This window comes from Ictidomys tridecemlineatus, chromosome 13 (genome assembly GCF_052094955.1).
Source record: "Ictidomys tridecemlineatus isolate mIctTri1 chromosome 13, mIctTri1.hap1, whole genome shotgun sequence".
NCBI classification, from domain to species: domain Eukaryota; kingdom Metazoa; phylum Chordata; class Mammalia; order Rodentia; family Sciuridae; genus Ictidomys; species Ictidomys tridecemlineatus.
This window is the reverse complement of record NC_135489.1, coordinates 94,054,187-94,619,197: the sequence shown is the minus strand read 5'-3', so window position 1 is coordinate 94,619,197 and position 565,011 is coordinate 94,054,187. Positions and strand designations below refer to the sequence as shown.

The 565,011-nt window shown below is 40.4% G+C and overlaps 11 protein-coding genes, 1 long non-coding RNA gene, 2 other non-coding genes and 2 pseudogenes across 29 annotated transcripts; 12 read left to right on the top strand and 4 right to left on the bottom strand.

The window, feature by feature from the left end:
* The first annotated feature begins 31,725 nt into the window (after window positions 1-31,725).
* Bicd2 (BICD cargo adaptor 2) lies at window positions 31,726-79,681 on the top strand. Of its 2 annotated transcripts, XM_005320873.4 has the most exons (8): window positions 31,727-32,078; window positions 63,267-63,479; window positions 68,548-68,700; window positions 70,509-70,967; window positions 71,677-72,717; window positions 73,275-73,426; window positions 75,392-75,602; window positions 77,579-79,681. In XM_005320873.4, exons 1-8 carry the CDS (start codon window positions 31,839-31,841, stop codon window positions 77,582-77,584), a joined length of 2,475 nt encoding a protein of 824 aa, XP_005320930.1. In that variant the 5' UTR covers window positions 31,727-31,838; the 3' UTR covers window positions 77,585-79,681. The 2 variants fall into 2 exon arrangements, with proteins under 2 accessions (XP_005320929.1, XP_005320930.1); XM_005320872.5 differs by having other exon boundaries at window positions 31,726-32,078; window positions 75,392-79,681.
* Window positions 79,682-107,122: 27,441 nt separating this feature from the next.
* Window positions 107,123-113,127, bottom strand: LOC144370015 (uncharacterized). Its single transcript, XR_013429924.1, has 2 exons — window positions 112,863-113,127; window positions 107,123-111,164 (listed from the first exon to the last, which is right to left on the bottom strand). It is a non-coding gene; the product is annotated as an uncharacterized LOC144370015 (long non-coding RNA).
* A 117-nt stretch (window positions 113,128-113,244) lies between these two features.
* Window positions 113,245-166,756, top strand: Ippk (inositol-pentakisphosphate 2-kinase). Of its 2 annotated transcripts, XM_005320871.5 has the most exons (13): window positions 113,245-113,507; window positions 124,897-124,944; window positions 126,361-126,456; window positions 129,650-129,716; window positions 131,047-131,168; window positions 132,292-132,381; window positions 141,088-141,146; window positions 143,254-143,326; window positions 146,352-146,625; window positions 148,773-148,923; window positions 149,657-149,759; window positions 161,043-161,122; window positions 165,287-166,756. In XM_005320871.5, the coding sequence occupies exons 1-13, from the start codon at window positions 113,427-113,429 to the stop codon at window positions 165,510-165,512; spliced, it is 1,470 nt and encodes a 489-aa protein (XP_005320928.1). In that variant the 5' UTR covers window positions 113,245-113,426; the 3' UTR covers window positions 165,513-166,756. The 2 variants fall into 2 exon arrangements, with proteins under 2 accessions (XP_005320928.1, XP_040127155.1); XM_040271221.2 differs by lacking the exon at window positions 124,897-124,944.
* Window positions 164,298-394,803, bottom strand: Cenpp (centromere protein P). Of its 2 annotated transcripts, XM_005321131.5 has the most exons (8): window positions 394,252-394,771; window positions 389,159-389,340; window positions 387,431-387,519; window positions 381,189-381,277; window positions 348,933-349,029; window positions 169,598-169,677; window positions 168,582-168,673; window positions 164,298-168,257 (listed from the first exon to the last, which is right to left on the bottom strand). In XM_005321131.5, exons 1-8 carry the CDS (start codon window positions 394,605-394,607, stop codon window positions 168,133-168,135), a joined length of 1,110 nt encoding a protein of 369 aa, XP_005321188.5. In that variant the 5' UTR covers window positions 394,608-394,771; the 3' UTR covers window positions 164,298-168,132. The 2 variants fall into 2 exon arrangements, with proteins under 2 accessions (XP_005321188.5, XP_040127178.2); XM_040271244.2 differs by lacking the exons at window positions 164,298-168,257; window positions 168,582-168,673; window positions 169,598-169,677 and adding an exon at window positions 290,678-291,289 and having other exon boundaries at window positions 394,252-394,803.
* Window positions 216,972-251,635, top strand: Ecm2 (extracellular matrix protein 2). 4 transcript variants are annotated; one of them, XM_040271209.2, is made up of 13 exons: window positions 216,972-217,134; window positions 217,728-217,777; window positions 224,087-224,158; window positions 225,276-225,367; window positions 227,619-227,930; window positions 234,036-234,224; window positions 236,356-236,898; window positions 239,104-239,219; window positions 240,894-241,029; window positions 245,045-245,202; window positions 247,858-247,997; window positions 249,237-249,563; window positions 251,370-251,635. In XM_040271209.2, exons 5-13 carry the CDS (start codon window positions 227,642-227,644, stop codon window positions 251,536-251,538), a joined length of 2,067 nt encoding a protein of 688 aa, XP_040127143.2. In that variant the 5' UTR covers window positions 216,972-217,134; window positions 217,728-217,777; window positions 224,087-224,158; window positions 225,276-225,367; window positions 227,619-227,641; the 3' UTR covers window positions 251,539-251,635. The 4 variants fall into 4 exon arrangements, with proteins under 4 accessions (XP_040127143.2, XP_013212171.2, XP_013212172.2 ...); XM_013356717.4 differs by lacking the exons at window positions 224,087-224,158; window positions 225,276-225,367; XM_005320864.5 differs by lacking the exons at window positions 224,087-224,158; window positions 225,276-225,367 and having other exon boundaries at window positions 216,976-217,134; window positions 236,422-236,898.
* Aspn (asporin) lies at window positions 265,366-289,811 on the top strand. Its single transcript, XM_005320865.5, has 8 exons — window positions 265,366-265,623; window positions 272,543-272,821; window positions 275,761-275,873; window positions 279,639-279,852; window positions 280,934-281,044; window positions 285,009-285,102; window positions 285,834-285,972; window positions 288,571-289,811. The coding sequence occupies exons 2-8, from the start codon at window positions 272,572-272,574 to the stop codon at window positions 288,766-288,768; spliced, it is 1,119 nt and encodes a 372-aa protein (XP_005320922.1). The 5' UTR covers window positions 265,366-265,623; window positions 272,543-272,571; the 3' UTR covers window positions 288,769-289,811.
* Window positions 269,589-269,692, top strand: LOC120886752 (U6 spliceosomal RNA). The gene has a single exon (XR_005729858.2). It is a non-coding gene; the product is annotated as a U6 spliceosomal RNA (small nuclear RNA).
* Window positions 308,496-317,523, top strand: Omd (osteomodulin). Its single transcript, XM_005320867.5, has 3 exons — window positions 308,496-308,757; window positions 314,859-315,817; window positions 316,319-317,523. Exons 2-3 carry the CDS (start codon window positions 314,878-314,880, stop codon window positions 316,651-316,653), a joined length of 1,275 nt encoding a protein of 424 aa, XP_005320924.2. The 5' UTR covers window positions 308,496-308,757; window positions 314,859-314,877; the 3' UTR covers window positions 316,654-317,523.
* On the top strand, window positions 327,391-341,826 carry Ogn (osteoglycin). Of its 3 annotated transcripts, none has more exons than XM_078030595.1 (7): window positions 327,391-327,547; window positions 328,518-328,766; window positions 330,721-330,808; window positions 335,902-336,060; window positions 338,622-338,824; window positions 340,459-340,554; window positions 340,894-340,948. In XM_078030595.1, the coding sequence occupies exons 2-7, from the start codon at window positions 328,593-328,595 to the stop codon at window positions 340,921-340,923; spliced, it is 750 nt and encodes a 249-aa protein (XP_077886721.1). In that variant the 5' UTR covers window positions 327,391-327,547; window positions 328,518-328,592; the 3' UTR covers window positions 340,924-340,948. The 3 variants fall into 3 exon arrangements, with proteins under 3 accessions (XP_077886721.1, XP_077886722.1, XP_021579137.1); XM_021723462.3 differs by lacking the exon at window positions 340,894-340,948 and adding an exon at window positions 341,328-341,826 and having other exon boundaries at window positions 327,398-327,547; XM_078030596.1 differs by lacking the exons at window positions 335,902-336,060; window positions 340,894-340,948 and adding an exon at window positions 341,328-341,826 and having other exon boundaries at window positions 327,392-327,547.
* LOC101973888 (large ribosomal subunit protein eL43 pseudogene) lies at window positions 351,848-352,126 on the top strand (annotated as a pseudogene).
* On the top strand, window positions 394,777-421,312 carry Nol8 (nucleolar protein 8). 4 transcript variants are annotated; one of them, XR_013429923.1, is made up of 18 exons: window positions 394,777-395,032; window positions 396,039-396,204; window positions 396,704-396,766; window positions 398,105-398,183; window positions 400,774-400,909; window positions 401,631-401,701; window positions 402,709-404,515; window positions 405,832-405,945; window positions 406,436-406,558; window positions 406,823-406,913; window positions 408,916-409,054; window positions 409,708-409,785; window positions 412,220-412,491; window positions 413,588-413,717; window positions 414,491-414,561; window positions 416,018-418,287; window positions 420,041-420,120; window positions 420,795-420,842. XR_013429923.1 is itself a non-coding variant. In XM_078030597.1 (17 exons), the coding sequence occupies exons 2-17, from the start codon at window positions 396,066-396,068 to the stop codon at window positions 420,843-420,845; spliced, it is 3,444 nt and encodes a 1,147-aa protein (XP_077886723.1). In that variant the 5' UTR covers window positions 394,777-395,032; window positions 396,039-396,065; the 3' UTR covers window positions 420,846-421,312. The 4 variants fall into 4 exon arrangements, 3 of the variants coding, with proteins under 3 accessions (XP_077886723.1, XP_077886724.1, XP_077886725.1); XM_078030597.1 differs by lacking the exon at window positions 416,018-418,287 and having other exon boundaries at window positions 420,795-421,312; XM_078030598.1 differs by lacking the exon at window positions 416,018-418,287 and having other exon boundaries at window positions 395,463-396,204; window positions 420,795-421,312.
* Window positions 421,313-423,602: 2,290 nt separating this feature from the next.
* Window positions 423,603-483,304, top strand: Iars1 (isoleucyl-tRNA synthetase 1). 3 transcript variants are annotated; one of them, XM_078030594.1, is made up of 35 exons: window positions 423,640-423,755; window positions 427,858-427,978; window positions 429,216-429,341; window positions 430,044-430,200; window positions 430,452-430,571; window positions 433,379-433,461; window positions 436,120-436,237; window positions 438,420-438,567; window positions 441,003-441,090; window positions 441,332-441,392; window positions 442,432-442,527; window positions 445,456-445,578; window positions 446,420-446,511; window positions 447,624-447,722; window positions 449,480-449,606; window positions 450,852-450,925; window positions 452,183-452,377; window positions 453,991-454,077; window positions 455,411-455,494; window positions 456,412-456,556; window positions 457,702-457,822; window positions 459,664-459,755; window positions 460,850-460,927; window positions 461,820-461,941; window positions 462,341-462,443; window positions 462,786-462,869; window positions 463,102-463,276; window positions 465,476-465,588; window positions 467,479-467,574; window positions 468,487-468,663; window positions 469,099-469,204; window positions 475,907-476,032; window positions 476,675-476,818; window positions 477,698-477,850; window positions 482,099-483,304. In XM_078030594.1, exons 3-35 carry the CDS (start codon window positions 429,223-429,225, stop codon window positions 482,179-482,181), a joined length of 3,789 nt encoding a protein of 1,262 aa, XP_077886720.1. In that variant the 5' UTR covers window positions 423,640-423,755; window positions 427,858-427,978; window positions 429,216-429,222; the 3' UTR covers window positions 482,182-483,304. The 3 variants fall into 3 exon arrangements, 2 of the variants coding, with proteins under 2 accessions (XP_005320918.2, XP_077886720.1); XM_005320861.4 differs by lacking the exon at window positions 427,858-427,978 and having other exon boundaries at window positions 423,603-423,755; XR_005727347.2 differs by lacking the exons at window positions 427,858-427,978; window positions 476,675-476,818; window positions 477,698-477,850; window positions 482,099-483,304 and adding an exon at window positions 469,361-469,507 and having other exon boundaries at window positions 423,603-423,755.
* On the top strand, window positions 426,350-426,482 carry LOC120886748 (small nucleolar RNA SNORA84). Its single transcript, XR_005729845.1, has one exon. It is a non-coding gene; the product is annotated as a small nucleolar RNA SNORA84 (small nucleolar RNA).
* A 21,467-nt stretch (window positions 483,305-504,771) lies between the features above and the next one.
* On the top strand, window positions 504,772-538,173 carry Znf484 (zinc finger protein 484). 3 transcript variants are annotated; one of them, XM_040271149.2, is made up of 6 exons: window positions 504,794-504,893; window positions 510,867-510,900; window positions 511,781-511,825; window positions 518,005-518,131; window positions 518,419-518,511; window positions 522,020-538,173. In XM_040271149.2, exons 2-6 carry the CDS (start codon window positions 510,886-510,888, stop codon window positions 524,335-524,337), a joined length of 2,598 nt encoding a protein of 865 aa, XP_040127083.2. In that variant the 5' UTR covers window positions 504,794-504,893; window positions 510,867-510,885; the 3' UTR covers window positions 524,338-538,173. The 3 variants fall into 3 exon arrangements, with proteins under 3 accessions (XP_005320915.2, XP_040127083.2, XP_040127088.2); XM_040271154.2 differs by lacking the exon at window positions 510,867-510,900 and adding an exon at window positions 505,146-505,178 and having other exon boundaries at window positions 504,804-504,893; XM_005320858.5 differs by lacking the exon at window positions 510,867-510,900 and having other exon boundaries at window positions 504,772-504,893.
* Window positions 538,174-538,352: 179 nt separating this feature from the next.
* On the bottom strand, window positions 538,353-542,296 carry LOC144370010 (forkhead box protein N3 pseudogene; annotated as a pseudogene).
* A 149-nt stretch (window positions 542,297-542,445) lies between these two features.
* LOC101969851 (uncharacterized) lies at window positions 542,446-558,337 on the bottom strand. Its single transcript, XM_013356678.4, has 4 exons — window positions 558,088-558,337; window positions 552,762-552,891; window positions 552,301-552,486; window positions 542,446-544,910 (listed from the first exon to the last, which is right to left on the bottom strand). Exons 1-4 carry the CDS (start codon window positions 558,103-558,105, stop codon window positions 543,805-543,807), a joined length of 1,440 nt encoding a protein of 479 aa, XP_013212132.3. The 5' UTR covers window positions 558,106-558,337; the 3' UTR covers window positions 542,446-543,804.
* Window positions 558,338-565,011: the final 6,674 nt, after the last annotated feature.

The following is a 565,011-nucleotide window of genomic DNA, read 5'->3' as shown; positions in this document are numbered from 1 at the left end:
AAAGATGGAACATTTTCTGCAAGCCCAGGATATCATACACCGCCCACAGCATGGGGACCTCCGCCCCTCTGGATCCCATGTTCTTTACACACCCAGAACATGGGTCTGTCGAGTTGGGGTCCCTGCCGCAGGTCCACATTTCTGACTTGTTCTTGAGTTTTGTGTTGGGGAAGGACAGGCAGTGGGGCCAGGTGGCCTGCACTTTGATATTATAGTGCCAACCCCACCCAGGCTGTTGTCCCAGTCACTAAAGGGCTCACACAGTAGGCAACTCCACACACAGTGTTAGGAGGGGAGGCCACGCCTAGGGGAGGGGCTTGGCACCCTGAAAATGCTTTCTTCTCATCCCTTTCCCTAGAGAGAGCTCTGGCTAGCTTTAGATGTCCCCATCTGGCCTTTGCTGTACCCGGGAAATCCCTGCAAATAAAAGCATTGGCTTGTGGTCCAGGATAAATGCCTTTGTCTCCTCAAAAGCCTTCTGCTCCTGAAGAGCTGGGGTGCCAAGTATTATGTGGCTGCCAAAAAAAACAGGAGGGTTATGTAGCAACAGAGGAAGAAGGCAGAATGGTAGAAGCCGTGGCTACCCCTCGGTGAAAACCATTTCTGTAAATGCAGGCGAGTGGGAAGGGGGCGGAGCAGATGGGGGACTGTTTGCAAATGTCCCTCTTTTCCTCTTCTTGTGATGAAAAAGAGTATAAGACACAAGCACCAAGGAAGAAGGGAATTTCCTCTGTTTTCAGAGCATTTGTTATATTCTAGGCACTTTCCCTACATGGCTTCCTTAAAATTGTTCAAATACAGGTCTTTTTACCCAAAATTAACACTGAGCCGCCTCTGACAAAGTCTGCTGCACAACTCCAAAAATTTTCAGAGGGAGCGACGTGAGGGTTTCCCACATTTCCAGGATCCACCCCAAGTGAAGCCCCACCCCACCGGGGGTGCTGGCCACGTGTCACTGGGAACTCAGCCCTGAAGGCCTGATCCTGTGGTGGGCTTTGGTCTTCAAAAGCCTCAGCAAAGAAAAAGTGTCTTTCCTTGAGGTTTGAATGGTGACGGTCTTCTTGTGGCATGCAGAAAAATGTCAGACAGGATGATAATGCACCAAATAAAAAATGTGGAAGAAAACCCAAACCTATACAAAATCTGGAGAATGAAAAAAAAAAAGTCAACTCTGAGCTTTATATACTGGGTTTAAAGATCCCAGAAGCTGCCCGTGCCTGTGGGACACTTCACCTTTGCTATTAAGGAACAAAAGGCTGAAAATGCCTTGTCCCTAGAGAGCCAAACACATGACTATCCTTTCTTTCTTTCTTTCTTTCTTTTTTTTTCAGCCGTTACCACATGCTTTTGACATTTTCTAGGGGAATCATAAGTAGGGACTTCCAGTTACCCCAGCAAACTCAGCCCCATGCTCTCTCCCCTGTTACCCACTTTTGTGTCCAACTTGGAAGAGAAAGAGCAGGTGGTGGCCCCAGCCTATTCTAAACTCCCACGTTAGTCAGCTGAGCTAGGAACACACTTGAGCATCCGGGCACAGTTAGGAGGCACATGTGGGTCAGACCTGCCAGGCCGGTGGTCCAGAAGTGGCAGTCTCCCTCCTAGAAGCCAAATCCACCTGCCTGGACACAGACAGACCAGGCAATTCCCTGGAGATGAAAATCTGCCTCAGACAGCATTTGTCTTCTGTATGAGCTGGTCACAAAGAAGGACCAATGTATTGTTATGTAGTTAAAACAAAATCAAATACAAATTGCCTACTAAATATTTCCATTCTGAATAGATAATGAATGAACAGCTTTAAACTCTTTGTATGTGCCAGGCCACCAGATAAGGAGGTCATAGACTCCCAGGAAGGTGTCTCATCAATTCTAGTCCATGGGTAAAGACACGAGGCTCAGAGGAGGGGAGTGGCTCAGCTGAGGCCACACAGCAGGCAGAGGGCAGTGCCTGATGGCAGTCTCTGCGCCCCAATCACGAGACTCCTCATCCCTGCTTGGGCTCATTCCCATCAGCAGTATGTAGGATACTTCTAGGACAGCGGTTCCAGGTGAGGTGAGTGGTGAGGGTCCCCCCACACCACAGCTCCAGATTCCCCTTCCTGATTCCTGGTCCCAATGACCTCAGCTCCAGCTCTGGAAGGTTCTGGAGCCAGCCCACCTGAGTGCCACGAAGGCTCCCATCCTGATGGCCAGGATGAGCTGGACCATGGCACTCTCATGCATTTAACCAAATACTTTCATTCACTTGTCCACACACATGTCTGTGTCAAACACGTTCTAACTCCAAGGTTTATCCTATTGGATTTAAAGATATCCCAGTGGATTCCTTTATTAAACCTGTGAAGACACATGCTTGCACACGTGTGTATGTGTATACTCACACATATGAATGCACTCGTGCCTTACATGTACTCCTCAATCTCATGGTTCTACCACTACAAACCTGAAATTTTCTTTCATTTATTTTTTCTGGTCTTAGGGATTGAACTCAAAGTTTTCTACCACTGGAGCTACATCCCCAGCCCTTAAATTTTTTTAAAAAAATTTATTTTGAGACAGGGCCTTAATAAATTGCTCAGGTTGGACTCCAACTTGCTATCCTCCTGCATCAGCATCCAGAGTTTTTGGGGTTACAGACATGTGCCACCATGCCCAACAGAAACCCAGAATTTACCAAGAGAACATACCCAGAAAAATAAGCAGAAAAAAAATGTTTTAGATACTAAAGACACATTATAATGGTTAATTTAAATTGTCAACTTGATTGGATGAGGAGATGCCAATGATTAAGAGGCTTCTGGGTGTGTCATGAGGGTGTGTCTAGGAATGATTGACATGTGGGATAGCCAACTGAAGTGGAGACCCTCCCTAAGGGTAGGAAGCGCCATCCAATAGGATGATGGCTTGGATGGAATAAAAGTTGGAAGGACAAGGAAGTAGCAGATACAAGCTGGGTTCTTCTTGAATGGGTCCTTGATTGCTACTGTGATCATCTGAGGATATCGAATTCTGGCTTCTTCATTCTTCCAAAGCTGATTTCTGCCAATGATTCTCCAGAAGCCTTTGGTCTCAGACTAGGGTAGCACCATTGATCCCTCTTGTTCTGGGACTTCAGCCTCTTGGACTGCGCGGCTAAGGGTTCCTCCAGCTCTCCAGCCTGCAGACGGCCACTGTGGACTATCCAGCTTCTGGTCGCATAAGCCAACCTAGTAAATCCCCTTTTTATAATCATACTTCCCGTGGATGCTGTTCCTCTAGAGAACCCTGACTAGTACACACATGAACAAAATGGATAAAGAAAGCCCCTGTCTCCCAAACTGCAGGACGTCGTGACAGTTCCCATGAATGGTTTCCCTGCTTGGTTTGTGAAGGCCAATGCTTGGCTCCCTGGCTGACCACGGGACTCCAGCCTGGCTGATCCCTGGCTGGTCCCATCAGCACCTGGGAATGCCTGGGCAAGAAAACCCTTCCCCAGGAATGTCCCCCATCCCCCAGTCTCCCAGCTCCTCCTAGAATGGCAATAGCTTTCATCTTGAGGTGTGGCGGCCCCTGGAACATGGAGCTGTGACCTGAGGGTGCTGGCAGGGTGGTGTGGAGGTGGCTGTGGAGGCCGGGGTCAGGGATGCCAGGATGCTAAACCCTGCTGATGCTGCGTCCATGGCAGGGGAAAGACACTTCACTGACACCTGCATTGCTACCTCTGTGAGGACCTCACCCTTGGCTTGGCAGGAGTTTATGAAATGACATCTGTGCAGCACCTATGCCTCCGTGGCCTCCTTCCCAGCTCTGTGCACGCTTCAGTGCTCTCGTGACACACCTCTGATCCACAGCCCACAGCTGGCCATGCAAACCTGGTGACCTGGACACAGGGAAACAGGCCATGTTTCCAACGCAGCTTCTCTGCCACCGTCAGTGTTTCCAGGGCACAACAGAAATGGCGTGAGAGTGACGGCACACATCCGTGTTCTGGGACTAGGACGTTCAAGACCTGGACTAGCTCTTCCTCAGAAAACTCAGCTTCACGCATTTCCTCTGCTTAGGGGAGAGCATCGGGGACCCAGACTCCAAGAAATGTGGCAGCCAGAGGGGCTTTGGGCACAGCCTCAGCTGACAGGTAGCAAACAACAGAAATCTCAGTCCTAGGAGGAAATGAATTCTGCCGACACCCTTAACAAGCAAGAAACAGATCCTCCCTAGAGCTTCTAGGAGGAATGCAGCCCCGCCTACATCTTTTTTTTTTTAATATTTATTTTTTAGTTCTCGGCGGACACAACATCTTTGTTGGTATGTGGTGCTCAGGATCGAACCCGGGCCGCACGCATGCCAGGCGAGCGCGCTACCGCTTGAGCCACATCCCCAGCCCCCAGCCCCGCCTACATCTTGATCTTAGCCTGGCAAGACCCAAATTGGACTAAAGAACTCTAAGAAGATGTTTGTCTTTTTTGAAGTCACAAATTCGTGGTAATTTGTGGATAGCAGTAATAGAAGACTAATTTGAATTTTTTTTAATATTTATTTTTTTTTAGGTGTAGATGGAAACAACACAATGCCTTTATTTTTATGTGGTGCTGAGGATTGAACCCGGGTCCCGCCCGTGCTAGGTGAGCGCTCTAATGCTGAGCCACAATCCCAGCCCTAATTTGAGATTTTTCTTGCATCTAGAAAAAATTGATTTGAAAGTCCATCTAAAATAGTAAAAGTCCAGGTACTAACTCAATTTTGGAAACAAGACCAATGTGGATGTTGTGGGTTAAATTGGATCCCCCCCAAAAGATGTTCAGGGACTGAGGATATGATATAGCCCCTTGGCAGAGAGCTTGCCTAGCATGCATGAGGCCCTAAGTTCAATCCCCACTACCACCAAAAAATAAGATGTTTCCAAGACCTAGGTCCCATTCCCACGGGTGGACAAGAACTTTTTTGGTCTTGGTAGGTGTAATTAAATGAAGGCTCTTAAGATGAGATCATCCTGGATTTGAATGAACCCTTAATCCAATGACTGGTTTCCTTTTAAGAAAAAGAAGAAATACATCGAGGGTGAAGACGGAGGCAGAGATTGGAGTGGGGAAGCCACAAACTAGGGAACCAGAAGCTGAAGAAAAATCCAGAACAGAGCCTTCCCTGGCACCTTCACAGGGAGTGTTGCTGGCCAATGGCTTGACTGGATATCTGAGGTCGTGAGAGAATAAATTCCTGTTGTTTTAAGCTATTTAAGCTATTAAGTTTGTGGTAATTGATTATGGAAGTCCCACAAAATAAATACAGCTAGATGCAGGGGTGCGCACCTGCAATCCCAGTGGCTCAGGAAGCTGAGGCAGAAGGATCACAAGTTCAAAGCCAGCCTCAGCCACTTAGCGAGGTCTTCACAACTCAGTGAGACTCTATCTCTAAATGAAATATTTAAAAGGGCTGGGGATGTGGCTCAGTCATTAAGTGCCCCTGGGTTCAATATCTGGTACCAAAAAGAGAGAGACAGAGGGAGGGAGGGAGGGAGGGAGGAAGAAATACAACAGGGGAACATGCCCCATAAGATTGCAAGATGTTATGGATGATGATGTACTGGCATAGATGAGTGATAAATAAACCCAGAACTCCCTGGATCGCTCCCTTGTGGAACAAAGCTGGTCATGGGACAGATCTAATGTTGTAAACCTGTAGAGATAAGCTCATGAGATCATCTTGTGCGTGGCTGGGTTGGGTTTTATGTTCTGCTTAGGAGCCCTGTAGCCTTGTTCATGAAAAGACTGATGTGTAATTTGCTTTTCCCACATAATCCTTGTCAGGTATTAAACTTACATGAGCATCATACAATGAGTTGGGAGCATCTTTTCCTTTTCCATATCCTGGAGAGCCTATGAACTATTGAAATCATGTGTTCCTTCCCAGTCTGGAAGCACTTTCTTGTTAAACCATGCAAGGACTTTAGTTTTTTTATTTTGTTTTTTGTTTTTTAACTTGTTTTCAGAGTTGAAAGATTTTTTTAAAAAAATATTTTATGATTTTATTTCTTTAGTGGTTAAAGGAATATTTCTTCCTGAGTCAGTTTAGTAAGTTATATTTTTTTCTGGGCATTTGCCTATTTCATGTAGGTTTGCAAATTTGTGGGCATAAAGATAGTTTTAATCATTTTTTTTTCCTCTTTGCAAAGCTGGAGATTGAACCCAGGTCTTCACAAACACTGAGGAGTGCCCTACCACTGAGCCACACCCTCAGCTCTGCTGTCTTTAATTTTTAGAAAACAGTTTGTTGTAATTGTCTCTCTTGTAAATAGGAAAATAGAAGCAGCGCTTGCTTACAAGGCCACTGGCACAAGAACCTTTGTTGACAATTGTGAAACATTGGATGTTCGTGACTTGGAGAAGGAATTAATACACTGGAGTACAAAATAATACAGAAAAAAATGAATGAACTAAATCTACACATTTCAAAAATGAATGGACTTGTACATATAATGTTGAATGAATGAAGAAAGTTCCAGAACTTTAGGATGGTTTGGATAAGTGTCCCCCAAAGGCCTTTGTGCTAATGGTTCGGTTGCCAGCCTGTGGTGCGAGTGGCGGGTGGCGGAACCTTTAGGAAGTGGGCCCAGTGGGAGGAAGTGAGGTCATGGGGGCATGTTAAAGAGGATAACAGGGCCATACACCTTTCTTTCTCTCTTTGTTTTCCAGCCTCTGCCATGCGGGGAGCAGTCTCCCATGCTCCTCCCATGACGTTCTCCTCACCACAGGCCAAAAGGCAATGGGGCCAACTGACCTCGGACTGAGGCCTACAAAACTGAGAGCCAAAATAAACCTCTCCTCTTCTTAAGTTGATTACCTCAAGTATTTTGTTATGGAAAGTTGACTCACATAACTTTCCATACAGTTTGAAAGCAATTGTATGAACTTAAAAATCAGCTTACAGGTACATCTGCTGAAAAATTAAGAAAGCAAGAGCTGTGGAGAGGGCCAGTGCACGTTCATGGTTTTCCCTGGGGAAGGAGGGAGGAGCTTGGGGCCCAAGAGTGGATTAGAGGAAACTGCAGCTTTCTGGTGACACAGTTCTTAAAACAAAGCCTGAAGTAAAAATGACTCAGTGTTGACAGAGGGAAAGAGAATGAAACTTAGCAGTAAATAATCATTTACAGGAACAAACGATTCCCACATAAACCTAAAATTTTCCATTATGGAGCAGTTCTCTGTTTCTACAGACCTTCCCCCCTACCCCTGAAGACTTTTAACCATAATAGGAACTGATCAGATGGGTTTTGTTTCATTTTTTTTTTTTTTTAAGTTTCTCTTTAGCAAAGAAAACAAACAAAAAAACAGCCCTTCTTTGGCACTTGGACAGGACAGAGTCAGGGCAGCACTCAGCTTTCACACTGGCGCCTTGGACTGCAGGCCTGAATGTCTGGAGTTGGGTGGCACCATCCTCCTAGAGCCTCGCCCCCTTCCAAGTCAATCCTGGGGGACCCTGCTCCCAGCATCCTTGCAATTGGTGTCTCAGTCAGGCTCCAGCAAAGCATCCTTCTGCAAGATGGGCCCTGTCCCTGTGAAGCGGCAGCCCTGGGCCAGGACAGCTGTGCCTTCTTCCTCGAGTTGTGGGCAGGGATGGCCTCAGACCTGGCTAGAATAAGACCAAGTTCATTGGAGTTTAACAACCAATCTCCAGAGGCGAGTCTCTGCCAGGCACGGAGGGGTGGCTGCAAGATTTGCAGGGGCTGGTACAAAGGGCAGATGTGGGCCAAGCCCATGTTTACAAGGCAAAAGAGAAGCACATCAACTTTTTCCTTTATTCCAAGGTTTCTCTCAACTTTTCATGGTGTCCTATATTTGCTATTTAGCCTCATTCAAAATTTTTAAAAATTAAAAACTTTAATCATTAACCTGACTTTTGCCGTTCTTCTTTACATAGAGCAATGCCAGTTTTAAATGCAGGCATAAGCGTGTTGAACTTGTCGGCAGGATCACCCAAGTTGTGTTACAAGGCATACACAAGCTGGAGTCAAGAAGGGTAGAAGGTCCCAGCTCTGAGACGTGGGGACACTCTCGAAGAAGATCCAGACCTTCACAAGGAGCCACCACCTTGTGACTCGGGATCTGTGGCTCTTGGGCTCCCCCTGCCAGCCCAGGGGGCTCGGATTAGCTGATCCAGCCTCCCCACTGCCCACAGCCATCACCCCCACCTATAGCACACAGGTGACCCCTGGGATTCAGAGCTAAAAGCTGCCTGCCCCTCCCCCAGATGCCCAGAGTGTGCACATTTGACTCTGGCCTCCAGCACCCCCACCAGCCTCCCTTGACCCCCCACACAACAAATCCCATCCTCTGCCTAATGCAGTAACTACAGTAATGTGGTTACTGCATTAGGCAGAGCATAGGATTTGTTGCCAGGTTGAGAGGGAAGGCTGGGCAGGGCCTGGGGCACCAGGGAAAGGGGGAGGGAGCCACCAAGAAATTGTCCCAGGGAGGCAGGATGGCAGCAGTGGCAGGGCCACTAAGCACCCCCAGCTTATGATAATGGTCCTATCCGACTTCACTTACAAGACACAGATTCAAAGATACAAGTGTTAGGAATCACAGGATGGTGACAGCAGAGCGCTATGCCAAGTGCAGGGCCCTCTTGAGTCTGAGGTCCTGTGACTACGCGGTCACAGACCTGTGAAGACTCTCTGACTACACAATGGGAGAGCCAGCCCACACTTGCACAGCACTTAGGTCCCACCTGCCCTGGACTCCAGGCTTGAAGACAGAAACTTGGGCACTTTCCCCAGAGCCAGCCTGGCTTCCACGCTCAGGGCAGGGAGGCTCAGAATACCCAGGGTCACACAGGAAGTTTGTGACTTCTAGGACCTTGTGGCATTAAACACACCATGAGCTCCCAGGATGGGCTCTTGAGGAAACCGATGTTAGATGTCAGAAAACCACACACACTAGGCCCGTGTAAAGAACAGCGTAGCTGCGTGGCAAGGTCCACCCTGGGGATAAGTGTGAGGTTTAATGGTCTAATCCTCCCTCTCCCATCAGTTCCTCAGCATTAGAAAATTGTGGCATTGCTAATATGTTAATTCGTTTTCCATAATGGTTCCTTCTGCCAAATATAAATAAGTACCACGCCAACATTTACATAGGCTTGGGAGCCCTGGCTTATATACCTTGTCAGAACCTTTAATATATTAATGGCCCTAAGAGGACAAAGCTCTGGGTAGCTGTTTTCCCACTTCTGTGACCCTTTTGCTTAGGAGCATCTCACAGACTGAGTGCTATATCAAACAAGATTTTAAAGGCTGGGAGAATGATACTTGCCCATGAATTCTGTAACCAGAAGAAAATTATGCTTCAAGAGTGAGTATAAATAAAGTCATTTTCTCAGAGAGGAAACTTAAGAGAATTTATAGCCAGTGCACCTGCTGTAAAGGGAGATCGTCAGACGGATATGATACATGAAAGAACTTTGGAACATCAGGACTAAAGGAAGAGGGAAAAAATGGTCAATATCTTCTGGGTGAATATAATAGACTATTCTATTGAGTTCATTAAAACATATTTAATGATTGAAACAATTTTTCTGATGGGATTCTGAATGTATGTAGATGTAAGATATAAGACAACTATAACATAAAGAGTAATTAATGCCGGGTACAGTGGCACATGCCTGTAATCCCAGCAGCTCAGGAGGCTGAGTCCGGAGGATCATAAGTTCAAAGCCAGCCTCAGCAAAAGTGAGGCACTAAGCAACTCAGTGAGACCCTGTCTCTAAATAAAATACAAAATAGGGCTGGGGATGTGGCTCTATGGCCAAGTGTCCCTGAGTTCAATCCCTAATACAAAAAAAAAAAAAAAAAAGTAATTAGTAAAGAGCTGAATAGTCTGTTAAAGTTTTTACATTCCACTTGAAGTGATAGACTAAATAAACTGAAAAATTAGGAATACATATTATTATCTGTATAACAACTGCTAAAAAATGCTATCAGAATAGATAAAATCACAATAGATAAATAAATTACAATGCAATGTTAAAAAATGTTTATGATTACTCAAAATAAAGCCAGAAAAAAATAGAGGATATAAAGAAATACAATAAAAATAAAACAAATATTATAATGGTAGATCTAAATACAAACATATCAGTAATTTCGTTAAATGTGAATTGTATAGATACACCAATTAAACAACAGAGATTGTCAGAATGAATTTTTTTTATTTTATTGGTTCTTTTTAGTTGTACATGAGAGTAGACTCCATTTTGATATAATTACACAAGCATGGAATATATTTTATTCTAGTAGGATTCCGGTCTTGTGGATGTACACAATGGTGAGATTCGTTGTGATGTATTCACGTGTGTACACAGGAACGTTAGGTTCAATTCATTCTACTGTCCTTCCATTCCCATTTCCCCTCCCTCCTCTTCATTCCCCCTTGTCTAATCTAATGAACTTCTATTCTCTGCCCCATTATTATGGCTTACAATGATCAATCTTATCCTGGGTAGCAAAAGAAACCTCAAAAAATGTATAAGATCTGGGGCTGGGGCTGTAGCTCAGTGGTAGACCCCTTGCTTAGCACATGTGAGATACTGGGTTTGATCCTCAGCATCGTATAAAAAAACAAATGAATAAATAAAATAAAGGTATAAAACAAAAAAAAAGTTAAGATCTGAAATTACAGAGTGTTTTCAGACCATAGTGGAACAAAAACCGAAATTAATGACAGAAAGATAACAGGACAATCCCCCAACATTTGAAAATTAAACAACACACTTCTAAATAACCAGTAAGTCAAAGAATAAACCTCAAGGGAAATTAGAAAATACTTTTAACTTAAAAAAAAAGTCTCAAAACCTTGTGGGTGTAGGTAAAGCTGTGTTTATAGCAACTTACCAAGAGCCTGTCTCAAAATAAAAAAATCAAAAGTACTGGGAATGTAGCTCAGTGATAGTGCACCTCTGGGTTCAATCTCCAGTACCAAGAAAAAAAAAAAAAGTCTGGCTGGGCACAATTCACGAGCCACTTGTCAAGCAGAAACGAACTTTATTTTTAGAACACACACACTGCACCACACAGCTCTTCAGGAATTCCCTCAGATCCCAACTGCCACCTGGGGCTTCCCACTAGCCTCTCAACCCCCCCACTCCTCCTGCTCTTGAGGCCGATTGGCTGGGTCACATGGGCGGAGCCAAAAGAGTCCCCCAATGAGCAGCTCCATGGTCTGAAAGGGCGGGGAAACAGCCCAATGAGCATCACCGCAGAGGAGCCAATCAGCTGGCAGCTGGAAGTTTGCTGGGGCCCCTTCGGCTGTGGCTCTCAACACTAAATAATAGAATAGTTCTAAAATAAGCAGAGAGAAGAAAATAATAATAAAAAGCAGAACTCAGTGAAGTTGAAATTAAAAAAACTTGATAGCAAAATCAATAAAGACCAACAGCCGCTTCTTTGAACAGATAAGTTAAATTGGGAAACAAGACTAACTAGGAGGGGGATACAGATCTCCAGAATCAGGAATAAAAGAGAGACTATCCCCACAGACTCCACAGACATTAAGAGGAGAGTCAGATTAATATCTTAATTCTTCTTTCAAAAAATATTTTATTGTCACACAATCATTATACAGAATAGTGAGTTTCATTGTGGCATATTTGCGCATAACATAATTTGATCAGTTTCCCTCTGTCACTACCTCCCTTTCCTCCTGCCCACACCAGTCTCCTTCCTCTGTCCTTTCTCTCTCCCTTCCATTTTCATGAGATTCTTTATTTTTTTCTTCTTTTTTCTCTCTAGCCTCCATATATGAGAGAAAACATATGACCTTGGACATTCTGAGTCTGGCTTATTTCACTTAACATGATACTTTTTAGGTTCTATCCATTTTCCTGAAAATACATAATTAAATTTTTTTTTGGGGGGGGGCGGTCCTGGGACTTAACCAGGGGCACTTTACCCCTGAACTACATCCCCAGTTCTTTCTGTGTTTTATTTTGAGACAAGGTCTCATTAAGTTGCTGGAAGTCTCATTAAGTTGCCAAGGCTGGCCTCAACCTTGCAATCCTCCTGCCCCAACTTCTTGAGCTGCTGGGATTACAGGCGTGCACCACCACATTAGGCTCGTCCTTCTTTATGACTGAATAAAACTCCATGGGGTACATAGATCACATTTTTTTTTATCTATTCATCTATTGACAAACACCTGGGCTGGTTTTATAACTTGGCCATTGTGAATTGCAATTCTATAAACAAAGTTATGCATTTATTACTACAGTATGCTGGCTTTAATTTTGGGGGATAAATACCCAGGTATAGCTGGGTCATTATGTGTTTCCATTTCTAGTCTTTTGAAGAACCTCTATACTGATTTCCACAGTGGCTGTAGTAATTTACAATCCCACCAACAGGATATAAGAGTTCCTTTTCCCCACATCTTCACCAGCATTTGTTATTTGTATTCTTTTATATAGTTTTTTAAAAATTGTTGATGGGCTTTTATTTTGTTTATTAATTTACTTATATGTGGTGCTGAGAATCGAATCCACTGCCTCACACATGCTAGGCAAGTGCTCTACCACCGAGCCACAACCCCAGCCCTATTATTTATATTCTTGATGACTACCATTCTAACTGGGAGAGAAATGAAGGGGTAGTTGTGTGATGAAAGTGTAGTTGTTATTTGGATTTCACTGATAGTTGGAGATGTTGAACATTTTTTCATTTAATTGTTGGCCATTTATACTTCTTCTTTTGAGAAGTGTCTGTTTAGTTCTTTTGCCTGTTTATTGAATGGGTTATTTGGGGCTTTTTTTTTTTTTTTGGAGTTTTTTGAGTTCTTTATATATTTTAGATATTAACCGTATGTTGGAAGACTAACTGGTAAAGAATTTCCCAATTCCTGTAGATTCTCTTTTCACGTTGCTAACTGCTTCTTTTGCTGTGCAGAAGCTTTTCAGTTTGGTGCCATCCCATTTCTTGATTCTTGGTGTTATTTCCTGAGGCATTAGGAGTCCCAGTGAGAAAATCACTGCCTACTCCAATAGGTTGGAAGTGTTTCCCTTATGTTCTCTTCTGGCAGTTGCAAAGTTTCTGGTCTTATTCCTAGGTTTTTTTAAAAATCCATTTTGAGTTGACTTTGTGCAGGGTGAGAGATAAGGATCTATTTTGAGGCTTCTGCATATGGATATCAGTTTTCCCAGCACCATTTGTTCAAGAGGCTCCCTCTTCTCTAACATAAGTTGCTGGCACCTTTGCCAAGAATCAGATGATGTAGTTGTGTGGGTTTATCTCTGTGTCTTCTGTTCCATGGCTCTATGTGTCTGTTTTTATGCCAGTACCAAGATATTTGTGTTAATATGGCTCTTTAGGATAATTTGGAGTTGGATATTCTGATGCCTCCAACATTAGTCTTTTTGCTCAGAACTGCTTTGGTTATTCTGGATCTTTCATTCTTACATATGAATTTTAGGACTGCCTTTTTTTCTAAATCTAAGAAGAATATTTTGATGGGGAGTGCATTGACTCTGTAGGTCATTACTGGTAGTGTAGCCATTTTAGCAATATCCGTTCTGCCTTTCCATGAACGGGAGAAGTCTTTCCATCTTTTGGTGTCTTCTTTTTTTTTTTTTTTTTTTTTAAGAGAGAGAGAGACAGAGAGACAGAGAGAGAATGAATTTTAATATTTATTTTTTTAGTTCTCGGCGGACACAACATCTTTGTTGGTATGTGGTGCTGAGGATCGAACCCGGGCCGCACGCATGCCAGGCGAGCGCGCTACCGCTTGAGCCACATCCCCAGCCCCCTTGTTGTCTTCTTTAATTTCTTTTTTTCAGTGTTCCATGATTTTTGGTTTCACAGGTTCAGTCGTTGTCGGCTGACTCCATTACTCTGGGCCTGAGGTGGGGCAGAACATCAAGACAGAAGGGAGTGTCAGAAGACAGCTGCTCAGTCCCTGACCACCAGGAAGCAGAGAGCAGATACATTGTCTTGAAGAGAGAAGGAATCTAGCCTGCAAGGGCCCTCCTTGACACCCCTCATGTTGAGTGTGAGCACAGGCTCAGGAAGGTGTGTAAATCAGTCCTTCCAAGTTTTATGCCCCACCCCCCATTTGAGGTAATAAATATTCCCACTGTTCATTTCAATCCTCCCCAAACCACTCCGAGAACAATGTGCAGCATGATCGATCTATTCGATGTGACATCTCCTTGTTCCATGGATTCCTGGGTCTGAAGAAATGTAACTTGGCGGTACAAAATAATTTGGTACTTGCACCATGTTTTGAATGTTTGCATCTACCATCGGGTAGGAAAAAAACCCAGTCTAGAGTAAGTGTCTACTCCAGCCAGAACCCTTTTATAGCCTCCTGGGGATACTATTAGGATGAGTAAGATAGAATAGTTAATGATCCCAATTAAGGCTTATTTTTTAAAAAAAATTTTTAATGGAAAGGCCACTTACTTCAAGAGGTTAACCAGTAGAAACAGTCCAAACACTTCAGCCAACTCCTTTGTCTGGGATGATGGGAATAGGAAGGCAGAACAGACCTGGGTAAATGATACAGACTCAAGAGCTAGCCAACAGCATTAACATCCTCCTGATACTTGTTTAGCGTGGATTTTGACCAACACCCCTACCCAGAAGCTATATAAGCCCCTAGACTCATACATTTAAATGGTAACCCGCTATTGGGCTCCCTCCCGGCTACCAGGAGCTCTTCTTCTATTCTTGCTTATAATAAATCCTGCTCCTTTCATTCTTGCCTTCCGTTGTCCATGGATTTCATTCTTTGAATTCATGAGATAAGAACCCAGAAGAGAATTGGCGGTGAGCTTCTGGGGTCGGCTGTGACAGATACCGAAGGGCATGGTCCACCATTAAGAGCTGCAACATGTCACTCGACAGTTCTGGAGAAGAATCTGGCTTTGCTGGCTGCCACCCTTGGAGCTGACATGCAGGCATCCCCTGTCGTGATTAACTGCTAACCCTAAAATGGTTTTCTGGGCTACAGAGAACAGCAACTTACGCAGACCCCACCCACCAGCAAAAGTGGAGAATCTAGTTTCATCTCAAACTCCGATTTCAAGGAGGGTTTCTGTGTCCTCTACTCATCACCGGTGTGTGGGGTCCTCCTCCCCTGGGGAATCTGCTTCACAGCTGCCTGAGGTTTCTCTCTCTACTGTAATCAGACAGGACAGTTCTTGGTGTTTTATGCTTCAGGGGGTGCAAAAGGCATACGTTGGTGAGCATTCTGTCACTGCATGCTACAGCTTCTCATGTATCCAATCATTCGTTGGACCCAGGTGGGCACCTCCAGTGCTTATGCTAGGATATCCACCTTCCAGATCCAATCACTTAGCAATCCTGGAAGGGAGTCTTTCGATGGGTCCTACGTTGATGTCCTCTTTAAGTTCCCATAGTGATTTCCATGGCTCCATGTCCTGTGGCATCCCTTTAGTAACCCAGTTTGCCATTGACCATCTGCCTAGCCACATGGCCAGGCCATTGGTTTCTTTCCATGAGTCAGTAAAACCCCAAAAACAGAGGCTCTTCTTATCACTCAGTTCTTCTATTACAGCATGGAACACAGCATGCAGCTCGTCCCACTGGACCGACTGTTCTTAACTTCCTCACTCAGAGTTTCCCTATAGGTTGGCCATCGAGCAGTGGATGCTGAGTCAGATGTGGCCCATTTGCCTTGAAAGTGCTGTCCAGAACCAGCCGCTCTTTGTCAGCTCTCAGGGCTGTTTGTAGGGCACTGTCCTTGTGGCCAGAGATACGGGACGTCCTCCGGTGGTTCCCCAGTCAGACCTCGGGGAAAAGAGGCCCATGGATGCAGTGAGAACCTCCTAGCATCCCAAGTAGGATGTCACTGTTTGGACCATCTCCACTTTGCTATTGTGGGACTCTTAAATACTGCCTTCATTACTGGGTGTGTCTCTACCATAACTCAAGACATGAGTACTTCGAATTTTAAGATAATTGTACCCTTCACTCTTTTTTAGGGGTGGTACTAGAGATTGAACTCTGGGGCCCTCAACCAATGAGCCACACCCCCAGGCCTAGTTTGTATTTCATTTAGAGACAAAGTCTCACCGAGTTGCTTAGTGCCTCAGTTTTGCTAAGGCTGGCTCTGAACTCGCGATCCTCCTGCCTCAGTCTCCCGAGCTGCTGGGATTACAGGAGTGCACCACCGTGCCCAGCTGTACCATTCACTGTTAGTGGCCATTTTAATCAATGCCCAATTGCAAGCTGGTAATTTTAGTCTCACGCAGCATCTATCCTACTGCCACCTCTGGTAATTTCCTGGTATGAAATCCCAGTGCTCACCACTGGGTGGCACTCTTGGGCTCTTGCCATAGACTTCCCCTCTGTGTCGGTGATCCCTGAACCGGTCAGCCAGCCTGTTTTGTGGGTCACACAGTGGTGTGAACAGAGAATTTGTTGGCCCTTGAGTTCCAAGTTCTAGCCTATCATTAATAAAGTGATAATCCAGGGGCTGGGTTGTGGCTCAGTGGTAGAGCACTTGCCTAGCATGAGTGAAGCACTGGGTTCAAGCCTCAACACCACATAAAAAATAAATAAAATAAAGGTATTGTGTCCACCTACAACTGAAAATTTTTTTTTAAAGACAAGATTTTTTTTAAAATTTTTTTTTTAGTTGCAGTTGGACATAATACCTTTATTTTTTATTTATAATGTGGTGCTGAGGATCGAACCCAGGGCCTTGCACATGAGAGGCGAGTGTTCTACTTCTGAGCCACAACCCCAGCCCCTACAACTGAAAATTTTTTAAAAAACCTTTTTTTAAAAAATTGATACTCTGTTTGCCCACTATATATTTTATATTGCTTCAAATTAACAATTGTATGGACTCATGCAATTCTATGAATTCCAATTTAGTTATCCAATTCATTGGCTGAAGGGCAAACTTACAGGCTTTCTGTTTCATAGTACGAGGTAGAGAAATGTTCCCCAGTTGGACTTAGAAGCCATCCCATTAACACATTCAGATAAAGGAGATAGATGGAGCCACTTCTCAGAAGTTCTTTCAAATTCCAATTTTCCTCTGGATTTTCACCATGATCCCATCAGCCCAGCCACCGTCACTTCCCCATATCCTCTCAGTTTAATTTAGTGCCACCAAAGACCTCACCAACCGGAGTCACAGTGCATCAGGGTTCCATGTCCCGGTGTCCCAGAAAAATTTCTCCAACCCCTTTACCCTCACATATGTTGGTGATTGAAGTGGGCCTTTGAGAGGTGATTAGGCTAAGATGAGGAAATGAGGGAGGTACCTTCATGACAGCATTAGTGCCTTGTAAACCCACATCAGAGAGCTTGCTTCTCCTTTCCCTCTTCCCCTCTCCCCATCTCCTTTTCCCTCTCGTGATATAAACATCAGAGTGGACCTGAGAGTGGCGGGTGGTTAGAATGTGTCCCTCTGTCCAAACACTGATGCGGTCCACAGAGGGCAGAAGACCACCTCGCTCTGAGCATCATCTGACCAACCTTTGCATAATAAACTAAGAATTCATCAAGACAAAACCTAGGAAGCAGGACTTAACCGCAAAAATAAGAACAAAACAGTCACACATTGTTAGGGAGACAGTTCACAAAGACACAGACAAAGCAAAAACAAATAATGCACAAGAGGGGAACTGTGCATAACTGGAGTCAGTACAATGCATTATCTCAATGTCAAGTTCTCAACAAAATATTATAAGACAAGAAAAGAGCCATACTCTGGGGAAAAAAAAAAAAGGACTCAATAGGAATTGTGTCTGATTGCCCCGAGGTATTGGTTTTAGTAGACAAAGCCATCAAAGCAGCTATTATAAATAAATGAGAAGGGCTAAGGGAACCCATATTTAAGTAGCTAAAAGAATACATTATGATAGCAACAATTCAACAAATAGAGAACCTCAGTAATGACAGAAGTTAGACAAAAGAACCAAATGGAAATTCCAATTCTGGAATTGAAAAGTACAATAACTGAAGTGAACCCTTTTTTTAAAGCTATCAAAAACAGAAGTAAGGTGGAAGAATAATCAAATAGCAAACTTAAAGATAGATGATATAAATTGTTCAATCTAAAGACAAAGAGATGGATGGCAGTTTTTTGAAGCAAAAAAACATCCCAGCCTTCTGCCATTTGTACCTGCATTGTGGTACTTCAAGAATAAACACTTTTCAGTTTGATGTAAGCTTTTGGCAAATTTCCAGAGCACTAAAAGAGTTGAGTGTTTTGTTTTGTTTTACTGTTTTGAAGAATTTCTCCGGATTTATAGGTGCTTTGGGGGAAAAGGATTTGTGGAATCTGTCAAAACTCCAAGTAGCATTTTTATTGAAAAAAAAATTCTCTTTTATTGTTGAAGTGGTAGCATTGTGAATTTTTTCACTCACAATCCACTTCTGAGGCACTGATTCTCTCCCTCCCTGAGTTGCAAGCACTGGAAGGCTCAAAGCTACGTTTCCCAGACCACTCTGCCCTTTCGGCTCTGCAGGGATTGACTTGGGTTCTATACCTGACCCTAGCCGTGAGGAGCGCGCCAGGTGAGGATCTTTCCTCTGGTCTCAGCACTGAAAGGTCAGTTCAACCTCCAGCAGAACCCACAGGCTGTGGAAGACCCCCAACGCTGGCAAAGCCTTCAAAACCTGGGAGCCCAGAAAGGACACCTTTCCACACAGCAGCAGCTTGGGTGAGAGCTTGGAAGAATGGGGTGTGCACACGGCTGAGCTGTGTTCAACGCGGCCTCAGGGAATCTGAGTGGAGGTGTCAGGTTCACTGGGCATCCAGAAGGATGGGGAGGGTGTCCGATATAAAGAAGAGCTTTTGGTCACCATGGAAGTGGTGATACATTGAAGAGCTGACAGCCCGCTCCACCTAGCAGGGCTTGTGGATTCAGATCCACGGATATCCCTCTAACCCTCCGCCTCAGTTGCCTCCTCTGTAAAGTAGGGATAGTAGCTAACACCTGGCTATAGATGGGATCTTTCAGATTCCCCAAAGGCCCATTTGTTAAAGTCTTGGTCTACAGGTGGCATTTTGGGAGATAGTAGAAACTTTAAATGGTGGATTTAAAGGGGCTGTGGCTGTGGCTCAGTGGTAGAGCACTTGCCTGGCATGAGTGAAGCACTGGGTTCTAATCTCAGAACCATGTATAAATATATGAGTAAAATCAAGGCCCATCAATGTCTGAAAAAAAATTTTTAAAAAAGGTGGAGCCTAGTGGGAGGCCTTTGGGTCATTGGGGGCATGCCCTTTAAGGAAAGAGTGGAACCCCAGTCCCTTCTTCTCCCCATTTTTCACTGCCTGTCTATGAGGTTAGTGGTTTTGCTTTGTAGCACTGCCTTCGTGACGGGCTGCCTTGACAAGGGCCCCAAAGCAACAGGGCCAACCATTCATGAACCCAAACCTCCAAAATTGTGAGCCAAACAAACTTTATATATATGTATGTGTATATATATATATATATACATTTATAAACATCCCCCCCCACATCACATATATGTATATATATATGACAGCAGAATGCCTTTTGATTCATTGTACACCAAAAAATTTTATTTTTTTTTGAATATTTTTTTTTCATTGTAGATGGACACAATACCTTTATTTATTTATTTTTAATCAGTGCTGAGAATTAAACCCAGTGCCTCATGCATGCCAGGCAAGTGCTCCACCACTGAGCCACAACCCTAGCCCCTGAACTTTTTATCTTTATAAGCTTATCATCTCAAGTATTTGTTACGGTAACAGAAAGCTGACTAGTACATGCATGAGGCTGTGGCAAGGGTTAACAAAGATAAATGCTTGGGGCTTGAAAATAACCTGGAACAAAGTAGGTGTTCAACACATTGTAACTACTTACAGAGAAAGTAATAATAGCAATGAAACATTTGGTCTGTATGGCATGAACTATGCATTTACCTCACCTGCTGTAAGAGCCTCCTTTGTTAAATCTGTAGAAACTTTGGAGCCTGTTGTTTAACTTGGCCTCCATGGAATGTCCAATTGTGTACACTCATGATTACATTTTATTAAAAGCACAGTAAATGCCCCAAACTCATCACTTTCTAATTATTGTGCTATATTTTGTTGTCATTTGTGCTCTTGAGGTTTTTTACCTCTATGTGTCTGAATGTGGAGTCACCCTGCAATTACTGCTATGACTCTCTTCCCAATGCTGTTCAGCTAGTTTAGCTGAAATTAACAGCTTGAAATTATCCATGGGTGGAGTTCAAAAGTCACAAAATTATACAGATTAGGCCTTTAATTTTTTTAGTAGTTATAGATGGACAACATGCTCTTATTTTATTATTTTTTTGATATTTATTTTTTAGTTATAGTTGGACATAATACCTTTATTTATTTATTTTTATGTGGTGCTGAGGATTGAACTCAGGGCCTCACACGTGCTAGGCAAGCACTCTGCCACTGAGCCATAATCCCAGACCAGGCCTTTATTTTTTAATAGCAAAGCAGATTGTTAAATATCTACCATCACACTATCTGGAATCTATTATCCTTATTGTTATGGATTGATTTGTGAAACCCCCCCCAAAAAAAAATTCATATATAGAAGCCCCCACCCCTCCGGGGACTATATGTGGAGATAGGGTCTGTGAGGAGGAGTTAAGGTTCAAGGAGGTTCATCAAGTAAGAAGGGACTGATCTAGGACTGGTGTCCTTGTAAGAAGAGAAGGAGGCACCAGAGAGGTGGCTCCATCATGTGGGACACAGCCAGAAGGCAGACCAGGGAGGGGGGCGTCAGCAAGCACTGGACCACGCTGGCAGTTTGGTTCTCTGTGAGAACCGGACTGTGAGAACATAAATGTGTGCTGTTCGAAGCCCTCAGTCTATAATATTTTCATCACAGCAGCCTGAGCAAACCAATACACTTGGTTACTAGAGTGCGATCTAAGTTCATGGGAGGACTGTCCTTCCCCACTCTTCTCCGCTTCCTCTGTTACCCCTCTGCCTCCTCCTCATTCCTCAATCCATACGAAATCCCTTCATTCCCAGTCCTTCTCAGGTAGGTCCCTAAGCTGCATGAGGCTACGATGCCCTCTGCAGGGTCCTGAGGTCACAGTTTGTGGCTGACACTTCTGTTTGGAGATTCTGAGTGTTGGACCCTAATCAGATATATTATTTAAAAGATTTTTCTCCCATTTTGTTTAGAATTGTCCTTTGAAGAACAGATTGCAAATTTGATGAAGTCCTACTTGTCCATTCTCTCTCTCTCTCTCTCTCTCTCTCTCTCTCTCTCTCTCTCTCTCTCTCCTTGTAGTTCTATTATAATAGTTAAGAAACCTAGGACCTTGCTTAATCCTACGACACAAAAATTTATACATGTGTTCTTTCTAAGCGTATCATACAGTTAATTAGGTCTTTAATCCATGCTGAGTTATTTCTGCATCTGTATGAGGTGGAGCTCCTACTTTGTGTGTGTGTGTGTGTGTGTGTGTGTGTGTGTGTGTGTGTGTGTGTGTGTGTTGTTAGGGATTGAACCCAGGGCCTTCATGCATGCAAGGTAAGCACTCTACCAATGGAACGATATCCCCAGCCCTCCTATTTCATTCTTCTGTATGTGGTTATCTGTTGTGCCTAGAGCATATGTTGCAAATCAGCTTACCACAAGGTATGGGTCAATATCTGGGCTCTTAATACTACTCCATTGATGGATTTCTGCAAACAAACAAACAAACCCCAAAAGTCACCTGGATTTTGATAGGGCTCATATTGAATCTGTAGATCAATTTAAGGAGTATGTCAGAGCTTTCCAGGAGAAAACGGGCCCTGGAACAAGGAGAAATGCTTGCAGCCAATCTGTCAGATGATAGTCCCACTTGGATGCCTCCTCCACAGCTGTACTGGCTCAAGCAACGGGACCACCAGCCACCTGAGGTGGCACAGGGGTCTGAGGAAGATACCCAAGGGAGAGAAGTATCCACTCACCAGTCAAGAACAAGATAAGGGGCTGGGGATGTGGCTCAAGCAGTAGTGCGCTCGCCTGGCATGGGTGCGGCCCGGGTTCGATCCTCAGCACCACATACAAACAAAGAAGTTGTGTCTGCCGAATACTAAAAAACATAAATATTAAAATTCTCTCTCTCTATCTATCTAAAAAAAAAAAAAAAAGATAAGGAAAGGAACCCAAGAGAGCTCCCACCCAGCAGCTCTATCATTGAATGGCTGTGGTTACATCAATCAATTCAATAACTTTTAGTAATTGAAGGGTCTCTTTCCAGGAACAAGAGAATTGCTCAGGGCTCAAGGGTAGTATGCACATTTCTTGATGCATTAGTGTGTTTGCAGGAGACAAAGAACAGCCTAAAGATTCATTAGTGGGGTTAAAGTGTGGCACATCTACATCATGGAGTACTGTGGATCCATAAAAAATACACAGTGATAGGGAACAGTGCATATCATACACAGCACATACTATTTAAAAATGGAAAGTCCCCTTGCAAGGGACTTACTCTTCTCTGTATATTTTTTCATGCATAAATATGTATAATTTTAATACATTTTTTGAATCTCTGATAGAAATGAGCACTATTGGGTTAGCACTGTGATCATCAGGTTAAAAGTCATGGCATATTTTCTCAGTTTATTAAATGCAATAAAATAGATATAGCCTGGCCAGGCTTGGTGGTGGACACCTGTAACCTCAGCAACTTGGGAGGCTGTGGCAGGAGGATCACAATTTCAAAGCTGTCCTCAGCAATTTAGCAAGGCCCTAAGCAACTTAGTGAAACCCTGTCCCAAAATAAAAAATAAAAAGGGCTGGGGATTTCACTCATTAGTAAAGCACCCCTGGATTCAATCCCCAGTACAAAAAAAGAAGAAGGAAAAAAAAATATATATATATATATAATATTTTTTTGAAAAACTAAAACTAAATCACATTGACTCTAATTAGCACCTGGCTAATTAAGTAATCTACTAAGATACAAATTTTTCCCTTTATTATGATTAAGTTTTAAAACTCTGGGATCATTAAAAATTCACTTGTTGCTTTAGGAAATAAAACAGAGAGATCTCATGTACTCTTCATTCAGCGTCCCCCATGTTTTCTCCAAAGAAGATACACAAATGTCCAGGAAGCACATGAAAAGATGTTCAATTCACTAGTCATTAGAAGAAAACCACAACGAGACTGCTCCTCACACTCATTAGGAAGGCTCTTATTTTAAAAATGGAAAATAACAAGTGTTGTTGGGAATGTGGAGAAATTGGCAGCCCTGTACGTTACTGGTGGAAATGTTAAGTGGTGCAGCTGCTATGAAAAACACACGGGGGCTGGGGATGTGGCTCAAGCGGTAGAGCGCTCGCCTGCATGCGTGCAGCCCGGGTTCGATCCTCAGCACCACATACCAACAAAGATGTTGTGTCTGCCGAGAACTAAAAAAAATAAATATTAAAAAAAAATTCTCTCTCTATCTCTCTCTCCCTCCTCTCTCACTCTCTCTTAAAAAAAAAAAAAAAACACAGGGGTTCCTCAAAAGCTAAAGACAAAGTTCTAATATAGCCCAGCAGTGACATGTCTAAGTATACACCCCACAGAACTGAAAGTTGAGACGCAAATAGAAACAAGTATAGTCATGTACACAATATTGTCTTCAAAATACCCAAAGGGGTGGGAACCATCGGTGTCCACCAACAGGGGAACAAATAAAGAAAATGTGCTATATTCATACAATGAAATATAATCCGGGGAGCATGGTGGTGCATGTCTGTAATCCTAGCTACTCAGGAGGGTGAGGTAGGAGGATCCAAATGTCAAGGCCACGCTGGATAATTGAGTGGGACCCTGTTGCAAATAACATTTAAAAAGGGCTGGGGATGCAGCTCAGTGCTAAAACACTTGCCTAGTATGTACAAGGCCCTGGTACCACAGAGGGGGCGGGGGAAGAATCCATCTATAAAATGGAATGAAGTTCTGATACGACTGCAACAGGCTTGAAACCTGAAAGCATTTCACCAAAAGGGAACAATTGCTGCTCCCACATCTGAGTTCTGGGCAGGGCCTGGAGGCTTGGCCAACACTGCAGCCTAGGTCAGTCTCTCTTCTCCATTGGGTGACTTCCTCTTGCCTTCCTCAGGACTTGATCCCTATGAACATCTCCCCCCGCCCCCCCCCGCCAAATATTTTTTCTTTTAAAAATCTTTATATATAACAGCAGAATGCTTTAAATTTTGTTTACATGTATAGAGCACAATTTTTCCTATCTCTGGTTGTATACATAGTATATTCACATCAATCTGTGTCTTCATACCTGTACTTTGGATAATAATGATCATCACATTCCACCATCATTAACTACCCCATGCCCCCTCCCTTCCCCTCCCACCCCTCTGCCCTATCTAGAGTTTGTCTATTCCTCCCATGCTCCCCCTCGCTATCCCACTATGAATCAGCCTCCTTATATCAAAGAAAACATTTGGCATTTGGTTTTTTGGGATTGGCTAACTTCACTTAGCATTATCTTCTCTAACTCCATCCATTTACCTGCAAATGCCATGATTTTATTCTCTTTTATTGCTGAATAATATTCCATTGTGTATATATGCCACATATTTTTATCCATTCATCTATTGAAGGGCATCTAGGTTAGTTCCACAGTTTAGCAATTGTTAATTGTGCTGTTATAAACATTGATGTAGCTGTGTCCCTGTAGTATGCTATTTTTAAGTCCTTTGGGTATAGACCGAGGCGAGGGACAGCTGTGTCAAATGGTGGTTCCATTCCCAGTTTTCCAAGGAATCTCCATACTGCTTTCCATCTTGGCTGCACCAATTTGCAGTCCCACCAGCAGTATATGAGTGTACCTCCCCCCACCCCACCCCCGCCCCCTCATCCTTGCCAACACTTATTGTTATTTGTATGCATAATAGCTGTCATTCTGACTGAAGTGAGATGAAATCTTAGACTGGTTTTGATTTGCATTTCTCTAATTGCTAGTGATGATGAACATTTTTTCATGTATTTGTTGATTGATTGTACATTATCCTCTGAGAAGTGTCTCTTCAGGTTCTTGGCCCATTTATTGATTAGTAAACCAATGGTACAGAATAGAGGACACAGAGACTAACCCACAAAACTACAATTATCTCATGTCAGACAAAGAACATGCATTGGAGAAAGACAGCCTCTTCAACAAATGGTGCTGGGAAAACTGGAAATCCATATGCAACAAAATGAAATTAAACCCCTATCTCTCACCATGCACAAAACTCAACTCAAAATGGATCAAGGACTTAGAAGTACAACCAGAGACCCTGAGTCTAATAGAAGAAAAAGTAGGCCTTAGTCTCCATCATGTGGGATTAGGCCCCAACATCCTTACTAAGACTCCTGTGGCCCAAGAATTAAAATCAAGAGTCAATAAATGGGATAAACTCAAACTAAAAAGTTTTTTTCTCAGCAAAAGAAACAATCTGTGAGGTGAATAGAGAGCCTACATCTTAGGAGCAAATCTTTACCCCTCACACATCAGATAGAGTACTAATCACTAGGGTAAAAGAACTCAAAAAGCTGAACACACACACACACACACACACACACACAAAAAAAAAAAAAAAAAAAAAACCAAAAACCCAAATAATCCAATCAATAAATGGGCCAAGGGTCTATGAAACATCCTTTATCTGAAACTATGTCAGCAACCAACTAACTCCCCCTTCCCAAAAGCTCTACTGGTCACAAATCCCAATTGTGATTCTGGACCACCCCAGATTGGAAATTGATGATGATGCAAATATTTTGGTATGACAGAATTTTACAATCTACCTCCAACAGATCTCCCTTCTCACTTCATGATGCTTGTGTGTGTGTGTGTGTGTATGTGTGTGTGTATACACACTTGCATTATGCCCAGTTGCCCTGAATTCACCCCACTGTCAGACCACATTATCCATAATTCTACATTTTTGTGTCTCTGGGGACTTCTCTCTGACACACATCTATACTGCCCCTCGAAGTTCCCAGTGTCCCGTGTACGTCATCTGTATCATGGTAGCAGTTAGATATTGAAACCCGTTCATTCCCTCTGAAACGTGAATCTTCGAGAGCAGGACTGTGTCTCGTTCCCAGCAGAAAGGGCTAGGGGAGGGGGTGGGAGCTGGAGTGTGGAGCCACATAGACTGGGGTGCAGATCCTAGGTTTCTCCAGTTATAAGTTATGTAACCTGGAACAAGTAATTTACCTCATCCTGTCTCGGTTTCCTAATCTATAAAATAAGAACAATGGTACCTTCTTTGTACCTTGTTTGTGCGGCTTGAGAGGTAGTGAATGTTCACTGACTGCTCAGCACAGGGCTTAGAGCAGGATAAAGGCTCAACAAGTATGTCGGGGTCTTTGGCACTGCCATCATTACTGCATCTGAACCCCAAGGGCTTGACACAGAGGAGGAGTTTTTGAATGAGTGATATTTGGGCCAAAGACCTGCCAATGTCATATGGATACTCAGGGATTCCATGTCATACTGAGCCAAAGTACACCTGGGCAGGAAAACACCTGGTGGGGAAAGGCCTTGCTCCTGGGCCAGCCAGGAGGGGCTCACATCTGCAAACTCTCTCACCACTCTTTGGAACAGCAACTGGGAAAAGCCTGTTGACATGGCCCCATGTGGATCAGGTCCCAGCTTCTGTGTGCCTGACTTTGCCATCTTCCATCTTTGCCTGGGATATTGGAGCCTTTGCTCACAAAAGCAGAGTGGGTCTGGGTCATCCAAGGGGATGACCTTTTTGCCCCCAGACCTCTGGCTCAGGGGTCCAGCCTTAGATGGGGCCACTGCCCATATTCCTGATACCACCCCCAGATGCCCAGAACTCATTCCCTGTTTCTTCACCTCTACGGAGGCTGCCTCCCTCCTCCTGTGCATTCCCCACCTTCCCACCAGACGGGGAATGTGGCTGGGGAGCAGTGCATGTGAGGCCAGCTTGATCTTCAGAGGCCGAACCCCTTGGGACTCTGGTGGGAACACTCAATGTGGTCCAGGAGATGCTAGGCCTCAAAGGGGTATTGGACAACCTAAGACAGGCACTGTGCCTAAGCCACATGCTTGTTGTTTAATTAAACAGAAGCAGGGGAGATATTGAGAGCCACAGTTAAGGCAGAATGACATCTGGCATTTTGCCAGAGGGAATGGTTGAAAGGTGACCCTGCTCCGGGAATAGGGTGGCTCCGGGGATTAGGGCGGATCCTGCTGCCTTGGGTGCCCGCTACTTTGGAGTTCCCGTTGAGTTCTCACTGGGTTCCGAGAGAATTGGCTCCCGGAGCCGGGTGGAGGGAGTGGATTCCCGGGAAGTGTGTGTACAGTGCCGGTGAAAGTTCGGGAATAAAGAGTTGCTGTTTGGGGCTGGGGATGTGGCTCAAGCAGTAGCGCGCTCGCCTGCCATGCTGCGACCCGGGTTCGATCCTTAGCACCACATACCAACAAAGATGTTGTGTCCGCCGAGAACTAAAAAATAAATATTAAAAATTCTCTCTCTCTCTCTCTCTCTCCTCTCTCACTCTCTCTTTAAAATAAATAAATAAATAAATAAAGAGTTGCTGTTTGAACCTACAAGGCTTTCTGGCGGCTCGGTTATTTTGTGCCCAGCCAGATTGTGGCAAGCCTCTACCTCAGAGCAAAGCCTGTCCAAGGAAGGGGGCATGATCCTTTTCCTTGGAAAAACGCATAGAGTACTCCTAGGTGCCACAGTCTGGCTGGGCACAAAACACAATCAACTCTTTATTCCCGAACTCTCACCAGCACTCAACACACACGTTCTGGGGAAAATCCACTCCTCCACCGGACTCTGCATCCCAAAATACTCTCTGAATCCCGTGAGAACTCAACGGGAACTCAAGGAGGGGGGGGCGCCTGAGGCATCAGGATACATCCTATTCCCAGCAGGGTCCACCTTAAACCTGAAACCACCCTAAACCAAGGAGCAGGCGCCTGAGGCAGCAGGATACTCCCTATTCCCAGCAGGATACACCCTAAACCTGGACCCACCCTAATCCAGCAGGATCCTCCCTAAACCCGGATCCACCCTGGTCCTTGAGCAGCGTCACCTTTCTCAAACATTCATGCAATGTCACTGCAAATGACCTGGATCCAAGGCAAGCCCATTTCCACAATGGAGAGTCCTCCCTCTAAGCAACATTGGGTAGGCTGACAAAGAAATTGCCATGCATCATTCCTACTTGGCTATGGCTCTCAGCACCTAGGCACATACCCACCCTGCTGAATTGTATGTCTGCAAATAACAGGAGAGATCTGCAGCGCCAGGTGTCCCTGACTCAGTCAGGCTAGGTGAGGACCCATGGCAACCCCCTAGCAACCACCAATCAGCATGAGACAGGGAAAATACCTGGGATGCCAGATGACCTCCTAGTAGTTTATAGTGGTTGATAACTTGTTGGGAAACCATGTAGTTTAGCATGTACACCCCTCATGGCTTAAACCAATTAGTTCAAAGGAACCCCCTCTTGTACTAACCAATCACCCTTACCCAACTTGTTCCTGCCAGTGAATGTACTAATCAATGTTAAGAGTTGTTTTTTGACTTTCCCGTGGTGTGAAATGATTTGCTGTGTGATGTTGTGACACATAGAGTATCCCCCCAAACCTATAAACTGAACAAAGGGACAGGACTCACTCCCTGGGATTGCTGCATGGGAAATGGCTATGAGTCCAGGCTCGAGCTTGCAATAAAGACTTTTGTGTGATTGCCTCAGATTCTGTTCCTGGAGGTCTATTGGGGTCCCATGAATCTGGCATTACCACATTCTAGGGAGAGGTCCACGGTGCAACAGCACATAGTATCCAACAGAGGAAAGCAAACAAATCTGGGAGGTGAGGTACAAAGGGAGGGCCATTCTGGGGTGTGCAGAGCCTGGGAGGATTTGGCTCTGACTCTGAAAGGATTTGAGTAGAGAAGGTATGACCTCAGGACCCCTTTGCTGCCACATGAGAACAGACTTCGGTGGTGGTGGTGGGGGGAGGTTGGGAGGGGAGTGCAGAGGTGACATAGTGATCCAGGCAGAGGCAATGGAGTTGGGGCCAAGGAGGGCAGCTGGGGCTAGCAGGAGGCTCTCATGTGAAGTTTGTCCTGAAGCAGGGCAGGCAGTGTTTGCTGGCAGAGTGAAGGGAGGTCAAGGGTGATAGATACCAGGGATTCGGATGTGAGCCTAAGTTTTCTCGTTTGTAAAACAGATGGCCTAATTTGTGACATTGTGAGGACTCAATGAGTTGATGCATGTCAGGGACCTGGCCATGTTGGGAACCGAGAAGGAGCTCAACAAGGGGGTGGCCCGCGGTCTGTGGGGCAGGGGGAGCCACTTGCTTCTTGTTTTTGTGGGTCCCTTATTTCTGCAGCCTTGACCTGATCAATTCCCGCACATCCTCTTTTCTCCCTCAGGCAACCCCTCCTCAGAGAAGCATTTCCTGATTCCTCCACCCTTATTTGTCACCATTGTGGATCCTAGGCTCCTCCCTCATATCCCTAAACTTGATGTTCAGTGCTGTCCCTCCTGCAGAAAGAAAGCCCACAATGTTAGTGACAGATGCTCTGTCTATAACCGAATGTATGTGAGATCTTCTACCTTGTCTCCAAGTTTAAAATTCTCTGATCAGTGTCTGCCCCAGATTTCCATGGCCTTTCCCCTCTCTCCTCAGACCTGTCCCATAGACAAGTGTGGGTGGGGAGGTCGCCAGTGTAGGCCAGTCTAGGTCTGGCAGGCATTGCCGAGGCTGTGCACTTGTTCAAAAAAGGCTCTTTCCTCCTTTGCCCTAGAGTCTCTCCCACTTAATACAAGAGCTTGCCTAGGTCTAAGATGTAGGAACTTCAGTGTGAATCCAGGACAGTCCAAGCAACTGGGCACATCAATCATGTCCCACTTCTACTACAGCTGAACTCCTTAATATCATTTAATATGACAATCCTAAGTATGACACACTCTCCTGGAAACATTAAACCACTAAAAAGAATCAAGCCTACATGGGGAAATGCCTGGTTCCAGGTCTGGAACTCAGAGAGTACAATCTTGGAATGACTCAAGCCAGAAAGTGAGAAAATGCTTTAAAAAAATTATGACATTTTTAAAGGGTATGGAACCAACCTGGAGGAATTCTCCCACTGGCCAAATCTGCTGACATTTGAGTATCAGAGTAAGGCTAGTAATGTGTTGTAACCCACTGAGTAAAAAGAATTCATGGATCCGTATTGCTAATGAATGAATGAGAAGGAATAGTTTTCTTTCACTACAAAGGCAACTCATAATGAAGGATGGGTGGAATCAGAAAAACCACTAGTGTGTAATGATTTATTCATGTAAGAAATATCAATTCATGCTAAACTAAATGTTTGAGGAGTGACAGGATATTTGCAAGGTCTATCTTCTCCTGTGACACTAATCACAAAGGAAAAAGCCAGAGGCAATCAGGGATGCTGATCCATATCACGCGCCTTCCAAGGTGCACTGAGAACTAGCAACACCTCAGTGATGGTTCAAAATGCATGACCTAATTTACCCATGAGGATATGTCAAGAGTGCATGTCACTGCTCTGCAATTCTTGCAAGGGTGGGATTGAAGAAGACCAAGGAAACCCGAGAACTGAATGCATGTGGATCCTTCATTAGAAAAACAAAAGCTCTACAGGATGGTTCTGGGACCCTAGTGAAACTGAAGCATGGATTGTGCACCTGTGTGCTGTGATTTTTATTGTTATAATTTCTTTCTAATTTGATTTTGAGGTTTCCTAAGAGTGACCATAAACCAAGGTAGACATGGCCACTTTCTAGTAGAGGGATGGAGGTGAGCGTAGTTAGCTTCAGGTGTTATATGTCAGGTGCGACAAAATGAGGAAGTGAAACGGATATCTGTTATGGGGTGTGTGTGGTGGGGCAGTTGTGGATTGGCTGGTTCAAAGAAAACGGGATGGGAGAATGAACCTATTTACGTGACTCTGGGGTGGACCGCTAGGTTTGGGTTTTGTGGGGGTGCGCGACTATGGAGTACGTGGGAAAGTTTTGGGGACAGTGAGAAGAATTATAGCCATACCACACACAAGGAGGGTTAGTTTCATCTAGGCACAGATGAAGCGTATGATGTAGCAAATAGTTTAAGCCATGCCTGAAAATGGGTGCCAGGCAGAAACTCTATTAAACACATCTATGGCACTGTGCTCTCAAAATGTCTTCATCCCCATGAAACACGCTTTGAAGGATTGGAGGTCACGAGAGGAAGCAGTGATTAGGTCAGGTTCCCTTGGACTCCCAGCGCCCTTAGGTGTCACCAGCAGCCTTCCACACTTGCACCCAAAGACGCCTGGACGAGCCGCCACACGGTCTCCAGGCTTTGATCACAAGCTGTACACTGACGCTCCTGGCGTCGAGAGCTGCCTTGCTCTTTATACCGCCGGGAACTGGAGCCTAGGGGTACTCCGCGCAGTCCACCAGAATCCACGAGTGTCTTAAGGAGCCGGTGCTAGTCCGCGACCTCGGCGGCGCGGGCCAATCACCGCCGGGGGCTGGGCAGGCGCGGGGCACGACGGGCCCTGTAGTAGGCGTGCGGACCGAACTGCAACCCCCACAATGCCCCGTGAGGTGTCGGCTTCGCGACGGCGCCGGAGGGTCCGCCCCCGCAGGGCGCGGACCAATCAGAGCCGAGGACCGGGTGGACGCGGGGCACGACGGGTCATGTAGTCGGCGCTGCGCCGGACTTCAGTCCCCAGTGTGCTCTGCGGCCGGCGGGGAGGAGCAGTGCGGCGGCGCGGACGGCCGTCGGGGCTGGGCGGCGGCGGCGGCGGCGGCGGCGGCAGCTGAGGAGGGCCCGGTTGCGGGAGCCGCGGGGAGGACCGGCCTCGGCGCGCCGCCACCATGTCGGCGCCGTCGGAGGAGGAGGAGTATGCGCGGCTGGTGATGGAGGCGCAGCCCGAGTGGCTGCGCGCCGAGGTGAAGCGGTTGTCCCATGAACTGGCAGAGACCACGCGCGAGAAGATCCAGGCGGCCGAGTACGGGTTGGCGGTGCTGGAGGAGAAGCACCAGCTCAAGCTGCAGTTTGAGGAGCTCGAGGTGGACTATGAGGCCATCCGCAGCGAGATGGAGCAGCTCAAAGAGGTGAGCCACCGTCTGACTCTACGGCCACCCGTGTCCCGCGACCCTGGTGGGCTGGGGCCTGTGGGGATAAGGTCATCCTGCCCAGCGGGGGTTGCCAGGGGTGTGGACGCGGGGGCACGGGGCCGAGAGCTGTGGTCCCGGGCGGGGTGTGGGAGTGGGCTTGGCTTCGGCCGGCTGCGGCTGCAGGGCGCCTTGCAGACTTCCTCGCCTGCCGGACTGCTTCTCTGCTGGCCTTGGCGGCGCCTTCGTAAGGGCTGATGCTTGCGGTTCTCCTCGCTGCCCTGGGTGTGTCTGTGTGTAGAGTGAGGGTGGGCTGGCAGAGACAGTCCAGGGCTAAGGCCACGGACGCAGGTGACCCGCTGGGCGAGACAGAGCCTGGGACTGGGTGGCCGCTGCTCTGTCACCTTCAAGCAAATCACTTCCCCTCTCTTAGCATGGTTGCTTTCGGCCCATTTCATCTCTTATTGTGAGTGTCCAGAGGCCAGGAAGGAGCCCGAGGGAGTCGGGGCTCTGGTTGTACATGGCCATTGCTGCAGGCTGGAGTCCCCCAGTGTCCTGTTCTGTGGCCCAGCGCTCTGTCCTCATCGCCGTGATTGAGCTTTCACTGCCTGGGATGCATGGCTCCCTCGCCCACTTCCTGTCCTTACCTCCCCCTCAATGTGGTGTCTGTGTTCCTCCTGGACGGAAATGTAGGTGGCCTGTGTCATTCCCACTGTGGAGAAAGGAGGTTAGACCCCCAGGCTGACTGAGAGCTTGCAGGAGGGGGCGGAAGGAGGGGCCTGGGCAGTTCTCCTGGGATGGTTTAATTACCAGTGCCTCTCCCATCCTCCCTGACTCCTCAGCCCTGTAGTGGAGGTTGAGGAGAGAGACTGAACTTTCTGGATGGATACAGTCCACATTGGACCCGGGAACTACACCTTGCTAGTGATGATTGTGGGTAGGGGCACTCCCTGATGACCTTCCTCCTCTGCAAACTGGGGTGCAGCATTGCTGGTTCAGAAGGGGTTATTTTGAGGGTTGTTTGTTTAGAAAGACTTGGTGTGGGAGTCAGGCAACCAGTTTGTTTGATGTGTCCCCTTCCCCATCTGAACCCATCCTGATCTTGGCTCTTGATCACAGGGCTCACCTCCTGGCACTTCTGCTTCTAGCCAACATTGGGCAGATGGACTCTATGAAGGCTTTTTTTTTTTTTTTTTTTGGCCTTCTGGGGGAGATAAATAGGATACCTGTCTATGATAGTGGAGAGGAGGAAATGAATTAATCTTTAAATCAAAGCAGAAATACAGCAAGTTCTGGGTTAGTACCAGAAAACTCCTGCCCCTGTGGGCAGGTGGGATATGGGTCCTTGGACGAGATCTTGAGGACTTGACACTGTTGTTTGTCAGGAAGTACTGTCACCTTCTCCAAGCCAGGCCCCACTGGCATTGGATCCACAAGGGGTGGGATGTAGTCCCTCATGTAAAGGTCCCTCATCTTGAGTTAGGAGGATATGACAGAGGAAGGCCAGGGACTGTGAGAATGTGGCTTGAATGCTTTCATCCTATTTCTGGGGGATTCTGCTCCTCTGACATCTACTGAGGATGTCCTTGCATTCATTTCTTGAGCAGAGGACTCTTGGGGGCTGTGAGGCTGTGGCAGACGAAGATCTTTTGTGGACCCATTGCCTACCCAGCCCCTGCCAGGTCTGCAGCACTATCAGAGCACTCTTCCCTCTGCGCACACAGTGTGTGTGAACCCCTGCTAGGCAGCCCCCGCAGTCCCCTTGTGTGATAACAGCTTTCCTTCAGTGGTATCCACTGTGAGAAGAAACTGTTGCTGACTTGACTCGTCCCCATTTCCCGGCCTTCAATTTGTTAGCTCTTCGCTATTATGGACATAATCATTTTTGGCACAGTGAAGAATCATGGCATAATGTTGTGGCATGTAGCTAGAGGGCAAGTCCCTAGCAGAATGGGGAAAAGGGCGTAAACCATTTCTGAGGTGCTCTTTAGGTGTCTTGCTCTTTAGGAAGCTTAATTTAATGTCATCTCTTGTCTCCTCTACAGACTGGCCACATGGCCCTGGACAAATTGCTCCTTTCACTTTTGTAAGCTAGAATAGGGTTTCTGCTTAAAAGTCCTGCCAGAGTCTAGAGAGTGTGCATCAATTTCAGCAGATGTTGCCAAAATTTTGTTTATAGTTTGCCTCCCATGAATATTGTGCCTTTTCCACACATCCATGCCAGCACAGGTTCTTGCTAACATGTTTGATTTTGGTCAGTATGGAAACATCAGGTTTTGTTTTAAAAGTCAGGATTTCAGGAGGTAATATTTGTGAAGGATTTTCTCCCATAGACAGGTGAACCATCTTAGTTATTTCTTAAAATAAAGTGAGTGTAATTACTAATAGATTGTTCTACAAATAGAATTACTTATGCTTCTCTGGTATTTCTAGATAAAACAATCTTTGAGGGAAGGAAGCTGGCTGACTGGTCCCAAGTGAGTGGATTTATGACCAAAGTGGAGGAGAGACCTATGGTGGGTGAATGGAGTCAGGGCTGGCCTGCTGCCTTTCTCCCTGGGGGATGTCTGTGACCTCATGTTGGCTGGGGCTGGAGGTAGGGAGGCCACCCATGGCTCATTTTGCTGATGATTTTTTGAGTTTGACTCAATAAAGTCCACATCTTCTCAGATTATACTATGCCCTCTTGCCTTCCCCAGCATGGTGTGGAGGAAAATTAGATGGACTTTGGTCAGCCTCATGGTGTTGGTGGTGTTGGTGGTCCTGAGTGGCCATGGAATATCTTGTACTGTATCCTCAGCTGCAGCTTCCAGGGGAGAGATGTGTTGGGCTGACGGGCATGGCAGGTACTATAGGTGAATGGGCTGAGTTCAGGTGCTCTGTGGTTCTCATCAGAGAGGAGACTGTGTTGGGAGAGGAATAAGAACAGTCTTGGCTCCACCTGAGGTTGGGCTCCATGTGTAGATCTGGATGCCCTCACTGTCTTGCACCACCTGAAATAGTGCTGAGCACTGGAGTGTCACCACCCTTGTCTCTGAGGTGTGCTGGGTGGAATTGCGTGTCAGACTGGGCATGGCACCTGGCATGCAGCAAGTGCTTTGTCAGCCTCTCCCCCACCTCACTCATGCCTCCATTTCATTTTAGTACCTGCAGCTCCTCCCTATTCCTGTCAGTTGTGAGTGGTTTCTTTTGCTGCCTCCTGAAGGCCACCCTGTGTGTCATGCCCTGCCAGTTCATGGGACCACCCTGTTTCTCCCTGTGCTCCTGCTCACCCTTCCTCCTGGAAGTCCCGCCCACCCTTCAACCTTGGACATTTCTTTCTGGGAGCTCCTCTGGCTGCCGCCTTCTGGACTTGCATGAGCCTCTGTTCCCAGTGTTTGGGCTACTGGAGGTGGAAGGGTGACAGGGGAATTAGCAGAGGTTCCACCCAACATCCATCCTTTGGTGTCCTTAACAGAGAGTTACTGGAAGTGAGCCCAACCTCCTGAAGCAGGAAAAGTTTTGTTTTGGTTAAGGCAGGTGGGGGATTCTCCAGCTCCTCTGATACCTACTGAGACTGTCCTTGCATTCATTTCTTGAGCAGAGGACTCTTGGGGACTGAGAGGCTGTGGGAGACCTGAGGATCTTTTGTGATGACAGTGATCAGCTGTCTGCATGAAGAAGCCTGTCTTGAGGTGGAAGCTGGTATCCTGTGAATCCTTGAGGCACTGAAAGTGACCCTGTTCCCAGGATCTAACAGTTGGGAAGAAGTAGCTACAGACCTCCAAAGATGATGGCCAAGTGTTTCCATTCTTGTCACTTACTGCCTGGGCTTCCTTTCCAGCCACTGAATCTGGGGCAGAGGTCTTGAAGGAATCTTGAAGGAATCTTAAAGTAACCTTCACATTTAAAAATGTCTGAGACTTCCAAATCAGGCCCTGGTACTGTTTTCTGTAGGGCTGGGGACTAGGCACCTGCGTCCAGTAGAGAATCTCCCCCAGGCATGTGGATGGCGGCTGTAGGCCAGCCCTGCCAGCATGTGGAGGCGTGGCCTTGGCCACCTTCCACTGGAAGTGCGGCTGGCACAGCTGTGTTGGAGCAGGCTGTCTTTAGGGATGCCAAGCATGCTTTGAGGCTTAACAGGTGGGGCCAGAGGGAGGGCCAGACCCAGTGCTGGGAGCCTGGGAGCCCTTGGGGAGCCAGGCATTGTCTGGGCAGGAGAGGAAGCTAATTGAATGTGGTTGTGTCCAGCCCTATGGTTTTCTTACTCTGAGGCCAAGGGTAGAGTTTGGATCCTGCCTGGCGATCAAAAAGTTTGCTGCCCTGGATGAGCCACTGTGCTTGTCTGGGCCACAGTAGGTTAATAATGCCACAGCCTGGCACTCTGAATGAACACTTGGGCTGTCACTGTTTTTCCCTTGGGTCTGAGCACCAACTTCCACAAGAGCCATGGTTTGCATGGGATTCCTGTTGAGCCTCCCTTATCCCTGGGCCAGCTCAGACCCTCCTTTGAGGGTGGAGGTGAATTTTGTCTTTGTCAGTTTGGGGCAGCACCCATCATTCACACCTGCACCTTTACATTACAATGGACTGGAGGATGTGCTTTGCCCATGAGGGTATAGAAGGGTTTGGTTTCTTCTTAGATAATCCAAGAGGTGCCACCTTTTGCGGGACAGGCAAAGTGTTGGCTTAAACCCTGTGTTGTCTGTTCAGTGTTCAGTGTGGCTCCTTGAGCCAACCCCCAGAGCGGGAAGGGGCAAGGTGAATGGCCCAGCTCCTCCTCAGGATCCAGTCCCAGGTCTCATGCCCAGCAGCTGTAGGAGGTGGATGGAGAGACGAGGGCCTCCCTGCTCGGGTGGATGGAGAGACCAGGGCCTCCCTGCTCGGGTGGATGTGAACATCTAGGAAGACTGGGGACCAGCTTCATTTTTAGAAGCTACTGTGTTTAAAAAATTGTACGTCTTAGGAACTTCAGAATGTAGAGCAGAGCAGTGTGGCACCCTGTAGGACCTGTGCAGATATGCGTGTTAAGTGGGGAACACCGGACATTTCTCCTGGCCAGCTCTTCTTCCTGTGAGTGTGTGAGATATACATTTCACCATAACAGGAAACGCTGGATGCTTCTGTGACAGTTTTTTTTTTTAAAAGAGAATTTTAAAGGCAGATTTTTGAATGGTTCCCCTCTGAAAGGACTGTCCTAGTTTTTACATATGTAAGTATATATATATGTTTTAGTTAGAGATGGACACAATACCTTCATTTTATTTGTTTATTTTTTTTAATGTGGTGCTGGTAATTGAACCTAATGCCTCACATGTGCTAGGCAACTGCTCTACCACCGAGCCCAACCATAGCCCCAACTGTACTAGTTTTTAAAAGCCACCTTCTCTGTTTGAAGTTTTAAACATAGCAAAAATAGAAGGAGCTGGTGAGCCTCCCATATTCCTGTCCGCATCTGTGGTTTGTGGCGGTGATTAGTGTTGCTTCTGTACTTCAATTAATCTTGCCTGGCTATTTCTGTAAGTACCTCATTTGCTTTATTGAGAAAAATAAGGACTGTTTTTTCAAACTGTAACTACAGTTGGTTTTTCAACCTGAAACCTACTGTCCAGGCAGCATTTGGTTTTCCCCAGTTTGGTTGCTTTGTCCCTGTCAGGGGCCAAGCAGGTTTTGCATGTTGCATTTGGGTAAAGATAGAGTATATGCAGCCTGTTCTCTGACCCCTTTTCTGTAGTGTCTGGATTTGCTACTAGGTCTGCCAGTCCTGTGCTGTGGAAAGCCCTAGCATGCAGAAGTTCCCACCTTATCTCCCTTGTCCAGGCAATCAACTCTTGTATTTTTTTTTTTTTTAAATTAGCTAGGGTGCTGCCTTTAGTTGATACTGGGCTTGGCTCATGTACTGATGTGCTGTGGTCATCTGTTGCAGCTCATTCCTCACACTAGCCTTTATCTCATAACTGTGCCCACCTGGGGTGTTGCTGTCATCTAGTGAGTGTGTCCTTACATGCCGAAATGCCCAGGGATACCTAAACCAGGAGAGAGGAGCAGTTGCCCCATCCTATAGGTGAAGACACCAAAGTCAGAGTGAGGACTGACAGCCTTCACTCTCACTGGCACAACTCCAGTTCAGCTGCTCTTGGCTTGGCTTGTGACCCCAAGCTGGTCCCTTCCTGCTCTGGACCTCAGTTTTCTTGTTTTTGGCTAGTGAATCCCTGATGCCCTTGTAGTTGGATCAGCTTCTCTCTCTGGTGATACTGGCAGTCATGGCAGCTAGGATGTAGCTGCCCTGTGGGTGCATTGCTGCTTCCTACCTGGTGTGCCCAGCCTAGGCCGTGCCCTTCTCATACCCTGTGCTTTACTGGCGCTCTTCTCACAGGGCTGCTCAGGAGGTGCAGAGCTGGTTGTGGCCACTGTGTGACTTGGGATCATAGTACCTCAAGGTGAGATTTTCATGCTCACTGTTTATTTCTTTAGTGAAGCTCGGTCAGTTCTAAGTTAATGCTGGTTTTGGAAATGCCAATTTGGATGGAACATAGTTCTAGCAGAGTGCTTGCCTAGCATGCTTGAGGCCCTAAGTTTGATCCCCAGAAATGCAACAACCAAAAAAAAAAAAAGAGAGAGAGAGAGAAAATTTGAATTTGATCCAAAGTGATTGATATGTGAAGAAATGATTTGAACAAAATGAGAATTTTGCATTTACCTATGTGTGATTCCATTTTTAAAAAACACTAGTTGTGGCTCAGAGGAAGAGTGTTCGCCTAGCATGCATGAGGCGCTGGGTTCGATCCTCAGCACCACATAAAAATAAAATGAAGATATTGTGTCCACCTACAACTAGAAAATAAAAATGTTAAAAAAAAATTAGTGAGCACAGAGCCAGCGGATCTGAGCTACATGGGAATACACAGGACATACATTCCGCATCTGGTAATACAGTTCCCATCCCATTTTGAAAACCTGCTTTCCTCCACCTCACAGCAGCTACAGAGCTGCCCACCTGTGACATCATAATCCAGTAGCAAACCTCAGCACCTCATTAAAATAGCATCAAGTGTATTGTAATGTGTGTGTGTGTGTGTGTGTGTGTGTGTGTGTGTGGTGTGTGTGGTGTGTGTGTTTACCCACTTAACATGTTCAGACTCTGCTGCCTTTTTGTCATTATTTTAGAAATAAACAACTTTAGGACAATTTTCGATTTGTAGAAAAATTGTAGATAGTACAGAGTTCTTATATCTCCCACACCCGTTATTGTTATGTTATTAACATGGTACATTAGTGTGATGTTTGTTACAATTCATGAACCAGTATCAAGTCATTTTCACTAAAATCCATATTTTCTCTAGAATGCCTTAGTTTTTACTTAACAGCCTTTTTTCTGACCCATAGTCCCATCCAGGATATCACATTTCATTTAGTCATTATGTCTCCCTAGTGTCCTCTTGTCTGTGACAGGTTCTCACTTTCCTCATTTTTGATGACTTTGACAATTTTAAGGAAGATTGGTCGGGTATTTTGTAGAATGTCCCTCAATTGGTCTTTGATGTTTTTCTCATAATTATATTGAGATTATGGATTTGAGGGAAGGAGATCAGAAGTAAAGGGCCTGTCTCATCACATATCAAGGGTACATATGTCACAAGATGTGTCATGATTGTTGTTGATGTTGATCACCTGGCTGAGACAGTTTGTCAGATTTCTGCATTCTAAAGTTATATTTTCCCTCCTTTCCTTTCTGAACTCTTTGGATGGAAGTCACTGTGCAAATTATTTGAAATTTTTTTACATGGAAGATTTAACCCTCTTTCCTTCCTTTCCTTTATTTATCTTATGCATATATGGACTCATGGAAGTTTATTTTATAATACACTGGGTTATAGTCCAGGATTACTTAATTTTGTTACTTAAATTGTTCCAGCTTTGGCTATCAAGAGTTCTTTTAGGTGGCTCTTATGTCCCTATGACATACTCCATTATTGTAACTTATTTTTCCCTTTTCTTTCTAAAGGCATTTTTAACTTTCTGACATTACAGGATGCTCGAGGCTCATGTTATATATTTCTTTTTTGCAATCCTAGGATCAGCCATTCCACCCAAGAAGCCCTAGTTCTTTTAATTGGGAGAGGTGTTAGACACTAAGATCTCATTGCTAGGTGTGCTCATTGCTACAGGGGCGTGTTCTAGACTCTTTCAGCTACAGAGCAAGGGGATTTACATATGTCTCCTAACCCATATGTATACACATATCTAAAACTATTTATGTAGCTGTGTGTATGTATATTTAACTAACCATGAATTCATACTGCTGCAGATCATCCTCACCACCTGTCTTTGCTTAATCTGTAACCTCCCACTCCAGCAGTGACACACCTGGCTCCCACCATCCACCATGCAGCACTTCATTGTTTGATTCCAGTTCACATGTGGTGTCTGAATTGTTAGCCTGAACCCCGGTGGACTGTGTTGTCAGCTATAGTACAGTGCTTCTGTATTATTCCTTTGGTCTTCAGTTTTAGGCTCCACTTTTTACTTAAGTCCCCCATCCCTCTAGGTGAGGTTGTTTCATACATCTATAATATAGTTGAATTGTTTTTACCACATTCTTTATTCCATGATGGGATTCCTGATCTCTTAAATGACTTTTAAAAATTCACATACATCAAAAATTCACTCTTTGTTTTTTGAAGTTATCTGTTTTTGACAAATGCATAATATATCATTTATCTACCCATTCTAGTATTATACAGAATTGTTTCATTGCCTTAAAAAAAAATCTCCTGTGTTTTACCCTCCTTGTGTGAACTCTGTGAACCATTAATCTTTTTACTATCTCTCTAGTTTTTTTTTTTCCAGAATATCACATAATTGGAATCTGCCTTCTTTCACTTAGTAATTATGCATTTTAAGATTTATCCATGTCTTTTAATGGACTGTTAGCTCACTCTCTCCTTTTTAGATTATAATAATATTTCATTGTATGGCTATACCACAGTTTATACAGTCACCGGTTGAAGGACATCTTGGTTGCTTCCAGTTTTCTGCAATTTATGAATAAAGCAGGGGCTGGGGTTGTGGCTCAGCGGTAGAGCGCTCACTTCGCACATTCGAGACCCTGGGTTTGATCCTGTCTTCTTTGCTATCCATTCCCAACTTTTGCTCATTTTAAACTAGGCTTGCTTTTTTTCTTATTGTTGAGTTTTAAGTGTTCTTTATGTAATTTGGGTATAAGTTGTATTTTTGCAAATAATTTTTCCTAGCTTGTTTTTTCATTCTCTTAGTGTCTTTGACAGATTTTTATTTCAATACTATTTTTTATTTTTGCTTTCATGGATTATGCTTTTTGGTGTTGTGAATTTTATCACCGAACCCAAGGTCACATCTTCTTCTTTTTTTTTCCCCTCTAGTTTTCTATTTTTTATCTTGTTCATGTGGGTCTTTGGTCTACCTCAAAAAAATTAAAGAAAATAATTTTTTTTTAAAATGATGAGTATGAGGGCTATGTCTGAACTGATTATTTTGCTTGTGGGTGTCCAGGGGTCAAGTACCATTAGTCGAAAGGACTTTCCTTCACTAAATTGCTTTTGTTCCTTTATCAAAGATGAATGAACAATATTTGCATGGTTCTATATCAGGGCTCCCTGTTCTATTCTTTTCCACTGAGCTAGTGATTTTGCCAGTACCCCACTGTTTGAGAGTGTATGAGTGTCTTCATTAGGTTTCTATCTTTATGTGTCCCTGATGAAGTTATACCCTAACCCATCTTTGCCTGAAGTCCTGTGGCTTTCATTGTGTGATTTTTGTACAGCACAGTGATTAGGAACCAGGCCTGGGTCTCCCTATGCCTTCCTAATGGGTATTTGCCAGAGGCTCAGGTGGAATTGTCCTTGTCAATTGATGGTAGTTCTTTTTTGTTTTTAATCTGTAGAGAAAGTAGTAGTATTTGTACTTTGGGTTAAAAAAAAAAATTCACCCAATAGAGTTGGTTAGCTTTTTCTTAAAACGTGAATGTGGTATTTTTCTTCTTCCATTATGTTCCTATGCTCTTGTTTCTAGGGCTGTCCACAGGACAAGTTTCCATGTCATTTTCCTTCTGCTTGGGCTTAGCTCAGAGTAGGTTTCACTCCTGTAAACTAGCCTGTTGACTGAGTCATGTGTATTTTGATCAAGGTACCAGTTAGGGTAGGGTTCTATAGTCAGCTACCAGGCAGCCTGAGTTTGAGTTCTGCTTGGGTATTCACATAGGCAGAAGTTGGTGCAATGTCCCTGACGAAGGATGACTGATTGTCCTGCCTTTGAGTCAGATGCTTCCACTGTCATTTTAGTGTTAGCCCTACCCTTGCTGGGCTCCTGTTGCCACCACTGCCCTCTGGGAGTTCTTTTCTGTCTGGCAGTCCCCTGGATCTGGCTCCACATCCCAGGACCCCACCCCCACCGAGCCTAGGACCTGTTCCACTCTGAGATGACTTTTTTCACCTCTTTTCTATACTTGCTTCACTGACTTTGGGACAGTTCTGTGTGAACCCACATGTGGGTCTGTGGACAGTCGGGTAGAGCTCTACATTCCAGACCATGTTGGGTCTCCTGTGGCATGGTATCTGTCCCAGGCCTGAGCCCTCCTGCTCATGCACATTGCTGCTGTCAGTCACAGTTCCTCTCCCCACTCACTGGCTGCGCCTCAGTTTCCACCATGGGGTACCTTTCTCTCATCCGCACTGGCTAGAGTCTGAAACTCCATCCTGTTCTCAGGACTCATAAGGGAATGAGACTGAGAGGACTGTCTATCCCCCAGCCCATGCTCCTTAGCCCATGCTGTATCTCTGAGAAGTCACCTTTGTTCAGTGACCTAAGCATGCCTGTACCCTTCAGTAACTCTACACACAACCTAACACAATAGACTCTTCTTGCCAGCGGGGAGGGGGTTGTAGTGTAAACTGCTCCTGTGAATTGGGGCACAGTCATTGCCTGAGGTTTGCATGGTGGCTGCTACGACTGGAACCAGGATTGCTGCGTGTGTGCTTAGACTATGTTTTAATCTGTTTTCCGCTGTTGCAACAGAATACTTGAGATCAAATCATGTTAAAAGGGTTAGGGATTTATTTTAGTTTATGGTTCTGAAGGTTGGCAAGTCATCTATATCTGCTGGGTTTCTGGTGAGGTTCTCATGGAGCTTCAAGTCATGGTGGAAAGTGGAAGGGCAAGCAGGTGCATACAGAAGAGAGAAGGGGGCTGAACTCCCACGAGAAAGGCATACATCCATTCATGAGGGCCCAGACATTTCCCATGAGTCCCTAACACTGCTGCTTTAAGATGTCAAACCTCAACATGAGTTTGGTGGGAACACATTATTCAAGCTGTGGCAGGCTATGACATGGCCTAGGGTGGTCTCTGAAAGAGTGTGTCCAGGATGACCACGCAGGGTAGTGTGTCATCACGGGAAGAAACCAAAAGTGTTTCGCCTTGTGACCTGTCAAGGCACGGGGGACAGGCCTCAAGGTATGAGGGGGATAGGGTTGGGGCTAGGAGACCAGGCACTTGGGCTTACCCTGCCTCTTAGGACAGACACACCAAGTCCTGCATCCCTCAGTCTGAACCTGGGTCTTGTCCTGTTGTGTGAGCCCCTTGTGGCAGGGACCCACCACAAGACGACTGAGATTGGATGTGCACCCAGGGTGCCTGTCACGCTGCAACCCTGGGACGGGGTGCTTGATTGCAGTGGGCCAGCAGACCTTCCCACCTTCCAGGACTTCTGGCTATTGAGCGTTTGTGTCATCACCACCTATGACTGCCTCTCTTTGGGCTCCTCTCGTGTCTCAGGTCCCATGGTGGGAACAATTCTAGATTGTGAGGAGATGGCCTAAGCTTGAGGTTCTCTTGCCACTTGCTGACCTGAAGGCTTGCAGATGTCCCTCCCTAAAATGGGCTAATGAAGTTAAGAAATGTGATGAGGGCTAGAGATGAATTGAGGAGAAAACCTGGCTGCTACCGCACTCTGTTGTGGTTTCCACCCCAACCTGGGGTGGGCTGCTTTGCCCACTGAGCCACCCTCCCCTGGTCTGGAGTAGATGTAAGCTGGACTGTGCCCAGCATGGCCTTGGGCTGCCTCTTCTGCCTGTTTCATACACTGTTGAATGGAGGTTTGTGTTGGGGCAGCCAGCTGCTGTTGAGGATGAGGACTGGTCCCCAGGCCCCAGGACTGGGCTCTGTGTCCTCGGGTGGGGGAGCTTTGGTCCGTGGGGACCTCTGCCAGCCCCAGGGCTCAGCTGGCTAGAAGCCTGTCTGCTGACACCAGGGCAATTAGGGTGTAATCTTCTCTAAATGGCACCCAATTCTGGCTAAATCCCTCCTGTCCAGGGATGAATCCCCTGTTTTCTAAAAGCAGCTTAGCATTTGGATGTTGCCCAGGGCAGCTGGGGTTCTCAGTTGGTGACAGGATGGTCACTGAGGATTGACAGGGGCCTCACGGAGGAGGGGCTGTGACCCAGCAGTGACAACCAATACAACCTCAGGCTGTTCCCTGTTAGGGTGCCTCACAGGCCCTCTGTCCTAATGACTTCTACAGCCACAGTGTAAAGGCTCCTACAGAAAGAGAGCCCTGCAGTGAGAAGGGCAGGCTGCTCCCTCAGCCTCTTGCTGTGGGACACGAGGGACAGAAGGATCATTGGAGAAGCCTGGGCCAGTATGGGTCTATGGCATGTGGTCTTATAGATAAATAAGGCCTGCTGGGCAGAGGAATGTGGGCAGATATTAGTGGGCCTGGCCCCTGAGTCCCAAGAGGCCACCATCCTCTATTGCAGGGATATCATAGTTTTCCCAGGCTCCTGCTTCTTGAGGCCTGGGCCTCCTCCCTGCCCCCCTTCAGGCAAGGCTATCTCAATTCCTCAGGGCCCAGCTCCTCCTCCTGGCCTTTCCTCAGCACCCGCTCCCCAGAACCCCTCTGCCTTTCTCTGGACACCTTCTCTGGAACCACCCTGTTTCAAAGAAGAAAGATGGTTTTTTGGAATGACAGGCCCTATGGTGCCACTGAGGCAAATCATCTGATCTCACTGAGTCTTAATTTTCTTACCTGTGAAATGGGGTTGGTGACCGGTTCAACTTTGCAGGACTGGTATGAGGCCCAGATGAGAACTCTGTCCTCTCCTGGGAGCCCTGGAGTCTATGCCCTCTGCTGTGTGCTTTGAACAAAAGGAGGAGGGAATTGCTCCAGATGACCTTTCCTGAAGCCCCTCACCCAGGTGGGGTAGATGGGAAGAGCTGGCTGAGGAGACCCCAGTGATTTCCTGGGGTACTTTTGGGTGAGTCATCAGGTCCATTGCCTAGATCTGCCTGCACAGGATCATCTGGAACTTTGAACACTTCAAAGCCCTGGCCACACCTGGGCCTATTAAATTGATCTCAGGAGTGTTTATGCTTCTAGAATAATTCTGTGGGAAGATGAGTGTGGGAACTCCAGCCCCTGCAGTTTACTCCTGGAGATCTAAATGCTCCTTCCTCTGCCCATGATATGATTTGGCCCATGGACAGGTCCTGTCTGTCTACTTTGGATACTTTAGTGCCCCTCTTTGGAGTAAGCCTGAGCCCAGGAGGTACTGTGTGGGAACAGGGAAGACCCAGGAAAGGTTTGAGTCTGGGAGCTACTCCTGCTGTGTCATTACTGGGTATATGTTCTCTTACTGACTGGAGGGGAAAGAGGAGATTTCCACAGGAACTTGAAAAGCCAGCTTATCCAGCACCCCAGTGTTCCCTGAACCCCCAATCTTACCCTATATTCTAGCATCTGTCATCTCTTGGACTTGCCATCCCCAACTGCCTATTTCCCAGCTGTGTCCCCATGTCTGTCCTCCGTTCATTCCACAAATACTTCCTCCGAGTGCCCACCACCTGCTGGGCATGGGCTTGTCCTTTCCATTCCTACACCTGCCAAGGAGAAGTTTCTCAGACTCAATGTCGTACAGTGTCCCCTCATGCAAGAAGCACTGCTCTGCCCCGTGCTGTGTCTGGATGGCAAGCCCTGCCTCTGTCTTCTGACCAAGCCTCCTTTGGCAACTGTGAACTGGCTTGTTTGGGTGCTGGTCAAGGGTAGTGTTGGTCTGGAGGGGCTTCTCTTGTTCTGGGGGAGCTCCTGAATTATACCTCTCTGCCAGAAGCCTTCTTTCCGACCTTGGGCCTGACCCTGGGCCCTGAACTTTGCTCAAGAGCTGTGCTCCCACAGGCCTCCCATGAGAGAGGAGCAGGATGAAACCTCTTCCTGGAGCCTGCAGGGGCTTTGAAAGGGTGCACCAGCGTGCAGATCTGTTTCCCACTGTAGCTGGGTCTGGTACAAAGTGCTTCTCCACAGCCAGGCATGATGGCACACAGCTGTAATCTCAGCTATACTGGAAGCCAAGGAACGAGAATTGAAAGTTGAAGGCCAGCCTTGAGACTCTGACTCAAATTAAAATTTAAAAAGGCCTGGGTATGCAGCTTAGTGGCAGAGTGCTTGCCTCACATGCATGAGGCCTGGAGTTCAATCCCCAGTAATACAGGGGAAATAAGTGCTTCTCCACAGGGCTGCCTGACTTCCCAAACTGGGCCAAGATGCTGCAGCTACTGCTGTTTGCAGGGAGGGTGGTGCCAAGTCCATTTTAGACCCTGGCGATATCCTGGCTCTGAAATGTGGCCTGATTGGGATCCAGCACGGAAGTTGCAGGACTCTTCCCCAGCCCTCTAGAAGGTTCTTTATTCATGTGGAAGATTAGCAGATCCTTTCTTAGAGGTTTCCAGGGTTTTGCTGCTAGTGGGGTGTTTCACTGAGGCGGAGCTGAGCCCTGTTTTAAGATCAGGTGGCATTTTTGAAGTGGCCTCTGACCCCCAGGAGCAGACGTTTCTGATGATTCTGCTTGGCACAGTCCTTATTTTTTAAATTGAGGTATAATTCACTCCAAATACAATGTTCAGTGTGTATACTCAGGTGGCTGCTTCCTAAGTAAAACCCTCTGCCTGCCCGCTGCAGTGATCAGTGGACCACTTGGGGTGCAGCTCCTGTCACCTGCCACAGCTGTGCATGTCAGGAGCTAGTTTTCTCACTGCTGAGTAACAGCTTCTGTGAACTGTGCACCAGGCTTGGTGTGGACATGTGGCACGTGCTCCCACCTTTCTTGGTGGAAGCCACTGTCAACCCTTCTTCTTTCTTATTCACATGCCAGCAGGTCTCCAACAGGGAGGTGGCCCTCTTGTAATGCTTTCCTCAGTTACCCTGCATCTGGGCAACAGGTGCTGTGTTTCAGGAGTGAATTGATTTCCATGGGAAGTGGGTTGGGACTTCAGACCACAGGACCTGCTTCAGCCAGATCCAAATTAGTAGGCCTCCCCCTGAAGTCCAGACTTCCCAGGATCCAGGCCAAGCCACAGGTGTTCCCCCCCTTGAGAATAGAAGTTTCAAGTTCCTCAGGTGATTCTGGGGAACAGGCAGGGTTAGGCAGTGCCAATTCTTCTAGCTCCTGAGCCTTCAGACCACCTTAGGGAAATGTTTATGGAGTTAAGTTTCTCACCTGTAAAAAAGAGTTAAGCATTAACTCTTATGAGAGGCTAATGAGCTTCCATTGGGGCAAACTGTGAAAACCAGTTATTATTGCCCTCCTTTCCTGGGGCCAGGCTCTTGCTTGCTTTCCTGTTTATAGCTTTTGTCCTGGTCTTCCTCCTACCCCAGGCTCCATCAGAGCTGGAGCAGGCAGAGCTGATGGCAGAGGTGCCCAAGGCGGTGGGGATTAGGGCAGAATAGGGGAGGGGGTATCTGAACAAAGCAGACTCAAGGAAGACGCCCCAGGATCTGGAAGCCCCCTTCTGATGGGTTCAGTAGCCCCCACCCACCACTGCACTGTCTCGGCCCCTGTGTGTCTGGTGCTGCCAGGAGCGTCTGCACACATCTTGGGCCTTCTTGTCTTGGGTCATTACTGGGTTAAGCAATAGGGAGGGGTTTTAGTTCTTTTCACACCCATCCCCCAACCCAGTCCCTCCCTCATGGCCCCAGGGCCCTCCCAGCCTAATGCAGAGTAGGCCCTTTGACTGTTTCACTGGTGCTTTGTGGCTCCTCAGTGCATCTGTTTGGAGCATATGGCCCTTTGTAAATCTGCAGTCCATTTCTTGTCACTATTTCTTGACCTGGCCCTGTGTTCTTATATCAGGTTTTTATGAAGTGCATTTAGGGAAATTGGATCTTTCATCCTGTCTATGATACTGTTTCATCAATAATGCGTAATTGAACTCCCTGGAGTATATTCAGACCAGGGGTACATTTAGTTTAGAGTTTCATTAACCTTTTAAACTATAGTTACATATAGTTGAATGCACAAACTTTAAGTGCATGAGTGTGTTGGCAGATACCTGCTTCTTTCCTGGGGTCCATTTGCCATTCTGTTCCTTTCTTTTTTCTCTCCAGGAGTGGGAATGACTATGGCTTCTTGCTCACTTTAGAGTTGTACATCCGGGTAACATTTCAGATAGTGTGTCCTTATAGTTGAATTGCTTTGGGATTTTGTTTTAAATGGATTGATTCTATTTCTTTCTTTTTTTTTAATATTTATTTTTTAGTTATTGGCGGACACAACATTGTTGTTTGTATGTGGTGCTGAGGATTGAACCCGGGCCGCACGCATGCCAGAGGAGCGCGCTACCACTTGAGCCACATCCCCAGCCCCGGATTGATTCTATTTCAATACTCTGTATCAGAGATGATTTTGTTTCTCTGTTTTTTAATTTAAATATAATTATTTTCAAGCCCTATTCATAATAATTTTGATAACCATCTCTCTCTCTCTCTCTCTTTTTTTTTTTGGTGGTGCTGGGGATTGAACCCAGGGCCTGTGCATGAGAGGCAAGCACTCTACCAACTGAGCTATATCATCCCCAGCCCCTTGATAATCATCATTTTACACTAGTTTCTTAAAGTAAAATGAGCTGTTGTTACCAGCAACCCAGCCAGGATAACCTGCCTGGATCCCAGCAGACTGGTTTCAGGGTCCGCCCACGTAAGAAATATGCAAATGATGGAAAAAGGAAAAATTAATTTTATGCAGTTTGATCGCACTGGAGAGAAGCAGCTAGATTGCTTTTCTCCAGTCTCAACGCAGTATGATTTATGGAAACAAAAGCCAGGCGATATACACATATAGATTTCACTAATCAGAGAATAGGTCAGTTTTAGACTCCTTGGCACCAGTGTAGGCCAGGGGGGTAGTTTTTATTCTCCAAGTTAAACTCAGGAGCGGTTTCACTTTTCATTATAGTGTAAGGTGAATACAGAATCGACCTAGATCATAATGGCACAGCTTCATGGTTTATCACAGTGAGTACACCTACACTGCCACAAGCAGATCAAAAAATCGTGCTGTCAGCCACCCAGGGCTACTCTAGGTCTTTTGGGGCTGTGACACCACAGATCCATCTTGTCCACTTTCAACTTACTATACCTGGAGCACACGTGTTCACTCAGCGTTACTTTGTGAGAGAGAGATTGGTGGTACCCGTGTGTGTAGGTTGTTGGAACCCCTTGCTGTATGGGGTTTGTGTAGATGTCCACATCCTCCTCAGCCACTCAGGGGGACAGCATTTGGGTGGTTTCTAGCTTGGTGTTTGAACACTCCTGCGGACGGAGAGTGCTTCTGTCTGTTGGGCATGGATGGGCCATCTTCCAGAGAGCGGGGCAATGTGAAGGAGCCCCAGTCCTCACTGTCCTTACTGCTGGCCTTTGTTGTCATTGGTTAAATACTAACCATCCCAATCCGTGTATAGCAGTAGCTCATTGCGGTGCTATTTGTCTTCCTCATGGATCATTTCCAGTACTTCTGGCATGAACGTGTCAGGACCTTCATCCAGTGCTCTTGTTGGACATCTGTCTTTTGTTGTTGTTGTTGTTTGTTTGTTTTTGTTTTTTTCTGGCAGTACTAGGGATTAAACCCAGGGGCACTCTGCCTCTGAGTTAGACTCACCAGCCCTTTTTGTTTTATTTTGAGATAGGGTCTCATTAAGTTGCCGAGGCTGAACTCAAACTTAGGATCCTCCTGTTTCAGCCTCTGGAGTTGCTGGCATTGCACATATGCATCACCGTGCCTGGCTGTCATGTTCTTATTGATGTGGGACCCCTTGATATAGCCAGGGTATGGCTCCCTTTGCCCTCAGGTAGCAATTCTGACCCCTTTGTGCAGTGGAAGGAGCCAGCAGGAAGGGGGCAAGGACAGCTCTATTCCAGCTGAGCCTCTGCCCTTTCATGGCCTCAGCTGAGAGCCTTAGTTTCTTCCTCAGTAAAATGGAAGCATGAATTCTCAGAAATTTGAGATAGGCATTAGGCAGAATAATATACTTTATGAGACATACAGAGTGGTAGCTTTTATTGTTTCTAATAGTTTCATTATAAAATGAGAAGATACCTCAAACCCACTAGGATGGCTCTAATCAAAAGACAGATGACAGCAAGTACTGGTGAGGATGTGGAGAAGTTGGAACCCTCTACACTACTGTGGGAATGTAAAATGGGGTAGTCACTGTGGAAACAACTTGGTTCCTTAAAAAAAATAAAAGTTGAAGAGACAGCATGTTCTTCTCCTAGGCATATATACCCGAGAGAATTGAAAATATACATCTGTGCAAAAATCTAGAGATGCAAATTCATAGCACCACGATTGATTATAGCCTAAAAATAGAAACAGCCCAGACATTCATCAAATGATTAAATGGATTAATAGGATGTGGTCTGCCCATGCCATGAACTAGTATCCAGTCGAAAAAAAGGAATGACATGCTGACACACCCTGCAGAAGCATTATGGCAAGTGGAAGAAAGGAGTCACCGAAGGCCACAGGTTGTGTGATCACATTTCTGTGAACTGTCTAGAATAGACAGATTTATCAAGACAAAAGATAGCTTAGTGGCCTCACGGTCTAGGGGGAAGGGAGCTAGGGAGTGATTGAAATGGAGAGAGCTGTTTTTTTTTTGGGGGGGGTAGTGACAAGGGAGCATTAATATAATGGTCACGCAACTCTGAATGTATGGTAAACCAATGAATTGGTGTCTAATTCAGGGTGGTACTATGGTATATGGATTATGTCTTTTTAAAAATGTTTAAATGGAGTTAAGGGGGAGAGGCCTTTGCTCACTAATCCTCTAGGTAGATTTCACCGTTAGTCTGAAGTAATCTCCAAAAGATTTGAAACAGCTTCCTTCCAGCTCTGCAGCTTTGGTGTCCACAGGGAATAAACTCCATTGAGGAATAATCTTACCTCGATATTAAGTGTAGCCTTCCTCATTAGTGTATTTATAATTTCCTTGGGAGTAAATCATGTTTCTAGTCAAATTAATGGCTAGGGGTTCTTTTTTTTTTTTTTTTTTTTTTTGAGGTAAAGTTATAAATGTAATTGCTCTTTTTCGTTATGTAGTCCTTACCTAACAATCAAATTTGAGGGAATTTGTTTTTAAATGTTTGTCTGTGGCAGAAAAGTTGGTAGTTTGCCTTCTGATGTATGATTTACTTATGCTTGTTGGTCTGTTCTGTTCCATAGCAGATGCTAAATCCAGGTTTTTTAAAAAACTGAATTCACTTACTGTTTTTTGGTTCCTGGGCAAGATCTTCTGATCATGTGAGTAACTGATAAGATGAATATTGGTTCTCTGTATGAGATTTGCAGTGGTTTGCTTCCATGTTCAGCATTGGTTTGGTCTTCGATCCTACCTTCTGGAAGGAAAGACGGGTAGAAACCTGGAGAACATTCATTGTTTGAGTGGATGTGGTAGAGACAGGGACACTGGGCCTGGGTTTGAGTCCTACCCTGCGGCCTGGCACCTGGGCTTCCTCTTGGACATGGCACTTCATGCCTTGGCTCTGCTGTCCCGGGAGACAGGCCTGCTGCTGCTTGCTCTGGCCAGGGATGGGAGGTGGAACAGAGAGATGCGGTGGCTCAGTCCTCACATACCTGTGGCACCGCACAGTCGTAAGTGTTCGGTTACCTGGTTTAGGGATGTGTACTTTTTACAGATTTACTGATTTGGATGCACTAAGTGGCCAAAACGTGCCAACAGTTGTTTTGCTGTAGTCTTTTGTTTCTGGGTTTGGTTGTGTCCCTGTCCCTTGGTGAGACTTGGCCTTGCTACCTTGTTCAGTTTCTGAAGTCCCTGAATAGATGCACTGTTTCTTTTTATCATTAATATTTATTTTTAGTGCAGAGCCACTCCTCCAGCACAGGACTTCTTGGCAGTGATCCCTGAGTTTTGATATGATACGTTTCTATTTTTTGTTTACTTGGTTTCCTGTTGTTTTGTTCTGTGTGCCTTCTCTGATAGAGACATTATTTAAGAGGTCATTTTTGTTTTCATGTTTGGGAGCAGACTAACATAGTTTCCTCTAATGTTTACTTTTTTAAAACAGTTGTAGATTTACTTTTGTTCTTGCGTGGTGCACATACATGAAAGTGAAGTTTCTTTTTTAGATTACTCTGATGTTCTGTGTCCCTTTTTGATATCATTTTCTTCCAAAAAAGAACTTTTCTTGGAAAGAAGGTTGTGTCCTTAGTCCTGGTGTTGTCTTCTATGTTTGTACCAGTCAGTTGCCTGCCACTGTCACTGTGGGGGTCCCAGATTTCTTGCGCTTTCCTAATCGACACTTTTGTACAGTATACTAGGCTCTTTGGGTCATGAAAGGTTTAATCAGCCTTTGATTGTGAATTAAATCTCTTAATGCTGTAAATTATTTATCTCATAGAAATAATGTTAATGCGCTGTTTCTTTTTATATTTTTATCAGCTTAATAGTCCTGAGTCCCATCTTGAATGTAATAAGATTTGATGCCATTTGGCTTGCTGTGGAATCAGAAATAGGTGAGGATCGCATCTTCACCCTGCTTCCCCTGCCCTGACCAGGAGTCTAGCAGTGGGTCCACCAGCAGGTGGTGCGTGGGCCCTACCCAAGCAGATGGTGCTAGGGTGGGTGGGTGGTGCCATTCAGGGATTCCTGGGATTCCCAGGCCCAGCCATTCAGGAAGGTGGGCCCACCCTGGGTGCAGGCATGGTGGCCTTTCAGGAACAAGTGTTGGACCTGCCATCTGTGGGTGAGTGGTATTGGATCAACCCTGACAAAGGAGTGGAGGGATCCCAGCGTCATTGTGTAAACTGTTTCCTGAACAAGCCTTTCCTCATCAGAATGCTGAGGCCAGTTCCCTGCCTTGGCAAATGTTGTGACTGCTACATCAGATGACCAAACTGGTTTAGGAAGAAAAAATTCCTGGGACAGCCCTGCCTGGAAGCCTGTTTCTGACCCTGTTGGCATAGGTCTTCCTAGGAAACCAGGTCCCTTGTGGACAGTGTGTCTGTGGGGGTGGGGTTGTGTTGAGTGTCTGACGCACACCTGTTTCCAGGCTCTGCACAGGTTTGTCTGGAGACTGAAGGGCCAGCCTGTACGGCTGGGACAGGCACACTCTCTTTGTGCAGTATCCACAGTGCTCTCCATAGTGGACAGAGGGTGGGTGGTTTTCTTTTTTAAACGAAGAAACTGTTTCAGTTGGCATTGTCAGACAGCCAGGCAGCCCCTTGGGCTGCAGAGCAGGGTGTCTCCTCTGCAGGTGGACAGCAAGGATGTTTAGGACCTCTGGCATGTGGCCTTGAGGGGACTAGCAGGGACAGGCCAACCATGTGGCAAGTGGAGAGGGGCAGGCACTGACTTGGGAACTGCTCTTCAAGTCCTGTTAGTCTTCACAAGTGGACTGTAACAGAGTGTGGAGCCAGTGCCCATGCTTCCTTGGGACGGAGCTGGCCTTCCTTATGCCCAACAGCCTTATAGCCTGCTTTATAGAGGGGCACAGCAAGGGTGAGTGGCAGAGCCAGTGAGTGGCAGAGCCAGGACAGGAGCCCAAATGATGTGACTGCAGGCAACTGGGACATGCTCAGGAAAGGATATTTCCTGCACAGCAGCTTGTCGGGCTGGGGTCCGCCTGGTGTGGCCAAGGAGGAGGGGAGGGGATTCCTGTTTGGAGGTTGAGAGGCCCTGATGTGAACCCAGCTCTCCTTGCTCCACCTTGCTCTACCTCTGTGCTTTGCCTACACTGTTTCCTCCATCTGGGGCACCTCCCTATCCCCCAGACTCTGATCAGCCGCCTTCATTTCCTCTGCACCAGGCTCAGGGTAAGTACGGGATACCGCCCTTCCAGCATATGCTTACAGATTTTATGTAACGGACCCTAGAAAGTAGCATGCAAACGAATTGTTCCAGGTTGGTAGAGGTGCACGCAGGAGACAATTGGAGCATTGCAGATGCCAAAATCATGAGAGGGTGAGAACTGCTGCCACCTGTTTTATGGAAACACAGCTATTAGATGGTCAATGATGTTCCCTAAATAAAACTGAAGGAGGCATCTTGGAGTTAGAGTCTTGAAACCAGTAAGTTCTGCTTTTAAACTGCAGGAAGCACTTACCAGCCCTTGACCATTTCTGTTGTCCTGCTTCTGTTTCTGGCTCTCAGCCTCTGTTCAGGACAGTGGGAACCAGAGCATCTGGTGTAGGCTGGGGCCTGGCCATCAGGCAGCTCATTCTGGAGCCATCCAGGCTCTCATTTGCTGCCCCTGACCTGGGGTCATTTGGGGAGGGGGGTTCTCAGCATGTTGACACCCTGGGGTCCAGTGATGAGAACCTTGGCCACATCCTGAGTCAGACATGTGCTGACTGTTGGGGAGTTGACTCCTTCTGGGGCAAATGGAAGGCAGAGGAGAGCAGGGAGTGTGTGATTCCCTGAACTTGTATTTCAAGCCTCCTGTTGTTGGGGGCCAGGTGGGGCTGCTGGGGCTGCTGGTGTGGAGGCCACACGGGCTCTCGAAGTGAGTTGTTAACTGACTAAATCCTCACAACGATCACTGGTTGGAGGTATTATTATCTAGGTTACAGATGGGAAGTTGAGGCACACTGTAACTGGTGCCCATCGTGGCCACTCATCTCTACGCTGCAGCTCATTTCAGTGATGGACCAGCTGAGGTGGCAGGGATGCTGACCGTGCCGCCTGCCCAGGACTGGGTGTGGGGATGCTGGGTTCACCTCATGCATGTGACCCTAAGGCCCTGTTCTGTCAGGCCGCTACTGTGGCACTGCGTCATTCTGTACTGTGGCTAGACAAGATATCCTTGGCGAGGCTCTGAGCTCTGTTGTGCCTCAGTTTCTCTGTGTGCAAGGTGGGCACATGAGCTTGGTGCCCGTGGACCACAGCCTAGCTCACAGGCTGTGCTTGGTGTGCAGCAGCCGCTGTCATCACGCCATGGTTTCCACAGGTCACAGATACTGCTGTCATTGAGAGATGAGGTCATGTGTCCTGTACTTGTGTGATTCAGACAGCCCTTAGGGTGAGCAAGGAGGGGATAGCCCCGGCCTGGGTGGCCCCAACTGGACCCGCTGGGAGCTCTTGCAGTGGGACTCAGAGCTTGAGTGAGACTCCAGGCCTTTTGTGCTGGGGACCCACAGGCTGGCCTCACAGGTGAAGCAGGAAGGCCATAGAAACACAGCGTTTGCAGAGGTCAGGTGCTGTTGTTCTCTTGTTGCTCCCCACTGTCCTGACTCTCCCCTTTGGCCTCCCTGGGGTCTGGTGTAGCTTTCCTTCCTGCCCAAGCCCTTTCCTCCACCTTCAAGCCCTAGAGGCTCCCTACTGTCTTCCAGTGCCTTCAGAAGGACTCCTGGTGCTTTTCCCATGTGGTTGCTTATGATGTTCCCTCATCCACCTCTTCCACCATGTTGATCTTCAAGTCCTGCCCCCAGATCCCCTGTGATTTATTTTCCTGCCTTGGAGCTTGCCTTCATCTCCTGCCCCTGCACCTCCTCTACTCCCAGACCATCAGGCCCAGTGCGTGTCCTGTGGCCGTGTCCCAAGGGAGGATCCAGCCTCCCTAGCCATGGCTGGCCTGGCTCCCTGTAGGCACAGATGATTGCATCACGTCCATCTGGGTGTGGCTGACTAAAGACCAGGATCCCAGGGGGTGGGGAGGGGGCCTGCAAGTTGGCCAGGAGCAAACGTGGGCAGGCTCCTTCCTGAAGGCGCCTGGCTGGCTGTGACCTCATGCCTGGACTCTTGCAGCCCTGTTGGATCTTGCTGAACCTGGGCAGCTTCAGCACAGTGGGCAGGGTGTGTACCAGCAGCTCTGCTCAAGAGCTGCACCCTCCAAAGAGCCCCTGGGAGCCATCACCAAGGTGCTGCCTCCTCACAGCCCAGGTGAGTGCGCCCCTGTGGTCCAGGAGGGCAAGAGCCTTGAGCTTCCACCTGGCCCCTTAGGATTGAACCCAGGACTTCACGCCTCCACCACTGAGCTTTGTTCCCAGCCCTTTTTCTTTTTGAAACAAGGTCTTGCTAAATTGCCCTTGAACTTGTGGTCCTCCCGCCTTAGCTTCCCAGGTCTCTGTGATTACAGGTGTGTGCCACTGCATCTGGCTCTTTTCTTTGGGTTTCATTTGTTTGTTTTCTGGCATTTAGTTTTTTAACTTTTTATTGAGGAAAAGTATACAGAGCATAAATCAGAAGGGGATTTTATTTGTTATTTTGTGTGAATATAAAACATTTAATTTAAAAACATTCACACTATTATACATAAAATAGCTATTAAGATGTACATAGTGTAATCTATGGCAGACAGGTATCTTTTTTTTAAACTCTTAGTTATACTATGGCTAAGACTTGTGTCTTTACTCTTGGAAAAGCCCACATTCTGTCACAGGGATGTAAGGTCAAACTTAACAGCCCCACTTGTTAAACACTTGTATCAAGTCTTAACCAGGTTTATTGCAAAAGGACTCTGTATAATTATTTATCAGTTCTAGTACCTTAATAGCTACCCGACAACTCATTAAAACATAGAAACACGCATCCTGAGAAGCAAGAACATCAACCATCCTTTCTGCATATTAGCAACTTGTCACTCCTGAGGTCTGTGAGCAGTCACTTTTAGCTTTCATCCTGAGTGGAAGATGGAATGACTGAAGTGCAAGCACAATATATTATTAGCAGTTTCTTACCAAAAAGGTGGAGGGGCGGCAAAGTATAAATCAAAGTATGTTATAGAGTGTACTGTACAACTCCATAAAAACTGCTTTCCCATAAACTCTCTCCCCGTATCCAGCGAACCAGTTGGATGTCTTTGGGCATGATAGTGGTGAGTGTGGGTGGCACACAGATTGGTGTCTTTAGATAAACCCACCAGGTCCGCTTCACTAGCCTCCTGAAGCATACCTGCGGCCGCATTCTGAAACCTCAAGTCGGCTCTGAAATCCTGGGTGAAGCTGTCATCTGTCTCTGGAAAGGCAACTTTTGGATGAGAAGCTCTGGCAATTTCTGCCAACTGCAAAATTCTTGAAGTGTCAGGGTCCTGGGCCTGTAGTGGTGAGATTTTGTCACTTAAATGGTCAAGGGAATGCTTTTCCTGGTAGCTTTCATGTCCAGCTGTTGGGGGCGGGGCAGATTTCCCACCAGTGGCCTTAGGGAAGCCTGATTGGTTCAGGCTGTTTTCTACCCAACACCAAAACCTTGGACTGTGCTAAACTATTGCCCAGTGAAGAACTGAGCCGCCAAGCAAGAGAACAGGGCTGCCCCTGTGAGTGACTGAACTGTTCAGTGCTCCCAGAAATGTGTTTTCACCCAATAAGCTCCAGATCAAGAATTAAGACCTTAAGGGGCTGGGGATGTGGCTCAAGCGGTAGCACGCTGGCATGCGGGTGGCCCGGGTTCGATCCTCAGCACCACATACAAACAAAGATGTTGTGTTCACTGAAAACTAAAAAAAAAAGGAAATAAAATTAATATTAAACACACACACACACACACACACACACTCTCTCTCTCTCTCTCAAAAAAAAAAAAAAAAAGAATTAAGACCTTAAATCTCTCAAGTGTCCTCTAGGCACTGACCCTCCCTGTCCCAAAGGGTCACTTCTAACAACCTAAGTAAGCTTTACCTATTGAAACTTTATATAGAAACTTTATACAGATCTGTATGTAAAGTACATGCAGCTTATACTGTAGTTTTCTGGTATCTTTCACTTTATATCATAGGAAATACATCTCTGTTGTCTATAGCAGTATCCATTTTTCATTTCTGCATAGTATTCTATTGCATGAATACACCACAATTCATTGATCCTTTTTCTGTTTACTTGGAAACTTGCTGGTATAGGCTTTTTTTTAAAAAAAATATTACTCTAATTGTAGATGGACACAATATCTTAATTTTATTTATTTATTTTTATGTGGTGCTGAGAGTTTGAACCCAGTGCTTCACGGGTGTGAGGTAAGCACTCTACCACTGAGCCACAACCTCAGCCCCTGGTACGGCCTTTTGTAAATAATGTTCCTATAAATGTGTTTTTTCAGGGTTCCTCTCTAGTACATGCCTAGGAGTGGTAATGCTGGATCAGAGAACAGGTGTGTGTTTAGCTTTAGTAGATACTGATTTCCTAAGTGGCCCTACAAGTTGTAGTCCCCCACTAGATTAGGAGAGGTCCTGGAGTTTAGGCAAAGTTGTGTCCTAGTATTCCACTGATGCTGCCGTATTTTTTTTTGAGCAACTGAGGGAAGAAGTGAATGCACAGCACCAGCTGCAGAGGACAGTTCTGACTGGGCCGGCTGACCTTTCCTCACAGAACTCATCAGATGCCAGCCTGCGCCTGTGGTTCCTGGGCTAGTTTTTTAAAGATGGAAACTGAAGTCATTGGACTTGTCTTTTTTTTCTTTTTAATTTTTTATACCTTTATTTTATTTATTGATTTTTTTTATGTGGTGTTGAGGATCAAACCCAGGGACTCGCGTGTGCAAGGTGAGTGCTCTACCTGAGCCACGACCCCAGCCTGTCTTTTTTTCTGTAGTAGGCATTTAGTCTTATAAATATCCTAAGTACTTGCTTATTGACATGCCTAAATTCTTATTTACATTTCATTTGTATTTAGTTAAAAATACTTTCATTTGGGCCAGTGCTGTGGCACATGGCTTGGGAGGTTGAGGCAGGAGGATCGCAAGTTAAAAGGCAGCCTCAGCAAAACTGAGGCGCTAAGCAACTCAGTGAGACCATGCCTCTAAATAAAATGCAAAATAGGGCTGGGGATGTGGCTGCATGGTCCAGTGCTCTTGAGTTCAATTCCCAGTGCCCTGCCCCAGTACTATCATTTGACACATGGGTTACTTAGAAGTGTGATATTTAGTTGCTAAATATTTGGGGATTTTATAGAAATCTTTTATTAATGTAGATTTTCACATGTCCCAGCATCATTTGTTAAAAAACTATTTTTCTATCATTGAATTATCTTTGTACTCTTGTCAAAAATCAACTGAGCATATGTTTAGGGTTTATTTTGGATGCTGTCTGTTCCATCGGTCTCTGTCTACTGCGATTCCATTACTACCCTGTTTTAAACACTACAGCTTCATTTTATGTTTTAATATTAGAAATTATGAGCCCTCCCTCTTTGTTACTTTTTCAGCATTCTTTTAGCTATTCCAGGACCTTTCTGATTCCATGTGAATTTTAAATTTAGCTTTTCCACTTCTTAAAAAAATGGCTTTGGAGTTTTGATAGGCATTGCATTGAATCTCAATTTAATTTTCTTTTAAAGAGACTTAAGTAATGAGAACAAGTCTTTTACTTTGACCAACATAGTTAGCCATTTCTGGTGTGTTTCATTCTTCCTTGTAGGTTTAGATTTCTGTCTGAGAGATTTTACTTCCATGCCTTGTAAAGCAGGTCTGTTGTTGGTAAATTCTTTTGGCTTTTGTGTGTCTGAAATCTTCATCTCACCTTGTTTGTGAGCAACGTCTTCTGGGGGTGATGGTCTGGTTAGCAGTTGCTGTGCTTTTTAGGATGTTGCTCCGTTGTCTCTGGCTTGTCATAGAAATCTGCCATCATCCTTTCTTTTTTCCTTTGTAAGGCATGTATTCTCTGTCTGATTTTAGTATTTTTGTTGTCACTGGCTTTGGACAATTTTATGTCAAACCTCAGTATAATTGTCTTCATGTTGTGCTTCGGGTTGACAAGCTGCTGATGTTTATGGGTTTATAATTTTCATCAAATTTTGGAAAATTTATAAGCTATTTTTTTGGGGGGAGTCATTTTTGTCTTCAAATATTTTCTCTCTTGTCCCCTTTTCTTCTCCGGTGTTTCTCCAGTTACCCATGCCGTAGGCCCCTTGAAGTTGTCCCACCCTTGACTGGTACTCAGTTTTGTTTGGTTTAATTTTGGATAGTTTCCTAGGGTAGTTTTGGGTAGGGTTCAGAGTTAATCTTCTTCTGCACAGTGGGTCCGCTGTTAATACCTATTTTTCTCCTCAGAAGGTCTGTTTGATTCTGTTGAATCTTCTGTCCCTGCTTAGCATGATGTACCTTCCCCAGCTCTTGACTTGGGGGACTCGGTTCTGGTACCCTACTTCTCGGCCCAGCTACTCCTTCCATGGCCACATTAGCACTCAGTGCTATTCATTGATGTTTCTTCCTTAGCTTGGTTTACTGTGGATCTCACCTGGTTCTTCAGCTTTGTTCTATGATGTAGTGGCTAGGAAACGTTGATTCTTTCAGGGTTTGTCTTTATTTATTATTTAATTTAATTATTGTTATTATTATTATTGACATTACTAGGACTTGAACCCCAGGGTCTCTGTACCACTGAGCTATAGCCCTTGCCCTTTTTATTTTCTATTTCAAGACAAGGTCTTGATAAGTTGCCAGGCTGGCCTTGAACTTGGCAATCCTCCTGCCTCAGCCTCCTGAGTTGCTGGGACTACAGATACGTGAGCCGGCCCAGGGTTTGTCTTTATCTTTTGCTGTGCCATACCAGAGCAGTGTTTAATCCTGACTGATTTTTGCCAGTCCTTGGAGGGCTCCCTCTGGCCAGTTCTGGTGGGAACTGGCTCTTGTTTTCAGATTTTGTGAGTGGTGGGGATTGTTCCCTCTGGCCCCTGTGTGTCCTTTCGCCTGGCTTCCTCAGCCTGTGCTGACCATCCCACCATCCTTGTTGAAGACTCGTCTGTGCACAGGTCTGCCTCCTCTGCCCTGCCTCCTGTCTTCCAGCTCCCCCTCCCCCTCCACAGGCCACCACTCCTCCCCCCCACCCCAGGTGACTTTTCTGTACCATGACCCGGAAGTTTCTCCTATGGGGTGAGGACCATTGTGTAGCTTCTATCATCTTGTCACTCATTCCCTGGTGCCAATGACCTGATAAAACTACTACTTATTATTCATTCATATTATTTCCATCACTGTTCAGTTTTTAAAAAATTTTTTTCACATAGGAAGTAGATGTGTTCCCTGTGGCCATCTTCTCTGAACTAGAGGCTCTGTTACTTTGTGTATGCAAAGCCATCTGGGGTACCCGAAGGCTCCAGGCTGGGAGCTTGGATGGAAGAGGAGATTCAAGGTCCAGGTGGGCAGGCCTGGACTTGACTTGGTGTGTCACAGCGTGTATCTATCGCACTCCAAGAAAGCCTCTGAGATGTCTGCAGCTCCAGTTTCAAGTTTGTGGGTGTGTCCCGAGCTGCACAGGTGCTGGCATCCAGTCCATGCAAGTCAGACCCTGCTGGCCTGGCACTGCCCTGTGCTGGCTTGTGGCCTACAGACACCCCTTATCTAATGAGGGACTTGGGGCGGGAACTGTCACTCAGGCTAGAAGCCCTGGGTTGGGGCCAGTTCCATGTCTAGCTTCCCTTCCCGTGTCCTGCACTGGGCAGCCAGCTTGGGTCAGGTGCTGTGCAAATGTAGCATTTTGTTACTTGGGCCCTTCCTGGGACCGGCATGAGAGTGTGGAATAGGAATCACAAAGATGAGCTATTTTGCGTTGGAGCACAGGGCATTGCTGGGCTGAGGGCAGGTGATCATGCCCCTGTCCACTTGAGAAAGGATGGATGACATGAACATCCATAGATCTGCTGTAGGAGTGTCACAGTGTGAGCCCCAGGCCTCCCCATGCAGTCCCAGAGCCATCCCTGGTTGTCCTACTGGGCTGTAGTGTCTCTTGGTCTGATCCAGTACTCCCCGTAACATGGGACAAACACACGTGGCTGCTTCCAAGTGTGCTTGCAGGCAGGGTCCTCTGTCCTTGTGATGACCTGAGGTGGGCCTGTCTTCCCTCTCCTCTTGGCTCCACTCTCGGCCCCATGGAACCTGATGCTCAGACCAGACCTTTTCGCTGGTCCCTGTCGGGAGGGAAGTGGGTTGCCCTCTGTTTCGATTAATGGATGTTAGAAGTCACCTGCTTGGTAGCATCCTTGTGAAACACAGCTTTGTACATTCTCCCAGTTGCTTTCTTGGGCTGAATTCCTAGACTTAACCATAAGTATTAAAGGAAGAAATTGTTCTTTTTTAAGACTAAAAAAAAAAAAATCATCCATCTTCTTGCTCTTTAGTAGCCCTTCTCTTGATTTTGTTCTGTGCTGTGGGCCTGGTGTCTTGTAAACAGAGGAGGGAGCAGGGAGGACACCTGCTGAGTGCCTGGCCCCTCACAGGGGCAGAGAACAGGAGACTAGGCTGGCCAGGGTCCTTAGGACGGGTATGGGCATGGCACAGCTGCTGACCTCAGAGTGTGGACAGACTTGGGAGTCCCGGGTTAGGCCAGCCCGTTGTTGGTTGCTCTTACTTAGGGGTTTCTCTCTGAGCCCCAGGGCTTCTCTGTCTGGGACGCAATGGTGTCTTCACCTCTGGGTCTGCACACACTGTGCTGGGCTCTGGCTGTTTTTTACCCCATTGCCATCCTTGGTTTCTGGGGCTCTGACTGCTCAGGTTTCTTTCAGAACAAATGGAGGGGGATGGGGCAGCATTAAGTGGCTGGGTGGAAAGATTTCTTACCTCTTGTGGGGGGCAGGGGCAGTGCACTTCCCTGAGCCTTGGTTTCCCTATTTGGAGTGGGGAGGAGGTCATGGTTATGTGGATAGCCTTGGGGTTGTTCCCCATTGGATCAGCCAGGCTTATGGAGTCTGACTCCTGATGGATGAGGCCTGGCACTTGGTCCCACTTAGAGGGAGATCCTGCCACACTTGTCTACATGATGTCCTGAACCCAGAACCTTGTTACTGTCCACACTGCTCCTAAGACCCTGTTGGTGTTCATTATGGTGAAGCGGGCTCGCACACACGCCACACAGCACCTCCCACACTGAGGCCCTCACCCCTAGCCTGCTCTCCTGCAGTGAGATCATCTCCTTGGTTCTGTGATCCTGGGACAGCAGTGTCATGAGTGTCTTATCTCCTGATACAGGCGTTTGGACAGGCGCACACAAACCACAAGAAGGTGGCTGCAGATGGTGAGAGCCGCGAAGAGAGCCTGATCCAGGAGTCGGCCTCCAAGGAGCAGTACTATGTGCGGAAGGTGCTGGAGCTGCAGACGGAGCTGAAGCAGCTGCGCAACGTCCTCACCAACACGCAGTCAGAGAATGAGCGCCTCACCTCAGTGGCCCAGGAGCTGAAGGAGGTTTGCTGGTTGGGGGGTACTGTCTGTCACCTGTGATAGTGGCACTGCATGGCAGGTGTGCCTTGGTGCTGTGCTGGCTTTTGTGACTTCTTCCAGGTTCCCCCCTTTCCTCAGGTCTTGTTCCCCACAGCTCAGAGGTGAAGGTATGAGCACTTCAGCATCTGGGTTGTGCCCAACTTGCTGGTGAGGCAGGTGCCCTGAGGAGGCCCAGACCAGAGAAGTGATCAGCCCTTTGTGGGGCCCAGGTCTGGTGCCCACAGTGTGCTCCCCTCACTGGGCACTCCCTTACCTGGGGAAGGTTTTATTTCTTCAGGGCGAGACCATTCCTGGAAGGTAGGCCTGCACCAGAGGAGGACGGTGTCAAAGGAGAGAGCTGCAGGCCTTCTTCAGGACCCTGGAGGAGCCCTGGTCCTATTTGTGGTCTGTGGCCATAGGGATAAAGATGGGCCTGAGAGCCTGGGAGACGCCTGGCAGTGCTGAGTCCCTATGACCAAGGCGAGGGTGTGGACAGTCCTGGGCGTCCCGAGTTAGGCCAGGCACTCTGTCACCAGGAACAGCAGCAGACACAGAAATTCCCACATGAGCTGCAGTCCTGATTGTGGCCTGAGCTTTTAGCCTCTAGGTTCCCATGGAGACGTGTGGATACTAGCTGTGCTCTTCACTGGGCCTCGAGACCTGGATAGGCCTTGTCTTCAGGGTCAGCCTCAGTTTCCCACCTGTGTACCCATGTAGTTTCTAAAGCCCCTTAGGGGACACCCATCTTCTTTGACCCCATATCTTTCAAGGGCTTTTGGGCCTATTTTAGCTGTGAGAGCCCCACCCTGGGCCTGCTGTAGCTGTAAGACCAAGAGGTCAGCAGATCATGGGGTACCAGGGTGTGCAGCAGCCAGGGCCCCATAGGCAGCTTGCAGCCCAGCATCCAGGAATTTGGGGACACTGGCCCTGGGGCCAGTGAGCTCTGGGGGCCTGGGGAGGAGCTGGACCTGGGGCACAGCCCTCAGATTGTAGCCACAGTGGTGACATCATTTCCCTGGTAAGTGCTGCTCTGTTGAGGGTGGGAGACGAGGCCATCCTGAGGGGGAGACTAGCCACATCTGCCCCTGCTGCCATCCCTTTTATTCTGGCTCCTCTTGTCCTGCAAAGCCAGTGCAGGGTTGGGCAGGGGCTCTCTACAGTCCAGCACATCACACCGCCTTCCTTGGCAGCAGAGAGGGCTGGGTGACCCCTGCTGGGCCGGAAATGAGTTCAGTGAGTCAAAGATGGGAGGGGCGGGAGAGTCCTGCTGTTCCTGTTCCTGGCTCAGGAGGAAATCCTGAGTCTCCCTGTGTACCCCTGCCCTCATTTCTTTGGGTCCCCACCTCTGTCCTTGGTCCTTGTGCCTGTGGCACTCTGTCCTCTTGGGCTTGGCCTCCCATGTACCTGGCTGGGAAGCCCCCCCCCCATGTCTGGACTCCCCCCATTCCTAGCCACTCCTCCTGTCTCCCTGCTGCTTTTGTGTCCTGGTCTGAGCCACTGCTAAGCTCCTTTGTGGCCATGGCATGGCTGTCCTCTCTCACTGCCTGAGGCTTGTGCCTTCATGGGTTGGAGAGGACACACTTGTGTCTTCCACCCACTCTTCTTGCTGGCCCTCAGTTTGCCCTTTTTGACCCACTACCTTGCCCCTGACAGCTTCTCTGATCCCCCCACCCCTGGCCCAGTGACTACGGGTTAGGTGTCTGTCCTCCTCCACACCCAGCCCCCCTTGAGAACATGTGAAACTTCATGATACCAAACATGCTTAAACCTGTGTCTGATCTTCAGACCTGGTCATCCTGGTGACCCTACCAGTGTCCTGTCACACATGAGGAAACAGGCGTGTGAAGTGGCTCTGGGGTTCTGTCTCCTGATGTCTGTGCTGTGTAGGGGACCTGAGGTGGACATCTTGTCAGCTTTCTGGGGGGTTCGGGGCCCCTGGTAGGTGGATGAGCATCTTAGGAATATTCTGGACAAGATTGAGAGGGACATGGCCTCATTTCCCAGATGGCAGAGGCCAGAGAACTTCATGCGGGCAGGGAGAGCAGGGCCCCGTGCATACACTAAGGCCTAGTGAGCTGCCGGGGCTGCCTTGTGCCATCAGGGCAGACATAGTGTCCTGGGTGGGTGGGGTTGGGGACTCTGGGGGTTCAGTAAGGAGGATAGCCAACACCTCTGCATACTGGCTCTTGCTGGGTGGTCCCAAGGAAAGGGAAGCTGGGATGGAACCCAGCTGGTTGGATCTAAGTCCGTGCCCCTGCCCTACCCAACCAGTGTAGTTCTTCACAGAGCAGAGTCTGTCCTCTGTAGCATCTCTGTTGTGCTGATATCACACCAACTCACCTGTCACAAGGTGGTTACCTGGGGAAAGCTAACCCTCCAGTGGCCAGTCAGAGCCTGCTTGAGCTCTCTGCAGTTGGGTGTGTGCTGGGTGGTGGTGCCAGGCGGCAGGCCAGCTGAATCTTGCTGCCCACGCAGGCGTGTCAGGGATGGAAGGAAGCATGGTTGCCCTGGAATGAAAATGCAGGTGTTTGGGTGCCTTCGCTGCCATGTGGTATTGCCAGGCCAGCGCGTGACTTGTGTATGCCTCTCTGTTCTTGTGTCTTACCACAGGGCCACCTACCCATAGGCCTGCATGGGCCCAAACACTCTTGACCAGCAGAAGGCTCTGTCATGGCTGACACCCTGGATTCCCTGCCTAGTGACGGTGCAGATGCAGAGCTTCTAGAGTGTTCTACCATGGCCAGGCTGGTGGACGGTGCTGAGGACTTGCACAGATGGCACAGATAGGGCCACAGCAGTGGAGTGCTCCCCGTGTCTGGGGTCCCTAGTGTTACCAGGCTTCTAGCCTGGCCATCTGCTGCTGTCTTTAGTTGGGCACCTCGCCATCTTTCTGCCCCTCCCCTGAAAACACCTCCAGCCCTTCTCTCTCACCACCTGGAGGATCTCCTAGGTCTACCAGTTTTGATGCACAGACCTGGGGAGTTGGTGGGACTCAGGACCTTTCCCTCAGCCCCCATTCCACCTGAGCAGCCATCCACCCGTCTGAGCACTGCTGCATGCCATGAGCATTAGCAGAGAAAGGGCAGGGGTTGGGGAGCACTTCTGGCAGAGGGGCCTGAGCCCCCATGGAACATGAAGAGCCTGGTGCTTTGGTTGCATGGCACCTCCAAGCTGTCGAGAGGGGCCTGTGGTCCTTCCTGTGGCTGTGCTGGGGCTGTTTTCTCTCCCTCCATCCCAGCACATGCCTCACCCGCCCTCTCCTCCTGCCCGAGGTTTTGTGAGACTTGGCCTTCTCTTCCTCTCTGCGTGTTGTCCCTTTCTCTTGGTGTTGGCTCTGGTGCCTCCTTGGGTTACCTCAGGAGAGGGCTGTGTGTCACTTTGTCATAAATTTTAAATATGATCTTTGTTCTGAGTGGTAAGCATTTATTTCTCAGTGGATCTTATATCCTGACTCCCCCTTCCGTGGCCTTCCTTGTTTCTTTCTTTCTCTTCCTCTTGTGTGGTCTTGTTTCATTTTACTGACCCAGCGCTGCTGTTTTGTGTGTGCCTGCGTGGCATCTTGGAGTCTCATCAGTAAGGTGTGAGCCCTTCAGATGAACGCATGATAAAGTGACTAGAAGCAAATCCCACATAAACTGTGAGTGTGAAGCATCAGTGAGGACAGAGCTTTGGGTCCAGGGTGGGAACAGGGCTTCTGGTTAAGGGCTCTGGAGCAGGGGCATTGTTAGCCTGGGGATGCTACCCGGGCACTAGGAGCAGGGGACAGGAAGGGAGTAGAGTGCAGGGAGGGGATAGAGGCTTGTCTGGGTGTTGAATTTGCACCCAGGGAACATTGGCAGTGTCTGGAGTCACCTTCAGATACTACAGTGTAGGAGGGGCTGCATCTGGTGGACAGAGCTCAGGGAATTGTTGAGTGGACCCTGCAGCGTCCAGAGCAGCCCCCATCGCCAACACCTGGCCCCGAGCATCTCCAGGGCTGAGGTGGAGGCATGTGGTTCCAGGCGCGTGATGTGGGCATTAGCAGGTTGAGAATTCCTGCAGTCTGGGTTGCCTCATGTTTACCCTAGCCCTGCCCAGGCCTCTCCCTTTCTGACTCCTCACAGGTGACTTGGAGCCCAGAACAGGCTTTGTTGAGATTATGCACACCCTGTGCAACTTATCTGCTTACAGTGTGTGATCAGGAATTTTAGCAAATATTTACAGATGTGTGCCTTTCGGTAGTCGTTTAATTATTTATTTTTGTGTGTAGTGCTGGGATTGAGCCTAGGGCCTTGTACATGCTAGGGAAGCCCTGCACCCCCAGCCCTTAAAGTCAACTTCAGAAGATTTTATTGCTTCAAAAAGAAACCCCATTCACAATCAGTCCCATCCCCCTGGCACCCACTAATCCACTTTCTGTCTATGGATTTGCCTGTTCTGGACATTTCATATAATGGATTCATACAACGTGTGGCCTCTTGTGACTGGCTTCTTTCACTCAGTAGAATGTCTTCAGGGTTCATTCGTGTTGTAGCAAGCGTCAAGACGTCATTCCTTATTTTGGCTGAATACCATTCCATTATATGGATAGACCACATTTTGTTTACTCATTCACCTGTTGATGGATGTTTGGATTGCTTCCACCTTTTGACTGGGAACATTTGTGTACAGGATTCTGTGTGGATGTGTGTTCGTTTCTCTAGGTTAACTGTTTGAGCAGACGTGTGCCATAGCATCACCATTTACTAGCCCAACAACGGGGTGACCCCATCTTACAGATGGAGCGCTGAGGCTGAGAGCAGACTGAGTCACTTGCCAGGGGTCCCTCAGCTTTAAAGGGCTGAGAGAATCTGACTCAGGACCATGTGCTCTTCCCTACACACCATACTGCCTTGGGCTGCTTCTCCCTGTCAGGTGGCCACACTGGTGCCCAAGGGACTGGATCCTAAGTCCTGGTGCTATGGTATGCCATGTGTGTCTGCCTACACTGAGCTCCTCTTATGCCACTTACAGGCAAAAATGGTGGGGCTGGCCACAGAGGTCACTCATGCCCACATTTTTACTGCTCTGGCAGATCAACCAGAATGTGGAGATCCAGCGCAGCCGCCTGCGGGATGACATCAAGGAATACAAGTTCCGGGAGGCCCGCCTGCTGCAGGACTACTCCGAGCTGGAGGAAGAGAACATCAGCCTACAGAAGCAAGTGTCTGTGCTCAGACAGAACCAGGCGAGTCTGAGGGTGTGGGTGGGCACACAGATCAGCTCTGGGTCTCACCCCTCTTGCCCACCCCTGTCCTCTGTCTCCTGTCTCTCTCCACGCACCTGAGGCCCAGAACCAGCACACTACAGTGGGGGCAGGGGATGCAGCCAAGAGGGCCTCGACTCTCCAGGGCCACAAAACAAAGCCTGTGGCTGCAGTGCCTGCTGACCGTCGGCCAGGCTAAAGTGTAGAGAAGAGACCAAGAGAAGATAGAGTAGTGGCACCAGAACCCTCTAGGCTCTGTCCCCTCGCGGGTGCTGGCATGATGCCTGAAATATTGCCATGCCTCCACTTGCAGCAGGGATGAAGAGGGCCCTCTCTGTGATGACACAGGTGCCCGGGCTCTGGGGACCACTCAAGGCCTGAATGTGCCTCCCCCTCTCCGAGAGCCACAGCCCTGCAGAGAACTTTTTCCTCAAGAAATTCTAAACTTTGTTCAAGACTGCTTTCCTCCGAACCCCTCTCCCATCCAGCTCCTCTCAGCAGAAGGTGTTACCATCAGTAGCCCAATATTTATATCCTGGGTGAGCAGCTTGTGTGTTTATGCCACAGTCTGTGTTTACAAAGGCAAGTGGGGAGCAGATTATGCTCCCTAGGAACTGCAAGGACAGCTCATAGCCCCTGTGCTGCAGTGACAGCTCATGCCTGCATGTGGTAATAGCAGTTGTCCACGAGTAGGTATCGTTTGGTCCTTGGTCATTACTGTCTGTTGAAGCAGCCCATAGCATCTGAGGAGGAAGTTGCGAGTGGGAGAGACCCTGTCTTTGATGAAGTCACCCCTTTCCCCAGCATTCCTCGCCTACCAGTTTTGGACACTGAGGTTCAGGTCTCCACCTCTTGAGAGCACACCCTAGGATACGATGCCACCTGTCCTGTCCAGAACCCATGGATTCATTCAGTTCTTCATTTTATTGGTTTTTTTTTTTTTTGGTTTGGTTTTGAAAAAATATTATGGACTAAGGCATGTATTTTAAAATTGCCCAAAAATGGGGGAAAAAATTGTCCAAATGTCCTGACTCCTCACATTAAGCATCAGTTTATGTCCTCTCTTTTCCTGTTCACTGCAAATACATTTTCAAATCAATGAGACTGATTGTGCTTTCCACCCACCCTCTAATTCCCTGAGGCCTGCAGTTCTGAGGGTTTGGTGCTGAGACATTCTCCTTCAGGGGAATTTCAGTTCCTTCATTTTGAAATAATAGCCATAGCACACATAGGAGTATATATTTTATGTGCCTTAAGATTCTTGGTTGGCTATTAATGTTAACTAAGTAATTTTGTAGATTTTTTTTTAATTGTAGATGGACACAATATTTTTATTTTACTTATATGTGGTGCTGAGGTTCAAACCCAGTGCCTCACACATGCTAGGTGAGCGCTCTACCACTGAGCCACAACCTTAGCCCCAATTTTGTAGAATTTTAATCAACACACTTGGTGATATTTTTAAGAAACCTTGTAGAAATTTGGCAGTATAGATGCGTGTTCCCAGGGCCATAGCAGCGCAGGCTGCCCGTGTCTGGCGTTGGTGTTGCCCACCCTCATGGTTCCTGCTAGTGGGCTGGGTGTTTCTGTGCATGTGCGTCCCATGCCCTGGAATGCTCTTGGCATCTACATCCCTTGATGGAGTAAATGGCATTGGCCTCTGCTTCCTCTGCAGGATAGTGCTTCACCATGAGGGTCACCTCACATTTTGTGGTACATTCTACTGATCTGTCAGACCTAAGCAGGGCCTCCGAGTCACCTTGACGAGGAGTATTAATGCTCTTTCTCAGGTGGAGTTTGAGGGCCTCAAGCATGAGATCAAGCGCCTGGAGGAGGAGACTGAGTACCTGAACAGCCAGCTAGAAGACGCCATCCGGCTCAAGGAGATTTCAGAACGGCAGCTGGAGGAGGCTCTAGAGACACTGAAGACGGAGCGGGAGCAGAAGAATAGTCTGCGCAAGGAGCTGTCGCACTACATGAGCATCAATGACTCCTTCTACACCAGCCACCTGCAGGTCTCCCTGGACGGCCTCAAGTTCAGTGATGACACTGCTGCCGAGCCCAACAATGACGCCGAGGCCCTAGTCAATGGCTTTGAGCACGGTGGCCTGGCCAAGCCATCGCTGGACAATAAGACGTCCACACCCAGGAAGGATGGGCTGGCACCCCCCTCCCCCAGCCTCGTCTCTGACCTGCTCAGCGAGCTCCACATCTCTGAGATCCAGAAGCTGAAGCAGCAGCTGGTGCAGGTGAGCAGGCAGCCCCCCCCCGCGCCCCCCAGGGCTGGCAGATCTGCACGCACCACGGCAGCTGGGCTCCCCTGGCACCTTACTAATGTTAATTTACTCCCACTGATTTTAAATGGTGTCATTAGTATGACTGAAACTCCAGTAGAATGGAGTCCCAAAGAAGGAGGCTCCTGATTATTAGGTGAGGTTTGACACCTATTGCTCATATTGTTCCTCAGTACCCACATAGTGTCCCTGTGAAGTGCATAATGCTGGCTGGTATTACATGTCCCCTCACTCCAAAAGACCACAAGCCACAGTGACAACAGGGCCATGTGTGGGCTCATCTCCTGGGAGATTGCTCTTGATGCAGCAAATAATCAGGTGCCTTCCACAGAGTGGGGCACGACAGTTGGCAGAGCCCCTGTCATTCAGAGCAGAGAGCTAGGGCAGCGAAGAGTCCCCATCAACCTGCTCTGCCAACATGTTGCTCTGCATTCTGAGCTTACTCTCCTTCAGTAGGGGTGGAGGGAGCCCTTAGGGATGACCACCATTGCTGGGGATGGGAGCATTCTGAGGATCTACTGCAAATTCTGTCCACTTTGCACCCTGCATGTTGCTGAAGGCCTGGTCAGGGAACCCCCAGGCCCATCCTGGCACAGACCAGGATGTATTGCTGGCCCACCCTGGAAGTCCTCTCACAGGCTTTCCTGCTGTTGTGCCTTTGCAGATGGAGCGGGAGAAGGTGGGCCTACTGGCCACACTGCAGGATACACAGAAGCAGCTGGAGCAAGCTCGGGGAGCCCTATCCGAGCAGCATGAGAAGGTGAGCCGCCTCACAGAGAACGTGAGCGCCCTGCGGCGCCTGCAGGCCAGCAAGGAGCGGCAGACAGCCCTGGACAATGAGAAGGACCGCGATAGCCACGAGGATGGTGACTACTATGAAGTAGACATCAATGGGCCCGAGATCCTGGCCTGCAAGTACCACGTGGCCGTGGCCGAGGCTGGTGAGCTCCGTGAGCAGCTCAAGGCACTGCGTAGCACACACGAAGCTGCTGAGGCCCAACACGCAGAAGAGAAAGGTCGCTATGAGGCTGAAGGCCAGGCACTCACCGAGAAGGTCTCCCTGCTGGAGAAGGCCAGCCGCCAGGATCGGGAGCTACTGGCCCGGCTGGAGAAGGAGCTGAAGAAGGTGAGCGATGTGGCTGGCGAGACGCAGGGCAGCCTGAGCGTGGCCCAGGATGAGCTGGTCACCTTCAGTGAGGAGCTGGCCAATCTCTACCACCACGTGTGCATGTGCAACAACGAGACCCCCAACCGTGTCATGCTGGACTACTACCGTGAGGGCCAGGGAGGGGCCGGCCGCACCAGCCCTGGCCGCACCAGCCCCGAGGGCCGCGGGCGTCGCTCACCCATCCTCCTGCCCAAGGGGCTGCTGGCCACAGAGGTGGGCCGAGCAGATAGTGCACCTGGGGACAGCAGCCCCTCACCCAGCTCTTCACTGCCGTCACCCCTGAGTGATCCCCGCCGGGAGCCCATGAACATCTACAACCTGATTGCTATCATCCGCGACCAGATCAAGCACCTACAGGCTGCCGTGGACCGCACAACAGAGCTGTCCCGGCAGCGCATTGCCTCTCAGGAGCTGGGCCCTGCTGTGGACAAGGACAAGGAGGCGCTCATGGAGGAGATCCTCAAGCTGAAGTCGCTGCTCAGCACCAAGAGGGAACAGATCACCACGCTGCGCACTGTGCTCAAGGCTAACAAGCAGGTGAGATGGGACTGGCCTGGTGGACGCTTCTTACCCTGGTCTCCAACCTCCTCCTGCTGCAGGGCCTCTCTGGCTTCCTATAAGATAGGACTGACTCTGTGTCAGTGTAGGCTCCTGCCTTCTGCCTGCCAATGGCTCCCAGCTAGAGGGTGGAATGGGCGGGCACTCTTGAGGGTCCCTTCAACCAGAGCAGCTTGGCTAGAAAAACTTCCGCCGAGCGCCTTCCACCAACTCTGAGGTGGAAGTAAAATGTGAGATCCCAGCCTGATTGCCCTGGAGAGAGCCATGTGGACTTTGTGGGATCCCCAAGGCAGATTGCGGGGTGCATAGTCTTCCTATACTGGTGAGGATGGTGAGTGGAACTCAATGAGGAAAACTGAAATGAGGCATGGCTGCTGGAGCCTGTCCCCAGGGGTCCATGGAGGGAGGTGTCTCCCAGGTAATGTTCTTTGTGGGTGCAGCACACCTGAGACCCAGGGTGCCCCTGTGAACCTAAAGCATCTCCAGGACAGCCTCACACCCTTCACCTACTCGCCCTGCACCTGTCTGTCCCTTAGACGGCTGAAGTGGCCCTTGCCAACCTGAAGAGCAAGTATGAGAATGAGAAGGCCATGGTGACTGAGACCATGATGAAGCTACGTAACGAGCTCAAGGCCCTCAAGGAAGACGCAGCCACTTTCTCCTCGCTGCGTGCCATGTTCGCCACCAGGTAACTGCAGCACCCACAACCCTTCCTTTTTTTCAGCCTCTCCCTGCCTGAGGCCCACAGCCCTGCTGGCCTGGCAGGGCTCGTGTCCAGCATCTTCAGGGGCCAGTGCAACTCAGGGTTTGGGGAGGACTGCCCCAGTCCATCCCTGGCATATGGCTCAAGTTGGTGAGAAGGAGGAGTGAGATACAAGGACCTGCAGCATCAAGGTCCCCAGCTGTCTGTGCCTCAGCTTCCCGAGCGTCTCGTGGGCAGGTGCCCAGGTGGGAACATGCCTGGTGGGCACCATTGAGGGTGTGCAGTCCTTCCCATTCTTGTCGCTGCCTGGCCTGGCCCCAGCAGCCCAGTTCTGTAGGCTCTTTCTAATTTTGCTGTTAGTGAAAACCTGGCAGATTCAATTAGTTTTGCTGTGAGTATAAGGAAGCTCAGGAGCAAAGGGACCAAGTGGAATGAGCTTTGTGGATAAACGGGATCCAAGAGTTACAAGTGCTAACTCGGGTCCAGTGGATGATAAGTCCTGAATTAGGTTATAAGGCTCATAACAAAGAGTTCAAGTTTGTAGATCCCCACCCTGCCTATTTTGAGGGTTCTGGGATAGTCTGAAGGCCACTCTGTGTTTACACCCCTCCCAGGCTGGGGGAGATCAGATCCCAAGATTGGAAAACGGGTCGCTTGCCTTTTACCATTCAAAGGCAGACAGCACCACCTGCTGGTAGGTGTTGGGATGGCATTGTGGGGGATATCTCCACCCTCCAACCCCTCAGAACCTGGTCAACCCAGCCATTTCCTATGGTGGATGAGAAAGTGGAGATGCTGAGGGTTGACAGGATGGGAGCTGGGCCAGAAACTGCTTCTTGTATCCCAGGCCAGTCACTCCCAGTTTCTCAGACTTCCATGGGGAGGCCCTGCCAGGGTAGACAGGGATGAGGAGAGTTCCAGGGTTTCTCTAGAAGTTTCTTTGTCTTCCTGGGATGTAGGAAAGTTCTTGGGGAAGGGTCAAATGACTCCTTGGCATATGGCATGTGGACCCTAGTCTTTTAAACTTGTTTTATTTAAAGACCTGACTTCAAGGGCTGGGGCTGTAGCTCAGTTGGTAATGTGCTTGCCTTGCATGCACAAGGCCCTGGGTTCCATCCTCAGTACCACCATAAATATAAATAGAGACCTGACTTCAGATGGACTCAGAGTTCTAAACCTGTGAGTAAGTCAGTGCAGGTATGTTACTGAGAGGGTGCTGCAGAGGGTGATTCACAGTAGGTGGGCACCCAGAGGGCAGGGATGTGGGACGGGCATGGAGAGGCTATGCTCAGTGCATGGCATGTCCCCCACCATCCTGTAGCCCTGAGGCTTAGCCTGCCTGATGTCTCAGCACTTCCCCCGGGCCCTCATGGGAGAGGGATGCCAGGAACAGAATAGAGTAGGTGTTTCTCTTTCCTCCCCAGCCTGCACCTGGGTGGGGCCAACGTGTCACAGTAGGTGGAGGCCCAGGTACCGGGATGGTGTTGTGTACAGAATCCACATGTTCCTTTCCCTGGCCCTGGGTGTTGTTCAGCACGGACTTGCCAAGTACCAGCAGTGTGCTTACTGTGGGAACAAGCCCAGTCCTGCCTTGGCTATATTCTCAGACCCTGAGAGCTAGTGATGTCTTGGGTACCTGAACCACCTTGTGGCCTTAAAGTCAGAAGAGCCAAATTGCTCAGGGTCATAACCTTTTTATAGGAATGTCTTTTAAACAAATGGCAAAATAGCCCTTCCCCCTGCCCCAAAAAGGCAAGACAAAATTTAAACCAACTTTACAGGGATGTGCTGCCTGGGACCGAGCACCCCTCTGACCCTAGTCGGGACTCCTGCCCTTGCTAGGAGAAATCAGAACTTGTCTCGTCCCTCAGCTCCTGCCCCAACTCAGCGGCCCCGTGAGGGACAGCCCTCCCCTGCCTGGCCCTTTAGCTGTGCTCTTGGTCCCCATAGATGTGACGAGTATATCACACAGTTGGATGAGATGCAGCGGCAACTGGCCGCCGCGGAGGATGAGAAGAAGACACTTAACTCCCTGCTGCGCATGGCCATCCAGCAGAAGCTAGCGCTGACCCAACGGCTGGAGCTGCTCGAGTTGGACCATGAGCAGACCCGACGGGGCCGTTCCAAGGCCACCCCCAAGGCCAAGCCAGTCACCCCGAGCGTAAGTCACACCTGTGCCTGTGCCAGTGACAGGGCTGAGGGCACTGGGCTCTCCAACCAGGTGTTCTGCAGTGAGAAGCACAGCATTTACTGTGATTAGGGCTGTGGGGGCGCCGCACGCTGCAGCTAACGTCTGCTTCACCTCAACTAACCCAGCAGCAGCGGGACAGCGGTGCTAGGCCGGTCTTAACGTGACTAATGCACAGAGGGCAGGATTCTAGCCGAGCAGCAGCGTGGGGCACATCTGTCACCAGGATGCTCCTGTGAGCTTTCTGTCGCTTCTTCCTCCTCAGCCCCCTCAGGAGCTCCTGGTGTCAGCTGTTGTCTTGGTGGGATCCCAGAGGTGGGGGTGGAGCTGTGCTCCATTACTGAAGACAATGCAAGAAGTGTCTTCCGGGGCCCCAGGCACTATCGGGAAAACGCAATGGAAAGAGTCCCGGTCCCGGTCCCGCTCCCTTGGGACCCACAGAGGGGCAGAACCTGAATTGAAACTTGCATGTTCCTCGCATGTGTCTAATGTCAGCACCTGAAAGCAGTTGTAGAAGGTTCTGGCATCCAGCCTCGGGATGGCTCTGCGGTTGGCATAGTTTTAAGGAAAGAGTTATGTTGTAGTCTTTTGCAGGATCTCACTGCAAATCACATTCAGGACAAAAGTACAGAATTTCATCCCCAGACCAAGAGAAGAGTGACCCTGAGCTCCTGCATTCTGCAGACAGGACTCACGTCTCAGACACAGCTGACTGTGGGTAGCACAGGAGAGCAGAGCTCAGCAGCCCTGGTTTCTGAGATTTACATGCTGGTCTGGTGGCCCTGTGAGGTCCCAGTTGGCAGGGCCCAAGGCCTAGGGTTTCCTTTTTTTTTAAAGAGAGTGAGAGAGGGGAGAGAGAGAGAGAGAGAGAGAATTTTTTTTTTTTAATATTTATTTTTTAGTTCTCGGCGGACACAACATATTTGTTGGTATGTGGTGCTGAGGATCGAACCCGGGCCGCACGCATGCCAGGCGAGCGCGCTACCGCTTGAGCCACATCCCCAGCCCAAGGGTTTCCTTTTTTAATAAGAAAAGTGTTCCAAGTGCCTGGCCAGTTCTTGGTCCTCCGTGTGACGCCTGTCCTGTTGTATTTGGATAACCCGGGCTGCCCATTTTCAGGCCTTCCTCCCAGGGAGTTTCCGACCTGAAGAAGCAGGGCTTTGAGAACTGCAGCCTGAAGTCTGAGCTGCCAGCGGGCTCGGCTGAACTGCAGGATACAGGTGTAGCAGAGCCCAGCCTTGTTTTGGGAGAGCTTTGCATGGTCCCGGGGCTGGTTCCCTGGCTGGCAGGTAGGAGGTGTGTGGTTCTCTATTTAGTGCAATTTGGGGGTGGTGACAGAGGAAAGCTAGCCAAGGGCTTTCTTATATGGGGAGGCTCTGTCCGCGCCAGAGCTGTGGCATCAGGCATCTGAGTTCACACGTTCTGAAGCAGAACTCTTCTCAGTATTTTTCTCCTGATCCCTTTGGGGGCAGCTGGACCTGAGGCTACTGTCTGTTCCCGATTACTGCTTCCCTAAGGGAAGGGGACTAGCGTTGCCTGGTGCGAGGCCATGTTGTCCTCACACAGCCGTCTGCCCACCACCCGCTCTTCTCTTTGGTGCCGAAGGTGGCTCGGTCTCCTCTGGATTCTGGACACCACACAGTGCAGAACAGCTGGGGTGCAGAACAAGCCATGTGTCCCCTGCATGACCATCCTGGGGATGGCTGCCCGCATGCCCACCCACCTTCTTCCTTGCTGTCTCCTCGCCAGGCCAGCACGCAGCTTCTCTTGTACTTGTAATGGGCTTTGCGGGCACTCAGAGCCACCGGTCCCCCTAACACACACGGAGGTCTCCCTCGCCAACTAACGGGCTCGCACATGCCCAGCACGATCAGAGTTTTAGTTGTCGAGTGAACAGGAAGCAACAGGTGACCAATTTCTAACTCTTTCTTGTTTTCTCCCATTTTCAGCTGTAGAGTAGCTGCTGGGGAGGACGTGGCTACCCGGCCCTGTCACACCGCAGCCCCTTCCCCTCCCCTCCCATGGCCATGCAGAGGAAGGAAGGGCAACCTAAAAGTCCACTTAGAAACGTTTTGGCTATGCCACTGCAATTCTTTTCAAAATAGCATTCCCCGAGGTTTTAATGGGAGTGAAAAAAAAAAAAAAGCTTTAATATTGAGAATGCTGCGAGCTACTGCCTGAAAAGTCCTCTGCTCGGCCGAAGAACCTGCTTCCACAGCCCCCGCAGGCTTCTCGGAGCTCACGGGAACGCCCACCGCGGGCCTCCTTAGTATACACGTTCCTTTTTTATCCGATCAACCTGTGCACTTTTGATATTTTGATATTATACTTGCTTCCTTGAATCCTCGAGTAGACAGTCTCAGATGCCGTGGTCTGTGGTCTGGTCCTGTAGCTGTCCGTCTTAGCTCCTGGCGTGTTGATCTGGTGTCAGCACGAGACAGAGCTGTGTGCTCCATAGTGTGTAGCTCTAGACTGGAAAGGAGGCTTCAACCCAGCAAGGAGCTCAGCTCGTGTATCCACGCTGTGGTTCAGCCTTTTAGGTTTTACGGCGTTTATGGCTCATGTTTGAAATTACAGATTTTAAATGCCATGTTCATTAAGAAATCCAGGGTATTTCGATTCTGGGGTTTTTCATATTGTATTATTATTATTCTTAGGAATAGTTCAATGTAACAAGAAGAAAACTTGACCTTTGCTCTGGTTAAAACAGTAATAGGCACTTGAAAAAAAAGATAAATTATTGAATGAGTAGTATTACCTACAAATTCCAGAATTGTCTGGGTTTTAGGACATTGTGAAGCATGACTGATTAACAGAATTTTATACAACTGTACCAGTGAAATTCCAAATTGGAATTGTTTTGTTACTCTGGTTGTTGTGCCAAATTGTGGTACACTTAGAAAATTCTACAGTTGTCGATTTTTTGGGTGTTCTATTTCAACGCCTTTTTGTTAGTAATCATTGCCAGTAGTGCCTTCATCAGTTAAGGGAGGTGTCCCAGCGAAGTTGATTCTCTACAATGTGCAGTGCTAATTGGGAATGCTGAAGGCCAGTGTGGACCAACAGGTGGGAGCGGCACTCACCTCACACCTGTACCTGGGCATCTTCATTGAGGGAGAGAAAACAGTGATTGTACAAAATTCTGTTAGTCAGTGATTCTTTACTTGCAAATTCAGGGGCTTAGAAAACAAAACCACAAAATCTTGAGTGTGTTTTGGGAACCAAATGGACTTTAATGGGACAAGCTAAGCAAGCTGTACGAACACCACGTTTGTAAAGAGCTGAGGGCGTTGAGAGAGCGAGCCGGCGTAGTCGGCACGTGAGTGGGGGACGAGGGTTAGCCATAGTATTCTTTGCAAATGTGAAAACAAGACATTATATCTTCTCTTGCTTGGTGTAACTAATCACTGTTAATTTCAGGAAACAGAACTCATTAAAGCTCCTTAGCAAACCAGGTCTGCTTCCTGTTCTGTTTGCTGAGTGAGGTTCACGGGTGTGGTCAGATTGGTACTATTGGAGGAAAAGAAGCTGTCCTCCATCCTCCAAAAAAAGGGACAAATTGTAATAATATAAATTGCAAGAATCAAAGAATTCTGTTTCCTGGAATGAGCATTTCTTATTCCTAGTTGTTGGGACTCCTATTTTTACCTTCTGTTACAGTGTTGATTCATAAGAAATATTGTTACATTTGAGATAACTTCATCTGTATGGGGTATTTATTTGCAATGATGTCTAAGTACTGTATTTTTTCTGTGCATTACCTTAGTGTCAGAATGTTGGTCTTTATTTTAAAGTCATATGCATGTCTTCCTGCCAAGGAACCTTTACACAGACCCAAACAAACAAATAATAATAAGCAAATGCCTTCAATTTCTGAGAAAATGAGGCAGAGCATGGAAAAGGAATAGGAAGGAGAAATTAATTGAAACTCTCTGGACACAGACATGTGACATGAATGTCTACAAAGCCAGCATGCATAGGAACAGCGGGCCTGGGTAAAGAGTCACGTTGGTAGGACCAGTAAATAAAGAATAATAAAAAGATGAAGCACATCGCTTGCCGTCTGTGGTTGCTTTGACCCCTGTTCTGAGTGACTGGTTCCAGCAGCACACAGTAAGGTCAGCACCTCAAAGCCCGCCAGCCTATCGGGTAACCCTGGTTCTGGGAACTGGAGAAAACATGGGGGTCCATCCTCTCAGGGGTGTGGGGAGGAGACAGTCAGGCATATCCCCCAGGGTCCAGTCGGCACTGAAAATATCCAGCCAAGGCCACCAGGATGTACTGTATTTGCACAGATGATGACTTCGAGTAGCCTGGCGTGTGGAAGCCTGGCCGGCTCTCTGGACCAGGAGTGAATAGATTCAGGCAACGAGGGTTACCTGTTTAACAACACAGAGCCTGTTTAACTGGGGGAATGTTCAAAGGTAAACTGGGAGCACTGGAATGATTGCCATGGGTGTGGGAAAAGGGAACAGTGTCCTAGCTACAGGGTACGCTGTGGTTTCCTCTTGAGAACCTCACTCTGCAGAGGATCATCCCAGGCCTCGTCTCCCTCTAGGACCCCTCTTTAGTAGCAGTGCCATGACCTGTTTTCAGTGAACTATTCTTTGGTGGAACAGAAGAGACTGTTGTTCCAGTGGGCCCAGGAAAAGTTTGAACAGACCCCTCAGCTGGTCTGGAGGAAGACCTTAAAGAGGAGGGAGGCCTGAGGCACCAGCGCCCAGTGGGCAGTCCCCTTTCCAGGGGGTTGGCCTGCACCCTCAGCCCTCACCTGTGTGTGCCACCTGCTGCGGTCTGGCTACTTTCGCTCCTTGGGGCATTTGATTCACACAAGCATCTGAACACTGAGCCTGCTTCCCCCATTCTGGGTCTCCCATTGTAGGGAAGGAGTGACAGCTTCAGTGGTGGCATCCTAGGGCTGAGGAGGGGAAGGGTCCATTCCAGAGGCTGCCTGCTTAGCCGTGATTCCTTTCTGTGAGGTACCTGATGTGTCATCAAGCCCTTGATACCTGGCATGCAGCAGGTGTTGGGTGGACACTTGTTGGTAATAGGGTTCAGGCTGATACCATTATCATCACCAGGGCCTTTGACACCAGGCCATGGAGCTGGGCGTTTGTCTTTTGAAGAATCTAATTTTAAATCATGTGTTTTTCAAAGTGTAATTGGCATCCAGGGGAGTACACACATCCTAACAAGGAGCTCGTGTTTGTGTGCAGTGAGTACAGCAGTGTGGCCAGCAGTTCTGAAGCTCCCTGAGCCCCCCAGGAGTGCTTTTTGTGGAATGTTTTATCTTCAGCACACAAATTAACAGGGCGTCTGCCTGCCAGGCCTCACGAGGCCTTAGGCTGCCTCCTGCTCACAGAGCCTCCCAGGACAGATATCCCACAGTCGGGGTTTGCCTCTGCATAGGCTCACCTTTCAGTCATGTCCACACAATGGAGCCAGAAGGGGCTTCGTGTTAATTGTTGAAGTTCCTAGTATACAAGTTCACCTCATTTTCCCAAAAGTCTTCTTAAACACAATTCCTGGGGTGAAGGGGTCCCCCCACATGGAGCACCTCTTCCTAGAAAGCAAGAAGAGGCAGCACCTCACCATAGAAACCCCCCCCCCACTTCCATGCAGGAAGCCTGGGAAGTGGGAGGAAAGAACAATAGGAATTTTCCTTTTGTTAGTCTCACCCTCAAGAAAGGAACCAAGAGGGGCTGGGGATGTGGCTCAAGTGGTAGTGCGCTCGCCTAGCATGCGTGTGGCCCGGGTTCGATCCTCAGTACCGCATACAAAGATCGTGTCCACCAAGAATTAAAAAAATAAATATTAAAAAAAAAAATCTTAAAAAAAAAAGAAAGGAACCAAGAATTAAGGTTTCTGTGAAGGGCTGCACACATACACACATACACGAATCTGCAAACAATAGTGTTTACTAGTGGATTGGTTTTTGTTTTTGTTGTTGGTTTTTTGTTTTTTCTTTTTTGATACTGGGGAATCGAACCCAGGGGTGCTTAACCACTGAGCCACATCCCCCATCCCCAGCCCTTTTTATATTTTATTTTGAGACAGGCTCTCGATAAGTTGCTGAGGCTGTCTTTGAACTCATGTCCCCCCTGCTTGGGCCTCCCAAGCTGCTTTTTTATAGGCATTCACCACCATACCCAACAGCCTGCAGTCAGCATCCAGACTAGAAGCCCTAGAAGTCCTTGTGCTCTCTGCATCTATTCCTCCCCCCAGGGAGTTCCCTGATTTTGTCAGTGCAGGTCATTTTTGCCTCTTTCTGAACTGGAGCTTTTATAGAGTTACCTATCAAACTGCATATCGGGATCCAGCTAGATTTGGAGGTGCCCTCTTTAGACACAAGTAAGTATGGGTTGAGCCTAGTGGCTCATGTCTGTAATCCCAACAGCTCAGAGGCTGAGGCAGGAGGATCACAAGTTAAAAGCCAACCTCAGAAACTTAGCAAAGCCCTAAGCAACTTAGACGCTGTCTCAAAACAAAAAATGGGCTCTGGGTGTGGCTTAGTGGTTAAGTGCCCTTGGATTCAATCCCTGGTACCTCACAAAAGTAAAAGTATGGAAAATGATATTTCATGAAAACAGTAACCAAAAGGGTACAAGAATGTCTATTCTAATATCAGACCAAATAGAATTGAAGACAGAAATTTGTTATGAAAAACTAACAACAATCTATGGTAAGTTCACTAACTATAAAAGTTATAACAACTGTATGTATATATATATATATATAACAACGTACATGCACCAAACATACCCTGAAATACTTGAACTAAATACTGCCAGAATTGAAGGGAGAAATAAATGGTTAAAAATTTTATACTCTACTCTCAATATTAAATAAAACCACAGGACAGATCAGAAAAGAAGAATGTCTAAACAGGACTATAAACCAGCTAAACCCAAGGGATTTCTAAAGAACACTTCACCCAACAGCACTACCCACATCAATGTACATGTGACATTTTCCAGGACAGAACACGTTAAATACGACAAGAGACTTGATTAACTTAGGAAGATTAAATTGTATGGATTATATTCTCCAATGGTAATGAAATAAAATTGGAAATAAGAATAAATTTGGAAAATTCAAAAGCATGTGGAAATAAAACAATACATTTCCCTGGGCATGTACTCTATATTATTTATTTGCAGTGCTGGGGATGGAACCCAGGGCCTTATGTACACCAGGCAAGCCCTCTACCATTGATCCAAACCGCAGCCTACCATACTTCCTAGGAAGAGAGAGCTGGAATTAATAACCTAGCATCCTAGCTTAAGAAACTGGAAAAGTAGGAACAAACTAGGCAGGAAACAAGCAGTAGGAAGAAAACAGTATAAAGGTTACAGTGGACTTAAATAGCACAAAGAATGGGGGAAACTTCCACAAACACCAAACTTTTTTTAGAAAAAGGTGAACAAAAATGGCAAGCTATTAGGTTACCAAGACCACACCCACTCTCTCTCTCTTGCGGGGCAGGGGCAGCGGTAGCGGCGGGGGTTGGGGGTGGGGAATAGAAAAAGGAGGACTAAAATTACTAAGATCAGAAAAAGGGGATGTTAAAACTGATTTTACAGAAAAACTAGGGATGTGAAGATTATAATGCTAATTAAACATCAAAGGTCACTTAATCCCAATACAGCAAAGGGAAAGAACCTAGTTAGTAAAGGTTAGATTGAGGATAATGAAATTGAAAATCAAGAGAAAAATCAACAAACCAAGAATTGATTCCTTGAAAAGGTACATTCGCAGACCTTTAGCTAATTTGTCCAAGGAATAAACAGTAGACCTGTGACAAACAAGAGATTCAATCAGTAATCAGAAGTCTTCCCACAGGAATTTCAGTTTCTGCTGTGGTTACGTAAGGAGATCAGAAGTTAGCATTCTTTCCCAACAACAAGGAAAAAGGTGAACATTCTAAGATCCATCAGAGGAGTGAGTCATAGAGCAAACCACTACACCAGAATCTGAAGACCAGGGGGATGCATGAAGTCTCAGATGGAAATGAAGATCATGTTATTTGAAACTGGGAAGAAAGAGCCAGATACATTGATGCATGCATGTAATCCCAGCAACACAGGAGGCTGAGGCAGGAGGATTACAAATTTGAGGCCAGACTCAGCAAGTTAGGAAGACTGTCTCAAGATTGGGTAGCTCAGTGGTAAAGCACCCCAGGATTCAAGTCCCAGTACCAAAGGAGGGAAGGAGAAGGAAACTAGAGGAAAGGTCATTCTTGTTCAAAAAAGGCAAATACTGGCTGAATTTTGTTCATGCCCTAGTATTTTATGGAAGGTAGAACTTGAAAGCAATTAAATTGGGTATTTAGCAGAAGCTATTTGTAAGCAAAATTTTGGAGGGGCGGGCTGGTTTCTTTTGACTGCCTATAGTTAAAATGCCATACAACAGAAAAGAGATCATTAAACATTGATCAAAAGGAAAGTGGAACTTAGAAATTGGGAAAATTCTCAGCCTGTCCATATTAGAAAAAAAGAAAGAAAGCCAATTTGGTAGATAACAAACTGTGGCCAAGTAATCCTTGGTTGAAATAATATGTATCATCTAACTCAGTGGAAGCCAAGTACTATTCATCAACAGAGAGAGATTAGTCACCATCTATAAACTGTTCTCCAAGGCAGTGGAAGAATGACCCAAGAATCATTTTAGAGATTAGAGCTGCCCCTCCCACCAGCAGCCCAGTGCAAAGCTATGGGGTGTAGTGGCCTTCCGGAATTCACAGGATGCAGCAGGCAGAGGATCACTGCAGATACAGCGTCACCCCAGAGAGGCTTCACTAGGCCCAAGGCTGGTGGAGCCATAGTGGAGGGGCTTCTTCCGTGGCCCTAGCCCAGTAAGGCCACCAGGGATTGATTCCAGGGAAACCCAGTGTTCGTGACTCAGGCACAGAACCACTGTAGGCACACACCTGTCTCAGAAGCAAGGTTGCCACCCCATGTGTCCTGAAGGTGGTACTGTCACCCTAGTGGGTCTAGAGGGCAGAGCTCTGAGCCGGAGAAGATTTTCCTGAACTAAGATTTAGTGTTATTTTTCTGTTGGGTTTTAGACTTCCTTGGAGCCTGTCATTTCTTTCTTCCTATTTCTCCATTTTTGGAATAGTAATATCTATCCTATACCCATCTCACTGTTGTACTTTGCGAGTGAGAATTTGGTTCAGACAGAGCAGTTGGCTTCAGAATGAATCCAACACTCATTCTCACTTACACCTGATTTACTGGAGACTCTGACTCTAAATTTTTTAGTTGATGTTAGAATGTCTTAAGAATTTTGAGAGGGGCTGGGGATATGGCTCAAGCGGTAACGCGCTCGCCTGGCATACATGGGGCTCTGGGTTCGATCCTCAGCACCACATAAAAATAAAATAAGGATGTCGTGTCCACCGAAAACTGAAAAATAAACATTAAAAAAACTCTCCTCTCTTCTCTTCTCTTCTCTTCTCTTCTCTTCTCTTCTCTTCTCTTCTCTTCTCTCTTTCTCTCTCTCTCTCTCTCAAAAAAAAAAAAAAAGGAATTTTGAGGTTACTAGGATGTATTTTAGGTGTGAGTAATGAGGATGGAATCCAGGGGTACTCTACCACTGAGCTGTATCCCCAACCCTTTTTATTTTTTATTTTGAGACAGCGTCTCACTAGGTTGTAGAGGCTGGCCTTGAGCTTGTGAACCTCCTTTCCCAGCCTCCCAAGTTACTGAGATTATAAGTGTGTGTCACTGTATCTAGCTGATTTAATGTCTTTTTGCATATGAGATGTGCATGAGTTTTAGGATACTCAGGGTAGAATGCGAGGGTCTGGGTGTTTGTTGAATTCTGATCTCCAAGGTGGTGATATGAAGAAGTAGAGCCTTTGGAGATGATTAGGTCTTGAGGGTGGGGTCCTCGTGATTGGAAAAGCACCCTTCTAAGAGATTCCAGAAAGCTAGCTCTTGCATTCCACCATGTGAAGTTACAGTAAAAATACAGCTGCTCATGACCCAAGTAGTGAGATTTCACAAGACACCAAGTCTGCCCACACCTTGATTTTGTATTTCCCAGTCTCCATAACTGTGACAAGTAAATTTATATTTTTTTAAAAAATTATTTATTATTCTAATTTGTTATATATGACAGAATGCATTATAATTCATATTACACATGTAGAGCACAATTTTTCATATCTCTAGTTAAATTTCTATTTTTTATAAGCCACCCAGCTTAATGTATTTTGTTACGCAGTCCAAATGGACTAAGACACATATAAAGTGCTCAGTTAAACAACAACAAAATAGTGGGAACAGGGTTGGGGATGTGGCTCAAGTGGTAGGGCACTCATCTGGCATGCGTGAGGCACTGGGTTCAATCCTTAGCACCATATAAAAATAAGTTATTGTGTCTACCTAAGAAAACTAAAAAAAATAAATATTAAAATATTTTTTAAAAAATAGGGGGAGCAAAAGTAGGAATAAATAACAAGGGCAGCAAATAGAAAACAGTAACAAATATTAACCCAGCTATCAATGGATTAAATGTCAGTGGTCTAAATACTCTAAAATTATAAGATTATCAGAGTGGGTTAGAAAACAAGACCCAACTGTAAGTTGTCTGTTAGAATCTTTAAGGGGCTGGGGTTGTGGCTCAGTGGTAGAGTGCTTGCCTAGTATGCATGAGGCACTGGGTTTTATCCTCAGCACCACATAAATATAAAATAAAGAGTTTATGTCCACCAAAAACTAAAAAATAAATATTTTTTAAAAGAAATCTTTAAATGTAGCATATGCTTAAAAAGAAATCTCAAGAGAAATTTTTAAATACTTTGAACTAAATGATGAAAATGCAGATTATCAAATTTTGTGCTTAGAGGGAAATTTATAGTATTGGATGCATGTCATTGGAAATAGGAAATTAACCAGCTAGTTCTTTGAAAAGATTAAAAAGAAAAAAAGAAAAGGCAAATGTCTAATAACTACTTAAGACAAAAAGAAAATACAAAGTACCAGTATTAGAAATGAAGGAGGGAGACATTACTGCAGATTATGTGGACATTAAAAGGACAATATAATATTATGATCAACTGGGCTGGGGATGTGGCTCAAGTGGTAATGTGCCTGCCTGCCATGCGTGAGGCGCTGGGTTCGGTCCTCAGCACCACATAAAAATAAAATAAAGATGTTGTGTCCACCAAAAACTAAAAACAAATATTTAAAAAAATTCTCTCTCTCTCTCTCTAAAAAAAATGAACAACTTATGCCCACAAATTTGATAACTTAAAATGAACTCATTTCTTGAAATAATCTGCCAAGATTCACACAAGAAGAAATTGGCAATCTACATAAGCCTACATCTATTAAGGAAATTCAATCAAGAGTTAATAACCTTCAAAGCATTAAGAACTATGCCCAGATGGGTTCACTGGTAAATTATATCAAAACATTTTAAGGAAGATATTACCCCAGTGCACTACAGACTCATCCAGAAGATAGAAGCAGAAGGAAAGGTAAGCATCATCCCAATACCAAAACCAGACAAAGATTTGAAAAGAGAAGAAAACATACCAGTATTTCTTGTGAATAGAGATGCAAAAATTATCAGCAGAACACTTGCAAACTGAGTCCAAAAATCATCAACAAAAAAAAAATTAATACACCATGACCAAGGAACTTTTATCCCAGGTGTTCAAGTTTGGTTTGGAAGTGGAAAGTCACTTAATTCAGTTGATCACATAAACAAGCTAAAGAAGAAAATATGAATAGATTCAATAAATACAAACAAAGCATTTAACAAAACCCAACCCCCATTCTTGATTTACAAACAACAAAAATCATACCATCTTGGTAAAATAGGAATAGAGGGGAACTTTTCCAGTTTTATAAAGAACATCTACAAAAACCATCATAATTATTTGTGAGAGACAAACTTTGCCTGCTAAGATAAAAACAGGACAGGGGTATCCCCTGTTAACACTTTTCACTTTTCAACATTGTACCAAAAGTTGTAACAAGGCAATAAGAAAAAAAATAAAGGAAGTGAAAGGGAGAGATGGAAGGGTGGTATATAGGTTGAGAAGGAAGAAATAAAACTGTCTTTGGAGATGACATTATGTAGAAAGTCTGAATATCAGTAAAAATATAGAATAAGTGATTATAGCAAGATTACAGGGTACAAGGTTAAGATACAAAAATGAGTTGCTTTTTTATATACCAGTTAATGAATCAGTGGAACTTGGTGTTAAAAACACAATGCCGTTTACATTAGTATTCCCCCCCACAAATGAATACTTTTTTTTAGGTATAAATCTAACAATATATGTACAAAATCTATGAGGAAAACTAGAAAACTAATGAAAGAAATCAAGAACTAAATAAATGCAGAGAAATTCCATGTGGATAAGAAGACTTAACCCTGTCACAATGTTTTTTTCCAACTCGGTTTATAGATTGAATGCAATCCCATTCAAAATCATAGCAAGACATTTTGTGAACATCGACAAACTGATTTTAAAGTTCATGTGGAGAATACATCCAACTCCATATTGAGGGGGAACAGAAGACTGACAGAACCTGACGTCAAAGGTCAACAGTAAAGCTACAGTCATCATGACAGTGTGGTGAGGCAAAAGAATAGACAGAGTAGAGAACTCAGAAATAGATCCACATTAGTCAGCCGATCTTGACACAGAAGAAGACAGCCTTCCGAACAAATGGTGCTGGAACAGCCGGATACCCGTATGCCGAAATATATTTTTTAAAAGAATGTAAACAAAGACTTTTTAAAAATACTCAAAATCGATCACAGACCTACATGTAAAATGCAAAACTATACAACTATGCAATTCCTAGAGAGTAATATAGAAGAAAATCTCCATGACCCTGGGAATGGCAATGACTTTTTAAGTAAAACACAAAAGGAAAAATCCATGAAAGAATTGATAAGCTGAAATTCTTTTAAATTAAAAGAATCTTCTCTGTGAAAATACTGTTAAGAAAATGAGAAGACAGCTACAGATTGGAGAAAGTGTTTGCATAAGCTGTGTCTGATGCAGGTCTGTTAACTAAAATATACAAAAAACTCATAAAAATCAACAATGTGAAACTAATGACCCAATTACAAAGGAGCAAAGGACCTGAAAAGACACTTCACTAAAGAAAATATACAGATAGCAAATAGCCGTATGTTCAACTTTAGACCATTAGAGAACTGTAAATAAAACAGTGAGATACTGCTGCACACTTAAGAGAAAGCAAACGTTGAAATCCTAACATCACCAAATGATGTCAAGGATTTGCAGGGGACCCTCAGCCATGGCTGGTAGCAATGCAAAATGCCTAAGTAAATTTGTTTTTTAATAAATTATCCAGTCTGCGGTATTAGTTACAGCAAGAGAAAATGGAATACTTTGGTAGATGAATGGATAATGCATTGTGGTGCATTAAGACAATGGAATGTTATTCATTGATGAAAAATAAGTGAGCTTAAGTGCATGTTACCATTTAAGGGAAGCCAGTCTGGAGCCAGACATGGAGCCATTCATTTAGTGGGGGTGCAGATTGCAGGAGCCAGCACTCCTGTAATCCCAGCAATTTGGGAGACTGAGGGGGATTGCAAGTTTGAGACCAGCCTCAGCAACTTAGTGAGACCCTGCCTCAATATAAAAAGAAGGGCTGCGGATGTAGCTCAGTGGGTAAGCATTCGTGGGTTCAGTCCCTAGTACCAAATAAATAAATAGGCCCATCTGAAAAGGTGACACAGTGTTTGATTCCACCTTTATGGACTTGTGGAAAAGGCAAAAACTGTGGAAACAGTAAAAAGATCAGTGGTTACCAGGGCTTAGCAGTGAGAGAGGGAGGAATAAGCAGAGCACAGAAGATTTTAGGGCAGTGAAACCATTCTATCCAATTCTGTTACTGTGAAAACTTGGAATTATACATTTGTCCAAACTCATAGAATGTACAGCACCAGGAGTGAACCCTACCTGTAAACTATGTACCTTGGTAATATTTTATCGCTGTAGGTGAATAAGTTATGACAAATGTGTCATTGATGCAGATGTTGAAAGTTGTGTGTGGGTGGAGGTGGGGAGTCTGTGGGAAACTCTGTACTTTCCTCTCTGCCATAAACTTAAAACTTCTCTAAAAAAATCTTCTAGCAGGGACTAGGGTTGTGGCTCAGCTATAGAGCACTTGTCTGACTTGTGTGAAACACTGGGTTCGATTCTCAGTACTACATATGAATAAATAAAATAAAGGTCTATCAAACAACTAAAAATTTTTTAAAAAATCTTTTAGCAAAGAAAAGTTGAGGACCACAGATGACTAACCTCATGAGTTCTACTAAGCCTTAAAAGAAGAATTAACACTTCTTTTCAAACTCTTCTAAGAAATAAGAGGACATTTCATATCTAAGGCCAGTATTATACTCACACCAAAGACAAAGATATACAAGAAAATTATAGCCCCTTCCTTCATAATCATACTAAGTAATATTTATGACTACATTAAAGTGAAGATGAATATAACTCAGGCTTGATTTCATTTTTATGTGTTCAGTGTTACATTCATCTTTCTCGTGATTTTCAAATAAATTAAACATTTTCAGGATCCCCTAAGCGCAGTACATGTCCACCTACCAGCACTGCCTGGAGGCCTCCCTTTGCGTATTTCTGGGTTTCTTGATGATGCTCAGGGTTGTCCAGGGTGCCTGTATTAGATTTCTGTTACTGTAACAAATACCCAGGATAGGAAATTTATGAAGAGAAAAGGGTTATTTTGGCTCCCTTAAGGTTTCCACCACCTTCCAAGAGCACCATAGGTTGAGGATCAAGCCTTTAATACATTCCAAATCCAAACTATAGCAATGCAGATACCAGCCCTTCCCATATACTGCAGGTTTCCAGATGGAACATATGCAGTTCCTAAGGAAGCTTAGAGGACCTTAAAATTCTGTTAGGAAAAAATAAGTTTGTATGTACCACAACCCCCATTTCCTCATAGGTTGAAGCCCTAACCTCCAGAACTTGAGAATGTAACTGTATTTGTATATAGGTCCTTTACAGAGGTAATTGAGTAGAAATCAAGTCATATGGGTGGGCCCTAATCTAGTTTGACTGATGTCCTACAAGAAGAGATTAGGGGACACACACACACACACACACACACACACACAAATCAACACAGGAGAGGATGGCCTTAGGAAAAACCAACCCTGCCAATCTAATATGGTAGATGAACAGAGGTGCCAGCAGTCCTATTGGCCTGAAGTTTTGTTCTGGTTGGAGTGAGGAATGGCTCGGGATTTAGTGTGGAATTTTGGAAGTGGAGACACCAATAGGGAACTTGGTAAGCTTATCGCATGTCACAGGTTGATCCAAAGCATTTACACACATACATGGCAAAGGCCAGATGGGTTCCAGCCATCTCACACTCCAGCCAGCAACACACATGTGTATGCAGAGGACATGAAAGAAGTCCCAACAGGATGTGAAGGCTGAGATAGACCTGGAAGTGACCTGAGGTCAGATGGTGTGCCCTGGCCCAGGCCTCCATCCATCAGTAGACAGTGGAAGCCTCATTGGCTCAGAGCATAATCTGACCAAGCTTTAGCTAAATCTACACTGGGAAGCCAGGTGTCTGTTTATTGGGCAAAATAAATAAATAAAAAAAAAGAAAAAAAAATTCATACTGGGTAATTTATAAAGAACAAAAATTTATTTCCCAAAGTTCTGGCTGGAAAGTCCAAGATAAAGACATCAGGTCCAGTGTCTGGTGAGGTCTCAGCTTCCAATATGGTGCCTTGTTGCTGTGCCCTGCAGAGGGAGAGAACACTCGGTCCTCACATGGAGGAAGGGAGAGAAGGGAAGGGCAAAAAGGGGACCTGGCTAGTTGACCTCCTGCCCTTCTATAAAGTCACTAATCCCATCCCTGAGGGCATAGCTCTCATGGCCTAATCACCTCTTACAGGCCCTGCTTCTTAATACCATGGCATTGGGGATTAAATTCCAATATGAATCAGTCTCCCTATTGTTATCTGAGGAGGGACAAACAACAAGTACTTCTGAAGGTCACAAAGACTGACCTAGTCATGGAATTATAGATTATCATTCCTTGACACTTGATCACCACATCAATTAGGCTCATGTATACTAAGGAGATCAGAACAGGAAGAACTGCAAGACTAAGACCCTATTTAAGAAGTCTCTAGGAGGCTGGGGTGTGGCTCAGCAGTAAATTCTAGCATGTCTGAGGTAAAATCTTTAGGGAAATCCACAGGCATCACGGGAGGCAAAAGCAATACCATGAGGGGGAACTTTGTCTCTGCACCTACATCTATGCCAAACGGTAATCACAGCCTAACTCTAGATAGATAAAACATAAAACCTCCTTTTCTAATGGCCTATTTACCTGTTCATTTTACCCTATATATCATATCTAACTTTCAACAAAAAAATTACAGTCTGAAGAGGCAAAACAAACATCGGACGGAGCCAGACTTAGATACGGAAGAGATAGATGACATGCAAAAAATAAATGGGTGACGTAAGCAGATAGGTGGGAACTCTAAGGAAGAACCCAGGGGAAATGATAGAAATCAAAACATTCTAACAAGCCAGGTACAGTGGCACACACCTGTAGTCCCAGTGACTTAGAAGGCTAAGGCAGGAGGATCACAAGTTCAAAGCCAGCCTCAATAACTTAGTGAGGCCCTGAGCAACTCAGCAAGACCCTATCTGAAAATAAAAGAAAGACTGGGGATGTGGCTCAGTGGGTAAGTGCCCCTGGTACAAAAAACAAACAAAAACTACTCTTAACATAAATCAGTAATGAAGGACTTGTTAGTGGACTGGGCACAGCTAAGCAGAGTCAAGTGAGTTTGAAGGTAAGTTTCAGAAACTTCTGGAACTGAAAAAGAGGAATGAACAAAACAGAACAGAATACTCAAGAACTTTGGGACAACTGCTAGAGATGTAGCATACATGTAATGGGAAGTCAGAAGAACTAGTGATTGGCAAAAATTGATGACAAAAATTGGTCTTAGAGGACACCAAGGAGGATAAATACAAAACAAACAACAAAAATCTACACCTACGCATATAATTTTCAAACTGCAGAAAACCAAAGACAAAGAGAAAACTTTGAAACAAGCCAGAGAGGGAAAACACCTTATCTACAGAGGAGCACAGATGAGAATTACATCAGACTTCTCTATAGGAACCATACAAGCAAGAAATAGAGCAAAATATTTAAAGGTTTTCAAAGGAAGAAAAACTATCCATCTAGAATTTTACCTCCATTGAAATTATCCTTCACAAGAGAAAGACTTTCTCATATAAAAAGAAATTTAGGATTGTCTCCATAGGCATGACTTGCAGGATATATTGAAAGCTCTTCAGAGAGAAGAGAAATAATATAGGTCTGCCAGGCGTGGTGGCGCACACCTGTAATCTCAGTGGCTTAGGAGGCCGAGGCAGGAGGATTGCAGGTTTGAAGCCTGCTTCAGCAACCTATGGAGACCCTGTCTCAAGATAAAAAATAAATGGTCTAGAGATATGGCTCTGTGGTTGAAGTGTCCTTGGTACCAAATATAAATAAATAAAATACAAGTCTGAAACGTGGTTCTACACAAAGGGAAGCATTTATAATAAATAAGGAATAAATGAAAATAAAGTGAAAATCGTTTCTTACTCTTAGTGAATCTAAGATTGCTCAAAATAATAATAGCAATAATATTTTTGATTATTATAGGTCATAGATAGTGAATGATAGCAACATTAAGAGTAACAGGAGTGAGAAACGATTGTGTTATGTACAATACTTGCCCTGCCTGGAAAGTGATATTGTTAGTTAAAAATAGACTCGGATTAGCTGTAAATGTATATTGAAAATTCCAAGGCAAATACTAATTTTAAAAAAAGTACAATTGGTATACTAATAGAGAAAAGGAATTGGACTCATAAAATGTTCAAAAGAAGAGAGCACGCAAAGAAAGAATGAGGACAATAAACAGTTAAAATAAGTAGGTCTTCATCTAACTATAGCAGTAATTACTTTAAATGAGAATGGTTTAAATATACCAATTAAAAGACTGTCAGAGTGAATTAAAAATAAACAATCCCCAACCATATGTTGTCAAGTAACCCACCTTAAAAGTAGGGATACAAATAGATTAAAAGTAACAGGATAAGCTCCCCACCACCAATAGGAAGCTAGTACTTAAAACACAAAACAAAATATGCAATGGCAAGGGATGAGGATGTGGAGAAATTGGAATCTTTGGATATTTGTAGTGGAAGTGTTAAATGGTGCACTGCACTGGAAAACAATTTGGCAATTCCTCAGAAAGTAAAAATAGTTACCATATGTTTCAGGATTTTCATTTGTGCGTGTATACTTCAAGGAGTTGAAAGCAAGGACTCAAGCATATAGTTCTAGACCAGTGTCCACTAACAGACAAATAAATAAATCAACAAAAATGTGGTATATACATACAATCAAATACTATTCAGCCTTTAAAAGTCATGAGATTCTGATCCATGATACAGCATGGGTGAACCTTGAAGACAAAAAAGGTCAACTATTGTATGATTCTATTCATATGTGAAACTACTGGAGGGAAATCCTTAGAAAAAGGAAGTAGAATAGAGATTACCAGTGGCAGTGGAGGGAGGAAAGGATTAGTGTTCAATGGGTGCAGAGTTTCTGTTTAGGATGACTCAAAGTTCTATAAATTGATGGTAGTGTTAACTTGCACAACATTGTGAAAGTACTGAAGAGCACTGAATTATATACTTAAAAATTGTTAGAATGGTAAAGTTTGTGTTATATATATTTTACCACATATAGAAGTGAGGGAGATGCAGAAAGATATACCTTGCTAACAAAAGAAAATAAGAGTGGCTGTATTAATTTCAGACACACTACAGAACAAAGAAAAATTTCAGGAATAAATAGGATTCAGTTGTCTAAGAAGACATACCAACTTGTATGCATCTAGCACAGAGTACCAAATATGTAAGGTAAAAACTAACAGAAATATAAGGAAAATTAGATGAATCATCTGTTATGGTTGGAGACTTTAACACCCCTCTAACTGTAGTGGACATAGCCAGGAAGTGCACTGTATTGGTCATGGTTCTCCAGGGAAACAGAACCAATAACAGCGTGTGTGGTGGTGGTGGTGGGGGGAAGGTGTTTAAGGAATTGGCTCATGATTATGGAGGCCGACAATTCCAAAATCTGCACAGTGGGTCAACAGGCCTCAGACCCATGAGTTATTCAGGTCCTAAGTCTGTGCTGCTGCATTCCCTCTTGCTCTGAGGAAGTCAGAATTTTTGTTCTACTCATGCTTTCAACTGATTGGAAGAGGCCCAGACACTCTGTGGAGGGCAGTGTATTTATTAAAAGTCCACCAATTTAAATACTAATGTCATTCAACATACTCTTACACCCAGTGTTACAGTTTGTCCCCCAAAGGCTCATGTGGTGAAAGCGTGGTCCCCAATTGGTGATACTGTTAGAAGGTGTGGAAACTTAAGGAAATAGACCTATTTGGAGGGAGTAGTCCATGAAGGAACATCCTTGCATCTTGTCCCTGGCTCTGTTCCCCAGTCCCTGTAATGAATGTCATGGGGTCAGCAGCTTTTCTCTACCATGTCCTCCCTCCATTATAGACTGCCTCACCATAGGCCCAGAAATGGTGGACCCAAGTGACCGTGGACTGAAACTGTGAGCCAAAATAAATCTTTCCTTAGGTATTCTGTCCCCATGACAGAAAACTGACTGGCAGACCCAGAATAATGTTTGACCATATATCTGGACACTATGACTCAACTTTAACATAAAATTAATCATCACAGATTAGCTTCACTAATTTATCAATCTACTGGATTGAATTAGTGTCTGTAGAATACTTCATCTAACAAAATAGAGTATGCATTCCTCTCAGGCTCACATAGAACATTCATCAAGACAGACCACATTCTGGGGTTACCTTCACAAATTTAAAAGACCAGAAATATGTAATGCGCTCTCTCACCACAATGGAACGACATATCAGAAGTAAAAACCTACCAGAATTATTTGCAATTAGATTTAGACAAAGATTTTTTTTTAAGATGTGATACCAAAAAGATAAACTGTAAAGGAAAACTGTTAAATTGGCTTCATTAAAATGAAACATGTTGTGATTCCAAAGAAAACATTGAGAGGATGAAGATGAACCACTTACTGGGAAAAATATTTGCTCATTGTATATCTAATAAATGACTTATCTTCAAAATGTACAAGGAAATCCTATAACTCAATAATGAGGAAACAAAGGTTGAAATAAATGCTCAGAACTTTTCCAAGGGTGTTGGCTACTGTCACTTGTTTGGCAGAGATTCAAAGGCAGGCAGAAGAGTGGAAAGGGCCTAGCCATGGGGCGCAGGGACTCCAGTGAGCCCTGATGTGAAGCTGTTGCCTAGGAAACTGGAGGCAGCTGAACCACATGTGATGGATTAGGTAGGCACATCTGGCTTTCTGTGGTGGGTCCTCCACTGGAAGTTGGGACAAAAATTAGGGAAGCTGTCATTGATCAAGTCCTGGCCATCTCAGGCTAATTATTACAAAAGTTAATGGGTAGCTTCCTGGATTATCATAGAGGTTGTCACTGCTGATTTGACCTATAGCTGACTGCTCTCCTGGGCTGATTACTATAGATAAGGGGATAGTTTCCTGGGCAGGTCACTACAGATAGTGGGTCAGAGTTCCATTTTTGTATATTCAGTCTCACAAGCAACTCAATTTAAAATTGGGTTAAATATTTGAATAGATATTTCAGCAAAGAAAACATAAATGGCTAATACATCATGCTGGTAAAGCTGCTAGCAACCGGAATCCTTATAAATTGCTGGTCAGAATGTAAAATTGTACAGCACCAATGATACAAACTTATCAGAATAGTTTGGCAGTTTCTGAAACAGACAAGCATTATAAGACCCAGGAAATTTATTCTTAGAATTCTTCTCAAGAGAAATCAACATGACATTCAATCAGAGGCTTGTACATGAATGTATATGACATTATTATTCATGATAGCCAATGAATGGAGAAATTCAATTGCCTGTCAACTGATGGATGTGTAAACACAATGTGGTATGAACACTAGTTGGTTGAAACAAACAAACAAACAAATAGAAAAAGCTGTAGCATGTATGAACATCAAAAGTATGCAGTGGAAAAAATATAAGCATTGAAACTATCCACCTGAGGCTTGAGGATCTCCTTGGCTCCTAGCAACCAATCCTGACATTCTGACTCCTGCCCTCAGTTTAGTGGCCACCACCTTGGTCTCCAGAGCAATGGCTCTGAGAAGCAAGGCAGCACTAGTTGACAAACTTTCTCTGAAACTGCAGCCTCATGCTCTTCAAAATCAAGGTTATTATCCTTTTTTCTGATCCAGGAGGTACTTTAGAAGGAGACTGGGGGATCAGGCTTCCTCTTTTCCCAGTTGTAACTGCAGTACTGGTCCCTATCACCCAGATATCACTCCTTTCACCTTAAGGTTGAGAGACTTATGCCCATTAGGGTGCTTTTGGTTATGAGTAACTGAACTCTGGCTTCAGTCAAGAAAATCTGTGTATGCATTTGAATCTTCACAAGGCAGTCTACCTCCAAGAGCAGCTTGTTCAGGGTTATGTCCTGCTGAGGTCTGGATAAGTGTTCCCCAAAGGCCCAGGTGTTAAAGGCTTGGTCCCCGTGGTGACCCTGTTGGGAAATTATAGAGTCTTAGAGCTGGGGTCCTGTGGGAGGTCCTTAGGTCATTGGATGAGTGTCCTCAAAGGGATTGTGTGACCCTAGCCCTTTCTTCCTTCTCTTTGCTTCCTGACTGATGAGGTGAACAGTTTTTCTTTGCCATTTGCTCTTGCCACATGTGCTGCCTCTCCACAGGCCCAAAGCAAAGGAGAGCAACTGGTCATGGCCTGGAACCCCCAAAACTGTGAGCCAAAATAAACCTTTTAAAAATCATCTCCGGTATTTTGTTATGGTAATAGGATGCTAACACATGACCCTATGGCTGCTCAGTTTTCTGCCCTCCTCTCCACATAGCTTCATGCTGAGGATGGAAAAGTTACAAACTGGCTTCCGGAGCTACTCTGGCACATTATCACATGGCACATTATCCGAGAAGACAACTCCTTTCTCTCCATCCACAGGACATAATTCTGGCTTCACTTGGGTTGCTTGTCTAACAGGATCAGGGAATGCCATGTGGAGAGTGGCCCATGGCTGAGGCTAATGTGAGTCCCCTCAAGGAGCTGGGATGGGATCATTTCTTTCCAAATGCCATGACTGCTACCTGGTAGTTTCAAAGGGAAGTGATGTGGGGGGGTGGAAGCACTATGTCCCCTCCATCAACCCTGCAAGCCTCCAGTTTACCTGGGAATGCAGGCCACAGGCTGAAAGGGCCTCACCAACCCTCTGGTTTTAGACAGGTGAGTTTCATCCTAAGAGTGTTCTTTCTTTAGGTGCTTTCTGCAGCCCATGTGGACAGAGCTCACATCAACAGTTTTCTCCAAGAGCCCTAATCCTGCAAGTATCAGGTACATGAACTGTATCCCAGTGGACAACAGGCAACAGTTCAGCAAGGAGACTGAGATTCTAATTCTTTCTAACTCCTCTGAGCCTCAGTATCTTCGGAAAATGGAGACGCCATGTATGTCTGCAGTGTAAGAAGACAGACCCTTCAAGCCAGGATGCCTAGCTTAGGACCTCTACCGTCACTTACCTGTGAGAAAGTGAGCAGATGACTCAATGTATCGTCCTCAGTTTCTTCACCAACAAATGGGACAGCTATGGTGCCAACCTCATAAGGTTGTTTAACAACTAAATAAATAGTGTAGGTAACCAGCTTCAAAAAGCACCTGCCTGGGGTTGGAGTTGTAGCTCAGCAGTAGAGCACTTGCCTAGCTTGTGTGAGGCACTGGGTTCAATTCTTAGCACCTGATACAAATAAATAAAAAAAAAGATCCAGAAACAACTAAAAAAATAAATAAAGCACCTGCCTGGGTATGCCCCATGCAAGTCACCTGTTACTACTGCTGTAGTTCTCAAAGTGGGGTGCTCAGCAGCACCATCTGGGAAAATGTTACAAATGTACATTCTCACTCACCGGATCTGGTCCCAGGTAACCACACATCTGTTTTCTGTTGGGGAATGGGATTTTGCTTGTGTTCCTTTTGTTCTGCATAATGATTCAGAGTTTAGCCTGTGCTCTTTAGTGCTCTGAGATTCATAAGAGTGTAGTGTATACTCTAAAAATGCTGTTATCAGAGGCTGCTCTCTACACACTGTCTTGCACCTGGAGGTCTTTCTTGCCACCTTGGATCTCTCCACCTTTCTTTCAAATGTATCCCCCATCCTGCACCACAGATGACCTGTCCCCAGCTGACGGCTTGGAGGTAGTTTCCAGTTTGCCTATAGAAACCTCTACAGGGCACGCCTCTGATGTGTACCTTGGCATGTGTGTCTGTCGGTGCAGTGGGCTTAACCTTGGTGCCACAACTCTGGTGTAAGAAAGTCCTTATCCTACTGTGTTGTGATTGGATGCTCATCTGTTCCCTGTCTCCATACCCTGGGGTAGAAGAATTCAATCCCTTCCTTGCAAGGGTGGCCCAGCCCAGGGTACTAACCTCAGAGGTTTCTAGTGGTCACTGCTAAACCCTGCTGCTGCCTATTGGGGTTTGTGCCATTTTACTCTTGGTCGGGGGCCTGGCTAGTGCTGGTTCTTCCTCCTTGGGGAACTGTGTGGCCATGTCAAAATGTACACTAAGTCTTATCTCCCATTTTACAGTTCTTCCACCACTTCTCGTTGAACTTGGAGAAAACCCCCACTTCCCCTTCTGTTCTGCCTTCCCCTGTGTCTACCTCTAGGGATCTCAGGCTTGTGCCTTCCTTGGGGCCTTGCACTTGCTCCTCCCTCTCCCTAAAGGTCTTTTCTCTTGGACTCTTCTCATCAGCCGTAAGTCCATCCCTTGTCCCCCATCATAGCTCCTAGTCATCCCCTCTCTAAGATAATATGCATCACCTCCCTGCCCTGGGCCTGAAACAAGTGAATTGGACTTTCCTTCCTGGGAATGTGTGTACAGTGGTGGCTCCCTCTGGGGACGTCTGTTCAGAGACATTTTTGGTTGTCACAACTGTGGTGGGGGTACTAATAGGCAAATATCAAGGATGCTGCTCACATTTTATACTTTTTAGGGTTCTCCAGAGAAAGAGAACCAATAGACTGTGTGATTTATTATCACACAGTCCGGGCGTGACAAGTTCCAGAATCTGCAGGGTGAGTCAGCAGCCTAGAAGCTGGGGGAATCTGGCCATGTATCCCAGTCCAAAGACTGGCAGGTGGAGACTCAGTAAGAGCCAAGAAAAAGGCATGTCCCAGTTTGAAGGCTGGAGGCAGGGGTTATTCCCCTACTCAGGAGAAGGTCAGCCTTTCTGTTGCATTTGGGCCTTCAAATTGGTGGCTGTAGCACCTCTAAATTAGGGAGGGCCATTGGTTTTACTCAGTGCTGTGGACTGAAGGTGGTGCCCCGCCCCAAATTCTTATGTTGAAATCCTAATCCCCAGGGTTATGGTGGTATTAAGAGTTGGGAGTTTGGGAAGGTGATTAAGTCACGGGGCAGGAACCTCATGAATGGGATCAGTGCTCTTATGAAAGCATCAAAGGAGCTTGTTCACCCGGGTCTGCTAATTGAGGACACATGGAAGGTGCTGTCTATGAGGAACAGGTCCTTACCAGTCTGCCAGCCCCTTAATCTTGAACTTTCAGCCTCTAGGACTATGAGAAGTAAATTTCTGTTGTTTATAAGCCACCTGCAACACAAATGAATAAGACAACTATTCTGCTGGTTTAAACACCAATTTCATCCAGAAACACCTTCACAGGCACATACAGAATAATGCTTGATCAGATGTCTGGGTACCCCCTAACTATCACACCAGAACCCAGAACACAACCCACAACAACCTTCCACAATTCTCCAGCCCAAATGTCAGAAGAATTGAGACAGAAACCCTAGTAGGGTTTATCTTGATCCAAAGACATATCTAGAATAAATTCCTAGGAGATGGTTTTTGCATACTTTTAAATTTTGTTGCTGGGGATTAAACCCAGGGTCTTGCATATACAAGGTGAATACCATCACTGAACTACATCCCCAGCCTCTGTGTAATTATATTTTAATAGATGTTGCCAAATTGTCCCCCAGAAACACTGCACCTGGTGAGATGACATTTCATAGTGCAGAAAAGAAGGTACTGTTTTTTCATGGCCCCACTAGCTCGTGTATTATGAGGTATTTATGCTTGAACAATTTTTCTCATCAGAAAGCTGTGGAACCAACTCTTTGGTCAGTGAGTCAGGGACTCTGTAGCCTTCTAGGATTGACTGTTTTCTAATTATTTTTATAATACAATTTTCTGGCTGCTGGGTGGTGAAGCAGGTTGACGTTCTTGAGAACTGTGAGTCATTTATGCATGTAAGGGCTTATCATAAGGGACTTGGCTGGCGCCAGGGGAGGACATCCTTTCCCTGGAGCAGGGGCTCATAAGAGAAAGAGGGAGCCAGGTTTCAGGCATCCTCGTGGGAGTATACTGGGCAGGGAGGTCCCCTGGGAGCAGCCCTAAGCCAAGCACTGCATTCCTGTCTTCTGTGCAGCCCCACCCCCAGCTTCTATCCCAGGGGACTATTGTTTCTCCCTTTTGGTCCTGCAAACAGGGGCATCTTCCTGGAGCCAAGTGGACTGAATCTGGTAAATTCTAGTTCCCAGGCAGCATTGTCAGGCTGTTGGCCCCAGTTCTTGCCTGGCAATATTGTGGGGTATTTCCATGACATTGGTGTAGGCTGGCGCCTGCCTGTTTATTCCTCTACCTTTGGGTACCTCCCAGCTGCTTTCTGGCAGGCTGGCCCCATTGCCTGGAAACCACACCAGGGTAGCTTCAGGGTTCTGGCATTTGCCTTGCACATATGAGTGGTGACACATTCCTACAGTTTCTCTTAGGAACCAAGATAGCCATGAATCCCACTAGCCAAGCCTGCCCTGCACCATCGCCTAGCTCTTAGTCATTGTTACCCAAAGCACTTGTATAACCCAGTGACTCAAGGAAGTTTGCATCTGTCTGGGACCCACCATCACTGTTCCCATCCATCCTCCCAAAAGCTCTTGAAGGTGCCTCCCTTGCCACTCCTGCAGGCAGCTGGCTTGCCTTTGTCTGCCTCTCCCACAGGTTTCTGGCCAGGTTTCATGGTGCTACCTGCTGTCTTCTCCAGTACCCTAGAGCTTTGCTCTGTACCACCTCTTCCTGTACCATCAAGCCATGTTCAAGGACTGGGACCCTCTATTTTATTAAGCCTTGGCTTGTGACTATTCTCTGCCTTGACAGTGGGTCCCAGTCTGATCTCATTAGTGGTACCTTGTAGCCAGTTCCAAGCCAAGGATTATTGTGGTGTTTCCTGATCCTTCTCAGGAACTATGTGGGGAATGAAAAGGAAAGGGTACCCTGCCTGGCACACATCAGGTTGGTTCCGCTGTATTGGATACACCAATTCTAAAAGACGCTTATGTCTCTTTTAGAATTGGTGTATCCAAGCCAAGGAAATAACGCCATGATGTCTCAAGAGTTCCCCTTCTATCCCAACGTGCAGTGCTATAGTGGTAGTTTCTTCCCAGTAATGGTCTCTTTCAAAGTCCAGTCAGTCCCTAACAGACACCTCCTACTCTCCCTGACCTGTTAGGACTCTCACCCCATGAATTCTCCCTCCTTAGCATTTGCTGTTTATTGAAACTGAGTTCAAGGACTTCTTTGAAAGTTCCATTGACAACTCTCCAGCCAGGGTTTGGAGGATTGTATAGACTCACTGTTCCATACTCTGGCATCAGCAAAGCATCAGGGCATAAACATGTGCCCCTAAGGCAAGATAATTTATTTTACTATTATTATTATTTTGTACCAAGGATTGAACCCAGGGGACACTTAACCACTGAGCCATGTCACCAGCTCATTTTATTTTTTGGGACAAGATCTCTCTAAGTCACTTAGAGTCTCACAAAGTTACTGAGGCTGGCTTTGAACTCTGCATCCTCCTGCCTCAGCCTTCTGAGTTGCTGGAATTACAGGCATGTGCCACTGCTCCCAGCACCTCATTCGTTTTTGATAATATGAGAAGTAAAACGTTACAAATGCCACTGAGTTCCCTATGTATCTCCCAGTCTCACTCCTTGTACAAAATCAGGGTCCTGAATTCAGGGTTTATCAATGAGCCATGTATTGTTATTCTTTGGCTATGTGCCAGAGACATGATGTCAAGTTGCAGGAGTCTGCTCCATATATGAATGAAATCACACTACACATACCCTTCTGAAAAATTTTTTTCTCAGCTTTATATTTCTGATTCATTCCATTGATAAATAAGGACCAAGTGCATTTATTTTAACTGTTGTGTGATCTTTTGGCGAATCCACTGTAATGCAATTCATTGATTTCTCCTGTTGATGGACATTTAAGTCATTTATTAAGAGAGTACTGCGGTTCTTGTTTCCTTCTATACATGTGGAAAGACACTTGTTAGGGCACATACCAGGAAGGAGATGTCCTAGCACCTGGCAGCCTTAGGTTACTACATTGTCCAATCAAGTCTTCATGTCTTAAACAGCCCTACCTGAAGAGATCCTTTAACCCGTTTCCTCTTAAGCCTGGGCCATAGTCAAAAGACACTGTAATTTTTGCCAGTCGGACAGGCATGGGATAGTACTTCTCTGATACATAAGCATCTCTTTTAGAATTGGTGGATTTATTTTGCATTTTGCCTGGTTACTAGTGCAGACCAGATCATTTCACATTTTTGTTGGGCATTTTGGCTTCCCCCTTTGTGAATTTCTTGCTTCAACTTTGTGACCATTTTTCTCTTTAGCTCAGTGTCTACTTGATTTCTAGAAGTTCTTTATATATTTTTCTAATTAAAAATTATTTTATTCAAGCTGGGTGCAGTGTTGCAATGCCTGTCATTCCAGTGACTTGGGAGGCTGGGGTAGAGGAATCAACTGAGTGAGACCCTGTCTCAAAATAAAAAAGTGGGGCTGGGGTGTAGCTCAGGGATAAAATGCTTGCCTAGCATGCCCAAGGCCCTGGGTTTAATCCCAACACCACCAAAATAAATAAATGAAGATAAATATGATAAGGATGAGACCTGATTAAAAAAATAAAAAGGGCTGGGGATGCAGCTCAGTGGTAGAGCACCTCAGATTCAACCCCTAGTACCCAAAATTTTTTTATTCATTTTGTTTATTTATAGATGTTATTTTTAGAGCAGTTTAAGGTTCACAGAAAATACAAGTGGAAAGTACATAAAGTTCTTACCCCACCCCCTGCCTGGGAACAAATTCCCCTACCATCAACACACCCCACCAAAGGGTACATTTGTTACAACTATGAACCTACATGAACACATCATTACCACTCACTGCAGTAAGTTCATTCTTGGTGGTGTACATTCTATAGGTTTGGAAGAATGTATAATGGCATGTATCCAGCATTATAGTATCGTATAGAAAAGCGTTCCTTCCTCCCATCAATCCCTGGCAACTGCTGATCCTTTTTACTGTCTCCATAATTTTGCCTTTTTCATGTCATAGGGTTGGAATTATACATTATGTAACCTTTTCAATCTGGCTTCTTTCCCTTGGCAATAAGCATTTAAGATTCCTCCATGTCTTTTTTTTTAAACATCACTTAAAATTTTTTGTTCTAATTAGTTATACATGACAGGAGAATGTATCTTGACACATTGTATATAAATGGAGCATAACTTCTCATTCTTCTGGCTGTACATGATACTGAGTCACACCAGAAGTGTAATCATACATGTACATGGGGTAATTTTGTCTGTCTCATTCTACCATCCTTCCCATTCCCACTGCTCCCCGCCTCATTTCCCTCTGCATAATCCAAAGTTCCTTCATTCTTCCCTTAACCCCCCACCCCCCCACACCTACTATGGATCAGCATCCACTTATCAGAGAAAACATTTGATCTTTGTTTTGGGGGGGGATTGGCTTATTTTACTTAGCATGATATTCTCTAGTTCCATCCATTTACCTACATAATTTCATTCTTCTTTAAGGCTGAGTAATAGTCCATTGTGTACGTGTACCACATTTTCTTTATCCATTTTTTTATACCATATGAATGGCTTTCATGGCTTGGTAGCTCTGTTCTTTAAACAGCACTGAATAATATTGCATTCTATGGCCATACCTCTTTGCTTATCCACTTAGCTACTGAAGAAGACCACCAGGTTGCTTCCAAGTTATGTCAGTTATGAGTAAAGCTGCAGTCAATAGATGTGAGAGGACATAGGTTTTCATCTCAATTGGGTAAACACCAAGCACAAAGGCTTGATCATATATTAAGACCATATTTTTGGGCTGGAGTTGTAGCTCAGTGGTAGAACGCATGCCTCACATGCATGAGGCACTGGGTTCGATCCTTAGCACCACATATAAATAAATAAATAAAAGATATTGTACCCATCTACAACTAAATATAAATTTTATATATATATATATATATATATATATATATATGACTATATTTACTTTTCTAAGAAGTACAAAACTTGTAAACTGGTGGGACCATTTTGCATTCCTATCTCAGCCATGATTGGGAAATCCTGTTGTTCCACCTCTTCTACAGCAATAGGTGTTGGTGTCTGCCAGTTATGTATTTTCTTTGGTGATATGTCTTGTTAGATCTTTTGCCATTTTTTAATTGGGTCTTATTGTTGAATTATAAGAATTCTTAATAGATTCCGGAATGCAATCCTTTATCAGAATGTCTTTGATAAATATTTTCCCCTACTCTGACTGGCCTTCTCATTCTCTTGACAGTGTCTCTTGCATAGCAGATTTTAATTTTAATCAAGTTTATCTTTTTGATTATTGCTATCATAGGTGTGCCTTTGGCATTTTATTTGAAAGTTATTGCCAATCTCAAGATTACCAATGGTTCTCTTGTTACTTTCTATGAGTGTTTATAGTTTTGGTTTTACATTTTGGTCTGTGATCCATTTTTGGTTTATTTTTGTGAAAATGTAAGCTCTGTATCAAATTTTAAAAATATTTTTACATAGATTGGTTTCAGTTGTTCCAACTGAAAAGGTGGGTATTCCCTTTGCTTATATCTCTGGAAGAGAATGTAAGAATTGGAATAATCTCTTTCTCAGATGTTTGGTACAATTCAACCTATCTGAGCCTGCCACTTTCTGTTTTAGAAGGTTATTAGTTACTAGTTCACTTTCTTTGATAATTATATATTTCTTTCCATGTGAATTTTGGCAGGTTGTGTTTTTTTTTTGAGGGATTATTCCATTTATTCTAGATTATCAAGTTTGTGTGCACAAGATTGTTCATAATATTTCCTTATTAACCTTTTAATGTCCCTTCTTTCATTTTTAATATATGTCCTCTCTCACTATTATCACAATATTTTTAATATTGTGTCTTCTCTTTTTTTCTTATTAAGCCTCATTAGAGGCTTATTGATTTTATTAATCTTTTCAATGAATCAGCTTTTGATTTCATTGACATTTCTCTTGATCTCCTAAGAATTTCCAATGTCATTGATTTCTATTGGAATTTTTATTATATTTACTTTCTCCTGTTTACTTTGGATTTAATTTGCTCTTCAAATTCTTAAGTTTCCTAAGTGGAAATTTATCGATATTTAGAACTTTCTTTCTGACAAAACAGAATAGAATATACAATCCTTCTCAAGGAATACATTGCCTTGGGCAATGAGTAAATGCTGGGTTGAGTTTACTGGAGGATGCTAACTTTATATTGAATCTTACTTTTTCTAGAGAATTAAGATTTTTATTCTCTGTGGGTAATCTGTAACATGTAAAGTTCTTTGCAACGGATCATCAATACATTTTTCCCCCCAATACTGGGGATTGAACTCAGGGGTGCTTTAGTACTGAGCTACATCCTGAGCCCTTGGGTCTTGCTAAGTTGCTCAGGCTGGCTTTGAACTTTGATCCTCCTGCCTATCCTCCTGATTTAACAGGTGTGTGCCACTGTGCCTGGCCAAAGATACTTTTACATTTCTTCATTTAAAACAATTGAAGCCATCAGGAGTTGGTGGGGAGCAGGTGTCAGTGGCCCAGATACTTAACCAATAGCCATCAGGCACCTATCTCAACCCCTACTGCTTTGTTACAGCTGCTGCTGTCATCAGTCAGGGCTCCATGCATATCTCTAGAAGCGGAGGAGACCTCTACTCAGATGTCCCAGGTGTCTGACCCTGTCATAAAAGAGAATTTAAAGGCACATAGTACAGTTCAATGGTAGAGTGATTGCCTAGTAAGTACAAGGCCTTAGTTTGATCTCCAACACTTAAAAAAGAATTCTGTTGGCTTTTGACAGTTTACTAATAATGTGTTTCAGTGTGGATCTCTTTGATTTTATCCTATTTGGAGTTCTTTGAGCTTTTGAATGTTTATATTCATATCTTTAATCAAGTTTATGAATATTTTGGGGAACATAAGCTTTTCTGGAATAAGTGCATGACTGCCTACCATGAGGTTGTGGGGTCAAGGATGAGAAGTTACTGTTAAACCAATGCCTAAAATTGACCAACATTAACTGCAATTGACCATCTACGCCTGCCTGTGGAGTTTCCAAACCTTCAGTATCCTCTAGAGTTCTAGCAGGTTCTGCCAGTACAATTGTTGTCTAGGTGGGAAGATGGATTCCTGTTACTTCCTAATCTACCATTTTCCCAGAATCCCATCTCCTTCTCTCTCTCTCTCTCTCTCTCTCACACACACACACACACAAAAAAAAATGCAAAAACAAAAGTTCTGCATGCTAATGGGATACTCCTTTACTTTTGAAGGATAATTTTGCTGCATACAGGTTTTTCTGTTTTTTTTTTTCATTTTTTATTTCTTTGGTGTGTACATAATTTTTGTAGATAGCTGAGGCCACCTGGGATCACCGGGAGGTGCCATTGTGCATGGCCATTCAACTGACAGCTACCACTGCTGCCCCAGCACACAGCCAAGTGGCCACACTAGCTCTGCATGATGAGCAAGTAGGGAAGGAATTGGCCAGCTATGCAGCTCCCTTGATTGTGTGGTTGTCCTTGCAGCAACCTTTGATTTAGCCACTGCTGCTCCACTGTTAACACTAATAAGAGCTGGAGCTGATAACACTAAAGGGAACTGTACTTTGCCTTTTCACGATTTCTATCCAAGTTGAGCAAAACAAACAAACGAAAAAAACCCTCAGCTGATTGGTAACATCATTAGCAACTACTAAGGGAGTATCCTGAACAAGAGGACCAACAACAGTGGTGATTGGCATGTCTTGCGGATAAGTGGCTGCCAGAATCTTTGCTTCTGTCAACTATGAATGGAGGGTTCTATCTGGCTCTCCCTGTGTAGCTTTCCCCACCCAAAAAACACCACACCCCTTGTTTGTGTCCTCTATTCTTTCATCACCTTTTCTTCCTCTCATTTCTATTGCTCACCATTTCAGTTTCAGTGTTAAATTTGTATTGCACAGCAGACATCCACAGAGACTCCTGACTAAATTTGGAGGGTGGAAGTTGTAATGAAAACCAGATTGAGAAATGAGCAGATAGTAAAGATAGTTAACACTTTTAGGCTATTTGTTCTAGAAATTTTGAGGTAAGAAAATAAGTAAAGACAGGTAACAGCTGAGAAGATTTTCAGAATAGATAGTTGAGTCTTTTTAGAGGAAGACAGCAAGGGTAGTTGAAAGGGAGTGAATACCCCAAAGGATGGGATAATTGGTTTTAATGTAAAGCAAAGAGAGTCAGACTAGATCTGAAAAGGGACTCTGAGCATTATGGAAGGCACCAGTTAAAGGAAGGCACCAGTGACCAGTGTCAGGGAGAGATGCTGACAAGCCCAGCAGACTCCAACCACACCGGTGGCATCTATCTAGAGTTCAGTGGGTCGGTTGTCCACAGAGAATGTAGGAGCAGAGAGGACTGGAGCCAGTGTTGAAGGAGAGCTCCTAAAAAGAGATAAGAGCTAATGATGGGGAAGGAAGAGAGGATAAGATGGGTGGGAATACTCAGGGAGAGAGTGGTGAGACCCAGTAGCAAGTCAGGTTGGACATGCAAGGACAGGAGTAGGAGAATCAGATGCAGATGTTTCCTGGGACTGTTTGCAGACAAGTGTAAAAGAAAGGATGTGAAAGGACATCTGAAAGGTTGTAGGGAGCCATGGATAGTTTCAAAAAGTATCCATAGCCTGAGGCCAAAGAGTTGTGAGCATGGGCTGCTAGGTAGAATGTGTAGATTTGGTATAGTCTGTCTTATGCAAATATCACTGAATGTTATGGACAGCGAATATGGAGGACAAGAATGGATTGCACACAAGAGCACTAATGAATCAGCCACATGATTCACAGATGGCAGCTCAAAGAATGGCAGATGGGGGAATATATAACTGTTCTTCATGACGCAGTAGAGCAGGAAAACAAGGAAAATGATTAGCTGGGCACAGGAGAAAAGGTGGTCTACTGGGTAAGAAAAATGAAAAAGAGCAGAGCATAGAACTAAGCAGCTAAAAGAGGGGGGATGTTGGGAAGATCAAGGTGGGCACTGCTCCAAAGAAAGTACATCAGGGACCAAGAAGGGGGAGAGGGCTGGGGATGTGGCTCAAGCGATAGCGTGCTCGCCTGGCATGGGTGCGCCCCGGGTTCAATCCTCAGCACCACATACAAACAAAGATGTTGTGTCTGCGAAAACTAAAAAATGTAAATAAAATATAAAAAAAAAAAAAGAAGGGGGAGAGCATGTGGAGTACCACTAAACTTGCTTCTCATGTTTTTAACCTTTTGGTATAAAGTTGTGTCTTCCAGGTTCATGGTCAAACTGATATTTATGCATGGTTTCCCTTTAGCGGGAAGAATCAGGTCCTATAGGTCATGAGAACAGTCAGTGGGAGATTTTTAATGCCTCCAGGGACCCATAGGGTCAGTGCCTGTTGTCAGCTGTAAATAGTTAACCGAAGATAGAGACCTTCATCCTGACTCCTTAAGATTAAGGAGAGGGGCTGGGTTGTGGCTCAGTGGTAGAGCGCTTGCCTAGGCACTGTGTTCAATTCTCAACACCACATATAAATAAATTAATTAAATAAAGGTACATCAACAACTAAAAAAAACGTTAAATTAAAAAAAAAAAGATTAAGGAGAGCTGGAGTAGTGGTGCAGGCCTGTCACCCCAAGAGCCTGAGGTAGGAGCATTGCAAGTTAAAGGCCAGCCTTGGCAACTTAGTGGGAGCCCTTCTCAAAATAAAAGGGCTGGGGATATAGCTCAGTGGTGAAGCCTCCAGTAAGGAGTGGGGGGAAGAAAGGGAGAGATTAAAGAGGATAAAAATCTCGTAAGGGGGGCTGGGGATGTGGCTCAAGCGGTAGCGTGCTCGCCTGGTGTGCGTGCGGCCCGGGTTTGATCCCCAGCACCACATACAAAACAAAGATGTTGTGTCCGCCGAGAACTAAAAAATAAATATTAAAATTCTCTCTCTCCCTCTTTCACTCTCTCTTTAAAAAAAAAAAAAATCTCGTAAGGGGGAAATGAGATTAGAATACAAAGGGCCTGACCCAACCCAAAAGGTGTTTTTCTCCTTTGTTTTCAAAGGTTGTTCTTGCAGTTGGCCAAAGCAACCTGGGACCAATAAGAGCAGGCACCACTTGACTGACAGTCCCCACTGTTGCCCCTGGGGATAGCTACATGGCCTCACCAGTTCTGTGGACAAGGTTTAGGTAGGGTAGGAACGGGATCAGGGCACCACTTATGCCACCTTTGCAGCCCCTGTGCCCATTGTGGCTTTCACTGTTTCTACAGCAACCTACTGCTCAGCAGCTGCTGCGCTGGAGGTCATTTCTCTTGCTGCTGTCACTCCAGAAGCCTTGGTCCAGCCTCTGTGGCTGTCATCATGGCTGTGGCAACTGCCACTTCAGCTGCAGCCAGTTTAGAGGCATACATGGCACATGGCTGCCATCTTCCCTTTGAACTTGCTGGGAATTTCTCTTCCCCAAACACGAGAGCTGAGTACAGATGGACTTCATACACGTGTAGATCACCATGGTTAGCATTATGGTGCAGATAGTCTGTGGTCACCAGTTGACTGTGCCTGCAGGAGCCACCCTTTTGTCTATATAAGCTGTATTCCTGTCCTCAGGGTGCCAGTCTGATGGCTATAATTCTGAGATCAGAGTGCCAGCATGGTCGGGTTCTGATGAGGGCTGCCTTCTTGCTGGGTACTAATCGCCTCACAGGGGTTCCACCTTCATGACTCTGCAAAAAGTTCACCTCTAAATACCATCACATTGTTGTTTGCCCTTCTGCATAAGAATTTCTGGGGGACCTAAAATTCAGTTCATACACTTCTTATGTAGGAATCCTATCTAATAATACACATTCAGTCTTTGCTTCCAATATCCACCTGAGGAGGTGATCCAGTATACTCTTGTTCCTGGTTTGGGAGTAAAAAGAATTCAGCTTACACTGTCTTAAGCAAAAGATGGAATTCATTGGCTCAGAAGCTTTAAAGCAATCTGGTCAACAAAGTACTTGCTATTTCTCAGCTGTTTCCTGTTGATTCACCTATGCTGCCTGGGACACTACTGGCAGCATAAGCTAATGAGGCTGTTCTGTCAGCCAGCTGAAAGTGCTTCTCCCCCTCAGGTCAGTGTAAGTCACAGGAGTGAGCTTCACAGGATCCTGTGTATCACCTCCCTGTACCTCCTGAACCAACCCCTTTATGTAATTTCCAGGGAATGTAATTCCTGGTTGCCTGCGTCAAAGTCACAAGCCCAGCCTTGAGACTAGGAATTAAGCCCAGGTAAGTCAGACTACCTAAACTGAATAGAGGAGCGGTGCAAAGGAGGGGATGTGGGGCAAAGGCATCAAAACAAAACAACAAAACAAACAAAAACACCCAAACCAAAAAACTGATGTCCCCCATTCCTATGGCTGATACTTTGTGATAAACACTCCTCTTTGGGCGGGGGCGGGGAGATAAAGATTTAGAATGTTTCCAGCACCACAAAGGTTTCCTCAAGCAAATATTTTAAGACTTAATGTGGTATTGATATGTAGTATGATTCTGACTCCAGCACTTCTTTCAAGTTTAGGGTCTCCTGGCCTTGTAGGTGTGGGAAGTCAGGCCTTGGTGAACTTTATTAGTCTTTTCACTGTTCTGTGCTTGTTCCCTCCACCCCTTTGGGGTCTGTTTACCTCCAGGAGTGGCTATTACTACCATTTCTGAAACTTTCCTGCAGAGGATTCTAAACAGCCTCCCACCTGGCCTCCCCTTTATCCCAAGCTAGAGGAAAAAGAGATGCTTGAAGCTGTTAGATCATTTTCCTGATCTTCTAGCGTCATTTCGCTGTTATTCCCAAAGCCTGGCAGGTACCCAGAGAGGCTCTCAGTAAGCCATTCTCAAGACTAGGTCTGACGGCCCTACCTTTATGAATCACATATCTGCATTAGGCTCGGTTTTCTTCATATACGTCAACCAAAGCAATCTTTAACATTGCAGCAAACCTAATGCAGATCTGAGAATCCCGTTACTATCCACTAAGCTTTAAAAAGAGTTGCAAAAAATGTAAAACACCATCACTCTTCTTTATTTTCGGGATATTAAGTTTATCTACTAATTACATGTAATGTGTTCGTTTTTAAATTTAAAAATACGGCTAAACATTTGAGGGGAGTACTGGGGAATTAACCCAGGGGCGCTTTACCACGTATTACATTTTCCCCCTTTTGAGACAGGGTCTCATTAAGTTGCGTAGACTGTCCTCGAACTTGGGATCCTCCTGCCCCACCTTCCCAAGTCAACGGAACTAGAGGCGTGCGCGACCACGCCGGTCAAACTTCTTGTTTTAATTTAAAATACAGTAATACCGAGAGCTATAACCCATATCAGCAAAAGCCTCTGGCCCCTCAGTCACTGCTAGGAGCATCAAGTGATCCTGAGACTGAGGACACGTGAGCCTCACAGCGGCTCTCCGCCCTAGGGAATAAGCCTAGGGCCGCTTTCCTCCGCCTCACCTCTGTCCCTGGAGGCCCGCGGGCAAAAAGCGCCACCAGGGAAGGGGGTGGGGTGTCTCTCGCTTTGCTGGGCCATGTTTTCCCCCGTGGAAAGCGAGGACGACAACGTTTTTACCTCACGGGACCAACGGATGCTCTGCGTCTGGTAATCCCGTGAGGGTGCAATGGGTCATATTCCATTCTACAGAAGCGAAAAATGAGGCTCAGAGACGCCAAGCACCTTGCTGGGGTCCCACCGTCCAGCGGTCTCGAGCCCCAAGACGCCAAACGCTGAGACAAGACACTGCCGAAGGGTCCCGGGCGCCGTGCAGCCGCCGGTCATTCTAGCCAGCCTCACATCCGGCGCTCGGGCCGGAAACCTCCCTTCCGGTTCCCAAGACCGCGCTTCGGAAGTGAGTCACTCTGCCAATACCTAAGATGGCCGTTGGCTCATTCACTGCTGCGGTCAAAGAGGTGAAGTGGGCGGGATCCCGGAAGTTGCCCGGCTTGGTCATGGCAGTCACCGGGGGCGTGGCTTCCGGCGGCCCGCGCCTACGAGTAGCCGCGGAGGAGTCGACCGCAGTCGGCGGCTGACAGGCGCTCCTCCCCAGACTGCGGCCACTGGAGCCGGGCGAGGTGGGTGGCCCCCAGCTCGCGTCCTCACGTCCCGGACTGCGAGGCTCCAGGGCCGCGCCGGGGCATGGAAGAAGGGAAGATGGACGAGAATGAATGGAGGTACCACGGCGAAGGGAACAAGAGCCTGGTGGTGGCCCACGCGCAGGTGAGCGGCAGTCTGGCGGCGCGGTTCAGGGCCTTACCCGAGGGCCCGGGTTTTCGGGGCATCCCCATATCCGCTAGCATCTCCCCAGTTTGGGTCCTTCATCCCTCTAGCAACTCTTCAGTTCATTCCCGCATACCCACCAGCACTCTCCCTAGTTCGGTCTCCAGTCATCCCCCAGACCCCATGTCTGTCTCTCATCCCTCTGGATCCCGTCCCCGCTTGGTCCCCGGTCCTGCCTCCAGTGCCACTACCGCCGTTGGGCCTTTCAGTTTTCCCCTCTTCTCGGTCCCCCATATCCCAAGTATCTCCTAGTCCCCGGCGTGGGTTCTGAGCCCTCCCCCACCACGCCGGGTCGCTGCCGAGAGGCCTCACGCAGTGCAGCCTCTGCCCGTGTGCTGGCCTCTGGGTGTAGGCCAAGTCGGGACCAGGCCTGGGCAGCACAGGGGGGAAGTGCCTAGGATGCTGTCGCTCCAGGCACGGAGGGAATTCAGCCTTATGAAACGAAGGTTCTGCTGTTCTCCCTGCTGCTGTTAATAACGGGGTACTGCCTACAGATTCGCCTCCGGAGTCTTTTAGAATTTAAAGTTTCCTGACTCAGTGAGTTTCAGAAACTGCAGTGAAGACTTTCAAGGAGGTGGATACAGGAAGAGAAGCCTATGGATTTGTGGCCCAGAATTCTTTGACATCTCTTTTGGTACAACCCGGCAGGAACGTGGTGGGTAGGAGGGAGAAAGATGCCAGGTAGGGAAGATTTAGAGCGGGACTTAGAAGCACAGGGAGCTGGGACCATTCCCAGTTTTGCCACCGTATGGGGAGGCTCAGTGCCTGCATTTGTAAAGTGGAACTAGGAATAGAATTTGCTTTGGCATTTCGGGAAAGATCAATTGAGAGGGAGCCAGACAAGTTATGCCTTGCCAGTGATACCTATCAGCCCCTTGGTCAGGTGAAGTAAGCAGAACTCAGAGCAGTTAAGGTCCTGCCCCATTACAGCAGCTGTTCAGGAATGGTGCAGGTTCTGGAGTAGGCACCTGGCCCATGATTCTATCCTTGTATTTTGTTACCCATTAGCATAATTGGGGAATTAAAGAACTGAGACCACAGGTTCTATTTATGACCTTTAGGTGAGTTAATAATGGACAAGGCTAACCTAAAGCTTCCCCTTCTAATGGAAGCTGATTTATTAAGTTTCAAAAGTAGTGGTAGATGAAGGAGCAAGTTCTAGACTTGGAGCAAAAGCACACCCAGGGTAGAAGAACAGAGGCTTCTGTGCAGTTACCTCTGACCCTTGGATCTCTCTCCATTGTCCCCAACAGGCACATGTCCACCCTCCCTTCCCTAAGGAGGCATTTTCAAGGTAGCCCAGCTCCTGCCTTTTTGCACAACTCCATTCGTCATGGTTGTGTTTTTTTTTTTGTTTGTTTTTTTTTTACTTGTACCTTTTTAACTTACCTTCAGCCATTAGGCTGTCCTGGACCCATGCTTTCATGCTTTATTTAATTATCATCATCATCATTATTTATCATTACATTTTTGCAGTGCTGGGGATGGAACCCAGGGCTTTCAGCATGCTAGGCAAATGCTTAATCACTGAGCTACACCCTAGCCTTAATTTTATTTTATTTTATTTATTTCCTAGCCCTTAATTTTAAATCTAAATTTTCTCTCTATGCGCCTTCTTCTTTGGTGAAGAGAGTTTCAGCTCTTCACTTGAAATTGAAGCTTATCAACACAAACCATCTCATAAGAAAATGTTTCCCACGAAGTTAAGGTGGATGATGTTTGCATCTAATGTAGGTAAACTGAATTTGTGCTGTGTTGAGAAGCCTGGAGAAGCCTTTGTGCTTGGCCTGGTTCTCGAGCCTGGCTGCCAGCTCATCCCTGCTGGCATGCTCAGGCTTTGGGCTGAGAAGAGAGTGAACCCTGGAAGGCAGCTTTTCAGGGCCTGTTGTGCCCAAGGAGTGTGTACATGAGTGGTTAGAAAGAAGGTGGGTGAGTAAGAACTGGAGGACTCCCATTCCTGTGAGCACTTAGGCACAAGCACTGCTCTTATTTCTATCTGGGCATAGGTGCATCTGCTTCTCTGCTCAGCTCTCCAGATCAGTATCATCCAATCCAAGAGAGATGGAGGCCTTCACCAAGTCTTTCCAGATGGAGGTTCACTGTCTCTGAGAGGGCACTGACCTTATAAAATCCCATCAATCCTCCCTCTGCAGCACGAGAGCATGATGCACAGTGCAGGTGCAGACAGTCATCTGAGGCCTGACCTGCAAGAGCTGAGGGTCTAGGTGGGGACATCTGCACTGTCATTGGCCAGCAATAGAAGGAATATAGTGATGCGTCTTCTGCCATATGCAAGTGTAAAATGAGAGGAAGACTTTTGTGGTATGCAGGACTTGGGGCCTGGGATTGAGGAACTCAGTGTGGACTGCTGGAGGTGGTGGGGCATGTTCAGGGTGGGCAGGAAAGTGAATGCAGGCCAGCCCATAGAGAGGAGTTGTAACAGCATTCCTGACAGGTGGTAGTCATCTTCCCCATAGCCCCTTCCTTCAGGGGCAGCCCAGTGGCCCAGATGGTTCCAGTGTTGTCTGACAGGACATGTTCTTTATTGTTTGGGACAGTTGTGTAGATATCCCTTTCCCAGATACAGCACCTGATTTCCTCTGCTCATCTGGTATGGACCATCTGACGTGCATGCCTCCTGTTAGTCACCTGGACACTGTCCCCCATTGGTGTCTGGAGCCCTAGGCATGGACCCTGAGGGGGCTTCTTGAGCAGGGCATGTTGCATCTGGACATATACTTACCTTGTTGCTGCCTGAGTGCATGGCACTTGAGCTAGCAGCCATATCATAGGTCATCAAAACCTGTGACTATCCTCCATGCTACTGGGCTGGACTTTTGTCCCCAGGTCTCTGCACTTGCTCCTTCCCTTTGACCTTATTGGTTTTGAATTACGGCTTGTCCTGTGAAGGTCATTTTATGTCTGGTTTATCCTTCCATCTGTAAGGTATCCAGGGCACTTGGTCTCTGGGTCATTCAGGCCTTGGTATGCAGGGGCAGACAGTGTGCACTTGTCATGACACTAAGCTGTCATGTTTTCCTTCTTGTTGACAAAGGTAACCTGAAGGATTTTGCTCTCCATTGACCTGCCAACAAAGAACATTTGTCAAACTTGTGTAGAGAACTGTTTATTTCCAGTCATTCCGGTTTTGTAGCCTTTCTCAGATTCTGAGGAGAGCTTCACATCATTTCTGCAAATTGGTTAGTGCTGTGGTGTTTGTCTGGGCTTTGCAGGTGTGAAGGTCAAGCAGTCAGGGGTGAAGGGTCATCTCATTGTTTCTCTTCTCATCTTCTGTTTTAGGATATCTGGTTTTCAGATTTTTTACTTTCAATATAGCAGTATTTTATATATATAATGTAAACAATTTAAATGGCTATTTTACAGAGACTGCATGAGGTAAATTATGCTGTATTCCATATAATTTGGGTAAATGTTTACAATGTTAAAAGGAAAAAGGTTACAAAAGATGTATAGTGTGGTGTGGCTTTAAGTATATATGTGGGAGGAAATACATCAAAATGTTACAGGTAGTTACCACTTTGTGACCATATCAAGATTTATTTTTGCCTCCTTTCCTTTTTTTTTTTTTAAGTGGGGTTTCACTATGTTGCCCATGATGGGCTAGAATGCCTTGACACAAGCAGTCCTACCTAAGTCTCTCTTGAGTGGCTGGAGCTATAGGTATGCATAACACTACACCCAGCTCCTTATTAATTTTTAAAAATATATTCTACATTTTCTACAATGAATACACATAGTAATCAAGAAAAGGTGCTGGGAGTGTAGCTCAGTGGTAGAATGTACATTTAGCTTGCTTGGGGTCCTGGGTTTGAATCCCTACCATTTAAAAAAAAAAAAATCAGGAAAAAGGATTTCTAAATGGTTTATAGTCTTTGATCTAATTTCTATTCAAGTTTTTTTTTTTTTTTTTTGAATACCAGGTATTGAGCCAAGAGATGCTTAACTACTGAGCCACATCCCCGGCTCTTTTTATTTATTTATTTATTTTTGAGACAGGGCCTTGCTAAGTTGCCTGGGACCTCTCTAACTTGATGAGGCTAGCTTTGAACTCATGATCCTCCTGCTTCAGGTTCCCAAGCTGCTGGGATTATAGGTGTGCGCCACAGTGCCCAGCTTTGTTCATGTATTCTTGTATTCTTGAAAAGGAGATAATTAGAAATGAAAATAAAGATTTTTGTACTAAAAGATATTCATTACAGAATTATTTTTCGTAGCTTAGGTGGAAAGCAGTTGTTCAGTGCTATAGGAATGTTGTTAATCACACTTTTTCTGGAGATGCTGGAAGCCCATAAGTGTTGATATTCTTTGTTTTTTCGCAACCATATGGCATATCCCTAAGCTCTGGGCTCTTGTTGAAATAGTCAACGTTTTCTTGCCACTAGCGTCTTAAAAAAAAAAAAAAAAAAAACCTCTGCATTTAAGGTTTTTATTGGCGTTCTTATAGGCTGCTGTTGCTGATATGACTTCTTTCTGTCTGTCTTTCTTTCTTCGTCTTTCTGCCTCCCTCCCTCCCTCCCTCCCTCCCTTCCTTCCTTCCTTCCTTCCTTCCTTCCTTCCTTCCTTCTCTTTCTTTCTGTCTTGTACTGGGGATTGAAGTCAGGGGCACTAGACTGAGTCATATCCCCAGCCCTATTTTGTATTTTATTTAGAGACAGGGTCTCACTGAGTTGTGTAGGGCTTTGCTTTTGCTGACGCTGGTTTTGAACTCTGGATCTTCCTGCCTCAGCCTCCCTAGCCACTGCGATTTCAGGTGTGTGCCACCATGTCCAGTAATATGGCTTCTTTCTTGGTGAGATTTGTTCTTTTCTTGTCCCACTCTATCTTATTGCTGAGCTCTGCATGTGACCCCACTTTATTTATACCTTAATTTATATTTTTCATTGCATGGTTAGGATTTTTTTTTTTTTAAATTCTCTTTGGTGGTTTTTAGCGCTGTGCCTCACTAGTATGTGAAGGTGTTCATCTGTTTGGTTTTACGTCTTCCCAGGTGACATGGCCACTTTTTCCTCCTCTTTGGTCAGAACTCAGTTGGAGATAGAGCTCCCCAGTGACTTTCTTCTGAGAGCTGCAACACAGGAAGGTGAGGGAGGCCTTGCTGCATCTGGAGAGCAAGGCTGCACTTGACTGGGCTTGCTTCATGGCTATTGTGCAGCTCAGGCAGGCAGTCCCAGGGTCCCCATACTTGCTGTGCTTCTTCGGTTATGTGCTGCCATGAGTTGTGCCTTCTCTTCACACGTGTTCAGATTTGCCATCCTTTAGGTATCACCAGGCTGTCCCAGTTTGTCCCTTCAGTTCTTCCCGTTTTCTCAGTTATATCATCAGTGTGGCACATTCTTTTTTTTTTTTTGTGGGTTAGTACCTCCCCCATGGTTTACACCTGGGGATGTAAGGATGACCGAGAGGTCAAGCTGGAGCTGAAAGAGCTTGGGAAGGAGGTATCTTGCCCAGGTTGGACAAGGTTCCTGGGTCAGCTTCCTGGCTTTCCTGCATGCCTGCAGAACAGTGGGCTCCCTCCCAATATTACAGCTTCGCAGGCACCTTCCTTTACCACAGCTTCATTCTCTGTTGGTTTGCTTTGTGGTTTTTCTCTGAGGTTGAGTTCACCCTGAGGCTGAATTGTACCAGTGGGAGCACTTAGTGGAGCCCAGCCCTGGCAGCCCTGCTTCTTGGACTGCTGAGTCCTGGGGGCCCTGGGGATGTGTTTCTGGTTGTATTGCAGAAGTCAGTGACTTGGCATCTTCTGCTCCTGGTGATTGGCAGACCTGGGTGGTGTTGTCTGATGGAACAGAGCAGAGCAGGATGAAGAAGGGCTGTAGGGGGCCCGCCCCACTAGATGCATTTTTGGGTCCACCATGGTTCCTGCCTAGGAGTCATCTGCACTGATTGGGAAAAGCTGGCAGAGTGCTGTTTCTGGCCACATTCCGAGGGGTGACACCTATGCTATTGTGTTTTTCTGTCTCCCTTTGAAAGTAGCCTAATCTCAGCTTCCCAGGGTCTTTCAGGTCACCTTCCTAGGTTATCTCATCACTATGATGGAATAACCAACTTGTGAAAGGACAGGGGACTTTGGTATGATTGACTTAGAGGGTGACTCCCATCCCACACCTTAAGAGTGCCTTGTAGGTGATGAGACAGCCTTTTCCTGTTCATCTTTATGGAAGGTCTCTCCATAACAGGGGACCATAAACCTTGTTATGGTTTAGATCTTAAATGTTCCCCAAAGACCTATGTGTTGAAGGCCTGGACCCCAGCCTGTGGTGGTATTACAAGGTGGTAGAACCTTTAGAACCTTACACTACTCTAGTCTAGTAGAAGGAAGCTAGATTGTTGGGGACAATATTTCCTATGCAGGGAATATTGGGCCCTCCATCTCTTTCTGTAGTTTTCTGTTTTCTGACTGCTATGAAGTGAACAGCTTTATTCTACCATGTGCTGCCTCCACAATGTGCTACCTTTTCAGACCTGAATGCCCTTGAACTGAATTACCACAGACCAAAACCTCTGAACCTATGAGTCAAAATAAATCTTTTCTTCTTTTTAAGTTGATTTCCTGAGGAACTTTGTCATAGTGAAGAAGGCTGACTGGCAAATATTCTCTGTCTTCACACTGGCAGGTGTTCATTTTAATGTATTGGTTCACTGTAGGCTTTTTAAAAATAATTTATTGTGGTAAGAAAACAACATGATATCTACTTTCCTATTTAATGTTTAAGAGTAGAATATAATGTCATTAATAGGTATGCTTTATATAGCAGATCTCTAGAATTTATCTTGCTTGACTAAAACTTTATGTCCATTTATTAGTAATGCCACGTTTTTCCCTCACTTCTCTATTCTCTAATAACCACCAGTGATTCTACTCTACAGATCCATGAATTTGTCTATATTAGAGATCTTCATAGCTGAGTAATCATGCAGTGTTTGTCCTTCTGTTTGTCTTAGCACAGTATCCTCAAGTTTCATCCATGTTGTATCACACTGCAGAAGTTCTCTATTTTTTTTAGGGTGAATAATATTTTATGATGTGCATATTTGTTGTATGCATTTTCTTTTATCCATCCATCCTCCATGGATATTTAGCTTGTTTACACGTCTTCATCACTATGACTAGTGTTATAATGAACATGAGAGTACAAATATCTCTTCCAGATCCTGATTTCCATTCTTTGGGATAAACAACAGAGTCTGGTTTCAGAGATTCAGTCCATGGTTGGCTGAATTCACTGCTTTTGGCTCGAGGTGAAGCTGATCATCATGGCAGTAAGACATGTTGTAGGAAATTTGTTTTCACCTTATGGTAACCATGAAGAGGAGGGAGAGTGAGCTCTCTGTGGCCTTTCATTTTTATTTATTACTAATCATTATTTCTTCCCTCTTCGGAAAATATATAGTATTAGAAGGAAGAAAGTAAAAATCACTCCACATTTCCCACCTAGATACTAGCTTTTATTATACTTTGGTGCACTTCCTTCCAGTCTTTACCCAGTTTTATACCTTTTTTGGGTAGTTAGAAATCTGTTAATTTTCAGTTCTGGATTCCTCCAGGTGAGGGTGCCTCTTGGTATCATTCTGTTAATGAGAACTGATATTGGGTTGATTTTTTTTTTTTTTTTTTTTTCACCTAATTTCTGCCATCAGCCTGCATGAGTGTCACCAGGCTTTGTCACCACCTGCCTAATGGCCTCTACCTGGCATAGCCAGGGGATCTCCCACCTCCAGCTGGTCCCCTCTGCTCAGGCCTCTTGTGAGGGTCAGTTGGCACTGGCTGTGCGGGATAGGCTAGCTGAGTGTGTTTGAGTGTTGGTATTGATCAAGATTGGCATTTTAAGCTGATTCTGCAGTTTCCTTGGGGATGTTGGTCAGGTTTCTGGTGACATTTTTGGATGATAAGTGGGTAGGTGGAGAGAGCTTAGTTACCTTGAAATGGACACATCACTACATTCAGACTTTGTTGGTGTCGGTTCTGGCTCTTTGAGAGGAAGGGAATGACCTCTAACAGGGAGGCGGAGCCATGGTGCATGGATGGGGTGGCCGAGGACACACTGGGGTGGCTCCAGAAGGGGTGCTGGCAGGCCTCTTTGCTGCACAGGGCTGGCAAGGCCTGTGCCACATCCTCTGCCAGGGGCTAGCTCTCCAGCCAGTGCACACGCCCCACCCCCAAACTGGCAACTCAGCAGCCACAGGGATCCTGACAGTTGGAAGGACATGTAGGGTTCCTTTGGGGTTCGGGCCACCATCCAAGGCCTGTTTCATCCTGCATGACCTTGATCTTGGGGATCCAGCCTTGATCTCTGGGCTTCCCTCCAGGCTGAAGCTGGGCCACTTTATGTGTATGTATTAATGCAAAGGAAGTTTATAATTTCCATTTGTAAATAAACAGAAAAGACTAGCTTTTCCTGCCTTTACCAGGAACATATTGATCAGAAACTTTGGAAATCTGAATCTGTATTAATAGGCAAGTGTTGCCAGGTATGATGAGGCATGGGTGTAATCACAGTAACTATGAAGTTGAGGCAGGAGGATGACAAATTTGAGGCCAGCCTTATCAACTTAGTGAGGCCCTGTCTCAAAAAATGAAAAGGGTTGGGGATGTGACTCAGTGGTAAAGCACCCTTGAGTTTAATACCCAGTACAAAAAAGATAAAGATAAAAGATGGCCAGATGCCTCCAGGTGAGGGGCTCCTGTGTTCCTCACAGTTGGAATTTCATGGGGCTTTGAACTCCTTTCTCTGAGGCTGTAGTGGAGAGTTCTGTGAAGAAAAAGCTCACATGACTTGCCTTGCATTGCTTTTCTTAAGACTGCTTGGCTATAAAAATCTGGTTTTTAGCCCTTTAGGCCCCTGGAAAGTTGAGAGAGACTGTTTTCCTCTAGATAATGCAGAACTCTGTGGGTGGCATGGATGGCCCTGTTGGAAGCACAGAGGAGAGCTTGCATTGTGGATGGGCCAGGGCAGTGTGGGTTAATCTGTTGATCAGGGCATGAGTATGTTTTCTTACTACATTTTCCAGCATGATCAGGCTTACCCTGGGAAACTTAACTCACTTTACTCATTAACATATGTTTGTAGTGTGAAATACTTACTGTGAGTGGCAGCATTCTTATTTGGTGTCTAATTGTGGAAGGAATTGATCAGACAGGCCCTTGAACAGAACAGCCTATTGTGTCTAGATGAGGAGTGAATAACAGTTAAGGAGAGTGAGTTTCTGAAAAGTTGTCAAGAGTTTAGATTTCTGTGTATAAACTTCTGATACACTTTCTATGAAAGTGTGTTAGCCAGTTGATTTCCAGGACTGATTGTTGATGCCTGCCTTGACAGTTTAAGTATGTATGCCATAGACTTCAGCCCTCCTATTGTAGTTGGTGTTGAAGGAGGGCACATTTATTCAGTGGATTCACAAGAAGCCTGGTATATGGCACCAACTGGGAATGAGAGCTCACTAAGGGGTGCTGGGGAAGCTGGGTGTGGTGGCACATGCCTGTAATTTCAGCTATGTAGGAGACTGAGGCAGGAGGATCGCAAGTTTGAGGGCAGCAACTTAGCAAGAGACCCTGTCTCAAAAAAAAAAAAAAAAAAAGGCGTGGGGGGACTGGGGATGTAGCTCAGAGGGAGCATCCCTGGATTCAATCCCCAGTCTGCCCGAAAAAGAAGAAAAGAGGGAGGATTGGTGGTGCTGTAGAAGCCAGCACCTATGCCTGTAGTCTACACATTGTCTTAGCTGCTCAGGAGGCTGAGGTTGGATTTGAATTCAGGAGTTCAAGGCCAGCCTTGACAACATAGTAAGATCCTGTCGCTTAAAAAAATATATAAATAAATTTAAAAAGTTTCATATATGTTGTGTGTGTGTGTGTGTGTGTGTGTGTGTGTGTGTGTGTGTGTGTAGGTAGGTAGATAGATAGATAGATAGATAGAGATAGATAGATAGATAGATATAGGTGTAGATATAGGTATAAAAGGAAGAGGAGGAACTCGTGGACCAAGAGGTCCCAACTAGGACAGATGGGTTTTAGGAGGAACAGTGTTTCTGAGTGGGCATTCCCCAGGACTGAGGGCTGATTTCCTTTCTGTTGGGCCTTATTGCTCCTTAGGCATCTTCTAGAAAGCTGTGCTCTCTAAGCCTTCTCCAATGTGCCCTGCCTACTCTTGCCCCTGCCAGGTTCATGGGTGCTACCCAGGACTCCTGCCAGTCACCACCTCCCACTCCTCTGTGCAGGTGAAGCCTGCCCCAGGCACACTCTTTCCCATGTAGAATATGTGTTCTTATTCTGTGTACTATGAACATTAAAACATTTTGGAATATTCCAGTAAACATAAAAAAAAAATTGTGGTCATGATCTGATACTGTTAAACTTGTGTTGAACGTCTTTTCAGACCTTTTCATACCAACAGATCATATGTATTTGTTACTTCAAAGTTTTTATTTTGAAAACCTAACATTGGAGTGTAACATACCTGTAAGAAAAGTGCTGAGGTTATGAATTTCATTTAATTGTGATAAAGTAACAAAATCTCATTACCATTCCCTTCTGGAACCTTCCTTGGGGGCATTTCCACCTACCTGAGGAGTGGACACCAGGGGTTGATCTTGCCTGTTTTTTAAAATTCATATAGGTAGGATTATTTGTAGATAGGTGTATATGTATATATATAGAGAGAATTTTTTTTTAAAGAGAGAGTGAGAGAGAGAGAGAGAGAGAGAGAGAGAGAGAGAGAGAGAAATTTTTAATATTTTATTTTTTAGTTCTCGGCGGACACAACATCTTTGTTGGTATGTGGTGCTGAGGATCGAACCCGGGCTGCACGCATGCCAGGCGAGCACGCTACCGCTTGAGCCACATCCCCAGCCCCTATAGAGAGAATTTTTATGAAAGTGGGCTGATGCTTTGTATGTAGCAGTATATGATGACTGCATGTCTGTCTTTAAATACTGACACATTATTTTCTTGTAAATGACTGCATGGTATTCCATGGTTTGTGGTGTGTCCCCACTATTGGTGAGCAATTAGATTGTTTACACTTGGAATTATAAACTGTTTGTTATACAAAGTAGCTAAAAATCACTTGAACTCCGTTAGTTATTTCCATAAGGTAAATAAGTAGGAATGGACAGGCTTGGTCAAAGGCAGTTTTTCCTGGCTTCCCTGCTACCCACATGCCCTGGAAGTGGCTTCACTCTAGTGTTCCTTCTCTGGGTCCTTCCTGGCAGCCTCAGTCCTGGAACCTCCTTGCTTTCTGGCCCCTTCTCAGCTACTGACTCCTGTGCCTGGGTGTCAGGCGAGTACTAATCAGACTGTTTTATTTTCCAACAGCGTTGTGTAGTGCTGCGTTTCCTGAAGTTTCCTCCAAATAGGAAGAAGGTAAGATTGGTGGGTGGGCCACCCTGGCATTCCGACTGTTATTTAAGAAGAATTGGGGGCCAGGTGCAGTGGTGCATGCCTGTAATCCCAGCACTTCGGAGGCTGAGGCAGGAGGATAAGTGCCCCTGGGTTCAATCCCTGATACAAAAAAAAAAAAAAAAAAAGGACTTGGATTTTTCCTTGCTGCAGAAACATTAATGCTATTTGCAGAAATTTTAAACACAGCAGAAGCATCCAATGGAATGTGGAAAGGGGTGGGTGCTCATTCCTGATATGAGAACTGCCAGGCCCCAGCACTTTGACCCATGTTTCACCATGTGTCACCATGACAGGGTCTGTGTATTGCTGAGCAGGACCTGCCCTGGCCTGGCCTCTGTGTCCTGCTTGAGGGCCCTGTTTGGGGTGAGGAACCTAGGACCAGGTCTCAGCTTTGCATTGCCCAGTCCCTTGGTACCCTTGCCCCAGTTTACCCATCTGTGGTTAATTGTATCTGTGAGCACAGTACTGACACTTGGTGGCCAGTCTGTGTTGAAGTGGCTCTGGGCAAGGTCTGGTGGATAATTAAGCTTCTTTTGACCAAGTCTTCCCAATACAGTGTCATAGACCCCCAGAAAACTTCTGCTGCCCCGTGCTCAGCTGTCTAACTCCCGGTATATGTGAGTCTCAGGTGTTCACAGGTGCTTACTACACAGTGGAGGCTCCTGTGTCCATGGCCCTTTCTCTGCTTCCAGCACATCCTCTGAGGGAGAGGCTGAGACACTCATCTGGCTTGTTCTACCCATGAGGCCTCCTGGGTGGGTCTGATCCTTCTGTGAGGGTGGGTACCCCACAGTGTGGCAGGTGAAGTGCTTTTGAGGTGGTGCTAGCCATGTCGAACGTGTAGGATTGATGTGTCACCATCTCACTAGGGCAGTGGGTTGAGTGTCTGTGGGCAGAGGTCGTAGAAAGCCTGGGCCCATTGGTGGGTGGACGTGGCAGCACACACAGGTGCCTCACAGGGTTGGTTTCACAGGGGAGGAAGGAACTGGAGTGTCATTGGCAGGTGGGGCTGCAGTGAGAGTGGAGTGGAATGAGCAGCCGAGGCGCCCAGAGGGGCCCCAGCGTCCCGGGCTCCTTGCCTCAGCTGCTGAAGAGAAATGACCCAAAGGATTCTGTTTCAGTAGATGTGTCCCAGAGGTGGCTCCATCCTCTGTTCTGTCTATCCCCTGTCCATTGACTGCACTGCCCAAAGCCACCTGAGGCAGCACATTCTAGTTGGCGTTTTCTTCACATGTTTTGCAGCACAACAGGTGGCTAAAGACTGTGGCCTGGATGCAGCCATTGTGACAGGGTCTTGGGGATTTTGGTGTCCCCCCAACTTTGGTGGGTTCTGCCCAGAGGTCCATCTTGAGGCCATCTTAAACTTGTCTCTTACAGACCTCAGAAGAGATATTTCAGCACCTACAGAACATAGTGGACTTTGGCAAAAATGTCATGAAAGAATTTTTGGGGGAGAACTATGTTCACTGTGGGGTAAGTGACTTTTGTTCATGTCTATCCATGGGTGGGTTCTGTGTGAACAATAATAGCATCTTGATTTTCCTTTGGAACTTGGTGCTTTTGAAAACCCCATATATTCAGAGTCTCCAGGCGCTTTTCCTTCCTGTGCTGTGAGGCAGCTCAGCAGATGCTGAGGACCATGAGGACCAGAGAGAAGCCTGCTACCTCCCCTGGCCCTCCTGCTTGGTGAGGGCTTTTGAATGAGTGTCGGCCTGTCCTTAAGCTCAAAGGGACAACTTCCAGTAGGTTAAGAAGCAAAGGGAGCCCCTTCCCTGTCCCTGGCTGGGGCTGCCTGTCCTCGTGGAGAGCACATGGGTGTGAGGTTGGAGGCAAGTCCTGCTCTCCACACCCACCAAGAGCTCCAGTTGCCCAGTATAATTTTAAAACCTGGGTCTAGAGGAACAGCTGTGAGAACCCTTAGCACTGCTGTGTGTGCGGGAGCCGCCTGCTGCTTACTTAAGGTCAGTGGGGACAGGACACACCCTGACCCACCTGTCTGACCTGTACTGTCCTCTGAGCAGAGCCTCAGGCCTGGGCCCATGAAAGCGTCCTCAGTTCTGCCTTAGCTGTTGCCAGGAGGCTTGCCTTCTGTGGCCTGTTTCCCACACTGTGGTCTTGTTGGACATCTGGAGGTCATGGGTGCTGCTTTAGGAAGAGTCGTGAGGTTCTTCCACACTGTGCCCCTTGGATGGTGTCTGTGCCGACCATTCTCCTTGAGGAGAGAATGTTTGCAGAAGTGCTGGAAGTGCTGCTGCCCATACTCTGGCTCCTGTGCTGAGTGGGAGTGTTTCTGGTCCTGTGAGTTTCAGATCTCTTTCTGGGAGGGTGGAGGACATGGCAGCGATGGTGTTTACTGGCTGGGATAATTGGATGTGGGAGTGCAAGGGATGGTGACCTGTGGGGTGGTGGTAGGGACTCCTTTGAGGTAGGGGGCAGGGTCAGAGTTGTCTGCAGCAGTGGCTCTGGGTTTGGTTCTGTTTGTCTTTGATGTGCAAGGTCATAGTAGAGTAATTCGCAGTGATGGCAGCTCAGCCCACAAGGTCACCTACTATGTATCGCCTCCACATTAAGACACTTGCCAGAGTCAGCTTGCTTTTCCTCAGGTGAGCAGGTGCTGGCAGGATGCTTGCAGTGTGGGCCTGATCAGCTTCTCCAGGCAGACGTGTTCCCCAGGTGACAGCATCATTAGGGCTGCAGGGCCACACCTGCCCTAGTAGCAAGGGTGGATGTGTCAGCAAGTTAGGTGAGTGAAGCCCTTGAGAGGACATTTGCATCTTGTTTGCCCTGAGACGAGACATAACAGCCCCTGTGCCAAGGCTGTGGGAGACAGTGACCGCCACACCCTGACCCCAGGCCTGCTGAGGGAGCATGATGTGAATCTAGGCATCTTCAGGGACCTGGAGAGCTTAAGGAACTCCCCTCAGTCCTCCAGCCACTGCTCTTAAGTACTGTAGAGGTCTGCAATTTTACAAGTTCTGCCTCTGTTCTTTTTTTTGTCTTTTGTAGTTGTAGATGGACAGAATGCTTTTGAATATTTTTATGTGGTACTAAGGATTGAACCCTGTGCCTAATATGTTCTAGGCAAGTGCTGTGCCACTGAGCTACAGCCTCAGCCTCTCCACCTCTCTTCTGACCAGATCTACATGAGGTTGGATGCTACTGGGGTGGCCTTGACTCCCTGTTTGATCCTCGGCATGCCGATGTGTTGGCCAGATTGGGATATGTCCTTCTGAGCAGTATCCCTTCAAGGATGGTACCACATCTGGAGGTCCTCACTCCGTGTCAGTGGCATGTCTCCAAGAGGGGCATTCTGTGGATGTTAACTTTGGCTCTTTGCAGGCTAGTGCCACACACAGGGACTGCTTGTCACTGGGCTCATGTGGTTGGTTGGATGGCAATGCTATGTAACTTCAAAGGGGCTGCCTACTATAGACATTTCATCTTGACTTAAAACATAGACATCCACATCATAAAATCAATAATTTAATGTTGTATTGAAGGAACCCAGGTCAGCTCTTCACTGGGTGGCTGTGGATTCATTTGGGCGGGAGGCAGAGGGTGGCCTAGAAGGTCTCTGTGTGTCTGGCCAGAGACCTGGGTGCTTGCTGTGTCTCCCCTGGTGTGCTTGGTAGTGTGGGACTAAGGTGCTTCCAGGATGGAGGATCATCATGCAGTTCTTATCATCATTGTTACACAGCTTAGAGACAGGCACCTGTGCTTTTGTAATTGTGATTTCTTTAAAGCAGAATAAGAACTGGGACTTTAGTGAGATAACCCAGGTTTTCAGTTTTCACACTTTTGTGTTTCCCACTGTTTTACCTTACCTGAGTCAGTACTTGGTATTTTAGTACCTCACCTGTTGTCAGCTTATATCAAGTGTAGGTAATGAAATCACAGGTGAAACTGGCCCAGCAGGCTGGGGAACTGATGTTTGGGCCAGGGCATGCCAGGCCTGAATGGAGAAGCTGATCTCCTCATGGGCAGGATCCCAGCATTTTTGTTATAGGCAGGTCTCCTGCGTCCCTTTGGGACAATTCAGCCACCCTGAAAACACAAAAGGAAAGGAAAGATGGTGAGCAATGAGACCTCAGCTGAATCCCTTTCACCTGGGATCTAGTTTCACTCAGCAGAGAAGCAGCTGAGTGGAGAGAAGTGCTGGGCAGTAGCTCTGTGGGTCCCCTGTGGCTGCGAGTCCCCTGGTGTGCAGGCATCTCCCCTGACATTGATCATCAGACTGGCACTGCTGCTTAGGTGGAAGCATGAAATGCTCAGGATGTGTGAGGGCTCTGCAAGGGTCTTCCTTGTGGCCTGAGAACTGCTGCAGGCTCTATTCTGTGTCCGCAGATGCTGTGAGGATTGGGGACTGCAGGAGGGGCTCTGTGGTGGGAGTCTGGTGGTATGAATGGCCACTGGCCACTCTGAGAGCCAGCCACCGTTAGTACACTGAAACGTTGGCATCTCTGTTTAACCTGGATTGGTTCTGGAAATAGACCAGCTTTATCACCAAGACCTATAATGAATTTAAGCTGTAAATTTTTTTTTTTTATTGTGATAGAATGGTTCATTTCACATTGTGTGTATGCTAACCCTGTTTAGATGCATTGCTATTCTGTGGCATCAGCTATCTTGTCATTGTGCAATTGCTCTGTTTTGTTTATTCTTACAGGAAGTTGTTCAGCTGCCTTTAGAGTTTGTGAAACAACTGTGTTTAAAGATACAGTCTGAAAGACCAGGTAAGGATGTCCTAGTTTAGGAATATTGTTTGTGATTTAAAAAATATCACTTCAGAAGTGTTTGACATGATCCCGTGGCAGCAGTTCTTTTTCCAGAAACTTTATCATCTCCACACGTGCTTACCCTGGCCCCATGCCTATCTTTCTTGCACTTGCTGGTGGCCTTATGGGCAAGACCCAAATTAAAGCTTTTTTCCCCCATAGTCACTGTCAAAGACATAAAGTTCATGTGCAAAGCATGGAAATATCTCTTCCTAGAGCACAGCCAACCAGTGAGAGGATGGAATTGGCCACCATAGAATTCCTTCCTGATTTGATTTGGAAAATGGAAGCCAGTAGTGCTCTGGGCCTGGGGTCTGGCTGTGGCAGGGAAGAGCAGGCTTTGTGCTGGAGGGGAGCCTGAGGTGGTTGTTGGCACAGGACAGTGTCTGGGTTCCCAGTCTTCATCTCCACCAAGGTGGGTAGAGGCTGGCTCCAGGGTTTTGCTTCCAATTGCTTGTGCTGCTCAGCATTCCTACTTCATGTTACAATCATAGTTGAAGCTTTATTGCACAGTGGTAAGAACTGCTGTCCCTCATAGCAACCACTTGGAATGAGGCTTGCTATATGAAAGAAAGGACGCCTACCCCAGGGGCCTGGAGCCCAGTGCTCTTTGGCTCTATCCACACCAGTTTCCAGCAGAGTCCTGTGAGGCGGAATGGGAGCACCATGTGTTGGGAAGGGCCCAGGCTTGAGAGGAAGAGGGGCTGCAGACTCCTTCCTCTCTGAGTTCCTGGGCTTAGGGAGCCATAGAAATTGGGGGCCACTCCCAGGGCGAACCTTGCTTCCAACAGTTGCATGTTTAGGGTCCTTCAAAGCCATTCTTAGGGTTGATAATTGGCTAGAAAAACCCCAGGTCTCACTGTTACATTCATGGATATGGTTTATTACAGTAAAAGGGTAAAGACAAAATCAACCAAGGTAAGAGTACAGAGACAGGTTGGAGAAAGTTCCACAGGGCACATGGGCAGCACCTATTCTCTTCGTGAGGATGTGTTAGTGCCCCATGTGATGCCACTGGGAAAGCTCACAGCCTCAGTGTCCAAGGCCATTACTGAGGTTCAGAGGCATGTGGCCCAAGGCCTGCCATGAACCACTTTGTTACTGTCATGCATCCCAGAGCACCCAGGTAAAGTTGAGCTTCTAGCTGGGCTCTAAGTGACTTTGGAGCCAGCATGATGGTGGGCTGGTTTTGGGTGAGGTTGACCCTCCCCCATAGGATTCTTTTCAGTGCCTTGAGGTTAACTGTCTCTCCTGCTGACCTTCAGATGTCACTCTTGCTGTCTTCCAGAGTCTCGTTGTGACAAGGACCTGGACACTCTCAGTGGTTATGCTATGTGCCTTCCCAACTTAACCAGACTTCAAACCTACCGCTTTGCAGAGCACCGACCAATTCTGTGTGTAGAGATCAAGGTGAACCCAGGGAGAAGACTGATTGGGCAAGGGGAATATTGGTCTCAGACTGTGAGGCCATGAGGTGTCTGCCTCAAGTACTTGTATGGCCCCTCAGCAGGAACTTGGTCTGCTTCTCTGTCCTTCCAGAGCCACTTACTACATTCCACATCTCCCCCAGTGAGAATGCCAGTCATGGATCCCTCCTGCAGCTCCCAGAGCCCAGGTTTAGGCTCCTTCCTGGGAGTTGACAATGCCCTGGACTGGGGCAAGCCCACGTCGAGGTTCACCAGGGGAAAGCAGGTCAGGTCATCCTACACACATCAGTTCCAGGGATGCCCTTTAGACTGGACACTGTCTAACTCCAGAACATTTTCATCACTTCACCTGCACAGGAAGGACTTTCCCACAGGCACAGTGGCTGGTGTGTCATGATTAGGAATCCTGAACTTTTAGTGGGGGGAGGGCAGTAGATGCTGGAGAAGGGCCAGGGCCCCCTTGCTTTACCGTCCGTGTTGAGAGTGGCTGCCTAAGCCTCCCAGGAAGTTTTTTTTAACATCTGTCTATTACCTCTCTCCATCCTTCCTACTTCTGAGGCAGTGATCTCTGGGTCATGCCCTTGGCCTGAGCACTTGATCCTCAGCCAAATTCTCTAGCACCCAACTCTGAGCACAGGCCTTCCGTGTTGCTTGTGCTCAGAGGACACAGGTTTTAGAAGGCAGCTGGATTCCCTGATGTTCTGGAAGCTACCAACTATCAGTTGGATGCCTTTAGGCCACGGACTGGTGTCAGCAGGAACAATGGTTATGCTCCTTGGAGCTGGGAGTTTGGGTCCATCTCTACGCCTTCTCATCTGCATTCCATAAAGAAAGCACAAAGCTGCTCTGTGTTGTGCTCTTGTTCAGCCAGTACAGAGCCAATGTTCCCTGTGGGAATGCTAGCCTTGGGTCCTCTGGAGGCCAAGAGAAATTTGTATGATGTGACAGGGAAGTGTTGATCCCTCTGGAAGCTGAAAGTGAAAACGGCTTCTGGGGCCGTTCCACCTGAACCCCCATTGCTCTTGATCATCTTAGTGACTTGTATGTTTAGAGCTGTGTGAATTCTCCCTAAATATTATTTTCTTCCTTATTTGCTTATTTTACAGCCAAAATGTGGGTTTATTCCTTTCTCCAGCTATGTTACCCATGAGATGAAGCACAAGGTGTGTCGCTACTGCATGCACCAGCACCTCAAGGTGAGAAGAACTGATTACCAGGTTGCAGGAGGGCTGCATGCAGGGTGTCTGAGCTTCCCGAGGAAGCCACCCTGAGGTTTCAGAAGAGTTAAGGAAAATGTGAATATTTCCTGTTGACTTTTCTTTTTAATATTTATTTTTTAGTTGTAATTGGACACAATGCCTTTATTTTATTATTTTTATGAGGTGCTGAGGATTGAACCCAGGGCCTTGCACTTGCTAGGCGAGCGGAGTACCGCTGAGCTGCAACCCCAGCTCCTATTGACTTTTCATTTCACAAGTTCAAGTTTCTTAAGATATAGTTCACAACCATTAATATTCCTCTTAACTATTTAATTTAGTGGGTTTTACTCTTTCACAAGGTTGTGCAATGGACACTTCTAACTCCAGAACATTTTCATCATCTCAAGAAGAAACCCTGTCTGTTAGCAGTCACTTTCCATCCCCCACTCTTGCAAGCTTCCACCAACCACCAGTCTGCTCTGTCTCTGTGGATTTCTCTAGTCTGGAATTTCACAATGGACTAATAATAGTAATATGCCTTCTGTGATTAGATTTTTTTTCATGTTGCATTAATTTTTTGAAGTTGATCCATGTTGAAGCATGTCAGTACTACTTTCCTTTTCTGGCTTCCTTATAACAATATTCCATACGGTATTCCATTGTGAATGTACCATGTTTAGTTTATTCATCTATCTACTAAATAGAATTCTAACATGTGGATCATTTTTCACCTTTGACTATTATGAACAGTGCTGCTATGAACATTTGAGTACATGTACTTCTTTGAGACCCTGTTTTTTAATTCTCTTAGTAGATTCCTATGAATAGAATTTTTGAGTGTTAAGGTAATCCTGTGCTTAACGTTTTGAGGAAACACCAAACTATTTTTCATAGCAGCTGGACCTTTTGTATTCCTACCAGCAATGTGCAAGGGTTTTGATTTCTCCTTGCCAGTACTTGTTATTGTCTGTTTCTGTGGTTATATCTATCCTAGAAGGCATGAGTTGGTATCCGTTTGCATTTCCTTAATATTAGTGGTGTTGACCATCTTTTCATGTGCTTATTAGCCATTTTATATCTTTTTTGGAGAAATGTCTATTCAATTTCTTGGCCTATTTCTGAAATAGTTTTTTTTTTTTGTTGTTGTTTTTTAATGTATTCTAGATATTAATACCTCATGAGATATCTGATTTGCAGGTATTTTCTCTAATTTTCTGTTACTTGCCTTTTTTCCCTGTGATTAATGTTTTCTGATGCACAGAAGTTTTTAATTTTGATGAAGTCCAGTGTGTTGTTTCTTTCATTACCTGTGTGTTTGATGTCATATTCAAGAAATCATTGCCAAATTCAGTGTTATGAAGCTTTTCTCCTGTATCGTCATCTTCTAACAGTCTTGGGTCTTACGATGAAATCTTTTGATATCTCTCTCTCTCTCTCTCTCTCTCTCTCTCTCTCACACACACACACACACACACACACACACACATACACACACACACACACACACACACACACATTCTCTCTCTTGCTGTCTTCAGTACAGGGGATTGAACCCAGGGGTGCTTAACTACTGAGCCACGTCCCTTTTTATTTTTTGAGACGGGGTCTCACTAAGTTGCTTAGGGCCTTGCTAAAGTGCTGAGGCTGATCTCAAACTTATGATCCTCTTGCCTCACCCTTCTCAGCTGTCATTGAGAATAAATATACATATATATTTCTCAATTAACATATTTTTTTATATGCGGATGGATACCATACATTTATTTTGTATTTAATTTCTTTTATGTGGCACTGGGGAACAAACCTAGTGCCTCACATGTACTAGGCAAGTGCTCTATCATTGAGCCACAACCCCAGTCTGGTCTTTGATATTTTTTGAGTGGTTTATGGTTAAGTGTTCAACTTAAGACTTTTACGTATAGATAGCTGATTTTCCCAGCACCTGTCAAAAGACTGTCCATTCATCCAAATAATTGTCCTGCCACCCTTTTTGAAGACCTTTTGGCCATAGAGGTGAAGGTTTATTTCTGGGCTCTCTTCTCTGTTTTTCATTGGTCTTCTGCATGTCTGTCATTATGCCAGTATTATACTATTTTGTTATTGTAGCTTTGTAATATATTTGAAATTGAGAAGTGTGGTGCTTCTAGCTTCTTTTTCAAGATTGTTTTGGCTACATGGGCCTTCTTACTCGTACATAAAATTTGAGAATTGGTTTTTCATTTCTTAAAAAGAATGCTGTTGGAATTTGACAGAAATTGCATAAAACAAAATCATTTGGATAGGATTATTATCTTAACAGTATTGGCTCATAATCATGAACACAAGTTTGTTGTTTTTCTTTCATCTTCTTTAATTTCTTTCAACATTGTAGTTTTTGGTACTTTGTCTAAATTTCTGGGTATTTTATTCTTTTGGAATATTGTAAATGTCATTGTAAATGGAATGGGCTTCCTTAATTTCTTTTTCAGACTGTTCATTGCTAGTGTATACAGCCACTACTGGCTTTTTTATTTTTTTCTTGGTGTTGGGGATTGAACCTAGTACTGCTCTGCCACTGAGCTATAACACCTTTTTTGTTATTTATTTTGGGGACAGTGTGTCACTAAACTGTCAAGGCTGGCCTTGAATTTGTGATTCTCCTGTCTCAGCCTTCCAAGTCACTGGGATTACAGGTTTATGCCACCATGCATGGCCACTACTGACTTTTGTATGTTGATCTTCAACTCTGCAAATTTGCTTAGTTTTTTTATCAGCTCTTATAGCTTTTTTGTGGATCATTTTGAATTTTCTGTACATGGTATCATTTGTGAATAGTTTTAAATTTTGGTGTCTTTTTTTAATATATATTTTTTAGTTGTAGATAGACACAGTACATTTGTTTATTTATTTTTATGTGGTGCTGAGGTTCGAACCCAGTGCCTCACATATGCGAGGCAACCGCTCTACCACTGAGCTACAACACCAGCCCCTAAATTTCGGTGTCTTTAGCTTGTCAATTTCTGAAGGAAACCATCTAGCATTTTTTTTTTTTTTGGTACCATGGATTGAACTCAGGGCACTTAACCACTGAGTCACATCCCTGTTCTATTTGTATTTTATTTAGAGACAGGGTCTTGCTGAGTTGCTTAGTCCCTTGCCTTTGCTGAGGCTGGCTTTGAACTTGTGATCCTCCTTCCTCAGCCTCCCGAGCCACTGGGATTACAGGTGTGCACCTCCGTGCACGGCTACCTTCTGGGATTTTGATAACTATTCCATTGAATCTGTGGATCAGTTTGGGAAGTATTGCCATCTTAACACTCTTGATACTCAGTGACCTTGGGATGTCTTTCCATTTTTGTAGGTCCTTAATTTCTTTCATTGATGTTTTGTAGTGTAAATTTTTTACTTTTGTTATATTTATTCCTAAGTTTTTTATTCTTTTGGATGCCAATTCAGGGGAATTTTTATTTTCAGACTGCTCATTGCTAATGCATAAAAATATGATGGATTTCATAATTTAAAATATATATTTAAAAATTTGTGAGGTGAAATACTTCTAACATAAAATTTATCATCTTAATCATTAAGTGTGGAGGTCAGTGGCATTAAACATATTCATATTGTTGTACAACCATCACTACCATTTATTTCCAGAACTTTTTTCAGATTGCAACACTAAAACCCTGTGTTCATTAAACAATAATTTCCCATTTTCCTTTCCCCTAGCCCTTTTGTAAACACCACTTTACTTTCTGTCTCTATGTATGTGACTAGCCTAGATACCTCATGTAGGTGGAATCATACAGTATTTGTCTTGTTGTGACTGGCATATAGTCTTTAACATAATATTCTCAAAGTCCATTCATGTTTTAGCATGTGTCAGATTACATCCTTTTTAAAGGCTGAATAATAATAATTTGTACCATATTTTGCTTATCCATTTGTCCATCAATTGGCACTTGGGTCAGTTTCATTGTTTGGCTGCTTTCAGTTCTGTTTGTATATACAACAAGAAGTAGAATTGCTAGATTATATGGTGATTCTCCTTTTAATTATGAGGAACTGCTATGGTATTTTCCGTTGTAGCTGCACCATTTTACATTCCCATCAGTGGTGCATCAGGATTCCAGTTTCCCCATAATTTTGTCAACACTTGTTATTTTCTGTCCCCCCCCTCAATAGTAGCCATCCTAATGGGTGTGACATAAGAAATTAAATTGTTTGTTGTTTACTGGTTTTGTATCCTGTCACTTAGCTGAACTTCATTTGTTCTAAATTTTTTTTTTTGTGTGTGTAGATTCTTAGAATCTTTTGTGTATATGATCAGATCATTACCACATGGAGATGGTATTCCTTCTTTCTTTCCGACCTTGAATAACCTTTCTTTTTCTTCCCTAATTGCATAGGCTAGAACTTGTAGTATTGTTATATAGAAGTATTGAGAAGTAGACATGTGGACATACTTGTTGTGTTTCTGATCTTAGGAAGAAAGCTTTCAGTCTTCTTCATTGAATGTGTACAGTTTGCTGGCGTTTTCATAGATTTTCCTTTTTTTTTGGAAGTTCTTAAAAGATATTGAATTTTATGAGATGCTTGTTTTGTGCCTGTTGATATAATCATGAGATCATGAAGTGTATGTGTTCTTCCTATTAATGTAGTATTAACATTGATTTTCATAAGTTGGACCACTTTTGTATTTTTGTATTGATATGCTATTGAATTCAGTTCTATAGTTTTTGTTGAATTTTTGAATCATAAGGGATACTGGTATGTGGTTTTCTATGCTAGTGATGGCTCTGTCTTTTGTCATAACTGACTTCAAAGAATGAGTTAGTATTTCCTTCTCTACACTCTTCAGTTTTTCTTGAAGGGTTTGAATAGTGGTGTTGATTCTTTAAATGTTTGGTAGAACTCCCTTGTGAAGCTATCTGGTCCTGGGGTTCTTTATCAAGAGTTTTGTTGTTGTTACTGATTCAGTCTCTTGTTATCTGTCTATGGAGGTTCTGTTTCTTGTGTCAGTTTTGGTCATTTTGTGTTGCTAGGAATTTGTCCATTTTGTCTAATTTGTTGGGACACAGTTGATCTTACTATTCCTTTATAATTACTTTTTGTTTCTGCAGCATTGATAGTAGTATTCCCTTTTTTAGTCATGACTTTGGTAACTTGATTCCTCTTTTTGTGGCCCAACTAGAGGATTATGTCATATTTAATTTTTCATAGAAATAACTTTTGGTTTTGTTCCTTTTCTTTGGTTTTGTTCATCTTCTATTTTGTTTCACTTATCTCCACTTAATCTTACTGTTTTCTTCCCTCTGCTTGTGTTTCACATGTTCTTTTTTGTTTCTTAAGAAGTTAGGCTACTATTTCGAGTCTTTCTTCTTTTTAGTAGAGAAGTTTACAACTCCCGGTTTCCCTGTAAGCACTGCTTTCTCTTCATCCTCTAAGTTTTGGTATGGTGTGTTTTCATTTTGTTTATCTCATTTTCTGATTTCCCTTTTGAGTTCCACTTTATCCATTGGTGATTAAAAATATCTCCTTTCCTCATGTTTGTTACTGATTTCTAATTTTACTGCACTGTGTTTAGAGAACATTGTTTGCATGGTTTTGCTCTTTTTAAATTTATCAAGGTTTGTTTTGTGGTTTAAATTTATCAAGGCTTGTTTTGTGGTTTAATTTAAGGCTTTTACTTGAATGTTTCATGTTTACTTGAGTAGAATGTTGAATAGAATGTGTTCTCTATTTAGGTGTGTTTGACTTATACTGTTGTTCATGTCTTATTCTTCCTATTGATTTCCTTTTCTTTTAAAATTTATTTTTTTAAGTTTGTGGTTCTAGGGATCAAATCCAGAGTCTTGCACTGTTCTGCCATTGAGGTACATTCCCAGTCCTGTTTTTTTTTTTTTTTTTTTTTTAAATTTGAGATAGGATCTTAGAGTTAAGGCTGACCTCAAACTTATGATCCTCTTGCCTTAACTTCCCTAATAACTGGGATTACAGGTATGGACTACCATGCTCAGCTACTTATACTTTTTAGTAACAGAATTTAAAATTCTGTTGTATTCGGTTCCTTTTTGTAATTTTTAGCTCTTTATTGATTATTCTCTATTTAAGACATTATTTTCCTTGTTTTCTTTAGTTCTTTGTCCCTGCCTTTCTTTAGCTCTAATTGTATTTAAAATTGTTTATTTAAATCTTTGTCTAGTAAGCCCAGTGTCTGGGCTTCCTCAGGGACAGTCTATCAGTTGCTTTTTTCTTTGCGTATGGACCATTCATTACATGCTTCTTGATTATTTGTTGAAAACAGTCATTGTAAGTAATGTGGCCACTCTGGAAATTGGATTCTCCCCCCTTTCTAGAATTTTTTTTTTTAATTACTGCTGCTTATATTGTTTTGTTTAGTGACTTTTCTGTGCTTATTTTGTGAAGTCTGTATTCTTTGTCATGTTTGGTCCTTGAAGTCTCTGTTTGCTTAGCTTGCTGGGAAGTTAATTGATAGATATCTTCTTCAGATCCAGTAAGTTAATTGATAGATATCTTCTTCAGATCCAGTAAGTCTTCCAGTCTTTGCCAAGGGGCTTTTTGTTGTTGAAGCCTACTAAACACTCAGCTGGGCAGTGGACAGCTCTGCCTTAGCCTATACTTCACAGAGCCATCAGCTCAGGAAAGAGCTCAGGGCCTTTTCAGGTCTCTCTTGAGCCTGTTCATGACTCATTAGATTGCCAGGGATATTTGGAGCTTCTCAAAGCTTCTTTGTACATCTCCTTCTTGGGTTTTTCTTCTTTTCTGGTACCAGAGATTGAACCCAGGGGTGCTTAACCACTGAGCCACATCCCCTGCCCTTTTTTATTTTTACTTAGAGACGGGCTCTTGCTGAGATGCTTAGGGCCTCACTAAGTTAATGAGGCTATCTTTGAACTTGTGATCCTCTTGCCTCAACTTCCTGAGTCATTTGGATTATAGGTGTGCATCACCACACCTTACTTTTTCTTTTTCATTTTTAGCTTTAAGTTAGCCTGTAGTTTGTCCCATCTCAGAAAGTTGTGAAGTTATATAATTGCTTCTAAATATTTTTGACAAATGTCCCTAGGAAAAAGGGCTTCTGTACCAGAGAGCTTTGAATCAGGTTCTTTCAAATGGAATCTTCCTAGAATCCAGAGACGGGCTAGAAAGTGATGGTCCTCTGCGAACATGGCTTTGGGGATGCACCTGCCCTGTTCTGCTCGCTCTGGGGCTGCCAGACTGGGGGTGTTCACTGTGATTGTGAGAGGTGGTTTCCATGGTTCCCTTGGAGCTAGAGATAGAGAGATGGGAATAGGGCAGTTCAAGTACTAAAAAGCACTCTATTCTTGCTTAGATTTGGCTGATTTTCTTGAATAAATGTTTCTTGGATTGTTGCAAATCTCTGGTCAATTTCCAGAGTTCTAAAATTTTTGATTGACAATTTTTGCTAGTTTTCTTCCGCAAAAACCATGCCCAGCTTATGTGATGGGTTTTGAAGAACTATTTTTTTTTTTTTTTTTTTAAATTGTGAAGCAATACCTTGTCATGTAACTGATAAAATAGAACATCATATAGATTTGGTCACCTGCCTTCCAAGGTAACTCATATTGTCAGTTTACACAACTTTCCAGACTTTTTCCTGTGGCAACAAAATGAACATATTATTCAAGGGAAAAGAAAGTGATGTGTTTCTCTCAACATGTTCTAAAGTTTGTGTGTGCACACACACTTATATGGTGAAATTGGATCATGCCATGTGTATAAGTTCTGCCAAGTCCTTGTTTTTTTTTTTAGTTTTTTATTTTTATTAAAATAACCCTTGAGGATTTGTTGTGTATTCTTTAAGGCCTTTTGTAGTGTATATTTGGATGTATAGATATGTAGATAAACTTTTTTTTTTTTTTTTTTTAAGAGAAATGACCTCATACTGTAGGCATCATCCTGCCGGTTGAACTGAGCCCTACTTCTTTCTGGGCCTGGTGCATAACATGTATTCATTCCTTCATTCAGCAGATTGCTGGCTGTGTGCTGACCCACTGAGTGGGTTCTTTAGTCCTTTCTTTGCTCTTGCCTTTTGGTTTCAGGGTTCTGCTGTTGTTGATAGTCTGCAGTCAACATTTTATCCTTATACCTTTTTGTCCTGTGTCAGTTTTTCAGGATTTCTTGTAGATTTATCAAGCCTGGGGGCATGCACATTTTTTTTTTTTTTAAAGAGAGAGAGAATTTTAATATCTTTGTTTTGTATGTGGTGCTGAGGATCGAACCTGGGCCACACGCATGCCAGGCGAGCGCACTACCACTTGAGCCATATCCCCAGCCCGACATACACATTTTATATTTTGATTACCACCACAGAAGGTTGTGTCCGTTTTTCATCCCACTGGTGATATGGAGTTACTTGTTAACAACACCCTCTCCATTACTGGGCTTTACAATTTTAAAGATTTATCAATCTTATCACCAAAAATGAGCCCTGTAATTTTCATGTGCTTGCTGCTTTCTTCTCTGCTCAGTGAAGGCCTGGGCTGTGGTCACTCTACTCCCAGAGATGGGTGAATGTTTCCTTGGCTCCCTCCTGCAGAGAGTTGTGCACCTGGAACCTTTTCTGGGAGAAGTCTACAGCCCCTCTGATGGTCGCATTTCACTTACGCTGCTCTGTGTTGAGGTGGCTCTGTGAAGTTGCAAACACCCAGTCATTTGACCCCCTCATTGTTGTTTTAACAGGTAGCAACTGGGAAGTGGAAGCAGATAAGTAAATACTGTCCCCTTGATCTCTACTCGGGGTAAGAGACATTTCTCCTTTCCCCTCCAGAGGTGGGGTTGGTGACCCACTAGGGGATATCCTGTGGGGTGGGTCCTGTGGGTTCTGCGGAGTATTGGTGGGGGTATCTTGTGAGGGGAACTGGGGGGGTTCTTCTAGTGTCAGTGGTGGTGAGTATTCTGTGAGGTAGGAGCAGCTGGCAGGTCTTGTGTGAGGACGGTGGGAATATTCTGTGAGGTGTGAATGGAGGGGGCTGTTTTGTGAGATGAGAAGGATGGGGTATTGTGCGAGGTGTATTCTGTGAGGTGTTGACAGTGAGAGGTAGTCTGAGGTGGGGGTGCTTAGGGAGATTTGAGAGATGTTCATGGTGGGGGGTGTTCTGTCAGGAGTGGGGGTGTATGGAGTGAGGTGGGACCGGGGGGGTCTCCACTCTTCTAGGACTGGGTTTTAGGCTTTGTCCTTCTGCTCACAATTGAAGTAGTCACGGATTTACTGATTTTCCTTCATTCAAGTTCCCACCAGATTTGTCTTCTACTCATGCCACGTTGTCATCCCCACCCTTAGACCCTTCTAGTCTGGTCATCTACACCTTTGGCCTCTTGTTTGTCTACACATGTTAAAAGGGCTGAGGTTGCAGCAGCAGCTTCTGCCCTGGGAAGTCAGCCTCCAGACAGTGGTCAGACTCTCAGGCCTCCTCTGCGCACTCTGGCCCTGCAGCTGTGCTGTGCACCCAGCGTGTACCAGCTTGCATGTAGCACATGACCCAGTCTTGGCCCTTTAAGGTCAGGAAGGTGGTGGTGACTGGGCTGGGGTGGGCCCATCCAAGAGCAGGGGCTGCAAGGGAGCAGTCAGGCGCTAGGGTGGAGGGATGGCAGGAGGAGGCTGGTGTAGGGAGAGCTGAGGCAGGGCCTGGATGGTACCTGTGTCTCACAACAGCGCATCCCAGCCCTGCCCCACTTGGGCTGGTTCCATGAATAAGTTGACCTCAGGGCAGAGTGTGATTGTGAGCCTCTGCTGTCCTTTGTGACAAGCCAAGGCCCTTTCCAACCTCGTCTTCCCTCCTTGGACCCTGGCCGGTGCAGGGCTGTGTTGGTTCTTCCTTTGCCTCCCAGCCTCCCAGTGCTCATCTTGTGTCCCCTGCCAGCTCCCAGCACACAGTGCCTATGGGCACTGCCGCAGTACTTTTTGTTGAGTGCTACTGCAAACCTTCCAGAACAAAGACTTTCAAAGTTAAAAAGTCCAAAATGAAGTGTTAAGTGTGCCAGAGCACAGGGAATGTGCTAATTTTTCATGTGGGAATCCTCCCCACACCCAAAAGCTGAAAAGTGGTTTTTGTTTTAAAGGTGCTGGGGCTAGAGCCCAGGGCCTTGCTAGGCAAGTGCTCCCCAGCCAAGGCTCTTGAGTTTTGAAGCAGTTATTGATAAAGGTCTTTGTTGAGAATTTATAACTTGTCAAAACTCAACTTGGGAGCCTTCCCGGAATGTTCAGAATGCAGCCTTTCTAGAGCTGACTTTCTGCGGGTGGGGGGCTTGGATCTTGCTGGCTTGCCCTCCCAGGGTGAATGGTGACCTTCTGACTGGGCTCAGCATCCTTGCCTGGGGTGGTTTGCCTCCACCCCAGGTGGGTGGTTAGGGACAGTGCTGGGGCACCTCTGGAGAAGAGGCCCAGGGGTTAAGTGGTGGTGGTGGTGGGGTAGGCTGAGGTCTTTGGATAAGTGAGGGGCAGAGCGTGGGGGAAGTCCCAGCCCTCAGCTCCCAGGAGGTCAGAGTATGCGGAGTCCCAGGACTTCTACCCCCCTCTTCATGCTCCCCAATGACCTGTCAAGTGGCTACCTGAATGCCTGCCCCAACCTTTGGAAGCTGCAGTGGGAGAGCAGTAGTGGGGGACACACACGCTGGTGGGGCCCTGGCCTCCTGCTCCCCTATCTCAGCTGGGGTTGCTCAAATCTCCTGGGGCCAGGGTCAAGCCCCCTCTTCCCATGTATGCTCAGTGCTGTGGTGGGGGAGGATGTCATTGGACTTTCCCAGACTCTGGGTTTCCCAGTTAAGCTGGGAGCCAGGTGTGGGTGCACATGGAGGTCAGGGTTATTCCTGCTGCCCTTAAAGCGTGCCAACATTTGCTCATTTTAGAAACAAGCAGAGGATGCACTTTGCCTTGAAGAGCTTGCTGCAGGAGGCACAGAACAACCTGAAGATATTTAAGGTGAGAGTGGCTTCCATTTGTGGGTGGTTTTGAGGTGAATCCGCTGCACTCTGTTCCTGGCAACAGGTTCAGTGATGACAGATGGGAGCATCTGAGCTAGGCTGCCTCAGGTCCTCAGAGTCTGAAGTTGCCTGGAGTGACTGGAGTCCTCGCTCCTGGCCACCTACACAGATCTTCTAGCCCCAGGCACTTCCTGTTTTCTAGCCCCAGTCCATAAGCATAGCATTCTGGTGACCCTGGGTTGTCTGTGTCCCCTGGGTGTGTGACAGTGAAGCCATACTGGATGTGTCTTCATCCCCTCTGAGGTGCCAGAGGGCGCACACTGGACAAAGACATACCTGGCACTGTCCCAGCTATCCTCCTCTGTGGGCGGCCCATGTGGCTGAGGAGGCAACCAGAACGGGGGCTACCGACTGCGCAGGTCCTGGTGACTGCCAGGGCACTTGTGGTAAGCTGAGTGCCAACTGCCAGCTTCACAGTGTCTGCCTCTTGTGTGCCTTTATTCCCGGTTAATTTAGGGACCTTGTAATTTGGGGAGCTCCTTGTTGAAAAGCAGATTCCCTAGGCCTTGTAGTTCTGACCATCCCAGCCCTGACAGCCTAGGGACAAGGGAACATTCGCCATTCAGCATAGCTGCCTGCAGTTCCTTGTAGCCAAGTGGGCTGGTGGTCTGGCCTGCTGCGAGCAGTGCTGCCCAGGGCGAGGAGGAGGAGGGCTGGGACGGAGAGGGAGGGGGTGAGGTCGGGGGCAGGGCTGGCCTGGGCAGCAGGTGGGGGCTGTGCCTATGCTGGAAAAGTGTCCCTGGAGTCTCCATTGCCATGGCCTTGACCTGTAGGTGCTGGACCTGCATGTGGCGGGGCTGATTGTGGGCCTCCCGACCCCCAGGCTTCCGTCTAGGAGAGGTCACCAGTGAGCTGGAAGCCCTTTCTCTTGCTGCGGTGTGTCCTGTGCTTTTGAGAACTGGGTGGACAGCCTGATCTTGACCCATTTCCCTTGTCTAACACAGAAGTCCCACTGCCCTGCCCCACCTTTATTCCCTGCCTCCACCTTCCCTAATCCAGGAAAGAAGACGTATTTCAAAGGCAGGTTTTATTTTTAATTCTTCTCAAAGACTCAAGGAACTTGATATTTAAGTCCTGAAGATAATTTCCTTCTTTGGGGTGTTTGTTTAAAGCCCTTAGTGAGGGTGGTATTTCTGACCCCCATCAGGCCCTCACTCAGGGTGTCACTGCCTCATAAAACTCGCAGGGGAAAATCCAGATGATAAGGCAATAGTTTACAAAGATGGATGGAGACAAGTGAGATGGAGTGACTTTCTGAAATAATAGGACAGCAGCACAGTAAGTGATTGGTGGCAAGCCCCGCCGTTTCTCTGGAGCAGCTGTCTCTGACCCTAGACCTATACTGCCCTGCGGCTCTTTAGACCTGCCCAGCAAGAGAGGACACGCCCAAGGCCCTGATGTCCCAGGTGTGGAGCTGCAGCCTGGGTCCTGGCTGGTGACCTTGCACTGGATACTAGTGATGAGAGGCGTTGGTTGGGGCCTGCAGGGTGTGGACACTGTCAGGCACCACCTGGACTTCCTAGGGCATTGGCTCTGCCAAATGCCACCTGAGGTCCTTGAGCAGCTGAATTTGCATGTGTACAAAGCTGCCCACCTGGATTCCCAGCTCCCATTGACCTTCACATCTGATATCCTAATGCTGGATGGAGAGGCCCTGCTGTGAGAAGTCCCTCAGCCACCTGTGACTAGCTTCACTGTGGGCACTAGTAGTGGCCCTGCCCCTGACGTCAGCTGGCCACCTGTGATTCCACTTTTGGCTGCCTTCCCTTGCCTACTGCCCAGTGTGTCCCTGTGGTTAACTGGGTGTGGATACCAAACAGGTGCTCCCAGAGAAGGGCCCTGGGATACAGTAAGAGGAGTGCCTGCTCGCATCTCTTAGCTGGGGATTGCCCTCTGTGAGCTACTTGTGATCTCAGTGCCTGAGGTAGTAGCTGGTTCTGGCAGAGAGTCTTATCTGAAAGCTTGGTAGGTGCTGATGGCCTTAGTTCCTTCTGCTTGGGGCTCCTCCTGGGGCTGCTCTGTGGCTGCTGTTTTGTGAGGAATGAGTGACTTGAGATGGAAGTCACATCACCTTTTATAATGTGGCCCTGTGGGTGGTGCTGTTGCCTGTGTATCATGTTGGTTATACTGAGCAGACCCCATGAGGAGAGGACTCCAGGAGTAGGAGTGCCCACTGTACTTACACAGATGAAGCATAAGGTTCAGAGGGCCTCTTCCTGCTCCTGGGGTCAGCTGTGGCTCAGGCCTTCCCCAGACACATCATATGTCCTGTGAAAGCCCCTGTGTCAGGTCACTGGCCTATCTAGGGGAATCTGTGGTCACTGTTTTTCAGAGTTTTCTGCTGTTGAATCCAGGAGTAGGAGTGGGAAACCCCCCAAGTCAGGGCTGAGAGCCTCAGGAGCACACAGTACCTCCAGATGGGCCCACTCACGTTCGTTAATGCAGAGGCCACTGTCCCATCATCCTCAGTGGCCAGATCAAGCAGCTCCGAACAGTGTTGCCAAAGAAGCTTCTTTGTTGGACTGTGGGAAGGCAGGACTCTCAGGGTGCAGGTCTCACCTAGGGTCTTGCTTCTGCAACTCTGGAGTTCCAGCCCCAGGGTTGCCTGGGGTCAACTCTGTCAACGCTTCAGCCTCTGCTCGGGCCCCTGAGTAATGGGCTGTTGCTTTTGGGAAGTTGATGCCTCGCACTGTCTGCTCGGGGAGGTCGTCTGGTAGGCTAGGGCGCTGGTTTTCAGTTTTTGAACTTCTCTTCCTTTTCAGGTTCAGTGGGATTCACCTCTTGGTTGATGACACAGCAAATGAGGGCAGGTTTCCCAGAGAGGCCAGAGTGTGCAGCAACCCCAGGGGGCCCATCCAAAATATTGGGGCCTTCTGCTTGTGCCTGACCTTGCCCCTGCAGGAGCCGAGGTTTTTACTAGCTTGTGGGATCCATGTCTCCCTCTCTCTTTTTCCTGCCTGAAGAATGGTGAGCTGATTTATGGCTGTGGCGATGCCCGGAGCCCTGTGGCTGACTGGAGGGAGCTCGCACATCACCTGAAGCCTTTCTTCTTCCCTTCCAATGGCCTGGCCAGTGGGCCCCACTGCACGCGAGCTGTGATCCGGGAGCTGGTACATGTCATCACTCGGGTGCTGCTGAGCAGCTCGGACAAGGGGCGGGTCGGTGCACTGAGGCCTGGGCTCCGGGGCCCGCGTGTCTGTGAGGCCAGCCCTTTCAGCAGGAGCCTGCAGCGCCAAGGTAGGAGCTGGCCTTCCCTAGGTGGGTGGTGGGTGTCCATGGGGTTTTAGGACTGTCCATTCCCAGCGGGCAGCCGTGGTGGAGCCGACAAAGCCAAGTCAGTGGCCCTGTGAGGCATCACAAAGCATCTTGGTCTCTTTGATCAGGGCTCCCCAGGGTGGCCCTGTTGCTCACGCCCAGTGGACACTACCTTTCTCATCTTGTGGCTGGATTTGTAGAAATTGCAGAACATGGGACTGGGGTTGTGGCTTGGAGGTAGAGTGCTCGCCTAGCATGCGTGAGGCACTGGGTTCAATCTGCAGCACCATGTAAAAGTAAAATAAAAAAGGGGCTGGGGCTGTAGTTCAGTGGTAGAGCGCTTGCCTGGCACATGTGAGGCCCTGGGTTTGATCCTCAGCACCACATATAAAGGTATCATGTCCAACTACAACTAAAAACTAAATATTTAAAATAAAATAAAGATATTGTGTCCACCTATAACTAAAAAAATAAATAAATAAAATTTGTAGGACATATTTGTGATGTAGGTTTTTTCTCAGGAATACATCCATGTTTGTATTTGCAGAATTTGTTTTTTGTGTGTGGTGTCGGGGATCGAAATCAGTGCCTCACGCATGCTAGCCATGTGCTCTATCACTGAGCCACAACCCCAGCCCCTGCAGCATGTTTTTGACTCCATTATCCCTTTGATCTTCATTGTAACTCTGTGGGTAGGGTCTCTATTTCTTCCTTGAGAACTGAGGCCAGGAGTCCTACGGGGCTGGACCTGAGAACTGTGGGTGAAGATGCACGCTCACTGGCTTCTGGGTCCAGGTTGCCTTCCTCAGACAGGAAGAAGCTGAATCAGGCCATAGAGGCCAGCCTGTTGTGATGGACGTCTAGTGAGATGGAGCTGCGTGTCTTGTGGGAGACCACTGAGACCTGCTAAGAGTTGAAGGTGGCAGGTGGCTCCTATGCCAACAGAAACCCTCTTGGCTTTGCCTTCTTTGCTGCCCCCATTCCAAATTTTTCTTACCACAGATGAATTTAATTGGGTATATTTTTGTCATAAAAGCAATTCCTATTAGAAGATTTTGTGAAAATTCTGGGCTCACAGCTGTAGAGTGTGTCTGGAAGGACCTTTGGCTGCCAGCCACTGGGATGGTCTGAGGTCTTCTAAGAGGAGGCTCCCTGGTGCCTGGGTTTCTCCCAGATCTGGGGACACTTGTGTGCAAACAGGCATAAACTTCGATGCTCAGTATTTCCCTCCACATGTTCTTTTGCAACTTTTTTTTTCTTATTTAACATAAATCTCTATCAACAAGTGCATTTTTTCAACTTGTATTGCCCTGCTATTGTGGTAGATATTCACTGGCATTTAACACGCTTCCTGGGGGACCCTGTGAGCAGCTACTCCCGTGTCCTGCCTGGCGAGTGCACCCTGATGGGCAGCCTGATGCAGGCCTGCCACGGCTCTTCCCTGCATGGATGCTGGCTGCCCTGTTTTCACCTGTGGCTGGTCCCTTCTGGGAGATGGTGGGATTTGGTGTGTTCCAGGCTTGGGCAGCAGTGTCAGCATACACAGTGTTGAGTGGAGTTTTGTCTCCTTGAATGTCCCTTTGAGATCATGTCCTTGTCAGTGGCTTTGGCTACTGTCCCTGGCCCTGCCTGGCCAGTTCTGAGCTTGTTCTGAGGGCAGCCAAGCTTCACCTTCTCAGTATGAATTTATGGCTCTTAACTCTGGAGTCGGGGTCTCAGTTATCCTTTGTGGTCTTTCAGATTTGGGAATGTCAACATGATCTTTTGCAGTTGGGCCTATCATAAGGGATTTCTGGGGTGAGTGTGGGGTTCAGTGGATGCTCTGAGGAGGAGAGTGTGTTTGGAGAGCACAGGCACAGAGTGAGATGCTCGGTTCCTGTCCTTTCCTTTATGCATGGCTTGGTGTGGCCAGCACAGTCCTAGCGAGTCCTAGCGTGTTCTGACCCCATGGTTCTGAGGTGGTCATGGTCTGCCCTCAGCGCCAGGCCAGGGCCCAGTCCTCGCCTGCAGTGGTGCTCCACAGTTGAGCCCAGGGTGGGCCCTGCAGTCTGCACCAACCTGTGTCTCCCTCCCACAGTCTTCAGTGTGATAATAAACCTGCTCTCGTTTTCCCCTGATGTTCTTGGTAGGAAAAAACACCCCAGAGCGCTCGGGGTTACCGAAGGGCTGTCTTCTGTACAAAACCCTCCAGGTGCAGATGTTGGACCTTCTGGACATCGAGGGCCTCTACCCTCTGTACAATCGGATTGAGCGGTATCTGGAGGAGTTTCCTGAGCAGAGGTGAGGCTGGACATGAGGGGAGGCTCTGGTGGGCCAGGGATCAAGGTCTCCCCAATTCAAGGGTAGAACAAGCCACCTGGTGCCTAACTCCTGGAGGACAATGCCTGCTGGCTATTTCCCCTTGCACTCAGGTGCCATAGCCCTGTTGGGAATGTAGTACCTCGTGAGGAGAAACCCAGGCATGAGGTGACTGGTTTTATGAATTAGATCCGTGGTTTTTCTTTTACTTCCTCTTTGTAGTAAAAGAAAGCACAGCATATCTGTGAACCCAACTATTCAAAATCCTGAGTCAGGGCCAAGCCTGTAGAGGGCAGTATCGTTCCATGGGCTGCTGTGTGGAGCAATGGCTGCGGCTGTCCCTCTGAGTCCCCAAGCTTTCTTGTCAGCTGCAACTGGGTCCCTGTGCCTGCACTGGGGGCCCTGCAGTGTCAGATGGGGGTGGGTCTGCCTCCTGCCTCCTTAGCTGCCTTTGGAACCTCTGTGGGTAACTGGAGAGGGCCTAGCCTCAGGGCTCCCTGGGCCTTGGTCTTGCTGGGTTGTTTCAGACCTCAATGCTTCAGAACCAGGTTTAATATAAGGAAGAAGTAGATCCGTTGGGTGCCCTATAAAATGAATTGTGAGACTGTTAAATTCTGCTACATGCTGTAGAATGTGTTAATCTAAGAAATAATTTCCAGGTAGCTTTGTCATCCTGTTTTTTTTTTTTTTTTTTTTTTGGTGCTGTTCTCTTCAGAAAAATGTTACAAATAGATGGGCCTTATGATGAAGCCTTTTACCAGAAGCTGCTTGATCTGTCCACTGAGGATGATGGGACAGTGGCCTTTGCATTAACGAAGGTGAGTGGGCCCGTCGAGGTACTGTGTGCTCCTGAGGCTCTCAGCCCTGACTTGGGGGTTTCCCACTCCTACCCCTGGATGCAACAGCAGAAAACTCTGAACAAACAGTGACCACAGATTCCCCTAGAAAGGCCAGTGACCACTAAATGCTGGTGCATATAGTGTCCAAGGAATATTTCTCCTGGCTCAGTTTCTGCCCCAGCCCATGCAGGTGAAAGGAAGGGTCTAGTGAGTGCTGTCCTGAGGGGCCACCTGGTTGGGACCACGGCCCAGGGTGGCCACTTTTAATCACTTTACAGCAGCTTTAGAATGGACTCAACATCAACCATCCTTTTCCTTGAGGCCTGGCCAGGGGCAGGGCCCACACCACACCCAAGACTGTCGGCTGCTCTCTTTACTCAGGCCACAGGCAGCCCAGGAAAGGCTCTCTCAGAGGAGGCCTGATTGTACTCTGGTTTTGTGAAATTCTGGCAATTCAGGGTTCCATGAACTTAGGTAGAAAGAAGATTGCATCTTTATTTTCACTGATTTCTACCTGAAATTTAACATTTCCATCCATTTTGAAAGTGGCATGACCTCATGGGGTAGGCAGGACTTGAGTCTTAGCCACTAGGAGAGGCCAGGCCTCCCTCCCCCTCACAGATCACTTCCTGAGGTGTACTTTAGAATTCATTTCTTTTTCTTTTTTAAAGAAAGAGAGAATTTTTTAATATTTATTTTTTAGTTTTTGGCAGACACAATGTCTTTGTTTTGTATGTGGTGCTGAGGATCGAACCCGGGCCACATGCATGCCAGGCGAGCGCGCTCCCTCTTGAGCCACATCCCCAGCCTCTAGAATTAATTTCTTTAAAAAATATTTCAATATTTTATAAGGTCACCCTTTTTTTATTTTTTTTTGTCTTTAAAGTTGTTATTCTGGGCTGTTATTCTGTTCTCTTCCTCTCTCACTCTCTTTAAAAAAAAAAAAAAGAAAAAAAAATAAAGTTGTTATTCTAAGAGGGGTCATAGGTTTACTAGGTTGCTCAAATGGTGATGAATTCCTCTGTTCAGGGAGTGAAGTGCGGTGCTGCCTTCCTGCTGGTGTGTGATGGGCCAGGACCTAATCTGTCCCATCCTGGAATTGTTTTGGTTCCCACCCTTGACAGAGCCCTAATGCTTTCATTGCCTATGGCCACAGCTGTAGAATGTCTGAGGAGGAAGCTGAGGATGTCTACCAGGGCCACAGGGGAGTGAGCTGAGTCAGAGGCAAAGCTCCTGCAAGGGTAGGGGAAGGTCCCAGAGGAGAACCTCAGGGTTGGGATAAAGCTGCCATACAGCATTGACAGCTTGGGTACATCAGCCTAGAAAAACAACAGCATTGCCTTTCCTTTTTTTCTTCTAATAGAAGACACTTCTTTTATATTTCTATTTTCCAATCTCCTAGCAACTACATACATGTATTACCTGACGTTTTATTTTAATTTTTCAACTTCAGATATAGTCTTGTTGTCAGAGACTAAAGCAAGTCATTCCTCAGCTGTCCTAATCTGGCTGAAATCTGTCCATTGGGACACACTAAATGCTGGTGTAGAGAAACTGGGTCTTGGATGCAGTGCTGGAGGGGCTGGAGGATGGCACCACCTCTCTGGAAAATGATCAACGGTACCAAATCTGCAACCCTCATGCAGCCCAGTACTAGCACTCCTGGGCCACTGTCCAGAGAGATGAGGTCTTATGCTCACCCCAAAACTGTACAGGGATGTTCTCAGCAGTTTCATTTGTAATAGCTAAGAACTGGAAACGTCCTGGGTGCACAGGCTGTGGTACAGTCATCCCTGGAACTTCTCAGCAGGAAAGAGGAATAGTCTATTCATCTGCATATCGGCTGGATGGATGGCCAGGGAGCTTTGATGAGTGATAAGAGTGGATTCCCCAAGGCTGCACACTGCAGGATTCCACATGTGTAACATCCTTGAAACGACAGATTAGTGGTTGCTGGGAGTTAAGAGAGGATATGATTATAAAAGGTCAAACCTCAGGATCCCTTTGGTGATGGGACTGTTCTGTACCTTGACTGTGGTGGTAGCTGCACAAACCTACACATGATAAAACACATATGTATATGCAGCCTGGGAGACCTGAGTGAGGTCATGGGTTTAATCAAGGTCATGCTCCTTGCCATGATATTGGACTATAGTTTTTGCAAGATGCTACAATTGGGAAAATCTGGGAAGTGTGGCTTGCGGTCTTCCAGTATTGGCATGAGAGGGTTTCCTCTTGTGTTTCTTTTTTTTTTTTTAAGGACTAAGGTGTTGGCAGCTGAGTCTGGAGAGGGTAGTTATGATGCTGAAGCTGGGGAGTGGATCAAGAACATTCCACAGAAGTTTTTTTTTTTTTTTTTTCCCCCCTGTTATTTATCTAATTGAACCTTATGCTTCTGGAGAAGGAATAATAATTTCATTGCTCAGGACACTGCAGTTCTTGGTATCTCTGGCTGTCATGTAGTGTCTGGAGCAGGGATCAGCCACAGATGATTCAAGCTTTGATGTCTCTGTTTACAGCTGCTCAGCTTTGCCACTGTAGCTGATAAGTAGCCACTGATGGGACACAAATGAGCACTTCTGTGTCCCAGGAGAATTGTATTCATAGGAATAGGTGGTAGGTGCTATTCGAGGCGCTGCACTGTTGCTTTTTTTTTTTTTTAATTCCTTTTTTTTTGCTCTACTGGTTTGGAAATCCCTTCTGTTTCTGTACTGTGAATGGCCACATCTAAGCTTGATCGATTATTTACCACCCCTTCCCCCACATCAGTGTGGAACTTGGGAGATGTCAATTCATTTAGCCCTCCCACCATGTGTGCAGTTATTATCTGGTATTTTGTTTGTATTTTTTTTTTTTAACTAAAACAAAACAAAACAAAAACCCCAAAACACTTTTTTTCCCCTTTTTTTCTTTTGGGTGTTAGGGATGAACTGAGCTGTACCTCCAGCCATTGTTATTTTTTTAAACCAATTTAAAGTATTACTTTATACATATATTTGTCTAGATTTATCTATATGGTTTGACCAGTATCATCACTGCCTGACCTTTTTATACCTTTCTACCTTTTTCTATAACAACTTTATTAAGATACAATTTATATGCCATATAACATACCCACTTTAAGTCCACAATGCAGTGATTTTACTTTTTTCACACATGTGCAGCCCTCACCACAGTTAATTTTAGGAGACGTGAGGATATCATCCCATTGTTTGCACTAAGCTACTACCACACTACCTTCTGTCCTCTGTAAGAGATTTGTCTATTCTAGAAAATATGTATGAATGGGATATTTAATAGCTGGTCCTTTGTGTCTGACTTTGTTCACTTAGCATAAGACTTTAAAATCTCATCAGTGAGAAGAGAGGTTGAACTGGGGATTTCTCTCACCTCTGCAAGCCAGCACTATGGGAAAAGAAGCCTTAGCAGGGGTCTCTTGTTTTGTAGAAGGGCTGCTGAAGTCCTGCAGACCCCTGCCTCTTCTCTTGTGCAGTTATACCATCGTTACATGTTTTTAATTTGTTACTGTTAGTGTCAGTATTTATGTTGTACTTTCACCCTTATGCACATAAACATTTGTCAGATTCTAGAACTAAAGTTGTTGCGTTATTTTGATAGACTCTAACACAATATCCCACCCAAAAGATTTTTATTAATTTGGTTTGTTCTTGCAACTTGAGGACACTGTTTTCTCTACCCTCACCAACATTGAGAAATTATTGGTATTTAAACTTCTGTTTCATTTTGTATCATGAAATGTAGCATAATCAGAAAAGTGCTCAGAAAGAAAAATGTACAGTCCAATGATTTGTCACAAAACAAACCCTTGTGGGGCCACAGTAGAACACAGGCAGCTGCCCGGAGTCCCTGTTGGTGCCCTGGCTAAACCGCATTCTACTGATTGGTATTCCAATGGATGTAGTTTGTCCTGTTGGAGTTTACATGGATTATATTACACAGACATGTATTCTCCTGTGTCTTGTGGTAGTGGTGTTTTCTTTTTCCCTCTGCACCATTTCTGAGATGCACCCTGGTGATTGCCTGCTCAGGCCATGTTTTCATTGCTTCATAGTGATCCGTGAGTGGAGAGACTGCAGTTTTCCCATGCTGTTTGTGGACGTTTGTGTTGCTGGTGCTATGAATAAAGCCAAGGGAAGCAAGCATTCTTACACTGATCTCTTGACATGTATGCACTCCTTTATTGACTCCATCCTTGGGGGCGGGATTTCTAGGCCAGAGTGATGTTAGCTGTAGTAGATCCTGCCAAACAGCTTTACCTGCTGTGTTCCTGACAACAGGTGGGGAGTGACCTGTGCACCACACTCTGGTACTTGTTTGTACATCTTGCTGATTTTAGTCATTCTGGTATGTAGTAATGTCTCATGGTGAGATCAAACACCTTTTCATATATTACTGGATTTTGTTTGCTTGTGAAGTAACCATTTAAGTCTCTGTAGAGCTGTAAGTCCTGTCCTTATTGATTTGCAGGAGTTTCTTATACGCTCTGGGTAGATGCCTTTTGTCAGGTCTATGTGCTACATATAGCCTTTTCCACTCTTATCTTTTCATGTTTAATGGAGTCCTGTAGAAGAAGAGAAGTTCTTAATTTTAAGGTAATTCAATTTGCCAGCCTTTTTTCTGTTAACAAGTCTTTTTACCCTAAACTCCTAAAGATAACTTTCTTCAAAAATGTTATTGTGGGGCTAGGTGCTTGGTGTATGCCTGTAATCCCAGCTACTCAGGAGGCTGGGGCAGGAGCATCACAAGTTTGGGGCAATTTAGTGAGACCCTGTCTCAAAATAAAAAGTAAAAAGGGCTGGGGGTGTGAATGTGGCCAAGTTCAATCCCCAGTACCAGATAAATAACCTCAAGGCTCTATTCTGGGGACTAGGGTGTGCTTGGTGATATAGCATTTCCTTAGCAAGCAAGAGGCCTTGGGTTCCATCGCCAGCATAGGAAGAAACAAAGTTATGCCTTGCCTTTCACATTTTGGTGAGCAATCAGCTGTGATTTGTTTTTGGAATGGCATGACGTAGTCTTTTCTTTTTGTATGGAATTGTCCTGGACACTGTAGTCTAGTACATCTTTAAAGTTGGTGGAAGGAATCCTTCTACCATCTTATAGATTGGGGCTCCCACAGTTCCTTCCTTGGGTTTGATTAATTTGCTTGAGTGGCTCACAGAACTCAGAGAAATGTTTACTGGTTTGTTATAAAGGATGTTACAAAGGACATAGGTGCTGAGACGGACGAATAGGGTGAGGTACCACTTTTCAGGAAGCTCTTAGAACCTTGACTATTGGCAGTTTTATGGAGGCCTTATTACACAGACATGATTGATTATGTCACTGGCCTTTGGTGATCTGTTTAACCTTCAGTCCCTGTTCCTTCTCCAGATGTTGGAGATTTGTGCTGTGAAAGTCCTAACTGTAGTCCTGTTGTGGTCTTTCCAGCGACCAACCATCAGCCAACTCATCTGGTGCCAAAAAAACACTTATCACTTTACAGATTCCAAGGGTTTTAGGAGTTGTGTGCCCAGAAATGGGAACAAAGGCCTAATATATATTTCACAATATTACATTTCTTATCCAAGAATGTTTTGGCTTTAAAAAATGCCTCGGCTACACTTGACCTCTTGCTTGTCTACATCAGTTTTCGTTCACCTTGTTCAGTTCATGAACTGGGCTTCTGGTTGGTTTGTAATTCAAGGATGGCAGACGTTGGTGTCTGTACAGTACCGACCCTTTCACTTCGGATGTTTTCCATTTTTTTAAGTGTTATTAGTGATAAAATATATTTTTTGGTTTTCTTCAGAAGGATCTTATTTTTCTTTTAGGTTTATTTAAATATGTTTGATAGTTTTAGATATAAATGGTATCTTTAAAAATAACTTCATTTTAAAATGTTTAGGGTATATTGGCATCTGGTTGGGTTTTTCTTTTGATCTTGTATCCATCAACTTTGCTCACTAATAACCTAAGTTGCTTTTGGATTTTCTTGTATGTAATCATAATCTCTGAATTTAATTTTTTTCCTTTCTTTATTTTATTTTTTTATGTGGTGCTAAGGATTGAACCCAGTGCCTCAGGCATGCTAGGCGAGTACTCTACCACTAAGCCACAACCTTAGCCCCTAACTTTTTTCCATTCTAATCCTTTTTTCACTTATTTGTTTGCTTCAGGGTATATAGTTAATTTGTGATAGTGGGAATTTTGATTTTGTTATGACTTTCAAAGAGAATTTTACTATTATTTAGTGTAGGATTTTTGTTTTAAAATAGATGGTTGGGGTTGTTGCTCAGTGGTAGAGCGCTTGCCTAGCATTGTGAGGCACTGGGTTCAATTCTCAGTACCACATAAAAATAAATAGATAAAATAAAGGTATTGTGTCCATCTACAGCTAAAAAATATTTTAAAAAATACAATGTTATCAAATTTGTTAAATTTTATTTTTGGTCAAGTGGATGTTGAATTTTATCAATGCCTTGTTTCTGTTGATAAGATCATATGATTTTTTCTTCTTAATGTGGTTAATACATCAGTTTGTTCTAATAGATTTTGTTTTGTTTTTATTTTTTATGGTACATGGGGATAAAACCCAGGACTTTGTGCATGATAGGCAAGTGCTCCACTACTTAGCTACACCCAGGCCTTTAAATATTTTTAAGGTTTTGAGACATAAAATTTTGAGATTTTAAGTTGTCCAGGATGGCCTTGAATTTGGTCCTTCTGCCTTAGCCTCCCAGGTATCTGGAATTAATAGGCATGTGCCACCTTACCCTGCTTCAGTTTCAGATTTTCTATTTCATGTTTTGGTAGGTTTTCTTTATCTAAAAATTTGTCTCTTCTATCTGCATTTTCAGTAATAAGGCATATGGTTTTCTGAGTAATACTTTTAATGTTTTTTTGGATTAGAAAAATGTTCTTTTATTCCTGTGCCTGGTATTTATTTTTATGCTGTGTCTTTTTTCTGTTTGTGACCCTGCCCCACAGGCATATGTTGAAACTTTAACTCCCACCGTGGTGATGTCAGGAAGTGGGGCTTTGGGAGGTGATTAGATCATGAGGCTGGAGCCCCTCATGACTTGGATTAGTGCCTCACATAAGAAGCCTAGAGAGCTAGTCAGCCCCTCCCACTGTGTGGCGTAGAGTGAGAAGACGGCTCATTATGAGGAAATGAGCCCTTGCCAGTACCAAATCTGGTGGTACCTTGAGCCAATGTCTGAACCTCCAGAGCTGAGAGAAATAAATTTCTACTGGGTGTGGTGGCATGCAACTGTGATCTTAGTAACTGGGGAGGCTGAGGCAGGAGGGTCTCAACTTCAAGATCAGCCTCTGCAATTTAATGAGACCCTGTGTAGCTCAGTACTGGATCAACCCAGGATCAATCTCCAGTATGGGGTGGGGGAGGTGGGGGGGGTGAGACATTTCTGTTGTTTATAAGCTACTTTATTGTTATGGCAGCCTGGACAGACTGACATTGTCTTCTTCATCAGTCCTCAAAAGTTTTAGTTTTGTCAGTTTCATAAAAATTAACTTTTGATCCTTTTATACTATGATGATTTTTTATTTTGTTAATTCTCTTACCTTGATACTCTACCGTTTATTTTCGATTTTATTAATTCTTACCTTGATCATTCTTTTTCTACTTAGTTTGGATAACTTCTTCCTGCTCTGTTAGTTGGGAATGAACCCTTTACTTTTCTGTTTACTTTTCCTGCTGTTGTAGCAAGCTGTCAACTCTTAGGATTTAGTCGTTTCACCCTCCTCGTGGACAGTGCAGGCTTCCTGAGTGTCTGCTGCTGCTTGTGTCGGCGCCTCCGCGTCTGCTCCAGGAGCCGGGGTTGCTGCTGCTCTCCGGGCATGCTCATCCACCCATGTGCTGCCCTCTGCTCTGCCCTGTATCTTAGCTTCCACGGGGTCACTTAGTTTTTGTCTGAAGAACACCTTTTAATGTTTCCTTTAATGGATTCTGATTGTGTTTAATGATAGTATAAATGCTTTTTTTCCCCCTTTTGGGGGCTTTTTTTTTTTTTAAGATATATTTAATGTCTGTCTGCATTGGGGGAAAACTTGTGGCCTTTGTCGTGATTTTTTTTTGCCCACTTTCTCTCCTTTGGATTCTAACTGTATGTGTGTCAGACCCTTTCCTCTATATTTTCCATTTCACGTTTCATTCCGGATATTTTCTTTTGATTTGTCTTCCAGTTTAGAAGTTCTCTTTAGCATTTTCTTTCTTTTTAAGGTATCTACTTAGTTTGGATATCTGTCATCTCTGCTTTGTTCCCTGCCTGCAGATTACCTTCTTTGTCCGGCTTATATCTTTGGGGGTAGCTAGGTTTTATGGTAGTGTTTTTACTTGCTCAGTAACGTTAGCATTTTAACTATAAAAAGTGAATAATGTGGGAATTGCCGTTGCTTTGGAAGAAAAGGTGGAAGATCCTTCAAGCCACGGTGGTCAGTGGGCTCCTCTATGCCAAGTGCTGGGTTGGCTCCTTCCCCACCTGTGGAGGGCGGCCTTAAGAACAGTGTTCCTTCCGCGTGACCATAGCTGTAATCCTCCACTTTCAAAAGGAAATTGCTGGTTAGGAGAAATGCTCATTGTTAACAGTTGTTGAAATTATTCCCATCAACCACTGTGTCAGCCTTTTCAGTTTTTTCTAATATGCTGTTAAAACTACTTGTTGAATTTTTAATATGAAATTTTGTTCTAGGGTTTCTAAGTGGTTCATTTTTATAGTTTCCAGTTGTCCTCTGAGTTGTTTTGTCTGTATCCTTTGAACACAGCAGCATGTGTGTCTGGCGCCACAGCTGGAGTCCCTGGAGTGGGAGTCCACTATTGTAGGTTTACTTTTTTTTTTTTTTTTGTAAGAGCATTTTTCAGTTCTCAGCAAAACTGAGTGGAAAGTGTGGAGATTCTCATTTGCCCGTCCCCTGGTGTGTTTATTGTTGGTTTACATTTGTGTTGTTCTGTCTTATTGTGCCTGCATATTTTTTTTCTTATGTGCCAGAAACTATATTTGCAATTATTTTAAAAATAATTTAAAGCCTTGGATCATGTTTTTCCAGAGTGAATTTAGGTTTGCTTCTGCCAAGAGGCCTCAGAAGCTCTAGCAAGCTGGAGTTGTTTTAATCTAGTTTTGATGATTGATCTCTTCGAAGTCGAGCTTCAGTTCCCAGTAGGGCCTGTCGACTTTGGCTCAGTTTAGATGGACACAACACCTTTGTTTTATTTATTTATGTGGTGCGGAGATCGAACCCAGTGCCCCATGCATGTGAGGCAAGCCCTTTACCCCTGAGCCGCAACCCCAGCCCCCAGTTTCATCTTAAAGGAGCATTATTTGCACATTAACTCTAGGATGGGGTTCATCGTGGTTACTGTCCCCAAGGTCCTGGATGGTAGTGAAAAGTGTCTCTCAGACAACCCTCCAGAATTAGAAAGCCCTCCCCTGGAAAGCAGACCCAAGTGCCTTCGTCCCCTCTGCCACCTCAGCTCTGCTTCAATCTGAGGTTTCTGATAGTTTGTTGAGCTTTTGTAGTTGGCCTCAGCAGAAGAGTTGGACCCAGTTATCTGCTCCAGCCCCACTCACAGGGAAAATGTGTCCTTTCATTTCATGCCTGAGGCACAGCTTTGCCCATCTGAAGAGTAGAAAGTATTTCATTGTTACATTAATTTGATTTTCATTGTTACTTTGACTAGTAGTGAGATTAATCATATTTTCATACATATAGAGGGTCTATGAGATATATATAAGAAAGGCTGTATTGATAGGAGATATGTACGTATATATTTATATATTCATCACTTTGGGGCCTCTTGTGGGCAGTTTTCTTGGTCTATCGAGCTCTGGCACTTTAGTTATTCTGTGTTGATACTGTTTTATGCTGCATGTGTTTTCTCCCCATCTTCCACGGTCTTTGGATTAGGACTATATCACGTAATAGCTCTTTAGTTTTTAAGTCTAGAGAATCTTGTAGCATTTTGGATTTGTATCTTGGTTAGAAAGGCTTATAGCTGCACTAAGGACATGATAAACGTTTTGTACCTTTTTTTTTATATTTGGCTCAGATCTTTTGGACTGGAGTTTTGGTGTCAACAGGTGTTGGTGTTCCCTCTGGGGCGAGGGCCTCACCTGGAGGGAGCAGGTCTGAAGCACACTCTTTTGTTCTTTGGTCCTCCCCACACCTGCCTGGGGGAGGGGTAGCTTTGAGGTTGGCCAGGGCAGAGCCTCCTGCTGCATGAAGCAAGGTTCGAGGGGTTCTGAACTGTCATCAGCACTGAGGCCAGTGAAGACTTGTAAGGCCAGTTCCTTTTTATCACTAGGTTTTCTTTTTTTTGGTGGAGCGGGGCCTGGAGATTGAACCTGACACCAACTACTGAGCCACATCCCCAGCCCTATTTTGTATTTGATTTAAAGACTGGATCTCACTGAGTTGCTTAGCACCTCACTGTTGCTGAGGCTGGCTTTGAACTCGCCATCCTGCATCAGCCTCTGAGCTGCTGGGGTTACAGGCGGGTGCCACTGTGACTGGCTTAGTTTGTGGTTTTTAAAGCGGGAGCTATCCAAACTAAAAACTTCCAAGTGAGACATAAAGTCGAAAGGAGGAGGAGGAAAAAAAAAAAGTCTCAAACTGTGCATTGCAGAGGGAACAGTTGTGGACGTTTTGTGGACTGTCCTTTTGATCTCTCGTGTCACCTGCCATTCTTTTTTTTTTTTTTAAATTGTTGATAGACCTTTATTTTATTTATTTATACGCGGTGCTGAGGAACAAATCCAGTGCCTCACACATGCCAGGCAAGTGGGTTACCGCTGAGCCCAGACCCAGCCCTGCCATTCATTCTTGGGCCTCACTTTTGTCATCTCTGTTGACGCCCGCAGTGCCCATAGAGTTGTGGAGGGTGAAGAGTTAGCATGTCGTGCTCCTAGTGTTCTGCGTGCACTGCCTGCTCAGTGCTCTGTGGCGCCAAAATGCCAGGGAGCGGGGAGGACTTACTGCTTTTCTTTCAAAGACCAGCCGCAGTTCCCTTGCTGAAGACAAGTCATGTTTCAGGTTGCAGCGGGGCCCATGTGGGGGGGGCAGCAGGCTGGGCAGACCTGTGTTCTCATAGCAGGGACTCCTCAATACCTCTGCTCTGTGTGGACCACACTCCTAACTTCATCCTCGGCTTCTGTCACAGGAAGCAGTTCCTGTACCTGGCTGATCAGTGAAGGGTAGTTTGGTGGCTGTGAGCGTGACCCGGTGCTGACCTTTCCCTCCCCACAGGTGCAGCAGTACCGAGTCGCCATGACTGCCAAGGACTGCTCCATCATGATTGCGCTGTCCCCAAGTCTGCAGGACACAAGGTGAGGCCCATGTTGCATGTCACCTGCCCTTGGGCTAATAGGGGTTTGTGGAATAATAGGGCAAGCAGGTTCCCCATACAGCTTATTCTTAATATCATTGGACTTACTAACTCTTGCTTCTCTGTAAGTTTATAATTGTGTCAGATATTTCTAGAGAGTAACTAGAGATGATTGTCCTATTAGATTGTATTTTATCGGTGTCATTGTTTTTCCATACTGGGGAGTGGACTCGGTGGGAGTTCCACCACTGAGACACATTCCCAGCCCTTTTATTTTCCATTTTGAGACAGGATCTTACTGTGTTGCCTGGCTGGCCTTGAACTTGCAGTCAGTCTCCTGAGCAGCATGCCTGGCTATTGTTATTTTCTAAGAAAATACCCTAAGGGTGGAGAAGCGTGTGGATAACATGGTGAATTGCTTTGAAAGAGAGCTCAAGCCCCTTCTGGGCTCTCATACCTGAGGAGGCCTAGGTTCCCCGTGGGCCTTGTTCAAAGACTGTACCAGGTCAGTGGAACGTGCCAGCTCCAAGACTGTCACCATCATCTTAACACACATGTTCACTGGTCTGCCTCCCCTTCTGAATAACTAGTGTCTGCAGTCTCTCCTGGCACTGCTTCTTATAGTCCCCCCATGAGTTTTCAGGAATTCGGGATGAGCTTGATAACCCTCACTAGTTGGCATCTTCAGCACTGATCTCCAGGATGCTGAACCCTGCGCGTGGTACCTGGAGTATCCTGTTGTTCTGACGGGTGTTCTGTGTCAGGATGACCTGCATCACCATCTGCCAGCCACCCATCTTTCTGATACTTTTGAGCTAAACAGTTCCCAGGAATTCTGTTCCCTGACAGGCACAGCACTGAAGGCTGTCCAGAGTGAAATGTGCTGAGGAGCAGGCACAGGGCACAACTGAGGTGAAGCACAAAAATGGTGCTTCTGTTTAGTTGAAAAGTCCTCTCATTCCCTAAGAAAAATACCTCCAGTACTTGGTTATAAGGAACCTCCAGATGGATTAAACATTAGATAAGAGACACCCACAAAGACATTACTTGCCACCCAGCCTGACCATGGGTGCCGTGGGAAATGGAAAGTGCGTGAATGCAGGTGCTGAAGGGAAGTTGCAAGAAATGTGGGTTCACAGACTGACAGAGGCCTTCCTGTAAGAGGCTGCTAGTGGACAGATGTGCACTGTGCTTCCTCCAGCACCTGTGTCCTGTGAGTGTAGCGCCCAGTGGTGTCACATGGTGTGAGCTTCGGGCTGGGTCCTGTCCAGTTTGTACCAGCTGCCCAGCATAAGTCAGCACTTGCTGAGAGGGGAGAAGAGCACATGTCCAGAAGGTTCCTTGCCATGTGGGTGTCTCATACTGGGGGTAGAGGTACAGGAATCACCACCCACAAAATGCTCTATTTGGTCCTTTCTCCACAGAGCCAAAGGAAGATCATCTTTTTTTTTTTTTTTTTAAACTTGTCAGTGGCTTGGATGTGACTCGGGGGCTGTCTCAACTCACTGACTTCTCTCTATTGCTTTGAATTGGCAGGGAGTTAAGGGAAATTGGTTATGGGGAGGGGTGAGGTGGCATGACTGGGTAGGACACTGATTGATTTCAGTTGCAGAAACTCTGCTCTGTGGGGTCTCAGAGGCCTCAAAGCTGAGCAATGTACTGTGCAGCAGGATTGTGATTTGAGAATCTGAAAACAATCTTAATGTGCAAAATAAGGAAATAGTTGAATTATTGTGTGGCCATTTGCTTATTAAATTTATAAGTGTTTGTTCCATTTTTATCTTAACATTTCATCCTGAGACCTCTGCCAAATTTATTTCATGATGCAAGTAAATGCATGATAAACATGAAAAAATATTTAAAGGTAGGAGGCGAAAAAATTAAGGACAAAGGAAAGTTGAGTATTGGAAAGCATTTCTTAAGTGTTTCATACACAATGATTTAAGTTTAAAAATTAAGCTGTGCATAGGTAAGCTTTATGTTGGAAAAACTTTGCTGGTTAGAAATGAACCTTAGATTTGAAGGAGGTTAAGCATGCGTAAGCCTGGAATTCTGTGATCCAGTTGAGGAGTGACAGGAGAGCTGGAAATTCTGACCTGCATTTGCAGAGGACTCTGCCCTGGGAAGCTGCTTCGCCTGCTGGAGTCTGGGGACAAGGCCAGAGTAGGGACCCTCTGTCAAGGGGCTATGAACTGGTGGCCTAGCCCTACCTTGCAGAGTGGAAGTGGTGGGGCTCCCCAGAGCTTTGTGCACAGGGATTGGGCGCTCAGTGGCTCTCAGAAGCCATGGCCAACTGTGGCCAGGGTATGTCCCAAGTCATCTTCACAGCCATGAAATGCACACCAAACCTAAGACTAAATTTAGATCCTTAAATTTTAATGTATAGCTCACAGACAGGTTGACTACATTTAAACTTACCACACCCCTAAAATAAAGGCTTCTCTACTTCTGTTTCGGCCCCATCATAAACAAGAAGGTCTTATGTCTACTGCCTTGTTTGTGCAGGCATTTTGTGATTTTGGAATCACAGGGCGAGCTGCTCACAGCCTCCTATGTCTCAAGTTCTGGTCCTCTACTCCATTTCCTGTTCCAAACAGCACGGGCAGCAGCTTCAGCCTTGGGCTACTCTGCCCGTCCTTCTTGCTACCTTGCCTACTGCTTTGGGCCCTGGAGACCAACTGTCCAGGCGAGGGCAGCAGCTCCCTGCAGCCTGGTTATCCCAGCCCCAGTATCTGAGGCCATGGCAGAGGGACATATGTGCCTTGGGAGATTCTTGCCCGGTTTTAGCTTCAAGGACCGACCCTGGGGGCAGGCAGATGTTTTGGTGGCAGGGGCTAGTACCTGCTTCCCTGGCTCATAAGGAGCGTGTGGTCAACCAGGTTGTCAGAAGGAACTGCTTAGAATTCCCTTCCTGTCGTCTTATGTGTCTTATTGGATGCTGCTTATAACCTGAGAAATTGAGGTGTTCTTGAAAAGGCATAGGCCTTGTCCTGGGCTGACCATGGGCTTCGGGGCTCTCTGTAGCAGGCTGATCAGGGTGAGTTGTCCCTTTCCAGCTTCCAGAGGGAGACCCAAGATCTTGTACACAAGTTATTTGCTATTCTCTGCTATTCAGCAGAGAGTCCTGGCAACTGATTTGTGACCGTTTTTTTCTATGAACAGAATTCTGAAACGGGTTGAGAGCTGAGGTCTTTATTAGCATCCTTAGAACAGGCTGTCTCCCAGGAGGGAGGCTTCACAGCTGGAGTTCTGTTTTTAATGATTTCTAAATTGAGAAGAGCGGTAAATATGGTACACTTCTTCTGGGCGAAATGAAGTTTATAATTCATTCAGCCACTCTTTTGAATGCTATGTGTTGAGTTTTCTGAGCAAAGCAGATAGATAGATACACAGCCATCTCAGGACCAGATTCAGTTGTTCTCAAAGTGCTATTTTTCCTTTTGGTAATGAGGATTAAACCCGGGGTGCTCTGTCACTGAGCTACATCCACAATTTTGAGAGGGCCTCACTGATTTGCTGTGCCTGGTCTTCAGCTTCAATCCTGCTGCCTTAGCCTCCTGAGCCCTGGGATCCCAGGCGTGTGCCACCGTGCCCAGCCCTGAAAGTGTTCTAAAGTACAAGTAATTGTTCACACTGTTATGAGCACATAACTATTCTGATGTTCACAAATGCTACAAAACTAAAGAGAAAATACCGAGTACTGAAGGTTTGCTTTGAGAGTAAAACATGAAACCAGGCCTGTCTCTGTGAGGAGCATTAAGAAGGCTGCTTTCCTCACCAGGCGTGGGAAAGGTGCGTAAAGAGGAGTCTGTTCTTGGCTTTCATCCATCTGGCTGTTGAACGGCCAGAACTACTTTTTAATTCTTAGGTTTTGTAATGCTTGGCTCGTGATAAAGTGACTTTTTCAGCATTCGTTCCCGCCACTGGGGCCTGGGGAATATCACTCAGGCGTTCCACATAATGGCTTTTCCATCTTCCAGTCCTTCATCTGTCTTGTCTGATGTGGCTCAGGGTGCTGGCCTGTGTCCCATAGGTAATTACTTTGTGGAAGCTCACATGCTAGTGTAGACAGTATGCACACAAACACTGACTGGGTGCTCTTTGTGAGCTGGGATAAGAGAACTCGGAGGGTCCGTGTATTCTGAAATTGCTTTTTTACTTGCAGTTCTGATCAGAGGCCTGTCATCCCCTCATCGAGGTCCAGGCTCGCCTTCTCCGTGTCTGTGCTGGACCTTGACCTCAAGCCCTATGAGAGCATTCCTCATCAGTATAAATTGGACAGCAAGATAGTCAACTATTACTCAAAGACTGTGCATGCCAAAGATGATGCTGTGGTGCCGACTCGGTTGAAGGAAAGTGAAGACTGCACGTTAGTTCTCCATAAGGTCTAACTTTTTTCCCTGCAGTGTCTTTGAAACTTGAATGTGAAAGTTGAATGATAGCTATTTTCTATTGTGTTGGACGACTTCTGGCTGTGAATGTTTTTGCTTTTAACCCTGTTGAGGTGAGATTGCCTCTTGAAGACATAAAATTAAAGAGCACTAGAAACATCTTCCAGGACAAGGAATGTAGGATGTGAGCGGGGTGTCCCAGGAGGCTGCTCATATTCTTAAATCGGAAGTGTCCGTTAAGCCCTGGGAAGACGTCCTGGGTAGTTCTTCCTTCAACCAGGGCTCATGTCTAATTCTCTATGCGAAAAGCCTTATAAGACCAAGGTTTGGATCTCCTACCACCAGAATCCTGACGTAGAAAGAATCCTGACGTAGAAAGCTTGAATTGTCACAAGCATCTTATGGTTTGGACTTTTGGAAAACATAGATACCACTGGAACTTTCCCGGTTGTTACTGGTCACTTTTTCAATTCGAGCCACACATCAACACAGGCTTTGGGTGGTTCCCTGCTGCAGAGAGTGATCAGAGTTAGTGTGGACGTCGGTTCTGAGTGGTCTAGACTCAGGGTCCCTGTGGAGGTGCCGAAGCTCACGGCTCTTAAGGGTCAGCAGGGAGTGTGAGACTCAGGTCAGGATGGACACCACTCACAAGAGCATTGACTTTTTGTTTTTGCTTTATGATTTTAACTCTAGGGGGAGATACAGTGTTCTTTCCTACCTGAAATCGCTACTGTGGAAGCTGGGAGCACAGCTGTAACTCACTAGGCTGCCGTGGCTGGCTGGGGTGGGCACGCCCGGTGTCCCAGCATTCTGGTTCTGGTAGCACTCCGTCGTGTCGGGTGGTCGAGGGACTTCCCAAGCTGCACTCCTCCCCTCGGTTTGCCTGGGAGCTTTTTTGGGTGTGGGCCCCAGAGCCTTGCCATTCCTGTTGGGCTGCCACGGGCCCTGCTTCTGGAAGATGCGTGGCTCCTAGCTGGTGCCGAGGGTTCTTGTTGGGATCACCAGAAGTGTGCCCGGCTGCTATAAAATTGTTGGGACTCTTGGCTCCCCTTCCCCATGGCAGGTTGTACAGACTGATTATTTATATAATTTTGAGGGACTAATGAAGGCTTATTGTAACATAATATTAGTGAAACCATGGAATTGTATGAAAATGCTACATGAAAAATGAAAATATTTTGCTGATTGTAAAATTTTTGTGGGAAATTTTGTGATAACTTGAGAATTACACTTGTTTGAATCAAGCCAACTCTTCTAGAATTGATTCTTGAATTCTGTCCTTACATTTACTTTATTCTATACTTGGACACACTGGCCCCTTTTCCTTCAGCTTGCGTGGTATGTGTGCTAGGGTGGGGCTTTGGAGGTCCACCCCAGTCACGTCCACAAAGCTCAGCTCGAGGCTGTGGAGGGTGGGAAATGGCCATTAGCACTGTTTGGATTCAGGATGGTTTGTTGCCACGGGCCTGGGCGGCACTTGGGACAGGTTTCTGCACAATGTGGTGCACTGTGCCCTGGGCTACGCCATGCTCTTGGAGGTAGCATCCCTCTGCCAGAACCCCAGGCTCTCCGGGAGGTGGGCTGGGGAGTAGTGTTACAGCCTGGCAAGGGGCCTCATCCAGCTGGATGGGCGGAATGAAAACAAGCAGGCTGTATTCTCATAGGAGGGAGGAGGGAGCGCCCCAGCCTAGGTCTCGGCCCTCCGTCTGGCAGGTGGTACTGAGGCTGGTCTCCAGCCCTGCCACGTCCCCGCTGCTGTGCTCAGATTCCAGGATGCCCCAACGGCATGAAAACCCTCACTGACCCTGACATATGGGGGATGGAGGGGCTCCCATCTCTAGTTCTCATCTGAGATTATGGTGTAGCACTCAGACCCTCTGGGGTTCTCTAGTGAAGGTCCTGTGAGAAGGGAGCAGTGCTGGGTGGCTGTCATCTGGCACTGTTTTGACGTTAATAGCCGTGCAGACTGTGGGGAGACCAAGAGGGTCAGGACTTGGAGGTGCTGCTGTGCAGCCAGCAGGGCGCAGGCATGGCTGCTGTGGCTTCTGAGGAATGTTAAGAAATGAAGCTCCATCAACAACTGCCTCCAAAAGCCCCCAGGTGGCAGGAGGTGGATGGCTTCTCAGGGCTGGACCACACGTGGCTCCGTCTCTGGGCAGACTGTGAGGTGAGGTGGGGGCCCAAGCTGGTCCACACACGTCAAGGGAGGGAGAACCACTCTTGGTATGTCTTCTCGAATGTTCAATTCTATTTGACATTTTATACATGAACAGCTGTATTTTTCATGCCATGAGAGTCTGATGTAGCATAACTGCATAGACAGCTTGTTTTGGGCAGCGATGAGGCCTTAACCCAGGGCTTCATGCATGCCAGGCAATTGTTTTACCACTGAGCGACGTGCCCAGCATTGGTTTATTCTTTGGAGACAGGGTCTACATTGCTGAGGCTGGCCTCAAACTTGATCCTTCTGCCTCCCAAGTAGCTGGGATGGTAGGCAGGTGTCAAATGCATCCAGCTAAGGGTGTGGTTTCTGAGGGGAAGGTAGATAATACACTTAGAGTCAATATAGGTCGCATGCTTTTCGGTGCACCATCTTGTTCCTTCCCTGTGTGGGAACTAGTCATTCTCTGCACAGAGTAATTTTTATCAGGCTTTCTAGAGCGGCTTCAATTCCAAGCACTTCTAGCAGGGTTCGGAAGCTCTGAGGAGCGGTTTCTAGGACTCTGTTCTTGTCCAGCTCCAGAGCTGTAAAGAAAAAAATAAACCAGGTAAGAAACCTTGAGCTGTTGGCGTCCCCAAGACCCTTCCTCCTCCTGAAGGATCACATGGACCTGGAGGCACTAGACCCGGAGCAGAGAGATGTGATCTCACCCATGGCTTGAGGCAGAGAACATTCTCTCCTGCCTTCGGCCAGCAGGGCTGTGAGGGAGCGATCACTCTTGCGCTTTTTGGTTTTTAAATGTTCTTCTTAGTAATTACTCAATGCACAAAGTACACTAAGCCAGATGAACAACACCTAGCTTTGACTGAGAAGTCCCCTAGAAAGGACATCCGTACCCAGAGCCCTACCTCGCTGAGGGACTTTGGTGAGCAGGTCCAGCTTTGGTGAAACCTTCCCTTCTTCATCTATCTGTATTCTCCAAACAATCACCAATTCAAACCTGAAAGAGGTAAAACACATTGGCCAGTGCTTTTGAAATCTGGTTTTCAGTTCCTTTTCTCTATTCTGGCTTCCTTGCTCCTAAAGACATCCACCCCAGAGGAGGGAAAAAGGTGGTCAAGGGGAACCAGGGCCACACTGCAAGAATTGGATGTGGATAGGACGCAGAGCGACAGGAACCTGCACATGGCCGGTGCCGGTGCCGAGGGTCATCTTCCTTGGAAATACTCTGGCACTGACAAAGCCGTGTATGCCTCTACTCCATGGCTGGAGAATTTCGTGCCTCAATGCCTGAGCCCAAGAGAAGCCTATGTGGTGTGGGCTGGGAGAAACGGACAGGGACCAAGACCCTAAACGCTCGAGAGCTGAGGCAGCCAGGCATTTTGGTGGACTGACCTACCGGAGGGTGAGGAGTAAAAATGAACGCACTGTGGTCATGGGTCAGAGGCAGAAGGACACCTGCAGAAGACCACCTGTTTGAAGGCTTGAAGAGGCGCGCACAGGGAGATGCACAGGGGCAGAGGCAGGAGGCTGAGGAACACGGGTAGGGCAGTGGCTCTGGGCAGAGTGTGGCTAGTGAAGGGAGGTGGCCGTGTGGGGAGCCCTGAAGCAGTTTCTCTGACTTGGCCTCAGGGGCTTCCTCACCCCAGCCTTCGTCCTTCCATTTATGCAGTGGTTCCACACACACCTCACCTCCTCCTCCTCCCAGCGCCCCCTACATTTGCTCCTTAAAACCCCTCAGTGGAACTGAGGCCCAGGCCAGCAGGCACTTGTCTGCATTTCCTGTGGTGGTATGTTCACAGGGTGCAGGAAGGCCTGCCCACTTCTCCTCCACCCCACGGTCTCTGGTCCTCAGGGGATAGTTTCCCTTCTATTGAGAATCCCTGTTTCACAGGGACTCGAGGCCGCAGCGGCCCCCACTCACCCTGGCCTCCTGGCGCTGCGGATCTCCATGCAGCTGGAGCAGGACCCCTCCGGGAGGTGCACAGTGTCGGGGTACTTCTCCTGGTGGGAGAAGTGGTTACACAGATCCGTGAGGAAGGAGGAAGAGGCCCTGGGCTGGGATTCTGGGGACTGGTTGGGAGTCGGGGAGAACCCCACTTGGAGTTGAGAGCCCTGTGCCAGGGCCGAGTGCACGGCCCCACTCCTTCATCCTGCCTCACCTGTTGTCACACAGGCCTATCCCTTTCGAGGTCTCTCCAATGCCAGGCAGCCTCCACATTCCCGTGACCTGTCACCTCCCCTGTTTCCTCATCTCATATGACCACTGTACAACTCTGATTTTACCGCCTGCCGCCCACTCGACCCTGGTCGCAGGCCCCCCAGGTTGCAGGCCCCCTTGCTCAGGTCTGCTAACCTGGCCCTGAGCTGTGAAGACTGTTCTCAGAGCTCTGGCATCTGCCACCAAGCCTTTCACTCTGATCCTCTGAGGGTGGTGACTGCCACACCGCCACAGCAGATGCTCCTGGACTGTGCATCCTCCCAGCTCCCCCCAACAGCCCCTGGGATCCCCCTGACGCCCACTGCACCAAGGGGAAGTCTCCATGATGAGCTGTACCCCACTCTGCAGCCACTGCAGGGGACAGGGTGCACTTTCCCCGTGTCTAGGCTCGCCACTCCAGGGTAGGTAGGGCTCCCCCACATGCTGCGACGCCTCTGGACACATTATTCATAGCAGGACCTGGGAGTCTCCTGTCTACCAGAACCGCCACGTCTGTGTCATGACAGTTGAGCTTGCTTTACAGGCATCTTCACAGCCGGGAAGCAAGAACCCATCTGCTCAGTTCCCACAGACTTCCATCTGCTCTTACGAGTCATGTTGTAGGGTTCGAGGTCTTATGCCAACGACTCTAGGTTGGTTCATCATGAGATTTCAAGGTTCTCTTGTCTGTGTGTCCTGCCACCTGGGGATGGCTTAAGTCTGATGCAGGCCCCACCCTGGCCAACACCAAAGCCACAGTGGCCTCCACAAGCCTCGTGAAGGACAGTGAGGCGCACCTGAGAAGCGTAGTCTGCCAGTCGGTCCCACGAGAAAAGGGGACAGGCTGGGACCCGGCTGGCACAGCTTCCTGGGAGGCAGATACTTGCTGGACTGAACAGCTTAGCTCCCTCAAGTGAGGTTGTGTGGGGACAAAGATGCGTCACAACTTTTAAAGGAACCAGCTCCCTGTAAGAACTGCTGCCAGCACCCTGTGCATTAAGCCGCCAGAAAGCAAGAATGCATCCAGACCCTAAAGTGGGTGGGCCTGGGGTCCGCTTACAGATAATGACTGATTTCAGCAGAACAGTTGTTAGGAGAAAATGTATACCTAAGTGACTTAAGCGGAAAGTGCTGGTTGATTTTTAAACCTCAAGCTCTTCTAAATTAATAACAACTGTTTGAGGAACATAAAGGAGAGTGTGTGGACGTGGCAGTTCAGCTTCCAGGCTGTGCTTGGCAGCAGCACGTGGGACTCCGGGGACGACAGGGGCTTGGGCTGGCTCCAGCATGGGGCCACGGCGCAGCCTCCAAGCCAGAGGGAGCAAATCTTTGCCTCCCCAGGCTTTTCTTCTTTGGGAGCAAAAAGAGTTTAGGTGTTTTCACTAAATATACTCCTTTTAGTTTTTCCAATAAAGACAAAAGTAGAACTGCTGAATCCGGGAAGGCCAGGCGTCAGCATGTCCTGGGGAACTCAGGATTGTGTGGAAAGCGTCCTTCTGTGTAATTTATTCATCTACTCCTGTCCAGCTTCACTCCCTTGTCTGGTCACCTCAACTGCAGAGCACAGCTGGAATCAGAAGGAAGGAATTAAAGGCTGACAGAAGGGCCAGAGAGCCAACCCCAAGAATGGCAGCCTCATGACAGTCACTGCAGTGCTCTGAAGGCCAGCTCACCTGAGCAGATGCACAGGTGACTTTGAGGGAGAAATGATCTCACTAAACACAAGATGGGTTTGAGGTCACTGGCTTAGGATCAGCCAAGATTAACAGTGATGGAGAGTTTCAGATACTACTATATCTGACATTGGTCAAAGATGGTCAAATGGTCAAGAAGGAGGTAAGATGGACAGCTATTGATAAGGTGGAGATATGTTCAATATATATAGAATACTTTACATGAAAATACACCCAAGCCAGGCACGTGGTGCATGCCTGTGACCAGTGGCTTGAGAAGCTGAGGCAGGAGGATCGCGAGTTCAAAGCCAGCCTCAGCAACTTAGCAAGACTCAGTCTCAAAATTTTAAAAAAAAGGAGCGGGGATGTGGCTCAGTGGTTAAGGTCCCCTGGGTTAAATCCCTAGCACCAAAGAAAAGTACACACAAGATTAACTGGAAACCTATAATTGATCTGGAAAGCACCTCTGAGACATCAAATAGCCGCCAGGGAAGGGAAGCACCTGGCCAGCTCTCCAAGGACTCAGCCTTGGACCCAGGGCTCTTTGCAGAGAGCTGCAGTGATCTGCACACCTCAAGGCTGTGGTGCCTGGAGGAGCCCCGCAGGAGGCTGTGCGCATCCACAGGTGCCTGGGGAAGGCTGTGCTGTGGAGGGGGCTGTTGGGAGGGGGCCTTCCTGGCTGGCCTTTCCTTCTGGGGCCCCAGTCTCCCTCAGGAAAACTCCACCTGAGGAACGTGCTCAGGCCGCAATCCAGATGGGTGTTTATCCAGCTGCTCGCCATATGGGGCAGTTTGCATTGGAGGCCTCTCCTGGTATTCATGATAGAAAAATGGTGGCAGTGGCAATGTGGCAATTGGATATCCGCCCATTCCACACCTGAGGCCCACTGTGCTGCTGCAGCCGCTGCTGGGCTGCGGGCTGCGAGTCCAGAGTGAGGACCCTTTTTAATGGCGCTCTGCAAAAAGCTGCCCCTGGTGGCGTCTCACCCCTAACTAGTGCAAGGCGAAGAACGAGCACACCGCCTTCCACCCAAATGAAACTCTTGAAACGTGTGCACACTTCTTGTGTCCACAGGTGTCCACTCACGTAGACTTTACTGTTTTCCCAAAGATTATGTCTGACTGATTGAAAGAATAGAATTTTTAAAAATTGAGATATAATGCTTGTCAAAGCTGTGTGTGTTGGCACACGAGGCTAAAGAAGCACTATTATTGCAGGTTCGAGGACAGCCTCAGCAATTTAGTGAGACCCTATCTCAAAATGAAATTTTAAAAAGGGCTGGGGGTGGAGCTCAATAGCAGAGGACCCCTGGGTTTAGGTCCCAGTACCGCGCACATGGTCATCCTACAGTGCACTCATTTAAAGTACACACCACAGTGGGTTTTAGTGATATACCAGCAGCACCAGTGTCCTTCCCTTCTCTTGGTTTCCCTATTCTAGATATTTCGTACAAGTGCAGTTGCACAGTGTGCGGGTTTTGTGACCAGGGCTTAGTGTCTTTTCAGGGCCCCTCCACGCACTAGCAGGGATTACATCATTCCTTCATATTGCCAAATAGCACTGCACTGGACAGGTACTGGCCACATTTTGTTTATCGGCTTATCAACTAACAGACATGGGTTGTTTTTAGTTTTTGGCCACTGGGAATAATAATGCTACAATCATCATGGGAACATAAGGTTTCTTTTCTCTTGGTTACACATCTAGGGGTGGAATCCCAAGCTGTTTCCCACTGTGGCTGTGCTATTTTTATAATTCCATTAGCAGCGTAAGTTACCTGGCAAATGTATGGTATTGAAGAATGTTCTCCTTTCTGTGTATTTTTTATGATCTTAATGGTATCATTTGAAGCACAAAGTTTTTAATTTTGAAGGAGTCCAATTTGTTTTATTTCATTTAATATTTTTGTGCGTGCTTTTGGTGTCACAGCTAAGACACTATTGCCTAATCTACGGTCATGAAGACTAAATCCGGTTAAGAATTTTATTTTTGGCTCTTATTAAGTCTTTGACCCAATTTTGAGTTGACTTTTGATTTCTGTGTGAAGTGGGAGCCCAGCTGTGTTCTTCTGCCTGTGATCACATTGTTCTTGATCAGCACAGATTGCTGAGACTGTCCTTCCCCATTTAACTGTCTTGGCTGCACCCACGTTTTTCAGAACTTTCTATTTTGGAAGCTTGTGGGATCCACAGAAGCGAGTTCAGTGAGGTTACCCTGTGGGTGAAAAAGTTGCCTGGACTTCTCAGGGACTGGTGCGGGGACAAGTGGACACCCTCATGGAAGAATGAACCCCACTGCCTACCTCACACCATGTATAAAAGTTTACCAGTGGATATAAATGTTAGAGCTAAACAGACTTCTGAAAGAAACCACAGTAGGAAATCTTGGTAATCTTGGGTTACCCAAAGATTTATCAGATACAAAATGAAAAGCAGTGACCATAAAAAGAAGCATAAATTGGCTAAATGTCAAATTGACTTCATCACCCCTCCCCCCAAAAAAAGGGTCTCACTATGTTGCCCAGGCTGGCCTTAAACTCCTGGGCTCACCTGATTGCCTCACATCAGCCTCTCAAGTAGATGGGACTGCAAGCACATGCCTCCTAACCTGGCTCGTAATTAGACACTCCTAGAAGAAAAGAAAAAGGCTGGCCCCAAACTAACTGAAAATATTGGCAAAAACAGAATATGTAAAAATCATACCTCAGTAATAAGATAAATCACACCTCAGTAATAAGATAAACAACCCACTTTTAAATAACGGCAATGACATTAAGATGCTTAATCAAAGATGAGACATGGGCAGCGGAAGACATGTTACTAGTAATTAGGGACACGCAAGCCAACCACACGGAGGCCCCCAGCACGGCTAACGTCAGAAAGACCAACACCGAGTCTTGGTGAAGACGTGGCGCATCCGCATCCAGCGAACATTTTTACTGGGAATCAGTAAGTGTGTAACATAAAACATCACCACACAGCCCAGCCATTTCACTCTTGCACATTGACCCAAGAGAAGGGGCGACAGGTGAACTTGGATGTTCACTGACATTTTCAGAAGGGGCCACGGCCCTGTGGGGACTCCTCGGAAGCAGTGGGTGGATGGTGGGAGAACGGTAGGACGCTGGTCCCACAGCTGCAGTGTGGCTGCTGTGCATCTGGAGGGGACAAGGAGAGGGTGGAGGGGTTGGGGTGAGCAAGGCTATGCAGGAAGCTGGGGACTGTGGCCCTCATGGCACTGGGTGGCCTCTGTGTACTCTGGGGAGGGAATGGACGCCCCTGGCTTGGACCTCTAGTTGGGGTGGCGAGGCAGGTGCTGTTGCTGAGGTGAGTGAGAGATGGGGCCCTGGCTTCAGGTAAGTCCCTGGGAAGTGTGCAGGGATGGCCAAGGAGGGAAAGCCCAGGCAGTGAAAGCAGCCTGTGCGGCGGGAGGACGTCTGCCTGCCTGACTGGGGTGGGTCAGGAAGGGCACAGGTGGGAACAGCAGGCACGGATGGCTTCCAGCAGCCCCATCAGGAGAGGCTGGGCAACAGTGGGCCTCCAGGCTCTGGTATCTGGACACCTGGGATGATCCAGGGAGAAGGGAAAAGGGTGGAGGAGGAGAGCAAGGGCCATAATGGGTGCTCCTCCCTGCAGGAGGGCTCCTGTAGCTCAAATGACTCTGGCTGTCCTAGCCTGCTGGGACTGGAGAGAAGCACTCCAAGCTTCAAAAAGGTTTAGAAATGCTACGAGCACTTGAGGACTGGGATCTGCCCTCATTTTAAAAAGGAAACTAAGGACTACAAAGTGGTTCCTCTGCACTGTACACTGGTCCAAGTCCTGCACATGCATTCCCGTGATACACGATGTAGATGACAGTCGCTGGTTCCACTCAGACCACAGGGACTGCGGTGCCGTGGTTCCTGGCACAGCTGCTCTGCCAGGAACAAGGTGCTTGGTGCCCAGGTCAACTGCACAGCTTTGAGAAATCACTTGGATGAGCCACATTTGACTGTTTTTAAAATTTAATTTGAAACAACTGGATTTACAGAAGCTGTGTCTGAAGAGAATGCTGAGCTGCCCCTTCACTCTGCCTCTTGCTCCTACACAGAGGTGTCTCCCCACTCGAAGACAGGTCCTTTATGACCAAAACCACCAACCAGGCCAGAGTCCCTTCCTGATGTCCCTGCAGCATCCTGCTCCTTCCTGATCCTCAGGCCCCATATGAGCTGGCCTTGCCCTACGTTATGTCTTGACAGTCTGGGTGGCAGGTGGCCCCTCTGACACAGGCTGGCTCTAATGCCATGTGTTCAGGCAGGAGAGAAGCCAGGGATGTCCCAAGACCCCTGCTCCCGGCCAGGCCCCAGGACAATGGCTATACAACCACAGTGAGGGTTGTTGAGGGTGGCTTTCTACCCTCCTTATGTGAACCAGCACTAACCAAGTGAGGTCTTTCTCCATGGGCTGTAACTTTTGCGATCACTGTTGACCGTCATGCTCACACCTCCTCGGTCTGTCCTGCGTAAGCCTCTACATGCTGCTCCTGGGACCTTCTGATGTGCCCCACATTGGAGGCTTCCTGACTCTGGCCAACAGGCTGTTGGGGGCTCATTTTGTTCTTCCCAACCCTGCTCTAGAATGAACGGTTTCTCCAAGGAGCCAGTAGTACTGGTGACCAAGACAGGGCTTGCTGTTCCTGGGGACTCGTTACTTTTAGAGCCTCTCAGTGGAAAGAGGTAGGACAGATGCTGGTATGTGTGCACATGTATGCGTTTGCCAGTGGCCATTCCCACACCTGTCTGTGCACACAGTGTTCAAAACAAGCACGTACGAGCTCATCTGGACACCTCAGTCCACACACTTTGCAAGTCTGAGTTGCTGCAGCCTCCACTCAAGGCATTTCCTTGTTTTGATCAGCTAGTTTGCTGTCACCCAAGAGTGCCTGCTGCCCTGCTGAGGGAAGGAAAGGCAATATCTTTAAAAAAACTAAACATGGGTGTGATGCAGTAGACACAAGGCAGCTAACTGACACTGGGAACCTTCTCAGGTCCTGGTGCGAGATTGGGTAGGTGCCTTGGTCCTTTTGGTCAGAATGTGCTATGAGAACCAAGGAAGCTGAGACAGGGTTTTCAGACTGTCTTGAGCTCTAGCAAGGGAAGGGCTGGCTTTCCCAGGGCAACGCTGGAGAGCTCCTTCCTATTTGAAGCCACCATCACAGCATCAGAAGCCCTTCTGAAACTCTCCTGACTGGCACAGCCATGGGAAGGGAAGGCTCGCTCCACAGTGTCTCCAGCTGAAGTGCTAACAGTCCCATGCTGCGGCTGGCCAGACGGTGCCCCACCTTGAGTCCTGATTAGAGCATGGAAAGACCAAATTTCCAAGTTAATGGAGCAGACTTTAACTATTTTCTCTTGAACCATATTTTTTTCTTTTCTTTTTTAACACTTATTTTTTAGTTGTAGCTGGACACAATATCTTTATTTATTTATATGTGGTGCTGTGGATTGAACCCAGGGCGTTGCACATGCTAGGCGAACACTCTACCACTGAGCCACAACCCCAGCCCCTGGAACCATATTTTTCAAGCAAATTTTCCATGAAGTAAACAGAGCAGGACGAAGTTTTGCTGCAGAGTTATATCCTCTAAACCATATGATGCACACTTTCCTGGATGTGGTCTTGCAGACCCAAGACACAACACACAGGCCCAGGCACACGTGTCTGCCCCACGTCTGTCCTGTAAGAACAACAGGCACAGCTGCTCATGGCTCGGGGGCATCAGTGCCTCATCTGGCTGATCCCACAGGGCTCAGAGCTCAGAGATCAGACATCATTAGTGGATGAATATGGGCATCCACCAAGGACTCCTGAGGATCAGCACCACGAGAACCATCCAGGAACTAACTGGGAGCAGCTGGGGAGCGCCATTACAATTGTCACTTGTCCAGAGGGAGCTTAAAAATGTGTGTTAAATATTGCTTAGTAAAACTACCACAACAACCTCTATTCCAAGTTCATGGTGGGTCATAGACCTGGGAAAGTTGGAATGTCGTGGCAGCACCAACAGTTACCAGACCAAAAACACAAATCTCTTAAAAGACAGGAGGGCCCAGCCCAGCCTGGGTGTGACCTGTGGTCATCTTTCTGTGCTGATGTCTCAGAACCCTCTCAAGGGCGTTTACCAAACACTCTCCATGTGCCCAAGCTCGAGGGGTGGTCCCAAGCTCAGCACTTGTTGCCTCATCTCTGGATCACTCTAAGGCAGGCCTCTTTCCTCCCTGCACCCAACATTTCTTGTTTATACAGATTTGGGGAGAACTGGAGAACCTCAGGGTTGAAAGAGACCTACTTTAATGGAAATGGACTCCAACAGCCATTCTAAAGCAAACACTTGGGAAATTAAAAAAAAAAATAGCAATGTACGCATGAATAACCAGCTTGGGTCATCAGGGAGAGAACCACAGTGGAGGACGACCCTTGGAAAGTCGCCAACAACAGGTAGATGCCAAAGTTCAGGCACCCTTCCTTTTGTATGTCCCCAAGCTAAAAATGGATGGAAGAAGGCAAAGGTTTTGACCTATGAAAATTATATGAAAGTCAACATCAGCGTCCATAACGACACAGGGCTGCATGGCCACACTCACTCGTTTAGGTCCATGTAGCCCGTGGCCGCTTTTGTGCTAAGGCAGCAGAGCTGGGTACTAGAGATCTCTTGGCTCCTCTCTGGCCTCTGACCCTGAGGGATCAGGGAGGGCCTCAGTCCCTGGGGAGCCTGTGGTACACCAGGCAATTTGGACATCCCTGAGACACAGACCAACCACCTGGAGGCTGGAGGTGACCAGGGCTTGGGGGACTCAGAGCCTGTTCCCTGCGGGGAGCAAAGTCTGGCAGGAACTACATCCTATTTTTTATAGCGTTTTCTTTTGGGAAGTGACCCTGGGAAACAGCAGGAGAACAGATGAAAAGCCACCACCCTGCACACCGTCCCTCCAGTGGCCCGGGCATCACTGAAGAGGAAGGTCCGGCGGTCTTGCTGGACTCAGCCCCCAACCTCAGGGGACTGCCTTCTCTTTTTCAGTCTCCTTGCTCTAGGGCCACCATCAGGGCCCAGTTCAGGTGCCATTTCTGTACTTTTGGATTACAAAATGGTTTTAAACCTCCAGGAATGAAATTTCAACAGAAATTCCTTTATTCCCATAACCACAGTTCCTTCTGCTTCCATGTAGTTTTTACTTTTTTTCATATTTAATTTTCATTCCAGAAAGCTACAAAAACTCTTCAAAAAGTCCTCCTTTATTTTATAACAGTATTTAAATTTCACTTATCTTTTGTTTTTGATCTCTGGCACTCGTGGCAGTTTCTGTCTTGGGACGACAGAGCATTCTGAGCTGGCACTGTGGACAGGCCCCTGGTGCCCCATCTTCTCAACTCCCTCCGCCCAAACCCTGCTCAGACAGAACACCCAAGCTTTTTTCCATCTCATAACACACATCACACCCCCAAAGAAAACAAGATGAGTTACTTCCCCATTCAATATCCCCTCCCGTCCACCCTCTCATCCACCGACTCCCAGATATTTAACATTGAGTTTTCTCTCTGGAAATTGCTCTGCCCTTGCTGGGCCTGGGGGCGAGGCCCACTCCCCCTTGTGTGTGTGCCTACAGGGGTTCTTAGATACTCCCAGCCCCTCTACTCTGAGCCCTGAGTAACCTTGGCAGGCCCTACACATGAGCTCATTGAATCCTCAGCTGTCGTAGGAAATTTTTGGTCTGATGCCCATTGTAATGAAACTGAGGCTCAGAAAAGTTAAGAGACTTGCTCAAGATTACAAAACTAATAGAGTGGTTCAAACCGAAGGCAGTCAGATTCCAAAACCCAAGCTCATAAACATATTACTATAGAACATTTCTAAATTCAAAGACTGTTGTAATCTACAGGTTAAGTTTCAGTACAATCTCATTTTGTAACATGATTCCACATTATGCTGGGGACTGACTTTGATGGTAGTAACAGAAGCATTTTTGTTAGGGAACATAATTGCTTTAAAAAAGTTTTGTTCATATATTCCCCATCTAGTGCCAGGCACGAATAAGAGCATTTTGACTTAGAGAGCCAGATCTAATAAAGGAAACTTCCTAGGCCTCACTTTTAAAATTGATGAATCCTTAGTTTTCTCTGTAGAGGAAAGTTATTTTAAAAAGAAAGAAAGAAAGAAAGAAAGAAAAAGCCAGAGTGGGCCCAGAGTTCAGAATTTCTCAGTTCCATTTTTCCCACACGTAGGCTGGTCATCACAGTGGGGACAGCTGTGGATGGGGGTAGCCTGTCGCCTCACACAGTTTTAACCAGACCCTCTGCCACTCCGCCCTTCCTTCAGGTTCCTGCTGTCTGTCTTCTGAGCACTCTGGGGTTCCAGAGAACACAGCCATCTTCCAGGCTCTCTGTGGTCTCAGGCAAACACCGTTTCAGCTTCCTAGCTTCCAACACTCTGTTGTTGCCTTCTGCCGGCCTGTTCTTTACCTGCATATTTATGTCTTTTAAATGCCTGCACACTGGTGTCTGTCTGCAATCCCAGCTACTCAGGAGGCTGGAGCAGGAGGATGGTAAATTTGAGGCCAGTCTGGGCAACATAGCAAGAAACCTTGTCTCAAAATAAATAAATATGAGCTAGGGATGTGGCTCAGTGGCAGAGCACCCTTGGGTTCAACCCCAAGTACCTGATGGGCAAGGGCATATCTTTACTGTCATGTTAGAAAGGCTATGTTAGGGTGTACAAGCAATACTATATATTTCAATCTGTCATTTTTGGGGACTTTTGTGTTACCATGTTTTTAATTTTCCCCCAAACTTAACAGCTAGTTTGGACATGGCATTTAAGGTTGAAATTATGTTTAAATTATATTTTATGAATAAAGCCCATGATGTATGTCTAAACTCACTTTAGAGTCCTACATTCAAATACTTTTTGGGGGTGGGTATCAGGGATTGAACCCAGCGGCACTGAGCCACATTCCCAGCACTTTTTTTTTTTTTCTTTATTTTGAGACAGGGTCTCACCAAGTTGCTGAGGGTAGCCTTGAACTTGTGATCCTTCTGCCTCAGCCTCCTGAGTCTCTGGGATTACAGACTCCCCCACACACGTCCAGCCCAATACTTTGTTTTTAAAGATGGGGGAAATAAAAGAACCAGGAGTCAATACTTCTTAGAAAAAGAACAATTCCCTATCTCTAGGACAAAGAAAAACAAGGCATGAATAACTCACATAGCTCAAGAGCCAGGCCAGGTAATCCCAGTGGCTCAGGAGGCTGAGGCAGGAGGATCACAAGTTCAAATTCAGCCTCAGGAACTCAGTGAGGCCCTAAGCCACTTAGTGAGACACTGCCTCTAAATAAAAAAATTAAAAGGGCTGGGGATGTGGCTCAGTGATTAAGCACCCCTGAGTCCAACCCTGGTATGGTACCAAAAACAAACAAACAACAATAAAAATCCTGAAACCAAACCAAAGCAAAACAACATACATAGATGGAGTTTTTTTTTTTTTTTAAGATTTTTTAGTTGTAGATAGACACGATATCTTCTCAGCAGCACATGGATCCTACTCAAAAATAGACCATATATTATGCCATAAGGCAAATCTTAGTAAATATAAAAGTGTGGAGATAATACCATGCACCATATCTGACCATAATGGAATGAAATTGGAAATCAATGATAAAAAAAGGAAGGAAAAATCCTACACCACATGGAAAATGAACAATATGTTATTGAATGATCAATGGGTTACAGATGACATAAAGGAAGAGATAAAAAAATTCTTAGAGTCAAATGATAATACAGACACAACATAACCGGAATCTATGGGACACAATGAAAGCAGTTTTAAGAGGGAAATTCATATCCTGGAGTTCTTTCATCAAAAAAAGAAAAAACCAACAAATAAATGAACTCACACTACACCTCAAAAACCTAGAAAAGGAAGAACAAAACAACAGTAATTGTAGTAGAAGACAAGAAATAATTAAAATTAGAGCAGAAATAAACGAAATTGAAACAAAAAAAACCATTGAAAAAATTGATAAAACTAAAAGTTGGTTCTTTGAAAAAATAAATAAGATAGACAAGCCCTTAGCTATGCTAACAAAAAGAAGGAGAGAAAGAACTCAAATTACTAATATACGGGATGAAAAAGGCAATATCACAACAGACACTACAGAAATACAGAAGATAATTAGAAACTATTTTGAAACCCTATATTCTAATAAAATAGAAGATAGCGAAGATATCGATAAATTTCTTAAGGCATATGATTTGCCCAGATTGAGACAGGAAGACACACACAATTTAAACAGACCAATAACAAAGGAAGAAATAGAAGAAGCCATCAAAAGACTACCAACCAAGAAAAGCCCTGGACCTGATGGGTATACAGCGGAGTTCTACAAAACCTTCAAAGAAGAACTAATACCAATACTTTTCAAACTATTTCAAGAAACAGAAAAAGAAGGAGCTCTTCCAAATTCATTCTATGAGGCCAACATCACCCTGATCCCAAAACCAGACAAAGACACTTCAAAGAAAGAAAACTACAGACCAATATCTCTAATGAACTTGGATGCAAAAATTCTCAATAAAATTCTGGCGAATCGAATACAAAAACATATCAGAAAACTTGTGCACCATGATCAAGTAGGATTCATCCCTGGGATGCAAGGCTGGTTCAATATACGGAAATCAATACATGCTATTCACCACATCAAGACCAGAACCATATGATCATCTCGATAGATGCAGAAAAAGCATTTGACAAAATACAACATCCCTTTATGTTCAAAACATTAGAAAAACTAGGGATATCAGGAACTTACCTCAACATTGTAAAAGCTATATATGCTAAACCTCAGGCTAGCATCATCCTAAACGGAGAAAAACTGAAGGCATTCCCTCTAAAATCTGGAACAAGACAGGGATGTCCTCTATCACCACTTCTATTCAATTTAGTTCTCGAAGTACTAGCCAGAGCAATTAGACAGACAAAAGAAATTAAAGGCATAAAAATAGGAAAAGAAGAAATTAAATTATCGCTATTTGCAGATGACATGATAATTTACTTAACAGACCCAAAAGGATCTACAAAGAAGCTGCTAGAGTTAATAAATGAATTCAGCAAAGTGGCAGGATATAAAATCAACACGCACAAATCAAAGGCATTCCTGTATATCAGCAACAAAACCTCTGAAATGGAAATAAGGAAAACCACTCCATTCACAATATCCTCAAAGAAAATAAGATACTTGGGAATCAACCTAACAAAAGAGGTGAAAGATTTATACAATGAAAACTACAGAACCCTAAAGAGAGAGATAGAAGAAGATCTCAGAAGATGGAAAAATGTACCCTGTTCATGGATAGGCAGAACTAACATCATCAAAATGGCGATATTACCCAAAGTTCTCTACAGGTTTAATGCGATGCCAATCAGAATCCCAAAGACATTTCTTGTAGAAATAGATAAAGCAATCATGAAATTCATATGGAAAAACAAAAGACCCAGAATAGCAAAAGCAATTCTAAGCAGGAAGTGTGAATCTGGAGGTATAGCGATACCAGAGCTCAAACTGTACTATAAAGCAATAGTAACAAAAACAGCATGGTACTGGTACCAAAACAGGCAGGTGGACCAATGGTACAGAATAGAGGACACAGAGACTAATCCACAAAGTTACAACTATCTTATATTTGATAAAGGGGCTAAAAACATGCAATGGAGGAAGGATAGCATCTTCAACAAATGGTGTTGGGAAAATTGGAAATCCATATGCAACAAAATGAAATTGAATCCCTTTCTCTCGCCAGCCACAAAAGTTAACTCAAAATGGATCAAGGAGCTAGATATAAAAACAGAGACACTGCGTCTGATAGAAGGAAAAGTTGGCTATGATCTACATATTGTGGGGTCGGGCTCCAAATTCCTTAATAGAACGCCCATAGCCCAAGAGTTAATAACAAGAATAAACAAATGGGACCTACTTAAACTAAAAAGTTTTTTCTCAGCAAGAGAAACAGTAAAAGAGGTAAATAGAGAGCCTACATCCTAGGAACAAATTTTTACCCCTCACACCTCAGATAGAGCCCTAATATCCAGAATGTACAAAGAACTCAAAAAATTAAACAATAAGATAACAAATAATCCAATCAACAAATGGGCCAAGGACCTGAACAGACACTTCTCAGAGGAGGACATACAATCAATCCACAAGCACATGAGAAAATGCTCACCATCTCTAGCAATCAGAGAAATGCAAATCAAAACCACCCTAAGATACCATTTCACTCCTGTAAGATTGGCAGCCATTATGAAGTCAAACAACAATAAGTGTTGGCGAGGATGTGGGGAAAAGGGCACACTTGTTCACTGCTGGTGGGACTGCAAAATGGTGAGGCCAATTTGGAAAGCAGTATGGAGATTCCTGGGAAAGCTGGGAATGGATCCACCATTTGACCCAGCTATTGCCCTTCTTGGACTATTCCCTGAGGACCTTAAAAGAGCACACTATACGGATACGGCCACATCAATGATTATAGCAGCACAATTCACAATAGCTAGACTGTGGAACCAACCTAGATGCCCTTCAATAGATGAGTGGATAAAAAAATTGTGGCAGCTATACACAATGGAGTATTCTGCAGCACTAAGAAACGACAAAATCATAGAATTTGCAGGGAAATGGATGGCATTAGAGCAGATTATGCTAAGTGAAGCTAGCCAAGCCCTAAAAAACAAATGTCAAATGTCTTCTTTGATATAAAGAGAGCCACTAAGAATAGAACAGGAAGGAAGAGCATGAGGAAAAGACTACCAGCAAACTAAGACGAATGGGGGGAGAGAAAGGAAGAGAGAAGGGAAAACATATGGAAATGGTAGGAGACCTTCAGTGATACACAAAATTATAAGAGGTTATGAGGGGCAAGGGGGTGGGGGGAAAAAAAGGGGAGAGAATTAAACAACAGCAGAGGAGGTAGAGAGGGAAGATGGGAGGGGAGGGGAGGGGAGGGGAGGGGGGATAGTAGGGGATAGGAAAGGTAGCAGAATACAACAGTCACTAATATGCCATTATGTAAAAATGTGAGTATGTAACAGAAGTGAGTCTGTATTATGTATTTGGGGAGTTCAAAACCCAATTGAGTCGAATGTATGAAAGATGATATGTCTTGAGCTCTGTAATGTTTTGAACAATCAATAAAAAAAAAAAAAGAAAAAAAGAAAAAGAAAAAATAAAACTTTTTTAAATGTAAAAAAAAAAAAAGATTTTTTAGTTGTAGATAGACACGATATCTTCATTTTATTTATTTATTTTTTATGTGGTGCTGAGGATTGAACCCAGTGCCTCGTGCATGCCAGGCAAGTGCTCAACCCCTGAGCCACAACCCCAGACCCATAGATTGAATTTTAAATGGTTAAAATTTTGTATTACCTCAAGAGCTGATGGTTATGGAAAAATAAAATTAACCCTGGGCAAAAGAATCAACGCTTGAGGGGGAATAAAGCCATAGTAAAGCAGCGCCAGCAGCAGCCATGATTCATTCTATTTGCATAGCAGTTCTAGTTCTGAAAGACCTTTTATGCATTGAATCACAGAACACCTTTAAGAGGCAGGGACATAAAATTATGCCTGTTTTAAAAAATAAGAACAACAAGGCTCACAGACAGTCTGCACCAGCGCCCAGAGCAGCAGTACAAGTGGGCTCCCTGCTCGCCACCTTTCAAGAAAACTTTAGGTTCCTCATGCACCAGCTGAGGTGTAAATGAGGGGTGGGGGTCAGAGGGGCATTCACCTGAGACAAGAGAGCAGAAGTCTCAGGGACCCCCCTTGACAGGCTCCTCCAGGGCCTGCTGTTATTTTTTTCTTACATTGACTTTTTCTAATATCTATTTTTTCATTGTGGGTAGAAAAACAATCTTTATTTCACTTTTATGTGGTGCTGAGGATTGAACCCAGTGCCTCACGTGTGCGAGGCAAGCACCTACCACTAAGCCCCAGCCCTAGCCCTTACATTAACTTTTTAGAACAGTTTTAGATCTGTAGAAAAATTATGAAGACAGTGCCGAGTCCCCTCCCTCACCCCATGTCCATAACATCTTACATGAGTGTGGCACCCTAGCTACAATAAACGAACTAATGTTGTACATCGTTATTATCACCTACGTCCTTCCTGTATTCAGATGTCCTTAGTTTTTATTTAATGTCCTTTATTTTTATTCCAGGGCTCTATCCAGGATACATCACAGGTGAGGTTATTGGGGATGGTAGCAAAGTGCACCTGGATTCCTACTTCTTCAGACCTTTCCCTCTGTGAACTCTCCTAGTGTAAGTGACCTCGGTTATCTTATGAGGAGCTCCCATTGTTTTCCTTAAAGATTTTAAAGAGAAAATGCATTTTATTTGGGTCCTAGAATAACACTCGCCTCACAGTCTGGCCACAGACCACAGAAACAGCTACTAATCACTGTTCTCCTTCCTTGCTGGCCTGGGCAGGAGGAAGGAACCAGCTTATTATGGCTTGACTATTAAAGTCAGAAGAGATAATGGAAGAGTAGAAAACACTGTGTTCCCATTCATCTATTTCCTACAGATCATCCACGAATTGGCAAAAGGGATCTTATAAACCATTCATATTTGAACATGAAACATCTCCTGAATTAGGGTAAGAGAGGATGGCAAGACAGAAAATCCTTTGTGCCCTGAAATGGCTCTGTTTCCCTAGAGGAACTCTTAGCATAAAGTACTTTAGATTGCTCTGTTGGTGGCCCACACAACATGACGTGCATCTGAGATGATCTCACAGCATCCCTGGTATGTAAAGATGCCATGGTCCAGCTTTTCTCTGCCCAGTAAGCTTTCTCATCTCCCTTCTTCTGGCACAAATCCCAAAGGCCTGTGCTTAGGACAGGCTCGTCTACTCACGGCCCCACCAGCGCCTTCCACACAGCGCACAGTTCCCTGGCCAGCCTCTGTGCCTTGGAGATGGGAGCTCAGCACAGGGAGATGGTGACACAGGCCGGCACTTCTCTGACTGTCTGGACTGCTCCCGCCCTCCTGCAAGCCAGGAGCCATTCAAGTTCCTTTTTCCACTTCAGCCAATGCTGTCCCACCCTCTGACCTTGTGGTGAAAGAGCCCCAACTACACACAGACATGATGTTAACACATCTGAGGTTGAAAACGCTGGGTATTCATAGAAAAACACAAGAAATGCCACATCAGGGAAATGCAAACTAAGACCAAAAGGTACGCCATGACACACACGCCCAGTGGGCTAAAAACCCCCAACACCAGTGTTGAAACAGGAGTGAACAACTGGAGTACTTGGACACTGCTGGTGGTGTAAGTTGGCATAGTTACCTTGGAAACTGTCTGGTAACATACATGTACCCCTTAACTCATCGGTTCACCCAACATAAACCTGCACATGTTCTCACATGCTCATGGTGGCCCTGTTTGTAATGGCCAGAACTAGAGAATGCACAGGACACTGTGATAAATACTCTGTGGTACATCACACAGTGGAATACCACACAGCGACGAGATGGATGATCTGTGGTCACGCACAACGGGGACCATGGCCCAATTCCATCCATGTCAGTGTTAACAGCGGGCTGCTGGCCCTTCCCCTAGAAGCCAGCAGAGTGCTCGTCCGCAGTGAAAGGACAACTGGAAGGAGCAGAGGGCTTTTAGGGGCTGCTCAAGTTCTGTTTCTTGATCTGAGTGGTAGTTTTACAAATTCCTTTTGTGAAAAAATATCAAACTGTACATTTATGATGTACATCCCTTTTTATATGTGTATACTTCAACAAAGAATTAAAAAGTAAAGGCAGCATCCTTGACCTCAGGAAGCACACAACTTGGTAGAGAAGACAGACAATAAGTACATAAATAAACTAAGTTTATAATTAAAACATCATGACATAGGCGAAGACGCCATCCCTTTTGCCGTCACCTTGCTGCTTTCTCCTCTGGAAGCACTGTAGCCATCCTGGTGACTTTACCGCCTGTCTGTGGATCTATCAGCGCTTTGCCGTATCCATCCTACACAACAGTGACCATAATGCACAACACATTGTAGATTCTCCAGGATTTGGTCCAAAGAACATATAATGTACTTTGTTTCCCATGAACTTCTGGATTAAGACTAGCCATCTGTAACCATTCTGCATGCTTCAGTGCCTGGGATACTGTTCAGGGAGCAATCACTGTGTCTTTCTTGGGGGAGGATTGAAAAGGCATATTTTTCAGTAAATATGTTTCAAAGCAGGTTTGGTGGGGCATACCTATAATCCCAGCTACTTGGGATGCTGAAGTAGGAGGATCACAAGTTTGAGGCCGGCCTAGGCAACTTAGTAAGACCCTGTCTCAAAATAAAGTAAAATAGTGCTGGAGATGCAGCTCAGTGGTAGAGCGCTTGTCTAGCCTGTGCCAGGGCCTTGGGTCCAACCCTCAGCACTGCAAAAATACACAAACACACACACACACACACACACACACACACACACACACACACACACACACACAAGTATGCTTTGGATTTCTCCCCAAACATTTTATACCAATACACAAGGAATTCTGATTATTTTTCTGAGTGTTCTGAATGTTTTTAGTGCCTTTTTGTTCTCCTAGTATTTCAGTATGTGGAAAGGATTACAGTTATCCGAAAATAAGGAGATTTTTAATGTTGACTCTCTCTGGGCTCATTTGTAGAAAATTTCAAGTGCTTTATATTTGTCTATCCTGAAACTATGGTCCAACGTGACTTGGCTCAACTAGAATTAGCTGCATTGCATTTGAAATAAATAGGCTAAGAACCGAAGTCTAGAAATCTTTGTTACATGAAGATTTTAGGTGTAGACATTTGTTTTGGTGTTTGTGAGTTTCTATTTGTTTTTCAAATCTTCCTCTATTAATAATTCAGCTTGTGTCAGTTAAAAATAAAAAATATATTTCAAGAAGTAATTTGGCTTGCTTGTAGGTTTAAGTAAACTTGAAGAAACAATACTAATTTTCAGAAGCCAAGGCTGACCAAAGAAATGGAAAAGGACTGCACAGTTCTTAGTTTTATTTGGAAACACACAGATGCTGTGTTTAAGGGCTGGAGAGGGACAAGGGCCCCTGAGGCCCGGAGACTTGCATAACAGCTAACTGTGATCATGCCGTCCTGGCCAGCAGTGGGATGGAAACAGAGAGTGAAGGCCAAGTCGGCGAAGCTGTCTGCTTTTTTCTTAAAGACAAAATGTCCAAAAGACAGACTCCAGTTTCCTAAAAGTTGTACTTCAGCCTCAAACAAACATGAACTCTATGATGTTTTTCAAAGTGAAGTACCTTTTTTAAAAATATATATTTATTTTTTAGTTGTAGTCAGACACAATATCTTTATTTATTTATTTTTATGTGGTGCTGAGGATCGAACCCGGGGCCTCGCACGTGCTAGGCGAGTGCTCTACTGCTGAGCCACAACCCCAGCCCTAAAGTGAAGTACCTTTTAAGCACATCATTTATTCACACATTTGTCCAGAAAAAGGATTCTTTATTTACAAGTACCATAGCACTGAATACTGACTAGATAGGCTTTACTGCCTCTTATGAAGCAAGAAAATGCACAGAGACACCAAAGTCAGACTTTGGAAAAAACTGTAGAACAAGTCATTAACAATCTGTGTGTTAGGGCTGGAGTCATGGCTCAGTGGTAGAGCACCTGCCTAGCACTCATGAGGCACTGGGTTCAACCCCAGCACCACATAATAATAAATAAACAAAATAAAGATTTTTTTTTTAAAAAAAATCTGTGTTAAACAGAATTAGAGAAGCTGAAGTCCTTTGTTGACATGTACCTCACCCCTGACGCCTCATCAGAGAACTTAACTTGCTCAATCAGTGCCTGAAGGTGACTTTGGGGCAGCTGCAAATGTTTCTGGGTCTTCTCTTTCTTTCTTTTTCAAAATTTCTCTGGGTCTTTTCTGTTTCTCAGTCTTTGTATGTGAATGAGAGAGGGATACTCTCATAAAGCACTCCTATGTGACTGGCTTATATTAACATGTTAACACGTCACCACATGTGAAGCCATTTACCTCATTCCATCTTGTAGCAAGGAGAGGTTTAACAGAACTATGCTTCTCCTGAAGAGCCAAGCTGCATATTGTCAGATGAAATAATCAGCCTTTCTTTTGGGAGGTGTGATAGGGAGAGCAAGGATGATACTGTGTAGTCTGTGCTTATAGATGAATATACTCCTTAAAACCTATTGAAAACAATTAAAAATGGGACAAAAGGTGATAAAGAGGTAATGTGAACATGTGGTAATTCTCAATTTAGATTATAACTAGACTTTATAAGATGAAGAAACTTAGGCATTCAGCAATAACCTGTCATAACTGGCTTAAATTATGCATTTGTAGGATCCTTGGTCTGACGACCTCCCTAAATGCACAATCACCTCACAGCCCTTAGCACAGCTCTGGCAGGAGGCTCAAGGTGGAAGGCTGGAGGAAGGCTGGCAGCCTCGATCCGCCTGGGGTGGGGGTCACAGACCACGGCTTCTCCGAGATTTAGGGGCAAGAGGGGTTTCCCTGGACTCGACGCTGGACAGTCAGACAAGGGAGGAGGACCGCTTTGGAGCCATGCCAGTGCCAGTGGGGGCCACTGGTCGGCCCAGCGGGAGGCAGGATTGGTACGGCAAAACCTGAGGTCACAAAGCAACTTTTAGCAAATACCAAAAAAAAAAAAAGTCATAATTCCTTGCATCTTATCAGATCATAATGGAATGAAATTATAAATAAATATGAGGGCTGTGGATATAGCTCAGTTGGTAGAGTACTTGCCTTACATCCACAAGGACCTGGGTTGAATTCCCAGCGTGCGTGCGCGCAAACACTTGCGCGCACACACACACACACACACACACACACGCAAACACAAACTCTACAGAAATTATATAAACACACAGAGATTGAACAATATTCTTTTAAATGATGAAGGAGTAATAGAATAAATCAAGGGAGAAATAGAAAAATTCAAGTGAGAGTAGTGTTACAACACACCAGAACCTCTTGGGACACTATGAATATAGTTCTAAGAGGAAAGCTTGTAGCTATGAGTGCCTACCTAAGAAAATCAGAAAGACCCCAAATAAAAAACTTAAGGATGCATCTCAGGGCCCTTGAAAAAGAAGTACAACCAATTCCAAAACCAGCAGAAGGAAATAATTAACATCAGAGCTGAAATTAATGAATTTGAGAATAAAAAACAATAGATGCCCTTCAATAGATGAATAGATAAAAAAATGTGGCATTTATACACAATGGAATATTACTCAGCACTAAAACATGACAACATCATGGCATTTGCAGGGAAATGGATAGCATTAGAGCAGATTATGCTAAGTGAAGCTAGCCAATCCCTAAAAAAACAATGCCGAATGTCTTCTTTGATATAAGGAGGGCGACTCAAAAACAGAGCAGGGAGGAAGAGCATGAGAAGAAGATTACCATTAAACAGGGAGGAGAGGTGGGAGGGAATGGGAGAGAGAAGGGGAATCGCATGGAAAATGGAAGGTCTTGAGACCCTCACTGCTATACAAAATTACATATAAGATGGTGTGAGGGGGAAGGGAAAAAAAAAGAGAGAAATGTGTTACAGTTGGTGGGGTAGAGAGAGGTGATAGGATGGGAGGGGAGGGGAGGGGAGGGGGGATAGTAGTGGATAGGAAGGGCAGCAGAATACAACAGACACTAGTATGGCAGTATGTATAAACGTGGCTGTATAACCAATGTGATCCTGCATTCTGTACACGTGGGAAAAATAAGAATTCATACCCCATTTGAATCAAATATATGAAATATGATGTCAAGATCATTGTAATGTTTTGACAACTAATAAAAAAAAACCCTAAAAAATAAATATTAAAAAAATTGAAAAAAAATAGCTGTGAGCAAAAAATATAAGTGTGGACAGAATGTGGAAGAAATGGAGCCTCACACACTGTTAGTGCAGCTAACACAAGAGAAGGTTAATGTGATCAAAAGAAGGAGAAAATATACACTTTGTAAAACAGTTGGAAGTTTCCTCTTTCTCCTTTTAATATCCTTTACAAAATCTAAAATGATACATTTCCATGTTAAATAAAACTGTTCCTTTTTATTTCTTGGTAATACAGGGTGTCTAATGTATTCATAACCCACATATACACCTCCTCACAGGAGCTCTGGGGATGTGCTCTCTTACAAGGTCAATCTCTCAAACCTTCCTGTATCACTAATTCTGGGCCCCAACATTGGAACTTCTTCCAGGGAGGCAAGGCTAGAGGGACATAAACTGCTCTTTGATGTGGGTTACCCAATACTTTTCTCAATCCACCCTGGATTCCCTTTCCACAGTGAATCCTGTTATTTCATCCTTTCTGGACTGGGACAAACAACTGAGGGTATCTGACGAGGCAATGTTTTCTCTTCTCAAGAAACCTTCTCTGGAGCCCTGGGAGTTAGAGAATGGAAAGGGAGAAGGTACAACAGGGAGGGGTTTCTTAAATGTAAGCTACTCAGTCTGTTTTATTTTTACAAAATTCACATAACAGAAAATTAATGATTGAAGGTGTCTAATTTGGCAAAACTTAGTGCATTCTCAGCGTCGTACGATCACCACCTCTATTTACTTAGAAAAAATTTTATCACTCTAAAATAAAACCTGTACATTGTCCAGTTAATCCCAATTGTCCTCTCCCCCAGCCCCTTGCTCTACCGGTCACACACTCACTAATCTGATTTCTGTTTTTACAAACACATAATTCATCCAAATAGAACCATACAATGTGGTCTTTTGTATCTGGCTTTTTTCATGCAGCACCAAGAGTTTTTGTGTCTGGCTCTCAGCCCACTTAAGGTGAGACAGGGAAAATGGGAGGAGTGAAGTTTAAAGGCTGTCAGCAAACATCAAAAACAACCAGACTCTTGATTCTCTTAAGTTTCCAAAGTTAGCCTCCTAAAGTATGAGTGTTTTCATTTTGTTATTCCCCTCAAAAATGAATGTTGAGATTATCTGATGCTAAAATAAAGACTAAACTTCAAAACTGTGGTATTCAAGGTCCTCTTCGGAATTCCCCCAAACATACTTTCTAGCATTTATTCTGATACCACACCCTGGCCCCCATTCACAGGTTTCCATTTTGTGCTACCTGTAAAAATTGTCATTGTACCCAAATTCTCTCTCTTTACGAAATCTCTCTGTTCTTTCTGATTACTGGTGTACAACTAAATTCTAAAGCACTGAAGCACCTGCATAATTTGCAATTTGGTCAGAATATCTTACCATTTACTGCCAGCATAGTACCTAGGCACACAGGAGGTGCTTGACAAACATTTGTTGAATACATGAATGTTCATGACATACAAATAAAAATGCTAAAGGGAATCAAAAGAGATTTAGTGAAATTAGGAAATATAAGAGAATGAGAAATTTAAATAAGAAAGTAAAATTAAGGAAATTTTTACAGGCATTTTAATATAAAAGCTCTAGGGCTTATCTGTACAACTTTTATGTTTTTATCTATCAGTTTAAATTTTAAAACAAAACCAAAAAGCTTTATGAATGACAACTGGCTGGAGACAGAAGTAACTACTAGTAATTCCTAGCACCTAAGTGCCTGCTGAATGACATCTAGTTGGTTAAAACAAGTAAAGAAGCAATGGAATAAAGAAACACTAAGCATCTACTCTGTGCCAACAGGATGTGAAACACATACTTAGGCGAGGGCCTTGTCTGATTTGGGAGGCAAAAATTAAGTGGAATAAAGCTGACACATGCTGGGAGTCACTGACAGATACTTGTTTGGAGGGAACTTGTGTTATTGCAGATGGGAATCACTGAATGGTACCTCATGAGATGGGTCAGGCCTGGACTGGGGTGGTCATGGGAGCCAGCACAGCCCCTCAGACAGGTGAGGATGTGGACCTAATCACATGGTGTGACCAGCCTTTGGTTCACATTTGACAGTGAGCACAGTGTCTACACAGGTGGGACACTGAACGAAGTAACCATCAAGTCCATCTGAGAAAGGAGAGCTTGGCTGCTGCCGCGTGCCCGCCATCACTCAGGCTCCCCTCCTAGGACATCCAGAAGCTATTTTCAGCATGTAGACATTTACAATTTTCTTGTGCTGTTCTGAATTAAAGACACTAAATGGCATACCATCATGAACAGATGAAGGCACAGCTTCTCCAGCTAGTGTGCTGGTGATTTCATAGTGAAAATATTGTTTGTCTCACTAAAGCCTGCTTGAAATTAGCTGATTTCAAAGCAAAATAATTCTTACCCATTGAGGACAGTGTGTATTATAACTAACACTTTTAAACTACTCTCTATATTAAAGAAAGAAAAAAAGAAAGAAAAAACCATCACCTCTCTAAATCAGAAAAAATGCTGAAAATGAAATCAAGCAACTACTGTTTTTGAACTTAGTATATAATCACAGGACAATTCTCATGAGATTGTGCTAAAGAAAAAACTGTATAAGATTCCTGTAATTAGTTACAAATACTGTAAATGAACCAAGCCAAAAAAATAATTAAATCAATAAATACTGACAGATTAACAGATGCAAAGTTTTTACTATATTATGCAACAAAGTACTCCAATATAAAGATCTTCTCTTCAGGAAGTAAAGATAAAGACATATTGACTAGGGCTGGGGATGTGGCTCAAGCGGTAGTGCGCTCGCCTGGCATGCGTGCAGCCTGGGTTCGATCCTCAGCACCACATACAAACAAAGATGTTGTGTCCGCCAAAAACTAGAAAATAAATATTTAAAAAAAAAAAAGACATATTGACCAAAGAAAGTCAAATAAACATTAATAACTTTCCTCTGTTACCAAGGCTTTATCACAGGATAGTCTACTTGGAAGTTCATTCACAGACTACCCTATTATTACCACCACCCAGCCATGCCTGTACAACTTCCATTTGACCTTGACCACACAGATCACAGTTGACAGGACCAAGGATGACCCAAGCTGGCCCAAGCAGATTCTCTTAGAGAAACCTGAAAGTGAGAGCCAGACCACCCATCTGGGGAGCTGTTTGAACTGAGGATAAAAAGACTTGAGGATGCACAGATCGACCCTTTGGCCACATGCCTGTCAACAGTGACAGCTGTTCTGCAGAAGACAACACTTTGTGAAAGAGGATGAAACACTATTGCAGAAAGTGGGAGGGATAGGCAATAAGACCCCAGAACAAGAAAGAGCCTGTGTAGACATGAAGAGGCCTCGTGATTTGTCCTGCCCTTTAAAGCAAGGAAATCCTTCAGTGTTCCTCTAAAATACTCTCTTGTATACTTGGGGGCTTACTTGAAGAAGATTACCATGACTTTCCACCAAAGAGTTTCAATAAGCACAATGGCCATTTCAATTCCTTTAGTGTCAGTGTGGAATATGGGATAGGAATGAGTCTCCCCCCCACCAAAGGCTATCTAGGACATTGTGATTAATATAGTTAATAAAGAAGAGGGCAGAACCAGCCTCCAAATTATTTATTCTTTGCCTTTGGTCAATCTCTTGCCCTCAAGCAGTTATTGTTTTTAGAATAATTTTTCCAGTTTTATAGTTGCTTTCTTGGGAGGATGATTCACTGTCCTCTTCATTCTGCCATAGTTGGAAATCCTACCACAACTGACTTTTATAACTCTTTTTAAAATTCTTTTTCCTCTTTGCTTTTTGATTAGCTTTTAAAAAGTGTATTTTTATTATTAGTTCAAAAGTTACTTACTGTATTTCTGTTCATTTAGTGGGTAACTTATTTTGTCATGCTTCCTCATCAAAGTCTAAATTAATCCATGCTTAGTCTCAGATGAAGATTATCTTCTCATTCTAAAATAAATATTTACTGGCAGCAAGCTCCATTTCTATTTATCTGACATGAATTTTTGTACTTAATGTCTGTACTTAATGGTTGTACTTCACTGGTTTGATAATTGCAGCTTGGTGGTAAGTTGTGAAATCAAGAAGTATGATTCCTACAACTTTGTTCTTTTTTCCCCACAATCATTTTAGGTATCCAATGTTCCTTGAGATTCCATGTGAATTTTAGAAAAGGCTTTTCTATTTCTACAAAACACATTATTGGGATTTAAACAGGGATTGTGTTGAATCTGTAAATCCCTTTGGGTGGTGCCGAAATCTTCACAAGTTTTTCAACCCATGAGCTTGGGATGTGTTTTCATTTATTTATATCCTCTTTAATTTCTTTCAGCAATGTCTTGTAGTTTCCATTGTAAAAATTTTTCACTTCCTTGGTTAAATAATTTCTAAGTATTTTATTTTTTATGCTATTTTTGAAATTTCCTTATTTTGTTAGTTGTGAGCATACAGAAATGCAGCTAATTTTTGTACACTGACTTGATATTCTTCTATTTTGCTGATCTCACTGATTAATTCTAAAATTTTGTTTTAAATGGAGTCTTTATGGTGCTACATAAAGATTAAATCATCTACAATCAGATAATTTTAATTCCTTTCTAATTTGCGTACTGTAAAAAATTTTTAGTTGTATATGGACAAAATACCTTTATTTATTTATTTATATGTGGTGCTGAGGATTGAACCCAGTGTCCCATAGGCAAGTGCTCTACCACTGGGCTACAACTCCAGCCCCTTATTTCTTTTTCTTGCTTAATTTCTTTGGCTAGGATATCCAGTACTGTGTTGAATAGAAGCATCAAAGCTGGTATCCTTGCCTTCAGTCTTTCAGCATTGAGTCTGACTTCTTCTGTGGATTCTTCCTTTATGGATTTTAAGATGTGGGAGTAGTTTCCTTCTATTACAAATTTGAGGTTTTGTTGTCTTTTGTTTTAAATCACAAAAGGGCATTAAATCTTGTCCATTTCTTTTCTGTGTCTATTCAGATAATCTGGTGATATATCCCCATTCTTGTGTTAACACTGTATATTATTGATGGATTGATGGATTTTTTAAAAAAGATTGTACTATTTTGATCTTTATTTATTTATGTGTGGTGCTGAGAATCAAACCCTGTGCTTCACACATGGTAGGCAAGTAGTTGTGAGCATACAGAAATGCAGCTAATTTTTGTACATTGACTTGATATTCTTCTATTTTGCTGATCTCACTGATTAATTCTAAAATTAATTGATGAAGTTTTATATGCTAAACTATCCTGTATTACAGAATTAAATCCCACTTGGGCATAGTGTGTAATCTTCTAAATATGATGCTGAATTTGGTTTGCTGAGGATTTTTGCATCAATTTTCATAGAGAATATTGATCTGTATTTTTTAAATATCTTCGTCTAGCACTGGTATTGGGGTAATTAATGCCAGCCTCATAGAATGAGTTAGGAAGTGTTCTCTCACCTTCAATTTGTTCACCAGGGAAGCTATAGGTTGGGAACTTTACTACAGGGAGATTTTTGATTACTGATTTAATTTCTTTACTAGTAATAGGTCTGCTTCTTTATGATTTATTCTTGGTAGGCTTTGTATTTCTAGGAATTTGTCCATTTCATCTGAGCCATTTAATTTTTTTGTGTACAACTAATCACAGTACTCTGTAGTCCTCTTCATAATTACAGATTGATAGTAATGTCTCCACTTTCATTACTGATTCTAGTAATTTTATCCATCTAAAAAAAGGGCTGGTTTCTGTTGACAGTGCTGAGGACTGAATGCAGGACCGCTGCACATGCTAGGCAAGTTCTAAACCAATAAGCTATAGTACTAGCCTCTAGAGAAGGATTGTCAGCTTTGCTTGTCTTTTGTTAAAAAACCAAATTTTGTGTTTACTGATTTTCTCTTTAATATTTTTCTATCTTCTAATTTATTTATCTCTGCTTTGTACTTTATTCCACAGGGTTTGTATGCTGTGCTTTCAATTTTTTCTTGTAATTTCTTCTTCCATTGATTGGCAGCTTAAGATTGGGTTGTTTAAAATTCACAAATTTGTGAAGTTCCCTGTTTTACTTCTGTCATTGATGTCTTATAATTTTTAACACCTATAAATTGTACAAAGAAATGGGCTTCACTGGGCCATTTCCACACATGCAAGCATCCTGCATTAATTATGTATACCTTCCTTTCCACCCACCCTCTCTCCCTTCTCCTCATGATAGTCCCTCTTTTACTTTCAGATCATCTTTTTCTATTTTGACTTCTTACTTCAATCTTCTATAGTCAGAGAAGATATTTTGTATGACATCTACCTCTTTAAGTATATTGGGCCTTTATTTATGGCCTAAAATTTAGCATGTGCTGGGAAATGTCCCATGTGCAGATGAGAAGGATATATCTTTTGGGTAATGTGCTCTGCATATGTTTGCTAGACCTCATTAGTTTATTGTGTCATTTAAGTCTTTTGCTTCCTGACACATTGTCTGTCTAGCAGTTCTAGTCATTAATGAGAGTGAGTTATTAAACTCTCAAACTATTACTATAGACTGGTACATTTTTCTTTACAAATCCTATCATTTTTTGTTTCAAATATTTTGGTCTATCATTACATTAAGCATGTAATGTTTTAATTTTTTATGCCTTCTTCCTGTATTAAATATTAATACATAATGTTCTCATTTGTCTCTTGAAATCTTTTTGATTTAAAAAGTCTATTTTTTTAATGATATTAGTATAGACACTAAATTTTCTTTTGGTTTCCTTTTACAAGAAATACCTTTTTCTATCCTTTTACTTTCTATCTGTTTCTGTCCTTGAATTTTAAGTGAGATTTAAATAGACAGCATTTAGTTGAATCATTTTAAAAACCCATCCTGCCAATGTTGTTTTTTGGAGAGTTTAATCCCTTTACAATTGTATAATTACTAATAAGGACAGGTTTAATTCTGTCATTTTGCTATTTGTTTACTATATCCATTAGTTTATTTTGTCTTGTTTTGAAATAGGGTCTCACTATGTTATTCAGACTAGCCTCAGACTTACCATCTTCCTGCCTAAGCCTCTGGAGTAGATGGGGTTACAGGCACGTGCCACTATAATGCCCTCCTTATATATATATATATTTTTTTTTCCCCTTTATTTCTTTGCCCTCTTTTCTTGCATTATTGTTTTCTTTTGTATTTCATTAACTTTTTGGAAGTCTGTTTGTTAGTAAAACATTTACACTTCTTTCTTATTTCTATATGTATTCTTTGTGGTTACCAAGGGGATTACATTAAAATTCTAATTTTAATTTACATTAGCCCAATTTTAATAACAACCAAAAATCTGCCCCTTTAACAGCTCTGTCCCTTTGGTTGTTGATATCACAAAATTACATCTTTATATGTGGTAAGCCCCAAAACATAAATAATTCTTTGAAATGCATCAAGCTCTTAAATTATATAGAAACAATATGTGGAGTTATAAGCTAAAATTATAACAATAGTAACTTCTGTACTAAAAATTGGTTTTAAAAAATGCATTTGTCTCTTCAGTCTTTTTTTTTGGGGGGGGCATTAGTGGGGATTGAACTCAGGGGCAACTGACCACTGAGCCACATCTCCAGTCCTCTTTTGCATTTTTATTTAAAGACAAGCTCTCACTGAGTTGCTTAGCACCTTGTTGATACTGAGGCTGGCTCTGAACTTGAGATCCTTCAGCCTCCTCATCCTGAGCCTCTGGGATCAGGCATACACCACAGCACCCGATTAGTCTCTTCAATTTCGAAAACAAAAAGTGGAGTCACAAGCACAATATTAACTTTAATAACTTACCATGTATTCACTTTGTTGAAATCTTTATTTCTTCATATAGCTTTCTGCTACTATCTAGAGTCCTTTCATTCACCTGTAGGACTCCTCAAGCCTGTCTTTCAGGGCAAGTATAGCAGGAATTTGTTTACTCAGGAACGTCTTAATTTCTCTATAATATTTGAAAGACAATTTTGTTGGATATGGGGTCCTTGGCATTTTTTAATTTCAGCACTTAGTTTTTAACAGTCCTTTTTATCTCTGCTCCTCAGACAGTGTTTTCTATCGTCTTCAAGTTTGCTGATTATTTCTTCTGTCTGCTCAAATCTGCTTTTGAGTCTCTCTAGAGAATTTTTCATTTCTTTTGTATGTTTCTTCTCTGGAATTTCTTTCAGTTTCTTGAGTTTTCAATCTCTTTATTAATACTTCCATTTTGCTCATTCATCATTTTTTTTTTTTTTTTTACTTTTTCCACATTTTACTTGGGTTCTTTGAACAGTCTTAATACAGTTTTTGAGTCTTTTTCTAATAATATGCCATGAGGTCTTTTTCATGAACAGTTTCTATTGATTTATTTTCCCTCTTGGAATAGGCCATACTTTTCCATTTCTTTATATGCCTTGAAATTTTATTGTTGAAAACTGGACATATGAATCTAATAATGTAATAACACAAGAAGTCAGATTCTCTTCCTTCTATAGGGTTTGTTTTTTAATTATTTTGGTGGTTGTAGAGTGTTTTTGTGACAAAGATCAGACTCAGGTATAAAATTATATCTTCTCAGGTCTGAACTGGTACTTTTTCTGGGTATGCCTGGTCATTTCTAATTTTCCCTGTATATACAGTTACTTTTCAATTTTTATATACCTTTATTTATTTATTTATTTTTTATGTGGTACTAAGAATTGAACCCAGTGCCTCACACATGCTAGTCAAGCACTCTACCATTGAGCCTGAGCCCAGCCTGAGCCAGAGCCCCAGCTCCAGCAGTTACTTTTTAATGTTCTGGTCATCAGTGTCTGGATCTTAAAGGGGGACAAGAAAAAAAAAAAAAGGAGGGGGGAAGGGTGCTAGTCCTTTATGTTCCCTGGAAGTTGCTCTAGTAGGAGGTGGGTGGCTTGTAACAAGGGAGGAGGGGCAGCCACAAAAGCTGCCTCTTTGTCTGCTCCTCTGTGATCAGAAGCAGCAGTCAAAGCACCAATTCCTGATACACGGAGGAGAATGTTGATCCCCCAGGTTCATTAAGCACAGATGTCTGCCATGGGACTAGGGTGGGGAAGGGGGTAGCTGCTACTATGCTCAGAGCTGAAATTGACCAAATCAACTACAATTTACTATCTAAGCCTTCTTCTGAATGCTGCAAGCCTGCAAGAGACTCCAGAATTCCAAAATAGTTACATCAAACTGACTGTATCTGTGCAACTACTGTCTAGGCGGGGAGACAGATTCTTGATGCTTCCTACTATGCCATTTCCCCAGAATCCTCTAATATAATTTAACCAAATCTCTATTGATAATCATTTAGACTATTTTCAATTTTTTACTATTTTATATACTACAATAAATATCCATGTATGAGATTTTAAAAAATTTCTCTGTACAAAAATTTTTGTAGGATTCCTAGAAACATAAAGGCTTGACATTTTATAGAAGTTAGTGAAATGACATAAACAGTCTATCATTTCACATTTCTTAACAACAAATGTATGATAGGAGGGAGTTTTAAAATTTTCTTTAGTTTCTCTAATTTTTTAAAACCTTGACAAACAGTTTTATTATATATAATGGTCTATGATCTCATGCAATTTTGTGGCTTCAGTAATATCTATACACATTCTGAGAAATCTTATATATTTTCCCCAGGTTTCTCTTTTGTTTTGCAGAACTGATTATGTTCTCTTTCTCTGTAAATCTGTGATCACCTCAGGAAATGGCAACAATGCAGCTGAATATGCCAGGAACCCCGGCTTCATATATTTGATTCCTCTTCCTTCCCCTTCCCTATATCCAACTACATCTTAGGTCCTGCTAATGTTACCTCCGAATTATATATTGAATGCCCCTACCTGAGTAAAGAAGTCTTCTCCCTTTTTTGGATAACCATAGTAGCCTTAAAAGTGCAATGCCTCTAATAGACTTCTTAAGCTATACTACAATCAGTGAGATCTTTCCAAAATGTAGACTCAGTTACTCCCCCCCCTCCTCACAGCCTTTGGGTAAATCAATATCATTTCCAAATCCTTCCTTGCATGATACAGACAATTTCTTTTTGAGCCTCCTCTCTCATAATCATGTTCATTCCCTGCGGGAGGAGGAACAACCAGTAAAAAGGACTAAGGAGTGAGACATAAGACAGGGGAGCTGAAAACACCTAAAGAATGGAGTGTTTGGGCTGGGGCTGTAGCTCAGTGGAGAGCGCTTGCCTAGCATGCACAAGGCACTGGGTTTGATCTTCAGCACCACATAAAAATAAACAAATAAAATAAAGGCACTGTATCCATCTAAAACTATAAAAAAATAATAAAAAAAAGAATGGAGTGTTAGCTGGGCATGGTGGCACACGACTATAATCCTAGCAACTTAAGAAGCTGAGGCTGGAGAATCATAAGTTTGAGGCCAGCCTTAGCATCTTAGGACCCTGTCTCAAAAAATAATAAGGGCTGGGTGGGACTCAGCGGTTAAGGACCGTGGACATACTGAGCATTCATGCTCCCACTGTGCTGCATACCCAGCACGATCACACTATTCAATTCAGAGGCAGTGATTTGTCTGATACCCTAGCGGAGAGTAGTGACTATAATCAACTGTAGTTTCTTAAATCTGTTATTGTTACAGATTTCAGCAATCAGCTCAAGATGTAATAAAAGTTTGATGAATGACTTAATCATTGACAGGAATATGTGTGACTCCTCAAGGAATTTATGTACTATTTGGGGAAAACAAAGGAAAATTACCATTCATAATATAAAGCAGGGTGAAAGGAGTCCTGGCAAAGTAGTGTGCCTGGGGTGCAGAGAGCATTGTGGGGCTGGAGATCACTTGGAAGGGATGACATTTAATGAAGGGACTGAAAAGAGAATGTGCTCAGAAAGAGGGGACTTGAGGTTTTAAAAGAATGATACTTAATTGTTTTTAATGTTAATTTTTCCCTGTGTGGCATGACAGAGGTTGTACACATTTGAACCTATAAGTAGGCATGCCTAAATTCTTCATTCTACCAGAGGTATGCACAGCAGAACATTATATTATAAAATACTATTACAGTGTTGTGATTATGCCTTTTTGTTTTTATCTCTATATTTCCTAACCATTTCCAATTTTTTCCTTCTGCTTTAACAAGGACAAATTTTAGTGTTTTTATTTATTTTTTTTTTTGTTTTTGTTTTTAAAGATTGGAGTTTCTAGGCTGGGGATGTGGCTCAAGCGGTAGCGTGCTCGCCTGGCATGTTTGCGGCCCGGGTTCAATCCTCAGCACCACATACAAACAAAGATGTTGTGTCCGCTGAAAACTAAAAAATAAATATTAAAATTCTCTCTCTCTCTCTTAAAAAAAAATTGGAGTTTCTTTGGGGAAAATGAGAAAAGAAATTAATTGAAAACCTCCTGAGGATGAGGGTGTAGATCAGTGGCAGTGCATGTGCTTGGCAGGCATGATGCCCTGAATTGATCTTCAGCACAAAAAGAAAAGCAAAAGCAAAGGAAAGAAAAGACCTCCTTCAAACACATGGCAGAATTAAAACAAAAATTCTCTTTAAATACAGCATAATAAATGCAGTCAACATTAGTTTTTCCTTTTCCTGGACACGAAAAGATACTAAGGGAAATGAAAATGATGATGTCACCCACCAATAATGGGGAAAAAATGAGGCTGTGGACAAACACACTATGTTTGGATTTATTAAACCTCAAGTGAATATCTTTTTTATCCCCTCATGAGTGATGGGTTATGTTAGTTGCCAAAGTCTTTTTTTTTTCTTCATTAAATACCTTTGTAAATATTGTGGTTGCCCTGGTTTATAGCCATCTCTTTCAGACAGTGTATCAGTGGAAAAGAATTCCTATTCCCAGCAAATGTTAAAACTACCATATGTGAGATCCTCTCACCAACCTCACGCTAAGCATGGGCTTCAGGAGTTGCAGAAGAAAAATTACAGGGAAAAGAACAATTCTAGAGGCTATGTCTACAGCTGCCCACTTTCCAAAGCAAGAATACCACACCCTGGAATGCAAAAGAGCACAAGCTAGGAAATCTCTCTAATAGTATTACATGACAGATCAGAAGACTGAGTCCCAGAAGGAGAACGTGACTCATCCTGGTTTTTCTGAGGCACGTGACCCAGCTGAGGCCTGACCTATTCTGTCGGCAGCAGTCAGTCACTAAATTTCTCTCCAGGTACTAAGCAATCTGATTTTCATCTGAATATTATGGATTTGAGGGAGGGGGAGGCCTTGATACACATGAGAATAGGTGCCTGTTAATGTGCTAGTGAGTCTCCTGGAGAAAGAAGTGCTGACTGGTGATTCCACCTTGAGTGCAAGAAAAGGAAATCAGACCAGCTTGGGTTCATTTGCAGTTTTCTAATTGATCAGTAAGTTAGGTAGTTTAACTCACCAAAGTTTAATTTCCTCATTTAGCTTCTGTGATGTTTTTAGTTTTCCTTGTTCATAAACTGGAGAATAATAATGCATGTCATCAGGTTTAAGAATTTGAGAGTACATGTGTACAGTGCCCAGCAAAGAGCCAGGCATCTGGCAGCCAGGAGGTACTCAGGCATGCTGGCTCCCTCCATCGCTCATCATGTATAATGTTGAGGGGGACTAGGTCAGTACCTGATGCTGCCAATGAGCAGACTGACTGTTCCTAGGTTACTTTAAAATCTACAAAGCTATTTAAATGCTGAATAAAACCTGGCATGGTGGTGCATGCCTGAAATCCTAGGGACTCAGGGAGCTGAGACAGGAGGATTGTAAATTCAAAGCCAACCTCAGCAATTTAGTGAGACTCATAGCAACTGAGCAAGAACCTAATAAAAATAAAAAAGGACTGTGACATAGTTCAGCAGTAAAGTGTCCTTGGGTTCAATCCTCAGTATCAAAAAAAAAAATTACATTTTTAGTTTCAAATGTGCATTCGTATAGCCAAAAAGGAACAATATGGTTTTTGAGAAAGGAAATTAAACTATAAACACCAAATATACTTTTCTTTGTATAAGTTTCTCCTGTAACTTAAACTCTTCCTGAACTCTTGTCAGAACAGTACAAGCTTTAAAACAGGTTGTTCCTGGCTGTAGAGATGTAATATAAACTCACTATATCCTTCCAAGCCTAAGCTTAAATAACCAGCTGTTAACAAGAATGATGAAGCTGAATTTAAAAACTCCTCCAACCAATAAAACCAGTGGTTACATAAATGTCTTGCATGTCTGTAGTTCCATGAAGTACCTACAATAAGGAATAACAAGTTTGGAGGGACAGCAGGGAAGATAGTAGGTCTTTCTCTTCTGGATATGCTGATGCGGTGCCTGGGAGAAATCCAAGCCAAGGTGACCAACTGGAAGTCAGCAATTTTGATATAAGCTCAGAAAATAGCTTAGAACTTAAAATGGATATGTAACCATTAGGGTGAGTTAGAGCCATGTGACTGATATAACTCATTAGCATGTTAATGCAGTGTGATTAATGGAGGTGCTCCATTATGTTTAATAAATGAAACAGACTATGAGAGAGAACAAGTGGGCAAGAGGCCAATATGGGATCTAAGGAACATCGATGTTTAAGGTATGGACACTGGCGAGAGGATCAGTATGACATATTCAGAAAGAGTAATGGAAGAAAGAGCACACTGACCTCCAAGAATAGGGTAGCCAATAAGGAAAGGACAAGAAAAAAGAAGTCTGATTCAATAGGTTTGGAGCCGATCAGACTTTCAAGAGAGCAATTTCCCCAGAGCAATAAATGCAGTAGCAGCACTGAAGGAGAATAAAGAGTAAGTGGGAGTGAATATGTGGACGCATTTCCTATAGGCTATTTTTTCAAGAAATTGAGTAGAGAATGGAAAGAAGGAATAGATGGCATTTTGAGAACAGGCAAACAAGATGTAGGAAAATTAATGTTGGCTGGTAGAGAAGTTTGAGCATGTTAGTAGGCGGAGAAACAAACAAACAAACAAAGATTATGCAAACTACCATGCTTCCGATTCAAGGATGCTGTCAGGCTATAGTGTGACCCTACCTGGATGGTCACTGTCCTTCACTTGGTTCCTGGTCTCTGATATTACTCTCTTCAGACAGGTTAGTTAGTTCAGCTCAAGATTAGGCATTCATGTTTGGGTTATAAATCCAAAGAAAGAACACTAGGGAGGTGTGTATTTATACCCAAGACCAGATCAGCAAACAACACAACCCAAGAGCGAAGGACTTATCACTGAATCATTCGCCTTTCTACATATATGTGTGACCTTTTGCTGCAACAAACAAGTTCTCAATGATGCCTACTTTAGTCATATTAGAATTTACCAGCTTCTCACAGGTTTATCTACTTCTTTTTTCCCCGCCTCCAAACTAGATTATTTCAAAATATTGTGATTTGTGTTATGCTTACAGTATATTTTCTATAATCTCAAGAGCAAAGTACATTTAAAAACCTGGGACATCATTTTGGGGGACTATGATATATCACACTTAGGTGAGGCTATTTCATCAAACTCCTTATCATACAACAGTACTATTTGTTTCTCAGAATATTTTTTCTTTTTTTTTTAGAGAGAGAGAGAGAGAGAGAGAGAGAGAGAGAGAGAGAGAGAGAGAGAGAGAGAGAGAGAGAGAGAGAGAGAATTTTATTTATTTTTTAGTTTTTCCGCGGACACAACATCTTTGTTGGTATGTGGTGCTGAGGATTGAACCCGGGCCGCACGCATGCCAGGCGAGCGCGCTACCGCTCGAGCCACATCCCCAGCCCCAGAATATTTTCTTAACTGAAAGCTACAGGTTCCACTTATAATCACCCTTATATTCCAATCCCAGTATCACACTTAGACCTGAACAGGAAGGGTCTCTGACTATGCCCTCTTCCACTAAACCAGGCATCTCCATGCTCACCACAGTGAACACTTTCTCGATCACATGGTGGGTCTAGCATCCCAGAATTCCCTGCTCAAATGTTTCTAGGGCTCACAGGTAGCCAGGCCTCTTCCCTGGCTCCGACATCTGGAAGGCAGATGCTGCTTGTGTGAGCAACTTTGCCACGAGGAATAACTGCTCACATGCAGTTGAAGGAGGAGCTTGGAGGCACCTAGATCAAAGAACAGGGTAGCACCTGGCAACATCAAGGCTGGCCTTGATGTTGGGATTCTCTTGCCTCACCATCCCAAGGAGCTGCGATTACAGGCATGCAACATCGTACTGGGCTTTATTTTTTCATTATGCCCAAATCAGCCTGTCTTTTGACTCTAGTACTAGTCTCTGGAGCACAACAGATCAAGCTGATAGCCTGTTTTCCTATCTGCAGTCAGCTGTGTCTCCCTCTTTAGTTTTTTAAACAATCCACATGAGGCAAGAGGTTCCCACCATGAGCAGAGCCTCTTCTCTCACAAAGCCAGTGGCTATACTGCTTATCCTCCTGTGGTTAACGAACTGTCTAACGCAGCACAGCTTTTTTATAATGAGTTCACATTTGGGAAAGTCATACAGTCTTGTTCTTCAGCATACCTTGGCTTTTCTTTGGTCTTTACGTTTCCAGATACATTTTAAAATTTGTCAAGTTCCACAACACACACACACACACACACACACACACACACACACACGAACTCTTAAGACTTTTGATTCAGATTATATCAACTCAAAAGATCAGTTTAAGGATGAATGATAACTTAATAACAATGAAGTTTTCATCCCGATTATAGTCTCTTTCTCTTCTTCCCCACCTTCAAGATTTCTTTGATTTCCCTCAAAACTTTATAAATTTTATACAATGATACTTCCGCAATTTTATTATATTTATTCCTAAGTACTTCATTTATATTTTAAAAAATACTTGGTATTTTAAAATATGTCTTTTCATTGATTTCATTCTTTCACTATATAAAAAATGTAATTTACTTTTTTGGGGTGGTTATCAGGAATTGAATTCGTGGGCACATGACCACTGAGCCACATCCCTAGCCCTATTTTGTATTTTATTTAGAGATAGGGTCTCCCTGAGTTGCTTGGCGCCTCACTGCTGCTGAGGCTGGTGATCCTCCTGCTTCAGCCTCCAAACTGCTGGGATTATAGGCATGTGGCACCTTTCCCAGCTGCAATTTACTTTTATATGTTAATTATATATCTGAAAAATTCTAAAGATTTTAAAAATAATTTAACTGAATTCTTTTAGATTTTGTACATCATAGTCACATAATCTCAAAATAATAATAACTTTCTTTGCTTTATTCCATCTTTTTGTTTTTCTTGCTTTACTGTAGTGGCCAGGACTTTCACCTGGAAAGGGAAAAAATTTAGTATTTCACCCAAGTATTGAGATACAATTTATGTACCAAAAATCCTACACTATTTAAGGTATACAACTCAGTGGGTCTTAGTGTAATTATTCATGGTTGGGAGCCAGCAGCACCATCTTTTACATGTTTATTTTTAAATGCTAGAAATTGAAACCAGGACCTCATACTTGTTAGACAAGAACTCTACCACCGAGTTACACCCTCAGCCTCTGCCACCTATTTTTAGAACATTTTACTTGCCCCCCAAAGAAATCCTGTACTCATTAACGGTCACTCCCCACCCTCTCACCCCAACAACCCCTCACTTCAGGTGACCATTCATGTGCCTCTCTATATGTATTTGCCTATTCTGGATTTTTCATATACCTGGAATCATCCAATAGATGGTCTTTTGTGTTTAGGTTCTCTCATGTAGCATTTTTTTTTTAATATTTATTTTTTTTAATTGTAGTTGGACACAATACCTTTGTTCCATTCATTTACTCTTATGTGGTGCTGAGAATCGAACCCAGGGCCCTGCACATGCTAGGCGAGCGCTCTACCTCTGAGCCACAATCCCAGCCCCTTATGTAACATGTTTTTTAAAATTCATCCATATTATAGCATGTATCACTGATTCTTTTGTACTGGGGATTGAACCCAGGAGCAGTTAACCACTGGGCTACATCCCCAGCCTTATTTTATATTTTGAGACAGGGTCTCACTAAGTTGCTGAGGCTGGCCTTGAACTTGCAATCCTCCTGCCTCAGCTTCCCAAGCTGCTGGGATTACAGTCTGTGCTACCACACGTGATTTAAAAAAATTTTTTTTTAATTTGTTCTAATTAGTTATACATGACAGTAGAATGCAATTTGACATATCACATATAAATGGAGTATAACTTCTCATTCTTCTGGTTGTACATGATGTAGAGTTACACAGGTTGTGTAATCATATATGCACATAGGGTAATAATGTCCAGTTCATTCTACTATCATTCTTGCCCCCATCAATTGATTTTTTTTTTAACTGCTGAGTACTATTTTATTATTTGGAGATACCACATTTATCTATCAGTTGATGAACATTCATGTTGTGTCCACATTTTGGCTGCTATGAATAATGCAGCTATGACTATTCATATATAAGTTTTAGTGTGTGTGTGTGTGTGTGTGTATTTTTACTCCTTTTGAACATAGAGCTAGAACATATCTTGTGACTTTTGAAGATACTCAAGAATACTTTGTCAGACTAAAGTTTCCTTCTATTAATACCTACTATGGCAAATGTATGCTTTTTTCTTCTTCTTTCAACATTAGTGGATGTTAAATTTTATTAAGTACTTTTATTTGATCATGTAGTATTTAGAATTTTATCTGAATAAACCCAGTGTAGTTATGATATATTAACCTATTTATATATTATGGGATTTGGTGAGCTAATATTTTTTTTTTAATTTTTTACTTGTAGATGGATACAATACCTTTATTTTATTTATTTTTATATGGTGCTGAGGATTAAACCCAGTCCCCCACACATGCTAAGCAAATGCTCCACTACTGAGCTACAACCCCAGCCCCAATATTTTATTTTTTTAATCTGTTTGTTAGTGAAACTGACTTATATAATTTTCCTTTGTGATAATGTCCCTGATAATTTGTAGTAAAGTTATTCTGGAAGAATTTAACCATGAAGAATATAGCCTGTAGTATTCTTTATGGGAATGACTAAACTTATAATTTGTTTTCCTTAAATAACTATAGATGATTCAGATTTTGTTCCTTCTTGGGGTAATTTTGTCAAGTTTTATTTTTCTAGGGATTATTCAAATCATCTAAATATGCCATTTATTGGCATAAAGTTGCTTATAATATCCTCTTTTCTAAGTTTTCAGAATCTGTAGCTATAGCAATTTTTCTAATTCTCACATTAACAATGTGCTTTCTCCCTTTGTGTATCAGTCATACTAAACATTAGTTTTATTTTAAAAAACAAACTTTTGTGATGCAGAAAAAGCATTTAACAAAACTCCAACATCCTTTCATGATAGAAACTCTAAACTGTCGCGACCCCTTGCCCGCAAGGAAGACGCAACTCGGGAATCTTCTTTCAGCGGTTTATTCAGGCCCTTGATATTTCTTCTACTAATCCTCGGATGCCCCTCCCAGCCTTAATAAAGCATCTCAAGCCCCAATGTGAAGCTGCCACGTGGAACTTTCTCATAGGGTGCTGAAAAACCATGCGCTAACTCTCCCAAATAAGGAGTTGTTTGTCACATACCACAGCGGAGCCAGCGCCATCTTGTAATGGTGACCATAATCTGCATAAGCGGCAGAGGCGGCTCACCACACTAAACCAATTATGTGTAGAAGGAATGTATTTCAACACAAAATAGGTCATTTGTGACAAGTCCCACAGTTGACATCCTACTCAATAATGAAAAGCTGAAAACTTTTTCATTAAGATCAGGAACAAGACAAGGATGCCACTTCCATTCTACACAGCATTCGAAGTCCTAGCCAAAGCAACCAGGCAAGAGAAAAAAATAGAAGGCATTCAAATTGAAAATGAAGTGACATTGTTCCTGTTTGCAGATGAGCCAATCTTATATGCAGAGCATCCTAAAGACACAAAAAACAAAAACAAACCTCTTAGAGCTAATAAATAAACTCAGTGAAACTGTAGGATACAAACTCAATACAGGAAACTAAGTAGTGTCTATAGAACAGCAAACTATCTGGAAAAAAAACCCAAGAAATTATTTTCATTTACAAGAGCTAAAAATATCTCCCAAAACCAAAAGAATAGATTTAACCAAGGAGGTAAAAGATCTATACATTGAAATTTAAAAAGTACTGTTGAACACAAATTAGTGGAAGGATATACCATGTTCATGGATTAAAATATTGGTAAAGGATCCACACTATCTAAAGTAATCTACAGATTTGATGCAATCAAATGATACTCTTCAAATAAACAGAATTCAATCCCCCCACTACATATGAAAACACAAAAGACTCCAAATAGCCAAAGCAGTCTTTGAGTAAAAAGAACAAAGTTGGAGGCATCACATTACCTGACTTAAATTACACTACAAAGCTAGAGGAACAAAAATAGAATACTACTGGCTTATAAACAGAGACCAGTGAAACAGAATAGAAAAACCTAGAAATAAATCTATGTTTACAGTTGATTTTTTACAAAGTTACCAAGAATACAGAGAAAGGATACTCTCCTAAAGTGGAAAAATCGTATATCCAGATGCAGAAGAATGAAATTAGATCACATCTAATGCCATATACAAAAAATAGAGTGAAATGAAGACTTCAATGTAAGACCCTAACCTCTGAAACTACTAAAACAAAACAGGGGAAAACTCTTTGACATTGGTCTAGGCAATTATTTTTTTGATATGACTCCCAAGGTCCATGCAGCAAAGGCAAAACAGACAAACTAAAAGGTTTCTGCACTGCAAAGTTAGCAATCAAAAGAGTAAAGAGGCAATGTACAGAATAAGAGAAAATATTTGCAAACTACACATCTGATAAGAGACTACTATCCATGATATATAAGGAACACAAAGGACTCAATAGCAAGAAAACAAGTAACCTGATTTTTAAAAATGGGAACGTAATCAGAACAGATATTTCACAAAGAAGACGTACAATGGTTGTTATAGTCAGCTATTTCACTACTGTGACTAGAAGACCTGACCAGTACAATTATAGGAGAGGAAAAGTTTATTTGAGGGCTCATGGTTTCAGAAGTCTCAGTCCACAAGAGGCTGGTTCCATTCCTCAGGGCTCAAGGTGATGCAGGACATAATGGTGGAGAAATGTGGCAGAGGAAAGCAGCTCCCATGATAATCAGAAAGTAGAGAAAGAGGTCTCCACTTGCCAGATACAAATATCTACCCAAAGCCACAATTCCCAGTTCATCCAGCCATACCCTACCACTTCAGTTCCAGCCAATTAATCCTTCTCAGCGGATCAATTCACTTATTGGGTTAAGACTCTTACAACCCAATCATTTCTCTTCTGAACTTTCTTGCATTGTCTTACACATAAGCTTTTGGGGGATATCTTACATCCAAACCGTAACAGTAGTTAAGAGGTATATGAAAAAATGCTCAACATCTCTAATCATTAGGAAAATGCACACTAAAACCACATTGAGATACACCTCACTTAGAATTTAGAATAGAATGGTTATTATCAAAGAGTCAAAAGATAACAGAAGTTGTCAAGGATATGAAGAAAGGAGAACATGTGCATACTTTTGATAGGAATGTAAATTAAGAGAATCATTATGGAAAACAATATGGAAATTCCCCCACAGATTAAAAACATTACTACCATATGATCCAGCAAACCCACTACTGAATATATATCCAAAGGAAATAAAAATTAGTAGGTCAAAGAGATATCTGCACTATTCACAAGAGCCAAGAAATGGAAATAACTGAAGTGTCCACTAAATAAAGAATGGATAATATGGTAAGTACTATTTATGGCTAAAAAGTGTTACACTGCATTAGTAATGTAGTACTATTAATATAACCATAAAAAGGGACAAAACCCTATCCTTTACAACAACATGGATTGAACTGGAAGTCATTATGCTAAATCAAATAAGCCAGGCACAGAAAAGATAAATACAAGGCTGGGGATATAGCTAAATGGTAGAGTGCTTTATGGGCAAGTGCAAGGCCCTTGGTTAGATTTCCCCTTGCTGCAAAAATAAATAAAAGGCAAATACTGCATGATCTCACTCATATGCAGATTCTAGAACCACTGAACTCAAACAGCAAGCAGAATGGTGGTTACCAGAGGCTGGGGAGATGTTAGTCAAAGGGTATAATGTTTCAGTTGGACAGGAGAAATAAATTTAAGTATTTGAGGTGATGGACTTTAAAAAAAAAAAAAAAAAAGGACTTTAGGGGCTGGGGTTGTGGCTCAGTGTGCCTGGCATGTGTGAGGCACTGGGTTTGATTCTTGGCACCACATAAAAATAAATAAATAAAATAAAGGTAATGTGTGCATCTGCAACTAAAAAATATTAAAAATAAACTTTTGGTTTTGCTGATCTTGTGTATTGCATATTTGTTTTATAAAATTCCATTTATATTTTTGCTCTTTAAATATTCTAATAAACATTCCCAGTGCCAAAGTCTTCTCACAGTTATCTCCTAGATCTGGAACCAGAGATTCTACATCATCTTCTCACCTCACAGATGATTTTAAGATGTTTTTGTATGTGATCGAGCAGTTTTAGTTTCTTCAATGCAAGGGGGCTGGTAGAATCGTCCAATTTACTAGTTCAGAATATAGAAAACTATGCACTTTAAAAATTTATGCTTATATGCATTACCATTAAAAATGTAGAAATCATTTAAAAAAACAGTGGCAGGAAAATGGGCATTTAGTATATTTCTGGTGAGGGCATATCAAAATCGTGTTGGAGAGCAACTAGAAACATGTACCAAAACTCAAAAAGCACATTCTATTTCAGGGGAAAAGGGGAAATAAATCAAATATCCATCAATAGGAGGATGGTTAGATAAATCATGGCATATTTCTACATTATCATTCACTTAACTATTCCACTGTGAGGGCAAGTTTAACAAAAGGAAACAAACAACTGTGACATTTCCTTGTGAATTCTTTAAAAGGCTTTGAACTATGCCACGAGAAAGGCCGGGATAGTCCTAAAATACCTCTGGGTCAAGATAAGATTCCTGACTTAGTGGTCCTATCTAACAGCTCCAAAATTTAGCTTTTTCTGGAGGATTAATATCTATAAAGTTGTCATGTTGTAACAACTTCACCCTTAAAATAAAAACAAACTCATTGGCATTCTACACCATAGGGTGAAAACACTGAAAAGATCACCTTTTTTAAGTGGCACCTAAAGGAAATATCCCCAGTCTGAATCCTCACAGGCAGACCACCCTGTGATGTGGGTACTGCTGGCTCTGCTCACATTCTTCTGGTGATCAACATCATGTTCCTGCAGAGCCAAGTTTCAGGATATAATTATGTCTGCAATAATAAAGGGGGCAAAGAAAACGTAATACCAGCAGTTTCCATGCACTCCTGTGGTTAAAATAGTTTCTGCAAAAGGAATCATGTAACAGTCCATTAAACCACAAACTTTTGGAGCAGTGACTTCAGAAATTGTAAAATTTGTTTTTCTGCAACCATGTCAATCTCAGCATGGTAGTTACTATTACTCCTCTATGCTCATTCTTTTAAGAACGACTTTTTTGCTGATTGTTTATATTCTTTTAAAATATTATTCTTTTCTCATCTGGTTATAAAAAGCCTGAAACATTGCTGCCCCCCCCCACCTCAAATTACATAGTAAAATACCCATCATAATTCCATCACTCAAAAATAACTACTATCAAGAGTTTTATTTAATCCTTCCAACCTCTTCTCTAGTAAGATGCTAAATTACATATATCAAAAGAAGGCAAGAGGGGATGGGGCTGTGGCTCAGCGGGAGAGCGCTTTAGCATATGCAAAACTCTGGGTTCAATCCTCACATAAAGATTAAAAAAAAAAAAAAAAAGAAGATGGCGGCAAGAGCCAGGTGTGGTGATGCATGTCTGCAATCCCAGAGACTCGGGAGGCTGAGACAGGATGATCCAGAGTTCAAAGCCAGCTTTAGCAAAAAGTGAGGCACTAAACAACTCAGTGAGACCCTGTCTTTAAATAAATATCACACACACACAAAAAAAAATAGGACTGGGAATGTAGCTCAGTGGTCGAGTGCCCCTGAGCTCAACTCCGGGTATCCGGGTATCCCACCCCACCAAAAAAAAAAAAAAAAAGAAAAAAAGAAAAAAAAAAGAAAAGAAAGCAAAAACATAATGAATGTACAATTTTAAAAATTGCTTTTTTCCTCTTGGTCTGCCATAAAGCTATCAATATACAACAGGGTTAATTATTTTATTTTAAAAAAATCTGTGGCTATAGTGCTTCGGAATACTTTCCTAGAGGTTTCTTTTGCATAGAAATTGTGTATCTATGTGGGAACAGATAGCACAGCTATTGTTAAGCTGTTAAGTAGGAGAGTTTCCTATTGCCCCCATACTAGCCAATACTGCATGTCATTGTCATCTACACACACATCCCCCCAAAAAACCCCAAACATCAACAACAACAAAAAAAATCACACAAACCCAATATGTGTATTTAAAATCAGGCCATAATTTTTTATTTGCAGGGGTTCTCAGCCCTACTGTAGACTGAAATTATTTGGATAATTTTCAAAAATACAGGTGCACGGGGCTGGGGTTGTGGTTCAGTGGCAGAGCATTTGCCTTGCACATATGAGGCACTGGGTTCGATCCTCAGCACCACATAAGAATAAGTAAACAAAATAAAGATATTGTGCCATCTATAACTAAAAAATTTTTAAAAAAATACAGATACACAAACTCTACCCCCCAAATTTGTCATCAATGTTCCTCTTTGGTAGTAAAAAAAACCAATGTTTTAATTTACATTTTTTGAGTATTACTGAGGTTGAGAAGCAATTCTATCGATCACTGCTACTTCCTCTTCTCTGAACTGCTGGTTTATGGCTTTTTGCCCATTTGTGAGCTCAGATATCTTTTTCTTTTGGTCTGGAAACAGCTCTTTGAGAATTTATCCCCTATCTGCCTAATTTTAGAGTTGTTCTCAGCAGTCTGATGTCAATGTAATCCAGTATCCTATGATTTACTTTTTGTCTTTCAAGTATGTAAGATTTTCTCTAGGTCTCCAGAACTCTTAAATTTGAAAATTATGTGCCTTGATGAGGGTCAAACTTCATCTATTATGATGAATGCTTGCCAGGTCCTTCCATAATAGATATCCCTTCCCTTCAGTTCTGGAACATGTTCTTGAAATGTTTTTCCATTGATCACACAACTCCCTCCATTTTACTTTCCTGGAATTCCTAACTAGATGGTGAACTTCCTTGACTTGTCCTTTAATTGCATCTTTTCTATATCCCATCTACCTTTCTGCCTTTGGTCCTATTTTGTAGGAGGCTTCCTTACCTTTATCTCCTAACATGACTATTGAGCTTCTTGTGTGTTATCAAGTTTTTTTTTTAAATATATACTTTTTTTTAGTTATAGATGGACATAATACCTTTATTTTATTTTTATGTGGTGCCGAGGATTAAACCCAGTGCCTTCCACATGCAAGGCAAGCACTCTACCACTGAGCTACAACCCCAGCCCCTGTTATCAAATTTTTAATCTCCAAAGTCATCATCAGATGTGTGAATGTATATTGCAAGGGAAGGGGTTCCCATCACTAATGTCAGACTCTTTCCAAATGCTTGGTAATCCCAGACTATCTACTTATGAATAAGAATTGAAGATTAATAAAACACTGACCAAAATCTCTGAACATGCAGACCAAGCTTGTCAAGATTGTGCTTGGAGTTGGGTTGTATTCATAGCTAGTTTGGGCTCTGAACATGGGGGCTCCCTGTTCCTCCCGGCACCCACCTCACTGTCCAGCCACTCCAGCCACGTGGACCAGCACATGGTTCTTATGTGCAGACAAATGTGGAATACTTGGAACATCGGGAGAAGTCGGTTCCTCTTCCCTGTTCCTCTTGTGTATACCTTCCCAGTCAATGTCACTGCCCCCAGGACCCTCCTAAACCTGGAAGACCTACAGAGCTGTCCACTCTCACATATTTTGTGCTGTGGTGCCTTTCTTCAGATGAAGCCTTTCTACCTTTGGTCATTTCTGATAATTGTGGTACTAAACTGAGGTGTGCTCTACCAGCCCTTTTTATTTTGAGACAGGGTCTTGCTAAGTTGCTGAGGCTGGCTTCAGTCCTCCTGCCTCAGCTTCCCAAGTTGCTGTAATTACAAGTGTGCGCCACCACACCTAGCTGCCTTCAGTCTTTAAAGAGTTTATTACAATTACTTGTCTTCTAACAACACTACTTATTATTCTGCAGTGAAGATTTACATTTTTAAAAATGAAAGAGTTTTCATTATTTACAAGAATTTGGGTAATCAATGTACTTAGTCCATATCTTAATTCAGTCTGTTCAGGTCATTTTAAGATTTGGTGAAAACAGAAATTCAGCCCTTCTCTGTCAAATAATCTGTATCCCTGATAGTTCTTATGTAATTACCTAGTTTATGACAGGCCGTGAATTACTCACTTTTCTTATGTTACTCCTTTCATTTTCACACAAAAAATTAAAAGGATATCCGCATCCCAGCTGTACAGAGGAAGAACCTTTAGTCAGAAGCATTAAGTAACTCCCTCCGAGCCCCGCAGGCAGCAGTATTGGGCGTGGAGTGCTGACCTGTCTCTAACTTGCTCATGTGCAGCCGAAGAAACTGAGGCCAAAGTAGACAACTAACTAATTTGCCAGAATAACAGGTAATTAGGAGCCTTACAGCTTCTTCCCACTGTTTCTTTTTATTACTTAGTGGTTAGGAGTTACATAATTTCCAATGGCATTTAGATGTAGCCAGTTATTGTTTTGTTTACAACATTGTGTGAGACTGGGGTGGGCTGGCAGAGAGAGGATGAGAGATTTAAATTTAAAAGGGATCCCAGACACATGCAGCCTTTAGTCAGACAAGAGCACCATCCCTACAGACTGATAAAGCTCAAGTGATATGCTGGTGGGCATGAACTTCAAAACTTTTTATGCAGACAGCCTATGAAACCACAAATTTCTTAAGCTCCCTTTTGTGTTTTCAGCTCTGCCTTGTCAGCCTGCAAAGGAAACACTCCCCCCAAACCCCGCTGATGTTTTCCACTTTTCCTGAGTTTTTTAAAAAAAATATTTCCCTTGGTAACCATTTCCCTGGTTACTTTCTTGGCTGATTTTCTACACAAAGAACTGAAAGGCATTTATTCCCAAGGGAAGGAGTTATTTTAGATTTTACTAAGAAGTCAGCTAACATTTTCAACATTCCCTTCTTTCTTTGTTTTTAAAGAAAGCTCTGATTTTGTTTCATTTTCAGCTGGAGACTTAAATGACACCAAGAAAAGTCTACTTAGTTTAGATTTCCAGGTAAAAAAGCTTTAAATTTTAAGTTTCTGCTAAAGCATGTGGAATGGTTTTGATAGCTGGGTATTTTATGTGCAAATATGTTTAATTCTTGAGAAAATTAGCTCTTTACTAATAGATTTTAAAAGTTCGAAGTGTGCATTATTCTGTTTACTTGTTTCTTCCCCCTCCCCAGGATGACTACTTCCCAAGTATTTCAAACTTTATAGAATAAGAATTATTTTCATATATTCAGATAGAATTATGTGACTAGAAGTATAAATTTATTTGAAGAGTTCATTCTTTCTTGACTTTTAAGTCCTAAAAATCAAAGAATAAAAGATGTTTTTCATTTTAAAACTGTTGGGTGATGAGAAGGAGAAATAATAGCTGATGACTTCAAACAGAAGGTAAAAATTCTAAATATTTTAGAATTTTACTTAAGAATTAATGAAAAACTTTGGAGAAAAATGTTAATCAAGTTTACAGATGCTATTCAATGTTGGGATAAACACAAAAGTGCTAAAAAGAAAAAACTTTACTGATGAAAATGATATTATGATTAGAGTGTCATAAAATTTTAGCTCTGGAAACTTATTCGCTCCACTATAATGTTGCTTTTTGAGGCAAACACTAAATGTAAAGCAAAATTCTATAGGCCACTGAAAATAACAAGGACCTAAACATCAATTATAAAATTACTTTTAAGAGGTCATTCCATAAAATTCATTTAAAATTTTAATGAGACACTAATTTTGTCAAAATTAAGATACATATCTGTCAATTTACTTCTGTACATTTCTATTACACTTCTGAATAAGAAAAATGAGTCGACTTGAGGGACAAAGAGATAATGAGCGATGTTACCGGGATGTGAATACTAGGGTCACAGCAGGCACACCCTCCTGCACACTCACGTAGGCCATGCCCTGGCAAGTGGGTGCTTCTAGGAGGCTGGGACAACCTGATCCCGGAGACCTTCCTGGGAGTTTATCCTCGAGCTCTGAGATCAGGGCCTGCCTTCTCAAGATCCTCACCTTTCACAGGATAGTGGGTCTGCACATATGACTGTCAAACCAAGAAAATGTCAGTGTACACAGTTTATATCATGCAGAGCATTAATGCTGTGTGTCCATCAGAGTTTGCTTGCCTCCGCAAATTCTAGCTCTACTCTGCCCCACAGCTCAAATTTTTATATTGCTTTCCCCTGCTGCTAATGCTACTCCTTTTCAACATGCTATCTTGCTCTACGAGTTAACTTTTTCAATTTCAGGTACCAATAGGATTCTTTATATAGCCCATGTTAATTTTTCTGAAACTAAAGTAGATCATAAAAAGCTATTCAAGTATGTCATTTCAATGACCTACAGCAATGGATTTGACACCACTGCAGTAATTAACATACATACATGATGTATGAAGCTTACTGCTAAAGTGGACAGCGGCTGCCTCAGAGACTGCTGGCTGCTGAGCCAAGATGATAGAGTGGCAGATCCACGCAGGTGAAACTTGACTTAGAGGGTGACTTTGGCAGAAGAAGTTTAGAATGACTGAGATTCAAGAGGGCAAACCAAAAGGCACAGTGCCCCTTTTTCTCTTACAAAGTCCATAGAAATAACAGAAGATATGTTACAAACAAGTAAGTGCATGAATATAAATAGCTATACTGGGAAATAAGTGGATTCCTGGTGGGACAGAAACTAAGGAGTCCTTCATAGAGGGAAGATGGAATTGAGTTTAAAGAGGGAAAATGTAGCTGCCCCACGCCTGTAATCCCAGCAGCTCAGGAGGCTGAGGCAGGAGGATCCAGCATTCAAAGCCAGCCTTGGCAATGGTGAGGTGCTAAGCAACTCAGCGAGACCCTGTCTCTAAAAAAAATACAAAATAGGGTTGGGATGTCCCTCAGTAGCCAAGTGCCCCTAAGGTCAATCCCTGGTAACCACCCCCAACCCCAAAAAAGGAGTGAAAATGTAGTCTTGAAAAGGCATAGGACAGAGCAGATAGTAAAGAGAGCTTGAAGGGAGAAGTTTTTAGTTAAAAAAAAAAAAAATCCCAAGAAGGAAAACTGAACAACAACAATAAACTATTTCTAGGCATATCATAGGAAAATTTCTGAATATCAAAGATACATTGAAAAAATTTTTAAAAAAATCATAGGAAGAGAAATTTCTACAAAGGGATGTGAATCAGATTTCAAGTCAAATGTCTCATCAACACTAAATAAGAAAATAATGGGTTGATAATCTGCAAAGTACTATGGAAAAATGATTAAAATAATTTTGAAACCATAATTCTATTTTCAATCACATAGAAAGTATTTTTAGACACATAAGAATCACAAACTTTTGCAACCTGTAACTTTTTCTAAGAGGATACATATTTCTGCAATAAGCAAAATGAACCTTAAGGAGCTACTCTTACAAGGCAAGTCAGACTCATTGTTCTGCTGACAATAACTAGGTAGGAAGATGAGAAAAACAACAGGACCAGTGTTTGGATTAGGCCTAAAATCTAGGGAGGTTTGGAAGAGCTTTTCTTCTGGAGCAATCTGTGGATTCCAGAGGAGGTGGCTGAGAATGTTAGCAGATCTTTAGAATAGTCTGATGAGGCAGGAGAGATATAAAAACAAGGAAAAGGGCCAAAAAGTGGGGGTGGTGAGAACAGTAGTGCTGGTGAAATTGGCAGTTTCAAATGGGAACCAAAGTGTAATTATTAAATAGAAGGTCAGCTTCAAATAATTCAGTGAATGATTGATAGTGCCCTCAACCTCATACCAAAAATGTAAATCTTTAGATAGAAAATACATAAATCCTATTTTCCAGTAATTTTCCTACAATGTCTGGCAGCAAATCAAAGGTCTTTAGGCAAATGAAGAAAAAGAACAACATGACTACAAGCCTAAAGAAATAATAGATGATAATAGAGTCCAGAAAACTATTCTTCAAACACAGACTTTATAGCAAACAAGATAAATATATTAAAAAAGTAAAAGACAAGAGTAAAAATTTCAACAGAGCTGGAAACAATAAAAAGAAACAATAGAAGTCAATAGCTGGAGTTAACAGTACATAAACTACAGCTGAAGAGAGTATTAATGAACCAAAAGATGAGTGAGGAGAATGATTGAAGTAAATCGTGAAGCATCAGAACAAAAAGTATTAGGAGGCAAAGTGACATTGAAGACATAATGAGGAGGCTGTCACACCAGTAAGTGCAGTCATGACAAGGAGATGAGAGAAGCATGATAGACCTGTGTGCAAAGAGATAAGGGCTGAGATGGTCCTAAATTTGATGAACATTAGGACACAAATTCAGAAAGCCCTATGAATCCCAGATATGAGAATCATACCTACGTACATTGGAGCAAAACAGCTGAAAACCAAAGACAAAGAGAACATCTTAGCAGTCAGGGGGGCAAAAGTTTCTTTTAAAGAATTAATAATTAGTTTGAGATATGTCTTCTCAACAGAATCAACAGAAACAATAAAGATATAGGAAGAATATCTTCAAAATGCTCTAGAAACACTTTTCAACCTAAAATTCTATATCCAGAAAATATATACTTTCAAAATGAAGGTGATATCTAAACATTTTCAGAAAAACAAAAAGAGAACTGATCCTCAACAGATCTACACAGAAGTAAATACTAAAAGATATTCTTTAACCAGAAGAAAAATAATCCTCAAAAAGATTGGAGATAAGGAAGGAGTGAGAAGAACTGAATAGGATAAATATGTTAGGTAAATCTGTGTAAGTGGTCTCAACTGCAGGGCAGGCCATACTTGGTAATGTCTGGAAACAGATTTGGTTGTCTCAACTGGTGGGGAGGTGCTTGTGGCATCTAGTGGGTTGAGGCCAGCAATGCTGTTAAATAGCCTGTGACAACAAAAGGCAGCAGCTCCTCAGGAAAAAAAAAAAAAAAAAGAGTTACTAGCTCCAAATAATAGTGGCAAGGTTGAAAAAGATCTAGATGAACTTTGAGTACATAACGATGATAATACTCTTTTGAGGGTTTAAGATCTATCTAGAATTAAAAAACTGTAAGAGTGGCATATGTGCCAGGATGGGCCAACTGGAGTCAAGTCTGTACTAGTTTGTGCATTGTCCAGGAAAAGGACAAGGTACTAATTTATATTAGACATTGATAAGTCAAGGATGTACGTGGTGATTTCTACAAAAAAATGGAATAGTAGAAAGTATATCATGGAATGACAAAAAAAAGAAGTCAGTTAAAAAGAGAGCAATAAGGGGCTGGGGATGTGGCTCAAGCGGTAACGCGCTCGCCTGGCATGCGTGTGGCCCGGGTTCGATCCTCAGCACCACATACAAACGAAGATGTTGCGTCCGCCGAGCCAAGAAAAAATAAATAAATGTTAAAATTCTCTTTAAAAAAAAAAAAAAAAGAGAGCAATAAAATGGAAAAAGGAATATAGAATAAACAAGAAAAAAAAGAAAGCGAATCATCAAAAAGTAGGTTTAAACTCAAACGTATCAACTATTACATTAAATATAAACAGGTTATATGTTCCAATCAAGATTCAAAGATTACCAGATTTCATTCAAAATGCTACTAATAAAAAGTGTATCAAAAATATACTAGGGCTGGGGATGTAGCTCAGTGCTAGAACACTTACCTAGCACACAGGAGGCCCTGGCCCAGCAACATAAAAATGAAAAAAAAAAAAAATAGAAAGGCTGAAAGAAAAATGATACAAAAAAAAGGATACACACATTATGTATGTACACATTTATATAAAGCAGATATTAACCAAAAGAAAGCAACTATACCAACATTAGACAAAGTAGCTATTTTGGCAAAAAGCAATACTAGAGATGTGAAGAATATTGATGTAATGATAAAAGTACCAGAAAGATAACAATTCTGCACTTGTAGCTACCTATAACAGGGCTCCAAGATTTATTAATAAGCTTGACCAAAGTGATTCATAAATGCTAAACTACATAAAAAGTCAACCCAAAATAATATAGTTTAAAAACAACAGAGACTTCACTATTATTTGTAAATTAAAAATTTAAAAATAAAATTAAGAATACTTCCAGGTGATACATGATATATGCAACAATGCCATTTATGCTCAAATGTATATGTTCATTAGAAGGGGTCATGAAAGACATACTAAACTTGGGGTTGGAAAGCTGTAGCCCACAGACCAAATCCTGTTTTTAAACAAAGTGCCATCAGAACACAGTTATGCCTACCCATTTCCTTATTTTCAAGGGCTACTTTGTGTCTACAGTAACAAATCTGAGTAGCTGTGACAGAGAATACTGGCCTGCAAACCCCAAAATATTTACTCTCTGGCCCTTAATGAAAACATTTGACTACCCTTGTACTAAACTATGAATTATGGTTAAGGCAACTTGTCTTTTCTGCCTTATAGACTTCTGTATCATTTTGGTTTTAAAAAATATGTATTGTTTTTCTAAATTTAAACACATTTTTAAAATCACTGATGAAAAATATTAAGAACTCAGGAAAAAACTGTGAACATGGTTTTATCTTTAAATCTCTTTTTGGGGGGTACTGGGGATTGAACTCAGGGACACTCAACTACTAAGCCACATCCCGGCCCTATTTTGTATTTTATTTAGAGGCAGGTCTCACTGAGTTGCTTAGGGCCTCACTTTTGCTGAGGCTGCCTTTGAGCTCATGATCCTCCTGCCTCAGTCTCCTGAGCCGCTGGGATTCAGGGAGGAGTGTGCCATTGCACCCGGCTTTTAAATCTCACATGGGCTATCATGTGGACAACAAATTGTATCTTAAGCTAAGGAGGAACTTTCTGCCAATGCTGTGTGAATACAAGGTGAGGCCCAAGGAATTAGAGTTCCCCACTACAGAAAAGTAGATGATGTCAGAAGTCAATCAAAGCAAGTTCCGTACAGCGTGCTAGGAACCAATAGAATCACCTAGACATAGGAAAAACACAACAAACTCTAGGGAGGTTCAGAAATCAAGGATCAGAATTCTGACTGCAGAAATTGCATGCATAATGTGGACAATGACACCAGCAGTAGTGCCATCTGCCATTAAGAATTTAAAGATCAATATGGAGGATAATGAGTCTGGATTTTTCCTCTCTGACATGCAGTACAAGACTTGGAAATAGATCAAATGAAAACAAAGTCTTGGACTTGGGAGAAAACTTTGGGAAGGAGGTTACCATATGGAAATGATGATTATTTTCCACTGTTTCTTTTGATAACTAACCAAAGAAAGACTCCATCCAATTATAATTCATTATGTTTTGCCTATAGCAACATGTGATTGTCTTGATTAAAAGCCTAGAATAACTCTTTATTTCTCTAAATCAGGTTTCATGGACCTCAGCACAATTGATATTTGGGCCAGCTGATTCTCTGTTGCAGCAGGCTGCCCTGCACACAGTAAGATGTGTAACAGCATTCCTGGCCTCTTCCCACTGGACACCTACATTGCCCTTCCCAACTATGACTACTAAAAATGTCTCCAGAAATTGCCAAATATCCCCAGAGGACAAAATCCCTCCACAACTGAGAAGCACTGCTCTAAACTATGAGCTGGCAACCATTTGCTGTAAATGACTTTAGATTTTGTAGGCCAGATTATGAGTCTTGATTGCAACTACTGAGCCCTGCTGCTGTAGACCTAACCATAAACAATACAGAAACAAATGAGCATGGGGTGTTCCAGTGTATATACTTTATGTACACTGAAATTTATTTTTATTTTTTAGTTATAGGTGCACACAATATCTTTATTTTATTTTTATGTGGTGCTGAGGATCGAACCCAGTGCCTTAGACATGCTAGGCAAGAGGTCTACCTCTGAGCCACAACCCCAGCCCTGAAATTTTAATTTTATATGATTTCATTTATAATAAAATGTTTTTTTTTAAGCAGAGCAGGGAATCATATCCGAGGACTTGTATATGTTTGAAAAGTATTCTACCACTGAGAAACATCCCAGCTATATATTTTTTTAACTATTTAAAAACAACAAAAACATTTTAGCTTGAAGGTTGTACAGAAACAAGTTAGCAGGCCCAATGTGTCTTCTGGGCTGTAATTTCTCAGCCCTAGCTGCAACTACTATCAGCTCCATGGCCTACCTCCTAAGGTGCTACATGACATGATTTCCCCTCCCTGATTACAATGTAGCTCATACAACATTGTTAAGTACCTGGGACTAGTGTAGACTGTGGTTTTTTTTTAATACACAACTTAAATGTGTTACTTCCTCATAACATAAAGTGATAGCCCTGTCCAAGTACAATAGTGAAGACAACTGAAAATTAAAGCATACATAAAGGTACCTGTAAAACTACTACCACAATCCAGAAAATGAACATCACCACCTTCAAAAGCTCCCTCATGACCTTTGGTGATTGCCACCTGTCTCACAGATAAACCCTCACCCCTGTCTTGAGGCAAACACAGACATGTTTTCACTACAGGGTAGTCTATACCTTCTACAGTTTCCAGATAAAATTAGAACTAACTTGTCAATTTTTAACCAAAACAGCCTGCTAGAATTGGTTTTGTGATAAACCTATAGATTAATATGGGGAAGAATTGAGAATTTAACAACATTGAGTCATCTGATCCACATACATGGTATGTATTTCTACTTAGAGGTCTTCATTGTTTTTAGCAACACTTTTATAAGTTCCAAGATGAACACTGTGTCAATCTTTTGTCAGAAGTATTCTTTAGCATTTCACATTTTTATGCTACTATAAATGGTGTTGTATTTTTTACTTCTATTTCTGATTGTAGTTAGTACATAGAAATGGCCTCGATTTTTGTAGATTGATCTTACATCCTAACACCTTGCTAAATTCTCTTATTAGTTGTAGGAGCTTTTTTGGGTAAATTCCATGAGATTTTCTATATAAATGACTAAGACATTTGTAAATAAAGCCAGTTTTCTTTTCTTTTTTTTTCATTCTGGATGCATTTTCTAAAAAGGGCAGGTTTATAAGAATTAAAATCCTAGTCTTCTTAAATGTTATAGGAAGACAGAATATATTTGGGTCTGTTAGTAAATATGCCCTGTTCCACATTAAAAATGTATTTTCTGCTGGGTGAAGGGGCACACACCTGTAATTCCTGCTGAGGCAGGAGGATCATAATTTTGAGGCCAGCCTCAGCAAGTTAGGGAGACCTTGTCTCAAACTAATGAAGTAAAAAGGACTGGGAATGTAGCTCGGTGGTGCTGCCCCTGAGTTCAATTCCCAGTACCAAAAACAAAACAAAATGAAGCCTCCCCAAGAACAACAATAAAAACTATCTGTTCAGAGATTATAAAATGGTATTTATGTACAATATGGACACATATTTTATTTCTTGAACTTGTAATATTATACTGGCTAGAAAATGCAGTAAAATGTTGAGCAGAAAGAAGTGCTATGAACTGATGTCCTTGCATTGTGCCTTATCTTAAGTAGAAAAGATTGAATTTTTACTACTGAGTATGAGGTTAGCTGTAAGTTTTTTAAAAATGACAATTATCACAGGGATGACTTTTCCCTTTCATTCCTAGTGCTGAGATTTTATCAGGAATGGATGTTGGACTTTGTGCAGCAGCTCTCCATCTCAGGGTGGGCCTTGAGAGAACCATTGCCGAGGACTGCAGAAGGGCTGTCAGGATGGGGCAGCAAGTGGTGCATGGGGGTGGGGGTGGGATGTGTGCATTTAAAAAAGGTGTCTCAGCTGACTTTTGAGAGGCAGTGGAAGTTGCACCAGCTTCGCTGGCAGAACTAATTGAAGTTCAGGGGAGCTCTGACTGCAGTCCTGGCAATTACCTGTGGAAATTTCTCTTTATCTGTCCATACTACCCAATTTCACTGGAATGCACCAGTCATCTGACCCAATGCTGATGGCTAAACTGTGCCTAAATACTTATTTTCTCAAAGTCCTTTTTTAGTTTCACAACATGCTTGGCCCTGCACTGGCCACTAGACCTGCCAATTAAGAGTTACTCTCTTTCTTTTGTTTATCACTGATGTCATGTCACTGTTACTTTTATGTGGTACAATCAGGTCATTCCCCAATAAATTAGAAAGCTAGAGAATAAGAAATCAAAATAGAAAGACAGGAGCTGGGTGTAGAGGTACACATCTGTAATCCCAGCAGCTCGGGAGGCTGAGGCAGGAGGATTGTGAATTCAAAGCCAGCCTCAGCAAAGGCAAGGGACTAAGCAACTCAGTGAGACTCTGCCTCTAAATAAAATACAAAAATAGGGCTGGGGATATGGCTCAGTGGTTGAGTACACCTGAGTTCAATCCCCAGTACCAAAAATCAAAAACCAAACCAAAAAACAAAAAACCAGAAAGACAGGTGAAATGGGTTGTAGGTGATTTTAGTCACAGAATGCCTTAGCAGACAGGTGAAGAGAAATCTCTTAAGTAATTGCCAAAACCCCAGAGCATAGTGAGGCCCAGAGAGGAGTTAGCTGACTGCAGCCCAGGTGCCAAGTCTGTCTTTGACAGTAATGAGCATTTTATTGGAACAAAGACATACTCATTCATTTGCATATCATCTGTGGCTGACTTTATGCTACAGTGGCACAGCTGAATAGTCACAACAGAGAACACAGTTATAATGCCTGAAATATTTACTATTTGGCCTTTTATGGTCCAAGTTTGCTCAAACCTGGTCTAGAGATAAAGATGTGAAACGTTCTTTGATTTTTATAGAAAAAGTCCAAATTTTGATTTGGCAGTAATATCATAGGATATAACCCATGCATCACATCAACATTATTTCTCAAAGCCTTCCTACTGAGGAATTACTAGCAATAACAAGCCAATTTTCAGGATAAAAATTCAGTCAGCACTAACTTTGAAATTTTGTTTCATTCTAGAAACCAGATTCACTAAAGCAAACATGAAGCTTGCAGTTTGGTTCTGTTTTGTTCTGCTTATCATTTTCCAACCTGACTTTGGACAAAATGAAGACACTCCTAGAAAGCAAAGGAGGAAGATGTATTATCGAAGACTGAGAAAAAGTTCCTCACTCAACCACAGGTCAAACAGACACGCTGGAATTCCACAAACAGCTGTTGCACCAGTAGCAAGAACACTTCCCACAGTTCACTTTGATTACAGCACAGAGGAAAAGTTTGAATCAATTTCAAGTTTTCCTGGAGTAGAATCAAGCTATGATGTTTTACCAGGTAAGAGAATAGTGTGAGAGAGAAAGAAGATTGGGAGAGGCAAGAGAGAGAGAGAAAGAGAACCTCCATGAAATTAAATTTTAAAAGAAAAATCCAAGTTAGCACACTTCCTAACTTTTGGTTTAATCTAAAAATGTACATTTTAGAATAATGTAAAAAAATTAATTTAAGAAACATAATTATACAAAATTATTGGAAAAATTAGAAAATTATCCTATCACTATGCTAATAAAATCAAAGCTATCATTTTGGGTTATTTCTTTCCAGTTTGAATGCATTTTATGCATTTTAAATAGTTATAATCATAATTCAGCTAAATTAAAAAATATTTAAGGGGCTTCTTCATTTGTAACTACAGATTATATAGAATAGAAATAAATTATTTAAATGATTTTATAAACACACAGTTATTAAATATTTCAATCCAAATTTTTTTCAGAGTGAAATCCACTGAATTTATTTTATAAAAAGACTAAATAACGGGCTGGGGTTGTGGCTCAGCGGTAGAGCGCTCACGTAGCACGAGCGAGACCCTGGGTTCAGTCCTCAGTACCACATAAAAATAAATAAATAAAATAAGGGTATTATGTTCAACTACAACTAAAAAATAAATAATAAAAAAGACTAAATTACTACCTTTTTAAAGGTTGAAAAGACTGGAAAATCTGCTAAAGTTTTCAATTAGGTATTTTTAAAAATTAGTATTTAATGAACCACATTGTTCTAAGTTTATAAGAAAAAAGTAATTATAGGTATGTCACCATTAAACAGAACTCCGAAAAGACAAAAGAAAACAACATCATATAATTTTCTATGGCCAGTAATTCATACATTATCTCAATAAGACCAAATGCTTCTAAATTATTATTTCCATTGAGTTAACAGAAAAAAACATACCATTATCACAAAAACTGGTGATTTAGGTGACATTTACACCATAAGTGGGAAATGAGAGGCAAAGAAATCAACTAAAACAGTCATTGTTATAGAAGTGTATCCATAACCACTAAAGAAAGATAAAGTAAATTTTCTTAGTTAAGGAAAAAGATATCCAGGCTATAATAATAAAAAAATTAAAAGATCTAAAAGTAGTACACATAATGTGATCTCACATCTGTTTAAAAATTTATTTTCATATTTATTTATTTTGAGATAGGGTCTTGCTGTGTTGCTCAGTCTGATCTCTAACTTGTGGGTTCCTCAGCCTCTCAGTAGCTGGGATTATAGGCACATAATCCTCATAGCTCTATGCCCATCTGAAAAAAAATTTTAATATAGGATGATATGCATAAAAATACAGAAGATGTATATTAAACATTCTAAATTGTCAAAAAATGTTTTCACAGTGATCTTTTTTTTCTTTTTATTTTTTTTATTGTTGGGCGTTCAAAACATTACATAGTTCTTAATATATCATATTTCCAAGTTTGATTCAAGTGGGTTATGAACTCCCAATTTTACCCCGTATACAGCTTGCTGCATCACATCAGTTACCCTTCCATTGATTTACATATTGCCATTATAGTGACTGATGTATTCTGCTGTCTATCCTATTTTCTACTATCCCTTCTCCCCTCCCCTCCCCTCCCCTTTTCTCTCTCTACCCCCTCTACTGTAAATCATTTCTTCCACTTGTATTATCTTGTCTTACCCCTCCTTTCCTCTTATATGTAATTTTGTATAACCCTGAGGATCACCTTCCATTTCCATGCGATTTCCCTTCTCACTCCCTTTCCCTCCCACCTCTCATCCCTGTTTAATGTTAATCTTCTTCTCAAGCTCTTCATCCCTACCCTGTCCTTGGTTACTCCCCTTATATCAAAGGAGTCATTTGGCATTTATTTTTTAAAGATTGGCTAGCTTCACTTAGCATAATCTGCTCTAATGCCATCCATTTCCCTCCAAATTCTATGATTTTGTCATTTTTTAATGCAGAGTAATACTCCATTATGTATAAATGCCACATTTTTTTTTATCCATTCATCTATTGAAGGGCATCTAGGTTGGTTCCACAATCTTGCTTTCGTGAATTGTGCTGCTATGAACATCGATGTAGCAGTGTCCCTGTAGCATGCTCTTGTTAGGTCTTTAGGGAATAGTCTGAGAAGGGGAATAGCTGGGTCAAATGGTGGTTCCATTCCCAGCTTTCCAAGAAATCTCCATACTGCTTTCCAAATTGGCTGCACCAATTTGCAGTCCCACCAACAATGAACAAGTGTACCCTTTTCCCCGCATCCTCCCCAGCACTTGTTGTTATTGGACTTCATGATGGCTGCCAATCTTACTGGAGTGAGATGGTATCTTAGGGTGGTTTTGATTTGCATTTCTCTGCTAGTGATGGTGAGCATTTTTTCATGTACTTGTTGATTGATTGTATGTCCTCCTCTGAGAAGTGTCTGTTCAGGTCCTTGGCCCATTTATTGATTGGGTTATTTGTTATCTTATTGTCTAATTTTTTGAGTTCTTTGTATACTCTGGATATTAGGGCTCTATCTGAAGTGTGTGGAGTAAAGATTTGTTCCCAGGATGTAGGCTCCCTGTTTATCTCTCTTATTGTTTCTTTTGCTGAGAAAAAACTTTTTAGTTTGAGTAAGTCCCATTTGTTGATTCTAGTTGTTAACTTTTGCGCTATGGGTGTCCTATTGAGGAATTTGGAGCCCGACCCCACAGTATGTAGATCATAGCCAACTTTTTCTTCTATCAGACGCCGTGTCTCTGATTTAATATCAAGCTCCTTGATCCATTTTGAGTTAACTTTTGTGCATGGCGAGAGAAAGGGATTCAGATTCATTTTGATGCAAATGGATTTCCAGTTTTCCCAGCACCATTTGTTGATGATGCTATCCTTCCTCCATTGCATGCTTTTAGCCCCTTTATCAAATATAAGATAGTTGTAGTTTTGTGGATTGGTTACTGTGTCCTCTATTCTGTACCATTGGTCCACCCGCCTGTTTTGGTACCAGTACCATGCTGTTTTTGTTACTATTGCTCTGTAGTATAGTTTGAAGTCTGGTACCGCTATACCACCTGATTCACTCTTCCTTCTTAGCATTGTTTTTGCTATTCTGGGTCTTTTGTTATTCCATATGAATTTCATGATTGTTTTATCTATTTCTACAAGAAATGCTGTTGGGATTTTTGATTGGCATATATAGGATGATATGCATAAAAAATACAGAAGATGTATATTAAACATTCTAAATTGTCAAAAAAATGTTTTCACAGTGATCTTAAAATATTTCTTTAAAAAATTTTTATAGCTGTAGATGGACAGAATACCTTGTTTATTTTTATATGATGCTAAGGATTAAACCCAGTGCCTCACACATGCTAGGCAAGCACTCTGCCACTGAGCTACAGCCCCAGTCCAAATATTTCTTTTTTTTTTACTGTATTACTACAAATAACATAAACGTTACCATTTTAAAGTAAATTCAGTCGTATTTATAGTACATTCACAATGACCACTACTGTTCCTGAACATTTTCATCACCTCAAAAGAAAACCCTGGGGGCTGGGATTGTGGCTCAGCGGTAGTGTACTTGCTTTATGTGTGAGGCACTGGGTTCAATTCTCAGCACCATGTTTACATAAATAAAAAATAAAGATCTATCAATAACTAAAGGAAAAAATATATTAAAAAAAAAAACCCCAGGACAAAAAAAATCCTCATTCCTTCCTACCTACAACACTTGGCAAACCCTCATCTGTTATCTGTCTCTATGAATCTGCCTATTCTGAAAATTTCACATAAATGGAATCATATAATATGTGACATTTTTAGGCTCAGCCATGTATACTATGTATCAGAACTTCATTCCTTTTTATAGCTGAAAATAATATTCCATTTATGGAAAATTACATTTTTTATTTATCCATTCATCACTTCATAGACATTTGGGTTGCTTCTACCCTTTGGCTAATGTGAGTAGTGTAGCAATGGACATTTGTTGAATTTTATTTGAACACCTGTTTCAATTCCTACAAGTGAAAGTTCTGGGTCATAAGGTAATGCTAAATTTAATATATTGTTTTATGGCTGAGGCTGTAGCTCAGTGGTAGAGTGCTTGCCTGGCATGTGAGGCACTGGGTGTGATCCTCAGCACCATACAAAAATAAATAAATAAAGGTACTGTGTCCATCTACAACAAAAAAATATTTAAAAAATTTTTAACTCATCATTCTAGTGAGTATGAAGTAGAAACTCATTGTGATTTTGATTTGCACATCTGTATGGACAAATAATGTTGGGCATTAGACTTTATGACTTACAGTCCATTGTTTATCTTCTTTGGAGAAATGTCTATTCAAGCTCTTTGCCCATTTTTAATTTTTTTTTTTGTCGTTGTAGATGGACAGAATGCCTTTATTTTATTTGTTAATTTTTATGTTGTGCTGAGGATTGAACCCAGTGCCCCATGCATGCTGGGCAAGCGCTCCACCAATGAGCTACAGCCCCAACACTCTTTGCCCATTTTTAAATTGTGTTGTCTTTTTCTCTAAAGACTTCTGTAACCATATGTTTAGATAAGAGACTTATATGACTTGCAATCATTTTCTCTCCCTGTGTATGCTGCCTTTTTATTTCTTGACAATATCTTTTGTTTTCTTTCATTGCTTGTGTTTTTGGTTTCATATCTAAGAATCTGTTGCCAAACATGAGGTCATGAAGATTTACCCCTATATCTTCTTTAAAGAACTTTATAGTCTTAGCTTTTATATATTTAGGTTTTTGATCCATTTTGAGTTATATTTTGTTTTTGGTGCAAGGTAGAAGTTCAACCTCATTCTTTTGCATATGGAAATCCAGTTGTCCCAGCACCACTTGGTGAAGAGACTTTCCTTTCTTCAGTAAGTGGTTTTTCTATCCTTCTTGAAAATTAATTGGCTATAGATGTGTGGTCTTTCAATATTCACACTAGCATAAGCTGGTCACTGTAGCTTTGTAGTAAACATTTTGTAGTTTCTTAAAATATGGAAGTGTGAGGCCTCTAGCTTTTTCTTAAAATTATTTTGGCTATTTTATATCCTTTATAATTCAATACAAATTTGAAGATCAGCTTTTTCATTTCTGTAAAACAAACTATTATGAGTTTTGAAAGGGTTTAGCTATAGTGCTTATAAAATTAGGGGGGAAAATCATGTTTATTTTTTTCCAGAGTGAATAGATGGGTGAGATTAGTTTATTTGCAAGTACCAAAATGAGAGATAGATAGGTCCTGAATGGGCTGAGACAGTGGCAGGGGTTGGGTAAAGAGGAGACCAGTGAGAGCTCATCTAGGGGTAGAATTTGAGGACGGTGGCTCAGATGGAGGAAAGGCATCAGCAATGATACCTGGGGTGAAAAGAAAATATTCCTTAATATTCTCTATTATAGCTAGCTGATACGGGGTTGCAGATAAGTGGACAAGCATAGGTACAGAAGTGAATATACTAAATACCACTGCACTGTGCACTTTAAAAGGGCAACTATTATGGTATGCAAATTTTATTTGAATAATATAAGAACTGGAAAAGAGACAGCTGCAATGTCTTACTGAGATGTCCACAGAAACAGGCTGTCTGTTTCACCTTTCCCGTGTTTATATCCACAAGCATGGGATGTGGGTGGTTACTGGCGCTGTTCCAGCTCTCTGGGGACGCCATAGAACTGCACTGCTTTCCCCTCTGAAGTTAGATATAGCCACACAATTTGCTTTGGCCAGTATGATTAGACATTTGAAACTCAAGTGTGATTTTCAACCTCTTTCTTATCACTGTGGCAATCTGGGAAGCCTGCTTGTTGTCAAATTGAACAAGAAACAACTGAGATTTAGAGGGTTGTTCCTTCTGTTGTGTAACTTAGCCTATCCTGAAAGGCTGAATGTGTGGTTCACAGTCAAGTTACCATGGGGAGATCATTTTCAGAGGCTTATTGAAAGCAGCTGAAAAGAGAGCCAGTGAAAAACATTTCAGAGGCCCTTTTTACCTGTGTACAAATGTTTACCGTGTCACAGATTCTGCTCTTGGCCGGTTATATCAGTTTGACTTCACATCTTGTCCACGTCCATTCACAAATGCTGGTAACTACTTAAGAAAATTAAATGTGCTATTATTCTCTTCTAGGAAAAAAGGGACACTGCTTGGTAAAGGGCATAACTATGTACAACAAAGCTGTATGGTCTCCTGAGCCCTGCACCACCTGCCTCTGCTCAGATGGAAAAGTGCTCTGTGATGAAACCATGTGCCACCCCCAGATGTGCCCCCACACTGTTGCACCTGAAGGGGAATGCTGCCCCGTCTGCACTGATACTGGTATAGAGATTTAGCCAAAAAAAAAAAAAAAAATCACATGTGTCTTTAACTTCTACTTGTTTTTATTTTGTCACTACTTTAAGCTGTAAGTGATGATGAACTAGCTATCAACCTACTTAAAATAAGGCACAGTGCTCATAAACACAGAGTCTTAGGAAGTATGTAGGCAGGGTATAGAACATCATGACTGTGACTCTATTAGAGTAGGACCAGACTACATTCCACATGTGACTTCTAGCTTTAAACATACAGTGACAGAATTTTTACAGTAGACCATGGGTTATTATGAATTAAGCACTTTGGTCTGATCTGTACAGGCATTATCTCACTTAATCCAACTCACCATGGGTACAGTTATCATTTCAAATGAAGATACTGAAGTCATGAGAACAAAGCTTCAAGTCTCCTGGCTATTCCCAAACACTCCAGGGCAGCACAGGAACCTGCTTCATGGCCTGAGTAATCTCCAGGGAAATACAGGTTTTGTGTGGAGCAGTTTTCTTAGATCCTCACTGACCCCTCTCCAGTGAGGCTGGTACCTAACCAAGTAGAGGTCCTTTGGAGGAAGGTCCAGTCCTCTTGTGAGAAAAGCCAAGTCAATGACTTGTAAAAAGAAACAAGCACTTTTTAAATAATTTGAGAGGGAGAGATAGAGACATTTTCTCTTTTCTATAACCCGGCAGAGTGCTCCTACAGAAGCACACAGTTATTCACAAAGTAAGTATCTATAAAAGTCTTGCCAGCACGAACTTTAGCATATTTAGGAATTGTATTTTGCTTCACCCTGCCAATTACTTACTAAAACATGCTTTGTGAAAAATGTTAGAAAATAAAAGTGTTTAATGAAAATGATTCCTTGGAGTGAAATACAAGGTCTATAGGGCAAGATCCAGAAATTCTCAGACATTTTTCAAAGGACATGGAGTACTTTTGAAATGTTGTAGTTATTTTGGAAAAATAAACTTGGATATACAGGAAGGATTTTAAATGCTTCAATATGATAGCTTTCACTTCCCTTACTTTTTCCTATTCTCCTTCTACATGCTTTGTTAGAGATGTGAAAAAATAACTGACTTTATAATATATGCTGAATTAATACCACAAGTAATTTTTCCAAGTGATTATATTTTCTGAGTTCTTTTTAGGGGTAGTTTGTATATAGTATTATGTGAAAGAAGAAAGATGATTAATTTATAAATTTTGATGGATGAAAACCTAGGTACTGTGAACTCACTTTTCCTTAGAACTCTTTACTTATTAAGACTGAATCTAAAACCTACGTCACGTCTTCTTCACTTCCTGCCAAAGATATAAAACTAAATACAAGTGTAGATCTGTTTTCTATGATCCTTCTCTCACCGTCATGGAATGATGAGCAGCACTCCTGTGCATATGTCTAAGTTAAAACAATACCACTTAGGGCCAGGACATTCTTGATGATAAAACTGATTTATATAGAGTCCAGAAAAGACAGAGAGAACTTTTTCTTTCTTTAATTTGCAGTATTGGGGCTTGAACCCTGGGTCTTGCACATGCTAGGCAAGCTCTCCCTAGCCCCCCCAAAGAGAATTTTCTGTCTATAATTCTGAATTTCAGAGCATCCCATCAGGCCCAAGGAGCTAAAAGAAAATTGGGTGAAAATAATAATAAATCTATAAATAAAAACTATAAGTAAAACATGTAAGTTTCACCTTTTAAAATAAATGTCTGATAGCAGGCTATAAATTCTTACATTATCAATAGCTCCAATTAATGGAACAGTATCTATTTTAAAGGAATCACATCTGATCATATCACAATATCACAACAGCATTACTTTCCACTTTGCATCATGTGGCAATATTATTCCCTCTTCAGTCACCAGATAAGATAGTGTTAAATTCTAGCCAAAATAAGTGCTAAGTTATCTAATGTAGAAACTAGTACTAAGACCCATCCCCCCCCCCCCCAAAAATGTACAGATCTTCCAAAACAGAAATAAAGTTATGGTTAAATTTTTTCAAGAAAAATTTCAAAGTGGCACTCAAATATTGGAGGGAATAATATTTACTAACCTCATTTTCATTATGATTTTTTCCTTCTATTAACATCCTCAACTTGCCCCTGCTACCTGCTCTTGCATGGTCATTAGTCTCCTATTCCCTACTCAGTGGTAAAGCGTTAAATGATAGAAATGAATTTTCTGGTGATTCTTCAGAACAAAGAGAACCTACCATTCATAAGCCACCTCCTCAGGTGGAAATGGACCAAGTATTCAGACAAGAAGCACTTGAATCTGAGGAGGATGAAGAAGTTAAAGAGAATGGGCACCAGGAAGAGACTGCTGGACCCCAAGACCAGGGCACGCTTCACAGTGAGGAGGAAAGCCGGAGACGGAGGAAGCCAAGCCCTAGGGAGGGGAGGCCAGCACACCCATGGCTCTACCGTGGAAGGGGGGAGGAGGAGGAGGAAGAGGAGAATGAAGAGGAAGGAGAGGAGGAAGAAGAGGAAGATGCTGTGAGAGGAGATGTGTTCCGCCTGCCCTCCCGGTTCGCCACTGCTGCTCCCCGTAGAGGCAAGCCTCGCCTGCCCAGCAGCTGCTCCCTGTCCTACAGGACCATCAGCTGTGTCCACACAGCCCTCAGTCACATCCCACCACTCACAGCACCAGAGATAACAAGTCTGGAGCTCCTTGGTAAGAGATGTTGACTTGTTTTATTTTGTACTTTAGATGTAAATGGTGACTCTCACTGCTCAACGCATGTTTTACATTTTAATTTCATTAGAGACTAATTTCATCACACATGTGTTCTGCGCAGAAGACAGATGCTCACCATAGAACAGCTCAGTTAGGTGGAAAGCAAACTTCAAACCAAATGATGTTTTTCCAAGGATCTTTTAAAAAAGTCACTTTTAAAGAGGTACAATTTATGTATGGTAAAACTTATTTTAGTGTCTAGTTCTATAGTTTCAACAAATACATACAGTTATATAAATACCACCATAATCAAGATATAGAATATTTCCATCACTCCTCAAAATTCTTCGTGTCTCTATCTCATTAAAAAAACTGATCTGTTTTCTGTCCCCTATATCTTTGGCTTTTAGAGAATGTCACATAAATGAAATTGCACAGTTTTCAGTTGGGCTTTTTCTTTTCTTTTTCGTGGTATTGGGAATTGAACCTAGGTTGTTCTACCACTGAGCTACATCCCCATCCCTTTTTGAGACAGGGTCTCGATAAATTACAGAGACTGGCTTCTAACTTGCAATTCTCCTGCCTCAGCCTTCCAAGTCACAGTGCCCCACTGTGCCTGGCCAGTCCTTCTTTATTGCTGAGCAATGTTTCATTGTATGGATGAACCAGTGGCCAGCTGGGGAACAGCCAGTGTTTCTAGTGGAGTGCTTATATACAAAGTTGTTCTAAACATCCATATACAGATGATTGTATGGACTTGAGTCTTTATTTCTCTGGGGTTATGTCCAGGAGCTGAAGTGCTGAGCAATGTGGCAAATTCACATTTAACTTAGTAAGAAACCGCTCAACTCCAACTGGCCACACCATTTGCCCCAGAAGTGTTGGAGAGTTCCTGAGGCTCCACCACCTGCCAGCACTAGTGTCAGTTGTTTCCGCTCACTTTAGCCATTTCAGTGGGAATGTGGTATACAGATCTTGCCCAGAGGGCCACCAGACAGGTTCAGAGTGGAAGAACAGCAAGACCAGTTGTGAGAGACCGGCTGATGGGACACACTAGGGGTAGTCCCGAGAAAGCAGGAGTGAGGGGATCTAATGGGTGTAACGTTTGTGCAGGGACGGCTATCTGCAATAGGACTCTGCTAATACCTTTGACACTGGCAGAGTCCTGTTGCAGATAGCTTCCATAGCCTCCCTGACACAGGCTTTCATCCCACTTTCATATGATCACCTCAAAAATTCCTCTCATGCCCACTAAGGCCCCTCCTCCTGCAGGCTACATGCCAAGTATAGACTGCCCTAAGAAAGCTCAATTTGTGAAAATTCAAAGTCTTGGGAAGGATGAACAACCCATGCTGGACCATCCTATCTAGGTTTTACAAGCAGGTCATCACATGGTTTTTATAGAATGTATTATTTCTGAACGGTCACCTTTTGTGCTTAAAATAATCAACTACCATACTTAACTAAATGTCAAAACAAAAACTTATCAAACTGAAGCAGAATGAAAACAGAGGATAGCATTAGTTTGAGGGATGTGGTCTGAGAGATGATCTTCCCAAGCTTTTTTTTTTTTTTCCTTAATTTTTTTTTGTATTTGTAGATGGACAGAATGCCTTTATTTTATTTGTTTGTTTTTAATGTGGTGTTAAGGATAGAATCCAGTGACTTACATGTGCTAGGCAAGCACTCTGCCACTGAGCTCTAGCCCCAGGAAGCTCCAGCCTCCTTCCCAGGCTTCTTGTACAAAGAAGGAAACATGCTTACAGGAAGTTAGTGACTTGTCTGTGATTTCTTGGATAAAAATAGTAACATGTTGCCAGTCCATTTCCAAAACAGAAATGAAAAAATATGAAAAAGAAAAATCAGTTTCTATATAACCTTGCAGAAACATACTTTTGTTGTAGATGCAGAATGCTACCAATACTATCCAGCAGACTGCATTCTGGCTGTCTTAATCAGAGTCATGTGAAACATGAAGTACTGACCATTATGAACTTTTGAGAGAAAATTCTGATTATGTTGAATTGTCTAGTTATTACTGTGAACATGCATTTGTTTATATATTTTCTGTCCTTGTTCTGCACATTGCTTTCTCCTCCAGATAATCAATAACCATGTACATGCATGCATGCATACACCCCTTACACATGTTAACATGTATGTATGTGCACGTGGGCCTAACACAACTGCTGTGTGTCCTAGGGAATTCTATCACCTCCATCCCGGATGAAGCATTTAATGGATTACCGAATTTGGAAAGGCTTGATCTAAGCAAAAATAATATAACCTCTTCAGGAATAGGCCCAAAAGCATTCAAGGTAATCATATGCTCCAATTTGTGAATAACAATCTATGTGGACTTGCACTGGCTGTTGGTGGAGTGGGGAAGGGAGAAAAAGCAAAGTTTTAATTGGTAGTTTTCTTCTACATTAAAAAAAGTTTCCTGGGCTAGGGTTGTGGCTCAGTAGTAGAGCATTTGCCTAGCACAAGTAAGGCACTGAGTTCAATCCTCAACACCACATAAAAATAATTAGAATAAAGGTGTTGTGTCCAAATGCAACTAAAGTATTTAAAAAAAAAGATTTTTTAAAAAACTTCCTCTCTGATGTCCCTAAATCACATTTAAGTTTTCTCTTGAATACAGTTTGTTGGTTTACATATTCATAGTCTTACCCTAAGAACACCAGCAATAACAATAGTGACATAACTAATATTTTGAATTTATGAACTAGTTTCTCCCCAAATAGCTGGAAACATGTTAAAATCCGATCCCTTAGTATATAAAGTATTGTCTAGGAACAAATGAGTGCTCATCTGGAAACTCTATTAACATTTTCAGGTCAGGAAGCTATTGCTTTCTTATTTTTGTGCATGGGCAAAATCTGATGGAGGATACTTTGGCAGAGTGAATTCTGGAAAAATAAATGGGTTTAGAACAAATTAGCATGGGATAGGTTGGAAAAGAAGAGGGAAAGAGAAATGATAGGAAATAGTACAGCAAATATTTAAATGGAACAGATTTGAGTAAAATTTTTTTTAAAAAAAGGAGAAGAGAGGATCAAGGAATTTCAGGAAAACAAAAAATAGAAGAGAGGAAAAGGATTTTGTGTATAAATAAAAACTAATTCTCTTTCTCTGTCTCTCTCTCCCCTTCGCTCATTTTCTTCATACCCCCTGCCCTGTGATGCTGGGGTTTGAACCCAGGGCCTTACACATACTAGGCAAGCACTCTATCATTGAGCTGTGTCCCCCCTGCCCCACACATTTCCTATGCTTGATCAAGAGATTTCTTGATCAAAGCAAGATTTCTTGCTTTGAGATTTTTGTGCTGTTCCAAAACTGCTGCAATTTGAATATGATCAATGGAGAAGAGAATTATTCCATGTGGCTTCACTAAAATTTACCCAATTTCAGTACTCTGCTTTTGGAGGTTGCAGGCGAGCTTTGTCCAAGAGGTATGCAACTACAAATGTGGAAACATGCTTTTTCAGAGGTCAGTTGTTTGGGTAGCATACATGAATAGCTTGTGACATTTGTTGCACTTTGTTTTGAAAACTTTTCACAATAATTAGTGCTATTTTATGACCCCTTTTCTAACATAAATATTACCATAGTAATTCACAACAGATTCACAGTATTGCATGACTTAAAAAAAATTTCTGTCTCTTGCTGTGAAGGTGAACACCTCAGACCTCAACAAAACACAACTGACCCCTTAGATATAGTAGCTTTCTAAAGGTGTAATATGTGTGAGTAGAATACGAGTCATCAAATGCAGCCTGCTGCAAATGCTTGATAATCGATGCTATTACTTGGCAGGGGAATGGGGTGTGGCCTGGACATCACTGTTTAAGCCTAAGGAAGTGCAGAATTGTAAAACTTAGTCCCTACTTTAAAATAAAGATACAGTAATGTATCTCACCATTATGTGAGATACATCATTGTATAAATGTGACCAGATAAAATGGTAATTTTGAGATCTGCTTTTGTAGCTTTTGAAGAAGTTAACACGTCTGAATATGGATGGAAATAATTTGGTACGAATTCCTTCAGAACTACCATCTACATTAGAAGAACTTAAAATCAATGAGAACAATCTTCAGGCTATTGATGAAGAAAGTTTATCAGGTATTTAACATTTGTTTTTTTACATGTTTCCTTAGAACCTTTCTTCCATTGTTGTATAAAAATTAGGTCACTTTATCATTTCAGTTGATCATCAGTGGCCACTACTTTTGATTGGTAAAACTTAGCCTTTTTATTTTTAAAATATTTTTAGTTGTATATGGACACAATACCGTTTACTTATTTTTATTTATTTATATAGTGCTAAGGATGAAACCTAGGGCCTCACACATGTGAGGCAAGTGGTCTACCACTGAGCAACAACTCCAGCCTCTGGTAAACTTAATCTTAAAGTATATTTTAAGCTGTCTGTTGTCTTTAAAAATAAATAAATAAAAGTAGCCAGACACAGTGGCACATGGATGTAATCCTAGTGACTCGGGAGGCTTAGGCATGAGGATCACAAGGTTGAGGCCAGTCTTAGCAATTTAGTGACACTGTCTGGGGGGAAATAAAAGGAAGTGAGCTGGAGCTCGGTGTACAGAGCCCCAGCTTAGATCCCCTGTACCAAAAAGAAAAAAAAATTATCTTATTGATCCCAGGTTCTCATCATTCATAATACAGTAACTCTCTGACAAATCCCTACTATCTGAAGGGCTGCACTAATACCTCCCACAATACCGCACATTTTGGTGCTCTGTTTGGTGTTGAAACCGGAGTCCAATCACACAAGAATTATGTATGAAGAGTAAGTGGACATAGAATGAGGCTGAAGTGCTGCAGGAATGAAGGCAGTGCACCTCCCGCAGCAACCCTGGCTTTGTTTCTGAGGGTGCGTGGGCCAACATGGTGTGCGTTCTGCCATGTCCTCACTCCATGGTATGTGGAACCAGGCTGCACAGAGGCCCAGCTTTCTGATGGATGGACTTTGGTGAGGTGCATTTGAACCAGCTGTGATGCTCTGCTGCTTTTTCTGGACTTGGTGAGGTAGCCAAAGTTGGCACAATGGGGCTGTACAGAAGAGGCTTGGTTATACTCTACTTTTCACATACTCTGACACCTTTGGTTAGAGGGCATGCTTCCTTAAGACAAAGACTGCTTAAGTTCTTTTAATTTCCCATTTAGCCTAACTCTTGAAGGACTCAACACTTGCTGCTAACTTCATTTAAAACATATTTAAATGTAAATGTTGATAAGTCAAGCATTTAAAGGAATAAGACCATCCTTCTATTTCCTTCAGCTCCCCCCAAATTTTATAGAAACAAAACACTTCTGGTGATGAGAAAACTAATCATGAGACTTGCCAAATCTGAGGATAATGAAGTTATGGAAATGCTCAATTTCCAGATGGATTTCAGGGTACACATGAAAAACATTAATAAGTACAAATTTTGATGGGCTTTGTCATATGGAAAAGACATTGGAAAATTTAATTTCTAACTGCTTTGTTAGACTGAAGGGAACATGAAATTTAGACCAACAATACTGACAGGCTACTTAGGAATGCCACGTGGGTTCACATTTCTAGCAGTACCGTCACACGACAAGGTAAAACATAAGTCCTTATTTTGAAGGCACTCTCCTATATCCGTGGAACTGCTTCTCAGTGAACTTTTCTCCCTCGCACACTAAAGCTTCTGTATTCCCAGTGTTGATGTGTAGTCCAGGGAGAACTGGCTGCCTACCCTATCTCATACTTGAAGCATGGAGATGGCACTGATCCCACACAGGTGGCAAGAAAGGAAGCTTTCTGCATTGCTCTTGCCCAGAAAACCTTCTTGTACTTCCTGGGTGGGCTGTATCTTAAACCTACTGTGGTGCTGGATCCCTGGATCCAGGTCCTCCCTTGTCCCTGTGAGGCCTGCTGCTCTGGACGGTAGGGCGGGCTGACAATGGGCAGGTGGGTCCAAGCACAGCTCTACCCAGTTCCAAGATGCAGCTGCCTGTGTGAGGGCCCCTCGCTTGGCCTGAGGTGGCTGTTGCTCTCCCAGCATCCCTCTCTGGCATCTCCCCACTTATGGCAGATTATAGTTCCAGAGAAGTGGGGAAGAGAGCAGTCCAGGAATAGAAGACAGCACATAAAAGACATGAAGAGATAGGCTGATTCTAGGTGCTATGACAACTGAGGCAGGCATATGATAAGGGTGCAGGGCAGGTGAACACACGAGGATGAATGTGCCTACCACATGAGGTGTGGGGAGATCACTGCACATGTGTGCACACACTGAGGAGAAACAGAAGGTCAACAATCCAGGGAGAACAATGAAAGGAAGAGGAGGGGCAATGGGAAACTGGGCATGCTTCAGAAACATTCCTGTCTTGACTAGTAACCAGAATGAACAAAGCACCATCACTCAGGTTTCCTATAGGCCACCATTAACACTGACATGTCACCATGTCCACAACAGGTCATGGTACCTCACCCAAAACAAAGGTCTTACCTCTGCCTAGTTCCTGCTCACAATCCGTTTTCAACATCAACCAGAAACGTCCTCTAACTCCATCTTGTTGCTATATGCACATACAGTGTTGGGCATTTGCCTGTTTCTCTCAGGAGGTCACGCATGACTGTCAGTCCCCTTGTTACCTACTTTTTAATGGAAAACTTTCACCGTTTAAAATATCTCACCTATGTACAAGAGAAATGTTAGCTTATTGGTACCTTTAGTTTTGGAAATAGGAAAATATGAGGAAATATATCCACTTATTGCAGATTCTTGGCTGGTCTCCCTACTTCCTGTCATACAGCCCTCAACTGATCTTGAGCTCCACCACCAGTTTACCACATGGCTTTTGCCATGCCACCCAAGCCTTTCTCCTGAGCCTAGAGAACAGGAGCCAGACTTGCACCTAGGGCACAAAGGCCTGTTCCAGAGTACTTCTCCCAGAGGACTGACTTTACCCCATTGCCCATAGCCCATTGCAGGGTGAAGCCCCCACCCCCAGTTCACCACTGGGCCCTTCGCCTGAGTGTGTTTCAGTGTACAAGCTTCTCCCACTTTTATCTAAATCTTTTTAACCCCAAATCTTACCACTTCCATTCCACTTGAATCTATACTTCTTTCTCTTCCAGCATTCACTGTCCCTACTCTTGCTGCTGCCTAAACGTAGGAATGGATTGCACAGGACATTTGGTGCAAGACCCATGATGGGAGTTAAATAGGAAAACATCCCTATTCTGGGAATCTTGACCATGTCTTGAATCTCTGACTCAGATTCCTCTGGGTATGTCACTGTTGAGTGGTGTGATCCAGTGCTACATGTCCAATTGACCTGGTACCACTCCTGAGGCCACTAGAAACAGTGTAGAAAAGACTTGTTTGTATAAAGGCCTTTCTTGGTAGCTCAATCTGGATGCGTGGAGAATTTTTTCATCATCTTTCTTTCAAAACTTCCATTTGGCTGCACTCTGCGCCAATAAGTGAATAACTACGATGGGAATTCACTGCTCTGCTTTATTTCTAACTCCTTTGCTCAGAGATTTTGAGGGTTTTCCAGGGAAAGAAGGTTGCTTTTTTTTTTCCTGGAAAAAGGAATCCCTCATCAACCCTTTACTATCATGCTGCCAATTCATACCTACATGTCTCTGCAAATGCTTCCAATGATCTTACATGACTTTTCTACTCCTTGCCCACCTGAATTTCAAATTCCTGCTTGATCAGTGCAGCCTCTGTAGATGACTCTGACCCTCTCCCTGCCTTCTTCCTCCTCCTACCCCCTTTTGCTTCTGTTCCTTATATATATTTATAATGTATAGCACTAGAGTCATTTCTTTTCTGGACCATGCCTTTTGCCCTGTTTGAATGGTGCATTTGAGATATGTGAAGTACTTTGGAAAGGCGGGGCGGGGGGCAAAGATAAAGAAACTACACACTCTGAATAAACTAAATATTTCACGTGCATAGTATAAGACTGGTATTTCTTTTTCCTTTTTTTTGGGGGGGGGGAGGTGGTGTTAGAGATGGAACCCAGGGCCTTATGCAGGCTAGACAAGCACTCTGCTGAGCTTATAATTCTAGACCAAACTGCATGGTTGTAAAAATTATTGTAATATCCTGATAACTTTATTTTTTTGTAGACTTAAATCAACTGGTCACCTTAGAATTGGAAGGAAACAATCTCAGTGAAATCAATGTCGATCCTTTAGCTTTTAAATCTTTGAAGAGCCTATCTTATCTGCGTCTGGGAAAAAATAAATTTAGAATTATACCACAGGGTCTTCCTGCTTCTATTGAGGTACCACTATTCTTCTTCTAATGTTTTAAATGTATTATACTTTAAATACAATATACAACAAAACAAACAATAAATCTTAAAAGACTATGGTGATATCCATTAAACTCAGTAGAGTTTTGGTGCTGTATACAGAATTCACTATAACCTGAGCTTCTATGTCCTGAAAAAAGTGAAAAATGATGCTGCTGACAGCTCTTGGAGGGAATGAGGAAGGGGAACTGAGAATATGAATAGAAAACCCAACTTCCAAAAGGTACTCTGAGTCCCAAAACAGCTTAAACTATCCCAAACCAAAACCATGAATTTCAACACAGATGAAGCTCAAAACTCATAGACCTCCTGTCTCCACTCACAAGCAGCAGATAGAGTCACAGATACTCGGATTGAATAGCAACCACAAAGGCTTTGATCATTCCAGCAACTCTACAGCTTAAAAATTTTGATGGATCCCTATCAAAACAGTCTTGTGACCATCTCCAGGCCCAGAGCCCCATCCTCATTTCACCCCTGCAGCACCTCCCCAGCAGTTTCCAGAGGTGTAGTTTCCTTGCTGCTGGTGTTGGAGGGGGCGGGCCACGGCTTAGGTCATCTATGGCCAGTTAGTGTCAACACTCCTCATTTCTTACATTAGGAACACTGGGACCCAGAGTGTCTGTAAACACTGACAGACCCAGCCAGAAGTCAGGTTCCCTATCTGAGCTTCGTTTCTACCACACTGTATGATCATTCCATCGGAACCCAGGATAGAGCTCACCCTGGCAGTGGCTCTAGTGAGCCAGAAAAAGGTCATCTATTGTCACTTCATGGCTACCTCCTTCCCTCTTTCTCATATTTCCAAACTAAGAGATGTTTGGAAATTAGTAGTTATGTAACACTGGAATTTACCAACAATTGGCTTTACATCAGAATTACCTGGGTTCTCAAGATGTATAGACTCCTGGACCTATTTCAGACATCCTAAGTCAGATCCTTTACAGAACAGGGTAGAAATTTAGATTTTTTTTTTCTTTTAAAGGACTACTGGGGATTGAATCCAGGGTCTTGCACTTGCTAAGCAAGTACTCTACCTCTGAACTACACCCTGGTACTTTTAAAAATTTTGAGACAGGGTCTCATTAAGTTGCCAAGGCTGGACTCAAACTTGGGACCCTCCAACTTCAGCCTCCCAAATTAATTGAGATTATAAGCAGGTGCCAACACACCCTGATAGAATTTTCTTAAGTATCAAAATTTTATATAGATAATCCATGCAATTGGTAAAACACATACAACTTGGATGATATGTAAGAACAATGTGCCCATTCCCATACCTGATCTCTTTCTGGCTTTTCTCTCCAAAGAGACCTACCTGGGAGGGCTGGGCATGCAAGCATATAAGTGCAAAGCAAACACCATAAATCCTTCCTAAGTCACTGCTGCATGCCAGCCTCCCCCAATTCCACTCCTGAAGTCGGTCTCACATCATTCTTTCCTATAGCTGCAGCTGTCAGCACAGGAATGGGTATGCCATGACTTAGTTCCTGACTGAGGTATATTTAGGTTAGAATGTAAACTTTTTAAAAATATTTTTTTAGTTGTAGATAGACACAATATCTTTATTTATTTATTTTTATGTGGTGCTGAGGACCAAACCAGTGCCTCACATATGCAAGGCAAGTGCTCTACCACTGAACTACAACCTCAATCCTGAATTGTAAACTTTAAAAAACTCATGAGGTGATCCTAATGTACAGACAAATTTGGGGACCAATGATCTAGTTCACTCTTAATACATATGAAGGTAAAAGTGAAAAGCTGCAAGTTGCTTTAATAATACCTGAACTAAATGACAACAGAAAAGTTACCATGATGAAAAGTTACAATGAATACGTAATGCCAATTCTTCTGAATTCTGTTGAAAATAAGAATTTTACAATTCATATCCTTTAGCTAAAAATTCCTTCAATGCCAACTAATTTATCTTGAAGACAGCTAGCTATTAAAAATTTACTAATTGGGGTCTGAGGATATGCACAAGGCCATGGGTTCAATTCCCAGCACCACACACACACACACAAAAAAAAAAAAAAAAAAAAAAAGAAAAGAAAAAAATTATCTAAACTCTATCCAACTAATAGTTCTAACAAACTCTAGCAAACTCGGCTGGTTCTAAATTAAGGCTCTTAACTAATTAAAATTAACTTTTATCACATGGGGTTGTGGGAAGCTGTTCTGGAGGATGAGCCCCTCTTGGGCACCAGCTCTGGACCTTGGGCAAGCATTGCTGTCTCTCTAGGCTCAAGTTCCTAACTAGTGAGTGGAGATAAATAATTTCACCTACTTTCTGGAGTTTTGAAGTATAAATAAGATATTGTGAATCAGTTTTATAAATTAGAAAGTTTTATAAAAGAATGTGGCATGCTATATTTTATAACATATTATGGCTAAAAAATTAAATGAAATTCATTTAATTCCATAATCAGGATAGACAGTACTTTTTATTTTACTAGTTATAAAATATGACAACTTATAAGTATGAACTCACTTGAAAGAGCAATAAAACTCTTTAGATAACACTAAATAAGAACTCTTCATTAGAATTTTAGTCTCTGAAAGTGAAAATATTTATCAACTAACACAAATGAAAGAAAAATAAGTCTTTTCTCTTAATTATAGGAATTATACTTGGAAAATAACCAAATTGAAGAGATAACTGAAATTTGTTTTAATCAAACCAGAAAGATTAATGTGATTGTACTACGTTATAATAACATAGAAGAAAATAGGATTGCTCCTTTAGCCTGGATCAATCAAGAGTAAGTATATTCTACCTCTTCGCTTTCTTAGTGAGCTCTCACCCTACCCCAGGTTTGATTACTCTGTAGAGTTGTTCATGACATGACTAGTATTAGGATCACTACTGCCTACTGGACACCCTATTGCATGCCAAATGCTGAGCTGCTAGCACACAAATGCCACCATAGCTCTGCCTTCCACACAGGTTGTCAGGAGGTCCTCCTGTACCTCACTGCCTTCTTTTATCCAAACTTTCTCTTTCTTTGGCCTAACAATGGAAGCAGAGAGTAGAATCCATCTTCCTGGACAGGAATCAGCAGGCTCACTGCAGCCCTCAGTGAAGTAAGTAGGAGGCAGCTGGGGTGAGCCTTGGCAGCATGTCACAGATGATCTGGACAGGCTGGGTATGTCCTGGAACAATGTACCACAAGTAGCACAGCCTCTGAAACAAAGGCTGTTCAGAGGTGGAATGGAAAGAAATGAAAAGAGGCCTTTGCTGGTAATTGGAGGGTACCTTAGGCCCCTGTGTGTAGAGAAGTCTTCCTTAAGTGAAAAGAGATGGGCAGAAATCCCAGAAGACTCAGGGGAGGCTCCTGGAACAAGCCAGGAATTCAACACATTCCCTAGGTGCTCTAACGAGTAACAACTTCTAGATTCCTCAGTCTTATCCCAAGTTCTAGGTGTGGCACATCATCAAATCAAATGTGAAATGAAAATGTGGGGAGAAATACAAAATAAGTAAAAAACAAACAAAAAACTCAAGCAAAAAACTTTCTTGCCCAGGGCTCCTGGATTTCATCTCTCTCTTTTTTTTCCTAATTAATTTCTTTTTTTAATATTTATTTTTTAGTTATAGGTGGATACAATATCTTTATTTTATTTTTATGTGGCGCTGAGGATCAAACCCAGTGCATGTGAGGCAAGTGCTCTTCCTTTGAGCCAAAATCCCAGCCCTGGATTTCATTTCTGATTCAACAGTTCAACCATAGAAATATTTCAGGGAAATCTTTGGGCCTCCCCATTAACCCAAAGATGTGAATTTCTGGTATGCCCTAGGAAGGCAAATCTGTAGCTAGAAGGCAGTGTGGGTGATGGGAAGATGATGAGCCTTGCAAACAGACGGACCCATACCAGCACACAGTTACACTTATGTTTAGGATCATCACTGCAGACTGGTGCACATTTGGCCCTGTCAAAATTCAGAGTTGCTAGTCACTACTCTGACATTTCCTACCCTGTTCACTTTTTCTTTGCCACAGAAACCTAGAATCCATCGACCTGTCCTACAACAAGCTCTACCACGTGCCTTCCTACCTGCCCAAGTCTCTGCTGCACCTTGTGCTCATTGGGAACCAGATTGAACGGATACCTGGCTATGTGTTTGGTCACATGGAACCAGGCCTGGAATACTTGTACCTGTCATTTAACAGACTCAATGATGATGGTTTGGACCGAGTCTCATTCTATGGGGCATATCATTCTCTGAGAGAGTTATTTCTGGATCACAATGACTTAAAATCTATACCACCTGGGGTGCAAGAGATGAAAGCACTACATTTTCTGAGATTGAACAACAATAAGATTCGGTAAATTCTGGCCTTTTCAAGTATCAATTAAAATTGTGGCTGACAAAATATTTATATCATTAAACAGCCATGACATGAACTTTGGGATTTACCTAAAAAAAGAAAAAAAGGGGTGGATGGGATGAATTAAATGGGGTTGGGTTAAAAAAAATTGGCAATGCTAATAACTCTTGAAGCAAGGTGATAGGTACATAAGAATTCATTATGTTTTTTCTTTTTTTTTCCATGTTTGCAAATTTTTATAGTATTACTGAATATTATTACACAATACTTTAGAACATTGAGGACAGGTTCAAATAAGGTTGTGAAGTAATAAACAGACTATGCTACTACATATGAAATTTGAAAGAAACTTATCTGCACAGCACAAACAAATATATGCTAAAATTAAAATACATTCTATCTAGATTTTTCTGAAGGCAAAAAGTTTTTTTCTGAAGGAAAAATTCTGAATGAATTTATTGAGACTCAACTTTGTTCGCTTTTAGGGATATATTTTTTTTGCATATTTTCAGAAATTACCTGTCCCTTGATAGCACAACTAACTTAAGAATTAAGCTGGACATTTTGTGAATGTGATCTTTACCATTGGCAATGAGGAAGAGGGAAACTTAAGCTCTCTCAGAATTATGCCCCTTTCCCCTTCCCTATTTCTAAAATTCCGAACTAAATGCCTAAAAAACAAAGTAAAAGAAAGGTATAAGAATTTTTAGAAGTACTGGAGGAAGTGGCGGGTGAGGAAGGCTTTGTTAAAATTCAGCTTCAAACTTTGGGGGCCAAATGATTTTAGAGGTTATGCATCAGGAGACATAATGTATTTGTCTCACTGTTAGTGATTCTAAAATTTAACAGTGGATTTATGTGGCCACAGCCTGGGGACTCTTAGCACAAACTTTCTTCTCATCATTGAACCAATGGTTTCATTCAGAGAAGGTTATTGCTTGAATCTATTATTTCATTAGAGGTAATGAAACTATGAATTTCTATTTTTACCATTCTTTCCATGCTTATTAGCTAGAATCCCTCTCTAAAGAAATTTTGCTCATCAACTAGGGCTGTTTTGCTACTCTGAAAGGATGGACAAACACTCAATTCTTTCCTTTACAATGCCAGTCAGAATAAGTTAATGCCTATGGGATTCTACTTTAATATTTTGTTTTGAGATGCCCTCTTTCCCTGGAGAATGAACACATGCATGAGATCCATATGGTAAGCTGGAGACTGGAGAAGGGCCAGTCTTAGACTTTTTTTTTTTAGTTGTTGATGGACCTTTATTTATTTATTTATATGTGGTGCTGAGAATGGAACCCAGTGCCTCACACATGCAAGGCAAGCACTTTGCCACTGAGCCACAACCCCAGCCCAGTCTAGGACTTTTTAAAACCCAATTATATGGGAATTAATGCCCCTCAAAAGAGCTGCATTAATTCCTTGCAAGGGCAATGATCCTACCAGCTTTTCAAATTGCTACCCAGGAGACCAATCCTCCAGGAAATGAATCCTTGGGGAGACTAAGCACTTCAAATCTTAACACAGTGCTTCTGGTTTTCAAATCACAGATAGGAAGATTTCCCCTACTTGCAGGGTGTTATCATGCTCCATTCAAATGTATTTATAGCTTCATTTTTCACATTTCAATCTTTAATATAGTTGGAATATATTCTGGTTTATGATATGAGAAAAGGATCCAACTTTATTTTAAGAACAAAAGCATTTTTTTAAACAAATGTAAAACTTCAACTCCTAAATCATGAAGGCAGATTATTACTTGGACCATTTATGATTTGCACATCTATTTTTCCTTAGGAATATTCTTCCAGAACAAATTTGCAACGTTGAAGAGGACAGTGACTCAACTCTGGAACATCTTCATCTTGAAAACAACTATATTAAAGTTAGAGAAATATCACCCTATGCATTTTCATGCATAAGATCATATTCAAGTGTTGTTCTCAAACCACAAAACATTAAGTAATTCCAAGATTTCTTGTGACATTTATAAATTTTATTCATGTATTTGTTGTAGTAGCATTTGTCATTAATAAGAAATATAATCCTCATGTTATACTCAATATCATTATGCTGTCAATTGATTTGCCAATCCACAGATGAACAACCAAATATACATAATGCAAAGGGTGTAGTCTTCTAGCTTTATGGAAGGTGAAAACCCTCAGTTTCCCACCTCTAGAAAAAAGCCACCTCGCTAAAATATAACGTTATATATGCCTAGCTAGACCAGGAGAGTCTGGAACAAATAAGGATCCAACAATGGTTGATCTGACTCCTGCTGTTAGCTGAGAACTCCTCAAGTCCCTTTAAAAATTATGCATGTTATGATTTAAGACCAAGAAACACACTCCCAGGAAAAAAGAGAAAACAGAATTTATGAATTATTATTCTGTTAAAATAATGATTTGTTAATTTCTGTAAGATCCCGCGCTATAATTACTAGTAAAAATATATCTCACTATTGAGTTAGCTTTAGTTCTTGTATTAATTATATGTATGAATTTAAAACACTATTGTAATGGTAATTTCCTGGTTTAGATAACTGCACTGTGGTTATGTACATAGTTAGCATTAATGAAAGCTAGTTGAAGTGTACACATGAACTCTATACTATCTCTGAAAGTTTTGTAAGTCTAAATTTATTTTTTAAAGATAAAAAAACAGTACTTTCAGATCATCTTCATTATTCTTCACTCAAGATCAAAAGATTATGGAAAGCAGAAGAGTTTGTTAAAAATATAAATTATTTTTGACTATACTCTTATTAAATGTAAATCTAATACATGTACTTTCTTTTTTAAAATATTTATTCTTAAGCTTTAGGTGGATACAATATCTTTATTTTACATTTATGTTGTGCTGAGGATTGAGCTCGGTGCCTTGTGCATGCTAGGCGAGCACTCTATCACTGAGCCACAACCCCAACCCACATGTACTTTCGAAAACCTTTGCTCCACTAATCAAAGTTAGCACCTATCACTTTTGCTCTAATCTACTGAAATGTATCCTTTATTCAGTTCAACTAAACCCAACTTAAGTAGTGTTTTCATTTACCATATCCTACCCAAACCACATATTAAAGTTTTCATTCCACAATGACCTTTTATCTTTGCATTGCTAAAATAACACAGAAACTATGTTAACTTCACTTCTATTGTTACTCTCTCAGTGTTGTGTCTTGAAGCCAGACACCAGACTCAAAACTTAAATTTTAGACTTGGCCCCGCCTTGAGCAGCTTCCTCTAATTTTTAAGATTTCAGTTATTTAATCTCTTTCTTCCTCTCTTTGTTATTTAACCTCTCTCTTTTTGTTAGTTTGAGGGATTGAACTCAGAGTTGCTTTACCACTGAGCTACATCCCAGCCCACTTTATTTTTCATATTTCAAGACAAGATCTAAGTTGCCCAGGCTGACCTTGAACTTGCAAAACCTCCTGCCTTTGCCTCCCAAGTAGCTGGGATTATAAACATGTAACACTGCACTGGTTTAATCTTTTAATAGTTTTCCCATCACCCCAGGAACCTCCATCATGACTTCACAGGGCTATTATGAGAACCAAAGAAAAATGTAAAGCATTTTGGAAAACTGACTGTAGTTATTATCATCAATATTTCATGCAAAACTGAAAGTAACCAGCATATTCAACCAGTTTGGCAATTTCATGGTTAACTTTCTTTTTTTATTTATTTTTAATTTTTTTTAGTCATACATGACAGTAGAATGCATTTTGATATATAATATATACATGGAATGTACATACACCAATCATATTGTCTATTCTATTCTGCTGCCCTTCCTATCCTCCCTACTCCTCCCTCATGGTTAACTTTCAAGGCATCTGAGTTAATGTTATTTCTAAACTTTTGTTTCTAAGCATCTTTCTTTGATACCTAGGATTCTGAGATTTCAACATGAATAGAATAATATATGAATATAACTATTAGGCTCAAAGGTAAAAGACTGCAGGTGCTTGAGAACAGAAATAGAATCTTCTGGAAACAAAAAGCTTGGATTCATAATCAGTTTAGGAATGTAGGAGCATCACTAATTTAAACTGGCTGAACATAATTTAAGATAGAAGATAAGCTTACATATCCATTCAATAAGAATATTTGTGCAATATTTTCTGCTTGACTATAAACACATTGACATAAGTGGCTGAAGGACATCTAAAACATAAAAGGGCCTCAAACTGAATAAGGTAAGTCAACTGAGTTGACACAGAGAGATTACCAGCCATTCCTCCATTCATTTCTTATTCTGACCTCATTCAGCAGCATTTCAGATGCTGTTCTCTTTCACATGACAGAACAAAGGTCTCTCCTCTCTGCTAGGGCAATAAGCAAGAAATCAAGAAAGCAGGAAAATGCCGAGTCAGTCATTCAGGAGGCAATGCATATAGGACACTAGGCTAGGCCTTCTCTGCCTGGAGATTCCCAGAGAGGATGTGGCCACACCCAATGGCCTACAGAGACTACAAGCAAGGCTATTATCTGAGGAGCAGGCACATCTCTTCCCAGCCTTACAAAGGTAACAGAATTCCTAGTAAGAGCCTAAAATTAGAATACCTGATTGGAACTTTGCTCTTCAGTTGGAAGATTCATTTTTTTTCAACTGTTTTTATAGTTTTAAAAACATATCCAACATGGAACTTGTTCAGTCTTGAAATTTCATCATGTTCTGAATGGAATGTTTTAAGTCCAATAAAAAACAGTGATAAATGTTCTTATAGCAAACATTCTCCATGATATAAGATGATAACAAACAGATGTTTGATTTGGCCTCATAAATGTACTGTAACTACTAATACATATGTACACCAAGGAAGTCCTGGCCTAGCCATGGTCTAAAAATATAATCTTCATATATATATACAAAGGATGCTAACTGTATTTTTAAAAATTAATTTGAGGTACTGGGGATTGAACTTGGGGTACTCAACCACTAAGCCACATCCCCAGCCCTATTTTTGTATTTTACTTAGAGACAGGATCTCACTGAGTTGCTTAGCGTCTTGCTTTTGCTGAGGCTGGCTTTGATCAAACTTGCAATCCTCCTGCCTCAGCCACCCAAGCTGCTGGGATTACAGGTGTGCGCCAGTCTGGCTGTATTTTAAATTTTGAGGTGTGACTCATTATATATATGAATACTTTTGAAAGCAATAAGGTATGCTATAGTATAGGACATATATAGCCGGGTATCATGAAGAAATAATTATATCAGGAACCAGGAAACCTGGAAGCCCATGTATATTCTTCAGTGACAAATTATGCAGTCATTTTACCACTCTGGGATTCATTTGATTCAATTATAAAAATAACATATTTGGAACAGATCAATGTTTAGCACACTTGGAACTCTGTTTCTGACAAGGAAGTAAGTACATGTCTTCCAAATCAGGCAGTTTTGCTCTCATCAGAAAGGGTGCGCTCCCCCTCACCCTTTTTTTCTTCTTAAAAAAATCAATGGACTAGGTATTATCTAAATGACATACCAGCTTTTACAATCTACCAAGCATATAGCCATCTTCCTTCCCCTTTCCCCAGCTCTACCTACACTCCCAGACAACCAGACTGGAGAGTCCTGGTCTTAGGCAGGGGCTGCCTGTTGTTCCTTTGGAACTTGGACAAGCACAGGGGAGCAGAGTTAGCCCTGAGCAGCTTGTTGCCCATAAGTCCTGAGTGCTCCTTTTGAAGGGAGGGGCACAATGCCACAGAGCTCACAGACCTAGTGTGAAGCAGACAGGTGACAACATTGGACTCAGAACGTACAGGTAACAAAAGACAGTGACAGGGGAGTATGTGATCAAATCTGGACTCGACCTTCATTTTCTGACTCTGAAGCATGCTCCCTTCCTATTGGACCATGCTGTCTCCCTGAGTGTTTGGTCAAAAAGTCTGGGGAACCTAGAGCGCTGCCCTGAGAAGTATCCCAGTCACGATAGCTGATGCTTACTTAGAAAGCACTACCAACACAGAGGTGAAAGATAGTCAAAACCACCTCTCCTTGGGCTGGTATTGTCAGATGGCACCATATACATCTTAGAGGTCTTTCTCATTAAATCAGAATTAATTACTAGTTAAGATGAGTGCTTTTATTAAGTTTGGGGAAAATGCCCACAATATTATAGAATTGAAAAATCACATGAGCACAGCATAGGTACCTCCACCTATTATCAGGGCAGGAAAATTATTCCTATTCACGCATAGTTATTCCAGTAACTCCCTCCAACCCCCAGTGCTGGGATAAAACCCAGGGCCTTGTGTATGCCAGGCAAACATTGTACAACTGAGCTATATCCTGGGCTCCACTCCAGTAACTTTTTAATAACATGTTCTGTAAACCTTTGAATCCATTTGAAGTGTTAATAAATATGACAATACTTGTTTTAAGATTACTTTAGATTTGGTAAGTATATGAAAATTTAAGCCACAAAATTTAAGAACATGGCTAAAGAAAAAAACATTTACTGGCAGCACACTCTGTAAGCACAGTGCTATAGGCAAAAATGTTTTCACTGAATTGAGAAACTTAGGGATAAGAAAGGATGCCTGTGATATAACATGGGATATAATTAACACTAACTCCTACAACATACACATGCAGTTCAGAGAAGAAAAGGTCAACAGGTCTGAGCTGGGCCTGGAGATAGGAGATGTATCAATAGAGGGCAAGGGATGAAAGAGCATAACTCAAGCATGTCTTAGATCTGGGCTCACTGATCAACAGGAAGCTGGCCTCACTGCAGCAGGAATGAGTAGCAAGGGGAGGTCTACCAAGTCCAGGCAGAAGTGTAGCATGCCACCAAAACACCCTGAAGGGGGAAGGCTCCTATGAAAGCAGCGGTGTAAGAAAGGGAAAAAGATAACCAACCATGGCAAAAATCCAGAACACGCAGCAACTTGGGAGGCTGAGGCAGGGGAATCACAGGTTGAAGGTCAGTTTCAGCAACTTAGTGAGACCCTGTCTCAAAATAGCTCAGTGTAAAGTGCCCCAGAGTTCTGTCCCCAATACAAAAAAAAAAAAAAAAAAAAAAAAAGCCAGAAACAGAGTGAGTGGGAACCTACACAGCACAGATGCAAGGACTCCAAAAGGAATTCAAATAAGTAGCTGTCTGAACAAATAAGGGAACACACAGAGAAGTTACCAGAGAAGACAGCTGAACCAAGTCTTATGCTCCTGTTGGGAAACTGTGAAAAAGAGCCATTTGTAAGAAAATAGCGACTGAAGCTGGAGCGTCATGGTGGGGTTTACACCACAGGATGGGGAGGATGGTAATGACAGGAAGGCACAGGATGTAGCCCAAAGCCAAGTTAGGACACATGCCTGGAGGGGTCTGGGAATAAAAGAGCAGCTGACACTCATTTGGGGTGGGGGGAAGCAAACTTTATGGCAGTCTTCATGATTTAAGCCTCTGATCTCCCAGAGTCCCTACCAGGCTCCCTTCCTACTGGATAATGGAAGAGTTGTGCCTAAAGTCCAGCTCCTCAGAAAGTTTCCACAAGCACTTGCCCATCAGTCCTCAGTGCTCCACCACCTGGGACAGATCTGTGCATATTAATTAAGTCTGTATTGATTACCTAGTAGTACTAGTTAGATATTATTTCTTTGTATATGTGGGTGTTGTAAAATAGCTGCTTCTCCAAAAAGATCATAAAGCTTAGGAGAAAAGAGAAAAGTCATATTTTGGACCCTTGTATTCTTTGCTAAATGGCTGTTGGATCAAGAGTTCCATCTCCCTGTTCCCCAGGGTGAACTGGATCAACTCATGAGTTGTCCAAAGTTGATATTAACAGTAATCCTAAACAAAACAGAAATAAATTTGCAAACCTTCAGGATTTTCAAAGGAAAAATGAGAAACTAAATGGAAAAAGATTTATACAGGGCCATAAAATTAATTATGAATAATTTCTCCTATTCATATTTCTTGAAATGGACATGAGAAAGCAGAGTGTACTTTTTCATATTCTGGGGATGAACCCAGAGGTACTTTACACTGATCCACATGCCCAGTCCTTTTTATTTTTTATTTTGAGACAGGGTCTTGCTAAGTTGCCGAGGGTCTCACTAAGTTGCTAATGTTGGCCTCAAACTTGCAATCCTCTTGCCTCAGTCTACTATGTCTCTGAGTTTACAGGCGTGTGACACCACGCTCAGCCAGATTATAGTTTTTGAACAATTAACTCATGCTTCGACAACTGGTAATACTTAGTAATCAATCTGGCTGTTGTGCATAATAGCAACATTGACTATGTCCTTCCAAAGCCATCATTTAAACATACCATGAATTACTATGTTCCCAAGACGCTGACATAATAGAATACTCAAATTCTGCTGTTTAAGTGAAACCTCAAGAGTGGGATAAAACCTATAAGATATCAATTCCATCTCTCTCTTAATTAGAGAAAGAGAAGAAACTTTCCTCATAGAAGTATTTACAAACTCAAAGATGACTGAACCAAGATCCTTGATCTACCTAAAATTAAAAAATATTATAAATACCAACCCCAGAAGTTTCTGTCCAGCTCTAACCTAATACCAGATGACCATCAGGGGCCCTTAAATTCTAGATGACTGTAAAGTGTAGAGATTCATCTCTTTTAGTTAAACAAAAGCAAAAACAAGTATTACCGTTCTGAACTGGGATTAGTATTAGCCATGGACCTGGCCAAGTGGCTTAGTCTGGGTATCAGTGTCCATGTTCACAGAATTGGGAAAACATCAGTGTCTCACAGCTGATGGGATAATTAATGAGATGATTTCCTGAAAAAGTGCTGGGCAAAAGGCAGACATTAAATATAAATGAATGTTATGGCCTACATTGACAGATCTCAGGAAAATGGCCCACTGGGAGATCTGTGACTTGTTCAAGGCTGTCAGGCCTCTTAGCATTATTATTTATTTATTTTTGAGACAGGGTCTAGCTATGTTGCCCAGACTGGTCTTAAAACTACTGGGCTCAAGTGATCCTTCCCACCTCAGCCTCCCAAGTATCTGGGACTGCAGCCATGCGCCACCACACCTAGACTGATGTTACTTAAAATTACGGTTTCTTAGATCCATGTGAAACAGTAGATGAAGGAGGGAGCCTAGGACACTAGCAGAGTTCTCAGCATACTGCTGTGTACAGGGTCAGAACATAAACACCTCAGGCTTCACAGCTGGACATGTTCCAACAGGGAACCTGTGGCCATGCCAGCAGCTAAATAAACCATGGCTCTCCTGAGAAGGCGGCCCCAGATTTACAAGATTCATTTATGACCACCTTCCTACTGGGTCACAGTATGCTCATGTCCATGGCACAGCACAGAGCAAACTCTAGTGTCAAATATCCCTGAGCAGGATGTCTAGGCTGAGAGAGCCCAGTGGGTAAGGAGGCTGGAATTCAGAATCTAAACTATTTCTCATCATAGGTTTAAAAAAATTCCTGACCATAGCAAAGAAAATTAAGTTTGACCTGTGAGTATAATTCATGGTGGTTATCCATAACATCCCCAAAGGAGAAAAACTATATAGTATTTAAATTAGCCAGTCAAACAAGAAAAATATTTGATCAATAAGCTTGTCCTGTAGGTGGATTCCTATAGGACAAGCTTACTGAGAAATAACCTGAGTGAATCTCCAAGTGTCTCTTGCTAGCCTCCATCACAAGTCTGCACTGATAAACCCAAAGTTTGTGCAGCAGACTTTGGGCAGGGGGTTCCTGGCCAAGTTTGTTCCTTTCCAGTTTCACTACTGGCCCTCTGACCATCCACTCCAATTAAATCTCATTCAGTAGAACCAGAGGCACTTGTAAAAGATTTTCAGAGAAAGAAAAATCTACTACAAACTGCAGTCCTGCATTATACAAGTTATGATTCTTCATATCTCAAATTAGGATTTCACATGTTACATGTCTTTGCTTTGACTTAAACAGAAACATAAGGGACTTAAAATCTCTGCCAGAATTCAGTCCATCACATGCTATTATTTGCAAAGGAGTGAATGTTTCTAACTTAACAAAAGCACAACTATTTCTTCTACGAAGTTACATTTCCTTTTCTACTTGAAAACTGATAGTTAAAACTTAGTTACTTTTTCCTTTGCATAAAATGTGAAGAATGTGAATTCCACACCAGGGAAAGCAGAATTGTATTAAAAATAACGCGTGACTATACTAAATGCTGTATTACTTTGGAAAGGAAAAGGAATACATCATGTTATTAAAATGTCCTGGTTTGTTTCTAAGTAACAGAATCTCTGTGGTCAAATAAACTTACATTAAACTATCAGCTGATATAAGCAAATCATTTTGTAAGATGTGTTGTGCTTAAGATTTATTTTGCATAAACTTGGAATCACATTCACAATCACCAAAATTTATATGGGAACCGTTTCAGGGCTAATTCAACCAATATTGTGAAACTCAGAATAAAGACTGCATTATAAATTGTAAGTCTATTCTAGGGCAGTAGTTCTTAACTATTTGAAGGATGGGGCCCTTTTGAGACTATGATGAAAGCTATGATGGACTCTCTCTGCAAAAAAATATACACATGAAAACACTCTGCATGTACCAAAAGATTTATAAAATCTTTCCATAAATCCTCTAGGGATTCTTGTACCCAACATAAGAATCCCTGTCTAGTTAATATCTTAATTAACTTAAAATAAATTTTACAATATTTTATCAGAGTGGGCGGGGTATATAGCTCAGTTGGTAGAATGCTTGCCTTGCATGCACAAGGCCCTGGGTTCAATCCCCAGCAACACACATACACACACAGACACACACACACAAATTAAAACAATATTTTACCAGAGTAAGGATAAACCAAAGGATTAACATTAAGGCAAAGTGCCTTATTTTTTCTATTTTTTAAGCATTTATTCTACTTGTTCAGTAATATTTTCAAGGCTACGGAAAAGTTTAAAGATATAATGAGCATCTAAATACCCTTCACCTATATTCATCGATAATACCGTCAATTCATTTAATCTTTCTTTCTTTCTGTATACATTTGTTCACCTATCCATCCTTTTACATACTTGCATCTAAATCATACCTATCCATCCACCCACTTGTATACTTGTATGTGTAACTATACCTGTTCATCCACCCGTCCATCACCAGGTGACAAGTCTAGACCATTGGAATGTATGTTGCAGAAATCTTAATACTTCACTCCAATATGTCAATATGAATCACCTAAGAATAAGGATATTTTTCTCAAACAACCATGAGAAAATTATTAATTCTCTCAAATTATCAAATCCATGAAATTTTACACTGATTCAATATTATCTAGCATATAATACCTGCTCAGATCTCACTTGTCCCAATAATGTTCTATGCTATCATGAATGAGATAATAGCATAATCAAGATGTAATCAAGGTTTATAGACCTGTTATTGGCCATTTCTCTAAGGAGCCCTAATTCCATCCAGTGGGGAAGAGTATTTAGAAACACAGATCTGGAAGCTAGATATGGTTACTACTCTCAGGTACTCTCAGTTCAAAGACAGGAAAGTTTATTTAAACCATTACTTATTCCAATTCCTCAAAGCAAATTGACTTCTGAGACATTCTTTAAAAATATCTGACATCCATACAATATAATAAATTAAAATGTGGAAGTCCTTTGGCATTTATAAGCTCAAATTCTCACTAAATGATACTTTGTGGCAATAATTGATTTTTATAACTGGACACCTCAAGTAAGATGACAAGAGAGAGCTCTACCCTTTCACCTTGCAGACTTGAGTACGTGAAAGCTCAGAAGGCAGAGAACCAGAGAGACGCTTCCCACATGCTCAGAGAACTACTGCCATACGGGATTTCAGGGCTTGTTCTGCTAGAATTTTTCAAGATATGCTATACATTTGGACTTTAGTATAAAATTCCCTGGCTTTTAAAAATGTCATATGCTCCAAACACAGCTACAGGCTGAATATTGCCTATGCTTCATGATCTACAGGATGAAGTAAATTTATTATAAACCCAAGTGCCTAGTATACCACAAGGGACCCTTGAATATGAAAATAACCCATGAAATCTTAACCATCCATTTCTTCACAGAAGTTTTTTTGTGCAAAACCCTATGCTATGCAAATTTACAAACATTCTTAAAGTGACATTTCTACGTTAACACCTCCTTGCAGCCTTCATCCAACAGTGAGTTTCCTCAAACTTTCATCCTACTCTATGAAAACGGTTGTGGAAAAAAATGTCCTTGTTCTGAGGTTATTCCTACTAAAGTACTGAAGTATTAGGATGTATGCAAGTTCCTTCACCATACTCAAACCATTTGTTGGATGAATGGATGGTCTTCCTTGCAGCAGCTACTATTACAAGAAAACATTATGCAAACCACTCCAATTCCATGAGAAGGTGAGGGCACACAACATACTGGCTAATAAACATCAGAAAACACAAATGGCTGGTAGGCATTGTGTGCATTCACAGTTCACCTCTACCACACAGCTCCTAGAGTACCTACCTGCCTCATCAATTATTTTTTTTAATATTTATTTTTTAGTTTTAAGTGGATACAACATCTTTATTTTACATTTATGTGGTGCTGAGGATCGAACTCAGTGCATCAAGCATTTTAGGTGAGCACTCTACCACTGAGCCACAACCTCAGCCCTATCCATTAAATTATTTATTTGCATGACACAATTTCTAAGGTCCTTCCCTGTTGTGATTTGTATTTGAATTGTGAACACTCCTGTTCATGTCTAGACCAGAGAAGGGGTAGACAGGGTTTCAGAAATCATATGTGACCTTGGCATTAATTTATTTTTATCTTCACCATGTTACAATATATAGGGCCAAAAAATAAATTTGCATTTAAGTTCCTTTTAGGGCAATCAATATTTCTGTTCATAAAGTGTCACTATAGAGGCTATTACTTTTCCAATTTATCTTCTTGTTTGCAATATAATACGCAGATTACGCAAGACTTTGGTTTTTGTTTTCTGTCATACATAGCACCTATAATCAAAATACTGTGTACTAATTAAAAATATTGCCATACAATTAGTTCTTCAATATTTAGGCCAAAGCCACGTGAGGAAAAAATATCAAATGTATAGAAAAGCGGTCCCCTCCATAGGACCTCCTGAGGAGCCAAACACAGGAGATCTTCCTCTCATAATGCTTAGGGAAGAGGAGGTACACTGCTGTGTTTGGAATAATGACCTGGGAAAACATGGCAGGAACAGCTTCTCCTCAGTTCTTGTCTGCTACGCCACATCTGGCAAAGGGGAAGTATGGCTTTCCACAGCACAGCCCCATGACAGGGAAGGCTGCACCCTGGGCCACACGGCTACCACACCAGCTACCACACCATCTGCAGAGCAAACAGAGGGATGAGCCAAGCCCCTGCCAGCACCAGACTCCAAGGCCTATTTCTTCCCCCCAACCTCTAACCTGAGATCAAAGCAAGACAGCAGAGGAAGACTAGCTTAAGACTCATGGTGGGAAGAAGAGAAAGCAGCCCTAATACACCTGTAGAAACATGTTACAGAAACTGCCTCCATCTCTCAAGAGTGAGGGGAGGGAACTTGGGTGGGTGATGTGGACATAGTGTGTGCAAAGAAGTAAAAATACATGTCCCCTGAGCAGAGGAGTCTGAGCTCCAGACAATTGTTACTATATAAAAATAGGAATCACATATTGGCAAAACTTGATTTCTCCAGAGAAGTTGAAATCTTATAATTTTTAAGTATAGCAATTCCCACCTAATAAAAATACACACATGACCCACAAATGATAGATTAAGAGTGTTCATAGCAGTTCTTTAATAGGTAATTAGCTCAGTAGAATATATGAATAACTTGTGGCATATTCCTGGGATAAAATACTATGCAGTAATGAAAATAAATGAATGACTTCTAACCATAGTGACACGGAAGGCTCTCAAAATGAATGAAAAATGCAAGAACACAGAGTATGGTTCTGTGATTTCATTTACATAAAGTTCAGGAAAGAACCTATGGTGCTGAAGTTAGACAGGAGCTTTTTTTTTTTTTTTTTTCTGGTGGAACTAGGGATTGAACCCGAGGAACTTCATCTCCAAGTTACACCCCCAGCCCTTTTGAATTTTTATTCTTTTTTAAATATTATTTTTAGTTGTAGTTGGACAATATCTTTATTTTATTTATTTTTATGTGATTGAACCCAGGGCCTTACATGTGCTAGGTGAGTGCTCTACCACTGATCCCCAACCCCAGCCCCTTTTTTAATTTTTGAGACAGGGTTACACCAAATTGCCAAGGCTGGTCTTGAATTTGCAATCCTCCTGCCTCAGCCCCCTTGAGCCACTGGGATCAGAGGCAGGTGTCACTATGCCTGGCAACAGGGTTCCTTGAGGAGGATGAACATGAAGATGAATTGAAGAAATGCTGGGATCACTTGATCAGGATGGATCAGTTTGTGAGAATGAACTGAAATGTACCATTATGATATGTTTATCTCATTGTATATATACTTCAATAAAAAGTTTAAAAACAAAACATTATGCAGGACAAACTGAATTTTACCCAAGAGCTTCCTGTTCATGACTGTGCTCTGATGGAATCCAGGCTGGATGCCCTGGGCACAAGAATTAATACCATTCCGTTCAAACTTTCATGATGTTCCCAATTCATCAAGTTAACAGATATATTCACAACTAAAAGATAACTGAATAAATGAGAATATGAGCATTCTAACTCAAACAAGATGGCTGCCATTTCCTCAGGTGCTGGAGCTCCAAGTACCACCTGAGCTATGCTGAGGACTGGTGGTGTGGGACTGTTGAGCTGGCTGTGATGGTCAGACTCAAGGTCCAAGGATGACTATTTTATTTAAGTGAAGGGAATATGAACATATGCACATGTGAGGCATAAGTAGTCTCTCCATGACTGTAACTGTATCGCTTCAAACAATGAGTGCCATTTCTCTGGAAAGTGGGAACAACAGATAATCAAGATTCTTTATGACAGGAAGTATCAGATTCTGATGATTGGTTGGAAAAGCTGCAAACAGACTGGCCCCGAATTCACACAACAACCAGGTGATCCACTGGGGACCACTATGCAGGGTGAGTCTTTGTCTCTAGAGTTAGAAAAATGTCTTATCTCAAAGGACTGTCTTAGTGGATGGGAAGTGGGCAATTTCTCAGGGTAAGTGGAAAAGGGGGACACAAACAATGATTTTCTTCTGAGAGTATAGCATCTTCCCTGCTTTCAGGTCTCCAAATTCCTAGTGAGGGCATAGCCAACTTCCCCTTATTGCAAAGGAGAACCTGCAAAAATCCACAGGAGTTACCTGGTCACTCATATCTGTTTGTACCATACTATGTGCTAGGGCTGGGGAGCAGCTTGCAGGGCCTTGTCTGCAGTTCCTTTGACATGCCTATGGCTGGAATAAGAGCTTAAAAAAAAAAAAAGACTTGAGAAATTTGTTTAATGTAATAGCTTCAGTCATTAGGAGAAAACAAAAGCCTGGACTCCCCTCTCAGGTCCACTGGAATTTGGGTTTACAATTCAGTAATGTTGGTGTTCTTTACTAAGATTGACAAATATCTTAATAGTTTATACAGGGTGAATGATTTTTGAAATTGCAGTTTGTAAGTAATCACTCATTTAAGAATTTCATAAAGTGTTTTTTTCAAATCAGGTATTTGAGTGACTCTGACTGTAATTTCAATGGCCGGCTGCCATGCATTATTAAACTCTTTTTTTTTTTTTTCTTCTGAATCTTCCAGTAGACGTCTAGAGTTTAGCTAGAAGTTTTGGCTACGATACAAACAGTGATGGAAAACATATGAGCAGTAACAAGTTTTAATCTCGCTCCTCAGTACTAACATGGACTAATCTGTGGAAGCAGTTTATTCCAGTATCACCCAGGGTGCAGCCACACCAGGGTGCAGCTGTGTTAGCGAGTTTTTTTTTTTTCTTTTAAATGTAACACATTCTCATATTTTCTTCTTAAACAGTGCCTGAGAACATTTACATTATAGATAAGTAGTGCAGGGTGGATAAATTCTACTTTCAAGACCACTACTCTCTTCTGACAAGGTATGTTTTCATGTCTATCTTACATGTGCCAGTATATAATTATTTTATAGTCAATACTGGGAGACATTAATGTTACTAATAAACATTTGTAAATAATATGGTAAAGTTTAAAGCTTATTTTTATAGTTTCTTAAAAATCAGCATTTAAATACAAACCTAAATTTGTACTTAAAATTACTATAGTTTTATGCCTTTTGCATAATAAATTTATTTTAAATATAATCTCTTTTATAATAGCTAAGAGAAAACCTGACATTAAGCTTTATAATAAAAACCAACATGACTGATTTTAAAAATTACTTCAGTAGACATATGTTCTTTTAGGAAAATAACATTACTTTAGTCATTGATGATAATGAAGTTTGGGGATAAAATAGCAAATATTTATTTCAAAGTGTAAAACTGACATTTTCTAATGTGTTTTTAAAATGTGTGAATTATTCAAATATCATTTTTACTTACACATTTGAATGTTCACATTTTCTTCGATATTTTAAATTTCTTTCTTATTTTTTATGCAATGAAATGATACTGAACAGTAAATCCACATTATTTCAAAAAATACCAGCAATAGTTTAACTATTTCTATATTCCATATGAAAAATTAGGGACTGCTTTTAATAAAATCCATAGTTAGAATTTAATACATTCAAAGATTCCCTTTATCCTTTCCCAAATTTTTGATGAAATCTTAGATTTAAAATATTAGGCAATGTGTTCAATATTCTGCTTCCTGGTAATCTGAACAGAGCAGAGCATTTTTCATGTTCATCTGTTCAGAGGTGTTGTAGCCAAGGAACAGTGGCCACATGCTTTAGGGACTGAGTCATAAAGAACCTGAAGGGTTTATATCTCCCTAAAAATAAAGCCTCCCCCCTTTTTTCTTTTTTGTAATCCCACCAAGAATCATTAGGTTGTTAAAAAAGAAAAATAAATCACAAGTCCACACCCATGTAAAAGCATCTTCATGTTTTCTGTTTGCTTTTGGCATTCAGCAATTTTGTGCCATAGTAGAAAGGAGGAGGATATGCAGTCTTCTATTACAACTAACCACTACATTAAAAAGAATATTCCCATACCTGAGCTGAGGTTTGAAGCAAAATAGGCTAACTTTGCAAGTAAGGCATTGTAGTAAATGTCAGAAAAAGGAGAGGCAGGAAGGTGTTTTTTTTTTTTTTTAATAGCAGCTAGGTTGCTAGAGATATTAAAAAATTTATGAAGGAAAAACTGATATGAAAGGAAAAGCAGTCAAAAGGTCTTTAATCAGAATGCTATTTATACTTCTAAAGTAAAATTAATTGTTTCCTGTGGAAAATGTTGTTTTAAAAGCATCAGTGTCCAAAACAAATGGTACTGTGCATAAATTTCCAAATGCATGCTTGGAGTTTTAACTTGCCAGCTTACAAGGCTATCTTGATTATACCTTGATTATATTATTTGGATTCTTTCTGTGAGCCATGTGGGGCATGTTATGTTATGTCACATTTATATACTAAAACCTATAACTGATACCTGTGAACTGATAGGAATGTGGAAGCCAAGAAGGGAAACTGCAAAGTGGATCTATAAACATGGGATTTAAAAGCACGGTGACTTGTTTATTAAACACAGTGTCTCAGAGGAAATACCATTTCACTTAGACACATTTTCCATTCCAAATCTGGAGCGGTATAAAGGACACTGTCGCATTTCTCAGCTACATTTCTAGTTCTGTTATGAAGCCTTTTGAGGACCTGGTCAAAGCGTATTTTCCAGAGGAAAGTCTGTTTACTGTGCACAAATAATAAGATGGAAATCCACTAAGAGGCTGAGCATGGTGGAAAGCGCAGCAGTGAGGAATGAGGATGCTGCCTCAGCTCTGCCACCTCCGGGGAGTTTTGGACTCCCAAGCCTCAGCTTCTTGCTTTATTAAAAAAAAAAGGTCCCTGTAGGAATGTCTTAGAGGCCTCTCTCATGTCTAAATGGCTATGATTTATTAGTAACTGCAGGAGCACTGGAATAATATTTTAAACAGTCTTCTGATTAAGAGAAAACTGAGTCCAAAATCCGAAACTGTCCAGGAGTAGAACACACTGGCAAAACTGGTTAAAGTCAGGGAAATATTGAGTCTTCCTGAGAACAAGATATAAATATTTTTTAAAGTTTCAAAAATAGCACAGACTAAATGATGCCAAAACTAATAAAACTGAGTTTGAGGCATATTAAGAAACTCAAAATTTTAAATAAAATTAAAAAGCATATCATTTTAAGTAAGACATGATATTCTCTATATTCTTCCCGAATGAGAAAGCACAGCTATCAAATATTCCCTCCTAGATATTCTACTATTTATCTATGGGTTAGCAACTGTGCAGCAGAACACGGGAAAGCCTAGGACCTACATGTGGGCCAATGGAGCCTCAGGCAGAGGCCCAACACATGAGGCAGAGGGTGTAAACAGTGAATTCCTCAAGGAATCAAGGCTGGCCTGACTTTTCTTTGCAAGCAACCAGGATAAGAGAACACAAAATTATTCTTATAGGGTCAAGAGAACACAGAGCTAGCACAGAGAAAATAATTTGCCAGAAGATGTTTTGGGTGTCAATATAACGAGTTTTCTAAAGCCATCAATGGGTAGCAGTGGATGATGATGCCTTGAGGTGGTGGGTTCCCTTTGAGTCCTTTCACTGGAGATATTCAAGCACAGTGGTTCAGAATGTTCTGGAACCTTCACCACCAAGAGGGAACTTCAACTAGACGACAGGCCCTGCATCCACAGGCCTCCATCTGTCACCAGTGAAGAGCCCAGCTACCACATTACTCACACAATTGCAACACTCCCCCTTTACTTGCAGGCAGCAGTCTCAATTACATGTTTTCACTTCATCTCTGATTTGAATAAAGGCTTTCATGAGATACACCAGTCTAAAAAATAAGAGAATCGGAGGAACCCTGCCTGACACTCTGCTGACCCAGGGTGGGCTGCTCGGCATAGTCGCAGCGGGATATGGAACAGCAGCAAGCCTGTCACTGTTGTGCTCCCCCTTTCTTGGCCCTGTGTAGCCAGCCTCTCATTATCCTTTCTACTCCAAATTCTGCTTCTCACCCTTTATCCTGCCCCTCAGCCTGAACCTCTGGCTGGCACTGAGGGAGCCTCTCCTGAGCTCATGGAGGCTACAAGGCTGAAGGAATCTGGCAGACCAGCATGTGGCCTGCACAGGAACAAGGCCAGCCCTTAACTCCTGCTGCCAGGCCACAAGGAAAACCAAGACATGTTCTTGGCATCTGCTCTGGAACTCCAACACATTCCTCTTATTATACGTTATATATATATTTTTCCAGTTCTGTAGTGTCCTTAGTTTTCTATTTCAGTTATATTATGTGTTAAAAGATATATTTTTTTCCTTGTGTAGACTGGGAATTTAAATCCTTATAGCTCAAAGTTTCTAGGAGAAAACATGTTGAAACAACCAACCAAATGAAAAATAAACAAATAACTTCATTAAAAATCCTCATTTCCTAAGTCAGGCGCAGTAGCACACCCTGTAATCCCAGTGACTTGGGATGCTGAGGCAGGAGGATTGCAATTTCAAGGCCAGCCTTAAGTGAGACCCTGTCTCAAAATAAAAAATAAAAATGGCTGGGGATAGAGTTTAGTGGTTAAGTGTCCTGGGATTCAATACCCAATGCCCCAAAGAAACAAAACCAAAACTTTATTTCCTACAAACCAGAAAATGAAGTTAGGAATCAAGAAATTATGAACTTCAAAACAATTTCCCAGTTAGGTGTTTTTGTTTGGCTTTTGGGGGAAATAAATCAGAAGAGTATCCAGGAAATCCTTAACTGTACCACCTGTGATATCAGTCTCTGGAGACGGGGCAGGAAAAGGCAAAGGTACATAGGTAAGATCAAAGCAAAGCAGACTTTGTTGGCAAACCAGTATTTTGAAAAATTTTAATGCAACTAATTTTAAAAATCATGCATGAGTGTTCGCTTCAGCAGCACATATACTAAAATTGGAACGATACAGAGATTAGCATGGTCCCTGTGCAAGGATAACACGGAAATTCATGAAGTGTTCCTTACTTTTTTGTAATAATAAAGGCCTTATAATTTAAAAAAAAATCATGCATGAGAAAATAATGCTTCACTCACAATCTGACCACCCTTACTCTTACCAGTTATTGTGCACTATTTCAAAACTAGGTATTGTATGCTTTTTTCATATGCATGTATGTTTTCACAAATGTCTTCAGCTTTATTGATCTCAAACAGCAACTGACAATTATGAGAGCAGAGAGACACCTAACAAAGAATATCACTTTCAGAAAGCTAGAGACACACATCCCTATTCAAATGTTTGAGATCCCCACTCCAGAGCAAGTGTACACAGCCAACATTGTCTTTTACTAGTCTATTAGTTTAGGTGTTTTATTTTTAAATTTTCTATCAATGCACCTAACATTAAAGTATCAATCTTTTTTTTTTTTTTTTGTACCAGGGATTGGACACAGGAGTGCTTAACCATACCTACCCCCAGCTCCTTTTATTTCTTATTTTGAGACAGGGTCTCACTATGTTGCTTAGGGCCTCACTAAATTGCTGAGACTGGCCTCTAACTTTCGATCCTCCTGCCTCAGCCTCCTGAGTCACTGGGATTATAGGCATGTGCAACTATGCCCAACTTCAAGGATTAACTTTAACATCACATACTTTCCTCAGAGTAGTTGATTAGGAGTTGTGGTTGTGCTTTAATAAGGGAAATATGAGAGAGAATACAGAGAGGAGAAAGAAGTGCTCCAGCCCACACATTCAGCATCGTGACATAATTCCTAGGGCACAGTGTGTGTATAAGAAATGCCCAGTGAATAATTCTAGCAACCTCAAACTAAGCCAGAGACAGGATTTCACATGACATTGAAAGTTTCTCATCACCATGGTCAAGAAAAGCTTTGAACCTGGAAGATGGAGCTAAAACTTAAGAATACTAAAGAATGCACTGGAATCAAGGACAAGTTTTGATTCAGCTAATGACCTAGAGCTGAATTTCCAGGGAATTGAGTATTTTGGAGGTCCAGGTGAAGCCAGGAACTAAACACTAAGGAGCCAGGAACTTCAAAAAAACCTGAAGTCTAAAAAAACATAATGGGTCAAAATTAGGCAAGAGCTGAGAAACAGAGTCAGGAAAAAGTGATACTGAAAATGAAGACCAGATGACCTTCCCTAGACCTGTGCCAGGATTTACCAGCAGGTAGGACCCACAGCATCAATGGCAACACTAAACTATAGAAAGTTTTTTGACTTTCTTAGCTTTGCCATAAGTAATCTCTTTCCTAGTATATTCAAGTGTAGATTATCACCGAGATTGCATACACACTTGGTCAGTGTGACACAGCTAGCTACCCACTGGGCAAATGTTCACATCACCATTTAGATTTTTGGAGCATATAAAATAATTTTCAGATTAATTACTCATAGTAGGATTTTCTAACCCTCTTCTGGTGATTAAAAAAGACACACCATGTGCAAATGTGTAGTTTAATTAAGCCAGGGAGTTAATTGCTTATTGAGTTCAGGGAAACTCAAGCCCATGCAGTGATATCAAAGCTGATTTCTGTGTTCTGGGAAATGGTAACAGCTGAGAGGACTCAGGGACTAGGGGAGGAGTTCTTCCTGAGGCAAGGTTAGCCCTGAATGAAATCTCTCTTATTCATTCACTGTTGGCACTCAGGCGACTGAGGGCCAGAGGACTTTTAAATGACTTAGGCTGAAAACCATTCTGTGGAGCCTCTGCTAGGGAGGCCAGTAAATGCCCGCCTGCCAGGACTGGGTCTCATGAATGGGCTTCTCTGGGATACACTTATTTGGGATGATTTCATAATGTTTTTAATTTTATAGAAATTTCTAAGAATGTGCCAGTTTCACTGAAGTAGTTAAGAAACTACATGTAAACATCCCTGTGGAAATATCAGCCAGCACATGGCAATGAATCTACGCTCTGAGGGTTCTCATTAATATGTTCCAGTTTTGTGTGAGTTAAAAAAAAAATCATAACTAAAACCAATGCAGCACCCACCAAAAACAAAACTCAGTGGAAAAATGAATAAAAAAAGAGTCTGGACATCACTTGGATTGGATCGAGTATTAGACAGTGGAACAGATTAGAAGTAAGAAGATACCAATGACATTGTGGAAAAAGTGACCAAAGATGAGCGGAAGGATGGAGAGAGTGAAGAGAAAATGGTTTAGGAAAATTTCCAGATGTTGTCTAAGGGGCGCTGATGATGTTTCTTTGGCAGGGTCATAGATATGTTTTTAAAAATTTTCATTCATTTTCTAATTATATAAGCATTACTTATTGCTCATTATAAAAATTAAAGTGAAAGGGGGAGAAAACAAAAGTTGTTTGTGATTCTACTACTAGAGCTTATTTTTAATCAGGTATATGCATGTAGGTTTTTTTTTTTTTCTCCTGCCTTTGCATTTGTAAGTATAGTAGGTATGGAGTTTTTATAATTGCTTTTATAACCTCATTTTAAAATGTCTTTGTAAACATCTTGTAGGTTCCAAAATATTTCATGGCATAAATAAACCCTACCCTATTTAATTTTATTGTTATCACTACGTTAACCACTAGGATTGTCTTTTAATTTTTTATATTATAAATTATTCTGTGATGAACATCTTTTTGAACTTTTTAACTATTTCCTGAGATTAGATTCCAAAAAGCAGAATTTGTAAATAGCAAATAAAGATTTTTTTAAAGCTCCCAAAACTTATTGCTAAGTTGCTTTCCAAAAAGTTTTTATAAATTTACCCTCATACTACCTACCAAAGCAGAAGAATGCCATTTTATTGTATTTTTGCCAGGACCCAGAAATGCATAGATGCAGAAGTTATGTCTGTTTAAATTCTAACTTAATGCTCAATGTCTACTTAGTCCTAGATCAGTCTTGCACCTAAAAGAGCATGAAGGAATATGTGCTTCTATTGCTCTTGGCTGTGTGCTCTGCCAAACCCTTCTTTAGCCCTTCACACATGACTCTGAAGAATATGATGCTGAAGGATATGGAAGATGCAGATGACGATGACGACGATGATGACAACTCTCTTTTTCCAACAAAAGAGCCAACGCACCCCTTTTTCCCATTTGATTTGTTTCCAACATGTCCATTTGGATGCCAATGCTATTCACGAGTTGTGCACTGTTCTGATCTAGGTAAGCGCCACAGATCCACTGTTTTGAAGAATAATAACGCTATTTTGATAAAATTAAAAGGATAGGAATGGTCATTGCTGAAATCTGAAAAATCATCCCATTGACTACACTTTTTTTAAAAAATTTAAATGTTTAGGTGGAAGTGGGATATGGCAGCACATGCTTGTCATCTCAGCTGCTTGAGAGGCTGAGGCAGGAGGACTGCGAGTAACAGCCTGAGCAACATAGGGAGAGTTTCGCTTATAAGAAAAATAAGGAGCTTGGGGTTCAGTAGGGCATGTATGCTCAAGGGCCTAGGTTTGATCCCCAGTACCTCAAAATAAACAAATAAATAAATGTTTAGGTAGAGAGCACAACAAATTGCAAAGTACATCCACAGTTATTTTAAAGATCCAGAATAATAGAAATAATAGGGATCTTACAATACAGAACATTTCTTTCTTTTCCCAAATTAAAGCACTATTTCAATTTTCTTTACTGTGGTTCATATCATTGTATCAGCAAGTTGAGAATGTCCTTTCTAGAAAAATTCTATGATCATAAAGTAAGATGCTTGCCCAGAACAATGAAACAGGTTATACAGAATATGAAATCTGCAATCTAGATGTTTTATTTTAATAATTTTTTTTTTTTTTTTTTGGTGCCAGGGATTGAACCTGGGGCACTCAACCACTGAAGCCACATCCCTAGTCCTTTTTATTTTATATTTTGAGACAGGGTCTTGCTAATTTGCTTAGGGCCTCACTAAATTGCTGAGGCTGGCATTGAACTTGTCATCTTCCTGCCTTAGCCTCCCAAGTCGTTGGGATTATAGACATGAGCCACCATGCTGGTTTATAATCTAGATGTTTTAAAGATAATATTCTATTCATTTTGAATGCTTTGGGTCTAGAACTGCATAGAAAAGAAGTGATTGAACTAAATTCTCTCTGAAATTTTCTAATTCTCTATTGAGTATCTTTTTAAACACTTCTAATGAAGAAGCACTCAAGAGCATACTCACCTTGCTCAGAGAGAGGATGTGATCAGAAAGGACATAAAGAGTTGTACTCAGCTACTTCCTAAAGAGGGGATACAGAGACCCGCCCCACTGTGGAGGCCAGGGTTTGGCCACAGCTCCCACAGAAGCCAATGGTCCGCTAGGGCCTCTTCCGGAGTCCTCTTTGCATATAATACACACAGCTCACCTCCCTCATAACATGACTATGAAAGGCTCTTGATAAATTGTCACTTTTCCTCTCTCAGGAAATAAACACTTTCCAAAGCTTCAATTCCATCAGGGCCATGATGGGAGCAGGTTTGGCAAAAATCTGTTATCAGGAGGATCCTTTCAGCAAAACCTCCCACTTCCCACAAGACTTCCTATCACTTTCTAAAACCAAAATGATCTCTTATAACAAACAAAACTGGCTCTGCCTTGCTAATTCATCAAGTTATCCCCTTTCCTCTTTCTTTCTATGGTGAAAGTTCTTAAGAGTTGCTAATTTTTAAAAATATCTTTATTTTTACTTGTTTATTTTTTTTATGTGGTGCTAAGCTCGAACCCAGGGCCTCCCGCATGTGAGGCAAGTGCTCTACAACTGAGTTACAAGCCCAGTCCAAGAGTTGCTAATTTTAAAGTATGGAGGGGGAAAACACAAAAAGCAGAAGGTAGATATTCAAAATATTTGGATATTCAATTCAGATTGGGGCTGTCATACATAATCGCTTTTTAGGATAAAGGCAGAGTTTTTTTGTTTCTTTGTTTTTGTTTTAAGTCCAAAGTGTAAATATTTAAAACTCACTTTAAAATTTATAAAAAGATGAACTGAGGGACAATAAGTTTAGTATAATAAAATGCTGATGGTACAAAGTAGATAAATAAAATGTGGATTTTTCACTATAAAATTCTTACATCTATTAAAACCTTTCATAATCAAATATTAGGAAAAAAAGCCCCAAGGAGGCCTTAGTCTCATCAATCATTTTGTTGCATGGAATGTCCAATAATTAGCAGGAGATAGGCACCTTCAGTCCAAAGACTAAAGGTTGGCCATCTATAGAAAGCAAAGAAACTAAGGAAGAACTGCATTACAAACAGCTTCTGAGTTTTTCTCATTTTTCTCAACCCAAGAAGAGAGAAAAAAGTTTAAGTCTATAATCATTTAATTAGTATTTGCCTATCTACACAAAGAGGAAGCATGCAGCTGTACCTTATTCTAAGATGATAAAGACAGCTATCATTGCACCTGCAAAGAGGAACAACAACTAAAAGGTAGACCTGTGTACTTCTGGCACAAAAGTGAAAAAGACAAGTAAATAAAATACCTTTGCTCCTGAGCTAATGTTATGCATGATGATATAAGTAAAGGTAAATATCACACTTAGTTCCTAATGAAGAGTCATGTAGGAATAAATAAGAATTAGTTTAATTTATGACTAGAAGAGTCGATTACAGAAAATGGGTGGTGAAATTTATGATTATGTACATGACAATAATCTATTTTCTAAGCACAACTTTCTATATTTTGAGCCTTCCTAAAAATGAAAAAGACCTACATGCTTCAATTTCTCACTATCCCAGCCAAAAATCTAGACGAAAGCTAGTCTTCATAAGCTAAGCCTCAGCTGCCTGCCAGTCATCTTACACCCAATTATTTCACCTTGAAGCCTGCCAGACTCAAGATAAAAACCCTGTACAGATAAATGAGCTATGTGAAATGGCTCTGAGTATTAAAACAAAAAGAAAAAAACCCTATGTTTTTGTCATATTACAACTACTGAGTCCTGGTACTTAATGATATTCATGCATATAAAAAAATGTACATCTCTATCATATCAGCGATTGATCTAGTCTTCAGCATGACTAATAAATAATATAACCACATACTTCTACCATTTAGAGATCTTGTCTTTGGTACGATTTTCTAGTAGTTGTAACACGTTTGCTTATTTCTCAGGTTTAACCTCGGTCCCAAACAACATTCCATTTGATACTCGAATGGTCGACCTTCAAAACAATAAAATTAAGGAAATCAAAGAAAATGACTTTAAAGGACTCACTTCACTTTATGTAAGTATTTGCTAATATTTTCAAATATTTTAAGTGAAAATCTGTATCATTAACAAAATAGTTATATTGTATAAGTGTAAACATGTTTTTTAGGTGAATATGACAAAATTTCTGTATTCAGAAAAGTTATAGTCAACAAGAAATTATAGATTTAAGTCAATTAATGATTTAATCCAACTGATGTTTACTGAATAATAGCCAGGTAAAAGGTGGTGAGCTGAGAGTTGATGGACCTTAAATGTGTTTCTAATCCATTCAGGTAACAATAATGGCTATATATTAAAATGAACAAGAACACAATTATTTACAACGACCACAGCCTAGAGCATAAGCAATCTTTACCCAAACCTGTTGACTCCAGACACCACAAATTTCTAATATCAGCACATAGGAGATATCTAAGTGACTAACACTCAGACTTTGCATCGAGCATGAGCAGCAAGGTAACGCTCCTGTTGGCGCCTGGGTTGGCCTCCTGCAGAAGGGTCACTCTGATGGGTACCCATTGCTTTCACTACTCCCTTTTGAATTATGCAAATAGCTCAGATTTGGAAAGTCACCATTCCAAAATACAGCTTCAATGTATGTATTTTTAAAAAAGCAAATGGAAAACTTTTTTTTTTTTAGAACTGAGGCCTCACTTAAATATTAAGACAATCAGCAACAGCACAAAAGATTCTACCAAAGATCCACTCAGCCCACCCCACTAACTTCAGACCACAGAAACTTTTGAATAATAGAAAGACCATTTTTCTAGCATCAGAAGTTGGAGATAAAAATTGTACGTGTGTATGTGCGCACACTTATTTATATATTTATGTAAAATAAAAGCAAGAATAGCTTATGAGGCTGGGGCTGTAGCTCAGTGGTAGAGCGCTTGCCTTGTATTTCTGAGGTATTGAATTCGATCCTCAGCACCACCTAAAAAAATAAATTAATTAATAAAGATATTGTGTAAAAAAATAAAAAAGAACAGCTTATGACTGTTTCCATTACTTCAGCCCACATTCAGCTTAGATGACCACAAGAATACTAATGACATATTTAATACCAGAGCTATGTGAGCTTTCAATTTGTCATATCATTATTTTGTTGCATTTTAGGAGTCTTCCAGGTATTTATTCCACATGTACTCCTGTTATGCATTGGGAAATGATAATCTACAATGTGTCAGGAACATTAGGTCTCTTTACCATTTTCTTAATCAAATTCTATATGGCAATTTTGTTTAAGGGTGAACATTCTGGAGTCTAAGTAGAGCTGAGCCCAAATCTAATGGGGAAATGGCCTCACCTTCCTCAGCTGTAAGAGAATGTAATAATAGCATGAATTTCACAAAGTGGTTATAAGGTTAAATCAGCAAATACATGTAAGGTGCTTAGTAATGGTAGGGTCCCCACCCCCATCTTTTAGCCAATGTTACTACCAGGCCAATATGATTAAGCTGACCCAACATACTCATGTAAAGCTGTTTTGTTTTGTTTTATAAGATGGGGTCTTGCTCTGTTGCCCAAGCTGGCCTTAAACTCCTGGGCTCAAATGATCCTCTCACTTCATCTTCCTAAGTAGTTAGGACTATAGGCTACACCACTGCACTAGGATGTAAAGTACTTTTAAAAGTACATGTTTTATACTTGAATTATAGGTATATTGCACACTTAAAGAGAATAAAAATATTTTAGACAGTTTACAAATCTTTTACGTTTCAGCTGCTTGTTTAGCATTGTGACTCTCACACAAAGGGTGACATATCTAGAGAGTGAATGTGATCTATGACATTCAGGCCTCCCAGCTCACTTCTTGCTGCTATTAAAGACACATTCACCATGACTTCTTGTTGTTTTACTTCTGCACAATACACTTTTCTTCTGTCCTTACACATAATCACACTGCTTATTAATGATGACTTTAAGGCTCCATGACAGCCAGTTCCTCGTGTGAAAACCAACATTGGCAGTACGGTGATCTAGAGTCACTCTGCAAGCCTATCATGCTGGGTTAGCATTTGACAGTGCTGTATAAAAACTTCCATTTGAGCTTTATTACTCATCCTTCCTTTTATGCAGCTCCAGCAACTCCATGTCTTCACCATAGGAAAAAAACAAACAAACAAACAAACAGACAAAAGCTCATGTACTGAGTCTGAATCTCACTGAGGGACACACCAGCTCGGGGCAGGGCAGCTCTGACCCTTACTTGCAGGATGATCACAGTTACGTTCTGCATTACTCAAAGGAGAGCAACTTTTTCTGCTAAACTTAAACCTTATGGGGTCAAGTGAGGTTCACAAATCATCTTTGTGATGCACCATCTTGCTAAACTCCCCACCTCAAAAAACTAAAGGAAAAGAACACTCTCCTAGCTGGCCTCACATACTCAGAAAGGTGCATATCTTGACAGCTGGCAATAAGATGCAATCTCCCCTCTTCTCCTAGGCTTAACCTTTCCAGGTGCAACCTTTAACAGTAGTGGTATGTCTAGAAGGTGAGAAAAGAGATGCAAAGGGCTGAGTGAAATGGTAAGCATGATGGTAAAGGGTGTTTACTGGGCAACCTAAGTGCATATATCTCTGCTATGAAAAACAACGATGTGAGTAGTACCAGTCAGGCCTGTTCAATCAGTCTGGAAACAAAAAGAAGACTGCTTTAGAATGGAACTGTGATCAAAATCCCTGAAGGGAATTATCCTCAACTTATTTCTTGAGAAAATCAAAGGGTCTACAATAAGAGGGACAAAAAGGTTCTGAAGATTCTAAGCAATCTGCCAGCATCCTTGGCACACACTGAAAACTATATCTTTACATCTGGCAAAGAAAATGACTAAGCTATGTCATTTTGTAATAAAAATTGTTATCAAGGGGCTGGGGCTATAGCTCAGTGGCAGGGCACTTGCCTTGCAAGTGTAAGGCACTGGGTTCAATCCTCAGCACCACATAAAGAATAAATAAAAAAAGATATTGTGTCCATCTACAACTAAAAGAATACTAAGGAAAAAAAGAAAGAAAAGAAAATGGTTATCAGAAGACCAATATGTCCCAGTTTGCCCAGGATTTTCCCAGGTTGGGTTCTGAAATTCCTACATCCCAATTTGATGGTTCTCGCAGACCAAGGTAGCTGGTCACAAAAAGGTCTTGGCCACAAAGAACACAGTCACCCTGGTATTAAGCTCTTTACTCTCTGGGGTTAGATTCATCTCAAGGATGCTGCCTTGTAGCCCTGAGAAATATCCACATAATTGAGACAGGGGTGCACCATTTCTCAGGATCCACTGCTACCTCAAGGCCTGAAAATATGCCAGAATGCTGAGGGAACTTTGTAGGAGGGGTTTTCCTTACAGGTCTCTGCTCTGGGAGAAATGGTAAATGTTAGCACACATGAAAAAAGTGAGGCTTTCAAGGTCGATTAAATCATGCAAAAGTATTTTGTAGAGTAAACAGATATCATTTAAGATAAAAATAACATTGTTGGTCACTTCCACGAAGGGTTGGGTAGAGGTTGAAGCCTCAACCATGACTGTATCAACTACTCAAAGATAAAAAAGATAAGTGTGTATCAAAAGGAATAATGTTAATCAATAAAGCTTTGCATTGTTCCTATTCCATAGTAAACAATGTTTTTAAAGCCTGGATTGGACCAAGAAAATTTTACATAGTTGTTCAAGTACATAAATGACCTAAATCATATTGATTTTAAAGATGAATCGTTATTGAATATCAGTAAATCAAATCCACTTTCTAATACTATGTAACTTACTATGTTTATCTAGGCTCTGATTCTGAACAACAACAAGCTAACAAAGATTCACCCAAAAACCTTTCTAACCACAAAAAAGCTGCGAAGGCTGTATTTATCCCACAATCAACTAAGTGAAATACCACTTAATCTTCCCAAGTCACTAGCAGAGCTCAGAATTCATGATAATAAAGTTAAGAAAATACAAAAGGACACCTTCAAAGGAATGAGTGCTTTACACGTGTTGGGTAAGTTATTCCAATAAATGGGCCATCTTGAAATCATCATTAACATGCAAATACTGAAATTTATTGTCATTATTTTAGGATTTCTAAGATAAACTGTTCATAAACAAATGAGAATATGAAATAAAGTTTAGGGTGGCATCTCAGGCCTTGCAGTCCTAGCAAACTCAAGAGTCTGGGAAAACAGCAAGACCCCAATTCTAAATAAATAAAAAAGAAACAAAGGTTTCTTGGGAGTTGATGTACCACTGGGTTTTCTAACAGATTCTAATAATTAAAGAAAATATGGCTTTTGTAGTACATAATCTCTTTCTCAAGAATCTCCTTTGAAATTCCTAGTGTGGGCTCTGTTTTATGAACTGGACCCTAAGTAATAAAATCTATGCTATTCTTATTTAATATAAAGGTAATATTTTTAATTTATCACATAAACTACTAAAATATAATGTACAAAGCTAATTCATATATCATTTGAAATATAAACCTTTTTGTTATCTGCTTTAGGAGTACTGATCTAAGCAATTGTTGTTGTGTGTTTTAAACTCCAGTATATTTTACTTGTAATACCCATCAAATAACCATGCCATTCGCTCTGCAATATCCATTCAAAATTCTTAACCAAGATTCTCATTCATTATTCACTAATTTAACCAAGTACCTGGCACTGACCAAACAGCCTCTTATTAGCAATTCCTTGAAGTTCTCTTTCTGCTAATAATATAATTTCTAATTAACTTGTGATTAAAAACAGTTTGGAAAACAAAACAGAAAACACAAATGCTTCAAATTATATGAAGAATGATCTTTTTTTCTGAAGCAATATTATTACAACTTTTATCATGCTTACTATTGGAGGAGAATGATAATGTAATTTCTTAATTTAAAGCAAAAAAAGTGATCCTATTATATATTCCAGTTTACAAAGTACAAAGGAACTTTACTGAAACCAACAGAAATGAGAGTAAATCAACAGGAATGATGAAATCCACACTTCTTAAAATATTCTTGGAATGTGTCTCTCTGCATTATGAATTTCCTTTGCATAACAAGCTATGTGTGCTAAATCATGTCATTTCCCCCACAGAAATGAGTGCAAACCCTCTCGATAATAATGGGATAGAGCCAGGGGCATTTGAAGGGGTGACAGTATTCCATATCAGAATTGCTGAAGCAAAACTAACCTCAATTCCTAAAGGTATGTATTTGCTTTAAGACAATATTTTTAAAATTGTCCTCTTTTAATGACCATTAAATGTAGTATTGTAAACTGAACAGTATACATTGTCAAAACTACACTACAATTAGAAATCCTTGTATCAATGTATCTGGTCAGAGTAGTATGAATTTAACTTTGTTTCACATAGCATAGGGAGCCTTATATTTTTTTGACAATGTTAAATTGCAATATTTTTCCCCAGTAAAAATAAATATTGAGAAGCAATGAACTTTTTATTTTCCTTCTCTTTTTTGACATTTACTCACCTATGTCTGACATCAGAGGCAGAAAATTCTGTAGAGAAAAAATACAGATAGTTGGCCAGACCGTACTCCCAGCTGAGCTGCCACACTTGAGGTAAAGCCCTTGAGGCCTTATGGAGGTGCCTGGCTCTGGTGAGAGTGGATGTACACTGGTTCTCCAACAGCTCCCTTCTAGGAGCGCTATGAAGAGGAATGCACTAACAGAGAATAAGGTTTCAGGCAAGTGTCTGGCCTAGAAGGCGTCCTCTCCTAGCAACAAACTTACCTGAAGGAACCCTGCACTTTTGATGCTAGCTTTAAGAGAATTAGAAGCTGGCATTTCAATGTCTCCTTAACTTTGTTAGATGACCAGTTTTCTACAATGTCATCTCCATGCTCCCTGATGACTAGCTGGACAGAATTACCTTTATGGGAACTCATACTCAAAATTTTGCTTCCCTTGACCCAGAAAAGGGCTCTGTGCTTTGACGATTATCTAGGTCAGAAATAACCCATGTGAGGAGTAATATGTTTTTCACTCACAAACACATCTTTCAGTATCCACTACTAAAAGCAACAACTTTATCGTAACCCCTCTCTACTACCATCCTGATCCAGAGATAAACAAAACAAATATAAACAGAGAACTTGAGATACAGTGAACTTATTATTAATAACAATTATTAGTAATTATTATAATAACAATAATTAGTAATTGTTATTATCAACTAATCTTTCACCTAGGTTTCACTTAGGTGAAAGACATTTTTTCTATCAGAAAAAAAAACCCAGTTAAATCCAGACTATACCAATAAAAACCACTTTCATTTAGCCTTAAAGGAGGTGGCTGTTTTTTTTTTTTTTTTACAAGAAATCTAAAATGTTAACCTTAAGCTTTTCAGTTTTAAAATACCTATGCAATAGGTAAAATATATAAAAATCCCTTTTTTATGATGGAAGCTGACAGGGAAAAAAGGAAAGTCAGGACAAGGAAGGGAGTGAAGGCAGAGGGAGGAGAGGAGGCAAGACTGAAGGGCAGGAGGAGGAAGCTGCTGCGCCAGACTGTGGCACTTGGCAAGGTGCCCTGGTTGTTCTTTATGTTCACAGATCTGACACACGTAACCAGGCAGGGCCACTTGTACATTCACACTGGTGGGCTTTCTTATACTGCAAAACACCCCAGTTATAATTCTCAAGTTTCAAACTGCATCTCAGGGTTAACTTCTCGTGAAATTCTCAACATTCTCTGAAAGCTTAAGGAATGTTAGGAAATTAAACTGCAATCTCTCAATTTACATAACTACTCCTTCAAGATCTGACATTCAGAAACCAGTTAAACTATATTCTGCTTTGTAGCTTATTCACTAAAATGTGATGGCTGACTTTCTGCATATCACAATTCCATCCATACTATTCCTTGTGACAGGATGAAGTGATAGACCTCTCAGGAGTCCCTACTAGGAAGAAATAATAGGAGAGTCTTCCTTCTTATTCACTTGGGAAATTCTGCATAATTGCATTGCTTGCAATGTGTGTAGGCAGTGTGGTGGCAGTGGCTGTAGCACCCGTGTGGGAACAGGGTGGGAACAGACATTCCTGTAGAAGCCTATTCAGGCTTCCCGTGTCCACATTCACTGAGCTTCTGCCAGATTCACACCTCTGCTCTCACCTGTTTTAGAGGCTGTGTTCCACTTTTCTCTGTGGTCACTCACCTTCCTCAAATTCTTCAAACCCTCTTTCAAAGATTTTGCTTTTCTCAGACATGCTACAATCTACTCTAGAACAGTAGGCACATTACACTATCCATTTTTCAGTGAGACACAAGGTATTTGAGCACAGAACATTTATCTTACATACTGGAAGGAACATATAGTCATCCCATAAAATATAATTAAACTCAGTTATTTAGAATTCAAGGAATTAGAAACATCTAAGTTTAGAAGAATTATTTTCTTGCTCTCTACTAACTTTGAAAGTTCAAAATAAATCCTGAAATCAAAATTAATTAAGCCACGAAGACTACTGATATATATATAAAATCCCTTTTTTGGTAGTAGAGAGGGGTTATGATAAAGTTGCTGCTTTTACTAATAGATAATGAAAGATAGCTGTTTCAGAGTGAAAAACATATATAATGTTTTATATATATATATATATATATATGTATTTATAGTCGTGTGTGTGTGTGTGTGTGTGTGTGTGTGTGTGTGTGTGTGTGTGTGTGTATGGACATTTCAATGACTTTCATCAGTCTTCATTGTTAATGTAGGAAGGAAATGTTTCAGCAAAAGTTGAAGGAAAAAAAAAGCTGTTCCCATCTACCTACCTAGAACCTTTGGTTGACAAATAATTTATTATATAGAAAACAAAACAAGGCCTGACTGAATTTCTGGCCAGTCTCTTTCATTCAAGCTTCATCCAGCCTTGTCAGGATATACCTGACGTGTTCAGGAGAAAGAACATTCATGGGGTGTCTGCCATGTGGTGGCACAGCAGACACACTTCCTAATTTATAAAGAAAAAATAATAATGCAATGAATTGTCTCAGAGTAAATATTTGTATAATTATGTTAAAAAAAACCTGTGCAAGATGCTTGATTGAATTCTCAGCACCACATGTAAATAAACAAATAAACAAAGGTCCATCGACAACTAAAAAAATATCTAAAAACTTAATTGGTCACTTTCTTTGTATCACTTCATTACTTGACAGAATTAATCCTTTCAGCTACTTTTTGTATAAAAACTGTAGGACAAGTAATTTAATAATTGATAAGGGAATTTATTTAGAGAGCAATTCCAACTTACAAATCCATGAAGAATGATAAAATCAAAAAGTCACAGTGGTGTATACCTGAAATCCAGCTACTTAGGAAGCTGAGGTGGGAGAATGCTGGGCTCTGTAGTTTGTGGCCGGCCTGACAGCAAGGAGAAACCCCAACCCAACCCCAAGCAAAGAAAGAAAACAGAAAGTCACCATTTTACAATTCCTCCTATGAATGAATAAATGCCAAAAACATCCGTTGAAAGGTGATCTCCTTGACTCTGCATCTCTGGATCTGAGGGCCAGGTCATAAGAAACAAGGGGTTAGGATTCTGATAAATAACATCTGGAAGCTGTACACAATTTATAAAAAGAATGTCTCAAGTCAATATTTGAAATCAACAGAATAGGAAGAAAAAGGAAGGAGTATATTATAGGAGATCTTAAAAGACATAAAACAAACCAATTGTAAGATGATATATTTGAGACACCTGGGATGGAGGGTGACCATTAGATGACAGTAAGGAATTGTTAATTTTATTAGATGTGTTATCAAAGAGGTTAAAAGAAAGACAAGCTTTTCAGTTAGACATTAAGTGAAGTGTTCATAGGTGAAATTACACTGTATGAGAATTGAGTTTAAATACTATAGCAATCAAAGAAGTGACTAAACAAATAAAAAGCAAATAGATAAATCAGTAAATAAATGGGGGTAAATATAACAAGATCAGAAAAAATGGAAATAACTGTTGAAGCTGGACAACAGCAGGATAATTAATAATAATAGTTTCCATTTTTGTGTATAGATGAAATTTTCAATGATAAAAAAAATTAAAGTAAGTACTTAAACAATTGCCTGAATCCATAATCTGATACTTGACAAGTAAATAGTGGGGGTTGGTCTTACTTAATCTAACAAACATCTTTCTCTTATTAGACCTACCATCTACTTTATTGGAACTCCATTTAGATTATAATAAAATTGCAACTGTGGAACTCGAGGATTTTAAACGATACAAAGAACTGCAAAGGTAAAAGTTTCCAAAATCTTAACTTACAAATGGTAAACCCTATGACTAAGATAGTAATGAAGCTTCTTGGAGAACATGTACGGGGGGCTAGGGATATAGCTCATTTGAGAAAGTGCTTGCTTTGCATGCACAATGCCCTGGGCTTGATCCCCATCACACACACACACAGACACACACACACACAAAAAGCCAACAGGTATGTAAAAATTGGGAATGTTATAGACATCATTATCCAGTATGAAGACAAAAATTGGTGTCAACATACTTTATATACAACCAGAGTCAAGAAAATTGTGCTGTATATGTGTATTAAGAATTGCAGTGCATTCAGCTATCATTTATTTATTTTAAATAAAAGAGAGAGTGAGAGAATGTGTACAGGGAAACTAGTTGAGATCATTGCTATTGCTACTGAAAAGTATGAAGGGAATACTAGAAAGAAACATTGTTTTTACTGTCTATACTAACATCAGAGGCAAACCAGTGGAAAGAAGACAAAGGCACTCTGTGAATTTTCCATTTGCTAGATTTAGCACAGATAATTTTCTAAAAGTGGGAGGAAACAGTTGTTCCATACTGAAACAGGTTAGTAAATAAGGCCATAAAACACTTTTCTGTGATCATATAAAAAATAGGTCAGACTTATATTCTAACTAGTATTGTTGTATTTTCAGCGAACTCTATCAAACCCAGCCATCTGCATGAGTTAATGCATTTCATATCATTTTTAGGTTGGGCCTAGGAAACAACAGAATCACAGAAATTGAAAATGGAAGTTTTGCTAACATACCACGTGTGAGAGAAATACACTTGGAAAACAATAAACTAAAAAAGATCCCTTCAGGATTACAGGAGTTGAAATACCTCCAGGTAAAACATTCTACTTGTGTTTGGCAGACATGAACTCTTTAATTTTTATAAAACACTCAAGCAAAAACCAAGCAAGTAGCACAGGTAACACAGACACAAGTACTCTCCAGGTTGCATGAGGTGTTCTACCAGGTAGGACTACAAAGCTGTCACCTGAGAAGTTCAGGTCCCATAACCACCTCCAGTTTCTCCTACCGATACTGCAAAGGTCATTGTTGCAAAGCTGCGGATCCAGCTAACTTCAAGTTTCTGAAGTTTCTGAGGTAGCACAGCTTAGGACACCAAGCAGGATACTATATGCTTTTGTTCTTGAAACATTTCACAAGGCAGAGCAAGAGTATTAGGATCCAGGTATTTTCACCATCAATGTGGTGTTAGATTAGAAGTAGATATGCTTTTTTAAATATTCAAACCCAAATATATAATTGACTGAAAGCCACTCTTTGGAGTATCAGGAGTTCACTTTGGGGTGGAGATGAGCTCAGTGGTAGTGTGTTTGCCTAGAATAAAAGGTCCTGATTTGATTTTCAGTGCCACTAAAAAAAATTCACATTTTATCATTTGTTGCTTTTCATTATTAGAAATCATTCCTTTCTCATTGAGCAGCTCTTAATTTGCTGGCAATTGTCACAGAAAGTGAAGAAAATATTTTGCACATAATTCTAGGACTTTCACAATCCCAATGGTTTTTCTCTATGGCCTCAGATTAAGAATCCCTACTTAATATTATTTCACCTTAATCCATTTTTCTCATGTGCAAAGCCTTTCTCTTCTAAGAAGAAAAAGACACCCTGAGAACAACAATGAGAACAAAATGGGACATTGAGCACTCAACTTCTAGATTTTGTTCTGATTCCTCTTTAAACTAAAGTTTTGCTTCTGTATTCCTTGGAAATACATCCATCTAAGGATGTGCTGTATGCAGGTATGGATCTTGGGGCAATACCTGCTCTGATGTTTCTGAAAACTACATCTGTACAACGGCTAGTAGTGACCACAATCTGGCTACCTCAAGCCAGTTCTCCTTGATCTCACATCTGCTATTCTGTGCCACTCAGATCCCAACTTCTTGTCTCTCTCATATCTACCTGCACGCCTACTCGATTTTTTTATTTTTTTGGTACTGGAGACTGAACCCAGGGGCACTTAACCACTGAACTACATCCTTACTCCTTTTTATATTTTATTTTTGAGACAGGTTCTCACTAAGTTGCTTAGGTCCTTGCTAAATTGATGAGACTGGCTTTGAACTCATATCCTTCTGCTTCAGCCCAAGCTACTGGGATCAAAGGCTTGTGCCATCATGCCTGGCTTATTAGCATTTTTTTTTTAAGAGAGAGTGAGAGAGGAGAGAGGGAGAAAGCGAGAGAGAGAATTTTTTAATATTTATTTTTTAGTTCTCGGCGGACACAACATCTTTGTTGGTATGTGGTACTGAGGATCGAACCCGGGCCGCACGCATGCCAGGCGAGCGCGCTACCGCTTGAGCCACATCCCCAGCCCATTATTAGCATTTTTTAAATGAACAAAATTGTGGCACAAACAGAGAAGAATACATGTCACATGTATACAATTCAATGAACATCCACAAAGTAAACACATCCCACACACAGCCTGTCGTCACTCACAGTGAGGTCAGAGCTGTGATGAGGGATGTTGACCTCTGACACTGAGCAGCAGGGGACATGCAGGGGACATGCAGGGGACCACACAAAGCCTCTGTCACAAAATCTTAATATTAATATAGGACAGAGAAGAGTTAAACGCCAAAGAAGTATTTTAACAATGCCTGGAGTTTTCATAATCATAGATCCATCTTAAATAAAACCAAATTTAGAGGTAACAAGAGTCAAAGCCAATAACTCAGCTTTGCCAGCAAGAAGCTCCTACTTTTTAATATGCCAAAACGCTATCAGGCAAGCAGTTTGCTTTTACTTCCCAAATCTAAATAAAAGCCTGAAGAAGAAACAGAAAAGCAGTTAATGGGATGAAAGTTCATCATTCTTTATGAGTAATAATTTAAAAAAACACATATGTGGCTTATAATACTGTGATTTGTCCACTGCTGCAAAATAAAGATTCAACTACTGATATAGTATTACAAATATGCATTTAAGATGTTGACAGACACATCTTTCTATAAAACAAATTACAGCTTCTTTCCACAATAGAAAATGCCAGCCAGTGTTCCTTCATGTTCATGTTGTGAGTTGAATTTCTAGATCACTGAATTTCATTCCTTTGCTCATTTCTAATACTTTCAAAACAAATTAATGTAAACATGGCATTGAAAAAACTATTTACACACATCAGGGGTGGGAGGAGTTAGGGGACCCAGCTGATCAGGCAGTATGCACTGAGCCATGGCACCAATGGCACCAGTTTTATGCCATACAGGCCCTCTCCCAAATATGAACTTGGAGTTGTTAGAACAGTATTTAGCATGCATAAGTAAGTGTATCTCTTTTAAGTGAAAATACATTCAAGTGAATGAAAAATAAACTGCTGAATAATATCATAAATGCTGACTATAAACAGAATATCTTCTTTGTACATTTACTGTGTATTTTAATCCATTCTTTTTTCCTACTACAACAGATAATCTTCCTTCATTCTAATTCAATTACAAAAGTGGGAGTGAATGACTTCTGTCCAACAATGCCAAAGATGAAGAAATCTTTATACAGTGCAATAAGTTTATTCCACAATCCAGTAAAGTACTGGGAAATACAACCTGCAACATTTCGTTGTGTTTTGAGCAGAATGAGTGTTCAGCTTGGAAACTTCAGAAAGTAATTACTAATGTATGCTGAATATAAAATTCAAAAATTCTTACATTTGGAATACTTGAACTCTATTAATAATGGTGGTATCATACACATACACAAAAATCTATCTCATATGGTAAATGACAAAAAATTTCAACAGAATTTTGCCAAACTATTGATACATAAGGATTAACAGAAATAAGCATGTATTGCAGTTTCATTTTGCATACAAATGATTTTACATAAATTTCTTGCTTGAACATTCCTTTCTCAGTAACAAAAATAGACATTCAATATTTAACCTTCAGTTATCAAGTGCATTTCAAAAACAACCGTACTGTAAATGGAATGCTTGACTTAGCAACATTTGTGCTTTTTCATTTGTTTTCAGAAACACAAAACTGACAGCTATATGAAGAGCACACTATACTATTCTTATTCTTTATTAACTTGGGTAGTACTGTAATATTTCTAGTCATGTTCAAGTATGGTTTGATATAACCACATTGAAATCCTCATGTGTTAGAGCATGTTTTTTATTTTTAAAACTAACTTTTTATAATAAAACTTCCAGTAAGTATTCATTACCAATCAACTGATGCTATTCGTAAAAGCTGGTTTTTTGGCTGTAGCACATTGTTTTCTTTTTTTTTTTTAATTATTACCTGACTATAAAATCTCTGTAAAAGTGCATTGTGAGTGATTATATAAAATCTATAACTCACATTTTTTATTCAGTTATTATAAGCTTTTAATAACATGTCAATTGTTAGGTTACATAACATTGTCACCTCAACTGTAAGGAATATTTTTAGGATGTCCCTTGGAAAGACCTTGTTTGGAAGACTCTGAACACTGTCAATTCTACACTAATTTGACTCTTTAAATACATAGTAGACTGGACAACTCTGAGAAGCACACGTGGTCTAATGGAATAGGCAAAGAATCAAAAAAACTGAAGACTCTGTATAAAAGTTAAGAATACTTTGATTTTTTTTTAAATTGGCATTCATCATAAGTGAAATTAGAAAGTAAGAAAAACATCATTAAAAATATTGGTTCGAAATAAAATATTTGTGCTCTGGTCTAATTCCTTTTCCACCTGGGAACACAGTTCTTTTCAGAAAAATCTAATTTATGGATAACATTTTTAGAGCAGCATTAATTTTCCCTCCTTCCTTCCCTCCCTCTCTCCCTCTCTGTGGAACTGAGCAACATCTCTAGTTCCTTTTATTTTTTGAGAGAGGTTCTCATTAAATTGAAGGCTAGCCTTGAATTTATAATCCTCTTGCCTCAGCTTCCTGAGTCCCTGGGATTATAGGTGTGTGCCACCATGCCCAGCTAATGTTTATTCTCAGTAACAGTACTAAAAAAAAAAAATCATATAAGTCTTGCACTATTAAAGATAATCGCACCTTTATGTTAAACTATCTCAAAAACTAGATTTAATTTATTATTTTTTGTAGGGGAGAAAATAACATACAAAAGGGGTAGAGGGCTGAAATCAAGGTTAAGAATGGGTATATAAAATCTCCTATCTTTTGTGGTGCTAGGGTTGGAACCCAGGGTTTAGTGCATGTTAGGCAAGCACTCGAGCTCTGAGCTACACACTAAGGTCTCATTCTTGACAGCAGTTCGTCAATTTTGGCACTATTGAGATTTTGGGCCAGATGGCTCTACACTGTAGAATGTTTTCATTAGTTCCCTGGTCTCTACCACCAGATGCTAGCAACACCTGCATCTTCTGCCCATCTCTGTTGTGATAATCAACAATTTCTCCAGATTTTGCCAAACGTTCCTGAGGAGGACAGGAGATGAAACAAAATCTCGATTTATTGAGAACAGTTACTTTAACAGGAAATTTACTTAATTTTTTTTTCAAGTTGTTCTAATGATCAATCTTGCCCCCTCCCTTTCCCTCCCACCCCTCTGCCCTATCTAGAGTTTGTCTATTCCACCTGCTCCCTACTCCACTATGAATCAGCCTCCTTATATCAGAGAAAACATTAGGCATTTGGCTTTTGGGGGTTGGCTAACTTCACTTAGCATTATCTTCTCTAACTCCATCCATTTACCTGCAAATGCCATGATTTTATTCTCTTTTATTGCTGAGTAATATTCCATTGTGTATATATGCCATATTTTTTTATCCATTAATCTACTGAAGGGTATCTAGATTTTAAGACATAAATTTGCAAATCTGTAACAAAACTGCTACTTTGGTGAAAACTGTAGAGGGAAGATCACAGTGTGATTAAAAATAATAAAGATTGGGCTGGAGATGTAGCTTAGTAGGAGAGTGCTTGCCCAGCATGTGTGAGGCCCTGGGTTCAATCACCAGCACTCCAACAAATAAAGACATATATAAAGTAAAGTGAAATAATAGGAGTCAATTACCAGTACACAAAGAGGAACGCAGGGCTCTGAGCTGGAAATCCAGTTCCATTTCTAGTCCAGGGCAAGTCATCACCTCTTGGACCCCTTGGATCCTGCTTTCTTATCTTCAGAGGATAGAGGTGACAACACGGATCTATGAAGTTGTTATGAGGCTTGGGTGATAAAAATGAATGTGAAATGCTTTGCAAACCAAAAGTTCATAAAACATGAGCAACTATTATACCAGACAACTATGGACAGACAAAAAAAATTAAAGATCATTAAGTCCTTAAAAATAAAACACTATAAGGATAATTATTCTAAAATTAAAATACAGTATAAAGTTTGAGTTGTTTTAGTATTTTTCTACAACAAAAATAAAATAAATCATGATGTCAGGGCCATGATAAGAACACATATAAAAATAAAATGTTCAATGAGAATGGAAAAATCCATTTCTTGAAATTATTAAAATACTAAGATTAATGCTGAAGCTAACAAACAGCTTAGAGCAGTTAATATTTTTTTCTAAAAAGAAAAGACAGAACAAAAATGTTTAAATAATGGAAATGATTCCAGAAATCCCCTCAATTAACATCCCACAGTTAATGTTTGTGTTTTCCATCCACAGCTGTTATCCACTTTTTAAGTTTGCAAAAAACAAATCATTAATAAAAATCATAAACAACCAAAACTTCATTAAAAATTTCTGCTATAAACACATTTTATGGTAAATATAAAATATTATCCAGTTGAAATCCATTCAAGATTGAAAACAAATGAGTTATCACAACTTACTGGGTTTATTAAAGCCTTCAAGGCAACAAAGAATCTCAATGACCACAAATCTATATTTCCTCCCAACTATTGGTCATCATCATTCATGAAACAAACATAATACCTTAAGAAAACCACTTACCAACAAAAGCTTAAAAAAAGAACAAATAATATTTGTTCCCCTTGAAGCTACTACACTATTTCTCTTTCATTCACAATTCCCTTTTGCTTAAAGAAGAAAGAAAGAAAGAAAAGACAGAGTCTTGCTATGCTGCCCAGACTGGACTTAAACTGTTGGGCTCAAGTGATCCTTTTACCTTGGATTCCCGAGTAGATGGGACTACAAGTACATGGCACTCTGCCTGGTGTTCCCATCACTTTTTCAAATCATTCTTACTCAGTCTTCATTACCTTTCTATTCACATGGACCTTAACCTATTGCAGCTGACCTAATCCTTCTAAATTTATTTTCCTCAAATTGTGTCATATAAATAATATTAATCCAGGATAGCTGATGTTTAAAGAATACTTTGACATATCCTACTAAATGCTTTACTTATATTTATTAATTTAATCTTCACAATAACCCTATGAAGCAGGTACCTTTAGTTATATCTGTTTTTTGTTTTTTTTTTTAGGTGTGGGAACTGAGGAATAAAGATTTAAATAATTTGGGCAGATATGGGATTGATACCCAGCAGCCTTGATTCATATAATACACACACACACACACACACACACACACACACACACACACTCTTTTCTCTCTGTCCTCTAACAATTTCATTTGCTTTTGTGTTTAGCCACTACCAAAATCCAAAATTCACATCTCACATGCTGACCTCTTTCATGAGGAACAAACCTTGAAAAGCAAACCCAAATATTCAGTGCCATAAAAATCAACCTCCTAAACAATTTCCTTTAAACTCTCATGATCCCTTTCGATTTTGTCTTTCCTCCCAGTTATTCAGGTTCTAAACTTCTAAGGAGTCACTTATTCCTAACACTCTTGCAACAGCCAAGTAGGCACCAAATCCTTCCCTGCCTTCCGATAAACATAGACTCCTTTTATCCTCAGTCACTATATCACAATCTCAATTCCAGCTGGAATATCAAAATAGTTCCCTGGCCTCATCTTGCTTATCCAATTCTAACAAACTGCCATCTGGATTAATTATGTCATTCCCTTCATCAAAATCTTACAATAGTTTTTTATTGGTGACTGAATTAAGAACACATCATAACTTTAAGACTATCTTTTAAGACTATCATCTACATTCAAATGATGACATTTGAGGTTTTTATTTCACAGTTCGGCTCCAGATTACTTCCTATTTCTCAAATACACTCTACATTTTCTGGCTCCTATGTCTTTGTTCATACCATCCTCTGCATCTGTCAACATTTTAACTTCAAATGTCTGTGTCAAAACTATTCATCTCAGCTCATCTTTTTGATTCTCACATAAACTGATGTAGACTGTTGCCTCATCTCCCAGGTCTTCCCAGTATTTTGACTGTGCTTCTCCTTTGTTGTCATGATAGAACTTATTATAGCCATTTGTATGCTGGTTCTCTCTTTCACATTTTCCCAAGGATTTTAGACATGCTGGTTGCAAGGACTGTCTTGGTCATCTGTCTCCCTTTCCCTAATACTTGTACATTGCCATGGCTCCACATTTCTGAATGAAATCATTGAAATGAAATGTGCTCTCATCCTAAAATCGAAGCGTGTTTTTATCCTTCGCATCTTTTTCCACTCTAGCAGCTCCCATCCCCCCACCCCCGCAGCCCTGTCACAGTCCACACTTCCTATTTGAAGATGTGCTGCATGATGTGGATGTAGGGCAGCCAGTCTTTTTTTTCCCCAATGCACTTTTACATGATCACTGAAGGCATCTTTTACATTCTCCATTACAGACTCTGGGGAGCTCTGGAACACATTCTCCCATCCAATTACCTCTGAACAGAGTTAACCAGGAAAAATTTCCAGCAATAATAGCTCTGTCAGTAAAATTTAAAAATTGCTTTGAAATGAACCCATTCACAGAAGAGGCTGCAAAGAGTCTGATGGAGAAACACAGGGACAATTCAGGCTAAGGAGTAAAAACACACACTACTTTTGCTGCTGCAGTAGCCAAAAGATGTGACATGAAGACTTGTAGTGTGACGGAGATTTTCTTTTCCCTGTTTACTGAGAAATATTTATAACAGGAGCAAAAGCAGGTAAAACAATATGATAACTAGCAATGATAATTTATTTATTTATTTATTATTTTAAGTAAGTTTTATTGAGTAGAAATTCAGTACTGTATAATTTATTAAAGTGTACAAAATTTCTTTAGTACAGGTATGCAACCATCACTATAATCTATTTTACAGTTTCATCACAAAAATGATCCACATATCCAAGTTCCTCCCACTTACTCCTTGGCAAGCCTACTTTTTCTATGGATTTCCTTACTCATATATTTTATATAAATGGAAACATAGCAGGGGGTCTTTTGTGAGTGGCTTTTTCTGCTTAGCCTAATATTTTCCAAGTGTATCCATAAGGTAGCAAGTCAGTACTTCATTGCTTTTTATTACCAAGGACATACTACATTTATTAATTCATTCACTTGTGGAGGGTTGGGTTATCTCTAGTTTTGGGCTATTACAAATAGAGTTACTATAAACACAACAAATTTCTGAGTGGACGTATGTTTTCATTTCTCTTGAGTATAAACCTAGGGATGGAACTCTGGGGCCAAATGGTAACTATGCTCTTTTTGAAGCTGTGCCATTTTACATTCCCATCAGAATTTATATGGATTCTAATTTCTCCACATTCTTGCCAGTATAATTATACATTGCTTCATGGGTTCAAGTTCTATATGTTAAGCCAAATAATGAATATTTTTTCCATATGGAAACTATACAATATAATAAATGTCAAAGAAAGCACTTTTTCTTTACTTTCAGGATCTAAACATTCTGAATGTTCAGAGGTCTTTTGCTATATTATTTTATATTCAAATATCTATCTATAGAGTCAAGTTACATGACCAAAACAATTTAGAAAAGTAATTAATTGTGTTGTACAAGATTTTCCACCTAACACTATCATGTTCAAAGGAATTCATGTTGCAATGCTGACAAAATCTGGGGCTACTCTGGAAAAATGTGAAGTTTACTCATTACCTTAACCCTGAGGCAAGTTCATCCAGGACAGTGCTGGCTTCCCAGCTAAAAGTAACCAATGAAATACAACGTATCAACTGCAGTTGACGTGGTTTCAGGAAAACCACACTTGAGAATTATAATACTTTATCTTCCTTATCTCACCCTCAGTCATTGAGTTTGTAGTCCACCATGCTGTTTACTTTGTGGATTGTGGTAGTAAATGAGTCAAGATGGACTTCCTCAGAAATGATAATGAACTGTGGTCCCAATTCTTCCCAATTTTCAGGTACAACCTGCCGTGACCAGAGTGGCCAAACTAGCAGGTTCTGGTGAGGGGTGATGGGAGATTGGAAGAAATAAAACTCATGTACTCAGACTGCGAAATTAACAGCTGGGACTTTTGGAGTGCTGCTCTCTGAGAAGCAGGTCTAAAGAATTAAGCCAGCAATGTTTATTATATATGTCTCATTAATCAGATTAAAGACTAGACAAGCATTATTCTTTGTATTCATGAAAGTTACAGAGTGAGCAACATTATGCAGCTTAGTCCTCAGTTACATTATACAGTTGCAATATGCAATGGCAGGAGCACTGTGCAGCTCTCAAGAAAGTCCATTATTTAAAGCTACCTTTATGTGAGCAGGTTCAGGAGGTGCAGAGCTGGTGAAACATTGTAGTTGTCTTAATAAGAGAATTCCTTCATTTCCAGGAGGTGTGTGCCTGAGAGCAAGATTGAGGCTCTAGCACAGAGCCTCCCCATGGAGGGCATTACCACAGCAACCAGGCATCCTGCACCTTTGCACAGAAACTTTCCAAGGTACCAAGCATGCCACAGCCATGCAGTCATCAGGGATCTCAATTTCAGACAATGCTTTCCCATTCACTGTCATGGCTCTCTACAACAATAAAATCTTTGTCTTTATAAATCAATAGATCAAATGAACCTGTCATCTTTTGCAGTCTTTTTGTACTCAATATCAATTGCCACTCTTTGATGTCTGAACTGAATACTTATAGAGCTGTTGACCACACTGCTCACTTTATGAGCTCAGGGTTGGTAGTTATCAGCAAGGTGAGTTCATACTTCTGCAGTCAAGTAAAGGTTTCAGAGGGATATATGCCAAGCTGGCACAGAATAAGAACTCGGCCATGATGGGCCACTGCTCTTGGCCCATCATGATGCCCTGCTCCCAGGACAGCTGCTGGGCCATGGTGAGGCTGCAACCAAGGGGAAATTCCAGTAACCTGTGACAACCACCACCTGGTTTCAAAAGTCCTATTTTTTTGTTTGTTTGTTTTTAGCTGTATTTGGATACAATATATTTTTTATTTTTATGTGGTGCAGAGGATTGAACCCAGGGCCTTGCACATGCTAGGCAAGTGCTCTACTACTGAGCCACAACCCCAACCCCTCACTGTGGCTCTTTTTTTTTTTTTTTTTTTTAGGTGCTGGGGATTGAACACAGGGCTTGTGCATGTGGGGCAAGCACTCCATCAACTATATTCCCAGCCCCTCACTGTGGTTTTGATTTGTATTTTTCTGATGCTTTCCTTCAAGTGTTTGGCCATTTCTTTGTGGAGATGTCAATTTAGAATCTACCTCCATCTTTAAATTAGTTTTATTTTTTAAATTATTGAGTTGCAGAAATTCTAGACACAATTCCCTTAGAAGATAAATGATTTGCAAAATTCTTCTCCCATTTGGTGACTTGTTTTTTCACTTTCTTGATAGTGTCCTTTGACATGCAAAAGCTTTCAATATTGGTGATATCCAATTTATCTATTTGTTTCTTTTGTTGCTTTTATTCTTTGTGTCACATCTAAGAAACAGTCACCTAATCAAAGCTCATGTATATTTATATCTAGGATTTCTTTTAAACATTCAATAGTTTCAGTTCTTTTGGTTAGGTCTTTGTTTCATTTGTAGGTAAATTTTGTATATGGTGTTACAAGGATATCCAGTTGCCCCAGTACCATTATTCAAAGCAGATCAAGATCAAGATACCAAACACATCTATCACCTACAAGGTTCTTCCACACTCCTTCTCAGTCCATACTTAGCCCTAAGGGCACTAATTTCATAATGTACACTGCCATCTATTAATTTTACCTGTTCTTGAACTTGAATTAAACAGACTCATACACGTAAATATTCAGTTACTAATTTATTTTGATTGTTAAAAGAGAAAATTACAGCTGGGCCTGGAGGCCCATGCCTGTAATCTCAGTAACTTGGAAGGCTAAGGCAGGAGGATTGCAAGTTCAAGGCCAGCCTGGGCTTACTGACACTCTGTCTCAAAATTTAATAATAATTTTTAAATGAAGTCTATGGATGTAGTTCAGTAGTAGAGCATCCCTGGGTTTAATCCCCAGTACTGTAAAAAAGAAAAAAGAAGAGATGCAAGGTGCAGTGGCCCTAAGCAACTTAGCAAAACCCTAATTTTAAATTAAAAAAAGGAAGAAAGAAAGAAAGAAAAAGTGCTGGGAATATGGCTCAGTGGTAAAGCTTCTCTGTGTTTAATCCTTGGTACCAAAAAGGGAGAAAATTACAAACAAATCTAGTTTTGCAGATCTTAACTGGCTTTATCTGATTCTAAAGTAAGGTAGCAGTCTAGACACAAACCGGTTTAGAAGAGAATGGCTTAGAAGAGTCTACCAACCAAACGGCAGAACATATGCAGAGCCAGAAAAAACTTAAGCACAGAAAAGTACAAAAAATGGAAGTGAGATAGAATAGCCAGTTTAGTTATAGCTTGCATCTGTCTTATCTTAACATGATTTGAGCAGTTGGTTGCTTATGATTGACTGAAACTCAGCTACTACTTAGGAGAGTAGGTCACAGTTTGCTTACCTAAAGTATTAGGTTACAGTTCACTAGGTGTGGATAAGCATTTATTAAACCAAACTAGAAAATTTATGGAAGCAGCTTGAGGCCAAACTTGTTAACACCCTCAACATAATAGCTATGAGATGCATCTATGTTATCACATGTATCAGCAAATTCCTTTTTATTACTAAAGAACATTTCACAGTAGGGTGCAGTGGTGCATGCTTGTAATCCCAGCAACTTTAGAGGTTGAGATGGGAGGATTGTAGGTTTGAGGCCAGCCTCAGTAATTTAATAAGGCCCTAAGCAAGTTAGTGAGACCCTATCTCAAAATGAAAAATAAAAAAAGGTTGAAGATGTGGCTTATTGATAAAGCTCCCCTAGGAGTATCAAAACAAAACAAACAAAATTATTCAACTGCATATATCCCAGTGTATTTTTTTCATTCTAATGTTGAAAGTCTCTTGAGCTGTTTTTAGTTTGGAGCTATTATATATAAATAAGTTGCTACAAGCATGTTTATGCACAACTTTTTAAGGGCATATGCATTCATTTCCATGGGATACATACCTGAGAGTAGAACAGTTGAATCATAGGATAGGACCATTTACAGATGTGGTGGACACTACCAATAGTTTTCCACAATTGTACCAACTGATATTCTCACTGACAATGTTTAAGAGCTTCTTTTGTTCCACAACCTGATCCACAATTGATGCTGTTAGTCCTTTTTTATTTTTTTATTTTTTGTACCAGGAACTAAATCTAGGGGTGCTTAACCATTGAGCCACATTCCCAGCCCTTTTTATATTTTGAGATAGGATATTGCTAAGTTGCTTAGGGCCTTGCTAAGTTGCTGAGGCTGGCTTTGAACTCATGATCCTCCTGTCTCGGCCTCCTGAGTCACTGGGTTTACAGGAGTGTCCCACCATGACCAGCTGTTAGTCTTTTAAGCACAGCCTTTTTGGTGGGAAAGCAACAATCACCTTGTGGTTTTAATTTGCATGTTTCTAATAACTAAGGACATTAAGCATCATCTCACATGCATACTGGCCAACTGGGTGGCTGCTTTTATAAAATTCCAAGTCTTTTACCCAATTTAGTGTTGTTTTTTTTTTTTTAACTGATTTAAAGTGTTAATTATACATTCCTAATATGAGTCTTTGATTACTATACACACTGTATCTCTCCTCAGGCTGTGACTTTTTAAAAAATATTTATTTTTTAGTTTTTAAGTGGAAACAATTTCTTTATTTTATTTTTATGTGGTGTTGTGGATCGAACCCAGCGCCCCACACATGCCAGACGAGTGCGCCACTACTTGAGCCATATCCCCAGCCCAGGCTGTGACTTTTTTTTAACTCTGAAAAATTGGTGTTTTTTTTTTTTTTTTGATTAACAAAAGTTCTTATTTTTAATGATGTCCAATTTATCAAGTTTTGACTTCATGATTGGTGTTTTTAACTTCTTCCTTAAGAAATCTTTGTTTACCCCAAGTATATGAAGTTACTTGCACCTATTTTCTCCTGGAAGCATGTTTTATTATCTTTCATATTGAAGGTTTATGACCCATCTTGAATTGATTTTTGTGTTTGGTATAAGATATGCTTAAAAATTCACTTTCCTCCCTTTGAAAAATCCATTTGTTCCATATCATTTATTGGAAAGATATCTTTAACTCACTGAATTTCAGTGGTGTCTTTATCATAAGTGATTTCATAAATCTAATTTATTTCTGGGCTCTATGTCTATTTCTAAAGTCTGAATTTTTATTCCATGTGCTTGAAATTCAGTAATATAAGTCCTCCAATTTTGTTGGTCTTTCTCAGAATTGTCTTAGTTATTCTAGATCCTTGGCATTTCCACATTAATTTTAGAATTAGCTTGTAAAATTATACAAAAACCCTGTTGAAATTTTTACTGGAACTACCATAAACCTGTAGAACATTTTGGAGAGGACTGTCATCTTAGTAATATTGAATCTTTCAAACAATAAGTGTTCTTTAATTTCCTTCCTCACATTTTTTTTAGTGTCCACATAAAAGTTTTATACATTTTTGGAAGTTGTTCCTTGGTTATGGATAGATCAGATGTTATCACACGTGACAGTTTTTTATGCTGATTATGTGTTGCTAATATATGGTCTAAATTGATCATTTCATACTGACATAACCAGCAATCTTGAACAATTTGCTTATTAATTCTAATAGTGTACCTATAGATTCCTTGGATTTTTAAAAATACAATCATGTCAAGTGCAATTTAAAATAATTTTTATTCCTTTTTTATTTTTATTTCTTTTCTTGTATCCCACTATTAGGACATCCAGTACAAATTTGAGTATGAGTGGTTAAAGTGGACACCCTTGCCGGTACTGAACATCAGGGGTGGACAAATTTTGCTATTTCCTCACTGACATCACATTTAGCCTGCCTGGCTCCTCATGTTACGTTACCTGTAATTTTTTTTGCCAATAGATACCCTTTATCAATTTAAAATCTCTTCCTATTCCACTTTGCTTGAAAGTTTTCATCCTCACAATGGTAAACTGGATTTTATATAAAATGGTTTTCTTTAATTATTGAGATGATCTTATACTTCTTTATTTTGTTAATATTGTGAATCATGGGCTGGCAATGTGGCTCAAGCGGTAGCGCGCTCGCCTGGCATGCGCGGGCGTTGGGTTCAATCCTCAGCACCACATAAAAATAAAACAAAGATGTTGTGTCCACCGAAAACTAAAAAATATTAAAAAATCTCTCTCTCTCTAAAAAAAAATGTTGTGAATCATAACGGTCATTTTCCAAACCAACTAGAATTCTTGGAAAATTCTTGATCATAATGTATCCATTTTATGTATACTAGATTTTAATATATAATGTCTTATTTACTATTCATATATTTATTGGCCTACAAATTTTGTGATGTCATCATCAGATTATGGCATAGAGGCTATTTGGCCTAATAAAAAGAATATCTTCCTCCACTTTTTAAACATAATAAAGTATCACACAAACATATTGACTATAATTACTTAATACCATCAAACCCAGTAATTGTTCAACTTTCCAACTTTTCCACAATTTTTTAAACAGGTTTGTTTGAGGCAGTATCCACATAAGGCCTACACAGATGCCCTGAATTGATAAGAAGTCTTTTAAACTATAAATTTCCCCTTCGTCTCTTTCTTACAATTTATTTGATCGAGAAACTACGCAGTTATACAAAGGTAACTTCCTTTGTTTAGATTTTGATGATTGTATAGTGGTAGTATCCTTTTAACATAATGATGTCTTCTACATTCCCAATAAGTCAGTAGTTGAATCAATACTGACATTTAAAAATTTTTTTATTTGTTCTCTTTACATATACATGACAGTAGAGTATATTTTGACACATTTATATAAACATGAAATATATCTTATTCTATTTAGGATCCCAATCTTGTGGTTGAACATGATGTGGAGATTCATTGTGGTTTATTCATATGTGTACATAGAAAACTTATGTTAGGTTCATACCACTGTCTTTCCTATTCCGATCTCAATTCCCTTCCTTTTATTCCCCTTTGTCTAATCCAAAGTACTTCTATTCTTCTGCCTTACCTCCTTGTTCGAGAGCATTTGCATATCAGAGAGAACATTCAACGTTTGGTTTTCTGGGATTAGCACTAGGCTGCTATAAATATTGATGTGGCTGAGTCACTGTCGTATGCTGATTTTAACTCCTTTGGATATATACTGAGGAATGGTATAACTGAGTCAAATGGTGCTTCCATTCCTAGATTTTTGAGGAATCTCCATACTGCTTTCCAGAGTAGTTGCACCAATTTGCAGTCCTTCCAGCAATGTATGAGTGTGTCCTTTCCTCACATCCTCACCAACATTTATTGTTACTTGTATTATTGATAATTGCCATTCTCACTGGAATGAGATAAAATAGAGATTAATGGTCTATCTGAGGTACAGGTGGCAAAGATTTTCTCCTATTCTGTAGATTCTCTTCATGCTCTGATTTCCTTTGCTGTGAAGAAGCTTTTTAGTTTGATACAATGCCATTTATTGATTCTTAATTTTAGTTCTTGCCAATCATTTTCCCCCTCCGTCACCTGCAGACCCTGCCTTTTGTGGACTCTGGATTTCAGCCTCAAACTCAGTCACTCTAACTCTGGCCCTTTTGACTTCCTGGCAGGGCATGACCCTCCCAGTTGGTACTGGGAGCCACTAAACTGAAAGGGAAAAGGGGATCTATGTGGATTTCCACCACTTTTATTCCCTGGTGTAAAACGCTCTCTGCCTCTGAGTTTCCCCTGGCTTCTTGGGCATGCTCTATGACATGCTGTGTGGATTTGTCAGACCTGATTTTCAGACTGGCTTGGGCTTGCCAGGACCCCCTCAGCCACAGCCACAGGTCCCAGCGGGGGTGGGCTTCAAGATGGCTCTTTCCTTAGCTCTCCTCGGGCATCTGGGAAAGACAGGACATCTCTATAACATGAGAGTACTATGCAGAACACCTCTGAATCCGTCTGGCAGTGTCCTTAATCTCTGATTTTTCCATAACAAGACATGCCACAGGCCTCCCAAAAATGCGGGTTTGCTTTATATGGCTTTGGTTGCAAAGGGACTGCTGTGAAGGCAGGCAGGGGTGTAATTTTTACCTCATTCTATTATATCCAACCTCCTGAGTCCCCTATCTGTTTTGACTGTCCAATATTATTTCCCAGTAAAGCTCCCCCCATCCCCCGACCCCCACGGCCCTTCCCCCCGCCCCCCCCCCCGCCCTAACCACTTTACTGAGAAGCTGTCTACCCTCTTTCTTGGTTTCACACCATGAAGCAGCCTGAAAAGCAACCTTCTCTACTGTACCATCTTCCAGATCTAATACTGACATTTTAAATTATTATTATTTTTGGTACTGGTAACTGAACCCAGGGGCATTTTACTGATAAGCTACATCCCCAGCCAGTTTTATTTTTTAGACAAGGTCTCACTAAGTTGCTGAGGGCCTCACTAAATTGCTAAGGCTGGCTTCAAACTTGTGGTCCTCCTGCTTTGGCCTCCATAGTCACTGGGATTACAAGTGGGCAACACGGGGCCTGGCTCAATTTTGACTTAAAAAGAATTAAAAAAAATTTTTTTTTTTTTAGTTGTCAATGGACCTTTATTTAATTTATTTACTTATATGTTGTGCTGAGGATTGAACCCAGGGCCTCACACAAGCCAGGCTCTACCACTGAGCCAAAACCCCAACCCCTTAAAAAGAAATTTTAATAAAGTTGTAAAAGTTTTATAAGCATACAGCTTGATAATTGTTTACAACTAAGCACAGCATGTAACTAGTATCCAGGTTAAGATAAGAACACTCCTAGCACCTAAGACTTCCGTCTGGTCACTAGCACATAAAAGGGCCACTACTGTTTTGACTAGCATGATTTACTTTTCTTGATGTACTTGTATATCGATGTGATCACACTTACACTGTAAATATTTGTTCCAATCACTGACACGAGCAAAGCAAGAACATTGCTGTCCAGACACTGAGCTCTACTATCCTCATCTGGGGTTCTGACTTACAACCAACCAAGGCAAGGGGACAAGGAATTTCTTACACAGGAAATGTAACGTCAAAAAGTTCTTCATCATCAATAGTGCTTGATGGGCTGTGCCTATGGAGACTGCTGCATCTACCAGTGGGGGTGCTTTCAAGCTCAGGAAGCTTCTGCGTGCAGGTCTAATGAGAGTAGGCTCTCCACTAACCCTCCCAGAGGACACTTCAAGCAGTTGCGAGTCATTTGAGATGCTGATGAACCAGAGCAAAATGTTATAACTCTTAATTTGTTTGTACTAGGAAAGAAGATGATATTCTCACTTTCTATAGGAGTCAGAGGCAATGACATAAAGTTATCAGTCCTCAAACTGCACTTAGTGAATTACACAACTATAAAAGTTCTCCAAAAGCCACTAAAACATTTCTTAATGTAGTAGGAGCTGAGTTAGCTTATTCAACCTGGTTTTAAAACTAAATTAACATTATTCAAAAATGAACATATTAACTTCTCTTCCATATAATCTAAAAGGATTAGTGACCCATAACTTAAGCTCTGAGAAATGGTAATATCTGAAAACCCATCTTCCCACTTCATAGCATCAAAAGCCCCTTCTTTTCCCCTTCTATTTTCACTTGCCCAAGGCCCACCATAGCTGTTCACTTGCTCCAGACATACTGCAAAAAATTGCCAACAATATAAAAATTTCTCTCATCTCACAAATTTCTCCATAATCAATTTATTTAACAACTATTAGCTTGAATAAATGTAAGTAATAGAAATTCTATTTCCTAGATCTATATATGTATCCTCTGCTCCCACCCATATTTCCCATCAATTTACTACTATGAATAAGTCAAAGAGTTCCTTTCATCTAAAGGGTACTTGTAGCAATATTATATAATTCCACAGAAAATGTGGAGACTAATCCATTGAGACTGAGTCTAATAATATTAAACTCAATCTCTACGTCTTCATATGGAGATTAATCCATTAATACTGAAACTAATAAATCTCAAGGGTGACTCCAAGTACTTAAACATGGAATTGAAGAAGAGGATTAGACATGAAAAGGCATCCCCTAAAATGACAGGAAGCCAAAGAAAAGGTGGGACAAAAAGCCAAAGGTGCAATACAATTTTAGATATGGAGTAGCCATATTTACATCCATCTCGTAAGATGAAAAACAACTCCACAGATAGAAAGGTGACCTCAGGGGGCTGGGGTTGTGCCTCAGTGGTAGCACACTTGCCTGACACTGGGTTTGATTCTCAGCACCACACATAAATAAGTGAATAAAATAAAGGTCCATCAATAACTAGAAAATACATATTAAAAAAATAAAAAAGAAAGGTGACCACAGACCACTGATAAGTGACAAGCTATAGGGACCAGACCACCTGGGCTTGTTGGCTACTCTGACTCTATAGCTACAGGGGTCCAACAAGCTTTGTCCATTTAGAAACCACAGAATAATTTCTCTCTTATTTCCAACATATTTGTTAAAAGATACATTTCAAAGTGCCCTCCTCCCTGGCTCCCCCACTAAAAAAATTAGCCCATTAAATTTACAGGGCGAATTACCTAATTTTTACCATGGGAGGGCAGTCTTATTCTAATATGCTTTAGAAGTCTGAAATTAAAAACAACAAAGTCAGATATATTTTAAAATAATCTTAAAACACTAATCATATTTTAAAAATTCAAACAATGACAAATAACTACAAGCAAAAACTCTAACATATGGCTGGACTGCTAAAAAATACTTGGGAAAATGAAGGGATGAAATATTTAAAAACAGACAAAAATTATGCTTCGTATATTTATAAAGTATCTAAGTCACTTCACAATAGTAGGAAATCTTAATAATAATGATGATGATAAGAAGAAGAGGAGCACCCAGTATTTACTAAGTCCATACTATATGCCAATAACAAAATAAGCACTGCTGAAATACCCGCACTTGATCAGTAGAAATGGACACACCAACCCTCCAGATTATATGGACATGCAAAGGACTCACAATAGGGACAGGGTATAGCTCAGTGTATACGTATACTTTGTACATATGTGTTAAATTACCCACGCTGACCTCTCCAGGTGTAAAGATGCTAGAACCTAAAATTTTAAAAAGAATCCCTGGTAATTCTGATCCTGATGGCTCTCTTAACTACACTTTAGGAAGCACTGATTGAGAGGACTCCTAAACTTCTGACTTACCTAAAAAAGGTGGGGCTGGGATGGGGAGGCACCATTTATAGAAAAAGTGAATAATGAAGGAAAGAAAACTTGTGAGGTGTGTCAGTTTTACTTTTGTCCTCTTGGCTTGCTCCCTTACAATATGAAGACCTAAATATTTAAACTTCCTAAAATAGTGTCTGCTTCCTACTTTTTAAATTTATAAATAACATTTTAGAGTAGTTTTAGGTTCACAGCAAAACTGAGCAACAGGTATAAAGACTTTCCAGACCCCTTTCTTTATTGAATACTTCCTGCTAGTGCTATCCAAAGCTCCAGGCCCATCTTGTTCTTTCCCTCAGTCCTCCTGGAATCAGCCATTTTCCAAAGGAGTAGCCCTGGTTCCTTTTATTGGAGAATGGTATTAGAAAACAAGATCTGGGGCTTGGGATGTGACTTAGTGGTAGACTGCTTGCCTAACATACTGACAAAGAAAAAAGCCAAGATCTAGTTACTAGGTGTGCTCATTGCTCTTGGGCTATCTTTTATTCTAGACCCTTTCAGTTTCAGCAAGGAGATACACATGTGTCTACTAACTCATGTAAGTACATGTATCTATAAATATCTCAATACGTAACCATCTGTGTGTATATTTAGCTAAATATGAGTTATATTACTGCATCCAACTCTAATCCACCATGATGTGGACCATTCTTACCTCCTGCCCTTGCTTATCTGTTACTTCCCACTTCAACAGTGAGAAGCCTGGCTCCTACCATCTTCCTTATAATAAATAACTTAAACATTCCATTCCAGTTCACAAGTGCCCAGTATATGGGTATACCCACATACTCCTCTGTCTCATCTGTTTTTATCCCTCTCCTTGTTTTATTCTCCTTGATTGCACTCTACACCATTGCACTCTACATCATTTTGATTGCACTCTACATCATTTTCTCTTCACAGAATACCATTTGATAAAAGCTTAGTTTCTGATTTCCTCCTTTATGATATCACTGCTAAGTCCCCAGCATCTAAAACTGCCTTATACACAGTAGGGGTTCAATTAAAAAAAAAGAGCTGAATAAATGAACAAATGAATAAAAACATGTTATGCCTATTATATTAATTAATTAAGCAGATCTCACTTTCCTAGCTGAATGTTATTCACTTTGAGATACTATATGCACTTTAATCAAATTACAATTATAACATATAATTTAGATTATTCACCAATTCAGCTGACTTCCCAATTATCACAATTAAAACCAATGAACTAAATCACTGGTCACCAAGTATCATTCACAGCTCCTACTTTCCTGGAAGGTCTGACTCTAACCATCATCTCCCTCTATTTCCAACCACTGCCAATTTAGATCTCCTAAACACTGCCAACCTAGTTTAAAATTTTAGACAATTTTGATTCTATGCACTCTAGCTATGTATTCATTAAATATTTTTCCACATTTGCTGGGAACATGAACAACATAATCATTACTATAAGTTCAAATCATCTAGTTAATGAAGAATTATATAAAAATAAAGTGGTTAATTTTAAGTTAATCTTCCAAAGAACTGTGGAAACATTAAAACTTTTTAAAAAAGTACACAGATCTGCTCTCTTTTCCTTGTGTGGAAGCCTGAGGTTTAAGAACAAAGATACTAATAGGAAACATATGGAAAAGATCAGTAACAAAATGGAATCTTGGCCCAAATGTTTTGCCACGTTTTACATACCAATGTCTCAAATAATAGGCTAGATTTTTACAATATTGAAACGCTGTATATGTTTCTTAAATCTGAAACATAACAAAATAAATCTGTGAGTTCTATGTAAAATATTAATAGAAAACATGGTTTTAGGAACTTAAAATGAACTCCAAGGTTTACTTTACCTTATTTGCTCAAGCTTGAAAGAATCCTCCCTCCCCAAAAGAACACAGGTCCCACTGCCAAGAGATACAAGTTAACTCTGTTTCAATATGAAAACATTAGCACAAAAATTTAGCATCTAAGCAAGCTCCTTAGCTGTTACTCTTTAGGAGAAAGTGCTCAGTAAAATGGGGACATTTTCTAAATCTGTAAAATAAAGGCAATAGTTATCAGGCCATAGAATCTTTTCATTTCACCTTATTCAATACCAGAAGAAATCAGACATACCCTCAAAGCGCAAGGCAAAGACTACCACAGTAAAGGATTCATTTTTATTTTAAAGGTCATTAGGCATTCTAATGAGTATATTCAGGAGCAAGATGAGAGAAGGGATAACTAATAGAAAAGAAGGTATCGATTTTTGTATGGAAAAGTTATATCTTTAATTTGTGAAACCAATGAAAATCTACTGCATTTAAAAAATATATTTGAGCCAGTCATATGGCTCACACCTATAATCCCAGTGATTTAGGAGGCTGAGGCAGGAGAAATGTAAGTTCAAAGCCAAGTTCAGCAATTTAATGAAGTCTAAACAACCTAATGAGGACCTGGTTTTTTTTTTTTTTTTTTTTTGGTTGTTATTGTTTTTAAAAAGGCTCAGTGCTTAAGCACCTCTAGGTTTAATCTCTCATACCAAAAACAAAACAAAAGAATAAATTTGATATGAAATATTTTTATTCTGATTCCTTTAACAAAAGCATTGATGTGAGCATGAGATGTTGGACAACCCAGGGACTAAAGACAATTCTGAGTTCCTCCTTAAATTTCCAAGATACTGGCCTCCTTGTCACAGGGGACCTTAATTTGAAGAATTCTCTGGCATGAAAATGAAAATAAAAACAGTAATCAGTACATGCTGTTTCATTTAGTTCTGTTTTCCTTTCATATTAGAGGAAATTCTTGCCACACCTCAAACCAAAATTAAGGGGAAAAGAAAGAAGTAAGCCACATAAATCTGACCAAGAACACAAACATCTTAATTTGAATCCTCAAAGTTTTGTGTAATGAAAAGAAATACATAATTTTAATTCAACCCAAGTGTTTTCCAACCAGATTGTATTTGCTTAAATTGCTACAGTAATTCAAGGGACAACCCTGTCTGGACACAGAGTTACTGTGGATTTTTAAAGAGACTCAGTTAAAGAATTTAGGAATTTCTGATTCATTTAAAGGATTTGCAAATTCATCAACCCTTGAAAACTAAAGCAAATTTAACAGGTATGATGATAAAATAATTTTCAATTTTTAAAGAACGTATTCCTACTGTTGAAATTAAAAAGTACTTTAGATTTGTTTAATGTTAAATAGACTGCAGCTACCATAAAAGCACAATTTTGGGAAGCAAAATCTGGTAATAGTACAAAATTTAAATTTTGATTAAGCAAATTCAGAGAAACAAATAAGTAGAGTGAGTTTAAATTTCTAAAATAAGATTACCCAACAATTTTGTTTAGACTTTTTTAAATTTTAAGAAAGAAAAGATTCTCAGGTCATCTCTCTCTCTCTCTCTCGGGTCTTTGTTTTTTCCTCTCTCAATATTAAATGACAAAAATATCTAATGTTTTTGATCCATGAATGTCGCTAGTGAGTATAGCTGTAGTGATGATAGATAATTACACTCAAGATTTTCTCAAAATTTTTCTATTAATCAAATTCCCAACATAAAATGTTTTGTTTTCATTTACCCTTTTCTGAAAGGGAAGGCACAAATGCCTTATTCAATCTATTGAAAGATCTACTACAGTTACTTGAGTTCATGGTAATTAATAATTAAATGCATCATGGCTAAAAATAATTGAGTTTTAAAATTTTAAATAGCAAAAGAATTTCAGAAATTTAAAACTAGTTTTGGACAAAACTTGAATATTGTTTCTTACAATGCTAGCTTCTATAGCATACAAATGAATCCTTAAAATAATAAAATGCCATGACTCTTTTAAACTTTCCAGAGCTAAGTAAATATACCTCATTTTTATAAAGAATTTCAATCAGATTCTTGATGAAGGCATGAGTGCTTTCCTCCACATAAGAGAAATTTATGATATAGAAGCTTTTATTGTAATATGATATGAAAACTCACATTAATGGATAATGTTAAAAAAATGATTTTATATATATATATATATATATATATATATGGTTGTTTTGTTTTAAGTTTTCCTTTTATTATTTTTCTATTGGACAGTGTAATAAGAGAGTGATATTGTTAAGATATTCATAGAAAAGACAATAGCCAAGTTCTTAATGTTCATCTGAAGAAATCACAATCGTGAAATAAATGCCTAGAGATAATCAATATTAGTAAAAAGAAGCATTGCTAACAAGATGAAATCTATAACTTATTAATTCAATCATCCATTCAAAAAAACTTTGGTCACTTATAATCATAATTGATTTTGTTAAAAATTAGAGCTTGCAGGGTGAGGGGTGTAGCCCAGTAGTAGAGCACTTGCCTAGGATGGGTGAGGCTCTGGGTTCAATCTCCAGTACAACAACAATAAAAATTAGGGCCGGGAAATGAGATGACTGATGTGTGTTCTAATGTTTTGCTGTGAGTTTTCCTATAAGGAACAAAGCATAGACTGTAGAATATGAAAGTGAAAGTAGCAAAAATATTCTTAGCAAATGGTTGAGATTAGTTGGATAAATGAAATAAGATCATTACAACAGGAAAAATTATCACAGGGAACAAGGAAAAGGAATCAGAGCTGATGAGTGTATGGATAGAAAAGAGACTAATTTCAGACAGGAAACTACACTTGGTTAAAAGAGGGCAGGACAAGGTGGCACTAGAGGGTTACAAATACAGAGGGAATGTTTAAAATGAGTTTGGGTTTAGAAGAGAAATTGCATTTCAGGGAAGTATTTCTTCTTAGGCGCCCGTAAAGAATAAAAGTTGACAGCATGAAGAATTTCCTTTATTTTTGGAGAGGTCCCAGTAATGAGGTTTCGATTTTAGTCAAAGGTGTATAATTAAGTGTAGAGTCAAAGATATCATTCACATATCCTTTTTTCCCCCAAATTTTTCATAATTGTTAAACAACAGACTCTAATTCTCAAATGTAAATTTGCTAAATTATGATATCTAAAGTTATTAACACAAAGATAAAATTCAGACTAAATGTCAGTGAGCAATATTCTTTTAACATTTCCAGGTGTGGTGTTGCGTGCCAGTAATCTCAGCAGCTTGGGAGGCTGAGGTGGGAGGATTGCAGGTTCAAAGCCAGCCTCAGAAATTTAGTGAGGCTATAAGCAACTTAGTGAGACCCTGCCTCTAAATAAAATAAAAAATAAAAGTGGCTGGGGATGTGGCCAGCCTTGGGTTCAATCCCTGGTTTAAAAAAAAAAAAATCCTGTGTGAAAGTTGGCTGCTGCAGACAGACTCCTGTGTGTCCTGGTCCAATGGTATGGCCCATCTCTACCTCTCAGCTTCCACCTTCATCTTCTGGGAAAGCAGCAGTTTTAGAGACCCAACTCTAGTGGCTTTAGGGGCACTAAAACTCATATGCTATAGTATAATGAGTGATAATAAAAACCCTATAGAATTTCCTATAAAATATAATCCACAATAAGATGTATAGGATTTTCTATACCAGTTTCTGCCAATCTCCCAAAGTCTAGGTTAAATGATGTCTAAAAAAGACTTCCCCACTACAAATTTTTACTCCTCCCACTACAAATTTTTACTCCTCACACTTCAGATAGAGCCCTAATATCCAGAGTATACAAAGAATTCAAAAAATTAAACAATAAGAAAACAAATAACCCAATCAATAAATGGGCCAAGGACCTGAACAGACACTTCTCAGAGGAGGACATACAATCAATCAACAAATACACGAGTAAAAATGCTTACCATCTCGAGCAGTCAGAGAAATGCAAATAAAAACCACCCTAAGATACCATCTCACTCCAGTAAGATTGGCAGCCATTATGAAGTCAAACAACAACAAGTGCTAGCGAGGATGTGGGGAAAAGGGTACACTTGTACATTGCTGGTGGGACTGCAAATTGGTGAGGCCAATTTGGAAAGCAATATGGAGATTTCTTGGAAAGCTGGGAATGGAACCACCATTTGACCCAGTATTCCCCTTCTCGGTCTATTCCCTAAAGACCTAAAAAGAGCATACTACAGGGACACTGCTACATCGATGTTCATAGCAGCACAATTCACAATAGCTAGACTATGGAACCAACCTAGATGCCCTTCAATAGATGAATGGATAAAAAAAAATGTGGCATTTATATACAATGGAGTATTGCTCTGCATTAAAAAATGACAAAATCATGGCATTTGCAGGGAAATGGATGGCATTAGAGCAGATTATGCTAAGTGAAGCTAGCCAATCCCTAAAAAACAAATGCCAAATGTCTTCTTTGATATAAGGAGAGCAACTAAGAACAGAGTAGGGAGGAAGAGCATGAGAAGAAGATTAACATTAAACAGGGATGAGGGGCTGGGGATGTGGCTCAGCGGTAGCGCGCTCGCCTGGCATGCGTGCAGCCCGGGTTCGATCCTCAGCACCACATACCAACAAAGATGTTGTGTTCGCTGAGAACTAAAAAATAAATATTAAAAAAAATAAAAATAAATAAATTATACATTGTGAAGATAATAATTCTTTAAAAAAATTAAAAAAAATAAACAGGGACGAGGAATGAGGTTTTAGAAACTTGAAAGAGGATGGAAAAACAATAGTAGGTGAGAAGGAAAGGAGATTAACTAAGTTTTAAACAGCCATGAAAGATTAAGGTTGTAGTTGAGAATTGAGAGTAAAACCAGTTAGTTTGGTCCTGTTTTTCTTTTTAAAACCTGTACTTCTTATTTTTTTCTCCATATTGATTGCTGCATTAAAACTGTACATATGGTGGGATTTGTTGCTTCATATTTGAATATGCACATAATATAATTTGGTCAATATTATTTCCCAGTATTTCCACTATTCCTCCTCCTCTTCCCTTCCGCTGGTCCCTTTCCTCTACTGGTCACTCTGCAATTTTCATGAGCCTCTCCTCCCTCTTTTCCTTTTTTCCTCTCTAGCTTCCACTTAAGAGAGAAAACATATGACCCTTGACTTCGAGTTTGGCTTATTTCACTTAACATAATATTATCAAGTTCCATCTATTTTCCTGCAAATAAAATAATTTTAATCTTCTTTATGACTGTGTATATGTAATACATTTTCTTTATCCATTCATCTGTTGATGGATATCTAGGCTGGTTCCATAGTTTGGCTATTGTGAATTGTGCTGCTGTTAACATGAGTATGCATGTATCACTACAGTAGGATGACTTTAATTCTTCAGGATAAATACCAGAGTAGTATATCTTCATGATATTGGGAGTAAAGGATGAAATGCAATGAAAAGACAGTAGGATTAGTATATTTTACATTTTACTGAAACTGGAAAATTATTGCATTTGGAATTACCATATGAAGATAGTGGTCAGAGTGTGAGATGAGCAAAATTAAGAGTATGAGGGGGTTACTGTACTGATAATGACAAACCTAGGATGTGGGTACATGGGAAGAATGGAGGACATGATCATGGAAGGAAAAAGGATCAAGGGCCTCTAACTCTACTTGAATAAGTGCTTCAAATCCTAGACACATACAATATTTACATTGTATGTATGCATTTTTAAAATTTCGGACAAGAAACTCAGATTTTCTCAAATGGTATTCTGTGAAGAGAAAATGATTCAAGCAGCATCTTCTCAATTATACTGATAAAGGACAGTACCGTTCTAGATGAATAGGAGATAAGTAATTTCATTACAAACATTTGTTCTCTCATGAAACCCTAGATGAGAAGGGTAGCCAAAAAAAAAAAAAAAAAAAAGTCTCAGGAAAAGGAAAAAAAAAAAAGAGGTAAAATCTTTAAGTTTTTCCTAAACAACATACTCATTCTACCTGTGTATAGCAGTTTTCAATTTGCAAAATACTTTTAAATGTGTATCTCATATGATACCAACAACTACCAGGTGAGATAAGCAGGCTAAGTATAATTTCAACCATAATTTTGTAACTTTCAGTTTATTTATTTGAGACAGTCTCACTGTGTTACCCAAGCTGGTCTCGAATTCCTAGGCTCAAGTAAGCCTCCTTAGTCTCCCAAGTAGCTGGCACCACGAGACACATATGTTCAGTAACAAGACTGAAATGCAAATTTTCAGTCTTAAGATATAATACTCTTCTCTATAAGTTTCAGCGATACAAGTACTAATTGTATAAGAAATCTTTCCCCTTACAATTCTACTCCACATAATGTCCTTCTGCTGCGCTGCACTGCACTCTCTGCTTCCCTGATTCTCCACTAGACTTTAAACTCCTGGGAGACAGGGAAAGTTGTGTTTTGAATATTTGTATATCTAGAAATTAACTAAAAATATTAGTGGAAATAAGGAAGTTAGGAAGAAAACATAAAGACTAATTTACTAGAAACTAAACTTGGCAGGATATAGATATTACATTTGAAGTTGTTACTCAAACAGAGAAATTAGACTCTGGAAACTGTTTCATGAGGACAATTTGAAGGTGCAAATAGACTTAGAAAGCATCAAGAGGAAACAAATTAGGTTTTTGTAAGTATCACATGTTATCACATAAAAGGGCACATTTCGGGGCTGGGGATGTGGCTCAAACGGTAGTGCGCTCGCCAGGCATGCGTGCAGCCTGGGTTTGATTCTCAGCACCACATACAAACAAAGATGTTGTGTCTGCCGAAAACTAAAAAATAAATATTGAAAAATTCTCTCTCTCTCTCTCAAAAAAAATTTTTTTAAAAAAGGGCACATTTCGTATTCTTTCAAAGGGGATTAAAGGGTACCAGTAATAGAAGTTGTGGGGTGAGGATTTTAGCTTTATATTAGGAATCTAATTAGCAAAAGCACCTAACAGAAACATAGGTCTCTCCTCTCATAGGGAGTAACCATGACTAAAGGATGGAATGGCTGGTAAAAACACCCAACATTTACAGTGGAGGGAGCACGTGACTGTAGTTGAGTCATGTCAGGTAGCTAATACTAAGGGAGTAAGCAAGATAACTGAGGTTCTCATGAAAGTGAATGGTTTCTTAGTAAAAAGCATACAACCCTAGACCTTTGATTCTGGTTCAGTGCAAGGTGATTTTTTGTTTTTTAAATTCTGCTTCATTGGTATATAATCATTACTTTTGGTTTCAGTATTGCCCATTCTTCTGGATATTCTCTTATCTACAACATAATATATTGTATATAATTGTCAATTTAAATGAGAATTATTCTGAGTTTCATTCATTTTTTTCCCACAATATATTTCCTTTTCTCCTTGCAATAGGAAAAAAAAAAAAAAGAACATGGGCTTTTTAAGTCTAGTATATATCCTTTTCTTCTTTTTTGGAGACAAAGTATCCTGCCAATATGAAACTTATCAATGGGATGAAGATTATGACCAAGAACCAAATGAGGATTATGAACCAGAAATCCAATTTCGTCAACATGTAGAATATGGAGTTCCTTTTTATCAGCATAGTTTAGGTTGTGCCAGTGAATGCTTCTGTCCAACTAACTTTCCAACATCGATGTACTGTGACAATCGCAAACTCAAGACTATCCCAAATATTCCAATGCATATCCAGCAACTCTACCTTCAGTTCAATGAAATTGAGGCTGTGACTGCAAATTCATTCATCAATGCAAGTCATCTTAAAGAAATTAACCTCAGCCACAACAAAATTAAATCTCAAAAGATTGATAATGGTGTGTTTGCAAAATTTTCAAATCTACTACAACTTCACCTAGAGCATAACAATTTACAAGAATTTCCATTTCCTCTTCCTAAATCTCTGGAAAGACTCCTCCTTGGTTACAATGAAATCTCCACATTACACACAAGTGCCATGGATGGGCTGGTAAACTTGACTATGCTCGATCTCTGTTATAATCACCTTCATGACTCTGTGTTAAAAGAAAAAAACCTTGCCAAGATGGAAAAATTAATGCAGCTCAACCTATGTCATAACAGATTAGAATCAATGCCTCCTGGATTACCTTCTTCACTTATGTATCTATCTTTAGAAAATAATTCAATTTCTTCTATACCAGACAAATACTTTGATGAACTTCCAAAACTTCACGCTCTAAGAATGTCACACAACAAACTGCAAGACATCCCATATAACATCTTTAATCTTTCCAACCTTATAGAGCTCAATGTCGGACACAACAAATTGAAGCAAGCATTTTACATTCCAAGAAATTTGGAACACCTATACCTAGAAAATAATGAAATAGAAAGTATGTAAAATTTTATATATTTTAATGAACAAGGAATGTATTTTGCCTCTTTAAAGAATAAATTGTTAATAATCTATGCTTTATAAATTATGAGAAAATGCTGCTTTGAAATTGGCTAAGGTAGAAAATTGACCCCAGAAAAAGGTTTTCCATTAAGTGTATGTCTTTCCTATTAAAATTTTATTATCTTGAATATTAGGAAATTGTACTAATAGAGTATATAAAGAAATATAAATATAAGTCCCCTGAGTAGTGGGACTATGAATGATTTTTATTTTATTTGTTTCTATTAAGAATTTATTAAATAATCAGAAAAGTCAGTAAATTTATATTAACTTTGGAAACGAAAATTCATTTATACTTTCATTTTCCTTAGCATCAAATAATAATTGAACCTAAAACCACTTATAAATATTTTAATAAAACTATTCCATGTAACACAAAACCCTACATAGAATTATGAATATAAACTGGTTTTAATTTTTAATTCCTATTTTTCAGATATCAATGTGACAATGATGTGTCCTTCTATTGACCCACTACATCTTCACCATTTAACATACCTTCGTGTGGACCAAAATAAGCTGAAAGAACCCATAAATTCATATATCTTCTCCTGCTTCCCTCATATACATAGTATTTATTATGGTGAACAAAGAAGCACAAATGGTCAAACAATACAACTGAAGACCCAAGTTTTTGGGAGATTTCAAGATGATGACGAAGATGATGGAGATGATCATGATAACACTCCTGAAGGCCAAGAAACAGAAGGGACAGAAGAACACTTCAACCCTCACTACTATGAAACTCAAGAATGGCAAGAAATTATATAGGTATATGTTTATGACTTCATAAAATTTATAACTAACTGAACACAAAATTCTGCAAAATAATATATCTAGAATTATGTATTAGTATAAAACCAGAATTGCATTTAACAATCAACCGCATCATTGCATAGCATTAGAACTTACTCAAATGACATAGATCTTTAGAAATATCAATTAGAAATAGTGAGAATAAAAAACTAAACTTCAATGGCTTCTTATACTTTTTTCAAACTTTTAAACATCATCAAGCTGGAAAAAAAGTGAACATGCCGATTCTCATAACAGTAATTTCCACAGAATGATTAAGAAAATAGCATTAGCCAGGAGACCAAAGCCAAGTCCATTCCATCACTCTGAGGACATCTGATAACAGTAGGGCACATCAGTGTAAAAAGCAAGCATTCATTTAAGTAATACACTGTCCTCTTCCACTCTGTCTTCAGACTTCAAGCTTGTTGTTGTTACTCATTCGTTATGGTACCCTAGGATTACTATTAGGAGCACAGAATATATTTTATTTTCAAGAGGCCATCTTACTAAGAATCCAAAGCACACAGATTTATGAAATCACATGTTCACACTTTTCTCTTAAAGCATCAAAGAGGTAACTAAAAACCACCAGATTATTTCAGAGCAATTTGTCTTTTAGGAAAACTTAGCAATAGTCCAAAATCTTTATTGTGTTCCATTTTCTCTCTCTCTCTCTCTCTCTCTCTCTCTCTCTCTCTCTCTCTCTCTCTCTCTCTTTCTCTCTCTCTCTCTCTCTCTCATAGTTATATAAAGATTTGCTGATAAATAACTGCTTTGTTCACAAAGTTAAATTAATGTTGCCAAAATAAGTCATTTTATATAATAAAAAGCCCTTACAGTTCATACTTACTTTGTGCTGAAGTGTTTATTGACATGGTGCTAAAGGTGAATATAGATCCTTTATAATTCTAGAATAGACAAGTTTTAACATCTTCTCTAAAATCTTAAAAATCACTCATATTCTTTAATCTATCATTTTGAAGTATTTTAAGTGTACCTTATAACAAAGATTCTAACTGCTGTGATCAAGTCTCTTGATTTACCAGGCAAACATTTCATAGATTTCCTCAGGTAAGAAATGCAGCATTAAAAGAGAATAAAATTATGACATTTGCAGGTAAGTGGATGGTATTGGAGAATATCATGCTAAGCAGAGTAAGCCAATCCCCAAAAACCAAAGGCCGAATGTTCCTCTGATAAGTAGATGCTGATCCATAATGGGGGAAGAGGGAGATGCAAAAAAATGGAGGTACTTTGATTGAGCAAAGAGGAGGGGGCAGGGGGGCAGGAAAGATGGTGGAGTGAGATGAACATCATTACCCTAGGTACATGTATGACTGCACATGTGGTTCGATGTTATATGGTGTACAACCAGAGAAATGAAAAGTTGTGTTGCTATTGTGTACAATGAGTCAAAATGCACTCTGCTGTCATATATATCTAATTAGAATAAATAAACTAAAAAATTAAAGAATCAAAAAAAGAGAAATGCACACCAATTCAAGGCTAACATATTATATGAGGAATTCCAAATACATAATAACAATTTGGACAATATGCAATAATCAGACAGGTAAAACTATATTTCAGAAGTATCCACGCTTGTGAGTCTTTTGTATTTCTGGAGATGTCAATACAAAATGAAGCCACTAAGTGTTCTTTATATATTCAAAAGGCTGCTAGCATTACCAGGAATTCTGTGAACACTTACCTGCTCACAGAAAATCCTTAACAATTCAGATTGAACATGAACAAAACTCCATTCATTTACTCATCAAGCCATTTGGTGTACAGTGCTTAGCAATGAGAGGTCAAGAAACAGTACAATGTGTAACTGTGGTGTAAGATGTAGGTATGAGTTAAGAGTAAAAGGCTAGTAATTTGGGGAATGTAAAAGTCCACCTCTCTCTCTCTCTCTCTCTTTTTTTTTGTAGTTGTAGATGGACAGAATGCCTTTATTTTATTATTTATTTATTTTTTTTTAAAGAGAGAATGAGAGAGTAGAGAGAGAGAGAGAATTTTTAATATTTATTTTTTTTTTAGTTCTCGGAGGACACAACATCTTTGTTGGTATGTGGTGCTGAGGATCGAACCCGGGCCGCACGCATGCCAGGCGAGCGCGCTACCGCTTGAGCCACATCCCCAGCCCCATAATGCCTTTATTTTATTTGTTTATTTTTATGTGGTGCTGAGGATCAAATCCAGTGCCTCACCCATACTGGGTAAGCACCCTGCTGCCAAGCTCCAGCTCCAGCCCCACCTCTCTTTCTTGAAAAATTTAAAAACAGTGTCATAAATTCAAACATTTATTATGAATTAATAGGTGGAAAATACCATGAGTATTTAATAGGGGCAAAAAAAGGTAAGACTATTTCTAACCTAGAGCAATTTAAAGTTAATAAGGATCCATCAGATAAATGCATTTCAAAATCACAGTGAGATACCACTTCATGCTCATTAGGATGGCTGGAATCAAAAAGCAAATAAGAGTTGTTAGAAAGGAGACAGAGAAATTGGTGCCCTTGCACACTTCTGAGAAGAGCGTCAAATGGTGCAGCTGCTTCAGAAAGCAATTTGGCAGTTGTTCAAAAGCTAATGTTATGCATAAGTCAGTAATTCCACTTCCATTTATGAATCCAAGAAAATTGAACACAATGTTCATGCAAAAATGTGTACATGAATGTCCATAGCAGCATTGTCCATAAGAGTCAAAAAGGAAATCATCCAAGTGCTTATGAACAGATAAGCAAAATATGGTTTATCTATATAGTGGAATGTTATTCAGTCATAAGAAGGAATGAAGCACTAACACATGCTACAACTTGAATAAACCTTTATAAACATTATGCATGGTAAAAGTCAGCTATAGAACACATACTGAATGATTTCATTTGTAAATAATGTGCAGAACATGGAAATTTATAGAGACAAAATTTATTGGCTATCTAAGGCAGCAGGGTAGAGAAATAGGGAAAAAATGGGGAGTGACTCCTAATGGGTTGCAGGGTTTCTTTTAGGGGTGATGAAAAAAAACCTAAAAATGATTATGCTGATGGCTATATAAAAGCCTGAAAATACTAAGCTCTACTGAATCATATACTTTTAAAGGGTGAATTGTATTGAATGTGAATTAGCTCAGGAAAGCAGATATTTTGGCCGAGCACACTGGTACATGTCTGTAATCCCATTAGCTCAGGAGGCTGAGGCAAGAGGATTGCAAGTTCAAAGCCAGCCTCAGCAACTTATTGAGGCCCTAAGCACCTCAGTGAAACCCTATTAAAAGGGCTTGGGATGTGGCTCAGTAATTAAGTACCCCTGGGTTCAGCCCATGGTACCAAAAAATAAAAAAAATAAGACCAAACAGCTCCTCCTAACACAAAGAAGAAACAAAGAAAATGCTGAAAAGGCAGCAACTATGAAAAATTGTATGAGCACAGATACCACCACCATTACCCCTTGTGAGGACCTGCTGAAGTTGCTGAAGGCTACAGAAAGAAGTGGTATCTTGATGTGTGACAGGAACTGACCAACAGAGGGGAGAAAACAAGCTCTTGGCTGAGATTAACATAAAGAAGTAGTAATTACTTTTTTTGAACTCTTACAAAATTTAAAAAGTAAAAAATCTTCCAATTTTCAGAATTCTGGAGCTTCTATTTTTATCTTTCTGAACTTATAAAAATAATTTAAATTCTTAAAGAACAACCTTATCAAAAATAAAACTACACAATTTAGCAATTCAAAACAAGGACTTTGATATCACATATTTGGGTATAAAGCCTGATTTAACACTTTTAAGCCAGGTAACTTTGAGTAGGTTATTTGGTTTTCCTAAGCCTCCCCTTTCTAGTTTTTCTTTTGTTTTGTTTTTTTGTGCTGTTGGGGATTGAACCCAGAGCCTCACACATGCCAGACAAGCACCCTAGCACTGAGTCACATCCCCAGTCCTCTTTCCTAGTGATTAAAGGAAGATGGCTCTTATATAGTTGATACAAAGATAGAAAGTGCATGCCAGTTGCAGGTATCCAATAAACACCTCTTGCTCAGGAGGTCTGGCCTGCAGCCCGTGGGTCTCGGTGCTATACACTCTGGAGTGCTTGTGTTGGCTTTCTTGTACTGGAGTGTGCACAGAAAGGAGTCAGCACCTATTTTTCAGGTTCTTCCAACATTCTACTCATACACAAGATTGATGGACAAGAGAGACGTTAGTAATGATTTTACCAGGGTATGTACTCCACAAAAAACCAAATGCATAGTCACTGTGGATAGTTTAGCTTTCCAAAGCAACTAACTTGTGAAAGATAGTTCACATCTTTCAAAAAATGGCTCAACAGGATGAGGATGGCAGTATTTTCTCCATCACACTCACAAGTTTGCTCTTCCACCCAAATTCTTCCTATCAGGCAGAACAACTCATCTCCAATCTGCTCTGGTTCCTCTCTACAAATATGTATAAACAAGTGCATCAACAAACATCCTCCAGCTAAAAGCCCAATGAGGAGGTAGAGTAACCACCATTTATTCTTTGGTAACTCAAACCTATCTCAAGTATTTCTCATTAAACGTAAAACAAACAAAACAGCATAATCATTTTTAGGTTCCCCAGGAGAAACTGAAGAATAAAGTATTTTATTTAACTAGGCCATAAAGATTGCAGAGTCCCTGTACTGCAGCAGTAAACCATACTAGTTGATTTGATATTTATAATAAGAAAGAAAAACATGAAAATACACCTATAATTTTTCTCATTATTTCCATTATACAACAAAGTAGTTGTATTAGCTAATAGACTAAACCATTTAAAACTATTAACAAAAAATCCAAATCATAACATAAATCCAAATTTAATCAAGAAACACACAGTGAACATACATTTAAAGGCTTGGGGATGTAGCTCAGTGGTAGAGTGCTTGCCTAGCTTGTGTGAGGCCCTGGGTTCAATCCCTAGCAAAACACACACACACACACACACACACACACAGAGTAAAACTGAACATATACTTAGCTTTTAGAAAGAAAATAAAAATTTCAAGATGCTTCATAAATTAGTTCAAAATAATACTGGCTGAAAATGCTTAGCTTGTATTTAAATATTATCTGAAACACTACACATATGTTTTCACTTTATTCTTCAACATTGGAGCTACTAAACTAAAATACAGATGTATGCATATCACATAACATACTTAACCAGCTCCCTGTGGAAAAAAGAAAATAGAAGAAATAAACCTTGTCTCTTCTATATACTCTTTCTGTTATGAAGCATTCATATGACTCCAAGGACATCTGGAACTTAAACCTTGGTTTCCTGATTCCAAATTAATTTTTTGTAAATCTTGGAAATAAAGTATAAGAGCAGCTGGAAACAAGATTAAATCCTAAGATCTAAAAATCTGAAATTCCTTTTATGCTCCAATTTCCTTAATATATACAACTATGCCTAGTTATAAGCTAAATATGCTTAGTTATAAGTATCATATTGTGGACATCTTTTATCAATTTACCTGTTTAGGTTGTGAATTCATCATAGAGATTTATGCACTACTAAGAAAAATATAAATTCACAAATAAAGACAAATTTTTACCATAAACTCTTCCTTATGTTGAGTCATAATTCCCCTTCTTTTAAATACTTAGGAAAATACTCATTGTACTCCTGTGAACAAACAACCAGTGTTCAGGCATGAGCAGGAGATTTAAACCATAGGCTTGCCATAATACCTTCAAATGTTGGCTTTAAAAGGTATAAATATGTAAACTCAGTAGTTCTCAACAGGGTCAATTCCTCCACCCCTGACATTTCCACAACTGGAGGTGGTACTGATAAACAACCTGCAGTGCATACAAAGGCCCCGAAACAAAGGATTATCAGGGTGGAGCTCATGAGAGAGTGCTTGCCCAGCATGCCCAAACCCTAGGTTCAATCCCAAGAACCACAAAAAATAAAAACAAAAAACTCCCACAAGAGAATTCTAAGGTCTGAAAGTCAATGGTATGGAGGATGAGAAACTCTATGGTATGTAAATTATAGTCATTCAGATAAAAAGCCAAGCACAGTGGTGCACCCCTGTAATTCTAGTGACTCAGGGGGCTGAGGCAGGAAGATTTCAAGTTCCAGGCCAGTCTTGGCAATTTAGTGAAAACTTTTCTAAAAATAAAAAAGGGCTAAGGATGTAGCATAGTCATAGAGCACCTCTAAGTTCTATCCTGAGTATCAAAAACAAAATACAAACACAAAATAACAAAGAATGAGGCCTAAAGAAATTAAAGAATGGGTCCAAGATCAGCTCAGGTAAATGCAGATCAAAACTAGAACTTAAGTGTTCTGATAGCTAAAGTTAGAAGATGAAGGAAATGAAAATGGAGAAAAGACTCTTATGGTTTGTAGCTTTTATTGAAAGTCCATTGGGTAGCTAAAAGGGCTCTGTCAGTAGAACCAAGATACCCAGAAAACCCTTGTTTCAAAACTCAGTTCCATATTCATTCTCATTCTCATATTCTCTCCCTCTCCCTCCCTCCCTCCCCCCCCCCTCTCTCTCTCTCATAAACAATTGGGAGGAAGAACCACAGGTTAATGGGACACTATCAAAGAAATAAATCTCCTAGAAGATACAAGGATAATGCAACAGGGTCACCTAAAAGAATCCAACAGATAAAAATCCTTCATTTTGGATACAATGTCTACTCTTGAACAGTAGCAGTTTTCATCTTGTTCCTAGTCTTTTAACTAAAACAAAACATTTCCTTCTTGAACAGAAAACAACCTATTTTAGTTTTAAGCATTTTAATATTGGGAAATGTGTATACAATGTTTGGCTTTGGCTAGGTGTCATATTAACTACTTGGGAGGCTGAGGCAGGAGGATTGTAAATTCAAGGACAGCCTAAGCAACTTAGCAATACCCTATTTGGGGGGAAAATTAGATAAGAAGGGCTGGAGATATAGCTCAGAGGTAGATCACCACTAGGTTCAATCCCTAGTATAGCAATTGAGAGAGAGAGAGAGAGAGAGAGAGAGAGAGAGAGAGAAATGAGAGAGACAGACAGAGGGAGAGCGAGAGCGAGAGCGAGAGCGAGAGCGAGAGCGAGAGCGAGAGAGAGAGAGAGAGAGAGAGAGAGAGAGAGAGAGAGCGCGCCTGAAGAGAGGTCTGGACCTTGCCTTGACTATCTTAGTTTAGATAGGACCAGTCAAATTCAATAGTTTCAGGTTGAGGTAATCAGAAATATCAACCATGAAATTTAGATGGGGGCTTTGCATAATGTAGTATCAGTAGATGTGGAGGTTGAATTCAATCACATGAACAATCAACCAGTCATTAATGAAGCCCCAATAAAAACTCTGGACACCAAGGCTTGGATGATCTTCCCTGGCAATCAATTCTTTGTGTGTACATACTGTCACCATCAATGCTTACAGGGCAACATATCCTGAGAACAATGGAAGCTTCATATTTGGAACCCCTCTAGATTCTGCCCTATGCATCTCTTCCTTTGGCTGATTTTTCTGCTTCTCTTTCCCTACATAAGCCATAATCTTGAGTAGTACAACCTTCACTTACTTCTTGAAGCATTTCTAGACAATTATTGATTATGAGGGTGGTTTGGGGAGTCATCTGAACTTGGATTTGCTATCAAAGGTGAGGGTGGTCTTGGAGGGTATGGCCTCAATTTTATCATTTGGCTAACTTTAAGCAGGAACATCAGTTTATTTTCCAATGTAATTCTGGATATTTCCAGACTCTAGCTTGTGTAATCATTGCCCCTTTGGTTTATGTGAACACTCTGAGACTTACTTTTAGTCAACAAAATGTGGCAAAGCTGAGAGTACACATGTGATCATGTTTATTTGAAGGCCACAAAAGACCATGTTGCCCACCTTGCTAAACATAACCTCCCTCTCCAGTGTAAAGCAGGTTGCGTGTTGCAAGCTGCCCTATAAAGGAAGTCACACTGCAAGGAAGGAGGCCTTCAGCTAACAGCAAAAAACTGAGGCCTATAGTCCCAAATTTTGCAAGGATCTGAATGCTACCAACAACTCTTCCCCATTGGACCCTCAAAATGAGGCTCCAGTTCTGGCTGCATTTCAAATGCAGCTTTCAGATGAGATTCTGAAGCAGGCAATCAAACAAAGCCATGTCAAACTCCTGACCCACAGTAGCTATGAAATAGTAAGTGTATGTTATTTAAAGACATTAATTTGTGATAATTTCTTACACAGTACTAGATAACCATCACAACAATCAGAAACACACCACAAGAGGGAAATTTATAAAATGCAAATAGGGTCATAATTACTTAATGGCTTAAGAATTTCTCAGTAGTCTCTCACTGATTACAGACCAAAGTCTAAACCTCTTAGGTGTTTTAGTCAGCTTTTTCACTGCTATGACTAAAGGACCTGACCACAACAACAGTAGGGGAGGAAAAGTTTATTTAGGGGTTCCAGTTTCAGAGGTCTTAGTCCATAGCTCCATGCCTTAGGGCTCAAGGTGAGAAAAACATGGCAGAAGAGTGTGGTAGAGGGAAGCAGCTCACATGGTAATCAGAAAGCATGGGACTGTGCAGGGTGGGGGCAGAGAGACAGAAAGAGAGATCTCCACTTTCCAGAAACAAACACATACCCCAAACCTATGGCCCAAAGCCCCACCTCCTCTAGCCACACCCCACCTGCTTTCAGCCACCACCCAATTAATCCCATCAGGTGATTAATTCACTGATTGTGTTAAGACTCTCAATCCGATCATTTCTTCTCTGAACCTTCTTTCATTGTCTCACATGTGAACTTTTGGGGACACCTCACATCCAAACCATAATAGTAGGGTATAAAAGACTCGTTTTAATCTGATTCTGGTTCCTTGTCTAATCAAATCTCTTAAAATAGTCCATTCTGTTTCATCTTTTCTCTTTCGCCCTCACTCTAAGCTCCAGCCAATTTCAACCAAGTACAAGTTTTTAAAAATTATCTATCCATCCCTTCCACAATAAGCTGTGTCTCTTGCCTGGAACACCTCAATGTCATGCAACCCTCCTCTTTTCAAATCTCTATAGAAGTCAGCTTGGGTGCACCTCCTTGACCTCAACCAATAAAGGTTGTGGCCTCTTCCAGTTTCAGCCAGCCCTGTGTACACTTCTGTGCAGCAAACCCAACTTCATTCTAGTTACTTATTAGCTGCCTTTCTATTGATTTAGACTACAAGAAATCCTTGAGGGGGAAAACTGAATTCTATTTGTCTAAGTTAGTTTGTAGTTCTGGCACAGATCTGATGCTTAATAAACTTTTATTAAATAAATGAATGCTCATAAAATTATACTTATTGGTCATAACTTTTCAAGGAAAGACATTACAATACACAAAATAATTTTCTGTAATCCAAAGTACCAAATTGTAGCATTAATGAAACCATGACTTCAAGGTTTTCCAAATCTGGACATATATCTATCCAGCTTACATTTCAGCTCCATTAACCTGCCATACAATACCAATCAATATCTATTATTTTATGATTACATATTTTTAAGACCCTCTACTGTTTCAAAAAATAAATTTAAGGTGGGAGTGGTGACACACACCTATAATCCCATTGGCTTGAGAGGCTGAGACAGGAAGATATTGAGTTTGAAGTCAGCCTCAGCAACAACAAGGTGGTAAGCAACTCAGTGAGACCCTGTCTCTAAATAAAATACAAAATAGGGCTGGGGACGTGACTTGGTGGTTGACAATCCCCATCACCAAAATAAATGAACAAATAAACAAATGTGATAAAAAAGAAAATTCAGAAAAGTTTACTCTACCTTTAAAACCATAAAATCAATAATTTATCTCAACCAAAATCAGAGCATATCATAATTAAAATTAAAGTAATTCACATTCAAATAAAAACTTGGGTGTTAAAAGTTTTAATTTATCTAAACTTTGATTTGAAACTTGCTAAAACCAATTTTCACTAGAAAAGAGAACTGGTATTCTTTCAGGTTCCATTTTAACAAAATATTCATATTTGTTAAATTTTTACCTTAGAGAAAAAAGAAATATTACTCTGATTGCCAAAAGCACTAAAGAGTAATACAAATAAAAGTGAGTAGGTTTTAAAAAGTGAATCTTCAAAGTTACTTACATGGTACCTATAATACCACTTTAACTTTTTAAAATCAATTTAATATTAAAATAAGTTTATGCAGTTCCATTCATTCAGCAAACAAAAATATTTTTATTACCAACCCCAAAATTATAGATCAATTTTATTTTTAAACAACTAATTCTCATACATTGGTTTTTATTACATGTAACTAAAATAAAGGAACAAAAACACCAAAAGATCAAATTTTAAAATAAAGTAGGCTAAAACTAAATATTTCATTGGATATTTCAGACTATAAAATTAATTAAAAACTTTAGACAAGATCTTTAGTCCATATAAAATTAGAAGCACAGACCACATTTTGGTTTTAGTGTTCTTTTTCATTCAAAAAGCAGGTATTTTATCTCATGGGAAAGCAGCAAAATGAAAATTGTGATTTTTGTAACTATGTCATTTTATAAACTCATATTCACTAAAAGATTAGTGATTATTACACAAGATAAAAAGAACATGGGTCTGTATTCAGTCGAAGCAGCCACATAGCAGCGATTTCCAACATCTCCAGCACAGTTCTCTAGTACAACACCCTGCATTTCACCCTAGAGGAGGAATGTTGGCAAAGATCTTTACCACATGGAAACTGCTCTCTTAAAGCTGCTGGGCCCTGAAATTTTATTCAGCAGTTTGAAATCAATCCACCGCTTTCCTCACTCACCCTCCCACTTGGGGCTAATGCACAGGCATGAACACCTATTGAGGAAAACCACAAAAAACTTCAAAACGGCTATAACGGTAGGCTTTTTTCCCCACATATTATTTTAAATATTATTTGCTAAAGTGTGATGTATCTAAGAGTCTTAATAAATGTAAAGGACATTTCTAATGTGTTTAAGCTCAGTTACCTTGAACAATTAATTTTTAACAATTATTTTCATCTACCATTGCATTACATAACTTAATATTGAGGCAGGTAAGAACTGGGTGTTACAAAACTCACAAACCCATTTTATTCTTAATTTTCAATCACTGGGTTTTTGAGAAATTGGCATCTATAATGTAGCATCAGCAACTCTGTATGATTCTGAAGTTACTTAAGAAATAATCTGAAATATCTGCCCACCAGATAAAATACACTGGTGAATCTAAAAGAATCCTTTCCAGTATGTTCCTCAAAGTTCCTTGATTAAACTCTGCATTTCCTCTAGTCTACAATACTATTGTTGCAGTTTTCATAGTTTAAACTGAAAAGACCTTATTATTAATTAAAAATAGTGATAATCTATTAAATTTACAAAACTCTATATTCTGTAAGTATTAATGACTACATGATATGAAATTAAGATTTAAGTTTTAAATTTTTTCTAGGAACTTGTTTCAAAAAGCAGAATCAAAAGTTCTTATAAAGCAGCAAAGTTGAAATATGATATTTTTAACTCACATGAGACAGATCTTGGGTCTTCATTTAACTATTTCTACTACAGGTATCCTAAAAATATTTCATTGTATATAAGTACCTCTATTGAAGGCACTTATTTATTAAGAAACTTAAATTATCAACCTCTCTTAAATCTTTGATAGACAATAAATAAAACTTTCTAAAACTATTTTTCAGAATGTTTACTGATACATGCAAACTGCTAGTATCTAATTAAAGATCACTAAGGGTTAAATACTTGTTCTCTGGCCCCTACTGCGTACACTCTGCCAAAACATCCTCTAAGCTTTTAAATATTGCTTCGATGGTCTGCATTTTTATTTCCAGGGAAAAGCAGAGTTTTGTCCCACAATCTGCAGGCCACTGGTTTATTAACTTCCAGTCACCTTGATTTCTGCTGAAATGAAGACTGTGCAGTCTACACTGCTCCTGTTACTGTTCATGCCTCTGACAGAGCCAGCACCACCAGCTCAGCAGGACTCAGGCATCACCCATGAGTATGGAACAGATAACTTGGAAGAAACCATATTTAGCCAAGATTATGAGGATAAATACCTGGATGGAAAAAATATTAAGGTATTTTATTTCTATTCTAAATTTACCTTCTAAAATATTACCCATTTAAATGTACATTTTGTTTTTCTTGAATTTATCTGATAAAGTAAGGGGAAATGAAAAGCATTTTAAATGGTTAAAAGTAATTCATAATAATTGTCCCCTGAGATTATACTTTTAGAATATGCATGACTTCCAAATTAATAAATAGTACTTATGGTAACCAAATAGTTGCTATAGTAAACAAAAAATAAAATTTAAGGGAAACTAAACTTTAAAGATGATCTCCGACCAGTTGCAATTTATATATTATGTTATGTAATGCCCTATATTTGCATATTTTACTGCCTGAAAAATAAATTAATGAGAATAAAGATGAATTCTTAGCTTAGTTTATTATTTGGGGAAAAAATGGTTCAAGGAAATGACCAGAAGAGCACAGGTTATGTCAACTACACAAAGTACCAAAATTTGAAAAACAAATTCATAGGGGCTTTCTTTTAAATCAGTTTTAGCAGTTTAGACTCTATATCAGTTTGCAAGGATCTGTAACTGTTATTGAGTTAACATTCTACAAGGAGAGTTTCTATAACACATCATTCACATCTCACCTTCAAGCAATGTAATTATTTGTGGTTTTCTTGGCACACAGAAATGAATATTGGTTAAGGAAAAAGTTACATAGCACATAACTATCTGTTGCCCATTGTATGCGTCATACACACATACACACATACAATGGAAAACCAGAAATGTAGCCAAAAATGTAATAAAATTGGTTGCTGGATAAGTTCTTCTCTGCTATAAACCAGAAGGTGACGATTTTAATACTAACTAGTTAAATTACTTTTCTTTTCGCACAGAATAAGCAAATGTTAATACCATTATTTCTTTCTTCTAATGCAGTTAGTTGATATACTGGTATTATTTTTGTCCATGATTATGACAGAAAATATTGGTATTTCCAGTCATAGTTACAAATTAAAAAAGAAGCAGCACCCCATCATAATATAAGCTAAATATAAGCTTTTGGCTCACTTGGATAATTTGAATCTATCAATCAATTATAAGAACATTTTCAAATTCCCTGATTCTTAAAAAGTTTAGAGATAACTTTCTCTCTCCTTCTTCTCGTTACAGGGTTTTAGCAGTTTTTCAGCCTAAACATGTAGACTAAATTTTGTGGAATGGAAGAGAATTCAATGGGACAGGGGGTAGGGGAGGCAGCCAGCATAGATGAAAAAATGAAGACCAAGGAAGGCAAGGCCAGGAGTGATGACCGAGATAAAGTGAAGCACACTTACAACAAGTGGAAAGAACAGGACCCCACATAATATGCTATACTTCAATGGCTGAAAACATACTTTCTGAGAATAGAGGGGAAGGTCAATGTTAGGGACTCCAGTTCCCCAGAGTTGACAGCTTAGGCCAGTGGTTTGAGTACCACAGAAGGCCAGAATAAAGTGGCTCTGAAGGTCAGGGCTTCAAGGAGACATGTAGGTAATTAAAGGTTCAACCCTAAAAGAGACAGATGAAGCTTACACAATACTTCACTCATGTGGCTTCAGGGAGCTCTGGAGTACCTCTTGCTCAAAATGATAGAATCTGATAAGAGGAACTAAGACAAGAACCACATGAAATAGTTTCACCTCAAAAAAACTGTCATTCCCATTTGGAGAATTCTCTCCTAGTTTCCACTAGGAATTTCAATGTATTCAACATTTACTAAGTACTGAGTTCAGCCATTGCAAATACAAAAATAAAAAAATAATCTGGTTCTTTTACTTCAGGAGCTCACAGTCTAGGGTAAAAACACATTTATATTATAATGTAATAAATTATGAAATAAAATTATGTAAAAAATGCTAACAGAACACAAAAGAAATTGTGATTATGACACTCTCTGTGACACCTGGGTTGACAGTCAAATTTAGACCTCATCACACCTGATAACAAACTATTATTTCTCCAATAGGAAAATATGATAATACCTGATGAGAAAAGTCTTCAGGTACAAAAAGACGAAGCTGTAACATTATTACCCCCCAAGAAAGAAAATGATGGTAAGTACAAATACTCTATAATCTAATTTTTTTCTAAAAGAACCTTTAAAAATAACTGCAGGAACTTTATCTTATAGTAATAAAAAATTACCTCAAGATAACAGTAAATGTAAACTGAAATTTTAGCTCCAGTGGTAAAGACAAGCAAATATATTGGGAGTGCAATCATTTGTCACCGCACACTATGACTGAGAATATGGAACAGGAGCATTCAAGAACAACCAAAGCTTAGTCCAAGCTTACCATCTACAGAATGTATGTTTATACCCAAATGAAATCAATTCCAGAAATACTTAAAGATTGATCATTTCCTGAATACAATTCACAGCCTCAGGGTAAGGTAAATAAAATGTAATTCTTGCCTTCAAGAAACTCGCGAAGAGAAATGGCTCTTTTTATAATTAATTAAAATATCCATTTCCATTAAACTAATAGAGAACTTATAGTAAAATAAGTTCCATTTAATAGTTCCTATGTATTCCGTTTATCCCTGCTCTAAAATAGAACATCATTTCATACAAAATCATGAAAAATACACATTAATTTCTATAATGCTACAATAAATTTAAAATGAACCAAGCAAAAAATATATCTTAAAGTACCTTAGGAAAAGCAGACTTAGACAAATGGTCATTCCTTGTTCTTAGATAGGATGACTCAATATCACAAAAATGGTAGTTCTCTCTAAGTTCACTAAAATTACTAAAAACTTATAAAAGCTGGAAAAACAGATTCTAAAGTTCATATGGAAAAACATGTACAAATACAGGGGGAAGCACTGAACAATGTCTGGTATATGCAGAATGAGACCTACCACACATTAAAACATATTATACTTTTAAAATTGTGAATCCTAGTACATGAATAGATAGAAATGTAGCACACAGTACCAACTTAAATCACTGACACAAAAATGGTACTTTTAAAAAACTGGGGCTGGGGCTGGGGTTGTGGCTCAGTGGTAGAGCACTCGCCTAGCAGGTGCGAGGTCCTGGGTTCGATTCTCAGCACCTCATAAAAAATAAATAAAATAAAGGTATTATGTCCAACTACAACTAAAAAATAAATATTAAAAAAACTGGGGCTGGTAAAACTACACATCCATTTGAAAAAGGATATAATTAGATTCATACTTTAGACAAAAACAAAAAACAAAAAACATACTCCAAGTAGATTAGGGATCCAAATGTTTATGATGAAAATACAAGCACTAGAAGGCACCCTGTGTGGCGAACACCTCAAAGTCCAGATATATTAACAGAAAAGATCATTACATTTGATTCCATTAAACTTTTGCAAGCTGGGAATGATGAAATTCCAACAGCAATGGGCACACCCAGAACTGAGATCTTGGTTTCTAATACCATTCTGCACTAAAAAGAACCAGTACTTTTTGAAGAGAGAACTCGCTTTAGGATTGAGGTAGGGAAAATGCAAGATTTGTCTGGGACATCTTTCTAGGCCAAAAAATAAAGACGTGCTCAAAGAATAATAGATGTGTATAATATTTTTTTAAATTCATCAAAATGTGTGAAATACACAAGTAAATATTTAGAAAATATATATAAGTCCTATACACTGAAAGTCAGACAATACTATTGAGAGAAATTAAAGAAGATTTAAATATATGGAGAAATATATTGTGTTCAAAGTCTGGAACACTTAATAACATCAAGATATCAATTTTCCCCAAACATAAATGCAACTCAACACAACCCCAATCAAAATTCTAACAGGCATTTTCAAGATTTTATTTTTAAATTAAAATAAATTAGCTATGTCTAAATTTGTATGGAAAAAAGGCAGTTGTAGTAGCATATGCCTTTAATCCCAGCAACTTAGGCAGTTAAGACAGGAGGATAACAAGTTTGAAGCCAGCCTTGGCAACTTAGCAAGGTCCTGTCTCAAAATAAAAATAAAAAGGGTTGGGGATGTAGCTCAGTATATGAGTGCCTCTGGGTTCCATACCTAGTACAAAAACTAAAAAATAAAATTTATATGGATATAGAAAGCACCCATAATACTCAAAACAATGTTGAAGAAGAATAAAGTTGGAGAATTTATATGACATCATAGCAAGACTTATAAAAGTACAAGAATCAAGATATTGTGGTATTGGTGTAAAAATAAAATTTTAAAAACATCAATGGAACAAAATAAAAATCCAAGGGTTTATACAATATGGTGAACCAGTTTTTGAAAATGTGCCAACACAAATCAGTGGGGGAAAGGTTAATCTTTTCCCAAAATCATGTTGAAATATCAACAACCATAACAGAGAAAAAAAGATATTAACCTTTTTTATTACCATATTTACCATAAAAGTTAACTCAAAATGGACCAGTGCCTAAATGTAAAGAGCTTAAACTATACAACTTGCAGCGGGTGGGGGGGGGGATTAAAATCTTAGTGGTTGTTGTAGTTTGAATCTAAAAATGTGCCCCCAAAATTCATGTGTTAAAGATAGTTTCCCAAGCTGATGGCACTATTAGGAGGGATGGAAACTTTAGGCAGTGGGGCCTAATGGGAGGGATTTAGGGGTGTGCCCTTTGAGGGTATATTGGGACCCTGGGCCCATCCTCTTTCTCTCTCTGCTTCCTGGAGACTATGAGGTGAGCAGCTCTGCTCCACCACATTCTCCCTGCCATGATGTTCTGCCTTGTCATAGACCCAAAAGGAATTGTGCCAACAAACGACCATGGACTAAACCTCTGAAACTGTGAGCCAAAAATAAATCTTTCTTCAAGTTGATTCTCTCAAGTGTTTTGCCACCGTGACAGAAAGGTAACACAGGGACTACCAAATAGTCCATAAAAACAAAAGCAACAACAAAAAACATGTATATAAAGGAATCATTCATTAAAATTTAAAATATCTGTATTTCAAAAGACACTGACAAAAATAAAAAGACAAGTTACAACTGGGGTAAACATTTAAAAAAAAAAATCTGACAAATGACTTATATCTAGAATACATAATCCTAAAAGTTAATAATTGTACAAAAATCCAGTTAAAAAATAGGCAAAACATATGAATAGACACTTTACCAAGGAAAATTTGTGGATGTCAAATAAGTACATTATAAAAATGTTCAATATTACTTGTGATTAGGGAAATGCAAATTACATAATGACATACCACAACACACTCTACTTGAAGGTTAAAATTAAAAAGACTGACCATATCAAATGTTGATAAGGATATACAGCAACTAGAGTTCTCATACATTGTGGTGGAAATGTTAAAAATGGCATAGTCCCTTAGAAAATAGCTGGAGACTTTCTTCAAAAGAGAAAACTTACACTCATAATACAATCCAGTAATTCCACTTCTGGGTATGTACTTGAGAAATGAAAGCATTAAGTCTACAAAAATCTGTGTATAAGTGTTCACAGAAGCTTTCTTAGAAATGGCCAAAACCTGACCCAAATGTCTATAAGAGCTGATGTATTAATTGTATACACTTAGACAATGAAATGATAAGTAATAAAGAGGAATGAATCACTGATACATTCAACAATGGTTGAATCTCAAAATAACTATGTGGAGTGAAAGAAGCCAGACAAAAGAATATATAGTGAATTATTCTTTTCTTATAAAATTCTCCTAAATTCAAAGTAATGAAAGCAGATCAGTGGTTGCTTGGCAACAAGAGTGGGAGAAAGGTATTATTAAGGGGCATGAAAAAATTTGGGGGTGGGGATGGTTATATCAATTGTCTCAATTACAGTGAAAGTCTTGTGGGTACATACTTATATCAAATACAAATTGTACAATTTAAATATATGAATTTACTCAATTAGCCATAAAAAATTGTGGGAGAAAAAGCTTAAAAAAAAAAGCCAGCTAATCCATGACAATTTGATTATTAAAACAAACATAATGGTAATTGATTATGACTCATGAATAGAAAATCCATGAATTCATATTGATAAAAAAAAATAAATAGGAAAAGAATGGTCCACTTTACAGCAGAACACCAACTAACAAAAACATAAGGAATGATGGAATTAGATACTCGCTACTTGGCAACTATTCTAATAAGGAATGAGTCGGGCCTGGAACAGTGGCACATGTCTGTAATCCCAGTGGCTCAGGAGGCTGAGACAAGGGGATCGTGAGTTCAAAGCCTGCCTCAGCAATGGTGAGGCATAAGCAACTCGGTGAGACCCTGTCACTAAATAAAATACAAAATAGGTATGGGGATGTGGATCAGTGGTTGAGTGCCCCTGAGTTCAATCCCTGGTTCAAAAAAAAAAAAAATCATTCAGTTAAGAATTATTGATGCATCCTAAAACAGTGGATAAAAGTTTGACAACACATCAATTTTTTTTGTTTTTGTCTCAAAGTACTTCTCCAAAAGATATTATTAATTACAAGGTGAAAAATAGTAATCTTACAGAGTGAGAAACATGGCAGACCCATTTTAGCCATATGACCAAAAACATTATCAGGAGTGAGACAGATACCAAGTGTCTCCTGATACGCAACACTGAGGACACAACACCATTTTCAAGATATTCCAGCCAAAAAATGAAACTCTCAGACAAAACCTAATACAAAGAAATTCTGCAAAATAAATGTCAGAGGACAGCAGGGGATGGAGGGTTTTCACTTTTCAAAAATGATACAAAAAACAAAGACTAAGAAACTGTTCCAGGTTAAAAGAAAAAGGTGGGATAAATAAATGCAATCAATGAGTTGGGGCACAAATAACTTCCCAAGTTACCCCGAGGCAACTCAAGTAGAATTCAGACCTGGGATCTGAATAGTGCCTGTGATGACTTCTAATTTTCAAATTAATATTTTGCTCATTCAACTAGTGATTTCTAAAGACTTTAGTCACTGTCACCAATCTGAAATAAATTTATAGATTTAAATTTTTTTTAGACCTTAAAAATTCTAATTATCAAGCACAATGTAGGTCATTGGCTACCATTACTAAATAAATATGCTTACTACTATCATCTATGATTCTGTCAAATACCTTTTCAAATTAGTAATAACATTTTTAATACCAACAATTTTAGCACTAGAGGCTAAATATTTTCAAACTGCTTTTTATACTTTCATGACTTTGTTTCCCAATTTAGAAATGCCCACGTGCCTCTTATGTGTTTGTTTAAGTGGCTCTGTGTACTGTGAAGAAGTTGACATCGATGCTGTACCACCCTTGCCAAAGGAATCAGCCTATCTTTATGCACGATTCAATAAAATTAAAAAGCTGACTGCTAAAGATTTCGCAGACATGCGTAAGTTTAAATACGATAGTAGTACTAACTCCTATAAAGAAGTTTGTACATACTTATAGCCTGCCACATATGGAGTTGTCACAAAAATGACTGGTTTGTTGGTAAATATTCTTTCCACTCCGACTTTCTCTGTCATCTTTCTTTACTGGTGATTGATGTCTGTGTCGACAGCCTAACAAACGAACAGCAGTAATTTTTCAACCCTCATAACTCAAGATCCACTTTGCAGACTGAGAGTATCTCAGTGGCAGAGAGCTGGCCTAGCATGCATCAAGCCCTGGGTTCAATCTCCAGAACTTCTAAAAAGAAAAAAGAAGGAAGGATGGATCCATTGCTTCAGATAGTGAGCACCACCAACATAACTACAATACTTCTCTAACCATAATGTTTTATATTCCACCTTTTCTGTGAAAGCACAGAAACTACTTTTCTTCATTTTAACTCATGTTTTATAAACCTGGCTATATATTAAAAATATCTGGACAAGTATTTTTAAAATACTAATACAAAGCTGTATTTCCCAGAGGTTCTAATCCAGGATGTGGCAGAGGCCAGGCATCATCATTAAAAAGAACCAAACTTCTTTGTTGCAAATAGTGGCATTTAACTTTCCCAGGTCATTAATGATGTTAAACTCCTGGATTCCTATTAAACCTTAACCCAACAAGGGTGTTATCATTCGTATAGCAGAAGGCTCTACCTCTTCAGTATAAAACCTCAGTTCTGGATCACTGATTTCTTGTCAGTTTCTTAGACTCTGTAGCTCAGTGGTAAAGTGCTTGCCTAGCACATGCAAGACCCTGGGTTCGATCCTCAGTACCACATAAAAATTAATAAAATAAAAGGTATTGTGTCCATCTACAATTAAAAATATATATACTAAAAAAAATCACACACACACATAGGAATGTGCACTGACCTCATTATACATTTACTGTATTAACTATAACTGCATTCATGCTGCCAGTAGTATTATCTCCCAACTGTGGAATGAAGTACATTTCATCCTCATGATTTGGGATCCCTTATTTGCAAATTAACCTACTTGCTAAAGTCTTTTTGTAACCTCCAAATCAATACACATGATACTTTCATGATCATTAGCAGATACGAATGGAGCAGCAAAAAAAAAATTTGAGTTATTTAAAATGAGCATCCCCAGCTGAGGCTGAACAAAGCAAAACTCTCTTCTGATTTCAGCTCTCATACTGTAAATAAATGCTTATTCAGTCTATTTAGTGACATGTTTTCTGTAGTTTTATCCTTTTTATTGATAATTTTACTGTTGAAAAGAACCCAAGATTAGTGCTGCAGTGCTCCATAGCATTTCTAAGTGCAGGAAGGCTGTGATATGCTTTACAGAGAAAATACATGTGCCCAATAAACTACATTGAGGCATAAGGTAATAGTGCAATGTTAATGAGTCAACATTGTACATTAAAAAAATTATCTTTAAGTAAAAACACATAACAGCAGCAACTGGTTGACAAAAATAATTGACTAAAGGCTCATGGGAACCTAACCTTGTAATTCCCCTAGGAGCAATGGTTCAGTTTTCATTAATTTAATATTTGTAGCAACATTATAGAGCTGACTATTGTGGCCTGGCACAGCGGTACATACTTGTAATTCCAGCTACTCGGAAAGTCAAGGTGGGAGGAACACAAGTCTAAAAGCCAGCTTCAGCTAGTTGGCAAGACCTTGTCTCAAAATTTGAAAATTTAAAAAAGAGCTGGGAATGTGCACACCTGTAATCCCAGAAGCTTGGGAGGCTGAAACAGGAGGATTGTGAGTTCAAAAGCAGTCTTAGCAACTTAGTGAGGCCTTAAGCAACTCGTTAGACCCTGTCTCTAAATAAAATATAAGGGCTGGGGATGTGGCTCAGTGGTAGAAGACCCCTGGGTTCCATTCCTAGTACCAAAGGGGGAGGAGAAAAACTACTGTGAATGAGTACCAACTATATTTCTCAATCATCTTGGAAAAAGTGATATGCACATACATATGCACACTGAATTTCTCAATCTCTCAATCTGCATGACTGTTGCAAATCAGGGAACACTTAAGTAATAAGGCTTAGAGAGATTAAGGTAACATACCCACAATTACAATGCTATGTGCTGGCCAAAAATTTTTTTCAAAAGCACTAATTACATGACTCCAGTCAATCTAATGTTATGCTTACTTCCCATGATTTGCAATAAGAATTTATTTCAATGTGCCTATGCATCCTGAGAAATTCAAATAGAGAACTATGGAAAGACTACTTAAAATCTCTTCCAAACCTGAGATTCTTGGACTGTAGTTAGACAAAGCATTATCGTTAGACACAAAGAGACATTCAGTGTTCAACAAAATTCTACTGATGCAGCTTGAGATGTATCACATAGTAGAGATTGACTAGCATGTGCAAGACTTGAAGTTCAATTCTTAGCACCATCCACACAAAAGATAACAACAGTAAACTTTCCTGAGTAGACACTCTAGTAGGCACTAAAAAAAAGATGTGATCCATTAAACAAATGCTTTCTTCAGGCAACAAGATTTTTTTTTCCCCCCTCAAGCTAACTTAAGAAGACTTGATTTTACGGGAAACTTGATAGAAGACATAGAAGATGGTACTTTTTCAAAACTTTCTCTGTTAGAAGAGCTTTCGCTTGCTGAAAATCAACTACTGAAACTTCCAGTTCTTCCTCCAAAGCTTACTTTATTTAATGCAAAATACAACAAAATCAAGAGCAGAGGGATCAAAGCAAATACATTCAAAGTAAGTATTTCATCATATGGCTGAACACAGTATCAGCGATAATATATCAAAAGAGAGAGAAACTTTGGTCAGTAATTCTGTTTTGATTACTTATTTTTTCTTTCTTCTTCTTCTTCTTCTTTTTTTTTTTTGAAATGCTCTAGCTATCTTGCCTGCCTTGAACTCCTGGGTTCAAATGATCCTCCTATCTCAGACTCCAGAGTTGCTGAGATGACAGAGGTGTGACACCTCATGGGATTTTGTTTGGATGACCATTTAAAATTATTTTGATGAAATAAATGAAGATATTTCTTTCATAACAAAGAGCCATTATACATTATACAATGTATAATGTGTCCATAAATATATAGTCTCTTGAAAATGTTAAAATATTTCACTTCTCTTCCCTTTTTGTTTATATTTAAGATCTCCTTTTTCAATTTTAAGAGAGATTTTAAAGTTAGATCAGAGTTCCTGATATGTTTCTGATAAGGAACTCAGAAGTTAAGAGGCTTTTAGCAGACTTTTTAAAAGCATACTCACTTTTTAAAACTTGTAATTTCAAGATATAAATTTAAGTAGGGCATCTTTGAATAATTGGCGTACTAAAGACTTACCAAGATAATCAACATTTCATTAAAAAACAAAAAATGTTGAGCTGGGCACAGTATCACATGCCTATAGTCAATATTATTTGGAATGCTGCAGCAGGAGAATCATTTGAGCCCAGGAGTTTAAGGCCAGCCTAGGCAAGACAGTGAGACTCCTTATGGGGGAGGGGGGTGAGGAATGTTTCAAGTACTTGTGGTTTTACACATATAGAGAGGATTCATGACAACTTGAATGAAAATGATAAATTTGGCCTTTTTGTAGCTTTGCTAAATGCCCTAGGGTTATAACAGACACTAGTAAAATAAGGTTACTATAATTCACATAAATGAGACCTACTGGGAAGATAGGTACTTGTTACCCATATGTTGGAAAAGCAGGATGCTTTTACAAAGGAATTTAATAGTACAGAAAAGAATTAGCAAGATTTGATACAGAATGCATATCAAAGTTAAGGTAAAAGAGCAATATCTAGGAAAACTATAGTATATAATTATACACTTTAATGAGTTAGTGTTCATGAAGAGTAACCCAACATGAATTCCTTATGGAAAAAGCCATAGCAAGTTAAGTGTTTCATAAATTGCTTCAGGAAACATGTTGCTCAACATACATCTGTTAGGTGTGACTGCTTCACTACAAGTTGGTGGAGTTGAAATGGGAAGCTTCAGAAGATCAAGAGAGGTTAGGACAGCATCAGGATCCAAAAAGCAATTTCCCACAGTAAGTGAACTCATTAAGCTGTTTCCAGGACAAATTCAAAGGGCCCAGAAAGATCATGGCATCAAAGCTTCGTATTCAGAGATGAGATGAATGGACAGAAACTTGAGGTAAGAAGCAGAGCTTTGCTGGTCATCATAAAGGCCATAAAGGACCAAAATACACTAGTTGTGAAGCCAAACAGTGATGACCAAAACAAGAAACTATCATACCAAGCATATGTACTATTGATATTGTTCATACCAATATTCTTTTATAGAAACTGCTTGAATCCAGTGAAGGAATACACAAACCTCAATAACACTCCAACTAAATTTTCCTTTCAGAAATTGAATAATCTCTCCTTCCTCTACCTGGACCATAATTCCTTGGAATCTGTGCCTCCTAACTTACCAGAAAGTCTACGTATAATTCATCTTCAGGTATAACTGCTCTTTTCACAATCTCTGGCTTTGAGTACCTATGGGTCATTCTTAAAATTCACTGAGAAAGTCACTTGTAAATTACGGTCAGATGACTACGGCAGTGCAATAGCTCAATGTTCATCAAAAGTATTAATATTTAGTCAAATGAACCCTCCTGCCCAGAAGCTGAGATTAGAACCAGACCAGCCACTGGTTACATTCACTACAGGTGTAAAGTATGCTCTTAAGTGAAATTTGTGTCCAATGTACACTTGGCATCTCTTAGCTAATCTTAACTCATGGACTTACAGTGAGGGGGCACTGGGACCTCTAATTCATGTCTCTTTCTCCAAACAGGTAAACATTTCTAAGTACAACATCAAGTAGGGAATGCAAAAGTGAAGGAGGAATGAAAAAAAAAAAACTGAAATTGTTTTTTCAGAATTCTAAGAATTCCAACTTGCATTACTTCCTTAGAGAATACCTAAGGACACAGTATTTTGGAAGTGACACTCTAGAATAGGATACTTTCTCCATTTAATATAAGCCTATTTACAGTCAGAACTTTGTGCTACACAAAAATTACTCTTAATAATTGATAGTCTGTTCTTCCAAAATATCATTGTACACTTAAAAAGGGGTGCTCAGACTGCATAGTTTTATTATCATGAGATACACTGTATATGATATTTAACACTTTTATGAAAAAATATTCCATGGGATCCTACTATATAGCAACAGATGGTTGATTCCAGATTTATGATCAATTTTTATTTCCTTTTGTTTTTCAGTTTAACAACATAACTTCAATTACAGATGATACATTCTGCAAGGCTAATGACACTCGTTACATTCGAGATCGAATCGAAGAGATTCGCTTGGAGGGCAACCCAATCATCCTGGGAAAGCATCCAAACAGTTTTATTTGCTTAAAAAGACTACCTATAGGGTCATACTTTTAATCACTATCAATACAGCTTGTAAGCTAAAGTACACATACATATAATCTGTCTAAACATTATCTAAAGGATCATAAATACTGGTTTAATATTAACTTTTTATCCCACTGAGATGGAATTTTATGTTTTAAACAAAGATGTTGAACAATCTTACATAACTGAATCTCTAAGTTCAAAGTAATGTAATGTGAAAATATTTAAACAGCACTAGAAAACCCCTCTTGTTTACACTAGACTACCATTTAAAAGGCATGTTTTTATATAAATACCATTTGGATGTTATTACTCCCCTTACTAATAAAGGAAGAGAAGAAGTCCAAGAAACTTTCAACTGTCTTTCCTGTCCTTTACTGTATCTCAAAAACATTTAAGGCAGATTTTCCAAAAACTTCAAAAAGCTAAATGTTCCCAGTGATCTCCAATGTTTTTTCTTTTATGATTCATCATTATTTATTATGAAGTAGGAATTTTGATTTCTTCCCATCAGGGCAGCTATTTTAGCTATATTTTCACTTAGTCTAAGAAAAAGGAGATAGTCTCATGCTTCAGCAAAATTTTCCAAAAGTAGAATTTTATTCTCTGATAAAGACCTAATATAGAAAGGTTCACAGTGTTCTGCTTTGTGGTTATACAATTAAAATCTTAAAAAGAGTAAACATTTTTCTTTTATATAAATATTAACATTCTAAGCCTATCATAAAACATTTAAAAAGTCAAGCAAGTTAAAACCAGTAAACTTCTAAGAAAAATCAAGCCTATCCCATTTCTCAGAGAATAAGATTCCTCCACTGTACAGATTTTCAAATATGAAATAATAGCAAAATATTTTCTTTTTACATTATAGGAATGAGGGTCTCATAAATAAATTTGTTCAAAGATGAGAAATGAAAACAAAGTGTCTTCTGTGGGGTCACTGAACACCATGTGCCACCTGCCCATACATACACACATTCACCCAAACAAACTGAAAATTCGTACTAAAGCTTCTCAGCAACATTCTCATGTTTTAGAAACATGAGTCTGATCTGTACACGTAAAAGTACCAATGACATTTCCATTATAAAGTAAACACTGGAATTGGGTATGTCTTTATATTATACTATTCCTGGAACACTTACTTATTTCCATTAAAAAATTTTTTTAATATATTTTCTTTTCTTTAAAATATATTTTTTTAGTTGTAGTTGGACACAATAGATTTTATTTATTTATTTTTATGTGGTGCTGAGTATCGAACCCAGCACCTCACATGTGCTAGGCAAGTACTCTACCACTGAGCCACAATCCCAACCCCTACTTATTCCCATTTTTCACCATTTACTTGTTTTTTCCCCTACCTCAAATGACCCTTCCCACATTTGTCTAGGTAGATGCCAAAATAAAACTTTTTCATTTAAGCATCTGTGATGTTTTAAAGCCACGATTTCTAATCTAATAATGCTTATTAATTTATTCATTGATTGTGGTAATTGACGAGCATAGGTATTTTGTGTGTTTACCCCATTTCTCTATGACTGAATGAATGCTCACTGAAAAGCCTGGACACCACTTTATCTTCTAAGAAGCCTAGCACAATATCAAGCACATTGGAATTAAACATACAATAAATATTGTAAAATCCACCCAAACAGAAGGGTTCTATTTTATTTGGAAAATAGCCATCTTTAAACTATCATAATCATGAATAAATCAATGAAAATAAACTATAACTGTATCCAGGAATACACACCTAATAAACAAGGGCTTGGTGAAAAGGCTGAGTCTAGGGAGGTGTTAAGTTTCTAGTTTTCAGAAGAATGATATTTTTTCTACATTCTTTTCATAATAAAACATACTGAGAAAAGCACCATGAAATAAATCACACATTAAAGAAAATTAAGTCTGTAGTTAATCTGAATTAATGAATTTTCTTAAAGAAATAATTTTGGGACTTCTAGATAAGAAGATATAACATTGTATCTTCACCTACACATCCTTAAAATAAAAAATACAAATTGTACCACTGAGAAGGTAAAAGCAGAAATAATAAAGTAAAAATGAGATTCCATTATATTATGTAGATGTTTCATTCTTGATAATAAGAAAAGAGGCTTAAAATTAAAAATGATTTACTCCTTACAAATACAATCTCCAGATTCAAAGCAATTCTTATGAAGGCCACAATTATTCTTTTTTCAGAAATAGAAAAATTCACTCTAAAATTCATATAGGAGCTCAACAGACCGCAAGTAAACAAAAGAATATTGAAAAGAAAAAAGGGAATTCTCACACTTCCTTAATTTCAAAACTTACTATAAGCTACAGTCATTAAAATAATGTGATACTGTCATAAATACAGATATATAACCAATAAAATAGACTAATGAGTCCAGAAATAAATACTTGACATATGGTCAAATGATTTTCAAAAGGGATATCAAGACCACTCAATGGAAAAAGGACAGTCTCTTCAACATAAGCTGCTGGGAAAACTGCATATTCACATGCAAAAGAATGCCTTACACCACAAACAAAACTTAATCCAAACTTAGCGCAGTGACACATGCTTATAATACTATCGGTTCTGGAGGCTGAGGCAGGAGGAGCTCAAGTTCATTCTATTTATTTATCTACTTAATTTGTACTTTTTATATACATATGACAGTAGAGTATATTTTGACAGATTATACATACGTGGAGTATAACTTATTCTAATTAGGATACCATTCTTGAGATTGTACATGATGTGGAATTTCTCTAGAGGTATATTCACATGGGAGCATAGGAAAGTTATGTCCAATTCATTCCACTGTCTTTTCTTTTCTTTTCCCATCCCCACTCCCTTGCCTTCATTCTCCTTTGTCTAATTCACTGAATTTTATTCTTCCCCTCCTCCACTTATTGTGTTGTTATATACACATATCAGAGAGAACACATGATCTTTGGATCTTGGGATTGGCTTATTTCACTTAGCATGATAGGTCCATCCATTTACCAATAAAAATCATTTTTAAGGTTGAGTAATATTCCACTGTGTATACACACCACATTTTCTTCATCTGTTGAAGGGAAACTAATCTAGTAGGTTAGCTATTGTGAGTTGTGCTGCTATAAACATTGCCAATACAAAAAAATCGTTATAAAAGCAGGCATTGTGCAAAATCATGTGGGATGATAAAGATTAAGTCTTCAGATGCAAAGAATTACATGTTCATTACACAGATCATTTTATTTGTTATACAGTGGTATAAAACTTTAAAATAGAATGACTGGTAAACACTGGGCAGACAAATTTCAGATTTGTTCTTTTCCCAAGGATGTCATAGACTTCAGAGCCAGGAGACTACTTGGAATCAAATCTTGGCTCTGCTGCTTCCTTTTATTTTTTTTTTTAATTTTTTGGTGTTCTTTTTAGTTATACATAACAGTAGAATATTTTGACATATTATACATAAATGTATAACTTCCCATTCTGTGGTTGTACATGATGGGGAGTTACAATGGTCATGTATTCATATACTAACATAAGAAACTTATGTCCAATTCATCCACTGTCTTTCCTATTCCCATACCTTCTCCCTTCCCTTTATTCCCTTTTGTCTAAACCAAAGTACCTCTCTTCTCCCCCCAACCCTTATTATGTGTTACCATCCACAATATCAGAGAGAACATTCGGCCTTTGGTTTTTTTAAGATTGTTTATTTCACCTAGCATGATAAGCCTCCAGTTCCATCCATTTAACTGTAGAGGCCAAACTTTCATTCTTCATTATGGCTAAGTAACGTTCCATTGTGTATACATACCACATTCTCTTTATCCATTTATCTGTTGATGGGTACCTAGATTGGTTCCCTGGCTTAGCTATTGTGAATTGAGCTGCTAAAAACATTAATGTGGCTGTGCCACTGCAGTATGCTGATTTTAATTCCTTTGGGATAACTGGGTCAAACTGTGGTTTCATTCCAAGTTTTCTGAGGAATCTCCATGCACCAGTTTGCAGTCCCACCAGCAATATATGAGTGTACCTTTTCCCCCACATCCTCACCAACATTTACTGTTACTTGTATTCTTGATAATTGCCACTCTGACTGGAGTAAGATGAAATCTCAGTGTAGTTTTGATTTGCATTTGTCTACTTGTTAGAAATTTGAACATTTTTTAAATATATTTGTTGACCGATTGTATTTCTTTTGCTGTGAAGTATCTATTCAGTTCTTTTGCCCATTTATTGATTGGGTTATTTGTTTTTCTGGTGTTAACTTTTTTTGAGTTTTTTATATATCCTGAAGATTATTGCTCTATCTGAGGTGGAAGTGGCAAAGATTTTAGGAGAAATACAAGTTCAAAGCCAGCCTCAGCAACTTAGTGAGGACCTAAGCAACTTAGTAAGACCTTGTCTCAAAATAAAAAATAAAAAGAGAGGCTGGGGTTGTAGCTCAGTGGTAGAGCACTTGCCTAGCTTTTATAAGGCACTGGGTTCAAGCCTTAGCACCACATAAATAAATAAATAAATAAATGAAGGCAATGTATCTGTCTACAACTAAAAATAGAAAAAGAATTGAAGTATGGACAGTTCAATAAATAAATAAATAAATAGAGCAGAGATGTGTCTCAGTGGTTAAGTGCCTCTGGGTTCAATTCCTGGTACCACAAACAAACATACAAACAACAACAACAAAAATCAAATACATAGCCTTCAGAGCTAAATTATTAAATTTTGAAAACAGAAATCAAATCTTTATGACAATTAATATAGTAATAGTTTATTGAATAGGACACAAAAAACACAGGCCATAAAGAAACATGTGAGAAACAGTTTTTTATGAAAATTAAAAATTTCTGTGCATTAACACTCCTTAGTCTATACCCAAAGGACTTAAAATCAGCATACTACAGTGACAAAGCCACATCAATGTTTATACCAGCTCAATTCATAATACCTAAACTATGGAGCCAACTTAAATGTCCTTCAATAGAAGAACGGATAAGGAAAATGTGGTGTATATATATATTCAATGGAATACTATTACTGAGCCATAAAGAAGAATGAAATTATGGCATTTGCTGGTAAATGGATGGAGTTGGAGAATATCATGCATGCTAAGTGAAATACACCAATCCCCAAAGACCAAAGGCCAAATGTTTTCTCTGATATGCAGATGCTAATTCACAATAAATTGGGGGGTACTAGAGAAGAACAGAATTAACTTAGATTAGGTAGAGGGGAGTGAAAGAAGGGGAGGAAGGGAATACATGGATAGGAAGAATAGTAGAATGGTACAGACATTATTACCTTATGTATATGTATGACTGCATGACTGATGTGATTCTATAACATGTACAATCAGAAAAATGAGAAATTATACTTCACTTATGTATGATATATCAAAGTGTATAAATGCATTCTATTGTTATGTATAACTAATTAAAACAATTTTTTTTTAAAAAAAGACACTGTCTTCATCCAGAGAAAGAAACTACACACACACACACACACACACACACACATATATATATGAAACCAATTTCTACCATATATATATATATATATATATATATATGAAACTTTACAATTCAACAACAACAAAAATCCTAATTCAAAAATGGAGAAAGAACTTACCCATTAAATATACTAATGGTCAAGAAGCACAAGAAAAGACATTAGCATTGCTAATCTACTAGGAAGAGGCAAATCAAAACCACAATGAGATATCACTACACACCTATTAGACTATTAACAAAACAACAACAACAAAAATCAAACAAACAAACAAAAAAACAGAAAATACCAAGTGTTGGAGAGGTTTTGGAGAAACTGGAACCCTTATATTGGTTAATAGGATGTAAAATGGCACAGCTGCTGTGGAAACCAGTTTGATTCTTCCAAAAATTCAACTTAGAACTATCCTATGATTCAGCAATTCCATGTCCAGATAAATACTTAAAAATTCTAGGCAGGGACATGTGAAGAGATATTGGTACATGTATGTTCAGAGCCACATTATTCTAACAGCCAAAACATGGAAACAAGTGCCCATCCACAGACAAATGGATAAGCAAAACGTGATACATCCACACAAGAAAATATTAAGCCTTAAAAAGGAAACCTGAAACATGCTTCAACATTGATAAACGATGATGTGAACTAATCAAGACACAAAGTCAACTCCTCTTGTATGAGGTACCTGGAATACTCAAATTCACAGAACCAGAAAACATAAAACTGTTTACCAGGGGATGGGGCAAGGAGGGAATGGGAACTGATGGGTACAGAGTTTCAGTTTTGGATAATGCAAAATATACAGAGAAGATTAATGGTGATGGCTGTAGAAAAAAAAAAATCAATGCTTTTTTCAATCCTAGTTATATTATCATCAGCAAAAGCCAGTTCATGGAGTGCTCTATCCTCCATAGAATCAACATACCAATCATACTTCTTCACTTGCCTGGAGAGCAGCCAGAGTCAAAACAGCTCACAGTTACCATCAGCCACTCAGGTGCACAATGAAACAGCAGTACTGGGTGACTCATTCACTACCTCAACTGCCAGCAATTCTCCCAGTCATTATATTTTACCAGTTGTGAAACACAGATATTTAATTGTCCTAGCACAAGACTACATATAAGAAAATATGACAAAATCATGAAAACACCTCAATGATCCATAGTATGGGAAATGACCATGTTTCATTCTGAAGAAAATCCTCTGCCTGACAAATTTTATTAGCTATGCCAAAGAGAATAAATCTTATAATAATAATAAAAAAGGAATACAGCCCAAAATAAAGAGGAGTTAGTATCAATCTTAAAAACAACAGTCATGACCATTAGGCTTTTTAAGGAACATGAACCTTAAAATTTTATGTTGACTCTTTCACAGGTGGTTTTTGTATGATTCACTGCTGTCAATAATGTGATACCATCAAGCTAAGAAAGACCTGAATGATTACCGAACAGCCAAACAATTCTGGTTACACCCATAAAACAAATAAAAACAAGTGCTTTAAAGTCTCTCCACCAGCCCAAAGACTCATTACTTCACAAAACAGACTTCAATATTTAAACTAAAAATGTGCAAGAATTAAGAGATTCAAAATACAGTCTGGATCAGGAAGTTAAGATTATAGTACTTCATGACAAGCCTGCTCTAACTGTATTTTTTAGTAGAATTTATTATTTTATTTCAAGTACCCTTGAAAGACTGATTTTTCAAAATGTACATCTTAAAATACATTAAAATTTTACTCTATTTCTTTCAAAACATCAACATAAATTAGCCACTAGTTTATACTGAAGCTTCTTCTCAATTTATTACAAAGAACTGCAAATTCCTGAAGTCAATGGAAATATTTTCTCTTCTTTGAAAACTTTGAGAAAACTATGCTATGACTGAATCTCCAAATTTACAACCAGTTTCACTTTCCATATATGTTTAAATTCAAAGACTTTAAACTTTACCTTGAAATGTTTAAATGTGCGCTTACGACATTTGTACCACTCCACAAAAAAATGTAGGCTTCGGAAGAACATGAATAAATCTCTTTTTTCTTCAGCTCTGTAGAAATAAGAGAGTATGATTAATAAATACTATTAAATGATAGACCAAATCTAGCTTTACTTCTTATTCTCCCTTTATATGTTCTATGCTAACATTAAAAAAGTACTGGATATACTTCTACATACTAAACCTTGAACTTCTGCATGTTTTTCACTCTATGATTGCTACTATCTCAGCCTGAAATGCCCTTTCCAAATGTTTAAGTCCTATCAATCTTTCAAATGCCACATTATCCAAGAAATCTTATTTGATGAATATTGTACAATAAGGAATAGTTAAGAATTTATGTTGGGCTGGGTGCAGTGGTGCATACTTCTAATCCCAACAACTCAGGAGGCTGAGGAAGGAGGATTGCAAGCTTGAGGACAGTCTCCACAACTTAGGGAGACTTTGTCTCAAAATATAAAAAGGGCTGCAGATGTAGCTCAGTAGTAAAGTGACCCTGGGTTCAATCCCCAGTATGAAATAAAAAATATTTATGTGCCAGTTTAGGGCACAGTTTAGGGCACACAGCCACATTAGTAAAAGGATGGACTTGGACTATCGAGACCTCCAGGAAGAAAGTGTACTGATGAGTGAGCTCAATCACAAGGCCAATAATTTAATCAATCATGCCTATGTAAACCCAAATAAAAACTCTGAACCTAGGAGCTCAGTGGAACCTCCTGACTGGGGAACATTTTGATTTGCTGGGAGGGTGATATGCTAGATTCTACAAGAAAGATGTTTATACCCAGCCCCTTGCCCTTCCTCTCACAGCCACCAGCTATGTATGTGCTGCTTCCATTTGGTTGTTTCTAAATTTTAACCTTAATAATAAAATGGTAATTATGAGCATAGTGTTTTCAGTAAGCTCCTCATGGTTTTAGCAACTATTGAACCCAGGGGCCTAACAGGAACTCCTGAATTCATAGCCTATCAGTTATTAATGCAGGTGGACCCTAAAACTTGGAGCTGGGGTCTAAAAGGAGGCAGTCTTGTGGGGGACCTTGCCCATAACCATAAGTGTCACAACTAAACTATATTGCATAATTCCTGCACCACATATCCTATTCCCTAATAGCTATAAATAATTTCATTTCTTTCCCTATGAGCTCCCATAGAAATCTGTCTTAACTCACCTAATACTTTATCTGTTGTAACACTGTCAGCCACATAAACTATGAGCAAGTAGGGGCCAAAATCTGTTAGTTCAATTTATTCATTCGCTAAATAAATGGTTGTTGGAATCGAGTTCCTGTTCAAGCTATAATGGAGTAAACACATCAACTGAAAAGCTCCCATTAACTATAACTGAAAACACTGGACAGAGAAAGCAAACATCAGAAGATCTGAAATTTTGGCAGAAAAAAAGCAGAATTGGTAGTATTCTGGAATCTAAGAAAGACCTGATTGGGCTGGGGATGTGGCTCAAGCGGTAGCACGCTCCCCTGGCATGCGTGCGGCCCGGGTTCGATCCTCAGCACCACATACAAAGATGTTGTGTCCGCCAAATACTACAAAATAAATATTAAAAAAAATTCTCCCTCTCTCTTTCTCTCTCTTTAAAAAAAAAAAAAGAAAGAAAGACCTGATGATGAATTCCTTGGAGTTTATTTTTGCCTCCTATATACACCAGTTTGGATACTTGAGCTGCCTATAACCCAGAACTACCAAAGGGTGCAGATAAAACTACAACCACAAGTTAGGGAAAGACCACTCCCTTTAGCCAGCAGAGGGGGGCACTGCAGAATGGAACCCTAATACTGCATTCCTTTGGCGCCCAAACAAACACTCTAATCCCAGCAGCTTAGAAGGCTGAGGCAGGAGAATTGCAGTTTTGAGGCCAGCCTCAGCAACTTAGGGAGACCTAGTCTCAAAATTCAAAAAAAAAAAAAAAAAAAAAGAATAAAAAGGGCTATGGATGTGGCTCAGTGGTTAAACACCCCTTGGTTTAATTCCTGATACAAAAAAAAAAAAGAGGTTAAAATTACCATAGCTCAAGTGAAATTATCCAGCTCAAGAAAAGAAAAAAAAAAAGAATAAAGAAAATAAACAAGCCTAAGAGATTTGGGAGGCACCAAAAAGAATACCAAAATACATATAACGGAGTTCACAGAAGGAAGCTAAGAAAGAAAAGGTCTCAAAGCAATCTCAAGAAATAATGGTCAACTAGACAAAGGTGCCAAAAACACACACTGGACAAAAGATAGCCTCTTCCACAAATGGTGCTGGGAAAACAGGAAGTCCATATGCAGCAAAATGAAACTAAACCCCTATCTCTCACCAGGCACAAAACTCAACTCAAAGTGGATCAGGGACCTGGGAATTAGACCAGAGAACCTATGCCTAATAGAAGAAAAAGTAGGTCCAAATCTTTATCATGTCAGATTAGGTCCTGACTTAACAAGACTCCTAAAGCACAAGAAATAAAAATCAAGAATCAATAAATGGGATGAATTCAAATTAAAAAGCTTCTTCTCAGCAAAAAGAAATAATCAATGAGGTGAAGAGATAGCCTACGGTATGGGAGCAAATTTTTACCACACATACATCAGATAGAGCACTAATCTCCAGGATATATAAAGAACTCAAAAAACTTAACACCCAAAAACCAAACAACCCCATCAATAAATGAGCTAAGGAGCTGAACAGACACTTCTCAGAAGAAGATATACATGCAATCAACAAATATATGAAAAAGTATTCAACATCTCTAGTGATTAGAGAAATGCAAGTCAAAACTACTCTAAGATTTCATCTCCTCCCAGTCAGAAGGACAGTCATCAAGAATACAAGCAACAGCTCTTCGGTCTCGGACCTAAGTCGTGGCAACATGGCTAAACACACTAAGAAATTCGGAATCGTCGGTAAATATGGGACCCGCTACAGTGCCTCCCTCCGGAAAATAGTGAAGAAAATTGAAATCAGCCGGCATGCTAAGTATACTTGTTCCTTCTGTGGCAAAACCAAGATGAAGAGATGGGTTGTGGGGATCTGGCACTGTGGTTTCTGCATAAAAATAGTGGTTGGTGGTGCTTGGACCTACAACACCACTTCTGCTGTCACAGTCAAGTCTGCAACCAGAAGGCTGAAGGAACTGAAAAACCAGTAGAAAGTTCTACCATATAGCAAAAGTGTGGCTTGTTGTAAATTGTTTTCGCTGGATGTTCTGATGTGAATTGCATTAATATTGCCTTTTCAAAAGAGATTTGTAAATTGAAGCCCTTCTCATTTGAATTGGAAAATTTTGTTGAGATGGGTTATTGTAATTCAGGTGTTTTTCCCCCATTAGTCAGATGATAATGGCAGGAAACTAAGTCTTACAACTTAGGTATATACTTAGCTTTTTTTCGTTGTTTTGTTTTTTTAAACCACTGTTCAGTGACTCAGAGATATGTTGACATATTGTACAAAATTTGTTTTAAAGGTGAAATGTGGTAAAATACACAAAGGATATACATAAAAAAAGAATACAAGCAACAATAAGTGTTGGTGAGGATGTGGGGGGAAAGGTACACTCATATACTACTGGTGGGACTGCAAATTGGTGCAACCAATCTGGAAAGCAGTATCTCCATACTGAAAACTACTAATGGAATCACCATTTGATCCAGCTATCCACTCCTTGGTCTATACCCAAAGGACTTAAAAACAGCATACTACAGTGATGCAGCCACATCAATATTTACAGCATTCAATTCATAACAGCCAAACTGTGGAACCAACCTAGATGCCCTTCAATAGATGAATGGATAAAGAAACTGTGGTATATATACACAATGGAATATTATTCAGTAATAAGAGAGAATAAAAAATTATGGCATTTGCAGGTAAATGAATGGAGTTAGAGAATATCATGCTAAGTGAACTAAGCCAATTCCAAAAAAGTGAAGGCCGAATGTTTTCTCTGATAAGTGGATGCTAATCCATAATGGGGCAGTGGGGAGCATGGGATGAATGGAGGAACTTTGGATTGGCCAAAGGGGAGGGAGGAGTAGGAAGGGGGCATGGGGATAGGAAAGATGGTGGAATAAGACGGGCATCATTACCCTAGGTACATGTATGATCTCACGAATGGTGTGACCCTACTTTTGTGTATAATAAAAGAGCATTCTGCTGTCATGTATAACTGATCAGAACAACAACAACAAAAAGAAATAATAGTCAAAGATCACCAATTAAGCCCCAAAAGTTAATATATACACCCAAGAGCTCAAAAACTTCAGGGAGAATAAACACAAGGAGATCTACACCAAGACACATTATAATTAATCTGTTGAAAGCCAAAGAAAAAGATAATTCAGGAGAAAAATGACTTGTCATACAAGAAATCATTTTATAGCTGACAAGTGATTTATTATTCCAACACAGGAATTCTGGGGGAACAAACTATAGTCAAACTGCAGCATTTGTTATGAGAAGTGATAAGTGTTATGAATATATAGGGTGAGTGTATAGTAGGAGAAATCGAGTCTGAGTTATTTTTTTTTAGTAAACAAAATAGGAACTAAAAGAGATATGAAGATTCTATCCTATCAGATGAAAAAACAGACCTTAAATAAAAATTAATATATGAGGCAAAGAATTACATTAGATATTGATAAAAGGGTCAGGCTATCAAGAAGATATAACAATTATAAACATACTCTCATCCAACAGACCCCCCAAATATGTGAACTATAATTTGACAGAGTTAAAGATAGAAATAGTTCAAAAATAACAGTTGGACACTTCAACTACCCACTTTCAATAATGGACAGAGCAGCTAGAAAAGAAAATCAATAAAGAAACCAAAGATTTGAACAACACTGTTAACCACTGGACCCAAAAGGCATATCAAAACATTATACTCAACAACAGTAGAATATATATTGTTCTCTCTTGATACCTTCTTCAAGAAAGACCATATGTTAGGTCACAAAACAAGTTTAAACAAGTAACAAAATATGGAAATAATATATTTCTAGGAACAACAGAATAAAAGTAGAAATCAATAAGAAAACTTAATAGATTTAGAAAATTCACAAGGATGTGTAAACTATACAAAATACTCTTAAACAGCAAGTCAAGAAGAACAGTAAGAAAGAATCAGAAAATACTTGGACATAAGTTGAAATAAAAATATAACATAGTAAAACTTATGCGGCACAAAATCAGTGTAAAAAGGGAAATTTATAACTGTAACATCAACATTAAAAAGAAGATATTATGGGCTGGGGCTATGGCTCAGCGGTAGTGCACTTGCCTAGCATGTTTGAGGCACTGGGTTCAATTCTCAGCACCATATATAAATAAATAAAATAAAAATCTATCAACAACTAAAAAAAAAAAAAATTAAAAAAAAAGATCTTATATGAATAGCCTAATGTTTACACCTTAAGGAACTAGAAAAAGAAGAGCCAACTAAAACCAAAGCTAGCAGAGGGAAGAAATTAATAAAGATTACAACAGATACCAAGGAAATAGTTAACAGAAAAATAAACCAAACCAAACCGAAAGTGGATTCTTAGAAAATAAAATAAAATAAAAAAATAACAAACTTGACAAACTTTTTGGCAAGGCTAAGAAAAAAGAAGACTCAAGTTACCAAAATCAGAAATAAAACTGGGATATTACTACTGATCTGACAGAAATAAAAGGGATAATAAGAGAATGCTATGAACAATTGCACATCAACAGATTAGATAACTTGGCTGAAATAGACACATTTTTAATAATATAGAAATGAGCAAAACTGAAAGAAAAATTTGAATATAGTTCTTTCTTGAAAAAGAAAATTTGAATATACCTACAATAAGCATAGAAATTTACCTGATTTACATCAGCCTATAGGTGGGCAAGATCATTTAACACAATGCCTATATTATAATGAAGTGTTGAAAATCTCATGTAAGTTATTGAATACTATACTAAAGCTGAAAAACAGAACAGTTGTATGAGTACACTTTCACAGTATTTTTTAAACAGTATTGTTAAGATGAAAAATTGTTAAGCTGAAACATCGTAAGTCAGACACTGTACATATATTAAAAATTCTCAACAAAATAATAGCAAACAGACACCGGAAGAACACCATATGAAAACAGAGTATTGCATCTATAAGCAAAGGAATGCCCAAATTACCAACTGCCATCACAAACAGAAAGAGACCTGGAGCAGGCTTCTAGGCTTCTAGGACTGCAAAATATCATCATCCTCAAAAAAAAAAAAAAAAAGCTTTTATTAATTATGTTTCATGAAGAGCTAGTAGAGAGAAGCTTGAAGTCTTCAAACATATTGATAAGATGATGGGAACAATCACCCTGATTTTATCAGTACACATTGTATATATGTATTGATATATCACACTGTATACTAGGAATACATACAATTAAACTTTTTTAAAAAATAGTATGTGGTCCAACATACTGCTATCCCACTGCCAGGCTCTGATACTATAAAATATGTATTTAGTTTTCATCTTCATTTCCTAACCCTACAACTCCTGAAATCCTTGGGATTCCCAAAGTGATGGTTCCTTTTTCTATACTCAGGAGTTGACTGATGGCTGTTAGCACCTAGGAAGCTTCAGGGCTAGAGCAGACCAAGACAGGGTTAGAAGTTGGGACTTGCAGCTCTACCTTCAACCTCCAGGAAGAAGAGAGTAGCTGAAAGTTGAGTTGATTACCAATGGCCAATTATTTAGTCAGTCAAGCCTATGAAATTAATTCTCCACTATAAAATCCAAAATGATAGGGTTCTAGAGAGTTTTCAGACAGCTAAATATGTGTAGGTGCCTGGAGAGTGGCGCACCAAGAAGGACACGGAAGCTCCAAGCCCCTTCTCTAGTACCCTGCCCTGTGAATCCCCTCAACTGTATCTTTTGTAAAAGTATTTGTAATAAGCCAGTAAATAAGTACATATTTCTCTTGAGGTCTGTAAGTGCCTCAAGCAAATTAACTGAACCCAAGGAGGAGGCTTGTGAAAATCTTGATTTATAGCCAATAGGCCAGAGGCACAGATGAAACAACCTAGGTTTTGGAACTGGCATATAAAGTGGGAAGCAGTCTTGGGGACTGAGCCCTCAACCTGTGGGATCTGATGCTATCTCCAAATAGTACCAGAATTAAATTTGAGGATATCCAGCTGTCTGTTGCTGTAATGCTTTGCTTGTAGTGAGAAATCCTACATCTTCTGAAGTTATAGAAGTCTTCTGTGTTAATTATGGTGAGAAGGGCTGGGGATGTGGCTCAAGTGGTAGCGCGCTTGCCTGGCATGCGTGCGGCCCGGGTTCGATCCTCAGTACCACATACAGACAAAGATGCTGTGTCCGCCAAATACTGAAAAATAAATATTAAAGTTCTCTCTCTCTCTCCTTCTTTCTCACTCTCTCTCACTCTTTAAAAAAAAAAATATGGTGAGAAACCAAAGGAAAATAGGCAATTTGTTTTTCCAACATGGGCATATACCCAAAAGAAATAAAATCAAATGTCAAGTAATCCATACTTCCATCTTTATTGCTGCACTTTTTTTTTTTTGTACTAGGGATTAAACCCAAGGGCATTTAGCCACTGAGGAATATCGCAGCCCCTTTTTTATTCATACATTTATTTCACTTACACGCTTGCTAAGTTGCTAAAGCTGGCTTTGAATATGTGATCCTCCTGCCTCAGCCTCTTGAGCCATTGGGATTACAGACGTGTACTACCATACTTGTCATTGCCGCACTATTCAAAATAGCCAAGATCCAGAGAAGTTCATCAAAGGATGAATGAATTTTCTTTAAAATGTGGTGTGTTGTATGTACACACACAAAAAATGAAATATTAGTTATGAAAATTCTATTTTTATTCATTCTGTTATCTGTAACAGTATGTCTGGAACTCAATCACATTATGATGAGAAAAAAAAGGCAGGTACAGAAAGAGACACTGCATGTTCTCACATGTTGAAGCTAAAAAACTGATCTCATAGAAACAGAATAAAATACTGGTTACAAAAGCCTGAGAAGGATATGGGAGAGAGTGTTACAGAGAGGATGATTATTAGGGCACAGTTTAATAGGAGAAATAACTTTTTTTTTTTAAATGATTCTGGGTCTTGTACATGCTAGACAAGCCCTCTACCACTGAGCCACATCCCCATTTCCCAGTGGTTAAGTGCCTCTGGGTTTAATCCCTGGTACCAAAAAAGAAAGAAAGAAAGAAGGGCTGAATACTTCCCAAATTTTACCCCCCCGCCCACAAACAGAATAAAATTAAAGATTTCTAAGCCTTGACAAATCATGGCTGAATATCTGAAAACTGAGGGCAAAGAAAAGTTCTTGAGAGTAAGCAGAGAGAAATGAAGAATTCCAAAAAAAGGGAACAATGACTTACTTGTGGATTTCTCATCAAGAACTATGGAAGCCAGAAGCAAGTGGCACACATTTCAGGAGCCAAAATAAAAGAACTATCAAACTAGAATTCTCATTTCCAGGGAAACTTTCCATAGGTAATGCAAATAAACATATTCTCACGCGAAGAAGACTAAGGTAATTTGTTGCCACAGATATCATTCATATGGTTTTCTTAGCTCTTTGAGCTGATTGAAATCTGAACATCGGCTTCCTCAAGGCAGCATCTACTGATGTTTTTTCCTCCTGTGTGCCATCCTTTGTTATAATTTTTTTTTGCCTGTAACTTTTGTTGAAAATTTACATTTTTAAATAATACAGTATAGCAATTCTGAAAACTGTATTCCCACCTCCCCAGAGAATGTTGTTGCATTTTTTGTTATTTTTGTTTGTTTAATGGCTCTTCTGAGCTAATCTGTAAAGTCTGTATTTTTTGTTGTGTGTTGCAAATTAAGTAATCAGCTAACATAGAGGTCCTTCTTATCCTTAGCTTCACTTCTAGTAGTTATAGCTACCCAAAGTCAACTGTGCCCCAAAAATATCAAGTGGGAAATTCCAGAAATAAATAATTAGTAAGTTTTAAATTATGTTCCCTTAAAATCTTGCAATGGTCTGCTCCACCCTGCTCAGGATATAAATCACCCTTTTGTCAAGTGCTATATACATATATATATATATATATTTATACATATATATATATATATATATATATATATATATATACACACACAACCCACCCATAGTCACATAGTAGCCATTTCAATTATCAGATTATCCAATACCACAATGCCAGTGTTAAGTAACCCTTACTAACTCCAAAGTGCAACAGTGATGCTGGCAAAACAGCTATGCCAACGAGAAGTCATAACATGCTTTCTATGAGAGAAAAGGTGAAACTTCTCAATGAGGAAAGAAAATAAATTGTGTGCTGAAGTTGCTAAGATGTATAATAATAAATCTTCTATCCATTAAATTTTAAAAGAAAAAGAAATTCATGCTTCTTTAGCTGTTGTGCATAAAACTACAACAACAAGGAAAGTCCACAGTGGTAAAAGAAAAATTAATCAATATTTTAGAGAATACATTCACAAAATGGTTGCTATATTAGATTGTTATAATTGTTTTACTGTGTTACAGTTATTAATATCTTATTATGACTAAATTATAAATTAAACTTTATCATATGTCTTACATACAGGAAAATACATAGTAAACATTCCACATCAGTCAGGTCAACATCCACAGATTTACTTGATGGTGCACCAAAAATATCTGAAAAAACTGCATATATTCTGACCACGTAGACTTTTCTTATCATTATTCCTTAAATAATACAGAACCACTATTTACAAAGCATCACATTATTTTAGGTATTATATGTAATGTAGAGATGATTTAAAGTATATGGGAGAATATGTGTAGGTTATATGAAAATACTATACCATTTTATATAAGGGACTTTAACACCTGTGTGAGATCTTAGACTCAAGCTGTGTGGCTCCAAGGGATGATTTTGTATACTGGGTTAGGTACAACCATGATTTGAGGCATCCACAGAGTATCATGGAAAATATCCTCTGTAGAAAAGGCGGGTACTACTGTATTCAGAGATTTACTTGAATATCTACAACCATGGTCTCTTGGTCTTTACCAAGGACCTCTGTGTGTGTTTGTTAGGGTACTCCTTCAATAATCAATAAAATAAGTAAACATTCCGTTTTAGCCTTAACTTTTTTTTTGGCAGAGGGTTATGGTCAGCCAGTAGCAAGAACTTGGAGCCATCTCAGGTCTTTCCTGAGCAGCCATTCAGCCCTGGGCATGAGTATAACCCTACATATAAGCAGGACCTTCTAGATTCCTAAGAACATGTCAGAGCTTTTCATAGCTCTCACACCCATCTCATCCTCCAGTTTTTCCTTTTATTCTTTTTTGATAAACCTGCTATTTGTCTCAACTACTATCTACTTCCTCAGGCAGACAAGAAGTTTTAAAAGTTACTTCCAATTATTTTCATCAGATTTTCCTAGGTAAAAAGGTTTTTTGACACTTGGGAGTTCTGAGTCTGATCAAAGATAGTCAAATGAGATTATTCAAAAGACCAAGGGACAGGTCATCAATGACAGTTCACTGGAAATATGAGGTTTCCAAGGAACTTAACCCATTCTGTCCCCTCTCGTGTCTGCCAGACTGCTGGTTATCGTTGTGATTAGGGAATTTTGGTTTTCAAGGTTAATGTGGACTGGAAAGGGAGAGAGAGAGGAATAGGGCATTTTAAGTGCCACAAAGTTCATTCTTCTTACCAAGATGCTTCCATCTTCTGAATAAATGCTTTCTGTGTTACTCAAGTGTTTGGTTAATTTCAAGTGTTCTGAAAACACTTGAAAGTGTTCTGACAGCTTTTGCCAGTTTCCCCATTGCTTTTATGGAGGAGAGAATTTTTTAAGGTATTTATTCTTTTTTTTTTTTTAAAGAGAGAGTGAGAGAGGGGGGGGAAAAGAGAGAGAGAGAGAGAGAGAGAGAGAGAGAGAGAGAGAGAGAGAGAGAGAATTTTTAATATTTATTTATTTTTTTAGTTCTTGGCGGATACAACATCTTTGTTGGTATGTGGTGCTGAGGATCGAACCCGGGCCACACGCATGCCAGGCATGTGCGCTACCGCTTGAGCCACATCCCCAGCCCGAAGGTATTTATTCTTCCATTTCTACTAAGTTGGATTTAAAAAAAAGGCTTTGGGAGGCAGGGTTCCATATTAACCTTGTTTTTTTTTACTGAATTCTGATTTTGACACCTGGAGTCTTGCTGACCCTGGAGTAAATACCTTTCTAAAGGTTAGCCAATCCTGAGAAACAGTTGAAAATCCTGCCCTGGAGCATGCTTCTCAAACATAAATCAAACAATCCAGAATCCAGGGACAATCACCTGATTTATAGGTCTCTTTCCCATGGAAACCAAGAGAAAGACACCTGCCCACAGATTCCCTTTTCCCATCTGCCTACTGACTGACCCCCCCAGGGATCCTCAATCCACGGCCCCGCCCAATGTGGTGTGCCCCCGCCCCCCCCTTTCCTGTTAACAAATTTTCAGTGCTAAGTTTGGATCTGAAATGTTCCCCAAAGTCTCACGTGTTGAAAGTGAGGTTCCCCAGATGAGTGGTACTGTTGGGAGGTGGTGGAAACTTTAGGAGATGGGCTTAGTTGGAGGAAGTGGGTGTCCTTGAAGGGCATATCTTGTCCCTTTCCTCTCTTACCCTGCTTCCTGGCACCATTAGGTAAGCAGTTTTGCTCCACTACACACTCCCCTCCATGATGTTCTACCTCACTACAAGTCCACAGAGATGGGGCTAGGAAGACACTTCTGATATCATGGGCCAAAATAAATCTTTCCTCCTTTAAGTTCACCTTCTCAGGTATTTTGTCACAGCTAGGGAGAGTCAACTAACACAAATGGCAATCTTTTTTTGTGGGCCTCAACATATTTAAATAATAATAAAATCTATTAAAGGCTCCTCCTATTCACTATTCTTGACTTAAATATTGGTCATGCAGTAAATATAAATATAGATATTGTATGTCTAATTTAAACTGTTGGTTCCTGTAAATAGTGAAAGGACTATCACTGAATATATAAACTAGCGGGGCCAATCTCCATATTTGGTCCCTCACACAGTTCTACCACAGATGATGAACTCATTAGGTTGCTTCTTAGAGACACCTCACAAAATTGGTCTTCACAGCAGCTGCAGTTAATGTCTATGAAGGTGATTCACTTAGTGTAGCTCCTGATCATTGAGCAAATGGCCCTTCAAAGTTACTTTGAAGCTAATCTTGGTAACTTTATTAGAAGTTAGAATAGTAATTCTTGGGGAAGCCAGTACAAGCATAAAATGGACTGTGATTCTCTTGGATCCTATCCTTAGAGGTTTGAAAAAATGAGCATGAGTATATAAAAACTCATTCAGTTTACCTGTACAATGACAAATATGAGAAGTTTTATCCCAAACTGTGTGAAGCCATTCTAACACGTGATCGGGTGCCTCCCGTTAAGGGTCTGAGGCACTTTGGCAAAAGTCGAAGTTTTTCCCGGCCCTTTCCTGATGAGAGAGCCCATCCGTGTCGGGGTGTGCCTGACCACTGACCCTGGGGACCCAATCACTGACCCTGACCTTGGAGTGCAGCTCCCCCTCAACCTTCATTGGATGGAATTCTCCCCTAAATCTCTTGTTCCCCAATAAAAGGCTGATCCCTGGCGTGCTCGCTCTCTCTCTCCTGCTAGCCCTGAGTAATCCCTGCTGCCCTGCTGGGCGGTTGGAAGAGGGAACCAGAGAGGGGAGCCGTCTCGGACCTAGCAATAGAAATAAGGTAATTGAGTCTTGTGTTTTTATTTCGATCTCTTCTAACTAACTTTATGCCTAGAACCTCATTAATGAAACCACTGCGCAGGTCGCGTGGTAGACCAAACCCCTTCCAGTTATAACTTTTTATGCTTTTTTTAAAAGAAAAAAAAAACACTTTTAAAAAACAAATACCAAAGATGGGCTAGGATTGTAGCTCAGTAGTAGAATGCTCATCTCACAAGTAGAAGGCACTGGGTTCAATCCTCAGCACTACATAAAAATAAAATAAAGGTATTGTGTCCATCTACAACTAAAAAAATATGTATATATTGAAAAAAAATACTGAAGAAAGCATGTGGCACACAAAATTTAATCTTGAGGAATCTTTATAACTGAATCAGCTGAGTATTTTGTAAATAGCAGTGGGCATACATACTTACTGGAGGAGTTTAAGAATGTGTACCACAGTAATATCAAACAATAAACAATCTGTAAAATGAAGTAACTCCATCTTGTTGTTGGCCCAGGCAAACAGTATTTTGTCAATGAGGCTTTGCTAAGAAGCATTCCCCAAATATTGTCAGTCACTCCATGTGGTAACAGATGTAAAACACAGAACATTCTTCTGACATTTCTATCATTCCAACTGCAGTATGTTTCATTATTTCTCAGATATATTCTTTAATTCATAAATATAAAATTTTGGAATGAGGCAGAAACTGCAAAATAATTTTATCCATTTCTTAATTTTGCAAATAAATAGCTCCAGAGATTAAATAGTGTTCCTAAGTGGTGTTGGTCATTAGATTAAGGGGAAAAAAAACCTAACTGGGTAGTAGTGCATGCCTGTAATCCCAGTGGCTCAGGAGGCTGAGGCAGGAGGATCACAAGTTCAAAACCAGTCTCAGCAACTTAGTGAGGCCCTAAGCAAGTCAGTAAGACCCTTTCTCTAAATAAAATATTAAAAAGGTTAGTTATATGTGGCTTAGTGGTTAAGAGTCCAATGGGTTCAATCCCCAGTACCAAAAAAAAAAAAACCCAAATACCAAAAAAAACAATAAAATGTCATATGAACATACGTATGAACTATGAAATGTTACATGAACATTGTCCTTATAACCACAAATTTATAATCTACACTAGGAGAATATACAGTTAATGATTATAGTACAAGGCAATATTTGATACATTTTCATAGTGCACCAACCCATGCACTGTGTTCTTCACAAGGCTACGTCACTGTACTATCTAAAGATGGACAACTCTGCTTCACCTGTGCATACTTATCACCCATTTTCCCACTTTATTTTTTTCCATATTTGTCAACATTTAATGTATTATTTATTTTACATGTTTTCATATATTGCTTATCTCCACTATTAGAAAACATCGTAAGTCTATGAAGACAGGGGTTTTTCTTTTATTCATTGCTACCTAGTAAGCACAGAAATAACTGTGGAAGGCCATCTCACTCACTTGTCTATGCAGTCTGTTCTCAGTCTTGTCCTGCCAAGGGTTTGCTGGCTAAGTCATTCAATCACAGTTTGAATACTAACCACATGCAAGGCATTCTTGAGGTGACCTGGGGCTAGTACCATCCTCACTTTCCCTTGAATGGACTCTGTGTGCCCTTACAGCTATTGATGCTATTCCCATAATTAATTACCACACATTACTGGTTTTACTCCTTTACTAATTTGTAAATCAGAAACTATATATATTATTTATCATTGTATTCTAAGAGACTAATACAGTACAAAAGTACATAATATTCTTTTAAACGCATGTATTTATTTTAAATTTAGATATAGTAAAATTCACTGATTTTTGCCAAATGGAGAAAGTTATGTAACTACCATCCTTAAAGAAGTGATAAATCAGTTTCATCCATACAGGAGAACAAAGAGAAGAAACACATCAGACTAACTCTTAAAGCCAAAAGACAACAGATGAATATCTTTAAAGTACTTAGGAGGAAAAAAAAAAAAAAAGCTATCAACCAAATATTCTATACCCAAAGGATATGATATATCTTTCAAAAACAAAGATGAACTAAGACTTTTAAAACTTAAAATAAAAACAGGCTAAAGTAATCCATTACAAGCAGATCTTCACTACAAAAAATAGTAAAATTAAGCAAATGACTAAAATATTGATATTGCTGGTAGCCAAGTTTCTCAATGTGGAAGAAGGAACACACAAATACAAAATGAGAGCAAGTATAAAAACACTCTGAGGACTGTGGATATAGTTTGGCAGTACAGGTGCTTACCTAGCACTAGAGAAAATCAGAAAGTAACTGTGTATGCCCAAGAAAGATGCAGGCTCAGAAAACATCTGAGAAGACCTTAAATTTATACCTCAAAATAGTCCTTTGCAGGAGACAGCCTTCAAAAATGCACATAATAATCAAAACCAAGCCACCCCTGGGGAAGGGGAAGAAAATCTAATGTTATGAGTGGGCACTTTTAAAATAAATAAAACAGAATACAAAGAAAGAGGAAAATATGGTCCATTTAAAGGGAAAAATTAATTGATCAACATACACCATCCCTAAAAAGAAGACAGCAGATCTACTATGACAAACTAAAAGAACTGATTTAAAGATGCTCAAAGAACTAAAGGAAAACATGGAGAAAGTCAAGAAAATGAAAGATTAAACAAAAGGCAACATCAATAAATATCTAAAAAGAAACCAAAAAGAATTCTAGCACTCAAAAGTACAATAACTGAAATGGAAAATTCTCTAGAGGGATTTAAAGGTAGAACTGAACAGGCATAAGAAAGAATTGGTGAACTTAAAGACAGCACAATGGAAATTATCTGAGCCATAGAAAGAAAACAGATTTAAAAGAAAAGTGAACACAGCCAAAGAGAGCTGTGCACCACCACCAAAAGGACTAACTTGCACATAACTGGAGTCCTAGGAGAAGAGAATAAAGGGGCAGAAAAAATATTTGAAGGAATAATTAATGCATTTGAAAATGCCTCAAGTTTGATGTCAGATACAAACAGAAAATATCCAAGAAGCCGAAAGAACTCCAAGGTACAATCAAAGAGATCCACACCAGAACACATTATAACCGAACTATCAAAGCCAAAGACTAAGAGCAAACCTTCAAAGCTGTAAGAAAGAAGAATATATAAGGCAATTTTAATAATATTATTAGCAGAGTCCTCATCAGAAACTTTGGTGATTATAAGGCAGTAGGTAATATATTCATAATGCTAAAGAAAAAACAAAAACTATAAACTAAATATCTTATTATAGCCTGAAAACTCTTTCAAAGGTGAGAAAAAAATTAAGGCATTCTCAGATAAATAAAATTTGAGGGAGTTCTGCTGCAGTCTGGCTGGGCACAATTCAGGAGCCACTTGTCAAAAGAAACTAACTTTATTTTTAGAACCACACAGGCCAAACAAAACAGCTCCTCAGGAAAAAAACCCTCAGAGCCTAACTGCCACCACCGGCTTCCACAAGCCTCTCACCCCCACACCAGCCTCTCAACCTCCCACAATCCTCCTGCTCTTGAGGCCGATTGGCTGGGTTGTGTGGGCGGAGCCAAAGAAGTCCCCCAATGAGCAGCTCCGTGGAAGAGCCAATCAGCTAGATGTTGCTGGGGCCGCTGTGAGCCAATCATCAGCTGGCAGTCTGAAGGGCAGGGAAACAGCCCAATGAAAATCACCGCAGAGGAGCCAATCAGCTAGATGTTGCTGGGGCCGCTGTGAGCCAATCATCAGCCGGCAGCTGGAAGTTTGCTGGCAGCTAGAAGTTTGCTGAGGCCCCTTTGGCTGTGGCTCTCAACAGAGTTCATTACAAATAGACTTGTCTGGCATGATAATGCTTGAGAGACTTTCAGAATGAAATGAAAAGATACTAGATAGAACTTCAAGCCATATGAAGAAATAAGGACTCAAAGGTAAACATATGGGGAATTATATGAGTTGATTTTTTTTTAATTTATTTTTTAGTTGTAGTTGAACACAATACCTTTATTTTATTTATTTATTTTTATATGGTGCTGAGGATTGAACCCAGGGCCTTGCATGTGCTAGGACCCGCTGAGCCCCAGCCCCAGCCCCAAGTTGATATTATTGTAAAAATGATTTGTAATTCCACTTGTTTTCTAAATAATTTACAAGACTAATACTTTAAAAAAATAGCTATTGGTCTAAAAGTACCACTGTCCCAAAGGATCAGTTATAGAACCCCCATGGATTCCAAAATCTATGGATGCTGAAGTTCCTTAAATAAAATAGTCTAGTATTTGCAGTATAACCCCCACACATCCTTCCATATAATTTAAACCATCTATGGATTACTTATAATAAAATGTAAGGGCTATGTAAATAGCTGCTATATTGTACTACTTAGGGAATAATGTTTAAGGAAAATGTCTTTACATATTCTGTACAGATTCAATTTTTTAAAAATATTTTGAACCACAAAGTAAGTTGAATCTACAGATAAGGAACCAATGATATAACAGACCAATTGTATTATTTTAACATTGTTTCTGACTCTACACATTGTTTTCTATCTAACTTAAGAGATTAATGTATTTGAAAGAATTATTCATTAATGTTTTGGGGCACCTAATGTATATAGTACATGATTTTGTAACATTAATGACTAAAAGGACTGGAGAAGGAGCTGTAAAGAAACTCAGTTTTTCTGTTACTAGTTAAACTGGCATAATTTCATATTATAACACTATAACTTTAGAATGTTAAATGAGATTCCCATGATAACCACAAAGAAAAACTACAAGATTTACACAAAAGGAAATGAAAAATGAATTTAAATCTTTTTATAAAATCAACTAAAACCAAAAGAAGAAGGGGGGGGGGGGAACGGTCATAACTTTCCTAGCCTTGTATTTGTACACATGAACAGAGTAATGCCATATCATATACGATCCCAAGAGTGGGAACCTAAATAGAATAAGTTATATTCCATGTATATTCTGCCAAAATACATTCTACTGTCATGTATATCCTAAAAATAAAAAATTAAATTAAAAATTATTTAAAAACCTACAAGGTGTAGATAACAAATAGCAACATGACAGATGTCAGTCTCCTTATTTTAGTAATTATTTTAAAAGTAAATAAATTTGTCAGGCATGGTGGCATGAACTTATAATCCCAGCTACTTGCGAGGCAGAGGCAGGAAGATCACAAGTTTGACACCAAGTCAATGAGACCCACATCTCAAAAATAAATAAATAAAACTAAATGACAGGCTCTTCAATAAATGGTATTGGGAAAACTGGAAGTCCATATGCAGCAAAATGAAATTGAGCCCCTATCTCTCACCATGCACAAAAACTCAACACAAAGTGGATCAAGGACCTGGGAATCAGACCAGAGACCTTACACCTAATAGAAGAAAAAGTAGTCCCAAATCTTCATCATGTCAGATTAGGCCCCAACTTAACAAGACTCCTAAAGCACAAGAAATAAAATCAAGAATCAATAAATGGGATGAATTCAAATTAAAAAGCTTCTTCTCAGCAAAAAGAAATAATCAATGAGGTGGAGAGACAGCCTACAGTATGGGAGCAAATTTTTACCACACACACATCAGATAGCACTAATCTCCAGGATATATAAAGAACTCAAAAAACTTAACACCCAAAAACCAAACAACCCCATCAATAAATGAGCTAAGGAGCTGAACAGACACTTCTCAGAAGAAGATATACATGCAATCAACAAATATATGAAAAAGTATTCAACATCTCTAGTGATTAGAGAAATGCAAATCAAAACTACTCTAAGATTTCATCTCACCCCAATCAGAATTGTAGTTATCAAGAGTACAAGCAGTAAAAAGTGTTAGGACAAGATGTGGGGAAAAACATACATTCATACATTACTTGCTGGTGGGACTGCAAATTGGTGCAACCACTTTGGAAAGCAGTGTGGAGATTCCTCAAAAATCTTCTAATGGAACCACCATTTGACCCAGCTGTCCCACTCCTCAGTTTATACCCCCAAAGACTTAAAATCAGCATACTATAGTGATATAGCCACACCAATGTTTATAGCAGCTGAATTCACAATAGCTAAACTGTGGAACCAACCTAGATGCCCTTCAATAGATGAATGGATAAAGAAACTGTGGTATATAGAGACAATTAAATAAAATCATGGCATATGCAGCTAAATGAATGGAGTTGAAGAATATTATGTTAAGCGAAGTAAGCCAATCCCCAAAAAACTAAAGGCCAAATGTTTCTCTCATCAGTGGATGTTGATCTATGAAGGGTGGCAGGTGGCATGGGAAGAATGGAGGATCTTTGAATTGGGCAAAGGGAAGTTGTGGAGGGGTTATAAATTAAAAGAGAATAAAATCATGGCATATGCAGCTAAATGAATGGAGTTGAAGAATATTATGTTACGGGAAGTAAGCCAATTCCCAAAAAACTAAAGGCCAAATGTTTCTCTCATCAGTGGATGTTGATCTATGATGGGTGGCAGGTGGCATGGGAAGAATGGAGGATCTTTGAATTGGGCAAAGGGAAGTTGTGGAGGGGTTATAAGGGTAGGAAAGATGGTGAAATGAGATGAGCATCATTACCCTAGGTACATGTATGATTGCACGAATGGTGTGTCTCTACACCATGTAAAACCAGAGAATTGAAATGTTGCACTCCATTTGTGTATGATGAATTGAAATGCATTCTGCTGTCATGCACAACTAAGTAGAACAAATAAAAAATAAATAAATATATGTAAAAAAGACTACATGGACTAAAGTCGTCAATGAAAAGACAGGGATTAGCAAAAGGGACTTTTTAAGTACATTGTACACAAGAAGTCTCAATTTAGTTCTAAAGAGCAAATAAACTGAAAATGAATTAACGGAAAATGATATTTCATGCAAATTATAACCAAAACAATATAATTGCTGTGTGAATAGCTGCTACACTGTACTGTTTAGTGAATAACGTTAATGCAAAAGGTCAGGGATGGCTATGCTAATATCATTCAAAAGAGACTTTAAATTAAAAAAAGGTTGAGACACAAAAAAGTACACTGTTTATTAATAAAAATATAATAAAAAATATAATACTTTCAAATATCTGGCACCAAGATATGTGAAGCAAAACTTGGCAAATGTGAAAGGAGAAATAGTTCTGCAATTAACAATTATAGACTTCATTATCCCACTCTCAATAATGGATAGAACAACCAGACAGAAGAAAATAGAAGACTTAACACAATAAACCAACTAGATTTAACCTTACCAGAACACAACCCTCTACCCAACAGGCAACAGCTGTGGGGAAACATAATGATAATTCTTGAAAAAAATAAAAATGGAATTACCATATAATCCAGTGATTCCACTTATGGGTACATACCTAACAGATGTGAAAGCAAGATCTCAAAGAGATACTTGAACAGTCATATTCATAGCAGCAGTATTCACAATAGTTAGAACAAGGAAACAATTCTACTGATGATGGATGAAGAGATGGGCAAGATGTGATGTAGACATACAATGGAATACCACATTTCACTGCATAATTGTTGCAGATTTTATGGAAATTTTTTGTGTGTGGCAGGGGTGGAATGTGACCATTATGTGAAGTTTTAAAAAATTATGCCATTATTACTCAAAAATCATTTATTACCAGATATCCCTTTCTTGGATCCCTCCTTCTTCGGGAGATCTGATTTCTGACTATTACTCTAATAAATCCTGTTACTTTGCTCTCAAATAAATAAATAAATCACTGCTACTAAACTGTCTTTGGTGCAAAACTAGAATACACAGATATTTGTGAATATACATTAAAATGGAATAGTCCAAATTGATACAAATCATTTTTTCATGATCATTTAATAAGTATTTTTTCCAGTTTGAGAAATAGAAAGTTAACATATTAGTTGTTATTGATTTATGGATTATAGCCAAAATATTACCCATGAGAAAATTTACTACAGGGTTGCAAACTATGAACTTAGAAAATGTAATCTCTGTTTGAAGATTCTATGCCTCTATCATTGGTTTCTTTGTCTGACATGCCTCCTCAGTACAACTCACATAAAATGTGTTTACAACTAATACTGTAGTGCTCTAAAAGAACCATATATGTCATTTTCTAAAACCCACCGACAAAGTAGGCATACTGAGAATTCTAGGCTTGCAACTATACAGTATGCAAGACAAATGCACATCCACATGCCACTAGTGAATACACTGCTGCTCTGTTTGCTCACCTTTTAAGTGGTGTGATGAACAGAATACCATGCAAGAATCTTAATGAATGAAAAGTTATAAACCAATTTGGGGACTGAAAAAACAGGGTGCAACAATTATGCAGTGAAATATGGTACCATTCTACTTTAAAATAGAAGAAAATGCTGACATAGACCATAGATACCCCTAACAATATTTTACTAAGTGGGAATAACTATAGATAACAATCTTTTGAATTTTAAAACGATATTTCAAAAAGCTAGGAGAAAGGACTTTGGAAGTTTTCACTATAAATACATAAATGTATACATGTATCAAAACACATTACCCCATTAATATGTACAAATTATGTTTTTATGTATTAGTTTACAATAAATTTAAATAAAAATATTATGCTAAGTGAAGAAATCCAGTCAAAATAAGGCAAACACTTTGATTCCATTTCTATGGGGTAGATTATTAGTAATTACCTACTAGTGTAGTCAAAAATCAAACACAAAAATTTGAATGGTGGTTGCCAGGGTTAGAGGGAGGAAAGAAGGGGAGTTACTGTTTAATGAATTCAGAATTACAGTCTTATAGGAAGAAGAGTTATAGAAATGGACAGTGGTGACGGTTGTACAATATTGTGATTGCACTGTACTTCTGCATACTTAAATATTGTTAAAATGGTAAATTTTGTGAGTATTTTACCACAATAAAAAGAAAACAGGGTTGGGGATGTAGTTAAGTGGTAAGGCATGCTTAACATTTATGAGGCCCTGGGTTGGATCTCCAGGACTGCAAAAATAAGAAAAAGGGGGGAAAATTAAATAATCCAAAAGAAGACAAGAAAGGAACACAGGAACGAAACACAAAGGGAACACAGAAACAATGGAGGAAATCAGAATAGCTGAATTAACACAGATACATAAGCATATACTTTATATGGAACACTGCATATTAAGTGTTTAAATTTAGTCTCATGTGTATTAAAAATATATTGTCAATGTCTGAGAAAACAAATTTCTTGGCAAAGAATATAGGCCTTTAAAAAAGCAGAAGTTTCTCCAATAGTGCATCGAGGCCAAAGTGACATGGTATTTCATTTTCCATCAAACAAATGAGCAGAAAGTTAAGTTCCTCATCATGTGATGAGGAGTAAGCCAAGAAAATAATCTTAAAAGCAATAATGACCACATGCACACAAAGAGGAACAGACTATTTTTTTAAAGAACTTTAAAAGTAGAGTAATTTACAATTCTTTCATACCTCATTTGTATCTTCATAATACTGTTATTATAGCAACATACAGTTTTCCATTATAGAAAGAAACTGTATGTGTGTGTTGGCTCTTAGAACTGTAAGAGTAATTGTAATTTATCTATTTTTTCCTAAGCAAAGGCCAAATTTCACTAAATGTAAAACAGATGTCATGGATTTCTTTCACAAAATATTGGCAGTAACATACTTCAATTTTAACTGAAGTAGTCAGAAAACTAAAATAATTCCAAATGTCTCCATCTTAAGCATAAAGCAAAACACAAACAGAATTTTAGTATAAAAGTTCTAACATTTTGTAAAAATAAATTTCTAGGAAAATTCAGTGTATAATTAGGTGATTATCTAAAGTTAATTCACTAAAATGTTATCAGTCATTCATATATTGTTGGTGGGAATGCAAAACAGTATGGTCACTCTGTAAAAAACAGTTAAGCAGTCTATTATAAATTTAAACAGATTGTTATCATATGACTCAGCAATTCCACTTGTGGTTATTTATCCTAGAGAAAAGAAAATGTACATTCAAATAAAAACCTGTGTAAATGTTTGTAGCAGCAATACATGTGTACACACACACACAGCCCTTCACATCAGAGTGGGATGTTCATAGCGGCATATATGTACATATATACAATAGTCCCCCCATATCCAAGTAGAATACATTCTAAGACCTCAAGTAGGTGCCTGAAACTGCAAATAGGACCAAATCCTACATATGTTTTTTGTTTGTTTGGTTTTGGTTTTTTGCAGTACTGGTAATTGAACCCATTACCTTGTACATGCTAGAAAGCACTGAGCTACATCCCAAGCCCTTTATTTAAATTTTTATATTTCAGGCTGGCCTCAAACTTGGTATCCTCCTGCCTCAGCCTCCTGAATACCTGGGATAACAAGCATGTGCTACCATGTCCAGCTACATTTTTTCCTATGTATACATAACCACGATAAAGTTAAACTTATAAATTTAGCACAATAAGAGATCAACAACAATAACAGCAAAACACAACAATTATCACAATATATCATAATAAAAGTTAAGTAAATATAATGTCTCTCTTGAAAGAGTCAAGACAAACATTAACAGTTTTAGACCATGGTTGACCACAGATAACTGAAACTGCAGAAAAAGACATTGTAAATAAGGAGGGATTACTATACAAACATAATACATATATTTATAGAGATAATATTCTATATTATATACTATGATTTTATATAAATAGTATATATAAACATATGTATATATACACACATAAACTATAACATGCTATATTCACCAAAATATGAAAATGATGCAAATGTTTTTCAATGGATGCATGGACAAACTGATAAATATGAACAGTGGAATACTACTTTAAAATGAAAAGATCAGAGCAGGTTTACCAGGGTGTGTTCAGGGTCATGGAGGGAGTCCACCACAGTGGAGCACACCTGTAGTCTAGCTACTTCGGAGGCTGAGGCAGAAGGATTACTTCAGCCCAGGAGCTCGAGGCTAGCCTATGCAACATAGTGAGACCCTGACTCAAAACAAAAAGGAATCCTAGAGAATGTGACAATAAAAGGATAGCAAAAGGCTTTTTGTGTGTTCATAGAAGAGTTCAATATCTTGATTGTGGTAATTGGTACCCAAATCCATACATATGTCAAAACGTAAAGACTATCACCAAAAATGCCAATTAATTATTTGAAAAGTGACTAAGTAAGGGGAAAATTGAAAACTACGCATGAGTCTATCCAGAGTGGAAGGAACATATTTTAGGTAAAATATTTTAGAAATTCAAAAATGTGTACGATATTTTATTTAAATATGTATGTTCACATATCTAAACTGTATGTTCACACAGTGGAATAATAATAAGAATGAAAACTTCCAACTTCATATGACAATATAGGTGGACATACAAAGTTAACAAGATGATAAGAATACAAATGCAAGACTACATTCACATGAAGTTCAAAACCTGGCAAAATGTATCTTTGGTGCTAGACCTCAGGAAGTAGCTGAACTTAGTGGAGATGAGCAGCGCCTAGAGTGGTATGAGGGGCTCTGGGTGCTGGTTTCACAAATGTATCCTGTATTTGGGGCAATTCATTGAGCCATGTATTCAGGATCTGTTATTCTGTATTATATAATATCGAAATAAAGTTTTTTAAATGACAAAAAATAAATAGGTCAAATAAGACCATTAATCTACAAATACAGTAAACTATCTTTTCCTGAAATCTCCCTATTTACGGGCACTGAAGGCACCACAGTGAATGATAACAAAAGGCATGATCCCTACCCTTGAGGAAGGAAGGGCAAATTTTATACACGATACAAATAATCACAAGTACTGAGAAGAAAATTAAATAAACACACACAGGACTGGGGATATAGCTCAGTGACGGAACACTTGCCTAGTATGTGCAAGACTATGGGTTCAATCCCCAACATTGGGAAAAAAAAAATATATATATATATATATACACACACACACACACACACACACATGTTCATATATGTATAAATGAATACACAGATTTTCAATATGAATTTATATATATATATACATATATACATGTGTGTGTGTGTGTATATATATATATATATATTTTTACTCTCTCTCAAAAGGAAATTAGACCCCATCTCTCATCCTGCACAAAACTCAATTCTAGGGCTGGGGGTATAGCTCAGTTGGTAGAGTGCATGCCTCGCATGCACAAGGCCCTGGGTTCAATCCCCAGCACCACAAAATACAAAAAAACACCACAACTCAACTCTAAGTGGATCAAAGACCTAGGCATTGGACTAGGGACCCTACATCTACTAGAAAAAATAGCCAGATATGGTGATGCACACCTGCAATCCCAGCAGCTCAAGAGGCTGAGGCAGGAATATTGGGAGTTCAAAGCTAGCCTCAGCAACTTAGCAGGGCACTTAACAATTCAGCAAGACCCTGTCTTAAATAAAATATGAAAAAAGGGCTGGGAATGTGGTTCAGTAGTTGAGCACCCCTGGGTTCAATCCTCAGTACCAAAAAAATTAAGAAAGAAAATGTAGGCCTAAATCTTCATCATGTCAGTTTAAGAACTGACTTCTTCAACAAGACTCCTAAAGCACAAGAAGTAAAATCAAGAGCAAGTAAATGGGATGATATTAAACTAAAATTCTTCTTCACAGCAAAGGAAACAATAACATGAGAAAGCCTATAGAATGGGAGAAAAATCTTTGCCACCTTCACCTCAGACAGAGCATTAATCTCCAGTATATATAAAGAATTCAAAAAACACCACCAAAAAAAAAAATATAATAATCCAATCAATAAAGGGGCAAAGGAACTAAACAGACACTTCATAGAAAAAATACAAATGGTCAACAAACATATGGAAAAATATTTATATATATGAATATAGAAGAATGGAGGAAGCTATTTTCCCTCTAAAGCCAGAGAACTGGGTTTTATCACCTGTGCAGGATGGGAGAGAAGACTGTGTGAGGAGGAGAGCTGGAAACGAGTACTCCAAAGAGCTGCAATGCTCCTTAGGCCACAGCTGCAGTGGAAGGTACACTAGAAAAAACCTACTCTTTACTACAGGAATGAACACGAAGGTTTGTTATGCCTGTGCCACAAGTGGTTAAGATTTCTGTCAGAAGGTAAAAATATGAGCCAGAATATCACACAAGCATGATATATGAATTTATAACACCTTCACGGTGAAACAAACTTCAAGAAGGCAGGGGAAAAAAAAAAACAAACTGATCCCTGAGCAATAATTCCACTAGGGCAAAATCATTCTGGACAGATACTTCAACAACACAGGACCCATAGAATTTCCCCAGAGAAAATAAGCACCACTAAAATGAGTGCATAATTTTAAAATATATATATATATGAAATTTATGAGGAAATGAGAAATTAATAAACAAGAATTAGCAAACACAACAAATAGAAAGATCAGTGCCTCAGGAACATAAACTAATAGAACAATTTAAGTTATAATTGTATTTAAAAATAAAAAGCTAACCGGGAAAGAAATGATAGGAATTATTTATATTAAAAATTTTCCTAGCTGAAGTGCTGGGAAAATCCTGAGCCTTGGGAGCAGAATAAAGGAACAGTTGAAAGCCCACTGTAGACAATAGCAGGCAGACTGGGTAGGAGAGTAAGTTCGAAACTGAACCTACCTCTCACTGTCACTCAAAACGGTGGTCATGGCAGCACACCTTTACGGTACCTATGCAGACAACTGAAACTCTGAAAGAAAAGCCTGTCATCTGCAGTCCTCTGTGAAATGAATCCTCACACAACATTATTTTTTTTCTTCTCTCCCCCAACCAGATAGCCCTGGACATGGAAATTAATAAAGAAAGTGCATAGAAAAGTAGAAAAGCTTAACCCCAGGTTGCTGGCTAAAGGATTAAGAAGGGAAGTCATAAAGGGCCTGAAAAGATGTTGGTGGATTGAAGAAATAAAGAACATAAAGAGAAATCTCATAAAGATGTATATGAACCACTGGCTTACCTCTACATTGCACATACATGTATGTGATCCTAAATAATACATCATAAACTTTGAGAACTTAGCTATCTGACAGACCACCACCCAAAACCAGACTGGCTACTGGCTGGCACAAACAAAAGGACTGATCTGAATAGTCCTATTTCATAATAGCAAAAAATGGGAAATAATACAAATGTTCTTGGATGGGTAAAAAGAATAAATAAACTATTGTATTATACCCATACAATGAAATTTCTAAGGCATTATCCTGAATAAAATAAGCAAGTTTCAAAAGCATACATTCTGTGTGGTTTCATATTATATGGACAAGGTAAAACTCTGCAAATGGGAACAGAATGATAGTTGCCAGAGCACAGGAGTGGGGTGTGAGAAATAGAAAGTTCAGTGGTTCATCTTCAGAATATATAGTCTTTAGCCTTAATTGGATCCAATCGTAGCCATTTTGATTTTAGCTCTTCCCTTTTCCCACACCAATTTTAAAATTAGCTAACTCCTATCAGGGCAAAAGGCAGTGCTGCAGTCAGGGACAAAAGCAGGTGGACTGCCTGCTGCCAAGATGCACTTGCTAGCCAGGTTTGGAAATGTGCCCTTCTGGCAGAAGTCAAGTTTTGCCTTTCCAACCCACTTCTAAGCACATGCTCAATTCTGTGGCACCTCACTATTTCTAACAGGGGTCATATCTACAGAGGGCATGATGAATTGTTGATTTGATGACGGTAGTTTCACGAATCTATGTATGAAAACTAGTAAGACCTACATAACAACAAAAAAAGTCAATTTTGTTTTAAGTTAATTTAAATAAAAAGGCAAATTAGGAAAGATGCCACACAGAGAACTCTTGAGAAACAGTCAGCACTATAATGAAGCTGAAAGCTCAATGGATGTGTTTAATAGCAGATAAGACAAAAATTGAAGAAACAATTCTTTACTGGACCACACACTGAAAGAAATAATCTAGAAAAATTACATGGAAAAGAAAAAAAGATTATTTTTAATAAAAAAAATTTATAATGAAAATTTTTGAAGAAGACACATGGAACATACACAAATGAGAGGTACTGCCAATGAAATTGAAAATTCAACGAATGGGGCTTAGACACAAAATGAAGAAAAATTACTGAAGTATAGATTTGAGGAATAAACACAAAGGCATAAAGAGGAAAACATAAGGGAGAAAAATAAGGAGATGCGGGACAGGGATGTGGCTCAAGTGGTAGCGCACTCGCCTGGTATGCGTGTGGCCCGGGTTCAATCCTCAGCACCACATACAAACAAAGATGTTGTGTTGGCCGAAAACTAAAAAATAAATGAATAAATATTAAAAAAAAAAAAAAGAAAAAGAAGGAGATGCAAGAGAAAAGAAGGATGAGCATCCATTCCAACTTCCAGAGTAAGAATCAAGAGAAAAATAAGAAGAGTTCTGCTTTCAACTTAAGATGTTAAATGCCACAAGGTTATTCTCAGCCTAAGAATAAAATCTGAAAAACCTATAGGATCAGATCCTTTTTTGAGCCATCATGAACTTGGAAGTCACAAGGCAACTAAATAAATTAAAACATTTCTTCCTCAGTGAAGAGTCAGAACACATGAATAGTTCACCTTTGGTTAAGCATGGAGGAAAGAGCCATCATATAAATGAGTAATTAAGAAATCAACTAAAATTGAGAAATTCTTAAAGGGCAAATGTTGAATGGTATCAACCTGAAACAGATGAGAAACTCAAACACAAAGGAAGACTGGGATCATGGCAGGAATTCAGAGAGAATTCTGCTCAGTGGCACAGGAACAAAAAAAGTGATCAGCTGCTGATGGGGTACAGCAATGAAGCCTGAACTCTACTCTTGTCAGAGCAAAAACCTTAAGCCACTGAAAAAGACACAACAAAGCAATAGAAGAACATCCCTGCTAAGACAAAGATTCACTGCTTCTGAAGGAGGGAGAGTGGAAAACCCTCTGTTCCACAGGAGGTACAAGACACCCACTGGGCCCAGGATCCTACATGAACTCCAAGCAAAGGTCTGCTACCACTGGAGGAGGGAAAAGAAACTCCCTCCCACTCAAGACCAAACAGACAGACAAAGGGCGAGTCTGGCTGCACTGGAGAGGAAGAGCAGGAATGCTGACAACGCCCTACCACTGAGGCACAAGCTCCCAGGACCTATCTAATACTGAGGATGGACCACAGAAAGGTAGAACACCTCTTATTCCACCACAAGCCTAGCACTAAGTAACAAACACCAACAATCCACTGCTGGGGAAAGATTGCCCTCCCAGGTGCTGATGTGCAGAGACTGATGGCTGGGAACAGAACTAAAACACGGAGGAAAACCCTCCAGCTTCTAAGGCACTGTTCTAAGCATAGGTAACCGCAGCCCACTGCTGGAAGAATTAGAAGATATGGTGCCTGAAGGGAATGAAAGCAACAAGAATTCCAAATCCAGCTGGGTGTGGTGGCACATGCCTGTAATCCTAGTGACTTGGAAGGCTAAGGCAAGAGGATTGAAAATTTGAAGCCAGTCTGGGAATTTAGCAATTTGTCTCAAAAGTACCCCTGGGTTCAATCCCAAGTACAGCCAAAAAAAAAAAAAAAGGAAGAAAAATTCCCAAATCAAGATCAACTACTGATAAAGGGCATGAAGAATACTATTTGCTTAAGTCTGTTTTTCCACAATGTTTGCCATTCAATCAAAAATCGTGGGCTGGGGTTGTGGCTCAGCAGTACAGTGCTTGCTAGCACATGCGAGGCCCTGGGTTCAATCCTCAGCACTACATAAAAATAAATAAAAACTAAATAAAGGTATTGTGCCAAACTAAAAAAAAAAAAAAAAGTGAGACACAAAAATTCAAGAAAAGATCTAACCCATTGTAAACTAATCAGCAAAACCAGACTCAAAGATGACTCAAAGGCAGGTATTGTTAGACAGGGACTTAAAAATAACTATGATTCATATGTTAAAGGATCTAGTGGAAAACGTAGATATCATACACAAACAGATTTTTTTGGGGGGGAGGGGGAACTTGAAATTGAACCCGGGATGCTTAACTACTAGGCCACATCCTCAGCCTTTTTTTTATTTTGAGACAGGTTCTTACTAAGTTGCTTGAGGCCGCATTAAATTGTTGAGGCTGGCTTTGAATTTGCTATCCATTGGCCTCAGCCTCAAGAGCTGCTGAGATTACAGGCGTATACCACCACACCCGGTACAAATGAAGAATTTCAACAAAGAGAAAGAAATAAAATTAAGAATCAAATAAAAACATAAGCAATAAAAAAATTGCAAGAGATAAAGAATTCCTTCAAGGGACTGACATACTGTACTTTATAGAGAAAAGAACCTTTTAACTTGCAGGTATGCTCACGGAAGTTATCTAAACTGGGGCACCATGGCACATGTCTATAAACCCAGCTGCTCAGAAAGAAGGCTGAGGCTAGAGGATCATGAGTTGGAGCAGAGCCCAACACAGTGAACCTCATTTCAAAAAAAACAGATTACCCAAAATGAAACACAAAGAGAAAAAGAAATAGAACACAGCATCCAAACACTGTGAGACAATATATCAAATATTCTAGCATATATATAATTAAGAGTTGCAGAAGAATAAAGACCACAAAACTAACATTTGAAGACACATAGTCCAGACTCTTTAAACAAAAATGTTCTAGACAACACAAACTGTGGAAAAGCAAAATTAAGGGAAAGATTTGAAGGCAATCTCCAAACACATAATGCAAATAAGGCAAGTGCTCTACCACTGAGCTACATTTGCAGCTCTTTTTATTTTTTATTTCAATCAGGGTCTCACTAAGTTGCCCATGCTGGCCTCACACTTGTGATCTACCTGCCTTAACAAAATAGCTGGGATTACAGGCCAGGTGCTACCACAGCTGGCTCATACTGTTGTTTTATACAAGCAATGCTTAGTGTTTGATGTGAAGGCAGATTGTGATAAGGGATAATCAGGGTAGAGGCAAGAGTTAATGAAATAATGACTAAGAATTTTCCAAAAAAATTAAAGATATTGATCTTTTGTCTGAAAACTACAAGTCTATAATGGAAAACTAAAAGTAAATTCATCTTTAAAAATACAGTATTTAAAAACAATTGAGTGATGGGCTGGAATTGTGGCTCAGTGGTAGAGTGCTTGCCTAGCATGTGTAAGGCACTGGACTTGATTCTCAGCACCACATATAAATAAACAAAATAAAGTCCACTGACAAATAAAAAAAAATTTTTTTCTAAATTGAGTGAAAGGAAGATCTGTAGAGAAAGGAGAATGAGGGAAGGAGTGGTGGGGGAACATTAACTAAAATTGAATTCCATGAATGCACAAATTTGTTAAGATGAACCCAACTACTATGTATAGCTACCATGCTCTAATTTAAAAAAATAAAAAAAGTAATTAACACCTGTAATCCCAACAACTGAAGAAACTGAGGCAGGATGATTACAAATTCAAGGCCAGCCTGGGACACCTAACAAGACTCTGTCTCAAAATATAAAAAGGACTGAGGGTTCAGCTCATTGCCACAGCATCCCTAGGCTCAATCCCTAGTACCACAAAAAACAAACAAAAAAGAATACACTATTTGAAGGGAGGGGGCATTCGGGAAAAAAGATGGTGGAATGAGATGGATATTATTACTCTAAGTACATGTATGATGACACACAAAAAAATAAATAATTAAACTGCATAACAGGGTGACAAAGAAGAAACTAACTCCAAAAAGGAGAAGCAACTTATAAAATATCATATACAAAGTCTGGACTAAAGTCCAGGTCTTCTGACCTGTGTTCAGCACTTTTTCTAAAATACCAGTCACACTCCACAAAGGGAGATCACAGTTTAGAAGAATTACCCAAAAGTCTGAAGTCAAATATTTATTAAGTAACCACAACATACCCATTACTACAGGGTGACAGATATTCTAGTATTCTTCCTTTTATAATTTGTACAAGAGCAGATGCTACTTTTGAAGCATGTTCTGGAAAAAAGGTCATGTGAGCTCTACATAACACAACACATTCCTGGTTTTCCTTCTACCCGTCTGTCTAGGACCTCTTGGTTAGTTAAGGCCCATTCATTTTTCAGATGTCAACTCAAGCTTCAGGAAATCATTCCACGTTTTCCCTGACAAGTCAAAGTCCTAATGTACTTCAACAGTCTATGCAGCTCTCTTTCTAGCATGCCACATAGCCATAATTTCACATTTATTTCTACAATTATTTAGTTAATATAGAACATCTTATGGTTGCAAATTCCATGAAGATCAAGAATTATGTCTATTTTTGTCCATATTTTAATTTTAATGCCCCGCATAGTGAACATACAATAAATAGAGATTCATAGAGGTAATAAGTGTTTGAGTATATGCCCTCGTAATGGTATTATGCTTTTGGAGAAGATACATTTACTAAGAAAAGTGTGAGTTTAAAACTGCAGAGTAAAAAATAGCTCATAAAATAAGTCCGTAAAATAGCTTACCTAGATACAAATTCACTTAATTCTAAATATTCTGTGGGTTCCATTATTATACTGAGCTCAGTAATCACAGAAGATAAATTCTCCTTAGCCTAAAATTAAAAAAAAAAAAAATACATCATTTATACATCATTTATCCATTTTCTTATTAAGATTAAAATACTTTTAAGTTATGCAAAATGAAGTATCTTCAAATAATAGGAAAGCATAATGAAAAAACGATAATCAAAGTACTGGTTATTCATTGAAACAATAAGATCAGATCCCACTCCTTATCAAAAACTAAAATGAACTCCAAATGAATTATTTCCTTAAATTCCACATTAAAATCACAAAATACTGGGAGGAAATGTGAACATTTAACAAATTACTGAGTCAGGAAAAACTTCCTAAGCAAACAATAGGGAGGGAAAAAAGCAAATAGGATTACATAAAAACCCAGTATCTAAGTAAAAATAAAATAAAAAAGAAGTATTAAACTGAGGAAAACATTCACAATAAATATGACAAAGAGAGGGCTGGGGATGTGGCTCAAGCAGTAGCACGCTCGCCTGGCATGCGTGTGGCCCGGATTCGATCCTCAGCACCACAAACAAACAAAGATGTTGTGTCTGCTGATAACTAAAAAATAAATATTAAAATTCTCTCTCTCCCTCTCTCACTCTATCTTTAAAAAAAAATATGACAAATAGACAAAACTGAAAAGAAAAAGGCATAGGACATGAACTAAAAGTTCAACGGTGAAAAAAAAATTAACCTTTAAAAAAGTGTTTTACCTCAACAGTAAGATAAATGTAAATTAAAAACAAACATTTTAACAAATCAGCAAAGACTAAAAAATATTATTGCTGGTAAATATACACTCAAAGTTGGCAGTGGGAATATAAATTGGTATAACCCTTCTAAAAAAAATTTTGACAATGAATAACCTGAAATGTTCATTTTCTCTTCATTTGAATTCTAAGAGTCTATACTATGGTAATAAGAAATAAAAACAGATTTATGAACAAAGATATTCCTAATAATGCTACAAAAAGCCAGAAACAATTCTATACCTAATGATGAAGACTGTTACACAAACTGATATTTTGATACGCAAACTCAAGTAAACGTTTCCATTTTCTTATTAATTTCCTTTCTTTTCCTGGCATTATTTTGCCCTGATTTTAGATTTTAGGTTGCTTTGTCCAATAGGACAATGAAAGAACACCATATCATCTTGTACTTTGATGTCTGTGGCTCCTATTTGTTGTTAATGAAAGTAAATCTAGAAATTTCTGTTATTTCCTAAAACTAGAGTGCGTTTTAGGAAACTCTGACATGTCTCCTTAATATTCTGAGCTGTCAGAGAATGGATATTGATGATATCTAATCTTCATATAGTTTTTCATCTGCTTGAGGGTATAGTGGAAATCGCTGGGAGCAGCTGTCTGTGGCATCTACCATCATACCTAATCAAAACAAATTCCTGAGGCTTTCTCACCACTCATTTAAAAAAATTAAAAATTATTCAAAGGATCTGCAAAGACATTTTTCCAAAGATAATATACAAGTGGCCTATAAGCACTGAAAGATGCTCAACATCATTAGTGCCATTTGATGTAGTAATTTCACTCTTATATACAAGGCAAAAAAACATGTTCACAAATACATGAGAGTTTATAACAATGTTATTCATAACCAAAAAATGAAAATAACCATTTCTATCAACCAAAGGAATAGATAAAGTGTGGTATATCCACACAATGGAATATTATTCAACCCAAAAAGGGTACTCACATGTGCTACAACATGAATGAATCTTGAAAAATGCTAAATGAAAGAAGTCAGACACATGACCATTTACGTGAAATGTCCAAAACATAAAGAAATCCATAGAGGAAAAAACAGATTAGCAACTGCTTAGGGCTGAAAGAATCCAGGGATATTGAAAGATGGTAGTTAAAGAATATGGGGCTTCTTTTCAAACAGACGAAAATTTCCCAAAATTAATTGTGGGAGTGGTTGTACAACTCTGGTGTAATAAACACTACTGAATTGTACACTTTAAAGTTATATGATATGAAATTATATCTCAGTAGAGCTGTTACCAAATAAATAAATAAAAGCAAGGAAGACAAAAATCTCAGAGGCATGTCTTACTTCAAGTATGCAGGGTGCATGGTAGATTTTGGCCTTTTGCCCGTTAGGATAAGCAAGTCATGCTGTCAACACAAAGTCTGGGATTACTGGCCTTCTATTTATTTTCCTCCTTTGGTAGTTTGCAGACTCTGTTCAACCACTGGAAAGCTAACTTCAAAATATTGCTTTTCCATCATTTTCCTGCCTGTGGTACTACTGCCAACCAGGTTTTCTCCCCAGTTGGTAAACAAGGGCCAGGACCTTATAAACATACTAACCTCAAACCTCCTACGTGAATCTCAGCAGCTTGTTTTTTCTACTGGGTTCTTTTCTACTTGTTTTTCTACCATTTAAGTCCACATTTCTCATTCTTCTCCACAACTTAAGAATTGTGGGTGGAGATCTTAAAGAAAATGGTCTCACAAACTTTTGCAAAATACCCATGCCTCTCAAAAGCACTCTGTATTGAGATTTCAGTGTTTAGGTTCAAATATCATAATAAGAAACAGATTTTCTTTAGAGCCTATGATAATGAGAATATATTCTATTTGCTTAAAAATGTCCCTTTTTAAATCATTTTGTTCATTTTGTTGGGTTTCAGGGAGACAAGTTATGCACACATACATAATTTGATACTTTTTGTACAAACTCCTACTAAACATCTCACTTATTATGCTACATGGTCTGTGGGAAGCATGTTAATTCTCATGATCTTCCAACTCCTCATAAAAATTATAGCCCTGATAACATCAGACAGTAAATCTGAGGAACAGAGTTCTATATTCCAACTACGTTTGACAATAATAGCTTTGCCAACAGACAATCTATACTCTGCATAGATTTCCCTATAAAGTAAGGAGGTTGACCTAGAAAATCTATGAGGTTGCTTTTGGTTCTAACATATTCAATTTATATAATTTTAGGTTTTTATGGGAATTGTATATTAATAAGATTTCTATTCTGGAAAAATATTTATAATATTATGAAAAAAGAGTTATTATTTACTTTTTAATGTTCTGAGAGCTAAACATCTCCCTCTAGTGGAACATTTGATTTTAAAAAAAGAGAAAAAAAGGTTTATTTTTTTATTTATTTTGGTCAGTCTTAACAGTAAAAATGTGCTCAATAAATGGCAAAATCATTTTAGAAGGCAAATCAACACTATTATTAGAAATTACAAGAACATTTTCTTTTTTTTTTTTATTTGTTGATAGACTTTTATTTTATTTATTTATATGTGGTGCTGAGAATCGAGCCCAGAGCCTCACACATGCCAGGCAAGTGTGCTACTGCTGAGCCCGAGCCCCAGCCCCAGCCCCAGCCCTAGCCCCAGCCCCAGCCCCCTGCACGTGCATTTTCTTTGAGCAATTCTACTAAAGATATATTTCTAAAAGGAATAGGAATAGGCCTAGCATATGGTAGCATTTACCATCAAATAGTAAAATTGTTAATTTACCATTAACAATTCTTGGTCAGGCACAGTGGTACACACCTATAATCCCAGCTTCTTGGAAGGCTGAGACAGAAGTATTGCAAGTTCAAGGACAGCCTACGCAACTTAGTGAGACTCTGTCCCAAAATAAGGATATAGCTTAGTAGGAGAGCACTGATGGGTTCAATTCCCAGTACCACCAAGCAACCAACCAACCAACAAACAAAAAAACATCATCACCACATTAGCATTCTGAGCAACAAACAAGAAAGCCTTTTGTTCCTTTCCTTTCTAAACAAGGACTCTTGGTGACTCCTACAACTGATTCTTAAAGCCCTGCTGATTCCACAGATGTCTGTGACTGCTTCCAACATCTTACCAGTCAAATCTTCAAGAAGAATTATAAAATTAAAAAGGTTCAGAGAGAAATGAGTGCTCTTAATACAGCCAAGGAGAGTATGCTTTTTCTAGTAGTAAAAAAAAAAAAAAAAAAAAAAAAAAAATCAAGCAGTCCCAAAACCCCATACTTTAAAATGTGAACAAGAATTCATGTTTCTTTATAGATTCAGCAAATTCTTTCAAATAGTATCAACACTTCCTCTCAGATTCCCCCCCCCCCCGTATCCTTTAAAGAATATAGGTCAGAAACTGCTAGTTGTCCCCAAAATTTATTCTTCCTTGTCTCAACTTTTCATTGTCTTAATGTAACAAAAGTAAGCAATTTAAAGAAATTGAAATTAAACAGGGTGCAGTGGTGCACACCTGTAATCCCAACAGCTCAGGAAGACAGGAGTATTGCAACTTCAAGGCCAGCCTCAACAACTTAGGGAGACCCTCAGCAATTTAACAAAGCCTTGTCTCAAAAAATAAAAAGGGCTGGGGATTTAGCTCAATTGTAGAGTGTCCCTGGTTTCAATCCCCTGTACCAATAAAACCAAACAACAAACAAAAAGTAATAAATAAAAAATAAACAAAGTTAAGGGCTGGGGATGTGGCTCAAGCGGTAGTGTGCTCGCCTGGCATGTGTGCGGCCCAGGATCGATCCTCAGCACCACATACAAACAAAGATGTTGTGTCCGCCGAAAACTAAAAAATAAACATTAAAAATTCTCTCTCTCTTTAAAAAAAAAAAAAAAAAAAAAAACAAAGTTAAAATATTACAATCTATGTCAACTCTCAGGCCACAGCCCTATTAATGAGAATGCCAACTAATTTTTGGCCACCACCTATCTGGGAATGTACAACCTCACAGAGCAGCTTGTTTACCTCAACTTTACAGAAAAGTCTTGATCTTTTCAGTTGGATTTGTGGACACATGGTCCTAGGACAAGACTAATTTTGCCCACAGTCTTACTTCTCTCCAGATAATCCAAGAAGCAACTGTGAAACAAATGAACATCTATATCAGAAAAAGCCTGCAAGACTCCCAAAGCTACTAGAATGTCCCTGAGTTGTTCTTGTGGAATTATATATATATTACTTACACACACACACACACACACACACACACACACACACACACACATATTAGAATATAGTAGTTATTAGAGAGGGAACTGGATATCAGGTTTATAACTCCACCAATCTGCTATAGGTTCTGGGTCTAGCCCATTCATGGATAACAGCATGCAGGAGAACAACTGGTGTATTGCCACTCTAAGGTCAGAATCTCATTAGCCACAAAAAAAGGAAGATGCAATTGAGCTGAGTATGGTAGTGCATGCCTATAAGCCTAGCTACTTAGGAGGCTGAGGCAGGAGGACTCCAAGTCCTAGGGCAGCCAGGGGAATTCAGTGATATCCTGTCTCAAAATTAAAAACAAAGCAAAAACCATAAAAGTGGTAGAGATGTATTTCAGCAGTAGTTCTTTGCCTACCAAGTCCTAGGTTCAAGTCCCAGCACTGGGGGGGGGGGGGGGGGGGAATGCAGTTGGTCAGACTATAAAACCATCAAAAATGCAAAAACATTCAGGAGTCCCCAGGTCACCCAAAGGAAAAGACTGGGGTCCTAACAAGTGGTACAACCCAATTGATGCCAATCATTTGGGTTCATGCTTGTTCTATTCTTCCTCTTTGTACACATTCCCTTGAGCCTAGCTGGTGAAAACAACTGATTAAAAATCTTTTCTACCACCAAAGCAGTGCTGAGCCTCAGACAGTTCAATATCATGCTTGGATCCCGCTTTTCTTAGAGCCAGCCTTTGAAAGTGTCTGAGCCTGTTCTACCTGACCCTGTCCAGAAGCCTATGCTACCATTCTTTTTTCATTGTTTTCTAAATCTTAGCAAAACATATCTGCTTCCCTGTGATGGCTTAGCAATCCAGCACAATTTGTGGATCATCCAACTAGGCTGCTCCCAAATTCCTGACTCAAAGAAGATGAGAAAGATAGTTTTTTTTGGTTATTGTTTCTTTTTTTTCTGTTTCCATATGTTAGATATTGGAGGAAATCTGTTACTCAGCAATAGGTAACTGATAATACGTAGCTGGTGTATGACTACTCTTACAACCTCAGGGCTTATACAAGGAGCCCAGAAGCGTTTTGCTACCTACCCTATGATTAATCACCTGTTGCCTTAGTAACAATTGTACAAATGTGACTCCTCATTGCAGTCACTGCTGGAGGCTGGGGTGTGTGAATTGCTTCTGTTATAAAGAAATACCTCTGTTATCACAATAGGCTCCTTAATTTACCTGAATTTCTAGAATTTGAAATTCAAGTTGAAATGTAACCATGTGGCAATTTCCTGATAATCTGTGTCTCTGTAGAACTTTCTTTATACCTGTAAATTAGAAAACAAATATTTTATTTGACAAAAACAATTTTCATCACATACCTATCACATATATGTGATTATCTATGATACATATGAGTAGATGTATGAAAGTATCTGTTGGTAATTGCATTAAAAAATCTGAACAATGTGCACCAAACTGACTATCCTTACAAAATAGGATTAATGACAATTTATACACTGTAGTTCTCAATTATACCAAAGGTTAAGTAAAAGACAGAAACATAGTGGTATAGCCCTAGATAAGTTTCAATCATATTTTTCATTTTTTTTTAACATTACCTAGTTCCTGTCTAAATGGATTCAGCTTAACATGACTGCAGCTTCAGCCTCCTGAGTAGCTGGGAATATAGGTGTGCGCCACTGCATGTGGCAAGGCCACAGCTTTCTTAAAACCTTGCCTAGGGACTGGGGTTGTGGCTCAGTGGTAGGGTAGAGTACTTCCCTAAAAAAAAAATTATTTTTTTAAAAAAAACAACTAGTGGGCTGGGGATGTGGCTCAAGGAGTAGAGCGCTCTCCTGGCATGCATGCGGCCCTGGTTCGATCCTCAGCACCACATACAAACAAAGATGTTGTGTCTGCCGAAAACTAAAAAAAATAAATATTAAAATTCTCTCTCTCAAAACGAAACAAAACAAAACAAAAAAAACTCACGCTTAAGAATTTATGTCAAGACTTTATACTGGTGAAAGTGACCTGTCCTCATCCTCCATTTTTTTTTTTTTTTTTTTTTGGTGGGGGAGGTATTGGAGAGAATTCAGGGGCACTCGAACACTGAGCCACATTCCCAGCCCTATTCTGTATTTTATTTAGAGATAGGATCTCACTGCGTTGCTTAGCACCTCACTTTTGCTGAGGCTGGCTTTAAACTCAGGAGCCTCCTGCCTCAGGCTCCCAAGTAGCTGGGATTACAGGCATGCATCATTACACCTGACTGTCCTCATCCTATATACTTCCTGTATTCCATCTCTTCTTTTCAAGTAATTCAGTATCTAAATTACATCACTCCATTTCTATATGTAGTTCAGAAACTCCCAGCAGTGAGCTGCCCAAGATTCTCTTCCCTGCCCTAAAAGTTGTTTCAGTGGAAAAGTCAGGAAGCACTTTCAAAAATGGTTTCTGCTTTGGGATATGTTATTCTTGTTCAACTAAAGTTCTTGACATCCAGTTGCAAGGCTGAATTAGCTTCCTCTTAGCTGTTAGTACACTATAGATCTTCAGCAATAAAACTCTGTCATTAGGAACAGATACCTTCTTTCTGGCAAAAGGGCAGGTGCTGAACATTTATTTGGCCATAGGCAATGACAGCAGCAAACCATTATAGATCAGGCAGGTTTCACATCAGTAATGAATTATTATGTTCATATATTAATAGTGCTGTTCTAACAATCCCTAATCACATATCACTATTACTTAACTATTAAGGTTATTTAATGATAAAGACTGTATTCCATTATTTAATATTTACCTTAGACAACTTTTAAATACTATTGGGCACAATGGAATGTTGAAAAGACTATAAACAGGTTTATCAAATAGTGAATCTGCAGAATTTTTCAACATTATGATAACCAATCATAATATGGTAAGCTTCAAAACCACTTCTAGACTAAAAATAATGCTCACCTTTTTCTGTCATCTCAGTCGTTGTTAGGTCCTCTGTCTGCTTGGCATAATTTCTTATATTGAAGCCAGTAAGTGTACTTAGAAATGAAAGTTCTGATTTTAAATGTCCAAGCTGACTTTTTAGATCTTTTGAAGATTCACATTTCTTAGTATCTGATTGGTATGTTTCTTGAAATGATTTTCTAAAAAGTAAATATCAGAAAGTTATTACAACTACTAACAATTGGTTCATTTAATACCCCAATTTTCTTTAAACCATTCCCATTTTGTTTCTCTTAATCACTTCCCATTAAAACTAAAGCATTATCAAAACTAATATGGCCATTAATACTGTAATCTCTAGTTTCAACAAAAAACAAAAATAACCAAATTATACTAGAATATTTGTACATAGTAGAAACACTTAAAATAAACTAAAACAGAAGTACTTTGCAAAATTGAAAGGTCGGTTCTCATCTGGGAATTTCCAACCTAAAAAACTAATACCCAAGACATCTCATAAAAACAAAATTAAATAGCTAATTTTTTTTAAAAAAAAGCAAATATCACAAGACATTTTATACTAAGAGATATCTCAGGAAATCTAAGAATACAGAGGGGAATAAAGACTCCAAAGAAGAAATGTCATCATCTCTTCAAATAATGCTATAACCAGACATTCTGAGAACACATAACTTTAATTTTCCTTGAAAAAAAGAATGAGTTTATAATTGCATTAGATTATACTTTTTTTCATCCTTTTTTCCCCCCTAAACACTCAGCTATATTCTACACTATAGACTTCTGCCATTCCAAAACATCTCTTTTTTGGATTCTGGGGCATGATTACCCTGACTTTCATTTATATCTTGGATCTTCTGCTATCTCTGCTTTTTGTTACCAACATTAAAGGAAAACCCTAATACTCTTACCCCTAGTTTCTTAAATATTATATATTCTTCTCATTCCAGAGAAACACTCAATGATTAACCTCAGCTCCTCTATGCCAGCAACTCCTAAAACACACCTTTGCCATAGATCTTTTCTTCCTGCAATGTAGACCTACTTACTTATTCCACATTTTCCCCCCTTGAATAAGCTTTTCTTCCAAATTCCCCCTGAAGCATAAGGCTCCATATTTTAGAAGTTTATGTTTCATTGGCCTTATCTCTGGATATAGTGTCATCCTTTCTGCTCCCTCTCCAACCTCTTCTTCCTTTACTATTTCCAATTCCACTACATTAATCAATGCTTTTATGGCCTTCTACCATGTCTATAGGAAACAATCTAACTCTATTCACATTGAGGATCAAAGACTTGTATAAGATCTATAAAAAAAGTTTAATATTGTTTTACTGCTAATTTTAAATATCAATAAGTACATTTTGTAACATCTGAAAGATTACCACATATTCTTTCACATTTTCTATCATGGATTGATGACAAAAAAATTTACTTTGAATATAAAAAAAAAACAATAAAAAAAACAGAGGCAATCTTCAAACATAAATGAGTTTCTGCTAAGTGAACACCAACTGTCACAGAACGTTCAAGAGAGCAAAGCAAACACATTAAAGGATAGATAGACAGAATTCAAAAAAGAACTTGCAGTTGGCAATGGGAAAGAGGGATAGCAGTTAATTATTCAATGGTTATAGAGTTACAGACTGGAATGATGAAAAAGTTCTGAAGATTGACAGTGGTAATGTTGTAAAACAATATGAACATGTTTAATGCTACTGACCAATATGCTTAAAATGATTAAAATAGTAAATTGTATGATATATGTGTATTTGTATATATATTTCTTATCATATACACAAAAGAGGAGCTGTATATTCTCATTGATAGAAAGTAGTTATATAAGCAAAGTATCATTGATTTCATTTCAACTAATAATATTAGTTTGAATTATGTTCTTTTTTTGGAGGGTAGCAGGGATTGAACTCAGGACACTCAACCACTGAACCATATCCCCATCCCTATTTTGTATTTTATTTAGAGACAGGGTCTCACTTAGTTGCTTAGCACCTCACTTTTGCTAAGGCTGGCTCTGAACTCAGGATCCTCTCGCCTCAGCCTCCCTAGCCACTGGAATTACATCCATGTGCCACCACTCCCAGCTGAATTTTAGCTTGAATTTTATTGGTTCTGTAGTTTTATTATTTGCAAATTTCTTATTAGCATAAAATGCTTTTGTCAACACTAGAGGTTCACAAGAAACCCCTCTTAAACCAAATCTATACTTGATTTGAGCTTAAAAGTCAATGATCTACTAATTAGTGTTAGTTATTATTAAATATGTTAATTCAGTCCTCACAACAAGGTGAAAACTTGGGTACCGTTTTAAAAGGAAGGGGGTTCCAATCAAGATCATGCAGCCATTAATAGCCAGAATTTGAAGGCAGGCAAGAATGTGGATATATGGATATAACTGAATAATTTATTTATTTTACTTGTTCTTTTTAGTTATACATGACAGTAGAATGTATTTTGGCAAATTATACATAGAGTGTTAATATTCTATTTAGGATCCCATTCTGTACATGATTTACCCTGGTCATGTATTCAAAACCAAGGCTAGGAAAGTTATGTCCAATTAATAATTAATTCTACTGTCTTTCCTATTCCCTTCCCCCTCCCATTCCTTCATTTCCCTTTTTTGTTGTTGTTGTTTTTGTTTGAGAGAGAGAGAGAGGGAATTTTTTAATATTTATTTTTTTAGATTTTGGTGGACACAACATCTTTATTTTATTTGTATGTGGTGCTGAGGATCGAACCCAGCACCTCGCACATGCCAGGCAAGCGTGCTACCGCTTGAGCCACATCCCCAGCCCCTCATTTCCCTTTTTTCTAATCCAATGGATATCTATTATTCCACACCCCAATTTCCCTTGTTTTGGGTTAGCATCCACCAATCAGTGAGAACATTTGGCCTTTGGTTTTGGGGGATTGGCTTATTTTCACTTAATATAATATTCTCCAGTTCCACCCATTTACCAGCAAATACATTATTTCATTCTTCTTTATGTTTGAGTAATATTCCATTGTGTATATTATACCATATTTTCTTCATCCATTCATCTGCTTTAGGACAGATAGGTTATTTCCATAGCTTGGCTTTTGTGAGTTGAGCTGCTATAAACATTGATGTGGCTGCATCTCCGAAGTATGCTATAACTGAATAATTTAGCTCCAATTTCTCTACCACCAACCCATCCAACCATTTAAAATCACTTAAAAAGTAGCTTTCACACAGGTCCCAATCTTCCATCTCCACCATAGTTGAGAAAAAAATTTCCCATTAAACCTAAATACCTTGGACTGACATTTAATGTCTTCTAGAGTCTTGTGACTTTTCCAGTGTGATCAATGAGGAGTCCCACATAACAAATAATCTACTATGGTATTCTGGACTAATAATGACACCTTGTGGTCAGTGGAGAAATCATCCTCCCCATAATATGATACAGTATTTCTCAAACTTTTTTTTTTTTTTTTTTTAAGAGAGAGTGAGAGAGGAGAGAGAGAGAGAGAGAGAGAGAGAGAGAGAGAGAGAGAGAGAGAGAGAGAGAGAGAGAGAGAGAATTTTTTTTTTTTAATATTTATTGTTTAGTTCTCGGCGTACACAACATCTTTGTTGGTATGTGGTGCTGAGGATCGAACCCGGGCCGCACGCATGCCAGGCGAGCGCGCTACCGCTTGAGCCACATCCCCAGCCCGTATTTCTCAAACTTTAAAAAGAGTTTGCTTATTGGGGAGGTAAGAGGAGGATGTCTCATTAAAATGTAGGTTATGATTTAGTAGGTAGTTCTCAAACTCCCAGGTGATACTAATGCTTCCAATCTATGGTTTACACCTGGAGTAGCAAGGACATTTCATTTACTCTTGTGAGAAGCATATACATACCCTGTTCACCTGTTTCCTTCATTTTTGTTTGTTTGTTTTTGGTACCAGGGATTAGGGGCACTCGACCACTGAGCCACATCCCTAGCCCTATTTTGTAGAGACAGGGACTCACTAAATTGCTTAGCACCTCACTTTTCCTGAGGCTGGCTTTCAACTCGCAATCCTCCTGCCTCAGCCTCCCAAGCCGCTGGGATTACAGGCTTGGGCCACTGCACCCGGCTTCTTTCTCCCTTTTACCAGTAACAGCTTTCTCTACTTTTATGACTGCATAGAACATCATGCAAACTTCCCCCAGCTCTAAGAATGGAACTGAGGACCTCATTGCATGCTAAGCAAGCATTCTACCATTAAGCTACATCCCCAACCCAAACATTTTCTTTAGACCCCCTCATCCTCCTTCACATTTTCTAGCACTTTTGTCCATTTAGATCAGGGGGAGGGGGGAAACCCCTCTCTCTGCACCTATACCAAATTAGTCTTGTTTTTAAAAACGAAGATAGTTTGACTTCAAGTAATGAGATGATACATAATTGATAATTGTTAGAGATCTTTTCTCTCCTTCAATCAAGAAGACGCCTAGTATTTTAGGGTCCAATTCAGTTCTAACACCTCCTTTGTCTAGGACCTTTGGCAAGCTACTTCTGATTCTCAGGTTCTCTAACTTTAAAACCGAGTTAAGGATAGCATCTAGTCAGGGGGCTGTCAGATTCTCCCTACAGTCGATATTAGCTACTTTTCCTTGTATCAGCTTTTCACCTAAACCGTGCTTCAAAGAAAATTTTATGTCATTTTCATAATAATAAAAAAAAAGGTATCCCCGGGGCTAGGTGACCTATACAAACAAATGTCCCGAAAACAAAGTAAGTAAATCCCACTTTGAAACTGCTGCCTGCCGAAGGCAAGATTTTCTAGTTAAAAGAAATAAACAAGACTTGGGGCCTTGCAAGAAACGACTTTCTCACCACTATCAGTGGATGCGCTGAAAGGCGCGTATCACAGAGAGAACCCCGTAAGCGGTACTCCAGACGCTGGGCCACCGTCATTACAAAATCGGCGACGGTTCCAGTCTACGTTTGGGGGTGTCCCAAGCTACAACCCACAGGTCAGGGCCTCGGGGAACCGCGGCCCGGAGCGCTCTGTGCAGTCCTCTGCCTCGCCTTGAGGCAGTGCCCGGGAGTCCCAGGGAGAGGACAGGAGCCACGTACCGGTCTCTGGCCGTCCCTTCCCAGGGCGCAGGCAGCTCGCCGCACGCTCGCTGCAGCGCCGCAATCTCCGCCTCCAAGGCGCGCACCTCAGCGCGCCGGGCGTCCATGGCGCACAGAACTACCCAGCCGGGTCCCGGCCGCCTCGCCCCGAGCTTCAAGCGGCGCGCGCTACCGGCACGTACCACTGCGGAGCTCGCGGGGTAGGGGAGGCGGCAGGGTGACGCGTAACCGCGCGGGCCGGAGAGTCCACCCCCGCGCTCAGACGAGACTCCAGGTCTTGAGGACCCTCCCCACCTCCCCACCGCTGTCTTTAAACAGTCCCGACTCTTGCGAGTTGGTTCCTTCCAATCCGCCATGCGTCCCGGCTGCCCACCCCCGCCAGCAGTCTTGGAACAACCCGGACATCTAGGTTACTGGAGAGGCGGTTCCGGGACCTGGTGAAAGGGGGCGCTCGTTCATTTTCTTCCGCTCCCTCACTCCCGCCTGCTCAGTGCGGGAGTCACGGATCAAGTCGGCTCTTTAGAAATTAAGGGATTTTGCAACCGGCTTTTTTTTTTTTTTTTTTTTTTTTTTTTTGCGGAAGTTGAGGGGAGGGCGGTGGATGCATCACAGCCGCCTGAACGACGGGAAACAAAATAAAGAGTGCTCCGGAACTAAGTGCGGAAACGGAACCTTAGGAGACGAAGTTGGAAATCGAGTAGGAAGGAAGAGGAATTGCACTTGGTGGGCCATGTGATTAGAAGTAGGCAGACGCGCGGCGCTGGCTCTAGGAGACGGCGTGGTGAGCTCTGGGCTTGGGCTTGGGAAGTGATAGGGCTCCCGGATCTGAGCTCTACTTTCTCTTTTTTTGGTCTTCCGGGAGGAAGAAGGCTGGAGTGGGGAGGCTGGGGTAGAGGCTGCTAGGAAGAGTTTCAGTCGGAGCTGTCACCCAGACTCGGTGTCATGCCTTGGGCTTCAGGAGCTCTTGTGTGATCTCCCATGCGGAGGAGTATGTCAGCTCTTGAAGAAGAGCAGGATGAGAGCTTAGCGCCTGAAGAGAGCTAAAGGAGATGAGGGATCTGATGATGGATGTCAAACCTCAGGCACCTCTAGAAAAGTTTTCCTGAATCCCCTGTAATCCAACAACTTTCGTTAGTATAGTGTTAACAATTCCGGGATCGGAAATTAGACCTGCATTATAATTCTGGCTTCATCACTGATTTTCTTTATAGCATTGGGAAAGTGGATTCTGCTCGTGTGAGAAATGGAATACATGCAAACTGCTATGCACCATATGGACACGTAGTAAAAAAGCAAGTCTTCGAGCCTGAACAGCACTTTGCAGCACTTTTATTGTGCATAATATTGTAATTGCAGTATTGGTTTACTTCTCTTGTGGGTGTGGAGCTTCAGGATGGAGATGTGACTTTCTCCCTTAGCATATGAACTGCCGCATCCTACATTTGTCAGCCTTGGTTAAAGTGACAAAAAGAATGTATGAAGGAAGGAAAAAAGAACACCGAAAAATAAGTAAATGAAAAGAGACAGTATATAATAGTTGTGGTCATTTAAAAGGAATATTATGTGTGTTCCTGTGATTGTGTAAGTGTGCAGGTGCTGTTCCAAAGTGCATTCAGGAAGAATTGGTATGTAGTCCTTGAGCAGAATCTCCAGGGAGATACAATAGGAAGTGAAGCATGCGTCCAGAAGACCAATTTGGCATGTAGGCTCAGGGGAGAAGGAGTTATGTTTGAGGAGAACTATGGGAAAGAACTTCTCCATATACAGAAAATTACTTTTCCCACTAGAACATACCAAGTGTATGCCCAACCTTCATGAAAGCCAACAAAGAAACCAAGCGCCTTTTTGTGGGTGGCCTTGGCCAGGCCATTTCTGAGACAGATCTACAAAATCAGTTCAGCAGATTTGGAGAAGTTTCTGATGTGGAGATCATCACACGGAAAGATGACCAAGGTAAATTTATAATCCTTCACTGAATGGTTACAGGCAGACATGGGTTAAATATTACAAGATAAAGCAACCCCAGCAGTAAATATTAGCTCTGAACACTGAAAATGATATGTAATGCCCTGGAGGTATTATATATGATATGAAACTTGCTCACAATTGCTGAAATCAGAAAAATTCTAAAACATGATATCAGAAAGGTCTTAACATCCAGTTTTGAGAATTAACATTTTAAATCTGTTAAATGTTCTATTATGTAGAGTATCACTAATATATGATCCAGATGTTTCCTTATCTGGTCACTTAATTTTCTTTTCCTTATTCATTTTGTTTTGGAATATTTTGATGATGATGCTTAGAAAAGTTCAATCTTTGTATCCAATGAAAAACAACATTTGTCTTTGAAATGATAAGTTTCTAAAAACTGATCTTTTAAACTTAGAAAGTTAATTTTTACATTATTCTCTGGCTAATATTTAAAATAAACTTATTTTTATTTTCTTAGGAAACCCACAGAAAATCTTTGCATATATTAACATCAAAGTAGCAGAAGCAGATCTGAAAAAATGTAAGATGGTCATTATTTTTTATATTGTCTGCTCGTTGGCATCACTGTGTAATTTGAAGTAACTTTGGTTCTAAATCTAAACCTCAACAGACACTTCTAAGTCATACAAAAGAACAACTATGATTAAGAGGATTCTGATATTCTACATTTCTGCTGATTTAGGTCAATTCCATTTATGTCAGCAGACCTATAGTAGCACAATGGTAATAAGTTTGCTCAAAAACTGGTATTCTCAAATAATTTTGAAGGGGCCAAAATTTCATAGAAACTGCCTGCTAGAAATCTCTCTCTGTCACACTTCTCTATTCATTTCTAGCTATCTTTGTCATTAAATATTCTGAGGAGGGGGCATTAGAATATACAGTTGTAAGATACTATGGTATCTCTTGATATGATTTAGTAAACTGAATACTGAGGGTGAATACTGACTGTCAAAGAGGAAGGAGAGGGCAAGAATCCATAATACTGCTGATACAGTAATGAATTCTAGTTACTTAGGGGTCAAAAAGTCAAAGACTGAAAAGTGAGTAAAAGGAACATATAATAGAGGAAGAAGGCTATCAGTCTTATAGTTTTGTTTGCCAAAATATTATTCAGGGAGGAAGTTGTGTGACAGATAGGAAAACTTGTGTTTAAGAACACATTAGCTCTGCTAATTTGATCTGTGGCAGATTATTTGAACTTCTAAGCCCCAGTTTGCTTTTCTAGTGAATGAAAAATATAATGCCTTATAATATTCCTGTGATGGTTAAACTAAATTTATGCTTAGAATGGTGCCTAACATAAAATTCTGTTGACGGTTGTTATAAAGCTGGTAGCAGATGTTTAGAAAAACTGGCTACTGTGTTATAACAGTACTAACAGTTCAGACACTTGCAGTTATTTGTGGGTTACACGTTGATAATTGATATGAGGTGATAAGTAAAAGGTGCTCCCAGGATTCTCAGATGTCCTCTTTTCACCCTGACCACTTACCACTTTCATAGTTAGAAAATAACAAGGACATAGTAAATGTCAGTTATTCACTAGAGGTTCCTGACATTAGTTTATAAACAAATTTCAAACAAATTTTGCTTTACAGTTTACATGTTTCCTTATTCTAGTCTCTTGGTAATGTTGAGATAGGAAGTAAAAGGAAATTTCTGGTAAGTGGTCAGGATAGATGGAAGCCTAGGCTTCCTGTCTCTAAGTCACATTTTCTTTTTTTGTGTGTGTGTATGTGTGTTTGTGTGTGTGTTTCTTTTAACAAGTCTACTTTTCTTGGTACTAAGTTACTAAAAAGAAAGCATTATATTTTTGAATTGCTATGTACTCGGGTAGTAATTTTTTACCTTTTAGGTATGTCAGTTTTAAATAAAACAAAATGGAAAGGTGGAACACTACAAATTCAGCTAGCAAAAGAAAGCTTTTTGCACAGGTAAGTTTTTTCCATATAAATTTAAACCCCATTTCTTTATTTTTAAAATTTTTATTTATTTTTTTTTCGTTTTTGCAGTATGGGGATTGAATCCAGAATCTTGCCCATCTTAGGCAAGCACTGTCACAGAGCTACATCCCCATCCCTAAACCCAATATCATTTATTGGTTTTATATATTCACTTAATTTATTTGAAATTATCAAGCAATATAGTGCTAGTAAATTTATATTAGTAAATATATATTAGTAAAAAAAAAATATCTGAAATTCCTCTCAACTCTGACTCTCCTTAGCCCAGACCCCATTAAAAAAGAATTCCATGCATTTACATGTGTATATATTAAGATATTTATGTATCTAAGTGCTGTGGCACATGCCTGTAATCCCAGTGGCTTGGGAGAATCAAAAGTTCAAAGCCAACTTTAGCAACTTAGTGAGGCCCTAAGGAACTTAGTGAGACTCTGTCTCAAAAAATAAAAAGGACTGGAGTGTGGTTCAATGGTTAGGTGCCCCTGGGTTCAATCCCTGGTACAAAAAAAAAAGTGTATGTGTACACACTTATTTTCTCTTTTAACATAACCTTCTGTGGCAATGTAGCCTCCCCTTTTTTTCCTAATACCAGTTAGTACAGAACATGGCTGTGCTGTAGTGTAGTTGGTCCTTCCCACTGATGGACATTTAGAGTGTGTTATAGTTTAGATATGAGGTGTCACATGTGAGACAGTGCTCAGGTTTAGAGGTGAAATGATTGGGTTATAAAAGCCCTCACCCAGTGAGTTAATCTCTTAATAGGGATAAACTGAATGGTAACTGAAGGCAGGTAAGGTATGGCTGGAGAAGATAGCTCACTGGAGATGTCCCTGGCAAGGAAAATTCTCTCTCTCTGCTTCGTGATACCATGTTCCCAACTGCTTTCCTAACCACACTCTTCCACCATGATATTCTGCCTTACCCTGAGCCCCCAAACAATGGAGCCAGCCTTCAATGGAGTGAGACCTTTGAAACCATGAGCTCCAAAATAAACTTTTCCTCCTCTAATTGTTCTTATTAAGTCTTTCAGTCATAGCAATGAAAAAGCTGACTAACCAAAACAGAGTGTTTGCACCTTTTCATGATTATAGGTGCTCCTTGAGGATGTCTCCTGCATGTGCACAAGTGTTTGTCTGGGATTTATGTCAAAAAGTAGAGTTGCTGAGTCTCAGTGTTATGTACATTTAAATTTTAATAGACATGGATTTTTCACTACTAATGCTAGCATCATACTAAAATATAAAAGTAATAGGAGATACCCAAATAAGAGTATTTATGCAGGTAATTTAAGAATAAGACAGTTTAACAACATTGGCATTTTTAAAAGTATAAAGGTGATTTTTTAGGAAGAAAAGACTGTATTAGCTTGGGAACTCTTCAATAGGAAACATTTTTAAGAATATACTAATGGAGTGACTAGGAGAGTTAATAAGATTGTTCTAGGCCGAGAAAAGATACAGTCTAAAACAAGCAGCAAACAGCTTACTGGAGGCATGTTTTGAGGGACTGCTCTTACAGAAAGGTAAGTATTAGATTTTGTTCTTCATCTGGGGGCCTCTGACTATGAACAGGGTAGTCATGTACTTTTCGTTCATTCTGCATCACTTAGGTACTGCCACGTAGGCCTGGGACTCTGTGCTGAGCAGGGAGAGCACATGGTGCTGCTGCCCTGAACTATATGTACAGATAGGCCCAAGGAACACATCTGGGTGGTAGAACATAAAGAGATAGACTAGAAACAAAGAGGCCACTGAGCATTGATCGGAGCAGTTGTCCACACCTGACTGAGGTGAATGTAACTTGAATTGGAAGGTCAGGATGGCATTCTCTTCATTAGAAAGATAGAAACCAGCAAGACTTAACAAATTGGGCTCTAAAAACACCTCTTCCTCACAGGGGAGAGTGGAGAGAGAGAGGATATGGAAAGTGTCCAGAATTTATAAGTTGAAAGGGGGAAATTGAGCAAGTTTGTGATCCACGTCTTGGTCTTGCATGAAGGGGAACTGAGATATCTGCTGGATTGGAGCATAGGCGTTGGAGTGAATGGCAGAGGCTGGGAGGCTGACTAGAGAGGGTGGTCAGGAGGAAAGAAGCCTCCATGCTCAGCCCTCCACTGCTCAGTTGCCTACAGCAAGGGACTGGTAAATAAAACAGATTTATACAATGTGTGTAGTAGAGCAATAACAGTGGTGTTTTCAAAAAATGTATAATGATAGAAAAAAGATTACCCAACAATACCTATAGGATTATCTATATTACACTTTTAAATGTATACATTTATATTTAGAACAAAACATAAAATTTACACCATAGGATATGAGATGAGGAACATATTTGGTTTTCTTCATTTTTCCATGTTTTTCATTTTTTCTATAATGAAAATCTATGTTTAGAAAATAATAAAGGTCATTTATACTATCAACAAAGTTTTTTGTTTTATTTTGGTTTTTAATGCTATGAAGATGTTTAGAATACTCATTTGAGTTCACCTGAAGGAAAATAACCATTTTGAATGCGTGATTATTTTACCTGTTTTATTTATATTTTCCCTTTGACCCAGATTGGCCCAAGAGAGAGAAGAAGTGAAATCAAAAAAAGAAAAATCAACAACAGGCAATACCAATGTGTCGGAAAAGATGGGAGGGATAGATTTCCAAATGAAAGCTGTGCCGGGAACAGAAGTACCAGGGCACAAAGTGAGTCTCTTCTGATAGCCTGAGCCAACCCAGGAACCGAACACCTGAGACCATGTTATTTTTGTATGTCATGATTTAAGCCAATAGCATTTTTCCCCTTGCTATAAAGCAATTAACATAGATCACGTGTTCTAATTCTTAAGATGCATGTATGACTCAAGTTAGCATAGAGTTCCCCATCATTTTAGAGAAATAAAAAGCAGAAACAGATAAAAGCTGTCTCCTAAAGGACAGGTAGTAAGAAGTATAGGCAGCTTTCATGTTTGGCTTTTGGCTTTTAGTAGCTAATGTTTTTTTCTTTTCTTTTTTTATTTTTTATTTTTTTAAATATATATTTTCCAGTTATAGTTGGACACAATACCTTTATTTTATTTATTTATTTTTATGTGGTGCTGAGGATCCAACTCAGGGCCTTGCATAGGCTAAGCGAGCACTCTACTGCTGAGCCACAACCCCAGCCTTAGTGTTTTTAATATAATAATCTCCATTGTATGTTTGGATTTGATATCTGCTCCAAAATTTCTTTCTTTCTTTTTTTTTTCCTTTTGTAGATTTTCTCTTTGAGAATTCTTGTTTCGTTCTGAAAACTAAACCCAACAATAATAATGATTCACTATGAGTTCAACTTTTTAAAAATTATATTTATTTATTGTTTCTTTATTAATTTTTAATTTGTGACACATATTATAACACTTATTATTTTATTTATTTATTTTTTTAGAATTGGGTTGTAAGTAAGTTTGGAAGAGTCTTACCTGTTCTTCACCTGAAGAATCAACATAAACGTAAAATATCCTTTGTGATTTGCTTCTCAGAATGACTGTTATTTACTGGAGTGATGAATACTTGCAAAACACATTTACATTATTACTGCCTCTATTAGTAAATCTTCAGTGTTTATTTAATAGTTTGTATGTTCCCATTTTGAAGACAAGATAATTAGATATTAAATAATAAGAGAATATCATGAGATTTTATATAATTAAGTAATATGAATGATGAATGCCGAAAGAGAAGTTTCATTTATCAGATTATACATCTTATTGCATATGGGTTCACGATCATTGCAAAAGGAGTTATAGAACAGTAAGAGAAAAAGGGCCTATTGTTAAAGAAGGCTTAAGGAGAATTGAGGTAGGTCTTGAGTTAATAGTAAAGTGGTAGAAAGTAGTCTTAGAGGAAAATTATAGATATAAGTATAGAGAACTGGGCACAGTAGCCCACATCTATAATGCTAGCTACTCAGAAGGCTAAGGCAGGAGGATCGCGTATTCAAGGCCAGTCTTGGCAACTTTTGAGACCCTGTCTCAAAATGAAAAGTGAAAAAGAGATTGGGATATAGCCTAGTCGTAGAGTACCTCTGGGTTCAATCCTCAGTACTACCCAAAAGAAAGAAAGAGAAAAAGAAAAATGTAGACTGGCAGGAGAATGGTCAATGGAAAAACAGGCAAATTCTGTGTCTATTCAGTTTGATCACGTGGAGACCTTGAAGAACTGATGTTATGGGATTCTTTGTAGAAGGTATGTTTATATTGTCTGGATTTGCTGTAGTATCTATAAAGTTCAAGTAATTTGCCAACTGATAATGGTGATACTTGGTTTTAACTCTGGAAATGTTTTAGAAGGCTTCATTTCATAGATCATGAAAATTTACTGTGGAGTCCCTGTTTTGTTTGATAAGAAACTGAGAGCAAGATAAAATAAACAATGTGCTTGAGATTAAACAATATTCTTTTTGTTTCACATAGGTGTCACTAACACCTAGTGCTTTTGCTTTGTTCCTTGACTCTGGGTAACATCATGAAATATGATCCGTCAAAATACTGCCACAACCTAAAGAAGATAGGAGAAGATTTTACAAATACCACTCCTATAACTAGCCTCACTTGGGAATTGGAAGGAGGTAATGACCCTATGAGTAAGAAACGGCGAGGAGAGTTCTCTGACTTTCATGGCCCTCCCAAGAAGACTATAAAAGTACAAAAGGGCAAGGGTTCCACTGTGAGTCCAAGGACCAATCTCGAAACAGAGAATAATAGCACATCAACCCAGAAAATGCCTTGTGCTTCTGTTATTCCCAAATCATCCCCTGTACCTAATTCTGGTTCTCAGAAACTTCAAAATGTACCTTTTCAGACTTTTGGTTTGGAAACTGCCAGGAAGAGAAATAGCATGTCTGATGATGATATTGATTCTGAGGATGAATTAAGAATGCTGATTGCAGAAGAGGAAAACTTACAGAGAAGTAAATGGTCCTCAATAAATGAATCTGAAAATGATCTTTTTGAAGTTGTAAGAGATGATTTCAAATCAGATGTTCACAAATTTCATTCTTTAGCAGGGCTAGGAGTTAAAAACATCTCTCACTGTGTTAGTGACAGTATTATGGGAAGTGACCATGAATATGATTCAGGAGATACAGATGAAATCATTGCAATGAAACAAAACATTAGTAAGGTCAAAAATAGTGCAGAGATTTCACAAACAGAAAAACCTATGCACAGCAAAACTTTGAAAAAGAAAGAGATTTTCAATCATTGTAATAAAATACAAAAAAGAGAAAACAAGAAAGAGTCAGCTGTCAGTAATGGAGTGAAGCCTCTAAGTCATAAATCTTCATCTGACTCCAGCAGCAGTGATGATGAAGACAGTGAAGGAGATGAGGAGTATAACGCCATCATGAAAAACTGTCCCCGTGTGAATCTCACTTTAGCTGATTTGGAACAGTTGGCTGGCAGTGATCTGGTGGTACCAGAAGATTCTGAGAGCGATGGCCCAGAAACCACGTTTGACAGAGCCTCCAAGAGCCCCAAGACACCCCATGCCCTTGGCCGAGGCCGAAAGTGCATTCATCCTGAGGAAATTGTGGCTTCCCTTTTAGAGGAAGAGAAAACCTGTGACAAGCAGAAACCAAAGGAAAACAACTTAAAGCCCAAATTCCAGGCATTCAGGGGTGTAGGCTGTCTCTATGGAAAGGAATCAGTGAAAAAAACCTTGAAAGAGAGTGTGGACTCTAACAATATAAATGAAGATCAGAGTTCCTTAAAACTGGAGGATTCCAGTAGCATTTCCATTGAAAATGAGTCCCTATGTCTTAATGGTTCATCAAGCAAACTGACTTCACAGCAATGTGCCAAGACAATAAATAGCCCAAATCACACTCCACCTCAAAAAAGACAGTTCAGTTTTGAGACCCAATATCACAAGATAGTTTCCCCTAGTGGTTCAAAAAAGGGAGGTAGAGATTCTATTTCTAGTCTGATGCCATTAAAAGGTAAAAAATGCTTAAGTCTTAGTGCAAAGATGCGCAAAATAGGCATTGACAAAGACAGTTGCCATGGTACCAAAAAGACAGATGAATCTTCTGAGGAAGAGGGTTCTGATTCAAGCATCCTCACTTCTCTTGAGAAATTGCCAACCGTCTCTTCCAGAAAAGATGCTCAGGAAAGCACAGCAGATTTCTCACTTTCTGTTAGTAGTTCAGCAAATGTGACTGGTAAGAATAAGTATGCTGAAGACAATCAGAGACGTTTGGCAGCCTTGGAAGCAAGGCAGAAAGCAAAAGAAGTGAAGAAGAAACTGGTCCACGATGCCCTAGCCAATTTGGTGAGTATGTTGTCTTTTGTTTTTTTCCTTTTTATGTTTTTTTAGTTGTAAATAGACACAATACCTTTATTTTATTTGTTTTTAATGTGGTGCTGGGAATCAAACCCAGTGCCTCACACATGCAGTGCAAATGCTCTAGCACTGAGCCATAATCCCAGCCCGAGGTGAGTGTATTTTCAATCTATGCATTTAATAAGAACACTCTGGAAGTTCAGCTTTTCCTTCCTATGCAGGTAGGTGTGCCTCCTAAGAGCTCTTTGTCTTCTTGGCATTCACCACTTTTCATGTTTTTTTGTCCTTAAGTTAGAAACTTGTATCACCCTAAATATTTAGCGTATTCCTAAGGTATTGAAATTAAATATTAGTATTTACCTAAAACATTTTAAATTTATTTGAAATTTTCTTCAGGGCCAGGGATACAGCTCAGTGCTTTCCTAGCATGGGGCCCTGGATTCAATCCCCAGCAACAACAACAAAAATCCCTAAAATTTTCTTTATTTTTAAATTTCACATAGTGATTACAAAGTGATTTGTAGCTTGCCAAGACTTGCTAAGATTTATTGTACTGAACCTTTGAGAAATGTGAACAGCTAAGTGGGAATTAGGCAGAGGTAAAAGACCAGGAAGGGAGAGGAAAGATGTTCCAGGAAAAGGAAGCACATTTTACAACAGTGAATATTTTCACTCAGACTATGATTTACAGATATATAGAGGTGGCAAGAAATATAGAGGCTGCAGAAGTTGAACTTCACTCTTAAGGCTAAAGAATTTTAGCAGGGAATTAAAGATCAGTTGTATATTTGGAAGAGATTTGGCAAACTATGGCTCTCGGGCCATCCAGACCATGGTCCTGTTATGTACAGCCTTTAAGCTAAGAGTGGTTATTGAATATAGGACAGAGACTATATGTGGCCTGCAGATTCTAAAATTTCTACTTTCTGGACCTTTACAGAAAAAGTTTGTGAACCTCTGTTTGGCAGAGATCCTTCAGGACATGACAAAAACACATAGAATGGGTCATTTCTGGAGATAAGGAAATCCTTTGGAAGGTTGGGGACCAGAACCAGTGCACCAATGGCGGGCATAGATTTAACAATTTCAAGAAGGTCTAATTGATAGGAGTTGGTGGTCATTGGATATAGGGAGAAAGGAGTTCTAAGTTTCTATCTCAGGCAAATAGCAGGTGAGAGTGGCATTCACTAGATTAAAAAAAGGACAGGAAGGAGATGTGGCAGGAGAAAGAGATCATGGATTAGGACTTGGTCAGTGTGAGTTTCTGTTGTCTTAAAATGTGATGCTTCTGATGGCCTCCCCAGGATGGTCGTCCAGAGGATAAGCCAACACACATCATCTTTGGTTCTGACAGTGAAGATGAAACAGAAGAGACAAACACTCAGGAGCAAAGCCATCCAGGAGAGGAGCTGGTGAAAGTAAGATGTTCCATACGTCCTTGTGGACATTTATCTGCTTGACAGATCCATCTGTCTATTGCATTCCAAGTCTTCCACACAACTTCCAGTTCAGCACAAAGTCCTGGGAGCTGCAGTGAAACTCAGGCCTGCCCAGGCCGCCACACACTCAGATGAGTGGGGTCATAATGATTTTCTCACACATGAACTTCTCTGTGTTCTCCACATCATCTGCAAAGTCACATCACTATCAGTGAAAGACTACAGAAGATGTTCTTGCATGCAGTAACTGCCCCCCAAATCCAGGTAGCTTCCGAGAGCCTTGGGATTAATGATACTAGAGTTCAATTAGAGATTCCTGAGTCAGGAGTTTTTGTCTGATGCATCCTGGTAGATGCATCTGGGTTGTTTTCATTGTTTGTTTGTTTTTTAATGTGGGCAGAAGATTACATTGTAAAGGAGATGCTGATTGCCTCAGTTACTAAACATTTCTGTTTTCTCTATATAACAGGAATCTGTGGGTAAAGCCTCCGGGCAACTGTTTGGCAGCAGTGATGATGAGGAACTTGATTCAGAGGATGACATTGACAGGTTCAAAATTAAACCTCAATTTGAGGGCAAAGCTGGACAGAAGGTTAGTGAACACTAAAAACAGAAAAATGTGTAGCATATCTTGGTTTTCAATATTAAACTTCAGATAAATGCAGCAGACTTTGACATATATTTCATCATGGGGAAATAGGAAGCAAATCCTCTCTAATTCTCTGATTGGGCAGATGAGGTTGTGCAAATGTTAACAATGTGAATTTCAGAGTGTGGGGAAGTGCACCTGGAGAGTCTTGTTTAGAAGCAATGTCTTGGGAACATGGTTATCAATTGTGTATTCTTGTCTGTTTAGCTCCTAGATTTACAATCGCACTTTGGCAATGATGACAGGTTCCGCTTGGACTCTCGATTTCTGGAGAGTGACAGTGAAGAGGAACAGGAAGGTAAATGCTTCATTGTCCCAATAGTCCTGATGTAGAGAAGTCATCCATCATACCTCCTTTGTTTAACCTGAAGAAACTCTACACACCAAGACATTGAATTGAGTTTCTAATTAAATGTTTTGTCAAGTTAACTTAATATTTCTTAAGTTTTTTGTACATTTTTATTCTGTAAAATTTTATTCCTTGAAGCTGACAAATAGGACAGGAGTAGAAAGCATTCACCAAAGATAACATATTCCTACATCCTATTCCTGGCATGAGAGAAGGTGGCCAAGGCCCCTCCTTAGGAATTGTATTTGTAGTGCCTCAGGTTTGGGGTTGGCCTTGGAAGAAAATTAAGTCCAACTTGACTCTTTCTAATAAAGAGTCTTCGTCTTCCTCTGGTGTGCATACCAGGTATGTGTTTTTTAAAAAGCATAGTATCATGGAATGCCATTCTATGGAATTTATCCTTACTTGGTAAATCTAAAAGTAAATACCAAATTGATCTTTACCTGGATAAATCTAAGAGGAACAGGGCTTTAGAAGCATGTTGATTCTACTTCCTGCGCCATTTTTCATAGCAGTGTTTCAACACATTATCTAGAAGACTATCTATTCTCATCCTTTTAAAGACCTGATCTACACGGCCACTGTGAATAACCTCAGCCTCAGAACCTCTGTCCTTATCTTCCTTGTCTTGTTTTATTCTCCTTCCTGAGTTAACTAACCTAATGTGCATCTTAATCTCACAATTTGTACTTCCTGTCACCCCTTTTCTCAAATAGTTTATTATTATTTGATCCTATCAGTGCTTTAAAGTGATTATTATCAACACTATACATTTTGGGAAACCAAGGTTCAATGGGGCTTATGAATAAATTCTTCGGGGTTCACACCAACTTGCTTCCAAACCAACATTTGACTTTTGGATCTTTGTACAATCCTGTATTGAAAGCACAAGAATGAATAGAATCTTGAGAAGAGCCTATGTTCAGAAATTACATAGCTGTGACGGTAGAGGTTACTTTCTTAAGTTCTTCCACTTTTGTGGAACAACTTCCTGTCCAGTGACACTTTTCCAGGTAGCACCCTCCTCAGCTGGCCTGCTCCCCGTGTTAATGTTGATCATCCTTTTTGAAATTTTTTTACCTTTGTGGCCAATGAAGCATATTATCTATGTAGGGTCTTAAAGGCTTAGACTTCTTTCATGTTTCTGTTATCCAAACTCGGAATTTGACTCTGTTCTCTGTGTCCGTTTCTGGTAGTTGAGGGTAGCAGCTGACAGTGTTCAGTGATGCCTCATGTGTATGAGAAATAGAGCTTTCTTCCTGCTATACTTTTTTTACTGAATCAAAGACTGAATAACTGTCCATTTTAATCTGTCACACTAACAGTCACTAAAATAACTATCTTTTACTGTTCTTATAACTTTTAGACCTAAATGTAATCAAGATCACATTTTTAGAATGTTAAAAGAAATCAAAGGGTCTATAATCACTTTTGTGTTAGTATCTTACCATATTACATTTTTTTTATCTTTACCTTGAAAATTTCAGACTTCTGCTGGGCACAGTGGTACATTCCTATAATACCAGCTCTTCAGCAAGCTGAAGTCAGAGAATCACATATATGAGGCCAGCATCAGCAAATTAGATCCTGACTCAGAATAAAATTAAAAAGGACCAGGGATACTATAGCTCAGTGGTGGAGCACTGTTTAATGTGCATAAAGCCATAAATTCAATCTCCAGCATTGCAAAAATTTAAAAATTTAGAATTGCCACTGAAGTCCAGATTTCATTTTTATAATCACAAATAAAAATAGGACATTTTGTTTGCTGGTGATGTAACTTCTGGGTTTGTTGTATCATGAGGGTCTTGTAGGTAGAAAGGTTAGCAGAATGTGTCAACTTTTTATCTTAATGTGCTTCAGACATATTATGGTGATTGGTAAAGCTTTTGATGCTTGAGATTTCTCAAGCTGTTTATCAAGATATAATAATTATTTTTTTTCCTTAAAGAGGTAAATGAAAAGAAAACTGCTGAGGAAGAAGAGCTTGCTGCAGAAAAAAAGAAAGCCTTAAATGTTGCACAAAGTGTTTTGCACATCAGCTTGAACAATCCTACAAGCAAAGGATCAGTAGCTACTAAGAAATTTAAGTATGCTTTATGTTCTAGCCTATTCCACTGTATTTTCCTTTGCCATAAATGCCTTCTTGATCACAATTTAAAGTTATGTCTTAATCTATTAATTTTTGGGTAGTGCTTGAGATCACTAGGCAATCCCTTTACCACGAAACTACCATCCCCAACCCAGATGTCTAATTTTTAATTTCCTGTGAGGATATGTTGACAATTTGTATCGGATTCTTAGAAATATTCTTATTTTGACCCAGTGATTCACTTCAAACATGTAATTTAGACAGACCGGTATAATCAAACCCATGTAATTCCATCATCCAACTTTGACAGTCACCAAAACATAACCAGTTTTCTCTTCTATACATTTTTTTAATCTGTCATACTCAGTGAAGTATTTAATGCAAATTCCACATAGTATGTCATTTTATCTGTATTTATTTTAGGATGTTTAAAATAATTTTTAAGATTAAAACAATATCCAGGGAAACTCAAAATTTCGTAATTTTAAAATATTGTTTCTAACAAGGTCCTAATTTGTCTTCTTTCATACCATTAGCTTCATTTTGGCTAACATTGGTATGCTTCATGTTGAATTATAATTTGCTATTAATTTTTTGTATTAGTGTTCTGATTGATTTCTCTCTTCCATGCTTTTGTTTTTTCTAACATAGGGACATCATTCGTTATGATCCAACGAGGCATGATCATGCCACTTATGAAAGAAAAAAAGATGATAAACCAAAAGAAAGGTAAATTAAGCTACTTTTTACCTTAGATAGCTTCTGAAACTGCTTAGCTGTAATGCTTTCAAGCTCCATAAACACCCTGTTGTTTGAGCAGTTGAATTTTCTTAGCTCTATCTAAAGCATTAACAAAAGATTTATCTATTTATTTCTGGTACTAGAGATTGAACCCAAGGGCTTTTAACCCCTGAGCCACATCCCCAGAACTTTTTATTTTGAGACAGTGTCTTGCCAAGTTGCTTATGGCCTCCCTAAATTGCTAAAACTGGCCTTGAACTTGCAATCCTCCTGTTTTAGCCTCCCAAGCTGCTGGGATTACAGGCTTGTGCCACTCCACCCACCCAGCACACTTCTTCTTTCTTTCTTTCTTTTTTTTTTTTTTTTTTTTTGTGTGTGTGTGTGTGTGGTGCTGGGGATTGAGCACAGGGCCTTGTGCATGCGAGGCAAGCATTCTACAACTAAGCTATATCCCCAGCCTGACTTTTTCATTTTTAAAGGGTGGTCTATAAATTTTTCCTTAAAGAGTCAGATAGTAGATATGTTAGATTTTGCAAGCCTCTCTTAGGACAACTGCCCTTTACCTTTGTATCAGAAAAGCAGGGAGATGCTTTCCAATAAAACCATTAACAGACACTAGAATTTGCCTTTTATATAACTTACATGTCATAAAATCACCCTTATCTCCCTAGTCATTTCAAACTATAAAAAATACTAATGTGAAGGGGCAGCAGCCTAGATTTGGCCCAGGGGCCATAGTTTGCCACTCCTGCTTTAGATTATATTTTCCTGGGTGGCATAGATTTGATTTTTGCTTAGAAACCACTTACTAAATTTTATGTCATTTGCCTTCTGGAGATGAGGAATCTTTAAAATCATGATATCTTGGTGCCTATGAAAGAAAAATATGTTCCCTTTAGGTTTACTTCTCTCACATTTTAATTTTATTCTAAGCATCAAGAAGACCCCGTCCAAAAAAAAAGCCTTCAGCTTTTCTGGGTGTCTCCTTAGCTAGATCAGCTAGATCATCTGGTTAATTGGATACATTTTCTATTTTCTACAGTAATACAGGAAATGTTGCTGAACTTTTGACCATCATGTAATAGGGATCCACTTTCCTCCAATTTTCAATATCATTTATCATGCTTTTCTTCAATTCCTTACCTGCAACTTCCTCAAGGCCATGTGGTTCCTACTAATGGTTTCTTTAAGATCCTTTAGGCTTTTGCTATATCCTTGTCTCAGAAGTTACATAGTACCACATCTGCCTTCTTTTCTTTGTGAACAGATCACTAAGTCCAGTCCGTGCCCAAGGAATCAGGAAATTGCCTTCTACCTCTTGAAAAAAGTATCAAGGAATTTGAGACCAGTTTTAAAGCCATCACATGATGGTTCAATCAAAATGGCCTGAAGCTATCCATGTGATGCTCTTTTATAGAGCTCAGTGTCATAGGAGATACATCCATCTTAAAACCTAGCCAAGTGGTTTATTTTATGAAGTATAAACAGTTTCTTTCTTTGAGATGACCTTCACCATTAAAATGGTTATTTAGGACATCCTGTTCAATTTTAAGTAATACATTAAGAACTTCTTGCCTGGTCTTATACATGGAGTGGGCTATACTAGGAAAAAGGATTTTAATCTTTTCATTAGCTGAAAACTCAGTATTGAAAATGACCATGTAACTTTCTATATGAGATCAAAGAGAAAAGCATATTCATCCCTAACTGCAGAACAAATTTATGACAACATAAAAATCTGATTTCAAGAGACTAGACTTAGCACATTTATGTTTCACTTCTAAAACTGAATGATAATTAATTGATGACCCATCACTTTCTTAAAACTCACAGAATTTTGGAACTTAAAATGATCTGAGAAGTCATTTGATGTAACAGGTTCATTTCAAAGACATGGAAACAGGCCCACTGAGGCTAAATGATTTCTCTATTTACAGGTAACAGTTTAAGTATAATTTTGGAAACATGGTTTAGAGGATAAGAGGAGAATATGATTCATGCTAAATATTTGCATTTTTTGTGCTTATTGGTCAAGATACTTTGGATATTTTTAGTTGTTAAAAGGATGAAATTAAAGTTATCCTAGGGCTGGGGATGTGGCTCAAGCAGTAGCGCGCTCGCCTGGCATGCGTGCGGCCCGGGTTCGATCCTCAGCACCACATACCAACAAAGATGCTGTGTCCGCCGAGAACTAAAAAAATAAATAAATATTAAAAATTCTCTCTCTCTGTCTCTCTCCTCTCTCACTCTCTCTCTCTCAAAAAAAAAAAAAAAAGACTACAAAATAAAAACTATTTACTATTTGGTAAAAAAAAAAAAAATTTAAAAAAAAAGTTATCCTAGGAGTTTACCTTTTCTGATTATTAGAAACTTTCCCAAACTTGTTTCTTTGTAACATATGTGCCTGTATATGTCATTGCAGTAAAGCAAAGCGGAAAAAGAAAAGGGAGGAAGCGGAGAAGCTACCTGAGGTGTCTAAGGAAATGTATTACAACATTGCTACAAATTTGAAAGAAATATTCCAAAATACAAAAGATACCAGTGAAAAGGACGAAGGGACAGCCTGGAACCTGGACTGTGGTGGAGATAAAACCGAGGAAATTGATAATGCTACAGCTCTGACAAGTGGGACTGAGCAGCCCAGCGGGTTCATGTTCTCCTTCTTTGATTCAGACGTTAAAGATATAAAGGAAGGTATTTTCCGTTTTCCCCCCTCACTTTTTCATTTCAAGCTGATTAAACTTAATTGATTGAGTCTCCCTTAAGTTTAGTGGATTTACAATTATCTGAGATTCAGTGCTGCATGACAATAATTGTGATGCTCCTGAGATGTGAAAGAAACTATTTTTGCATTTAAGCAAGCAAACTTGTAGCCAACTGTCATATGAAGGGAAGAAATATGTCATATGAAGCCAGGGAATAATGTACCACATCCCTTCTTCTACATATGAAGTTGTCAAGAAGTAAAGTAAATCATTTAATTAACTCCATGTCTCAAATGCAGTTGGAAATGCATGAGTCATGGAGAATTAATATTGCATATGACAGGAGAAAGAAATAGGTAACCTTGGTTTAATACAAATAAGCTGTGTCATCAATATATCAGTATGCCAATTATTTCTAAGTTTATTTTTGACAATTTTCAGAACCTAAAAGAAAGAAGAATAAACACCAGTTTTTAGTTGTTGTTTTTCTCTTTTTTTTTTTCCACCCTACTTCGGGAAATTTATCTCTAAAAGCCCAGGTGAAAATAAACTGTTCTTTAGGAGACTGTTCTTTTCCTAATTTTAAGATGATCGTGTTGAAGTTTTCAGAATATTCACTATAAAAAAGCATGACCTATTCAGAAGAATACAGGCACAATTAACTGCAGTGATTCTACTTTAAATATTGGCACATAAAATAGTATACATGTGTTGAGCAAATATATGTCAAATGTCAGCTCTGTGATACTCTAAAAGTATTTCAAAAATTATAAATAAGACATGATGTGCTCCACTTATTTTATGTTCTTGTCTTGTTCATTTGAACATTATGATTAGCCCTAAACTGTTGAGTGTTGAGTAGAGTTGATGCAAATGTTAAATATATATGTGTATATATATATGTATATATATATATATATATATGTATGTATATATATATATGTATGTATGTATATGTATTTATACGAGAGATAGATACTGGGGGTTGAACCCAGGCACACTCTACCACTAGGCTATACCCCACTCCTTTTATGTATCTTAGTTGCTCATTTGTGCCATCACCTTTTATTTTCATAACCATATAGAGACCTATAAAGTTGAAGCAGTGAAATCTGGGAAGACTATCTGGAAGGGAAACCCTCATTTCCAAGACAGCAGCAGTTCAGAAGAAGAAGATGTTACTGAAGAAACGGATCACAGAAAGTCCAGCCCTGGGTAAGCATTTTGTTTGTATACAGGTATACTTTGTGATTTGTGAAAATCTGAGTTAGACATGCTAGAAGTATTTTGTTAAGTATCTAGGCTTCTCTTTGTAGGATAACTTTATTTTCTTTTCTCAGCTTCTTCGATATGCCTTTTTATAGTGGGGAGTGTGATTCTTTTTTCTTGAGATTTCCATAGAATTGGGAGGGAGATAAAATATGCCCAATGCTATAGCTCAGTAAATGAGCGCACCACAAAACAGGAAAAAAAACAGATGACCATTAATGGGCAGGTTGAACTAATAACTTAAAAAAAAATATATATATATATATATATATATACACACACACACACACACACACACACACACGTGTGTGTATACATGTGCATATACATGCATATATAAAATATACACATGTACACACATACACACACCCAAGGAATTGAGCCTGATGGTAAAGTTACTGGTCTGGACACTGGATCCTGAGGTTGTCTGGGTGCCTTCCCAAAGGGAACACTGGCAAACAGTGTTGCGATGGTGAGAGTGACAGCATCAACAACAACCAGAGTGGGAAAGGTAGAATTTGTATGTAAGTCCTCATTATCAAAGCTTTAATTAGAAGAGAATTTTGAATGGAAAAGGGGCAGGGTCATTTTAACTCAAGGCAAAATGAGCAAAACAAAGCAGCTATATTTAAGAAATAGTTTAAATTTTCAATGTAAATATTTCCTCTTAAATATTCAAAAGTAACCAACACCTGTCTTTTTCTCCCTCCCCTTTTCAGAGAAGCATCAGTACCTGAAAAAGGGACCACTAGATTTTTCTTTTTCTCTAGGAATGATGAACGACTTCATGGTAAGTCCTTTTTTCTGTTAAGTGATATAGTATAGCTCTGATCACACACTCTTGTATGATAACTGGCATCTAGAGATTCTGGCCTTCTGTAGTAGACTGATGCGAGTTGACTTGTAAAGCTCTCAGAACTGAGTGCTCCTCGGTGTCCACGTTCCTTGCTCATTCATTATCATCCATAAGGGCTTGTTTTGTTATAGGAACTTGCCAGTCTGTCAACATAAAAACAAACAAACAAACAAAATTGAGGTTTTAGTACCCTAAAAGTCCATATAAAAACTCAAAACCTGATGGTGAACTCCTTACTTCTTAAAGCCTAGGCACAAACAGAAACAAAGTTATGTTACAGTAAAAGACATGTGAACGGTACTTGAAAGAACGTTCAAGGCTTGCCATCAGAAAAAATGCCCGTTTATTGAGGAACAGCTCTGCAAATTTATAGAGCCGGGGGTGGTCTGACAGTTGGCATGAGGTGCTTTTTGATTGGTGGGTAAGGATCAGGTGAGCCAGCAGGGCTAGTCTGATTGGTGGGTAAGGATCAGGTGAGCCAGCAGGGCTAGTCTGATTGGTAGGTAAGGATCAGGTGAGCCAGCAGGGCTAGTCTGATTGGTGGGTAAGGATCATGTGAGCCAGCAGGGCTCACCATTGGATGGCAGGATCGTTTGAGCCAGTAGGGCTCACCATTGGATGGCTTTTCTTGGGGGATGGAGAAGTTAGTCTTTGGAGCCGTGGCAACTCCCAACATTCCCCCTTCTTTGTTATTAAATGAGAGTGGGTGTCCACTCATTCTGGCTGCCTCCTGCTGAAATGGGGTTGTGTGGGAGAAAAGAGGAGGGAAGTAAGGAGCCCCCACAGGAGGGCAGAGAAGACAGGTATCAACAAAGGTTCCATGCCACCACAGATCCATGATGACGTCAGTCCATTCGGCATAGGTCTCGATTGGAGGTACCATCAGTAGCCAGGAGTTGGTAATTCCTGAGGAGAAGCCTAACACCCTCAATTCCACTCTTCATTCCTAGTCAATCTAGCTCCCTCTCCTCTCAATTAAGGCTGCTCTTCAAGCTTTCTCCTACTAGGGTGTACCAGCTTGCTTCTCTCTTTGCCTTTCTCGAAGGCAGCCAAGGGAGGACGGTGGCCCATTGTTACCATATTTCCCTTTGAGAGCAGTCGGATCTATCCAGGTTTTATGTGAAACACCTCAACTTTAAATACTGATACTTGAAATTCTTACAAAACTGGGAGGGTAAACAAAACACACATGTTCCTCCTTAGGCCCAGAAAGCAACTGGTAAAGTGCTCTCTTATGATCACACTTATTCAGGGGGTTACCATGCTCTGGACACCTAAGTAGTTTGTCAGAAGGACAACACACAAAGGTCCCACTACCAGCCAGATTCAAGCAAGTGAGGGCGGGTCTGGCTGGAGGGGGCCCTTAGGGTTACTTGCCTTGAATCTTCAGACATAGGGAGAAGAGAGGACCCAAGAGGGGCCAGAAATGAGGCGGAGCATTGACAAAAGAGTACTTAATGACAGGTAACAATTGTTGGCTCTTCTGATGAAGGTGTAGGAGTGCTGGGCTTAAGCCTGGAAATATGAATCCACAGGGTAAGCTGGTTAGTAGGTAGTTTGAGTTTGGCTGCTAAGGGAGTGCACATAATCACCTGAACAGGACTCTCCCATTTTGGTTTTAGAGGGGGCTTTTCTCCCAGTGGGCAATAGTAAACAAGTTGACCAGGTGTTAAGGAGGTAGGGTTTTGAAAGAGACTGGGGTCAGGAAGGAGCCAGTCTTGATAGCACCAGAGTTCAGAGTGTAGATGGAAGAGGAGGGGCAGGGCATAGGTTTTGGAGATGGGTAGGGGTTCTATAGGCAATCCGAGAGGAACGAGAGGAAGGTCATACATGACTTTGAAAGGTGAGAGATTAGAAGGCTTCTTTGGCAAGGCTCTAATGCACAATAAAGCCAAAGGGAGCACCTTTACCCAGTTCAATCTTAATTTCATGATGAGCTTGGTGAGGGTCTCTTTAAGGGACCAATTGGTCCTTTCAACCTTTCCGGAAGCCTGGCGGCGGTAAGGGCAATGAAAATGCCAAGGGAGTGATAGCACGTGAGCCAGTCCCTGAGTTATCTGCCAGGTGAATTCTGGGCCATTGTCTGATTGGATAGAAGTGGGCATCCCGAAATGGGGGATTCTGTGAGTAAGCAACAGACCAACTATTATAGAGGCCTGCTTGTTAGAAGTGGGAAAGGCTTCAACCCATCCCGAAAAAGTATCTACTAATACAAGAAGATATTTTATGTTTTTTACTCATGGCATATTGGTGAAATCAATCTGCCAGTCTGCAGCCAGGGTATGACCAACAGGCCTGATGAGAAGGGAAAGGTTTAGGTTTTAATGGAGTATTGGTATTGGTTCTCTGGCAGATATGACAAGTGGAAGTGATCTGTTGTAGGAGGGTCTTATGGCATGGGGAAAGGGTGAAAAAGGAGTGAAGGAAAGTAGTGAGACTCTGAACCAGACGAGGTCCGAAGAGGGCAGGGGTCCCTCAGAAATGGTGGTAGGGCAGGGTACAATCGTGTCTAATACCTCCAGGCATTTGTGGACAGGATCTTGTGAGGGTGAAGATGGGAGGAGGGCTACAAGGTTTCAAGGACTGAGACAAGGAGGGATAGAACTCTGAAAGGAGGAAGTCACTGTAGCCCCTTGTAAGTGAGGAAATCCTTTATGAGTTGGTTAGCAGGAAGCCAAAGGTAAGCTTATGTGCTTCTTTCTGGAGGTCATGGGCTGCTGCTAGGGCTCTGAGGCATGGGGGCCAGCCCCTGACGGTGGGGTTGGATAGGTAGGCCACTAGTGCAAATATGGGGACATCCTGACCCAGAACGCCCAGACTTTGTCCCAGTTTTTACATAGAGGGTGAAGGGTCAGGGAGATGCAGGGCTGGTGCCCGGAAGAGGGCCTTTTTGAGGATTGTAAAGGGCTTTCCTACCACTGAGGGCAGGGGTTCATCTTGGAGGCCCTTGGCCAGATTATACCCAGGCAAACCCAAGAAGGAGAGTATGTCACCTTTGATCTTTGGTGTAGGTATAGACACAATAAGCTGTTTTCTACTGTAATGGCCTTTTTCCCTTGAAAGATGCTATTTGGGCTTTTTGTGGAGAGGCCCGATATCCCTTTAAGGCCAAGAAATTAAGTAGGAGAACTGTGTCATCTGTTGAGTGCCCTTTGGACAGGCTAGAAGAATTTGTAGAGGTTTGCAAGAGGTAAAGAGAGCAGGATTGGATCAGAGCAAGAAGAAAGCCTGGACATAAGCGATCTCTAACCATTTTTCTTGAATGCTCACAGTAATTGTAGAGATCCCTTAGCATGGAGGGATCCAGGGACCCAAAAAGGGGCCATTTGCTTTGGTTGTCTAAGGGATAAGTGGGCCAGGCCTGGGTGCTATATTTGATCCAAGAGGCATTGTAGAGGAGAGTTGACCAGCAGAGAGGACGCAGAGAAGGAGGAAACTGATTTATTGGCAAAAGGGGCGTCCCCGCTAGAGCCAAAAAATCAGGAGTGCCTAAGTGGCAGGTTCGAGCTGCAGAGACTGGTCGTCACCGAATCCTGACAGTCGAAGCTCTCGTCCTGGATGGAGCCTGAGCCGTGGGAGACCTTGGCCAAGGCTTTTCGGGACCCCTCCTGAAGAGGCCGGATACTCCCAGGGCCGGAAAGAGGGGAGAGGAAGGCGTGGGTAAGTGTCTCTCTAGCAGCCAAGTCTAAAAGGTGAGAGGACTAGAACTTTCGAATCTGCCCAAGGAAGGAGTCCCTGAGGGCCACCATAGCCTTAAAGGCGGTGGTGGGATGCTTTCCTCCCCGCAGATGGGCAAAGAGATTTGCTGGACGATAATCAACATATTGCAAGAAGGTGGATTGGGGGCACTGGGGGGTGAAATGATTGGAGGTCGGAGGCCAAGGTTTGTCCAAAGAGGTGTGGACTACCTCAAGATCCCTGAGGAAGGACAGTCCAGATTAAAGGCAAAAAGATATCCTTTAAATCTATGACCAAGAAGTGGGTGTCAGTGTGGGGGATCTGAGACAGCAGGGTGTATGGGTTGGGAACCAAAGGATGTATGGGCCTAAAGGAGGTGTTGATGAGTCGTAGGTCCTGAACTAAGCGATAGGACCTGTTGGGCTTTTCTACCGCTAGTTTGGGAGTATTCTAAGGGGAATCAGCAGGACGGAGGTTACTCCTTGCTAAGAAAGTCCTGAATGATGGGTTGTAGGCCCAGAAGAGCTTTTGTGGACAGGGGGTATTGAGCCTGATTAGGGAAGGTGTTAGGATCTTTGAGATGAATGTTAACTGCTAGGCAGGAAATGGTGGAGGGGGTGTGAGTATCCCATACAATCACCAGGTTAGTATGGTATTTCATGTCAGCCTCACAAGTGGAGCAGAATGGCCAGTCTTCTTCCAAAAGGGGGCCTGACTGATGCCAGGAGCCCGGATATTGATTGTTGTATTGAATTTAGAGAGAATATCTCGGCTGAGCAAAGGAACTGGACATAACTAGGAACATCTGAGAGAATGGGAAGTTGTCTATGGAACAGAGTAATAGGGGAGTCTTTCTTGGATAGATGGTCTTTCCTCCTACCCGACAATAGGAGAGGTGGACGGCACTGTTTGCCCCCAGAATTCTGTCAGGGCTGAGAAGTTAGCCTGGTGTCAAGGAGAAAGTCAACCTTGCATCCATCCACCTGAATCCGCACCCTGGGTTCCTGTCTATTGATCAGGGACAAGGACCCAAGGCTCCGTCAATTGATTGTTATGCCCAGAAGGGCAGAGGGTTCCCCGGCCATAGGCCTCCTATGGGGTCTAGGATAGTCAGAGCCCCAATGACCTTGTTGTTGACATTTAGGGCATGGAGTATGTGGAGTGCATGGTGCGGGGCATGCCCTGGCCCAATGTCCCTCCTTGCCACACTTGAAGCAGGTGCCCAGGGGGTGTTTTCCGTGGTGGGCGGCGACCCAAGGAAGCACCTTGCTGGTCCTGAGCCAGCAGGGCTAGTCTGATTGGTGGGTAAGGATCAGGTGAGCCAGCAGGGCTAGTCTGATTGGTGGGTAAGGATCAGGTGAGCCAGCAGGGTTAGTCTGATTGGTGGGTAAGGATCATGTGAGCAGCAGGGCTCACCATTGGATGGCAGGATTATGTGAGCAAGCAGGGCTTACCATTGGACAGCAGGATCATGTGAGCCAGCAGGGCTCACCATTGGATGGCTCTTCTTGGGGTATGGAGAAGTTAGTCTTTGGAGCCAGGGCAACTCCCAACAGCACTATTCTAGCAATGCTACATGTTTAATTTTGAAAGAAAAATATATTTTTGAAAATTTCATAGAAAATTTTTTAAAAGATCTTAACTAGAATTGGATACCTTAATAATGCCAACTTCAGAATGTTGTCCATTTCAGTAGTAGTTTGCTGCCCTGTGTTTCTTGTTTTTCCATTAATAGGTTCTGACATGTTTTGGTGTGGCGTGGGAAGTAATGTTAGCACGAATTCTTGGGAGGCCCGAACAAATAGCTTACGTATGGTGAGTAATTGTTTCTCCATATCATTGTCTCTGAACATAGATAACTGTTCTTTGTGTTAAGATTCCCCTAGTGTGAGAATATTATGAATATGATATGAAAATTTAGAAACAAACAACTGAGAAAAGGATTTAAACTCTCAGAATTATCTCATTGGAGGGAATTTAGAGGTTCATGCATCCCACCGCTGGTACAGGCAGAAAGTCTGGCTATTTAAGTGTTGGGTCCCAGAGTTCATCCAGGTTCATTTTCATTAAGTAACAGGAAATCAAAATTTTTTTGTTTTCTTTTGTTTTTGGTACTAAGGATTGAACTTTGGGGCACTTGACCACTGAGCCACATCCCCAGCCCTGTTTTTTTATTTTATTTAGAGATAGGGTCTTACTGAGTTTCTTAGCAACTTGCCATTGCTGAGGCTGGCTTTGACCTCACAGTCATCCTGTCTCCGCCTCCGGAACAGCTGTGATTACTTGGTAGGAAATCGGGTTTTTAAAGTCTGAATTATAGTTCCCTGATCTTCTACAGCTAAGAGTTTAAATAGTCCTTATTTATTCCAGTGAGCACTTCCAAAATAGGTTTCTACAGTAAGCTAAAGTTTACTGTATAATTATTGAACACCATGAGAATGATTTGTTTTTATTGTTAACTAAGGCTTCTGGTTTTATTATTTTTCTAGGATTGTCGAAAGAAACATAAAGAAGCCAAAAGGAAAATGAAATCAAAATAGTAAATGTTGGCATTGGCTTTGTTACTGAACATGAACAATACTGAAGGAAATTGACCCAGAAAATAGTTTTAGACATCAAAGAAGAAATTTTAAAGTGGAAGAAAATTCAAAATCTGGCTTGTTGATTATTATTCTGCTTGCCACCTTTTTCTGTGGAATTCCTCCATATTTCTTCTTAGGTGATTACTTCAAAAAATTAAACTGAGCTGGACACGATGATGTACAACTGAAGTCCCAGCACTCAGGAGGCTGAGGTGGGAAGGTCTTTGAGACCAGTCTTTGCAACACAATGAGATCCTATCTCAAAAAAGAAAAAAAGAAAAAAAAATTAAAGGGAACTTTCAAGAAATGAAGTCCATTAAAGTACTTCTTGTATATAACCTGTTTGCCTTCCGTCCTCAGTAAGTAGTGTGCATTTTCTCATGCAAAGTTTGCATGAAGCCTTTTTAAATAAATGATTTATTGTACTTGTGTTTCCCAAGTTAATCTTTATGTTATAGTATTTGAAATATTTATTTCTGATTGTACCACATACATCCACCTCCATTTTGTACTTTTTATTTGACATATCAACTTTGAATCCTATACTCATTTCCTGATAATGAGCTAACTGAAATGAGAGTTCTGTGAAGACCAGGAAAGGAAGACAGATAACAGTTTTCCTGTCTCTGGCTTTGAGAAAGTAGGGAGCAATTTATAGAGACAAATCCATCTATCCCAGAATTCAGAAGCTTATGAAAAATACCAGGTATCTTGAAAGATTTTAGTCAAGAGCTGGAGTCACATTCCTAAGTCCAGAAGTAGGTTTAATATCTCACTAAGTACCCAAACCTGGCTAGGATTCAAGACAGATATGCCTTCTATTAAAATGGGTCTGTATAAAATTGTGTTCCATAGACAGTTTCAAGGGATTATTATCAAACCATGAGGTGTATGTATGTGTGTGTGTGTGTGTGTGTGTATATATTTGTCATAATTTTTGGATTTATATCTCACTTAAACTGTAAGGGTTGGAATTTGATCAGGTTTGTTAACCATTATATTCCCACTATATAGATCTGTGTCTGGCACATAGTAGATACTCAGTATGTATATTTTTTAAATAAATGTGATACATATATTAAGTAGCTTAAAGAATCATTCTGGATTCATATGGATCTAAGATTTCAGGTTTGTTTGTGTGAGTGTGTGTTTGTTACTAGGGATTTAACCCAGAGGTTCTTTACCACTGAGCTATGTCCCCAGCCCATCTTTTAAAGTTTGAGTCAGGCTCTGAGTTGCTAAGCCTGGACTCAAACTTGGCAATCCTCCTGCCTCCCTGAAGACTTCAGACATTAAGGAAAATGGGAACAACCACTCAACAGGATAAATCACATACTTTCTTATCTGTTGCTTCATAGCAAGCCATTCCAATAAAAGTAATTTACTTTGTTCACAAATGTGATTTAGTGAGGATTCAAGAGACTGCTCGTCTCTGCTCCACATGGTGTCATAGAAATGGTTCAACTGGGGAGAAGGGATCTACTTCTCAGGTGGCCTGTCTGTGCAGTGCTTGTCCGCAGGCTTCCTCAGGCTCTAATTTCTTAATTTTTGTTTTGATTAACTTTTTCCTAGAGAAGTCTTCCCATACCTTCCAGCATTACTTTAGAAATGTGTCTCAGTCCACTTTTTAAACAATCAGACTGGGAATATACCTGTAGGTTTTTCCCCCAGGCACACCTGTCCAGGAGCCCTCTGTCCTTCTCCAATCTGTTTTCTGGACTAGTGGCAGAAATCAACTGAACAGATGGTAACTTAAGAAATGCAAAAACTTTGAACACATTCTAAACACGTCCATTTAACAAAGATATGCAACTATTAAATACATTCAAGTGATTCAAGTAACTCCTTTGGGAGGAAATTAAGCCTTTTACTCTAATCTGTGATGGCTAATAGGACCTAGACCATGGTAACTGTTGAGTAAATGCTAAACAGACATATCAAAATATTCTTAGTTAAAACTTAAGCAAGCGCTTTCTACCTATTCTATAACACTTTCTTTTTTTTTTTTTTTTTAATGAAGTAGGTAAAATCAGCAATTAGCTACACAACACTCTCAATTTGTCTAGACCAAAAGTTCCTTCATAGGCTGTGATGCCAACCTCCAGAATCCCTTTTGGTTTTGTTGTTTTTTGTGTACTGGGGATGGAAATTCCGCCCTCCTTGCATGCTAGACAAGCACCTATACCACTAAGTTGTATCCCCATTATCAGCAAAACTAGGAGGTGCCAGGCAGGCACAGAGCAATGATAAATAAGCCAATGATTCTTTTTATTACAGGAAACATTTTTTTTTTTTTTAAGTGCAGTAAATCATATAAAGATGGTCATGAAGCCTTTTCATCTGTTCCCTTGCCATTTACCACAGGGAAAGCGGCCTCTGGATTACAGCACAGGCCCCACAGTAGTTAGCAAGCCACTGCTCTGAAGTCTCAGTGTTTTCAGGATGTAAATATTAATAGTAATTTACATGAAGTGAGATGCAGACCTTAAGTGTCTGGTTAGATGAACGCAGACACGCAACACAGGACCCCTGTCCCAGCCGCAGCTGGGGACGGTGGGGTGCAACCTGAGCCTAGCGCATAAGGCTTCCGGCCAGCCCCGCCCAGGCCTCCGCCTCCGAGCGCCGGGCTCCTCCCCTCGCAGAGGGGCGCACTGCGGTACAAATTTCGGCCCGTGGGCGTGGCCGGAATCGTGCCCCTTGCGGCCAATCACCTCTCGGGTTGTTGGAGGGTGTTAGCGCGTTCTGATTGGCTGGAGCCGGGGCAGCCTCTTCCTTGCCCCGCGTGTTATCAGGGTGTTGCATCACCTCGGGTCGCCGCCGCGTGGGTGCAGGCTGCCTCCTAGGCTTGCGGGCCCCGGGGCTCCCCAGGTAAGTCAGGCCTTTCTGGTATGCAGGGTCCCTCACGTCCGTCCGCTGCTGCTCGTGGCGCCCCCGGGGACGCGGAGTTCTGCCCTCAGAGGCGAGAGTCACGTGTACGGTAAACCCCCGAGACTGTCCGTGTGTGTGTGTGTGTGTGTGTGTGTGTGTGTGTGTGTGTGTGTGTGTGTGTGTGTGTGTGTGTGTGTGTGTGTGAGAGAGACCGTGTGTGTGTGTGTGTGTGTGTGTGTGTGTGTCTGGCTACACACACACACACACACACACGTATATAAAATTCTTCTAAGGGGCGTTTTCTTCAGGATCTGCTGCGAGTTGGTTGCAAGTGTGTCTGTTTCCAAGGAGGAAGATGGGATTCGTTCTAAAGGAGCACCACGGGTCTTAGAGCCCCGCAGAAATCCGGGCCCGACTTCTTGGACCCTGATTTAGGATCTGCGGAAATTCTGCAGCTTCCCCCTTTGGCCACAGTGGTCCTTGAACACTGTGGTTTGAGAATTCAGGGTGACGGGGCATGCGGGAGTTAAGGCGAGTGAGTTCATTGCCAGTCTAGATAATTATAGGACAAATCAAGGCGTTATTTCGAGTCCCAGAGTGCAGCTTCTTGTCCCTGTTTTCCGTTGATGTGCATTTAGCATTGGGGACCTGGGTCCCAAGGCAGGCATGCGCGATGACCCTGCCCTCAGTAATAATGCAGTAGCCAAGTGCAGGCCTTATTGGGAGCACAGAGAAGATAGATATCTTTTCACTGCGATTTGGAATTGAGAGAAGGAGGTCTTTTCTCAAGAGCTGCTATAGGGCATGGGCCTTGAAATTGGGCAGAGGATCATACCTAGAGTAGTGTAGGATTTGAAAGTACCAATCATATTCATTCAGAAGATGTGGAGGCACTGCTGTCACTGCAGCTTAGAATGGGTGTGTGAGGAATAGGTGGGAGGTGGCACTTAGTTTCCAGCCTTATGAATGCATGGTTGCTATTTTTAATGAGGTAGTGAAATGAGTAAGTGTATTTTGAAAATTATATATAACATATAGTATAAGTATATCTGACTGACACTTGCTCTTTTCTTCCTCAATATGTATAAGTAATATATATACAGTTGGCCTTCCATATCCATGGGTTCTGTATCTGCATTCAACCAACCTCTGATCATGTGATATGTAGATAGTTGTGATAGTTGCATCTGTATTGAGCAAATACAGGCTGTTCTTGGTGGTCATTATTCATAAACAGGATTTGAGTATCTGGATTTTGGCATCCCAGAGGGTTCTGGAACCAGATTCCCAGGGATACTAAGAGACAACTATTTTGTTTTATTTTGTTCTTCTTATGGTGGGAATTCCTCCAACGGCCTTGCATATGCTAAGCAAGTGCTCTACCATTGAGCTGTGCCCCAGCCACCCACACCCCACAACTGAATTTTATATATGCCAGTTTATTATTTTTAATGGCTGGTGGTATACTTTTTATTGATATACCATAGTTTAGTTTATTCATCTTAAATATTTAATTTGTTTTCAATTGTTTGCGTATAGAAATAATGCTTCCATGTTTCAACCTAAATATCAACAAGAGGGAGAGTGTTCAAAGAACAGTGGTATTTATTTAGGAGTAGCAGAGCATCACAATGGGAATATGCATGCCATAGTAAACTATGGGCATATTCCAGGATGTCCTAGCAAGAGAAATATTTTAAAATCAAAAAAGGAGAAAGTTACTTGGATACAGAGTTCACTGGTCTTGGAGACCTTAGGCAAAAATTTGCATTAGCTCATTGGTGGAGATGCCCGGTCCTGAGCAGATGTTCTCTCAAGAGCATCTTGTCTGAATTATTGCAGTCTTACAGGGCATTAAAGATATGTGCCAGGCTTACAAAAATGGGATACATGTAGAATAAGAAGAAATGTTTTCTGAGCCTTTATTTAGCTGAGTGCTAGGCATTGAAGCCAGGGCTCCAACCCCTCTTTTGGAGCCTTTAGAAAGTACTTAAGAAATTTCTTAGACAAGCATTAACCTTCCCTCTTCCTAACTTCCTGGGTCTGACAAGAAGGATCTCATCTTGTTATCATTGACATTCACATGTAAGTATCTTTGTATACAGATTTTTTTCACAAGTAGTCTGTGGGATGTATGTTAGTAGGATATAACTAAATTGAGAAAAAACTTGAGATAACCCACTGGGGGTTATATTTGACTTAATGTAACAGAGTAGGAAGTCCTAGGAATGAAAAAGAGTGAGCCTCAGAAATAGACTTACAGGTAGAATCCACATGTCTTGGTTATTAGTTGGATGTGGTAGTCCTTTTGGTACTGTTACAGGTAATTCAGAAATGCCATCCTTATGAAAAGTAAAGAATAGTGAAACCACAAAGACAGTTTTAAAAGAAATCAGTTTGGGCAAGTAAAATCTGAGATTTTATTCAAAATGTTTAGAATTTGCTGAACAAAAGGTTGAAGCTAAGGTATCTGAAGCAGGGAGTTGTGGAATAGGGAAGAATAAAGGGCCTAATTACAGGAAGAGGAAGAAGAGGAGATGGCCTCCCTGGTTGCAACCTGGCAAGGTTAACCTGCTCTTCACCCCACACCCACCGCCCTGTGGTTGCTGGAGGCTGTTGTGCTGGTACAGTTCTCCAGTGGATACAGTGGGCCAGAGCAATCCTGTGATTTATGCATGGGAGCTGTTTGTCCTCAGCAGCTTCCATAGCCCGGTCATTGGTACATGGTTCAATTCTCTTACTCTGGGTCTTGGTGTTCGGCATAATAATACTATGATTCTAAATCTTTTGGGTCAGCAGAGGCATTCTTAAAAATTCAGTAAAAGCTATAAGCCCTCTTCTCAAAAAACTTAAATCTTCTTTTCTCAAAAAAGAAAAGTCTCAAACAGATAATCCTGAATAATTGTTAGAACAATGGGAGAGTGGTGATGGTTAAACTTTGATGTGCATGCTGATTCCTTAGGGAGCTTATTAAAATGCATGTTCTAACAACAACTCTTGTGGCTGGGACTGATGAGTCCACATTTCTAATAAGTTCCCCTGGACAAGGCTACAGTAGGAACAGACTCCAAGTGACAGAAATAATTGTGTTGATATCTAAAGGTGTTTTAGTGCTAGGCATTGAAGCCAGGGCTCCAACCCCTCTTTCTGGAGCCTTTAGAAAGTCCTTGAGAAATTCCTTAGACAGGCATTAACCTTATACAGTCCCATAAGATTCATTTGGCCTACTTAATCAAAGTAGCCACTGAACCACTAGGATGCTTCATCAGTGTGCAGAAACCAGTACTTCTTTACGGCCTTGAAAGGTTGGAGGTTGTAGTAAGAGTTGAAAATCTAAAGTACCTTACAGCTTCTATTTAATATTGTTTAACGGTGCACCTTGACTGGAAATGGCGATTTCAGATAGTTTAAACAGCCCACCTGTTTTTGTCTGATTTTTTTCCTATATAGAACACAGGCACTCAATGAGAACAAAAAAGGAAAGACTGTTTGCACAATACTTTTCTGTTGGCCTGAGTTGATTGCTATACTTAGACCACAGAGCTTTCAGTGCTTTCAGAATTGGTTGAGGACTATATAGGTCTTTTCTTCTAGAGTCAGTTACTTCTAACTGATGTTATTCTTGAGTACTTAAGGCTTTCCATCTTCTCTATTGTTCTCTCATTATTAGCAATCTGACCTTGGCTTAGAAATCTGGTTACTAACTTTATTAGAATTTTAAGAGGTTGGGGTTGTGGCTCAGCAGTAGAGCACTCGCCTAGCACATGCAAGGTGCTGGGTTCTATCCTCAGTAACACATAAAAATAAATAAATAAAATAAAGGTATTGTGTCCAACTACAACTGAAAAATAAATATTTGAAAAAAGAATTTTAAGTAAATAGCCTTTGAGAGGGAAGGGGCTTGATGATGCTCACTAGATAGTGAAGTCACAGGTGGATCAAGTGTCTGAGGTTATTAGCAAAACTTTCACAGGGTACTTAAATAAGACATTTCTTACTAGGAACTAATTAGGTAATGGTTTATTGTTTATAACACCAGAATTCAAACAACCAAACAAAAAAAACACATAAAAATGTTTTGTTTTGTTTTGTTTTACTTCAGATAATACCATCAAGAAAATTAAAGACAAAGCCAGGTGCAGTGGCACACTATAATCCCAGTGGCTCTGAAGGCTGAGGCAGGGGAATCACAAGTTTTCAAAGCCACCCTCAGCAAAAGCAAGGTGCTAAGCAACTGTATGAGACCCTGTCTCTAAATAAAATACAAAAAAAAAAAAAATAGGGTTGGGGATGTGACTCAGTGGTCGAGTGCCCCTGACTTCAATTCCTAGTACCCAAAAAAATATATAAAATAAAGACAACTCACAGGAGAAAATTTTTCAAATCATATATCTGATGAAGGACTTGTATCCAGAATATATAAAGAATTCTTAAAACTCAATCATGAAAAGAAAACCCAACTAAAGAATGGGCATAGCATGAACGTTTATTCACAGAGGACACAAAAGGACAATAAATACCTGGAATGATACTCAACATCATTAGTCATTACGGAAATGTGATTCAAAACCACAATCAGATACCACTTCATACCCTCTCAGATAGCTGTAATGCAAAGGTGGACAATAAGGAGTGTTGGGGAAGATTTGGAGAAATTGACATCCTCATTCTCTGCAATGTAAAGTGGTATAGTCACTTTAGTTTTGTGTGTGTTGTTTTGATGTTGGTACTGTGTATTGAACCCAGGGTTCTTGCATATAGACTAGCACTCTACTGTTGAGCTACACCCCAGCCCGTTGCTAAGTATTTTGGTAGTTTGTCATAAAGCTAAAATATGGAGTTAACATATGACCCAGAAATTCTACTCCTAAAGAAAAATAAAACTGTATACCCACATGCAAACTTGTACCTGAACATTCATATCAACCTTATTCACAATAGCCCAAAGTGGAAACAACCCAAGAGTCTCTGCACTAATGAATGGAAAAATACTGTATCATGTATTAATGTAGAAGAACATACTCAGCCATAAAAAGTAATGCAGTATGAATACATGTCACAGCACAAATGAATCTTGAAAACATGCTAATGAAATGAAACCCAGACACATATAGATGACTCATAGAAATGCTTCCATTTATGAAATGTCAAAATAGGCAACTTAAGAAAGCTGTTTAAAGCTTTTCAGGGACCAAAGAAGTGAATGTGACTGCTAATTTATTATAGGGGTTGAAAAGTGTTGAAATGAAATAGTGATAATGATACATAACCCTTTGAATATGCTGAAACCTATTGTATTGTCCATTTTAAAAGACTGGACTTTATGTTATGTGAAGGTAGCTCAGTAAAGCTATAATTTTATCACATAGTTATGTAGTGATATGTTCACTCATTTAATAATATATTACCCTACTATTCCTAGATTTCTCTTGACAGTAATAAATTTGATTTCTTTTGCAGCAACAGAATGGTTCAACAAGTTCCAGAAAACATCAATTTTCCTGCTGAAGAAGAAAAAATTTTGCAATTCTGGTCCAAATTCAATTGTTTTCAGGAATGCTTAAAGCAGTCAAAACATAGGCCAAAGTATGTGAATTTCTTTGGTAAAGGTGAAGTCCTTGAAAGCAAACGTTTCTTAGAATGAGTTCCACTAAAGCAGAAACCCTTTATTCATCTTTGTATCTCCACATTGTACCCGCTTTTTACATGCTGCATACTCAATAGTAGGTAATTGTTAAATGGATGAGTTCTTGGTTAAGGTAGATTAAATTTCTTTAAGAAACCGTCTAAATAGAATGAATATACCACTCTCTACCATTCCACTTTTTTCATCATCCCCACCCTCTCTTAGCACTTATACCTAAGTCCTATATAGAAGGCTTTTACAGTACTTCCTGCCTCTGGTCTCCATTTACCTAAAAGACCAGTCCTTTAATCACTGATTCCATTGTGTGCCTTCTGTGCTCAAAAGCTTTGAGATCAGTGTCTGTTGCCCTGTTTTACTGATGAGCTAACTCAGGATCAGAACTATTAACTTGTCTTAAGTTATTAGACCAATAAATGAAGAAAGGATAATCAAATGGCAGTCCCCCCAACTCATAACCAGTAGACTTTCTGAAGCCTAGGCCTCTAGTAAATATCTAATCAATTATGTCTGAAATTCCTGATCTTGCTACTTTTTTTTCTTCCTAAACACTCCAGTAGGAGTTGGGTATTAAAAAAAAAAAATGTCTTAAATTCTTGCTGTCAATTCTAAAATTACTAATGTGTTTTTATTACCTCTGTTAGATTTACCTTCTATGATGGGCCTCCTTTTGCAACTGGACTGCCTCATTATGGACACATACTTGCAGGGACAATTAAAGATATAGTTACAAGATATGCTCACCAGAGCGGGTTTCACGTTGACAGAAGATTTGGATGGGATTGTCATGGCTTACCTGTGGTATGTTTGAGTCTCCAGCCTTATAAATCTGATTTTTTTAAGCATTACATTTCATCATGTCATTGAAATATAGTAAATTTTAACTATATGTCTGACTTTTTGTTCTTCATTTCCATAAAATTACTTATAGTTCATTTTCTCTGTAGATTGAGAACTATTGGTTATTTTTTAAGCTGTTTATTTTCTTGAGTTGTTTACTTGTATTTGTTTCTTAAGTCAAGAATATTAACAGTCTTCCCACAAATTTTCAGGAATATGAAATTGATAAGACACTGGGAATCAGAGGGCCAGAGGATGTGGCCAAAATGGGAATTGCAGAGTATAACAATCAGTGCCGCACAATTGTGATGAGATATTCTGCTGAGTGGAAGGTATGTTAGGTTATTTTCAGTAGAATGAACAAAAAGTTTAGTTTCAAATGAAAGTTGAAATGGCCTATTATCCTTTGTTCTTTTTATGAGATGTTCTCAAAAGTATAGTGGTGCATATGAAGATGTGACACAAAAGGAGTTGATCCTCTTCTTTGCGTGTGTATAACTAAGAAAGGGTCTTTAGCTTCCACCCCAATCCTGTTAACTTAAACTGAAGCCTCTCTTTTCTGATTTCTATGAGCTTGGTTGGTCTTCTAAATTTAGTCTCTTGCCTACCCCACAGTATATGACTAGAATCATGCTGTTTCAGCAAACAGGCTTACTTGAATGCTTCATTGTACTAATTCATATATTTTTAAAAATTCAAGTTTGGGCCTGGCACAGTGGCACATGCCTATAATCCCAGCAGCTTGGATGGCTAAGGCAGGAGGATTATGAGTTCAAAGCCAGCCTCAATAACTTAGTGAGGCGCTAAGCAACTCAGATTCTAAATAAAATACAAAGAAGGATTGGGAATGTGGTTTAGCACCCCTGGGTTCAGTCTCTGGAACGAAAAAAAAAAATCAAGTTTGGGCTCATGCTTGTTATGTTAATTTGACTCCCATGTTGCACTCTTCTTTTTTTTTTTTTCTAAACAGAGAATTTTTTAATATTTATTTTTCAGTTTTGGGCAGACACAACATCTTTGTATGTGGTGCTGAGGATCAAACCCAGGCCACACACATGCCAGGCGAGCGCACTACCACTTGAGCCACATCCCCAGCCCTTGCACTCCTCTTTTTAGTAATCAATCTCCAAGCTGCAGAGCTCCTGCCCTCCTCTTCTGAACTTCAGAACATAGATTCCCCTTTCCTCCCTGCCTCTCAGATTGGCTTAATACGTTTGTATAACTTAAAAGCATGTCTGGCTTTGTTTTTTCCTTATTCTCCATCTTCACTTCAACCTCTCAAACTTGCTATTCTTCAAAATTCCCTGTTTGGCTAGTGGTATGACTCTTCCAGCCATGATCACATCAGGTGCCAAATCCTAATATAGATACAGGCATTTCTTAATTTTTAGACTTTTCATTCTGAAAGTTGTGTTTTGTTTTTTGTGGTGCTGGGGAATCCACCCAGGTCCTCTCACCTCTCACATTCTAAACATGCCCTCTACCTTCCTTCTCAGCCCCTAATGTTATTTCAGATATGTTAAAAAATGTTTGAAGCATTCCTCTAAGCCCTTCATCCACTTTCCCAATTGCTCCTGTCTTCTATAATTATACTGTAATTTCAAAAGCAGCAAACTAACATTGATAAAATACTATCAACCAACAGATAACACCTTAAATGAACAAAGTTATCATCATTAATGTGATAATTTATATTTATAATTTATATATTTTAAATTTATGTATATATTTTAGTTGTTGATTGGACTTCATTTTATTCATTTATTTATATGTGGTGCTGAGAATCAAACCCAGTGCCTCACACATGCCAGGCAAGTGCTCTACCACTGAGCCACAACCCCAGCTCAAAATACTATGGATCTTGTTTGAATTTCACCAGTTGTCCTACCAATTTTTACTTCTGAACTAATATCCAATCCAGAATCATAAATTGCATTTGGTTGTCGTGTCTTGTCAGTCCCACTTTTGTTTGGGGGTGGTAACAGGGGATTAAACTCCGGGGCATTCCACCACTGGGCCACATCCCCAGCCCTATTTTGTATTTTATTTAGAGATCGGGTTTCACTGAGTTGCTTAGTGCCTCCATTTTGCCTAGGCTGGCTTTGGGCTGGCTTTGAACTTACTATCCTCCTGTCTCACCCTCCTAACTGCTGAGATTTCAGGCATACGCCACCACTACCAGCTCAGGCTCTTTCAATATCAAACAGTCATTCAATCTCGGGTGTGGGAGGTGTTGGTAGGGATTGAACCCAGAGATGGTTTACCACTGTTCTACGTCCCCAGCACTTACTTATTTTGTATTTTATGACACAGTCTCACTAAGTTGCTGAGGCTGACTTCAAACTTTCAGTCCTCCTGCCTCTGTCTCCTAATAAGTTGGGATTACAGGTGTGCAACACCACACCCAGTCCATATTACTTTTATCCTCACAAATTTAATTTAGGTTACAGGTTTTGGACAGGAATGCTTCAGAGGTGATGTCATGTCCTCCTCAGCATGTCATGGCAGGAAGCCTGTGTTGTTGCTATGTCTCATTAATGATGATAACTTTGTTCATTTAAGGTGTCATCTGTTGGTTGTCTCCTTTGTAAAGTTTCAGTTTTTCTTTTGTTGGGAGTATCTTTTCAAATATTCTTTTTTTTTTTTTTTTTTGTACCCAGCATTGAACTCAGGGGCGCTTAACTATCCCCAGCTGGTTTTTTGTATTTTATTTGGAGATAGGATCTTGCTAAGTTACTTAGGGCCTCACTAAGTTGCTGAGGCTGGCTTTGAACTCACTGTCCAGAACCATCAGGATTAGAGGCATGGACCATGGCGCCCAGCCAAATATTCTTTTTCTTAGGATACTTTCACTTATTAATTTGAGCACGTGTTGATTATTTACTAGCAACAATTATATTTCTGGTTATTGCCAAATGGCAGTTTTGGTTGACTTTTATAAATAGATATTTTAGCATCTGTATATAGTATAATTCTTAACTTCACATAGTATGTTGTTTGAAATATAGATTTATTTGAACCATTTATTGTTCGGATTTCCAAAAATTATCATATATGGATACAATAAAAGTAAACAACACATTGGTGTACAGTATCAAATATCATTGTCTAATACTGCTCTAATATCCATACGTTTTAGTCTACTGTTACCAGACTTGGCCGATGGATTGACTTTGACAATGACTACAAAACTCTGTATCCACAGTTCATGGAATCTGTCTGGTAGGTTTCTTTAAAACTGTAAATACAATGAATATTCTCTTGGTCAGTGGGAAGGTATGCTAGTGTGAATTAGTTTGTCTTCAGATCCATAATTCTGTATATTTGGTAATAAATAATGTTTTGAATTCAGAACATTTGTATTTGAAAAATTTACCAGTATTTGCATGTATTCTTTTACATATAATAGCCCAAGTGGGTTGAATAGCAAATTCTAATAAATACATTAATAATTCTGCATCATTAAGTAGAATAAAGAATGTAAATGTCCTCACATTTATATTTTACATTTTTTTTTCAAATTAGTTTATACCAAATATAGGAAAAAATTACATTTCAAAAGTGGGGGTTTTATTTATTTGTTTGTTTGTTTGTTTTTTAAGTCTAAGAGAATGTGTACCTGAATTTAGTACTGAAAGAAACTATGTAGTGAAGTCACTGTACCATAGTGGTTCCAAGTGAAACTTTTTTTGACCATCATTAGCCGTGCCAATCTTGATCGGTGGTTTGCCTAGGGCTTCCTACGATAATATGAGATCATTACAAGGCAAACAGGTACCCTTAGCATGGTTGTAAATGTCCAAGGTACATAATCCAGCCTTGATTAAGTCCTACTTTCATTAAATTGTACATGAAAGTACAGGTGAGTTGCAGAGCTGTTTTGTAGACCACAGTTTCTTTGAATTGCTTTGTAGCTGCTTGTAGCTTTTATTGCCTTCTTATCCACTCACATTTCTCTTAGTCTGAATCTGTTGTACATGCTTGGCATACATACTTTGCCTTTGAGGAGCTAGGCACTTTACCACAGTTCTTCAATCCCTTTGACTCTGACATGCACCTGTGGACATATCTCTAGACTTACGTACCCAAAAGAAGGAAGCCATTTAGATTCTCTGGAATGCTAGACTTTGAACAGGAACCTTCCTGTCATTGAGCAGCTGGATTTCCCTAGAGCAACTGACAACCAGTTGTTGGTCAAGCATTTCAAAAAGAAGTGCCATGAAACTGAATTTTTAAGTTTACCAAATTGAAATGTTTAAATTTTTTTAGTTTAAATTAAAAACAACATGTGGATAGCACTCATTAATTAGTATAGCTCTAAAACCCACTCCTTTTCTTCTTACTCTTCTTCTTACTTCTTAATTTACATAAATGGTTGGACCAAGAGGAAAATAGATTTTAAATTTTAGAATGTTAATACTCCTAAGGAGGGACTATTGAGTGGTAAAATGCTCACCTAGCACGTGTGAGGCCCTGGGTTCTATCCTCATTACCACATAAAAAATAAAGATATTATGTTCAACTACAACTAAAATATAAATACTAAAAAAAATTTTTTTAAATACTCCTAAGGAATTTGTTTGTATATAAATAAGGCATATAAGCTAATGGTGAATTTAGAAATGGTAGGAGATAACTTTGATAATAACAGAATAGTGGTAGTAAGTTAGATTCAGTTGTTGCTTTTGACTATATAAAGTAATTCCCCATGAATTTTTCCATATGACCCAGAGAGTTCCATGGATAGACTCAGGACCCCTATTTGAGGTAGAGGCAAGTAATTATGATTTGCGTGAGCTTGCACAGCTAATATTATGGTTATTTCATCAAATCTAAACTTTTTAAGAATTTTTAAAAGTTTACCTTTTTTTAAGCTTTAAAAGCTGAGGAATAACATTTTTTAAAAAACCTTTTCTTCATTAAAATGTTATTTTAACAAATGAGTTTAATTCATTTACTGTGCCAGGCTCATAGCCACTAGAATATAATTTTTTAAGGCATAATTAAGCAAGGATTTCCAATAGTGCTTTTGTTATTCAGCTGGGAGAAGAACTCTTGGGGTGACCATTACAATTAGTGCCTGGTATACTTAGCTTAACACAGCACATTTAAAAGCTCAGTAAAAGTTTTGATTAAATGTACAAGAAATATGAGGTTGGGGCTGTGGCTCAGTGGTAGTGCACTTGCCTCACATTCGATTTTCAGCACCACATCTAAATAAATAAATTTTTAAAATAAAGGTCTATCAGCAACTTAAAGTATTTTAAAAATGTACAAGAAGGGGCTGGGGTTGTGGCTCAGCGGTAGAGCACTCGGCTAGCATGTGCAAGGCCCTGGGTTTGATCCTCAACACCACATAAAAATAAAGATATTGTGTCCAATTACAACTAAAAAGTAATATTAAAAATTTGTTTTTAATGTACAAGAAACAGCTGATCCTAATCCCAGTAGTTTATATTTTTTTTTAATTGCATTTGTTAAACTATTATGAGATTTAAATAGTAGACCAGAAAACGAAAGGATCAGCTCTGAAATGCCAACCATAATTATTGTTGTTTTTTTTTAACATTTCTAAAAATTTTAGTATGTGTGCTGAGAGGTACAGATTTATATCATTGACCCTTCGTTGTGCTGAATGGTCTTCACATTATGTCATGAACATAAAAATGTCAATAGAGAGTAGTATATTTAGTGTTTATTTAATATCTTGTAATTAATTATAAGATCTGATGTAATTTACTACTTATGTAATTTACCACAAATGAGACATTTTTTCACTTCTTTGGCAGACAGAAACTGAAAATGTTCATAAATATTTGCATTTGAGGAAATAGATTTTTATATATGTAATTATGAAACTCCCAACTCTTTACTTGCCAGGTGGGTCTTTAAACAACTCTATGACAAAGGCCTTGTTTACAGAGGGGTGAAAGTCATGCCCTTCTCTACTGCATGTAACACTCCACTTTCCAACTTCGAATCCCACCAGAATTATAAGGTATGTGAAATGGTGAGATATCTTTCAGTGCCAAGTAATGTACCTAGAGGTTGAATGGTTGTAGACATCATTAAGTACTCCCAGGTAGCCCCAACATGGAATGGCAGTCTTGGCATTGGTCACTACTGAGTACTGATGATGTTACCAGTCGCTGAATGAAGCCTCTTGTATGATTAAAATGAGCTTTTGGTTTTGTTTACATTGAATTTATGAGGTGTCTTATAGATTTTGCTTGCTTTGAGCATATTTTTATGCTTCTCTTCATTTATAATTCCAGCTCTGACATACTTCCCACCACTCAAAATTAATGGTTACCATTTTGGGTGACTTTGTGTATATCTGGGACCTCGTACATCATTAGATGTTGGGAAGAAAATTTGGGATGGTGAATTGTATTATGATCTGTTCTTTGATGAAATGGAGTCTCTACCTGTCATTAGTGTGACAGAGGTATTGAGACATTCTGATTTTCTTTACCTCATCTAGACAGATGGTAAATGGTAGGGAATCTTCTGAAACATAGGAAGTGTTTTCATTTTTGCAAGTTCATCTAATCCTGTGTTTTTAATGGATATTAACTTGTTTGGAAGTCTTGTTTCAGGAGCCAGGTTTGGAAATTATATTAATGAAATTCAAATTTTATAAGGCCTTATCCTCTTAGAGGATGCTTTCACATATTCCATTTGATCTTTGCAAATCCTTATGAGATGAATGTGATGATTCCTTTTTGTCTTCTTCTGATTGTGCTCATATTGTGTTGTGTTTATTTAATAAAGTATTTCGAGCACATAAAAGTATAGAGAAAAATATACTACCTGAATACTAAGCCTGAGTCCTATTTTGTATTTTATTGAGAGACAGGGTCTCACTAAGTTGCTTAGTGCCTTACTGTTGCTGAGGCTGGCTTTGAACTCAAATCCTCCTGCCTCAGCTTCCCAAGTAGCTGGGATTATAGGTGTGTCCCATTGCGACCAGCTGGTGTTCACATTTCTAATTATTTCATAATGGTTCCAGGATTATTTTCTATTTAGATCTTGCCGAGTTTGCACTGTACCCAACTTATGTATTTTTTAATGTTTTTTTTTAATTGTAGTGGACAAAATACCTTTATTTTATCTACTTATTCGTATGTGGTGTTGAGGATCAAACCCAGTGCCTCACATGTGCTAGTCAAGTGCTCTACCACAGGGCCACCACCCCTGCCCCAAGATAACTATTTTCTAAAACAGTTGTTTTGTTGACTTAACTCTTCATAGGCTTATTATAAAACAGATCATTCTAACAGTGAAGCCTCCATTCTTTTATTCCTTTTCATAGAGACAGGGTCTTACTGAATTGCTTAGCACTTTACTGTTGCCGAGGCTGGCTTTGAACTTGCCATCTATTCTCCTGCTTCAGTCTCCCAAGCCACTGGGATTGCAAGTGTACGCCACCATGCCTGTCTGTTTTTTAGTTTTTATTTTGAGATAGTCTCACTATGTTGATTAGGGTCTTGCTAAATTGCTGAGACTGGTCTTGAATTTATGATCATCCTGTCTCAGCCTCCTGAGCCACTGGGATTATAGGCGTGCACCACCATGCCCAGCTAAGTATTAAAAATTTTATGTGAAATTTCTTGCTTTGAACTTTCTTTTTATAAATGTGGTGCATGGTTGCTTTGTTTTGTTTGGTGCTGGGAACTTAAACCACAGATAGTTTACCTCTGAGCAAAATCCCCAGCCCATTTTTAAGTTTTGAGACAGGATCTCACTAAGTTACTTAGGGCCTGGGCAAATTGGTAGGCTGGCCTCAAACTTTCAGTCCTCTGGCCTCTGCCTCTCAAGTCACTGGGATTATAGGCATGTACCAGCATACCACTCAGTAAATAGGTTTTTTTGTTGTTGTTGTTGTTTTGTTTTTGTGGGGGAGGTGTTCCAGGAATTGAACTCAGGGGCACTCGACCACTGAGCCACATCCCTAGCCCTTTAGTATATTTTATCAGACAGGGTATTATTGCTGAGACTGGCTTTGAATTCATGATCCTCCTGCCTTTGCCTCTGCCTCTGCCTCTCGAGTCGATGGGATTACCACACCTTGCTAGTAAAATTCATTTATTTCAGTCCTATTTAGGATTTGTTTCCTTTTATTTTATGACTATTATTGAGGAGTTTGTAAAATAGTACTTTACCTCAATTTATTTCAGGATGTTCAAGATCCCTCAATATTTGTAACTTTCCCTTTGGAGGAAGATGAAAATATCTCCTTAGTTGCTTGGACAACTACTCCTTGGACTCTACCTAGTAATCTTGCCCTCTGTGTTAATCCAGATATGCAATATGTGAAGATTAAAGGTAAGTGGGTGCCTGGTTAGTTGTGACAAATATAGATAATTTTATTTACCCAGGCTTGGTGGTACACACCTGAAGTCCCAGCAATTTGGGATTGCAAGTTCAGAGCCAGCTTCAGCAATTTAGCAAGGCCCTAAGAACTTAGTAAGATCCTATCTCAAAATTCAGGGGGAAAGAAAAAAAGGAAAAGGGCTGGCACTTAGCTCAGTGATAAAGCATCCCAGGGTTCAATCCCCAGTACCAAAGTAATCAAAGAATTTTATTTAATCAGAAAGGTAGGTAGACTTTAAGATTCTTTCATTTCTGATTGAAAAGTAACCCTAAAAGATTAAAATAATTCTGAGGGCTGGGGATGTGGCTCAAGCGGTAGCGCGCTCGCCTGGCATGCGTGCGGCCCAGGTTCAATCCTCAGCACCATGTACAAACAAAGATGTTGTGTCCGCCGAAAAACTAAAATAAATAAATAAATTCTCTTTCTCTCTCTCTCTCTCTCTCTCTCTGCCCCTCCCTCTCCCTCTCCCCATCTCCTCTCTCTAAAAAAAAAAAATAAAAAATAAAATAATTCTGAAATATTAAAAAGTAGAAAGTAAAATCTTCTCATAATTTTCAGTTTGTAAGCTGCTTTTATACTTCATGCCCTTAAGATAGATTAAGACTCTAAGATTCAAAAACATGACATCACATTCACTTTTAGAAATCAGTACCAGAATTTCAGAATTTTGTGCCTTTCAAATATTCCCTGGTAGAGAGTTATCACAGGCTCAACTGGGTTCTTCCATAGAGACTTAAATGAAAAAAGAATGTACTTAGTGAGTAAGTGTACCTTCGTGTTTGGATAGCTTACGGAAGGGAAATGAAACGAGAAAAACCCACTGCCAGCCAGATGCAGTGATACACACCAATAATCACAGCTACTTGGGAGGGTGAGGCAGGAGAATTTCAAGTTCAATGCCAGCCTCAGCAACTTAGTGAAAGACTCTTTCTCAGTATAAAAAGGGAGTAGGTAGCTAGGATGTAGCTCTGTGATAGAACACCATTGGGTCCTATCCCTAAAACAGCAAAAAAAAAAAAAAAAAATTTGCCGGGGTACTGATAGTAGGGATTGAACCCAGGGATGCTCTACCACTGACCTACATCCTTAGCCCTTTTTCTTTTGAGACATGGAGTCTTGCTAAGTTGCTTTGGGCCTCACTAAGCTGCTGAGTCTGGCCTAAAACTTGTGATCCACTTGTCTTAGTCTCTCGGGGGTCACTGAGATTATAGGCATGCATCACTATGCTTGGCTCAAAATTTTCACTTTTTTGTATTTACCTCAAAGAATTGAGAAACGGGACTTGAACAAATATTGATGTGCCCATTTTCACAGTAGGAATATTCACAGTAGCCAAAAGTTAGATGCATCCCAAGTGTCTTATCAACAGATGAATTGATTAACAAAATACAATTATTTACATACAATAGAGTTCTACTCATTCTTGAAATGTGGTCTGTTCAGTTCCTAATGGGTTATACTCATCTCAGATGCTACTATGAGGAACGTTTCTAGCAGAGCAGAGGGTAACATGCATTGGGCAGTCTGTCACCGCAGGATAACCACAGGAAGTTCCCAATGCCATGCCTATCCCTTCCTGGCTTCCATGCTGAGAGAAGGTTCTCATGTATTTCATGGATGGCTTCCTGCACACAGGCCCTGTGTTTGATCCTAGCACTGCAAAAAAAGAAAGAATAAAAAGAATTAGAAAGATGTATGTATGGTAATATATGGAGCAATGTTCACAAAATATTTTGTGAAAACAAATTGCAAAACCGTAGAGTATTGCCTCATAATATTTGAAAAAATAAAAAGAGGGGCTGAGGTTGTGGCTTAGCAGTAGAGCGCTCGCCTAGCACATGTAAGGCCCTGGGTTTGATCCTCAGCACCACATAAAAATAAATAAATAGAATAAAGGTATCATGTTCAACTACAACTAAACTTTTTTTTTTTTTAAGAAGAACCTTACACATTTACATATACTTTTCTTAGGTAGAATGTGCATTAAAAAATCTGGATGGAGAGACACCTGAATGAGGATATCTGAGAGGGAGTGAGATTGTATGGGACTTTTACTTTGTGAGCCATTTGATTTTTGTTAATGTTCTGATTTTTTAAACATTCACATGTATTAACCTAAAGAAGGAGAAAATAAGACCAACTTTCTTCAAATGGATATGGGTGAGAAGTAAAATAACAGCTAGCTGCGTACATGCCTTTAGGGTCTGTCTGACACAGGTCTGGAAAACAGGGTGCTGCAGTGTTCTGTGCAGTGCTCCCCCCCAAGTCCTGAGCACTCTGGTGCTGGTGGCACCGGAGCTCTTCAGCAAAGAAATAGGCCTGATGCATGTCTCCAGAGCCAGTCTGTCTGAATCTCACTGAGGTCTACCTTTTTTCATTCTTATAGATGTTGCCAGAGGAAAATTACTCATTTTAATGGAAGCCAGATTATCAGCCCTCTATAAAATGGAGAGTGACTATGAGGTCCTTGAAAGGTAATTATTCAGATAGTTGATATGTGGGTGTATATATGTGTATCTGACTTTAGTTTTAAAGAGACGAACTTTATTACCCACCACTGTATTTTTCAAGTTGAATCCTAAGTACTAGTAAGTCCAGGGCACATGTTCTGCTCTTATGACTAAGGGTCAGGAAACCAGTTTAAGTGGTGACTTGGTGTGACTTGCAGCCTCATTTCTTTAACTTAACAGTGAATTTGCATTCTCCTTTTTCCAGATTTCCTGGTGTCTCTCTCAAAGGCAAGAAGTACAAGCCTCTGTTCGACTATTTTGTGAAGGTAAGTATAGGGAACACCATGGCAGGGACTCCCCACATCCATTTCTTTGATTACTGCAGTGAAGTGATGAGTGGATTCAGTTCTTATTGTTGGATTGTCCATGTGAGTGTGCCTGAACCCACAATCTGAATTAGCATTAACAAAATTAAATTGTTGCCTTCTGGTTTAAATCATTAAATTCATGTGAGAATGTCTGGGGTGTAGCTCAATTGTAGTCACTTGGCATGCACAGGCCCTGGATTTAATCCTCAGAACCACAAAAAGCGGGGGCAGGGGTTGGGGTTTTTTAGGGTGTTTTGTTTTTTGGTACTGGCTATTGAACACAGGGACACTCTGCCACTCTACCACCACTGAGCCACATCCATCCCCAGCCCTTTTTATTTTGAGACAGGGTCTTGCTAAGTTGCTTAGGGCCTCGCTAATTTGCTGAGGCTGGCCTCAAACTTTTGATCTTCCTGCCTCAACATCCTGAGTCCCTGGGATTACAGGTTTATGCCACCATACCCAGCTTATGTGGGAATTTTTAAATAATGCTTTCACATTATAGGAGTCACCTTATGCTTTGTTAGGTTTGTATATGTATCTATGTATTGTTTATACTGTACTAGGGAACTTATGCCTCTTGATTCCCCTATCCATATTCTTTGAAATTTCCTTCTGTGGCTGAATTGCTTGAGCTGGGTTGAAAGGAAGAGGAAAGCAAAGCACATGCAATGAATGGAAATAAACCAGAAGTGAGACCATATGCGAGTTCATGCTCAGGCAAGGGAAAATAATGAAGAAGCCCAGTTATGTGGCTAAAAAATTAGAAATTTTTATCTGTAAGTCTTCAGATAATTCCATCATTAATAAATGGTGAGCCACTATCCAGAAAAATGATGTCTTGATCATCAGGTTTCTTCCCAACCTGAATAATCCTATCTTTTCTATTTCTGAAAATAGCTTCACATGCTAAAGGGTTTTTCAGGCTCTTAGCATTGTTGGTGCAGAGTGTTTTTCTCTCCATCCCTGATGCCTGCCAACCTTTCTTTTTTTGCAGTGTAAAGAGAATGGCGCTTTCACTGTGCTTGTTGACCACTATGTGAAGGAGGAAGAAGGCACAGGGGTTGTACATCAGGCCCCTTACTTTGGTGCTGTGAGTAGCAGAATCTTGTAAACTTACTTATGAGAAGTAAATGTCAATAGCTGCTTTTCATGGGATGCTGAGTCTTATGTGTCATCAGGCTCTTCTCGTGTGGACTATGGAGTCAGCCTCTTTGGCTCACTCCTCCCAAGATGGCATGTTAAACTTGCATCTTCAGTTTCCACTCATTGTGAACTGGTTTCTGGAAATGATGGGTAAAATCCTGGTCTGTGGCCAGACATTTAAGCTCCAAAAGGCCACCATTCCTGTTGTCTTTATTCATTCTTTCATGGTTTACAGGTAGTAAATGTCTGTCTTGTGTGTATGCAGTTGAAGTTTTGACAAGCTCTGTAAGTTTTAACAGCACTTAGAGACGTACAGACACTTGGACCATCAAAATAAAGATCTCTTCCATTTCCCCTACTTGTTCTTAACCAAATACTGTAAGATCAGGAGGAAGAATCTGTCCTTATCTTCCTAAACCTTATAGAAGGGTGCTCCCTTTTATGTTTTTCCTAGAATAAAATTTTTTTAACAACACATTCTCTTTAATATAATTTATATATAAAGATATAAACAAATAACAGAGATTTGTAAAGGCACATTGCTTAGGGTAAACCTTGAATCATGGTCCTGCTGCTGATGGGAAGATCCTGGGCAAGTGTTGTAGCCTGAGTTTCCTTTTCTCCTCTGTAGGATGAGGTGATGGTAGTTGCCTATTGGGGTAACTGAAGGATTAAATGTCATCATGTCCCTGGAGTTTAGCACAGTGCCTAATACTGTAAAAGTGAGAGTCCCTGTGGTCACTACTGCAAGGGTAGTGCCCACGGGGCACCTATAGACTCTGGACTTTGTTATAACAATTTATTTTGTTATCCCTTCTTTCCCTTGTACCTCTTTTATTTTGGTTACGGGATTTTGAAGCAAATCCTCAACCTCATGTCTTTCTTTAAATAATCCCAGGTGCATCTGTGATTGATAAGAACATTTCTTTTTAATGTAGTCACCATGCCATTGTTATTTATATACAATAAAATCAACATTTCCTTAATAGGCCTAATAATTATTCATATTTGATGTGAGTAGTCTTAATGATACTAATTAGTGTTGTAGGAACTGGTCACATGAGGTCAAAAAATTTTTAGTGTCCGCTGATAATGATTACTCCACTGTTAGTACATAATAAAAATACAACTTCTGTAGCTGAGTCACAGTACCAAAAAATAGATAGCTTCATGTTTTTGAATCATAGTTCAGATTGTCCTTGTTAAATGTGAATAGTTGTTACTAACTATAGTTATACTTCTCATATCTAAGTATAGTTATACCATGCACTTATGCAAACTATACTTTTTAAGCCCACTTGGAAAACATTTTCTGAGGCCTCAACTTACCTTGTCTTTTCCTGGGAGTACAGTACATCACTGTGTTGAACATCACCTGTTCCCCCTCCATTCAAGGGGCTGCTCTTTCCTTATCGAAGTGGCTGAGGGCTGTTTGCACTGCACTTAATATTTCTAGTTTTATGTCTTGGGCATTTCCTGTCTGCCCACACGTCCCACCACCCAAACAATACAGCGCAGTGAGAAGTGAACGCAATTCCAGGGAGAAGCATGTTAGCTTTCTAGCTTGTCTTATAGTCAAACCAGAGTAGTTTCAGTCTAACAGCCTCTGTAACTTCATATTTAAGCAGCATAGCATGTTAGTGGACACTGTAGACTCTGAAGTGGGCTGTTTGGATTTTACTCTTACTATTGCCACTTTGCAGCTGACTTTTTGTTTGGGGTTTTTGTGGATTTTTTATTATTAATATTTTTATTAGTTATTGACGGACCTTTAATTATTTATTTGTTTTTATGTGGTGCTGAGAATTGAACCCAGTGCCTCACACATGCTAGGCAAACACTTTACCACTGAGCCACAACCCTAGCCCCTGCAGCTAACTTCTTTGTGTGTCAGCCCCCTTATGCGTAAAATGGGGGTTATCACTGTTGTGTACAAGAAAAGCACTTGTGAAACCCTAGTATACCTTCTGCCTTCCTTGCAACAGCATCATGAGGGCTAAATGAGGTAGTGTGATGAAGTGCTCGGCATTGCCGACATGCAGGTCTAATGGTTAACACTCTTCAAAGCTATTCCTGAGGCACCGTGATTTATTTATTTATTTGTTTGTTTGTTTTCGGTGGACACAACATCTTTATTTTATTTTTATGTGGTGCTGAGGATCGAACCGAGCGCCCCACGCATGCCAGGCAAGCGCGTTACCTGTTTGAGCTACCTCCCCAGCCTCTGTGATATATGTATAAAGTGAATACCTTGGTTTTAGATTACTATTAGCATCTTTTGATAGGATACATGCCCAGATGTATATCAAGCATCTTGTGGTGCAGTAGATTGTGCTTTATACCTGTATGTGCCTTTGTTTTTTAGATTTGTATATATGCTGCTGTTATAAATGTATGTGCCTTTGTTTTTTAGATTTATATATATGCTGCTGTTATAAATCAAATTTTTTTTAAATATTTATTTTTTAGTTTTAGGTGGACACAATATCGTTATTTTATTTTTATGTGGTGCTGAGAATCGAACCCAGTGCCTCATGCACGCTAGGGCGAGCACGCTACCACTTGAGCCACATCCCCAGCCCTGTTATAAATCAAATTTGACTTAGTTTTAAAACATTCATGTATGTCCTGTCATCTCAGTGAATACCCTGCTATATATGGCAGGTCTGTGAAATAATTGTTGGAAAGACTAAGCTGAATGATCTAATAAGCCTAAATGGTCCTTGAATCACCTTTAGTTAAAAGGATGAAGCTGATTATGTGTATATATCAGAATACTCAAAAGTTTGTAAACCTACCATTTCATGCTTTCCTCCTTCCTCGCACATTCAACTGTTTTATTCTTCCCTCTTGCTCCTCCGTTCCCTTTTCCCAGGATGACTATCGGGTCTGCATGGACTTCAACATTATTCAGAAAGACTCATTCCCTATTTGTCCTGTGGATGCTTCAGGCTGCTTCACAGAAGAAGTGACACATTTCGTGGGACAGTATGTGAAGGTTTGTAGTCCATAAGACCAGAAGGATGTTGCTCTTATATATATATTTCATCAATCAGTCCCCCCTTTTTCCTCCTCAAGTAAGCAAATCAATTCAACTTATCACTCTCATTTATAGCTTATGTTGTAACTCATCTAGGAACTTGGTGGGGTTTTTTGTTGTTACAGCATCAAATCAAACAGGCAGATACTACCAACTGTACTAGGCGGGTATGGTGTCTTTAAAGGAAGCATGGTCTAGTTTCAGGAGCAGGAGTCAAAAACAGGACTCTGTGTCTCATGAAGCAGTTTTGTGACCTTGGGGTAATGGTTTCTGATTGAAAACTTCCTTAAATATTTTGGAGCCAGGTGTGATGGTTTGCCCTGTGATCCCAGCAACATGGGAGAGTGAGGTGGAGAGTAACGTGTTTGGGGCCAGCCTGGGCAGTGTAGCCAGACTTTGTCTCTAAAAAATAAAAAGGGCTGAGACTGTAGCTCAGTAGTCAAGTGTCCCTGGGTTTAATCCCCAGTGTAAACCCCCCCCCTTTTAAAAAAACGTCATGGAATGTATTTAAAAATGAACATTGTTTTTTTAATGACACATTTTTTTGATGCCTTTAAGTCACAACACAATGTTCGATTTTACTAATATAATTATGTTGCTGCTAAGTATGATAGGGTTTTTTTTATATATATTTAGTTTTTAGTTGTAGTTGAACACAATATCTTTATTTTATTTATTTTAATGTGGTTCTGAGGATTGAACCCAGGACCTCGCACGTGGTAAGCAAGCGCTCTACTGCTGAGCCTCATCCCCAGCCCTGATAGGATGATTTAATGACTGAATTTTTATTTTTTAACAGGATGCCGACAAAAACATCATCAGGACCTTGAAAGAACAGGGCAGACTTCTTGTTGCCAGCACCTTCACACACAGCTATCCTTTCTGCTGGAGGTGAGAGGAGGCCAAGACTATCATAGCTGGAGCTCCACACTCTGGTTACGCCGTTTGTGTGCCTGTACCTTCATATTCATAGGATCCATCTCAGGGGTACCCTGTAGTTAGTGTTTGGAAACTGCCCTCTTATTTTTAGGAGAATGCAAAAAAGTTGTCTCTTTCCTTGGGAGTTGTGGGGTTGGGGGACACACACTATTTTATGTTGTGGCCACATTTTTTTTTTTTTCTTTTTTAAGGATGCCAAACATCTTTGAAATTTTATAATGGAATTTATTGAGAAATACAATGTTATGATATCAAGTCTTAATACAGGATCATGCTACAAATATGTGGATCAAAATCTAGTATTCCGTGGCCTAAAATTCAGTCCCCATATTTTGTCTCTCTACTGACATTCACAATATCACATCTTAGAAAACTGTCATCAGTAGAACTCTTATTTTTCTTTTTAGTGTTGGTATTTATTTATTTATTTACTTATTTTGTGCTGGGTAGTGAACACAGGTGTGCTTTACCATTGAGCTGTGTACCTAGTCTTTTTTTTTTTTTTTTTTTTTTAAGACAAGATCTTTCACTAAGTTGCCTTGGGGTCTCTCAGTAAGACTGTCCTCAGATTTACAATCCTGCTGCAGCCTTCCAAGGGTGTACAGCACTGCATCCACCTCTGGTCTCGTTCTTTTATTGGGTTTTGCCCTTCGTAGTATTGTGGAGATGATGTTGGGTTTTTTTGTTTGTTCGTTTGTTTGTTTGTTATCAGACATTGAACTCAGGGGCACTTGACCACTGAGCCACATTCCTAGTCCTTTTTTATATTTTATTTAGAGATAGGGTCTCACTGAGTTGCTTAGTGTCTCGCCATTGCTGAGGCTGGCTTTGAACTCTGATCCTCCTGCCTTAGATCCCAAGCTGCTGAGATTACAGGCATATGCCACTGCCCCCAGTGAGATGGCCAATTTTTAAGACTTAAGACATTTGCATCTATAATAAAAATGAATTTTAACCAGGCTCAGTGGCACACCCTTTAATCCCAGTAGCTTAAGACTGAAAGTCAGTTTTCCTTGGGTGCCTACATCTCTCCTGACTGGCTCCATCTGTGTTTGCCTCCCCAGATCAGACACTCCGCTCATTTACAAAGCAGTGCCCAGCTGGTTTGTGCGAGTGGAGCACATGGTGGAGCAGCTACTGAAGAACAACGACCTGTGTTACTGGTGAGCAGTGAGATGTGTTTCTTCATACTGTCCTTTGCTTTAGTCAGTATGGTTTACACTCTCCCAAGTCACAATTTTTATTATGACTCTAATTTTTATAGTCATCTTTTTTTTTAAGTTGAACATGATACCTTTATTTTATTTATGTATTTTTATGTGGTACTGAAGATCGAACCCAGTGAATCACACACTGCAGGCACTCTACCAGCCCCTATAATCATCTTTTATTGTTCATTGTAATAGCTGTCTCTATTCTGTATGTAAAGGAACATAAAGTAATTTAATATACAAGAGTAATACCCTTATGATACAACATGTAAAGGAGCTTTATTTTCTTTAAAACCCAATGGAAATGAGAAATGGCCCCTTATTCATTTTACATAGTAAAATGACTTTGGAGGAAAAATTCTGGAGTTACTCCCTCTTCTAACATCAAATAAAAATTTTCAGGATAAACATTTTGTGGTGTATCTGCAAACACCATTTGTACTTAACCATTTTTGGTGCTTGTTGAGTTCCTGGTATAGATAAACTCTAAGCTCAGAAACTTTTCTCTCTGCAGCTGAAGTTTGGCAAATAGATGACAATGTCATCTCCACCTGTGTTTGTAAAATGAAGCAAAGTTTGAATTTGCAAAATGAAACAAAATTCAAATCTGCATTTCAAAAGAATGTTTTTCCCCGAGTTTGGATTTCAATTCTTACTTCCCACAGGGACTTAACCCAACCAAAGAATTGTATTTGATTTGGGGAAAATGAGGAGATCTCAGGACAATAAAGAAAACTGGTTTTAAACTATGGCTTTCTAATACATTATAGCCAAGTGTGACTTCTCAAAAAGCAGCTTTTTCATCTGAAGCTAGCAAGCTCATTAGTTCCCCTAATGTATAAGGTAATAGTGTGGAATAAGGTAACCTCAAAGGAGTATAGACATATAAACTGATCTGTAGAAAGCAGGATAAAAATGTAGTGCCCAAAAGAAGAAGATGTATTTAGAAGCCTGGCAATACCCTGACTCAGCCTTGTGCTTAGAGGAATTTCTGCAAAGCTGAACTTTAAGGAATAGGAGCTCTTTTCCAGTCAAAATAGTAGAAGTTCTGGGAGTAGTAGGGATGGCAGAGGGAAGGAAGACTGAATGGCAGAGAAAGATGGGGAGTCACATGCCGAGGAACTTAACCTCATTGCTGAAGGCTAAAATGCAAGGTCAGGGATACCAGGGAGGAGACCAGAGAGAGCCACAGAGAAACTTCCAATTACCCAGCTCATTGGGAGCCTGTGCTAATACTTTTTAGTAAAGCTGATGTCATCAGATGACGTGAAGACTAGAATTGATTGGAATGAGGCTGCTAGAGTCAGGGTGGCTAGTCAAGAGAGGTCTGTGGTGGTCCTCCGTTGACAAAGAGGATGTGGGGAATGTATGTGCTTTGGGTCAAGTCAGTAGAAGCAAAGGCTATCATGTATGCTGGTGCTATCCATTATAAAATATGCTTCTGGTATCTCAAGTTCAAGGCCAGTCTTAGCAATTCAGGGAGACCCTGTCTCAAAAAATAAAAAGGGTTAGGGATGTAGTACAGAAGTAGAGCACTCCTGTGACCAATCCCCAGTACTGGGGGAAAAAAAATAAAAAGAAAACATGTTCCTAGCAGTGAGCTCAGTATTTCAGATCATTTGATTCACAAAAGCTTATATGAATATAATTTACAATTTTTATTTTAATGGAATTTTTTTCTTAAATCATTGTCTAATGTACTACGGCAGGGTCCCAGAGTTTGTGCGAGAAAAGCGGTTTGGAAATTGGCTGAAAGATGCACGTGACTGGGCAATTTCCAGAAACAGATACTGGGGCACCCCCATCCCACTGTGGGTCAGTGAAGACTTTGAGGAGGTGAGGTGGGGCCATGTGTCCTGTGTGGACTGTGCTGGGGCACTTTGCTCATGCAGCGTGAATGTGGTGGAAAGTCATGTTTTTCTCTCTTTGCCCCTTTCTTATTTCATCTCTTTTTTTCTCTATTCTTTCCTAGAATCATGACATAAAATAATTATTTTTAGTATTTGAATTTCTAAATTTTCTTCTATAAAAAGTGAAAAATACATTCTGCGTTTTTCTCAGGGAAATCCACATATTAAGTGCTTTATTCTTGTGTTACACAGATCTCTTCCTCTGTGCATTAAGTTATAGCATTAACTTAAGGTTAAGCTAACATAGATAATGAAAAAGCAGAACTTGAAAAAAAAATTAACATTGTGTTGATTACTTTGGTAAACTTATAAAATTGCTTTAGTATAGTAAACTTACAAAAATTTGTGTGTGTGTGTGTGTACATGCGCAGATACACAGACATATTTCCATGAGAGGGTCTTCTGCCATTAGTGAGAGCTTTACAGCAGAGATAAGCAATAGCACCCTGGATACTTGTCACTTTCCTTTAGGGACCTAAGAGGCAGCTGTGAAGTAACTGAATCAGAAGATTTTGGGGAACTGGACAGGAAAGACGGAGAAAGAGACTGTGGGTGCCTGTAGGTAGCAGAAACCCCCTTGCTAGGTGAGAACCCACAGCAGCTCCCGCTGGCACAGCCCCGGTCAAATGATTCCCCTAATTCTGAGTGTACCAGCAAGCCCCATCTCTCACTTCCTTACTTAGATAAATCCTAACATCTTGTGAGTTAGGCTGAGTATTTTGATCTGATCCAAGAACACTAACTTAGTTCTAGCTTTGTCTTGGGAAGATTTCAGATTAAAGTTCTAGGTGCCAAGAAGAAACACAGATGCCTTAGAACAATAGTCCAAGTCATTTCTCTTATGCATTTCACCATGATTTTGGCAGAGATTTGCACATAGTCAATCCTCCATAATTACCCATTAAGATGATGGCTGTCAGTGTTTAAAATCCCCCTGACATAGGGTAGATATCAAAGTGGACAAGTTAGTGCTTGCCTTGTCAGAAACCAGTGTGTGGTGTTGTTGAACAGTCAGCCATGTTGAAGATAGCTGTCCTTCAGCCCAGATTGGAATTTTAATGAGCTTTTAAGGAAAAATCAGAGGTTTCTCAAAGAGGAATATTGCGTAAATTAATTCAATTTGATCTCTCTGGCTCTAAGGAGCTCTTTCTTTTAACTTTATTTTTAACAGGTAGTTTGCATTGGGTCAGTGGCAGAACTTGAAGAACTGTCAGGAGCAAAAATCTCGGATCTCCACAGAGAGAGGTCAGTTTCTCAATGATTAATTCACTTCAGTCCTGTCACCTCCTACTGAGACATGATACCTAGCAAATTACATAGCTGCACATGGCAAGCGCTAGTTTGTGAATCACTATTGATGACTTGCATAGGATTAAGGTAATATGTCCTCCCTCCCCAGTTGAAACACCAGGTGACAATAATGTGTGGTACTCTCAAAAGCCTTTGAGAATGGCTGACATTTCTGTTTACAAATGCATTTTCATTTATGCTTCGCTTAACTATGGGATATGTTCTGAGAAATGCATCCCTAGACGATTCTTTTTTTGTATGAACACCCATTTTGGAGTGTTCTTGCGCAAACCCAGATGGCATAGATGACTCGCTTGACATGGCCTCTTGATGCAACCAAGAAACATGGTAAACACAAGATGTAGGTGGGTACTGTTAGTATAATAGCCATACTGTTTTGACAGTTTCGTTTTGGTTTTTTTCCTTCCATACTGGGAATTAAGGCCAGGGCTTCACATGTGCTAGGTAACTACCCCTACCACTGAGGTATATCACCAGCTCTTTTTTTAAGTTTCATTTTTGTGACAGGGTCTCACTAAGTTGTCCAGACTGACTTTGAAATTTTAAATTTTGGTCATTCTGCCACAGCCTCCCAAGTAGCTGGGATTAAGGCTTCATTAACTTTTTTTTTCCATGAGTAGAAGTACACTCTGACAATGAGAAGGCCAAGCAAGGTGGTGGCCCACCTGAAATCCTAGTGACTTGAGAGGCTGAGACAAGAAGATCAGAAATTCAAGGCCAGTCTGGGCAATTTAGCAACACCCTGTCTCAAAACGAAAACTGGCTGGAGGTGCAGCTCAGTGGCAGAGTGCTCCTGGACTCAATCCCCATTACCACACACACAAAAAAATAAGTAAATGCATAAACCAGTTACATCATTTGTTACCATGTTATGTGCTGTACTTAATTATATGTGCTATACTTAATTATATGTGCTATACTTTTATTACTTTTATACATCTTATAGCACACTGGTTTGTTCACACCACTATCACCACAAACACATGAATAATCCGTTTACTCAGCGTCGGGACCATTACTGAGTGAGAGGAATTCTTCAGCTCCCTTATAGTTGCATGGGACCACCATTGTATATGCCTTGTTGTACAACCTGTGAATAATATCGTATTGGGGCTCTGTGTTTATTACTGGCAGTTAAACTGCAAGTTCTGTTGTGCATAAAATGAGAAGTACTGCTTTTCTGTGTACTAGCATTGACCACCTGACCATTCCATCACGCTGTGGGAAAGGATCACTGAGGCGCGTGTCTGAGGTATTTGACTGCTGGTTCGAAAGTGGCAGCATGCCCTATGCTCAGGTTCATTATCCTTTTGAAAACAAGAGGGAGTTTGAAGATGCTTTTCCTGCAGACTTCATTGCCGAAGGCATAGACCAAACCAGAGGATGGTATGCCCTTTCTTGCTTTAAATGTTTTCTTGATTTTATTGAGTACCTACCATGTGTCATTGGGTGCTGACTAGGGCCATGGCAAACAAGACAGCCTGTGTTCCTGCTTTCTGTCCTTTCTACCCACTATGAATACTAAAATGCTTTTCAACTAGGATATTCTTTCACTGAAATAGAACTATGGTATTATAATTTGAATTATTTCACTAACATTTTTGCATTTATCTATATGTTAAGTTGGAAGTTTAAGTCATACAAAACAATATGTGTTCTTAACTTTTTTATATTATTTACTCAAATGTTTAATGAGTATTTACAAGATTATAGGTTGGGTGCTCAATAGTGGGGAGGTAGTCATGTGCATGGGTAAAAATTCTAGCCTTATCAATTAACATTTTAAAGAAAATCCAAATTTTAAAATACACAAGGGAGGAGGATTTGGGAATTGGGTTTTGTCTTGTGCCCTATTAAGCAATACGCTCATCCCCTTAATTGGAAAAAAGTGAGTTGCCTTCTTTTTTGGATAGGATTTGCTGGCCCATGTGCTAATTATAGTTTCATTAATAATGTTTCTACAGGAATGTATTTAAGGAATTTTTGTCATTTTCTGCTCTTGCAGTTTTTGTTAATCATTGAATTCAAACCTTAGTGTATTCAATGTGTCATTTTAATATTCTAATCAATTTATCTATAGGAACAGCTATCAGAAACAAATTCCTATTGTGGGGAGGGCCAGATGACTTCCCATTGAGCTTGTTTCTCTCAAAAATAGTGAAGTCTAGCAGCTATTTAAGTCTTTGTGTGGATCCCATATGCCCACTGTCCCTTTCCACAGATCATGGCTGCTTCCTGGGTACCAGCAGTCCTCTTAGCCTTTTTTTGGGGAACTGAAAGGGCTATCTGGGTTGGTATTTATACTAGAATGGGGGTCTGCTCTTCTCATTAGTTATGTTCCCTCATGTTCCTAGAGTACAGGGTTAGGTCAGGTGATAGGAGAGCATTACCCCTGGAATAGTAGGAACATGTCAGGGTGGCATGTAAGCATCACCCAGGGCAGTGGCAGGAATGTGAGAGTTCTCACAAGGAACAGGCTAGGGAGCTATGCATTAATGGGATGCATAACATCTGACAAAATAGAAGCATTTGCTAGATTCTGAAGTCTGCCTTTTGACCATTTGTATGAGTGCTTTTTTTTTACTTTGTCATCACATTATTTGTCCTGTATGATTTTTTCTTGTTTCACCAGGTGTTTCAGGTGGTGCTGAGGGAACCCTGTGCTGCCTTTATAGTTGGTTATACTGGCTCCCTATTGGGGAGTTGGGGTAGCAGAGGGAGGACCAGGACATTGATGGAGGCTTTTATTTCTTTGCAAGCCAGAGGCTCTAATTTGATTGATCTCTGGTGGGTTCCATGCATCTGTTTATTTTTAAACCCTTCCTTCATGGTTATGATGTGTAACTAGAATTAAGAACCTTTGGTTTGTATGATTATCAAGAAGTATACTGTATCAAAAATAGAAATGCAATCCGGTGAGTAAATGTATTTTTTCCTGTGCTTGGATTCCTTCTCTGTTCTTACCGAATTGTTGGGGTTTTGTTGTTTTTTTTCTTCAGGTTTTACACCCTACTGGTGCTGGCCACAGCCCTCTTTGGACAACCACCTTTCAAGAATGTGATTGTGAACGGTCTTGTCCTGGCAAGGCAGGTGCACTCTTCTATGTAGTGACTAGTTCAGTCCTAAAATGTGGGGTTTTGTTAACCTCTGTTTAACTTACAAGGAAGCTCTCTGGGGCTCTAGAACCCACAAGTTCTAAGACCCAAGCTAGTGAGAGCCACACCAGGCTCCACTCTGCCTCCCACTGAGTATTATTTCCAATTTTTGACTGTTATAGGACACTCTTATTTTTCCTTTGCTTCTATTACCTCTACTCGTTGAGAATAAAAATAAATAAAATAATATAGAGGTATGGCTGTGAGGAGGAAGATCTAACATCTAATCTATCTGTGTCCTTACCCTGTGTACATCAACATGTCCTCAAGCTGTCAATTTTCAGAACTATTTCACATGGCTCCTGTAATTATCTCCTTTCAATGATGAAGAAATTTACAGCACAGAAAAGTAACTTGCTGAAGGGCTTAGCAAATGAGTGCTAAATTCATGTCTTGAATTCTGAACTCGGGGCTTCACGTATTAAGCATATGTTCTTTTGAGCTGCAGCCCCAGACCTGCTTTTCTTTCCTCCCTCACTGAAAATGTTATTGACATTGTTATAAGTTTGCATGCATGAAGATGTCAAAAAGTATGTTTACATTTGGTTACATTTGGAAATCATAGTCTAATAATAAATATCATAACCAGGAGGCTGACATATGTAGTCCACTGATATTATTCACATTTCTCCTGTTTTAGATATACTCGTTTGCTTATGTGTATTTACTAGACCACAACTTTCTCACATATGTAGGTTTCTCTGTCCACACACACAGTCATAATAATGAATGATTTCAACACCACAAGGTTTTCTCCTATTGCCCTTTATAATTACACTCACTCTCCAACCTTCCGCCCTCATTCCCAATCCCTGGCAACCACTAGTCTAGGTAGTATATGATTCTGATAGAGGTATATATCAAAAGTTCATTCATTTCCATTGATGAATAGTGTTCCATAGTATGGGTGTATCATAGTTTATTTAACCTTCCACCCCTTGAAAGACATCTGGATGTTTCACTGTTTGCTGGTGTGAATAAAGCTGTTGTGAACATTCTTGTAGTATTTTTATGTAACTATAATTCTTTATTTCTCTGGGATAAATGCAAAGATGTCTTCCTTCTCTAGTCAGCCTGATGGCTCCCCATGGTATTCAGAAATTGTTTACAACCGTAGGTATGTCTTAATGCTGGCTTGCATCTAAATTATTTACGCCTTCCATTTACATTTGTGCATTCCTAGTTGCAGATAATCTATATACATGTGTAAAATTCAGCTGTGTGGTTTACTTGTTTAATTGTCATCTACTTTTTGCTTTACAAGTGATGGCCAGAAAATGAGCAAAAGAAAAAAGAATTATCCTGATCCTGTTTCAATTATCGAGAAGTATGGTGCTGATGCGCTCAGGTACAAAGCAGTGCTTCATCTTGAGTGTGTGTGTCATTTTTATGTTGGCATTTCTCATCCTCTTAATTACAGTTCTTAAGTTTTTAGTTTGTAATTATGCTTTTTAACATGGATTTGTTATATGGAAAGTTACATTAGTGTGGTTGTTGATTTTAAGGCCTAAAAACAGTCTTCTATATAATAAAATCATTTTCAAACCTAGAGATTTTTTTTTGAGGAAAAGGATCTGCTTTGGATTTTATGAGCTATCCAGGGCCTCCCCGAGACTAGTTGCAGGTTGCCTATGACTCACATTCTTTCTAGTTTCCGTGTCTTGTTGTATTAGGATTTTTTTTTTTTTACCATTTATTTTAATTTCACACCATATGAGTAAGAGCAAATAAATCAATATTAAAGAAGTTTTAGAGAAATTTGAGCCACTGTTTGAAATGTTCATAATCATGAAATCACATGGTATTCAAGTTGAAAAGACCGAAGGTCTCATTCAGCAGCCCCATGTCATAGAGAAGACCCAAGCCCTGGAGCAGTGAGAAGGGCTATCCTTCAACTCATTTATCTGTCGGACTTGCCCTTGGTGCATCCACTATTTAGGCTAAGTAACTATAGCGTGGGCTATCCTGTAGGGTGATTGATATTCCTAATTTCTGCCACCCAAATGCCACACTCTGCTCTTTGTAAAGGCTACTACTCTCTCTGAACTCCTGTGTCCACATGCATTGGAGGTGTGGGCAGTGTCCATGGGAGACAAGAAGTGGCTCTTGTTGAGGATCAGGCAACCTTCCTCTTATTCTGAATGCAGTGCCATATTTTGGTGTGGGGTCACAAATGGGTAACCCCTTTATAACAAAACAAAAGGCTTTTTGACTTTTAAATTGATCATATGTAACTTACCCATGTGAATTTTCTGCCTTTTCCAGATTATATCTGATTAATTCCCCTGTGGTGAGAGCAGAAAACCTCCGCTTTAAGGAGGAGGGCGTGCGGGACGTCCTTAAGGATGTGCTGCTCCCGTGGTACAACGCATACCGCTTCTTCATCCAGAATATCTTGAGGCTCCAGAAGGTACAGGCCATAGTAGGCCGCACATGTGCTAAGCCACATGTGTGTGGCCACTTTGTTGTACTCTCTGATGTTGGGGACAGCAAAGAGCCATGAGGAGGCCATGCACGAAGGTGCAGTAGTTGTCCAGGGTCTTCTGTGCGTCATGGGCCTCACCTGTAGAAGGGTAGGGTATGTTTGTTTTATCAGCAGATAAAACAAACATACCCTACCAGGGACATCATGTTTAGTGAGGTCACATTATCTCTGCTCTTGTTACCCTGGTGCTGCTGCTGCCTGAACCAAAGTGGGCAGGGAATTCAGTTTGTGGAGCAGGGACAGGTGAAATGGGCTTTTAGAATCAAGGAAGATTTGGACAATGCAAAAAGCAGAGAGGAATAGAGTATTCTGGGTAAGGTCATCAGCCTAGGAATGCAAATAGTTCCCAGTACTAGGTTTCAGTTTGTAGATAATCCTGTATTCTGTCCCAGAAAGTTTTATTGTCCTTCTTCCCTTCCATTGATTGATTGAACTCAAGTTCACTTAAGCACTGAGGTACATACCCAGCCCTTTTTTATATTTTTTTTAGAGATAAGGTCTCACTGAGTTTCTTAGGATCTCACTAATTTGCTGAGGCTAGCTTTGAACTTGCGATCCTCCTGCCTCAGCCTCCCAATGTGCTGAGATTACAGGCATGTACCACCCCACCCAGCTCCTTCCTTGGATTTTAAAGTATTTAAACCATATACAAGATTTGCAAATATGTCTCAATTCAGAATCACTCTTCAGTGCAGAGCAGTAGTTTTTTCCCTAAATTCTCTTAACTTCGCTCAGAAAACAATTATTGCCAGGCACCATCACACACACCCATAATCCCAGCAATTTATCAAGGCCCTATCTTAAAATATTAAAAGGGATGAGGTTGTTTCTCAGTGATCAGTCACCCCTAAGGTCAGTACCCAGTACCAAAAAATAATAGTAAGAAGGAATTGAAAACTTTATGTCCCAAGTTAATGTGTATATGGATAATATTGCTGAATGTCAGAAAATTAGATTGCCTGTTAATAATTTGAGTTGCTGCTCTTTCTGTTTTAGTTATTTTTGAGTTTATTTTTCTGTAGTAAGTTACTTCCCTTCTGTTATGTGAATGTCTCATTAATTGTCCTCAGGAAGAAGAAATGGAGTTCCTCTACAATGAGAGCACTGTCAGAGAAAGCCCCAATATCACAGACCGGTGGATTCTGTCCTTCATGCAGTCACTTGTGGGCTTCTTTGAGACCGAAATGGCAGGTGAGTCTCTCCTGGTCTGTCCTCTTATGATTAAGGACTGTTTATGTGTGTCATTTCATTATTTAATCGCTTTTCTTTGAAAAAAAAATAGAGGAAATTTTGAGAGATAACAGAATGAACAGACAGCAAATAAGTATTTCTTCTAATCCCCAAATATAATTTTGTTACAGCTTGTTGATTATAGAAAGGTTTTTGTTTCCAAGCCCTTAAGAATTCTGTCTGAGGGGTGTCCAGGTGGCCTCACTCCTCCACAGTGTAATAGGCTTTGGAGCTGGATAGCTATGAGTTCAGACCCCAGCTCTACCACTTGCTACATCTCCAGGGGCTTGCCTCAAGTCTCTCGGCCTAGATTTTCTTATCTGCAAAATGCCTGGTAGAATTATAATAAGGCTAAATAGAGATGATTCGCATAAGTTGACTGGCAGAAATAGGTATTTGATAAGTAATACTTATTATAATGCATTTTTTAAAAAATTTTAGGTCTGTTTTCCTAAATAAACACCAGTGAGTTTAGTTTTAGAGAGAGGTGGGGAAAGTGGGTTATATTGACTTCCTTAGGGTTTGAGAATGGTAAAATCATAGATCCAGTGAAAAATTCTAGAAACTATTGACTGGTGCATCTCAGTTTAGAAAGTGGGCAGGCAGATGCCCCAGGTCACAGTGGAGGCAAGAGAGACCAGAGGTTGACCTACCTTCTCTGCACCCTGTTAGGCAGGTACAGCTGGACAGAGTAGACCAGGGTCAGCATTAGCCTGGTCATCTGCACTGGGCTTTCCCTGGTTTAGTCATTACTGTTAAATTTGGCTTAAAAGGACTGTGTAGCTGCTGGGCAAATTGACATGATTGGAGTTGAAAATGAGTGATAGTCTGACTCCTGCCAGGAAAGGGCAGTGCTGAGAGCTTGCTCACACACAGCTGTCAACAAGTGGGTGGACAATGTGGGTATTGTGAGTGAGGCCTGCGCCACCTTTTAGCACCAGCTGCCATGACTTCCCATGAAGTTGGTCTGGAGAGCTTATACCCTGGCCAGAGCTCACTCTGCCTAGCAACTAGAGGTCTTGTGCAGGAATCCAGGTATCCACATAGAGACCAACTCATGACCCAGACTGTTCAGTTGAGATCCCAACTTTGCTGGCCTGCCTCCTCTGTGCCCAAGAGGTCTCTTTTTCCACTACACCTTTGGCTTTCTTTCCTTGACTATCTGAATCTCTAGAAAGCCTGTTCTGTTTTTATCATAGCCTTTGTCAGAATTTCTCAACAGTGGCACTGTCAATAGTATGGGTTAGATTATTTGTTTTGGTGTGGGCTATGCTGTCCTCTATATCATTTTGGCAGCATCTCTAGATCCCCCCTCTAGATGCCAGTAGTATCCCTATCCCACAAATTAAGACAACCAAAGTGTCTTCCAGGCATTGTGAAATGTCCTCTGGACGTAAGAGGCATAGACCTTTAGAGCTTTCTGCTTATCGGGTTTTTAATTGAGGTGTGAAGTTGTACACTGGAAAGAAGCTGGACTGCGTTGGTGCTGTTACATTGTCCAACTCCATGCACACCATGCTTCCCAGAATGGTGTGTGCCTCGGACTGTGCCACATACACAGACTGGAGTTCAGTGTTTCCTACTGACCAGTGTGGGTTTGCATGTGGCTCAGGGTGCATTCCTGAACAGTTTGACTCTTATTTATTCTCAATAAATGAGCCACTTGTGGTTGCTTTGGTCTGATTCTTACTGTCTCTATAGTAAATGGAGTCCCTAGGTAGAGGGCTGCTTGTGCTTTATTGTGTACAGGCCTCATCTCATGAGGCTGGTAAAGGCCACCTGGCTGATTCTCTTACTTTTAGCTTATAGGCTTTACACTGTGGTGCCTCGCCTGGTCAAGTTTGTAGATGTTCTAACCAATTGGTATGTCAGAATGAACCGCAGAAGATTAAAGGTAGGTGCTGGTGGGAAAAGCAAAAAGTGTGTGAAAGTTTAAGCGTTGGAAAAATGAGAACAAAGGGAAAATGAACATTGTCCAAAAGCCTCTGTTTTTGAAACTTTCTTTTCCTTTTACCTTGCATACTAATTGTATTGATTGCCATTTGGTAACAGAGACCTATAAGTTCTAAAAGTCATTCATGTTTTCACAATATAGATGTGGACATGTCCTATTGAGGAGAAAGTGGCCAGGCCATGCAGGATGGAACCGTGCAGACCTTAGAGTTCTGCAAGTACCGTCAGATATAACTGTGGTCTTAGGAGAGGCACCTCCTTGTTATAACCCTGGAGACGGTTATTTATCAAGTGTTTGTTGTGGATAAAACTCTTATATAGTTGTTGGTTTAGAATGAGTATAGCGTAAGCACTAGTCTCAGGATGCAGACCATTTGCAAAAGTCACGGTGGGACAATGTTGGAAGTGATAGTGTCCTCACTGCGGGCCAGGTGAATGCTCCTCCCACCCATCAGTCCTATTTTAAAATATATTAATAGTAAAAGCCTACAACATAACTAATTTCATTCTGGCTAAAATATATTAGAGAAAAATTCATATGGGTTTATAATTATATGTATTTACACATATCTATAAGGATATATACTAAAGTGTTTATAGTAGTTATGTCTGAGAAACTAAAATATAGTTGGATTTTCTTTCATCTTTTTTCTTTTCATATGGGGATTGAACCCAGAGGAGGTTAGGAGCTTTACCACTGAGCTCCATCCACAGCCCTTTTAATTTTTTATTTGGAGACTGGGTCTCGCTAAGTTGCTGTGGCCTGCCTCAAACTTGTGATCCTCCTGCTTCAGCCTCCTACTGCCGTCCTACCCGGCTCTTTTATTATTATCTTAATTTTTTCCTACAATGAATTAGACCACCATGGTGGATGACCCTCTGTGGCTGGTGGTTGTCACCATTTCTCCTTGTTCTACCTCGTGTCCTCTCTGCTATTTGCTCTTTGCTGTCTTCAGGTTGCCTCTTTTAATAAATGGTTTATTGGTAACCTTTTTTTTTTTTTAAGCAGTTTAATGTTTCTTTTTTATTCACTAGGGTGAAAATGGGATGGAGGATTGTGTCATGGCCCTGGAGACCTTGTTTAGTGTCCTGCTTTCTCTGTGCAGACTAATGGTGAGATGTTTGGCCAGTTCCTAAAACTGGCCTGTAGGTTGCATGTGGTGCCCTTCATTAGCTTGTATATGTTTGGTATAAAAGTCTTGAAAGAGCTTATCTCTAGTTCCTTATTCATATATTTTAAATAAGTGCTAAGAAATACTAGATTCTTATAGTCATTGGCAGTGCAGTACAGGTTAGAAATCTTGCATCTAGACTAAGATCTATAGTTGAAGATCATGTCTTAATATGGATTGCCATAATTATAACCAGGAGTTTCCTGAATTCATCTACCTGAACAAATACAACACAAACAACATTTTTAACTTACCATTGAGAGAAAAATGTGCAGGTAACTGGAATGTGTGTTTCTTCCAGTTCAAATATTAATTGAATATTATATAGTAAGAAGCCTTTGGTTTTAATTGCCTATATCCCGTTCTCCTACTCCAGTATAATTTTACAATCTCCCCATTCATTCTGTAACATTCACTGTAGGAGGATCTACTTTGTGCAAAGTCCTGCATGCCTAGTGCTTTCCATGTCTGACTTTATTTACCAGGATACTGCACAGCATGTGGTGTTTCCCCAATTATGGATGAGGTTTCAGTCCTCTGCATATTGACTTGACTGATTCTTGGTCACAGGCTCGTGATTTGATTTTTGTCTGTTTGTTTGACATATTGCAGAAATTTAGGGATATTTAAGGATATTTAGGGATATTTTAAGTTCTGCTGACTGTAGCCCTACTGCTGGGCTTCATAGATACAAGGTCCTTTCTGTTTCACAGAGTGTGCCCAAGTCTGCATAGTACCTTGTCATTCTGTAAAATGTTTAATTACTGTTTCTCACTGTGAGATCAGCTATTGTTATGTATATGAATGACATGATGTTTTGTGTCCTCATACAGGCCCCGTACACACCATTTCTCACTGAATTGATGTATCAGAATCTAAAGGTGCTGATTGACCCAGCTTCTGTCCAGGACAAGGACACCCTCAGCATTCACTACCTCATGTTGCCCCGTGTTCGGTAGGAACCAAATGCAGATAAACCTTTCCTAGGCCATAGGAAGAGGAGTGGCCAGAGCATGTGGCAGCCCAAGCTCCCAGGGAAGGAATGGAAAAGAGTAGGCAGTTCCCACCCAAGCTAATGTAAGTTGCTCTTCAAGCTGCAGAATGGGGCCCATTTCCATAAACAGTAGGAGAGGGATGCTGTATGTAGAACCCCTCTGTAGAACTGTGGCAGGTGGTATGTGGATACACTCCTAAGGACACCTGGGGAGCTCATTGTGTGCCCCCTAATGCAGTTCCAGGTGCCTTGCCAAAAGAGACTATCCCTTCTCTAGCCTGACCCTCTTCGTCACTTAAGTATGCCTATTTTGGATTTGTCCTTTTTAATTTCTTTCTTTTTTCTCCTTCTGTCAAACAGTGAGGAATTAATTGACAAGAAAACTGAGAGTGCAGTGTCTAGAATGCAGTCTGTGATTGAACTTGGACGAGTGATCCGAGACCGCAAAACTATTCCAATAAAGGTTTGATTTTTTTTTTTTTTTTTTTTTTACATTTTATGTGGGAATTGCTTTCTTTTTCTTTTCTTTTTTTTTTTTTTAATATTTATTTTTTAGTTCTAGGTGGACACGATATCTTTATTTTGTTTTTAGGTGGTGCCCAGTGCCTCAAGCACTGGGTTCTTAATATAGATAGCATTTAGCAATGGCAGAATTTCCCCCCCTTTTCTGCTTTTAGGGTGTGAATGGACGTAGATCAACCTAACTGGTCTGGAGCTTACAATTCAGATAAACATTTAACATTCCAGTTTCTTCCATTTAGAGGACTTTCTACTTAACAAACATTTTTCTCCTATTTCCTCTTAGTATCCTTTGAAAGAAATTGTGGTTATTCATCAGGATCCAGAAGCTCTTAATGATATCAAGTCTTTGGAGAAGTATATCCTTGAGGTAAGATAGATGAGTCATCTGTTTGGGATCCAAATAGTTTTTTGTTTTTTTGAGAATATAATTTTGATGAATATTCTTCCTTTTTTTTTTTGTAAATCATAACAAATATAAAGATTTATGAAATTTTACAGTTTCCATAGAATCATCTTGCTATGGACTTTTGTTTACATATCCTATTTCATGTAAATTTGTTTTCATTTCTCATATTTTTTTTTCTGGGTACTAAATATAGGAACTGAATGTTCGAAAAGTTACACTGTCTACAGATAAAAACAAGTATGGCGTTCGGCTAAGGGCAGAACCAGATCACATGGTCCTGGGGAAGCGTCTGAAAGGAGCCTTTAAAGCCGTGATGATGGCCATCAAGCAGCTGAACAATGAGGAGCTGGAGCAGTTCCAGAAGAGTGGTGGGTGTCCGCTCAGGTGGGGCTGCGTTTCCTTCATATCTTCAGGCCAGGGCATATTTCATATTCAGGCTTCTGTCGGAGTTTGACCTTCTCATGCTCTTCTTAAATAAAAACTTTTTCAAGTTCATAAGAAAAATTATTATAAATTATGTAAATCATTTCATAATTACGTAAATAATTCCAAAGATTTGGAAAGACAATAAAAATTACCCCTAGCCCACCACTCATCCCTGTAACTAATAGACAGGTAACTACTCGCTGTAGTTTAATATGTAGCCTCATAAGTGCTTGTGCACTGCTAAAATTCTGGCTTCTTTCCACCAGTTATATAGAATCACAGCCTTAATGGAGATCGCACTAAACTTTTAAATTTCTCATCTTTCACTTTTATGTATTTCAGTACTTGATGTACTTTGGCAGTTCTTTCCTACATTTTTAACTTTGTATTTTCAATTTATATTATCAACATATTACGTATTTGTATATGGAAATGGTATTTTAGTAGCTGTATAATTTTCCTTCATGTGCATACTTCATGTTACCATTCTTTGGTTTTGGTGCTTTAGGCCACTCACCATCACATTTTAGTCTATTCATAGTATGAATATTGTTGCAGTGAATACTTTTGCATGTATTTATTTTATAGAATTGATGTCTTTAGGTGAGATAACTAGATTGAAGTTACTGGATCAAATGGATTAGGTTACCAGGGAGCTCTACAAATCCCTCTGTGGTCTCGAAAACCATCCTTCCTTGTGAGAGAAAACAGCTTACTGGGGCTTCATGACTGGGGAATGGTGTTTCCCAGGAGCATCTGGAAGTTGTTTGTGGAGAGAAAAAGGACAATTTTTGGACGTGTCAGAACGAAGACTTGAAAAGAGTCAAAAGAAGAGGTTGCAGTGGTTTCAGAGGAAAGGGAATTAGCAGTGAGGTTTGGAGCTTCTTGTTAAGGAGAAATGGATAGAGCTCACCACTGTTCTACCCACGCTTCTGCAAAGATATCTACATTTTGATCTCTTATTTGTCAAATTTGGATTTGTTCATTCAACAAATATATTTTAAAGCCCAGTGTAGAGCTGAATATAAAGTGCTATGAAGGAAGAATATGGGGTAATGTGAGAAAATGTAGCCAGGAGGCCCTGTCAACTTATGGGGCTAGGGAAGGAAGCTCAGCTCATTATCCCCACCCCACTAAATAGTGTCTCAAGGTGCCCAGGAATTTGAAACCTTGCCATGATAATCGTACTCAGTCTGAATATGGCTGTTTGACATCCTTCAGCTACCCTGGGACACAAGTTATTTGTTATTAGGTCTACCTAAAATTGAAAATCATAAGCCTAAAGGTATTTGGAGTAGAGATTTAAGGACTCAGGAATAAGATGAGTAGGTATGGAAATTCTGGGACATGTCTCTTAAGATTCCTCAAATTTTTATAATTAATAAAACATAAAAGGTTAGCAGCTAAAACTTGAGTCACTCATTCCTAATTCAGCTCAGAATATTTAATTGGAAGATGCCGTTTCATTAGCCTTCTAAGTCCCTAGTCTAAGTCATTTGACCAAGTAACCAACACATCAGAAATTCCTAAAGTAAACCTTACTTGAAACTGAAAGCCTATCATTTCTAAACTGTAGTTTCTGGATGAAGTGTTCTGTCCTGATGGAAAGCAGAAGAGTTTTCAGAACGCAGGGACCTAAAGTAGAACTGGCAGCCTAGAGCTTGAAGCCCAGGAACATGACAAGAGAGCACAGGGGGCTTCCTTGAAGGTGGGACCACCATCAGCATCTTCCCATACTTTCTGCTGGCCCTGGACAGACCTGCTACAAGTTCTTCACACCGTCCATCTCATTTCACCCACACCACACCCTTCTAGCCACTCGTGAGTGGACTCTAAAGACTCATTTCACCATCTGCTCCTTGTTTAGATGGGAACTTGTTGTCTCATGGTGCACCCCTTTAGCTTTTGACCTGGAAGCTTATTAAAATGGACATTGGTGCTGACTTAACTGTCCTCAGGGCAACATAGAGTATTCTACAGATGTCACATTCATGGCTGCAGCAATGGTAGGAATCTGGGGTAGTAACATCTTCTCACGTCTGCAGCCTTATTGCTGTGAAATTTTCATCAAAATGGGCACAGTGTACTAGTAACCAGGCAGCTTAAAGAGGAGGAACTGATGGAGTCATCTTCTCCCTCAGGGAGCATTGTCGTGGAAGGCCATGAATTGCATGAAGAGGACATCCGTCTCATGTACACCTTTGACCAGGCCACAGGTGGGACTGCACAGTTTGAAGCTCACTCAGATGCTCAGGTATTTTTCTGTTTCCTACAAGGTTCTTTACAAAGAGATAAGAACATGAGAAAGTTATTCCTTTCCTGACTATGTTGACAGTTTATCTCAAGGTAAAATAAACCAGTTATTTACTTTAGATTGGCTCTATTAAACTTTTCTATGGTAGACCCTTGACATATGTTTGTTTAATGAATGCATGAATCAGTGTTTTGTAGTTATTACTTGTGAGAAATTCTTTTAAATGTTGGATTGCAGAAAAATAAACTCCGTGAGAAACAAGTCAGTCATGACACAAGAAAGGAAGCCAAATCTTTTGTTTTTAAAACAGATTATAGTGATACACATAAGAGTAGGATTCATTGTGGCATTTGTACATACATATAACATAATTTGGTCATTTTCATTCCCCGTCCCTCCCTTCCCCTCCCCTCCCTTCCCCTCCTCACTCCCTCCCCCTATTCTACTGGTCTCCCTTCAGTTTTTTTTGTTTTTGTTTTTGTTTTTTGAGAGAGAGAGAATTTTAATATTTATTTTTAGTTCTCGGTGCACACAACATCTTTGTTTATATGTGGTGCTGAGGATCGAACCCGGGCCGCACGCATGCCAGGAGAGCGTGCTACCTCTTGAGCCACATTCCCATCCCTCCCTTCAGTTTTCTTGAGCTCCCTCCCCACCGCCACCCCTCGGGCTTTTTCTTTCTTTTCTTTTTTTTTTATCGTCTCTAGTTTCCGATATGAGAGAAAATATATGACCCTTGGCTTTCTGAGTCTGGTTTATTTTGTTTAACAGTGCTCTCAAGCCAAGTCTTGATATCTGCCTGGAGAAGTTCTCAGGTGGAAGTAAGTTTGGAGAGGCCCTATAGTGGTCAGGTTGGAGGTCTTCAGGAACCTCTCCATGTAGAGAATGTATAGGCTGTTTCGGATTCAGGGTCAGTCCTTTTGTTAAGATTGAACAGAGTCCTGGAAAGTTTTTCCTACTTAAAGAAGTGTCATCTGTGATGCCTCTTAATTTCTTGATGTGGCACACATATTGTAGTAGGCTATATCCACTTCCACCTGTATCTCTGATCTTTTTGTGTATTAAGGCGGTTTGTGAATTTCTCTGATTGAGTTTACTCCAAGGGAAATGGATGATTCCCGATTTACAAGGACTTTTGTAGAGTATATTTCACCCTATAACGTGTTATGTAATCAAAGTAGTAGTGTCATTATTACTGCATATAACCAAAACCTTCAGAACAGATGTGATAGGAACCAAGGTTAGGAATAAGATGGCAGCTTAAATCAAGTCATATAAAAAGTATTGAAATCCGTTCTAGAATTCACGTTTTGAATCATACTGACAAACTAAAGGATCATCAGTGGTCACAGATCAAGAAAATTGCCTGGAGTTGGCTGCTTTGAGGCCTCAGTCCACTCATTTGTGGTATACAAAGTTTATTTTTCTGGGGGATGTCATGTTTGTTTATCTTAATTATTAGTAGACTTGATACTTGTTATTAGATGACCCAAATACAGAGTTTCATGAGGGACTTGTGAAAGAGGGTCTCATGTCATCTCCTGTGAGCAGCACCCTACAAAGAAATAAATGCTACATCTTTCTCCTGTGGTGAAGGATAGCTATTTACAAAGAAGTACCTGAATGGTGAAGGTACTGGATCAATTTTATTTCCTTTGCCCAGTAAAATGAGTAAATGGTATTGCATCATAGACTCCTGAGAATTCAGTTTTTACTTCTTTTTTTTTTTTTTTTTTTTGATGTTGCTGGGGATCAAACCCAGGTCCTTATTCATATAGGCAAGCACTCTACCTCTCAACTATAACCAAGAATTAGTTTTAAGTAACATTTTGCCGAGTTTGAAAGACGGGTTCTTCTTGATTGTCATGTTGTGCGCTGCTCCTTCTGCAGGCTTTGGTGCTCTTGGATGTCACCCCTGACCAATCAATGGTGGATGAGGGAATGGCTCGGGAAGTCATCAATCGCATCCAGAAACTTCGAAAGAAGGTCAGTTTGTCAGATCAAGGAGAAGCTGCCTGTGTTTGTTTTATGTTGGTTGTTAACAAGGACCAGCAAGGCATGTAATGTAAGTTAAGCTGATGGATTAATGGTAATGATTCATTAATCCGTTGTCTGTTAAGATTGTACTCTACAGGGAAAATAGGCCTCTTTTTCTACCTGCTTACACACTCTCAAGCTGGATATGGTTCTTTTTATTTCTTTGAACAAGAATTTTTAGCCAACCTATGCCCCTTACCATTCTTTTTCAATTTCATCGTGCTTCCACAAAATCACCTGGGACGATAGCTCTCTGGCTGGTGCAGAAAGTAACTAGAGATGACAGTGTCTCTGAGGAAGGCAGACCTGCAGGCAGTGTGGAGGGCTTCTTGCGCAGGGGAGAGATTTGGGGCCTGGACAGAGTGGGATGGTTTTTCCTCATTTGGGAACTGAGGAAGGCACAGAGCCCACTGCCTGCAGAGCAGAGGGGCCACCAAACCCAGTGAGAGAATGGGAAAACTCTTACCTCAAGGAGGTGTCGACATTTAGGAGTTCTCCTATATATCTTCCTCCCCAGGCCAGATGTCTGGGACCTGTGGGTCTCAGAGGAGTCATCCGGCAGATCACAGGAGTGTTTGTGCACACTTTCCCAGTTCAGAGCTTTTTGAGTGAGTTCTCAGTTGTTCCTTTGTTTCAATATTCATAGGGGGCTGATTGTACTAGGAAGACACCCATCCTATCTTCCCAAAGAATAAGCAGAGGACCACAAAGCCAGTCGTGTTCTTACAGTATAGCTCTTCCCAAGGACGCAGCCCTTGCTTCGTGATCCAATGCGGTGTTGTCAGGACTGGTTTGACAGTACCTTGAGTTTTGATTAGCAAAATGTGCTTCCTTTTTAAATTTTTCTGTATATACTTTCAGTGTAATCTGGTTCCAACTGATGAAATAACAGTCTATTATAATGCAACGTCTGAAGAAAGATACCTGAATAACGTTATTGAAAGCCACACAGAATTCATATTTGCCACCATAAAAGCTCCCTTGAAACCATACCCAGTTCCTACATCAGATAAAATCCTTATTAAGGAAAAAACACAGGTGAGTTCAGAATTCTGTTTCAGATTTGGTTTTACTTTAAGTTTATTTAGTTACATCTGGATATTCTGGCCCCCAGTAGAAGTATTACTCTGAATGGTAGTGAGTAGGGTCAGAGAGGAATCCAGAAGAAATGAAGGGGAGGGAAGCAGAACTGTTCTCCTACAAGTTCTCTTGGAGGAGGTAGCCAGGAGGGTGTGTGAGATCTGCCAGGAAATGAAATAACTATGTGGATCTGTTTAGTCTAGAAAAGTTGATATTATAGATGCTGGTGATAATCGTTAGAAGTAAATGACAATTGTTTAAAGAACAGAATAAAAGAATGGGAATCCTTTTTTTTTTTTTTTTAAGATTTATTGTTCTTGTTAAGAATTCAGTGATGGTGTGACACACTGCATTCTAAAGGCTGCAGTTAATCATATGTTCTCATTTGCTCAGTTAAAGGGGTCTGAATTGGAGATCACACTGACTAAAGGATCATCCCTGTCTGGTCCTGCTTGTGCATATGTCAACCTTAACATTTGTGCAAACGGCAGTGAACAAGGTAGGAGGAAATTAATTCCATGGCTTGTATGGCATTATTTAAACCTTTGGGAATCTTTAGGCTATCAGAAGGGAATTGGTAAAATCAGATAACTTTTTGTTTTTAATTGACATCAAAGTGAATCCATTAAAGTAAATGATGGACTTGCACTTACAGGAAGATGGACGTGTTTTTCCCAATTCCTCCCATTAAATACATCAAAATACCCAGTCCATTATATACCAAAGCAAACATAAGACTGTCAAAGGTAGAGGGAAGAAAGCAGACCAGCTAGGAATGTTGAAACCAAGCAACATTATAGTGGTGAGTTCCCTGGATTTTCTTTTTTTGCCTCATATATATCAAACGTAGGGCTTAAGAAGTTGGCAACCTAGAAATGCCAACAAGTACAGACCGGAAAAAAAAAAAAAAAAAAAACACAACCAACCTTGCTTTCTCTAAACAAAGGGGTAGGATTTTTCTTTTATTTTGTTTGGGGTTCTGGGGATTGAACCCAGGGCCTTACCTAAGCTAGATAAGTGTGGAGGAGCAGTAAAGAGACACCACCATTTAACTGGGGCTCTAGAGGAGAATGAGATCTCTCTTCCTTGCCACCCCATAGTAAGAACAAGCTTGGTTTAAGTAGAGCCTGATAGTGAACCTGGACTCCTTCTCCCACCTGGAAGTAACTAGGCAGTGTCCCTTTTACCTGCCAGTGTGACATCAAAGTCAACTAAAATAGAGATCTTACTCAAATGTCCAGGAAAATCACTGATCATACCAAGAACCAAGAAGATCTCAAACTGAATGAGAAAAGATGCAAATACTTACTGACATGACTGAAATGTTAAAATTGTCTCAGAATTTAAAGCAACCATAATAATGTTTCAGGGATTAATAACAAATATAATAGAAACAAATGAAAAATACAAGGCCTCAGCAAAGAAATAGAAGGTATAAAGAAGAATCCAATGGAAATTTTAGAACTGAAAAATACAACTAACCTTCATGTGGTAGTGCATGTCTATAATCCCAGCTACTTGGGAGGCTGAGCAGGAGGATTGAAAGTTTAAGGCAGCCTGGGCAACTTGGCAAAACCCTTTCTCAAAACAAAACAAAAAAAATATAAATGGGCTGGGCATGTGGCTTAGTGGTTGAGCACTTACATACCATGCAGACACGAGATCCTGAGTTCAACCTCCAGTACTAAAAAAGGAGGAAAAATATAGCTTTTAAAAAAAAAAAACCAAAAACCTCAGTGGATAGACTCAGCAAAAATAGAAGAGAAAGGAAAGAATCAATGAACTAGGAAGATGGGAAAAAAAATTATCTATTTCTGAACAACAGAGTTGGAAAAAAATGAGTATCAAAAGATTAACATTCTTGTTACTGGAGTCAGAAGAGAGAGGATAGGACTAAAAGAGTACTCAGAAATAATAGCTGAAACCTCCTAAGTTGCCAAAATGTATAAAAGGGACCCCAGAGAGATAGTCACCCCTTCTACTATATTAGGACACAGCAAAAAAGTGCCATCTATGAACTTGGACATGGTCCCTTACTAGACACCAAATCTGTGGGTGTCTCGATCTTGAACCGCTCAGTCTTCAGAAATATGAAAAATGAATTTATCTAGTTTTATAAGCTACCTAGCCTGTGGCATTTTGTTATAATAGAGTCTGGACAGACTAACACACTGAGTGAAACACAAACAGGATAAACCCCAAAGAGTACAAATCAATACACATCATAATCCAACTACTGAAAATTTGACAAAATGTGTTGAAAGTAGTGAGAGAGATAAAATACCTTATATTGTTTTCTGATCAGAAAACAGGCCAGAAAGTAAAAGACATTTTTCAGCTCTTGAAAGATATATATTACCTGTCTAGAACGCTATATCAGGAAACCTACAGGATGATGGGAAAATGAGAGAAAACTAAACAAATATGTTGCCAGCAGACCATTCCTACAAGAATAGCTGATTGAGTATGTTTTTTGAGGGGACAGGGGAGATACCAGGGATTGAATCAAGGGACATTTAACCACTGAGCCACGAGTCACATGCCCAGCCCTTTTATTTTTTATTTTGAGGGAGGGTCTTGCTAAGTTGCTTAGGACCTTCCTGAATTACTGAGGCTGACTTTGAACTTGCAATCCTCCTGCCTTAGCCTCCCAAATTCCTGGGATTATAGGCATTCACCACTGTGCCCTGTGCTACTGGAGTTCTTTTTTATTTATTTAATTTTTTTTAATATATATATATTTTAATTTTTAAATTTTATTTTATTTATTCTAACTTGTTATATATGACAGCAGAATGCAATTCAATTCATATTACACAAATAGAGCACAATTTTTCATGTCTCTGGTTGTACACAGAGTCGAGTCACACCATTCATGTTTTCATACACGTACTTAGGGCAGTGATGTCCATCACATCTTACCATCTTTACTACCGCCATATCCGAGAAAACATTCAGCATTTGGTTTTATTTACTTCTTCTTCTTCTTCTTCTTCTTCTTATTATTATTATTATTATTATTATTATTAGGTGGTGCTGAGGATTGAACCCAGTGCCTCGCACGTGCTAGGCAAGAACTCTGTGGCTGAGCCACAGCCCCAGCCCCTCTTTGTATTCTTAATAGCTGCCATTCTGACTGGAGAGGGATGAAATTTTGATTTGCATTGCTCAGATTGCTAGAGAAATTGAACATTTTTTCATATATTTGTTGATTGATTGTGTATCATCTTCTGTTCAGTTTCTTGGCCCATTTATTGATTGGGTTATTTGGGGGGGTTTTGGTGTTAAGATTTTTGAGTTCTTTATATATCTTAGAGATTAGTGCTCTATCCGATGTGCATGTGGTAAAAATTTGTTCCCATTCTGTAGGCTCTCTTATTCATTCCACTGATTGTTTCTTTTGCTGAGAAGAATCTTTTTAGTTTGAACCCACCTTATTTATTGGTTGGTTCCATAACTTAGCTATTGTGAATTGAGCTGCTATAAACATTGTTGTGGCAGTGTCACTATAGTATGCTGATTTAAGTCCTTCGGGTATAAACCTAGGAGTGGGATAGCTGGGTCAAATGAAGTGTAGGTTGCTGTGTTTCTGTTCTCTCGACTAAAAGGCTCAGGAATCACTCCAGGTAACCTGGGCTAACTGGTCTGCGCAAAATAACCACACAAGAGACACAAGTACCTTTTTCTTTGGGATCGCTGTGAGGGCTCCTCTGACCTTAAGGGTCCTCAGGAAGAGAGAGCACACGCTGACCCCTTTTATTTGAAGAGAAGCTATTCAAATGAGGCAAGGGGTCAGGTTTCAGGGGGCTGAGTCTATCTTCTTGATGTCCACTGTGAACAGGTTGACTGACATCTAGGTAGGCCACACCCAAGGACACAGTAAGAGAAGGGGACACACACACAAGGCACTTCCATGGAAGATTCTATCCTAAACAGGGCAAGGGGTTATATTACAAAGGAACAGATGAGTGTAGCTCCACCCATGGGGCTATAGCAAGACACACCCATGCAGGAGACACTGTCCCTGGAACCCAAGAAAGGTGGGGAAAGTTCTGCCACATTGCTGTGACTGAGCACCTCAGCACCCAGCCAGGGAGTATGACTCAGTCATGTGCAAGGTTGATCTCCCACAGTAGGTGATAAAGATTTTATCCCATTCTTTAGGCTCTCTCTTCATATCGTTTGCTGTGAAGAAGCTTTTTAGTTTGATATGGTATATCAAAGTGCATTCTACTTTATGTATAATTAATTAGAACAAAAATTTTTTTTAAAGAAAAAAAATTCTATTTATTGATTCTTGATTTTATTTCTTGCGCTGTAGGAGTCTTGTTGGAAGTTAGTTTCTAAGCTGACATGATATAGATTTGGGCCAACTTTTTCTTCTATTTGGCATAGGGTCTCTGATCTAATGAGTAGGTCCTTGATCTACTCTGAGTTTTGTGCATGGTGAGAGATAGGAGGTTAATTTCATTTTGCTGCATATGGATTTCCAGTTTTCCCAACACCATTTGTTGAAGAGGCTATCTTTTCTCCAATGTATGTTTTTGGCACCTTTTTCTAGTATGAGATAACTATACTTATATGGGTGTGTCTATTTTGGTGCCAATACCATGCCATTTTTGTCACTATAGCTCTGTAGTATAATTTAAGTTTTGGTATTGTGATGCCTCACTTTTCTCACTAAGGATTGCTTTGGCTATTCTGAGCCTCTTATTTTTCAAAATAAATTTCATGACTGCTTTTTCTATTTCTATGAAGAATGTCATCAAAACCTTAATAAGAATTAAATTAAATCTCTGTAGCACTTTTGGTAGTATGGCCATTTTGACTACATTAATTCTGCCTACCTAATAACATGGGAGATCTTCCCATCTTCTAAGGTCTTCAATTTCTTTCTTTAGAGTTCTGTAGTTTTGTCGTAGAGGTCTTTCACATCTTTTGTTAGATTGATTCCCATTTTGGTTTTTTGTTTATTTTTGTTTTGTTTTTGAGGCTATTATGAATGGGGTGGGTTTTTATATACATATACATATAATGTGTATATATATTTAGTTGTAGTTGGACATGATATTTTATTTATTTACTTAATGTGGTGCTGAGAATTAAACCTAGTGTCTCACACATGCTAGGCAAGTGCTCTACCAGTGGTGAGCCACAACCCCAGCTCATGAATGGGGTAGTTTTCCTAATTTCTCTTTCAGTTGATTCGTTACTGATACATAAGAACATAATTGATTTATGGGTGTTGATTTTATATCCTGCTACTTTGCTTAATTCATTTATGAGTTCTAGAAGTTTTTTGGTGGAGTTTTTTTGGGTCTTCTTAATAGGGAATTATGTTGTCGCCACATAGGGATAGTTTGAGTTCTTTTTTCCCTATTTGTATGTCTTTAATTTTTTTCTTCTATCTAATTGCTCTGGCTAGGGTTACACTGATTGAATTTTGAAAATTGAATAAGCCTTACATTCCTGGAATAGACCCTACTTGGTTGTGGTGCATAATTATTTTTTTATATAGCTGAATTCTGTTTCAAAAATGTGGTAAGCAGTTTATACTTTCATGTGAGATATTAGGGGTTTTTTTCCCTCTCTTCATATGGCTGCATATAAGCATGGAATAAATAATTCATATGGCCCAAGGTTTCCACTTATATTTGTGGAAAAAACAGGATTTTTCATTTAGGCACAAAGTTTTAAAGACTGGACACCAAGAACACTGTCCATAAAAGGGAAAATTGGTAAATTGAACTTTATCAACATTAAAACGATTTTCCTTGTAAAAAATACGTAAAATGAATGAAAAACAAGCGGCAGACTGGGAGGCTTTTATAAACAACATATCCAACAAAAAACATCTAAAATGTAGAGATCTATCAGCACTCAATAGTAAAAATACAATCCAATTAGAAAAAAAGTATAAACATTCTTGTAAGAGAATATGCTAATGATGAAAATAGTAACATCGTTAGCCATTAGGGAAATACAAATTAAAACCACAGTGAGGTTTGCTGCACACCTATCAGAGTGACTCAGATAAATGCTGGTGAGGATGCAGAGGAGCTAGATCTCATACAATGCTGGGGAAATGTAAAATGGCACAGCCACTCTGGGAACGGGTTTGTCAGTGTCTTATAGAAACCAAGCCTGTGCTTTCCATGATGAGTCAACAGTTGTGCTGCTAGGTATTTATCCCAGTGAACTGAAAACATGTTCACCAGGTCACCTGTTTGTGGATATAACCAAACACATAGTAGCCAAAACCAGGATGCTCTTCAGCAGGTAAAATAGCAAAGTGTGATTCATTCATACCACAGAACACTGCTCAGCAATAAGAAGGAACAACCGTTGATTATCACTGCCACTTATTTTAATCCTTTAGAGATGATGCTGGCTGGAAAAAAAGTCCCCAAAATTACACCATGTGTGATTGCACTTTTGAAATGATACCACAGGAATAAAGACTATTATTTGCTACGAGTTGTGGAGGCATTAGGGTGCTTATCAGAAGGAAACAGGATTCTTTTGATGACAGAACTATTCTGTATCTTAATGGTGATGATGGATGCAGGATCTACACCAGTATTAAAACTGAAGAGAACTAAACACACACCCCAATAAGTAAAAGTAAAACTGAGGAAATCTGAATAGGATTAGCTGAGTACATCATTGTAGATACCCTGGTTGTGATATCGTATTATTTTGTGAAGATGTTATCTTTGAGAGGAACTAGGACCTGTGGTATCTCTATTATTTCCTATAACTTCATGTGACTATAATTACCTTAAAGGAATACGTTTAAATAAATCAATAAAGTAAATATCTGTAATTGAATCTAGGTCTAGGATACATCAACATCAGGGCCACTGAAGGGTATTTTTTAAGATAATGATCAGATCGTATTTCTAACCACTCTGTACTTTGTGCATTTACAAATGGCACCAAATGAAAAATGGGGGTTATAAATACAAAGATTTGAATCTAGAAAAAGATGAGAACTATAAAGTCTCATCCTTAGTCATATCTACTTGAGGGTTGCCAAAACTTGTACTAAGTAGATAGAAATAGTATGTACTTCAGAAAAAGAGAAAATAAAATATTAGGGCTTTAAACCCCCTTGTGTGTACCTTGTCTTTTCCTCTAAGTAAAACATTTGTTTTTAAGTCTTACTTTTTTAAAGATCTTATTTTTGTGGATTTTTTAGGTGGAGTTTTGCTTCTAGAAAATCCAAAAGGGGACAATAGGTTGGACCTTTTAAAGCTGAAGAATGTTGTTACTAGCATTTTTGGTGTTAAAAATACAGAGCTGTCTATCTTCCATGGTGAAACAGGTATGTGGAAAGAGAATGTCTGTGCTTTGACTCTACCAAACCCTGGTGCTTTTCTTGACTTGGAGTTGGCAGCTCTTCAGCAGTGCCAGGCTGCAATGTCTCTCTGAGCCCCCTCATTGGGATTCCACTGAAAACCCTGGGCCTATCAGGAGGCCAAGGTCCAATCCTACCCAGCTCCCCATGTGACAGATTTCAGGATTCAGAGACACCTCTGGGGAGTTGTAACTTATTAAGCATGGTACCTGAGTCTTACTAAATCTACGTGCTATGATATAGTTTTTAAAAATTACAACTTTTTTGCTGATTATAATTATCATTTTTTAAATGTAAACTTTTCATGGTGAAGTTGGAGATTAAGAGGAGCCATGTTATAACAGGGAAAAATTGCTTTTTGTTTTAAATTATATTATTATACCATTTATTTTTCAATATAAGTATTTCAACTGTTTTGGGGGCTGGGGATGTAGCTCGGTAGTAGAATGCTTACCTCAGTTCAATTCCCAGTACAAAACAAAACAAAACAAAATATAGATTTTCTACTCTTTGGATGTCAATGGAAAGCACCACTGTAAAAAGACAACGTGATAATTTAATAGTGAAGTAGGAAAAGGTAAATGACTTCAGAGTTTTTTATATTTTTAGAAATACAAAACCAAACTGACTTGATGAGTCTTAGTGGAAAAACACTTTGTGTGACTGCGGGATCAGTTCCCTCTCCTGTCAACAGCCCCAGTACTCTTCTCTGTGAATATATCAACCTGCAGCTCCTGAATGCAGAGCCACAAGGTACGTGTCTCCTGGGGCAGGCAGGCTGTGGGGTGTTGGGTATTAAGATTCCCTCAGGGCTCAAATCTATGACTCGGGTATTTGTCAACACATAACAGTGATTTTAAAGTGTAGACTCCCCAGCTCTTTGGAGAGCACCACAGGTTTTTTTTCTTTTCAAAGTGTGTTTATGGAGAAAGCCTTTATCTATCTGGTGTGGTCAGGAAACAACATAAATAGGTTAGGTAAAAATGACAAATAATGAAGCAATTGTTTAAATCCCAGAATGTTTCATTTTATAATTTTTTCTTTTATCATTTTCGTTGTCATTGTTGTTCATTTTTATTTTACCCTTTTTTCCCTTGGTAAATGTTCTGAAAACTTGTATGCCTCCATGCCTTAATCAAGAATCTATAGATTGATACCTATTTTAGCTTAGTGTCATGGCACATTTGAAATAAATCACTCGTTGTATGCATTTTTTGTTGTTGTTGTAGTTGTTTTAGTTGTAGGTGGACACAATACCATTTTCTTTCTTTCTTTTTTTAATGTGATGCTGGGGATCAAACCCAGTATCTGACTTGTGCTAAGCAAATGCTCTACCACTGAGCCACAGCCCCAGTCATTATATGCATTTTTATGGAAGTCTTTTGGTTTTTCACTTGACTATGTGTTACTGACTGTCCTTCCCCCAAGCTGCTGGCTTTTATATAAGTCCATTTTTCTTTCCTTTGTCTCCTTCACCTTTGGAGACTGTCTAGGACTGTTTCTACAGACTGTATGTCTAGCTATTAGATGCCCTGGGAGCCAACAGTGCCACCCATTAGAGCTGTCCATAGTCACTGCCTGTGTTAGAAGGTGAGCTCTCAGGCATTAATCCAGGTTGTTTTCCTTCTGCAGAGTGTTTAATGGGAACAGTGGGCACCCTCCTGCTTGAAAACCCACTTGGGCAGAATGGACTCACCCACCAAGGTCTCCTGTATGAGGCAGCCAAGGTGTTTGGCCTGCGAAGCAGGAAGCTAAAGTTGTTTCTGAATGAGACTCAAACACAAGGTAAGGGGATTATGGACCGTGAATTTTTTTCTTTATTGAAAGTTGCTATTAATGCCATGAACCATTTATATATTATGGGTATAAGAGATGGTACCTTTTTTTTTTTTTTTTTTGCACTATTTCTTTAGAAACTAACTACAGTATAATTTTTTAGAAATAATAATTGAAAGGGTAATTACTTTTTGCTTTGAAAATAATTTACAAATATAGGGCTTCTAGGTAAATGGGCATATTTGCTGACCTAAAATTTGTTCTCTTCCTCAAGAATCAAAATTATCACATTGTAAGATACTAGCCTAAAGGAAACGTTTTAATTAACATTACCTTCGGTTACCTCCCTTTTCAACTTATGAAGCTTACTCCATTTTGTTACTGGGCCATATAACATGAAGAGCTAGGTCAGTAGGTGACATCCATTAATTCAGAAAACAAAATCAGGACAGCAACTTCCACAAGCTGATGTCTAGCAGCAACGTGTTTTCTCCCCTCGTTTTCCCCCTTCATATCACCTCTTTTGTGATTTCAGTTTTGGTGGCACTTTTGTCGACTTCTCTGTTGACATCATAGCCTTCACTGGAGTTTTGTCGTGGAATCCTGCTTATTCACCCAGCACTTCACTTTCGGTGCCTCTGGAGTCATTTCCCAAACAACTTCCCTTCCTGGGATCTGTTCACGGCCATCCTTCTCACCATCCCAACTCAAAATCTCCTGCCCTTCCATCCTTTTGCTTACAAAGCATAAGGCAGGACTGAGGGGCTTTTCAATCAGGGTTTATGTCTTTTAGCACTTGTGCAAAGTTGCCAGGCATTGTGTGTTCCAAAGTAACTTCTTATCCGTTCTCTAATAATCATCTCTTCCTTGAACTTTGATGAGACATTTTCAAGAGACACCACCCTGCCTCTCTCCTATGTGTTTGTATTTTCCCTCTCTTCATCCTTGTATGCCATAGTCCAGTTTATTTTGGCTGATTTATTCTTTCTTCTCCATAATAAGGTGTTTTTCCTTGTGGATTCTTTCAAGATTTTTACCATTGTCTTTGATTTTCTGCAGTTCTACTAAGATATGCCTAAGGGTTTAGATTTTTTTGATAGAAGTCATTGTTTCTATTATAGTGCTGATTTGATTTCTAGCATTTCCTTTTTAAACATTCTTTATTAATTTCCATCTTTCTGTTTATGTCACTCATTTGTTTTGCTTATTCTATACTGTTTCTATTGAAGCCCAATTTTAAGGATCACTTAACATTAAGGAACACTTCTCTAGTTCCTTGGAGACACTGTTCATCCACACTGTCTTTCAGCTCAGTTGTTTGGGCCACAGAGAGTGTTTAGAAAGTTGAGTCCATCATGCCCAAGGCCAGAAATTCCTGGAGGTTCTGCATGTCCCTGTAGGGCTGAATGACTCCTGCTTTCTGTTCTGGTTTCCTGGGGCCATCACAGTGAACTGCCACTCACTGGGTGGCTTAAGACAACAGAAATTTATTCTTTCACCGTTCTGAAGCCTGAAATCAAGATATCAGTGAAGCTACACTCTCCTAAGGCTGAGGAAAGAATCCTTTCCTTGCAGCCCCATCGCTCCCTGGTCACATTGCTTCCTTCTCTTCTATTTCCTCTTTTTACAAATAAGGTTACATTCACAGCTTCTGGGAAGTTAGAATGTGGATAAGTAGTTGGGGAGGCTATTATTAAACAGTGCATTCTCCCCTCCCACCTTTGGTGAAAGATGTTATTCATATTTATCCCTTTGCTATCTGTTCCTTTTTGAAGTCCCAGTTTCTTGAGGAGGGCTGTTTTAGACTTCCTAGTTTGTGTAGACCAAGAGATTTTTCTAATTTCTCTTTCACAGACTTTAGTAAAAAAAGCATTAAGCCATTAGAAACCACCAAAAAATCTTAATAAAGTACAAATCCTTATTTTCTCTTGAGTTCCTCTCTCCCTCCCTTTAATGAAAAGCAGCCAACTCTACCTTAGATTTACTTTCAGTGACTTTCCCTTGTTTTTTATCCTCTCACCTTTTTTAGGGTGTTATCATCCATTTCACCTGTCTACAGTCTATTCTTCTGTCAAAATTGTCTTCATGAACATTCCTGCCATGATGCTGTTCCCCACTCAGAGTCCCCAAGGTCCCCATTGCTTAATACTCCAAGAACTTCAGCTTGGCACACAAGATCCTTTGTGTTCTGGGCCTTGTCTGACTTTCCAGTTATGTCTTTGAGTCTTTCCCTCTATCAGGAGGCTGTTTTTACTTTCCCTCCTACACACATGGTTCTTTCACAGTGGTATGGTGGTAAGAATCATCTGTAGGACATGTAACTTCCTATCATGATAAGCACATTTCTACCTCCTTTTCCTTAGCCCTTGAATCCATTGATCACCACATGCTTCTCAGCCCCACAAAGTTTATTTCTGTACTTGAGTTCTTAAGTATAGAAAGTAGAAGTAATCTAAATGATTGGAATTGGTCACGGATAGAATCATGTCTCTGTGAATTAAATATTTATAATACTACCATGATTCATACAACCAGCGATCTTACCTATACTGTCTTACTCCATTCCTTTTCTCTGAGGTTAGCCAGGCAAAAGTCCAGTAGCTAAGAGCATAAGGGTGACTTACCCAAGCTTATCACAAAGCTGGGACTTCTTACAGTGCAGTACCTTTTTCAGTCCAGTATCTGTAGTCTCATTTTCATTATAATTTGCCTTTTAAAATTTTTTTCATAAAGTATTAATAACCTAGTAAATTAGACCACAAAATGCTTATAATTTAGAAACTCTTCAGCATCTTCTTGTGTTTAACCCTAAACTCTAAATATCTCCAGATCCTGTCATTACCATTAAGGAGACAGCTTAGAGGGTTTTTTCACATCCAGAATTGTCTGCTAAGACCTCAGCTATTTTTGAGAAAGCTGGTTCTTTTCCTTTTTAAATTCAGATCTCATTTTGTCTCAGAGACAAAATGTCCCACAGTGGGCAAATAACTTATAAATTTCTTTTTCCTTTCTTTTCCCCCTATAGTTAGTATGTTTTAATACACTGCATCTTTATTATACTTTTAGATGTGCAAAGATTTCATCATTGGCCATACTGAATCCTGTGTGTTCTTTGACATGAGCGCTTCAGCCTTTGATGACTTCTTTCTTTATAGTAGCAACATGTCTTAGGCCTGTCGTGTACCCCTGCTCACCCTTACCTGGAATAGATATTCTTCCAGTTATAGAGTTTTATTTTAGAAAGCATGTCTGTACTAGTGGGTTGACACTCCTTCTGGACTTTTTCTATTGGTAAAATATATGCTTATGAGGGGAAAAAGCATTTTGGGCAGTACCCAGAGTAAGTCACACTGTAAAGTGAGGAAATGGTCCTTTGGATGTTTCCAGTAGTCTGCCCAAAACTTCTCATTCCAACTGCAAGGAGATAAGGTTCAACTGTGAACTCAAAGTAAAGAATCTACATAAGACCACCATCACTTCTGGCACCAACTAAACTTCCAGGGGCAGGGGGCATCCCAAATCATCCTCAGGTTCAATAATTTGCCAAAAGGACTCAGAGAAAGGTATTACACCCATGGGTTGTCTATTATAGTTGAAGGATACAAATTAGAACCAGCTAAAGAAAGAGATTAATGGGTAGAATCTTACAGGGATTCAAATGAGAGGCTCCAGGTCCTCTTCTCCTCATGCAGAGGGGAGCTTTTGGGATCATGTCAACTGGCTCTAACACAGAAACATCTTGCAGAAGAGCCAAGTTAAAATTAACCAAAGAGATGCTCAGGGCAGAATTTAGGAAAGAACCAAGTATTTCCATTGTCCTATCCCCAGGGCCAGAATGGCATCAATGTTACCTTCTTCAAATGAGACAGTACAGAGTATTACCAACCAGGGTAGCTCACAAGAGCCTTGAGGTTTTATTATATAGGCATGATTTGATTCATTGCTCCCACGGCTGACTGGTTTCTATATCAACTGATACTGTGTCGCTCAGTCCCTACCCTGAATCATACAGTAAGTCTTTCTGGTGTGCCAACTCTACCATGAGTCATCTCATTAGCATCAACTATTGTGTGTGGTCATTCCTACCAGGAAATTCCAAGGATTTAGAGGATCACTTTAGAAGCAGGGACAAGGTCAGATCTTACTTAGGATGAGGCCAGATTTCTTACTACATAACCAGTTAACATTTTTAAAAATATGTTACTTACTCGTACTAGATAGAATATTGGTTTTTTAAATTTTTTCTTTCCATTCTAGAAATCACAGAAGACATCCCCATGAAGACTTTGAATATGAAGACTGTGTATGTTTCTGTGTTGCCAACAACTGCAGACTTCTAATGTTGAATTATCAGTGTGGTTCAGTAAGCCTTTCCCTGACTTACACCCATCGCCTACACTTGTGTACACATGGACCTGTTGAAGATACTTCCTTCAGGTGCATGTCTGATAGGCCGCTTTGGGCCTAAAATTCAAATGGGATTAATTAATTAACTTGAGACCTCACATAATATTCACACTTAACCTTAAACACCTATGCAGTCACGTTGGGGAAAGGTTATGATATTACCTCAGCACCACAAAGTTTATAGTTTATTTCTCTACTTGAGTTCTTCACTTACAGAAAGTAGAAGTGATTTAAATGGCACAGTATATATACTTATATGTACATCATTTTGACCTTTTAAAACTAATTTGAGACCTCTTAAAGAAATGAACATGTTATATATTTCTGCTACCTGGATTTTCCTGGGTAATATGATGACATATTTTAAGTTCCAGTAAATCAAAACAGTAAATCAAAATCTCTTTCAGATATGTTTGTTAGAAGTGATTCATTCTCCTATGATTTAATGAAACTGGACTTGTAATCTTTTAAACATATAAAAACTTAATTGTGATTTCTGTATTAAGACAGTGAATTATAAACCTAATAACACCTCTTCCCAAAACCTTGGTTGACAGTTTGAGTCCTTAAAGAAGCATATACCAAGACAAAATTAGATGCACAAACGTGTATTAGAAGAAACATAAATGAAGGATGACAGGAAACGAGAACAAGCATGGGTACTTCGTACTACAGCATAGGTCTGATTCTTATAAAAAGAGAAAAGGGAGGACGAGTACACAAAAAGCAGTGAGACAATGTAGTCAGGCCAGTGGAGAGTCTCCAGGCAAGTATTCCTGTCATCAGAGTTTGGAGTTTGGTGGAAATGGCCTGTCTTTGTGCCCCATGCCTTGGTGAGTTAGTGTCTAGGAGTAGCCCACAGGGATCATTGCCTTGGCACAAATACCTTGATGGATCTCAAAGTACAACAGCCAGGGGGGCTGGGGATGTGGCTCAAGCGGTAGCGCGCTCGCCTAGCATGCGTGCGGCCCGGGTTCGATCCTCAGCAGCACCACATACCAACAAAGATGTTGTGTCCGCCGAGAACTAAGAAAAAATAAATAAATGTTAAAATTCTCTCTCTCTCTCTGTCCCCCTCTCTCTCTCACTCTCTCTTTAAAAAAAAAAAAAAAAAAAAAAAAAGTACAACAGCCAGAAGCTGCCAGCCAGCTCACTTCCACATCAGATTCTTTTGAAGGACAGTCTGAATGACACATCCTGATGACTGCTACAACAAATGCACTCAAACACACCCACAAAGTTGGAGAAATCAAAGGAAACAACTACCAGAATTTGGGGAACTGGAAAGCAGATAGACGGGCATTAACTAACTTGTAGACCCAACAAAGCCCAGTTTTAAATAGGCCACAGAAGGATAAGAAATGTATTTACAGCTCAGAATCCTCAGTACCAATTTCCTCTAGGGCTAAGGATAAAGGCAAGGCATGAAAATAGGGAAGAGTGGCTAGACAACTCTCTACACCCCCACAGTTGGCATGAGAGGGTAATAGAGTATATTAGTCAGCTCTTCATCACTTTGACCAAAATACCTGACATAACCTAATGGAGTAAAAGTTTATTATGGCTCATTTTCAGAGGTTTCAGTGTGGCAGAAACATGACAGAAGGGTGTGCCAGAGCTTAGGAAAGCTACTCCGCCCATAGCAGCTGGAAAGGAGAAAGAGAGGAAGGGCCAGAGATAAGAAGCACCCTTCCAGACATGCCCCTAGTGACCTAATTCCTCCAACAGTGCCCCCATGTAATCCATTCACCTATCAATGGATTATATCCACTGACAGATCAGAAGAGCCCTCATGGTTCAGTCACTTCCCAAAAGCCCCCTCTGAACATTGCTGCACTGGTGTCTAAGTTTGCAACACTTGAGACCTTAGGAGCATTCCAGAGCCAAACTCTAACATAAAAGTGAACCTGGATGGTGGAAATCAGTGAGTTGAAAACAAGGGCATTTACAAGTTTGGAAGATTCCCCAAACCAGTCCTAGGTTAGATAATTCCCTAGAAGGATTCAGACCTTACCGAAAGCAGTTATATTCGTGGTTATAACAAATACCCGACAAATAACTGAAGGGGGAGAATTTATTTTGGCTCACTGTTTCAGAGCTTTTGGGACCATGTCAACTGGCTCTAACACAGAAACATCTTGCAGAAGAGCCAAGTTAAAATTAACCAAAGAGATGCTCAGGGCAGAATTTAGGGAAAGTCAGTTGATACTGCCTCTGCCTTGATAGTTTTCTGATGTGATTATACCCCTGCCCTGTACCCTAACCCAGGACTATCCATTATGACCCAAACCCGGGCAAAGACATGCCTTCCTAGCATAAGATAAGGCCACTTTGCTTTTTATACACTACTGCAATGGAAACAAGATTTATGTGGCTTTATATATACTGCCCACTAAAAGAAGAAAATTGTAAAAATTCTAACACCAGGTATTAGCTAATGGCTCACTGACCAACCTATAATTAAGTTCAAAATTGATAGTTACTGTCTTACTTCAGTGTTGTAGATGCCGTGTTGGCTTTCTGTTATTATAACACATACTTGAGTAATCAACTTATAAGGAGAAAAGGCTCATTTTGGGCTCACAACTTTTGTCAGTTTCCACCCCTTCTTGGTTGGCCCGGTTGCTTTGGGGCCTGTGGCAAAGCAGCACATCATGGCAGGAAATGCATGGTGGAGCAAATCCTTTTCCCTTTTTTTGTCACCTCATGCCTGGAAGACAAAAAAGGAAGAGGTTGGGGGTCCCACAGTCCCCCTTCAAGGGCCCACCCCCAATGACAAGAAGACTGCCCACCAGGCCTCACCTCTTAACATTCTACCACCTCCCAGTAGTGCCAAGCTGGGAGCTAAGCCTTTAACACATGGCTCTTTGGGTGCCATTAAGATCCAAACTATAGAAGTCCTAATTCTTATTTATTTATGAAACTCCCTCCATAATTACCAGATTTTATAATGAAAGCCTCTAACATGGAAGAAAGGTCAAATGGAAAGCAATGAGAACTACCGCCTGCCAACTCTCAGAGGAGAAAACACTCCTGTTGACTTAAAACATAATAGCAGAAATTTTAAAACTAGCAGAATCATTGGAAAGTGATATTAAGAAAATTTTCCAAATGCTGGAATGATTAAAGATGGAAGGTGGGAAAGAAGAGAAACAAATTATTCAGTCCAGGAGGTCCAAGATCCAAATGACAGGAATTCCAGAAAGAACAAAGAAAAGATAGGAACTCGTAAATGTAAATTTCACTAGATGTAAAGGCAACCGAGTGATATCTTCAAGTGCCTAGCACACTGCATAAAAATATATTCCAAGGCTTACAACTGAAATCTTGGAACATAAAGAAGGAAAGAAAAAAACAGGATATATTTAAAAGAATACTCAGGGGCTAGGGATGTGGCTTAAGCGGTAGCGCGCTCGCCTGGCATGCGTGCGTCCTGGGTTCTATCCTCAGCACCACATACAAACAAAGATGTTGTGTCCACCAAAAACTAAAAAAAATTAATATTAATAAAAAAAATAAAAGAATACCCAGTAACGATTTGGTATTCTTCAACATAGAAAGAAGAGAACTGTCAAATTCTTAGGGAAAGTTTGTTAGATAAAAGTTTACCTCACCACAATAGCAAATGAGTATAAAGGAAGAATAATGCCTTTCAGACATGGGTTAGGTCTCGTAGGTTATTATCTCCCATGTACTTTCAGAGAGCTATTGCTAATACCATTCTCCAATTAAAGGAAACAAAGTGCTTGGTTGATCCTGAAGCTGGAGTTGGGATATATACAAGATGAGCCTGGAGCATTTCTGCAGAAATAAGAATACTCAAAAATCAATATGTGTAGAGAGTGACATCAGCAAGAGGGCAGAATAGGAAGCTCCAGACTGATTCTCCCATGGAGATACTGTCTTCAAGGTAGACAGATCAAATTGCCTTTGAGAATTATAGAAACTGGTCAAGAGGTTTTCCCTTTCAAGAGGGAAAGGGTAAAGGAGCATGTATGAACAATGTTCTGGTTTATAGTGAGTCTGCCCAAAGGACTGACTTTGGACAGTGTGGCTTGGCAGCTCTGACAGGAACAGTGTGCTATTTTGGTTGCCTGGGGTATCCGCTGCAGTCATGTTGCAGCACCAGAGAGACTGCAGGACCACAGACAGACACCAGGGGGAGCAAGATATGACTTAATGGCAAATCTGGAAATTTACACACTCAAATCTAAAGGGTACAGTAAAGAAATCAAAAGGAGACAGAAGCAAGGTGCAGAGGCAAAAATGGCTGCTCATCTTAACTGTCAGTTTCATTTATACCATTAGGTTACATTAGGTCATAATGTAAGATGTTTTTGCTTATGATGTGTGCTCCTGCCAAGCATGCATTGGTTTTCTTAAGAGTTCCTGGGGAACACTGCAAAATGTTCCAGCTGTCGGAAAGAAGATGTCTATTCTCCAGGAGTTTGCTCACCAGAGAAACTGTATCCTATATATTCCCACAGTCGAACTCTTACAGATACAGTTCTAGAAAACGTTTGAGAGGCCCTAAAAATCTAGCTGGACTAGCTGTGAAGATATCACCCTATACTAAGCCAATCTGTAAAGACTGGGAGAAGTGGCAGGGTTGGGTTTTTTGGGTTTTGTTTTTCCGATTCCTAATAGCATTTATTAAGTGGGTGGCAGTTTTTTTACAAGCCCAGATCTCAGCAAAAGAGCACAAGGCATACATGAAATAGAAAAACATGGCTCAACCAAGGAGCAAAATAAATCTCCAGAAGCCAACCCTAAAGAAATGGAGATCTGTGTATTTTCTGACAAGGAATTCAAAATAACCATGTTAAAGATGCTTGATGAGCTAAAGTACACAAATAAATGAAATTTGCAAACAGTGCATGCATGAACAAAATGAATGTATGAGCAAAGAGAAACTATGAAAAGGAACCAAACGTTTTAGAAATGAAGAATACAGTAACAGAATTGAAAAGCAACAAGAGTTCAGCAATAGACTTGGTCAAGGAGAAAACACAATAAACTGAAGACATGTCATTTGAAATTATTGAACGAGAGGAGTGAAAGAGGGGTAGTAAAGGGGACAGAGCTTAAGTAACTTTAACCTGATACCTAAGACAATATAGAAAACAGATTGCACCCATGGTATATACCATGACTAAGTGGGATTTATTTCTAGAAAGCAAGAATGTTTCAGCACATGAAAATCAATCGTATGATATACCACACTACCTGAACAGGAAGTAGGGAACCACATAACCATCTCAATAGCTGCAGAAAACATTTCACAAAGTCCAGCCTTTCATGATGCAAACAATAAATTGGGAACACAAGGAAAATTCCTGGACATGATAAAGGCCACATATAAAAAGCCCACAGCTGAAATCAACATTGAAAACTGAAATTTTTTCCTCTAAAGTAGGAACAACAAAAAGCAAACTTTGTTCACTTTTCCCCATTCACAAAAGGAATATATTGGCCCCTGGGGCATTCTACCACTGAGCTACATCCCCAGCCCTTTTTATTTTAAGACAGGGGAGTCAGCCTCAAACTTATGATCCTCCTGCTTCACAACTTCTATTCAACATAGTTCTAGAAGTTCTAGCCAGAGCAATTTTACAAGAAGAAACAAAAGACATCCAGATAGGAAAGGAAGAAGTAAAGTTATGTTTGTATTTTTATTTTTAGTGGGGGTGGTAGAACCCAGGGCCTCACACATGGCGAGACAACTGTTATGCCACTGAACTGCATCCCCATCCCTTTTTATTTTTATTTTGAGACAGTGTCTCACTGAGTTGCCCAGACTGCCCTTGAACTTGTGATCCTCTTGCTTCAGTCTCCCGAGTACCTGGAATTACAGGTATACACCAGCATGTCCACTTGCAGCTATTTTTGATATAATCTTGTACGTAGAAACCCCCAAAGAAACAATGCCCCTCCTCAAAAAAACCTGTTAAAACTAATTCAGAAAAGTTGAAGGATTCAAAATCAACATTAAAAAATTATTTGCATTTCTATACAAAGAGAAACCCCCAAAATAAATTAAGAACATAAATCTAGGAACTGAGGTTGTAGCTCAGCGGAAGAGCACTCGCCTAGCACATGTGAGATCCTGGGTTCGATCCTCAGTAACACATAAAAATAAATAAAATAAAGATACATTTTTTAAAAAGAATTTTTTTAAAAGAATATAATTCTATTTGCAATAGCATTGAAAAGAATAAAGTACTTAGGAATAACAATCAAGAAAACAGAAGACTTTCTCCAGTAAAAACTACAAAGAATTGCTGAAAGTTCGTAAATTAGAAAAATAAATGAAAAGACACCTCATGTTTGTGGATAGAAAGACAGTATTTTTAAAATATCCATACTTTGCCATGTGATTTACAGATTAAATGCAATCCCTATCAATTTTTTACAGAATAAAATAATCCTAAAATTCTTACAGAATTTCAAGGAACTCTGCCTAGTCACAACAGTCATGAAAAAAAATAATAATAAAGCTGGAGGACTCACACTTTCTGATTTCAATACACCTTATAAAGTTATGGTAATCATTGTGGTATCACATCTATTGAAATATTTCAAAATGAATCTCTTTTCACTGAACAACAACTACCTGTTTCCTCTCCTTGCAGCGCTTAATAGGTACCATTCTACTTTCTGTTTCCATGAGTTGAATACTATAGATATTTCATATAAGTGGAATCATACAGTATTTGATTGAGAAGTCTTGACTGGCTTATTAGCATAATGTCCTCATGGTTCATCCATGATGTGGCACACGACTGGATTTCCTTCCTTTTTAATAAAGTCTGAATTATATACCATGGTATATACCACATTTTCTTCATCCACTTGATAATGGATATTTGGGTGCTTACACCTCTGGGGCTATTGTGAGTAATGTTGCAGTGAGCATGGATGTGCAAACATCCCTTCAAGATCCTGCTTTTCATCTTTTGGATATATACCCGAACTGAGCGATCTGGATCATAAGGTGATTCCATTTTTACTGTTTTGAGGAACAACTATGCTGTTTGTCATAGCAGCTGCTGTACTTGCTGTGCTGATTGGTTCAGGGCATATATACATGTGCATATTTGTTTCTTTTTTCCTTCATTTTCAGTATTTCCTTTTTAAAAATATTTTTATAGTTGTAGATGGACACAATACCTTTATTTATTTATTTTTATGTGGTGCTGAGGATTGAACCCAGGGCCTCACACATGGGAGGCGAGTACTCTACCACTGAGCCACAACCCCAGTCCCTTCAGCATTTTTAATGTATTTAATTTTCCTTGCCTTGTCTTTTGAGGGTTTGCATTTTTTGATTTGTATGTTTTGGGTTTGTTTTGTAGTATTTTCATTTTGTTTCTCTTATTTCTCTTTTTCTCATTTCTTATACTAATAGCCAAATTTGATTGATCTGTCTTCCCCTCTCCCATTACTTTGTTTCTCCTGTGTCTTCCTTTCTGGAACCAGCACCTGCTACATCTCTTCTGCATTCTCTGTTCACTTTTTGAAAATGTAAGACTGTAACCAAAAAGGCCCACACATAAGAGCCCAAGAAATTTCCCTCCCAAGAGATACATAAAACCCAATACAGGAGTACAACAAATATGGGGAAAAAAACAGGTAACATAAGTAGAATTACAGACAGAAATCACTTAGTTAACGCAATAGATGCAGAAAAGGTCTTTGGCAAAATTTAGTACCCATTCTTTATAAGAACACTGAAGGAACTAAGTATTATAAGGAACCTACTTCAACATCATAAAAACTATGTATGGAAACCCCAAAACCAACCTCATGGGAAATTGAAAGCATTTCCTTTAATATCTGGGACAAGACAAGAATGTCCACTCTTACACTCCTATTTAATATAATGCTAAAAATTCTAGCCAGAGGGCTAGGGTTATGGCTCAGCGGTAGAGCACCTGACTTGCACGTCTGAGACCCTGGGTTCGATCCTCAGCACCACATAAAAATAAACAAAGACATTGTGCCCAAGTATAATTTTTAAAATATTTTTAAAAATTCTAGCCAGAGTAGTTAGGCAAGAGAAGGGGAAAAGAAGAAGTCAAATTATCACTGTTTTCCAGATGCTATGATCCTTTACCTAGAAGATTCAAAAAGCTCTAACAAAAGACTGCTAGAACTAATAATCAAATTTTGCAAAGTAGCAGTTTACAAAATCAAATACAGAAATCAATAGCTTTCTTATATACCAATAATGAATCTGAGAAAGAATATAGAGAGCTCTTACAACTCAGTGCTAATTATTTTAATTGTGCTAATTATTTGAACATTTTACCAAAGATACAAGTGGTAATAAACATGTGAACAGTGATCAGCATCATGAGTCAGTGAGGAACGGAAATTAAATAAGTTTAAAATGAATTACACAGCGACTAAAATGGTTAAAAAGTTCATGTCTGACCATATCATGTTTTGGTAAGAACATGAGAACAAATGGGCCTCTCTCACAGTGCTATTGGGAATGTGAAATGGTCCCATTCATTTAAAAAACATCTTGGCAGTTTCTTCAACAGGTAAATACAGGCTTCTAGTCAAGAGAAGATGGCCTAGACCTTGTTTTCTTGCAGTAATATTATGTTTCCTCAGCATCCATTTTTTTTTATACTTGCCAATATTTTTTATTTGTTTTAACTAGTTATATATGACAGGAGAATGCAATTTGACACATTGTACACAATTGGAGCATAACTTCCAACTCCTCTGGCTGTAGGTGGTTCAGCATCCATTTTGAATATAAGTTTAGCTCTTGAAGCAGAAACAGAGCTTAGTTAACTCATAGGGCAGCTTTCAGTCCTCCATCTTTGCCCAGTTTTTCATTATAGTCAATCTAGATACCAGCCTCATATCCCCTCCTGGTGACCCCTTCCTATGGGACAGGTAGATTCCACCTACTTGACTGCCCCCACTGACCCCCTCACTGCACATCGACTGCCCAGATCTGCCCCAGTGACCACATCTCAATCACAACATGAGTTCATTCCTGCTTGCCTTAAACCCAGCAATTAGAACTCTCCATGGGAAACCAGCTTGGGTCTCGATCTGGACCCCAGTAAAGGCTTTGGCTCAAAGGGCTCCTTCTCTCTTGCTCCCCACCCACTGGTGGAAGGTGTGTTTTCAGATGGCTCCCTGCTTCCTGTATAGATCTGAATCATTAGACACTTCTGTTGTTCCAGTGTCATGTTGTGCTGCCTCTCTGTGTCTCCTCTGCCTAACATCAACCCTAACTCTCCTCCAGAGGGACTATCTTGGTGAAATAAATTGGACACAGGCCAGAGAAGAGTCACAATGGTGTCTGCCATATATACAAGTTTCTGGCAAGAGGGCCACCTGGTCAAGGTCTGACGCTCAGGCTGCAGCCACCAGCCGAGATAAAGACGTGTCCTGTGAAGGGTGCACCGTCTACATCCATGACCACCTGCCCTCGAGTCACTTCAGAGCGGGACTAGAGCTTACAGCCACTCTCCAGAGAGAGACATCAGGACCAAATTAGAAGGAGAAAAGACAATAAGAGCAACAACTATAAACCATGAAAATAACCAAAGGCAACCAGAGGGGCCTCTGGGAGGCAGTCAAAGCAAGGTGAACTGGTTCAGGAGCCAAGACTAGAACAGCAACATAGTTGTAAGGTGTCCTTAATCTCCCCATCCAACAGAAGATGGCTTAGACCCCAAATGGCCTGACCCCATCCAACACATGTAGGCTCATACCCCCCACAGAACAAACAGGAGTTCTCTGACACACCAGCCATAGCCAGACAAGGGAGCCCAGCCGACTGCAGGCAGCAAGGGGAAGTGTTCCTTTCCCACTGGGCCTGAGAGTCCCCTCTCCTGGCCAGAGACCTGGCATGACATAGGCGCGTCCTCTCAGGGGCACCCAGTCAGGGCAGTCTAGGGCAGCCTCTTTGTCTTTATTGCCTGAGACACCCCTCCTCTCACCAGGGGTGGCTGGGTGGCAGGGGTTGGGTTTCACCATAGCAAACAATTGTGCTGATCTCTGTCTCCACAGATAGCAGGAACACAAAGCCTTTGTCCTCAAAGACCAAGAAAAACCCTTTCCCCAGTATCCTTCCGTGGGAAGAGTCATTTTGTCTTTTCAGGAACCAATGGAAGCCCCAGTGACACCAGTTAAACAGACCAAAATGAAACCTCAAAGGCTCTGAAAATAAAATTGTTAGTGAACTGCTGGCCACAAACGAACAGGGTACTTGTCTGCTGAAAGTCCTGAACAGACCCAGAGTCGCCTAACGATGGAAAATCACTGTTCAAGCCAAGAAAAAGCACAACTTACATGAGAAAAGTAAATCAACTGACACCGAATTGACTAAGGTGTTGAAATTATCTGGTAAAAATTCTAAGGCAGCTATTGAAAAGTTGCTTCAACAAATAATTCAAAATTTTTTTCACATTTGTCAATGTGTTTATTGTAAATATTTTGTTGTTATATAAGGCATACATTTTGGATAAAAAATCTGTTCAAGGTTCACTACTAGTATGAGTTTTCAGATGTTCAATGAATTTAAAATTTGAATAGTTTTGAAAATACTAACTTTTTAGAATTTCTGGGCACAATGAATTCTCCAAAAATCAGTAGTACTTAAGAAACATGTAACTTTGCTTAAGAAACGTGGCTTTGCTTATCTTGAGAAAATGAGACAAAAAAATTAAGCAAAGAAATCAAAGTTATGAAAAAGGAGCCAAATTTAAATTATAGAACTAAAAAATACAAAATGATGTCTATTTTACATGAATATTCAATGTATAACTGGAAATTCAAGCCAGTGAAATAAGAAGAAAAGGAAATAAAAAGCATATACATAAGAAAGAAATATAAAAAGAGAGAAAGAAAATTATCCCTATTTCCAGATGATATGACTGCATATTTCTAAGTTCTGAGGAATCTATCAAAATACCTAGAACTGGGCTGGGGTTGTAGTTCAGTGGCTGAGCACTTGCCTCACATGTGTGAAGCACCACCTTAAAAAAATAAAAATAAATAAATATTTTGTGTCCATCTATAATTTAAAAAAATTAATAAAAAAAATATTAGAACTAATAACCAAGCAAAACATGTTCTTTGAATACAAGATCACCACAAAAAAAGTCAATTTCATATCTATATACTAACAGCATATACATGGAAATCAACACTAAATCTGAATGCTATTTGTAATTGCTTCAAAGAAAATGCATGACAAGAACCTGGAAATGGAATTCTGTAAGCTCAAAAAGAAAGAGTATCAAGAAGAGTATACTCGTGTTAGGCAATTTACACATGCCAACTGCCCAGTTTTCAAACAGGAAGAATGTTCCAGGCTCATCTATAATCCCAGGGGCTCCAGAGGCTGAGGCAGGAGGATTGCGAGTTCAAAGCCAGCCTTAGCAAAGGTGATGTGTGAAGCAACTCAATGAGACCCTGTCTCTAAATACAATACAAAAATAGGACTGGGATGTGGCTCAGTGGTTGAGTGCCCCTGGTACAAAAAAAAAAAAAGTGTGGTTTTTGGTTTTTGGTGCTGAGGATTAAACCCAGGACCTCCTGTATGCAATGCAAGCATTTCACCAGTGAGCTATGTTTAAATAGGTCTACCAATATGCCAAGTGACAAGACCTAAGAGAATAAAAAGAATATGCCATTAAAATTAGCTGCCAAGTAGAGAAATGAAAAACATTAAACATCCTAAACCCAGGTAGCAGGCAGCAGCAGCAATTTCCAGTTGCTGACATGGCATAAAGAAAATTCTGAAGAAAGAAATATCTGGACGGCAAAATGCCAATCTGCTGGTAGAACTCAGAGTTTCATTTCAAATGCTCATCTCCAAATTTCAAATGTGGTTGCTGATAACTTCTCCACATTACCAAGGGTATGCATCAAGTAGTTTTGGGAGGGCTGTGGAAAGCACATAGGTGACAGGAATGAAGTTGGAAGTAGAGAAATTTTATCATTCTCAAATTTGTAGTGTAGACAAGAGGTGAGGGTGTCAATACATGGCAGAAACAAAAAGATGCAAATTGGGTTAGACAGCCACCTTGGAATCATAGCTCCCGTGGAAGAAGGAGGGAGAAGAGGAGAAAGAACAGGCAAAGGAGGAAGGGAGAGGAGGGACAGATTATCCAGCCCAAATGCTCAGTTAACTCCCTAAATAAATGCAGTTTCCTGGATAACGTATTAAGAGAATCTATTACCCAAATCTTTCCTCCTTTATTGGGCTGTGAAGTATTGACTTACTTCTCCTGTATTTCAGGAAGTGCCCCACATTCTAATGTATTAGAGATAGAGTCTGTTCATCTTGCCTACACTATTCATGCATCTGGGCTCACACAAGTGGGGAGTCAGCCCGGTGCCCTGGTTTTGGACTACCAAGTAGTTGTTCCCAAGCTGGCCTGAGAGGACAAGAGGTGAAATAAAGGCAACTCCTTGCCTTCCCCCAGTATAATGTTCCTATATGAACATTTCCACTTTACTTATGGAACTTCTGAGCACTGTTTTCCTTACTAGAGTTTTTCTCTGATAACTGTTTTTCTTCAAAACATCATGACTATTTCAGATTTCAAGAGTATTTTATGTCCTTCAGTTTTAGGGGCCATCTTAATTAATACTAAACAGCAAGCTATTAATGATCTCCCAAGGGTCATGTATTCTACCAAAGCTTCTGGAGAATTTTTCTGTTTCAAAAATCCCAGAAGTGGACACTAGGTGGCACTTGTGAGCTTTCTCCATAAACCCTAGTCTCTGGAAGTGCTCCATGAGCCGTCTGTCTTTCCTGGGTCACACAGTGCTGTTGTACAAAAGAATTTTGTTGGTACCAGCATTTGGGTTGTCCTTATCACTAGTGTCAGAAATATTGTCACTGTAATCCTACCAGGTGTCCTACAGTTCATTTATGACACTAACTACCTGTAGGTGGAAGTGCATTACTACCTAGGTAAAGTAAGGGCTCAGAGCCACCAGACTGTGCCCCCGCCTGGGTCACCTGGGTACTCACACTTCTGTTCTTGGCTAATTGGAGCCTCACAGAACTCCCTCTACAGGTTCAGTCATTTGCTATGGCAGTTCACAGAACTCAGGAGCACTTATGTTTGCTGGTTTATTATAAAGAATACAGATGAGCAGCCAGATAAAGAGGAATGTAGGGCCAAGTCTGAAAGGGTCCTGAGTACAGAAGTTTCTGTTCCGGTGAAGTTGAAGTGTGCCCCGGGTCCTGGCAGCTGAACTCCCATCTTTCAGGGATTTTTATGGAGGCATCAAGATATAGGCATGTCAATCACTACCTCCGTTTCCTGCCTCATTCCCCTTCCTGGAGGATGAGAGGTAGGGGTTAAAGTCCCAAGATTTTAATCATAACTTGGACTTTCTGATGACCAGCCCCCATCCTGAAGCTGTACAGAAACCTATCAAGGGTGACCTCATTAGAACAAAAAGATGTTCCTCTATCACCCAGGAAGTTCCATGAGATTTAGGAGCTCTGTGTCAGGAACCAGGGTTGAAAACCAAATTCTCATCATATCACAATATCACACCGTTAATACATTGAAGTAACCGAGACAGCCACTCTGCACAAAGCCTGTTCTAAACTTCCACTTCTTAAATAACTTTTATCCTAATCCAATCACCCATCGAATCCCCATATCCTGTCAATCTAACCCTTGTTAGGTCATCACCACAAGGTCCCATGTCAAGAAGTGCTCAGTTTCTTTGTTCCCTGGCCATTTTCTCATGCACGTGCTAGTGGCCTTGGGTTCCCGCGTGGTGGTTGGGCCAAGGAACCTCATCCTTTCATTAATCATTATCCTGATTGGTTCGCTGGACCACTGTCACTCTTCCCACCCTCCACAGAGCTGCATTCAGATCTTTGTTTTGTCTCCAATCAATGTGAGCTTTATTCATATCATTTCTTATCAACCATGGGACGAATTTCTGAATTCTTTGTGTTTTTTTTTCTCAGCTCTTATGAGACATTCTTTTTTTTTTAAAGAGAGAGAGAGAGAGAGAGAGAGAGAGAGAGAGAGAGAGAGAGAGAGAATTTTTAATATTTATTTATTTATTTTAGTTTTCGGCAGACACAACATCTTTGTTGGTATGTGGTGCTGAGGATCGAACCGGGGCCAGGCAAGCGCGCTACCGCTTGAGCCACATCCCCAGCCCCCAAGACATTCTAATTTTCTGTTATTTCAGCCTTATGTTTTTTTCCCTTTGGCTTTGGCCCTGATGCTAATGGCTATACATCGGATGGGCTGAAACCTGAGCTTGACAGACCTCAGGATTTTCTCTGATATACTCTTTTATTTCATTTTAGCTATTTCAGACAATAAACAAGAGATTGTACTTTAGAAGTTTCTTGTTATTTTACATTTCACTATGTAACTAATAAGCCATCTCTTCAGGAATTGGTTTGATTGTTTCTAATTTCCATTGGTTACTTTTACCTGTATTAACTAGTTGTAACACAGTCCCCGCTTCCCTCCAAAGGAAACCCGGTAGCTACCCAGGAATCAAAGATGTATCAACTGTCACCCTTTCATCCTTTCCCCCAAACTATGCTCTTGTATGTTTCACTAAGCCATGGCCCTTCTAGCAAATTCCACATCTGAGGCCAATTGTATCTGATTTTTTTAAGACCCCTTCAATTTTATTATTTCACTGGAAGAACTCAAAAAGAACTTGACAGAGTGATTTATTACAGTTTATTTCCATTAAAGGCTATAGATAAAAATCAGCAAAGGTAAAGGATGACAACAGAGCCCAATTTTCTTCTCCCACTGGGTTGTCAGACAGCACCTCGTTCTGCCAGTAAGAGTGTGTGACAACTTGGACAAAATGCTGTGAAACAGAGGTGCTCACCCAAGGTTTGTGTCCAGGATTTTTATTGAGGAGGAATCAGTCATTGTGTGGCTTATCTTGGGTAGTCAGCTTCCAGCCCCTCCAGAGGTCAAATTGATGCATGTGCCCAAGGCCCCATGGTAAATCACATTGTTAGCAGATACTCTTAAGCATGATAAGCCAAGGGCTTAATGGTGTCTTTCAAGAGCCAGTCTCGAGGGGCAGTAATTTCTATGGAAGACACAGAGTCTGAACTCCCCAGAGCTGCTGAGTTAATCTTTTAGTGCATAATATCATGCTGGCATCATTTGATGAAAAGGTCTCTTTCTTCATTGAGTTGCTTTTGTGCCTTCATCAAAAGTTAGTTTGAATCTGTGTAGGCCTGCCTGTCTCTGAACAGTTCATTCTGTTATGTTGACTATATTTCTATCTTGTTCCAGTACCACACAGTCATCTTAACTGTGGCTGGCTACATCTTGAATTTTAGATCATGGTGACTTTTCATTCTTTGTTAAATAATTTTAACATCTCTGTCATCTGTGTTAGCATAATAGTTTGTTTGCTTTTGTTTTCTTTCAGTTTGATACTTTCCTGGTTCTTTGATGAGTGTTGTTTTTGTAAAAATCTACATTTTTGTACTATGTTATTGATATGGGACAGGTGGATGTGAGTGTTGAGAACATGAGGTGAAGGGAATAAATTCTATAAAATGAACCCACTATGCTGGCCCCCACATGCTTTCTTTTCCAAGAAGCACAAGTAGCCCTGCCTGTCTTAAGTTGACAAATTCTGTCATATTCCTCAGCAGACTACCTGTTGTCTGCAGGAGAGATGCAGGCTCAAAATAATATGGATAAGAGGAACCCAAGTTACCCTGAAGGGGGAAACTTTTGTGACCCTTTTCACAGACCAGATTCTGGAACTCGGGAAAATAAGGATAATGTCTCCTAACCATAAAATCTGTAAGAATTCATTGTTAAGATTTCAATTAGAACTGGTCAGCATGGGCCAAAGTGACCTAGAGTTGTCATGGTTGATGTCATCCTGCTCACAGTCAAAAGTCAAGAGGTGGACCTGACTGGGACTCTGGAAACTTCTCTGGGATCTCCAATAAAACCAAAGTGCAGAAGAAGCACACTGTCCCTCTCTTTTCTAAGAGGACCCACTCTCTCTTTTCCTATCCCTTCAATAAACTCATGCCTGTTACTCTGAGTGACATGCCCAAAATCTTCCTGACTTGATCTCAAGAGTCCAGGTTTGAAGTAGGTAGGGGTCTTCATACTGCCTCAGCTTCAGGAAGGCCCTGACACTGTAACATTATGACACTTGGATCTTATTTTAAAATTCTACTTTAGCTGGTTTTACCCAACACTGCTCCAGCAGGAGACGGAGCTACACCACAGGTGGTGCCAGGTGGGGCCCAGGCTCCCCAAGTGCTCTCCCACATGGTCATCCAATGGGAGGCCAGCTGGATTAAGGTCCCAGCTTTCTGCTCTAACAGTAGACTGGTGGTTGGGGAGGGGTGTTTGGGCACCACGTTACAGCATCATGTGAGGTCAGAAGTCTCAGCTCCTCACCTGCCTTGCTGAGGGGTGGAGTGAGTTGGTTTCTTCTTCTGTGGTATTTGGCTAGAGCAGATGAGTCATTGTCCAATAGCTCTCTATCTTGCTAAGCTGTCCCTCTCCCAGGGGGCCTTTGGCAAGAGCAGCCTCTTTAAGAAGGTGTTTGTTTTTGTCTGTGCTAGTTGACATGCCTGAGATGCTGGTTTCTCTAGCTCCAAGTCTAGAATTATATGGGGTCAGGGGAAATCCCAAGAAAATCACTGCCATGTTACTCCTTGGACTATAAGGTCCTTTGCTGTTCTGCCTTCTTCTCTTCGCCTTTAGATCTTTGTGTTTGTTTTACAGATTAATATCCAGTGCTTGGTGGGAGACACAGAGAATAATAGGCATCTACTCTATCTTCCTAGACATGGAAACGCCACGTTCTTTTGAACGCAGTGTGGAACTGTGGGAGGGACCTGGCCACAGGCAGGTGCTGGAGTTGCAGGAAGAAGTGAGACCTGACCAGCAGCACCTCTCCTGGCAGGCCCCCTGCAGGCCTGGGCGCATGAGTGGGTTCATCAGATGTGGCAAAATGTGAGATAGGTCTGGTGGACTTCTACTCCGGGTTCATCATTTAAATATAATTGAACAAAACAATTGGGAGTAACATTGTAAAAAGAAGAAAGGACATGTTTGCATCACATATTTGCTATGAAAAACAAATCACAAACAACTAAAAATCCCCAGTCTCTTTACACCCTCTGGAACAGTGCTTTCAAACTTCAGCTCTCTATTGGTTTCAAAGCCAACTTGGAGGGTTGATTAGAAATAAAACAAAATAAATAAAGGAATAAAAAAGAAAATAAATAAAATGAAATAGAAAAGGATTAATAGTATCTGGTTACTTCACATGTAATGAGCATGTATGTTACAAAACTTCAATTTACTTAATCTATGCATTAATATATAGATGCACTAGTGTAAAAATATATAACTATATTTTTAACTATATATTTTTGCATAAAATTTGAAACTTACTATTTTAGAAGCTATCTCTCATTTAATATTATTAGAACTTCATTAAATAACCTTGTAGAAAATTATAAAAGAGCATACAAAACATGGCATGGCATTGCCTTCCACCCCATTTCTATCTGCTTAAGGAATTCAGTGTGTTTAAATTTTAGTTAAAATGTGTATGTGTTTGTGGATGCTGAAGTCCAAGATCAAGGGTGCTAACAGACTTGGGTGTCTAGTGAGGGTCCGTGTCATTTGTTCATCGATGATGCCTCCTTGCTATGTCCCCACATGGTAGAAGGGGTGAGGAAGTCTGGGGCCTCATTTCTAAGGAGAGAATCCACTGATGAGGGCTCTGCCTTCATAACCTCATCACCACCCAACACCATCATATTGATGATCAGGTTTCAACATATAAATGTGGGGGAAACAAACATTCAGACCAAAGGAGGATATGTATATGTATAATAGGATAAATTCTGAAGCATAAAAGAGTCCTAGGCAAGAATGGGCTCAGATTTAAGACAGGAGGACCTGCTGATCTTGGCAGTGGGGCATCCATGATCCCCCTAGTGCTGAGTCTGGGCCTCACTGGCCACCAATCTGTTCTTCCTTTTCCCAGCTCAGAATTGAGACAAAGTCGGTTCAGGACACACAGCCTCTGGCAGGCAGTACAGAGCAAACCTCCAAATGTCTCCCATCCAGAGGCCTGACTGTGAAGCTCCTGCCAGCTCACCTGTGATAGGGACACCTTTACAGAGGGATGCTGCCAAGGTTCGGCAGAGGCTGCCAGAAGCCCACGTGAGTAGCCATCAGGGCATACCCGTACTAGTGGCCAAGGCCGCTCCAACTCCAGTGAGACTCTTGTTTTCCTTTTATAGATAACTTGCCTAGTCCTCCTGGCAGCAGGTCCAGGTCTCAAGTTCTCTCCATGGCCCCTTCTGCCTGAAATCTGGGGTTGTTTTGAAGGTGTTTTTCTTGCATCCTGTGACACATGTTTATAGTTCATTGAAAAAAAAGTTTGATGACTATCCTTGTGTCTATATCTTTACGTAGTGTTTTAATTATTTCCTTAGGAAAAAAATCCAAGAGCTGGAGATGCTGAGTCAGAAAGTCTGCAGTTTTATAGTCTAAATTATATTGTGTAAATATTTATGACAGGCCTGTGAACTTACGCTAGCTATTTCCCCACATACTGGCCAAAATAGAGTAAAATGTATGAAAACAGCAACATATTTGATTTTTAGACTATTGATCTTGTATACTGTGACTTTTTAAAACTCCTTTATTTTGTAAGTTTTTAGCAGATTTCTTTTTTTTTTTACATTTATTTATTTATTTATATGTGGTACTGAGGATTGAACCCAGGGCCTCACATGTGCTAGACGAGCACTTTACCACTGAGCTACAACCTCAGCCCATATAGCAGATTTCTTTTTCTTTTTTTTTTCATTAGTTGCTCATGACAATACAATGATCTTGACATATCATACATTTGAATCAAATAGGGTATAATTTCTCATTTTTCCAAGTGTACAGGGTTAGGGTTAGAAGATTTCTTAACATTGATTTTACCTAGATCATTCATTCATCTACAAATAGAAATAGTTTTGCTTCTTTCTCTAATTTGGATGCCTCTTACTTGTCCTTGACCAACTTTCCTAGCTAGAACTTCCAGTGTGAGGCAGATTAGAGGTGGAGGGAGTGGACCCTCTCATCGTATTCCTTATCTTACATTGAAAGCATCAGTATTTCACCTTTAAGTATGATATTAACTGTGAACTCTTCCAAGGACACCCTTCCTCAGGTTGAAGAATTTCCTTTCTAAGATAATGGAATGAAACAGACATTATTACTTTATGTATGTATGTGACTATATGACCAATGTGATTCTACAATATGTATAATCAGAAAAATGAGAAATTATATCCCATCTGTGTATGATATATCAAAGTATATTCTACTGTCATGTATAACTAACTAAAACAAATAAAAAATTTTTTTAAAAAAGAATTTCCTTTCTATTCCTAACTTGTTGATGTTTTCATCATTTAAGGGTATTGGATTTTCTCAAATGCTTTTAATTCATTAAGAGATGATCATGTGATTGTTTTTTATTCTACTGATATAGTGCATTATATTAGTTGATTTGGAGGTGAAATCAATATGGCATTCCTTGATCGAGGTATATAATTCTATTTATATATTGCCAAATATGGTTTATGGTTTACTAATACTGTGCTGAGAATTTATGTCTATCTTTGTGTTAGTCAGCTTTTTATTGCTGTGACCAAAATGCCTGGCAAGAATAACTTTGGAGGAAATACTAATGGGTGGATAATGACTCCACAAAGAGATTATGGGTGTGACTTATCCATCTATGATGCCATTTCAGGAGAAGATGGGAATAGAGATGGTATTATACCTGAATGGAAAATGGAACAGAGATGGGTTAAAATCAAAGAAAGCTTTTGGACCTCTAGGCTTCCACAGGATGGGCCAATAGAATGGTCAAACTGTGAACATGTGTAATCCTTGGAGAAAGGAGAATAAAGATCCCAAAGATGAGGCTTTCACCTTAGTGGTTTTATGGGGTTGGTTTATCTTCCAGGCTTCAGCACAACAGGTTGCCATTCCATGCCACAGGGGCAGGGCTACTGCCCAAGGCTGCAGAGGGGACTCTGCTACTCAGAGGTAAGGAGATGGGACTCCTGTCTAGGGCAGTGAGGGTAATACTGCTGCCCCATTAGTCCCTGAAAGTCAGGATGCCCACCTGACGTCTCTTGTGTCTCCAGGAGATTGTTGAACCAAAGAGGATTGTTCTAGTGCCTGAAAATTTCATGAAATTTGTCCTGCTAGCTTTCAGTCTTTCTTGGGATCCCTTTTTTCTTTTTTTGCAATAAGAATTTCTATTGTGTGCTTTTTCCACCACTGTATTTGGGAACTAGATAATTTTCCTGGTTTCAAGGTTTAGCAGCCGGAGAGGAATTTTGTCTCAGGATGAATCATACCTCAAGTTTTATTCACATTTCATTTAGATGATATTTAAATTAGATATTAAACTTAGAGGCAACGCTACAATGGGTTAAGATTTTTGGGTTGTTGAGATGTGGGTTCTATCACGCGGCCTGCGCAATGGTTTCATTAATGAGGTTCTAGGCATAAAGTTAGTTAGAAGAGATCGAAATAAAAACACAGACTCAGTTACCTTATTTCTATTGCTAGGTCTGAGACGGCTCCCTTCTGGTTCCCTCCTCCAACCGCCCAGCAGGGCAGCGAGGATTACTCCGGGCTAGCAGGAGAGAGAAGAGCGAACAGCCTGGAGTAGCCTTTTATTGGGGAACAAGAGATTCAGGGGAGAATTCCATCCAATGAAGGTTGAGGGGGGGCCGCACTCCAAGGTCAGGGTTAGTGATTGGGTCCCCAGGGTCAGTGGTCAGGCACACCCCCACACAGATGGCCTCTCTCATCAGGAAAGGGCCGGGAAAAACTTCGACTGAGCCAAAGTGCCTCAGACCCTTAACAGGAGTCACCCAATCACGTGTTAGAATGGCTTCCCACAGTGGTGAACGTGCGTAAGAAGAACACAAATATTGGGGTTCAGAGGACAGAGTGTTATGAACTCAGTTACATTCTTCCGAACTTCACAAGTTGAAATCCTAAATCCAGTGCTTCAGAATGTGATTGTATTTGGAGACAGGGCCCTCCAAAAAATGAACAAGTTAAAAATCCAATCTGGTGCCCTTATGAGAAGAAATTTAGACACAAGTGAGACACCAGGGATTTTCACACACAAAAGGAAAACCACAGAAGGACAAAGCAAGAAGACAGCTATCTGCAAGCCAAGGAAAGAGACTTTAAAAGAAACCAAAGTTGACAATATCTTATCTTGGACTTTTGGGAAAGTGGGGTTTTTTTAAAAAATATTTATTTAGTTGTAGATGAACACACAGTATATTTATTTATTTTTATGTGGTTCTGAGGATAGAACCCAGTGCCTCACACATGTGAGGCAAGCACTTTACCATTGAGCTACAGCCCCAGGCTCAGTGTTTAGGTTTTTGTATAAATACGATCATATTGTCAGGAAGTAGTGAAAATTTCACTTCTTCTTCTTTTATTTAGAGATGTTTTATTTCTATTACTGTATTGGATGCTTTGTATTTCTTTTTCTTGTCTGTTTGACTTGGTAGGACTTCCCAGTACAATGCTGTATAGAAGTGGTAAGAGTAAGCATCCTATGTGACTCCTGATCTTAAAAGAAAAGTTTTATGTTACATCAAGTAAGCATAAGAAAAAGCAAAATATTTTATTTCATCTTCATTTATCCCTTCAGTAATGCTTTTTCTATTTTATGAGATTAAAAAAATATTTAGGAGGGTGATTCACTAGATAATATTTCTTCTGCTCCCTTCTCTCTCTCTCTTCTCCTTCTGGTGTTCCCATTATGCTCCTTTACATGTTTTGTAATTGTTTCACAGTTCTTGGAAATTCTGATTGTTTTAAATTTTTGATTTTAGTTTTCAGAACTTTCTGGTGGAATATTTTTAAAGTCACTGTTTTTTTTCCTCAGGTGAGTCCAGTCTATTGATAAAGCCCTGATAGAGATGTTTTATTTCTATTACTGTGTTTATTTCTAGTATTTCATTTTGATTCTTAGAATTTCCGTCCTCTGTTTACTTTATCCATTTGTTCTCGTCTGTTGTACAGTTTTCCACTAGAATCCTAAGCATATTGTTCATTGTTAATTTATTGTTGATCTGAGAAATCTAACATTTCTGCCATATCTGAGTCAGGTTCTGATGCTTTTAAATTTTGCTTCTTCAGATACTTCTTTCTTGTCTTTTTGCATACATTGAGTGACTTGCAACAGGCTCTGTGCTCTAACTGAAGAGGAGGGTGTACCTCAATTTTTTTCTGAAGGCAGTTCAGGCCCATATCATCGCGCCAACATGGCCGCCCACAGCCCCTAGTGTCACCGTGGGCGCCGCCATATTGGCGTTAAGCCCCTCCTTCATCACACCGGAATGGGAACTAGCAGAATGCCATGTTGGTTAAGGGCAACTTCGGTCCGTGAAGCCTCTGCTGAGCATGCGCACACGCAGGCCACGTCCCTGGAGTCCTGCTAGGGCAGGGGGGCGGGAGGGGGGAATCAAAGGGAGTGGGTTACGTTTTAATTCCTGCGACTGTAGTCGCCGCCCAAGGCAAAAGAGAGTGCGGGTGAGCGACAGGTGAGTGCAGGGATGGAGTGAAGGGTCTCTGGCATCCGCGATCAGGGGTCGGACTGCGATGGGGATGAGGAGCGGATCGGATAACGGGTCGGGTAGTCTCGGATGCTGGGTGCGAACGAGGGGAGCGGGCTGCGGGGGCCGTGGGGGCGGACCCGAGGGAGGACAGCCGGGCGCTGGCGCGCGGGTCTGGGGTCGTCGACACCGGCGTGTTTAGCTGGGCGTCTCCTTATCAAATCGTCTTTATTTTGCTAGGGATTCGAAAACGGCATTGCCTTGGGATTGCGTGTAAGTTTGCAGTTACCTTGTTTTGGGCCCTTTCATTTCCTGTCATTCCCGTGGATGCGTTTATACATCATCTTCTCTTTTCAAAAATCAGGCATCACAAGGGCTTATTTTTTAAAATTTTTTGGTAATGGGGATTGAACTCAGGGGCTCTCAACCACTGAGCCACATCTCAGCCCTATTCTGTATTTTATTTAGAGACAGGGTCTCACTGATCTGCTTAGGTACTCGCTTTTGCTGAGGCTGGCTTTGCACTTGGGATCCTCCTGCCTCAGCCTCCCGAGCCGCTGGAATTACAGGCATGCCCCTCTGTACCCGACTCCAACTACCTCTCTATCTGTGAAATGTATAAATTCAATTTGATATTCCGCTTTTATCCTGAGCTATTTAGGAGAGTTTCTTCATCCTTAAGCTATTAAGATGTTTTTATTGCTTATTTTTATTTTATTGTATTTTCAGGAACTGTATACTGTCAAATTTCAACTTCTTAAAACTTATTAAGATTTTCTGTGTATTGGGCAAAATTCTTTTATGTTTATTAAATTTGTCTTGTTGAATTGTTCAAATCTTTCCTGATTCTGGTCTACTTGATTCAAAATATTCAGGAGGGAATAAAAATACAATAAAATCCTCTTACTTTGATAGATCATTTTGTAGTACTGTGTGCTTTTTCCCTAATTTTATTTGTGTTGCATCTGGGGGAGGGGCATTTATACATAAACCTAATGGTTAATGCATTAACTATCATTTTTCATTTATTGGATGCTATTAATATAGAGTTCTTTTTTTCAAATCAGAAAAGCACTTGACCTTGAATTCCATTTTGATATTTACATTGTAGCCACTGCTTTCACTTTTATTGCATTCACATGGTATATCTTTGTTTAGAGCTTTGTTTTATACTTACATTTGCCTATTAGTTTTAGGTGATCTGCTTGTCAATAATAGATTTTATTTTTTTTTAAATCTAGCCTTTAGTCTCTGTGTCTTGGCAAGAGAATTTTACCTCTTCAGTTTAGTGTAGTAATGATTAGTGTAGTAATGATTTACTTGATTTTATGCCTTCCAACTTATGGTTACTCTTTTTTCAGGGTTACTCTTTATTTTAACTACTACTTCTTTTTTTTTTGGTACTGGGGATTGAACTCAAGGGCACTCGACCATTGAGCCACATCCCCAACCCTGATTTGTTTTTTATTTAGAGACAGGGTCTCACTGAGTTGCTAAGTACCTTGCTGTTGCTGAGGCTGACTTTGAACTCAGGATCCTCCTGTCTCAGCCTCCCAAGCTGCTGGGATTACAGATGTGCACCACCACACCTGGCTATTTTAATTCTATTCTTATTTTGTGCTTTTTCTTTTCATCTTAATAATCTCGTTGGATTGATGAAATTTCTATTCATTGTATCCACTTACACCCCATGTAACTTCTATTTCTTCCTCAGGTAATTAGGAATGTTTTGTTGTATGATATTATTAATTTTCTCTATAGTTGCCTCCTTATCACATCATTACATTGTCCTTTTTTATAATTACATATCTTGTGTAAAAATTGTTGCTGAATTGTATTTTCCTGTTTGAGATTTCTCCCTCCTGATTTGTTTTATTTTTATTTGTAATATTTCCTTCAGTATTTTCCTCCAGATAAAGATGGAGGTATTCAGCCAATGTTTTCATTTCTGAAAATGTACCTCTCTGGCCTTAACAGAAGACTGTTTTTTTATGTACTATTTCCCAAATCATTTAGCACTCATTACTGAAGATTAGGAGTCTTTTGATTTTCTTTATTCTTTCTATTTAAATAATCTGTTCTTTCATATGTGCTGTATCTTTAGCATTTAGGAGTTTTCCCAGATTTGTTCATTCATTGGGTTCCTGTGTGTGTGTGTGTGTGTGTGTGTAAATGTGTGGGAAAGACTGACTAATGGGCCAAGAGTGGTGGTGCCCCCCTGTAATCACAGCGGCTTGGGAGTCTGAGGTAGGAGGATTGCAAGTTCAAAGCCAGCCTCAGCAACTTAGTGATGCCCTAAGCAATTTAGCAAGACTCTGTTTCAAAATGAAAAATAGAGGGAAAAAAGCAGGGGTAGGTCCTGGGGATGTGGTTCAGCGGGTTTATGGAAGAACGACCGGACAAGGCTCGTCATAGGAGAAATACCGTTTATTGAGGAACAGCTTTGCACATTTATAGAGGGAGGGGGCAGTTTAACAGTTGGCACGGGGTGCTTTCTGATTGGTGGGTAAAGATCATGAGAGTTGGGCGGCTGTGGGAGACCAACCTTACACGTGACTGAGTACACTCCCTGGCTGGGTGCTGAGGCGCTCAGTTGCAGAAATGTGGCAGAACTATGTTCACCTGTTCCTTTGTAATATAAACCCTTGCCCTGTTTAGGATAAAATCTTCCATGGAAGTGCCTTTTTGTGTCCCCTTCTCTTACTGTGCCCTTGGGTGTGGCCTACCCAGGTGTCAGTCAACCTGCTGACAGTGGACATCATGAAGATAGACTCAGCCCCCTGAAACCTGACCCCTTGCCTCATTTGAATAGCTTCTCAATAAAAGGGGTCAGCGCCTGCTCTCGCTCTCTTAAAAGGGACAGGTGAGCATAGCTTCACCCATGGGGCTGTAGCAAGACACACCCATGCACGAGACACCGAGCCTCGGACCCAAGAAGGGTGGGCAGAGCTCTGCCACATTTCTGCAACTGAGCGCCTCAGCACCCAGCCGGGGAGTGTAACCAGTCACGTGTAAAGTAGGTCTCTCTCCCACAATCATCCATAGTCAAATTCCTCTTATCATCTAAAAAGTGACTTTTTAAACTTTTTACCGTGAGAATTTCAAAGATACAAAAGTGAAGTGAGTTGTAGAGTAAACCCATCTGTACCCTTCAACCAGCTTCCATGATCACCAGCTCGTACCTGACCATGTCAGCTGCAACCTCCCTTCCCTCATGTTTTTCTTTCTCTGCGGGATTATTTTGAATCAAATCTCAGCATTGTGTCCTCTCATCTACACATATTTTGGTGTGTAAATTTAAAGATAACTGCTTTAAAAAAGAGTACTGTTATAACATTTTTTTAAAAAAAAACTCACAGTGTGTTTTAAAGTATCGTTTTATGTGTGTTGGTGGTAGTGTTAAAGAAAAGTTATAGACACATTAAATTTAGCAGAGCTTATTTGGGCAAGGAATGATTCATGAATCAGGCAGCACTCAGAACCAGAAGGAATTCAGAAAGCTCTGCCCAGCAGCGGGAGATCTGAGCTTTTATTGGCTGGTAGGACACGGAACCAAAGTTGAGCCATCACCTGACTGGTTACAGCTAGATGTCTGTCTTATTTGGTATGATGTGATATGTTGGCTGCTTGTGATTGAAACTTGGCAGTTATACTCTTTTTTTTCCCCCTCCCAGTACTGGGGATTGAATCCAGGGCGCTCTACCACTGGGTTACATTCCCAGTCCCCGTTTTTCTTTGGGGATAGAACCCAGGGCCTTGTGCTTGCGAGGTAAGCACTCTACCAACTGAGTGCTGTATATCCCCAGCCCCTGTCCCCAGTCCTTTTTATTTTTTATTTTGAGACAGTTTTGTTAAGTTGCCCAGGCTGGCCTTGAACCTGTGATCCTCCAGCCTCTGCCCTCCCAGTCGCTGGGATTACAGGTGTGCCCCCTGCCTGTCTCTTACACTCTTAAGTTAGGCTTTGGTTTGTTTGCACACTAAGTTAGGTCGTAGTCTTCTGTGTAGAGACTCCGACCTAACTTCCTTCAGGCCAGCTTCAGGGGGGCAGCTTCAGGCCAAATTTAAGTTTATTTAATAGTAGATTTAGGAGTTTGATTGGATTAGGTTCCCTTTTTTTACCTTTTTGGCAAGGTGGCTTCCAGTTTGTATTGTGTGTCTCCATCGTGAGACGTGTCTGCTCATCACTTTTTATGATGTGAGCAGCCATTGATGATCATTTCCTAGATCCGCTATTGCATCAGGGGTGCAAAATGGACAGATTCCATTTCTGCCATTGCTTTTAGTTCTTAGCTGGCATAAATATGTAGAGAGGAATTCCTTCATCAGTGTTGAGTTACCCGAAATTTCAGCTGTTTAGGAAAGGCAGCAGAAATGCCTTTTTCTTCCTCTATTTATAGATTTCAAAAATAATAATTTGATACCCAACATTTTCCAAAGGTTCCAGAAATGTTCTATATCTTGATCCGAGTGGTAGGTGCACAGGTGTGGGAAATATATATACCTAATATTTATGTAAAAATTAGCAAAGTCAGGGAAAATATTGAGAGAATGGAGCTAGGGTAAAGGGGACACAGTAGCCAATGGATGGCCTTTTTTTTTTTTTTTTTTTTGGTGATAGTGGGGATAAAACCCAGGGCCCCATACATGCTATAAGAGGTCTACCACTGAGCCACATCTCAGCCCCACTCTTTGGAGCCTGCTCCCAAAGAATCGATAAAAGCATGTGTTAGGGAATAATTGGGAAATTTAAAAAAATATTTATTTATTTTTTAGTTACAGGTGGACACAATGACTTTATTTTACTTTATGTGGTGCTGAGGATCGAACCCAGTGCCTCACACATGCTAGGCGAGTGCACTACCGCTGAGCCACAACCCAGCACGGGAAATTTTGAATATGAGCCCATATTAGCATGATATTACAGAATTACCATTACTTTTCTGAGGGCATGATAATGATTTTTAAGATTTTTTTTATGTGATGTGTTTAGACCTGAAATGTCACATCTGCAACTTTCAAATTGTTCAACAAAAGCAAAGTATAGAAATAAAGCACAATTTTACCTCTTCTCTCTTAGGGTTTTTTTTTTTTTTTTTGGTGGGGGGGAGGGTAGAGGTTGGGCCTGAAAATTAAATCGACCTTAAACAGATTAATAGAAAAGCATACCAATTTCATATAAGTCACATGTGACCTGGGAACCTCGTAAAGAAATGAAGACCCAATGAAGGGACAAAACCTCATGCTTTTATGTTAGGTGGACAGAGAGGCAGTGGGGGAAAGGGACTGAATGTTATGGGGAGGCTACAGGAAGAGAGTGATTGCAACAAGGTCTGTACAGAATTCCCTTGGCCACGGCTTCCCATCAACAGCGCTTCTCCTCTCAGTTTCAGTGTGGGCATCTTCCATACGGGGCGTTCATCTTCTATTTTAAAGAAGAAAAGTGGTGAATTTGAGTGCTCTTCTTGCGTCTGCAAATTTTCAGGTGTTCTTAGCTCACAACAATCTTTATATCAAAATAGCATGTTTTGGAATTCGTACTCTGCCATCCTTCACACGCATATTTAAAATATTCATATATGTGTATATGAATATGTGTATGTTTGGAAAGATGAAATAAATTTGGCAAACTGCTAATTATTGAAACAAGGTGGAGGGTATATCCTTGTAATCTAATCATTCAACTTTTCTTTATGTTGGAAAACTCATAAAACAGTTTTGGGGAACAATGGCCACAGTCAGTTGGAGACTTGGCTCAGGTCTTATGGCTCATTAGTAACCTAGAACTTGATCCCCTTACTGTGCTGTAGCCAAAACAAAGTTTCTACTGAAAGCTCTCTTTGAAGAACTATATGTAAGGGAAAGCAGTAAAAAAGTTAAGAAGCTCCCTTTCTGGTATTTCTTGTGGATATTCTCATGCCTTGGGGTAATTAACAGAACTCAGAGTAAAATTATCAATTTTAGGAGTCATCTAACACACTGCATGGAAGATGGACAGGTATGGACAGATAGAATCCAAGCCAAGAGAAAATGAAGAGGAGACTCCCAGTTCTAAGTCAAGTTTGGAATATCGCTTTATGTATTTTCACACAGTTTTGAACTTGAACTATAAAATATTTATTCTTTAAAACAGTTATTTTGTTGTTTACTGACAATAAAAAAGTTGTTGAAATCACCTATACATTTACCATCACCCAGATATTATATGTTAACATGTTAGTATATTTGTTTCCATATAATAGCCTATGTACACAAATACATTTGTGCATGCATTTATGTATGAATGTGTGCGTACACACGAGTAAACATAGTACAATGAAAGTAGAATCATACTATTTGGTATGTCTTTTTTAGGGGGGGAAGTTCTGGGGATTGAACTCCGGCACTCGACCACTGAGCCCCATCCCCAGCCCTGTTTTGTATTTTATTTAGAGACAGGGTCTCACTGAGTTGCTTCACACATCACCTTTGCTAAGGCTGGCTTTGAACTCGCAATCCTCCTGTCTCAGCCTCCTGAGCTGCTGGGATTATAGGTGTGTGCCACCATGCCCAGCCTATTTGGTACATTTTTTATATTTACTCAGCATTTTAACATACTATTCTACTGTATTTCAATTTTATGTAACATTATGTCCTATAAGGTGTTTAATTAATCTACAGTTATTGTCAGGGTTTTGTAGCTTTTCTTTGTTATTGGCCATGTTGTTGTGAAATTCCCACCCTTGTGCAATATTGGGTGTTTTTTTTTTTTAATGATGTAATCCTAAAAGTAAATTTTGGGATTGTAGATGCATAAGTGCTAAATGACACATGTATCCATGTGTGACAATGGCATGCTTCCTACTCTCATCTATACCTCTGCCTATCTGTTTTCTCAGATCTCTGCCCCTTCTCTAGAAGAGCCCAAGATGAGCAAGTCCCTGGTGAGTTCTTGTCTGTTCATCTATTTATTTGTTTTTTTTAAAAATTTTCCTAGTGAATTTTAGGAGTCATCTAACACACTGTGTGGAAGATGGACAGGTATGGATAGATAGAACCCAAGCCAAGAGAAAATGAAGAGGAGACTCCCAGTTCTAAGTCAAGTTTGGAATATCACTTTATGCATTCTCACAGTTATGAACTTGAGCTATAAAATTGTTTCTGATCTTCCTGACGTAAAGATAATGGAAATGGATGCATGGTTTGTATTATTGACAGGTGATTTGTCAGTAATATCAGTTTCCTCTCTCTTGATGTTTGTGAAAGTTTTTGATGGATTTTCAGGTGGGTGGTGGCTGAGCGGTGTCTCAGTGGTGACCCTGTTCACAGGGCCCTGGCAGGTTTTCCCTGTTGGTTGAGCAGTGCTTCCCATGCTTGACTTGCACATTAATTCAGGTTCTGGTTCTTGGATGGAATACAGTTTGCATTACTCACAGTCCCAAAGAATGTCAGGGCTTCCTTTCCAAGGACCACCCTTTGAAGCAGACTTAAGTTTTTTCATGAATAGGTGTTGGATTATGCAAGTGCTTTTTCTGCATCAGTTGACATGATCATGTGAGTTCACGTCTTTAAACTGTTGATATGGTAGACTACTTTGATCAGTTTTGTAATATTGAACCAACCTATCATTTTTGGAATAAATCCTATTTTGTCATGATATATATTTCTTTTTATATGTTGTATTTAATCAGTATTTTGTTAAAGATCTTTGCATCATGTGTATGAGAGAGATTGCTCTTACTTCTCTCTGCCTTTCTCTCCCCCACTCCCTCTACCAGTTTTGGTTTTGATATTAGAGTAATAATGGCCTCCGAAATGAATTGGAATGTGTTCCTTTATATTGATTACTCTGCCAGAGATTGTGTATAATTTGTGTTTACTTTTTCTCTACTGTGTGTCCAGTTTTTATATTAGGTAATACATCATAGAATTAATCAGAAAATAATTCCCTTCTTTTCTGTTTTCTGCAACACATTGTGTGGAATTCATGTTCGTCCTCTAAGTATTTGGTAGAATTCTCCAGAGAAATCATCCAGGCCTACAGATTTTTTTTATGGAAAATTTAAAATTGCAAACTCAATTTCATTATTATTTGTTTATTATTGAGGTTTGTAATCTTTTAGGCATTGATTTCTTTAATCTAAGTTGTCACATTTCTCTGTGTAAAGTTGTTTGTAGTTGTGTTAGTCTACTCTGGCTGCCTTAACATTATACCACAGATTGGGTGGATCAAAAACCAGAACTTTTGTTTTCTCACAGTTTTGGAGGTTGGAAGTGGGAGTTCAGGGTGTCAGCGCGGTCAAGTTCTGGGGAGGGTACTCTTAATTCGAAAATGGCTGGCTTCTGACAGTGCACACATGGCCTTCATCAGTGCATGCTCACCTGTAGGGAGAAAGAGAACTCTTCTTTAAAGCCATCAGGTTGATTTTTACTTTTTTTGTTTGGTTGTTGGATTTTACTTTTTTTTTCATAGACAATAACCTTACTGAGCCCAGCTTGCCCTTCACATCAGTACCTCCTCATCTTTGCCACTGCCAGAATTTTCACCACATGGATCTCTGGCATCAGCCCATCCTGGGATGGTCACAGTTGTTTCAGGGGGCATAGAGCTAGAAGTAGCACTGTCATCTCAGCTGGGGTCGAAGAGGTAGATAAGAGTGTTGGCCAAGAAGAAAAGGAAACTGCCATCAACCATGTTGCTGAGAGCTGGGGCCCCACTTTTGTTGGGTTTGGGGGTGGATCTGATGGTGGTTATGTGTCCCAAGACTCCAGTTTATATCTGAGTTAAAACTAGGAGGCTGAAGTTGAGTGGGAGGAAGAGGAAGCCCTTCATCCTGGCAGAGTCTTGCTGGGCTCTCCTGGTGACATCTGTGCTCTCTGGTGACATCAGGGCTCTCTGCCTAATACCACCTGTCTTCCCAGAGCAAGCTCATTTTCCCTTTGCCATAAGAATATACAACAAGAAGGAGGCCATCTGCAAACCAGGAAGTGGGCTCTACCCAGTCACAGAATCTTTGAGCGCTTTAATCTTGGACTTCTAGCTTCCAGAACTATGAGAAATAAATATTTGTTATTTAATCCTTCCAGTCTGTAGTATTTTGTTATAGCAGCCTGAGCTAATTAACTATGTAACATCCCTGATAATTTTCTTTCCTCCACAGTCTATTTTATTTAATATGGATACAGCCATTTCTGCTTTCATTTAATATTTGTATGTTATATATTTGTATTAGTGCCCTAGGGCCATCATAACAAACTTCATAAACAAGGTGGCTTAAAACAATAGGGATTTATTCTTTTACAGTTCTGAAGGCTGGAAGTCCAAAATCAAGGTATTGGTAGGGCTATGCTCTCTCTTCTTCTTCTAGTGGTTGCCGGAAATCCTTGTGTTCTTGGTGTTCTCCTACTGTTTCTATTGTCACATGGCCATCTTTCCTCTCTCTGTGTGGCATTCTTCCCTCTACAGAACGTAAACAGTTCCTATTTTATTTTCACTGGATATTGAGTTCTACATCAACAATTCTTTCCCTTTAGCAACTGGAAACTATTGTGCCACTTCCTTTTGATTCTGTAGTCTATGAGAAACCCTCTTTCATTCAAACTGCTATTTCCCTACAGATAACATATAATTACCCTCTGGCTGCTCTCAGATTCTTTTCTTGAATATGATTTTCAAACATTTCATTGTAATGTGTCTGGGCATGGATTTATTTGATCTCTTCCTGTTTGAGACTTGCTCAGCTTCTGGAATCTGTAGATTTATTCCTTTTTTTTTTTTAAATCTGGAAAGTTTTCAACTATTATTTCTTCAAATATTTTTTGCACTTCCCCATGCCATTCCTTTTCCTTCCTTCTAGGACTCTGATGAAATGAGCGTTAGATCTGCTATATTATTGTATGGGTCCCTTAGGCTATGTTTGATTTTTCCATATATTTTATTTCTTTTGTTCAGATTAGTTAACTTCTATTGATCTGTCTTCAGGACAGTTGATTCTTTCCTTTGTATGTTCATTCTGCTGTTGAAATCATTAAAGTCTTAAATTTTTCTTTTCTTTCTGGTGTGTGTGTGTGTGTGTGTGTGTGTGTATTACTAAGGATCAGTCAACCCAGGGCTTCACGCCTCACATGTGCTATCTAAGCACTGACCTATACTTCTCAGCCTCTGGTTCTTTTTAATATCTACTATTTCTTTGCTGAGAGTTTCTATATTTCCATTTGTTTCAAGAGTATTTGCAACTTCTTGTTGGAGTATTTTTGTGTAAGCTTCTTTAAACCCTTGCCAAGTAATCCCAACAGCTCATTCATCTCAGTTTTAGCATCTGTTGATAGTCATTTCTCATTTGATCTGAGATTTTTTTGGTTTTGATATATAAATAATTTTGAATTTATTCAGGACATTCTGATTATTATTTATGAGACATGGTTTTGTCTTTAAATTTTCTGTTTTAGCAGGTAGTCAGCCTGTTTACGTTCAGAGGGTATGTCCTGGTCTGTTTCCATGGGCTATAGTTCTGATGTCAATTTAGTTTTCAAAGTCCTTGCTCTTATCAGGTCTGTCTGTCTTTTGTGCTATTCAGAGGCCAACTTGAGATCTGGGCAGTATCTTTTTTTTTTTTTTTTTTTCTTTTTTTAGTTCTCGGTGGACACAACATCTTTGTTGGTATGTGGTGCTGAGGATCGAATCCGGGCTGCATGCATGCCAGGCGAGCGCACTACCGCTTGAGCCACATCCCTAGCCCCAATGGGCAGTATCTTACACCCTGTCTGGGCTTGGATTTATTTGATCCCTTCCTGTTTGAGACTTGCTCAGCTTCTGGAATCTGTAGATTTATACCTTTTTAAAAAAAAAAAATCTGGAAAGTTTTCAACTATTATTTCTTCAAATATTTTTGCACTTCCCCATCCCATTCCTTTTCCTTCCTTCTAGGACTCTGATGAAATGAGTGTTTAGCTCATGACTTCTTCAGTGATTATTCTAATTTGTGTCATACATGGGCTGCACATATTGAGCTTGGAACATTTTCTTTACTCACCCTAAAAATCTCATAGTTTTAGCTGTCACCCTCATATTCCTCCATTTCCCCTAGCTGAAGTCAACCACTAGTCTACTCACTATCTCAATAGATTTGCTTATTCTGGAATTTCATATAAATGAAATCATATAAGATATATAACATATCATTTTTTGTGACTGGCTTTTTTTATTTAACACAATATTTTCACGATTCATCCACATTGTAGTATGTATCAATACTTTAGTATGTTTTATGACAATGTTTTTTTAAATTTTTTTTTAGATTGAACCTTTATTTTATTCATTTATTTATCTGTGGTGCTGAGAATTGAACCCACTGCCTTACACGTTAGGCAAGCACTCTGCCACTGAGCCACAACCCCAGCCCTTGACTGAATGTTTTTATATTATATGGATAGACCACATGTTTGTTATCTCTTTATTGTTTGGAAGACATTTGTGTTGTTTCCACTTTTGGCTATTATGAACATTCATATGCAAGCTTTGTATAGATAAATGTTCTCATTTCTCTTGGGTGTGTACCTACAAATAGAATTTCTGGGTTGTATTGTAACTCTGTGTTTAATATTTTGAAGAATTGTCAGACTGCATTATAGACCACACCAGTTTTTACTCCCACTTGCACTGTAGGAGGGATCCAGCTTCTCTTCCTTACCAACACTTGTCATTATCTTTTTTATTATACACACTCTAGTGACTGCACTTCTCTAATAACTAGTGATATTGAACTATTTTCATTACAGTTTTCTTAGTGAATTCACAGGGATGTCTCTGTAATTTTGATTCTGTTTCCTTGATGACTCATGATGCCGAGGACCTTTTTCATGTGCTCATTGGCTGTTTGTATGTCTTCATTGGAGAAATGTATCACTGGATCATTTGCCCATTTTTTAATTGGGTTGTCTTTTATTAGGTTGTAAATGTTCTTTGTATATTTAGATACAAATCCCTATCAAATATATGATTTGAAAAAAAATTCCCCCGGTCTGAGTCTTTTGCTCACAATACTGTGTCACTTGACACACAAGTTTTAATTTTATCTGTTTTTTCCTTTGGGTGCTTGTGCTTTGGGGGTCTCATATTAAGAAACCATTGCCACATTCAATGTCATAAAGATTTACCCCTTTTAGCTAAAATGTAAGTTTTTTTTTCTAAATATAAAAACATTTAGACTTTCGATCCATGTTGAGGTAACATTTTACTGTGGTGTGAAGGAGGGTTCAACTTTATAACATGGATCTCCACTTGTCCCAGCACCATTTGTTGAAGAGTCTGTTCTTTCCTTTATAAATTGACCCTTGGCCAGGCACCGTGGTGTGTGCTTCTTAGTCCCAGCTATGTGGGAGGCTGAGGCATGAGGCTTGCTTGAGCCTATGGGTTTGAGACCAGCCTGGGCAACAAACAAGACCATGTGTCAAAAGCAATTTTTTTGACACTCTTAGCAAATAGTCATTAACAACAATTTGAAGGGTTTACTTATGGACTCTGAGTATTCTAGTGGTCTGTATGTTTACCCCGATGCTAGTACCATGCTATTTTGAAAGAAGAGCCTTATTTTAATTTTCTTTTTTAAAGAAAAAACTGGCTTAGTGGATCATTGAATGCAAAGTGTGTGGCAAAGTATCTTTTCTTCTTTAAGTGAACTATTATTGGAATATGGCATACATAGAGAAGTTTGAAGATTGATGAATTTTCACAGCTTATTTCTATGTAACCAGCATACAGGTTTTTAAGCAAGATATTGGGCTGGGGTTGTGGCTCAATAATAGAGTGCTTGTGTAGCATGCATGAGGCACTGGTTCAATCCTCAACACCACTTAAAAATAAATAAATAAGGTAAAGGTATTGTGTCTATCTACAACTAAAAAAAAAAAGATTATTATTATTATCAATACTGCAAAAGAATCAGCAGGGTACTTTAAAAATGATTTCTTTTTTTTTAGTCAAAACAACAAAATAAAATATAGGTGTTTAGTGGGAACTTATATATTATAACCTAATAAATCAAATTAAAAATAAGGTCCTAAATATCTTGTTCCCATGGTGCAATCTTGACCCTTCGCATTGAATAGGAATTGGTTCTTACAGGGACCAGTGTCTTTCAAGGATGTAACCGTGGAGTTCAGCGGGGAGGAGTGGCAGCACTTGGACCTTGCCCAGAGAAGCCTGTACAGGGATGTGATGCTGGAGAACTATTTCAACCTGATCTCAGTGGGTGAGCACAGCCCTGTGCGTGCAGAGCAGGCTGCACCCAGGGCACTCTTTTTCTTTCCTAGAGGACTTTCTGAAATCTGTGGGTTTTCTGAAGTCTCTGCAACTCCCAAAGACTGCAGGGCATCTGAAATATGTAATGGTTCTGTCTTTGTTTTGTCCCGTGTTCTTAAGAATCTCTTTTGGGTACTGTGAATGCACCTCTGTTCCCAGTGGACATTTTTGGGAATCACATGGCGTACTTTATCTTGTGGCCCCTGAAACACATTCTCTATCATTTCCTGTTGACAGGCTGTCCAGTTCCCAAACCAGAAGTCATCTTCAACCTGGAGCAAGCAGAGCCACGCGTGTGGGATGAGGAGGCCTCCGGTCAGCACTGTGCGGGTGAGTGGGAGCCAGAGCATGGACCGTGGTTCAGCCCACCTGCAGTCATGCTGGGAGAGCTTCTGTGACATGCCATTAGTGTGACTTTTCTGCTTACCTTTTGAGTTTTCAGAACTGCTTGATGGAGCTGACGTCATCCCCTTGGAAATGGAAATGCTGTTCCCCTCACGGCCTCTTCCCACACCAGTGCCACGACCTCTGAGGAGGACCTGTGCTGGTTGGCAGTGCCTGGGGTGGGATCTCACCCAGCGTCATCTGGGATCATGCCCTCTTGCCCTTTGTTCTCTCTCCATAGAGAACTTCTGCTCCTTCTACCTCCAGCCAGGGCTTAGTTCCTTTCTTAGGCATTTAAACTCCCATAGATCTGCCTTCTTTTAAAAAGTCACCATGGGCCACACTCCTGTTCCCTGGTGTCTTTTCCTTTATGTCTCAGCATTGTCACCTGGATGGCTTATTGGATAACCTGTGCTCTTCACTGCTGACCTCGAGGGCATCCTGGTCACTTTCTTCCTGCCTGGCTAGTGCAACACAACACTGACTCCATCTTTCTAATTTGGATATTTTACCAGAAGCTTTTGTACCTCATGTTCAGGAGATTGGGTTAATTATAACCTTAGTTTGTGGTCAGTGTCCTCATCAATGTGTTCAAGGCCCCTCTTACTTATTCCTTTTACTCCCCATTCTCCATACTCATTGTTCCTTCCCAGGGGCAACTGCTTTAATATGTGTGCTATCTGTCCTAGAATTTGTGGGGGGTTTTGTAAAATCTAAATTGTTGGTATTTTTAGTTTATAGAAATGGTCAGTTTCTTTCCCTGCCCCCTTTCCTTCTGTCTTTGTTTCTTTAAATTGGCACGTTTCGATGTTTTCCAGGTTAATTGCTTCCAACTGCTGCATGGCATGCTTAGTACAGATAAATATACCACATTTTACTTGTCCAGGCTCCTCGCTACTACAAACAGTATTGTAATAAATTTCTTCAAGCACTATTCATATTGGAAATGAGAATTTCTCAGGAGCTGTAGGATTGCTTTGACATTGACTATACTAATACTTAATATGACTTAGTGTAATTGCACTGTTTTCTGGATTGACTCCTACAATTAGTTTCCCCATATCTCTGCCTATATTTAGTATTACATGCATCTCCAGTAATTTGGATTTCAAATTCTAATTATTGTTTTGTGTTTCTTTAATAACAGAATGTGTGGAACACTCAGCTGTATCTTGTCATAGACTCTGTTTTTGATGCTTGACTACTGACATCTTCCAAGCCTTCCCTCTGTCTCTTCCCCATCTGCCCCACATCTGGACAAACTGATAAGCAAGTTCAGGTTTTCCTTCCTTTGGGAACATACAGGGCCAGGCAGCCAGCCCTACCCTCAACCAGCAGAAAACCCCAGGCCACTTTGGACCTGCTTGGAGGTCTCCCCAGAGCCTCTTTGCATGAACAAGCCTTTTCCTACCCACTTAGCGTTTCTGTCCCACCATCACTCTTGACATCTGAACCAGAACTGGGCTGGGCCAGTTCTCCCCTGCAGGTGCCTTAACACTGAGGCAGTAAGCAGGCAGTTCAGACAGTGACCACCACCAAGGGGCCTTTCTCCTTTTCCCAACGGCTCCACTGTCTGCACTTTGCCTCTGCCGTGCACATAACCAACCCGAGGTGGAGGTTGCAGTTGTTATTTAGGAACAGGTGTAAAGAGTTAGGCCCTTCCTTAAATTTGCCCTTGGTCATGTGTCTCGGCTTGAACTATTTGTGTTTTACATTGAATCATGTGTCCGGGTTCCAGCTGGGACTGATGCTCGGCTCACAGGAATGACTGTTACTCTCTGACCACTGTGTGTCTTAGCCAGGCCTTGGCCCCATTTATGCAGTGCCCAGGAATACAGATGCCTTTTGTGTACGAGGGTGGGTCCCTCCGTGGCTGCCTGAAGAAAGGCAGACAAGTCCCGGTGCAGCAGACTTCAAGCAAGTGGCTGACCTCAAAATCTTCCCCTATTCTACGTGGGTTTTTGCTTTTCCCTCTGATCTACCTTCTCAAACAATTCCTTCTGCTTTTCTGCTAATTTTTCTCTTAGAAAAGATCATTTAGATGCCCTCTTCTTACTTCCTACTGGTATCACCTAAAGCCATACTTATGTTTTCTCATGCCTGGATTATTCTAACTTATTTGAATATGTTGATTTCATTTTTTTTCCTACTTCACTTTAGAGGTGACTGACAGATTTATTACTTACCATTTTGTTTATCTTGTCCTAGTTATATGGAGCAAAACTGAAGTCACTCATTATTATCTAAATTATGACACATTCTTTTCTTAATGGGTTTGTAAGTGAAAGAAATAACATGGCCTCATTTCATAATGCACATTTGTCTCTGTGTAGTTTCTAAAACCAAGTCTGTTCCATTTTAACATTTTCTTTAATGTTCCCCTGCATTGTTTTCTCATTTCTCTGCCTTTTCAAATTATGCACACACTCATATTTTTTGTGCAGATTTTTCTTGCTCCTTAAATCAGATCTCATACAACATACCTACCTGCTTTCTCCCTCCTCTAATTCTCCAGTCCACAGAAATTCAGAGAAAGCTACATTAAATGATATGATAACCAAGCCTTTTGTCTCTATACTTCTAAAGAAAAATTGTTTATATAGAAAAAATACTTAGTAAAATTGAATTTAATCTCTAGGCAGAAAAGTTGTTTTGCTTTATTTCAAAAGAATTTTAAATTTTTTCTTCTAGAATCAATTCATAGGGCCAGAGATAGTAATTAGAAAGAGAAGATAATGGGTGGAATCTTTATAAAGTTTCAGCTTTTTTGCAGTATTCAAATGTTAATCTACACATCTAAGTAAATTCAAGTATAAATATGAGTGACTGAGAATATTCATTTGTTCACTTTTAAGTTAAATGAAAACAGAGCCTCCCCAGAGTTGTGGGGAGGTTAGAGATTAGCTCTTAGAGCAGAGGACCCTTCATGGTCTTAGCATGTGCATGGACCTAGTTTTATCCCCAGCATCAAAAAGAAAACAAAACCAAAAAAGTTCTTTTAAGCCACAGGGTTTACATTTGTTCTTCTGGCGCCTTCCACGCTTCTACCTTTGCTTGATTTGAATCTCTTCCTTCCCAATTACTAATCATTTGATTTGGGCAGTTATTAAGCTTTTCTGTGGCTCACTTTCCTTGTCTATAAAATGGGGATAACAATACCAAAGGTATTGTAATAAAACCAAAGGGTTGAAATAAAGTTTATATAGAACTTAGAACAGCACCTCCAAATGCTCTTGCTTATCCTAAGGTAAATGTAATGTCTTAATTTTATTACTGTATGTTATTGTATTTATATTACAGAGAGAGTATTGTACCTATATATTTATATATCTTTACACATTAGGTGTATTTATTATGTTTGTAGAGCACGTGTCCCATTTCTCTGTGTTCATCCTGAATTAACTCAAGGTGTCAGTTGTTCTCTGTGTCAGTTTAATCTTTTCTTTCTTTTCAGATGGTGATATTGGTTTTGAGACTTCACAACAGAGACTATCTGAGGAATTTTCTTTCCAGTGTGAGAGGGTTGATCTCTTCACAGGAGATAACCTCTATTCCCTTTTAGAAAAATTGTGGAAGCCAAGGGGGAGATGTGAAGGAAACCAGGCCACGCCTTTACGTCACGTTGTCTTCAGGGACAGGGCAGCACTAGCTGATTCGAGGAGCTGTGGATACCAGGACGCTGGGAAAATTGGGCACATAAACACACATCTGATTCCTTCACGAAAAGGATTCCATCCTGGTGATGCCTTTGGAAAGAATCTGAAGCTCGTTGCAAGCTTAAATAATCATAATAGAAACAATGCAACAGAAAATCATGATGAGGTTATCAGCCGTGAGGATGCTGTTACTCACGTGGATTCTCATACGGAAGGGAGTGCTTGTGGAGGTAAGCGTTGTCGGGAACGTGGGGGTCATAAGCAAGCTCTCACTCCACATCCGAAAAGTCATGCTGTGGAAAATCTCCCTTTGTTTTCTGACTATGTAAAAGTTTTCACTGAGAATTCCCACCTCTTTGCACATCAGAGGATTTATGCTGGAGAAAAACAGCATGAGTGTAGTAAATGTGAGACAGTCTTCACCCAGAAGCCCCCACTTGCTACTCCTTGCAGAGTTTCTGCAGGAGAGGAGCCCTTTAAGTGTATGGTATTTGGGAAGTCAAGTCACCAGAAAACTCGTAATGAGGAAAATTTCTATAAATTCAGTGAATACAGAAGAGCCTTTGTCCAGAAGTCTGATCAGTTCAGACGCCAGAAAGACCATCCTGGAGAAAAACCCTATGAATTCAGTGAATGTGTGAAAAGCTTCTCACAGAATGCAAACCTCAGCATAATTAAAAAAAATCATACTGGAGGGAAACACTTTGAATGTACTGACTGTGGAAAAGCCTTCACAAGGAAATCCACACTAAGTATGCATCAGAAAATTCACACAGGAGAAAAACCCTATGTATGTGCTGAGTGTGGGAAAGCCTTCATCCGGAAATCCCATTTTATCACACATGAAAGAATTCATACTGGAGAGAAGCCCTATGAATGCAGCGACTGTGGGAAATGCTTTATAAAAAAATCACAGCTCCATGTGCATCAGCGAATTCACACAGGAGAAAATCCTTTTATATGTTCACAATGTGGAAAGGTCTTCACTCACAAGACAAATCTCATTATACACCAGAAAATTCATACTGGGGAGAGACCCTACATATGTAATGAATGTGGGAAAGCCTTTACTGACAGGTCCAATCTCATTAAACACCAAAAAATTCACACTGGAGAAAAACCTTATAAATGCAATGACTGTGGAAAATCATTCACCTGGAAGTCACGGCTCAGAATCCATCAGAAATGCCATACTGGCGAGAGACATTACCAGTGTCGTGAGTGTGGGAAAGCCTTCATTCAGAAGTCCACACTAAGTATGCACCAGAGGATTCACAGAGGAGAAAAGCCCTATGTGTGCAACAAGTGTGGGAAGGCCTTCTTCCACAAATCCCATTTTATCACACATGAAAGAATCCACACTGGAGAGAAACCCTATGAATGCAGCGATTGTGGGAAATCCTTCACCAAGAAATCACAGCTCCACGTGCATCAGCAGATTCACACAGGAGAGAAGCCCTACAGGTGTGCTGAATGTGGAAAGGCCTTCACTGACAGGTCCAATCTCTTCACACACCAGAAAATTCACACTGGAGAGAAACCCTATAAATGTAATGACTGTGGAAAAGCCTTCACTCGAAAGTCAGGCCTCCACATACATCAGCAGTCCCACACTGGAGAAAGACATTACGAGTGCAGCGAATGTGGGAAAGCCTTTGCTAGAAAGTCAACACTAATTATGCACCAGAGAATTCACACCGGAGAGAAACCCTATGTTTGTACTGAATGTGGGAAGTCCTTCATCCAGAAGTCACACTTAAATAGACACAGGAGAATTCACACAGGAGAGAAGCCCTATGGGTGCAGCGACTGTGGGAAGTCTTTCATTAAGAAGTCACAACTCCATGAGCATCATCGAACCCATACAGGAGAAAAACCGTATGTATGTGCTGAATGTGGAAAGGCTTTCACCATCAGATCAAATCTTCTTAAACACCAGAAAATTCATAGTAAACAGAAGCCCTATAAACGCAGTGACTTTGGGAAGGCCTTTCACTGGAAGGTGCAGCTCACAAGTCAACACAGTGTACCTCAGAAGTCTGACGCTGGGGAGGTGGAGTGCCCAGTGCCGCAATCATGGTGTGGGGGTACGAATAAACAAGAGGCCACAGCTTGACCAAGAAGCAGGAGGTGACCAAGACCCACCCACTGCCTCTGTCTAGTCAGAATTATGGGTATCTGCTTCACATAGTGGATGTCCACGACACGTCCAGGAAGATACTTTGGAGAAAGTGTTTACACAATGTACTGTGGCCAGGCTTGGTTACTGGCAGATTGTCAGGCCCCTGCAAATCCCAGTGAAGATGAAGCCAGAGGCATGGTGCATGCCTCTAATCCCAGCTACTTGGGAGGCTGAAGACAAAGGATCAGGTGGGAGGATCGCTTGAGCCCAGGAGTTTGGGTCCAGCCTGGGCAATATAGCTAGACCCTGTGTCCACAAAAACAAAGGGAAAAAAAAGAAAGAAAAGGTGGCTTACAATCTTTCTCATTTCACTTTTTTTTTTTGATAAGCAGCTGTCTAAACTCAGAGCTGTTGAATTTCTCTTGCCCTGGGTAGCAAAACTTTAATATTGTCCAAAAAAATATTTCATAAGGAGTAGAGTGGTGAGAAAATTTTTCACTGTCTTAGTCCCCAAAGGACACCAAAATCAGGATGGAAATTAACCAATTCAGGTCTGCAATGAAAAGAAATTAGAAGCTTTTGTGAAAATTGATACTAAAGATACAAAGAAAGGACTCAACTCTCACTCCCCTTTTGGAAATCACTACTAGTTGTCGTTTATAGCAGTTATTGCGTGTGCCTTGTTAGCAGCTTCCAGGAGGCCTAAAACAGGCTCCCAGTCTGTATCTCTGAAGCAGTCAGTGATGCAAGCAGCAGTCCTGTGACTGTTGCACAGCTGGGGCCAGGGTCCTGGAGCAGCACAGGGACCCAGACTTAGATAACAGCACTTTGGAGCCTCAACTTTGTTCATAGAAAACTGTACTTTCTTACTGATTCCTGTTTGAAAAAGAGACAAATTAAGGAAAAAATCTGTTTCAAAACCTAGAATACTTTCTCTCCGATTTTGATAGTGTATTCTCTACATATTCATTATGTACTAGGTAACCATGAGACATAATTGTAGTTTGTTATTTTAGGAGATAAAATATAGTTAAACATTTGGAAAAGTACTCCTATTCTTTCCCATTCTTTACAAATTAATCTTATTTTATCAGACAATAAAAGAAGTGCATCATGATCTTCCAGAATAATTATGAATTTGTCTCTCTTTTAGAATGACTGATTTTTACTTTATATTTTGAAGTGTTTTATATGCATTGAAATTTAGAATTGTTATGGTTTTCTTAATTGAAACTTTAACATTAAGTAATGTCCCTTTTTATCTCTAATGATGCTTTTTGATTTAAAGTGTCCTATGCCAGATATTAATACAATGTAGTAACTCCTGTATTAAAGGCCAGAGTAAATGAGTGCCGCTACCACTCCTCAAGGGGAGGAGTTAGAACATGACCTCCAGGTGTTCCTTTCTTCACCTACATGTCCCCACGTGGTGCATCTGAAGTCTGCATGTAGTTGCCGTAGTCAATCATTCTTGTTTCAGAACCCATATGCATTTAAGTTAACCCACATGTTTACCCTTTTCATTACTTTTTTCTTTTTATTCTTTTATTCTCCCCCGGAGTCAGTTTTTTTCTTGTTTCTGAACACTCTTTAGTGTTTCTTTTAGTGTGAATTTGCAGATAACAAATTCTGTTTTTATTTGTTGCAAATATCGTTATTTTGGCGTTTTAAAAAAATTGCTTTGGTGCTGAGGATTGAACTAGGGCCTTGTGGATGCTAAGCACTGGGCCATATGCCCAGCCCTTGCCTTTATTTCTGAAGGATTTTTAGAGGGTATGGACTTCTAAGTTGGCACTTGCTGTCTATTCATATTTTGGAATACTTAATTATGTTCTGTCTTCCATTGAAAAGTAAGTGGTCAATTTAATTACTTTTGAAGTACCTGGTCCTTTTTTCTCTGTTTCCTTTAAATTTTATCTTTTATTTTTAACAGTTGTACGTTATCTCTAGATGTGATCTCCTTTATATTTATCCTGCTTGGTTTTTGCAGTGATTTTTAAAATATGTGGGTAAATGGGGTGTGTGTGTGCATGTGTTCATGTGTGCATGCGAGTATGTGCATGCATACATATGTGCACTTTGGGAATTCCTAGCTGTTATCTGTTCAAATTATGCATCTGCTTAATTTCTTTGCTTCTTCTAGGGGTAGCCCCATTATCTAAATCCCCTATTGACCTATTTTTGTTAGTTGTTTTTCTTAGGTTTTGGTGATGTCTTGTCTTCTCATATATCTGGTGAGTTTATTTTTATTTTTTATTTTTTGGGTTCTGGGAATTGAATTCCCAGGGGCACTTAACCACTAAGCCACATCCCCAGCCCTTTTTATTTTGAGACAGGGTCTCATTAAGTTGATTAGGGCCTCACTAAGTTGCTGACCCTGACCTCAAACTTGTGATCCTCCTGCCTCAGCCTCCTGAGTCACTGGGATTACATGTGTGTGCCATCAAGCCTGGCTATCTGGGGATTTTTAAAATCAGTTGTCAGACTCTGTATATTAAAATTATAGAGATAAGATGGTCTGGGTGATATCTTCTTCCAGAAGGAATCTGTCTTTTGCTTCTAGCAGGGTGACTGAGCTAGGGATATTAGCAATTGCTACCTGCCTTCATCCAATCATGTGTTGAGATAATTTAAAACTGGCCTTAGTCTCTCTAACAGTTTGTGTTTTTTTTCTCCCTTATTTCTATGATGATACTTTTAGGACCTAAAACTGTGGGAAGTTTATTAGGACCTTCTTCCTTGGAAGGATCTGAATTCAAGTATTTGTCTTTGTTTCCATGAATTTGTCAAAAGTCTCTCCAGCTTCTCTTGCCCAGTATTTACTAAAAGAATTGGCTAAAACCTTTCCATAATAAACAATCCCAAATTCCAGATAGTATGTCTTATCTCTAATTTTATTTTTGCAATTTCTCACTGTTTTGTAGCTCTACTATGCCTTCAGAAATTAAATATGTTTAATATTTTCTTCCATGTATTTTTAGTTCTCAAAAGGAAGTAGTGAGCTGGGCTCTACGACACACACCCATAAGGAGTTAAGCAGGAGGATCATGAGTTCAAAGCCAGCCTCAGCAATGGTGGAGCGCTAAGCAACTCAGTGAGACCCTGTCTCTAAATAAAATACAAAATAGGACTGGGGATGTTGCTCAGTGGTCAAGTGCCCTTGAGTTCAATCCCTGGTACCAAAAAAAAAAAAAAGGGGGGGGTGGTGTGGGGGGAACAGTGGTTTGTATCACTTACTCGGCCATTAGCAGGAAATTTCAGTTGGCTGCTTCTATGTAAGGAGTTTGGAGTCAGTCAATAAATAAATAAATAGTCAATCCTTTTTCTAAAAGGGATTGAAACCAGGGGCACTTTTCCACTGAGTTACATCTGGACCCTTTTTTTAATTTCTTGAGACAGGGTCTCTTAGCTATCATGCCTGGCTAAATATATTTTTAAATTACTAAAATTACTTACTTAAAAATGAAAATATTCTAGTTTACAATATTCCTTTTTTCTTGTTAAGGACTTTTTAAAGTTGTGACATAGAAGAGAATATTACCTGTGGTGGTATCAGTTTTATTATGATAGCTTCCAAACTTCAACAGTAGGAGAAGATTAACTGAAACTTCTCAGATGTCTTCTTTTAAAAATATTTTTAGTTGTAGTTGGACACAATACCTTTATTTTTATTTTTCTGTGATGCTGAGGATGGAACCCAGCACCTCTCAAGTGCTAGGGGAGTGGTCTACCGCTGAGCCACTGCTTCTTTAATACTATGATTTTCCTTTGCATCATTATTTGAAAATGATGTTAATGAAGACTGGCCCTAGAGCCCTGGGATTTTAAAATAAGAATTTCAAGAATTAATTTAATAGGATTACTGAGATTGTGATTCTCAACCTTTTTTATGCTCAGGCATAGTTTAAAACATAAAATTCTACACCCCCAACTTGGGGAGTGGGCAGGACAAAAAAAAAAAAAAAAGCTACTTTGCCTTTTGTCAACTGAGTATTAGTCTCCAGGAGAAAGGAAGGCTTCCTTTTGTGGGTCTCCTTACATCCTGTGGAGCGAATGATGGAAACCCGTGAGTGGACAGGACAGCTGGCTCGGAAGTAGAACTGAGATGAGTGCAGACTGCAAGCACGCAGGGCTGGCCTCCCCTGGGGGTCCTGGGGTGACCAGGCCTCTTCACACCAGCATGCATTGGAGCTCGTCTGTGGTGACAGCAAAACTATTTTTAAAAGTTTTACAATTTATAAAGTTTTTAATAAACATGCATTTTAATGTTTCATAGAGGAACCTCATACTGTGAATTCAGTAAGTATAGGAGATGTGCACTCCAGCCAACACTTAATTATAAATCAGATAGTTCATAGGGGAGAGTGGCTGTCTGTCTGTACTGACTGTGAATAGGGTTGCATTCACAAGTCCCCCTTCCTTACATATCAGAGTAGTCATGCCGGAGAGCAGCTTGGGGAATAGACAACAGTGGGAAATCCTCCAGGGGAATTCCTGCAGAATTCCTACAGGGAATTCCTACAGAAGCAAAGTCTTCCTGTAGAAGCAAAAAACATGAGAAATAGAATTCATGTTTACTAATTTAAGTCAGATTATAAAGTGTTCTGTATAATTTGTGTACCTTTTATGTCTTTTGAAAAAAAATGATTGTTTTCTTGGACATGAATGGACACTTTGACAGTGTCAGACACTGTTTGCTAAACCAACATGCAATTTTAGTGCTCCTATCTCTACTGACTTCTTTATCATCTTTTGAGGCTGGGATTAGCTGAGTGACTTGCCTCAAGCCAAGAGAAGCAAAACACTAGTGGGTGTGTCCTGGGAAAACCTTTGCTTTCCCAAGAAAAGGGACAAATGTAACTGCTGCCATCAGTTCTACTGTTCTTCCTGATGGTTAGTTACATGGTTCCTGCTGCATGGGCTACCTTCTTTCAACCACTGGTAAAGACCAAAAGAATCACAGAGACACTGGGTCATGTATTATCTGTTCAACACTAGCAGCAACTGACTGCCAGTCCATACTTTAATTATGTTATAAAAATAAATATATTTTGGACTGGGGATATGGCTTAAGTGGTAACGTGCTTGCCTGGCATGTGCAGGGTGCTGGGTTCGATCCTCAGCACCACATAAAATAAAAGATGTTGTGTCCACCAAAAACTGAAAAATAAATATTAAAAAATATTCTCTCTCTCTTCCCCTCCCTCCCTCCCCCTCTCTCTCTTTAAAAAATAAATAAATAAATATATTTTGCATAAACCATTGTATTTTAGGTTTATCTTACACTCAAAGTATACCTAAATTTTTTCAGACATCAAATGTACAAAATAATTCATTTTCTACTATATATTATAAAATATTTTTAAATTGTGTATTTAAACTAGATTCTCCACACAATCTTGAATAAGATAAACTGCAAAATTATTGATGACCCTTAATGAGTAAAAGGAATCAGATCTTGAAAAAACAGGATCAGAAGAGAATACTACCTAGAATAAATGAAGTTTTCTAGCAAGACATAATTTATTAAAGTTGAATAAATGAAAAACTGAAAAAATCAATAAAATAACTTCAGAATATTTCAGAACTACCATTTAAACTGTACCAGGTATGTAGGAAGAGATTTCTTAGGACACACAAGGAATGAATTATAAAAGGATAAGTTGAACTTTTCAAATATAAAAACTCTTGCCCTTTTAAACACCATTAGGAAAATGAAAAGGAGAGGCACAGAATGGGAAGAAATATTTGCAATAGGTATCTGACAAGAGATTTGTCTCCTGCAAATAATAAAAACTTAAACCCATTATACAACAGCCCAATAAAAATAGCAATATACCTGAACAGAAATAATTCACAAAATAAGTTATAAAATGGCCAAGAAAGAATTTCAACATCAGCCATAGGAGAAACACAAATTATTACCACGGTGAGACACCTTTCCACACCTATTAAAATGACTGGCACTGCCAAACACTGGAAAGTGTTGAGAACATGGCAGTAGTAAATGGCAGAAATACTTGAAAATGGTTTGTCATATTCTTAAAATTTTCAGATCTGAAGCTACCACAAAACCCAGAGATTCTACTTTGGAATGTAACGCAATAGAAATAAAAACTTATGTCCATCCAATACTTGAACATGAATGTTGATAACTATTCATGATGGACTAAAAGTGGAAATGATTTACGTGTCCATCAAGGGAATAGTGTGGTATATTCATAAATATAAAACTATACTACAAGGCAATAAAAAGGAACAGATTACTGATGAATGTAACAATGTGGATGGATTACAAAGTTATTTTGATTAAGGAAAAACAGACAAGAGTATTGTATGATTGCATTTACATGAAATTTTAGAAATGCAAAATAATAAAAAAGATTGGTAGTTGCCTGGGACTCAGGAAAGGAGGGACTCTTCTTGGGATGATAAAAATGTGGAGTGTTTTTTGGTGGTTTTGAGTACACAAATGTCAGAATGCAATGAGTTGAACATTAAGTGGACTGAATGTAAATTATATCCAATAAAATTGATTCTAAAAACTGAACATGAAAAGATGGACCCACATCTGAACTGATCATGTTTAAAGGTAACTGTTGACTTCACATCATTCCAATTTAAGGAGAGAGACTTTTTTTTTCTCCAGTGTGTTTCGTTGTCTCCCCTAATTGCTTCATTGCAGCTTTACAACGTGCCATTGTTCTTAAGATGTCACAGGAACCACTGTGCAAAAATAAGGAATTACTGACTCATTGCTTGTGATCACAGATGCAGAAATCCTAAATAAAATTTTAGCAAGTAGAATTTTTCAGTATATAAATAAAAATTAGGGCTGGGGCTATAGCTCAGTGGGAGAGCACTTGCCTAGCACATGTGAGGCACTGGGTTTGATCCTTAGCACCACGTAAAAATAAAGTGTTGTGTCCATCCACAACTAAAAAAATATTTAAAAAAAATAAAAATTAGTCGTGATTTTATTTTTAAATTTAAGAATGATAGAATAGTTCCACATTTGAACACTCATAAATTCACTAAAATCTGTAATCCCCAAATCAATGTTTAAAGCATTTTTCTGGGCTTACACTGGTGAAAAGTTTGAGTCAAACAATGTGCTCATTCCTGCTTGGCAACCATCTTTCTATTCTCTTTCTCCCACTCTGTCAGTTAACATCCCACTATGTTGATAGTGTCCTTGATGCACAAATGTTTTTCATGTTGATGAAGTTCAATTTCTTTTGGCAACTGCTGTTTGATGTCATATCCAATAAATCATTATCAAAATCAGTGTTGGAAACTTCCCATAGGTTTCCTTCTGAATTTTTGACTTTACCTTTAGTTTTTTTTAACCTATTTTGCATTCATTTTAGTATAAAATGAGAGTCCAACTTCATTCTTTTCATGTGGACATCCAGTTTTCCAGACATTATTTTTGAAAAGACTGTCCTTTCTCATCTGAATGATCTTGATGTCCTTGTTGAAAATCATTTGACCATACATATGAGAGTTTATTTCCAAGGTCTCCTTTCTAATCCATTAGTCTATATGTCTGTCTTCTTGACAATACTGCCCTGTTTGACTACCACAGCCTCGTAGTAAATTGTGAAATTGGTACACAAAATTCCAGATTTGTTCTCCTTTTAGATATTTTTTGACTGGAGACCCTTGAGATTCCATATGAAATTCAGGATGAATTTTTCTATTGGGAAAGTCATTGAGATTTTTATAGGAATTGCAATGAGTTTGTAGTTCACTTCAGGTAGAATTGTCATCTTAACAATATTAAGTTTTCCAATGCAAGAACATGGAGTTTTTCCATTTAATTGTGTCATTTTAAAATTCTTTCAGTTCTGTTATGTAGTTTTCATTGTATAAGACTTTTACCTCTTGGTTGAATTTACTTCTAAACATTTTTTAGTATGTTTCAAAATGTAACATTCAAAATGTAATTTATATCTTAATTTCATTTTGGTATAGTTCATTTATAATATATGGAAACATCAGAATTTTGTAGATTGGTTTTGTACCCTACAATTTTATTGAATCCATGTATTAGTGTCTGTGTGTGTGTGTGTGTGTGTGTGTGTGTGTGTGTGCGCGCGTGCACATGCATGTATGTTTGTGTGATGTTTAGGGTTTTCTACAATCAAGACTGTGAAATCTATGAACAGAGATAATCCCATTTCTTTCCAATTTGGATGCTTTTATTTCTTCTTCATGTCTGATTTCTCTGGCTTGAACTTCCAGTACTATGTTGAATAGAAGAAAGGTAAAAGTGGGCATCCATATCTTCCTTCCTTCCCTCTCTCTCTCTCTCTCACTCTCTCCTGGTACTGGGGAGTGAACCCAGGGGTGCTGAACCACTGAGCCACATCCCCAGCCCTTTTTATTTTTTGGAGACAAGGTTTTGCTACGTTGCTTAGGGCCTCGCTAGGTTACTGAAGCTGCCTTTGGACTTGAAACCCTCTGGCCTCAGCCTCCTGGGCTGCTGGGATTATAGGTGCGCTCCACCATGTCTTCCAGGTCTCATTTCTAATCACAGAGGAAACACTTCCACCACTGAGTGTGCTCTTGTCTGTTTTGATATGTGGTTTTTATTATATTGAAGTAGTACCTTTGTGTCTAGTTTATTGTCTTTATCATTAAAGGGTTTTGGATTTTGTAAAAGGCTTTTTCTACATCAATTGAAATGAACATATGTTCTTTCCCCTTTATTCTGTTAATGATGAGTATTACACTGATTGATTTTCATACATTGTATCATCCTTACCTTCTGAGAATAATTTTCATTAGCCATAGTGTATAATCCTTTAAATATACTTTGAATTTGTTTTGCTAGTATTTTGTTGATCTTTGTATCAACATTTATCCAGGATATTTGTATAGGTAAGAAAAAAATTACATTCTCTTGTTATTGGGCAGAGTATTCCATGTAATTGGTCTGCAGTGTTGTTCAATTCTATTATTTCCTTATTGATCATTTGTCTGGTTGTTTTATCCATTATTGAAAGCATGATTGAAGCCGTCTACTATTGCTGTAGATCTGTTTATTCACTTCAGTTCTGTCAGTGTTTTCTTCATATTTTTGGAGCTCTGATTTGGGAGTATATATGTTCATAGTGTTACATATTCTGATGTATTGACTCTTCTTACCAATATGCAATGACTCTGACTCTTGAAATAGTTCCAGTGTAAAGTCTAATTCTCCTATTTTTAGTATCGCCACCTCTGCTCTCCTTTATTATTTTCATGGAATCTTTTTTCATTTCTTCATCTTTTTACTTTCAATCTATGTGTGTAGTTATTTTCTTTTTAAACATATTTTAAGTTTTAGATGGACACAAGATCTTAATTTTATTTATTTAGTTTTATGTGGTGCTGAGGATTGAACCCAGTGCCGGACATGGGTGAGGCAAGGGCTCTACCACTGAGCTACACCCTGTAGTTATTTCCTTGTAGACAACTATTATGTTTTTGATCTGGAATGTCCTCCAAAGTTAATGTGTACAGAGATGGGGCCTCTAGCCACTGATTAATGGATTGATCTGTTGATGCTTAAATGGACCGTTGGGTGGTGGGGCCTAATTGGGGGAAATAGTTCACAGGAAGCATGTCCTAAAGAATTTTTTTTTAAAAATCTTTTCTCCAGTATAACTCAGGCCCATAGCAATGAAGCAGGTCAGTCAGTCAATCATAGATAAAATCTTCTGAAACCATGAGCCAAAATAAATCTTTCCTTCTCTAAGATATTCTTGTTAGGTATTTTGGTCACAGTGATGAAAGGTAACTAACACAATAGACAATCCTGGTTTTTTCATCCATCTGGCAATCTGTGCCTTTGTATTGGATAGTTTATTTCACTTACATAAAGTAGTTACTAAGAGGAAAGACTTACTTTTGCCATTTGTTCATTTTCTGTGTTGTAGTTTTTTGGTCTGACATTCCTCCATCATTGCCTTCCTTTGTATCTAGTTGACTTTCTTTCCCTTTTCTGAATATTCTAGATATTTTCTTTGTTGTCATCATGGAAAATATATTATAAACATCCTACATTCATTTATTTATTTTTAATTTATTATTTTTCATATTTATTTTTTAGTTGTAGTTGGACACAATACCTTCATTCTATTTATTTACTTTTATGTGGCGCTAAGGATCAAACCCAGGGCCTTGCATGCCCTAGGCAAGTGCTCTACTGCTGAGCCAAAAACCCAGCCCCTATTTATTTATTTTTAATGTATTTTTTAGTTGTTGATGGACTTTATTTTATTTATTTAATGTGGTTCTGAGTGCCTCACATATGCTGGGCAAGTGCTCTACCACTGAGCTACAGCCCCAGCACAACATCCTAAATTGTTTAACAATCTATTTTATTTTTTGGTATGGGGGTTGAAACCAGGGGAGTTTAACCATGAGCTACATCCCCAGTCCTTTTTGTTTTGAGACAGAGTCTCCCTGAGTTGCTTAGTGCCTCACATTTGCTGGGGCTGGCTTTGAACTCATGATCCTCCTGTCTCAGCCTCCTGAGCCACTGGATTGCAGGTGTGTGCCACCATGACCAGCAACTTTTTTTTTTTTTAACTTGTGAATGTCTGAATTTCTCCCTTGTTTGTGAATGACAACTTTTCCATATGTGATTCTCAACAGAGACATCATCTTTTTCCTTTCAGCATTTTAGTTATATCATCTTACTGCCTTCTGGCCTGTAAGGTTTTTCTAAGAAATCTATTGATAATCTTACTAGAAATCCCTTAATCCATGACAAGCCACATTTTCTTCCTGCTTTTAAGACCTGTCTTTTTTCCTTTTGACAGTTTGATTATAATGTATCTGTGTAGATTTCTCTGATTTTATCCTACTTGGAATTTGTTCTTTGAGCTTCTTGGACTTATAGATCAATGTCATTTTGCAAACTTAGGGAAATTTTAGGAAAAGGGTTAAGATCTTTTCAGATCTTTCTTTGAGCATGCATCTTACCTAGCCCTTTGTATGCTTTATCTTTATTCCTGAGTATATATGTCTACTTTGAAATATCTTAATTTCCTAAAGAGCATTGTTCTAACTCCTCTCCAAGGCTGCAGATAATCTAGTATATGCTCTCACCTGTGTCTCTTACCCAAAGCATCTGCAGGTGTATAGTTCTCCTGCAGCTTTCACGAGGTGTCTGCTGCTTCCAAGTTTTCTCCAGGATGAGATGCAAGCTATGCTGCATTTCCCCATCTAAACTTCAAGTCAAAACAGAAACCAGTCCCTAAACCAGTCCTTTGCTATAAACATTGATGTGGCTGCCATTGCTGTAGTATGCTGATTTTAAGTTTTTAACTCCTTTGGGTATAAACCAAGGAGTGGGATAGCTGGGTCAAATGATGAGTCCATTCCAAGTTTACTAAGGAATCTCCATACTGCTTTCCAGATTGTTTGCACCAATTTGCAGTCCCACCAGCAATGTGTGAGTGTGCCTTTCCCTCAACATCCTTGCCAACATTGTTACTTGTATTCTTGATAATTGCCATCTAACTGGAGTGAGATGAAATCTCAGTGTAGTTTTAATTTGCATTTCTCTTGCTAGTGATATTGAACATTTTTTTGTGTATTTGTTGACTGATCATATTCTGGGAAGTGTTCAGTTCCTTTGCCCATTTATTGATTGGGTTATTGTTTTTTTTGGTTCTTTATATATCCTGGAGATTAGTGCTCTGAGGTACAGGCAAAGATTTTCTCCTATTCTGTAGGCTCTCTCTTCAAATTACTTATTGTTTCCTTTGCTATGAAGAAGCTTTTTAGTTTGAAACCATCCCATTTATTGATTCTCGATTTTACTTCTTGTGCTTGTTGAGGAAATTGGTTCCTAAGCTGACATGATAGAGTTGGACCTACTTTTTCTTCTGGTTGGATGAGGGTCTCTGGTCTAATGCTTAGGTCCTTGATCCACTTTTGAGTTGTTTTTTTTTAAAGGTTTTTTTAATTGTAGGTGAACACAATACCTTTATTTTATTTATTTATTTTTATGTGGTGCTGAGGATTGAACCCACTCCTTCACACATGCCAGATGGGGACGCTACCACTGAGCCACAACCTCAGCCCAACTTTGAGTTGTTTTGTCCAGAGTGAAAGACAGGGATCTAATTCCACTTTGCTACATATGGATTTCCAGTTCTCCCAGCACCATTTGTGGAAGAGCCCCTTTTCTCCAATGTATGTTTATGGCACCTTTGTCTAGTACAAGGTGACTACATTTATATGGGTTTTTCTCTGTTACTTCTATTCTGTACCACTGGCCTACATAGTTCTGCTTTGATGCCAATACCGTGCTGTTTTTGTTAGTATAACCCTGTAGTGTAATTTAAGGTTTGGTATTGTGATGCCTCATGCTTCACTTTTCTTGCTCGGGATTGCTTTAGCTTCTTATTTTTCCAAATGAATTTCATGACTGATTTTTCTATTTCTATGAAGAAGGTCATTGGAAGCTTAATAGGAATTGCATTAAATCTGTGTAGCACTTTTGGTAGTAGGGCCATTTTGACAATATTAATTCTGCCCATCCAAGAACATGGGAGCTTGTTCCGTCCTCTCAGGTCTTCTTCAATTTCTTTCTTTAGAGTCTGTAGTTTTCATTGTTGAGGTCTTTCACCTCTTGTTAGATCAATTCCCAAATATTTTATTTTTATTTTTTGAGGCTAGTGTGAATGGGACAGTTTTCCTAATTTCTCTTTCCATTGTTTCGTCCCTGATGTATATGAATGTAATTAATTTAGGTGTTAATTTTATATCCTGCTACTTTCTGAATTGATTTATGAGTTCTAAAAGCTTTCTAGTGGAGTTTTTTTTTTTTTACTTCTAAATATAGAATCATGTCATTGGTAAACAGGGAGAGCTTGGGTTCTTTTTTCCTATTTGTATCCTTTTTAAAAATTGCTCTAGCTACAGTTTCAAGGACTATGTTGAACAGAAATGGTGAATGAGGGCATCCCTGTCTTGTTCCAAAGTTTTTTTTTAGAGGGATTGCTTTCAGTTTTTCTCCTTGTATATAATGTTGGCCATGGGTTTGATATAGATAGCTTTTACAATGTTGAGGTATGTTCCTACTTTCCCTAGTTTTTCTAGTGTTTTGAACAAAAATGGATGCTGTATTTTATCAAATGCTTTTTCTGCATCTATTGAGAGAATCATGAGATTCTACTGATGTGATGAATTACATTCATTGAATGTGGCTTTTTCTTGATTGAAAGCATTCACTTGATTGCTATGAACCTTTTAACTGTATTTCAGAGCTCCAATATAGTTATTTTAGCCAGTCCCCCATTATGTTTTGCTTTATTTTTTACGTCTCTATGGAGCCAAGGGCCCAGAGAGTCCTAGTCTGCCAACTTGTTAATGTCATTCCACTGTGTCTGGTTCTATCCCAATGCTCAGTAATGGTTTTAAATCGGATGTGTGGGCACATAATTTGCTGGTAGGGTCAAAATGAGATGTGTGTCTAAATGACATATGATAGCACAAAATTACAATCAACGTACTTCTACTTGTAACTGTCAACATGGAAACATTTTTATTAATGTGATTGAAAGCATGTAAAGCTGAGCACAGTGGTGCACATCTGTAATCTCAATGACTCAGGAGGCTGAGGCTGGAGGATTGCAAGTCAAGACCAGCCTCAGCAACTTAGTAAGGCTCTGAGCAATGTGGTGAGACCCTGTTTCAATAAATAAATAAATAGGACTGGGGATGGAGTTGAATAAAATAAAAAGGGCTGGGGACATAGCTCAGTGGTAAAGTGTCTCTGGGTTCAATCCACAATATGTATAAATAAATAAATATGATGTTAAACAATATCAGTACTTTCTTCCTTTGCAAATAATGGCAATTTTGAAACTATTTTCTGTGCATTCTAAGACTGATGAAATAACATAGTGTATATTATAGAAGCCAGGAATCTGTCAGAGAAAAAGTTGTAAATATGGGAAAGGGAAAGCAAATGGTAGAATAAGACATATGATATTGGGTTGAAATTGGAAGTGTCAATGGAAACTTTAATACACATGTGGGCTTTAATACACAGGTAACTAGATATAGGAACAGGTACAGATGCTGAATGTGCACATGTATGTATATGGATGAACACACATTCATCTACTTCCTAACTCCATCCAGAAGACAATCAACAACCAATGATATTCCCAAGATCATTAAGTTACTTTAAATCATGGCTTTTGAACACAACAGGCCAATAATGGAGACAAATCTCCTCAGAGAAGCAGCTTATTATATGGTTGAAATGAAGAAAATATCAAATAAGCCTAGAACTTTTTTTTTTTTTGGAACTTTTTCTGGCAATTTATTTTAACTGCGGCAACACAGCTTTCCAGAACGCCAGGTTAGATCAGGTTTTGTTTCTCCACTGGGTGGATCCTATCTCTGGCGCCCCCTATTATATTCTTACCAGAAAAGTAAAGCAGCTTATTAAAATCGTCTTCTTTTAGCCAAACACAAAGCACCAGCTAAGAATTTAAAGTCAAAATTCAACTGTTTTAAAAGTCCTTCTGTAATGGGACCCCTACCCTGAGCCAATTTTGCACATGGAGTTTCAAAGTTGCCAAACTCTAAATTTCATAAACGTCCTCTGGCAACTCATGTCCCTGATTTGTCTAGGAGTATAAAAGTATCTTCAAGTATCCTCCCAAGGTCTCTTGATGTCCATTTATTCCAGAATCCTAGGGAGGTGGTCTTTTTTAATATTCAGAAAAAAAAATTTTCTCTAGACGTTAGTGGCAATAGGAGGCCAATGTCCTCACAGAAACCTCATGGTCAGTGGGTGCACTTGGAATACAGATCTTTCTTTGAACTCTAGTGACCCATCCACATGAAGGGGCGATACTGAGAACCACTTGGTTCTGTGAACCAGGGCTGGGTATGAGAAAGGCATCAGTGGGAACTTCTTGACAGCATGAAGACAAAAAAGAGCACATAACTCATAAGGTTAAGGAAACAGAAGTCTTCACAACTACCTAAATGAGCCAAGGTAAACAACAAACAAACAAACAAAAACAGGCATTTATAAACCCCTACACTTCAGTGTGGTGGATATGAGCTGCTTTTTGGTGGAGAAAAATATGTCCTAAACTGGTTCCAGACACATAAGGCTTACCTGACTCCTTTCTTTGTCCACTTTCTTAAAACACTTATTCAATGACAAATTATGTCTCACTGAGTTTTTCCACCCAGTAGATGCATTCGCAAAATACGGAAAATGTTCCAAGATCCAGTTGTAGATATCCTTCACGGGCAGGCGCTTGGTTGGAGGGTCCTCGATGGCCATAAATATGAGGCAGCCAAAGGAGTAGGGGGGCTTGCAGTTGGGGTTCTGCCTGGCATCACAGGGCATGTCAGAGTGGGCTGGGGATGGAGGGGTGTCGTCGTCCAGGTCCTGGACGGGGCTGACACTCCTGCCGACCGACTCCCCAAAGCCTCTCATGCAGCCAGTTCAGCTCTTCATCTTCCCCGGTCCCCTCTTCTCATCTGATGTCAGGCAGAGAAAAGTCGAGGTCATCGTCTTCCTGGAGGGCCTTGGAGAAACCACTGCCCGGTAACACTGGCTCAGTCCAGTGGACACACTAATTCCTGAGCTTTCTGGCTTCTTACTGGCGACATGACTGGACCCATTTACGTGAAGGCTCCTGGCCGGGGCGGGCACGGAGGCGCCGCTGCCCTTCAGCGGAGCCGACAAACTTTCGCGGGCGCCCAGTGGGCATCGCTTGGTGGCCCCGCTAAGGACGCGCGGGCGCGGGTGGCAGGGACGCAGGGGTCGCGGCGCGGCATGGGACCTGTGGCGTCCGCCTGGCGCCAAGCCTAGAACTTCTTGATGTCAAAAAGTGAGGAAGTTCTCAAAAAATGATAGGGAAATGGGCTAAAGGGCAGAAGAACTTGAAGGGATCCCCTGGAATAAGTAGATTACCCCTCCCACATCATTACAGGAGTATAATATATTTAATAAAGTGACCAAGAGTTCACAGAGACATAAGGAAGTAAGCTAACAAGCATGGAGTGGCAGAGGGAAAACTCTTCGTTTCTGTAGAATTCTGATTAATAAAGGAATGATGGAATTATTCCAGAATGATGGAATGAGAAAAATCAACATTTGACAAGCACCATAACAGATTGGAAGAACCTATATTTAAAATCTGTGCATAGAAATTTGAAAAGTAACTAACAGGGTATTTATATCATCTCAAAGTATCTCCCCAAAAGACAGTTATGTAAATGCAAAGGACAGGACAACCATCTCACAGTGAATACTCAAGAGGTACTACCTTAACCAAGTGGCTAACGCTGACTAGAGCCAGATGGGAATCACCCACGGTGACTAACTCCTGATAGGACACACTAAAAAGAATTCAGCACCGTTTTTATATTCCTGCTAAAAATAATGTAAATTTAACCACAAGGATACATTATCGGTCAAATCCAAAATGCCAATGTTATTGTGACACACAAAGATATTATCAGGAAGAAGACTAAAACTTTAAAGTCAGAACTGTGGGTGTGTTTAGTGTTGTTCCCCCCCCCACCCCAGCTAAATTCAGTTAAACAGAGAGTCAGAGAACTGCAAGCAAGTTAAGGGTTGGGGGGGGGGAGAAGAGGAGGAGGAGGGGGGGGAGGGGGAGGAGGAGGAAGGGAGCACAGTAAGTAAGGGCTATGAAATAGTGACAGGATCAGTGCACTGCAAATAATAGAGAGGAATGGAAATATAAAATATCTGGGTAGGAATGCATGAAACTAAAAAATATATGATATGGGGCTGGGGCCCTAGCTCAGTGGTAGAGCGCTTGTCTAGCACGTGTGAGGCACTGGGCTGGATTCTCACATATAAATAAATAAAATAAATGGTCCATCAACAGCCAAAAAAAAAAAAAAAAGATATAAAACACATTTCCAAAGTTAAGCCTCCTTTAACAGTTAAACACTACAAGTCAGTGAGATGCTGTTATCTACCTTTTTTTCCTTTAAATGCACTTTCTCAATGAGCATATGTTTCTCTAGAAACTCAAACAAAAGTTCGCTGACTGAAGTTTCCCAACTCGAAGGGTAAGGCCGCCGCGAGGGCCTCGTGCTGGACCGAGGACGGCTTCCCCAGCGGAGGCCGTGCTCTGTTGGGGGAAGCCCAGAGCCGCCGCCGCCAGGGGCGCGTCTACCGCTTTCTCGCTCCAGGCTCGGTTTCCGAAGAGCCTCCGGAGCCTCTGGCGCCGGCCCCAGACTCACACCGTCCACCTCTGCGAAGCGTACCTGCCCCGCACGCTGCAGTCAACTCAGCTGGATCCACCAACCTTACCCGTCCCGCGGGTGCGGGCTCTGACCGCGCTGCGACCCCAGGACTACGCTTCCCGGCGGCCCTAGCGCCCAGGCTGCTTCTGCCCCGACCGGGCCTTCCGGCTGCGGATTGGCTGCTACCGCGCCGTTCTGCGCAGAGGCTCTCGGTCCTATGGGCGGGGCCGGCCGGTGGTCATGGATCTTGTGGGCTGGCGCGCAGCGCCGGGATTGGATGGTGATGGTGGGCGTGGCACTTAGGCTTAGATATTTAATAGGACATGTAGCATTTACTGTACTTCCAGGATTTTCTACACAGTAGGCCTTTTGTCATTCATTTTCTTCCAAAGATTATGTAATTTCAGTCTTGTTTCAAACCAGTAGTTATTTAGATGGGCCATAAATGGATCTCTGGATGTTTCATGCTATACTATTATCAAGATTTTTGTTATAATTTTGTCAAAAAGCATGGTTAGACATCCATTCTTTTTTTCCAGAACTGATTATAGAGACACATTTCTACATCTTCTTTCTGCTCTTTGGAAAGTCGTGCTTAGCTACACCATGTAGCGTTTCAGGCTTGCATAATATCTATGCAGCTTATGGTCTGAGTAAAATGCTTCATATATATTAGGGTCAGTTTGTGCTTTTGATTCTTCAGGGTAAACTTTATTCAATAAAGAAAAGTTGCTGGTGAAAGTCTCTCCAATTTTTATAACACCGATAGTACAACAATCATCATAAGAAATCTGTAAACTGGTATACAACTAATTCTATTCCACAAATAATTATCGAGATGGCCAACGTTTGCCTAATATTTATTATAAAACAAATAAGCACTTTAGGTTTACAAACTTACTGATTCTCACACAATGAGGTAGAATTTCCACCTGTATTTCACAATGCATAAATATACTATCATAAAACATTAATAACAGTTTTTAAAACATAGATAAAAGATTTTGATTCATAAAGATTAATAACAGTGCTTACATTTGGAAAGTGTACAGGGATCAGGATAGGCATGAAACAAGAACTTAGGAATTTCTGATGTTTAAATCTTTTTTCACAAGAATTGTATTTATGTATTATTTGCAATAAAAACCTTCCTAAAAAAGAAAAAAAAAACAAATAAATGTACAAAGATATGTCTAGAAAAATTTTTATTTTTTAAAGGACATTGTTCATGACCTTCCCAACTTGGAGGCAAACAATCAAAGGTATTTGATAAATACAGCATCATAGGGAACCTAGTGAAGCCATTAACAGTTATAGGAGATCTATATACTGACAGGAAAATTTCTTTGGCACAGAAATGGTAGGTAAAAAATGTCATTATAGCATGTAAATATTTCATAAACACATATCATTGGATCCCACTGACAGTGGATTTTTTTGATAGAAATAAAAGATTTTTCCCTTGTGCTTCTTCTTTTTTTTTTTAAGAGAGAGAGAGAGAGAGAGAGAGAGAGAGAGAGAATTTTTTAATATTTATTTTTTAGTTATTGGCAGACACAACATCTTTGTTTGTATGTGGTGCTGAGGATCGAACCCGGGCCGTAGGCATGCCAGGCAAGCGCGCTACCACTTGAGCCACATCCCCAGCCCCCCTTGTGCTTCTTTATATAACATAAAATTTTATGATATTTTCATAAAAGGGAAAGTAAGTCCATCTTTTAAAAACAAACAGATATAAATCTGTTATATAAAATATCAAATTTATATATTTAAATACTTTGAGTATCTGTAAGGGCAAATAAGGTCCTGAAACACAGGTCAATATTAATATAATGTGTCAATAACAGGAGGCAGTGCAAACATGTGGAGTAAAGAAATTAATAAGAATTTGTGGTTAAATTATTGATTTAGACACATCCATACCTTTATAGTAAAATCTGAAATGGTTGCAAAGTTGATTCTGAATAAAGTATGGTCTATTTAAGGAGATAAATTCACATGGTTACTTTCAAATAAGAACTTTTCTGATATTTACAATAAGGTTGTAAGTGTGGAATTTGGGAGGCTTAGTAAATTTTGTAGGCCATTGGTAGCTTTTCCTAACAATTACATTATAAGATGGTCTACTATTTTTTAATTCTCAGGTTTTAAAAAATCTGAACCATCAAAAAATCCTGTATGTATTTTTTTCCAGTCATAGAGTTAATCACCATTATGAATTCTCTGGTGTCGAATAAAGTTCCAACTCCTAGTAAAGGCCTTGCCACAGTTCTTGCATTCATAGGGTTTCTCACCTGTATGCATTTTCTTATGTATGGTGAAGTTTGAGTGGTAACTAAAGGTCTTTCCACATTCTTTACATTCATAGGGTCTCTTACCAGTGTGAAATCTCTGATGTTGAGAAAGGTATGAGTTACAACTAAAGGTCTTTCCACATTCCTTGCATTCATAGGGTTTTTCACCAGTGTGAATTCTCCGATGCTGAATGAGGCTTGAGGTCCTAATAAAGGCTTTTCCACATTCTTTGCACTCATAGGGCTTCTCTCCAATGTGAATTCTCTGATGTTGAACAAGTTTTGAGGTCTTATTAAAGGCCTTCCCACATTCCTTACACTCATAGAATTTCTCAGCAGTATGGATTCTCTGATGTTTTGTAAGATAGGACTTCCAACAAAATGCTTTTCCACAGTGCTTACATTCATAGGGTTTTTCACCAGTATGGATTCTTTGATGTTGAGAAAAATATGACATCCAACTAAAAGCCTTCCCACATTGTCTACATTCATAAGGTTTCTCACCAGTGTGAATCCTCTGGTGTCGCAGAAGATATGGGCCACAACTAAAGGACTGACCACATTCCTTACATTCATAGGGTTTCTCGCCAGTGTGAGTTTTCTGATGTCTTGAAAGTGCGGAACTACAACTGAAGGCCTTCCCACAGTCCCTACAGTCATAGGGTTTCTCACCACTGTGAGTTCTCTGGTGTTGAGTAAGTTGTGATCCACGACTAAAAGCCTTCCCACATTCCTTACAGTAATATGATTTCTCCTCATTTCCAGATCTGTGGTATAGAGTAAGAGATACCTGCTGATCAAAAGCAGGTACATCTTCACGGGTGATTATTACTTTGCTGAAATGTGCTTCTTGATAAGAATATGGTCCCTCAAACTGGTCTTTACATTCCCAAATATCTTGGACACTTGAGCACGGCCTTATAATTCCTTCCATGAACTCTAATGGGAATGATTTTACATTACTATTTTTTCCCTTTAAAGGTTGATTCTTGGATGCAAACTTCAATAGTTGATCTGAAATGAAAAAAAAAATAAAACATTTGCTCCTCTCTTAATTTGGGAGAAATAAAACTTCTATGGTTGGAAAGATAGAAACAAAAAATGTTTTCAAATAAACTAATAGTGAATAGTAAGGCACTACTTACTAGAGCTGTGCCTTTCAACAAATGAACAAGGAAAACAAAGAATGAATAAATCCATATAGGAAGATGAAAGAAATGAATAAGAGATTGTCAATGATTCTCAAACATTTGTATGGCTGAATTATTTGGGAGGATTGACAAATATATATTGTCCTACATGATCATCCAAATTGAAGGAAGGCTTGCTTGGTTATATATTTTCATAATACATTACCATACATGTGTATTATAAAAAAGGAGAGGAATATCATACTATGACATGAATTAAATAAGTAAAACCAGAGGATATTTCTGAGGTGAAAGGACAGAAAGCTTGCTAATAAATAATATATTGGAAATGATCTGAAGTTAGGCTGATAAAAGGTAGAAATCCAGACTGACTATAACCTAAGGGAAACCATCAAATGAGCCATGCAGGAATGGATGGACTTAGGGAAGACTGCCATGGTTGGACTTCAAAATATGTGAATTTCTTGAAAATGCTTTTTTTTCCTTTAAGAATTCCATGAAACATTATTTGTGAAGCAATGGCTACATTGGTGACAGATGGTGGGAGAAATCTGTAAGTTCAGATAAGTGGGACAAAATAAAATGGGTGATGCGGTATAGTAAGAATATTAAAATTGGGTTGTTTTATATCCCAGCACTAAAATACAAGCTTAAATTTGGAGACAAATCACTGAGTCACTCTGAGATCCTCTGCAGTAAAGGATTAACCTAGCCTGAATAAAGGTTTGGCCTTGCCCGCCACTTGTTAGAGGAACTCTTAAGGCTTGAATATGTCCTCCCTGACAATATTATATTTACCTAGTGTCATGAGCATGCTACATCATTAATATAGACCAAACACGTTTGTTTCTTTCCACATTTTCAGATTTTACTGAAGAATAATAAATTCTCAGGTACACCACTTTCATCAGTGGCAGTTCACTGAAAATTGTGGATCACCTGATAGTCATAAACTGGGCAATCACAATTTCATTTGTTCCAATCTTAATTTCTTTTTTTTTTTAGATTTATAGGTTTTACTTTTATTATTTTTCTTAGTTTAATATGTGGAGGTGTTATGTCTTGTTTTCCACATTTTTTATTGGTACATTACAGATGTACATAATGTTGGGATTTGTTGTTACATATTTGTACATGCACACAATATAACAATATGATTTGGCCAGTATCACTTCTGGCATTTTCCCGCTCCTGCCCTCCCTCTAACCCCCTAGTCCCTTTCCTCTACTGAACTCCCTTTGATTTTTTAGGAGATCTATACCACCTTCTTTTCCTTTTTCCTCTTTAGCTTCTGCATATGAGAGAAAACATATGATCCTTGACCTTTTGAGTTTGACTTATTTTGCTCAACATGATGGTTTCTAGTTCCACCCATTTTCCTGCAAATGACATAATTTCATTTTATTTATGGCTGAACGGGGTCAGGAAGCCACTCTGTCCTGTCTTGGGATGCTCCTTCTTTTATGGGTCTTGAGTGAGTGGGTAGCATCATTTGGTGGTCTGGCGTGTTTGATAAGCTCATGTTTGATGAGCTCATGTTTTGTCTGATGTGAGTTTAATATGCACATGTATCCATGTGCTTCTGATTAATTTTATAAGTTCAGAGGTGGTCATTTTTGGGGGGCAGGGGGTATTGGGGATTGACCATTGAGCTACATCACCAGCCCTATTTTGTATTTCATTTAGTGACAAGGTCTCAATGAGTTGCTTAGCACTCACTTTTGCTGAAGCTGGCTTTGAACTTGTGATCCTCCTGCCTCATCCTCCTGAGCTGCTGGGATTATAAGCATGTGCCACTGCACCCAAGTACACGTGGTTATCCTTACTAGCACAATTTATTTATCAGCTTATGCCTATGGTTATGGCAGGTAGATAGTGGTTATCTATTTGTACAAACAAGGTGTGGAATCATTACACCTCAGCCCTTAAACACAAAACAGAGCAGCTTATAGCAAACTATTGCTTTACAAAATGGAGTAACAAAGGCTTAGGCACAGCTTGAAAACTTCTATTCTATGCAGCATGGAGTAACTCAGAGCTTAAGTTACATAAAATAGCCTGTTAACATGTAATGAAAACCTTGGACACAAAAGCTTTGGTTGATAGTATTCCATGTGTATTGCCACATATTGTTTGAAAAAACGTAAAAAGTGCTATCCATGAGATTCCCCTGAAAAAAGGACAAATGATAGCTCATACCACATTATTCCTGGACCCTCTCCTATGTGCCCCTTCTTTGCTGATTGAATCTCTATTCTTCCAGTGTAATAAACCATGAATGTGGTTAAAACAGCTTCAAGCAATCTGATAACACATCTAGTAAACTCCTGAATCTAAGAGTGGGCTTGGTAATCTCAAAAACTACAGCTGGTATCAAAAGGTGGGGTTACTAAACTGATCCTGGCTCACTGACACATGGTGAAATCATGGCTTGGGACAAGGAAGGTTGAAAGAGCAGTTGACAAAATTTGGATTCTCAGTAACTAGTTAATCCAAAACTGGAATCGTAGTTACTCATGCTCAGCTGGTTATTAGAAGTAAAAAGTTATCAGTGAACTTCAGAAATAACAGATCCACTTCCTGATGAATTGGTTCACTACTTACTTTTTTTTTTTGCCCATATACTTTTTAATACTTACACTTTGGTAAAATCGTTTTCAATAGATTACATTAAAACATTTTAGGTGGCAACCCAGTAATTGCACAATCCACTACAAGATTTTAACATCTAAGCAACATAGCTTTGTCTTAGGCCTGAAAGCTCTTGAGCTGTCTTATAACTTCTCTGTCAACCAAGCAAGTCTACTTAAGTTTTTAAATTTCAAAAGGTTGCTTTTTATAAAAGGCACCTGAGCTTGTCTTAATTTTGAGGACATGACATTTACTCTTTATTCCATAACCAGAACCTTTATGGCAGTGACTTTCACATAGATGAGATTTTCTACATGCCTTTAAACAGTACATTTGGCAGTTCTAACCTATACCTGAATAGTAGAGACAATTGTCTTGCACTCTGGGCTGGGGCCACAGGCAGAGCAGCCAAGGCCTTCACATACTTGCTGACCTAAGTGGACTGCTTTTTAAGCAGTAGGACATGCAACCAGACTTCTCTTTTTTCTCTTGCCTGACAATGTAGTTCACAGCCCTAACAGCCAAAGGCTGTGTAATTTAATCACAATATTTTAAATGATGTTGTGTTCTTAGATGGCTCCCTAGACACATTAAGAAAAGCAAATTAAAATGAAATAAGCAAACTACAAAACAAATGCCTTTGTTATTGTGATCTGGAATGTGGGCCGAGCTTGCATTTCATCTATTCTGAGCTACAGCCACAGGGATGCTACCAAAGGAAAAAATTATGCTGAAACAGTTATGGAAATTAGAGTAAGCTGCAAGAATGGAGAGAGACAGAAATATAAAGGGGAGATTCAAGAGACTCATAAATCAGGGTAGAAATCTTTGAAGGTTTTTTTTGGGTGTGTGTGTGTGTGTGTGTGTGTGCGCACGCACGCATGCACTAGGGATGGAACCCAGGGCCTTATGCATGCTAAGCAAGTGCTCTACCACTGAGTTACACCCACACTCGTCTTTAAATAGTTTAAGAAATGGGATGAATAAGGTGGACATTGATGAAAGCAAACAAATGTCTCAGTACAATACTACTGGAAGGAAGGTGGATCAGTAGGAGTCTGTGTTGGTCCTTCAACACTGATGGGTGGTAAACAAAACTTGGGCTATTTATTATTCAAGAAGAACTTAAAACGCTGCAAGGCACAATCATTGTGTGATGCATACATATATCAAATTATGGTGTGATCAGACTCAACAGGGTAAAGATTGATGAGAGAGTCAGGGTCCCTCAGCCCAACCCCCAGCTAGGAATACAAAGGCTTTATGTACTCATAATGCACAAACACAAATTGACCAAGAGGTGAGGAAGAAATTTTTGGAACTCCTTGTCATGGAAACACAAAACAGAAGGATTCAAACATCCACCAGAGAAGCCCTATTGGAGGACAGAGTTAGAATGTAAGGATATGAGAGTCACTGGTGGAACTGCTGAAACATGGATAAGAATTCGAATGAACAGATTTTATATTTTCTTTACCTAAATATATTAAATGACTAGACATTATATCTGACATTATACCTAGTACTGTGAAACTATAAATTCAATATTTAAACACTAGGGATTGCATATGCTAAATGGGAACCAATAGAACTGTCCAAGTTCATACAGGTTGATTTGACAGGATAGAATACTTTGTGGACAAAAAGTTATTACCAGTTTAATGACGTTGTTAGAAGCTGGGAAGTTCTCTGTCTAACCCCTCTGTGTGGAACATAGATAGGCCTATTATAAAAGCCAATGAATACCACCTTGCAGCAACTAATTGGATTTTAGATGAGATTTCCAGATCTTATAGTACAGTATACATCAACTAAGAAACACTAGCTTTCATAATTGAAACTGCCCATGTGATTAAAGATCATAAAAATCATGAAACCTGAGATGCTCACACAGTCTTTGAGCAATTTGATTATGTCTTACAGTCTTTGAATATGTGTGCTTCTTATATTTGAAGTTCTTTGAAGCTTGTGGATCCATTTTGTCAAATTTTTGGTTATTCTATTTTCTCTGCTGCCAGTTCTCTTTGAAGTATACTCCAAACACTTGTATATTAGGTTGCCTAGGTTATTCCAAAAGTCACATCCACTCATTCCTCTTTTGCATTTCAGTTGCTGCTTTCCAGTTCACTAACCTTTTCTGAACATGAAATATTGAATCCACTGTACAACCCAATGCAGGCTTTTTGGTTTTCTACTCTAGAAACAATATGGGTGCTTAAAAGGATGTTCTACGTCTGGCTCAACTTTTGAACACTTGGAATATAGTTATAACTTTAAAAATGTCTTCTAATATTTACCATTTCTTGGTTGGTTTTAACAAAAATTGTCCTCATTATGGATCTTTTTTCTATCTTGGCACACAAAGTAATCTTGTATTGAACATGAGGCATTGTGAATTGTCTTGTTGAGTACTAGATTTTGTATTCCTTTAAATAAGCTTTAAGATCATTAAATTACTTGAAAGTTGTTATCTGATCCTTTTAGATCTTTCTTTTAGAGTAGTTCCATGGCCTGAAGTTGAGGTAAGACACTGTGGAGCAGTCTCATCAGTGCATGAAGAGTTGTAAGGCTTTTCAGTCTATGTGGGTAGTGGGAGCAGGTATTTTGCTGGCTGTGTGAGTGCTGGGCATAGGTCCTTCTAGTCCTTCCAAATGGTTCTGGAAGCCTCAGGTAGTTCCCCATCTGCTTACCAGTAATCTGTTGAACTCTCAAAGGAGCCCTTCTGCAGATCTTCAGTTTTCCCTCACTCTTCAGCTCATCCTTTTGTGCTCCTCTGAACATGTGCTGCCTTGATCACCCTGGACTCAGCTCCGCCTTCTCTACTCATGGAATTTGTTGGGCTCTTCCGACTTCTCTGAGCTGCATCCTAAGACTCACTCTCTCAACAAAGCAAGATGGGGCAATCACAGGGCCTTATTGGGTTCCTGTCTGTCGAGAATCACTGTCTTTATTGCTTGGAATCCAGACATGTTCCTGAAAAACTACTGTTGCATATACTTTAAAATTTTGAGATGCAAGAGAATAAAACAAGTTCTTATTGCTCTGTTGGCAAGTAGTCTCTCCAGTCTCTTGCCATTATATAGAGGGGTTCCCCTAAATCCATTAACTTATTACACATATTTAGAAGAGCTGTTCTAACATTCTGTCTGCTAATTCCATCTGTCACTTCTGTTGACTATTTATGCTATTTTCCTTCTTTTTCAACAGTGTTTTATAATTGAATGCTAGAAATCGAGAATGTTATATTGTCAAATGCTTAACTTTGCTAATTTTTTTTTATTAGTTGTAGATGGACACAGTATCTTATTTATTTTTATGTGGGGTTGAGAATCGAACCTAGTGTCTCACACATGGGAGGCAAGCACTGTACCACTCACTGAGCTACAACTCCAGCCCAACTTTGCTAATTTTTATTGAAGACTTTTGTATTCTGTTCTAGTAGACAGGTGATTTAAGGATGTTTGATCCTTTCATGGATTTTATTAAGCTCTGTTAGGGAAGGGCTAGGATAGATTTTTCTATAGAATACTTTAATTTTATACTAGGGAGTGCACATTCTGGCATCTTTATTGAGCCTCGGGTATTCAGGGAGCCCTCTACATTGGCTGGTCAAAATTCAGACTGTCTCATTTCTATGCTATCTTCTGGAACTGTTCAGATTACAGTCTGCTGCCATTCTTTGGCTGGCATTGATGTGGCTTAATTCTATGTATGTTTGCTTTAGCACTTAGCAACAGTTTCATAGGAACCACTATATAGACTTCTGTAGTTCTTAGAGTATTTTTCTCTAGTTTTCTCGTAGTCCATTTTATTTTTTTAATCATTTAAAACATTTTTTTTGAGATAGAGTTTAGCTATGTTGCTCAGATTGGCTTCAAACTTGTGGTTCCCTGTCTTAGCCTTCCATGTAGCTGGGATTAGGCACACCTCAGAATCCATGTTAAAGTCTTTACCCACACTTTTACACATTTCAATCTACTTGAGTTAAGAAATTCTTCCATTATAACAGCAACCATCGAAGGGCTATTTATTTGTACGCCAGATATTTTACATTTCTTATTATGTAATCACAGAATGAGTTAACTTTTTCCTTTTTGCACAAAAGGAATAGGGCTGTACATTCAGGAGGTCTGCAAGACCTTAAGATAAGTGATTCACTAGAATGACTCAGGACTCAGAACAGTTATACTCATGGACTCAGTTTATTACACAGAAATTATACAGATTAAACCTAACACATGTGTAAGCCCGCGGGCGCACACACACACACACACACACACACACACACACACACACACACACGGGTCCAGGAGAGTTCCAGGTATGAACTTCCAGGGCTACTGGCACCAATCAACGTAGAACTATCTTACTATGTCTGAGGCCTTTCTTCTGGAATCTGCCCCATAGCCATCAAGAGCTAAGAAGCACTTGAGGTGATTCTCAATTTGGTCCTAGGAGAAAAGGCGCCATCTACTGGTGACTTGAGTACCTTTTTGTATTCCTCCAGTAGCTAAGAAAATACTTAAATACAAATATAGACGCAATAATTTTCAAAGGAGTAAAAGAAGTCTGGTTGGTAAAAAAGTAAAAGTGATCCATAGATCAAGGTCTACAAGGCTCACCTTCCTGACTCAAAGGTGTCACCTCCTCACAGATAGATGGATTACCACCTGTACTGCTCTTCTTCAACACTCTTGATTTCTGCCACTTATGTAAGGACTGGCTTTTAGCTGGCACTGGACCACCTGTCCAGGGCTCATGCCATTGCTCCAATAAGGTGATCACAGCTGGTTTAGAAATAGAAAGTCCTGTTTACAGGAAAAAAAAAAACAGTTATGCTGGGATGTCCCAGAATTCATTTCTAGTCATTTGTTAAAGAAATAAGTGAAATTATAGGAAGGGGCACAGAAAACTAGAAAAATTTCCACTGTAATGAAGCCACCTATTTCCATCTCCACAAAGTTCAAACTCTGTGAGTGGAAACCACAAATTCAGAGTTATTTTAAAGGCAGCTAAATAATTCACAATGTAGAAAGCAGACATTCCTAACAGATCTTGAAATCTGTGGGGCAGATAGCCTTACCCACTGACACCAGGTTGCTGTAGTTCTCCAGCATCACATCTCTGTATAAAACTCTTTGCACAGAGTCCAGGTATTCCCACTCCTCTCGGGAGAAGTCTACAGTCACATCACTGAACACCACCACCACCCCCTGAAACGGCAAACATGAAGAGGCAGAAGGCGTGCACAGAGAAGTAAGACAAGCAGAATGAAATGGGGAACTATTATGTGACAAAAATCTGGAGATGGGGAAATCTAAGGAAATGAGTGACTGAAGCAGGTTTTCGGGTCCTCAAACATTCCATTTCTCCAAGCAATTTTTTACAAATGGGTATTTCCATGATCCAGACATGTCTCAGTATGTGCAAAATCAAACTGTGGAATCTCATATAACAAAAAAGTAGCATATGTGCAGGCAACCCAACACAATTCATGGCAAAATAAGTCATAATAAGTATTTCTTTTCCCTTCTCTCTCAATGCCTTAGAAAAGACAAATTCTGAGATTCTTTTTTCTTTTTTCCTTTTTTTAAAATATTTATTGTTTAGTTTTCGGCGGACACAACATCTTTATTTGTATGTGGTGCTAAGGATTGAACCTGGGCCGCACGCATGCCAGGCGAGCGCGCTACCGCTTGAGCCACATCCCCAGCCCAATTCTGAGATTCTTTACAAAATTACACCAAAAATAAAGTTTTTATAATACCTGGTATAGGGGCTGGGGTTGTGGCTCAGTGGTAGAGCTAGAGCACTTGCCTAGCAAGTGCAAGGCCCTGGGTTTGATCCTCAGCACCACATATAAATAAAAGTATCATGTGCAACTACATCTAAATAAATAAGTATTAAAAATAATACCTGGTGTAAAAACAAAAAACCTAAAACCCCCAGGGAGAAAAACAGGTTCAATAATAGATGCAGAGGTGACATGGCAAGGGGCTTCCTAAGAGACTCCTATAGAAAGGCAGATAGAGAAGCAACTCTTCTAATATCCCATGCCCAAACCATCAACCTTGTGAGCATGTTGAGTAAAGACATTTCTAAATATGTACAGACTAAATGATATGTACCCACTTCTTGGAGAGCTGTTGGAATACTAGTTCCATCATCACAAGAAGGTGAACCAAGAATGAGAAGACAAAGGATCTTCCATTCCCCAGAGAGAAAGTGTCACTGGGGTTAGTGAATCAAAGACCTAGTATAATATGTAAAAGTGAATCTCAGATTAAAATCCTGTAACAGCCAAACGTCAGTTAGTCAAACCACTTTGGGGTCATCCCAAAAGGCTTTAAAAGGCATGTTTTAGAAGAAAAGCAAAAGAATTAATGTATGTGTCCATGAGGAAAATGTCATTAATAGGCATATGACAGTATTGATGTATTACTAGAAAAACTGACACACATGATGGGTTTCTTTTAAAAACATGGCAATAAACTCCAGGTATTGTGATAAGATGTGTCATGTCCTTTCTGAGGTAAAGACAAACTGTGACTTAGTGGCTGCTGAAATAGGCACCAATCAGAATTTATTGGACAAATCTGTAATACTGAAATATTTACCAGTCACTGCCTGAATGGAGTAAGTAATTTTTATAATATTGGGTCTGGGTGCTTAAATGGATGGGACCACAGCATTAGGTTTGTAGGATCCACCATGAGGCACCATTTCTACTTTACAATATTAATAAGAAGTCAAATTATACAGTTAAAGGGCAGAATACTGGAGGTAAACACCCCTCCTCCAAATAGGTCTTAGATATTAGGCCTCAATCTTTAAAAGCCCTATTTTAATTTATATCAGGTCACTGTGATAGGCAGAGAATAATAGCCCCTTAACGACATCCATTCCCTAGTCCCTAGAAACTATGAAAATGTTACTTAGTAAAGGGACTTTTCCAGATGTGATAAAATTAAGGCTGTTGGGATGGAGATTATGTGGGTTATATGGGTGGGCAATGTGATTGTTAGGCCTTTTAGTCAAGAGAAAGAAAGAATGGTCAGAGTCAGGGGAAGACTTCAAGATGCTATGCTGCTGGCCAGGAGGACGGAGGATGAGGCAGTAAGCCAAGGAATAGGAGCGGCCTCTAGAAGATGGTAAAGCAAGGAGACAGACCCTCCCATATAGCCTCCAGAGGGCATGAGACTGTGGATACACTGAAAGTCACATGGGAATTCTGATCTCCACAAAGATAAAAAAATTTTGTCTTTTAAGCTAATGTTTGTAGTGATAACAGAAATAATCAGAAACAAATATAACCACATTAACTATTTTACCTAGAGGTAAAGGTCCACAGGATGCCATTTTGCTAAGACTAATAATGTAAAATGCCAGACTTGATTTTAATTTACAGCTTACTGGGTTGGAGCACTCATGTCTGTTATGGTATGTTTTGGGGCAATTGGTGCTAAGTCTGTGAGGAATTTATAAAACAAACACATCTATGGTTAAGTGAGGCATGCCTGTTTGTTTTCTATTTTGTATTCAGTGACTCCCTTACAATTATAGGGAGTACCTTGTTTAATTTTGAAGCAATTCCAAGTATGACTATAGTTTGAGCTCCAATATTAATTTTCAGTCACACAGATTTGCCAATTTTCTCTGTGCATTGCGATAAATATTAAAAGTTAACTTTGTTGTGAAAGTGCAAAAGCTACATATTTTCATCTTTTTTGTTGTATAAATTCTTTTAGTGTGTTTAGTTTCCATTGGGCTTCTGTTTGTGAACTTCTGTTTTAGTTCTCTACTTTCTCTCCTCATAACCAGGTTTAGTTCATACATCTATCATTTAAAAAAATTTATTGTCCCCCCCTCTTTGGCTACTGGACATATATTCTAGGGGAGAGGGGCTTTACTCTGCTTGCTTCATTAATTTCTTCTTCCATAGTCTCAAATCAGCAGCTGTGATAATGTGTTAATTCAACCTCTGTGACAGTGGTTGAATTAACCACTTGGCTGTGCCACAGTACCATGAGTAAGGTTTCCCCCATAACCCAAACAGAATCCCTGGAAGATTTTTTTTTGGGGGGGGGATGCTCTACCACTGAGCTATATCTCAGCCCTTTTCTTATTTTTTTTTTTTTTAGATAGGATCTCACTAAGTTGCCCAGGCTGTCTTTGAATTTGTGATTCTCCTGCCTCAGCCTCCCCAGTTGCTGAGACTGCAGGCCTTGCTACTGTGCTTGGCTGCAGGATTTTTAAATAGAAATTGACACACTGATTCTAAAATGTATAATATTGATCAAATGAAACATTGTTCAAAATATTAACAGTAGTTGCTTACAGACTGGGATTTTAACAATCTTTGTTAGTTTGTATATTTTCCAATCTCTAAAAAGATGCTTACAATAACCAAAGAATGGAAATCCAAATGACTGCCAACATCAGAACTGGACAGCCCATACCTGCTGAACCCTCACCCAGCATGGTGAGGCCCTGGGTTCAATCTCTAGCACTGCAAACAAAAAACAAACAAACAAAATGAACAGAGCATGATATTTTCAAACAATAGCACACAGCAAGGAAGATGTGTGAATTTCAAGTAAATACAGCAACATGAATGATGCTGAAACAAAATATAGAGATAAAGGAACCAGACACAAAAGGGCATACACTACTTGATTCTATTTACATGAAGTTCAGAAACCAATTTAATGGTAGAAGTCAGAACAAGTTACCCTTGGGGGGCAGGGAAAAGTGGTGGGAAAGTAGAAGTAGGAATGAAATTTGGTAATTTCCCCCCCTTTTTTTTTAAATTTTAAAATTTGTTCCAATTAGTAATACATGACAGCTGAATTATTTTGACAAACTGTACACAAACGGAGCACAATTTTTCATTCCTCTGGCTGTGATGCAGTCACACCTGTAAAGAGGGTAATAATATCTGTCTCATTGCACCATGCAGTAATTTTCTCTTTCCTGATCTGACTGATGTTACCAGAATCAGGTTAGTGAAAATTCACCACACATTCATATATTTGCACTTTTTTTCTACTTTTGTTAGTATTCAATAAAAACTTAAAGGAAACCAAGATGAAGGAATAATAATAAATACTGATGTAGAAACAAGTAATTAAGAGTCAAGGAAACTGTTTACTGCTGGGAAAGCTGAAAAGTGGCACAACTATTTGAAGTACTTGGCAAATAATAATAAAAAAAAAAGCTGAAATAGGCAGGCATATTCTATTATCCAGCAATTCCATCCTAAATGTATAATCCTAGAGAAATGTGAATTCCTGTTCATTGCTAGTTATGTGCAAAAATGTTCTAGCAGCATTATATGGAATAGCCCAAAATTGGGAGGGGGGGGCAAGTAATCAACAATGTAAAGGACATATAAATTAACTGATTTCATGTAAGGGTATGCTACTCAACAAAATGAAAAAAAAAAAAGATTTAATTATAGTGTTAAAAATAGCATAATATGAAAGGATAGAAACGGTTACATAAAGTTAACAAAAAGAATAAATGGTATCATTTACTGAGGCAAATCATAAAGTTAACAAAAAGTAAAAATACATGTTATCGTTTATTGATGCAAACTTGGTAGGTAAAACTATAATGAAAAAACTGATTATCATAACACGTGTCAGAGGGAAGAAGGATTTTGATTGGGGTTGTTACTGAAGTGTTTGCAGTCTTCTGTATTGCCAGGGCCAATGGTTACCGGAGTGTGCTCTGTATTTCTTTCTTTCTTTATTTGTTTGTTTATTTTTATGTGGTGCTGAGGATCGAACCCAGGGGCTCAGGAGTGCAAGAGGTGCTCTACCACTAAGCTACAGCCCCAGCCCTACTCTGTATTTCTTCGTAAATTCTCCATATGTTTTATAATGAAAGCAAAAAAAAAAAATCATTGCACAAAGAATTATTATGTGACTATGAAAATGTTAATTTCATTAAGTATTTAAAGACAAAGTTACAATGTAAATTTAAGCAATACTGCTGATTATAAAATCTTAAAAATAGTATAAGTATACACACTAGAACGAAATAAAATTACATCAAAATATTAATAGTGATCGTTTGGAGACTGGAATTTTAACATTCTTCTTTGTTATGTTGTGTATTTTCCAAATTCTCGAAAAGGACAATATAATTTTATAATAAAAAGCAATAAACTAAAAAGACGAGAGGCTAAATCCCAAACACTGGTCAAATTACGGTGGGACGCTGGGGTCGGGTGCGATGCTCGGGGCCTGCACCCTCCCGAACACCGTTCCCAGAGTAAACACTAGAAATCGGGTCACTCGGTCCCACTTAACTCCAGGGCAAATCGGGCAAGACTTTCAAGCAAGCAAGCCCAAACAGAAAGACCGGCGCCCACTGATAAAGAAAGCCAGAAAAGGCCAAGCTACCTGGAAGGTGGCAGCCATTATTCCTCCCCGGCGCCGCGCGGAGCGGAACCCGAACGGAGAAAGAATCCCGAGACGTCAGGTTTTTCATGGGAGTCCAAACCCACCAGATCGGAGATCACCTCAGCGCCAGCACCCACCCCGACGCCCACGGCTCCCACAGGGGCCCACGGCGCCGCCTGCCCGCCAACTCCAGCGACGCACGCAACGGAAGTGCAGAAGTCACGGCGAGGGCAGGTCCCGCTCCAGGCCCCGCCTCCACGCACACCCACCTTCACGCCGCGCAGCCCCGCCCCCCTGCAGCCCACTCCACGCCCCACCTCACGGCTTCCGCGGCTCTGCACACCCGCGTCCCCGCCTAAGCCCCGCCCCATACACGCCCACGTGCTCGCCTTCGCCCCGCCCCGCCCCGCCCCGCCCTCGCAGAGCCAGCTTTCCCCGCACTACCACGGCCTTGTCAGTTAGCGTGCAGACCCCCCAGCGCCTGCCTCGGTGAGGGGACCCCTGGGCCCTGCTTTCAGCTCTGCCCGGTCTGGTCAGCGCCCGGCACCTGGAGGGAAAGAGTGCAGGGTGGGGCCCGGGCTCCTAACCCACGCCGCCCTTGAGGCCTTCAGGCGCCGCGCTTGCTCTCCTACCCCGGCCTCCCGAGTTTGGGTGCCGGGGAAATAGGAAACTGCGGGGAGGCAGAGCGGGCGACGGGGACGTGGGCAGCTGCCAGGTGGGAGGCTGGGGCGCCTCGGTCCAGAGGCTCCCTAGCACGCACTTCAAAGTTTTAATGGGAGAAGTATATTGGGACCCAAATCTGAAGGAGATAATAAAGAATAAGGCAATCTCAATAATTGATATTATTTGTCCATACCAAGCCTCCAGAAATTCATGGATTGCAATTTAGGTTTACCTACACAGGCACTGGTTCTTGCAGATATTTTTGCACACGAGTTTCTGATCCTGTAAATTATGTTTCTGTGTCTCCAGGATACACCACACCTGAGGTTATAAAATAAGTCCCAATAGTCAGGTGTGGTAGTTCACCCTTGTAATCAGTAATTCTGTAATTCAAGGGACTCAGGAAGCTGAGGCAGGAGAAGCAAAATTCAAGGCCAGCCTCAGCAACTTAGTGAGAAGACCCTCAGCAAAACAAATTAAAAAATAAAAAGGACTAGGTAAAGGAGTAGAACAGTGGTTACCAGATACTGAAGAGTGGGGAAGATTGAAGGGGGTAATATTGGTCAAAGGGAATGAACTTTCAGTTATAAGGAGGTCTCAAGTATAGCACTGCCAGCACAGTTGATTTACTTGAGGGCTAGGGTTGTGGCTCAGTGGTGGAGTGCTTGCCTAGCACGTGCGGGCCCGCGGGGCCCTGGGTTCGATCCTGGGTTAGGGTTACGGTTAGGCTGAGGCACCACATAAAAATAAATAAATGAAGGTATTGTGTCCAATTACAACTAAAAAAATAATTTTTTTTTTTAAATTACTTGAAATTTGTTGCTCTGGGCCTAACCTTAAAAATCCACACTGCCATCTAGTGCTCACACATAATGACGATAGCACCAGTGAACTCTCCCCAAGACAAAAATCCCAATAACAAAGACCTAAATAGTCTAATACACATAATGCAGTAAAATAGTTTGAATACATCTATCTTTACATGTTCAGCATTCTTGAGCATTCTAAATGATTCCATCCAATGAATCCAATCTCAGGTAAGGCCTAAAAGAAAAAATTCTTGCTGTGGTATAAAGGGACTAATAACATTCACATTACTCTTCCTCCAAGTTTCATGGACTTTTTCATAACATTTTCAAGTTTTAAAATTTTATAAAGAGCAAAGCTTTTTATTCTTTTAACCTCCAATTAACTGCTGTGCTTATTCATGTTCCAACTCCCTAATCCTTGGTCCCCACTAACTCCCCTATAGCTCTTCCCCACTTTTGTGTATCTACCTTGGGCCTATATGTTGGCTTTTAAAAAGAAGGACCACTCCCACTTCAGGAAGACTGCTGCCTTCCAAAGCAGGCAGGCCCAGCCTCTCTTCACACCTGGGACCATACAGCACTTGCGGGTGGTGGGGGGTGGGGTGTGTGTGTGTGTGTGTGTGCAGAATACAAAAGCCAGGTCCAGAAGAAGCTAAAGAATCCTCCTTAGTTCATCCAACAGAGACCAGCCAGGCATCCTGTTAGAAACCTAGATGAGGAAATAGCACGGCCCTCATACTATTCACCACCTACAGTGGAATCACCTAGGTGCCCTGGTGTGACATTGAGCACAGCATTAATGTGAACTTGCACACACTAGTAGACAGGGAGGAAAGACCCAGCAACACTATTTCACCAACATAAAAGACCAACTCCAGATGTGTAATGCTCAGGAAGTACAATAATGCTATTATGAAGATTTTTAAACAATAATTTTGCAAAGACTAAAGTTGCATTAAGATTATGCTTTGATTGGTCTTCGCTGCTCCATGTGTGTGCAGTGTAGCTGTCTTTTTCACTTTAGGACAGAAAGAAAGGCATCTGCAAAACATTCATTCAATAGGCTGGCGAAGGAAGTCAAAGACACAAAGGTGTGACCTACAACAATGAGAATAATACATGATAGTAGAACTCTGAAGTAAAAATATTGCTCTTGATCAAGTTATAAAATCATTTTGGAACTAAAATAGTAACAATCCACAGCTGACAGCATTATAGGTCCATGTATGTTAGTATTACAGACCTGTGTGCAGTTCTTCCCAGTGGACACAAAAGTCTCTGTGAACCGCTGCAGTGAAGTGAGTAGCATGGGTCACCCAGCAGAGCCACACCTGCAGTAGCAATGGATTCTGAAATGGGAGATTTATGGTCTCAATGCTGACAGCCCAGGGAAACATAAACAGGGAAGAAAGAAAAGCTTTGAGAGAGACCTAGTTAAGATAGTCTCTGCCTCAACCACAGAACTGACAAAGATCACAATCCACATTTCATGTCTAGGTTCATATAGGAGAACCATTTTCCTGGACAACAGACAGAACAGAATCAAATCATTTGAAGAGATTGGGGCCCATGGGCTCTGAATCTCAAAGGTGGCAGCATCAGGCATCTGCTCCAGGGAACAAGGAATTCAGGCTGGGCTCTCTCCTCTCATTTCCCATGGGGACATTTATGACCCCTGTGACTGGACCTACCACATTATACAGTAAGTACCCCATGAAGTCAAACGGTCATAGATATTGCAAGCCACTGCTAGGGACACAGACAAAAGGATAAATTACAAGAAAAAGTTCATTGGTAAGTACAATGGTCATAGATTCAATTCAGATTAAATATATAAAATAAACTGACAAATGATGTGCTGAGAGATAAAGGCATATATTTTATTTAATAAGTCCCAGCTAGCCAGGGAGGGTAACCTGAATGGAGAGTGAATGGGCCCTGGCCATCAGCTGATCCTGCAGTGCAGATAAAAGCCCAAGCCTGGGAAACATTCCTTGCCAAAAGGCCAGGGTGCGAACAGCCTTGATACTCGGTCAGCTCTGATGTCAGTAGTTTTCAGACATTCCAGTACAATGGGGTTTCTCGGTACAGCAGGCTAGCCGCAAAAATGTTTCTAAGTTTTTAGTGCACAAAGAAGCCTCTTGAAAACTCACAAGCCTTGAACAATCTGCAAAGCCTCTATAGTGAAAATTCCTGGTTATGAGACCCTATATAATACACCTGCTGAGCTAGTTCCGGGGTCACTGTTCCTCCATTGGAGGGCAGTATCCCACCTGGTCCCAGTTTTCCTTAAAAATGTCTGTGTTTTTCTTAATCTCAGGTCGTGCCTACTCGAGATCCTTCGTTGTTGCTGTGCAGGTCGCAGCAAGTGGTGCCCAACGAGGGGCTTGAGTACAGGGGAACTTGAAAAAGAATAATTAGATGAGGACATTCTTGGAAAAATGAATGTATAAAATTTTGAGATCCCAACAAAAGAAAAGGTCACTGTGTAGCATAGCAAAATTTTGAGGTGACCAAAGAGGTTGCAAGTAAGGAGCAAATATCAATAGCAGGGTATCAGTAGCTGTGGGAGACCAACCTTACATGTAACTGGGTTACACTCCCTGGCTGGGTGCTGAGGCGCTCAGTCGCAGAAATGCGGCAGAGCTTTCCTCACCCTTCTTGGGTGCGAGGATCGATGTCTTGTGCATGGGTGTGTCTTGCTACAGCCGCATGGGTGAAGCTACGCTCAACTGTTCCTTTGTAATATAACCCCTTGCCCTGTTTAGGAAAGAATTTTCCATGGAAGTGCCTTCCGTGTGTGTGTGTGTGTGTGTGTGTGTGTGTGTGTGTGTGTGTGTGTATGTGTCCCCTTCTCTTACTGTTCCCTTGGGCGTGGCCCTACCCAGGTGTCAGTCAACCTGCTGACAGTGGACATCATGAAGATAGACTCATTGCTTGAAATATATCTGTTTAAATTTCCTGTCCTCCAAGTTCTCTTTGGGTAGGTCAATATGTCTCTAAAAATTTGTTGATGTCTTCAAGAAATTCTATTTTACTGGAGTATAAGTTTTCAAAATAGTTTTTGATTTTGTCTGTATTTCAGTAGTATCCATGGTGACATTTCCTTTTTCATCATGAATTTTAGAAATTTTAGCTTTTCTCCCTCTTTCTCTTGGTTAGCATGGCTAAAGGTTTATCAATTTTAATTTTTTTTAAAGAACCAACTTTTTGTTCATTTTTTTGAATTTTTTTTATTTATTTCAATTTTATTGAATTCAGCTCTGATTTTAATTATTTTCTGCCTTCTACTGTGTTTGGTGTTGATTTGTTCTTCTTTTTCCAGGTTCTTGAGATGTAAGGTTAGTTTATTTATTTGGTGATTTTCTATTCTTCTAATGAATGAGCTCAGTGCTATGAACTTTCCTCAGAGAACCGCCTTCTTAGTGTTCCAGAGATTTTATTTTATTGAAAGCAGATCTCTTTTATTCCGCTTTCCTCTCTATTTTTAAAATTTCAAATATTCAAGTTTAGACACACCAATAGTGGGGTTATCATATGTGACAGTGCATAAAGTGAAAAAAATCCCATGTTCATGGATGGAAGTCTTAATACTGTTAAGATTGCATACAACCTAAAGTAAGCCATCTAGAGGTACAGTGCAATGCATATCAAAATCTTTTTTTAATTTGGCAAAAATGGAAAAGTCAAAAGTTCATATGTAATCAAAAGGAATATGAAATAGGTAAAACAATGTTGACAAGAAAGAACACACTTCCTAATTTTAAAACTTACTATACAGCTATAGCAATCAAAATTGTATAGAACTGGCACTCTATAATATAAACCAATGGAAAGGAATTAAAAGTCCAGTAACAAACTCATATTATCTACTGTTTTCTGATTTTTGACAAGGGTACCAAGACAATTTGATAGGGAAAGAATGTTTTCTTCAAAAAGTGGTACAGAAATCACTGCATATCCACATGCCAAAATGTAAACTTTGTCTCCTACCAGACACAAAAGTTAATTTGAGATGGGTTGAAGTCCTAAACATAAGAACTAAAACTACAAAACTATTTGAAGAAAACAGGTAAATATTCATGACTTTGGATTTGAAAAAGTATTCTTAGATGACTTAGAAAACACAAGCAACAAAAGAAAAAAAACCAAGCCTGTCAAAATTTAAAACTTCTATCCATCAATGGCTATTACTATCATTCAGAATTTCCAAAGAACTTGCACAATTCATCAACAGAAAGACAAATGTCTCAATTAAAAAATAGACAAAGGACTCCAACAAACTTCTCCAAAGAAACTATCAATGGCAAACATAGCACTTGAAAAGATGTTCAACATCATTAGGGAAATGCAAACTAAACTGTAATGAGATTCTACCTCAAACCCAATAGGATGGCTATAAAGAACAAAACAGAAGATAACAAGTACTAGAAAGAATGTGGAGAAACTGTAGCCATCCTATATTGCAGATAGGAATTAAGAAGTGTGCCGTGGTTGTGGAAAACTGGTAATGTCTCAGAATTAGCACATAACCCAAAAATTCTACTCCCATCCAGAATGAAGTGAAAACATATTCATACATGTTCACAGAGCACTATTCATAATAAACCCAGAGAGAAAAACCCAAATGTCCATCAACTGATGCATAAACAAAAATTACACACACATAATGGCATATAATCCAACCTTAGAAATACATGCTACAACATGGATGAACCTTAAAAAATGCTAAGTAAAAAAGTCAAGACATAAAAGAGCACATATTGTATGATTCTTTTCATATGAAATGAACTCCAAATAGGCAAACCTATATATAGAGAAAGTAGATTACTGATTGCATGGGGATGGGAGAATTAAGAACAGCTGCTAATGGGTAAAGGATTTCTTTGTGGGGAGAGAGGGAATTGTTTAATAATCAGTGCAAATGGTCACACAACATTGTGAATATACAGAAACCACTGAATTATATACTTTAAAATAGATGAAAAGGTGATTTTGATAGTTTGAAAAACAGATGCTATGGGAGCATTTTAAAAATTATGATAAAATATTGATGGGCATGGTAGCACACGCCTGCAATTCCAGCAGCTTTGGAGGCTGAGGCAGGAGAATTGTGAATTCAAAGCCAGCCTCAGCAACAGCAATGCACTAAGCAACTCAGGGAGACCCTATCTCTAAATAAAATACAAAATAGGGTTAGGGATGTGGCTTAGTGGTTGAGAGCCCCTGACTTCAATCCCTGATACACACCCCCGAAAATTATGATAATAATTTTATACATAATATAAGTATTATGTAATTAAATATTTACCATTTTAACCATGTTTAAGGGTGCAATTTAGTGGTATTAAGTAAATTCACATTTTAAAAATTTATCTTTTAGTTGTAGTTGGACTCAATATCTTTATTTTTATGTGTGCTAAGGATTGAACCCAGGGCCTCCCACGTGCTA

What these genes read in the sequence shown, in the direction of transcription:
- Bicd2 (XM_005320872.5), top strand. Translation starts at nt 31,839, where the DNA reads ATGTCGGCGCCGTCGGAGGAGGAGGAGTATGCGCGGCTGGTGATGGAG. An exon ending in TGAAGCAGCAGCTGGTGCAG is followed by an intron (nt 70,968 to 71,676) that starts GTGAGCAGGCAG and finishes GTGCCTTTGCAG; the next exon opens with ATGGAGCGGGAGAAGGTGGG. An exon ending in TGCTCAAGGCTAACAAGCAG is followed by an intron (nt 72,718 to 73,274) that starts GTGAGATGGGAC and finishes TCTGTCCCTTAG; the next exon opens with ACGGCTGAAGTGGCCCTTGC.
- Ippk (XM_005320871.5), top strand. Translation starts at nt 113,427, where the DNA reads ATGGAAGAAGGGAAGATGGACGAGAATGAATGGAGGTACCACGGCGAA. An exon ending in TTCTGTGTGTAGAGATCAAG is followed by an intron (nt 131,169 to 132,291) that starts GTGAACCCAGGG and finishes CTTATTTTACAG; the next exon opens with CCAAAATGTGGGTTTATTCC. An exon ending in CAGGAGCCTGCAGCGCCAAG is followed by an intron (nt 146,626 to 148,772) that starts GTAGGAGCTGGC and finishes TGTTCTTGGTAG; the next exon opens with GAAAAAACACCCCAGAGCGC.
- Ecm2 (XM_013356718.4), top strand. Translation starts at nt 227,642, where the DNA reads ATGAAGCTTGCAGTTTGGTTCTGTTTTGTTCTGCTTATCATTTTCCAA. An exon ending in AAGCTATGATGTTTTACCAG is followed by an intron (nt 227,931 to 234,035) that starts GTAAGAGAATAG and finishes ATTCTCTTCTAG; the next exon opens with GAAAAAAGGGACACTGCTTG. An exon ending in CCCCGTCTGCACTGATACTG is followed by an intron (nt 234,225 to 236,355) that starts GTATAGAGATTT and finishes CATGGTCATTAG; the next exon opens with TCTCCTATTCCCTACTCAGT.
- Aspn (XM_005320865.5), top strand. Translation starts at nt 272,572, where the DNA reads ATGAAGGAATATGTGCTTCTATTGCTCTTGGCTGTGTGCTCTGCCAAA. An exon ending in ACTAACCTCAATTCCTAAAG is followed by an intron (nt 281,045 to 285,008) that starts GTATGTATTTGC and finishes TTCTCTTATTAG; the next exon opens with ACCTACCATCTACTTTATTG. An exon ending in AGGAGTTGAAATACCTCCAG is followed by an intron (nt 285,973 to 288,570) that starts GTAAAACATTCT and finishes CTACTACAACAG; the next exon opens with ATAATCTTCCTTCATTCTAA.
- Omd (XM_005320867.5), top strand. Translation starts at nt 314,878, where the DNA reads ATGGGCTTTTTAAGTCTAGTATATATCCTTTTCTTCTTTTTTGGAGAC. An exon ending in AGAAAATAATGAAATAGAAA is followed by an intron (nt 315,818 to 316,318) that starts GTATGTAAAATT and finishes CCTATTTTTCAG; the next exon opens with ATATCAATGTGACAATGATG.
- Ogn (XM_021723462.3), top strand. Translation starts at nt 328,593, where the DNA reads ATGAAGACTGTGCAGTCTACACTGCTCCTGTTACTGTTCATGCCTCTG. An exon ending in TGGATGGAAAAAATATTAAG is followed by an intron (nt 328,767 to 330,720) that starts GTATTTTATTTC and finishes TTTCTCCAATAG; the next exon opens with GAAAATATGATAATACCTGA. An exon ending in TACGTATAATTCATCTTCAG is followed by an intron (nt 340,555 to 341,327) that starts GTATAACTGCTC and finishes TTTGTTTTTCAG; the next exon opens with TTTAACAACATAACTTCAAT.
- Cenpp (XM_005321131.5), bottom strand. Translation starts at nt 394,607, where the DNA reads ATGGCGGATTGGAAGGAACCAACTCGCAAGAGTCGGGACTGTTTAAAG. An exon ending in TTAAGTGAATTTGTATCTAG is followed by an intron (nt 349,030 to 381,188) that starts GTAAGCTATTTT and finishes TTATTTCTACAG; the next exon opens with AGCTGAAGAAAAAAGAGATT. An exon ending in CGCAGCGCCAGGAGGCCAGG is followed by an intron (nt 168,674 to 169,597) that starts GTGAGTGGGGGC and finishes TACCTCTTTCAG; the next exon opens with GTTTGAATTGGTGATTGTTT.
- Nol8 (XM_078030597.1), top strand. Translation starts at nt 396,066, where the DNA reads ATGAAAGCCAACAAAGAAACCAAGCGCCTTTTTGTGGGTGGCCTTGGC. An exon ending in AGAAGCAGATCTGAAAAAAT is followed by an intron (nt 396,767 to 398,104) that starts GTAAGATGGTCA and finishes TTTACCTTTTAG; the next exon opens with GTATGTCAGTTTTAAATAAA. An exon ending in CAGTGAAGAGGAACAGGAAG is followed by an intron (nt 406,914 to 408,915) that starts GTAAATGCTTCA and finishes TTTTCCTTAAAG; the next exon opens with AGGTAAATGAAAAGAAAACT.
- Iars1 (XM_005320861.4), top strand. Translation starts at nt 429,223, where the DNA reads ATGGTTCAACAAGTTCCAGAAAACATCAATTTTCCTGCTGAAGAAGAA. An exon ending in TCCAGAAACTTCGAAAGAAG is followed by an intron (nt 467,575 to 468,486) that starts GTCAGTTTGTCA and finishes ATATACTTTCAG; the next exon opens with TGTAATCTGGTTCCAACTGA. An exon ending in GAATGAGACTCAAACACAAG is followed by an intron (nt 477,851 to 482,098) that starts GTAAGGGGATTA and finishes TTTCCATTCTAG; the next exon opens with AAATCACAGAAGACATCCCC.
- Znf484 (XM_040271149.2), top strand. An exon ending in TTTCAACCTGATCTCAGTGG is followed by an intron (nt 518,132 to 518,418) that starts GTGAGCACAGCC and finishes TCCTGTTGACAG; the next exon opens with GCTGTCCAGTTCCCAAACCA. An exon ending in CTCCGGTCAGCACTGTGCGG is followed by an intron (nt 518,512 to 522,019) that starts GTGAGTGGGAGC and finishes CTTTCTTTTCAG; the next exon opens with ATGGTGATATTGGTTTTGAG.
- LOC101969851 (XM_013356678.4), bottom strand. An exon ending in CAGCAACCTGGTGTCAGTGG is followed by an intron (nt 552,487 to 552,761) that starts GTAAGGCTATCT and finishes TCCTGTAAACAG; the next exon opens with GACTTTCTATTTCTAAACCA. An exon ending in GACACCTTTGAGTCAGGAAG is followed by an intron (nt 544,911 to 552,300) that starts GTGAGCCTTGTA and finishes TTTTCATTTCAG; the next exon opens with ATCAACTATTGAAGTTTGCA.